We start from the raw sequence: 428,094 nt of genomic DNA on the forward strand, positions 1-428,094 counted from the left end.
TGATTGTTGACTTAACACGGTTTGGAAATAATTTCTTCATATTTTTGGTGTTATTTGTCGTTTACATATCCTTCCTAAAACACAAAAGTGCGACCCTCTCCAAACACCTAAATTAGCTAAAAATTTAGGACATGTTACAAAACTATATTTTCTAGAATTTCATAGAATAGTTTAAATGTAGCTTGTACCGTTTTTTTGTGGCATCCTTCAGAACGGAGCGGTCCGTTACCAATATAGCTCAATATTTTCGGTCAAATCTCCATTCAATTAACACGGGGAGTTGGCTAGCTATGAGCTAGCTATGCTTTGTCCTCACTCATATTCTACGAAAGTGCGACCCCTTCTGAACATCTAACCTAGCTGTAATTTTAGGTCATGTTAGAGAAATGTATTTGCTAGAAGTTTGGAGAATAGTTAAAATATTGGCCGGTTATTTTTCACACAGTGATGTTAACTAGGCAAATGCAATATACTTCTAACGTGACTATTTGTAAAGGTCGCGCGTCAATGGTGAGAGCACTGTGTATTGTGTATAGGAAAACGGACAGTAACTGCAGTATGAATTTACAAAAGCATTTTTAAAAGACAACTTGTTTTTAAAAAGGGGTAACGTATGCAGTTCATGTAGGAAAATGGTAAAGGTAAATAACTTTGTGCCAAAATGATAAACCATGAAAAATAGATTAAATCAAATTCGAAATAGAACATCGTCGTCGTGGTGCATTGTGGGATGTGCGATTTCCTAATTAGGTTTTTTCAAATGATAGCACACAAGGAAGTTTGACGAAACTTACATCTTTCAATATCACACCAGAATTTCAAATAGTCCTTCAAAATTAATTTATGCTACAAATTACATTGATATACTGGTGAATTTTGACACTGCAACTGGGTACGTATCAGTACGAATACCTATTTCGAGTATCTATTTCCTGATTATTTTGTTAACATTGCGGTAAAGTCAAATACCGAGTCAATAGCAGTACCTTTTCAGTAGACCCGTGTAATTCAGGAACAATCCAGTCAGCTCAATCGGTTATCAGGTAAGGCGCTATAGACTCTGCACGGCCCTGCACTTCTTAGATCGCCTTGATAAGAGTTCGAAGCCCTGTCGTCAACAGAGGGCAGTAAACTCGAGATAAAGAATATCCCATATCGCGCTAATGAGCTGGGCCAGTAACCGTAGAAAAAGCTCGTTTCTGGCGAAAATTGACAAGTAACTTGCACAAATTTCTAGATACAGTTACTATAAGGTCGTGCGATGTATTCAAACCATTTGTTAACCATTTCTTTTTTAGGGAGCAATAATTATTTATCATGAATATTATTGTCATGTTGATGACATCATAGTTACTCGCATTTTGTTCATTTTAAATTTTGAAACATTTAACGCTCAAAAGTCACACAAAATCAATCACATATATTTTTCTTTATTTCACCAGAGTGTCCTTGCCAAGATTCTAGCATCAGACCATGCGCTTTCTCAAGATACAGCCTTCATAAGTGTTAGGTCACTTCTGTACAATTCTTATAATTTGTTTCTTGCATACAAATAGCGATGCACGTTTTTGTTGTGTTTTTGATAGGTTTTCATGTCCGATTTTAACGATAAAACATTATTCCCTATAGAAAAACAATATGGCAAAAGATACAACAGTTTGTAACATTCTCCATGAACTTAACCATCTATGTTTGGATTGTGATGCAATTAACGTGTGTAATGAGATTGTCTCTTTCTGAATCTGACTTGTAAAATATTATTTTTCTTCACAATTTCTCATCAAATTCATACATTTCTGGGTCAAAAGTCAGGTAAAACACTTTGTGGTTTTGAAATTTGGTTTAGAAATAACGCTAATAAAATCATTTGGGTTGATCAAGCAGTTGCTTTTTATGATTTTCAAGGCAATATGCATAAATGATGAATCTGCATGTACATAATTTTTCACTTCAGTAAGCTCGTCTTTTGACCAACGTTCATTATTGATCACGGGTTATATTGTATGCGATTGACATCAAAGAACCACATGTGTATGAGCTTGTGCATTGAATTGAATTACACAATGGTTATTCAGGTTATTGATCGCTAGATGGAAGCGAACATGATACATATTACGTAGGATTCCATGCCTGTGCGGGGATTTGAACCCTAGCGACCAGAACTATGAACACTTTGAAGTGTTAGCACCTTGCAGGGCCGTGTCTGGTGCGCGAGTGCTAGACAATTATCTGTTCTCGAAAGATTGGGCTACAATCCTGGCGGGAATTCGTTGCCACACCAGCACGTGCTGGTGTTAAAATCAAGTAATCGCCAGAGCTAAAATATGCGAGTAATGTTACAGTACCGCATCATCTTTGTATAATAGTTGCACATGCGTGCACATTCAATTTACACTGTCTCTCCCCTTCCCCAACCCCATTTTTCAATGTTGGGAGACTGAAATGTAGAAATGATGACGATGTTGTCCAAATTAACATTGCAATAGGGGAGCGGGGAAGGATGTTGGCCAATTAATGCTTTGGTGTGGCAACATTTTCCGCCATGATTGTAGGTTGAAACTTCCCTGGTAATGAACTTACTTCTAATTGTCCCGGTTTACCAATATGAAACTCGGGGAATTGATCCCGGCTGCGATGGTTATTATAATGGATAACGCAGAGCTCACAGGTGGTTTTGTGAGTACGATGAACGAGAATGGGGTCAGAATATCACCCTGCAGTACTCCGGTGGATATACCTAAGATGTTGCTAAGTGCTCTGGAATACAGTAGTTGCGAAGAATTGAAAACATGACACTCCTGTTGATTGAATCAAAAGCCTCTTAAAAGCGATAAATGTGATGGAGAGTGGAAGTTGATAGAAGGCTTCAATAATTCGTTTGAGAATATGGATTTGCTGCCAGCAACTTCTGCCTGGATGAAATCCGGCCTGGTTCTCTCTTATTATTGGATCTATGGGCTCTATTCTTCTCAACAATATCTTGTTGTATACTTGTGCAACATTCAGGCCTTTCCATTTGAGGCGAGCGATCGCTCTCGCTCGCCACCGTTCGCCCAAGCTCAATTTCTAGTGAGTGATTTTCTACTCGCCATAGACACTAAATACCGCTCTCTGCGAATTACCTGAAATTGACATCCATGTTTCAGCACTCTCAATTTATTCGATTTATCGTAATAAATTAGTCTTAATCACTGAAAACAAAAGAGAGGGTGTCAAATTGTTTTATATTGATACGAATGATACGACCTAGAGAGTGATTCGACCACTAGAGAGTGGTTCGACCACTCGCCTAGCACCATGCTAGCGAGTGATTGACCACTCGCCTTTAAATCTAGACGGCAAGTCCTGACCATTGGACATCAGGGTGATCCATCTGTAGTTATATTAGTGATGAGGTTGCGGTATCATTCCTTTGGTAACGGAACAATGGCATTGGTGATCCACGGTTCAGAAGGGGTGCATGTAAGAATTTGTGTATGATGTTGGCCGTAACTTCGCAGCCACCTTGGAGTGCAATCCAGCCCCGCAGTTTTGTCGTTCTTCATGCTCTGGATGGCATCTCTCGTTTCCTCAAGGATGGGCGGCTCATCACAAATGGGTATGTCTTAATTAGCAGGTCACAGTCTCTGGGTAATGACAACCTGGTGTTTGTGATCCATTGTCAGGCAATTTTATGTATTGATTTTTGTAATTAACATTTTCATGTTTTGTTATGCGAATTATGGAAATCTGTGAACACCCAATAGACATTGGCTCTTATCAATGCATGTGTGCAGGTGGTGTCACTTTGATATGCTATTGTGGCAGGAGATATTTGAAGTATTTAGTTTTGGATCGGAAGTGCCCTCTTAAAGACCTTTGACCCAAAATGTGTGGACACCCTATAGACACTGGCTAAGGTTAATGCATGTGTTGTGGTAGAAGAGGCATTTTGAAGGTACTTCGTCGCGGACCCTTTAATAACCTTTGACCCCAAATCTGTGAACACCCCATATCAGGGTTAGCGGTGACCTGCCGAGGCCAGGGGTCCAAATTGGTAAATAAAGGGGTCCAGGCATCTAATTCTACACAGATGCACAAAATTAAGGGGTCCAAATCACGGGGACCTGCCAAATCAAGGAGTCCTGGACCCCAAGACCCCTTAAAACGCTACCCCTGCCCCATATGCATTGGGGTATTAACAATGCGTGTGTGTAAGTGGTACCATTATCCTACGTAGTTTGTTGTAGAAGACACATCTTGAGATTGAAATCACGTTTTTGACCCTATGGCTGACCCCTGTGTGATTTTTGAACCCGCTCATGAGTTTCACGTGACATTTATAGTGATGATCAGTGATGTTTGTGACACAATCGGTTAAAGAATAATTAGTTCTCTCTTTACACTAAAATCTAGTTGTATACCTGATTGCGCTCAAGGTCATTTAGAACATGCAGAAAGGAAACGCGTGGGTAAGGTAAATCAGTTGACAGTGGCATCCAGGTCTACTGATGAAGCCGCAGGTGCTGCTGGACTGGCGACAAGACTATCTGCATCAGATCGACCCCTGTAAGTCATTCTAAATGGAAAGGCATCAATGGAGAAACAGATTAATATACCGGTAGCTGTTCCACAGGGCAAGGATTCATACTTTGCCCTCTTTTGTTCATCATTTTTGCAGAGAACATCACACGTACTCCGTTTACACTGTATGCTGATTATGTTACTCTCACCATGCTCACGGTCCCTTTTTATACCGTCGCCATTTCGACGCCCCTAAATGTGGCGCCCAGGGCACATGCCCCCTTTCCCCCTCGCTATGCAACTTTGAATGTTTTATATTAAGTATTTGAGTGAAAACCCCGGGGTGAAAAGTGTACATGTGGCCACTGTGGTTTCCGTGAGTGTGTGGTTCCCAGTAGTTTCTCTCCTTATGATTAATAAAAGTACACGGTATGTGTAGCACAGACTATAACGTCTGGTAGGTTTCATGATTTCTGTCCATGTTTTCATTTTCAGCCGATAGATCCACACGTCTCGTTTTGTGGATTGTTTTCTGCTAGCTTACTACGATGGCAACAGGTAGGCTTCTATGTTATTTCAATGATTAGGTCTAAGCAATAAATATTTCTGAGAAAAATCGCAATTGAAGCTATGAACAATCTCAATATATCATAATATATCATAATATGAAATTGGTTAATTTGTTTCAAACCTGATTTCTGCTATACTTACACCTAAATGGAATCGGCCAAATTCGTTGTGATTGTAGAGCATATTTGAATTTCGACATAAAGGTCGTATTACAACTTATGACATTAAGTCCCCCATAGAACTCGACGTTAAACGACCAAAAAAGCCAATGGGGTTTCTTTTAATTTGCCTCGTTATTCAGCTTAAAATGGACAGAAATCCTGACAGTAATTACTAATAATATTATTTCAGCATTTTGGGTAAAGGGATAACAAAATTTAAATTTGAAAGAAATGGTACATTATGGCTTTAAAGGAGCATTTTCGTGAATCTAGCATCCTGTTTGTATGGGTCTGGTTCAATAGATAGATATCCACGTAAAATGCGTTTCCAGATTATCAATTGAATCTGCATAATTGCATGTATTATAGTGCCACAATTAACGCCGCAGTGTTGTCTTTTCGACAATTGAATGTCTTTGTCAAACGACTCTAAAAGAAATGTTAATGCACACAAACATGTAGTTTTAGGTTTCTGAAGGTATAAGAATTTCAATTTTTTTTGAGTAGGTGGGGGATGAGGTTTTCGATCACTAAGTGCCACTTTAATAATTATAGATCGAGTTTGTTTCCGAACATTTAACCATGGCATGTCGAGTCACCTTTTCCGGTGTTTACAGCGAGAATGAACGATGTCATTTATCTGACCTTCTTTTAAGTAGGTCTAAAGCCACCCAGTTCACGAGAACTGAATCAACCAAATGATGATGATAATAATAATAATAATAATAATAATAATAATAATAATAATAATAACAACAACAACAACAACAACAACAACAACAACAACAACAACAACAACAACAACAACAACAACAACAACAACAACAACAACAACAACAACAGCAACAACAACAACAACAACAACAACAACAACAACAATAATAATAAATCCATATTGTAAAATTTCCACGAAAAATAGATTAGTATTAAAATAATATTAGTTTTTACTGCCAGATATGTCCCATTTGATTTTGAGCTTAACAACTGTGGTAAAGCAAAGAAAATTAATTGAACTATATACTACGAGCGCTGATGTCGCCAATGCGTGTCACTCCAACGGTCGTGCTATGGCACGGTCCTTTAATGTGTGTATGACAGTCCCGCATGCTGCACGATATGTACTGTGTTATTAACATCATGAACAACATTGTGTACTGCGTTCGTCTAATTTTCTATTATAATAATTGAAACAACTTCACGGTTCCTGCGCGAGATTTTGAAAACTACACCACCTAAAGTCTTAATTTTCAGAGCCCTCTGTTTCTTAAATTCGCCTCCGACCTACACCATACAATCATACGTTGTTCTTCTCTAGATATAAGACAACCGAATACTCACGGTGCTGATGTAACTCAAGCCGCGGCGGATGCAGTGACGAAGATATTTCCAGATAATGGCTTCTTACGGCGTATTGCAAGAGTAGAATCCAACGATGGACGCCATCCTGATACATACCGTAGTGGGTACAACGGTGGAATATGGCAGGTAAGCTTAGCCTACTGACTACTTACTTATACTCTAATCCACCACTTGCCTTTCATAGCGTCGTGGGGAAATATACCCTTCTTTCATGGGCGAGTAGCCTCACTCATGGTAATCCCATGCCTTGCGAGCACTTCCTTTACCCCATCTCTTCTTGCTTGGTCTTCCTCTACCATTGTCTAGCCCAGAGCTAGCTAGCCCTAGTTCCTGTTGTTTTGCTGTTATATGTTGCTGCAGGTTGGCTAGGGGCCATTCAAATAAGGTGACCGAACCATCTAACTTGCATGACTTGTTGTTTTGCAACATATTTTGTGATTGGTGTGGTGCTCACCATCTTTCTGATATCCTCATTCCCGATTTTATCCCCCAGCCTACTGACATTAACTCTAAAGACATAATTAGCAATAAAGTAACTCACCGTTACACATATACCTATAGCTTCCGAACGTTTACTCATATTCACAATATTTCAACATAGAAAGAAATGTGGTATATGTACGCGCAATTAAATACCTCATTCACTCAATTTCGTTCAATATTAACAACACATCAGCATTTTAAAGAAGAAAAAAACGAATTAAAAAGTTGCAATTAAAGCTACCAATGGTTATCAAACGCAAGCATTGTCATGACTGTGGCATGTAAAACCTGCCATTACCTTCGCGCTTCAAATCAATACAATTTATTGCAACTTTAAATGTGGGTTGTATTCTTTAAAAAAAATACAACGTTGTTCTTATTAAAAGAAATTGGGCGACTGGGGTATTAAAATGCGCATAAATAAACCATGTTAACATAATTTGTTGTGAATATGATTAATAGTTCTGAAGCTATTGGGCTATTGGCGTAACGGCTGAGTTACGTTTAGTGAGGTCTTTAGCAAATATTGAATTTGGTACACTTGTGACATTAATTCAAGAACTGTTGGACATATTAGATATTCAGATAGAATCCATACGCTACCTATCCCAAATTGTTTCAATTTTGAGAAAATACAAAAACGTCTTAAACAAATCACGATTTCCGCCGTAACCTTTAATACGTCGGTTTACATGTTTCTTTCTACATAACTCCTCAACAAATGTTTAGAAAATTTTTTCAAGCATCTATATCTCAGATTATTTGTGACATGTTCATATCGTGTTTCATATCAATGGATAGCTACGTTATTTCCCTTTACAATGACACCACATTTGACACTATCACTGTTTTCATGGCTGAGTACACGTCTTGTGAATGTAGTGGGGTCTCAAACAGAATGTGCCAAATGGACCATTATTCTGTGCTCAAACAACACTAGTCACTAACCTCAATAGCGGATGAAAAACCATACGCAGCCACAACAGCCAGGCACCTCCTCCTCATGCTGCTCACCAACCTGGTCACACGTTGCTGTGGAATGACATTCCATTCTTCAACCAGGATTCGCATTGGCTACTCTGGCATGCACAGCACGACCAAGCTAGTCTCACAAGTGTTCAATCGGGATGAGGTCTGGGCTGATGGCAAGCCATTCAATTCTCTCTACTCCCATATTCTGTAGATAGTCGTTGACTACCCTGGCTCTGTAGGGGCGAGCGTTGTCATCTTGGAGGATTGCATTAGGTCCGAGATTGTGGAGATATGGGATTGCAGCTTGCTTTAAAGAATAATGGTCAATTTGGCACATTCGGTTTGAGACCGCACTATATTCACAAGAAGTGTACTCAGGCGTGAAAAAAGGGATTGTTTCTCAAATTCACATGTGGTGTCATTGTAAAGGGGAACAAACTAGCTATCCATTGATAGGCAACACGATATGAAAATGTCGCAAATAATCTGAGATATAATAGATGCTTGAAAAAACTTTCCAAACATTTGTTGAGGATTTGTACTTATATTCAATCCAAATTGGACTCGCATTAGAAATATAATTAATTTTGGACATGGATAATAAATTATATCATAAGGAACGTAAACCCACAACATTAAAGTTCGTGGATGAGTCTTACAATCTTATAACTGGTTTTACTTATGAAACTAATCTTTCTGTATTCATATTTCTTTTCAAATCTTAAGGTTGATGAAGTTGGATTTAAAGACACACAGAACACAGCTTCTCATCCAGGTCTCACCCGTAAATTCCAAGCTATCCAGAGTGGGGTTGGCATCAATTGGCCATCAGTTCAATGGAGTGATCTTCGAAAGCCGCTCTATTCCGCCCTGGCTGCTAGACTTCTCCTCTCTAACAAACCTGGGGCCATACCTACCACATTAGAGGGCCAGGCTGCTTACTGGAAGAAGCATTACAACACTGCAGCAGGTGCTGGGACAGAGCAGAAATTTATCGACGCTAACAAGAATCATTAGAGCGGCAGTGAGAAGGTAAGTTCAAGTTCAAATGGAACGTTTTGTTATGCAGAGTTAGCTATGCAATCAAGTTAGCTCAATCGGTAAGGTGTTCGACTCCGGTGCATTGGTGTTTGACATGCGAGTTAGAGTCCGGCGCAGTATCTAATTGATCTCGTTAATATTGAGCTATACCTTGAAATCCCCCTTGGCAAGGAAATAACTGCTTTTTTGTCTCGGTTACCGGTAAGAGAACTCGGGGAGAGGATCATGGCTGCGGTGGTTTACATGGGGCACATAGGGTTTGCGCTTAGCAGTAAATCCCTGATTGTTGCGAAATGGTTTATATGGCATGTCGTGGGCCACAGCAACTTTCATGTAGAGTGTGCTCAGACTTGTGGGTTTATGCCTGTGCATATGTACCGCACTATAAATCACTGTCCATTTTGTTCTTTTCTACATACATCAGCTGCAAAATGCTGGTATAGACTTGCTGGTGTGGCAAGTGATGTCACTCGGTGACACAGAGCAATGAACACTACCCGACAGTTTCCTCGGTGTCTGCAAGGGACCTTGACATGTTTGACAGCCCCGCCATGGAGGCCCCGCGCTAAATCATTATAGACCATACAATGACGGTGACAGTTCATAAGGCTTATTCGCCGTTGTAGTGTGACGTCAAAATCGATCGTTGCCATGTCACCTTGTTCACGCTATCTGTATTCGGAACCACGATCAAAATGATCACAACACAAAGTCAGTGGGTTGCTAACACTCTCAGTTTGATATAATGCCCGGGATATAATGCGGCAAACTGGTAGCTGCTGGTTAACATCATATCAGATGAAATCTACTATAGTCATTACGGTCCGTAACGAATACGTTCGTGCAAATTGACGAGTAAGGGTCATGCGTCAGCGATGACGGTTTCCCGTAGTATTCTGGAATATCAAGGTGTATTTTGGTCCCATTTTTTCGAAACCAGGGAACGGTTTGTTTTTCGGGCCCGTTTTCCAGACACCCGATCACATTGTGGCATAAAAACAAGTACCGAGTTTGATAAATGATTAGTTTATTTTTTGTTCCAGGTTGTCTTGTCTTTTAGCCAAAATTTGGCCGTCACTATTTTAATCTTGAAACAAACCACAGGAATGCAACATTCTCATAAAATCTCTTTTCCCTCTTATTTGCAGCATGCAGTCAGTGCTCAAGAATTCGCTAATGGTGACTGGAATGATTTACTATCAAGAAGCTGCACGCTTATTTTTTACACAGTTAAACATTCATATACATTAAGCTTAAAGTTTGGGTCCATTGGGTCGTTTGCAGATTATAAGACTATCCTAAATACCTTTTTTGGATAAATATAGTTTTTTTACACAATGAAAGAATACGTCGGTGAGCACATGGTAAGGGGAATCTGTGGCATACCAGCCGGGATCTAGGAGGCAGTGGGGATGGGGACGACCGACCTCGACCGTCTTTGCAGTTGCAGTTCTAGAACCAGTTGTAAAACTGGTTTTTGTGACCTTTGAGTTTAAAACTGCCCTGCTACATTGCTAGAGGTATATGAAGTAAATCCACAGCATACAATCTTGTTGTTCTGGTTGTTCTACATGAGCTGTCTTCAATTTTATTACTGTAACTGTGTTTCATGAATGATTGCAAATACGACTTAAAAGTAATAAGCACATTATCTTCGCAACACAATTTATGTACAGTAAATTTACTTCATAATATAGGCTGGACAGTATACATTGGTATAGGTCGTCTGAACAATCTCCCGAGCTATGTTACACGCTAAACTATTGAATAGTTCAATTATTCGTTAAAAGGTCACTTATTTACAATGTGTTATTGATTAAGGGCCGTGCAATAATTATCTGTGGGGAGACAATTTAAAAAATGGCCTGCCAAAATATGCTTGCCCCCTCTCGGCATGCCTAAAACCTTTGCACCTCATCTCGGCCTGCCAAAAATAGCTTGCCCCCTCTCGGTACTCCCAAAATATCCTTGCCCTCCCCCACCAAACATTTCTTGCCTCCTTTTACCTTGTCAAAAATGTTTTACCCCCGGACAGATAATTATGGAAGCACAGATCCTTATGTTTAAATGGGTGAAAATGTGAATGTTACACTTGCCTAATTTGCATAATAATACCATGAATACTTAATTAGATCTGATTAGCTAATTTACAGAATTATTTCATTTGTATATTTTGTTGTGAAATGATAGAATTTTGCATATTAAGTGCGTCAAATCTCATTATTGTTTCAGGTGCGAATCAAAAAGTGTGTAAGAATCAAAGTGTTTTCAAATTACAGGTCAATGTATGTCAAAGATTATTTCATGTAGGCCTAATCCCATCATGCAACTGCGGGGAAGTAAAAAATTGTACATCGTAATCATGTGACCCATTATGTTAAGAATTATAACAAATGCAATAACAGAGTATAAATGGTAAAAATATCCTTGTGATTTTTGACTTTGTGCCTCATTACAAATAAATAATGTTTAAAAACCATGAACAAATGTGAGAAAGGTTTTAAATACAAGTTTCCGCTCCACATACATAAATGACAGCCTTTGAAAACATTTCACTGACCATCCAGGATTTGAACCTTGGCCCTTCGGATCACCGGACCGATGCTCTAAACAAATAGATTATATCAACTTTGAAATAGAATATTGTCATAGCCGCTCACAGTAGGATAGTCGATTTCCGGAATTAGGTTTCTCAAGTGATAGCACACAATTAAAGAAAGTTGTCATCAAAGTTGTCCCTTAGAATTATTTCACCACCTATATGGCAACCTAGAAAAAGTCACTTGTCCCTTGAAAAAACAAAAACAAAACATAAATAAGTAGGCAAGCAAGCAGGCAAGAGCAAGTAAGTAAATGACATTCACATTTGTAGGCAGTGCCGCCGACAAGGGGGGTTAAAGGGGTGCGTTACCCCCGGGCCCGGGGTCCTGGGGGCCCGTAAAAATAAAGAAAACATACCTCAGTGGGTTCCATTAAAACAAAGAAAAGAGGGGCCCGTAAAAATGGGGCCCTGGCGTTCATTTTACCCCAGGCCCGTAATAGCTCTCGGCGGCACTGTTTGTAGGCTGGGCCAGGACCCGTCAAAAACTAATAATAAAAGGATGAGCAAGAAAATAGGATGACGGCAAAATAAAAGGTAATCAAAGGGAAAATATGAGGGAAAATGTATCAAAATTGAAATATGGAGGGTGGGTGGGAATAAAAAAATTATGTCAGATAGAAAAGAGGAAGTCAACAAAAGAAAAAAGACTACGGAAGAGACGAATGAGGCAGAGGAGGGTGATCATGCAATATTGATCATGCAATATTGATCATGCAATAATTGTATTTGAAATCATGCAATATTGTACTATCATATAGGCGTGACTTGACAAAAGTTCATGGTTTACGACACAAAATAGCCCGGATCGTTTCCTATCAGGAAGTATACTTCAGTACTAACCTTCTTAAACAGTTCACTTCCTGCATTTGGCCTTTCCCGCCAAAACAAAATAAAGCAGATGATATAAAATCATTTGCTGTCGAGTAACAAAATTGAAGAACCACTGAAACAAAACTTCACAAGTTTATACTCAGTAAGTAGGCCTACACCTTTGATGACCAAGTCATTGAATATTGGTTTGGTCTTATGAAAAAGATACTGATCACTAACTAAATGTTGACATAAAACATTAAGTGACATCAACATTTGAATGTCGCACAGAATGGGTTAATGTGTCTGAGTGTGAGAACGTGATTTGCTTTTCGAAACTTTTCAACTGCTCAGTGGCAGAAGTGGGTAAGTGCAATAGCTGCCATGTGTAGATGAGTGCAATATACTGTGCACACCAACATGCCTGGTTAATAATTACATTGTACAGCAGAGACACTAAAATGAATACACGGGATCGATACACGTGAATGTGCTATGCACGATTTGATATTCAGACGATAAATCTTTGTTGGATACCGGGGTAGAAAATGATGAATATCTCCTGTAATTTTTTTATTCTAAAGAAGCAATATTTTTTCCTTGCACTTGAACATATGTGTTGAAAGGATATGATAGTCGTTAGCTTGCGTATTGAGAAAGAAGCGTGCGTATTGAGCTCAAAAACTAACAAAAATTCTGATTTTATATGTGCCGAACTATAGCGCAGCGTAGGCTAGCTGCACGCACTCGTGGAGGCAGTCTAAAAGCAGATGACCTCATAGCGTATACATGCTCACTCACACACACACACACACAGAGGTCAATTACCAGGCTATTGTCAGTAGCCTTAGTCGGATGTCCCTCGGCTCATTATGTGTCTCAAAACTATTTCAGGTCGGAACAAAATGGCCATGCGTGGCTGTGGATTCAACCTACCATGGCGATTTCTGCCATGAAGATATCGGGACGATGACACTGTGTTGTGTGTAAATTGCCAAATGTTTACAGGGCAGCTATTACATTTATCCACTTCTGGCAATGAACAGTCGCTTTCAAGATGACAAAGTTTTCATAAAAGTACAAACCATTGTCATGCACCAGGGTCAAATGATTCTCTCACGAATCACCTTATATTAAAAGCGCTTGCGTAATAGGACTCTCATAATGTCATAAGAAGATCCAAGGGACTGTACGTGGTTTTACCGAAAGTTTATCAAGTACCTGCTGCTAATTTTCAACTTCATTTTCTTCGTAAGTATAACTCATCTTTAATATGTTTATTTAAATATGTTGTGTGTATGGGGAATTCCCCACTTGAAAGTTACCATTTGGCTCAAAACTGAGAAAGATGAAAGCGGTTAACAAGCTCTTTAATTAAATTGAGCCGTCTTACAGTTGTGGGTGTAAGTTTTCTATGATTTTTCTTTGAGAACCCTCATGTTTGGCCAAATTATGTGATTTTCGGGGGCAACGAATCAAGCCCGAAGTAATACACGAAAAGATGTTTTGATGTACACAACAGACCTTAAATGTACTAGTAAGCACCCCAGAAGAACCAGACACTTTGATGATGCTTTTGAAATGGCCACAGAAAGCCTTACCTCACAATGATACACATTGTAAGTTTTAAATTTGTCGAGGGTTATGAACCAAATTTAGATCATATCATCGTAAAGACGATGATTGGTAGTGAACTTTATACACTGAATATAAAGTTCTGGAAAAAACAACTATGCACGAATTTATTCCACTTTGGCACCATATTTCATCAGTTTAGCTTCACAATGGCAATATGTATCGCAAGCATTTGTTCGTTAAACTTATTCTGTCGCCAAAAGGTGCTGGATACACTATACTATAATTTTTTCCAACCCCATTCCCCTATGTCAAAAAGACATCTACACCACTGGGCATGTCTTGCTCTAATATTCAATCGAGCGTCGTTAGCAATAATAATCCACATGTCAACATGTTAAGGAATCGGATAGACGTTGCTATCCGATCCCTATACTCCATCATGTAGTTATTGTTGCCTACATGTATGCACACAACACAGGGGCCCCGGGACAGGGGCACTCACAATAGGCAAGTGACCCCTACTGGTAGCGCTGTGTTGTAGATATAGGAGATATAGGAGAACTAGTTAGCGTCATATATCAAAAAGTATAAAAGCTATGATTTTAGTACTTGCTCTATGTTTCAATATTACTCATTCTTTTCAAAATATCTGAATGTCCAACCCGGTACAAGCTTTAATAACGGGGGACCATTTGTATAAGAAAGAAATCCTATCATCTATATCCAAACTCCCGTGTTATTCCAATGCACATTTTGCTTCACCGGGCCGCCCTGGCATGGTCGCATTTGGAAGAGGGGCGTCACGAAACCGTAATAGGTACAAATTTAGTACTTTCTGCCAATCAAGTATGGTTTATTCTCTACATGTCAATCTTTAAATCATTAGCATAGTCCTTATAATAACGGGGGACCGCCTTGATGAGTAAATGACAGCAAACCATTGAAAAATACCCCAAAACTCGGTCAGTGGAGCTCCGCCCGTACATGTCAATAGCGCCATTATCGATTGGATTAGTCGACCGTAGCGGATAATTCGATCGCTCATTGGATTAATATTATCCGTGGTAATAAATTTGCATTGGACAATCGATTACTATAATGGTTTAGTACTGCATATCTCGGTTTAATCTTCACTAAGCGGGTTTATGGTCGGAAAGGTCACGATGAATTTGCCGTGGACATAACTGCACTATGCACGTCATATTCGATTGAAAATACCCGTATAGATTTGAATCCGCACTCGAAATTCGAGTACCCCCGTTCACATTATGATCAATCATATTCGTTACCTATTTTGTTTTTTTACCATCCCATGCAGATGTTTAAGAAAACATGAATCCTACCAATCCTACCAATCCATTTGGCGTCGGCCAGGGATCATTTTGTACCCCATCATCGAGTGGCTTTCCCGGGGGCTTTCCTTGTAATTTTAATAATGTAACTCCAGGGCGTAGCATAGATCTTATGCCTACGATGGTGTCACCAAATCAGGCGCATCTACTGCCTAGCCTAAGTGCTGCATCATCGCATACATGTAAGTATAAAAGTTTGCGTGTTCAAAATTGAGATGTTACGTTTCTTACGCCTTCATAGGCGTAGATCCGGGGGTGGGATGGGGGATAAATATAAATGGAATCAGAGTTATTTCGACATACATGTTGTAGCATTAGGGGCTGTGCAATAATTATGAGCCACCGGGGGGGGGGGGTTAAATTTCTGAACAACCCGCTAAAAATTGCTTCCCCCCTCTCGGCCTGCCAAAATTGCTTTCCCCCTCTCGGCTCGCCAAAATATGTTTCCCCCCTTTTACACATGCCAAATTTTGGGATCCCAATTTGCAAACCTTAATGGTCTAGATATTATGTTGCGAGTGCAGCGAGCAGGAAAATGTGCATATTAAAGCGTTTCCGTACTGTTTTCCGAAGCCGTTTTGTTTAAAAGGCGCCCCATGAATGTGTGCCCAGGGTGTGTGCCAAAAATCGCGTGCTCCCCCATCGGCTCGCCAAAAATTGCTTACCCCTTTTCGGCTCGCCAAAAAATTCTTGCCCCCCCCCCCAATTTTACCCATGCACCCCAGGGCTCATAATTATTGCACAGCCCCTTACGACTTACAACACTCCACATGTATTATAGAGCTCCACTTTAAACGGGCAAAATAGTTAATAGGGTTTCTTGCACTATCATGTTATTAATATTTCGGCTTTAAACAGAAACCCTTCATGGTTATTTTTTAGTAATATTATTTCAGCATTGTGGGTAAAGGTAAAACAAGACAAAAACTGATGCGAATTGTTCATTATAAATTATAGCCATAAGTAAAGGGGCATTTCGTGATTCTAGCGTCATTTCTTTATAGGTAGGCCTATGGTGCACATAGGCGTATATCCCAATATTTTGTCAGGGGGAGTGGCCCATACAATCATCCCCCCCCCCAATGTTGACGCCTGTATGTGTTTCTGACCAAATTAAGCTCATATTTAGCCATTTTAGCCCCCAAAGTACTAGCCTTGTTCAAGGCCCTCTAAGTTTCCTCCCACATGACCAGCACTTGAATCCTAGTTTCTATTCTGTACTGCTTTTGGGGCTCGCCAAGTCCATGATACCGGGTACAGACTGCGGCTACGTATAATCATGCGTAAGTTGAACGATCGAACTCGGGTTGAGCCTACGAGCCCGTATAGGGCGAGACGAGGCCGTTTGGCGGTTCGCAGGGCCGTTCCTAGGGATTTTGCCGCCCTAGGCAAAGCCTCCCCCTCCCTGCCGTCCCACCAGAGCATACCAAAAAAGTGTTAAGGGGGTTACCCCCTTGAAAACTCATCAGTTGTTTTCCAGTGGCGGAGCTAGGGTTTGTGGCGCCCTGGGCTAAGGATAATGACACCCCCCTAATTCTTGAAACAATTGCGCGCGGAGCAAGCAAAAATGTGCACAAATAGGGCTTACCACTAATTAATTTGACTTTTATCACCTGGAGGGGCGCAGAATCGATCCTGAATTGGTCAATTCGGCGCCCCCTAAGGGAGGCGCTGTCATTTTTTCTTCCCTTTTCTTTCTCCATTCCCGTTTTTTTCGCCCTTTTTTGCGCCCCTCTACGTTTGCCGCCCTAGGCGACCGCCTTACCTGGCCTAATGGTCGGAACGGCCCTGGCGGTTCGTAGACTAAGCCCAAGTTCGATTTTCAGCATACGCACGGTCATTAATAGCGTAATCTGTGGCCCTCACCTACTCACTGACTTCGCGAGCCCCAAAATAGCTCAAGCAGGGATGAAATCTTAGAAGGCTACCAAAGTACAAACATTTTGTGCGCTTTTAATCCACTTTTGCATCAAATTTCATCAGTTAAACTTCGAAATACCAAAAATTTTCTGCCGCGCTTCGCGCGCATTTGTATCATTCACTTATTCTGTCGCCAAATGGTACTGGATTCATTATACTTCCAAAAAAAAAAAAAAAAATTCCAACCTCATTCCCCCCATCAAAAAGAAATCTACGCCACTGATGGTGTAATAGATAGATATCCACGTAAAAAATGAATTCCCAAACTGTTCATTGATTCTGATTTGCGGGTTATGTATATAGTAGGCCTATGTATTACAGTGCTACGTCGCAGTGTTGTAAATTGCTGTCTGTCGACAAAGTGAACCATGCATTGTCAAACGAATAAATCTGTGTTAAAGTTTAATGCAAATAAACTTATGTAGTTTTAGGTTTCTTCTACCGGTTTAAAGTGTCATTTATTTAGGAGTATATGGGATGGAATTTTCGATTATACTAAATGCTCCTTTAATTATAGATCGAGTTTGTTTCCGAATATAAGCATGGCTTGGCATGTCGAGTCACCTTTTCCGGTATTTACAGAGAAAATGAACTTTTAAGTTCATTTTCTCTGTAAATACCGGAAAAAGTTGTCATTTATCTGACCTTATAGTATAGTACAGGGCGCTATGAGTTTGGGATTTTATATTTCTACATTAGTGGAACCAATGTTTTTTGGCATCCCTAAACCTGAAATGATAAAATTTGGATTGTTTACATTTTTTTTTTTTTTTCATGTGGTAGTGAGCTTTGGCAAAAATTGTATTGCTCATTTCATAGCGAGTTTGTAGAAGATTCAAATATCACAGAAATACTTTTGTAGGTCCTGTGGTTCTTGAGTTACATGTTGTAAAGAGGGCTGAAAAAACAACACCTTTGTAAATCATACATAACTCATTAACAACAATAAATCAAGTACGGTAATATTAGTACAAAAAGTCCAGAGCGATATTGCATTTATTGTCTAAAATTAAACGAACAACTTTGTAGAGGGAATTTGTTACAGAGTTGAAAGACTACGGTATTGTATATTGTGGGATTGGCTTTTACGACGGGAATCCATAACAATGGGCTTTTAGCGGGTTCGCCGTCGGACAAGTTTAAAACTGTCAAGTCTTCGTCAGGGGTAGCTCTGACTTCTTCAGGGCAAAGTACCTAAGAATAAGACATATAGGCCACCCCTTGCCTACTGATGGCTCTGAAAAGAGCCGTTCGCTGAAAACTGCCCCTTGTCAACAGAGAATAAGCAGATATCGCCTATATTTTAAAGGTTTTGGTGTTTCTGAAAAGAGCCGTTCACTGGAGCCCCTTGTCTACAGAAAACAAGCAGACCTCGCCTATCTACTAAATTTAAAGGTTTGGTGATTCTGAAAAGAGCCGTTTATTGAAGACTGCCCCTTATGAACAGAAAACAAGCAGACCTCGCCTATCTGCTAAATTTAAAGGTTTAAAAAATACAAACCTTTAAATTTAGCAGACAGGCGAGGTCTGAGAAGTGACGATATTTATTCCCTTTTTTCTAAGTCATCGGTAGGCCTAAGTAACAACCTTGATTTTTCCCCCCAGCAAAGAGCCCCTGGCTCTCTGGAAGTACCTACCTACATGCTGACAGTGCCCTTTTTCTGAAATCCGCCTCAGACCTACCTCATAATACTATCTACCAACCGAAGGCTCACGGTTCTGATGTAACTCAAGCCGCCGCGAATGCAGTGTCGAACATATTTCCAGATAAAGGCTTCTTGCGGCGTACTGCACGAGTAGAATCCAACGATGGATGCCATCCTAGTACATTCCGCAGTGGGTACCATGGTGGAATATTTCAGGTAGGTCTGCTAATATTAGGTTCTAATCCTTAAAGACAGAATCAGCCATAAAGTAACTCAGCCGTTACAAAATGGCGCCCGTAGCTTCAGAATTAGTAGTCGCATTCACACTATTTTAAGATAGAAAGAAAGGTGCTTTATGTTACGCGCATTTGGATACCCCCATTCACCCAATATTAATAATACAGCACTATTTTAAAGAAAAAAAAACGAATATAAAAGTTTCATTTAAGGGGTATCGGATAGCACATCAGACACACAATTCAGGAATGTCCTTCTGATATTAGATTTTTTTTAAATTCGCGATATAATTACAAATTTTATGGCAAATTATTTAAAAAAATGATATTTTTGATATTTAACAGTCCTCAAAGTAAACTTTATAAATTTAATGATATGTACTCAAAGTGTATGCAGCTGGGAGGAAAAAGCCGTCCATCATTTGAAAAGATATGGATTTTTCCCCAAAAGACTTAATTAACGGCTGATGTGAGGTCTTTTAGCAAATACTTGTTACATTACAATACATCTAGCACTTTTGGACATATTAGATATTCAGATAAAATCCACACGCTCCCTATTCTAGTTTGCTTCAATTTTGAGGAAATACAAAAACATCTTTAAAAATTCAAAACATTTTAGCCACGGTCCGCGTAACCGTATAGTCAAGGAAAATGACCGTATGGGTGTGAAGCTGCATACTAATGCACTTTTGTTACTTGTTAGGGACATGTTCTCTAGAATGCCTAATTAATGAGGTATAGGTCAAAATAGGTCAACGGGTGAAATAAAATTGTACAAGGGTAAAAAAATAATGCTCTGATTACAATTAAAATAGCCTCAAAGTATCCGTCTTGACAAGAGAAAACATAAAATGTAAAGTTTGCTATATAATATATATAATTATAATGTTTGCTATATTTAATGTTATATACCTCATATATAGATTCCTGTCATCTGATTGGTTGAACGTGCAGTCATTGAATTAACTATGCCTTCAAAATGAACTATGGACCGGTCACGTGCGTCCCGATCAAACTGCGCAATCGCAACATCCACGTATCCATTCGGTATATAAAACAAATATTGACTGCTTTATTCGGGACATAGTTAAAATTATAGGCCCGCGGTGATCTCAAAACCATGCTATATGACCCTCGGCTGCGCCTCGGGTCATAGCATGGTTTTGAGATCACCTTGGGCCTATAATCTTAACCATGCCCCTCACAGCAGTCAATATTTGTATGTTATGACCTATGAACTAATACTACATGTACTCTATAGAAATATAGTGAATATTCGCAGTCATCCAGTCGTTAAATCACAAAATGTTGAATTGAATCTTTTACTGGAACTTACAGTATACAATGATACACGGTGTATACATTCAAGGAACTTAGTATACAATACTCGTTTGTCTATTCTTTTGTAATGTCGGGAGTAAATACTCTCCCGACGAAATGTCTTTCCGCACCCCCTATAACCGCAGAAAATGTTAAATTGTAATGATACCACATATGGAAAACGTATCAAACCTAACTGTCACTACAATATAAACCCTTTAATCAATAAAAGTCATAATTGCAGGAACCTGGAACCCTCATTTATTACCAAAAAAAAGAAAGAAAAAATATCCTTATTTTAATTACACAGTAAAATTCCATTGAAAAAAGTGGCGGCGCTGTTTAATGAGGCTCATTATGACGTCAATATCAGTGAGTTTCCTTCACTCCCGACACTATGATATGCCTCTATCATTCCCTTCTGGTGATCGGTAATTATTGGCATTTTGAGCCTGATCTGATGTTAAAACTGAACAATTTTGGAAGTCGAAATTAAACTATAATGCGCTGCTAGATAGAAAATCCATAGGATTATTTAAACATCTAAACCACGCTTTCAAAAATAGATTGACTTGTTCGATTTCTCTGCTCGTGAATATTGCACTGCGAAATTTAAACACTTCTTTTGTATAATCAAGGTAACTTCAAACCAACAGATTCTGCGGTCAAACGATTATGTAACTAACTGAAATGAAAATCGAAACTGCTTTCTACAAGATTTAAGTTTCTAACAAGGGTACAGATAAAGGTATCGGTAATAACGTCAGTCAAGAGCTTAGGCAAGATAATAGGAAACCACGTGACCAAAACCAAAACCAATCCTAAAACTCATACGTTGAGTTTTTCTTAAGAAACTATTTATTTTATATTTATGTTTATTTTCAAATCTTAAGGTTGATAAAGTTGGATTTCAAGACACACAGAACACAGCTTCTCATCCAGGTCTCACCAGTAAACACCAAGCTATCCAGAAGGAGTTTGGTATCGATTGGAAAACGGTTCAATATAGTGATCTTCAAAAGCCGCTCTACTCCGCGATAGCTGCTAGACTTCTCCTCTCTAACAAACCCGAGGCCATACCTTCCACAGTAGCGGGCCAAGCTGCTTACTGGAAGAAGCATTACAACACTGCAGCAGGTGCTGGGACAGAGCAGAAATTTATCGACGCTAACAAGAATCATTAGAGCGGCAGTGAGAAGGTGAGAATTATAATAGTCCAGTGACAGACCAATGTAGGTTGGCTTTGCCAGTTTAAGTGTTTTACTTTGTTTAGGCCAGAAAAAAAGTTTGTCTCAAAGCTCACGAGTGGTTTGAAAGCAAATGCGAAATGCGATTTTTTTTTACAAATGCGCGCGCAAGCTTTGAAGACAAACCTTTTTTTGGCCTTATTATTCGAGATATCCAAGGTCAAAGTGTATACAGGGGGTCAAAATTAAAAACTGGTATAATTGTGTCCAAACCTATGGCATATTGAGCGTATTGTTCCACAAGAATTCAAAAACAATATAGTTTCACCTATCTACGACTTGTCGTTGTAGAGTTATGAGCAAAGAGGTCTAAGGTTAAACAGGAAACTCTACAGGGGTTAAAACAGAAAAAATGCTCCAATATTTATGTTTGTTCGTAATTGTTTCATATGTTCTTTTTGTGATAACTCTAATAAATAATACTAGTTTGGATCTCCAGAAATGACGCCTTAGCTGGGTGACACAGCAAAATAGGTCATTGCCCATTAAGTCCTATTGATGATAACCTACCGGTATTTCCATGAACGGTTACCCAGATAACGAGTAGCTATAGGCCTAACTATTCTTTATTCGCATTGAGGAAGTAGTACCAACAACTTGAGATCACTTCCATCAAAATTGGAGCATGTTATCTATTTTAACACCTGTGGATCTTCAAAATTTAACCTTTGACCTTTTGGCTTGTAATTCTAGAACGCTACGTCGGAGGTAGGTCCAACTATATATTTTCTGAATCCTTATGCTCATAGGAATAGTTTGGTATGAGTTTAACAAAAACAAAAAAATGAGCAGTTTGAATTCTAAGGTGACATTATTCTAAACCCCATCTCATTTTGTACCACTTATAGCATATTAATCAGCGAAGAAAAACACTTTAACTGGTAAAGCCATCTAACCTGATGAAAACAATAGTTTGCAGCCGGACTATTAACTATAGGCAGTCAAGTTAGCTCAATCGGTCAGTCTCTGTTTGATCTTGTGAATTAGTTGGTCTAACTTGAAATGCCCCTGATTATTTGCCTCAGTGACCAGTACGAGAAATAGGGAGCGGATGGCTGCGATGAGTTATTGGGGGTACATAAGGTGTGCGCTTCTTAGTAGTAAATCCCCCCTTTAAATCCCTGGGTTGGCAGAACAAGTAATGCATCGATTGACTTGAACTCAGTGGCGTGGCTCAGTGGGTCATCATATTGAAGGGGTGGGGCCGACCATGATTGGGGGGCGCAAGCCGTTTTTCGGCAATTTTCCTATGGGATTTTTAAAAATTTCAGATCGATTGGGGGCACGGAACGCAATGTGTTTCTTTTGGTGACCGAGCTTTTGCTGCCTATGTCCCAGATTGTGGAATAAACTACCAGGTCAAATCAAAAATTGTACTTTTGGACAGTAAGAAGCTCCTGAAGAGCCACCTATTTCAGGATGCTTATCAGCAGTAGTTTTTGAGCTAATGAGCGCCGTTGAACATTTTGAAATGATTTTGGCGCGATGACATAAATGTAACTGATTGGTTGATTGATTGATATTATTCGAATTTAATATTCCCCCTTTACCCTTAATTCATCCTAATCCCAAATAGTCTACCATAATACTGGTTAACCTCATAATCAGGTGGAATGTACTATAGTCAGTCCGGTCCGCAACGAAAAAACTTTCGTGCTTGAAATGACGAGTAATCGTCACGCGTAATCGATGAAGGTGTCCCGTAGTATTCTGGAATATCAAGGTACGTATAGCGTGCGTCTGTTCTTGCTTGGCCCCGTTTTTTGAAAACAGGGACACGGTCCAGTGTTTTTTCGGCCCGTTCAGTCCAGACACCCGATCACATTGTGGTATAAAAACAAATACCGAGTTTTATAAATGATAAGTTTATTTCTTGTTCCAGTTTGTCTTGTCTTTTGCTAACATTTGGCCATCTCCATTTTATTCCTGAAAAGATGCCCAAGACAGAGTGCCTTTAAACGCCACAAACCGCAACAAGTGCAATATTCTCTAATGTCATAAAATCTCTTTTCCTCTTATTTGCAGCATGCAGTCAGTGCTCAAGAATTGGACCATCTTAATCGCAAATGGCGACTGGAAATATTTACTATATGAAGAAACTTATTATTTACACAGTTAACTATAACCATTAACAGCTGATTAAGCTTAAAGTTTAAGTCCATTTTGATCGCTTGCAGAAGACTATTGCCTGAAATGTTTTGGAATTTTTTTAATACAATAATGACGTCGGTAAGCATATGTTAAGGAGAATCAGTGGCGTGTCAGTAAGGGGCACGGGGATGGGGGCGACCGTCCCTTACGAAAAATTGACATTTAGGCCCTCGTCCCTCAGAGTAGAGCTGGTTTTTGTGAATTTTGCGTCTTAAAAGTTGGGCCCGTCCCTGGACATGGCCTTGCACCCTAACGAAAATCCCAGATTCCCTGGTGACTTAATGACTAGAGTTTCAAACCTAATAATTTGCATTAGTTATCTGTATGAACTCACTCACCCCTACCATCCTATTGGCAATATTTGCCGAATCAATGTATCTGTCCAGCTAGAGGTATGAAGTAAATCTACAGTTTTGATGCTGCTCTTTTGGTTGTTCTGCATAAGCTGTGTCCACGAATGCCATATTACCATGATTGCAAATGTGAGTCATACAAAATAGATTAGTATTTCTTTGCCATAAAATGTTACCTTTTACTATCGCATATATCCCCTTTAGTTTTGAGCCGAACAACTAAGGCAAAGCAAAGAAAATTGGAACTTACTACCAGCGCCGATGTCGACAATACATATCACTCCTTCGGTCTTGTTACGGCACGATTCTTTGTTGTATAGATCACCGCACGCCATGTATGTACTGTGTTATGAACATCGCGTATGCATTCGACTAATATTTCCATCGTAATGATAAAACGACGACGGTTCCTGCGTTTTATTTTAAATCTCGGATTTTGACAAAGCTACTGCACCTAGGGTCTCGATTTTTACAGGGTACGTTGGTTTATTAAAGTACAATATAATCGTGTAAAAATTTTAATTTTGAAACATATTGAGGGAGTCCTCCTCAGCAAATTTTATAATATGGCTTTAACAATAGACAACACATTTTATCCTTGCAACACAATTTATATATACTGTAAAGTTACTTCAACTTAGGTCGCACAGAGTAGGTCGTCGTGCTTTTGTGTATTCTTCTGAACAATCTGCTGGGCTTTGTAAAGTACGCTGAAGCTATGAATTTTCTTTGAAAACTCATAATAAACTTGTCCCCTATAGGCATGCCAAAACTCTTGCACCCCCTCTAGGCATGGCAAAAATTGCACGCCCCTCTCGACCTGCCAAAATATCATACACCCTTTGTAAGTGCCAAATATTTTGGAACCCAATTTGCAAACCTTAGATGGTCTAGATGGGAGATATGCAGGGTGTATCAGAATAAAGTTAACAGTTTGGAAAATGCCAAAATCTGAAATCAAAGGATTTTGCAAGTCCTCCTGCAGACCTTGATGAACTCCAGAGACACATAATTGCACAAGTTTACATTCTCAGGCATGACAACCCGTGACTCCGTGGCTATATTTGTGAGGCGAGTAAAAATGCAGTTGCGGTTTCAAAATCACACGTTTAACCACTTTCTTTACAGTAATTAGTATACAGTAATTATTTGCAGCATTGTTCGGCAATCGTGTGTTTGCTTTGAAGCGCCAAGTGGAATGCCCTTAAAATCTCCTGATCTTACACCTCTGGATTTCTTCTTGTGGGCTATCTGAAATCAAAGGATTTTGCAAGTCCTCCTGCAGACCTTGATGAACTTTAGAGACACATAATTGCACAAGTTGACATCCTCAGGCATGACAAACCTCTCATAAGGCGTGATATGAATGTCATATTGGAAGAGAGGTGAACTCTGCATACAGATGAATGATGGCCATACGGGTATGGACATGTGGAAGAAAGTGGTCAAACATGTGATTTTCATGTTGCTTTGATTTTAATTGACTTATTTGCTTTGCGCAACTGCATTTTTACTCGACGAAAATAGCCACTGAGTCCTTATTAATGGTCACATGGCAGTGATTTTACAGTTGTGGAAGGACAAGAGGTTGATGCATGATGCAGCTATCAGCAATACCGTTTTGACCAAATACCTCATACATTTAATCTAGTGTCATTTTTCAAACTGATTACTTGATTTTCATATACCCTGTATAAGCGAGTGCAGTTTGCAAGAAACTACATACTTGAACGTTTTATCCCTAAGCCTCTTTGTAGATGCTGCATACAATGTACCCCAATATGCAAATGAAGGTTAGGGTTACTGGTTATGGTTAGGGTTATCTCATTTGCATATTGAAGAATATTGAATGAAGCAACCACCGCCTTTTAGAGCGTTTTATTTAAAAGGTGCCCCATAAGTGTGTACCAAAAATCTCTTGCCCCCCTTTTGACTTGCCAAAGATTGCTTGCCTCCCTGTTGCTGTCAAAAATTGCTTGTCACCAGACAGATAATTATTGAAGCACAACTCCTCATAATTTTAATGGATGAAAAAAGCGAAAATTACTCATACCTAATTTGCATAATAATAACGTGAATACTTAATTAGCTAATTTGCATAATTATTTAATTTGCATATTTTGTGGTGAAATAAAAGAACTTTACATTGTTTTATAAATTGTCAAATCTCATTATTGTATCAAGTGTGGTTTGCAAATTGACATCCTTTCGCCTGGCAAGTATAGTGATTTTTTCAGCTTTTTTTGTCTGCAGGTTGGCTATTCACCATAGAAGTGGTGATGTAACAGGATTTTATTACCATAGCAATAGGTGAAAACAATTTTTAAATGTATTGCCTTGCACTATTAGTAGGCTACGCTCATTACCTGTCATGTCTGTGTATGTGTGCAATGGATTGAATACAATACCGCTCTTTTCAAAGACATTAATCGTACAGGGGCGAGTGAAACGCACACACGGACTTGACAATTGACATAGAATTACGATCAAGGTTTAAATGCCTTTTCCTTGATAATCAATGATGCGATGCGGAGTTACAGCGTACGTCTCAGTCTAGTCCAGGGCAATACATTAAAAAATTGTTTTCATCTATCGCTATGGTAATGAATCCTGTTACATCATTACTTCAATGGCGAATAGCTGCACATTCTGACATTGTGTATTTTGTTCTTGCATTCAGCGACGTATTGTTTTAATTTCTTTAGTTTTTGTTTTTCAAAGCTTTCATAAAGATCTTTCATGTACAAGCATCAAATAACTTGTGTCGGTTGTGATTAAATTTGGAGTCTGTGATACTAGTATATACGAGTGATATTATTAATAATGAAACTAGTTCGCGTCTCGATCCTGTCAATCAAACTCCCCACGGCCTGTGATTGGTTGGTAGCGCATAAAAGGGAGTTTGATTCTCCTGGTGCCTTCATCGGATAAAAGGAATCACAGAAAACGTCCGACGATGCCGGAACTTTTACAAGGCAAAAAGCAACTTTTAACATGGTGCCTTCAGAAATGAAAATTTCACCACTAAGTCCTATATAACTTTTGAGATTAATTCAGAAATGTCAATACGACAAATCATAAACAAACCGTCACTGAGTTTGATTGACAGGTGACATCAAGAGCTTTTTACACATTTTTTAGCCTCAAATAAAGTGGAAATTTTCTTGTTATAGCCAGCCCTGGCTAAATCCGACAAAGAATGTGACAACGTTTTAATTCCATACATAAAAATGATTAATTTGTTACAATTTATTTCAATATTTCACACATTTTACAAAAATTTACAAAGCTTATAGTTTTTAGAAATACAATTGGAAACTCAATGTTTTTTAAATTTAATATTAACAAAATAATTATAAGCATTAAAAAGTTTTGGTAGTACATGTATGTATATCATAAATATACATGTATAATATTAATGGACTTCATGAACTTAAGGCGAGCAGGATGGCCCATATTGTTCCAGTTTGAATAACTTCAATGGAATGCGCCACATTTGCTTGACAAACAGTTTGAAAGGTGAAAAAGCACCATTTTGGAGATTGTCATCTGTGTGAGGATTTTATACGCAAAGGATATAAAGGTCGTCAGTGGACTTCAATGGATTTTCAACTCCAAAACTATCCAGGTTTTACAAATAGGTACATTACTGGTTTAAGCCCACCTTAGGAGGTTTAGTAGTTCATGCAGTCTGCACACAGAATAATATATATATGTGACCGTCCACGGCGAATGAGCCGTAAATTCCTCCCCGGTCAATTTTGTTTTATTTCGTGTTTAAAAATAAACATCATAAACTTAAAATGGTATATCATTTGACTTCAAACGATATCCAGAAGCGGAGTTATGGTTAGTTAAACTTTGCTCCTTCAACAAAATTATAGCTTTTTTCGTTTCTATGTGTGTCTCTTTTTCCACATTGCTGGCAATAAATATCAAACAGTCATAATTGGCGGTCATTTCAAATTATCCCCAAGTCAAAGAGGTTTAAGAAAGTTCTCTCAATGTTAATTGTTGGTTATGCATACCTATACAAATAACCCACCACTTGAAAAGGATTTAGCAAAAGCAAACAAAGACCAGAGCTATTAAAAGTTCTATAGCCATCTAAGGTAGAAGCTTATTATCCACTTCAATAATAGGATTATTGATTGGTGCTGTGACTATCGAAATAAGACAGATGTCGCGCCAGCTTAAGTGACCGATGAATACGACATTCGTATACATTTTACACCATAACTCAGAATACAATTTAGGAAATTACGGCTCGTTTGTGCTGCCGGGTCACATATACCAGTTTATGAACATGACTCCACAGCCAAAGTCAGGGTAGATTTCGTAAATCAAGGTGACCACAATGTTCTATCCCAGTTGAAATCGATACACCCATATGGGAGACATGATGTTAATTTTCCACATAAGGAGTGTGAATCCTGAATGGATACATACAGGGTGTATCAAAATGATTGATATACATCAATTTCAATGTTTATCGAAAAGTCAGCCTTTTCCAAATACAACATCGGATACTCTTGAAATGACCAGAATGTATAGTTTATGACTTGTTTTACAATTCATCTACAAATTATTGGATTTTATGTTGAATTTTGATGTGTCAGGCTCATCGATTACCGTAAAATGGGATAACTTTGGGCACTTTTCAGAGTTTTTAAACCACTGCTTCCAAACAAAACCCATTACATTTCTAATTATCTCTTTTTTTATGACATTAGGGTTCCCTTCTACACCTTTAATAATTTTGTAAGGGTGCCTTAAGGGTTAAAATAGCCTGACCAAAGTTACCCCGCATTTGGGGCAACTTTGGTCAGAGTATAACATTCCATGAAGAATTAAAAAAAAAATTGATCTTCGCTGTATACGGGCAAGTTGTTATTTTTTGTGACATTTGACCCGTTGCAAAGTTAGTCAAGCACACATCTTTGCTCACACATCCTTGCTCACAAATATTGATTTATATTTTTTATGAAAAAAAAAAATGTAAAAAAAAAGCTCATTTTTGGTCAAAAATATTGCTGTACGAAAATATGACCATTTAAAATATATATTTGACCGACCAAAGTTACCTCGCTGACCGAAGTTACCCCATTTTACGGTATCAATGAAAACTGATGGGTACCAAACATTTTGATACAGTCTGTAACTCCATTTGATATCTACACTCCCTGTGTGGGAGATTAAAATCCTGGAATATAGCAATGTGCGCATCACTTTGGTTGTTGGAACCAACGCTCTGCAGGGTCTGTTGTTCTATTGTTTCCGATTAGAGCGGAAAATGGAAATTTCTTAAAACAACCTTTATAGGCCTATTCGCTACTTGCACGGTTCCGCCATTATGCACTATGTGCGGGGAGAGCCTCGAACTGGCAGCATACATGAAAGGAAGAATTATGTAACCTTACACAGAACGTTATGACTAGTTCAATTCCCATTCATGTATGCTGCCAGTTCGAGGCTCTCCCGCACATAGTGCATAATGGCGGAACCGTGCAAGTAGCGAATACTTATACTTCCATGTATATCAGCGATTACCATTATAGTACAATATAGATGTGGAAATGGCAGCCTTCATACATTCTAATGTGTAATCGATCAGCAAGAGCATTCAATTTATTTAAATGAAGCGCCTAAAGTCAGGTGGGTGGTAAAGATGATTGCATCGACAGCTAAAGCCTCCTATAAAGACTTCAGACCCACACAAGCACACATTTGGGATACATGGGAACAATGGTACCACTTTACACATGACTGCCCTTACACATGACTGTATTGTGGTCACTTATTGATACTCGCCTGTTGTGTAGAGCGTTAATATGATGCCGGATCAGTGACCAATTTAATGGCGGAACCCTTTGTTCGAAACAATGGTACCACTTTTATGAATAGCCTGTCGCAACTTCTAATCGGCATCAAACGAACAAAGCATAATATAATCTATTGCGACTCTATTTCTATTAAAAGCTCTTTGGTTGGAACAGTGGGTTGTGGGTGGGTCATGTTCAAAAACTGGTACTTTTGTTATTGTGCAATGTATATGTAGTTTGAAATATAGGGCCTATATGCCTATAGGAAAACTACTAGTATACCGGTAGAAATGTGTATGTTCCGGGTTTATGTAAGACACATCATAATAGTACTCTACAAAACCATTATATTAAATAAATACTTCGTTTACATATACATTTGCAGCAGAAAAGGCTATGCTGCAGGCACACATGTTAATAGTACTTTTTAAAAGTAATAACGTATTTGCCTATTTTACAGAGTTACTAAAATTAATTGATTTCAGATATCTTGATAGGAATTGATTTTTGCTAACTCCACCCGTAAAAACAAACAAACAAACAACAACAACAAAAAACCCACCCCTCAAAACAACAACAACAACAAACAACCCCCAAAAAACAACAAACAAACCAAACAAACAAACCAAAAAAACCAAGAGATTCCAGCTTCAAATTAAAAATCAACATCAAGTATTGCATTGATGGCTAAAGGTGGTGTATTGGATTTACTTTAAGGGATCTAGAATGAGCGTTTATTGCGTTTCGACAGTATTTTTTGTGGGACATGAGAGCACCTCAGACCTATCGAATTGCATTCTGACTACGAAGCATGTCTTTCTGATATCAAATAATTTTAATTTTTTTGAAAATCACAATATAATACAAATTTTATGACAAATTATAAAAATTTGATATTTTTCAAATTTTGATATATAACAGTCCTCGAAGTAAATTATATAAATCTAATGATATATTCTTAAAGTGTATGTAGCTGGGAGGAAAAGTTGACGAGTCAATTGAAAATTTTGACCTTTCATATTGAAGATATGGATTTTTTTCCCAAAAAGAGCAATTTTTTGTGTGTTTTGGGGAAAAAATCCATATCTCCAATACGAAAGGTCAAAATTTTCAATTGATCGTCAAAAATAAATATCAAAAATATCAATTTTAATGATTTGCCATAAAATGTGTATTAAATTGCGAATTTCAAAAATCAAAATTATTTGATATCAGAAGGACATTCTTCGTATTCAGAATGCAATTCGATATGTCTGATATGATGTGCTCTAATGTCCCAAAATAAATACTGTCTAAACGTTCATACCCCACCCCTTAAGTCACAAGTAGTATTTTTATTACTGAAAAATTACTTAAAAACTTGGCGTTTGACTATGGTGCGAGAGGTTGCGGGTTCGAACCCTAGTTGTGGTTTTAGTATGCTCTCGTGGAGTAATCTTGGACAAGGAACTTACTGCCAATTGACCTTTTCGGTAAATCCTATAAGCCTTTGCGAGTACACCTAAGAACTCGTCATTCTGCGTCACGCCGCTCTGCGCCAATGCGCACATCGTTTATCGAACATCGTTACTGCGAATTGCAAGTCGGCGTGACGTCAAATGACGAGTTCTCAGGTGTACTCGCAAAGGGTTATCGGATTTACCGAAAAGGTCAATTGTCTCGTGGTAATCCATGCGAAACTCGGGGAGCTGATCCTAACTGCGAAGGGCAATTGTGGAATGTCTAGGTTGCGCGCTTCTATAGCAGCGACAACATGTAAAGTGTGCGTAGCGCACTATAAATCGTTGCGGGTTTTTTTTGCGCTTACGCCCTATACCGAACCACTATTGCAATATTGTCTATTCCTGGTACAAGCATTTGCTGTGAATCATGGAATTGAAGAATAGAGCACGAAGTGCGATGGAATTGCAACTCCGATCGTCGATGTGAGGTCAGCGACGTCAATACTTGCAACATGTGGACGTAGGGGGCAGCAGCATTTTTCTTTAATTAGCATAAGTCTCCACAGCACTACGCATATTTTTTTACGTAGCTTTTAGTACTATCGTGGTGGCAGCAGCATTTTTCTTTAGTTTTTCCAATATGGCGCCGCCCGTGAATCAATTTGATGCCTGTTGTCGACGCCATCGGACGCCATTTCAGCGCAGGATAATACACAGGGAAAGCCGACGCTGTCGCCACCTTTTTGTATTGCGCTAGTATTTTAGTTTCAACGGCCTGTGTGAATTATTATTCTTAATACAAATTTCCATTAAAAATATCCATAGCATCATGTAAAACAAAAACAAGCGATCCAGCTATTTGTATGGTCATACATCACTTTAAAAAAACCTGACCGAAACCCAGAATAGTTCCCGATTTGTCTTGTATAACCATGATAACTTTCAGAGGTTCTTCCCCGGGGGTCTTTCAAAGAACTTTTAAGTTTTAAACTTTTACTGTTTAAAAAAACAGTAGTTTTACAAAATGGTTCAAAACGTTTTACATCTATCTAATTTCAAGTCCAACAGCCCTTGAATGGTCCTACATGTAATTGGACTACCATATGTAACTGGAACTGTTTTTCTACAATCTGAAAATGATATAAAGCAGTGATAAAACACTTATCACTACGTTTATTGAATGTGATTTCTATAATCTGAGACTGAATTAAGATCCTAGCCTGCGTCTGACGTCACTGTCAATCAAACTCCCCACGACCATTGATTGGTTAGTAGCGCATATAGAAGGAAGATTGATTCATCTGGTCCCTTCATCGGATTCGCAGATGGCGAAAACTTACAATACTTTAACAAGGCAACAAGGCTTCGGAAAATATGTTTAGAAAGTTTCATATTATTTTGACCTATCTTTTGACGCTGTTTTGCCGCAGCGTTCAGAAACTTCAATCATCACGCTGTTTCTGAGATTGATTGACAGTTAATCAGACGCAAACCAGTATTTTTTTTATCTTTGGCTCCGATTATAGTATTGTTCATTCCATCTCCTCTTGTGTTGCCGCGGATGCCGTACTCTCTAATTGTTTTCGTAATACATCCTCTCTCAAAGGTTCCAATGCACTTAGTGTTAACGCGTGCATGTCTCTGCGTCGTGATGAAACTGGCGATCGTCTTGATCCCGAGAAGGTGGCAGAATGTGTTCTGTGCGGGTAGTCTCTCTCCAAAGGTTCAGCAAATGTTAGGCTATTGGGCCGGCCTGGTCTTCCTTTTTTCTCTTTAAATAAGTAAAAGAAGATAGATAAATTCGTTAATCATTTTGAAGGGAGAACAACCCTTTAAAATGGATATTCGTGATTTCTTTAATTACATGTGTCTTATGCATATGCTAACTCGGTGTGCATGCTTTGGTGCATGGAATTTTATTGGGCGAGTTTCTCGACTTGTGGCTTAGCAGTTGGCTAGTCTAGCCTAGTTTTTCGTTTATATTTTTGAAAAACATAATGTTGTTTTTCAATTAATATGATGAAGTAAGTGTTCGATTTAGTTACCATTCGAGTTCAGAATTTTTTATGTTTTCAATGCCAAACTTGAGAGAAGTAACAACCTCACACCCACTGCATACACACCCCTTACACATTCACCTTTGCACATCCCCGAAATACACCCCACCTCACCCACACACATATTCAACCTTCGTGATACAATTTTGTAATAATGTAGTTTTTTCTCGCAATCCGCAAAACCTTTAATCAATACTCACCAAAACATACATAATCCAAAAATGTCCCAAATATGCATTATCACACAGTCACCACTGCAGTGCTGTATGTTGCGACTTCATTGGTTAGGAATTGCATAAAAATAAGAGGTAAGCCTTTGCATATGCATGCTCGTTTTCGCTTACATTGTGTACAGAGAAATTCCGACTGACTTATACTTAAAAGCCTATCGGCGCTTCTTGATCAAGTGGTCTTGTTTACGTCACTGATTTTAAAAGTTAATGGATGTCTTGTTCCAAAAACCAAAAAGAAAGTTATAATGGTTATTGACCCATTTTCCGAAATGAAATTACAAATTTTAGCGCAATCACACACCAAAAAAATCAGGCCTTTTCGTTTTGTTATTGCAATCTGACGTAGTTCTTTTCTGTAAGATAATTGGTGTATGCCCTACAATGAAGGGGGTCATTGTATTTAAAGGGCGACTCCGGCAATCACAACATTATGCCTTTATTTGTTAGAACAAAATGATCCAGCACGAATCACGTGGTTTTATTTGAAAAAACTCATATTGACCATAAAAACGAATTAAAGCCTTAATGTACGATCTTTTTAAATTTTTAGATTTTTCTTTTTTTCTTCTAAAATGATAATATGCAATCATTATGAAAGTTCCCAATACATTTGGACGCGAAAAACATTGGGAATTTGCAAAGAAACAACATCATAAACTTCACCTCTATCACTTGAAACATCTCGCACGATTTGGATTAGGACAGCGAGTGCGGCCTCAGAGTTAGTCTCCTACGCGGCCAGTTTGGTTACGCTCCCTCCACATGTGGAGGGAGCGTAACCAAGCTAGTTTTGTAGGAGACTACGGTCTGCGATCGTGGCCGACATAAAGTCATAATCTAAAAAAATTATGACTTTATGTCGGACCAACAGAAAATCGTCCTGTTTTACTACAAATAGGACGAATTTGACAGTTTGCTCATAGATTTAAATTAGAACATGTGTAAGTATTACAAATATGCCAAAAAATCGGTTTTGAAAAAAATAAAGATAAATTCTGAAAAAAGATCGTACATTATGACATTAATACAGCCGTCTCTCAACACGCAATATTCAAAATTCACGCGCCGAAATTGTCTAGTTCAATGACGTCATGGTTACTTGTGCTCACTTGTTGTCAGCCTTCATTGTATTACTAGGACGTCATTGCACTGGACAATATCGGCGCCCGAGAATTTTAAATATCGCGTGTTGAGAGACGACTGTATTAATTCGTTCTTATGGTCAATATGAGTTTGTTTCAAATAAAACTACATGATTCGTGCTTGATAATTAATTTTCTATCATATAAGGCATAATGTTGTGATTGCTGGATACATCTTTAATTAATAGTAGGTTTAAAAATATGATCAATTTGCTTAAATAACTCTCGAGGGGTTGCCTTCTTTTCTTTTCGTAACACCTGTTAGGAACTTTTTAGGCGGGCAGCAAATATAACTCAAGTGTATTATTTTAGACTAGATTAGTAATCGGCAAGATGAATGGTCCTTCGCTTAATGCTCTGCTATGCTATCCATAGACTTCAAACAAAAAACAAGATTTGAGATATTTTCGGAAAATATCAAGAGCTATCTTAAGGGATCTAAAATGAGCGTTTTTTGCTTTTCGACAGTATTTTTTGTGGGACATGAAAGCACCTCAGACCTATCGAATTGCATTCTGAATACGAAGCATGTCTTTCTGATATCAAATAATTTTCATTTTTGAAAATCACAATATAATACAAATGTTATGACAAATTATAAAAATTTGATATTTTTCAAATTTTTGATATATAACAGTCCTCGAAGTAAATTATATGAATCTAATGACATATTCTTAAAGTGTATGTAGCAGGAGGAAAAGCCGACAGTCAATTGAAAATTTTGACCTTTCATATTGAAGATATGGATTTTTCCCCAAAAGACCTAATTTTTTTGGTGTTTTGGGAAAAAATCCATATCTTCAATACGAAAGGTCAAAATTTTCAATTGATCGTCGGCTTTTCATCCCACCTACATACACTTTAAGTATAAATCATCAGATTTATAAAGTTTATTTCAAGTACTATTAAATATCAAAATATCAATTTTTAATGATTTGCCATAAAATGTGTATTAAATTGCGAATTTCAAAAATCAAAATTATTTGATATCAGAATGACATTCTTCGTATTCAGAATGCAATTCGATATGTCTGATGTGCTCTAATGTCCCACAATAAATACTGTCCAAACGTTCATACCCCAGCCCTTAAGAACCACTGAACCAATACTAGGCTTGTTTGTATTCATTTGAATGCATTTTTCATGCCAATTCTAAATATGGTCATGGAAATCCACAATTCTGAAATTTTTGAAGTTTTGAATTTTATTTGAAACTTGTCGTCTGCAGTGGACACCCGCGTGGAGAGAGTTAACTGACGAAAAATCCGAGTGTTTTTAGAATGCGAAAAGGAGGGAACAACTAGACGATTGACCAGGATTACAAAGCAAACATATCTATTAGAATACCAAATGGACAAAGCCTTATTACAAAAACAAAACACAAAAAACCAAATAGCTCAAAATCACACCTTTGAACCGGCCTTTTAGTGAAAACGTTATTGCTACATTCGAAGATGTAAGCTTCGTTTTGAAAGTCCATCTTTGTTATCTTTTCAACAAGTAATCATTACAGCAAGTACGCAGAATAACTTCAGAAAATGTATAGCTATATTGTGTGTAAATATTGTATCCGGAGTTTTCAAAGATACTGGGTACTTTACCATTTCCGCGATGTTTATGCGGGTTTGTTATTAGTGTGCGGGGAGTGGAAAAGCTATTAAGAACAGGAAAGAGGAATACGAATTCATGGAACATGAGAATGAGAAATCATAATGCATTTTTCCTCGTTAATCATGTTAATCTTACAGGCGGAAGCAAAATTTGCTTCTATTAAAAGAGTCAAGTGCCTTAGCGTACGTTGTGTGATCGTATATGTTCAATACATTCTTACATTACATTCATACTAAGTACTATGTTTGATTTTTTTAACGAAAATAGATGGATATGATGGTATAAAACGTTGGAGTTGAATACGGCAAAATTACGTCTGCGTTTGTCACATCTCAGCTGCAAAACAGTAACGGTGATTCTATTCTTATTGCCATAATATCTTTTATTTTTTTTTATAAAAAGCGAACTTGCAATTGTATCAATTGTATAATTTTTATTGTTACAGTCTGTATATATACAGTCATATATAGGGGTTTTCATAATAAAACTATAGCCTCTCGATTTAGGGAAACTGTTTCAGGATCCCCTGTATGATTTTTGATGCCTAATCTATGCATGGAGTTTGACATAATCATATAGCTGTTTTAACTTCTTTAATTGCTAATTGCCAAAGAAAACTAAAAATGTACTTGTTTTACAATCCACGACACTTCCAATTGTCGAATTATTCCTCTATAGTCCTTTTAACTGTATATAAATATCTTTAGAGCTCATATATTGTGAATAATATATTCAAACAGTGCAAAGAAACGTCCCTAGTCAATTAGCTAGGTGAGGAAAAGTCGACTCGGGATTTAACAAAGAGTACCGCGTATACCGGCAAAAGGTCAAATTATTTTAGTTAACATGGTATGCAAACACACGACACACCAAACAGTGAATATCGTCGACTAATTAAGAGAGAGCTGGTTCATTTTATATCGTTAGGTGTGAAGAAACTATACTATTTTACACATTTTGTGGTAGAATTAATATGAGAACGTCATTAAGAGGAGGGGAGTGGAGGGAAGAGGGGAGGAGACGGGAGAGAAGGGGAGGAGAGAAGAGGGGATAGAGTAAATGTTAGGAGAAAAGAGGAGAGGAAATTATATGAAAGGAGAGGAGAGGAGTGGCGAGGAGGGGAGGGATAAGAGGAGAGGAATGGAGAGGAGGGGCAGAGGAGAGAGGAAATGATAGGAAAGGAGAGGCGAGGCGAGGAGGGGAGGGGAGAGGAGGACAGGAGAGAATATAAAGGAAATATAGGATATTACACGATAGTCAATATTTTCATATAGGATTTTGTAAGATTTTTCTGAGATCATGGTCAAAAGTAGTGGCATATCCACGAAAAATAAATTTAGAAAGGGTTCTTTATCAGATCCCAGTAATCTTGTACTCACTCAGAAATATTTCAATTCCTGTCAGGAATCTTGATCACTTAAATGTGGTGTTTCTAGATGTTTGATGAAACGGCAACACTGTGTGGTCTTGATCTGTTTGGATTTCGTCAAGCATCTAGAGACACCACAATAGTGTGATCAAGATTCCTGATGGGAATTTTTTTTCTGCGTTACCAAATTACTTGGATCTGAAAAAGAGCATTTTTTACTTTAATAATTATACTATGAACGAATGAATTTGTTTCAAGAGAAGAGGTATTGGATTTATAGCTATATATAGTTCAAGTAAAAGTAATCAAAATAATACACGCACTATTTTGTTATCTTAAACTTAGCATTTATTTTCTTTAAAAATCTCTTTTTACATTACCTTAAGTACATTATACAAATTTGAATACAATTACAGTTACATCAACTTCAGGACATGTTTTTATTGCACAAACGAACTAGAAGGAATCATTTCAGACGCTTTACTGAACAAACACATGCAGGGTTTTAGTTCGTATAAATTGAGTTTATACTCGTTGGCGATATTTAATTGCTGTTTGAACAAATAAACAGGAAAAACTGCACTAAGTTGGTGCGCCCAACAGTGTCTTGCAGATACAAAGGTTCGGCGAAATTTCTTTACAACAGTTTTTTTTTTAGTTAACAATTTATTTTCAACTCCACATGCATATTTTTTGCAGCCAGGTTATGTATAATTGTTCCGCATTGTTTCGTAACAATGAGGTGAACTAAGAACAAGGACGAAAGAGAGGAAGAAAGAGAGAGGGGCAGGGTGATAGAGCGATAGACGGGGGATTAGGGGAGACAGATAAGAGAGAAAGAGCCAGACAGAAGAGACAGACTGGTACGCTAATAGAAAGAACTTATTAGAAAGAGACGAAGAAAAGAACTAGAGAAAGACTAATTATGCAGAGATCAATTAAGACAAAAGAGGAGAAATCAAAGCGAACAAGAAGAAGATGGAGAGAGAGAATGAGCCAGTGAGATAAATACAGAGGAGAAGAAGAGGACGAAGAAGAAGAGAAGAAAGGGATGGACAAACATCGTTTTGGCCAACTTTTAGAGTAGGTACATAAGTATATATCAACTAACAAAGTAAATTGATCAAAATACATATGAGCAAGAAAAAACTTCACTCATTAACATATTGAACAAGAATAAGGTCAGGTTTTTACAGTGTCACAAAAATAGACACTTAATTTCATTCAAAAATCCTCAAATATCCCCAATAGTATCGTCTACATAACGGACACAAATTTTGATATATCTTTCCAATACGATCACGCATGCGTGAACTAAATAATAACAAACTCGTAAAACCATCACCAAAGTTAAATAAAAAAATCATTATGTATATGGACGAAGTTGATTATGAATTCTCACTGACAAGAGCAAAATAAAATTATAAACGAAATGAACATAAACGCAAAGAAACAAGGAACAACTAAGTGCACTTTCATAAGGGATGAAATCAAAACTCGACCGGCGGTTGACCGCCGGTTCCGTCCGGTTGCTATTGTTCTTAACCATGGCAACCGGACGGAACCACCAGTCAACCGCGGGTCGAGTTTTGATTTCATCCCTAAAATAAACCTGTAACATTTGAAATGCTTTAAATGAGGAGACTTGCGCTTGAAATTATGAATATGAAATATCAAACATTAATTTCGGAGAATGATATGTTATAGAGGTGATTTATGATTAGGTCAACTATTCTTCAAAAAAACCATTATTTAACTTACTATAAAAAGTATTTTTGAAGAAAAAAAATATGTTCTTCTTTTGTCGGTGGTATTTGTTTCCAATTCAACAACATACGATAAATCAAAAATCTGGCCTGACAACTTTTGCTACCCTGTCACTGAGTGGGTTTTTTATATGTATTTTTAGGCCATACTATGGGATGCTTTATAATTATCTTAAAATACTCACGCAGCGTGAGAAAATTTGACCTTCGCCGCTTAGAGGGGGCGCATAATCGATTTAGGGAGCGCTGATTCGGTGCCCCCATATGACGGCGCCCAGTTCAAGCGCCCCCTTGGCCACCAAAAGCTACGCCAATGGCTGTTTGAGAAGGAAAGAGAAAGTCGCGCAGCCACTCACACTCCATATTGCAAAACAATTATGTACTCCAAAAAAATTATGCTGAAAACTTGGAAAATCACCTAACCAAAAAGTCTTTGCAGTGCGCAGACTGATGAAGGAATGGATCGCGACGTAACTACATAACTTTTAGTAAGCCCAGAATTTTGTGTTTCGTACACCATGCACTATTATTATTATACATGGTTTTACATTACATTTTAAACGATATGCATTTTTAACACCACGGTATGGAATGTTACGTAGATGTATATATGGATAATGTGTGTATGACCATTCTTTATAATGCCACAGAGGACTCAGGATGATCTAGAGTCTGTCGAGAAGTTCCTTCGACAACACGCCAAGCACCGAAACTGGCCGCCTCATCTTCATCGTCTTATATGCCTTGGGTGCTCGATTGGGCGGGCTGGTGAGGGTGTTTCTGGATGGACTACCATCAGCACCGTCCTTTGTCATTCTTTATAATGCCACAAAGGTCACAAAACGATTCTACTCTAGTCCGTCGAGAAGTTCCCTCGACAGCGCACCCATGCACCCACACGAGCCCCCAAAAGGAATGCATCATATTACTCTTCTTATATGCCTTGGGGTGCTCTGTTGGGCTGGTCGAGGAGGTCGCTTCTGGACGGACTAACATCTCCTCCTATTTTGCCATTCTTATAATGCCACAAAACAGTCGCAAGACGATCATAATCTAGTCCGTCAAGAAATTCCCTCGGCAACGCGTCCAACCTTGCAAGCACTTATCTGCTTCGTCTTATGCCCTAGGTGCTCGGTTGTGTGGGATGGCGAAGGTGCTCCTGTACGGGCTATTCTAATCAAGTAATCTTTAAAACATTTGCAATGCCCTACCTTATGTCCCGCGAAACGTGCCAGTTTTGACATAAACCAATCTGTATAAGGTAGCAATACATTGGCCTAAAACGAATCGTTTGTCATTTGCGACCAACTATAAAGCTATTACTTATTGTTGACCTGGTCGATTAGGATACAGTACAGTGTTACGTCAGTCTTCAGCCAAATTCAAAAACTAATATCCCGTAACCTTTGATTTTAAGATTTGATTTTGTCACTGTCGACGTTGTCAACGAAATGACAGATAAAGAATTCTCTTGCAAGTGCCGAATTATATGTGGTAAGCCTCTTACTCTAGTTACTGTATGGATTCAGCTCTGAGATGGGAAATTTAGTAACAGCAGCGTCTCAGCTAAACCAGGTTCAGCCTATTACTTTAAACCAAAAGTTCAATGAAACCAAGTATATTCGTTTCCCTTTACAGAGGTATCAATATTTCTCAAAAACAAACAGAATACCCGATACCAGACTGTTATTACACTGTCTTATTGTAAAATAGCAAAATGCCCACACTGGTCAATTTTTAAAGAGCGAGTTCCGCACCATTTCGCTTTTCCAATAACAAATTCACTCTGGAAAATGTTAAAATACATTCATATATTTCATTTGGAATGTAGGCACTCTCCTACTGAAAAGTTTGAAATGCCTCAAAATCCACTCTTGTTATATTTAGAGAATAATAGCCTCAGATTTAGATATCATGCGAGGTTTTATATACTACTGAGTTAGTCTGTAGGACGAAACTGGAAGACATTTTATACATGATGAGTTTCCTTAATTGTTCTCATTTTGGGTACACCATTGTTACTGCACTATGGACCACAATATCCTCATCACAATGGCATAGTCCAATAACCTCAATTACATAATCATAGTGCAAATTTTGACCTCAAGTGGCAGAGTATGAGTTTTTGTACCCAAATCTTCAAAGGTCATTCAAAGAATGTACAAATGTATTGGGGTTTGAGAACTGTGCCCCTGATAAATGAGCATGTTGTGGATCCTAGTGATACTACATACACTGACGTTTCGTTTGGTGTTATTCCAGGATACAAATTAACAATTTCACATTCAACACCTGCAGACAATGAGCGTGTTTTATATAAAGAAACATTCTCTTTCTATAATGGCAAGTTGACAGGCGGGCAACCTAGAGCATATTCAGTATCCTTTTCTCCGAATAAATTGCATGTGTGATGACACATAGCCAAGAGCTTGTACAAACCACAATATAAAAGCCTCCAAATAACATCCAGCGTCCATTGAACATGTTTCTGTCGTGCAATCTAGCGTCATCCGTATCAATTTACAGCACACCGCACATTTGGCAATCATCTATCTACAGCAATGGTATTTCATTTTGGAATGTTTGCATAATAATGTGTTACGTAATAGCACCTGTGCTTAAAAAGCGACATAACTGCCGACAAGACGTATATTTCCTAAAATATTCATGTATGAGTTACTTCTAATCCACATTAATGGTACACACTCTATAAGCAAGCAGCATAAACATGTTAGATGAAATGAAAACTTTTGTTGTGGTGGTGGCGTCTCTAATGAAGGAAACAAATTCCATGGCGATTATGGATGGCATTTATGTAGACAACGTTACAAAAACATCACATTTGCATAATGGCGTCTTGCTAGCATGGATGGTAGAGTGGTCTGTATAATGGGCTATGTTCTCTTCCATGGAATGTCCTACCTAAGTGTCTTCTTGCATAGTTTTTAGATGGTTGTAAGTCCATTTGTTGTGAAGGTACAGCGGGTTCGTCCTCCCCAAGGTACAGCCCTCTTGTACCGAGATACGGACACACAACTTTAGCGACCATTGTTTCAACTAATAAGAATTCCTCCGTAGGGATGTTGGTGTCACGGACACTTTGCAGATGAAGTAGTAGTTGGACTATCTCACTTGGGATACGGAGATGACGCTTAGAAAGAGCTTCTGAAAAATAGAAGAATGAAAAATATAATGCATTAGCAGGTATAGACACTATACTAGTATATAAATTTAGATTTCGACAATGGTCGTCTGCGAAAGAAAACAATCATAATAAAATACTATGGAGGATAAGTTTTGTGGAGTGCTATTCGGATGGTTCTCATAAAATTGGCGAGATTTAGACGAGAAACAGAGACGTTGACGAAAACCAAACCTCGATGTTGTTCATGTGTTTGTGTTCTCGGTCATCATAATCTGTAGTGCGACGAAAGTAAATTAAAAATTTAGAACACGTTTTCAATAAATCTGAGATAATATAGGATTAGGAATAGGATATGGTGCCGGCTTACATCTGGTGGTTACAATGCAAGTCCGAAAAAATTGCTAGTTATCCAGTCGTTGGATTCGCGAACATATTTAATGATGGTGGTGTGCCATTTCAATGAATACATTTTAAGCTCTACGTGGAAACAAACCAGTTAGAATGTTCTATTATGCTTGGTAATTAGATCACGTCTTCCCTTAATCGCCCGCCTCAAAAGCTATTAGGACTCTCTCTAACTTAATTTATTGTAATTGAGACGTCTGATGGTTAGACCACATTGCCATCCTCCCAGCATCCACCGTTCCCCGGTATCTATTCGACTATTTAAAAATTGCGACCTTATCGTCAGATATTATTATTATTATTATTATTATTATTATTATTATTATCTATAATAATAATAATAATAATAACACTAATAATAATAATAATAATAATAATAATTAAAAATAATAATAATTAAAAATATATTTCGGACTAGAGAACCTTATTTCGGGGTTAGCGAAACCTATTAAGCAGTACTAGCGAACCTTAGGACTCGTGCTACCTGCACACCATGGTAACCTATATGTGATGCGATCAAGCAAAATCAGTCGGAACTCGGAAATAATAAATTTTCAGTTTCTTATAGGATAGTAAAAAGCATTTACAAAGCTGGATTTTGCAGAAAACCCCATTGAAATTGAACAACCAGTTCCATAGATATGAGCAATTGATGAGTTTCCAAAACAAAAGGAAACAAACGGGAATAGATCCTTTCTTTGGCTATATCTCAGAATCAATATTGCCGAGTTCCGACTGATTTTGCTTGATCGCGTCACATATATGGGGCATGGAGACCTCCATATTTATAACATACTCCCATAAGCAATGATACATGCTAAACAATCTATTCATGTTAAACCTTGCGCTGTTTGTTGTACCAAAATAAATGGCTCTTTACCAATATGCTGGATATCTGTTTCTTGCGTTGGAAAAATCCATGGAAAAAGTATCATGTTATCGGTTCTCATCGATCGACAAGTATAGCTGAATGTAAGTACACTCTGTCGATGAGCGATTACTTTTTGACCAATGAGCTGGAGCGCTTTCAGATATACTAGGAAAAACGCTTTACTTTCATTGGTCAACAGTCAATATCTCGACGCTCAGCGACTGAAACCGTGGAACGGTGGATGCTGGGACGATGGCAATGTGGTCTAACCACCAGACGTCTCAATTACAATAAATTAAGTTAGAGAGAGTCCTAATAGCTTTTGAGGCGGGCGATTAAGCGAAGACGTGATCTAATTACCAAGTATAATAGAACCTTCTAACTGGTTTGTTTCCAAGTAGAGCTTTAAATGGATTCATTGAAATGGAACACCATCATTAAATATGTTAACGAATCCAAAGACTGGGTAAACCAACCTTTTGGACTATTTTAAGATTTCGAGTTTATAGCACGTCGAGATGTTTTCATTTCCATAGCATACACGTGGAGCCTTAAATGGATTTATTACATCTAAAGCTCGCATGGAGAGATTGCATGCAGATATACATATAAATGATCTTGATTTAACAAGAACACTAAAGGAATCAAATTCGCATTATTCCTGACAAGCATTGTGGCCAACAAAATGATAATAAACGAGATCGAGGGACACAGCATTTGGCTATTCCAGTTGAAATCCACACATCATTATGGAACACATGACCATGATGCAGTCATGTCTACAGTAGAATTCATCTCGACCTTTGCAGGACTTAACCCCATTAAAAGCTATTAAACCAAGATAACACTCATTGAAACAGCTCAACTGATTAAATCGGATCTTCTCTGGTTGTGCACAAGTGACTGTTTTCATGTGCGATATCGCAATAAAGCTGGTATTCATAGCTTCAGTTGGGTAACCGATTACAAAGGAAACGAAAGGAAACAATGTTATGTGTGGCTTTGTTCACGAAATCAGACAATGTCGTGCTTTTTGTAAACCAGCATTCTTGAAAATGAGCAACATAATGATTTTGACTTAACACGGTTTAGAAATAATTTCTTCATATTTTTGGTGTTATCTGTCGTTTACATGTCCTTCCTAAAACACAAAAGTACGACCCTCTCCAAACACCTAAATTAGCTAAAATTTAGGACATGTTACAAAACTTTATTTTCTAGAACCTATTTAGAATAATTTAAATGTAGCTTTTACCGGTTTTTTTGTGGCATCCTTCAGAAGTGAGCGGTCCGATACCAATATTTTCGGTCAAATCTCCATTCAAATAACACGGGGAGTTGGCTAGCTATGCCTTGCCCTCACTCATATTTTACAAAAGTACGACCATTTCTGAACATCTAACCTAGCTGTAATTTTAGGTCATGTTAGAGAAATATATTTGCTAGAAGTTTTGGAGAATAAATAAAATATTGGCTGGTTATTTTTCACACAGTGATGTTAACTAGGCAAGTGTCCATTCTCCCAACATACATCATTTGTAGGGGTCACGCGTCAATGGTGAGAGCACTGTGTATTGTGTATAGGAAAACGGACAGTAACTGCAGTATGCCCTAGTCTCCCACACAGGTGGTGTAGATTTCAAATGAAGCCCCCCCATTCAGGTAACCCCATTTGAAATTCACACTCCCATAGGGGTGTATGGATTTCAACTGGAATAGCCAATTTCCTATGATTACGCTACAAGCACTTCTATATTTCCAGCAAACCGTCCTGATTGCTTTAGTATCCCAAACGAATTCTTTCTTTGTCTTTAAATGACCAGTCTACCAGTTTGTCATACAGTCAAGGGTAATGTATAACCCAGATACGGAATCGGTTACATCAGGTGACTTTGGCCAGTCCAGGCAATTGTGACCAACTACCACGAGAAATGAGCATTAAGTCGCAAGTTGTTGGTTTCGAGACGCACTGGTTAAACTGCATTGGTGTTGTTTGTTTCACTGTTCAAGCCAGTATAATCGAAGACGGAATTTAAAAGACTAGTTTGCGTCTGATGTCAGGGCAAATGCGCGGTGTGATTGATACTGACCTGCGCAGTACGGCATTTTCGGTCTAGCTGTCAGGACGCCATACGCAAACTAGTATTTTTGATTCGGTCTTGAATTATAGTATGTCTGTATAGCCTTAGGGAATGGGGGAGGGGGCACAATGGGCCATTCATGAAGGACATACTACTGGTTTGTACATGTTCGCGGCAAACAAAGAACATCAACTCGGTCAGCCAGGGTGTCTCGAAACTTCCAACTTGCTCATTTCGTGGTAGCAGGTCCATTGCTTGTCAAATGTTGACAGTTGGTTACATGTGTCATGCTGGAAGTAAATTATATTGTTGCTATACTATGGGTGAATTATCCTCATTTTGAGCTAAAAATTGGTATAGAATAGAATAATTTGTTTAAGAGTCTGTAAAGTAATGGAAAAGAAGCTAACGGACAAGACAGAAGAATGAAGATTATGTTCTTAAGTGAAGAGATATAAATATCTGGTTCAATTTATATACGCCTCAAAATGCAGGATTGTAGGGCTTTGTTGGGTAATCAACATACTATCAATAGTCGTAAGACGTAACTTTTTGAATTTGTACTTGACAATTATCTTTTAGTGTTGCGCATGTGATTACTGAAACATTAAATCCGCTATTAAATGAGGACAGGTAAATATCACATATCTGCGTTATGAAACTTCTGCTCGAGGTGATTGATGATGATGTCGTTTTCTCTATCCGGCGTAATGCTACTTCTCAAATTTCGTAGTCCCGTACGTATTTAGCTTCTAATGTCACTCTTACGGGGATTTTGATTTCTTCAGTGTCAAATAGGTAGCAATTGCAAAGCTTTTTACATATCGCGTACAGAAATAGAGTCACCTTTTAATACAATATCTGTTTTGATTAGTGATTTAGTAACAATTATGGAAAGTGAAACATAGATGTCATCTAGAAATATTCTAAATTTTCGAACCCCTATGTGAGATTCTATGTTACCTTTTGTGAGGCTAGTCAGTTGGGCAGAGGAATTCCAAATATTTGGCCAGACTTTACAAAATGAAGGTAAATTTTCAAACGTACCTACCATCTGATGGGTACTAATTTTAGGTCAGTGTGTGAGTAATCCACATATCGGGCCAGAGATCAGATATTCTATATACCAAAAGGTGACTTTATTTCTGGACGCCAAATAGCGAGAAGCTTCGCAATTTTCACCTTTTTGACGCTAAATAAAGCATGTCACTCGTGCGGGTATGTTGCTTTATTCAGCATCAAAAAGGTATAAATTGCGAGCCTTCTCACTATTTGGCTTGCAGAAATATAGTTAACTTTTGGTATATAGAATATCTGTTCTCTGGCCCGATATGTAGATTACTCACACACTGACCTAAAATTTAATTTGAAGCATTGTCGGATAGAGAAAATTCATCATCAATCACATTTAAAACATTGAGTCATATCGCAGGTAAGTGATTATAATTGCTGTCTTCGTTTAACAGCAAGGTATATACAAAGTTGCAGAAATATAGCATGCGCAAACTGTCAACATTTGACAGCTATAATTGAAGACCAAATTAAAAAGAGTAGTTTGCGTCTGACGTCTGTCGACCAGAATAAAAATGCTGTATTGCGTAGGCCCACAAACAATCACGTTTTTTTTTAAAATTCTGTCTTCAATTATAATTACCTGAGGCGAATTAAGGTCACTTTCTGGAAACCTGGACAGTACAAGGTCATCTTCTGTAACTGATTCCGGGTCATACATAGATGCATTACTGGTAAAATGGTCATCTCAAGGACATAATAAATAATCCATATGATCACTGTGAAGTTGTCAAGAAGAACTGCTGAGAATTTTTAAAAGCTATAATAACCTAATCACTGGATCAGCATTGATGGAGAAAACAGCGCGCTTTCCTTACCTTTAAGGTTAACTTTTAAAACTATATGATCCCTGAAACCTAGAAGACTGAGTTGTTGTATTGAAAGGCCTTTGGTCTGTAAAAAGAAAGGAGAAAGAAAAAAATAAGCAAACGTTATTTCGTCAACGAGTAAGATATTGGGTTCTTATTCTATACGTTGATTCACATCAAGATGTGGTTGTGACGCACAGTGTCATCGCCACGATATATACATATAGAAATCGCCATGATGGTAGATCGAATCCATTAGTTCTTCAACAGCCACGCATGGCCATTTTGTTTCGACCATTTTTTGATTTCAAACGCACGGTTGAGGTTCAATACGCTCACTTAAGAATATCATGTTCTTTCAACACATATATACAAGTGCAAGCCTTACAATTGGGTTTTTTTGAAAGCAAAAATGACGGGAGATATTTGGCATTTTCTACCCCGGTATATATCCAAAAGATCTATCGTTTGAAAATCAATACACGAGTATTGGTGTGCATAGCCGAGATAGACGTGTATTGATTAGTTTCCCTGCCTTTACAATATAAACTGAGCTAAAAAAAAACTTATAATTTTTTACAACTTGTGAATCACAAGGTCATATCTTAAAATACTGTCAATCAAAATGAACCAAAATTACACACAGGATTACCTTAATACTCTACTCAAAACACATGTCAGTAACCAAGCAGTTGTCCAACTGACACAACAGCAAAATGCACTGTCATGAGACAGCTTCCTGGACTTCCTTCACTTTCACAGCCCAACATTTGGCACCCAGGACAAAAAATCTGTGAGAATGCACACAAGATCCTTGCACAGGTGATAAAACGGTGCTGCCTTCTGCTTTTCATACACTTTTTTCATGAAACAGGGCTGGGCTGTGAATGTGGTCCAGGAAGCTGTCCCATGTCAGTGCATTTTGCTGTTGTGTCGGTTGGCTAACTGCTTGGTTACTGACATGTGTTAAGAGTAGAGTATTGAAATAAATCTGTGTGTAATTTTGGTTCAATTTGATGGACAGGATTTCAAGATATGACCTTGTGAAAAATTATAAGTTTCTTTTGAGCTCAGTTTAATTATTTACCAGGCGTTGTCGATGTGTGACGTAGATGCGTATTTCGCTGGGCAGTGTATGGAATCGCGGGCGTACGCATAAAGCATTGAGGTCACTATCGAACTTGAGGTGAACCATATGTGGCCCTATTATGATGGGTCCCCTTGCGCAAGTCAAAAGGAATCTGTTTTACGCAAATTTGTCCCGAGATTTGATTCAAATTCAGTAGGATAATGCATTTGCATCAAAACCATACTGTATGTTCTTTTTAAAATAAGTTTGGGGGTATATTTGGTCAAATTTATTATTATTTTTTGGGGGTTTCCCAATTTGCAAATTGGAATCAGCCAATGTCGAAGCCTTTGTAGGATAACATATCAATTTTGATTATCTGAATTCAAGTATCCCGATATCGCTTTCTCATTGAGCCCCGCTTTCATAAAATAGTCAGTGGCTTTTCTTTCATTTACGTCATCATTTTGGCTTAAAATAGCCAAAAAACCTTACTGACTGTTATTACTATACTAATAATTCGTTTTAGTAAAGAAAAACAAAATTCGACGGAAATCGTACATTGTGGCTTTACAAGGACACATCAATTTTACATTACCTCCTACCGTACATAATACTGAAGTAAAGAAATTTTACATGCTATGTCAACCTCATTGATAATACATGCTCCATTTACATTTTTCCAGATGCGAATCTACCCGGGGAATCTACAGCATAAATTTCAAATGTCATGAGCTTTAAAGCTAAAAGGGTATAAAGCTTAAATGCGTATTAGCAATTTACGGCGAAATAGAAAGCATAAACCAAACGGTATATCCCGGGTATGGTATTTATTTATTTTATTTATTTATTTATTTATTTCTTATTTAACCTGGGGTGACCAATCAATGCACTAGCACTGTTCTCCCTTGGTTCCAATGTTCCGAATAATATGTTGAGATTCACATACCAAAACAAACGTATGTTATATACGTTTTAACCAACGACAACTATCTCGTACATGGTGTACTCGTATTATTTTTCTCAATTGACGCTTAAGGTTAGCAACTATTTTAAAATGTTGCGATTTGGTAGTAAACAGCATCTTGCGAATGGTAGTGAGTTTGGGCAAAAAATGCATTGATTATTTCATAGCGAGTGTATAGAAGAATTCAAATATCACAGATATACTTCTGTAGGTCCTGTGGTTCTTGAGTTATGTTGTAAAGAGGGCTGAAACAACAACACTTTTGTAAAACATACATAATTTAAAATCAAGCAAGTTTTATAATTTGTAGATTGAACTTTTGCAAACCATCAAAGTGTTATTTTTCAATAATTTATTGATTTAGATAATAAAACTCGATATTTTGGCTGCTTCGACCAACAATACCGCGTCTACCCTTAAATGATTGTACCCAGAAGTGTTTGCAAGCATGGTGATAAATCATGTAAAGTATCAAATATTGTTGATTTTTCTGCTCCTCATTCACACAGAGCTGAGGGAGCATTCTTGCATCGTATACAAAAGACCTGTCTTACCGTATTTTCATAATTCTAATGACTTCATTTGCGTCAAGAATTCTGAATACACACCTCAAATGCTAGCGAAGAGCGGATGAGAATTCGCCAATGATGTGAATCGATATCTGGTGTTTTACAGAGACAGATTTAGTTCACTGGTCGAAATCAGTCGCTCTCTGCTTACGACTGTAGTGTAAATGAGCTTGAAAGTAGCATTATTTTGAACAGGTCTTCGACAGTCAAAATAAATTTCCTGACGCTGTGCTTGTGTGATTTCGTGCAAGTGACAAGATCAGAAAAGAGCGTCGTAAAGGTTATTGTAAAATGTACCTGACAAGGTGCATGTGCCATACACCTTGAGTTTAGGATTGTTGCTAGACTGAAATATACTACACCAAATTTTGGGGATGTAGTTGTCGGATTATTGTTAAAGTAAAGTATTTTTACTTTTATAGGGTTAAGGTAATGTTGAATATTGAAGAAAATGGATGCATAGTATTATTTACAAAACAGGTATAGATGTATACAGGGGCGGATTTAGGGGGGGGGGGGCGCAGCCGGCGCGCGCCCCCTCTATTTTTTGACTAGCAAAGGGCGCCGGCCTAACTTAAAAATACAAAAACTGAAAAAAATGAACAAATTCGGCCATGAACAGCAAACAATGGGCCAAAACCGTTGAGTTTTCGAGGAGGTGACCCCCTTAACACCATTTTTTCGTCGTCGACCAAAAGGCGCCTCCTCTATCAAAAATTCCTGGATCCGGCCCTGGTATAACTTGATGGTCTTGTTATGATGGCGGCGACCATGTGTCACGTGCGATTATTTTTAATCGATATATTTTTATCATATAAGCCAACTGTAAATTGTCCATACTCACAGACTCGCGTTTTAATAGAAACTTATCAAATTTGACAAAGAAACTATGCAAATGGGACATAACAGATTTATCTATTTATCTTCAAAATGAATCAAATTTTCTTATCAAGGTGACAAGAAACTCATCAAAAAATGAATAGGTTCTTGTCAAAAATGACCCAACTTATCAAATTGAGTAGTTTTGTTTTATCAGAGGGGGACTTAAACAGAATCTTGTCAAAATAAAATGGATAGTCTTGTAAAATAATGTTCTTGAGATCTTGTCAATATGAATAATTACTCGTTAGAATAAAACGGAAACTATTCATTTTGATTTAAGATTGTCGGTTCAAACTGATATTAAACCTAATCAAAATGAACAGCATATATCTCATCAAAACGAATAGTTACGGGATCAAAAATAAATGAGTATGGATTCTATTCAAAGTATGAATAGTACAAAATTAGAGTGTATAATCCTGTTGATGTTCGATGAACAATATCCAACACAATAAAGCAACGAATAGCGAAATGCATGCGTGGTATTCGCCGTAGAAGTGACATAATAATCGGATTTACTACCATATAGCAATAGATGAATACCGTAAAATTTTTGAATAGATCGCCCTGCACTACAAGCAGATTGCACTAATCACCTGTGTATATCTGTAATCATAGATTGAATGCAATACCGCTCTTTTCAAAGATACTAATCTTACAACATTTCTTTGACATCCATGGTTCAATGAATAGGTACCGTGTGAACATTGTAGTGCAGGGCGATATATTCAAAATTGTATTCATCTATTGCCATGGAAGTTAATCAGATTATTTACGTCACTTCTACGGCGAATAGCTCATGCAATGAATCATGAAAAAAAACCCTGATTTTCAGTTTTAGTTCATACCTGTACTGGGTAGAAAACTGCTCGTAGCGTTGGTAAAATATCGATAAAGAATTTGTTCCAAATTTTAGAAAGACTATCTAAAAGCTTTTGACCTGCAACGAGAAAACAGACGATATTATGATAAGAGTTTTGAATGAATATTCAGCATACACTGTTATGAATGCTCTTTAAAAGTTTATACAACGATGTGCACTATAGTGAATCAAGCAGCAACTGTTACTTAGAGGATGTCTTATTATGCCTTATAATGTTACAAGAATTAATTATCAATCACGAATCACGTGGTTTTATTTGAAACAAACCCATATTGACCATAAAAACGAATTTAAATTAAAATACAGCCGTCTCTCGACACACGATATTCAAAATCACCGGGCGCCGAAATTGTCTAGTGCAATGACATCCCAGTAATGCAATGAAGGCTGACAATAATTGAGCACAAAATAACCATAACGTCATTGCACTAGACAATATTTTTTTGGCGCAGGAATTTTGAATATCGCGTATTGAGGGCCGGCTGTTTTTATTCGCACCACAAGCCATCCTCATTCACAAAGGACATAAAGACATACTACTGGCTTGAACAGGTGCGTGTGAAACAAAGAACACCAACGCAGTAGCCAGAGCGTTTCGAAACTTCCAGCTTGCGACTTTACGCTCATTTCATATATTATGGTAAACAGCACAACTCTGGGTAGGTAAAATTTTGGTGACCACTTTGACAATGTATGCTTACAATAAATTGTAAGCCAACATAACAACATACATAAGAAATAGTGAAAATTACTCAATTTTGAGTAAAAAGGAACAGAGCAACAGGGCATTTTGATAGCGACAGTATCGCGTCTCATCCAAGACGCATCATCAGGCTGACTGATCAGGTTGTTGACTATTGACCTGTGACACACTTGATAGTATGACGTCACAGGAGAGTCGCCGGGGCAGTTTCCGGATTGCTGCGTCGTAGGTCCTTGACAGGTTGTGGCGAAGTCCCCATCCTCTGTTGAGCGAAGGTTCCTCCCGCCGGACATGTATTGCCTCCTTAACTCTTCTTTCAGGACCTACGACGCAACAATCCGGAAACTACCCCGGCGACTCTCCTGTGACGTCATACCATCAAGTGTGTCACAGGTCAATAGTCAACAACCTGATCAGTCAGCCTGATGATGCGTCTTGGATGAGACGCGATACTGTCGCTATCAAAATAGTAAGTCCAGATGAACAGATTTAATATTCATTTTATTATGTTTATCTACCTGGATGACTGAGAATATTCACAAATTTATGAGTCATATGGCACTCAATATTAATTAAATCTTTACTCAATTTGAGTACAATATAATCAATATTTGAGTTATATTCACTCATTTTGTTGATCTGTTCTCTTTTTTTACTAAAATTGAGTACTTTTTATATTGAGTGTAATAAGAGTCTTAACCGCCCACTGTTGAGACCACTTGAGATGTGCTGCAAAGTCCATATCGCTCAGCGTTTTCTACTTCCTCCATTTTAAGCAGAAGTCGAAAAATCAGGCTAGCTAAAAATACCCAAATTCGACAACATGTTTGACAATCCACACAAATCAGCAGTTATCAGTTTGACATCTTGTAAACACAGAGAATATCGTGGCATATTATCCGAGGTACTTTAAAATTGTGATTTGATATTAAGAGATTTAAAAGAGATTTTTGAAAGTACGTCATTTCTGGACTTATAATGTTAATTTCATTGTCATCGACCACCGATGGCAAATTTGATGATTCCTTCAATTATTATCATACTACGCTCGGAAAACAACCATGTAATTATTTGCTATCAGCTTGTTGTTTTTTACCTATTTGCGAACTAAGAATGACATATGAAATTGAAAACACGATATGGATTCAAATATTCAAATATTGATTCAAATATTATTTATGGAATGATTTCAACATAACATTTCAGAGTAAGGAATATAATGTTCACAGTTAAAAATTAAATTTAGATTGATTTTAGAACATCAGTCTAGAAATAAGGAGGTTCCCGTTTGATTTCAATATGGTAAGGTATTTTAATCGCCATTAATGTATTTGAAGACCCGTCTCTTACATTACTAGCGTCTGGGATTTAAAAGGTCGTTGTACCTCGTTCGTTTTTTAGCCTTCGCACGTAAAATGACAGCGGCACTTCAAAATTGGCTTCATTCAGCATTGAGCGTGAAGAGAGAGACAAGCCTTTGGGAATAAATGCTTTCTATGAATTGCGTCTATAAGAATCGATTCAGAAAAAAGAGCCTTCCGACCACGAGTCCATTCCATATTTACCACATTGGTTGTAATGTACTGTGCCGCTAATATGCTTTAAATAATTGTTGTTATGTTATGTTCTTAATACAAACAAATGTTGTCAAATATTACAATTATATATCGTAGCGCGATAAATAAATTATTATCTTTGAAAAAATTTGCATTCAACAGACGACACCTAATTTTGGATCTACCATGACACTTGACAATCTAGATCAATGCGTACCAAAGTGGCATTTAATTAACGTGTGCAGTAATGGAGCCCTTTCGAATCGCTTTTTAATACTGACCACGTCACGCACATTTACCAAAAGCCTTGGCTTAGCCTAGTTTTTGTCTATTTTTATTGGATGTCGCATACTTTCAAGAAGTATTGTTATTAGATCTGATACAGGTTATTTTGATCTTTTAATGAATGTTCGTTGACAAAACAAAGTATTTGCCATGAAATACGAATCGGCCCTACTACTTTAAAACTTTAGCAAGCAATCCACACCGATCTGGAGTAAATAGCGTAGTGTAAATATCCCATCGTCTGCATGAAATACGTATCAGCCCTAGCCACCCTAGTTTAAAACTTAAGCAAGCAATCCACACCGATCCAGAGTAAATAGCGTAGTGTAACTATCCCATCGTCTGCATGCAATACGTATCAGCCCTAGCCACCCTAGTTTAAAACTTTAGCAATCAATCCACACCAATCTGGAGTAAATAGCGTAGTGTAACTATCCCATCGTCTGCATGACATACGTATCGGCCCTAGCCACCCTAGTTTAAAACTTTAGCAAGCAATCCACACCGATCTGGAGTAAATAGCGTAGTGTAACTATCCCATCGTCTGCATGCAATACGTATCGGCCCTAGCCACCCTAGTTTAAAACTTTAGCAAGCAATCCACACCGATCTGGAGTAAATAGTGTAGTGTAAATATCCCATCGTCTGCATGAAATACGTATCAGCCCTAGCCACCCTACTTAAACACTTTAGCAAGCAATCCACACCGATCTGGAGTAAATAGCGTAGTGTAAATATCCCATCGTCTGCATGAAATACGTATCAGCCCTAGCCACCCTACTTAAAAACTTTAGCAAGCAATCCACACCGATCTGGAGTAAATAGCGTAGTGTAAATATCCCATCGTCTGCATGAAATACGTATCAGCCCTAGCCACCCTACTTAAAAACTTTAGCAAGCATTCCACACCGATCTGGAGTAAATAGCATAGTGTAAATATCCCATCGTCTGCATGAAATACGTATCAGCCCTAGCCACCCTACTTAAACACTTTAGCAAGCAATCCACACCGATCTGGAGTAAATAGCGTAGTGTAAATATCCCATCGTCTGCATGAAATACGTATCAGCCCTAGCCACCCTACTTAAAAACTTTAGCAAGCAATCCACACCGATCTGGAGTAAATAGCGTAGTGTAAATATCCCATCGTCTGCATGAAATACGTATCAGCCCTAGCCACCCTATCCCATCGTCTGCATGAAATACGTATCGGCCCTAGCCACCCTAGTTTAAATCTTTAGCAATTAATCCACACCGATCTGGAGTAAATAGCGTAGTGTAAATATCCCATCGTCTGCATGAAATACGTATCAGCCCTAGCCACCCTACTTAAAAACTTTAGCAAGCAATCCACACCGATCTGGAGTAAATAGCGTAGTGTAAATATCCCATCGTCTGCATGAAATACGTATCAGCCCTAGCCACCCTATCCCATCGTCTGCATGAAATACGTATCGGTCCTAGCCACCCTAGTTTAAAACTTTTAGCAATTAATCCACACCGATCTGGAGTAAATAGCATAGTGTAAATATCCCATCGTCTGCATTAAATACGTATCGGCCCTAGCCACCCTACTTAACAACTTAAGCAAGCAATCCACACCGATCTGGAGTAAATAGCGTAGTGTAACTATCCCATCGTCTGCTATACATCGTCTGCTAAAATGAAATTGACATTTATGCCGACACCTACACAATTCATGTAAATCGACATTTGGACCTTTTTATTGAACGAACAATTTACGGGCACTTAAGGTAATTACGATGATTTTTTTTATATGTCATAAGATTGTATTTAGTTGCAGAGATGGGCTACGGTCAGAATTCAACTAAGGTCGTTTTATACAATTTAACATACTCATTATCCATATGATTGGTAAGGCATCAGTTTTCGATGTTTATTGGAAAGAATGTCGTTTCAAAATTAATCATTTAATCTAGTAGATGCAGGATTTATTTTTGTAATTTTGTATATCATTTTACAGATCAAGGGTTGCATCCTCTAAATAAGCCCAATCGCCATTCTAACTTCCGGTTTTTGAGAGCAGTTTTGGGACACTTTGACCTCTGACATATCGGGAAAATTGACGTAATTATTATTAATTTTCTTATTATTGTCGTAATGTTGATCATTAAAAATACTAAATAATTAATTTATAAAATACTTATTTAAAGGTCGTTGTACCTCGTTCGTTTTTTAGCCTTCGCACGTAAAATGACAGCGGCACTTCAAAATTGGCTTCATTCAGCATTGAGCGTGAAGAGAGAGACAAGCCTTTGGGAATAAATGCTTTCTATGAATTGCGTCTATAAGAATCGATTCAGAAAAAAGAGCCTTCCGACCACGAGTCCATTCCATATTTACCACATTGGTTGTAATGTACTGTGCCGCTAATATGCTTTAAATAATTGTTGTTATGTTATGTTCTTAATACAAACAAATGTTGTCAAATATTACAATTATATATCGTAGCGCGATAAATAAATTATTATCTTTGAAAAATTTGCATTCAACAGACGACACCTAATTTTGGATCTACCATGACACTTGACAATCTAGATCAATGCGTACCAAAGTGGCATTTAATTAACGTGTGCAGTAATGGAGCCCTTTCGAATCGCTTTTTAATACTGACCACGTCACGCACATTTACCAAAAGCCTTGGCTTAGCCTAGTTTTTGTCTATTTTATTGGATGTCGCATACTTTCAAGAAGTATTGTTATTAGATCTGATACAGGTTATTTTGATCTTTTAATGAATGTTCGTTGACAAAACAAAGTATTTGCCATGAAATACGAATCGGCCCTACTACTTTAAAACTTTAGCAAGCAATCCACACCGATCTGGAGTAAATAGCGTAGTGTAAATATCCCATCGTCTGCATGAAATACGTATCAGCCCTAGCCACCCTAGTTTAAAACTTAAGCAAGCAATCCACACCGATCCAGAGTAAATAGCGTAGTGTAACTATCCCATCGTCTGCATGCAATACGTATCAGCCCTAGCCACCCTAGTTTAAAACTTTAGCAATCAATCCACACCAATCTGGAGTAAATAGCGTAGTGTAACTATCCCATCGTCTGCATGACATACGTATCGGCCCTAGCCACCCTAGTTTAAAACTTTAGCAAGCAATCCACACCGATCTGGAGTAAATAGCGTAGTGTAACTATCCCATCGTCTGCATGCAATACGTATCGGCCCTAGCCACCCTAGTTTAAAACTTTAGCAAGCAATCCACACCGATCTGGAGTAAATAGTGTAGTGTAAATATCCCATCGTCTGCATGAAATACGTATCAGCCCTAGCCACCCTACTTAAACACTTTAGCAAGCAATCCACACCGATCTGGAGTAAATAGCGTAGTGTAAATATCCCATCGTCTGCATGAAATACGTATCAGCCCTAGCCACCCTACTTAAAAACTTTAGCAAGCAATCCACACCGATCTGGAGTAAATAGCGTAGTGTAAATATCCCATCGTCTGCATGAAATACGTATCAGCCCTAGCCACCCTACTTAAAAACTTTAGCAAGCATTCCACACCGATCTGGAGTAAATAGCATAGTGTAAATATCCCATCGTCTGCATGAAATACGTATCAGCCCTAGCCACCCTACTTAAACACTTTAGCAAGCAATCCACACCGATCTGGAGTAAATAGCGTAGTGTAAATATCCCATCGTCTGCATGAAATACGTATCAGCCCTAGCCACCCTACTTAAAAACTTTAGCAAGCAATCCACACCGATCTGGAGTAAATAGCGTAGTGTAAATATCCCATCGTCTGCATGAAATACGTATCAGCCCTAGCCACCCTATCCCATCGTCTGCATGAAATACGTATCGGCCCTAGCCACCCTAGTTTAAATCTTTAGCAATTAATCCACACCGATCTGGAGTAAATAGCGTAGTGTAAATATCCCATCGTCTGCATGAAATACGTATCAGCCCTAGCCACCCTACTTAAAAACTTTAGCAAGCAATCCACACCGATCTGGAGTAAATAGCGTAGTGTAAATATCCCATCGTCTGCATGAAATACGTATCAGCCCTAGCCACCCTATCCCATCGTCTGCATGAAATACGTATCGGTCCTAGCCACCCTAGTTTAAAACTTTAGCAATTAATCCACACCGATCTGGAGTAAATAGCATAGTGTAAATATCCCATCGTCTGCATTAAATACGTATCGGCCCTAGCCACCCTACTTAACAACTTAAGCAAGCAATCCACACCGATCTGGAGTAAATAGCGTAGTGTAACTATCCCATCGTCTGCTATACATCGTCTGCTAAAATGAAATTGACATTTATGCCGACACCTACACAATTCATGTAAATCGACATTTGGACCTTTTTATTGAACGAACAATTTACGGGCACTTAAGGTAATTACGATGATTTTTTTATATGTCATAAGATTGTATTTAGTTGCAGAGATGGGCTACGGTCAGAATTCAACTAAGGTCGTTTTATACAATTTAACATACTCATTATCCATATGATTGGTAAGGCATCAGTTTTCGATGTTTATTGGAAAGAATGTCGTTTCAAAATTAATCATTTAATCTAGTAGATGCAGGATTTATTTTTGTAATTTTGTATATCATTTTACAGATCAAGGGTTGCATCCTCTAAATAAGCCCAATCGCCATTCTAACTTCCGGTTTTTGAGAGCAGTTTTGGGACACTTTGACCTCTGACATATCGGGAAAATTGACGTAATTATTATTAATTTTCTTATTATTGTCGTAATGTTGATCATTAAAAATACTAAATAATTAATTTATAAAATACTTATATTTTTTATATTTGTTTTAATTATTGTAAAACATTTTAGATTATATTTTGTACGTACAAAAACCCAATATTTCTGAATTTTCGGAAAGGTCAAACTGCAAAAACTGTCCTACAATGCATTGCAAACTTCCAATGCCGATTTGGCTTATACATTACGCGACATACTCATTATACAAATCGGTTTTTACCAATTTCAACTAATTCAAACATTTATTATAGCCGAAAATGCTCCCAGCTCGACATTGGGCTATTCCATTTAAAATCCACACTCCCCCTGTGGAAGATTTTGGAAATATCTTCCACAAGGGGAGTAAGTTTTTCAAATGTAATTGGTCAGAGTTTAACATTTTGTAACTCATGCTCCCCCTGTATTATGGCTTTACCTATATCTTCCACAACTGGAGTGAGTATTTCAAATGGAAGTTACCTAATTGTCTATTTGATTCAAAACTTATACTCCCCCTGTAAAAGACATTAGCTAAATCTTCCACAGGGGTAGTGTGGATTTTAAATGGAATAGCCCATTTGTCACCAACGGGCAGTCTGGCACATATAACAACCAAGCGCCTCAGGCAAAGGTTACTTCACGGAAAGCTGGACTGATTCTCTATTTGAGTCATATAGAACTTAAAGCTGTCAAGAAGAATTGCTAAAAATTGTAAGGGACCTATAACGTAATGTTTTTTCCTGAGGTTCTTTATGACAGATGTGGGAATATAGAGACAGTGTTCTTTCTCATTGTTTCAAATATATACAATACTAAACTTCTCGGTCAGGATGTCGTAAAGGAGTATATAGGCCTAGCAAGTATTAGCTCTATACAGTGAAGCTTATATAAAATCTATATAATCATAAAATATTTAAATTGCGTGGAAAATAAAGCTTTAAGATTGAGCGCATGAGAGATTAAATTAACAAAGCATGGAAATTAATATCCAGAAACAATAACGCTTTGCATTAAAATATCAAATTACATTAACCGATAATGTCTGTGCATATTGTTATCATCAAATACAATATTTATATAATGTGTGGGTTGTGCATGATAACAGTATTTAGATGATAACAAATTAATATTGATGAAAGCGAAATGTTCCTATAATTTGGTGTATAATTCTAGGTTAATATATTTGGATATGTAAATGCTGTGTCTTAGGTTCTTGATTTATTCAGAAAATATTTTGTCTTTACCCGATATAACAATATTATAATGATGATTGGCAAAATTGACTTAGCGAAATGGTACTGTCTGTGTCCAACCATGGTCCAATGTCCAATCGGATTAACTACAATAGAAATGAACGAATATAATTTTTCACTATATCGCCCTGCACTACAACGTTCATGCGGTACCTATGCATTGAACCATATCATGTAACCTGTAAGATTAGTATCTTTGAAAAGAGCGGTATTGTATTCAATCTACACTATTGTATGATTGAAACCATACACAGGTGATGAGTGCAACCTGCTTGTAGTTCAGGGCGATATATTCAAAATTGTATTCATCTATTGCTATGGTAGTTAATCCGATTTATTACGTCACTTCTACAGCGAATAAACCACCTTTTTATTATGCTGACTGTAAAGGGCGGTATTTTTTATTGTTTTTATCCGTTTTTGCATTGTCGCTACCCGTACGTCAAGGGTTATTCAGGCACGGTTTACAGTATTTTGGTGTTCATCAGTATGCAGAACTCATTGCGATATTTGTCTGTCGGTTTGTCTGTTTTCTTGTTAAATGAAATTAATTACCTGAATCGTCTTCAACCTCTTTGAAAATGACACCCATTCCTCTCTTCAACAGATTTTTCTGTAAAAAACAAAATAGAGATAAAATAGAAACAGCTAAAATAATAAAAATTCGACAAGAAGAAATACGTTTTCCTCTATACGGAATGCATTATTACATGAGCAAATGAGCAATTATATTTTCATAGTAGATCTCGACGTAGTCATTTCCCATGAAACATTTACGTCGCGTTCATAATATGAATAGTGTTTTAAAAGCAGTCAGTTATTGTGCGTTGGGGAAATGTTAAAACGTTAGCATCAAATGTGGTTATAAGATAACGCTGTCTAATATCTAGGTTACATGTTGGTTCGATTGGCAGCCTCATCCCTACATTATCCATATTTCTCCCATCAAAAGGGAAGAAAAATCTCATAAGGCGCGTACAAAGGTGCAACTTATATAAACATCTCAAAAAAGTAAATAACCCCCTTAAATAATTATTCATAAACGGGCTATTGTATTACAAATCTGTAAAATGCGTTGGAAGCAGATTTTATTTCTGCGCATTTTGACACGAGACTAGTGTCAAAGACAAAAACGGCAAAGTTCTAACTGAATACAAGGAATAGATGGAAAGAAAGTTATGAAGAATTATTCAATATAGACAGTCCTGATGACACCTCCATCCTCCAAACAATTCCAACCCTGAAGAAGGGGAGGAAGCAAACATCCTGATAGACGGAGTTCGAGCAGCCATCAGACATCTCAAAACAGGCAAATCCCCTGGATTTGATGGTATCTCAGCAGAGGAACTGAAAGCTACAGGAGAACCAGGTGTCAGGATCATACACAAACTGTGCAACAGAATATGGGACACAGGTGAAATCCCAATCTATAAGAAAAATGACAAGTTAGACTGCTCCAATTAGAGGGGGATCAGCCTCCTTAGCCTTGCAAGAAAAGTATTCTGTAGCATACTCCACAAAAGAATGCAAAGCCGAACAGAGGAAATACTTGCTGAATCCGGCTTCCGGCCGGGAAGGAGCACCATAGACCAACTCTTCACTCTAAGACAACTGGCTGAAAAGTATAATGAAAAACGGAAACCACTGTACTGTTGCTATTATAGACTACCAGAAGGCCTTCGACACTGTATGGCAAGAGGGTCTGTGGCAAGCCATGCGACACCTGGGCTCCCCGTTAAAGACCGTTGATCTTCTAAGAGCACTCTATGGAACATCTCAAAGCACTGGAAGAGTCAATGGAGAGCTTACACCTTGGTTTACCACTTGGACAGGAGTTCATGAGGAATGCATACTGTCTCCACAACTTTTCAACATTCTACTGGTGTTAAGGTTGGCTATCCAAGATGAACAGATAGGTGCAAAAGTGCAAGGGCAGTACATCAACAACCTTCGCAGACGATATTGTCCTCTTGGCTGAAACAAAAGAAGACCTGCAGTTTCTGGTTACAAGAGTTGATACATTCAGCAAGAAGTTAACATCAGCAAAACTGAAGTCCAGGTCATCAACAGAGAAAAAGTGCAACTTGATATTCTGATTGACGGGAACCCCCTGAAGCAGGTGGAGGATTTCGTATACCTGGGAGGGGTAATATCAGAAACCCCCATCAATGAAAATGATATCAAACGTAGCATTGGTCTTGTTATGGGATTCATGCAGAAGCTGAACCCCATTTGGAAGTAGAAAGATATCAAGAATTCAACCAAACATGAATTATACCGAGTACTGGTCCTATCCATCATCACATATAGTGCCGAAACCTGGTCACTCAAGAAATCAGAAGAACAGAGACTGCAAGTGTTTGAAATGGCGTGCTTGAGGAAAATATTAGGAGTCACAAGAAGAGAAAGAATCCGAAACACTAGCATCCGGGAGCGGCTGCATTACCTCAATGAACTTAGTGCAACGATCATGACCAAAAAACTCAAATATTTTGGTCATGTGAAAAGAATGAATAACCGCCGTTATCCAAAAATCCTGCTGGAAGGTCACATAGAAGGCAACAGACCCAGAGGAAGACCTGAGCAAAAGTGGCTCGAGGACATCAAGCACTTCTGCACAGAGACAGGAATACCATCAGTAGCAGCGGCAGGACACCTGGCCACCAACAGACAGCTGTGGAGACTCAAACTAGTTGGAAAGCCATCTCCGGGACCTACCCCAGGAGCACGGCTTTAAGTGAAGTAAGTCAAGTCACACGATTTCCTGACGCTATCCCCCTATCATCTTTCCTTCTCTTTTATCAGTTCTTGACAGAATGCTTGCTATTTCTAGTTCATATTGTTCGTAAGGTAACCCTGCTACATGATATTTTAACCACTACAGCGTGATATCCTTCCTTTTAATAATGATATTTGCAGATTAATTACTCCAAGCATTGTAATGTCTCAAGACCCCGATCACCAATAATGTTTACCTTTACGCCAATCTGAACTGCCACATGGTTTAGAGGAAAGGAAATGGCATCTTCACGAAAGTACACATTTTCTTACTTTCCCCTTTTCCAAATTGACATATAACATGGTAAAGAAGAACAATGCATTTTTCACTTTTTCGGTAAATCCCAGAATAATTTGCGAACATTGTCACTGCGCATGTTGACATGCGCAGTAACGATCATAAACAATGTGGTTATCCGGTTGGCGTGCTGTACTTAGGGTTACTTTCCCAAAGGTTTTCGGGTTTTATCTATTGACACGATGCTGTTGTCTAGTTACAGTATATCCCCTAGAATCCTCTTTTTCGTCCTATATGGTGTCAGTTTCACCAATCTAGTATATGGGTAACTGTATCTTGCAGCCTCTTACGATGTCTCTGTTGCCTCGGAAGGGGATAGGGATTTGATCAATGACTAAAACACATAGACAGTCTGTTTATTTGCTTAACATATTTTATCAAACACCTTTCATTTGTTTTACAGGCTGAGAGGAAGTGTGCATTAATTATTATTTTTATATGTATTGTTCATATGAAAGACAAATTGTTTGTCCCCAAAGAAATCGGAATTTTCTTTTGCATCTTGGTAACTTAAAAATAAGCCAATGTAGGTGAATTTCCCTATTGCTCTTGAGAGACAGTTTTAAGTTTCTTCATTTGCGGCGGAAGCGAGTACTGTATTTTTAAAAAGACCTAGTGAATAATCTGCAATTTAGATTGAATCTGTGAGCATTAACTTTGTATGTTACAAATTAGAAGTTTAGATTTCCTTTATCGATGACTTCAAACAAAGGAGTCGACCTAACGTCCTCAGCCACAATGCAGTCTATCCCATGAACTGTATGTAGGTATCAACCAACAGCCACCAATTTTACGTTGTTACAACGTCGTATAAAAGTAATCTACGTTGTACTTAGGTTGCCATCTACCTTGTAAAAATACGTAAACTTGCGAACTCGTATTCGTGTTGTGACAACGTTAATCTTATTCTAAAAGTCGCGGTACATTACTTTTTTTTTAAGTGTATAGCTTTCTAAGAATGATTGATATCCACAATTCTTTTATGACGTGCACGACTAGAGGCTTGTTTCAACAATGCTATTCGTCATGTTGTTCACTATAATCAAGCTTTCAGACTACTTGTATAATGTGTTTTCTTTTATTAACAACACGAACTGTTGTTTTACTACAAGTTTATGTACGTAGACTACTCTCAATATCTGAATGTAAACTAACTTGACAAACCTTTTAAAGCAATATCTCTGAGGAGAGACGTTATTATTCCATCCTTCGTTAAATTTACAACATAGATGACAACCTAAGTACAAGGTCAGATAACGTCGTGAAAACGTAGTGTGTTGGCTGAGATGTACGTTTATATTTTCTGTACAATATATGCAGGGCCTCGCTTTTAGCTGACAATGGTGATAAATAGTTATCTCCCATTATCGACTTGGTGTCTCAATTACACTACTAAAGCCTTCCTCAATCCTGCAATCAGTGTTGCAGTGATGAGTCTACAAAATTTATATGATCTTACTCCTCACGTTCGTTTGTGTCCTTGAGATAGGTCTTTCCCTATACAAGGGCATAATTGAAAAGATATAAAATATCAGATATACTGGGGAACCATTATAACGATTACATCAGTTTGTAATGAACAGATGGAAGTGAATTTGGAACACTAATTTTTACCATTATTAAGTCCATTACATGACATAGAAACGCAACATGGAGAATGATAATTTTACCAAGACATACAGGCTATATCAACATGATCATATGGAAAGGTTTCTATATAAAAACGATTCTCTTATAAACCATCATGCGCACAGTTTCCACCTCGATACACCTGAGCACACATTTTCGTCCAAGAGCTCTCAAGCAAGCAGCAGCTGAAGCAGTGATTGTCTCCACAGTCTTTGATTACATTACACGGTTGAGTGTATAGCAATGTAAGAGTTGTGGACCTTCTAGCTGAAAAATGGGCCTCTTTGATTTGTTTTTGTCGAAACCTCAAGTGTTTCCTTCATCCAATTAGAATTTTTTTTATATCAAACGAAAGCTAACACTTCCCCCTAAAAAACACTTTTCGTCACTAGGTCAACAGATGACGCGATTCAATGTTATAGCAAGGCGAATGTGAAAACCTCAAGTGTTCCTTACAATATTTTTCAAATTTTATGTCATTAAATGAAAAAGCACACTTATACTATCCATATACTAGCGTCACTAGAATGAGCCATGGCCAACTCTCTTTAAATTGCAAATATTGTGCAAAAAGTTACTATTTTCGCCTGATTTGTCATACGGTTGTAAATTCAATTCAACTATGACTTTGCTAAAGAGCGCTTACAAATTGATATGTGCCACTCATCAATTGTGATGTTTATTGAAAGGCTTGCCTCTTCCAAATGCAACATTGGAGACTCTTGAAATGCCCAGAATGTACAGTTTATAACTTAATCATGTTAATCCTGTGTTGAATTGTGATGTGTTAGACTCATCCATTATCAACGAAAACTGATGGTACCAATCATTTTGATACAGCCTGTACTATCTTAACGAAGGATTGAATAATAACGTCTCTCCTCTGAGATACTGCTTAAAGAGTAGCCTACGAAAATAAACCTGTAGTATAACAACAGAGTTCACCCATGTAGAATGTTTCGTGTTGTTAATAAAACACATTATGCAAGTAGTCTGAAGCTAGATTATAGTGAACAACATGACGAATAGCATTGTTGAAACAAAGCCTCTAGTCGTGCACGTCATAAAAGGAAAGTGGATATCAATCATTCTTAGGGAGAAGCTATGCTTCAAAAAAGTGTGTGAAAATGACAAGAAACGAACCGAGGCTTTTAGACTAAGTTAGATTAGTTCCCCTCTTTACCCGAAGAGCTGAAAGTCGAATTAGGATGGCTTTTTCAAATGGATAGCGTAATACAAAGGGTTGCGATACATCTGAAATATTTCGGCCTAGATATAGATGTAATCAATATAAAAGGTCCTTTTAGTTAAGCAGGTAACAACAATGTACAAAGTATGATAAGTGGTATACCATGTCTATGTAAAAACTGACATAGGAGCCATTCGTTGAACAAAATGGCTGTTGGTGGTGTATCATGTTTTCGCATCGACTGTGACCTTTAGGGGTGCACCATTAGATTTCCAGGGGGTGGCATGGGAGTTTTTTGAAAAAACCCCTTCGCCCACTAGTGAGCAAAAACAAATTCCTGCAAAGGTAGCGAAAAACTAAACCAAAAAAAAAAAAAATCCGCCGCCTTCGGCAGCGAATAAAAAAATTCCACCTGACCCAAACTCCCATTGCCCCCCCCTGAGAATCGAATGGTGCGTCCCTTAGGCCCCGACATTTCCCTTGTGAACTCACATCCTCCTGGTAACAACCATTCTGTCCGTTCAAACAAAAAACGAAACAGCAAAGAGTTTATGGCACGTTTATTGCACAATAGAAGAGAAAAACTGGGGTTTCCCCCGAAAAATCTGGTTTTTCGAGCGATAAGCCCGGTTTATCGGTGGAAAACTCAAGTTTCTCACTCGAGAAACTAAGTTTTTCAAAACTTTGCTTTTCAAATCGATAACCCTGGTTTTTCAAATCTATAAATCTGGTTTATCAAATTCGATAAGCTAGATTTGGAAAACCTGGTTTCTTGATCGAAAGGTAGCGAAAAAAAACAACAAAAAAACCGCCAGCTTCGGCGGCCAAAAAAAATCCAACCTGACCCAAACTCCCATGCCCCCCTGAGAATCGAATGGTGCGTCCCTTGGGCCCCGACATTTCCCTTGGGAACTCACATCCTCCTGGTAACAACCATTCTGACCGTTCAAACAAAAAACGAAACCGCAAAGAGTTTATGGCACGTATTGCACAATAGAAGAGAAAAACTTGGTTTTCCCGAAAAATCTGGTTTTTCGAGCGATAAGCCCGGTTTATCGGTGGAAAACTCAAGTTTCTCGCTCGAGAAACTAAGTTTTTCAAAACATCGCTTTTCAAATCGATAAACCTGGTTTTCAAATCTATAAATCTCATTTTTATCAAATTCAATCAGCTTTTTAAGGTTTTTGAAAAACTTTTTTCGAATCGAGGACCCAGGTTTATCAATCAAAAAACCTGCTTTATCACCAAAAAAATCAGCGTTCTCTCTTCTTTCATTGTGCAGAATACGTGAAATAAGCGCCGTGTTTTTCCTATTAAATGATGAGATTTAGATATTTTGATATCGCTGTCAATGACACCTAATAACAATCCAGCTGCTAAATTTAGCATCTTGAGTATGCTCCGATTTACATAAATGAAGATAAGGATTCACATGTTGATACATATCACAGTTAGAGAAGTAAAATGTTGAAGACTAGCGTTAAGAAAAACATGCTGTAAACCCATCGAGTATCACTGCCTGCACTGTTTGATTTATCTGCTTCGGCAATACCTTTTGCCTTGAATTTGAACAACACCATGAACATGGTGGGTGTAGGGGTGTCTTTGTGCGCGTGTTGTCCGCGGCTATGGATGTGTATTTGTCCAGGGACTGGGGTGGGATGGGGTGGTGTGGGGTAAATGAGTATGTTTCTGATGGTGTGTGTGGGGGTGTTTGGTGGTTTTGTTAAGTAAGTGTAAAAGGATGTGCGTGTGTCTTGCATTACTTCCGAGGAGTCCAACATAACAACGCACCAACACACCGAGGACCCCATGCTTACCGAGGACCTCATAATTACCGAGACCTCGCGTCCTCGATACGTACGTCCTCGTTAAACGTCCAATTAACAAGGTCTTAAACCCTCTACGCCCTCTATAGCTCACGTCCTCGCAGCGTTAATCGTTTTAGCACTTGTTCGGTATTATTGACTTTCTTAGGACTTAACATAGCTTAACATGACACCGAGGAGATTTTTCTGATCCTCGGGAATATTAGTAGGGGGTGGGGTGGTTGGGGCACCCTGTGTGCAGTGCCTAGATAAAGATTAACAAAACATTTATACCTGTTTCCTGTATACCACGTGTCCCCCTGCATAATAGAATGTTGATGTTTTGTTTATGTTAGGTCATAATTATATAATGTTCCCTTCCGTTCACTGCTTCATCACAGGTGAAATTGTCTACTATAAAAAAACACTTGTGATCAGTACAAAACTATTAAGGACGCTCTGCTGACATAATGCATTATTAAACACAGTCTTTCAATTTAGGTCGTCCATTAATAAGGTTACCATGGCCGATTGGCCAAAAAGAAGTTTTCATTATCAATTGGACAAATCAGCTACATTGTTACTAATTTCATCACGCAAAACAATTGGGGTGAATTATTTGCAAAGCTCCATTCTGATTGGTGATTAAAGTGAAGATATCACGTGATTGACCAATCAGAGGCAATATTAGATCGGCAGGTAGTGCTCAGGGGGTTACAATTGTCTAATAAAAGCATAGTACAGTTTTGATGGAAGTATTGTACCTCCTATAAACAGTGTTTTGTAAGTCAAAATAATGTCTGTGAATGTTAAACGTTGCACATATTATACACACACTCTAATTTCACATGCAATTTTATTACCTGCATCATTTCTAACCGTGAATTTACTGCACAGACTTGCCACTGGGATATTTTTAGCTTTCTCCATTTTCGTATTTTAACCTTTGGATGCCCGCATTTGGCCTGAAAACATTATAAGCCACAGTTTGGCAACTCATTCAATAACGAGGGCAATATACCCACAGGCAGTCTTACAATGCGAGAATTCCCTTACTAGTATTTACATCGCATCCTGAATATCGGCTCTATCTAATTTCAATGCACAACATCTATTTTAAGTGGAATATCGACAGGTACTTGACAGAGAATTAACAAAATGTCCCCCAATTTCATTAATATCACGTACGGACATAGCTAAAATATTCCAAAGAGTACAATTGTGTTTATAGTAGTGTTTCTCAAGATAGCTTTTAGTCAGTTTTATTGTTTTAGATCGATTTTAGATCGGAATTCGGAATTAAATGTGACGTGGTATATCGAAAGGAGACACTTTTGGGCAGGGTCGTGGAGAAATAGCAAAAAATCTGCATGGGAGTCATTTTTTTCACAATTTGGGTTTGTTGCAAATTTGTGATGTTAATAATGTTTACAATATTGTCTAAAAGTTTCAGACCGGAATATAACTGACATCTTGTATCATTCCTACTCTTAACATTGTCAATAATATTTTTAAAAGCCGAGACGTCAATTTCTAATTTTACAAACAAACTCAATATCTTCGTTTAGGAATGTCCGGTTTCATTGGGGGAAACGGCGTTGTGGGGCGAAATGTCTTTATGTAAAACACTCAAAATTGATAACCTGCCCAAAAGCGTGTCTCTCTTTGATATACCATCACAAATATGCTTTGTTCGATCAAATCTCTTTACCTTAAGCGAGTGGGATGGCAGGAGCAATGTTTTTCTAGTTTTACCTACTGTGTACTTGTTAATATATAATAATAATACATTGATCTTATCATCTTTAATGAGTGAAGGCTGCTAATAATTATTCGAATTATTCGGAATCAGCATGAAAATGAGTACAAACAAGTCTAGTATATTTTTTCAGTGGCTCTTAATCTTGATCTTGATATTTTGAGAAATCTTAATCTTGAGATTTTGAGAACTTTGCCTTTTTATGTTGTAGCCTAATGGCTAGCACGAAGAGCAAACCCTCCCCAGTTTTCCCAACCCCCTTCAGCCTTAAAAACACAAAATATCGAAAATTACAACTTTTGGCGGCAATTTTATGCAAAATTTGTCGACCCCCTAAAATTCACTTTGCCCCCCCAAGAAAAAAAAATCATGGTCCCGTCACTGCAAAAGCGTGCATGATTTACAGGTTACTCTCTTATTTATGCAGGATCAAATTTGAATCGAAATGACTCAAAGCAAACTTTGATTCCGAGTCAAGTGATTTGCATGATCGGGATGAGTTGACTCGAAATCAGAGTATGCTGGGAGTCATTCCGAGTCAAAGGGCAAGTTTGGAGTTGGAATTTATGACTTAATAAGGTTACATTAATATTTTATTCCCAAGAAACAAAGATGGTTGTAGAAAAACACACTCCAATAACCAATATAGTATTTTCACTCATTAATATTATTTGTACTAATAATTGCACACAAGAAAAAACGAACACAGTTGTTGAAATATTTATCGTTTATAATTCAACAAGATCTGTTATGATACATCTTTACTACCCACGCACGTTTTCCACATCTTCATCATATTGATCATATCTTACGTTAGATAAGATGCTTACACCACTCTAGCTATGTTCTATTATAAAGATTCTCTTGCTCCACAATGTATTTCGCCCTAAGCAAGGGAAGCAATATCAGTTGAAGAACGTATTGTAAGCAGTTGGCGAACTTATACTACATTTCGATTCATTCCTATAAAAGATAATTAAAGCAGACGATAGTGGCTTTTTCAGTTTGTGCGCGATAAATTATCTTTGATGTACTAAATTCGATTAAAGCATACCACAAGTGGCATTTGGGAACAATAATGAGCTGTAGATTCAATTTTGTGGCACTTACTTATATTATTAAGCATATTAAAGCTTTACAGTTGAGAGCTATTTTCAATAGGGCGGGCATACCTGCGGATATAAAGCGCAAATTCCCACAGATACTATGCAAAATATACACTCTTAAAAACGTTTTACTCAACTTGAGTAAAACGGTCACAACTCAACAAAATGAGTAAAAAATTACTACAGTGTATACTCGTACAAAGATTCCTGCCATGGAAATATCACATTAGTTGGGAACGGGAAATCATTATAGTACAATTTAAGTGGTTTTTTAAACAGGAGATTGAGTAGTAAAGATTGTACTTCAGGGCAATGGTATCAACGATCGAGTAGTCTTTATGGTATGATTTGGGTATAAATATCTAGTAAAATGCATTATTTAGAAAATAAAGGTATTGGTTTTAGCCACTGGAGTGCATCTATCGTCTCATATAACACGGGCGACATCATTATTTTAAGTAAAACAACGAGGCGAAGCCGAGTTGTTTTACGCCATTCTTAAACACTTCAATTCAAATAGAAATATCATAAGTATTATAAATGTTATAATGTATTAATAATCAAATTAAATCCTACATTTTACAAGGAACTACCTAGGGCTTAAAATCGACCAGTCCCGTTGTTGCTATGCGCCTCCGATTGGTTCAAATAGCGTGTCATATCACACGGGTAAGAACCAATAAGATTGCAGGAACGTTCTCAAGTGTTTAAGAATTTATTATAATTTTACTTCAACCCCAAACGTGGATACATTAAAGGGGGTCTCCGGCAATCATAACATTATGCCTTATATGTTAGAAAAATAATAATCAAGCACGAATCACATGGCTTTATTTGAAACAAACTCATATCGACCATAAAAACGAATAAAAACAGTCGGCTGTCAAGGCACGATATTCAAAATTCCCGCCCCGAAATTGTCTAAGTGCAATGACGTATTTGTGTTCAATTGTCGTCAGCCTTCATTGTATTACTGGGACGTCATTGCACTCGACAATTTCGGCGCTCCGGAATTGTGTATATTGCGTGTTGAGAGGCGGATGTTTTTATTCGTTTTTATGGTCACTATGAGTTTGTTTTAAATAAAACCACGTGATTTGTGCTTGAAAATTATTTTTCTTACATATAAGGAATAATGTCGTGATTGCCGGAGACTTCCTTTAACAAAACAGAGAATCTATCTTTGAAATTGTTTTGTTGTTTTTCGCTTACCTTGTAATATTCTGTGATAAATGCACCAATATCAGATTTGATCGCCGCTCTGTAAGTGTGATAAGAATAAATAATACATTATTTCTCGGGTTAACATTTAAAACTAACCGGCAGTATTACATTACATGTTCAAGTGTTGTTAAAATTCTATTTAAAGAACTGATTTCCACATCTCTAAGGTTTCAATAATTAATTAGTACTTATTTACTTTAGTAGTAAGAATCTGCTATAAAATGGCTATTTAGACAATGGATATTTGCACAAATGTAGTCAACTACGAATGGGCTATTCCAGTTGAAATCCACACTACCCCTGTGGAAGATTTTGGAAATATCTTCTATAGGGGGAGTATGTTTTTCAAATGTAATTGGTTAGAGTTAATCATATTGAAAACCATACTCCCCCTGTATTATGGCTTTACCTATATCTTCCACAACTGGAGTGAGTATTTCAGTTGTCTCTTCTATTCAAAACATATACTCCCTCTGTGGAAGACTTTGGCTAAATCTTCCACAGGGGGAGTGTGGATTTTAACTGGAATAGCCCAATACAGATGTGAGAAACCCAAAAACATTGAGGAAAAGTCTTAAGAAAGTGGTAGTAACTTTTGAATGTGAAAAACATTCGCAATAGTCATGATTGTGTAGATATCACTCGCTAAGCAAAACAGTTAAGAGTTGGGATAAAATAAACTTTGGAACACTTAAGGGATCTGGAATGGGCTTTTGAGCGTTTCGACAGTATTTTTTGTGGGACATGAGAGCACATCAGACATATCGAATTGCATTCTGAATACGAAGAATGTCTTTCTGATATCAAATAATTTTCATGTTTTGAAATTCACGATATAATACAAATTTTATGACAAATTATTAAAATTTGTTATTTTTCACATTTTTGATATATAACAGTCCTGGAAGTAAATTTTATAAATCTAATGATATATTCTTAAAGTGTATGTAGCTGGGAGGAAAAGCCGACGATCAATTGAAAATATTGACCTTTCATATTGAAGATATGGATTTTTTTCCCCAAAAGACCTTTTTTTTGTGTGTGTTTTGGGGAAAAAATCCATATCTTCAATCCAAATCATCAGATTTATAAAGTTTACTTCGAGTACTGTTAAATATCAAAAATGTTAAGTTTTAATCATTTGCCATAAAATGTGTATTACATTGCGAATTTCAAAAATCAAAATTATTTGATATCAGAAGGACATTCTTCGTATTCAGAATGCAATTCGATATGTCTGATGTGCTCTAATGTCCCACAATAAATACTGTCCAAACGTTCATACCCCATCCCTTAATATATTAAGCATGGTGAACACATTATGGTCGTACTAATGTGTAATAGCAATACGGCATTATGCGATATTTTCAATCGTATTATTGAAAGCTTTATCATGTTTACTCTGTCGACTGCTTGTCAATCGTATAGCGTCTACAGTTCCCTCAAGCGAGGTTCTACCACAGGATATTATTACAGACACTCTACTATGTTTATATAGAGTGTCCCAGCATACAATCCACTATAATTAAATCTAGTGGGTTTGAAGATGCAAAGGTATAGACATCTTATTATATTGTAAAATGTTTAAAGTCTTTTGTATAATTGATACTGGAGGCAAAGACAATTTGGCCGAAGGGGGATTCGAACCGTAGTCATCTAGATTGCGAGTCCAGTGTTCTACCATCTGAATGGCGATTCCAGTTACCAATATCTTAATTTGCTCGGGCGCTCGATTCAAATTTACATCAATTTGCTGTCAGATATCTGTGCCCTTGAAATTCTGAATGCTAGATCATTAATATTTGCCCTATATAAAGCGATATTTGTGAAAAGAGTCACGTTCGTATCATGTCTCACATTAGGAAATGAATTTGGAGAAAACCTTCTGTTAATAAAATACTATGCTGAGCCACCAGCCTGGGTGGCTCACGCTCCAGTAATTTCAGATGATTGAGCTCAGTAATACATCAAATAATATCTTCCAATTCATGAAAACAAATAGATAATCAGCTTATCGGATTAAAAGCTTAGAGGGAAGGTCTTGCTGCTCAGCGAGTGTTTGTAATTATCAGAAGGTTTTCTCCAAATTCATTCTCTAATACAAGAGGAACGATGTGATTTAAGGGCTTTTTAGGGACACTGTGCATTATGCAAGGGCAAAGTCTATGCATTTATACATTCAGAACGTAAGTAAACATTATTTCACATAATTATTAGCAGCAATATTTACGTTAATATATATCGTTAATATTGCCTCGCCAAAAAATCGATGATATACTAACAGTTCAAGTAATTTAATATGATACCTTATTTACTCGAACGCTAGAGTGATCGTAATAATGTAAACATACAACACTTAGAACTTTATAACATATTCTGTTCAAGCATAACACGACTTCAGAATCGTATGTTGTTTTGATACTGGAACTCTGATTTCCAATCTATGTCTTACAAGCTTGTTGCCATAATTTCTCAAAGCGTCTGTTCAAATTTGCAACAATAATATCATAATCATGATAATACGCTCCATTAGTAATCGTAAGGTCAAGGAGATGCTTTTAAAGACGATGGTTAGATTTAGCTTGCATATTTCCAATGATAATATTGCATGTTCTTACACGATTTATAACCTAGAATTCTACTTTCACGTCACCATAGGTTACTGCGTACGCAATCAGGCTTCGTGCCGGCATAGCTCGCAAATCATGCCCAAAATAGCTCATATTTTAGTCAATATCAAGATCAATGCCTGTATTTTTTTCCATCGGTGTTTTCTAAAAGCAAGCTAAGTGTAGACTACGAGTACGAGTGTTCCATTTCCAACAGCAAACAGTCTGCAAAAGACTGTAGTGAATTTGAGACTTTTACACATAGCATTTAAAAGAACCGATATACGTATTTGAACGCTGGATTTGTTTTCAATTGATTGTGGGTTTCAATTCGGATCCAAAGTTCGGCGATGGAGATGAAAATCCTATATTGTTATTTATTATCTTTGACAACTGCATCAAAATGTAACAGCGCAGCAGGTAAATGGTAAAAGAAGTAACGGCAATGATTGTTTCTCTTGTTCGATTTACCATGTACATTAAGATTATATACGCTAGTGGCACAATTCTGATTAAAATAAATCATTGATTATTCCTATTATGTATTGAATGTGGTTGCCATACAAAAGATGATTCTTATATGTGTCGTGTCATGTCAAAAGGAGACACTTTTGGGCAGGATCGTAAATGGAGAAATAGCCAAAAATTAGCCCGGTGGTGATTTTTTCACAATTTAGGTTTGTTACGAATTTGTGATGTTATTAATGTTAAAAATATTGTCTGAGAGTTTCAGACCGGAATATAACTGGTATCTTGTATTTTTTGAGACATTTTAAAAGTTAATTCCTACTCTCAACATTGTCAATAATATTTTTAAATGCCGATATCTCAATTTACAATTTTATAATACCATAACTTCCGAACTCAATATCTTCGCTTAGGAATGTTCGATTTCATTGGGGAAAACGGCGTTGTGGAGCAAAATATCTCTATATTTAAGTTGTGTAAAAATCTTAAAATTCATAACCTGCCCAAAAGTGTCTCCTTTTGACATGACACGTCACATATACTTTGCAACTATTTTAAGCGACAGGCATTTCTTGGCGCCAAAATCCATAGGGACAGTAAATATATCGGCCAACATTGATCCATTCCATCACATGAAGCCATTACTCGTTGACTGCCGATAAACGTCCCAATAAATCGGACTTAGTCACCGGTCAGTTCTCATGATAGATATCCATGGCTAACGATGGTTAACTATGAAAACATGTTAAAGGACATCAAGAAAATTTTCTAAGTTATTTATTTTGAGCTCTTTCGAGTATCGACGAGTAATGGATATATTCTGTAGATTTAGGTTTTGTCTGTGACTGCTAATGTGAGGCCGTCGTAGGTCGTACGGGGCTCAAACTCGGTGGGTGGGTGTAGCTCTGTCCTGGCAAGAAGAAGTTTATGTTCGTTAAGTCATCCGACCCCGGGGCCCCCTCCCAGGGGTCATTTGAGGTCAAATGACTAAAAACTGTCATATGGGCATGAAACTAGGTCGTACGGGACTCAAACTCGGTGGGTGGGTGTGACGTTCTGTCCTGGCAAGAAGATGTTTATGTTCGTTAAGTCATCCGACCCCGGGGCCCCCTCCCAGGGGTCATTTGAGGTCAAATGACTACAAACTGTCATATGGGCATGAAACTAGGTCGTACGGGACTCAAACTCGGTGGGTGGGTGTAGTTCTGTCCTGGCAAGAAGATGTTTATGTTCGTTAAGTCATCCGACCCCGGGGCCCCCTCCCAGGGGTCATTTGAGGTCAAATGACTACAAACTGTCATATGGGCATGAAACTAGGTCGTACGGGACTCAAACTCGGTGGGTGGGTGTGACGTTCTGTCCTGGCAAGAAGATGTTTATGTTCGTTAAGTCATCCGACCCCGGGGCCCCCTCCCAGGGGTCATTTGAGGTCAAATGACTACAAACTGTCATATGGGCATGAAACTAGGTCGTACGGGACTCAAACTCGGTGGGTGGGTGTAGTTCTGTCCTGGCAAGAAGATGTTTATGTTCGTTAAGTCATCCGACCCCGGGGCCCCCTCCCAGGGGTCATTTGAGGTCAAATGACTACAAACTGTCATATGGGCATGAAACTAGGTCGTACGGGACTCAAACTCGGTGGGTGGGTGTAGTTCTGTCCTGGCAAGAAGATGTTTATGTTCGTTAAGTCGTCCGACCCCGGGGCTCCCTCCCAGGCGTCATTTGAGGTCAAATGACTAAAAACTGTCATATGGGCATGAAACTAGGTCCTACGGGGCTCAAACTCGGTGGGAGGGTGTAGTTCTGTCCTGGCAAGAAGATGTCTATGTTCGTTAAGTCATCCGACCACGGGGTCCCTCTCCAGGGGTCATCTAAGGTCAAATTACTAAAAAGTGTCGTATGGGCATGAAACTTGGTAGGTACAGTCAACATTTAAAGCAGCATTTTTGAAGGTCATTTTGGGGTCATCCAAGGTCACCACGGGTCATCTGAGGTCAAATTAGTAAAAGCTCATATATGGGCATGAAACTTGGTAGGTACAGTCAACATTTAGAGTTATAAGTTTAGGTCATTTTGGGGTCATCCAATGTCACCCTGGGGTCATCTGAGGTCAAATTAGTAACAACTGTCATATTGGCATGCCTCCATCAGCCTGGTAATCGCGCCCAGCCGAGAACCGCCAAATATGGGTAACCGCCTAGTCTATTTTAAAACTGATGCATCAATGACTATGTTCATCATGTCATATAGAGGCCTTGCATGCGACGTATCATCCCGTAAATATGGCGGACTACTCAAATGCATTCAACAAAAGCATGATTGCAATCTACCGTGACAGTTCGTCTCACACACATAATCCTGCACTACGATCAAATAGGTTGATGACAACATTTGATTGAATGGACTGCACTCCGCCATAACTACGGTGAAGGACACCGGTTGAAAACCTTTGTTTGGAGCCAATCAATAATTTCATGCAGGGCCTCTATTGTATCATTCTCACATAGATATAGAAATACTAAATTCGTTCACTATCTATATTTTTACTTCTAGTAGAGCTCCAATCTAAGGGTTAAAGTTATGTTTTAGGTTAGGTTAGGATTTTTTAAAGTACCCAGTACAGTGAACCTTATGGTACAAATGCGCGCGAAAATTTTAGCATAGGCCTATTGAAACTAAACTGGTGAAATATGGGACAAAAGTGGAATAAATTCGCGCAAAGCGCTAAAATGGCATTCTGTGGCTATAAAATGGCCAAATATGAGGTTAATTTCGACACAAACCAATACACAGGCGTCAATATTGCGGGGTGATTATATTGACCATCCCCTGGCAAAATATTGTGGCATTTATCCCCCCGATCTACGCCTATGTAATTTAGAGCCCTGTGACTCCATCGGTCTCCCTCTCTCTCTCTCTTCCCCCCCCTTTTTTTTTTCTTCCTCCCTTGGCGGAAACTCTAATAGGCACAAAGGACCAATATGCGATACGTAATCTATTTCCTCTTCTTTCTATATCCAACCTCCTTGGGCCTACATATTAGTACTACTGATATATCATACGCTGGCGAAATTACGTAATTAATCGGATTAATTAACATACTGAGCAATAGGTGAAAACAATTTTGACAAAAGGAGTTGTCCTTGTCAATTTGTAGACATGTACTTTTGATTATTTACATAGCTTCTTCTCCAATCACTGTGTAAAACATCCATCCAAAAATCTGATTGCTATTATTATATGGATGAATGGACATATCACAAAAGGATTGCTTATCTCAATAGGGCATGTACTTAAGCATTTTTTAACTGACCGGCGTTATTGGGCGTTTTATCGGAGGTCACCGAGTAATGCCGAAGATCAAAATCGATTTTATGTATTGTGTATGTATCATAGGACGCTCGTATTAATTGTCTCTATGCGCTTGAGAATTCAACAATATAAATAATGGTAGCTCTATTATAATACACATTAATGTTTTAAGCAGATAAAATTCCAAAATATAATACGTTTTCTGCCTTTGCTTGTCACGTGGTAGGCCTATGTTGAAGTTGCGATTATATTTTTAAATAAGTTTCAGCTGAATAACAAGAAGACAAGTGGCCTAGTGGTCTAAGGCGCTGGGTTCATAGAGTACTAAGCGTTGCGCCGTGAGTTCGAACCCCGCCTCTGCCAAACTTTATAAGAAGTAAATTAAAATTTGACTTTTTTTAATTTCATATTTGGGAAATGTGACTGGGAGAATTTATGTATGGTGTGGAGTGGTGTGATAGGGCATGTACTTTAACTGGCCGGCGCGGTCCGGTGACTAAGTCTTTATTGGGCGTTTTATCGGCAGTCAACGAGTAATGCAATGGGAATTGAAGATGTGGAGTTCAAAACAAGTAGCGGATTTACTGCATGCTTTAAAATGCGGATGATACAGGATGATTGTCAGGATGCTGAACAATGGGATGTATCAAACTACGTTTGTGTCATTTTTATGGAGTAAATGTTTTAGTCAAACGCCTTATTACAGTACATGCGGCTGTTGCATTGAAGATTGAATGTACCGCTTAGGAAATTCGACAATTATTTTGACAAGCAGCATTATACTTAACTTTTGATTGAACATGAAGAGTTAAGTTGAATCTAGAGATACGGTACGACCGTTTTCTGCACGGTTAGACATTTAATCTTTAAGACAGTTCACATTTGCGAATGAACACTTCAACATGTAATGCTGAGATTATGTGTCCATTTGTTGCAATTTACTGACAAATATGGCAAACTAACAGGTGTGATTAAAAGAATCACACCAAACGTAACTGAATGTAACTGTTTTGAGGATTTTTATTGGAAATGAATCTTAATTGGACGCCGTAGCCTTAGTTAAATGTATAGGCTACGTCTCAACGCACAAAACACAGTGCCGTACAATGTTTGGAACTGATCTATTTTAAACTCTTAATTTAAAAACTGCAAGCAATACACTGTCAAGTCGCTGACTATCGCCCTTGGAGACGCATCAATTAATCACAAATGCATTATAATGGGATTTAGAGTTGCTTAACCATGACGAACCTTGATTCCTTAATTACCCAAGACAAAAGGAATAGCATTAAATTCATTCATATACTAGAGTATATGTCATTAATTCTAAATGATAACATAGAAATTGTCGGTAAAAATGTTCAATAGAATCGTCTGCCAAATCTTCAGTCACAGTGCCGCTCTCATGTTAACATAGACGTTGACGATTTAACATAATCTGATAAATTGAGCAATGTCTGCTTCCAAATTTAGAGCTCATGTGCTTTTAATTCATACATTAGTGCATACTTGTGTTTCCGCAGCTTGACCTATATCTACAGATAGCATCATCATCAATGGTTTTTATTACTCCTTATGTGGCATCGAATGGGAAAATAATACCTAAAAGGTTACAAAAACATGCCTAGTATTGGGTCAGTGGTTCTTTATATGGCCCGGTATTTGTTGTAGAAAAATCTCGCTTCGTGAAACTTATACACATGGAAATAACATACGGTACCTCCTTATCTGAAGCTAGCTAATATTTATGGAGCTTGAAAAACAACAGCCAAATGCGTTTGTATTCTGTATGGTTCAACATGTTAAACAGGTGCACTTTTACTCAATTTGTGCGCAGGATTTGTTCTTAATTGATTGTGTGTTTTTTTTAAGTCGGATCCAAAGTTCGGCGATGGAGATGAAAATCCTATATTGTTAATTATAAGAATCTGCTATTACACTTATATACCTGTAGTTAAAATAATTCGCTGAGGCGATTGATCAGCAACGGAAGTTAGAAAACGACAACAACAAGGAAAACAGCAACAGCAACTTTACAGCAACAACAAGAGAACAGTATGAATAGCAACATGGAAGGTCCAACAGTAATTTCGCAAGTAAATATTATTTCACATAATTATTAGCAGCGACATTTACATAGCTAAAACATCGTTGATATTACCTTTCCAAAATTATCGTTTGAAATCGATTTTATTCGAACGGTTCAAGTAAATTAATATGGTACCTTATATACTCAAAGGTTAGTGGTTGCAACACTGTGACTGTCAACCTGCAGCATTTTTAACTTATAACATATTCTGTTCATGACAAGCACAAATTCAACCTCAATATCGGATGTTGTGTTGATACTGTAACTCTGATTTCCAATTTAAGTCTTACAAGCTTGTAGACACACATACTTAGTTGCTCTAATTTCCCATAGCTTTTGCTCAAATTTGCAACAATAATAATATAATACGCTCCATTAATAATCATAAGGTCAAGGAGATGCTTTTAAAGCGGATGGATAGATTCAGCTAGTATATTTGGAATGATAAAATTACATGCTCTTACATGATTTATCAGCTAACCTAGAATTCGACTTTCACGTCAATACAGGTTTACAACGTACGCGTTGAGGCTTCATTGCTCGCAAAACATGCCAAAAATAGCTCATATTTTAGTCAATATCAAGATCAATGCCTGCATTTTTTCCATCGATGTTTTCTAAAAGCAAGCTAAGAGCAGACTAGAGTACGAGTGTTCCATTTCCAACAGCAAACAGTCTGCAAAAGACTGTAGTGAATTTGAGACTTTTCACATATCACTTAAGAACCGATATATGACGTATTTGTACGCAGGATTTGTTCTCAATTGATTGGGTGTTTTTTAATTCGGATCCATAGTTCGGCAATGGAGATGGTTATTGTTAATCTTTGACAACTGCATCAAAATGTAACAGTGCAGCAGGTAAATGGTAAAAGAAGTAACGGCAATAAGATTGTTTATCTTGGTCGATTTGTACATTAAGATTATAATGCTGTTACCACGATTCTGATTAAGTTAAATAAATCATTGATTTTCCTATTTATGTAGTGAAAAATGTGGTTGCCATACAAAAGATGTTGTTGTAAACTTTGTAACCATTTTAAACGCCAGGCATTTCTTGGCGCCAAAATCCATAGGGACAGTAAATATATCGGCCAACATTGATCCATTCCATCACATGAACCGAAGGGAATTGAAGATGTGGAGCTCAAAACATGTAGCGGATTTACTGCATGCTTTAAAATGCGGATGATACAGGATGATTGTCAGGATGCTGTACAACGGGATGTATCAAACTACGTTTGTGTCATTCTTATGGAGTAAATGCGTTAGTCAAACGCCTTATTACAGTACATGCGGCTATTGCATTGAAAATTGAATGTATCTTACATTTACTGCAGTAAGTAGCATTAAACTGAAATTTGGATAGAACATGAAGATTTGCTTTGAATATATATAGATACATGTACGGTACTTCGAATAGTATAGATACGTTACAGATGACTGTTTTCTGCACGGTTAGACATTTAATCTTTAAGACAGTTCACATTTGCGAATGAACACTTCAACAGACAATGCTGAGATAATGTGCCAATTTGTTGCAATTTACTGACAAATATGACAAACTAACAGGTGTGATTAAAAGAATCACACCAAACTGAATGTAACTGTTTTGAAGATTTTCATTGGAAATGAATCTTAATTGGACGCCGTAGCTATAGTTAAATGTATAGGCTACGTCTCAACGCACAAAACACAGTGCCGTACAATGTTGGGAACTGATCTATTTTAAACTCTTAATTTAAAAACTGCAAGCAATGCACTGGCAAGTTGCTGACTATCCCCTTGGAGACGCTTCAATTAATCACAAATGCATTATAATGAGATTTAGAATTGCTTAACCATGACGAACCTTGATTCCTTAATTACCCAAGACAAAAGGAATAGCATTAAATTCATTCATATACTAGAGTATATGTCATTAATTCTAAATGATAACATAGAAATTGTCGGTAAAAATGTTCAATAGAATCGTCTGCCAAATCTTCAGTCACAGTGCCGCTCTTATGTTAACATAGACGTTGACGATTTAACATAATCTGATAAATTGAGCAATGTCTGCTTCCAAATTTAGAGCTCAGGTGCTTTTATTTCATACATTAGTGCATACTTGTGTTTCCGCAGCTTGACCTATATCTACAGATAGCATCATCATCAATGGTTTTTATTACTCCTTATGTGGCATCGAATGGGAAAATAATACCTAAAAGGTTACAAAAACATGCCTAGTATTGGGTCAGTGGTTCTTTATATGGCCCGGTATTTGTTGTAGAAAAATCTCGCTTCGTGAAACTTATACACATGGAAATAACATACGGTACCTCCTTATCTGAAGCTAGCTTATTTTTATGGAGCTTGAAAAACAACAGCCAAATGCGTTTGTATTCTGTATGGTTCAACATGTTCAACAGGTGCACTTTTACTCAATTTGTGCGCAGGATTTGTTCTTAATTGATTGTGTGTTTTTTTTAAGTCGGATCCAAAGTTCGGCGATGGAGATGAAAATCCTATATTGTTAATTATAAGAATCTGCTATTACACTTATATACCTGTAGTTAAAATAATTCGCTGAGGCGATTGATCAGCAACGGAAGTTAGAAAACGACAACAACAAGGAAAACAGCAACAGCAACTTTACAGCAACAATAAGAGAATAGTATGAATAGCAACATGGAAGGTCCAACAGTAATTTCGCAAGTAAATATTATTTCACATAATTATTAGCAGCGACATTTACGTAGCTAAAACTTGTTGATATTACCTTTCCAAAATTATCGTTTGAAATCGATTTTATTCCAACGGTTCAAGTAAATTAATATGGTACCTTATATACTCAAAGGTTAGTGGTTGCAACACTGTGACTGTCAACCTGCAGCATTTTTAACTTATAACATATTCTGATTCTGTTCATGACAAGCACAAATTCAACCTCAAGATCGGATGTTGTGTTGATACTATAACTCTGATTTCCAATTTACGTCTCACAAGCTTGTAGATACACATACTTAGTTGCCCTAATTTCCCATAGCTTTTGCTCAAATGTGCAACAATAATAATATAGTACTCTCCATTAATAATCGTAAGGTCAAGAAGATGCTTTTAAAGCGGATGGATAGATTCAGCTAGTATATTTCCAATGATAAAATTACATGCTCTTACATGATTTATCAGCTAACCTAGAATTCGACTTTCACGTCAATACAGGTTTACAACGTACGCACTCAGGCTTCATTGCTCGCAAAACATGTCAAAAATAGCTCATATTTTAGTCAATATCAAGATCAATGCCTGTATTTTTTTCCATCGGTGTTTTCTAAAAGCAAGCTAAGTGTAGACTACGAGTACGAGTGTTCCATTTCCAACAGCAAACAAGTCTGCAAAAGACTGCAGTGAATTTGATACTTTTACACATAGCACTTAAAAGAACCGATATACGTATTTGAACGCTGGATTTGTTTTCAATTGATTGTGGGTTTCAATTCGGATCCAAATTTCGGCGATGGAGATGAAAATCCTATATTGTTAATTATCATCTGTGACAACTGCATCAAATTGTAACAGCGCAGCAGGTAAATGGTAAAAGAAGTAACGGCAATGATTGTTTCTCTTGTTCGATTTACCATGTACATTAAGATTATATGTATACGCTATTGCCACAATAAATCATTGATTATTCCTATTATGTAGTGAATGTGGTTGTCATACAAAAGATGATTCTTATATACTTTGCAACCATTTTAAGCGACATGCATTTCTTGGCGCCCAAATCCATAGGGACAGTAAATATATCGGTCAACATTGATCCATTCCATCACATGAACCGATGGGAATTGAAGATATGGAGCTCAAAGCATGTAGTGGATTTACTGCATGCGTCAAATGCGGATGATACAGGATGATTGTCAGAATGCTGAACAATAGGATGTATCAAACTACGTTTGTGTCATTTTTATGGAGTAAATGTTTTAGTCAAACGCCTTATTACAGTACATGCGGCTGTTGCATTGAAGATTGAATGTACCGCTTAGGAAATTCGACAATTATTTTGACAAGCAGCATTATACTTAACTTTTGATTGAACATGAAGAGTTAAGTTGAATCTAGAGATACGGTATGACCGTTTTCTGCACGGTTAGACATTTAATCTTTAAGACAGTTCACATTTGCGAATGAACACTTCAACATGTAATGCTGAGATTATGTGTCCATTTGTTGCAATTTACTGACAAATATGGCACACTAACAGGTGTGATTAAAAGAATCACACCAAACTGAATGTAACTGTTTTGAGGATTTTCATTGGAAATGAATCTTAATTGGACGCCGTAGCATTAGTTAAATGTATAGGCTACGTCTCAACGCACAAAACACAGTGCCGTACAATGTTTGGAACTGATCTATTTTAAACTCTTAATTTAAAAACTGCAAGAAATACACTGTCAAGTCGCTGACTATCGCCCTTGGAGACGCATCAATTAATCACAAATGCATTATAATGGGATTTAGAGTTTTGCTTAACCATGACGAACCTTGATTCCTTAATTACACAAGACAAAAGGAATAACATTTAATTCACTATACCAGTATGTCATTAATTCTGAATGATAAAATAAAAATTAGCGGTAAAAATGTTCAATAGAAATCGTCTGCCAAACATTCAGTCACAGTGCCGCTCTCATGTTAACATAGACGTTGACGATTTAACATAATTTGATAAATTAAGCAATGTCTGCTTCTGCTTAGACCTCATGTGTTTTTATTTCATACATTAGTGCATACTTGTATTTCTATACGATGACCTACATCTACAGATAGCATCATCATCAATGGTTTTTATTACTCCTTATGTGGCATCGAATGGAAAAATAATACTAAAAAGGTTACAAAAAACATGCCTGGTATTAGTTCAGTGATTCGTTATATGGCCCAGAATTTGTTGCAGAAAAATCTCGCTGTGTGAAACTTATACACATGGAAATAACATACGGTACATCCTTCTGAAAATAGCTTATTCTTATGCAGCTTGAAAAACAACAGCCAAATGCGTTAGTATTCTGTATGGTTCAATATGTTCAACAAGTGTACTTTTACTCAATTGTTATTATTTGTACCCAGCTCTGACGTACGTGGTTGCCATTTTGAATAAGAAATCACCTATACGTATTATAAGGATGGTTTTCATATTGTATAAAATCTTTAAGTTTGAACTTAATTATGCAAGAACATAGCCTATGTTTTTATATATTCTGAACGTAAGTAAATATTGAACAAATTGTAAGTAAATATTGAACAAATTGCAATCTGTTTTTTCGTAAGTAAATATTATTTCACATAATTATTAGCAGCAATATTTACGTAGCTAAAACATCATTAATATTGCCTTTCCAAAATTACCATTTGAAATCGATGTTATTCGAACAGTTCAAGTAATTCAATATGATACCTTATTTACTCAAATGTTAGCGGTTGCAACACTGTCAATATACAGCACTTTTAATTTTATAACATTCTGTTCATGCATAAATCCAAACTCAAGATCGGATGTTGTTTTGATACTGCAACTCTGATTTCCAATTTACGTCTTACAAGCTTGTAGATACACATACTTAGTTGCCCTAATTTCCCATAGCTTTTGTTCAAATGTGCAACAATAATAATATAATACCCTCCATTAATAATCATAAGGTCAAGGAGATGCTTTTAAAGCGGATGGATAGATTCAGCTAGTATATTTCCAATGATAAAATTACATGCTCTTACATGATTTATATCAGCTAACCTAGAATTCTACTTTCACGTCAATACAGGTTTACAACGTACGCACTCAGGCTTCATTGCTCGCAAAACATGCCAAAAATAGCTCATATTTTATTCAATATCAAGATCAATGCCTGCATTTTTTCCATCGATGTTTTCTAAAAGCAAGCTAAGAGCAGACTAGAGTACGAGTGTTCCATTTCAACAGCAAACAGTCTGCAAAAAGACTGTAGTGAATTTGAGACTTTTCACATATCACTTAAGAACCGATATATGACGTATTTGTACGTTGGATTTGTTCTCATTGATTGTGTGTTTTTAATTCGGATCCATAATTCGGCAATGGAGATGGTTATTGTTAATATTATCTTTGACAACTGCATCAAAATGTAACAGCGCAGCAGGTAAATGGTAAAAGAAGTAACGGCAATGATTGTTTCTCTTGTTCGATTTACCATGTTCATTAAGATTATATGTGAGTGGACGCGGCGAATCAGCCGTAAACTCGGCAAATTGTATTTTGAGTTAAAGTGTCAAATGTATGTGAAGGTCGTATTCATAGGTGTATCAATTCGTTGCGACAAGTATCTTATCAAACGCTGTTTAAATCAATCAATAATACTACTCTGAAGAGGATAATAAGCTTCTACCTATTTCTATAGAATAGTTCTTTTCTTTGTTTGCTTTGGCTAAATCCTGTTCAAGTGGTAGATAACAAAGCATTGTATTTTATCTAGGTATGTATAATGAACAATGAACAATGAGAGGATATTTCTGAACCTCGTTGACTTGGGTATTATTTGAAATGACCGCCAATTATGACTGTTGGATATTTATTACCAGAAATGTAGAAAAAGAGACACATGTAGAACCGATAAAAAATACAATTTTGTCGAAGGAACAGAGTTCAACAAATCATAACCACGCTTTTGGATATCGTTTGAAGTCAAATGATATGCCATTTTAAAGCTTATGGTGTATATTTTCTAAACACGAAATAAAACAAAATTGACCGGGGCCGACTTTACGGCTGATTCGCCGCGTCCAGTCACATATATGCTATTACCACGATTCTGATTAAATTAAATAAATCAATGATTTTCCTATTATGTAGTGAATTTGGTTGCCATACAAAAGACGATTCTGATCAACTTTGCAACCATTTTAAGCGACAGGCATTTCTTGGCGCCCAAATCCATAGGGACAGTAAATATATCGGCCAACATTGATCCATTCCATCACATGAACCGATGGGAATTGAAGATGTGGAGTTCAAAACAAGTAGCGGATTTACTGCATGCTTTAAAATGCGGATGATACAGGATGATTGTCAGAATGCTGAACAATGGGGTGTATCAAACTACGTTTGTGTCATTTTTATAGAGTAAATGCTCTAGTCATACGCCTTATTACAGTACATGCGGCTATTGCATTGAAGATTGAATGTGCCGCTTAGGAAATTCGACAATTATTTTGACAAGCAGCATTATACTTAACTTTTGATTGAACATGAAAAGTTAAGTTGAATCTAGAGATACGATATGACCGTTTTCTGCACGGTTACACATTTAATCTGTAAGACAGTTCACATTTGTGAATGAACACTTCAACGGGCAATGCTGAGATTATGTGTCCATTGTTGCAATTTACTGACAAATATGGCACACTAACTTATAACTAACAGGTGTGATCGCAAGAATCACACCAAACTGAATGTAACTGTTTTGATAATTTTTATTGGAAATGAATCTTAATTGGACTCCGTAGCTATAGTTAAATGTATATGCTACGTCTCAACGCCCAAAACACAGTGCCGTATAATGTTGGGAACTGATCTATTTTAAACTCTTAATTTAAAAACTGCAAGTAATGCACTGGCAAGTTGCTGACTATCGCCTTGGAGACTTGGAGACGCTTCAATTAATCACAAATGCATTATAATGAGATTTAGAATGCTTAACCTTGACGAACCTTGATTCCTTAATTACCCAAGACAAAAGAAATAGCATTTAATTCATTCATATACTAGAGTATATGTCATTAATTCTAAAAGATAACATAGAAATTGACGGTAAAAATGTTCAATAGAATCGTCTACCAAACATTCAGTCACAGTGCCGCTCTCATGTTAACATAGACGTTGACGATTTAACATAATCTGATAAAGTGAGTAATGTCTGCTTCCAAATTTAGAGCTAATGTGCTTTTATTTCATACATTAGTGCATACTTGTGTTTCCGCAGGTTGACCTATATCTACAGAATGATAGCATCATTATCAATGGTTTTTATTACTCCTTATGTGGCATCGAATGGGAAAATAATACCAAAAATATACAAAAAACATGCGTTGTATTGAGTTTAGTGGTTCTTTATATGGCCCGGTATTTGTTGTAGAAAAATCTCGCTTTGTGAAACTTATACACATGGAAATAACATACCTCCTTATCTGAAAATAGCTTATTCTTATGGAGCTTGAAAAACAACAGCCAAATGCGTTTGTATTCTGTATGGTTCAATATGTTCAACAAGTGCACTTTTACTCAATTGTTGTTATTTGTACCCAGCTCTGACGCACGTGGTTGCCATTTTGAATAAGAAATCACCTATATACGTATTAAAAGGATGGTTTTCATATTGTATAAAATCTTTAAGTTTTGAACTTAATTATGCAAGAATAGCCTATGCATAGCCTATGTTTTTATATATTCTGAACGTAAGTAAATATTGAACAAATTGTAATCTGTTTTTTCGTAAGTAAATATTATTTCACATAATTATTAGCAGCAATATTTACGTAGCTAAAACATCGTTAATATTGCCTTTCCAAAATTACCATTTGAAATCGATGTTATTCGAACGATTCAAGTAATTCAATATGATACCGTATTTACTCAAATGTTAGTGGTTGCAAACTGTCAATATACAGCACTTTTAATTTTATAACATTCTGTTCATGCATTAATTCAACCTCAACAAGATCGGATGTTGTTTTGATACCGTAACTCTGATTTCCAATTTAAGTCTTACAAGCTTATAGACACACATACTTAGTTGCCCTAATTTCCCATAGCATTTGTTCAAATGTGCAACAATAATAATATAGTACGCTCCATTAATAATCATAAGGTCAAGGAGATGCTTTTAAAGCGGATGGATAGATTCAGCTAGTATATTTCCAATGATGAAATTACATGCTCTTACATGATTTATCTGCTAACCTAGAATTCTACTTTCACGTCAATATAGGTTTACTACGTACGCACTCAGGCTTCATTGCTCGCAAAACATGCCAAAAATAGCTCATATTTTAGTCAATATCAAGATCAATGCCTGCATTTTTTCCATCGATGTTTTCTAAAAGCAACGTAAGAGCAGACTACAAGTACGAGTGTTCCATTTCCAACAGCAAACAGTCTGCAAAAGACTGTAGTGAATTTGAGACTTTTCACATAGCATTTAAGAACCGATATATGACGTATTTGTACGTTGGATTTGTTCTCAATTGATTGGGTGTTTTTAATTCGGATCCATAGTTCGGCAATGGAGATGGTTATTGTTAATATTATCGTTGACAACTGCATCAAAATGTAACAGCGCAGCAGGTAAATGGTAAAAGAAGTAACGGCAATAAGATTGTTTTTCTTGTTCGATTTACCATGTACATTAAGATTATATATGATATTACCACGATTCTGATTAAGTTAAATGAATCATTGATTTTCGTATTATTTAGTGAATGTGGTTGTCATACAAAAGATGATTCTTATATACATTGCAACTATTTTAAGCGACAGGCATTTCTTGGCGCCAAAATCCATAGGGACATAGGTAAATATATTGGCTAACATTGATCCATTCCATCACATGAACCGATGGGAATTGAAGACGTGGAGCTCAAAACATGAAGCGGATTTCCTGCATGCTTTAAAATGCGGATAATACAGGATTATTGTCAGAATGCTGAACAATGGGATGTATCAAACTACGTTTGTGTCATTTGTATAGAGTAAATGCTTTTATTGTCTTATTACCGTACACGTGGCAAATTGCATTGAAGATTGAATGTACCGCTTAGGAAATTCGACAGTTATTTTGGCAAGTAGCATTATACTTAACTTTTGATAGAACATGAAGACTTACTTTGAATAATATATAGATACGGTACAGATGGCCGTTTTCTGCACGGTTAGACATTTAATCTTTAAGACAGTTCGCATTTGCGAATGAACACTTCAACGTCAACGGGCAATGTTAAGATTATGCATGTTATGTGTCGATTTGTTGTAATTTACTGACAAATATGGCAAACTAACTTATAACTAAAATAATAACAATAGATCTTCCAGTGGAGATGAATCTTAATTTGGACGCCGCCGTAATAATGTACAGGCTACGTCTTAACGCACAAAACATAGTGCAGTACAATGTTGGGTACGGATCTGTTTTAATTTAAGAACTGCAAGCAATATACTGTCAAGCTGCTGACTATCGCCCTTGGAGACGCATCAATTAATCACAAATACATTAATGGGATTTAGAATTGCTTAACCATGGCAACCATGTTTCCTTAATTACCGAAGACAAAAAGAATGACATTTAATCCATTTTTATATTAGGGTTTATCAGAAAATTAATGATAAAATAAAATTGGCGGTAAAAATGTTCCGTGGAAATCGTCTGCAAAAGCTTTAGTCACAGTGTCGCTTTTATGTTAACATAGACTGACGATTTAACATAATCTGATAAAGTGAGCAATGTCTGCTTCCAAATTTAGAGCTCATGTGCTTTAATTTCATGCATTAGTACATACTTGTATTTCCATGGTGACCTACTTCTATATGCTTCATTATCATCAATGGTTTTTATTACTCCTTATATGGCGTCGGGAATGGGAAAATAATACCAAAAATGTTCAGAAAATGTATTCAAATGAGTACAAAAATTCCTGGTATTGGTTCAGTGCTTCTTTAGGTGGCTCCGGTATTCTCCTTATAACTTATAAACATGTAACCTACCTCTATATCTAAAAATAGGCTAGTCTTATAGAGCTTGAAGAGCAATGCAAACGGCGTTTGTATTCTGTATGGTTCAACAAGTGTACTTTTACTTGATTGTTATTATTTGTACCCAGCTATGACGTACGTGGTTGCCATTTTGAATTTAAGAAATCACGTTCGTGTTATAAGGATGGTATACAATTGTATAAAATTTAAAATTTAAGCATCGAATTATTTGAATAATGCATTTTCTTGTAATATCATTGCTGTATTTACCCATCTTCAATATGCATTGATTAATATGCACTCAATGCCAAATATATTTAACAACCAAAATGCGTTGACAACAGAAATGTTATTTTGTAAGGTAAAATGTCACCCACGGAAAATATTAGCATCGGCAATTGGACTTTAAAAAAAGCGAAAAGCACGGTGATTTATAGTGCGCTAAGCACAGGCACAACGCCTAAACGTAGATCCACAAGCCTCAGCAAATTTTACAGGTTGTCGTTGACCACTTCGGCCCACATCATTCCATAAACCATTTAACAACAATTCAGGGACTTTGCAGCTTCAAGAGCGAACACCCTAGACATTCCACAAATTAACCTTCGCAACCAGGATCAGCTCCCCGAGTTTCGTACGGGTTACAACGAGACAATTAGCAGTAAGTTACTTACCCAGGGAAATTTCAAGCTAAATTAATTTTTCAACGAGAGCATACTAATCCACATCCAGGGTTCGAACCCGCAACCTCTCGCACCATAATCAAACGCCGTATCGATTGAGCTAACTTGACTGCTTCCATAAATCGAATAACTCGATGAAGTTAACAATTAGAAACCGACGACGACGAGATCAACAATAGCAACAACAAGAAAAACAATAACAAAAACAAATCGAAATATAATAAGGACTTCTTCCAAGAAAGCACCATAGAAAAACTATTATTGATATAAATGTCAATTAACCTTACAATATTCACCAGTCTATTCTGACAATTTTGAATCAGAGCGTTTATTTTAACATTGCAAATTTGATCAATAATGAATCGAAATCCGTACACTACACCTCTTATATATGATCTGATTTTGTTTATAAGGAAAGTCAGCGATTAAAAGACTAGTTCGCGTCTGAAATTCTGACAACTAGACAGAAAATACCGTACTGCGCAGGTCGGCAACCAATCACGGCACGCCTTTGGCCTGACGCCAGAGACGCGACTTTTTATCTCTGTCCTTCATTATATTTCTCACCTGATTTGATCGTTGAGAAGAACCAATTCACCAGGACCGAGTCTTTGTCCTTTAAACAATGACATCACCTTATTCTGCACACTGTATAACACAAAACAAGAAAGAAAGAATAATGAAATAAGATATCTAATTTGAACATATTAGTTATTGGCGGTATCAACAATGTTATGTGGGTAATCTATAAAGATTTTTTCATAGGGTGCAACTTGCTAGACTTGAGTCCAGTCCTCGTTTACGGAGTTTATGGTTAGGGTATAGGGTTGGGGTATTGCAGAATTGTAAAAAGACTAGTAAAGTTGCACCCTATTCGGCAATCGCTCCGATTTTCGAAGCAGTATTGGATATTTGGATCGCTTCAGCAATTTTGAGATTTTTAGTTAATGGTATTGCAAGAGGTGGTAAAACCACATTATTACTGTGTGGGGTGAACGGCTTTAAGGATTGTGGTACTAACATTAATTATTCGAGGCAAGTACCAGGTAAAACGCAATATTGACAGGCAATACATTAAAGGGATAACTAAAACACCACAACTTTATGAAGAAGTCGGACTTCGGCTACCAACAATTGAAGATGGTCACTGCCATTTATTTGTAAACATATCCATCCGTCCTGATTGTAGTATTTCATTTTGACAAGGTAAGGTAATACACGACTAATAAACTCTAAAGGCCATTTGGGTATCATTGCAAATAAAGTCATCATAAAAATGACACTATAAAAAAGCAACCTCACTAATCGAGCAATTGCTATTCCGTGCCTCATATCTATATGATTACATACGTGACAGTGCGTAAATTAAACCAGTTACAATATTATTCCCTCTAAGATACTATAGGTATTAATGTAATTTGGTGGCGAGTGATACTGATAAATATATCGTAATTGTCTGTTTGGCTGCCAGACGGTTCCCACCATTCTAAAGATATAAGGAAGTCAAAAATCGTCTCACACGTGCTTCTTATCAGTTTTGGACATTTCCTTGCCCTCTCCTATAATACCTTATTCGTGAGTTTTGCGATGATTGCTAGTGGTGACCTATTTGGGTAATACAATGTGATTTTTGAAGGTATTATACGAAAATATGAATGACAAGAGTAATAAAATAAGGTTGAACTTGAATCTGAGAGAGGTTTTTTTAACACAAGTCTCCACATACATAAATGACAGCCAGTGAAAAAATTTCACTGACCATCCAGGATTTGAACCTGGGACCTTCGGATCACCGGAGCGATGCTCTGCCAACTGAGCTAATGAGTCAGATGGAGAAGAGCAGTGATGTTATTATCTTTAGGCCTTCAGTTCAATACCCGCCCTCTATCATCGTCTCATCCAAGAAGCTTTAAGAAAGAGGTTTGGAAATCATTCCGAAATCATAGACGAGACGGAGAAATAAAGTTTAACCATGTGGGAAATTAAATTTTTAACACAAGTCTCCACATACATAAATGACAGCCAGTGAACAAATGTCACTGACCATCCAGGATTTGAACCTGGGACCTTCGGATCATCGGGCCGATGCTCTGCCAACTGAGCTAATGAATCAGATGGAGAAGAGCAGAAGGTTGAACTTAGTAGTTATTAGCAGTGTCAGCAATGTTATGTTATGGTGTTGATCTAAAGGCATTTTTGAACTAATCATACTAGTTGGCAATGGTTGGTATTGGTGATTTGGTTTGTATCAGTAATCAATCATATAATGGTATTGCAAGATGTGGTAAAACTACACCATTATTCTGTTTACATGGGAATGGCTGTGAGGATTGTTGTACTAGCATGACTACATTATCGTCAAGTGTGCGTAGGGGTGTGTTTTATGTTGGGATGGGGCGTATGTGGTGTGGGTGGGACTTTTAGGAGGGATGCAGAAAGTGTGTATAGTATTTTGGTGTGGCGTGACGTCGAGTGACGGTGAAGGTAGATGGGGTTATGTCGGGGACGTGTCTCTGTATGTAAATAATTACATTCATGCAAAAAATTAGGGTAAAATCAATAATCTACAAAGATAACCGATCATTGCAGCTTCAGCTACTAAACATCTGCTGAAAAATAGCTCTATTCCGTCATGACTGTATTACTTAATTTTCACCGCGAAGGGTACTACATGACTAATAGACCTTATCCTCTAAAGGCCATTGAGCATCATTGCAATAAAGTCATCATAAACGACACTAAAAAGTAACATCACCAATCGAGCCATTGCTGTTCCGTGCCTCATATCTATACAATTACCTACGTGACAGTGCGTACATTAAACCAGCTACAATGATTCCCTCTAACATAGGCATTGTAATTTAGTGGCGAGTGATCCTGATAGATAGATCGTAATTGTCAATTTGGCTGTCTGGCTCAAACGACTCCCGCCATATCAGGATATGTGAGGAAGTCAAATCGTCTCAAACGTGCTTCTTATCAGTTTGGGATATTTCCTTGCTCTTTCCTATAATACCATATTCGTGAGTTTTGCGTTATTTTGCCAGTGGTGACCTATTTGGGTAATAATGATTGATCTTTGAATGTATTATACGAACATGTGAATGACATACTCGAAAGGCGTATATCATGCATATGTGACGGTGACCTGCTAACACCTTAAAGTCGCAAGTTGGTAGTTTCGAGACACCCTGGCTGCTGAGTTGATGCTCTATGTTTGCCGCGCACCTGTACAAGCCCGTAGTATGTCCTTCGTGAAAGGCCCATTGTACTTCATTCACAAAGGACATACTATTGGCTTGAACAGGTGCGTGTGAAACAAAGAACACCAACTTAACAGCCAGGACGTCTCGAAACTACAAACTTTGCGACTTTACGCTCATTTCGTGGTAGCAGGTCATATGTTTTAGGTCAACAGGTAGATATACAGTCTACAGAACAGTAATAAACTGCCGTCAAGATATAATACTTTTGCAAAGTTTAAATTCAATTCTAAAATACGGTTAAAATTAAGCATTTGATATTGAAGCATACACGGCATCATTGCTTTGCACACAAAACATCTGTTCAGAATGTTCGACATGCAATTAGCATACATTATGGTATAATTATGCACCTGAAATTCATCTACAGGTGCCTGTGTTATTATAATGAACATTAATAAATTATTGAAAGTAAATTGGCTATTTGGGTCATTTACCAAATAGGGACAAAAGTATTAATGTTACGTTCCCAACGTCAACATAGCGTAGAGTTGATAAGCCTCTCTGGCAAAATTAATAATAATACCAAAATAAAAGTTAATCCTTCATAAACGGGTATCAATGAAAAGAAACACAATTTTATTTTCAATATAAATTTTAAGTTGAAGATCTATGTGTAGAAGAAGTTCAAATAATTGTTGATTATCTGTAAAAGATTCACATGGTTTGATCTATTCATTGGAAATATATTGGTATAAGGATTGCCGATTGCAGTTACAGCAGTAAAGCCCTTCATATGGAAAATAATAGCACGTATAGCAAAAGCAAGGCCTTTTCACGGAATAATACGTGCACGGTAACACTAAATTCAAATTTCACGATGTAGATGTTAAATGACAACACTACAATGAATTTTCAATTCTGACAACTGGTTTAGCTTACTCCCCTAAGTTCTATAGCAAAAGGAAGTGGTAATAATTTCCTACATTTGCATGTTTGAATGGTTTGGTGAACATGGCGAATGTTTCAATCAACTAACATGATTGCATGTGAATGTAGATCGTAAAACAAAATGGGTTGATCAACATATCCTCTCTAGATTGCAACCTGATTGTTTGCTAGAAGGTTAATGTTGCTGCTGACTTTTGATGGAGTTACTTTCCTTTCATTATTCAATATTATTGCTACCGAATTAGGTATTATTATTCCATAAAGATGCAAATTCAAAGTTACTCTGATATAAAACCCATTTCATGAGGTAACAGATACAGATAACAACGTCGGATTTCTATTACATACTAAAACTATTTTAACAAGCCTCCAATTAAATTTAATAAAATGAAACATTTTGAAAATTCTATGGTAACATAATGAACATTGATGGGTAGCCATTATGTTGAGGTTGATGACGTTGCGCCAAGGTCATTTAGAGCAGCGCTTACTGGCAGCAAGTGCACCACAATATCTGTGAGTGCACGGAGTGCCATCTAAAAAATGTTTGAATCACCAGTTTAAAACTTCAATCAAAACAAAAAACTACTTTGTGAGTACCTTGTATATTTCTTGAAAAAAATCTTGAAGTATATAGTGAATCCAGCCCCTTTTGGCGACAGAATAAGTTCATGCTAATGCACGCGAAATATTTTGCCATATTGAAGCTAAAATGATGAAATATGGTACAAATGTGAAACAAATTCACGCAAAAATTTGCAATTTTTAGGCTAAAATGGAACAATATGAGGTTAATTTAGTCAGAAACCCACACACAGGCGTCCACATTAACATTGGAGAGAGGGGGGTGATTACATGGACCATCCACCCTTATCAAAATATTTGAGGGGTTTATCCCCCATCTACCGCCCTCGGGATTTACGGCTATGCTTGGTACTCATTTGACCTAATTTATCCTTCTGCTGATCCAAATCTTCACACAAAAAATCCTCAGCAAGGCCACCCATTTGCACAAAACGAAAATACAATAATGGATCGATAGTACAAGAAGATAGAACATCTTCCTTTTCAAACGCACTTTAGTTCCGTCTTTAGCAAATAACATTTATAACGTTTATATTGACATATTGTAAAAAATGATTATTTTGTCTAAAATGTCACCAACCTGTCTGTTCGCATTTAGTTGTTTACTCTTTCACTACGTGAATACAACTGCTGTACGATCGTATTATAACAAGTTCTATGTTCTCCAAGACCTTTAAAAGAATTCGAAAAGGTTTTTTATAAAATTCAAAATTCAAAATGCATTTTTATTTATTATATTCTATAAGTGTGCGTTTCATATGATCGAAAAGATGTGCAAGGAAGTCAAATTTGGTAACCGAAATTATGACTGCCTGGAATAAAGATGTCCTTGAAATATTTATAAAAAAAGACATGCGCAAAATTAGTCAAATTTATGCAATGACAGCAACATAATTGTATATAAGAAACAGCTGAATAATCATGTTAATCAGTGTACTTCGGTTATATTATTAAATGCGCTTTTATAAATACGCACGTGACCACCTCCGCGCTGCCATAAAGGCGGAATAACATGAGACTTCTGTGCAGCAAAATTGTCTATTTTGTTCAATATTTTGTGATTATATTGTAAACGTTTCCGTCGTTGAATATTTTTTTCGTCGTCAAATACTTTCAAAATGTTGTTTCTGATAACATATTACAAATTCGGAATCCCCCCATGTGTAATAATTTTGCTATTCAATTAATACGTAAATTTGGTGATATTTTATCTACAGAGTTCCTATCCTTTTCTGTATAGTGGTCAATGCATGATGATTTGGCCACGCTTGCTGGTCTTGGTATGTCGTGCCCATGAGTCACGTGCGTATTTATAAAAGCGCATTTATAAATATAACCGAATTACGCTGTTAATACAGCATCTATACATGATGAGACAGGTTTATATTTGTAGTGAGTTGTGCTGTTACACGTGGAGTCTAATATGCAGACATAATCATTCAACTTCGCTCTTCTCTTTTGTAATTTATATTCGTAATGGCACTTAAGGGCTCGGGCCAGCTTGGTTTCAAATTGGTCCAAAATGGAAAAATCGGCCATGTTTGCTGTTAATTTTTGCCTAGCAATACTGATCATAGGTTCAAAATTTATGGTGCATATCAATGACCAACCTCTCTAGTTTATTATTTGAGCATGATCACTTGTGCAAGGTCCTAGGAAATTATGTAAATATGTCTGTATATATAATGTTCCACATCGGCTCACGCACTTTTTTATTTCACCCCAGATTTCATATCTTTCCCTAATACCGATTTCCGCATCATTTCGGTATAAAATGTTGAAAACTCCAAAGAAATAATTATGATACTTATTTCGAACTTCGGAGCTCAACAAATGCCTTAATTAGTCTCGTCAAGACAAAAAATTCATGTGATTTTGCATCTTGGGAAACGACCATGTGTACATGCTATTTTGTCAATGAAAATTCACGAATGTTCCCACTTTCACAACGAAAAAGAGTTCTACATCATTGGTTGGAGCGAGAAAAAGTAAATTTACGTGCATTCAGTAGTTATTTCCTGTCTAAATCGTTCCGTTTAGTGCTAAGTTCAGGTCATTTATGTCCAATCTGCCGAATTCGTGCTACGCAGTTTTTTAGGATAAAATCCTTGACTATAAGCTTACGTATTCAACGTATCGACCCGAAATTGGACACGTTTCAAAGCCAAGACATGCTTTGCTCTGTGGTTTGTATTTATACTCACGATTATCATCTTCTGTTGATTATTTCAGGTTTTTCCTGCAAAAGTTGAGTCCAACACCCCATATCTCACAAACACATGTCATTCAGTGGAAAAAATACTTGAAATACAACCTGATACAACATCAACTATAAAGACTAAGTTTGGTTCACATTAAGTTCACATTGTGAACCAACATTACAAACGATGAAACTGTAATTGACCTAGGGGATGACGATGAAACGTCGCTTTTCCTCGCGACTCCGGTGCGACTAGGTCTAGATCGACAAGGGACTGGTGTGTACATACAACCACTGACTGTCATCATGGTTTATTTTACTGTGGTGGACTTTACAAAGCACAGGCCCTAAATGAAAAAAAAATGAGCACCATGAGTACGCATGCTCCCAGGCAATGAACAATGGGAACACAACGTCACATCATGAGATGTCATTCATAATTGGTTTCTTCTTAAATCGCTTTATAAAACTATGAATCGTAGGAGCTACCGGAAGTTACGACATGGAAAGGTGCCCAAAACGGGCGTGACAAAGAGGCGGAGCTATTCACAATTTCCCGTTTTTATTTTCATATTTCTTATTTGTTAGCTTTCATTTTGCTTTCATTATTATTTTATTTGACTTCTGATACGTATAAATCTTAAAAACTACCATTTTCATGATATACTCTTGATTTATAGCCATTTAATGGGCGGATCATTAATACTATTCATATTGAAATTAGTTGACCTGCTAATATGTAAATTATTGAAAGTGGAACAGCTGATCGCCACAGTACTCGGTAAGCCTAAGCTGCCAAAGTAAATACATGTAAAGTCATCGCGTCGTTGGTTATAATATTTACAAGCTCAAAGTAACTTTTAAGGTAAGAAAAACAATATGAACTATAAATTAAGAACTGCCGAACGAGTTCAGTTTTGCCCTGAAAAATCAGACCGACCTAAAAACCACCAAACTCGATCTCATGTGTGCCGAATTTTGCACTGCTAGCCTGTTATGAAGCAGTTGTACTTTGTAGTAACTACAAATTTGGAATATGCGCAATCAATGAACCAGTCAGTTGTCAATACATGTATGATGTAGTATAGTACATATCATACGTGTTGAATAAACTGCTGATACATAAAATGTTTGCAGATGCATGTACACTGCAGTGCAGTGGCATGCATCATTGGCATTGCATTATTTAAGGGGGTACGACACCACTGCGTAGATTTGTGCTTATTTTTGCATTTTTCTTTCAAATTATAGCGCATTGGGGACAAGTAAGATATGTATATTATAGAGGCAAGGACTACAACTACTGCACTGGAAATTTTATTTCAGCACAGACAACAGATATCGAGTTACAGTCAAAAATGAGGGAAAACCAATATTTGATCAATAAATCAATAACTACTTGCTTTGAGTTGCTGAATTTTCAGTACAGTAGTTGTAGTCCTTGCCCCTATAATATACATATCTTAGGGGTGGTGCAATAATTATGTGTACCCCCGGGGGGGGTGAATTCTCAAAATGGTCTGCCAAAAATCGCTTGCCCCCCCCCTTTGGCCGTGCCAAAAAACCTTTGCCCCCCCTTTCGACATGCCAAAAACCTTTGCCCCCCTTTTGACGTGCCAAAAATCTTTGCCCCCCCTTACACATGCAAGATTTTTGGGAACCCGAATTTAAAACCTTAAATTGTCTTAACATATATTGCGAGCGCAGCGAGCAGGAAATTTTACATATTTGAACGTGTTCGTAACGTTTTCCTACGCCTTTTAGGGCGTAATATAGAAACAGGTGCCCAAAATATCTGTGCCAAAAATTGCTTGCCCCCCCTTTAGACCTGCCAAAATTGCTTGACCCCCTTTCGACCTGCCAAAAATACTTGCCCCCCCTTTTGGCCTGCCAAAAATCTTTGCCCCCCTATAATTCACCCCCGGGGTACACATAATTATTGCACCACCCCTTACTTGTCACCAATGCGCTTTAATTTTTGAGAAAAATGCAAAATAGGCAAAAAAAATTGGCCAGGGGTGTAGTACCCCCTTATATCATGCATACTAGTTGAATTTGATTGAATGTCCGAATGATCATGTAGTAGACTGTAGTAGTTAGCAGGCATCAGTATATAATTATTATCGAGAAGTGTATAGCTTAATATTAATTAAACTCACAACAAGCATTGAAAGCTGAGTCCTATTAGTATTTATATTTTTATAGCTAGCTGTCAACCTAGCTGGGGGTGGGGGGCTGGCATTTTGTTTGGAAGGGGGGGGTCCCCACTCCCAAATATACTGGAGGGGGTTAAAAAAAAAAGTGTAGTGATTTATAGTGTGCTACGCACAGGCACAACGCCTAGACGTTGATCCACAACCCTCAGCACACTTTACAGGTTGTCACTGACCACTACAGCCCCACATCATTCCATAACCATTTAACAACAACTCAGGGACTTTGCAGCTTCACGAGCGCACACCCTAGACATTCCACAAATAACCTTCGCAACCAGGATCAGCTCCCCGAGTTTCGTACGGGTTACAACGAGACAATAAGCAGTGAGTTCCTTGTGCAGGGGAATTTCAAGCTAACTCAATTTTTCCACGAGAGCAAACTAATCACCGTCAGGGTTCGAACCCGCAACCTCTCGCACCATAGTCGAACGCCTTATCGATTGAGCTAACTTGACTGCTTATAAATATTTGGACAGAAATATAGGAGGGTCATCACATGTTTGATGACCAAAATGTAGGCATGACAAGATGACTACAGATAGTGTGTTTATTTTATTTCAAATAATTTAACTGATTTCAGTTCAATTTTTGCCTGTTTAGAGGGTAAGGTGTATCGGTGGTAGGGGGTAATCAAATTTTTGGTGCTAAAATAGGGGTCAGGGAAGGTTGCACTTTTATTAATGCCAAATCTTTCCAATCCTTTTCAGCGTGTTGCGTTATCCCATAGCACTGCAGTGAGGAGCAACTGAGAAGAATGTAAGTTAAAAAAATTAGAATTTGTCAGATTTTGAATAATATTTTATTTCAAACCTTTGTTGCACAAAATAATGAGTCGCATCAGCCGGACGCATCAGATTCCAGTAGGCAATGAAAAACCCCCTCGGTTTTACGGGAGTGACCAACCCCGATTTTACGTTCTGGGAAAATGTTTGTTTTACCAAGTTTTGGCTAAAATCAGGTCAAATAAGCCATTTTGGGGCTAACATTTATTGATTTTGACGTTGACTTTTTGACAAATACTCTGAACATGTTCAAAATTGATATATTAGCCAACAAATCATTACATTTGCACAATTTCCAAGCTTTCGGTGATATTATAGGGTCATATTTAGCCTTCAGGAAAGAAATTTCATCAAAAATACCACAATAATCCCAACTGACCCTACTTCAAATGTCCTTCAACAACCCATATTTTAAAAAAAAAACGGTTCTTTTTTTTTGGGGGGGGGGGGCAACGCAAGTAGAACTTGCAGTTATTAATGGAAACGAAAAAAGGTCAATCCCCTGCACTTACAAATGTTATGTAAAACCTGATGATCCAGTTATAATCACACCAGTGGGTAAAAGTACACCAACAGAACAACCATATATTATGTTACAATCAAGGCCCATTTATTCAGAATCCATTCTAATGTTATTGTTGCAAGGCTTGAAAACCATTTCAGGACTGAATTATCTGCAATGACATAATTTGAGAGGCTATGTTCAAAGTAACATAGGGTGCTTGACGCTGTACTATGTACCATAGTCATTCAGTTTCATATTCACTGGTTTTCAGTCACAAATCTAAACTTGTCAATGTTGGCATGTGGATTGCATCTTGTGTTTGGTTTCTTATCTCATACATAATTATTGGCTTATTTTTCTTTACATTCAACTGGTCTAGTACATATTTAATTCTGTTATTTATCTTATGTTTTTCTCTGAATATGCCACATCATCAAGTCAGCTAGAATGGAAAATGAACCATCAACAAGCAGTGGGTTTGTTCCAGAGAAGAGGAATACTAGCAAGGTAAAGACACATTTTTGGGTATTACCCATGGACCTTGTTCCATGGCCCCATAATTTTGGGGCCTCTACAATTGAGTTATGGATCTTGCTTTGTAGCCCCCAAAACACCATGTTTTTGGCCAAAATAGGGCAAATTGCACAATTTTGAGTGCTTCTTGGGCACTGGCCCATAGCAAATTTCACTTCATTTGTGTACTCTTCTGGCACAAATATCCTGGTTAAATCTATGCATGTCTATCTCTAAATTGTAATGGTTCCGCTGCCATTATCGATCTTATATATACCTAAACCAAACTTGTCCACTTGAGTGCATATCCTTCCTTACGGTGAGTTTGGGCCTCCAAATTTTGGCCTGGCCCAGTGCCTCCAAAAAGGTAAAGCCAACATGGTCATGTGACTGTCATCATTGTTTGATAATTTATTATTTATTGCACACACATCCCCTGATTTGTCCACATGATTTGAGTTTCAGATCAGTCACATTTCTTGGATAACCGAGAAAATATGCAAACTCTCCATACATGTCCTTTCCATGGGCTATAATAAACTGTCAGCAGGCAAGGTGATTAGGATGTAAATTCAGGCCTGTACAGGGGCCATGGACAAGGAGCAGTATGGGCCCTTTTAACCAGGTGAGATTTAGCCTACCTTATGGGGGCCCTGGGCCAGGCCAAAATTTTGAGGCCCCGAACTCACGTGCCGAGGAAAGCATGTGCACTCAAGTCAGTGCCCAAGTTTTGGTTTAACTAAAGGGGGACTATCATATTTTGTTCAATTCAATTTCAGACTATTTTGGCCCAAGATCAACATGAATTCTGCTATTTGAATGCGCGCGAAGCATGGAAAATTTAACAATTTTGCGCTATTTTGACCAGAAAACATGCCGTTATTGAGGTTAAAAGAAAGATGCATATGGCAATTCTGGGGCCCCCAAATTTTAGGGGCCCTGGACCCGGGCCCATCAGGCCCAATGGTATAAAAATCCGACCCTGCTCTCCATTATCCGTTCAATTTTCGCCTTTGTGCTCGGGCCCCTGAACCCCCGGGGCCCATGGACTTCGTCCACCCTGTCCCCACGCTTGCTACGCGCCTGTTTTGACTGTTAACAGGTCCAAAAGACTCCCCTTTTACCGGTACGCCCTCAGCTCATAAAGACCCACCACTTCAAAATTCTGGGGGAACATACCCACCAACATTTTTTTATGTTGTAAATATTGTAAAGTGCCAACTGAAATTGGGAATACATTTAATAACAATGAATTCAACTTATAATTGCAGAATCAACCACCATCACATGAAGGTGTTTCCAGCAGATCCACACCCACCACTATTCGTGCAGAAACCAAGGTAAGCATGCTATTGAAATGCTGAAGATTTCTTCAACATTAAAAGACACTAAGACAGAACTGATATTTCATATTAATTGACAACTATAACTTAGAACACCATGTGCATTGCTATTAATTTGCAATACAGTGCAAATCTTCAGTGTCATTTTAACTTTGCAATACAATGTACAACTTGTTATGGAGACTGAAATATTAGCAACAAAACATTTCAGTATGTTGTATGACGTTCCTCACAGCAAGTTACTTTTCTGTGTGTAGACTGCACACCATCTGCTGACGGCAATAGTTGGTCCAGCAAAAGTGTTCCAAGCGAGAGTAAAATCATGTATTGTCCATTTGACATTCTCGAGACAGATTAAAAGCAGTGCATCTGCAGAGAGAGTCACTGCTCCATACAGATACACAGTCTTGTATGTATCACACAGAGGTACGCTACTGTCGGGGGGCTCAAATGGGGTATGTTCAAAGCCTTGCTCAATTTTATTTACTTCGATGGATCTAGCCGGGCAATGGAGGCAGAAGGCATTTCTCGGTTACTAGCATGAAAGTTCATCTGTGTTGGTTACAATTTACAATTACATTTCTCGGTTGTTTAACAGGTTATTACCAATCATGAATTTATTTCTCAAGCACCATTTGTTTCGATTTTTCTGTATGATGTGTACAGCATTTGTTTCTTCTTTTAATTTCAGTGATGTCAGTTTGGGGTCAAAATGTGTGTTGTACACTCTGCTGTTGTCAACTTGCAATGCACAAAGTGATTAACTTTTGTATTGATGGAATTTGATGGTACCCCATCCTATATTTTATATTGTGTATTCACATAGATGTTAATTTGAAACTGATTTTACAGATCAGAAGACACTCTTGGACTGAGATACACAACTTATGTAGGGGATGGCGATTCTTCTTCATTTTCAAGAATTACACAGGAGCAGCCATATGGGCCAGATGTTACAACCATTAAAGAGGAATGTGTCGGCCACATACAGAAGAGGATGGGATGCAGACTCAGAAAGCTTGTAGAGAAGAAAAAAGGTATTAATAATTAAAGTTTGTATTTAACCTTTTCACTGGTCATCCATCAGAGGACAGTATATAGCTGGAGACCAGAGTCGTACTTGACAATGATTGCTGTGCATAGAGGAATCCTGTAGTCGCCTGCTCCACAGCCATAGGATCACGTAGCAATAACCACCTCATGGAGTATCATACAGTTTTATACTAGTGTAAAAGCTTATCATATGTGGTTTTTAACGTCATTAAATTTCGACAGGACACATCAAAAACAGATGTAAATAAGATAAAACCTCAATTTATTACATAAAGCGAGCTGATTTCATTGATTCCTTTTCTTTTGTGTGGTGAAAGGAGTGAAACTTGCTGACGGGAAGACATTGGACGAGAAGGGTCGCCTCCACCGTAAAAGAGTAGATTTGCTGCAAGGATTTTATGGCAAGGCTTTGAGGACCAACAAAGGGAATCCTGAAGCAGCGTCCCGGAGCAGCGTCAGCAGAAACAATGGCTGGCCTGTATCACTATGCTGGGGACCACAGTTACTGCCCGACAAGAAATGACACCTGGTGCAAGTTTAAGAAAGATGAGATTAGTGGTACTAACAACTCTGAACCAGTGGATGATCCATTTACACCAGCCATGGTAGCAGTAATGAAGCCCATTATGATGTAAGAATATATATGTGATAGTGCAACTTTGTAGCTTCACCACAGCACCGAGCAACTAAATCAAATTTCCTTTTCATTTACAAACAACTATATCAAATGTAGGCATCTTCTGTAAGATCATTACAACATATCTCCCATTCATTTCAGCACAGCACTGAAGCAAAGTTTATAAATAATCTTTAAATGGAGTGAAAGTTTCAATATTCTGTACCTCAATTGATGTGTGACTATTAACAGCACTAATAATCTTTTGCAGTATATACCAAGAAAGGATTGTATATCAAAAATATTTATGCGATGTATTCATCATAACCTTCAGTGCAGCTTATAGCGCTCATCACCACAACACAAATTACCTTCATCGCAACAAGTGAATGTTAATAATGTTGACAGTATTGATATTAAACATGATTCGCAAATTGATCACACATTATGGACATTACTTAATAATGGAATGTGAAACTTTGTATTTTTCAACAGGACCTATCTGATGTTGACTTACTATCGCATTGCAGTCAGTGTCTGACACAGAACGCCAATGAGTCCTACAACAGCTTGCTCTGGAAAATGGCAATACAGCTCTGCAACACAGATTCGGACAGCAATGTGCTGTCAACTATTTCTTTTAATGTTGGTTGGCTATAGATGCAGGTAAACGAGTTATGGCAGAGGTAGTAGGAAATGAGTGTATTACTTCTTCCCAGCATACTTTAGCAAGTAAAGACAAACTCAGGATAAGAGCAGCTCAAGCCAAAGCATTACTGACAAATAAGAGAAAGCGTGTCATGAAGCGTTTAGAGCGAACCGCTCACGCTTTCCGACATTCGGACCATAGCCACTACTTCCCGGCACTACTTGTCTGGTGGCTATCATGTTGGCTCTACATCTAAGCGACCACGCAAGATGCCAACATGCCGCACATGCGGGGCCCCAATGAAAGGTCATGGTAACCCGGGGGGTACTCAAGTTTGGTTTTGGTAGGGACGTGCCGCTGAGATTTTGGAAGTAGACCCATAAATATACCAATTTTTCAAGAAATTTGGACCCATTGATATACCAAAAGTCAAAATTTTCGGCCGAATTGACCCAAAATTGTCTTAGTTTTTACAAGAGAAAGGAAAAAAAGGGCTGTTTTCGGAAAAATTGAGAAAATTTTGAAAAAAGGACCCATTCATATACCAAAATAGGCTTTGAAAAAGGGGTCATTGATATACCAGAAGGCTGAAAATGCTACCCATATTTGCGGCACATCCCCGTATGGTCATTTGTACTGAGTACCCCCCGGGCATGGTAAGTCCTGTAATGCTTAAATTTCTGCTGCTCTTATCAATAGAAACCCACAAAGGCAAGAAAGTACCCATTTTGGCGAGAAATGGTGAGGAAAGGCAGGGTAGCCTGTTAAAAAAGGTGAGGAATGACAAGTTTAAGATAACTAAGTCTTGCTTAGATCCTGGTCAAGTTTGGCAAGAAAAGGCAGGAAATGGCAAGGAAAGGGGGGGTACATCCAGCACATCCAAACCTGCCACAGACATTTTATCTGGAATTTAAGTAGCACCCAATTAACACCATTGTTATCATGTTGACTCAATTGGTCATAATCTTCCTGGGCTTTCTGGTTGAGTGTAATAAATTGGTTATGACCAATTGAGTCAACATGATAACAATGGGTGTTAATTGCGTCGTATTCTAGACAAAATGTCTGTTGAAGGTCTGCTTGTACCTTGCCTTACCTGCCTCTTTCTCACCTTTCCTTGCCAACCTTGCCCATGATCTGAGCAAGACTTAGTTATCTTAACATCTCCATTCCTCACATTTTTAAATCCTGGCCCTTTCTCGCCTAGCCTGGGTAGTTTCTCGTCATTATGGGTTTCTAGTGATATTGTCTTTCACTTGCATTGAAATGTCCCATAATGTGTCTGCCAATTTTCCTGTCAGCACATTGAAAATCATGATGGTTTGCTTGTTAAGAAATCTGTAATTTATAGCACCATAATAATGTCAATTTTTAAAGCAAAGTGACCCCGCTTATTCTCTTCTACACCTACGATACTAAGTAACAACTCTTCCTCAGTCGCCATTGTTCGTAAGTCCTTCAAGGAAACAACAATTAAGACAAGTAAATTTAGATACAGAAGATGTCTACATAATTTTACACACCATTTATGAAATTGAGCAGGATGCAAAGGAGATCTCTCCCCAAAGCCTGTTATTGTCCAAATCCAAAAGGATGCTTCAGCAAATTATCAATTATGGGTTGATAACTGCGCATTAGTTGTTAGGAGGGGATTGTGACAAATCTAAACATTTTGGTTTGCAACTCGGAATAACCTCCGGGGATGTGCCGCTCGGGATATTCCTCGGTTCCAAAGGCAAAATGTTTAGATTTGTTACAATGCCCTCCAAATAACCCATGCACAGTTATTAGCCTCTAATTATACAACAGAAAGTGGGTCATCATGCATGCATGTAATCATTTTACCCAGAATAGCTTTGCTGTGATATGCTATTGGGAATCTTATCAAGTGTCACTTTTGATTTGGATAATAATCAACTTTCTGGATGCAGATCTCAGGTGTCAAATTCAAGAAAACGCATCCTGTAACAAAAGGTATTGGATTTTTGTTGTAGTGCATGAACAACTTGTGAACATTGGCAGCTTATAAAACTGGGTGAATACTTTATATAGGTGTACTTGGAAAACTTGTGCATTATATACATGCAGCAAATAAGGTCATTGACAGATTAAGTAGCCTAGGGTGAATGCTGCAGATCTTCCATGCCGATATGTTCAGCTCCTGGTGAGGAATTTATGACTTGCTGAAATAACATCTTCCATTCCTAATGATAATTCAATGCAGACAGTTTACATCTGTAACATTTGACATTACTTCACATCTAACAAGAGAAATATAATTATGTTCATTCTGCATAATTCATTAGAGCTACTTAATCTGCAGGTGATTTGAGCAGCTACATATAGTTTTCAGATTTGATTTCAATCAATCCTAAGGTGAAAATCATCCCATCCCTACACAAATTCAGTCAAAGAGTGTCTTCTGATCATTCTCCAACCTTGCAACAGAAGCAATCAAAGGTTATTTTCAAATGTCATAACATTTTATTTGCAAATTCTTACTTGCTTTTAGTCCATAATTCTTTGTTACTTTCATTCATTCATTCATTCATTCATTCATTTATTAATTTACTCACTCATTCATTCACTTGCTATGTCATTCATTTATTACTTCTTCAATGAATGAAGAATTTTTCTTTGAGTATTGACTGAACAAGTGAATGAAGGAATGGTTTTATGTATGAATGAATGAAAGTGTTGCAGAGCTGTATTGCTCTTTTGGAGCCATTTTCCATTTCAATTTTATTTGGGCCTACTCTATATCACACCCAACTAATTGTGTACATCCATACCAAAAGGATGCATTTGTAGGCTGCTACATGTGTATCTTTTAACATAATAGCTAGAAATAAATACCAGACTCATCTAAAGTGGTGTTGACTTCAAATCATCCCCAAAGTCACATGGTTTAGGAAACAGAGAAAAAAAAAAAAAAAAACATGTGAGTTGGCGATGATTTGAAGTTATCTCCACTTCAGATGAGTCTAGTAATTTATTCCTAACTATTATAAAGAAACAAGACTCGTGCAGGCTGGTGCAGCAGCTGACAATTGCATCATTTTGATATCGTTGTACACAATTATGTTCATAAAAATAAGACTATGAAATTCTTATTTTCATAGAAAATCTGTTGGGCTGCGAATTTGGTCCAGGAAGATGTTCCATGTCAGTGTATTTTGCTGTTGTGTCAATTAGACAACTGTTTGGTTACTGACCAGTGTTTAGAGTAGAGTATTGAAGTAATCCTGTGTGCAATTTTTGTTCATTTTTATGGAGAGGATTTTAAGATATGACCTTGTATAAAATTATAAGTTTCTTTTTGAGGCCAGTTTATTTTGTCCTTCATGTACGGCACTCTGTGTTGGGACCACTGAAATGTGTCACAGTCTAATATTGTTCATGACTGTTTCTTTATGCACGTTGTTCGATACCGGACACAACCTTGCTGAACTAGATTGAAAATCCATGTACCAAACTATCCTCTATTACTTTATGACTTAGTATCACCCCCATTTCATTAGAGTGCAGGACTGCAGGGTAGAGGTGTTTAGCAAGCACCATCACATAATGTAATGCGGCAATAAAAATTATTATTATGAAGATATTTGAAAATGTATCATCAGGAATATGAACTACCGGTAATATGGTACTCTAAAGAAAATACACTGTAATGTACATGTATAAACAACATAAACATAATTTTATTCACACTGATACCCAGAACAGTTTTACAATACACCATAAGTATTATGAGTAGTTGTGTTGTACTCTACATGTAGGAGTTGTGTTAATTATTTGATTACAAACTATTAAGTTGCACTGCTTTCACCTCTTTTTCAACCCACATTTGAAAAGCAATGCACACATTGGCTCACGCCCAAAAATACCACACAAGGAGAATTTATGTCACTCATTGACCCATCTGGGTCATATACTGCCTCTACATTATAATGATATCCTACTGACCTGGTCTCTTCATTGACAGAGACTAACCACAGGAGGGAATTCAAGTTGTGATCAATTCTATTTATGAAGTGTGTGGGAATCATGAACAAGAATAATGACATGAATTTGAAGGATTACTTTTGTGCAGTCATTACTTAGTGCATAAAAGCATTTCGTTTTAGCATCCCTGGACAAAAGGAAATAATTTCAGGCTTTAACTTTGGAATTACAGCTTGTAAATGTAAAATGCAATAATAAATATCAGTAGGAAACCATCAATGAGTAGGCCTCAAGATAAATGTCATACAAATTTCATAAGGTAATAGTGTGTGCAAAATACAGAATATCTACCCTACATGGACAAATTTGCATGGAAAATCAAATCTGGGACTTTTCTCAAAAAACTAGTCATTTTCCGAAATGAGCAGTTCTTTGAGAAAACTCCTACTTTTGATTTGCTATGCCAATTTGTTTTCCCTGTGGTGATATTATGTATATTGCCAGCACTAGAGTATTTTCTTTTTGAAAATGTATACTTGTATGTGCTTAGCAGCATTACTTTTGATACAATGCAAAACCATGTATACAAATTCCCATTTACAGTGACCCTGCATGCCCGTCCCTTTATGGCAATTACCGTCATGTTATGTATCATTCTCATTTTAGCATAGTCCATCGAAAGTTACGCTCATTTAATGCAAAGAATCCAAATTGGGCCATATCGTATATCTTTGCTATGGGATGATGAATAATTGTTACATTGCCTAGGCCTATTGGGATATTTATATACATAGTTATATACAGTTGAAATTTGATACAGTTGAACATGTTTCATTTAATCAGTTGTTACTTTGAAAGAAGAACTTCAATTAAGGATTGCTTATAGATTAGTGACATGATAGTTTCATAATAAAAACTAATTTTGTATATCACATTTTGATGACATATTCGGTTATTCCATTTAAAATCCACACTACCCTGTGGAAGATTTAGGTAGTCTTCCACAGATGGAGTATGAGTTTTGAATAGAATCAACAATTGGGTAACTTCCATAAATTTGTAATACCCACTCCAGTTGTGGAAGATATAGCCATAATACAGGGGAAGTATGAGTTTGCAAATGATTAAGCCTGACAAGTTACATTTGAAAACATTCTGCCCCTGTGATATTTCAAAAATGTTCCACATGGGTAACATGAATTTCAAGTGGAATAGCCCATTAGTCCGGTGGCAGAGCAATGTATTCACCCTTTTCGTAATTGACCACTTTGCTGCCGTTGGCGACATTTGGCTATGCCAACTCCCGGTGCTAATTCCAATTAGGATGGAGTTCATGCGAAGCAGAAAACTGAAAGGAAGGCTAAAGATGTAAGTTACATACAAATTACATAAGGACTATGTAGGTACACTTGGTATGTGTAGTACAAGGAAAATTGTACGTTTAGCATTTTGCTCATTTTAATCTGCATAAGTAATTAAAGGCTATTAGAGTTCATTTAATTTTGTCAAGAAATGAACCCTAATTATACAAATTAAAATTAGGAAGATGCTAAACACATACTTCTATTGTACTTGTACTACATATGTACCCAGTCTCATTTGAAATCTTTAGCCTCGCTTTCAGTTAATTATAGTTAGCCAAGCAAACCGCCACCAACGACAACAAAGTGGTAAATTACGAAAGGTGTATAGGTTGTTTTTGCAAAATAAAATTTTTGTCTTTGTTGTTATAATTCTATGGGGGTTGCCAAAACAGATTTTGAGGGGTGGTAAATTGTCAACCAATTTCAGATATCCAAGGTGAAAGTTTTACAAGGGTGAAAATTAAAAGCTGGTCACATTTTGTTAAAGTCTATGGTGAATTGAAAACTAAAAACTAAAAACCATCTGATGAAGCAATGGCTTGCAGCCGGACTACATGTTAAAAAAGTACTTTATTATTAATATGATACCAATTACTGAAATACAATGTTGTATATTGTAACAATTTGTTCACTGTAACATGTGTGTAAATAAAACCAAAAACATTTTACAATAAACTGTGGTCCAGTAATGTTTTTTTGCTGTCATATCTCTTACCACTTTTGACTTACTTCGATAAGTGGAGGTAACTTCAAATCATCCCCAAGTTACATGGTTTAGGAATGTTCTCTTTATTCCTTAACCATGTGATTTGGGATGATTTGAAGTGACCTCCATTTTGGAGATGAGTCTGGTATTTATTCCTAGCCATTATGTGAAATGAGACACATGTAGCAGCCTTGATGTAGCAGTTTTGATATGGACGTACACACCCAACAAGGACATGTGAATAAAATTAAATCATACAGAAATTATGACATAAGTCTATGAAGATAATTTAATTAATTGTAATGGAAGAAAAACCTGCCAGGTCACAAATTAAATCATCAGTGTTAAAATCATGGTATGATGGCCCAACAATGACCTGGCAGAATAAAGGAAACGAACTCCCCCACAATGTTCAAATGAAACATGGCCCGAAGCAAATCCAAAATAATAGCCGGGTATCCAAAATAATCATCGACTTCTCCAACATGTGCATCCTAGAGATAAAAGAGAAAAACATATGTCAGGTTGATCTAATATATGTACGGTACACAAAATTACTTGCAAATTAATTCCATTACCAAAAATATCGTGACATTTGAATTACGCTCTGATACACCAGAACGAAATTACAAAACATTGTTTACGGACATGATGGAGCAGTGTAATACACATAATCATGCATAACTCTCAAACGCTAAATCAGAATCATTTTGGAATTTGTTTGTGGATATATCTACGGAAAAAATGTCATAAAAAGAGGATGCTAGGAGAACAAAATACACTTTAAAATATATCAAATATAATTGTCTTATCTGTAGTAGGAAGACTGCTTTGTTGCTTTGTTGCCCCCCCCCCCCCGAACAAAAAACATATTAAATGGTGACCCATTTTATCATCACACACTTTATCATCACACACTATCTCAGACTGAGGTCCCGTATCGTATGCGTATGTCATGTGGAATGCACATTGTCATTGTTAAATTATTAAGCTTAAACTTAAACATTAATATAGGGGTTTCAATGTTGAGAAAATAGAAAGGTGGATACATGTGTATCTCTTCCCCCATAAACTTACCCTATTTCTCGCATGGCCTCTATTACAATCTGCCTTTTTTCGTTGAGATTTTGTCTCCGGACATTTCTTCGACCTGCATTTACGGCTGCCATGATGTGTGACGTGTAAACTTCGAGCCCGGTACAAACATTCGGGAATCGCCAATTCTGATTGGTCCAAAAGCAGGGGTGTGTCGGAGGTGTGTTTGACCTCATTATCATGATTATGCTAATATATGCTGTCAATCATTTGCGTGTCTGTCAATCAATTTCTCTAGCGACAGTTGCCGAGCGATGATAAACAAACGCATGTCATTTTTAACAACAGAGGGGGGGTGCCTCATGACCGGATTTTATAGATTTGGCCCAAAAAAGATACTTTTAGGTATTACTCTGTTGTTGTTTTTACTGTACATTATGAATACACATGTCTTCTTGTCAAAAAGGCGACAATCTGTTTTTCACCCCTGACCAACCTGCCATTCCAAACCCACCCCTTAACGACTGGTAAATGTAAACTTTGTAAATAAAATAATGATCGGTTGCCTTGTGAACGGTACGATAATGAATGATGAGCACTAACTGGTTTTGATAATACAACTGGGTCGACTACATTTTTTCTAATATGATGACGTCTTTGTGATGTACATGTAGTAAAATACTGCACTGCAAAAACTGTGTTCAGAGAATGAACACTTTTTGTAATCGATTTCTAAGCTCATATCATGTCAAACTACAAGACCTCGTGTTTTAAATTCGTAAACCTATTCAAATATGTTTAACCAATCGATTACAAACATTCAATGTTGAGAACGTGTTTTTAGTCAAAACACTGTTTTTGTTTTGTGTGCTGTCACTGATCACAATATTCATGTTATGCTTTAAACATCTATTAGTCCGACATGTACAGCGACAACTTACACAACCAGATTCTTATTGCTGCCCAGCTATACTTCATTGGTACTCAAGAGTACCCGTGTAGGTACTCTAGAGTACACACATCACGTGTAAAGTACACATACTATAGTACCGGGTTGGTACTGCACTGGTACTCTAGAGTAGCCACAAAGTAGATGCGCAGTAGTGTACCTCTGTGGTTGGCAACAATAGGAATCTGGTAGTGATAGCTACAAATGACTAAGTACTGTCATAGCTCATTTGCCCGATTCACCTGCCGAATTAATGTACAGATAGAATTAATGTACAGTTATAGAAAAGCGGAATATACAAAGAGAATACGCTGGCGAAGTTTCGTAATTAATCGGATTAATTACCATAGCAATAGGTGAAAACAATTTTGAACATATCGCGCTGCAATACAAGCAGCTTACACTCATCACCTGTGTATGTTTGCAATCATATATTGAATACAATACTGGTCTTTTCAAAGATACTAATCTTACAGGTGCAAGTGAATAGCATGATATGGTTCAATGCAGAGGTAACGTGTGAACGTATCAGTGCAGCGCGGTATATTCAAAAATTGTTTTCACCTATTGCTATGGTAGTTAATCCGATTATTACGTAACTTCGCCAGCGTATAAAGACTTCTCATTACCATATTGTAACTCTATATGAATGGGATTATCGTGTGTAACTTCAGGGACCAAAATAGTGTACTCCCGGGAGTGTACTTTCGGAAATTTTGGCAAATGTCAAAATCGAACGAGATTAGGCTTTTTAATTGTAAGTTTTAGAGAGGGGAAAGGTGTTTTTATACGACCCATTGGACCACAATTCAGTGAGAATGAGCCAATCAGTAAATGTATAATTATGTCAGACTTGTTTATGGTCTTGTCATCATATGGTTACCATCAACATGATCAAGATTAGTCATGCTACATTCAGACTAGACGCTCTATTTATGCCGTTGATAAAATATATAGAACCTTGTGCCAATTAGCAAGGAATGTTAGTATGAAAGTTCATCTGCAGTAAGCACATCATAAATTATGTAATTTAACTTGGATACACAACATAAACATTGACGTGTATAAATTAGTTACTGTTCTGACAATTTTCGTTTCTGCAGAGGTATGATGATTCGTCAATCGAGTTCTTATGTACGTCACATGGTTGATATATTGGACGGGAACACCGAAAACGATTGTCAAGATTATCATTGCAATACTATTTATATTCAAAAATTTAGGTGCATCAAAAACAGTCACCTAGGAGAAATTTTTTACGGAAGTAAATATATAATACTGGTAATTGAAAGAATATCCTAGATATCTTCACTCTGATACCCCGCAACCGCATCCACTTCACATCGTACACACAAAGAAGTTAGTTTAGAATTTATAATATAGAACGTTGATATTTTTAATGAAATATGGGAATAGTAAACTATAAACAAAATGCGATATCTATAGTGTTCGTCCTGTGTGTAGAAGAGAACGACTGAGCCCCTGAACTTCCACAATCAGCATTGCATCAATCATTGGCAGCCTCTTACACTTGCTATGTACGTTTCTTACATTTCCTTGCAGCAACCCTTTCTCCTTATCAGTAATAGCTGCCTTATACTCTCGACGTGGTACAGTGGGTACCAGAAGTATTATCAAGGGCGGCGGAACTGGGGGCCAGGGGCCAGTGGCCCTCCACTTTTGACTGGGGGGGCCTGGCCCCCCCACTTTTAACCCATAATGTGCTGTGTGTAACATGTCTGGGTGAACATAAATAATCAAATCTCTATTCTAGACCTTAACATGCTTACAGAAAGTGTAAAAATTATGCACAAAATGGCTTCAATTGGACCTTCATTTTGCAAAATTTTCCAACTCCCCTGTATTAGGACACCCAACACTAAAAGCAATAATTTATACAATTATAGTGAAAACTTATCCACGAATGGCTTAAATTTGGGCCTTCATTTAACCCATTTTCGGATTTTTCAAACTAAAATTGTACACAATAATAGTGCCAGAATGGTCCACCAAATGGCTTAAATTGGGCCTTCATTTTGCAAAAGTTTCTCACTTCTGAGGGGGGCACATCCCCCCTCAGACACCCCCTGCGTCACGCAAGCGCGACGCGATGGCCGCGATGGCCGCTTCGCGGCCATTATTTTTATTTTTTACATCACCCTGACTGGCCCCCCCCCCCACTTTCAAAATCGTTCCGCCGCCCCTGAGTATTATTAACCCTAAAAGCTCTATCCCTCACCCTAACACACCCTTAACACGAACGTAACATTACGGTTGTTCTATTAACATGCCTAATTTAACACTATTATGCCAAACTGCGTTCCTCAATGTAATATAATAGTATAGCTTTAAATAACCCTAAACATATTACTCTGCACTTTATAACCCTAAACCTATTCTAAGCAACACCATATAAAATTTTACATCTTAATTTGACATTACACACTAACTTTCACTCAAACAAAAATCTCCATATATTTGCATTGAGACTTAGAAATCAGCTGAAAGCGATAACGTTCATCTCAGTGGTCTTGTGTTTTAATATAGGCTTTTGTTGAGATGAATTTGGCAATTTGTCAAATATTTCAAGATCGATATTAATCCGTCTATGGCTTTTAGATTTCTTACCATAAGGAGACAGGAGTTTGCTATTACATTATATAGAAGAAAATATTACAGGGCAGCTACTACTATTATACTTGCACCTTTCATTACACTAAGATTATAAATGCAAGAAATTTGCTCGGAGCAATAATATTTATATTTGTTATACCAATGTGACATTTCCAACTACACGTGTATGACAAACTATATTGCAACAAAGAGGTTTACTTTAATTGGAGATTGTTATGGCGAGGAATGCGTTCTTATAATTAATACTCTACGGTTTACATCACATCACATCTACACAATTCTAATCTTCATGAGATGAAATCTCCATCACTATTATTTTCTTTAGTAAAAAGTAGACTAATATAGTATACTTTCGGGATTTTTTTAGCAAAAATTAATGTCAAAATTGAGCGAGCTTGTAAGTTTTAGCGATAGTCCAGTCAAAGTGGGGTTTGACTCACCACTAATTGCAACAGAATTTTTTTCACTGCTATGAATGTCAGAGATATCCCCTGAACAGCATACAAAAAGTATACTAAAATATACTTGGTGGAAAGGTAGTTTTTGGCGGGAAAAGGTCATACAGGGGTCAAATTTCAAATTCGCTCCAATCATTTTATTCCTCTAGTCATAAGGATTCAGATAAAATATAGTTTGCCATATCTGTGATGTACGGTTCTTGAGTTATAACCGAAAAGGTCAAAGGTCAAATGTTGGGTTCAACAGAGGTCAAAAAACTAAAAATTGTCTGATTTTAACCAAAATGGTCTCTTGCAAACATAATTCATTTAAAGAATATTTGCACTGTTTAGGTTGTTTATTACATGCGTAACATCGAAAACTAGGTCGGGGTCAATAGAGTTCAATGGTCAATGACCTCTTTTACCCTGCTACCTAGGTAACGAAACATCCAAGATATGGCAAACTATTCTTATTTTGGTGTGTTTTTAAAGGACGAACACATTGAGACCATTTTTAAGGAGATCGGAGCATTTTTTCGAAGTTGACCCACGTGGAGCCCAAAATTTGACCTTTGACCTTTTTGCTTATAACTTGAGAATGGTACATCACAGATATGACAAACTATACTCTTTCTTAATCCTTAAGACTAGAGGAATGCTTTGGTATAATTGTTAAAAAGATTAAAGCAATTTTGAAATTTGACCCCTGTATAAACTTTTCCCGCCAAAAACTACCTTTCCACCAAGTATATTTTAGTATATTTTTGGTATGATGTTCAGGGGACATCTCTAAAATATATAAAAGTGAAAAAATTCTGTTGCAATTAGTGGTGAGTGACACCACTAATTTGGTTAGATTGACTGGACTAAGAGCGGACATGTATTTTTATACAACCCATTAAATCACAATTCAGTAAAGCCAACTAAGTATCAGTAAGTGTAAATTGCTATACATTAATTTACGTTGTATAATTCTGTCTGGTAAACCATTATGTCAGACTTGTTTATGGTCTTATCATCATATGGTTACCATCAACATGAACAAGATTAGCCATGCTACATTCAGACTAGACGCTCTATTTATGCAGTTGATAATATATATATAGAACCTTGTGTCAATTAGCAAGGAATGTTACTATGAAAGTTCATCTGCAGTAAGCACATCATAAATTATGTAATTTAACTTGGATACACAACATAAACATTGACGTGTATACTGTTCCGACAGTTTTGTTTCTTCAAAGGGATGATGATTCGTCAATCCAGTTAGTGATGTCCCAGTGATGTACGTCACGAGACAAGAAGGTTGATAAATGGAACGGTAACACTGAAGACGATTGTCAAGATAATCATTGCAATATTTATACATTAAGAAATTAGGTACATCAATTCAAAACATTAACTTTTATTAGGAAAGATTTGAACGAAAAGCATATATAGAGCCTAGATATCTCCAGTCTCACAACTCCCATCCACCCCACCCCACCCCACCACACTCACACCACCCGCACACAAAAAGGCGAGTTTATAGAATTTACAATATAGAACATTGGTATTATTTAACCAAACATGCGAGCAGTAAACTATAAACAAAATGCAATACCTATTATAAGAGTTCGTCCTGTGTATATACCTATTATAAGAGTTCGTCCTGTGTATAAGAGAACGATAGAGCCCCTGAACTTCCAAAATCAGCATTGCATCAATCATTGGGCAGCCTCTTACATTTGCTATATACGTTTCTTACATTTCCTTGCAGCAAGCCTTTCTCTTTGTCAGTATTAGCTGCCTTATACTCTCGAGGTGGTACCGTGAGTTTAACCAGAAGTATTATCAACCCTAAAAGCTCTATCCCTCACCCTAACACACCCTTAACACGAACGTAACATTACGGCTAATCTATTAACATGCCTAATTTAACACTATTATGCCAAACTGCGTTCCTCAACCGTATTGTAATAGTATAGCTTCAAATAACCCTAAACATATTACTCTGCACTTTATACCCTAAACCTATTCTAAGCAACACCATATAAAATATGTAGGCTTTGTTGAGATAAATTTGTCAATTTGTCAACTATTTCAAGATCGATATTAATCCGTCCATGGCTTTTAGATTTCTTACCATAAGGAGACAGGAGTTTGCTATTACATTACATAGAACAAAATATTACAGGGCAGTTACTACTTTTATACTCGCACCTTTCATTACAATTTATAAATGCAAGAAATTTGCTCGGAGCAATAATATTATATTTGTTATACCAATGTGACATTTCCAACTACACGTGTATGACAAACTATATTGCAACAAAGAGGTTTACTTTAATTGGAGATTGTTATGGCGAGGAATGCGTTCTTATAAGTAATACTCTACGGTTTACATCACATCACATCTATATACCCAATTCTAATCTTCATGAGATGAAATATCCATCACTATGTTGAGATTTTCATTAGGCACACTGTTATTTAAATGCAACATTAGTGTACTCTCGTGCATTTCAAATAGTGTCATAGTAATGTTAAATGTTGATTTTTCTCTTTTTAAAATTTACCAACTTTAATCCCCAGACAACTACACCGCAAAGAAGAGGTTAGTAGAAATGTGGAACTTATAGCAACATCAATATGCGAAGGTTAGTGTGACATTACCAAGATTAACTGATCTTCTAACGCGAGTTTGGGCCTTACGCGTGTGAGTGGTTTTAATACTGTGCATTGAGCTATCTACTGAAGATAGCAATTAAAATTCTTTGCACACACTATACATTGCTATTAGAGTAAGTTGCAATCAAACATTTTAAGTGAACGAGCAAAGGTTATGCGACCAACAGCAAATAAGGGACGTTTTATAGTTTCAACAAAGCAAATGCAATAATACTATAAAAATTAATATGGTCATTGATTGGTAATAGTTGTAAAATACATAATCATCCCATTTCGTGCAAAAATACTTTTCGGAAGATTCTAAGATAGAATTCTCTCAAAACCAGGATAATCGCCATTCCTAGTGAATTAGCGATTAAATAAATAGAAAGCAGGTTTTAAGGAAAGGCTTTTCACCCTGGCTCTTCACATGGAATGTTATCAGTCTTATTAACAAAAAAGCAGAAAACATAAATGAAAAGGACACGTCGATGCCAGTATCAATATCCCAGAAGAGAAACATCTCGTCTAACGTTCCGCTACATGTCAAAATTAACATTTCAAGTTCTGGCAAAAAATAAAAACATTTCAAAGTAGCCTACATTTATTCCTACAACTCATTTTTCAATAAATCTGTAATGCTGGCTTCTTCAGGTCATTTAGTAATAATCTTGTGCATTAGAGTATATCATACCGTATTGAACATATCTTTCAACACTTTGTTATAATAGAAGTTTCGTTCAAGATTATTATTGGCTTATGCTATCGACAGATTTAACGCTCTCAAGTTGATCAAATATTTAGTAAGATTATCCGTGTTCGAATACTAATATGATTATTTTGTGACACGTTTAATATAATATTAACACCTTAATTCAATATTAAGTTGAATATTCTCCCCAAAATTAGCCCACAAAATACATGAAATACCACACTGAAAATTACAATTAGTCAAATTCGATGAAAAATTTGTCAAACAGGGAATATAAATTTGTCATTCAAGGTAATTTGTCGTTTGACTATAATCACATCTATTCGACAAATTGTACAAACTACCAGACAAATCATTTCATTCGCATGACGAATCAAAATTAGTGATTGACAAATTTTAATGGTTGACAAATCTGCGTGAACAATATGTATTGGTCATGACGAATCCAGTTCGTCAGGAGATGAAGAATTGACAAGTTAATACACGTATGACGAATCGTGCCGACAAACTTTGTTGAACACGACTAATTAAATTTTATAGCTGACAAGTTCCATTGACGAATTAGCTAGAAGCAACGGGTTTCCGAGCCTACGTGCAAGACACCGCGTCGCCATTACCAGCATGAGCATGCAGACGATATACGTGAATCCCGGTTCGTGAAATTTGTCATCTGATCTATAGCTTGGACAGGTAAGAATTTGTTTTTTTGCCATGTTTCAATTGTAATATTTTGCACAGTCACTTTTGTGCACTGTAAATGTGACAACTAAGGCTGAAATTTTGGACCAAACCATGAAAACATTGACACGATGATTGATGTACCGGTACGGCACCACACATGCACACCGTACTGCACTTAAGCTTACCGTGCACAAAAGTCACTGTGCAAATTATTACAGTTGAAACATGGCAAAAAAAACAAATTCTTTCCTGTCTTAGCTATAGATCAGATGACGAATTTCACGAACGGATTCATGAATAATCATCTGCATGCTTATTGCATGTAGGCCTATCATTATGCTGATAATGGCGGCGTGGTGGCAAATCACTGTCACTAATTTGTTAAGTGACAAATTAAACAAGCAAGCATGACAAGTTATTTTTTCAGCATGACAAATTCATTTTCATGCATGACAAATTAATTTTCTTGCATGACAAATTATTTCAGAAATTTGTCGTTTTAGACACTTTTTGCATGACAAATCAAAATTAGTCATACGGTGCATGTTCATGACAAATTATAGTTTGTCGTGCATATGAATGACAAATTGCATGACAAATTATAGTTTGTCGTTTTAGACACGCCGTATGACAATTTTTTATTTGTCAATTGACTAAAGTATATTTTCAGTGCATGTTTTGGTCCAAAATAGGTTAAAATGGCACAATTTTGCGCATTTAGCGCGCACTGGAACTTTATATAGCAAAACTCACCTTCATATTTCTGACTAAAATAGTCTGAAATTACATTTTGGCGCGCTTTTTGCCCTAGTAAAATCGGGACAAAATATGCTCGTCCCAAAAGATAATTCCAGCCCTGAACTCATAAGCTGTTTGCACAACGTTGTATGATTCCAATAGCCACTATGCTAATTCTAGGCATGTTTGTACTTAATTGAATGTAAACGACTTAAGACTTAAAATTGTTGTCACCATGTTTGTATACATTTTAACATCATTTTGACCTGTGTGAACGTGGAAAGGGTTAAAACCGAACTACGCAGACATACACTGAAAGGTGATCAATTATTCTATGGTGTTCTTTTCTCGATCAGAAAATCTCGGGCAGTAAATAAAGTAACAAATACCATTAAATGAGGAGATCTTGTGCCTTAATGTATCGTGTGGGATCTATGGCAAAGAAACAACTGCTGAGGAGATAAAAGCTTTTGCCATTGAACCTGGTGTTTGTTACCATGGCGACACCCCATGGCAGCCATTTTTCTTCCAACTACCGGCATGTTATGTATGGTTCAATTTACCAAACGGTCTCATTGCCTACTTTTCAAATGGTGATAGCAATAACACTATTCCTAAGTGTCCTTTAAATATACATAACTTGTTTACTTACTTTAGTATTTGTTTTTGTAAATATGCATGTTGTGATATGTTATTTGTTTATTTATGTGTCATTAGCGAAATAATATATTAAGTGCTAAATAGAATTTTTTCTTATCATGCTTATGGTCATTTCAATATAATAGGGTCTACATACTTCCTTCCTTTTTTACCAAAAATCGGCAAAATGTGTTTAAAGGTATTATCACTAATCATTTTTTAAACAGATTTTAAACAAAAAGTAATTTCACTTTTTTTCCAAACAGCTGACGAAAGGTTACGTTTTCAAGTACGTAAAGAATATTTTGAAGGTTGCCTTTTATGCAGTCCAATGTATCGATCCAGATCATTCGTACACATTCATCGTAAGAGATATGGTTTGATCATGGAGGTATATAAATAAATGGAGAATGATCGCCAGAATTCTAATCTCCTAAGTGGAGATTATCCCGTTACCTCTATTCAATGAGTCACCAAACTTGAATAGACCAGCCACTTCAGCCAAGCTATTGATCTCCACGATGGTTATGAGCCTCTACCATGGTTCATTGATTGTCACTCCAAAAATTTCCTCATAGGAGTTGACCCTACATTGACCCGTACCGGAAGCCTTGTAAAAGAAACTGTATAATGACGTCAGATAGTCAATCAGCTAGTTCAAAGTCACCAGTTTTGATAGCTTATAGTTTCAATGTATGATCGTGCGAAAACCCGAAGAAATTCGGATGTTCTGTTCTCAAGTTATGAAACTGTTTTCTACACTAGTTGTGCCGTAACTTGACAAATATACTTAGTTTTCATGTTCATATATTAAGCTTTTAAGGGGTCTGAGGGAGTTCAAATATAGTGCAAATGAAAGCAAAACGTTTTTACCTTCCGATTGTGAAAAAATTATGTTGGGCCAATTTGGGCCATTTGAGTTACGAGCGAGCAAAATTTACCGGAAGTACTTAGGAATTCAAGCAAAAGTGATGATCAGACAATCTTTTCTAGAGAGAAATTGATATACGGAATGTATAGGCCCTATACATACTTTGTTTAAACAGTTTCTCATAGTTTAGTGTATGATAACCGTGATTTTGGTTGAAGCTTCGGGTCAAATTGATTGAGTGCCATGACGGATATGTCATGTTATTGTTTTTAAACTTTTAATTCTGTATTGTCATGAAATCGTATAGGCCGCCTAAATCATCATCAAGTTAAACTTCTCATTGTATAATAAATAATTATCAGTATTTAGGCCTAAATGATTATTAATATTATTAGGAGGCTATCATTTTCTTTGGAGGGAGGGGTTCCAAATATACGGGGGGGTCATAACTTTTGGAAAAAAAAAAAGTCATAATTCAATTTTTCAACCAAAATGTAGGGAGTCACAAGATGACAACAGATAAGGTGTTTTTTTTTCAAAAGACTGATTTCTTGATCCAATTTAAGCACTCAATTTTTGGCGAAAATGAGATTTTGATAGGCCTATCAAAATTTTATGAAACATGAGCACTTTCCAATAAGTATAAACTTCATTTTACCCCATTGAAATCAATGGCCAGTGAAACAGACTTCACAATGTAATCAGCTTAGCATAATCAATATAAACCTGAAATTGCCTATTCAACAATAATTGGTCATAACCAACGTAGTACAAAAGAGGCTTGGCTGGATCATTCTCCATTTATTTATATACCTCCATGGTTTGATCAGCACGTAATCGGCGGGCATTATAACTTCGCAGGTTAATATTAATATACATGTATTTTATTTTAAAAACTGTCGTGTGACATTTTGCAAGAAACATCACAAATTATTAATCTATGTCTATACTTTTGTCCACTTTCTTTGACACAATCAATATTGATCAACTATTAATGTGGATCTACTTATTTATTTTACGAGTTGATCAAACTTTTTAAAGTACTTCAATGTATATTTTGTTTTTCTTCAATAAGCAAGGAAAGGAGGAAATGTTGTTATAAATTAAACATGCGTTTATACAGCAACAAACGGATTTGCAGACTGCAAAGATTAAAATATTAACTCGATACAGAACTTGGCTTTCTTTTGGCAAATTTCATCATTCATATATTCTACATCTTAAGCGCCGTGCCTGTCGGATTTAGTGTTAGGTCGCTAAAGATGACATGGATAAGCGATTAATTTCTGACCAATCAACGCATTCGTACCTACAGACGTAATGAGTAACAATCATTCGTATTGGTCTTAACAAACATCGCAGTCAATTGGCTCTGTCGTTAGCTTATCGACTAAGAGTTTAATACAGAGATTTTACTCGCAAGTTTGGAATAATAACATTAGAACAGAAACATCAACAAAAACTTTCAAGTAAGTTTTTCCACATCTTGATACCACGATTTGAAGTAAATCCCACTTAAGAATTTAATCGGCGTGTTCCTAGGCATTATCTCAATCACGGATGTGAATTGATATAGGCCTATATTTTAGGACAATTATTCTGTGCTCCATATTTAACGGTTATCATTATGCATACAACGTGATCAATGCTTGTGCAGAAAAACAATATTCATGATTTGAGTTCTTAAAGATTAAGATCGCTAAGACCTTCTTTTAAAGATCTTAACGATCTTAAGAAATGGGACAAGTTAATCTAGAATCGGTGAGGAGGATTATGGAATTGTATGATAACAGTTAATTTTCAAAAAAGCATTAAATTGCTATTTGGAAGTGTGCCTTTTTGCTGCAAATTAAGCTCTAGTGTTGCTAGTACTAAACACATCACAAAAGGTAAATACCCTTTATTACGAGATAATAGCTTAAAATCTATGCAATTTTAAAACTGAAATAGCAAAAAGAAACCATTTTTATTCTACAAATTTGGATACCTCATATGTCTAGATAGCTCAAAATTTGTAGCCATGGTGACTCCTTGAATTAAAAAAAAGTCAGTACCAATTCATGGTCTTAAGGATGACCTGCGGTGAACAGTGACGACCATGCACTCAAGCAAGAAAGGTAACATCTTTTGAATCTATATCATTTATATTCAAAGGGTCACCATAGCAACACATTTTGGGTTATTAAGAAAAAAAGAGGCATCGAAGTTGCCATAACAAAACTGGACTTCTTTTAACCATTTCAGTTTTAAAATTTCATGCATAGATTTTGAGTTATTATTTTGTAATAAAGGGGGTGATTACTTTATGTGATGTGTTGAGAACTGAGCTGTAGGAATGGACGTAGGCTACTACTTAAATCAAGGATCCTTGGTATCAATAATTCATCTTAATTGCTAATTTTAGAATTACATCTTAATTTTACATTAAATCTGTCATAAAATATTCATATTGCTATTCGAACGCGATAATCTTACTAAATATTTGATCAACTTGATCATAAGTCAATAATGATCTTGGACGACAACTTATTATAACAAAGAGTTGAAAGATACGCTTCATACGATATGATATGCTCTAATGCAGGAGATTATTACTACATGACATGAAGAAGTGTTATTAAAAACTCAATTATAGGAATAAATGTAGGCTACTTTGAAATATTTCCACTCTTGCTAGAATTTGAAAGGTCAATTTTGACATGTAGCGGAACGTAAGACGAAATACTTCTGTTCTGAGATATCGATACTGACATCCAAGTGTCCGTTTTCTTTATCGTTTCTGCTCTTTTGATGCTAAGACTGATAACATTTTAAGTAAAAAGCCGGGTTGAAAAGCCTTTCCTTAAAACCTGTTTATATTTATTTGATCACTAATTCGCTATGATGGTGATTATCCTAGTATTTCAATATAGAATTGAATTCCATGGTGTTTTTTTACACCTATGCAATGAAGACAAATTCGTTCGATTAGATTGACCAAGATCGAAGAAATTTAACTGAGGTGTCCTTGTCCGTGTCAAAAGTGTTTTTGCACGAAAGGACAATTTATTTTTTTATTTTATCAATATTCAACGACTATATAATTTTTATTTATAGTATTTATGCATTTGCTTTGTGGAAATTATTAAATTCACTTATCGCATTAAGCTGAATTTATACTACATCGCTGAGCGATGGTGGTTGGTTTTTAGCCAATGAGGAGAAACACTCATTGTTGCGTTGGGAAAAGCTCGCAACCTTATTGGTGTAATACCAATCGCTTATCGCTCAGCGATGGAGTATAAATTCAGCTTTATACATTTATTCACTTAAGTGTTTAATTGCGACTTGTTCTTATATCAATACATATTGTAATGTGGAAACAATCGTGAGAAATATTAAGCTGCTATCTTCAGTAGATAGCTCATTGCACAGTATATACATTGTATAGAAAACCGCTCACATGCGTCAGGCTTAACTAAATTCACGTAAAAGACTCAATTAATCTTGATAATGTCACACAATAACCTTCGCATATTGACGATAAGTTAGTTTCTACTAACCTATTAATTGCGGTGTAGACGTCTGGGGATTAAATTTGGTAAATTTTGAAAAAGAAAAATCAACATTTAACATCACTATGGAACTATTTGAATTGTACAAGTACACTAATGACACATTTGACATTACAATAACAGTGTGCCTAAAGATATTCCAAACATAGTTTTTGGGATTTAAAGTTGGGTAGCTGTTGTGATGTAAACCGTAGAGTATTAATTATTACAACGCATTCCTCGTCATAACAATCTACATTAAAGTAAACCGCTTTGTTGCAATTATAGTTGTAGTTGAAAATGTCACATTGGTATAACAAATATTATTGCTAGGAGCAAAATTTCTTGCATTTACAATCTAAAAATGTGCCGGTGTACAATTGTAGATGACCTAAATATGTTATGTTCTTTAAAATGAACAATGTTCTCTAAAATATAAAATGACAAAGGAATTCAATCCCCCAAAAAAATCAGACGAAAGGGTACATTTTCAGTATACGTTTCAGAATATTTTGGGTTATATAATCCCATACCTTCCCTTGCGTGTATACGGGTCGTTCATTAATAATCTAGTAGATATTCATTTTAAGAGATTATTACTGTTTACTTCAAGTTATATCTTGTTTTTCTTCAATAAGTCAGCAAACAACCCAAGAGGAAATACAGTTATAAATTACACATGTATTTATACAGCAACAACCTGATTAGCAGACTGCAAAGATTAAAATATTAACTCGATGTAGAACTTAGCTTTCTTTTAGCAAGTTTCTTCATTCATTTATTCTACATTCTAAGCGTCACTACCGGATTTAGTGTTAAGTCGCTAAAGCGAATGAGCGATTGGTTTCTGGCCAATGAACGCATTCGCAGTGACAGGCGCAATGACTAACGATCTTTCTTATTGGTGCTTCGTACGTCGCAGACAATTGTCCGAACTTTATCTTTACTATGTATCCACTAAAAGAAAATACACAGATACCATAGACTTGGAATAATTAGAACAAAAACAACAGCAAAATATTGTTCAAGTGAGTTTTTCTAAATCTTGCTACCATGATTTTGAGTAAATCCCACTTGGGATTTTGATCGCCGTAGTGCTATATAGGTTATTATCCCAACAACGGATGTGAATTTATATAGGGTAATTATACATATGTATCAATTTTCCTTAATATACATAAAAAGTGATCAAGGCTTGCGCAAAAAAACAAGATTCACCATTTGAGTTTAAAACGATCTTACGAAATAGCTCGAAATGGAACAAGTCAATCTAGAAATTGGTGAGCAGGATTATGTAAATTGTAGGGCAAGTGTTGGATTTTTTTTTCAAAAGAAGCAGTAAATTGCTATTTCTAACATATCTGCTATACTGGTGCTCAAATCATTTTTGATCTCGTGCTGTGTGCGTGATTTTTCGGCAATAAATATCGTGATTCGACTGAGCAGCTTCGTCCGATAATTAAATGTGTACTCAGGTAATTCATCTGAAAAAAGTACGTGATATAAAACGCGGTACATGTCTGTACAGTCGTGAAATTCGTGATAGTTGCAAAAGAGAAATCCGGACAAGTTAACAAAGTTTTGTTTGGCCTAGTTTTGCTCTAAGCTGTAAAGTTCGGTTTTGATATTGAAATGTTCTCTGCCAGGGCACAAGCATGCACGGTTGTGTTAAGAGTCCTGTATTTAGATTGAAAAATTGATTAAATGCATTCGTATATAATCTGTACTTAGAAATAACCCTAATTTGTTTTTATTTGAAAATATTGGATTGAAAATTTGTACGAATACATTGAAACTGGTATTTCGAAACCTACTTTGTATTAATATATGTCATTTTATTTAAAACAATAATCCTCTCAAGATCCTGAAATATATGATCTGACATTGCTTGTAACAAGCCATATATAACACAGGCGTGCATGGCAAAAGAATACTACTTTTCATAACTTGAGGGAAAATGATCAATTTATATAATAACTTTTATCACACTTAGCTTTTACCACAAATTGAGGAGAGCATCGAATTCCATCAACCAATTTTGATATTGCCGATATGTTTGTCGGCATATTTGGTGCTGCAAAACTAAGACGAGTGCATTTATTCTACAAATGGCACCGTTTGAAAGAATTGCCTATAGAATGTAAAACAATTTTGGGATTGTATGGGCTGTTCCATTTGAAATTCATACACGACTATAAAAAATATTCTTCCATTATGTTTAATTTCAAATTATGTTACCTAAATGGCTGACTCCATTTGAAATCTACACCCCCTGTGTGGAAGATTATAAGGACATGTCTTTAGCTTCCATAGGGGTGTAAGGATATCAACTGGAATAGCTCAATAAAGGATCAATATGAGGCTTGCCACCAGCACAAATACCATAAAAATATATTTGGCATTAAGTACAACACACATTTGCTGTTATCAATTGAGGAACTTGTAGAACAAGCAAATGTGTCAGCAAAGATGGATGGTAAGACTGTGTCAAGCATGAGCGGACTGATATATCGGTGATGAAGATATCATACAATGCGATATTAATATTATGGTTTTGATATTAGCGTTTTGTAATGATTTTAGTGAGGTTTCGAAATGGTAACTTAATAGACAATTTCGATAAATCCCAGAAGTCATTGCAATTTAACAGGTGAATACGTCATATCCGGCCGATATTTGCATCTGTATACGCATGTAGTTAGGTGTTAATTCGCATAGGATTTTGGGATATAGAGAAAAGGTGAATTGAGCTTTACGGTATATATCCCAGAATCCTTTGTAATCGATGCGCACATCGTCATTACGCATGTTGAACTGCGCAGTAAACGATTATAAACGATGTGCGCATTATTAAGGGTTACATAAAGCAATCAGCGTATAAAAGTGATTTGCAGTCGACACTGGTGGGCATGTCATTCACATAGCAGAGAAAGCATATTGCTCGTTTAGCTCGAAATGGAACAGGTTTATCTAGGAATTGGTGAGCAGGATGGCAAGTGTTTTTTTTTAAAGAAGGAGTAAATTGCTATTTCCAATATATCTGCTTTATCGGTACTCAACTCGCTTTTGATCTCGTGTTGATGTACGTGTTTTTTCGGCAATAAATATCGTGATTCGACTGAGTAGCTTCGTCCAATAATTAACTGTGTACTCAGGTAATTCATCTGAAAAAAGTACGTGATATAAAACGCGGTACATGTCTGTACAGTCGTGAAATTCGTGGTAGTTGCAAAAGAGAAATCCGTACAAGTTAACAAAGTTTTATTTGGCCTAGTTCTGCTCTAAGATGTAAAGTTCGGTTTTGATATTGAAATGTTAGATTGAAAAATTGATTAAATGCATTCGTATTATAATCTGTACTTAGAAATAACCCAAATTTGTTTTTATTTGAAGATATTGGATTGGAAATGTGTACAAATACATTGAAACTGCTATTTCGAAGACCTACTTTGTATCAATATACGTGTCTATTTATCTTATTGAAAACAATAATCCTCTCAAGATCATGAAATATATGATCTGACATTGCTTGTAACAAGCCATATATATCACAGGCGTGCATGGCAAAAGAATACTACTTTTCATAACTTGAGGGAAAATGATCAATTTATATAATAACTTTTATCACACTTAGCTTTTACCACAAATTGAGGAGAGCATCGAATTCCATCAACCAATTTTGATATTGCCGATATATTTGTCGGCACATTTGGTGCTGCAAAACTGAGACGAGCGCATTTATTCTACAAATGGCACCGTTTGGAAGAATTGCCTAGAATGTAAAACAATTTTGGGATTGTTATATGGGCTGTTTCAGTTGAAGTTCATACACCTCTGTGGAAGACATGACCTTATTCTCCCATAAGGTGTGTTTAATTTCAAAATGGGTATGGGTAACTCCATTTGAAATCTACACCCACTTTGGGGAAGATTAAGGACGTGTCTTCCATGGGGGTGTAAGGATTTGATCTGGAATAGCCCAATAAAGGATCAAAATGAGGCTTGCCACCAGCACAAATACCATAAAAATATATTTGGCATTAAGTACAACACACATTTGCTGTTATCAATTGAGAAACTTGTAGAACAAGCAAATGTGTCAGCAAAGATGGATGGTAATACTGTGTCAAGCATGAGCGGACTGATATATCGGTGATGAAGATATCATACAATGCGATATTAATATTATGGTTTTGATATTAGCGTTTTGTAATGGTAACTTAACAGACAATTTCGATAAATCCCAGAAGTCATTGCAATTTAACCGTGAATACGTCATATCCGGCCGATATTTGCATCTGTATACGCATGTAGTTAGGTTTAAATTCGCATAGGATTTTGGGATATAGAGAAAAGGTGATTTGACCTTTACGGTATATATCCCAGAATCCTTTGTAATCGATGCGCACATCGTCATTACGCATGTTGAACTGCGCAGTAAACGATCATAAACGATGTGCGCATTATTAAGGGTTACATAAAGCAAGCAGGAATTATGGCGTATTGCTCGAGATACATGTAGAGCATCAACTTAAAAATAAGAGTATAATACTTAACGTTTGACACGTGTCTCAAAATGCGTAAACATCTTTTCTAGCTTTATCATAATGACTTGACAATACTCGTTTTGAGTATTGTTTTAAAACACGTTATTATAAGAACTTTCTTTATCTAGTTAAAATGTGCAAATACACAATGTGTACGTAATTATCCACAATACATCTAAATGCATTACAACAATTTAATTATTTACCAAAAAAATTATATTTTCTTGCAATAAACCAAACCACATGCCTGTTTTGTAATATAAATAATATAAGGGACCGTTCACAAACACTTGTGGGCGGGGGCTGATGCAAATAAAATTCAACGCGAAAATTTATCTGGGCTCCTTTTGAGATCTAAAAAATTTCAGGACCCCCTTTTTGATATGAAAATTATGGGTCAACCCCATAGAAAAGCATATAAACTCAATTTTCCCAGGAAAATTTGTGGTCATTTGTTTTTCAGACCACCCCCTTAGGAGGATCACATATTTTAAGGGCCCCCCTTTTTGCATCAGCCCCCCTAACAATTGTTTGTGAACGGTCCTTAAGAACGAAACAATAATATTAAATTCTCTGTCATTTGCAGGTAGCGATATAAAAAAATGTTTCTACTTCTATCATCCTCTAATGTAATTTTTCATTTTTATATGTCACCTTATTTAAAGAGGAGTGACGTAAAAGCCCGGTTTAAAGGTGGTAAGCTTGCAGTTGTTAACTACTTGCTGCATGTCAGGTACGTTATTTGCATTAGAAATATAACGTGTAAAAGTAGAGCTAAAACTTCAAAAGATTATTGTATTTGCGTAAGCAGAAATTGTAGGTTTCGAATTCCAAGGTTACCATATTGCAGGCTGAATAATAAGCAGTTTGGACTCAATATATGGCTAATATTATTCGAAAAAACAGTGAAATGTATTTAAAATCCATTCTATACAAGAAATCTATGTTTAAACTACGTCATACTTTCTGCACACATGGCAAAAGCGGCAGACAATGTTCAGACCCCGGGGGAGGCACTCCCTATCTGAAATGGCAGGGATGTGCCTCGGCCATGTTAAAAGTAGGGGGCATTCAGGTCAAATGTACAATTACAAAAGTATGGGGTCATTCAGTACACAATTACAAAAATATGGGGTCATTCAGTACACAACCTGAATAAAAATGGGGTCATTCGGTATGAAAGAATGGTCATTGGGGTAACAAAAAGTAAAATGGCAGTCATTGAGTACAGGATTGCCAAAAGAGTACCATTAAGTACACATAAATAAGTGCCAAACTGCGTAAAACAACTTGGCCACCTTGGAAATGTGAAAAATCTCATTATTTCTGGAGGAGAACACAAATACCACCTAAATTTGGGAATTAAAAGGGGGGTCATTGGGTATATCAGGAAATAGAAAAAGGGGGTCATTGAGTATGTGAATTTTTTAAAGGGGTCATTGGGTAATAGGTAGGACCATAACACAAAAAGGGGGTCATTGGGTACAAGCCGGTTTGAAAAAGGGGGTCTATCCCGAGGCACATGATGCATATCTGTCATGGAAGTGCCCCCCCCCCCGGGGTTCAGACATACCCTCACAGTCGTAATATTATCGCACACACGCTCGATATGAAGTTTATTTTGTTTTTTGTTTGAAAATGTAAGGCAAGGTGGATAACCCTGTATTTCTGTTATGTATATTTACGAGTATACAGGTGTTTGCCATCCCGTAATATTGAATGAATTTTAATAAACCATGCTAGAGCTATATGTCAGACTCTTGAACATGTTGAAGAAATTTCATTTAATTTCGCGTGTGATCCGATTTTATGCTCTAAATAATGCCTAATTTTATGTATAGTAGGGGTGTATGGGGGGTGTATGGGGGGTGGGGTGGGGCGGTGTAGGGGTGTTTGTGTTTTTCGGTATGAGATATTGGAAGGGGTGTACTTTTGTCTGTCTGGTAATATATTTATCTGTTTGTCTGTCTTAGTTGTAAATTACACATGTATTTATACAGCAACAACCTGATTAGCAGACTGTAAAGATTATAATATCAACTCGATGTATTTAGCTTTCTTTTAGCAAGTTTCTTCATTCATTTATTCTACATTCTAAGCGTCGTACTTGCCGGATTTAGTGTTAAGTCGCTAAAGATGAGCGATTGGTTTCTGGCCAATGAACGCATTCGCAGTGATAGGCGCAATGACTAACGATCTTTTTTAAAGAAGCAGTAAATTGCTATTTCTAATATATCTGCTTTACCGGTTCTCAACTCGCTTTTGATCTCGTGTTGATGCACAGTGTTTTTTCGGCAATAAATATCGTGATTCGACTGAGTAGCTTCGTCCAATAATTAACTGTGTACTCAGGTAATCCATCTGAAACAGTACGTGATATAAAACGCGGTACATGTCTGTGCAGTCGTGAAATTCGTGATAGTTGCAAAAGAGAAATCCGGACAAGTGAACAAAGTTTTGTTTGGCCTAGTTTTGCTATAAGTTGTAAAGTTCGGTTTTGATATTGAATTGTTCTCTGCCCGGTCACAAGCACGTCTGTGTTAAGAGTTCCGTATTTAGATATAAAAATTGATTAAATGCATTCGTATACTAATCTGTACTTACGAATAACCTAAATTTCATATTGAAGATATTGGATTGGAAATGTGTACAAATACATTGAAACTTTGTATCAATATACGTGTCTACTGCATCTTATTTAAAACAATAATCCTCTCAAGATCCTAAAAAATTTGATCTGACATTGCTTGTAACAAGTCATATACCGTATAACACAGGCGTGCATGGCAAAAGAATACTACTTTTCATAACTTGAGGGAAAATGATCAATTTATATAATAACTTTTATCACACTTAGCTTTTACCAAAAATTGAGGAGAGCATCGAATTCCATCAACCAATTTTGATATTGCCGATATATTTGTCGGCATATTTGGTGCTGCAAAACTGAGACGAGTGCATTTATTCTACAAATGGTACCGTTTGGAAGAATTGCCTAGAATGTAAAACAATTTTGGGATTGTTATATGGGCTGTTTCAGTTGAAGTTCATACACCTCTGTGGAAGACATGACCTTATTCTCCCATAAGGTGTGTTTAATTTCAAAATGGGTATGGGTAACTCCATTTGAAATCTACACCCCCTTTGGGGAAGATTAAGGACGTGTCTTCCATAGGGGTGTAAGGATATCAACTGGAATAGCTCAATAAAGGATCAAAATGAGGCTTGCCACCAGCACAAATACCATAAAAATATATGTGGCATTAAGTACAACACACATTTGCTGCTATCGATTGAGGAACTTGTAGAACAAGCGAATGTGGCAGCGAAGATGGATGGTAAGACTGTGTCAAGCATGCGCGGACTGATATATCGGTGATGAAGATATCATACAATGCGATATTAATATTATGGTTTTGATATTAGCGTTTTGTAATGATTTTAGTGAGGTTTCGAAATGTTAACTTAATAGACAATTTCGATAAATCCCAGAAGTCATTGCAATTTAACAGTGAATACGTCATATCCGGCCGATATTTGCATCTGTATACGCATGTAGTTAGGTTTAAATTCGCATAGGATTTTGGGATATAGAGAAAAGGTGAATTGACCTTTACGGTATATATCCCAGAATCCTTTGTAATCGATGCGCACATCGTCATTACGCATGTTGAACTGCGCAGTAAACGATTATAAACGATGTGCGCATTATTAAGAGTTATATAAAGCAAGCAGGAATTATGGCCGATATTGCTCGAGATACATGTAGAGCATCAACTTAAAAATAAGAGTATAATACTTAACGTTTGTCACGTGTCTCAAAATGCGTAAACATCTTTTCTAGCTTTATCATAATGACTTGACAATACTCGTTTTGAGTATTGTTTTAAAACACGTTATTATAAGAACTTTCTTTATCTAGTTAAAATGTGCAAATACAACAATGTGTACGTAATTATCTACAATACATCTAAATGCATTACAACAATTTAATTATTTGCAAAAAAATTATATGTTCTTGCAATAAACCAAATCACATGCCTGTTTGGTAATATAAATAATATAAGGGACCGTTCACAAACACTTGTTGGGGGGGGGGGGCTGATGCAAAAAAATTCAACGCGAAAATTTTTCTGGACCCCACCTTTTGAGATCTCAAAAATTTCAGGGCCCCCCTTTTTGACATGAAAATTATGGGTCAACCCCATAGAAAAGCATATAAACTCAATTTTCCCAGGAAAATGTGTGGTCATTTTTTCAGACACACCCCCTTAGGAGGATCACAAATTTTAAGGGCCCCCTTTTTTGCATCAGGCCCCCCTAACAAGGACCGTTCACAAACACTTAAAAGAACGAAACAATAACATTAAATTCTCTGTCATTTGCAGGTAGCGATATAAAAAAAAATGTTTCTACTTCTATGATTTCTATCATCCTCTATTATGTCATTTTTCATTTTTATATGTCACCTTACTTAACGAGGAGTGGTAAAAGCCCGGTTTAAAGGTAAGCTTGCAGTTGTTAACTACTTGCTGCATGTCCCAGGTACGTTATTTACATTAGAAATATTACGTGTAAAAGAAGAGCTAAAACTTCAAAAGATTACTGTATTTGCGTAAGCAGAAATTGTAGGTTTCGAATTTCAAGGTTACCATATTGCAGGCTGAATAATAAGCAGTTTGGACTCAATATATGGCCAATATTATTTGGAGAGAAAAAATGAAATGTATTTAAAATCTATTCTATACAAGAAATCTACGTTTAAACTACGTCATACTTTCTGTACTTATACTATAGCAAAAGAGGCAGACAATGTTCAGACATACCCTCACAGTCGTAATATTATCGCACACACGCTCGATATGAAGTTTATTTTATATATTGTTTGACACAAAATGTAAGGCAAGGTGGATAACCCTGTATTTCTGTTATGTATATTTACGAGCATACAGGTGTTTGTCATTCCGTAATATTGAATGAATTTTAATAAACCATGCTAGATCTATATGTCAGACTCTTGAACATGTTGAAGAAATTTAATTTAATTTCGCGTATGATCCGATTTTATGCTCTAAATGATGCCCAATTTTATGTATAGTACAGGTGTGTGGGGTTGAGGTGGTGTGGGGTGTGGTTTTTTTTTTGTGTTGTTTCGGTATGAGATATTGGAAGGGTGTACTTTTGACTGTCTGTCAATAATTTCTCTGTTTGTCTGTGTGTCGTGGTGTTTGGTCATTTGACTATGTTTCCTTAAGGGTGTATTTGGTATTTCCAGCATATCATGTAACCTGAATTCAATCAGACTCAATGCCCTTATTGCTGCCCCACGTCTATCATCTCTGTGAAATAATGCATACACGGGATGTAATATATTTGTATCGAGAGAAGACGTCAAGTCACTGTTCAATATTTTGAGTAGAAGTAATTGTCATGGTGCATTCTAAAATACATATATCACGTTTACAAAGTGTTATATGTGATGGCATTGCAAGAATTGGTAAAACTACATTGTTTCTAGTTTTGTTATATCAGAATATTCCAACTTGGATATGTTGGATCATTGAAATATGTCGGGGGAGGGGGTGAGTTGTGTGTGGAGGGTGCATGTGGTGGGGTGTGTTGTGGGGTGTGTTGGGATTCATGTATAGGGGTATATGGTATGGGATCATTGGCAACGGATCTTATAAAACTTTGTGTTGTGCCCATGCATCCATAAACAAAATCCATCTTAATCGGAGTCAAATTAAGTCGGATATGCTTTTAATGTCGGGGACAACTATCACATCAAATTTATCGCATGGAATCATTTCAATCAGAGCATGTCTATGTCAAAAGGATTTAATCTCAGAATGTCAATATCTTGTCATGACCTTGAACGAGTTCTTCTCGCAAAAAGATACACAGATATATAGTACTAAAATATTTTGGCCGCACGTATGTATGCAAATCAATATTCATAAGTAAAATTTGTTTTTGGAGTCAAAATGCCATCTAGGAGCTATATAGGGGTAAAAAAATATAGATATTAAATGTGAACATTATTATGTAGGTTTTGGGTTTCATTTGAACTGAAAGGAAGCATTGTTTGGTCTACTTAAGGAGCCAAATTCGGGTCGAACCCACATGCATGAAAACCACAAAGGTGTGTAAATGTGAAGTGTGCCTTTTGAGACTTCTGTCATTCAAAAAATGTTTTTACAAAGAAAGTGTTATTGTCCATTTTTGAAAGGTATATATTTTTGCTTCCTCTCGCATGCTTTTAAGAAGACAATGTCCTTAATAATAATCCATCAATAAGCACTTAAATAATAAATAAAAATAAAGTGGAGTGACACTCGTGAACTTGAACAGAAGATTCACTAAGTGCTTCATTTCATATTTCGTCGCTGTTCTGGCAAAACCTCGTAACTCCAATAGCTGCTATGTGTTAAACATGTAGAATACAATATATTATATTGCACATATTTAACACATAGCAGCTATTAGAGTTACGAGGTTTTGCCATAACAGCGACGATTTGTATTAGCTTGCACAAAAATGTTTTAACCTTATTTAATATATGGATATCAGACGCAGGCATTTTAACAGATGTACATTACCCCAAAAATATCGCTTTAATTATTTTCACAAAATTACATTTTCAACAATATTTGACATCCTACAAAATTAGCAACCATACGAGAACAAACATGCATCATGATGGTTCAGTGGTTCTTAATTCTTAAAATAGGGTTTGATTTGTCTTTGTTAAAGAGATTGTGATTGTCGTAAATTTTACACGTTTGCAATTTACAAGCTATATCCACAATCAGTACACTTATCTCAATAGAGTAGCGTCTTCAGACCACAGGGCATTTTGTGCTCAATCTTGTCACTATATGTTAAGCAGTTAAAACCATCTTAATAAAAGTACGTGAATTTTCCTCAGAGCACAATGTCATACAAAATAGTTGTGGACAAAACACTCCACTCAGAGAATGTGAGAAGAAACTCGTATTTCCCCGGTGGAAAAGATCAAAGATTAAGCCTTTCTCACAATGCTATACGAATATATGCAGTTTTCGAATTTCTCTATTTTTTATTATCGTTTTTGTGGTTATATTCCTCGACGCGACAGCAAGTATATGGGCGATATAATGTTTGGAACCGATTAATGTAAGCTTGGTATCATGAGGACCTAAGTGTATACAAGGTGATATACATGTGTGTAGAGGCCACGCGTTTCATTGCTGTATTTGGGAAACATTTGCTGTCCTTTTAACTTCGCAATCCATTTCTACCTTCGCAATCCATTTCTAACATGTAAACATTGCAGCGCAGTTTGTTGAACTGGGAAATATAAATTCAGCTATTGTTTGTGAAATGCCGCAGGGCAGGTTTTGTATATTTGAACGTGGAGTTACTTCTAAACACGATTCTTAATCCGCAATCATGAATACAACCACTGAATTTTTACTCTATTTAGTGCTATTTGAAAAATAACCTTGACATTCGAGATCATTCTGATAGCAAAATATAGAAATTATATAATAATAATAATATAATCGTCAAAAATGTTAATGCTGATTTCAGTTCACATTCCGACAAAGTTCTGGCATTTCTTGAACTGAAATGTGATTTATTTTAAAATACAAATGGGAGAGCAGTTTGAAAGTCGGCATAGAGCACGTTTATAATATTATCTGTCTAATATTTGAGTAATTATAAAACATTTACTCCCAATCTGTCTCAAAATATAAATGAAATAATAATGAATTAAAAAAAAACGGAGCCAAAAACATTCTCTGGATATTCTCTCTCAGAAGGGATGGGCAAACCGATGTTTGCTTATATGTTTATGTGTGGATATTGAAATCACGTTACCATCCGCTCCGAGTGATGTATAATTTTATGATTTATTGTACAGTGGGTATTTCGAAAAAGCAAAGCAAACCTTCTCTCTCTCTCTCTCTATATATATATATATCAGATTTCGTTGTCCATATAGTCAAGTTAAGACCTATAAGGCTTATAGATTTGAAGACGGAATTCCCAACGGGAGTTGGCATCATGAACCTACTTCTTAATAATAATGTTAACTGGCGGCAATGGCATTAACCATAGAGAAGAAATCAATTCTGTGCCGACCACGGAATAGATAATATTAATAATCATAATGAATGAAAAATTACTAACAATCATGGCCCTCATGGTAAATTATTAACAAGTGCTTTTGTTTCATGAAGTCATAATATATATATATATATATATATTGCTATATAGCACATACCCATAACCCATCCATGCTTTGTACATAATGGTCTAGACAAATTTGACGATTTCTAGTAAAATACGACCTCACTATAGATTTCCATTAAGATTAGACTAGAAATTATGTTAAATGTGAGGCCTTTTTGACTAAGACTAGAAATTTAGTGAGATCTTCTTTGCGATCAGAAATGATGTCAAATTTAACCCAAATAGTGTCCAGACTAGAAATGTAGTAAGATCTTATTTTTAGACAGAAATCATGCAAAATTCGACTGAAATAGTGTAAAGACTAGAAATTTAGCGAGATCTAATTTTCGATCAGATATCATACAAAATTTGACCTGAATATTGTCAAGACTAGAAATTTAGTGAGATCATATTTCGATCAAAAATCATGTCAAATCTGACCCGAATAGTGTCAAGACTATATATTTAATGAAATTTTATTTTTGATCAGAAATCATGTTAAATTTGACACGAATAGTGTCAAGACTAGAAATTATGTAAGATTTAATTTTACTAGGAATCGAGTCAGATTCAAGTATACTCCAGAACCGACAAATGACAATAGTATTTCGTTCAACATGTTCACATATTTGTATTCTATCTGTACACAACACGGAAACGGTATATCTGTCATTTCAACACTGCAACTGTGGTAATAATTACTACTTCTATGGACACAGTCTATAGAAATATCGTATTCAAGGCGGGTGTCTCAGAAAAGGGGAAGATATTGCGGCAAAGAAGTGCTTCACAAACATACACACAGTGTACAAGAGTGTATAGCCGGGGTTTGAGAAGCTCACATTACAATACACCTAGCGGCACAGATCATTGGCAAGCGGCGTGTATGGAAAATAAAGAGAATGTTTTTTCCTTACTTTGAATACTAGTATACTAACTTATAATAAGGAAAAGTCAGTGAGGACTATAATAAATTATTAAGAAACTAAAAATTATTCTTAAATCAGTAAACCAATGTGTTTGTATCAATTTGAATTTGGTCGTGGGGGTTTATTTCATCTAATAAATTTTCCAAGAATAATTATATGGTTTTATCATGTTATTTTATATCAGCATTTAGAAGGTTAGTGATGAGTTTGAAGACGACAGATGAGGTAGACTAATATTTAACCGGATTAGGAAATACAGATCATGATATTATGATAAAATGAGATGTATGACTTCTGAGACCGTTACAAAAACAACACTATGGGTTCTTACACTGCCTTGGTTAGAAATTAGAGCTGCAAAATGTAGCCCAACATGTCTATATTTTTCTGTTTTATATTAATGTTATCTAATATTATATTATATTATATTATATTATATTATATTATATTATATTATATTATATTATATTATATTATTTATATTATATTATATTATTTTTATATTACATTATATTACATTATATTACATTATATTATATTATATTATTTATATTATATTATATTATATTATATTATATTATATTATATTATATTATATTGTATAATATCATATTATAATTGATTATACTCTATATACATGTATTACATTTGTATATCAATCCAACATGCTGACGTCTAACAAGTAATAAGTTATTTATTGCCAAGGTATAATTGATTTCATTTTAATATCTTTTAAGGTCATCAATGGAAACTGTTTTGAGATCTGATATATCAGATGTAATCAACTATGTCTATACACAGGTCCACGCATATCTATAAACTGCAATAAGTGAATCAAGGGAACCGATAAATTCATCAGATTTTTGTTTATTAAAAAACCCAAAAAAACAAAAAAAACAAAACAAAACATAATAATAAAAAATATTGAGTGCTTTGATTTTTTTGGCAACAAATATTTAGGCAAAAATATGGAACCATAGACACTTGAAGAGTCGCGACGTCATTGATGGAACGACGATTTATTTTCTATAAGAGCAATAACCAATAACTCAATGTCGTAAGCTTTAAGGTTATTATTAATTATTTTAAACTGTTGTGATTTGGTAGTTCACAGCATCTTACGAATGGTAGTGAGCTTTGGCAAAAACTGCATTGCTCAATTCATAGCGAGTGTGTAGAAGAATTAAAATATCACAGATATACTTTTATAGGTGCTGCGGTTCTTGAGTTACGTTGTAAAGAGGGCTGAAACAACAACACTTTTGTAAAACGTACGTAACTCATTAACAACAATAAATTAAGCAAGTTTGCAAAGTATACGATTTGTAGAATGAACTTTTGCAAAACATCAAGGTGTTATTTTTCAATAATATATTGATCTAGATAATGAAAATCGATTTTAGGTTGCTTCGACCAACAATACCTCGTCTACCCTTAAGGGCTGGGGTATGAACGTTTGGACAGTATTTATTTTGGGACATCAGAGCACATCAGACATATCGAATTGCATTCTGAATACGAAGAATGTCATTCTGATATCAAATAATTTTGATTTTTGAAATTCGCAATTTAATACACATTTTATGGCAAATCATTAAAATTGATATTTTTGATATTTAACAGTACTTGAAGTAAACTTTAGAAATCTGATGATTTATACTTAAAGTGTATGTAGGTGGGATGAAAAGCCGACGATCAATTGAAAATTTTGACCTTTCGTATTGAAGATATGGATTTTTTCCCAAAACACCAAAAAAAAATAGGTCTTTTGGGGAAAAAAATCCATATCTTCAATATGAAATGTCAAAATTTTCAATTGACCGTCGGCTTTTCCTCCCTGCTACATACACTTTAAGAATATAACATTAGATTTATATAATTTACTTCGAGGACTGTTATATATCAAAAATTTGAAAAATATCAAATTTTTATAATTTGTCATAAAATTTGTATTATATTGTGATTTTCAAAAATGAAAATTATTTGATATCAGAAAGACATGCTTCGTATTCAGAATGCAATTCGATAGGTCTGAGGTGCTCTCATGTCCCACAAAAAATACTGTCGAAACGCAATAAACGCTCATTTTAGATCCCTTAAGGAACGTTTCTTTGACGAGTGCTAGGTGATGAAGCCGAAATGTCAGGAGCTCCAAGTTTAACTGAATGTTATACTAGGCTATAAAATATAGTGCCAATAATTGTCCAAATGTGCTATAAATACCACAATTCTCAGTGTTCATGACGTACATGACGTTATGGAAATACTAAGACGATCTAATTTTTAATATTACAAATCTGAATTCACGTTAGCGTTTAAATTCACTTTAATCTGATTTGTACCGCATTCATCAGGTATAGGCAAGTCAATTAAAAAACGCATGGCTCGTGACGCGCGCAATGCGTACCAAAACAGTACACACCCTCTGATCGTAATAAACCCGGATTAATAAATCGGCTTCAGCGTCGCTCCGTCAGCGCGTGGACGCACAAAATTAGGGTACAAATATAGGTTTTTCAGTAGTTTTAATCTGGATTGGGAGTATCGTGTAGATAGCTCGATTATCATCTCACATCATAGCTTAAAGGCATCATCTCCGATTACCGGAATCAGAAGAAAAGATGCTTGTCTCAAGTTTCAATGTTTGATCAAAATTGAGAATTTTTGACACTATCGCAACAACCGCAAGGTGCACAGAGAAGGGGGAAAATACCGGTACCTACCTGACGAAGATTCGCTTTCTTCCAATTAATTCAGAAGGTAATCCCAGAGATTATCACGCACAAACTGACCTATTATACTTATAGGTATCAATACTTATATTTATCAACGATATCGGTAAATAAAAAGGAAGTTACCATGGAAAAGGAAAAGATGTTGAAGTCAACAAAATGTAAAAAATTGTATTTTGATAGAATTATATGCTTCGGTTGTTACTGCTTGATAAAAAAAAGTGTGAATGGAATACAAAATAGCATTATAGTTACATGAGTTATCAAAGTTTTGCAATTGTGTCCATTTATTTAGTTTTTTGTTCGTTATTGTGTCACGCACACTACTTTCTAGTGGTCATCATATTGTAATATAAATTTTAAAATATATATTAAAGAGCAATTAGACGAACAGACAAATTAGACGAATTAGTGCAACGCGTATTTATGAATAATGTAAGCAGTTGCTACTTTCATAATGTGTCATATAAAATTCGCTTTTATCCTTATTAATCATAACAATTAATAGGCCTTGTAAACTTCCTTCAAATAAAACTGGTGTCTAGACGAGTATTCAATTAATAATGACTGATCAAACAGGGACTTTCCTCGCTGGCATATCCCATTACAACTATAAAGGTCTTCCCCTTTTTGGAACACAGACCTTTCATAATAGGCTTCAAAGGGATGAAAATCCAGACTTTCACAGATTGTAAGTTTCAACATTTTAGAACTTTCGGCCATGCACCTGTTGAAAAATCCGCGCAGTTTGATCATCAGCATCGGAATTTCGAAAAGCAATATTCCCGGAATATTTTTTCGATTTGTTGGATTTAATTTGTAGACATGTCGCCACCAATGCACGTGACAACTGTCATTATAGCTCCCACGTAAGTCTCCGACAAGAGGAATCCGATGGGTGATCGAATCTAATCAGGTCCGCGACACTCCGGCACTTGTTGGAAGACATATGGTACAGCAGACAGTATACATGTACAATGTGATTCTCTCATTTATAATTAGGATTACGTCATTGCCAGAGCTTGTTTATTTGTTCATTAGAATGATTGACAGCGGTGGGCGGACTTATACTCTAAAAATGTGATTCTCGGATAAATTATAGGTCACTAGGTCAATTCGGACCGTCTCTTCCTCAGATCTCTATGTAGGACTCTATGGTATCTTCTCATTACACGATCGTAGTAAGACTTGGCCGGCGACGACGCTTGCGAATTGCCTGTCTTCAGCTGCGGTATAGCACGGTATAGACAGTTTGTAGAGAGTGTCCTATCTCTATATTAAAGGATCTCTGATCTAATGCCTCTCAACTGGTTCTGAATTCAAACACCATGTAGTCGACCATTGAAGGGATTATTCCGTACAGTGCTAACAGTGTTTTGCCAAGCTGTGATAATTATAATCAATATCCTAAATGACACATTATCCTTACCAAACTGGGTACATGCAGGGTTGCCAAATCCAGGATTTTCTAGCCCAATTGGGCGACTTTTGATGTATTTCCCCCTAATTTCCTGTTCCATTTAGAAACCAATAGTATAAAAAAAAAAATGGGCGACTTTTCAACATAGGCTATCGCGACTTCTGGTATTTTCCTATCCCATAGAAAACAATTGGTTATATGAAAAATATTGAGCGACTTTTCAATTATTTCTCCCGCGATTTGGGCTGAAATTTATTGGCAAACCGGTCCATCTTGTCGCGCCTTAACGTCACACAATCGGGCAATTTTTAATTTGGTTAAATGGTAAAGTAATTTACTTATTGTTTCCAAGAAACTATATCATGTATCATGAGGTACTCATAATCATGATAATAGTAAAGTGACATGCCTGTGCGGCCAAGGGTGTCATTCAGTGGAAATACTGTGTCATAAATAATAGGGTCTTAATTTTAGGGGCAAACTTGGGGGGGGTCTTTCGTAGAGAATTGAGGAAAAGGTGTCTTTCGGTGCGAAACGATGGTTATGGAGGGGAATTTATTTAAAAAACGGGATCTTTGAGGGGCAAATACGAAATATATGGGGTCTGGGGAGGTGGATAAATAATAGGGGGTCTTTCGGGTAGTAGATAAAAAATAGGGAGGGGGGTCTTAAGGACCATACATAATGCAAACCTATTGAGTGCCATGCTATATTCACAAAATATCAGGCATGCATTTTTAAATGTGATAACATGCGCCAGCGAGCTAATTACATAATGTAATTTCATGGATCATTTAAATGACTAAATACATTAATATAAAAGATAATTGTATAATTTCCGTTGTAAGTTAAATCAAATTTAATGGACATTATAAGCATTACATTTCCACAAATTCGACGTGCAAACATAATATGAAATCCATTTACATTGTATACTAAGACAATTATGTAAACAGTTTGTAAGTCCTTATACCTTAAGCAAATATTAATATTTCTTGTAACGGAACCATTGACAACTACGATAACCATGAAATATATCTTTATTGCGAAATACTGTTTTAAATTAATTATAGAATTGCTTCTATTTCACATATTTTTAGGTCGTTGTTGTATATTTTGAAATGCGATAAAATAAAAAATATATATAATTTAATATGGGACTAAATTATTGAAACAAACTCATAAAAACTACGTTTAATCGGTCAAGTTTAAGTTCATCTTCTTTCCTTTTACGTCAAATAGTAATAAAATCCAAAAATATCAAACCATTTGTCCTATTAAATAAGACAGTGTAATTGGGACAGAATTTATCGTACTGAGATCGAACAATCAGATTACATTGTGCGAATCACCGGGTGTGACAAGCGGGTCAGGAAACCTGCCGGCTGCGATGATTATTTCTTTGCGTATCACTGTGTTCCTACAAATATTGAACCAACCACATACTGACTCCTCAATTTGATGTAAATATCTATAATATCTTTATCTTCAAAACACTGAACACCACTAGGTCTATTATTTCTATTTTACTTTAATCCAAAGTGGCTGCTATAATCTTTATGTAATACAGTCTCGACAATTCATACATGTTCACATCAAAATAATAATATAAAACATAACCTGATAAAAACAACTAGGCCTATAAATAGTTTTTTGAAAGATTTTTATTTTTATTTTATGAACTTATTTTGAGTGACATCATAAAAAAATGAAATTATACTCCTATACTCTATGGGCATATTCACTATTTTATATTTTCACAGGGACCACTTCGTATTAATCGAAATCCTCGCGAAGATACTACCCATGCACACAAAAGTTGTATGTCGATATGACTTTAACAACTTCCGAAACGACAAATAATCAAACACTATTTTAAAAACACTAAAACGATGTGACCAAAATATACAAATAAAATTGGAAAGCTTTGGAAGTATTTCAAAAACTAGGCATCCGTCCAAATCTACACGAATTACACATCTCAATTTACATTTGACAACGATGGGAATCAGATATGACCTTGACTTTGTCTGAACTTTTGAACAGATCCAATAGCTTCACATGGCGGTAGCCTATAATATACACTTTATCATAGTAAAGGGACAAACTCCTTGTGATATTTAAAGGAGTATTAATGACCCTAGCATCCTCTTTTTATGACATTTTCAGTAGATATCCACGAAAAAAGCTTATTCCCAAAATTTCATTTGATTCCGATTTTGCGTTTGCGTGATGCATGATTATGTATATTACACTGCTCCATAGACAATGTGTTGTAATTTCGTCCTGGTATACCAGAACGAAATTCAAATTTCACGATATCTTTGCTAAACGAATTAATCTGCAAGAAATTTTTTGTACATAAACATTATGTAGCCAGAGGTTTCCAGTGATATAAAAATCTCAACTTTTTTTGAAAAAAGTGGGGGATGATGCTGTGGATCACGAAATGCCCTTTTAAAAGAGGATGACCCGATCAATTACCAACCTCATCTCTATTTTCCCTCCGTTTCAACGGAGATTTGAAATCAGTGGATAGCCATTATTTTTCTCATTGTGAAATATTAGGACTGAAAGTTATTTTGTTTGGATTTTGCAAGCCCATATGTCATGTATGTGTATATTTTGCACATTTTTGGCTCTTATATCGTGTTATATAAAAAGAGGATTGAAATATCAGCATGAAGGTGATGGATTCGGACCAACCATCTTTAAATGGGACACAGTCTTGCGCAGGGTATTCTTTAAGCATTTTATTGAAGGGGTATATTCCATTTTTTCCACCCTTTCAATTGTGATTTTTCCTCTGAAGGGGTATAACACATTGTCCAGGGGGTATTGTTTTTTATTTTATCAATGTGTGTCTCAATTTCTCACTGAATTGTTGACCCACTTCGCTCATACTATTTACTACTGACTCGTGCCCCCCCCCCCACTAGCTACAACCATAATCCTATATTCATTCTGATAATAAGAAGAGTATAATTATTTTCGTGGTCTATCACTTCCAGATCAAAATAGGTACCGCATGTACCCGTGAAATGGTTAGAGAATGGTGGTTTGAGGAGTTTGCCTGTGTAAAAAAAAGTCAGCTTGGTAACCGGGGGGTCTTCAGATTCAGTATAGAAGCGTACCACAAATTTAGGTACTAATAATTTTGTAGATTAACAACTCAAAATAATTTATTTATTGCATTTAAGAATAAATACTCTAACCATCTAATACCTTACACAGTTCATTCATTACTTAATTAGGTAATCAAATTGAAATTGCGTTAATAATTAAATAGTTATACATATTACGTAACCACATAGATATCGGCTTAATTCAGCTTGCATATTAATTATCAATAAAGGAAACAATTACAAGGCAAAACTTCCTTACAAAAATCATGATATATACATACCAGATATGAAACGCATCTATTTTTAATCAGTAGAAACAGGTGGATGCGAATAGTTTCAAGTTACCTTTACACAAAAGGACTGTTAATTTTATGACTCGCTTCCAAAGGGCTATTCCATTTAAAATCCACCCTCCCTCTGTGGAAGATTTTGGAAATATCTTCTACAGAGGGAGTATGAATTACAAATGGAATTAGCACACTAAGCCGCTCCAATTGAATTTCATGCACCCTTTTAGAAAGATTCAACCCGAATCTTCCATACACTGCAAAAAATATTGAATAAAAAGGTCACAACTCAACAGTTAAGTAAAAAATTACTCAACATTGGCCTCATATAGGTCACCACTCAACAAATGAGTAAAAATTACTCAACATTGAGCTCATGTTGAGTAATTTTTTACTCATTTGTTGAGTTGTGACCTATAATATGAGCTCAATGTTGAGTAATTTTTTACTCAATTTGTTTACTCAATTGTTGAGTTGCGATCTTTTTACTTAGTGTAGGGAGATTGGGTTTCAAATAGAGTTGGTTAATGTGCTAATTACATTTGAAATTCATACTCCCTCTGTGGAAGATATTTCCAAAATCATCCACAGGGGTAGTGTGGATTTTAAACGGCCAATTACGCTATATTTCAAGAACCACTGAACCAATACCAGCCATATTTGTACTCATTCGAATGCAATATCAATGCAAATACATGTTATCAAACATTTTTTTTAAATGAAAATACCAAATTCGACAATTTTGTCTTTTGATCATCATTTGTATCATTTGTTTTTCTCAATGGCATAAGGTTTCGATAAGCAATTTAAATGTAACATGATACACTTTTCACTTAATTCCGTCATGAGACAATCTAAAAATAAATCGTGCATGATTGGGATGAAGCAACGCCAGGTATACATAGTACTTATTAATGAGTTCATGATTTATAGACATGAGTAAAAGCGCGCGCATTTTACTCCACTTTGCAGCGGAAATAGATTGTTTCCACTCATTACAAAAATTACTCTCAACATAAACATGATAAACTGCGCGGATATATACTAAAGTATACTGCACCAGCCTCGAAAATGCATTTTGCAGTTGACGTACTTTCTACTGTTGAGGAGAAGCGAAGATGATTAAAGTAAAGGAGAAGTTAGATATATTGCACATTCCGTTTTAAATTAAACCATGCAGCTAACCGTCTATATACGAGGATCGACGTACGTATTATTTCAACTCTACCGAGGATCAAAACATTTCATAAATTTTCTGAAGTTGCTTAAAAATGGTTGATAAATTGGGAAATATCCGATCGATCACTATGTTATTTTCAGAAATATCTACAAAATACTGTATAATTCTATCTACAAGTATACTTTATTTGGAGTATGAGCAATCATATTACTGATACAGGCGGCAAAAACACGCACAAAAACAACAACAAAAAAACCAAAACCCAACCCCCCTCCCAAAAAAAATACCCCAAAACAAACAAAAAAACCCAATAACTTTTAGAGGCATATATGCTATAGATGCCGGGAAATCTATGGTATGAAGATAACTCAAATATTACTTCAGAAAATATAAAAAAAAAAAAAAAATTAAGGTACCAGTTATGTTCACCACCTGTATATCCTAAACAAAGACAGATATGTCATAATTGGAACCAGCAGCCAATAGCTACATCTTTTAGCTCGAATTTAAGACCTCATTTGTTGAAATTGTTCTAGAAATAAAAACACGACGATCCAAATTCCCAAGGAAGATGCCAATTTAAAAGTTGCAGTTTGCTCCATTGCAAGCCCTATTGATGTGTACACAATGCGTTCGCGAACAAGAGAACTTGCGCCGCGCTTCCATTAATTAGCATATCAAAACTAGTGTCGTACTTTCATTGCTAGAACACAAAAGTGCAACTTTTGATTTCGTTTCTTCATTTGGTTTTAGATCACCGTTTCTTCAATTCTCAACCAATTTCAACAAATAAGGTCTTACATCAGAGCTAAAGAGTACAGGTATTGACTGCTTGTTTTAATTTTGACATACATGTCTTTATTTAGGATATACAGGGGTGAACACAACTGGTACCTTAAATTTGATTTGCACGAACCTAATGCCCGGGCATAAAAATAAAAATAAGATTTGTCTCATTCTTTAAGTGTCAAAAATGGAGAACAGTGCAGTTTGGGGTTGACGTCCCTTTAAAGATGTTAAAATCGATCTGAAAAATTAAGATTGTTTATGTTTATAGAATTGTGGTTCTTCTGGAAGCCGATAACACATTTTAAAGTTGATAGCGACGTACAGTTGAATCAAGTATAATCAATATAAGAATATTTTGCAAAAAATATAAAATGGGCAAAAACACGAATTCATAATTTCGCCATGATTACAATTATGTCTATAATTATGACTAAAACATTACTCTGAAATCTGTTACAAAACCCGCTCGCGCTCGTCATAATGTGAATGCAGCTGGTAAAGACATTTATTTTCGTTCAAGAAACTTATCCTAACATATCTTATACCTACCAATGGTTATATATCAACATTACGGATATGAAGAGCTGAACAGAAGCTTTGTTAAATGAACAACATTTTTTGCCTTACTAAGCAGTTTTAAGACATAATCGAAATTTCGATAAAAATTATCCTAAAAATTATCCTTTTTAAAATTTGATAAGGCACAGCCAATGTAAACAAAGCTGTTTTCAGATATTGCGTTCATTAATCATGTTAATGTAGCATTCTTAAAAACACATGAAAAATGAACATCGTTATTATGTATACGAAAGTATGTTCATGGACCATGAAGCGTGCCATTTTTTGAAATATTTCGGTGTAATGTTGTGTCATTAGAACATGAACATGATGAAGAAGAAAAAGTCAATGATAATCTTTGGAAAAAGCACGTACGTATATGATAATTGGAACATTCTGAGGTGAGACCTGTCATTCATTATTAGCAAAATGTCAGTGAATGTAGTTAACATGGTTAAGGAGGAATGATCCGGTTTCTAGTTGGCCATATATTATTTTTATCTTGTTTAAATGCATGCATACCGGTATTAAACATTAAAAATGTGAAATATGCTATTCATATGTGATGCGATCAAGCAAAATCAGTCGGAACTCGGCAATAATAAATTTTCAGTTTCTTACAGGATAGTAAAAAACATTTACAAAGCTGGATTTTGCCGAAAACCCCATTGAAATTGAACAACCAGTTCCAAAGATATGAGCAATTAAAGAGTTTCCAAAACAAGAGGAAACAAAAGGATATATTTGCTTTGTTTGGCTATATCTCAAAATCAATATTTCCGAGTTCCGACTGATTTTGCTTGATCGCATCACATATTAGTCTCATTTTTGTTTCGAAAGCAAAGTTTGTATTAACATGATTAATTAACACTATTGCGAAAAATTTGTTAATGGCGCTTCTTTATGTTCTAGAGCATATGGCGTGCTACTTACAGTACTAACAAGTAGGCCTACATGAAGTAATACGTCATAGAAAATATACGAATTCACAATTTTAAATATTCATGGAACTATAAGAGGGCGATAACCTAACGAACTACCAACATGCAGACTAAAAATAAAAAGAAAGGAAAGGGGGGAAATAATTGGAGATGTAACGGTATGCCGTAAGGGTATTTTTCACATCAATACAAGTTAACATCAATATTCCGTAGCAGCATTACTGGATTGCCAACCCTACTCGCCTAGGACAGCTGCAGTAGCAAGAAAACCACCCGGCACAACTGATGCACCGTTCTATGGGGAATAAGGATGCATCTGATTTCAACTCTCATAGACACATACTGCCTTTCGTGTTGGTTTAAATCGCTTCATCTTAAATCTCTTACAAGTGAGAACGTATTAGGTGAATAAACTCTGTGAAGACGCAGTTTTATATTGACATCATCATGCTTACAGTATATGAAAAGAAATAATTTACTGTTGCAAAAGAAAGTATCTAAATTCTTAGCGTCAGAGTATGTTCATATGGTGAGATCGTAAAATAGGGGTCAGTGTTAATGCGTGTGAAGTATCATCTTTTGCAAGTATATTAAAAGAGAGATACAACCTTTCTATAATGTGAAATATGGATATATCTTCAGGAGGTAGCGATATCAGTCACTATTATTATTAAAGCGAGAGGTAGATAAGTTTTTATCCCGTGGGTCAAAGTCCGAAATTGATATTATAGCTATAGTCAGGATTTCTAGTTGATTGCTTTACACTTGAAATTATATAACGAGAATATTAGCCGGAAACAATAATAACATTGCGTCAAGGTTATTATATTCTATGTTCAGATTATGATAAAAAATGCATTTGTATCATATTTATGGATAAAATACTTCAAATATATTCATAATTAGTCACTTGTACCTTAGAATTTACTCAACGTTATAAAGTCATAAAACGCAATAAATTGTATCTTGTGTACATAAACTACTGATGGCACATTGGATGGAACTAACTCGTATGCAATATAGCCTATATGCAAGGGGCTGAAACTGAGAATAAAATATGCCATATTTACATTTATTTTAGCGCCTATCATTCAGAGTAAAAGAGAAGTTGATGCTGTCAGTCCAGATGTTATCATTGCAATTGCTTGAATCGGTGTCAATTGGTGCCTTCAAATTATAGGCCTATTAAATCAGCTAGAACTATACCCAGTATAACTATCAAATCTACACATACGTATAATAAGCCCGAGTGAAAATTACCAAAACTTCTAAAATTGCTACACGGATTCAAATCAAAACCAAATTTGTTACCCCGAGCTCTCGAGCAGATTGTGAAGACATTGACATCCGCGACCTTTTGACCTACCAGCCTACTCTTTCATTATTTTCATGCCCACTGAAAGATAACTATTTACAGATTCTCACTACCCTGGCTCAGTGAAGATGTATTTTTAGCAAGCTGTCATGTGAAAGTCAAGACCTTTTTTTGTGGCTGAGTAGTTGAATACCCATCTCGCCCTAAAGTTCTACATAACAGTGCCAGTGGTGTATTCTTCGTATAACAAAACATGTGCATAAAACTCCACGGAATTTAGCCAAGCACAGACATCTTCTGGCAGTGATGCAGCGTAAGCTTTATTCCGTAAGCTGCTTAACTATCAAGCAGCTTACGGAATAAAGCTAAAGCTGTATCACTGCAAGAAGATTTCTCTGCTATTTTACCTCATTGGAGTCTTTACACTAGCCTATCTATATCTTACAACACGGATACCTTTAACTTAATTGAGTATGTTATTCTAATATCTACTGCTCAGTGCCCTGAGTGGGTTAGGTAAGTGTAATAGCTGCCCTGTGAACATTTGGCAATTTACACACATTTATATTGTACTCGATCGACATGCATCTACACATGGCAGCTATTGCACCCACTTCTGGCACTGAGCAGTCGGATATAAATATGTTCGAACAAAATGTCAATCGCCATGTTCATATGTGATTGTTTATTCACCGACCAAAAAAAATATACTTCGGACAATATTTTAATAGAAAAATTATATGTTGAATAGAAAGGAATCCGACGCTAGCTTTAATGACTGTCTATCGCGATGTCTAGGTATTCCCCAATAACCCTCTAGCCCCTTACCACAAACAGGAATTATTCACTTTGCGATTTAAAATCTAATAAAATTCCACTAATTCGGTTCATATTGAGAGTAAATTGCATCACCGATCGAGCACCACTGACCACGCGCAAGGTAATAGCTTTCAAATATACACGCACTGCTTGTGGGATTTCGTTGAATCGAAGAAGCACTTCCCTGGTAAAAGCATGAATAGCCTGCTAGCTTAAATATATTGGTAATAATAGATAGTTCAATGCTCTCAAACGGAGGTAATGGTACTGTTTCTGACAAAATGAGTGCATTAAGGACACTTTGCATGAATCATATTGATGTCAGAAACTCCTTGTCACTTTTTTCATCAAATGAAATTTCTTTGTATGCTTTTGTTTTTAGTTTAAAAGTCTACAGTAATTGAAATGCCTCTGTTACTTGGAAACTTCAGAGCAGCGGCCGATATGCCTATCGCAATGAATAACAAGAATATATTGATTTTGTTTCTACTAATGTAAAATAATACAAGAGCATGTTACTCTCACCTGTTCCAATCTTCATTCCTTAATCCCAAAACCTGTTGCGATTTCGTAGATGACTCAAAATCATTTCTACCTTGCTGCAGAACGGCCATTGCCGATCCCCGACGCGTTGCACGACGGGTACTTCCATAAATCGAGCTAAAGCGCCTCGATTTCCCTGTACTGAAGGAACTGGATGGTAAATCGGATACGCCTGACGATACACTAGGTGAAGTCGGTCGTGTTGTCAACACTGAAGCTAGCGACTGTCTGCTTGGGCGACTCATTGTGATTGCTCGCGCCAAAATATCAGCTCAATAGAATGGATAAAGATGGCGTAAGTCTATGCACACTTACAGTCACGAAAAATTTCCTGCGATAGATTGCGGTAGTTCTGCAGAAAATAAAATGTAGAAAACGCGTTGACAAGAAAAGTTATAATCACAAAGATATATGAACAATATCAAACTGTAGTTCTGTAGTTTATCAAATCCTGACAATATAACGTTATATATAGCGAGTGAGTAAAGCAGTTTATAAACACTTCCGAGTATAAGATTGTTATAAAAATAGATTTTCGTTAAGTGCCGGTTAAGGTTGTGTTATTTCTTGAGTATATCATACAACATCCTCTATTAAAGTTTGTTGCTTCCTTCTCTTAAGGAAATCTAAGAACGGAGATCTTAAATTAGAAGATAAGAGGCAAGTTCTGTAGAAATTGCCGAGTCAATTTGACATAGTAAATATTTATAAACATTTGACGATTAACCAGCAGAGCAAAAATAGACTTTTAGACTTTAGACTTTAGATAGCAAAATAATTTCGCATTTTTGTGTTGTTCAAACAGTCAAAAAATTCCCAATTCCAATTGATGTAGTATTTACTAAAGATATTTCAATGTTTAAAGTTGTTGAAAAATATAACAGGCCTCGAGCGTAAAGTGATTGAATTTAATACACTAATGGCGAGCATGTATTTACGGTAGATCAAATTTTCTGATGAATATCAGCAATATCAGTGTAGATCCTTCTCACCAAATATAAAGTAGATTAGCACCGTGTTTGATTCAATATCCTTTCTTATTTCGTCGAGCGAGAAATCCCTCAGAATGCATTGAATGTACAATCATGCAAATGTTTATGGGTACAAATCGTTGATCCAGATCCTGATCATAATATAAAATTCAGTTGCACACTGAAGTGTGTAGATGCACCATAAAAGCTTAGCAATTCACTCAGAAGTACACAGCTATATTTGCAATCAAATACGTGGTATACTAATAATACCAACTTAATAATACTGTTTTGTTTCAGTCATTTAATAGCATGACTATTGTAGATACTAATTAAAACTTGTCTGTAACTGTAAAGGTCAAAATCAAATTCCAATCTAAGTCCGTCAAATAATGTAGCACTGGTTTCAAATTCCTTCAAATATATTCCCAAGATGCGCCAAGCTTCTTTTGATCAAAGCAATATCTAGACAAGATTTTTATGTAGAATTCAATATGATTGACTGGAGAGCATCGGAATAAATTCACCCGTTCGACTGCAACATGAGTAGACCTTCCTTCTACACATCTGTACCGTCCATGCGTTTGGATTCTATTTGCAAATTAATGTTGTCATCCTTGTTCCCAATCCAATAAGATATGTTTTCCTAAATAGGAAAACTATATAGTCCACGACAGTGTTAAATAATGTCAGACACCAGAATATTGTAATCCTAGCTTACATCGGATGAGTAACAGCATACATTCCACGGTTATTTCTCTTTACAGTCATATCATTACCACAATGCAGACCTACAATGAGAAAATAAAGAAACCAACAAAAATTCTTATCACTACCAATCGAACTTTGCTCTGATCGGTGATCAGGAGGCGTGATTTTGCATTCTGATCAACAATAATTCGCACCGAGCATGATAATTTTTGTGTGTATCCAACGAGCACAAAGCTCATTAACTTACAATTTACAAAATATAGCGGTGTTAGCTATCTATGTTCATCCCGTCCATATCCATTACGTGTCTAAGCATAATACCACACACACTTTTAGATACATTATCTGTTAAATAGCCACAGTTAATGAAAATGTGAGGCATTATGTAGGCCTATATATTATCTGCTAATACTTACGATTTATGTCTTCGATATCTCGTACCAATTAATAAGCATTCCCAAAAACCGACTTATAGTTTTAAATGTAGGGTGCTATCTGTCTCACTATTCCCTATGATCCTATCATGTCAGTTCATCATTCCCCAGAGGCGAATTCTCGATCTCTGCCGCATGCGTTACTCTTAAAACAAATACATATCAGTTACATACTCTCCTTTCATTATAGCAGAGTCTATTTATTCCAGAGCAAAAACTGCAATTTTCTTGTTCCGTTCAATGTGTACATGGATATCCCAGCCGGAGTTTTAAGCAAATATAACCAAGTTGTATAACCCGTTTTACCGCCACTTTCACTTCCGCAGTGTAAACTGAAAACAAGTGATCGGCCAAATCTCTAATGTCTCTTCCTTAATATTTATTCCCGCAAAGTTGTATTTTATGAAATTTGCCAAAGTGTATTTTTGATTATTATTCATTGCAGGTATACGTGTGAAATTTCAACGCATATTTACCACTGTAGAGATTCACGGTTTGAAACACGTGTTAATTAATAAGTGTCATGTCCATGGTGATAGTCTGCTTCGATTATCAACACTATCAATTTTCGCGCCATTCTAGACGAAGCGAATGTAGCGTTAATAATTGCCAATGCCTATATCCAGGTTCTGATCTGGGCAGTTATAATAACCTCCGGTCGTTTCCTCATTTACTGTAATTGATATCTCCGAAATGCAGACAGCACCTCATCACGCGCAATTAATTTAACCAAAAGAAATGATCAAAAGCGACAAATTATAGTATACCTTCACGTGCCTTCAAAAATATATTGAACCGCTATCACACAGACCCAAATCCAATACTTGCATTCCAGCCAAACTCAATCATTAACCCTGATTGTTGTGACGTCACCGTAGGTATAAGCCAATCTGGGTTAGTTTTGGCGACACTGGCCAAGTTGTTTGCCCGAGATATTTGGTAGTGTGAGATTCCTCTTCAATCTGTCATTCATAACACCATCGGATATTTCCAATAGAAAGGTGATACGTTAAGAGCTGTTAAGAAACCAACTGAAGGACCATCTCGTTGTAATTAACTTCAACACGTAGTCGCATTGATATCTCTTGCTCTGTGTACTCGCAAGTACAGGATATATTAACTGAGCGAGGCTTCAAAATAACGATTCCGGATACTTTTAAGCATATGGCTGTTTGGCCCTTTGCAGATGCACGGAACTTTTATTTGATGCATCATATATGCATGCTGCACGTGAGCATAATGCCAATCTTTATGTCTGCCGCTTTAGAGAGTCCATTTAGATTCAATTTGTATCGAGTCCAATGCTTTTACTCAAGGACCAAGGTTAGCTTATTATACCCTTAATTTAAAAACCACTCAGGTTAGTAATATGAAATTACATCCATGCAGGACTGAGTCATATTTATTGCAACATTGAAAATTATCGTTTCCAATCGCAACATTCGTCTAATGTAGTTAAGATTATTTATTTATTGCAATTTTACCATGAATACTGCTTAAGCAGAAGGGTACCCAAATAATAATTCACCGTTAAAGTAGTGAACATGGTTAATTACCATAGCAATGGGTTTTTTAATGTATTGCCCCGTACTATATTAAAGGAGGATGCACTCATCGCCCGTGTATGACTGCAATCATAGATTGGTACAATACCGCTCTTTTCAAAGATACTAATCTTACAGGTGCAAGTGATCAGCATGATGTGAACATTCTATAGAATTAAGATCCAGGTCTTTGTCCTCGTTTTATGTGCAATGCAGTGGAATGGCGTAACGTCTAGTGCAGGGCAATACAATATTCAAAAATTGTTTTAACTATTGCTATGGTAGTTAATCCGATTAATACGTAACCTCGACAGCTAATAGGATTGCGATCAGGGTCTTTGTCCTCGTTCTTTGATAATCTATGTGCAATGCAGTGGAACGGCGTTACGTCTAGTGCAGGGCAATACATTACAAATAGTGTAAACTCATTGCTATGGTAATTAATCCTGTTACATCGCTACTTCTACGGCAAATATTAAAGGGTTTCCCATGACCAAACAACCGGGCTGATTGGGACAGCCAAGGTTAAACATTCTACTCTTTTCGAGACTGACTGTAATATAATACATGTATATGGTGTGCATGACTCTCTATACACGGGACCATCGGTTTAACGTCCACTCATAAGGACGGAATATTCATATAAACTCCTCAACAAAAGTTTGGAAAGTTTTTTCAAGCATCTGTATCTCAAATTATTTGTGACATATTCATATCGTGTTGCATATCAATGGATAGCTACCATACTCCGCTTTACAATGCCACCCCATTTGAAACAATAACATTTTTCACGGCTGAGTACACGCCTTGTGAATGTAGTGGGGTTTCAAACAGAATTTGCCAAATTGACCATAATTATTCTGTGCTCAAACAACGCTAGCCACTTACCTCAATAGCGGGTGGAAAACCACAGGCAGCCACAATAGTCAGGCACCTTCCCCTCATGCTGCTCATCGACCTGGTTACACGTTACTGTGGGATGGCATTCCATTCTTCAGCAAGGATTTGTCGCAGGTCATTCAATGTGATTGCATGTGATTGGCTTCTCTGGCACGCACAGCACGATCAAGCTGGTCCCACAAGTGTTCAATCGGGTTGAGGTCTGGCCCTCGGGTCTGGCCTGATGGCAGGCCATTTCGGTTCTACTCCCATATTCTGAAGGTAGTCATTGACTACCGTGGCTCTGTGGGGCGAGCGGTGTCATCTTGGAGGATTGCATTAGGTCCCAGATCATGAGATTGTGAAGATATGGGATTGCAGCTTGCGGCATAGAATAATGGTCAATTTGGCAAATTCTGTTTGATACCCCACTACATTCACAAGACGTGTAGTCAGCCGTGAAAAATGTTATTGTTTCAAATGGGGTGTCATTGTAAAACGGAGTATTGTAGCTATCCATTGATATGCAACACGATATGAATATGTCACAAATAATTTGAGATACAGATGCTTGAAAAAACTTTCCAAATTTTTGTTGAGGAGTTTAGTTCATTTTACCAATCTCTAAATACACCATGAAGAGAGCGGTAGTCCAATTAAATTCAAATTTATTACCGCAGCAATTTACCACCACAGGGAATTGAACTGCAAACCTCATGCACCGGAAGCGAGTGCCAGCCACTGCGCCGTTCTTTGTCAACAAATTCTGTACATTGCCTATTAATGGCAGCGATCGCACGTTATAGACGGTGGATTCAATTACTTGTTTTAAAAAATGCGCATAATATACAGCGAACTATATTAGTACACTCAGCCCTTAGGGCTATATCATAATTTTTTTCATATTGATTATTTACACCACACTTTAGTAGTCCTTTCAAAAAAGTATCATTTTATTGATGACTATTTTCATATTATGATATTAGTATTCGTATACAAATTACTCGTTCGTGTGTTTAATTACGAGAAGAATAATACTAAACACATAATAAATTTTTCGCGCAGGGCTGTTATCTAAACAAAAAGTGCCAGGTCTATTCGTTGTCTGTTTTTTTTTATCAACTTAATAATTGAAATATGAAATATTGAAATGAAAATGTTCAAATATACCAGGAACTGAAACTACGATGTAAGCTTATCGTCATTTGAACACATAAGTCAATAGAACATAGTGTAAATAAGATTTTCATCCTTATGCGACGTATATTACCACATTTAAAAAAGAAAGACCCACTAGTTTGAGTGGTCATGCTCTTACTAGCCGTAAGCTTCAACATAAAGAGTTCAAGTTATTGAGATATTTTTCTCAAAATATCAAGAGCTATCTTAAGAGCCACTGGGCTTGTTTGTACTCATTTTAATGTATTTTTAAAATATGTGACCCGGCAGCACAAATGAGCCGTAAATTCCCTAATTTGTATTCTGAGTTACGGTGTAAAATGTGTACGAAGGTCGTATTCATCGGTAACTTAAGCTGGCCCGACATCGATCTCATTTCGATAGTGAAACACTAATCAATTATCCTATTGTTGAAGTGGATAATAAGCTTCTACCTCAGATGGCTATAGAACTTTTAATAGCTCTGGTCTTTGTTTGCTTTTGCTAAATCCTGTTCAAGTGGTGGGTTACCAGGCATTGTATTTTGTATAGGTATGCATAACCAACAATTAACAATGAGAGAACTTTCTTAAACCTCGTTGACTTGGGGATGATTTGAAATGACCGCCAATTATGACTGTTTGATATTTATTGCCAGCAATGTGGAAAAAGAGACACATGTAGAAACGCAAAAAGCTATAATTTTGTCGAAGGAGCAAAGTTTAACGAACCATAACCCCGCTTCAGGATATCGTTTGAAGTCAAATGATATACCATTTTAAAGTTTATGATGTTTATTTTTTAACGAAATAAAACAAAATTGACCGGGGAGGAATTTACGGCTCATTTGCCGTGAACGGTCACATATGGTAATGAAAATGTCCAGTTCCAAAATTTTTGAATTAAAAAAATTTAAACTTGTCGTCTGCAGTTGACACCCGCGTAGAGAGAAACGTATATGAAAGTTTGGAGAATTTTGTTTAATAGCTGCAGTATGATTCCACCTGAAACAAAATCGGAATGATCGAGAAATTAACGATTGACTGAAATTTGGTGTGATAAAAAGTTTTGCAGTGTCACATTGTGTAAAACCATATACGTTTGAATGCGTATCTATATACAATGCATGCATATATGCTGCATGTCCCAGCGGCGCATCGTGGGTCATCACATTGGGGGGGCACCGACCATGATGGGGGGGGGCACAAGCCATTTTTGGCAATTTTCCTATGGGATTTTTAAAAATTTCAGATCGTTTGGGGGGGGGGGCACGTGCCCCCGTGCCCCTATGACCCTACGCCACTGGAATGTCCAAATTGACAATATCACGATCAAGGCGGGTTCTTATCGATTTCCAAACGGCGCGTCGTGATTGTACGTTCGTCTATTCTAAATCCACTCACATGTAACAAGTCGCGTATTCAGCCAGTATTGAAGATTCTGCACGTACGGACAACGTAGAAAATTCACAAAATCTGTCCGTTTTACATTATAAACATATCAAAAAAAGTAACCAACCCCCCTTAAATAATGGCCATTAATCAAAAACGGGCTATTGTATTACAAATCTGTAAAATGCATTGGAAGCAGAATTTATTTCTGCGCATTTTGACACCTCATTTAATACGATAGCTCAGACAACAATAAAACACCGGTCAATTTAATGTAGTAAGGTCCAGATTTGAAAGTTGCACAATACAAAACAATAAGATATCATTACACAAATTTCCTTCCAAAGTCGTGACTATTCATATCACAATTCATGTGATTCGTATGATCCATTTTGTTTGTAAGAATTCGTCATAAAAAGCAAGAGTGAAGTGTGCAAATTTGACTTCATTCATACTCGTACGTGTGGTTCATACGCAGAGCTCGTCCATTAAAATGCGTGTGGGATCGGGCGTATAAAAAAAGAGATTGCGATTTGTCTCTTTGAGTAAACGCACGTTGGACATTGAAATTGACAGCTTTGTACGGCGTCGTGCAGTTCATAGCGGCTAACTTTCGCCACAAAAAGTATAATTTTGAAAATACATACTGCAGTTACTGTCCGTTTTCCTATACACAATACACAGTGCTCTCACCATTGACGTGTGACCTCAACACATGATGTATGTTGGGAGAATGGACACTTGCCTAGTTAACATCACTGTGTGAAAAATAACCAGCCAATATTTTATTTATTCTCCAAAACTTCTAGCAAATATATTTCTCTAACATGACCTAAAATTACAGCTAGGTTAGATGTTCAGAAATGGTCGCACTTTTGTAAAATAATGAGTGAGGGCAAGGCATAGCTAGCCAACTCCCCGTGTTAATTGAATGGAGATTTGACCGAAAATATTGGTATCGGACCGCTCACTTCTGAAAGATGACACAAAAAAACGGTAAAAGCTACATTTAAATTATTCTAAATAGGTTCTAGAAAATAAAGTTTTGTAACATGTCCTAAATTTTTAGCTAATTTAGATGTTTCGAGAGGGTCGCACTTTTGTGTTTTAGGAAGGATATGTAAACGACAGATAACACCAAAAATATGAAGAAATTATTTCCAAACCGTGTTAAGTCAACAATCATTATGTTGCTCATTTTGAAGAATGCTGGTTAACAAAAAGCAGGTCTTTGTCTCATTTCGTGAACAATGGTACACATACCATTGTTTCCTTTCGTTTCCTTTATAATCGGTTACCCAACTGAAGCTGTAATACCAGCTTTATTGCGATGTCGCACATTGAAAACAGACACTTGTACACAACCAGAGAAGATCTGATTTAATCAGTTGAGCTGCTTCAATGAGTGTTATCTTGGTTTAATAGCTTTTAATGGGGTTTAAGTCCTGCAAAGGTCGAGATGAATTCTACTGTAGATATGACTGCATCATGAAAGTCATGATGTATGCATGTAGTGGTCTTATAATCAACTGAAATATTTTGAGTTTTTTAGCAACCGTAGTAAGATTCGGGAAGCATTGAAATACTCTAATTTTAAGCAACATATTAACATATTGGTTTGAAGTCCTAACCAAAAGCTTGCTGTTTTGAAGTAGACATAAGATACGGAGACCACTAAAAATCAAATTTGTTGCCCTCTCACGAGACTCGTGTATATGTACGCTATGAAATTGCATTGAACGCCGTATAAACGCACGGTCCGCACAGGATATATGGAACATCGTAATTGCTTTTATATTTCGACTGCTCAGTGCCAGAAGTGGGTAAGTGCAATAGCTGCCCTGTGAACATTTTGGCACATGGCAGCTACACATGGCAGCTATTGCACTTACCCACTTCTGGCACTGAGCAGTCGACTTGTGTGCTCAAAGTTATGAGCAAGAAAACTAGTGGGGACTTTCTTTTTTGGAGCGTTTGCTTCAGTTTGCTGAACATGCAATAACACACTATAATTTTGAGAATTAATGTTAATCCGTCTGCAATTTTATTTTGGGGAAAGTTTCACAAAAATAGCTAACATACTAAACTATTATATGCTGCTATGGGATTTCATAATTATGATGAATATACATTGGTAAATATTTGAAACATTTTAAATAAAGTTGAACAAATCAGTAAAACTCACAAAATATCAACTTTGTAAATTATGGCCCTTGGTAAACAACAACAACAACAACAACAACAACAACAACAACAACAACAAGCATACAATACGCTTTGCGTATAAAGATACAGCACCTGGATGACGTACATGCATATTGTAAACTCAATTATTAAGTCTCTGAAAAAAAACGCTGAAGTACCAACACGTGCTTCAAATAAAACCATGTCTATGATTAATTGCTTCTATGAAAAGAGCAAATCAATTAGGTGATTTAATTATACGTTACCTGAATACAGGTACAGTCAAGATAGAGCTGACCTGTAATTAAAACAGTCACTGAAGTGGCCTTTCAGAGGTATTGACATAATTTTTGAAGGGCAATGTTTTCGATGTTGCTGTTTGTATCAACAACTGCACGGAGATACCTGTAAGACACGTAACTGAAAACGAGGTTATACAGGTATGTATAGTTTTACTAGTAGTTGCCCCTTTTCGTCAGTGGCTCTGAAAAGAGCCGTTAATGCGATCGTCCTCTAAAAAGTTGTTGGCGCTGAAAAGAGTCGTTAATAGTAGATGCCTCTTTGCTCTTGAATTTTTGATGGCTCTGAAAAGAGCCGTAAACTGTCCCTTGTCCACTGAGAGATATGTTGTTCTGAAAAGGTAGGTATTGCAATTGATAGTAAAAGAACTCCATAAACAATCAATCAAGTTAAATTTGCTCATAGTTGCAATACGAGTTATTTAAAGTCACTACCAGGAAATGCACGGGTTGCGTTTCCTGTGTCACATTCATTTCGGAGAAAAAGATATGGCAATATGGCTGTTTTAAACTTAACAACAACAAAATTCATAGAATTCGATCTATCAATAGGTGTGATAGTGAAAAATTAATCAATTTTATGACAGGAAATATCACAAAAACAAGACAGAGCAATATGACTGTATAAATATAAATGCAGATGTATGCATACATTTGTTATTTATTTCCTTGTAGAGCACACGAGCGTTTCGTTTGAGTTAAAACTATAATGTGCGATCTAATATGAAACTTGATTTATTTTTGGCATATTTGTATTAAATATCTACACATGTCCCAACTTACACCTAAATGTTAAATAAAAGCAGCCAAATTTGTTGTGTTTGTCAGGTCAATAGAGCAAGTTTCACATAGTGTCATAGTGTCGTATTCAGACAATAGAGAGATTGTGATTTCCAAACGTACGTATCGAACGTACGTGGAATCTATTCAAAATCAAGATCACTCTCCTGTGACGGGATTTTGAATAGATACCACGTACGGTCGATGCTACGTTTGGAAATCGCAATCTCTCTAATATGTCCTCCATCACGATATCCATAAGATAGAACTCGACGTGAAACGGGCAAAATGGCCAGTTGTTTTTACTTAACCTTGTTATTTCGGCTTAAAATGAACAAAAACATTTCCTAATAGGTATTACTAATATATCAATTAAGATTTAAACAGTCATTCAACACAAAAATAATTGAGATTAACCTCAATATTTGGACGTGAAGACACACGTCCTCATCAGGAGAATACTAATATTATTTCAGCATTTTGAGTGAAGAATAACGCAATTGAAATATGACGTAAATTGTACATTATGTCTTTTATAATAACACAAATGATTTGATTAAGACAAAAATAGTCCGACAGCAGAGCTAATGTCGATGGTTTGGGCAATTAAAGTGTTTTTGTTGGCTGATTGTTGCTCTTTGAGAGGTAAGATTCGGTGTATGTAAGTTTGTCACTCTTGAGTAATTTGAGAGTTTCAAGGTCAAAGTTTAAATGGGGTAACAAATTCAAAACTTGTCATGTTGTATCCAAACCCATGCCAAAATATCCCTCTGGCCACACATATAGAGGGAAAAATGTATAGTTCGACCCAATTTTACGATCTTCCCCGAGTTACGTACAAATAATGTTAAAAGTTAAATGTTGGGGTATACAAAACAGAAACAATGCACTGATTTGGATTGAAATGGTATCAAATTGTTTGTCCTGCCATAGTAATTCAAATAAGAAGAATAGTTTCTACTGCCAAAATAATACAAAAAGATATAGCGCATTGAATCCTAATGGTATTGACCTTATGGTATGTTATATATATGCAACAACCCATCTTAGGAAGTGCAAACCCAACCGATCTTACTATATTGACCTTATTGGTAAATCCCATAAGCCTTTGCGAGTACAGCTGAGAACTCGTCATTTGACGTCACGCCAACAATGCGCAGTAACGATGTTTGATAAACGAAGTGCGCATCGGCACAGATTGGAGTGACGTAATATAACAAGTTCTCAGGTGTACTCGCAAAGGCTTATGGGATTTACCGGAAAGGTCAATTTATTGCATGTTGCACTCTTTTGTAATTAATAATAGCTTGTTTTCCGTGTTTCATAACTAAAACGAACGTCTTTAATACAGCAGAGTTATCTTTTGTAAACATGCTGAAGGTCAATACACGAGGGAAAAGTCGAGGAAATTACTCAACCAGGGTGAACATCATTTTCAACTTTGTACAAGGAAATATTTAGGTTTTAATTGATTAAAAACAACTCATCCAAAATATTAATAGCTGTTAGTCTTTTTTCGCACGGGCTTTCCGTTATTTTAAGTCAAGGTCATTATCATACTCTCTCTCTACCGGTCCGTCAATTTGATGTCATTTAAGAGTGCCGATTGATAATACAACGACATCACGTGACTTACCACACGCACTGGCACAAAATAGTATCGAAGATAATAAAAGCTCTTCGTGAGCAGCAGAAATGGATGCGGTATGTAACGATCGTTGTTTTCTGCAAATTTCTAGATTAACGTGCAGTCGGTGAATGATAGACTAAGTCTGCATGTTCTGTATGGCATAGTACTTTTAACATGTTTAAGCACCACATTCACATCTAAAACTACCACAAGCTAGTGCGTACTTATCAAAACTTAGAAGGACAAACCCTATTCCAAGATCCGCATCCACATTGTCCACTTCCACACCACTCCACGCCATACATAAATTCTCCCAGTCACATTTCCCCAATATGAAATTTTAAAAAAGTTAAAATTTAATTTTAATTCTTTTAAAGTGTGGCAGAGGCGGGGTTCGAACTCACGGCGCATCACGCCGCTTTGGATATGCTCTATGAGCCTAGCGCCTTAGACCACTCGGCTACTTGTCTTGATGGACTCCATTTGAAACTTATTTGAAGATATAATCGCAACTTCAATATAGGCCTACCACGTGACAAGCAAAAGCAGAAAACGTACCATATTTTGGAATTTTATTTCCCTAAAAACATTAATGTGTATTAATAGCGCTCAATTGTTGTTAATCCGACATTAAACATAATAAATGCGCGTCTATATGGACAATACATTATATCGATTTTGACATGTGCTCGCACGGTGTCAGTACATTTCCATGGTCAGTAATATACTATAGAGGAACCTACCATTTTTCTTGTATGTCGTTGGATGTTTTTATCAATTACATAAAAAATCCATTTTAGACCCCAAATGTTTCTTCGGGAAATAAAAGATTAGATTACCATAAAAACGAAACAGTAATCTTTTGCCGGGTCTAATGTTATTTATACATAGAATTTTTAACGTTTTTCTATCCTTATTCTTGCTCAATTAAAAAATATTTTGGCGTATATAAAATTGAAATAAAATTCTCTGCCTCATAAACGACCTCAAATGTGCCACAATTGGGTATCACGAATCGTTATATATGATGTGCAGTTAATATTCATATTTTCTTTTATACAGAGGATGCTTCAGTTTTGACAGGAAAAATATTTTCTTGAAAACCCTCTCACTCGGTTATTTCAAAACGGTAACCACGCTTCCCTAGAATGTGCAATAATTTAGCATTAAAATTGTTCTTATTCTAGCAGCAAACGTTTCTAGAATGAATTATGACGAAATGTGGTGTAGTCCACTTCCGCTACGCACGGAAAACTTAACCTAACCTCGATACTAATCATATCAAGTGTGAGGACTATACCTTACTTTGTTTGTTTGTTTGCTTGTTTAAACTGTCGCTCTGTGTGTTGACAACCTCGGATCCTGTTTTTTGGCTCAAACAGTTAATATGATAACCTGTAAACTTTGTGTTGATCCTTCTTTTTATAGATGAAATGTCTATTCGGAAATAAAAGGGAAAAACAAATTGAATTCATATTACCATATTTGTCAAAGTAGACGTAAACATATTTCAGTGAAAAGGGACAATTATCCATGTTGTGTTTACATCAGTTCTGTATCCCTCTCAAATTTTGCATTGTTATTTAGGCATAAAAACGCATCTTTTCAAATCATGATTTTATGCCTATCGGGCGGTTCCCTAATTCTCTCCACCGGCATTATCTGCAGCATCTGTACTTCGTCCACCGTCTTGACGATCCTCCGAATCAGACTGACTTATATCCCTTCCCTCTTCTTTAACATCATCGGTATCAGTAGCATGTACTTCTGTTATTATCTGATTATCTTCAATGATGTCATCTTCACTTTGTTGTACCACTTCCTCATTTTCCTCTTCACACCCATCGCGGCCCTCTTCGGCATCCGTATTTTGCGTAACTTCCTCTTTCTCACATTCGTCGCGGCCCTCTCCGGTATCCGTATCATGTGTGGCTTCATCTTTCACATCTTGCTTACTTTTCAGGTTTTCGCCTTCGCTAGGTAGATTTGCATCTGGTTCGCTTTTCACTTCTCCTTCTACACCTTGGAGTACATCTTCGTTGATGTAGTCTTTTAAACATTCTAAACTATATTTCCACAGAGCTTCTTGATTTTCGACGTTTCTGAAACAATAAAAGATTAAAAGTGAGCTAAACTTGTAGCACGTTTGTTAGGATTTTCTATGAATATTATGGATTAATTATTGGGTTCTTACGAAATCTTACAACTAATTTGGCGTTATAAAACTCGTTACACCATCTATAGAACAAGAGACTTGAAGCAATTTTGAATAACGAATACTTGTTGTTGCAGCAAATATACGACATCATATATACATGGAGTATGGCTTGCAGCAGTCTTAAGGGTTAGGGGAGGCCTCCCAGAGGGTTAGCAAAGTAGGCTAGCTAAAAGAAAATAGGTTAGCTAAAAGTGATAGAAAGTGAAGCGGCGCTACGGGGGCGGGGCTAAATATTTTTCTTGCCCACCCCAGTTTGCCCCCCCCAGGTAAAAAAACCCACCAAATTACAAAAATTTCCCCTTTTTGTGGCAATTTTGGGCAAAATTGTGTGATTTTGCCCCCCTGAAATTCACTTTGCCCGACCCCCCTCCCGGAGAAAAAAATCCTGGTGCCGCCATTGATTGTAATTATCTCTTGTCAGTATAATAACCGAGGTAAAATATGGAAAACTTTGAAATTTGGTCTTAGAATACAAAGGTTTAATGGCGACTATACGGGAAAGGTAAAGTCATGTGATCATTTCTATTATGTAAAAGAATGAAATGTTTTTGCCTACATTGGGCTGCTCCATTTAAAATACACAACTCCCCCTGTAGAAGATTTAGTTAAAGTCGTCCACAGTAGGAGTAGGAGTTTTGAATAGAATAGACAATTATTGGGTAACTTTCATTTAATCTAAAGCCATAATACAGTGGGAGTATGGGTTTCAAAATGATTAAACCTGACTAATTACATTTGAAATTCATACCCCCCCTGTGGTAGGTATTTCCAAAATCTTCCACAGGGGTAGTGTGGATTTCAACTGGAATAGCCCATTTTCACTCTTATTTCACTCCATTTGAGTGATCACTGCAGGCAATCTTTTTAATCTTTCACTATTTTACATCATTAGAGAGTAGTTTGGTAAAATGCAATTTCTTCGATATTTACACAGGGAGAATTTTATTGAAAGTAACATGTGAACTGTTGAACAAATAGCAATATTGCACACTATCATCTATCTGTTGTTTACAAAATATAAGCATCTCTGCACCACTCGTACCACTATGAACCACAATGGCCTCATCCCAATGGCATAGTTTAATAACCTCAACCAAACAATCATAGTGCAAAATATAGATGGTTCCAATATAGAATTAACCAAAGGCTTTTAGGAACAAATAGTATGTTGTTAAAACTCAATGTAAGGGAAGATGATTTATGCACACTTTGTAAGGGTAACTCGGAAACAATTAAGCATCTTTTTGTAAATTGTCAAATCTCAAAAATATTTTGGAATACAAGTACATGGTGTTACGTAACCCAGTGCAAAATTTGCTACATTAGTGGAACCAATGCTTTTTAGCTTCTAAATACCCCTACGAACAAAACCTGCGTTGGTTCCATTTTTCGAATGTGTCTTCGGCGGCCATTTTGAAATTCAAAATGGCCACTATATTTAGCCTTTTTAAAGCCATATTTGTCCCGTAAGTGCACAAAGTCATATTTTTCTTACTGATTATTTATACTTTTGATTGTCAGATCCACTAAGAACATAATTAGGATCATTTTATAGAATCCAAGATGGCTGCCAAATCCAAAATGGCCGCCAATTTGTCTAAAATGGTCTGCCAGCTATAAGGACATTGATTTCTTTCCTTTTGCTGATTTATTCACTACTTATGTTTCTGAGAATCCACTGAGAAATAAAAACTTAATTTGGTCCATTTTGTCCAATCCAAGATGGCCTCTAAATCCAAAATGGCCGCCTTTTATTAAAATTTGGCATACCGCTTTAGGCAATTACTATCATTGAGAGAAAAATACATGTATCTTATTTCTGTCAGATATGGATAAGAAAATGATTCTAAACATCTTAAATAGTGCAACAACATTGTTTAAGGAGAATATAGGTGTATTTCACCTTTCAAAATGACCACCAAAGTATCTTGAAATTGGCTAAGATTTTCAGCTAATTTGTCAGCATTTATGCAATGAAATGCAGAAAATCGCGTTTTAAAAGTTGAAATTTCAATATTGTAATTCAACTTTAGACGTTTCTGATAGAGCTGACCTTGAGGCATTTTAATGCCTAGTTGTCATCATCTATGTTATCAGTATTTTCAAGTTCCTCAGCATAGCTGTATTGGTACACTCTTATCCACATCTGATCCTCAAGCACATCATGCTTCTGTACTTCTGTCAGATTGTGTCGTCTGCCGGAACATCTTCTGGAGCATTTGCTTATTCCACATCCGCACCTAACAAGCTTGACAACAGACTCGGGAGCTATTGCAATGTCTGACAGGATTACAGGATAGGTACTGGAATGTTATCTGCATCACTCGACCATCCTTGCTTGAACGGGTGTGGAATATTTGGATTTACCACAAGGTCTTGACTCCAAATATATGCTTGCATATGCGCCCGCAGAATGTGTTGATGCAACGCACCAGAAGTTGGAGGGATTTTATCAATCCCCCCTGGTTTGCTCTTGAAGCGTTTCCATTTTAGTTTTTCAACTTTGTTGGCCTGTAGGTCATATTTTGTGCCCATGAGCCTGCACAAAAACCTCTCACAGCCTGAAACAACACTTTGAGATGGCATTTCTGCATCACCAAGTTGACTCAGTGCTGTGAGTTCTTCAGGTGTTGCTTCAGTGAAGGCATTGAAGGCAGTCTTCTTGCCTATACCTCTGATATGTCCACATGTGTCGCATCCTGCTTTTGATGTCCCAAGACGGATATGTATTGGTTTCAGCAAGATTTTCCTTCTGTTGTCACCTGTTTCCATAAGCATGATTGTCTGAAGACCTAGAACCGTTAGTCTTCGAAGAGCAATGACCATAACACCTGTATCTTGGGTCATGATATGACATTCTGTCCAGCTTCAGAGATCTCTGCTGCATGTAGCATGATGAGTGTCTGCTTCCTCTTGTGTACTAAAACCTGTCGATGGCTGAACATGATTCATGTTGCTTCTCACATGCAGACGTGTTACAGTGACTACTGGAATCTTCAGCTTCAAAACTTTGTTTGCCAGGTAGATTGCGAGGGTGTCCTTAGTTTCATTGTTAGCCAAAAATAGCTTTGAGTCATGGATGGGGGCTGTGTCAGCAACAATGTAGGCTCTCGCTGATGGTTGGACTCCTAACTTGCGACGTCTGATTATATCTTTATCAAAGATGACACGACAACCTTCATAGTCACTGTAACACATCTGCATGTGAAAAGCAACATGAATGATGTTCAGACATCGACAGGTGTTAGTACACAAGAGGAAAGTAGACACTCTAATCATGCTACATGCAGCAGAGATCTCTGAGGCTGGAAAGAATGTCCATATCATGACCCAAGATACATACATACATACAACGGCTTTTTTATAGCGCAAAATGATCATTGCACTTTACAAAAAAAATTACGCTACTACTAAAGACTACAAGAAAACAAAAAACATGCAAAAGAAACAACATCAGCAATGGTTAAAAAGATGGGTTTTCACGCTACATTTGAAAGTAGTAACTGTGGGAGACGACCTAATGGATGAAGGAAGATTGTTCCAGATTCTGTTCCAGTTTCCAGATACGAATGTTATGGTCCTTGCTCTTCGAAGACTCACGGTTCATGGTCTTCAGACAACCATGCTTATGGGGACAAGTGACAACAGAAGGAAAATCTTCGTCTTAGGACATGAAAGTGTTGTTTCAGGCTGTGAAAGGTTTTTGTGCAGGCTCATGGGCACAAAAAATGACCTTCAGGCTAACACAGATGAAAAACTGAGATATGGAAACAATTCAAGAGCCAACCAGGGGAGATTGATAAAATCCCTCCAACTTCTGGTGTGTGGCATCAACACATTATGCGGGCGCATATGCAAGCATAATGTTTGTAGTCAAGACCTTGTGGTAAATCCAAATATTCCAGACCCGTTCGAGCTAAGATGGTCGAGTGATGCAGATAACATTCCAGTACCTATCCTGTCAGACATTGCAATAGCTCCCGAGTCTGTTGTCGAGCTTGTTAGGTGCGGATGTGGAATAAGGAAATGCTCCAGAAGATGTTCCTGCAGACGACACAATTTGACTTGTACAGTAGCATGTGATCGTGGAGCAAATGAAGAGTGTATCAATACAGCTGTGCTGAGGAACTTGAAAATGCTGATAATATGGATAATGACAACTAGGCATTTAAAAGCCTCAAGATCAGCTCTATCATAAATGTCTGAAGTTAAATTACAATATTGAAATTTTAACTTTTAAAAACATGATTTTCTGCATTTCATTGCATAAATGCTGACATATTAATCTTAGCCAATTTCAAGACATTTTGGCAGCCATTTTGAAAGGTGAAATGCACCTATTATATTCTCCTTAAACAATGTTGTTGCACTACTTTAAGATGTTTACAATCATAAATGAGATACGTGTATTTTACTCTCAATGATAGTAATTGCCTAAAGCGGTATACTATATTTTAATAAACGGCGGCCATTTTGGATTTAGAGACCATCTGGGATTGGAGACAATGGACCAAATTAAGTTTTTAGTTCTCAGTGGATTCTCAGAAACATTAGTAGTGAAAATAATCAGCAAAAAAGGAAAGAAATCAATGTCCTTATAGCTGGCAGAACATTTTAGACAATCGGCGGCCATTTTGGATTTGGCAGCCATCTTGGATTCTAGAAAATGATCCTAATTATGTTCTTAGTGGATTTTGACAATCAAAAGTATAAATAATCATTAAAAAATATGACTTTGTGCACTTTCGGGACAAATATGGCTTTAAAAAAGGCTAAATATAGTGGCCATTTTGAATTTCAAAATGGCCGCCGAAGACACCCTCGAAAAAAATGGAACCAACTCAGGCCTTGTTACCTAGGGTATAAGGGTGCAAAAAAACCTTGGTTCCACTAATGTAGCAAATTTTGCACTGACATATGATAATTCTACGTAACACCATGTACTATAAATTATGGATAAAAGAACAAACTAATGTGGAATTGGAAATGTCTTTGTTAACAATTCTGTTTGGTTCTAAATTTGATTTGACTTTAACCCTTTTAATGACTTTGGCAAAATTCCATATCTATAGAGCAAAGATGATGAAAAAAACACCCAGATTTAAAAACTTTTAAACAAGAAATTAAATATTATTATGATATCTTGAAATATCAAGCAATATGTAATTTGGATTTAAATAAGTTCTCAAAAAAATGGCAACTATGGCGAAGTCTTTGCCATGGTTAAGTGATTAAAATACTTTTCGCATGTGTAATAAGTTAGTGTAGGCCCTAATGTAAATGGTAGTAATATGTTTATCTTTATACATATTATTTTAAAGTCTGCTGTCATGAAATTTTTGTGAAGGGGTCCGGTGGTCATTTTGTATGTTTTTCCCCCACCGGACATAAGTACAGGGAATAAATAAGCTTAAAAAAACCAAAAAAACAAATATGACCTCAAGTTGCTGGGTATGAGTTTTTGTACCCAAATTTTCAAAGAATGTATAAATGCATTGGGGTCAATGAATTGTGCCCTGATAGATGAACATGTTGTGGATCCTAGTGTACGTAGTCCGTATGTTTGCCATTACCTTACATGACAATTTTTAATAAAGTCAAGAAATTTCTAATTAAAGGTACGTTCAAATTGTTATTTGAAGGCCCAGCATATTTTACACTTCCAATTTGGTCACAAAGCATTATACCGTAATGTACACCTAATGACGCACATGGGCTCCTTTGCCTTGGGGGTAAATTTGCTCCCTCCTCTAAAATCCCAACAATAATTAAGGATACGTGCCCTTATTTGCTGGTGGGAATTTTACGGGAGGGCACTTTTAGATTGTGCCCCAAACTCCAATTATGTCAAGGCAGTCCATAGCGCCATTAGGCGAATCTTGTAGCTTCAAGAAAGACTGAGATTTAAGAGAAGAGTAGCAGCAGTTGAAAAAGAAAACGACAATAAGAGGAAGAGGAAGCTGATAGGAGAAGAGAGGGAGAGGAGGAGCAAAACACATGGTAACAGTAAATGCTGGTTTCATACTTTCTGCCGCTTGCCGCTGAGCGGCGTGACGCTTAATCATGCCGGCAAGAGTAGCTTTCAGAGTCATGCCGCTGCCGCTTAGCGGTGTGCCGCTCCGCTTGCAGAAAAGTACAAGCGGCATGATGAAGCGTCATGCCGCTCAGCGGCAAGCGGCAGAAAGTATGAAACCAGCTTTAAGGGAAGTGAAGTATAAGATCTAACCCAATGCTAATTAAAGTACAGATTGTATTACATTCCATCAAGTAAACTATCCTTTCTCTCGTTCTATCTGCACTTACGGTCGATACAAACACTACCGACTGCAATCGGAGGTCCCGGGTACAACCATCTCTAATATTGCTTTGCCAAAGTACCGTACATCTGCTCCCACTCTAAACACGCTTATTAATTATTCCTCGATAATTGTTTAAGACTTTAAGGGATGGTTCTTCTTCTTCTTCTACCGGTGAGTACATTCCTCTCTTCGAGAGTATCGCCGTACTGTGTGCAGTGCAAATGTGGACGAGCGGGAACACGGCTTCTAGCCGCTCATGAAGAAAAATATATACAGGTGCAGTTGCAGATAAGGTGCGAGTAAAAAGAATCCAAGACTTGAGGACTAACGTAGAGCCAGTGGACACAGATTATTTCTCGATGCATGGCCAGTGGTCAGGCTTCCTAAACCATCAGGATTAAGCCCAGTTAGTCCTATACATCACCTACAAAGATAAATCAATAAAATGGATCCACTTGGTATGGATAGCCTGCTAGCTTAGGGAGCCTGACCGCTAGCCAAGCTACGAGAAATCGGACCTAAGAAACTTACTTTGCTAGTGACACAGGTGGAGTAGGTTTACAGCTATCAAAATACAAGGCACTTTCCCCGTCGTATTTAGGATCTAAAGCTGCCACTAAAGTAGTTGCTGCTCCCTGGTAAGGATTTCTGTACACGTCTAAAATTAAGAGCATACGGTAAAAATAATGTCATTTTCCAAAAGAACGAGGAGAACTGTGAAACCGTGCAAAGTTAACATTTTGACACTACTACGTGGGGTCATTCTGGGATGGTGTAAATATCACAAGATTATTGGTATTGTCTGCTACTATAGATGAGTTTACATTTGATACGCCCCCTGTCGGTCTGGTTTTTATATTTGTTTTAAATTTACGTAACCTTACAAATATTGGGTTATAATTCAAATAAACTTGCGTAACCTTAAGGTATACATGTTTTTATATCCTTTGGTGTCAAATACAGCTTCAAAACATTTTATGTACGGCATAACCGTAATAACAACAGATGGTGCTATCACTGCACTAAAATGATTGATATGATCATTTTAAGACCAGTTGTAGAATGATCATTTTAGTGAGGTGACTAAGTTGAATATACACTGCTAATATGCCTGAGCGATGCATGAAAATAAGACGAGGAACCATACTTGCTGAAAAGGCAGCTTTAAAATCACTGAAAAACACCAAATCAGATAGCATAAAATGTGCATTTTGGGATTAATGCTTTGAAATGGTATGTTTTCTCTCATTATTCATGTTATTTGATATTTTTGCTCAAATATTATTATCTTTACGCCTCTGAGGGCACGCTCTCGTTTTAGATATTTACGGTTCAGTGAACAAGAGCATTTTCAGGTCAACCTTTAGGATAATTTTATGATAATTTGGTATGTTTGGGATCTAAATCATCTAGTTTCATCTGGCATTCTTGGCTTTTAACTGTTATGAGTTATGAGAAAAGTCTGCACGAAATTAACCAATTTAAGCAATCAACAGTGTTTATTGAATTATAAGAAATGCAAACGTACGAAATAATCTCATAAATCCGTGCACTACTGGAACCATAACTTTCGAATCTGTCCAGTTATTAACCAAAATACCGGTTTCCACCACGCCTGGATGTAGGGAGAAAACACCGATACCAGAACTCTTCAAACGTCTGTCTAGTGCATACATACTCATAACCTGTGAAAAAATAAGGGAGCCATTTCCATTAAACTACCGTAAAAACTCGATAGTTAGCACATGTACATACTATCTAGCGCTTTTGAAAACATGAAATTGTACCAAAAACCGGCGCTTTACCAACTGAGCTAATGGGGTTGAGACACACATTTGCAGGGTTACTTGTTTGTATATAAGTATTTGTATCGATTATTTGCTCAAAACCCTTTACACTTTTGTGGATGGGGCTCTTCGTGTTTGCATGTTTTTAAAGCGCTCGATAGTAAGCACATAATGCTAACTATCGAGTTTTTTTTATTTATTTTTTTTTATTTATTTTTTATTAACTTAGAAGCCCGATAGGTTATATACCACTAATAGGCCTGGGCGATGCATGAAAATACGACGAGGAACTATTATGCAAAGCCGCATTAAAATCACTGAAATTGACCAGGTTATATAGCCAAAAAGAAAAGTACATTTTGGAGGTTGGTGCTTTAAAATGGTATATTTTCTGTTATTGTCAAATTACATAAAATTGACGAACCCCGTCCATAATATATAATACTGTTATACCTGTACATATTTTGCCAACACAAGAATGGTGATACACACCTGATACAATTTTGAATGATTGTAAAAATAGATTCGGTTGTAGGACCGTTTCCCTTGTATATTGTCCAAGTCAAATGCACCGTGAGTGTGAGCTACAGAAGAAACCATCACGATTCTACTATTGGGGGCGCTGGCTCTTAAAAGTGGTGTCAAATGTAAGATAATCAGCAGATGCGAGAGATAGTTGATTTGAAACATCCGCTCATAGCCATCGGTTGTCTCACCTTAAAAGAAAGGAACCAAAAGAGAAGTGAAATAAAATCTCTCTTTAAAATTAAATTGTTTGCACCAAAATATGTAAATATAATAGAATTTAATGTCAAAAGTTTCTTGAATTTAAAACACTAACACCTCAGACGCCAGCATTATCAAATCAATACAGAATTGATCTCAATTGACATCTGTATTTGAAGTTTTTGGTAGGTTATTTAACGAACCTGGAACAAAAATACAATGGAAAATCTGTGAATAGAAAAGGGCTAGACGTATATTACTGATTTACCAGTTTGTACAATTGCTGTACAATAGCTCAACATCCAGTAGATGTAACTGAAAAATAAAAATTACCCTTGCATATCCCATTTCTTCTCAATTCGCCGTAGAAGTGATGTAAAAGGATATATCACCATAGCGACGGGTCTACACTATTTTTGAATATATTGCCCTGCACTAGACGTTACGCAGTTCGCCTACATTTCGCCACAGAATAATCACTCGCACCTGTAAGAATACTGCCTTTGAAAAGGTATTGTATTTAACCTTACACAGGTGATCATGGGTGATGAGTGCAGCCTGCTTATAGTGCAGGGCAAAACAGTCAAAAATAGTTTAGACCCATCACTATGGTAACTAATCCTGTTACATCACTACTTCTACAGCGAATTACCCTCCAATTACCCTTATAATCATTTCATCTCAAATTATACCCTTGAACATATCATATCTTCTTCGGAATTATGTCGACTCCCATCGAGAGCTAAATTTAACAGAATCGACAACAACAAAACTTACCGTATGGTGCATACGCAATACCAGCATTGCAGATAAGACTATGTAGAGGATACCCTTTCGCTTTATATGCGTCGATAAATTCCATGGTAGAAGCCAGTGACTCCAGATCGAGTTTCATAAACTCAATGTTCAGATCATCCGGGCCATTGGACGCGCCTGCGTTAGCCGCAGTTGGGGAAGTCTTTTGTTTTTCATCTTTGTACTCCTTTTGCATCTCTTCTATAGCCTGTAAAAATCATTACTGTTGTGTTACGTGATGATATGCAATTAGGCTAATTAAAACGAACTGTATACTGTTGATAATTGGCTACAGCTGTTTTTAAATTATCAATTTGCAGATCTCATTATGGGTTCAGCATTTTTACTATGTCCCTGAGATGAGACATTACTTTAACTATTTTAAAGCTTAAATCACTTTTTTGGTAATAAAGCTATAAAAATCGGTGAAAATATGAACTTATCTTAACCAAACATTCTTAAAAATGGGTCCATATTTTCGACAAATCCTTAGATATTGGTCCCTAATTTTGGTACAATTACCCTTACATATCCCTGTCGAAAAATAAGTGGAGTTAGAATCACTTACTGCCTTTGCCTTCTCCTCTGATCTACATGCTAAGACAACTCGTCCTCCATGCGCAGCGATGTACTTCGCTGTTTCGTATCCAATTCCTAACAAAAAATGGTGGTATGGATATACAATCATTTTATGGCAAAGTAAATATCTGATTTCTTATCAAAAAAAAATCAAATTTCCTCTCAAATAACCCTCATAGATCGCATTTCTTGATCTTGACCAATTGCCCTCGTAGATCCCATTTCTTCCTTCTCTTAATTATCCACCCACGTAGATTCCATTTCTTCTTAAATTATCCTCGAATTAAAATACCCTTTCTCAGTCTGAAATTATTGAAGATCACCTCACCTCACTGTGTTCGACCATTGTTGGACGTAACCCTCTTTATTATTCTGCCAGTTTTTAATCTGTTAGCTTCTCGATATCTATGTTGATCACCCTCTCCTGTAGGTTCAGCTTTCTGAATATATCTTCCATTGCTATGGTGGATATTTTAGGGGATATAGTATCTCCCTGTCTCACTCCACGCGGTGGATTTTGGCTGTGGCGTAATGTGTAAATGTCCTCAAGAATTTGTATATATTCTTCGTCGACTTTACGAAGAGGTCTTTATGTTCCACTAAGTCAAAGGCCTTATCATAGTCTCTATATCCAATGCATAGCTTCAAGTTATATTCATTTGCCTTCTCAATGAGTTGATTGATGGCATGCAGATGGTCTACCTTTGAATATCCACTTCTGAAGCCTGCCTTTCTCGTCGCGTGGTTGGTTTTCATCAAGCACTGCTTTTAATCTGTTCAGTATTATCCTTGTGAAAATTTTATACACATGTGATAACAGGCTGATAGGTCTGTATTTGTTTTTTATTTTCTTGTAAAGGAGAATAACTTTTGCCTCTATCCAGCAAACCGGTATCCTTTTTTCATCAAATATTTGGATATAATAAAATCGCTAAATTTTCAAATTCGATTTCTCGAAATGTGTATTTTGCAAATACGTCAGTATAAGATACGGCCGACGATATATTGAATTCTTCTCAAAATAGGCTTGTATATAGATCCCATTTGTTATCAAATTAGCCTCGTAAATCCAGATCCAATGTTTTCTTAAATTAACCGTAACCTCGTAGACCCAATTCTTCTTAATTACACTCGCAACTCACATTTCTTCTTAAAAATGAGCATCGTATAGATCCCATTTCTTCTGAAAGTGTATCTTAATTCGAGGATAATTTGAGATGAAATTCGATTTACGAGGGTAATTAGGAGGGTAATAAGAAATGGGATCTACGAGGGCAATTGGCCAAGAAACGGTATCTTCTAGGCTAATTTTGAAAAGAATGGGATCTACGAGGCTATGTTGAGAAGAAATGGGATCTATGACGCTAATTTGAGGAAAAATAGGATCTACGACGCTAATTTTAGAATAAACATGATAAATGTGATCTACAAGGCTAATTTTGAAAAGAATTGGGATCTACGAGGATAGTTTGATAAGAAATGTGTACGAGGCTAATTTGAGAAGTAATGGAATCTACTAGTGTAATTTAAGAAAAGTGGGATCTACGGGGCTAATTTGAGAAGAATGAAAATCCCATTTCTTATTAAGCCTCGTTTTTATCATATTCCATATCAAATTAGCTTCCAAAAACAGTATTGTTATTGACAATCCACGTGAAAGACACATTCAAACAGATTTAAAAGTGACAATCGATAAAGTTTAATATTGCGTGTACGTATAAATTACAGATAATCAGGAACAAAACAGGTACTATAAAAACAATACTTTTTACACCGTATTTCCACAGTGACACTTAATATGTTGTCGCAGATACTAGCCAGAGGGCGCAGGGGTGCGATTCCCCGGTAACTTTGACGAAAGGGACCACTGTTCAGGGTAAAAATTGTTAGGGAGGTCAAGTCCCCCCGCAACCCCTACATCATGGCTACGCCCGCGGGTTAAGCCGTTTGTCTATCTGCGTTACATTCCTATAATGACCATGGTCATGGCAAAATTTTACTTCGCTATATATTACAGTATCGTACAAATTATGAAACAATATTAATATATATATTTTGGCAACATACCACCATTTCCACCCGTTAATATAAAAGTCCGGTCTCCAGGAAGGTCTACCTCCGGAAATGTTAAGTTTGCTCCCATGACGCCGAAAAAGAACTTGTTTCCCTAGTGTTGACAGTATTGTACAAATTATAAAACAATATTAATATAATTATCGTGTATCTATTTTGGCAACATACCACCATTTCCACCCGTTACTATAAAAGTCCGGTCTCCAGGAAGATCTACCTCCGGAAATGTTAACTTTGCTCCCATGACGACGAAAAAGAACTTGTTTCCCTTGCGATGTCAGTATTGTAACTTGTTTTCGATTTTCAATATCTTCATAATAATTATTTATCATTAGGCAATTCCAGTTGAAATCCATACACCCCCTATGGTAAACATGACTTTAATCTCCCACACAATGAGTCTGAATTCCAAACGAGGTTATCTGAATGGGTGACTCCATTTGAAATCTACACCCCCTGTGTGAGAGATTAAACCATATCTGGTCGTCGTTCTATTTGCTATCGGTATGATTATTTTTTATCTGCACGACTTTTGACCTCAGACAAAAAGTCGGGATACAAACTGTACCGTAGTGCAATGATAATCACGGTTGTTTGATGCGATCATCCATTAATTAAATGTTTCGAAACAAAACAGTAAATAATTATCAATTCTAGACCCTTTCAATACCAACAGCTATCACACTAATTTATACACATATATTTTTGTATCTATTTTTAACTTAGACTTTCTTTTCTTTATTTAATTTTCCATCTTTTTCTATCTTTTTGTGGTAATTTTTATACAATAAATTGTATGTTTGTGTGCAAATTGAGGGCGCTATTTACATATATGTTAAATTTAACTTAGACCATTAATGTAAGTTATTCCTTTCATTTTATGATAGATTTGCAAATGGTCTTGCTATATTTTACTCATTTTATGTTTTAATGTCATTATAAAAGTGTCTACCACTTGTAAAGATATAAACAAGATTTAAGATATATAGCGCCACCAGTGTTCAACTTTGCTTAAAAATGAATACAGTTCTACATGCCATCAAACAACGGTGTAAAATACATCGAGGATTCAGAACCCGACAGACTTTGCTTTGAAAATAGTTGTACTTTGCAATACCGACCCTGATATTTGTTTTTATTTTCTGAAAAAGAAATAATTCTATCTTGAAATATTGATATAAAATTGGATCGATTGAGCACATAATTTATTGGTCTCACTATAAGTTTTAAAATATTCGAGTGCAATATTTTAAAACTCATAGCGAGACCAATAAATATTAGGCGTAAAGCATTCATTTTTATCAGTATTATTTTTCAGATAGAGCCAATATCTTTGCACACTTGGGTTCAACCAAACATAATAATGTAAAAAATTGGCATTCTGAAATAATTATCAAAAGGACTAAAAATTAGTTAAGGCCAATGGAATGGAAGAAGTATTTTTTTTTCAGTTTTAGTCATTAAAGGTGGGTAACCTGATTGACAACCTCATCCCCTCACTTTACCCCATCAAAATGCTGATTTTGTTATCAGGTGACAGCTCATATTTTTCTCATTAACATGCTGAAATTAGGCGTTCCAAATTGGTATATTTCCGGAGAAATCATCAAAAAACTGTCGAATTAGTCTCAAATGTGGTATACCATATTTTAGACTAATTCAACAGTTTTTTGATATATCTTCGGAAATACACCGATTTGGAACTCCTAATTTCAATATGTTAATGAGAAAGAAAAATGGGATCTCTCATTTGATATCAATTTATTATATGATCATGATGATTATCATTAATAGTATAATAATCAACAAAATGATAGTTTCAGACACTTTCTCGCCTCCCGAGAGGGGTGGAAATGACACACCTTATAATCAAGCCTTTTAATCTCCTTTATAGAACCCACATTCATGTTTTCCAGTCACGCCCAACCCAGCAAACACAAAACGTTTTCGACATCATTCGCAAAAGGTTATAAAAGGTTGTCAGAAAACGTTTAAATGTCGGGTTATATAAAGGGTATATTAAGAGTATAAAACGTTTTCATAACCTTAAAAAAACATTTTTTGATAATCTACTGCTCAGCAAACAAAAAATGTTTTACAGAAAACGTTTAAATGGCGGGTTATATAAAGGGTATAAAAACGTTTTAATAACATTCCAAAAACGTTCTTGAAAACTTGATACAAAACATTCTAAACAGAATGTTATTTTGGGGTTAAAAAAAATATTTTGCGAAAAACGTTTGCCCAAGATATTTTCAATAACGTTTTAAAAACGTTTTCATGACCTTTATATAACCCGACATTTAAATGTTATTAAAAGGTTTTGAAAAAAACATTTTTGTGTTTGCTGGGTTCAAATATTTTAACATAATGTTATTTAAATATTGACACAATATTTGGCAAAAATGTTTGCAAAAACTAGTTTACAATAACATTTTTTGAAAACATTTAAACATATTCTTGCAGTGTGTTTTCATACAAAACGTTTTAAAACGTTATCATGACCTTTATATAACCCGACATTTTAATGTTATTAAAACGTTTTTACCTAAACCAAAAGCCAAAATATAACTTATTTAAAACGTTTTTGTGTTTGCTGGGAAGACACTGAAGACTCGTCTTTCTTTCCAAACAACTGGCCCACGGTTGTTTATTGTGGTCATTTATTACTGTTTCTAACAAAGCATGACTTAATTTTCAATTCTAGACCTTAAAAATCGCTATCACACTAAAAATATACACATATATTTTTGAAATATTTTAAACTATAGATTATCTTTTCTTTATCAAATTTTTCATCTTTCCTGCCTTTTTGTGGTAATTTTTATTCTATAAACTATATATTACTGTGCAAACTGAGGGCGTTATTTACATATATTTTAAATTTAATTTAGCCCAATAATATGAGTTATTCCTTTCATTTTATGATAAAAAGTAGCTTAAAAATTTCCTTGCTATATGTTACTCATTGTTATAATGTTTTAATACCATTATTCAAGTGTCTACCCCTTGTAAAGTTGCAAACAAGATTTAACATGAATAGCGCCATCAGTGTTCAACTTTGCTTAAAAATGAATACAGTTCTACATTCCATCAAACAACCGTCGTGTTTGAATTTTTCTTAATAATTATTAAGTGTATACACATCGATATTTGAATGGCCTATTGCTCTGCGGGAAGAGTATATTATGGTATTTTTTGTTTCTTCTCTGTCCTTTTCATAACATCATTTTTCTTTCGCTATTCTCTGGTTCCTTTGCATATAAATTAGATAAAAAGCCCCAGTAAACATTTGAAATACCAGAACTACGTCTCTCAAGCAGGTCCAACCGGACCCAAAGGAGGTACTGAAATTGAGTTAGCATCTCCTATAGGCAAAATAACTCATTCTCGATCATGAGAGCCAGTATGAATACCCACAGATATTTTGGTCGAGCGTACTAGGCAAAGACCACACACTTACGGCGCAAACAAAGCTTTTGAGAATTGACCAATCAGGTTTTCGATTACGGTCGTCGCTAGGCAAGGTCAAGGTTCGGCCATGTAGGTCACGTGATCATGTTAAGTACGCTGACGCAGAAGGTACATCCTATCATGATCGAAAATTAGATGTTTTGCCTATAGTGCTGAAATCTAACATCCTTGGCATACATGATTACCCAGTTTTGAGGTTTTATGATGCCAATGTTCTTATAATTTTACCGTCTTCTGTTTTTGTTTCTAGTGTTGTCTGTCAAATTCCACATTTTGCCGCCGTTGATATTGTTACGCCAGATCGCGTAACAATACGAATACATTTTTATTGTCAGGTTCGAATCTGTGAACCCGGGCTAGTTTTGAATACAATTATTATTAGAGTCATACACAATCTTTTACTAGAAACTGATAATTTATAAAGTTTGATGGGAAATACATGTGTAATTGCATACATGAAAATGCGAGGTATGGGATTAAGTAACAATAGGGCCTAGTGTCTATATTTTATGCTGCTGGTCAAATTTAAGAGAAGATTAGTCGTTTAGTCGCTGCCTAGTGCCGATCTTTATATAATATAGATGTTGCGATTCCCAAACGTACGTATCGTACGCACGTACATCTATTTCAAATCCTATCGCATGAGAATGATTTTGAATATATGTACGGGCGTTTCGATACGTACGTTTTGGAAATCGCAACCTGATGACACTAATTGCGCTGATACTCGGATTTATACTCAATTTAGCATAGGATTTATACTCGATTTAGCACTGATCGTAACTGGTAGAATTCTCACTTCCCTTTCTTTGTTCTCTTCTCCTTACCCTGTTGAAAAAGGAAAAGGAATACATTATACACGTTATTTCTACCTTTTGATACCCGAATAATGGTGTTAATACCTCCTCATACTCATAGTAATCATGGTAATTATATAAGCCAATTCTCGAGGTTTAAGATTCGCCAGTCATATTCAGACGACGGTGGCCGACATTATTCATGTGGCAACAGCCAATAGCGTAAACAAAACAGACAATATGACGGCAACACTGCCTGGACGTTGGACGCCCGTGCCGAGGTGCGTTTTTAGCTCTATTGGCCCCGTTACAGAAAAAAAAAATGCACAAAATACATTTCTCAGTGCAATGTAAACATTTTCACATGAAAATAAATATTTTTGGATTCAAAATAAATGTGAAGAATTTTTTTTATTATGGCCGGGAGTGGGAATCGATCTCGGGACCCTCTGCGTGGGAGGCGAGATTCTTACCGCTAGACCACGCAAACATTGATACACGATGGGATAAATTTTTAGTATATATCGTAAACATATCGTGCGTTATTCATACAAAACATTCAAAAACAGTACTTACAATGAGGTTCACTGTCGAACCTCAACGGATTTAGACTGATAAAATAGTTCTTAATAACATGCATACACTTTTGGAATTATTTGAGACATTTTCGTGTTTACGTGTAAAACCAATGATGACGTCAAAATTCAGTCAATCTTGGCCGGCCCCCCCCCCCCCCCCCCCTGAGTCATTTTCATGGGTCGCTAGTCCGAAAGTTCGTTAGTACCACAACCCCAATCGTAAACGCAAAATTTAACTCTTACCATAACCTATAAAATTCGAAAACTGCCGCTTACGACCAGCGGTCAGACGCTAATCTTGAACCTGAATTTCAAGCTATAGCTCACTTAATTTCTTCCACAAGAACAGAATTGGAACATTGCGGTGGGATCAAACTTGCACCGTCATCACCCATCAGAGTCTAGTTTTATTGAGCTAACTGGAACTGTTTTAATTGGATCTGCAAGTAAACATGTATGAGCTTGGAACAGTCCATGGATTTCCCAAGGATTAGCATGTGTCCCTCATGGACCATCCTGGGTAAACAATAAACAATAAACATATTATTGAACCTTCAAAGGAACCGTCGGAGAGAATTTGCGAACGGATGACGGGAGGGAATCCAGGCAGGAACCATATATATATTGTGGGATAGGCTTTTAGCAGATAGGCGAGATCTGCTTGTTTCTGTAGACAAGGGGCAGTATTCAGCAAACGGCTCTCAGAGCCACCAAAAACTTACGGCTCTTTTCAGAGCCACCAAAACCTTTATATTAGCAGATAGGCGAGATCTGCTAGTTCTCTGTAGACAAGGGGCAGTCTTCAGTGAACGGCTCTTTTCAGAACCACCAAAACCTTTATATTAGCAGATAGGCGAGATCTGCTTGTTCTCTGTTGACAAGGGGCAGTCTTCAGTGAACGACTCTTTTCAGAGTCATTAGTAGACCAGGGGCGGTCTACATGTCTCATTCTTAGGTACTTTATCCTGAAGAAGTCAGAGCTACTCCTGACGAAAGCTTGACAGTTCTAAACTTGTCCGACGGCGAACCCGCTAAAAACCCACTAATAACCATATATATTTTGTACAACAGGTACGAAAATCAGGAATTTCTTATCACGTTGTCACAAAAATTTAAATAAAAAATTCAAAATGAAGTATACCCTTTTCTTCATGCGTCGCTTCAGCTCTTCTAGTTCATCCATTTCCTTACTATGGTCATCGGCCTGGAGAATAGATAGTAAAAAGTTACTTTCGCTTACAAAACAAAGACTGAACTGAATTTCAAACTTTCAAGATCTGAAGATCACGAGGCACAGTGTCATCGCCCCGATATCTTCATGGCAGAAAATGCCATGGTAGGTCGAATCCACAGCCACGCATGGCCATTGTGTTTCGACCTGTTTAATAGTTTTTAAACGCATAATGGGCTGAAGGACATCCGACTAAGGCTAATGACATTAGCCTGTGACTGACCTCTGTACGGTCAGCGAGCATACATACGCCATGGTCATCTGCTTTTAGACTGCCTCTACGATAGTCTCCTACACAGCCAGTTTGTGTCAGTCGGTCTGACACTCGTCGATCCTGTATGTTCGTGATAGCCACATACAGTCTGGCCCGAGACTACCTCCACGAGGGTCTACGCTGCGCTATTTAAAATCTGAATTTTGGTCACTTTTTCAGCTCAAGACGCACGCTAGTTTCTCAAGACGCTAGCTAACGACGATAATATCCGTTGAACATAATATGTTCAAGTGCAAGGAACCAGATCTGGTTTCTTTATACGAAATCATTTACGGGAGATATTCATCATTTTCTACCCCGTTATCCAAAGATTTATCGTCTGAATATCAATCGTGCATAGCACATTTACGTGTATCGATCCCGTGTATTCATTTCAGTGTCTCTGGTTGTATAATGTAATTATTAACCGGGCGATGTGTCCGGGGTATATGCATATACCTCTGCATCTTCTGGTTAACCATTGATTCAAGTACGACACAGGGGGTGTTTAGGAGGACGTGCCTCCTGTGAAGTTGGAAAATGCTACTAAATGAGCGCTAAACTGAAGCCATTTGGTGGACACTATTATAATGTGTACAAATTTACTTGGAAAGAGTTAACTTTTTTTCTAAACGAAGGCCTAATTGTGTGGGAATTTGATATTTTGTCCCGCATCTAAATATGTCCCCTTGTACCCCTGGGATTGACGCCCTTGCATGGGTGTAATATGTTTAAAAATAGCACGCTACCTGTCTATCGGCCTTTTCCAAACTCTTCTGCATTTCGGAGTCGGCTTCTGGGTGGAATAAATAAGACTCCTGTGAATGAACCAGACAAAGTCAAACGTAATCAGATAATGGACTAGAAGTAATTTTTTTTCCAATTGTTATGAAAATCTGTATACTTTCATGTTAGTATAGCAATTCTGAAAATCGTTATATTATCAGGGAGTGAGCACTTGTTGATTTTCGACCGATACCTCGGTCGATATATGGTCCAGTGCCCTTAATATTACTGGCTGTTTCAATTATTTACTTGGATTGGTGGTCATGATGTTAAATTCTGCAAGTGTACCACATTATGATTTAATGATTTATTGATTTTAAGGTGGTACTACACCCCTTGATAAATTTGTGACTGGTTTTAAATTTTTCTCAAAAAATAATAACACACTGGTAACAAAAGTTATGTATATTATAGGGGCAAGGAATCCAGTTACTACACTGGCATTTCAGCGACTCAAGACAAGCGGTACGTTATTTATGATAAGAAAAGAGGTACCGCTAGTATGTACCTCATTTCGTAACATATATTAATGAAACACTTGTTTTGAATCACTGAAATGTCATTGAAGTAATTGGATTCCTTGTTCCTATAATACATAACCAGTGTGTAGTTATTTTTAAGAAAAATGCAAAATTAGTCACAAAATTTATCAGGGGTGTAGTACCACTTTAAGCACCACTTTTCTCCAGTTTTTTTGTCTAGATACTTTGCATGATTTTGCATAAGGTATATTGCTAAAAGCGATCCATTGGCAAAAGTGATGCATGCTGGGAAGGAAATGGCTCAAATTTGCGATCTCGGGTGACGAATTATATAGCTTTTAAGCCATTTTCATTCCCAGCATGCATCACATTTGCCCATCGATCTCGATCAGCAATATATATACCTTATTATGTAATCCTTATGACATCACGGGCTAGTCTTGAAGACAATGACAGTCAATCTATTATTATTCCTATACTAGGAAGGGCTGGGCTGGCATCAAAGCAACCGCTAGAACTTTTTTTAAGGCGAATTTAGTATGATCTTAACGGGACTGGTATTTGGTGGTGTGATCTTAAGCAAGCAACACAAAATTAATTAAAAAAATAACTTACGAGTGCTTTCTTATTTTTCTGGTCGGCCCGTTTCATATCTTCCATTATGCTGTCCATGCTCTTTCCTATTTGTGTAAAAAATGAAATAATATAAATATCAAGTTTCAAATTAACAATTAAATCTACCCAAACATTTTTTTGACGTTTCTTTTGAACATATGGCGCCATCGAAGCACATTAAAACTGTTGTTTTAATTACATTTCATGGCTGTTAGCAAGGTATTCGTCTGTGCATGGTGAACAACAGTGGCTTTCCATAATTACTTATTCAGAATAGAGGCTATTCAAATATCAAGTAATATACAATACAAGTAAAAATATCTCCAAAACCCTGGAAGGGATTATGGAAGGGAATGACACCTTCTTCACGGTGATCTTTTGACAAAGGTTCTGGTCTAATTACTATAACTGAAAAAAGATCTGTTGTTACCTTCATCGGCCTCCAAAATGCTTACAATCTCGTCCATGGTGGGTCTTTGCTGGTAATCCCAATGCCAACCGTTTTCCATGATCCAACGAAAGCGATCCAGGCATCCGTCTCTGATCACCGGCCTCTCCCCATCACAAACGGCCGTCATGATGGCGAGGTCTGTTTCCAACTCGTCAAATGGTCTACCTCTATGCAAAATCTCCCATACTACAATAGTATACGCGTAGACATCTGATTTTTTGGAGCGCTTCAGATCTCGTACTACTTCCGGGGCCATCCATCGCACCGTGCCAGAACTAACGGTAGACATAGTCTCATCAAGATCTTTAGCAAGTCCAAAATATCCCAGCTTAAGGGTGTTATCTGACATCAACAAGTAGTTTGCCGATTTAACGTCCCTGTGAACCACGCCCTTCTGATGGAGATATTGAATACCTTCTGCGGCTTCTGTGATCCATTTCTGAGATAGATCGTGGACAAGAGGATCAGTGCTTGATCGCAGATGTGATTTGAGATCACCATTTCCCGCAAGTTCTGTAACAATTGTGATGGCAGTCATAAGATGTTTGTCATCTTTAAAATATCCAAAATAGGTTATGATATTCGGATGACGTAATTTGGAAAGGTAATCGATCTCAGTACGGTCTAATCCATCGAGTCGTTTTGCTGCTACGGAAATTGATGCCCCATCCGTAGTTTTTAACTGCGCTTTGAAGACTACAGCGAAGCCGCCCTCTCCTATTTTATCACCGTAGGTGACAGAAGCAGGATCCAAGATATTATCCGCAATTTCAGGTTCCGCACCTGACATTTTCCTAGGGAGTCAAGTCTATAATATGAGACAAAAAGTGACATAAGAAGCGAAATATTAATTGATTGTTACTTGCTTGATATTTTACAAGGAGTTTTCTTTGAAGCTTTACTCCTTCTGCAAACGATGCCTCAAACAAATTGGCGAACTCGGCAACTTGATAGCCCTTAATTATATTAAAAGGGCATTTCGTGATCCACAGCCTCATCCCTCCACTTTCTCAAAAAAAGTTGAGATTTTTATACCACTGGAAACCTCTGGCTACATAATGTTTAAATGTACCAAAAATTTCTTGCAGATTAATTCGTTTAGCAAAGATAACGTCAAATTTGCTGAACTCGCAAACGCAAAATCGGAATCAACCGAAATTTTGGGAATAAGCATTTTTCGTGGATATCTACTGGAAAATGTAATAAAAAGAGGATGCTAGGATCGCGAAATCCTCCTTTAACTCATGGAAGCAAGTATCATGATTATATGGGGTTCTTCATGGATGTAGCAATAATAATGTAATGAAAGTAATTCTATACTGGAATGTGCCGTGAGGGCCGCTTGATGGACGTTTTTCTCTCTGATTTCTTTAACATTATCTATTGCATTACATATTGGCTGGTTGAGGAGGTAATATTGTATAAAAGCAACAGCTTATTTATCCCCTTTTTGTTTACTACTTCAGATGTTATGGGCCAAATTACTCTGAATCCTCGGCATTGATTCATAATAGCATTAGTAAACATTATAATTATCTGTCCCCCGGGCCTGGTGGGCAAATTTCAAAATGGCTTACCAGAAGAAAAATGGCTTACCAAAAAACAAAACCATTGCCCCCCCCCCCTGAATTGGCATGGCAAAAAACCATGCCCACCCCTCTCGGCCTTCCACAAAAAATCTCTGCTCCCCCTTTGCATGAGCCAAATTTGTGAGAACACAATTTTCAAACCTAAAACGGTCAGTATCATAATGCGAGTAGTAAATCACTTTTTGATTTGCAAAAAAAATCTCTTCCACGTCTTTATATTAGGGTATAAACAGGTTTTTAATTGGTCAAAACCAGTGAAGAAACTTACTATTTTCTTGCTGACAGTTTCCTCAGTGAACCACTGACTTTATCGAAACTTATTGATGTTGTGATACAACAGCTGATGACAACATCAACAAGTTTCGATAAAGTCAGTGGTTCACTGAGGATACTGTCAGCAAGAAAATAGTAAGTTTCTTCACTGGTTTTGACAAATATTAAAAACCTGTTTATGTCGTCATTACCAAACCCGATGAACCCGTTTCAAGACCTTATTAGGTTATGTTACCTGTTGACGACCTGTAAACAAAATGAATGCAATAGACCTACACTGAGCCATTTTCTGCACAATCAAAGGCGATGAGGGGGGGTGTACCTCGAAGATTTTTTATCCGTCATAAAAAACGCACGTGTTTACGCCCAAACGACCTAAGCTAATCATAGATCCATCTAAATTTGTGTTCGTTTTAGTGATAATAAATAAATAAATAAATAAATAAATAAATACATTAATAAATAAATAAATAAATAAATAAATACATTAATAAATAAATAAATAATTTATTTATTCATGTATTTATTTATTTATTTATTTATTTATTTATTTATTTATTTATTTATTAATGTATTTATTTAACCTGGGGTGACCAATCAATGCACTGGCGCTGTTCTTCCTTGGTTCCCAGGTAACCACAGATGATCACATGGGGGGGTAGGCCCGTCATTTGTTTCTAGGCGATTTCATTTCGCTGTTTTAGAATTATTGCAAGAACTACTGACCTTTTCTTATCAGTTAGGTTTAAATAGTCATTTCCTTTTATATTTAGGAGAAAATTCGGTGAAAATCGCATTCGTAGAATTATTAGCCGATTTCTTATGCCTGTACTTTTGTACATAGCCAGAATTTCCCAATATGACGTCATAACAACATTGTACTTGTCAAAATTGATAGAAAGCTACTTATTATGCTAACAATGAACGTTCATTGACTGTTAGGCTAAGTGAACGTACGTTACAGGATAATATGTATTCAAATTCTGCCTGAAGGTTCCTGCATGCTTAACTCGTGTTCAAGAATCAACTAAGATTTATTTGGCCCCACCTTTTGCCAGTAAATTGGCTGTCCAGTGTATTTTTACTACGTGCCCGGCCTTATCAATTGGTACACAATAGCTCACCAATCTGAAAGCCTGTTTTAATCACATGGTCAGAATCAAATAGTCAAAATGATTCGGACAAATAGGCTACACTGTCCATACACTGTACAGTCTCATTGCAAGATCATAGTCCTTGTCATTTGAGGCAAAACATACTCATTATGATCGATGCGAATTATAGAAACAGTTCAAACAATAAAATAACTACACCTTTATCTTGACACTTCCTCATTTGCTCGCCCCATTCCTTTTTAAAGGAATTCTTATTAATTGACAACAAGAAATACGTAAACTTGCATTGCATGATCATTTTTAAAATACGGACTTACCAATTTACACACCATATCAGAACATCACCTGGCACCCGGTACACACTATGTAGTATGTATATATATATTATGCGTTGACGACGATTAACGGAATCGCATACACAGTAATATGACCATGACCTTTCACCGAACGATTCGTATAAATGTCACTAAGTAAATACATTGACTGTAGCTTGACGGTATTAAAACGCCCAATGTGTGCTGATAGCTATTATTTCCACATTTATTTGTAGGTAGTCTACATGTATGCAGACATAGTGCGTACAGATAATGTAAATTATATAGTTTGAGCATGAACCGACTCAGGCTATGTCAGCAAATACGAAACTGAGATATAGCCAGGAATAGGTTGGGGTTATGATTATAGTCTTAGAATATGATATAAAAATGTTGTTAACTTAATTTTCGCAATCAAATCAGTTTTTAGGTTTGGACTGATAGAAAGGTTTTTACTTTAACTCAAGTTTGAAAAATAAAATAAGACTAAAAGCTTGAGTGGACTGGGTCAGGTCTAGGCCTATATGCAGTCAGTGTATTAAAATGTAGGCCCGGGAATGTAGGCCTATCTTTAAATATCTTTAAAAAAGGGGAATTGGGCGGATTTGGGTTGTAAGAAGGGAAATTCCAATCTGGCAACGGATACCGTTGTTGAGTACATAAATTGATATGCGTTGAATACAAACGTTAACCACGATTCCTTTCGGTATACTCGCTGAGCCGTGGCGAAAAGTGTTATAATCCTGGTTCTGTTAACCTTCATAGTCTGGGTATGTTAAACGAACACTTGGTAGGTATATTGGATATTTTCTTAACAATCAGTAAGCCTTTGAATTTAAGCCTCAAAACGGCATTTATATAATACACGTAATTAAAACAAACGCGGAAGTGGCTTCCGTGCAGTACGAGCTAGTACGTACTGCACAGGTTATTATGTTTATTCTGTTTAATATATAAAATATTCACATAATTCTCTCTAAAAGGCTTAATAGCAAGACGGTGACAGCATCGAGAGCTCTGTTTAAGTAGCTCGATAGAGCTCTCTCGATGATGGTGACAGCATCGAGCTATTAATCTATATATTTTAAGCGTTTGACGACGATTATATTATACTAGGCGGTTACCCGTATTTCGCGGTTCTCGGCTGTCATAGTTATTGGCTTTTGCAGATCTCAAAATCGTTGACCATGGATGACCTAACAAACACAAACCTGGGCTTCCTTGGCCAAAGTTACACCCACCGACCAAGTTTGAGCTCCATGAGCAATTTGAAATCTTAGTTTTTGACCTATGACCTCTCAACCGTAGGTCTGACAAAAAGGTCACAATGGAACTTTTGTTTGTTAGTCCAATTTCCACCTACCCACCAAGTATGAGCTCCATAGGCAATTTGAAATTTTTACCTTTTTGACCTTTGACCTCTTAAACGTAGGTCTGAAAAAAAGATCACCGTGGAATCTATTGTTTGTTAGTCCAAGGTGCACCCACCCACCAAGTTTGAGTTCCAGAGGGCAATTTGAAATTTTGACCTTTCTTGACCTATGACCTCTTAACCGTAGGTCTGACGAAAAGGTAACCGTGGAAACTTTTGTGTGTTAGTCCAAGGTCCACACACCCACCAAGTTTGAGCTCAATGGGAGCAATTTGAAATTCACCTTTCTTGACCTACAGGTATGACCTCTTAACCGTAGGTATGACGAAAATGTCACCGTGGAAACTTGTGTTTGTTAATAGTCCAAGGTCCACCCACCCACCCACCAAGTTTGAGCTCTATAGGAGCAATTTGAAATTGTGAACTTTCTTGACCTATGTCCTCTTAACCGTAGGTATGACTAAAATGTCACCGTGGAAACTTTTGTTTGTTAGTCCAAGGTCCACCCACCCACCAAGTTTGAGCTCCATAGGAGTAATTTGAATTTGTTACCTTTCTTGACCTATGACCTCTTAACCGTAGGTATGATGAAAAGGTCACCGTGGAAACTTTTGTTTGTTAGTCCAAGGTCCACCCACCCACCAAGTTTGAGCTCCATAGGGGCAATTTGAAATTGTTACCTTTCTTGACCTATGACCTCTTAACCGTAGGTCTGACAAAAAGGTCATTGTGGAAACTTTTATTTGTTATTCCAAGTCCCATCCACCGACCAAGTTTGAGCTTCATAGGGGCAGTTTGCAATTTTTACCTTTCTTGACCTTTGACCTCTAAACCGTTGGTCTGACAAAAAGGTCACCGTGGAAACTTTTGTTTGATAGTCCAAGGTCAACAACACAGATTTGCCGATTAAAGTATTTGAAATTAGACTTCAATTGAACTTGACCCCGTCCTTGACCTTTGACCTTTAAAAATATAAACTCGTTCGGTCTCATACCAAGCTGCACCCACCCACCAAGTTTGAGCCCCGTATGACCTACGGCGGCCTCACATTAGCAGTCACAGACAGACAGACAGATCTACAGATCTACAGACAGAGAATAGCGTATTATTATATAGATATATCGATCTATAGGCCTAATACCTACCATGGTGACAGCATGCGTTCAATTTTTTAGGCGCGGATTATAACCGTACAATATGCAATACCACACCATGCAAACTTGAATTGGGCCAAGAGCATGAGCAAGAGTTGACGGACAAAGGTGGGGCAAAGATTTTTCAGGTTTTCCTCAGAACTTGGGAGCCCAACATGTTTTCATCATAGCTCATGTTCCCCCAGACCGAGTGGTGTGTGTGTGGGGGGATGCTCGATTGTACAGGCCCTTAAGGTGGTACTACACCCCTGATAAAGTTTGTGACTAATTTTGCATTTTTCTCAAAAAATAACTACACACTGGTAACAAAAGTTATGTATATTATAGGGGCAAGGAATCCTTCACCGAAATTTAGACAAGTGGTTCATTATAATAATGTAATAATGTTGAGAAATGCGGTACATTCTAGCGGTAGGTCTTACCTCTTTTCTTATCATAAAAACGTACCGCTTGTCTTGAGTCACAAATTCCAGTGTAGTAGCTGGGTTCCTTGCCCCTATAATAAGTATAATATAATACATAACTTTTGTTACCAGTGTGTTATTATTTTTTGAGAAAAATGCAAAACTTTAGTCACAAATTTATCTTTATGTATGTAATTGTAATTTTGTATATCGAAGGAAAAATCATTAAAAATTTCATTTTTAAAATTAAAGATGTGGCAAAAAAATGAGGGAAACAGCAACTTGTAGCTATTAAATTTAACAGATTCGTGTAAAGTGTCCTATTTTGTCTTTAATACACTGTTTTCGACTTAGCCAATAGTATAGCAGGCTATGTTAGCACATCTATATGACAATATACAAAGGTGCCAAAATCTGATTTCTGATGATTTTTACGATGCCTGCCCGGGGATGCCTGGTAATGTGATTTGAGGCAACTCGCCGCTTCCTCTCTCCAGCACGGTTTTTTCATGGCATGTAGTCATTTTTATCACCCAGATGGCTGTTTGTTTGTTTATTTGTTTGGCTGTCCGGGCGGAAGCAAATTCATTAATCCACTGTGCAGCTCCAACCCAATTACCGATCAACTTTAAACTTGGTACAGTGATAGGGTATGGTAGCCTCATATGCTGTATAGTTTTGTGTCACATTATATGCATATTTATGCATATTAATGAGCTCATTTGCATATTAATGCCTACATTTCTGTTAATCCACTCTGCAACTCAAACGCAAATACCGATCAACTTCATTATTATGTTTCCAGGGTTATTAGGAGTTAAGAAAACCTAATAATGATAATATTGGATGGCTTATTTCGCATGATACCATAACATATCGGATTCGTCATCGAACTCGCCGTTGGCTCGTCCGATATTTTTATGACTCATCCGATATGTTATGGTATCATGCTCAGCCATCCAATATTATATCAAACTTGGTACGGTGAAAGCATAATGGTGAGCTCATGTGCAGTATACTTTTGTGTCACATTATTTGCATATTCATGAATATTAATGAGCCCATTTGCATATTTTGCCTACATTGTCATTAATCCACGCTGCAGCTTAAATGCAATCACAGATTAACTTTAAACTTGGTACGGTGACAGTTATATGGTGGCCTCATCTACTGTATACTTTTGTGCCATGTTATTTGCATATTTATGAATATTTCACCTCATTGTCATTAATCCACTCTGCAGCTTAAACGCAATCACCGATCAGCTTTCAACTTGGTACGGTGATAGGATATGGTGACTGGCCTGATGCGCTGAATAGTTTTGTGTCAATTTATTTGTATATTTATGAATATTAATGAGTTCATCGGCATATTTTGCCTACATTTCCATTAATCCGCTCTCCAGCTTAAACGCAATCACCGATCAACTTCAAACTTGGTCTTGTGATAGTATCCTTTATATTTACCAACCTTTGTTATGGGGCCACCTTAATTACGAACCGCGTAATTCTAGTTAAGAAAAGTTAAACAAAGATGGCGCTATTTATCTAAAAACTTGTTTGCATCTTTACAAGGGGTAGACACTTGAATAGTGGTATTAAAACATCAGTAAAAAGACTAACAAATGACAAGGGGATTTTCAAAAAACTTTTTATCATGAAATGTATGGTATAACTCATAATATTTGGCAATTTTAAATCAAAAATATATGTAAATAGCGCCCTCAATTTGCACACAAACGTACAGTTTATAGAATAAAAATTACCACAAAAAATCGCTACAAAATGTATGTGTGATACAGTTTATTAGTATAATAGCTGTCGGTATTATTCAGGTCTAGAATTGAACATTATATAATGTTTTGTTAGAAAAATTAATAAATGATCACATCAAACAACCGTGCCAGATGTACTTTTATAAGTTTGTCCCTATAAAGAGCCCTTAAATGTGCCTGAAGATTTTGACCACTTATCTTCAAGGTACCAGACAGACGTTTGCTGCAATCTCCCAGCATGGCCAGCAAACACAAAACGTTTTCGACATCATTCGCAAAAGGTTATAAAAGGTTGTCAGAAAACGTTTAAATGTCAGGTTATATAAAGGGTATATTAAGGGTATAGAACATTTTCATAACATTACAAAACATTTTATGATAATCTACTGCCCAGCAAACACAAAATGTTTTACAGAAAACGTTTAAATGCCGGGTTATATAAAGGGTATAAAAACGTTTTAATAACATTCCAAAAACATTTTTGAAAACTTGATACAAAACATTTTAAACAGAATCTTATTTGTGTTTGACCAAAATATTTGCAATAACGTTTTAAAAATGTTTCCATGACCTTTATATAACCCGACATTTAAATGTTATTAAAACATTTTGAAAATAACATCTTAAGAACATTTCTGTGTTTGCTCGGTGCAAATATTTTAACATTATGTTATTTAAGTGTTGACAAAATAATAGTTAAAATATGTTTGCAAAAATAGTTTACAATAGCATTTTGAAAACATTAAAAAATATTGTTGTAGTGTGTTTTCATACAAAACGTTTTAAAACGTTTTCATGACCTTTATATAACCCGACATTTTAATGTTATTAAAACATTTTACCTAAACCAAAAGCCAAAATATAACTTATTTAAAACGTTTTTGTGTTTGCTGGGGCTGTTGTTGGCACTTTCACTCAAATGTTGCCTAGATTACTATTGACAAATTTTAAAAGACAATAAACATAAAACATTTACAAAATCAAACGAGGGCATTGTTGCCGTGTTTTCAGCCATATACGTACAACAAACTTATGTCACCACTATACTTGCTGATATGTTACTATACCATTTTATTTTTTACCATGTTTACAGATACAAAGGAGAAGTTAGACATGGCATCCGGTGAAGATGAATCTTATCTTATTGATAAATCTGACGTAACATACGGCGAAGCCATTGGCAAAGGGGCGTTCGGCACGGTTTTTAAGGTCACCTTGAGAAGTGCTGAAGGATCCACAGAAGCAGCCGCCAAAAAAGTTGCGTCGACCACGCAATCTGACGAAGAATTGAAGTTTATGTCAACTCTGCGACACAAGAATGTTATTACATTCTTCGGATTTATTCGCGATAAGACTGAACTGACAATTATAACTGAGTTAGCCGCTAAGGGTGACCTTCAGAAATTCCTGCAAAGTAGTACCGAACCACTTCCGATATATTTGGTGAAGAAATGGACGAAAGAAGCCGCAGAGGGTATCCAGTACCTTCATCAGCAGAAGACGGCGCACAAAGATGTGAAGTCGTCAAACTTTTTGATCACGAGTGACGACGTGCTGAAACTCTGTGACTTTGGCACTGTTGGGAGTTTAGATAAAACTATGAAGACGGAACACAGGAAAGGCACCATCAGATGGATGGCGCCGGAAGTCATCGAGAAAGAGATCCGATCGGCTAAGTCAGATGTATATTCCTACGGCACCGTCACGTGGGAGATTTGCACAAGAGATACACCGTTTGCAAAATTGCAAACAAGAGCTGAAATTATGGATGCTGTCACGGAGGGACAACGGCCAAAAATACCTCGAGATTGTCCTGTTGTTCTGCGGAAGATTATGCAGAGTTGCTGGAAATATGATCATACGGAAAGACCAAGCATGGATGAAGTTATGGAAATGCTGGAATCTGATCAATGTACGTATATTATATTCATTTTGATTTCCTCAGCTTCATGGTTATCCACAGTCAGACGCCTTATGGATCACTTCAATGTCGCTCCTAATCCATGCCAGGAATCCATGACCATGTATTCCTATGATATCTATGGTGTAAAAACTAATTTGGTAATGATCATAATCTTCATGAATGGGTAGGGGAAAATAACGACGTTGAATCTATAAATAGTGCGTTAGCCACAGGATTGAACTATCGGAGTTTGAGATGCTGAATGTAGATGTCTGTCACCAGAATAAAATCACACTTATCTTGATTATTATTATTATTATTATTATTATTATTATTATTATTATTATTATTATTATTATATATTATTATAATAATTATTATTGTTATTAATTAGGGGAAGACGACAAGGACAGTGAAGAAGAATCAGATGAGGAAGACATACCTGATCATTATAAGTTCTTTGAGAAAACCCTTGACACTATGCAGGTAGGACACGTTTTAATTTCTATTTTTTTTCCAATATCGCTTTCCGATATAATTTAAATGTTTAATCTTTTACTGACGATATAAAGGAAACCAATGGGCATAATTGTCAGGTCTTTCTTTTGCTGAAGAAGATTAGTTACACTGTAGTAAGCTCTAATGAAGTATTAGCATTCTCTATTACCAAAGACATTGGGCCTTTTCAAGTTATCATTTATGTTTTGTTCAGAAATTAAAAATTAAGATATTCAAGGTTATAATGCTAGAACGCTGGCGAAACCTAAGAGTATTATTATGACTTGTAACCTGTCTGTTAGTTGTGCGTGTTCAAAGAAAGTATAGGACTTGAATTAATAATCCTCTAGGGATATGTTACAAGACAATTCTCAAAATAAAATATATTGATTCGCGAAGGCCCGCCGATTACTAGACCCTCCCTCGGGTCCATGTAGAACGACTGGTAATGTAGATTATACAACATTAAATAAACCCGATACATGGACCCTTCCAATGTGTAGGCAAGTTGCGTTCCAGCTCCCAGCATTTTGTGGGAGTTCACTTTTACCGATCCTGGGTCAGACGAGTTTTCTATATATCACGTCAGTGGTCTCACTGTCTTGCCGTTTGTGCGGGCGTTTGTGTAAGCGGCTACTTAGCCTGACCAATCATAGACTACCCCGTAGTCCACTTGCCCATTGTGCATACTCTGGATATTGTATTTAAGCTTAAAACTCTGATTTAATTAATGTGTGCACAATTGATAGATTTTCACATCTGATCAGTCACCCTACTCCCTCTGTTTGTTAGCTTCCCAAGTGGACTACTGACATTGCCTTGCGGCTAAGATTTTTAACACGGGACTCTATGGAGAGTTAGGCCAATTTCTGGCCTAACTAAAATTAACCATGATGTAATGCATCTTTAAATGGATCTGCCTTGTGATTGGTCGCCCATACCTCGCTATGGTTTAAATCGTCTGGGCCCGCGCCATTGCCATTAACTACACCGTAAACAACTGTATGTGGTATTAGCGGCGCTTTTGTGTTGACGCGAAAGTTAATTTTTCATCAAACATCTAGCGCGTACTTGTGGTTAATGGTCTGATAAACAAGTATGCTTGACAGTGTGTTTTTAGAGAGCAAAGTCCAGGGGTAAAGTTCTGCTTACAATTCAAAGTTCATAGTCGAAATTTCGGGGTTCGCTATCAATAAACTGGTAGATTCCAAAATCAGAATTGTTCAGTATTAAAGTGAGCCGTTATAATTATGCAAGATAATGTTGCATTCAATTACTTTTATTGTCACTAATCGTCTGATATTCTTAACTCTTTATGACCATTTTACTACTGAATACTTTAATTTTAATAAACATCAGTATAATTTTGAGTTCAACGAAATGGGTTCATCATGACTAATAATAACATATTTTTAATAAAATTCGACTATGGCATAGTCTAGACCAATCAATGTAGATCTCAGCAAGCAAGGCGATATTTGAAATAGGTTTTGATAGTCTATTGATCATAACCAACGCGCGCGCAAAATGACAATAGAACTGGGTCATGCATGTTATGTGCCTACCATATTTGAATTGACAATGAGGCGGGGCTATCATAATTGACGCCACAGTCATACATAGCTTGATAATTATTTGGAAGGGAGTTTACTATCAAAGCGGAACAGTCTGGGTTTAGGAGAGCTATTATAAAAAAAAAAAAAATAAGTTGGTCTGTGATTAATTGAGTTTTCGTCGACACACAGTGCTCTAGTAGCACTATAACTTTGTTGTCATTTATAATCAGGGCTTAGTGGTGTGTTGTTTTAATCTTTGGAGTGAAGGAGAAGGTGGTTTTAGCTCTAAATATTTACCCACAGATGGAACCCAGACTGTGGGACAGTCTAGCCGATTACGAGCTGATCGAACTATAACCGAAAAGAAATTTTAAAATTTTTAGGAACATGAGTACTAAAACTTTTCTTTTATTTTCTTTCATATAAAGAACATGCAACGACAAGAACACGTGCGCCAGGATAAGAATAAAGAAATGGTAAGTAACAACTTGAAAAGTGGGTGTGTGTGGGGGGGGAGTTGTACAGTAAAGCATCGAACTGCAACACATGAAATACGATGCTTATGTACTATGCTCTTGAAGGATGGTGCGCCGTTGGTTGTCAGATATGTCTCCGACTACTCCATCTGGTAGGCTATTCCAAACGTGAACTGCAGTGTGGATGAAGGTAGGAATGGAACTAAAAACTGGTACTGTGAGAGCATGGCAAATCATAGCCAAACTGGAGTGCTGACTACAAATATATTTGGTATATAGCAGTGACCTCTGGTGGGCACAAACTGACGTCTTTGATGGAGTGATGTGATGTTCAGCTCTGTACTTGTTTTCTCTTCACTCACGCCAATGATTCGAGGCCTCTGGATAGAGTCTAGAAATCCTAGAGTGGTGTTTAGGAATTGTTAGAACAAACCGTCAAACAGCTTCATAAGTATCCGACATCCGACCTTCCTTTTAGCGAAATATTTGTGGCCCTACCACCTTATACTCAAAGGTAATTGGACGGCTTAAAAGCCGTCCAACTTTTAAAGCAGGGGGTTTGAGGCCTATGGGTACACTTTTTTGTTTATTTATTTAAAATATTTCAATATTATTAGCATGACATTTCCTCGTATTATTATGTTATACTATTGATTACTATGCCCGCATATAAATTCATCAGGATTGACCATGAAATTAAAGTTTGATTGGATTCGTTTGAGAACTTTCGAACTATGAAGTGATACTATGATTTTCGAGGTTTTTGACTACAATGACGTCATTGTGACGTCAATCTGGGGTACTGTTCGTCGTTAGTGTTACAAAAAGGCCTCAATTATAGATGATAGTAAACTTACCAAATTATATTTCAGTGTCTTGAGATTTCCTATTTGCTCATTATTGTTTTCCTAAAAATAACCGTTATACCGTGTATCATCCGCATTATTACTTCCACACAGATGGACTTATCAAGGAACGCGTACGGCAAGTTTAAAGCCACTCAAACAAAGAAGGTAGGTGACGTGTTGGTCATAAGATTCCTTAGTATAGAGCATGATAAATACCGTAAAACCTCGTCTACAAAGGTATATCACCCCAAAAATAAGCGCAGCAGAAACATGTTATTTGACGCTTTTAATTGAATCATCGTTATGAATGCTTCAAAAAACAAAAAACAGAATTAAAATCGGATAATGCAAAGTGATGTAACGTCAACTTGAAGATACCCGGAAATCGGGTGAAAACCTGCCACAAATTGCTATAAATGGCAAAATGGCAATTTTTGGGATTTGTAATGCTTATTCGGACACTTACTTGAAAAGGTAGCATTGATTTAAGTATCACAGATTAATTGCATATCTTTCCGGACTTCGTTAAAGAAAACAAGATTAAAAAATCTCTCCTCGAATAAATGTAATAAATCCACCAAATATACAATTTTAGCCATTTTGACCAATCTGCAGACAAATAAAAGCTTAAAAAATGACTAAGTCCAGCTAATCAATATGCAAAAATAATGCCAACAGAGAACCGTACATGATATGAGGATGCGGTTTTTTTGCACATAAGTACCCAAAGTTCTTTCATTTGGTAACAAAAAATACACAAAAAGTCATTAATTATGCAAATTAGCTAATTATATCTAATTATATATTTATGCCATTCTTATGTTAATTAGACATATGTAATTTTTACTTTTTTCAATGTTTTATTTATGTTTTATTCATACAGCATGATTTTGTCAAATATGAACCTGCTGTGATGTTGAATAAAGAAACTGCAGTTAATTGCCTAAGTGCACCGAGTTTTCAATTGGTATAGGGAAGTGTTTCACTTATTGTCCAAGGAAAAAAAATACATGATAACAAACACTGGTATTTCAGACCGGTGGTACTAGGTCCTCTATTTCGAGAGACCTATATTTATTGATTTATGGACGATCTAAAAAATTCATAAAACAGGTCTTAACTCTTAAACTAGGCAGTGTTTAATTTCGGCGGAGTTGATAGTGATTTAGGAAATGTTTCACCTACCATATATTAAAAAGACAAATTATTGTGATCAATGAAACATAACGAGGAAATCGTTTTTTGACATGTATGTTTTCAAAAATTGGCCAACTTTGATCCGCGCGCTTTTTGATTCACTGTTATGTATGCGTGCACAGTATGACAGAATTATTGTGCAGCCACTGTGACATACCTACAAGCATATAGAGTGCTTCTGATGAAAGCCAAATTAATCCAGGCGCCATTACGGAGTTTGAGCAAATAAATTACAGATCCAAGCATATGCATGCAAGCATCATTGTAAGACCAATCTATCGTGCAAGCATCAATGTAAGACCAATCTATCGTATTGGCCGTTCACTCTTGTTTCATATTAATTGAGCTTTTATCAAAAACACTATATATGCTTGTAGACGAGGTTTTACGGTATATATTTAAATCTTAATAAGAAGCTCTAATATATTTAGGTCTAATTGGCCTTACAATTCGAGGCGCAAATTTAGAATTAAGAACGCCACTCCTCTCATACACGGTGCATACAATATTCAGGGAAGCACTACTCGTAGGTGATGTCACGGTACCGTAAAAACCTAGCCCAATTGGAACGGTTGTGTAATTCTTTGTATCACAGATACTTAAACATTGTTTATATTGAGGTCATGCCAAAAAGTAAATACGCCTGCCTGGTATTACTTGTACTTCGAGATACGAGTCAATAAAGTCCCAGCTTAATACGCTGTCGTAAATGCACATAAGCGTAAGCCAGCAACGTATTATGCAACGCGTAACTAGCGTAATTTCTGCGCGCGCCCAACTATCATAATTACACATTTCTTCTAAACAGTTCTCAAGTTTGTTCGACTTATAATTGGTGAAAATTATTCGGCTTTGATGCTGCACTATCTGATTATTTTGGGAAGGGTGCACTACAATAATCAGGGAATGAAGCACTACTCGTACATGATGTCACGGTACCGTAAAAACCTAGCCCAATTCGTCGTCCGTATTCCATAGTGGCGTATAGTGGGGCGCCGCGAATAAACAACTTTTCGAGAAAATCGGGTTTGAAGAAATGCCAATTTAAAATCGAGTTGTGTAAATCAGACATTCATTATATTTTGTAAATGATGTGAAATTTCTGTAGTAAACTAAATAGATTTTATTGTTATATATTTTCAAAAGAAATAAATACATACTATTGCTGGCAAACTGACAATAAAACTATACGTCACTATGGAAAACGAACAAAACGCAATACCCTAACCTTACGTTAACCGTACGCCACCTCGGTCGCCGTGTAATCCCTATGGCGTTACTTTTCGTCGTTCGTATTCCATAGTGGCGTATAGGTCCGATACGCGTACGCCACTATGACATACGATTTTTTTTCATTTTGCCGATATTTCATAATTATAAAATGTGTATAAAAAAGTGGCGTATGATCGATACGCCACTATGGAATACAAAAATGTCACTTTGTAACTATACGCCACATTTAATTAATTAATTACTAATTAATTAGCTAATTATGACCGATGAGACTTAGAAAAATGAAAGAGAACATCATTAAAACATATGTGCCATTTTCAAAAAATGACCAAAAATCACTATACGCCACTATGGAATACAGCCGACGAATTGGAACGATTGTGTAATTCTTTGTATCACAGATACTTAAACATTGTTTACATTGAGGTCATGCCAAAATTGAGGTCATGCCAAAATTTTACAATCAATTTACAGTGAAAAACAATCGCACAAACAGTTCTAGAAAATTATCAGCTTAGTTTGTTTATAACCAGATAATTTCGAAAAATTATCTACAAAGTGCTAAACAATTAATGCAAATTAAAACATAAATTATTTAAAAACTTTGATTACAATCTTCTATAATTTTTTCTCTTACATATAGGCAGAGGAAATGAAACAATCTGTGGAAAGAATGACGGGAAAACAAGTGGTAAGAAATAAACAAAAACCTGAAACGATTGATTTTGTATCCTATTTGGTAAACCAGTTCTTAGTACTCGTACGAGAATATATGCCACGATACATAATATTGTTTTGTTTGCTTAAAGATAGAAAGCAATTTCCAGAAAGACCAAATCATACCTTTTAACAAGTTTGTTTTCTAAATTCTTACCGCAGTAAATTTTACTAACTTTGTATTTGTGCGTATTTTTCTAAAGACGTTTGTTTGTGCTTGGTATAATTCCTTTTATTATGTTTATTTCTGAATTATCTAGTTTGGAGACCGGTTGAAGATCTTGAAGGAAAAGCAAGCCAAATTGGTAAGAGGGTTTCACATTAATTAATTTAACAATTAGGTCCATTATTATGTTCTCAGAATCTTCCTTTCTATGTACAGAGTTGAAGAGTCCAATATAATCCAATATAACACTTGGACTCAAAACTTGGACTGTGTTGGATAGGCTCACTTTTCCCAAAAAAACTTTGTTTTCTACAATTTTTTGACCAAAACTCATTTTTGACTTGCTCATTTTTGACCAAAATCACATTTTGGACCAAAAATCACATTTTTGACCAAAAATCACATTTTAGATAAAAAATCATATTTTTGACCAAAAAACACATTTTTGACCCAAAATCACATTTTTTACCAAAAATGATGTTTTTGAACAAAAATCACATTTTGACCAAGAAAAGATTCTGAAAACATAATAATAATGATAAAATTGGATGTTTTTTTCACCCAATACAAAATTTATTGGTCTCGCTATTAGTTTTAAAATATTAGACTCGTCTCGTCAAATATTTTAAAACTCATAGCTCGACCAATAAATTTGTGTATTGGGTTCAAACCATCCAATTTTATATCATAATTGTTACCTATACAGGAACACAGATTCACATTAAGTGGATTCGTCTTATATCTATCTAGGCCAGTTTAGAGTATTAATTTTGGTAGCAAATTTGGTATCAAATTTGAGCAAAACTCAAAATTCTGCACACGACCTTATCAAATTGTCATAACAAGATCATGTTTTGGTGTAGGACGGGCTACGTAAGTGCGGATTTTCTTTACGTGAGTAGTTTATTAAATGTAAATTATAACATAATCATCTAATTCATTTTATTTCATTATTTTCATACAGCTCGATGAAAAGGAGAGAATGGTAAGTTTGTTAAACAAGTGGTAGTATCAGGGGGACATGTGGGGGTTGGTTTTAAGGGGTTGACATTTTCTTTGGGTTTAGTGTTAAAGGGTTAAAATTTTCGTGGGGGTTGAGTTAGCAAACCAAATCATGGGGGAGGGGGTACACTACACTCAAAATGTAATCGAGTAATGCGGGAAAAAGAAAATGGAATGAAAAATTTCTTATTGTAAAAATATCATTAAATTAATAATCATCGTCATTGATATAGTTGGGATAGTTAAAACAACAACATTAAATTAATTGATTAAATATATTATGAAGAAGTCATTATTTTAAAATTCTAATTTTGTTTTTGTTTTTGTTCTCCATGCAAAGAAACAAGGGATGATAAGTGTAAAGTCGAAGCTTACAGACAACAAAAAACTGGAGAACATGGTATGTGTACGTGGTTTATGCAACGCGACTAAATTTCACCATGAAAAAAAGTCATGATGTAACCGTTCGGGAAGGACTGAAATACAATTAATTTCAGCGTCACGTAATAGTCCTGTTTAGTAAAATCAAAATCAAACTGAATTAAAAGCACAGTTCAAGGAACTATTCCCAAGCCACCTTCACAAGAGGACACAACGATGGAGTGTTCATCGTAAAAATGGTGAAATAAGGTTCCGAAAGGACTGCGCTGTGGTGTTCTACCAAAGAATAACTTATGTAGAGACCGTTAAATAATTGTATAGTCGCCCTCCTGCGAGCAAATGATATAGGTTACAGCTTTTGGTCACAAGAGGGCAACTATACAATACTAACCAAGAAAATTTTAAAACTTTCAACGGAAACTGAAGGCAAATAAATAAATATTTACCTGCTAATATTTTCGGTAACTAACTGTTACCATCCTCAGGCAGTAATGACTGGCTGACTGTCTTCTTCACACTTGGATGATTTTGGTGTTTCTAGAAGACAGTCGTAAATTGTCGGAAGATCCCGGCCCCGTCTCTGTTGAGCTTGACTTGTTTTTCCTGTCTGATGGCTATGGACTCCTTTATCTTGCGATTTAGGAACAATACTGATTAATCGTTGGTTGAGTATGTATAGCCGCATGTGGTACCGCACGTACAAATTAATGGGCGTTGAAAAGTACTATTCAAAATCACTCTCATGTGATGGGATTTTGAATAGATGCACGGGCGTATGATACGTACGTTTGGAAATTGCAACCTCTCTAATAAGTAAGGAACATCGCAAGATGCTAGGTACTGCTTGACATTTCATTTTTAAGCCAAGTTTGACAAATGTAGACGGTGCTTATTGTACACATGTATATTGCTTTTGTTATTTCAGCTTGAAACGGCGAATCAATCAGTACTAGCAGTTGCCAAACAACACACGGACCAGGTATGTATATACGAACGGGATATGGTTTTACTGGCTTATATTCAAATTATGTTCCTTGATGATGAAACAAGAACGAGATTTTTTTTCGAATAACAATGTAAAACGATAAAACGGATAAAATTTATATTCTTGATCAATCACTGATTGTAAGTACGAATTCCTATGACAGAGTTCATTCATTTCATTGTCCATTTATGACCAAACATTTTCATAAATACCATCAATGTTCATATATAAGGTTATATTACTGCCCTTTCTACAAAAATTTAAAAAATGTTTCTTTGATTTGCAGATGTTCCAAGCTTGTTACAAAAGTGATGACTGGGATGCAGACGATCTGAAATCTTTTACCCGGATGTCAACAATGCAAGCCAATATACCTGATGTCATCGGAGACTTTGTAGGGGAGGTTAAACATTACAAAGAACCACAAACAACCTCTGATGTATTTCAGTTAAGTTCCATTCCAAGTAGGGAAGTTCTCTCACGATGGAAGGAAGTGATAGGTTCGCAAAAGAGTGTAGGTGACTGTTGTTATATCGAAGCTGGCGAAAAAAGGTTCGATTTAGATTCAATTGAGCAAATTCTTGTAGTGCATAGGGTTTTGGATGTTAAGAGGGAAGTGAAGCTGGATGTTGTTTGGTTCATGATTCCCCCCTTTTTTCCCACGTTGGTAGAGAGACGTCCCGGTTCGATTAAGGTTTTTCAAAACTTGGTATTACATGAGAAGCATGATCAGATTATAGAAGGATATGATATGGATCCGATGGATCTCTCCAAGATATGTCGTGATCATTCCTTGACATATCGTCACATTCAATTGTTTCTTATACGCTTGAATGACCAGCAATCTGATGTGTTCTGTCTTTACCCGCAATCTGAAGACGATACCCAACAGAATTTATGCAAGCTTCTTGAAGACGGCAAGGAAAAACCATCATCATTAGTCTTCATATTTCATGTCAGAAGATCAGAACAAGAAGTGGTGCTTGGAGACGAAGAACATCCGGGTTCTCATTTCACTCTTTGTCACGTCAACTGCTTGACAAACAAGGTGATCTATGCAGATTCTCTTGGATGGCCTGCTCCAACAAAAGTGCGCGAAACGATCGCATTTTATTACCAGTGTATATACGGGCATTCTGTACCAGATTTTGATGTGAAGCTCTGTCATGAACCAGCATCATCATCTGTGGATATCACCCACACGTGCTGCCATCAATGTGCGACCTATTACCCCTTACAGACATCCGACAGTATCTGTGGAGTGGTGGTGATCATCATCGCGAGTGTGGCTTGCATAGACACCAATTTGTTCCAATTTCTCACCACGGTACAGCGATACAACAACCACCCGGTGATGAGCCATTTTCAAAACCCCACCGAATTTTCCAAGTACCTACGCTTTGTACTTGCAACCTGGCTAGAAGAGAAACGCATCGATGTGAACTTCGTCACACCAAAGAATTTGAGCAAGTATCAATTAGTGAATAGTTTCCACCCATCTTTCGTATCTGAATTGGACTTCAGTCCTTTTCATCCGCTTCTCGTTCCTACTCCAGGACTCATCAATCTCTTGCTCCCTGATAGCCAAGAAGGTACACAGAAAGAAGACCTGGATACAAACGTGCAGTCAACAAATCAAAACAGGCAAGGCAAGACCACCATGCACTGGATTGGATCGAAGTTGGAAGATATGGACGACCAAACTATGGAGTCCTGCTCAAGAATAGACAGCTTACGCTTTCGACTCCCTGGTGTATCTAAAGTAAAGAATGGAAACATAGTTATCTGTGAAGATGACGAGGGCAAACATATGACCAGCGTGTTTCAACAGTCTGAAATTCCCGATCAACAAACACTTACATCGTGGCAAGATCAATTGATGGAGTCCGTTGATACCATACCAACTGGTAGGAAAGCTTACGTAGAAGCAGATGAAGTAAGATACGATATTGACGCCATAGGTAGTGCTTTCAACCTGCACCGTGTACGCAACACCAAATCAGACGTAGAAGAAGAGCTAGAGTGGTTTGAGGGTTACCAAGTGAAACCATTGGCAGATATGAAGATGCCAAATAGAAAATCCTTCAGATTATTCAGAAATCTAATCCATGGTCACAAACATGATACAATACTCAAAAACTACAACATGGATGCGCAAGAGTTGTCTCAAATCTGCTGTAATCGGCAAATATCGGGAAAACACGTACAATGGATTGTGGACAAGCTGAATTCGATGCAGTCGAAAGTGATTTGTATATATGGAAATGTTGCTGAAACTATGACGTCATCCACCGTAGTCAGATCAGATGAGGCCTCTTACCCTTCTATCGTAATGGTGTCCCACGTTTTCAAATCAAATGGCTTGACCCGTTTCAGTGACGAAGACCTCCCTGAATGCCATTTTACACTTTGTTACGTAGATGTTAAGTCCAAGAAGATCATCTATGGAGACTCTTACGGATGGCCTGCTCCTGATGATCTCCAAGAGAATGTCGCAGCGAAGTACACGAATATCTTCGACTCCCCATTACCGCGTATGGAGATTGTCATGTGTCACGACACCACTTTCAACACCGCGAGTTGCCAACATATCTGCTCACCATTGTGTGCTACCTACTATTCATTGCAATCCTGTGATGTTCTCAGCGGCGTGGTATGTTCCATTATTGCTGTCATAGCGTGTCTAGCTCCAGATTACTTCGAGTTTCTGACCGTACCTCAGTATAACAAAATATTCACTGGCACATTCGCATTCCATCTGCAGTATCCAAGTATGCATACCAACTACCTTCGACGTGTACTGGCCGCCTGGTTTACAGATATGAATATTGATGTTGACCATGTCGTACCGGAAGGGTTTGATAAGTATAAGCAGCTTGCCGTGCCTGGAAGTCAGTCTGCACCTGCCGGACTAGCAATGGGATCAATGGGATCTGGATTGGGTTTGGGAGCTGCCTTTGGGTCTTTAGGATTGTAAAAATAACATTTATTAAAGTTCTCTGAGCTTCTCTGTTGGCATATTCATAAAGCAGTATAGATTTAGTGACTTGGCTGGTAAGGTACGGACTGTGAAAGATATTAAGAATAGTCCTTAGATTGTTCAGTGGCGAAATTAGTCCGGTAAAGACTAGGACAGAATAGCTGCACTCGTTTAGTTGAACAAAACATAACCAATTGTTTATCCCAAATTTAGGTACAGAATGTTTAATAAATGGAGACGCCACTATTTAAAAAAAAGGTTGATTTGTAACGCGCGACTGAAACCCAGAAAGTGGATATTATTTAATAGCAGCTGTAACAAAGTATCATTGACTAGGTGAACCGAATAATGCGGACATGAAGAGGTCCAATTTTAGAATGCAAGATTAAGAGGAAACCAGAGTGCTCGTGGAGAAAACTTCCGAGGACGGTCGAGGTCATGGATCGGCATTCGTCAACCATGCATGCTCATGGCACTGCGGGGAATCGAACCTGGGCCGTAGTGGTGAGGGCCACCTATAACCACAAATATAACAACACTAAGCCACCAAGCCGTCCTCCCGTACTGTCCACTAACCAAACTAAATAGCACTTTCCTGATGGCAATGCGCACCTTTTCATGAATCTTGTATTGGAATGAAAGATTATCGTAGAGTAGGATTTGAGGTGCACATTATTTCTTATGTTTTGTCTCGTGTTGAATTAATTGAGGTAGGGATCTACAATGATAAGAGATGCAAATGCTACTTGTCACTCTCTCGTGCTGAAGTAATGATACACTCTTAAAACTACGTGGTCATTTACGCACGGGCTAACAAATGGGGTCAAAATTTGACCACACATGTGCAATTTTGCACCTTTTGTAGTCAACACAAATAGTCACAAGTGGACCTTATTTTTAGCCGGTGCATATTTGACAGTGGCGCGTAATTTTCAGAGCGTAATTGCAGAGTCCTTATATAGTTCCAGAGTCATTATTAATGAAATGGAGGTTTGTGGTGGTGGAAGTAGGAATGAGCACCTGGGCTTCGTAACTCAGTTTTCTGTGTTTCGACTTTCTTCTTCTCATCTTCTCATGTACCTGATATTGCTGAGTATGGAGTGGATGCGTGTTATGAACATTATAATTATTGTAATACGACAGTAAACAATCTGTTAAATTTGAAAAGCAAAACTATTCAATTTCAGTATGCGGTTGGTAAGAAGAGCAATATAATTAAATTATATACCACCAATTCCCGATAGCATTTGATTCTTTCTTTACCAAAAAAAATGCTGTATACCAAACAAAAATTACTATGATCCTCTTCCATGGCATGGTATAAGATATCGGAACGTGTTACAACAATGTGTAAACTCGCTCTTCAACTCAAAGCTAATAATATACGTATACCGTATATTCTTAAAATGTTTAATTATTATTAGTCATATAATATTGTTATCCCGTATTCATTATGAACGCGACAGAGTACCGAATAACCTAGTATAAACTAGTTATACTAGACAAGGGGCAGTCTTCAGTAAACGGCTCTTTTCAGAGTCACCAAACCTTCAAATTTAGCAGATAGGTGAAATCTGCTTGTTCTCTGTTGACAAGGGGCAGTCTACAGTGAACGGGTTTTTTTGGGGCCATCAGTAGGCAAGGGTGGCTTACATATCGCATTCTTAGGTACTTTGTCCTGAAGAAGTAAGAGCTACTCCTGACGAAAGCTTGACAGTTCTAAACTTGTCCGACGGTGAACCCGCTAAAAACCCACTAATAGTTATACTAGCATAACTAGTTTTTGATTTTAACAACGTTTACAACATTTGTGACCTTTTGGCACGAACGTATTTAATAATCCTATTGAAGAATGAACGACCATCTTTATACCCTTATAGGACAAATGTAAGTTGATGGAAATTGGTTAAGAGCATCATAATTATTATAGTATATATCAATGGCTATATCAGTTCCAAACTGCATTTTGTTCATGTAGGAAGCTTAATCTACAAACCTAATTTTTGACTAAATCAAAAGGTCATGCATCCTAATACGGTTTTTGTTCTTTATTTCTTGTCTCTCTATAACCCCACTTAATGGTACAAATTTTGTGCCCATATTTTTAGGGGATTTTGTAAAAGATGTTCCATGTGCCCCCGGCACAACCGGTTTAAAAAATAAGGACTACGACTAGTGTGTATATGCGGGTTTCAGTTTTTCTACCGGAAGTTAATTTGTGCAGAGATTTCTTCCCATAATACAGTATGTGTATTGCATAACAAAGGAGATGGATTAACCTCCAAACTGTATCTATAAAACTGTAACATTGTGATTGGTATAATGTATCGTCCATCTGATCAATTGCTTACCAATGCAACTAAAAACTCCAAATTACTTTACTGATGAGTACTTTAATATCAACTTATTGAATGAATGTATTTATTCACAAACCAATGAATATTTTGTCAATGTTGTACAACCTCAAATCACCTACCCTAATAGAAAATAGAATATCACCCGTAATTGATTTAGTCTAAAGAAGCCAGATTTGGTTCCTCGCACTTGAATATATATGTTCAACGGATATGATAGTCGTTAGCTAGCGTCTTGAGAAAGAAGCGTGCGTCTTGAACTCAAAAACTGGCAAAAATATTCTGATTTTATATGTGCCGACTTTAGCGCAGCGCGCAGGCTAGCTGCACTCACTCCCGTGGAGGCAGTATAAAACTCGTTGTCCATTGACCTCAATGGTGAATACATGCTCACTCACACACAGAGAGGTCAATTACCAGGCTATTGTCAGTAGCCTTAGTCATGTCCCTCGGCTCAATATGCGTCTCAAAGGTCGGAACAAAATGGCCATGCGTGGCTGTGGATTCAACCAACCATGGCGATTTCTGCCATGAAGATATCGGGCCGATGACACTGTATAATGTATATTGGGATAATGTCTGTAACTCAAACAATGTAAACGAATCTTTTTGTAAATTCATGAATAAATTTAATAATATACCGTAAAGACGCTCCTAATGGCGCTATGGGCTCCCTTAGCATAAATGAAATTTTACATCATGCAGTTATTGTTAACTACATGTATGCACACAACACAGGGGCACTCACAATAGGCAATTGAACCCTACTGGTAGCGCTGTGTTGTAGCTATAGGGGATGATCTAGTTAGCATCATATATCAAAAAGTATAAAAGCTATGATTTTAGTACTTGCTCTATGTTTCAATTACTTATTCTTTTCCAAATATCTGAATCTTCAACCCGGTACAAGCTTTAATAACGGGGAACATACATTTTATTAAAAGAAATCCTACCATCTATCCAAACTCGCCGTGTTATACCAATGCACATTTTGCTTCACCGGGCAGCACTGGCTTGGTCATATTTGGAAGATTGGTGTCACAGGTACAAATTTAGTACTTTCTGTCAATCAAGTATGGCTTATTCTCTACATGTCAATCTTTAAATAATTGGCATAGTCCTTATAATAACGGTGGTCCGCCTTGATGAGTAAATGACAGCAAACAGCTGCCTTTCAGTGAAAAATACCCCAAAACTCGGTCAGTGGAGCTCCGCTCGTACATGTCAATAGCGTCATTATCGATTGGATTAGTCGTCCGTAGCGGACAATTCGGTCGCTCATTGGATTAATATTATCAGGTGGTAATAAATTTGCATTGGACAATAGATTACTATAATGGTTTAGTACTGCATATATCGAGATTACTATATAATGGTTTAGTACTGCATATATCGGTTTAATCTTCAATAAGCGGGTTTATGGCTGGAAAGGTCATGGTGAATTTGACGTGGACGTAACTGCGCTATGAGGCCAAACTAAATGTGTCATCCCGTAAAAATCCTACCAGCATATAAGGGCACGGACCCTTAATTCTTGTTGGGATTTTCAGTGGAAGGAGATGTATATTATTTTGTACATAGCCAAATGAGCCCGTGTGCGCCATTAGGCAAATCTTTACGGTATATGACAAATGTATCCTCAAGAAATAGAAACGAGTCATTTCATCAATAAAATACACCCATATCACCTTGGATGTCTTATTGTTTATTGTATTAAAAATCTATAAAAAGATTTAGGACTAGTATAGAAATGACATTGATGTACGACAGTTTACAGATTTTATTGACAGAGTTGATTGAAGTGAGTATTAAGACGGACTCCATGCCGACTTCAACATTCGATCCATACATCATGCTATAGTAATTGAGTCTCAAGTCTTGCAAAGTGTCAGTGGACTTGTGTAACATTTAAAATTTTGCAAAAAGAATTCGGGCCCTTTTTTCTGTTTAAAGCAATGGTTTAAATAGTGTAAAAATGATGCACCAAATAGCTTCAATTGGTGCTTCATTTTTGCACAATTGTCAAACTTATGAGGGGGGGGACATCCCCAGGGGCGTAGCAAGAACATCACGGGCCCATGGACAAGGAGCAGTTTGGGCGCTTTTAACCAGGGCGGGATTTACCTTTTTGGGTGCCCTGGGCCTGGCCAAAATTTGGAGGTCCCGAACTCACATGCCGAGGAAAATATGTGCCGAGGAAGTCAGTAGCCAAGTTTTGGTTTACGTATAATGCGGATGCATTAACATATAGAGGGGGATTAACATATTTTGTTCGGATGTTACTAGGGCATTTGCGCGCATAGCATGCGAAAAAAATTCAATTTAAGACCATTAGTCCCAAATCAACATGAATTTTTTTAAATGCGCGAGAAGCGCGGGAAATTTTGCAATTTTACCCTATTTTGGCCAATCATGTTAATACCTCTTCGTCCTTATGGTAATCATACGGTTACTAAAGGTTCAACACCACTTATCATCTAGTACACAATGTTCAATAGGAAAATGACAAATAATGTACAAATATATGAAAATTTGAACAGGTAATCTTTGAATACACACCTTTCAGGAAATCAATGTAGAATAGATGTTTTTAAATGTAGATTAAGAAAAATTTTGAAAAATGGATCAAAATAGCATGTTTTTGGGTCCCTGTGTCTAAGTTTTTCACAGAAGGGGGTCTTATTATATATGGCGCGAAGCGTATGATCGAGGCGAATAAGAACAATACAAAAACGAAAGCTAAATCTTAATTTTCGATCTTAAAATTTCGTTTCAAAGCCCTTCCCAAGTTAAAAACCTAATACGGAATGCGGTTTTAATTGATTTTTTAAAATATTTTTTATTACTTCAATTTTCTGGTGGACCACCTTTTCATCTCTCAGGGAGGTTGTACTGTGGTCAAGATAGTTTTATTAAGATTTACGCTTTGGGCTATGTTGACGTCTGATGGTGTCAGACGTGAGATTTTTGTGTGGTGGATCGGGAAAAAATAAAACAGCGGAAAAAACTGAAATTTACTCAATCTAGCGGGAATAACTAAAAAAAAACCCGGGCGATTTTACTAATGCGCGCGGGGCTTTGAGACGAATTATTAAATCAAGATGGCCTTAGCACTCTGACTATACTATATAGATCATCGATTTATTTTTGAATATGTGGAAAGGCTTGAAATTGAGGGAGTTCCGTAAAATTCTTACATTTCAAGTACGGTATGGTCAATTGTCAAAATTCAAAAAGCATGTGATAGCTGATTTATTCCTCAACCACACCAAGTATTTAGTTATTTTTAGTTGTGGCGTTACGTACCCAAACTATTACGTTTCCAACGATACAGTTCTTTCAGGGACACCCTGTATTCGATTATATTTTATAGGAATTTTCAATGTGTACCGATATAATGATACCAACAACTCAGAAAATTAAGAATTTAAAACCACAGAAAAGTTGAACCCTATGGAAATCATTATGTATTGAAAAGCGTGTTCCGACTGATCTGCACTCGACCGGCCTCGTATAATAAACAGGTCATTGGATCCCAGATTGAATCATTGAACAGATTCAAAAGTATATGGTAGATTTAGCCATTGAGAAAAACCTTATAATCGCTAATACCTACTTCCAAAAGAGAAAAGGGAAGCTGTGGACATACATGAGCCCAACAGGAAGCATACCAATTGGACTACGTTCTGATTCGGAAGAACAGCTTACTGGATGCTGAAACCTATAGCACTTTTTCTAGCATAGGATCGTATCAGCAAGGATCAGACTAGGTCTAAGAAAGAGCAAGGCTTTGCCAAGAAAGAAACACTATGACTGGAGTGTTTTATTTTCAGATAACAAGCTACAGCAGCAATATACAATTGAGGTACGCAACAGATTCCAACCTCTAGACGATATTGATGAAAACGCCACCGAACGATATGATAAAGTTATAAGCGCTACTGCAGTAGGAACATAGTAGATTATACCTGCTAGAAAGAAAATCAGGAAGGCGTGCTTCTCAAGTGATCACAGAGTAACATCAGCAAGACTTAAAATCTGATGCTTATAAGACATGCTTATAAGACATATCAAGAAAACACAACTGAAGACAACAGGCTCAGTTATAACCAGGAAAAGTCTGAATTAGCAGGAGCCTATAATCAGGCAATAGAGGATGATCTCAACACCAAGTTAAGAGAAGTTGAAATGGCTCATGACAACTATAAACACAGTCACAGTTGGAGAATGATTAATGACATTACAGAAAGAAAATCGTCAATGATGGGCCAGCTGAAAGGAGATCCTCAGATGGAAAGGGCTTTGACATTACAGGAAGAAAATCGTCAATGAGGGGCCAGCTGAAAGGAGATACTCAGATGGAAAGGGCTTTGACATTACAGGAAGAAAATCGTCAATGAGGGGCCAGCTGAAAGGAGATACTCAGATGGAAAGGGTTTAAAAACAGCCGGCATCATCATTTCAAAGACATGCTAGGAAGTTCCCCAGATATAGAGGGGGAAGATGATATAATAGAACCCATCACAGATGATCTCGAGATTGAGGTTGGTCCTTTTAGCCATGAAGAATACACAAAGGTGAAGACAGCAGTAGCAGAAGGAAAGAGTAGTGGAGAAGACGGCATAAAAATAAATTAGATAAAATAGATCTTAGAGGACTCAAAGCGCTGTAATTTCGCTGCAATCGTGAATCATCACAATCAGATCGCATCAACTAGGTTGCTGCCGAACGGCGCACACCTATCCGCATTTAGATTGTAACATCCACCAATTATCTGTGCAACTCCCCAAATTCCATTGGGTTAAAGACCACTAATTATGTATTACACGGGTTTCAATGGGAACATGCCTAATTTCGGGTAGAATTTTCTCATATTCAGAACTCTCACAGTTCAATGCCACTAATATCAGGTGAAACTATATGATTTAGATGCCAAATGATCAAAAATTCAACATAGGTTGACCTGAGACTTTTCTTGTTTTAACGCACTGAACCGTAAACACTTTAAAATGACAGTGCGCCCTCAAAGCTGATAGTTACATGATAGGGCGAATGTTTACAAAAACCGAAGCCGTGCGTATGAATTTTGGTACTATTACAACAAAAATGTCATATAATGAGAGAAAATGTACCATTTTGAAGCATCAAACTCTAAAAAGTACTTTTTTGTTTATATAACTTGATCAATTTCAGCGATTTTAATGCAGTCTTTTCGAATGCCATGAAAACAAATAGTTCATCGTCGTATTTCAATGTATCGCCCAGGCCTATTAGTGGTCTTTAATCATTGGGTGAAGGAAGTTTTTGATAACCAAACAACTAATCACCGATTTTTGCGATACAGGAGGAAACCGGAGATCCCGGAGAAAACCTGCGAGAGCGAGCATGGAATCGGGATAAACCAAGTGCACATGAGTCCTTGGGCCGCGCCGGGGCTTGAACCCGGAACCCGGGCATCCCACCAGAAGTCTTAAAGAGATGTGACCTGGATGACATGGTGCTAAGGTTTTGCAACGATGCATTCCTGAAAGAAAGAATGCCTGATTAATGGTCTATTCTAAATATAATCCCAATACCGAAGTCAGGAGACCTAAGTCAAGGAGGTAACTACAGTGGCATCAGCCTATCCTCAATAGTAGCCAGAACCTTCAATAGTATGATACTCAACAGGATAAGATCCGAAGTTGATAGACTTCAGAGAAACAACGAGAATGGTTTCAGAGAGGGAAGAACAACTGTAAGCCACATACTGGCTCTTAGAAGGATAATAGAAGGAGTGAAGTCCAAACATCTACCAGCTATAATAACATTCATTGACTTCAGAAAAGCCTTCGATACTATTCACCGAGGCAAGATGCTACAGATCCTCATAGCCTATATCGGATACCAAAACAGGATGTGGATGCAATTGGAAGGACATACAAGAAAACCAGAGCCAAAGTGATCTCCCCTGATGGAGAAACTGGGCTATTTGACATCCTAGCCGGAGTTCTACAAGGTGATACCCTTGCTCCCTATCTGTTTGTGATAGTGCTCGACTATGCTTTGAGAATGGCTATAGATGGCAAGGAAGAAGCCCTTGGATTCCATCTAGAAAAGAGAAAGAGCAGACGAGTTGGGCCAGAATTGATAACCAACCTGGACTTCGCGGATGACATCGCCCTCCTGTCAGAAGAAATTAAACAAACTCAGGAACTGCTGCAAAGGGTCGAAACATCAGTCGCAAGAGTCGGCTTAAAGATGAATACCACCAAGACAAAGTTTATGTCTTTCAACCAAGATCAGCAGGATAACATCAGCACAAATAATGGCACAAAGTTAGATGAAGTAAAATACTTCAAATATCTCGGAGCATGGATGACTAGCACAGAGCACGATGTCAAAACACATAAGGCAGCAACGTGGAGAGCATGTAACAGCCTAAACAAGATCTGGAAGTCTGCTCTACCGAAGAAATTAAAACTGCGGCTTTTCAGTGCAACAGTGGCGTCTAAAGAGCTGGACGGCTGTTACACTTGGGCAGTGTACAACATCCATATGAATAACAAAGAACTGTATGGAGACCATCCAAGACTCTCAGAGAAGATCAGAGAAAGGAGGACACGCTTCGCTGGACACTCCTTCAGGAGTAAGTGCGAACCTGTCGCCAATCTGATAACCTGGACACCCAAACATGGAACAAGAAACCCTGGTAGACCACCCCTTACATTATGTAGATGTACTCAAGCAGGACACTGGACTACAAGCATCAGACCTGGGAACGGCGATGCAGGACAGAAGAATATGGAAAACCACCCGAAATAAGCAAGATTGATATTTGAATCCGTGGAAAGGCTTGAAAATGAAGGAGTAAAATTCTCATTATTTCAAGAACGGTATGGTCAATTGTCAAAATTCAAAAACTTATAGGTGATTTATTCCTCAACCACACCAAGTATTTAGTTATTTTTAGTTGTGGCGCTAAAGTGCCCAAACAATTACGTAACCGACGATACAGTTCTTTCAGGGACACCCTGTATTTGAGAAATTTTCAACGTGTTTTGATATAATGATACCAAAAACTCAGAAAATTAAGAATTTAAAACCACAGAAAATTTGAACCCTATAGAAATCATTATGTATTGAAAAGCGTGTTCCGACGGCCTGCACTCGATCGGCCTCATATAATGAACAGATAATACGGGTCATTGGATACCAGACTGGATCATTGAACAGATTTCGTGTTGTTGTTCCTAAAACCAATGACTGTGAAACTATACAGACAAATGTTTTGCAGTATTTTTGAGGTCAATTTTTAAAACTTAATAAACAACAAGTCAGAAAATGCCCTTCACGGCCTGCCAAAACAGGTAAATGGTCTGGATAATTATTTAGACCTAATGCGAGCGCAGCGAGCATGTAATTTTGCATATTTAAGCGTTTCTGTACTGTACTTTTTTTTATATTTAGAGCGTTCTATTTAAAAGGCACCCCATGAATGTATATCACAAATCGCTTGCCCTCCCTCTCAGCTTGCTTGCTTGCACCGCCGATTTCGGCTGACCAAAAATTTCTTGGCTCCCCCCACCCAACAAGTTTTCCCTCCATCAGGGCTCATGATTATTGCACAGCCCCTAAAACCTATCAAACTTTTGTTCCTACATGTATGCACCTCCTGTTCTAAGCAGACGTCGTCGCTTACGTGCCCTTAAATGTGTACAACTGCTACAACTGAGAAACATGTTGATATTTGCAATAATATAATTATTTATTAGTGAACGTTTGCAAAATTAGTTTTTTTGTTAAAAAAAAAAACATAATTATGGGACATTCGTCAGACCGATGTTTTTATACACAAACGTAATCTCTACTACTACTGCTGCTACTACTACTACTACTACTACTACTACTACTACTACTACTACTACTACTACTACTACTACTACTACTACTACTATTACTACTGCTGCTGCTACTACTACTACTACTACTACTACTACTACTACTACTACTACTACTACTACTACTACTACTACTACTACTACTACTACACTAATAATAATAATAATAATAATAATAATAATAATAATAATAATAATAATAATAATAATAATATAGTGGTGTTTTTGGTGCACACTTATACGCTCGTCGACCATAACGGAACCGAATATACATGTATGACCTTTATTTTGTCCATAGTCAGTTATGAATTCAACACCCCTGCTTCTATTTGTGCATGTCCATCGACCTGTAAAGGGAATTGGACTGATTTGGGTGGTAAAAGTAAAAGACTCCGGTAAAGTTCGTACCACTTGACTTGGGGGGATGGTGCTGGACGTTTTTGAGATGAGAAAACAAATTTCTGCCATGAGCATGAGCAAAAAAAAAAAAAAAATTCCCCCATTTACCACTAAAAAAATTCCCACCAACACTAAGCAAACATCTTTCCCACCTAACTGTGTATATTATAATGCATGAAAATAAATAAATAAATAAACACCTGGGTAATACCTTCGGAAGTAAAACAAATCGACTGGAAGTCAAATGGTGCATCCCTAGAACGGGCCCAAAGAAGGGATATTCCGATCTGACAACGCCACGCGGAGGTTGCTAGACATTATGTATCCGTTGAATACATACTACTGCTGTGCCTTCAATACAACCACGATTCCTTTCGGTACTCTCTGAGCATCTGCGGATTAATAGTGTTATGTTCTGTGCTCTGTGCTGCTATCCTTCAGAATCTGGGCATGTTAAACGTTCGAACACTTGGTAGGTATTGTTCATACTTTATTAAAGCTATATTATAACATTTTCATACAAAATAGATTAGCATTTCTTTGCCATAAAATGTTAGCTTTTACCGTCAGATATACCCCTTTTATTTTTGAGCCGATGTTGGTCGTGTTATGGTACGATCCTTTGTTGTGTATATCACCGTCCCACACGCCATGTACGTGTAGACCACAATGTTCGAGATCTGACCCGGTTTGTAGAAAAAATAAAGTTGCATAATATATAAAGTAAAATATGTTTTCTAGAACAAAATTTGGTGTAGAATTCAATTCTGAAGTCAGAAATACAAAATTTGACACTTTTATTTATTTTTTTGTATGGAGATGACTTGATTGTGCCTGTTTGCATGTACCCCGTGGTATGTACATTAAACCAAGATAACACTCATTAAAACAGCTCAACTATGTTAAATCAGATCTTCTCTGGTTAAATCCACACTACACATGTTTCTGTTTTACCTGTGAAATGAGCAACGAGCTGGTATTATAGTTTCAGTTGGGTGAACGATTATAAAGCAAACGTAAGGTAAACATACTGTGTGGACCTTTGTTTACGAAATGGGACAATAGTCTGCATATTGTTAACCAGCATTCTTGAAAATGAGAAACATAATGGTTGCTAGACATTATGTATCCGTTGAATACATACTACTGCTGTGCCTTCAATACAACCACGATTCCTTTCGGTACTCTCTGAGCCTCTGCGGATTAAAAGTGTTATGTTCTGTGCTCTGTGCTGATATCCTTCAGCATCTGGGCATGTTAAACGTTCGAACACTTGGTAGGTATTGTTCATACTTTATTAAAGCTATATTATAACATTTTCATACAAAAAGATTAGCATTTCTTTGCCATAAAATGTTAGCTTTTACCGTCAGATATACCCCTTTTATTTTTGAGCCGATGTTGGTCGTGTTATGGTACGATCCTTTGTTGTGTATATCACCGTCCCACACGCCATGTACGTGTAGACCACAATGTTCGAGATCTGACCCGGTTTGTAGAAAAAATAAAGTTGCATAAAATATAAAGTAAAATATGTTTTCTAGAACAAAATTTGGTGTAGAATATTCAATTCTGAAGTCAGAAATACAATCGAAGTATGTCAAGAATAGCTTTACGCCGCAGAGTGACGATAATTATACAAAGTCACAATATGTCATGATGCAGTCATGTCTACAGTAGAATTCACCACGACTTTTGCAGGACTTAAACCCCATTAAAAGCTATTAAACCAAAGATAACACTCATTAAAACAGCTCAACTATGTTGAATCAGATCTTCTCTGGTTAAATCCACACTACACATGTTTCTGTTTTACCTGTGAAATGAGCAACGAGCTGGTATTATAGTTTCAGTTGGGTGAACGATTATAAAGCAAACGTAAGGTAAACATACTGTGTGGACCTTTGTTTACGAAATGGGACAATAGTCTGCATATTGTTAACCAGCATTCTTGAAAATGAGAAACATAATGGTTGCAGACTTAACACGGTTTGGAAATATTTGTTGGTGTTATCTGTCGTTTACATATCCTTCCTAAAACACCAAAGTGCGAATATTTCCAAACACCTAAATTAGCTAAAAAATTTAGGACATGTTACAAAACTATATTTTCTAGACTTTCAGAGAGTACTTTAATATTGGCCGGTTATTTTTTACACAGTGACGTTAACTAGGCAATGCTCATATACCGATGTCGGTCGTGTTATGGTACGATCCTTTCTTGTGTGGATCACCGTCCCGCACGCCATGTACGTGAAAACCACAATGTTCAAGATCTGACCCGGTTTGACTGCCAAAAGTAAAAAAAATAAAGTTGCATAAAATATATAGTAAAATATGTTTTCTAGAACAAAATATGGTGTAGAATTCAATTCTGAAGTCAGAAATACAAAATTTGACACTTTTATTTATTTTTTGTATGGAGATTACTTGCCTGATGCAGAGGCTCAACAGACTTGACTGTGCCTGTTTGCATGTACCCCGTGGTATGTACATTATAAAATGCAATGCATGTTTTAAGGTAATCAAACTTCCTGTGCATACAAATTCTGGGTATATACTTGCACTGCTGTAAATCCAGATGTGCAATGGTTTTTGGGGCTGTGGTGACATGAGATCAGTTCGGGGGCACTGCTAATTCAAAGACTCTTCAGTGCCGAGTCACCTGACAGTATCATAATTCAAAGACGTCTCATAAATCACATACTCCCTAGTCTCAAAACCCAGCCGCAAACGATATTGTGAACGTGAACTGGCGCAACGGGAATAATTTTGCGAGTAGGCCTAATCAGCATGATCACAGGGTTGTAGCTAGCCCAAGTGCCTGCTAGCTCCTGCTAATTTTACTTTCCAATATATTAATTAAATCGCGGGCTCTTTCTAGTGAACGTGAGAAATCGGAGAATGCTAAAAAAATGTTGCTCTTTTTCATAATTGAGCTTAAATGCTGCAGAATAACATTTTGCAGACTTTCAATTCTCCGGACACATCAAAACTGTTTATTGGTTATTTTCGGAGCATATATTTTTTTACAGATTTCCAACTGAGCCGCGAATTTTAGTTTTAGGCTTAGGGAAACTGGGGTAATTGTGGCCCCTTTTGCATTTTTACCATGTAATTCTTTAAGTATGAACTGGAGAAGTAAAATTTCTGCATGAGTGGATAGAGGCAATGGGTACCTATAAGATGTGATAAATATAATTGGAAAATATATTGCAATAATTTGCATAATAATTAACATGTTTTAGGGGCCACAATTACCCCAAGCGGGGTAATTGTGGCCCCTGAACAAAATAAAGAATTTAAAGAGTATTGTGAATCCAGTTCTTCCTGATAACTATTAATAACATGTTTTACAGTCATTGCGATAATTCTAGGCCATTTGGACTGGTTTATTTACCAGAAAAGGGCATTTTAAGGCATTTTGTAAAATACTTGTTATTATGCTAATTTTTGCATGCCGAAACTGCGGCCGGATCTGACTGTTCATTATACTTCCTTGTTTTGACTTGAAAACATACTAGATATGTCTTTTTTGTTTCAATAATGACCCCAAATGGCTCATTTGATTAACATATAACAGATTAATGACCAAAATAGCTTTTTAGGGGGGTCAGATGCAAGTAATTTGCTTAAGACATGAACAGGGCCACATTTATCCCAAGCCCGGTATTACATAATATGCAAATTTAGCTCATTAAATAAACAATTTTTTATAAAATTGTTATATCAATGGGAACTGTTATGATTACCTTTCATGTCAAACACATACAAAATAGTCAGTGATACAACCAATAAGTACCACCCCTATGAATAAAAAGTGGACTTGCCACGTTTTAGAGCCATTTGCGATGTCGCTCCGCTAATTAGACCCCCCTCATAAAAAATTTAATGCTATTTGAATATTTTTTCACCAAACAGTAACATAAAGACCACTGTTTCATACAATACAAAGTTAAGTCACCTAGACCAATGCTTAGTATAAAGACACCCTGATAAAGACAAAGGGGCCACAATTACCCTGGGCCACAATTACCCCAGTCTCCGCCTATATTTAACACTCGTGCTCAATAATTCCTTCAATTCAGCCTAAGTTTAGGCTTTTCTGTTTTGCTTGAGGGGATGTGCTATAATAGGCCTATAGTCATTATATCTATGAAAGATAGGCCTATAATTCCTAACAAATTTCCTGCGGACCTGACTTCTGCATGGGTATGAACCTGCTCAATTAGGCCTATATGGATAAATGCAAGTTAGCCTTTTCTTTTTTGACGGAGAAGGGTGCCTGAGGGGGATGTGCTCCCTCAGAAGTTGGAGAATTATTTTCAAAAAGTTATGAAAGGCACAATAAAGTCAGTTGGTGTAAAAGTTTACACTTATTATTCGTATTATTTTGGGCATAACAGATTTCAACGGACCCGACTTGTGAGGGGAATATTATCCTCAAACTAAAAGCCAATTGGTGCATCATTTTGCATTAGGCCCCTATTATTAACTTATTTTTCCGACCATCATGATTAAGCATAGCCTATAGGCCATATAACCATGTCATGATAATGCATAATATGTATTTTAGAATGGATTTCCAGTGGATGCGACTTCCCGTCACAAATTTCAATCATGAACATAATTATGATGCGCAATGACTCAGAACGTAGGCCTACTCTTCCTCGTTTCTTCTTGTTTTCTTCCTTGTTTTCTTTCCACTTTTCCCCTTTCGTTTGCCTAAAATCCCCGGATATTGAAATGAGCCTGGGTGGCTGTGGCAAAACAAAATTTTCAACCCAGTTTTGCTAATATTTTGTCCTGATTTTTGTAACATTTTCGTTCCGGTATTATTGGCAGTTATTTTATATATGTTTTCAGTTGTCGGGTTATTTCTTTCAATTTTTGGGAAATCAGACCGAAAAAAGTAGACCTTTTTCTTTTCCCTCCCTTTTCCGCCCTTCAATTTTTGTAGGGGGCACTATACTGCCCCACTGGCTATGCCCAGGCCCGTACGCAGAGTGGGGCCGTGCGGTGAGGCAAAAGTCCTCAAAAAAATCCTAATTTACGACCGTAGTGAGCAAAAAAATATGTTTTTTATGCTTTTTTAGTCAAAAAAAGGTCCAAAGTTTGTGAAGAAGGTCCACTTTTTACAAAATCGCCCCCTGGAAAAAAAAGAAACACTTTTTCAAAATCAGCACCCCGCAAAAAAACGGGCCTGGCTATGCCACTGCTCTATCACTCCCCTTCCTCTCCCTCCCTTTCCCTTCTCTCTTTCTCTCTCTGTCTCCCTCATTTTGTTTAAAGACCCGGGCTGCAGGCCCCAAAGCCCCACTCCCTGGGCAGTGGGCACGCGCCTGGTTTACCGTAATTTGTTGATCTATTTTGAGCCACCTAATCATAACATAACCCTACCCCTATCAATAAAATACAAGTGTCCATATTTCTCCGAATTCATCCCATGCACGTGTGCAAGAGTCAGGCCACGAGGTTAGGCCTGAACGTTTCCGTAGGGGCCTACCATTTTTCAAGTCATTTTTGAATATATTTTTGAAAAGTTGCCGCCACAAAAAAAAAAAAAAATCGCTCCCCTCCCCCCTCGTTGACTGGCCAAAATTCATTGTTCCCTCCTTTTTTGCCTTGCCAAAATATTCACTCCCCCATGACTTAGGATTTTTTGTTACTTCAAAACGTTGGATATGGCTCGATTTTGCCAATCTAAGTGTTTCTGGGACCATTTGTCAGAATTTGCACAGATAGATATGATGTTTGCACAGGCAGATATTTGCTAAACATAGGAAAGCATATTCCGATACAGTCACCTTCTTTCCGATATGCTGCATCTAGCCCCAAAAGCTCCCAAACTGTAAAAAAAGCACGACGTATGTGATATCACAGACCCCCGTATGTGAAATTACTGACCCGTCTTTGATATCAGAGACGTCTTTGAATTAGCAGTGCCCCCGAACTGAGATGGGGTGGTTTGGGTTTAGGGGTAGGTGCGCCTGGCTATATAGCGCATAGCTCTGCAGCCATGACGCCTCTGTTCAAGGGTGTTAGGTTTGGTAGGCATCATTTTTGCAGCGAAGTTTGAGAAGTGGTGAATTAGCGTTGGACGCAATTATTTCCCCCCAGCCGAGGTGCGTTTATAGCTCTATTGGCCCCGTTACAGAAAAATTCACAAAATATATTTCCCATTGCAATATAAATATTTTTACATGAAAATTAATAATTTTAGATCTGAATATTTGTCAGTTTTTGATTTCAAAATGCACGGTTGTTTGTCAATACGCTCGCTAACGACTACATGTTCTTTCAACACATATATTCAAGTGCAAGCCTTAATATTGGCGTCTTTTAAATTAAAAAAGTAAATATTACGGGAGATATTCATTATTTTCTACACCGGTATCCAAAGATTTATCTTCAGAATATCAAATCGTGCATAGCGCATACACGTGCATCGATCCCGGGTATTGATTTAGTTTCCCTGCTGTACAATGTAATTATTTACCAGGCGATGTCGATGTGTAACGTGCACTACGCTAGCAAATAGGGAAAATACGGGTAATGCTCAACTTTATTCCTGAACATGCTGAACAGATACCTGAACATGGTTTTTTTTTCGAGACTAAAGGGGATCTGATCGATTTTGCAAAAAAATCAAATAATTGTTTTGATAGAATGAATACTCAAAGAGTCTACCGTGCAGTAATTTAGAAACAACAATCTGCAATATTGAAAATAAGATGCATATTGAGCGCCGTGGTAGGCTTGAACTGAATTGTGGTGATTTTTTACACGAAAGAAAAAGAATTAAGCTTATAATAACTATTTCAGATGCAGAATGGTATTATCATGATTATAGACAAACATTGTGTACATATTAAAAACTGGACTTTGACCAAAACTGAGGGCGCATTTTTTTGTGAAATTTCACATGCCCCTCTAAGATTATTGAAGCCGCTTTTGCTGCTCCTTAATAACGTGTCTGTATGTACATGTAGCAAGAATTTGCGGGTTTTTTTGTGTCAGTTCCTGCAGAACTGACACCTTTAGTACAGGTTTGACGATCACGTGACAAATCGAATCTGTGACGTCAATGTTAATATCGATATCAATTTAAGGCTGTTCTAGTTAAATTACATACCCATTGGCATTTTGGCTGTACCATTTAATTTACATACTCAACATTTCCCTGTGCACTTATATTAGTCCATTAGTCAATTGATCCTGATTTGCATTGTCGTATAGAGTTATATTTTTGTACACAACAGGGATGTTACTATTGTTTTAACTAAATGAAGCATACTTTTGCTTTTATCCTTCTTTGTCCTTTATTAATTATAAATTAGGTGATTTAATTAATATAATTCTTTGTTTCAGCGACCCACGGGTAAACAGACAAACAAAAACAAAGGTCAAAATCCTTCAATTTCTGTGAAAATTGAACAAAAAGTACCCAAATCCCTACATTTTATATCTCCCTGTGTTATAGACAAATTGTATACGTCACATTTAAAATCATTTAAAATGACTTATAAATTGCCTTATGCTATAATGGGGTCTTATACATTTGTATTGTGTGAACTTTGTTTTTAAATGCCTTTGGCTTCCAGGTTAGTTTCTCGGAGCTGGTGAGGTGTATCTGGGTTTAACTTGGTAGGGTGGTGGTAAGTGGCTGCCCTAAGACTTGATGCATTTTTATGCAAAATATGCAAATTAAGTAGCTAATTTGCATATTTAACTTAAAAATAGTTTTTTTGGTTTTTTTTGTTTTGCCATTTCGAAGAACTGGTGAGGCGTATAGGGATATAACTTGATGAGGTTGTGGTAAGCGGCAGTTTCACGAAGCTGGTGAGGTGTATTGGGGTATAACTTGGTAGGGTGGTGGTAAGTGGCTACCCTAAGACTTGATGCAATTTTTGGCGCAAATTAGGTAGCTAATTTGCATATTTAACTTTTTTGGTGTTTTTTTTTTTTTGCCATTTCGAACTGGTGAGACGTATATGTAACTTGATGAGGTTGTGGTAAGCGGCAGTCGTAAGATCCTATGCCATTTTTGTCGCAAGATATGCAAATTAGTTACCACATTTGCCTATTTTTTTATTTGTCGAATTGCTTTTGGCCATTTTTCGGAACCATCTTTAACATTACATTCAAATAATAATTACATTGTAAATTGGAACTGACACCAATTTTGTTCAGGAATATCTTGTTTATGTATGGCCATGGTAGTGGTGACATAATATGTGTGTTTGAGCCCGCTCGGGTCAATTTCGCATCAAACTTTCTCTTTCAACAAGAGGTTTTTTTCATCTGAATGAAACTAGAAGTGCTGATGTTGATAAATATTCGCTGACTAAGTGATGTAATAATCGGATTAACATTACTCGTTGATGGTCGATAAACGTCCCAATAAATCGGACTTAGTCACCGGTCAGTTCTACAGCATAGATATCCATGGCTAACGATGGTTAACTATGGAAACATGTTAAAGGACATCAAGAAAATTTTCTAAGTTATTTATTTTGAGCTCTTTCGAGACGAGTAATGGATATATTCTGTAGATTTAGGTTTTGTCTGTGACTGCTAATGTGAGGCCGTCGTAGGTCGTACGGGGCTCAAACTCGGTGGGTGGGTGTAGTTCTGTCCTGGCAAGAAGAAGTTTATGTTCGTTAAGTCATCCGACCCCGGGGCCCCCTCCAAGGGGTCATTTGAGGTCAAATGACTAAAACTGCCATATGGGCATGAAACTAGGTCGTACGGGGCTCAAACTCGGTGGGTGGGTGTAGTTCTGTCCTGTCAAGAAGATGTTTATGTTCGTTTTAAAGTCATCTGACACCGGGGTCCGCTCCCAGGGGTCATCTGAGGTCAAATTACTAAAAAGTGTCGTATGGGCATGAAACTTGGTAGGTACAGTCAACATTTAAAACAACATTTTTGGGTCATTTTGGGGTCATCCAAGGTCACCACGGGTCATCTGAGGTCAAATTAGTGAAAACTCATATATGGGCATGAAACTTGGTGGATACAGTCAACATTTAGAGTTATAAGTTTAGATCATTTTGGGGTCATCCAAGGTCACCCAGGGGTCATCTGAGGTCAAATTACTAAAACTGTCGTATGGGCATGAAACTTGGTGGGTACAGTCAACATTTAGAGCCAAATTTTTGGAAGGTCATTTTGGGGTCGCCAGGGTCATCTGAGGTCAAATTAGTAAAACTGTCATATGGACATGTCACCATCAGCCTGGTAATCGCGCCCAGCCGAGAACCGCCAAATATGGTAACCGCCTAGTCTATTATTAAACTGATGCATCAATGACTATGTTCATCATGTCATTATTGTATCATTCTCACATACATTAGGAAATGAATTTGGAGAATAGAGGCCTTGCATGTGACATATCATCCCGTAAATATGGCGGACTACTCAAATGCATTCAACAAAAGCATGATTGCAATCAAATAGGTTGATGACAACATTTGATTGAATGGACTGCACTCCGCCATAACTACGGTGAAGGACACCGGCTCAAATCCTTTGTTTGGAGCCAATCGATAATTTCATGCAGGGCCTCTATACTTTCTGTTAATAAAATACTATGCTGACCTCACACTCCAGTAATTTCAGATCATTGAGCTCAGTAATACATCAAAGAATGTCTTCCAATTCATGAAAACAAATAGATAATCTGCATATCGGATTAAAAGCTTGAGGCATTTCAATTGCAAGGCCCATTACTTATACACCAACAACAACATAGGCCTACAAGTGTATATAATGTAGCATGTGCACAATTTTTCAAATTGCTCAAATACCCCTTTCAAATATATCAAATTATTTAAATAAATAAATAAATGAATGAATGAATGAATGAATGAATGAATGAATGAATGAATGAATGAATGAATAAATAATGAATAAATAAATAAATGAAAAAAAAATTGAACAAATTGTAGCGTAGCATTAAAATCATAATAACCATTGCTGGCAGGCGGATTCGAACCAACGATATTGACATTACCAGTGTGATGCTCTAACACTGAGCTATGCCATCATCTAGTAATGAGGGTCGAGTTTTTAGCGTATACAGTGTTTGTCTGTGAAAATGCCGCCTTGTGAAATAAATAAATATAAAGTCTCAATTTTTAATTTAAATTTATTTGATAATTTTCTAACCTATATTTTATTTAGAGCAGGGACAAATATTTCCCCTTTTATCCAATTTGGCCGCTAAATAAGAATCTACTTCTTTTATTACTGATTTAATTCCGCGATTTGTTCCATTCAGCAATATCAAAGATTAATGTCAAGCATCTCACGACAGATATTTATTTGGCTTAGTGGTTTTGCACAGTGCTTTTTAACCGGGAGGTACCGAGATCGTTTCCCACCTCTGCCTGCAATTTTTTTTTCAAGACTGGGAAATAATAACCTGACATTCGCCGCTGACATTCGTACTGCAGAAGCGGAGTTGTAACTTGTTAAACTTTGCTCCTTCCGTAAAAGGGTACATTATTTTGGCACTACATTATTTCTTTTTTTCCACATTGCTGGTAGGCCCCTATTAAATATCAAATGGTCATAATTGGCGGTCACTTCAAATCATCGCCAACTGAACGAGGTTCAGGAATGTCCTCTCATTGTTAATTGTTGGTTAATCCACCACTTGAACAGGACTTAACCAAAGCAAACAAAGACTTAAGCTTTTTTACGAATGCTATACATAAGTATAAGCTTATTATCCTCTTCAACAATAGGATTAAAGATTGGTGCTTGACTGGAATTACGTGCTAGTGTCATTGGTTATTGTTAAAAGGCAATAAGGTGTGTAATTGCAATATTTCCTCTGAATACGCCGTAGAAGTGACGTCATAATCGGATTAACTACCATAGCAATAGATGAATACAATTTTTGAATAGACCGCCCTGCACTACAAGCAGATTGCACTAATCACCTGTGTATGTCAGCAAACATAGAATGAATACAATACCGCTCTTTTCAAAAATACTTATGATACAGGTGCGAGTGATCAGTCTTTCTTTGACATCTATGGTTCAATGCATCGGTACCGCGTGAAAGTTGTAGTGCAGGGCGGTATAGTCAAAATTGTATTCATCTATTGCTATGGTAGTTAATCCGATTAACTACGTCACTTCTACGGCGTATAGGAAAGACTCTCTACATCGAACCATGGATGCTGGTGGTTCGAATTAAGCCCGATCCTGACTCCACTTCGCAGCGGTATGCGATGCTGCGATGCTTTTCAAACATCTCAGCATCCCGCGATGAAATTAAAATGTACAGGTGGAGTCAGTATCGGGCTTTAGGAATAAAAACCCAATTCGAAATGATGCGCTTGAGAATTCAACAATATAAATAATGGTAGCTCTATTATAATACACATTAATGATAAAATTCCAAAATATAATACGTTTTCTGTCTTTGCTTGTCACGTGGTAGCGATTATATTTTAAAATAAGTTTCAAATGAATAACAACAAGACAAGTGGCCGAGTGGTCTAAGGCGCTAGGCTCATAGAGTACTAAGCGTTGCGCCGTGAGTTCCAACCCCGCCTCTGCCAAACTTTAAAAGAAGTAAATTAAAATTTGACTTTTTTTAATTTCATATTTGGGAAATGTGACTGGGAGAATTTATGTATGGTGTGGAGTGGTGTGATAGGGCATGTACTTTATTGGGCGTTTTATCGGCAGTCAACGAGTAATGCTACCATAGCAATAGGGTAAATGGGGTAATTTTGTAATGCACCACACTTCACTAGTACGTTCACGCGGTGCCTGTGCATTGAACCATATCATGCTGATCACTCGTAAGATTAGTATCGTAAGTCGTGTTCACACGGTCGGACTTAAGTCATTTAATACCGGTAATAAGTCACTATTACCGGTTATAAGTCGCTTATTACCGGTAATAACACGACTTTTGAAAAGAACGGTATTGTATTCAATCTATATATGATTGCAGACATGCACAGATGATGAGTGCAACCTGCTTGTAGTGCAGCGCGATATATTCAAAATGAGTCTGCCAATCATAATCTTTGATGGAATAGGAGCCAACGATATCGCCAACACGTTAGTAAGTTGTAAGTTTGCTTTGGTATTTCTTTCGGTTTATTAATTTATACCGTCAGCTTTAAATCAGTTTTTAATAAATACCTTCGTATTTTTTGTATCATAATGCAGATAATTGTCTGGACGCAACAATGGGTAACCGCAATCGGCGGTTCATATGCATGTCTTTTTGTGCGTCTTTCCTACTGGTAATGTTACTCATGATGTATTCCTCCGATACATTGGACAATGCTACATACTACGCTAAACATATGGACACTGTAATGCAACGTCTATGGACCAACGTTAAAGCTAGGTAAGTTTAATATCATATCCATTTGCTAATCAACACATTGTCCGTTGCAGACTTAAAACATGTTGAACTGAAGTAATAATATAATGTGCTTTTATGACAGCACATAAAACAGATTAAGTAACAATTAACAACTACATTTTGTTTTATTTATGTTTTAATCTTATTAAGCATATATAGGGACTTTTTTTAAAGAAATATGAGAAAAAAGCAGTTTTGTGATTTTTTTTTCCACAGACGACAACTTTTTTAAAGTTATATTTGTTTTGATTCATTTGTGAAATTTGAAACTCTTATGACTTTCATAATAGGAAATCAGGTGTGTACCTGACTATGACGATTGAGGTAATAAAGTTGACAATGACCATCAAAATCGCTCACACGGTCAAACGAAGTCAAATTTTGCAATTCAGAACAAAATATTTCAATTGAATTTTACAGCAAATGCGAATTTTAAGCTGTTGAAAACACAAATGAAAACAAATTTTCGTTCGAGTTACATAAGATATGATATGCATAGAAACGTTCGAAAAAGTCGCTTTTCTAGCACTTCTGAAAAAAATCATATTTTCAAAACTACTTACTGTATGGTTCGTACATTCTACGACCATTCTTTGACAAGTGATTTTTGGTTATTGCCTAATAACTATTATCTTCTTTTAATAATTACTTGATTGCCAATCTCCCCCTCCCTACGAATAAACCATTTCTGACCGATTTCTCTTAGGCATATTATATAACCGATTTCTCTTTGGCATATGTATTAATTTTTTTTTGCCTATTGATTTTCGATATTGATTTTTGATAATCGATAACCAATTCTTTATCAAAATTACCAATTTCATTTTCCAGTTTGTCGTATTTTGCAGAATACTATTGAATACCGATGTGATTTTCCTATTGCCAACATTTTTATAAAAGCAAGGAATAAAGCTTTGAAGACGTAAACTTAAAATTCATACATTGATATGGTCTAAATTATCGCAAACAAATCGCGTTACATTAAATAGCTATTAAATAGCCATTGGTAGAGCACCTACCAATTGAACGGACACATTGGACCACACGGGTTCGAATCCTACATGGTCGCTTTTTTATTTTGATCACTATATTTTTTTCCTTAGTATTTACTTCTATAGAATAGATTTCACATTTTGGTTGATTTTAAATCTGACAGATTAGCTATTGTTCATTCTTGTGGTCAAGGACAATGATAAGAGCTGCTTAACCTCCAAATTGTAGGTCCATATCTAATTAACTTTTCATTTTATTGCCAAAAACAAAATTAGATGATTTTTTTTCAACTTTTCAAATACAATGCTAGACAAAATAGGTTGGAATAAAAAAATCGTATGTGCACCTTGTAATGGCCATATTTTCGTTGATTTTAGAGTGATGAAATGGCACTTTCTTTAGTGTCAAGTCTTAACATTACCCTCACCCCCAATACCTCCCCCTGCCCCACCAATCAATGTTGGGTACTAATGAGCGCACATGAACAAAATGTCAGGATTCAACATTGATCGGGGAACGGGGGCTCATTTGCAATACCGTACTAATTTCATTCCAACCCTTTTGTCCAGGGTTGTAGTACCATTAGTTATTTAACATGGTCTAATTAGCTCACCCGATGTTCATAGCAACACGAAAAACAACTTTACAATACAAGTACTTATCACCTATGCACGGGATAACTTTTAAATGTTTTCAGAGCCACCATGACTTCAAAAAAGTCCATTTATAACACCCACTTTTTCTCAATTGAAACAGCATTTATAAATTCTGATCTATTTTCTAAAGCTACCATGGCGATTCCGATTCCTAAGTGATACCCTGCCCCCCCCCCATATAGGCCAATAATATACCAAAACGAAAGTTTTGAGCATTTTCACACTCCCAAGAAAAATCATGCACATGGGGCAGAAATGAAACCCCTTATTTCAAGCCCTGTGATCTTCTTTATAGAATCTATACCTTTCCTCATGAGTGTCATCTTTACTTATGTAAGGTTACGCTCCCCTCTGACTTTATATCAAGAGCATACAATGATTTGAATACTGTTTTTTTGTTTTGTTTTATTTTTCCTCCAGCTATAATCTCCCTCGTAATAAGCATATCGATGAGAACTTTGTGCCTGCAACAGTAAGTACTCAATTGAGATATCTGTAATTATAGTAAAGTCGTTACCATGGTTACTGTTTCTTATAGATGAACAGTCAGTATCAGTATCGACACCAGGGTTTTTCTGGGGGGAGGGGAGGCAAGAATTGTTTTAGAAGGGGAAAAATTGCCAAATAATACTTATTTTGGGTCTAAAAGATACAACGAAAGGGGAGGCATGAATTTTTTTAGAAGGGAAAAAATTGCCACAAAATACTTATTTTGGGTCTAAAAGATACAAAATAATTAAAATATCTTATATTGATGGTGGGTTTGGGGGGAGGGGGGATGGCCAAAGTTTAAGATCGGGGGAAAATGTTCACACACTGCAAAAACAGCAGAGCAACGCTTAATAAACACCAGGCTTGAACAGTTAAGGTATAGGAAGTGTGAATAAACACTAAACCCTTGTTACTTGCGATTTTGATTATTAACACATGAGCGTCTTAAAAGGACACTTTTAACATTATCTCGTGTTAAAAATAACATAAACATCTTTACTAAAAAAAGAATAAACTCAATTCTCACGGAAGCATAAATTTAGGTGGAAATGCAGTCCATTTTACTAAAAATTAACTCAATGACGGAATTATGCTATAAATACCAATTGTTATTTATTGTACTTAATATGTTTGGGTCTTGCAATCCCAAATTAAAGATGGGTTTCAAACGTGCCTCTTCCTTTTTTGTTTTGAAACAATAACGTAGTATAAACCTAACAGTTTTCTCAAAAATTTATCTCTTGTATTTTTAAGAGAAAATTAAAGTAAATTTTAATTCTGTCTCGTGTTTTTGTTTTTACAGGAAGTGACGTCTTGCATATCTTCTCATCTGGTTAATAAAACCTTCTTGATAGAGCAAGAACAAATCCAGATAAGCCGAAAAGACGCTTTAAGGAAAGCTTGCAACAGGTATCACCATGATACAGATGGACCACATGTTCCTCAAAAACTTTTTATTGTTGAAGAATATCACTTAGCATATGCACAGACTGCCAAAATTGCCGGAACAAGTTGGAATCGAGTGCTATTAGTTTTGTCTCATTTGGCCAACTCTACAAATTCTTTCAGCCAAATTAAATCTATCGATTTAACTAAAATCAACATACCCACTTTGGGAAATTACAGACAAGCAGATCGACAAGTTATATTACAGAATTTTACCACTTTCATGTTTACCCGCCACCCGTTTTCGCGCCTTTTATCGGCTTTTACGCAAAAATTGGGTCCAGATCCACATATGAAGCGCGGGTACTATGATCATTTGCGGGACAAAATCTTAAAGAAATACCCAACTACTATTCCAGGTAGCGCGGATTTTCACGGGTTTGTGTCTTATATTCTAGAGAATGATTACTTCAGCGATCCACATTGGAAGGAGAACTACAAAATTGTTGCACCATGTGATGTGCCATACGACATCGTTGGACACTTTGAGACTCTTACGGATGACGCTAAATACATACTCCAGTCAGTAGGGGCTGACTGCTTGGTTGAATTCCCCTCGTCAAAAGGAAGTGCACCGACTAATAGTTCACATGATGACACTTTGATTAAGCACTATCAAACTTTATCCAAGGAGTTAATAGAAAGACTTTACCGTAAATATAGATTAGATTTCTTGTTGTTTGGGTATACATTTGAAATCACCATTGATGGACAATTAATGCGATTTCCACCCGATAGCTAATTTGGTGTCACTAAAACATGGGCCCTTTGTTTTCAAAACCTTATTGAATATGGAATATATACTTTTTCAACTGCAATGATATTCGATAAGGTCATGTGACTATTGCTACAAGATCTTAATGCCTTTAATAAGGTCATGTAAAATACGGACTATAAGAGCGTATTCATGAAGCTTTTTGTTGTTCATTCGCGAAATATTTTGAAGATTCCTGCCTTCGTTCCCTGTGCTTTTCTTTCGATCACAACTTTCATGTAATTTTCTCCGGTCCCAATTTCTTGACACCTTATCCCAAGATTGGGATTTGTAATTTTAAGACCTGATTGAAATTATGAAAATAGGCTTATATATTTGATGTTGCATTTTAGCTCACGCTGTTTGTTGTTTTTTGCAGACGCGATTTCATACATTTTCTGTGAGCTGATTTCCCTCTAATTTTGCGTTGGTGTGTTGAAAACTCTAAAGTAATAATTATGGTGCTTACTTCCAACTTTAGAGAACAATATATACTTAATGAATTTTATCAATGCAGACAATTCGACGTGATTTTGCAAGCTCGGAAACTTCTATTAATTTACAAATTGTCCTAATTTTTGGACGAAAAGACTTCTACAGACATTCCACCAGCAGAGAAAACCACATTTGCGTGTATTCAGTACATGCTTCCTGCCATCCTGTTAAAATCGTCCAGTTTAGTTCTGAGTTCTGCTCATACATGCCATGTTTACTGAATTGATGTTTGTTACAGAATTTTTGAGCATAAATTCCTTGATTTTAAGCTTGACTATTCAACGTATTGCCACGAATTTGGACACGTAAAAAACCCAAAATACAAACCTTGCGCTGTGGTTTCTATTATACTCACGATTGGTATCTTATGTTCGTATATTTCATGTTTTGTCATAACGCGCCCATTGAAATACACGGTAAAAGGCCTACATTTGGATCTCGTTTTGGCACTTGAAAAATGTATTTCAACTATAAAGCTTTGTATCAAATTAAAGCTGATTATGTTTAGAATATTATTCTTTTAACGGAATATATTTCTAACCATCGACTTTTTTTGGTTATTTTGCCGCAAAGAACAATTGTGCAAATTTAATCCTAAAAATCACTCAATTTTGGAAACCGGACGTTGTTCAAATTCGCGCCAGAACTTCAACTCTGAAATTAAAAAATTGGGACTTTTTCTCAGATTTCTTCATGTAGACACTTGTCGGAAGCAAATGAGCTGAAAACGGGCAAAATTTGACTATACAGGGTGTATCAAAATGATTGGTACCAGGCTATGTGACATTTTCAAAAATATATGAAAAATATAAAATGGCTCATAAATATAGTTTTTGTACTATAAATAGAAAGGGGCATATGTTAACTTATTCATCTAGTAATCTGAAGACAATAGGTTGATCTGGGAGCTATTGTCATTTAAACGAAGATCGACGTAATCATGGTTTTACTTACACAACAAACGATGGATAGATTCACTACTTGAACTATTTATTGCATACATGCTCTTCAATATCTCACCTCAGTTTAATAACATAAAATTGCTTTACACATGCTTTTAGAAATATAGTTCCTGACGTCCCTGACTACGACTCTGGCAGTGTGAGGTGAAGCCCTATCTTGAATGAACTGAACACCTGGGATGGATCCATGTTGTAACTGCCCATATCAAATTATTGAAACATTGCAAGTTATAGCATGTTTGCATGGGATACTCCTTGCTCTTGGAAACTGTCTTCTAAATCTTCTCTGCACTTCTCCATAGCTTCGTGTCAACCAGTAATTCTTTACTATGAATGTTCGCTAAAGTGTGGCATACTGTGGAGTCATTCTAATAACTTTTACCAGGTCTAACCTACACTGTCTACAGTCTATAGCCATTCTGACACACCATCTACTTCTCAATCTAATCTCAATGCATCTTATACTACAATTTAAATTACCGCCCTGGAAGGTGTTGATACACAAACTTCTGTCACCCCACCAAAATGATTTAAGTCAATAATATTACTCTCAACCAATAAATATTGATTAGAACATTTATGTATTATGAATGAAAAAATAGGCAAGGAAGAAATTAAACATTTCCACGATTTTCAACATACAAGGTATTTGTAGTAAAATAGAGCTTTGAAAATGGTGTGCTACTGATCCAGCGTTACGATGAAAAGTGTAAAACCACTGCTTCCTTTAGAATCATGTAACTTCTGAACAGAATGTCCTATCTTTATGATCTAAAATTCTTAGAGAAGATAAAACTACTGTAATTACAAATATTTAAACAATTTACCCCAAACTGGTACAGCAAATAGTAACACATTCAGTCATTTTGATACACCCTGTACGTTTAAAAATAAAGCCGCAACAAGCTCAAATAAGCGGTGGACTACTTTAACCGAATTGCACTGTTACATAAATTTTGGGGTGATTTGGGGGTGCGCCCTCTTATCAGATTAAAATCGCAATCTTGGCTGCTCAATCAGCGCTCGAAATAAGGCGCGTCCTTGCGTCAAAGACCCGTCAAAGTAGGCGCGGACCCGCAAATTTCCTACAGTACGGGTCCGCGTGACCCGTAAAAATTGAACCAAGCAAAGATCAGAAAATCCTAGTTTTGTTGTTCCACTGGAAAATCTGGTTCACATAATAGGTCCAGCTCCCTTTTAGTTTCCCATCAAGTTCTCAACCCGGGTTTTCATTTTTTTACAATCTACATACCTTGATCGCCGCGGCGGACCGTAGCTAATTCTCTCTCTTGAAATTTCAAAGGCATGGGTCCGGCGTCAGACCCTTGAAAATTGGTAAGGACCCTTGCTATTTCAAAGGCAGGGGTCCAGAGGACCCTTGGATTTTACTTCTTATTTCTAGGCCTGCTGCTCATCCCTCATTGCACTGGTAGAGATTCGCTTTTGGAATACAACGGTCCCGGGGTTCGATTCTCATTCCCATCCCGGTTTTGTAAATGAACTCATTGATTTGTTTTCTTGTAATTTGAATGGCCAACTACTATTGATTATTTCTGCTCCTTTTAGCGTCCAGCTGCAAAAAGACTATTGCACTCCGCGTCCGAGCAATAGTCATCTTTCCATTGCATGGAAGTGGAGCTACCATAGTAACGCTGACAGAAGCGCGAGCGTATAGCGCGAGGTTTCCAACTTGACTCGTCAGTTATAGGGGCGGGTGTTGCTTCTAAAATAAATATGCACTTAGATATCTTTTGATTCATTTTGTTTTCCTGATGATGTATTAAATTAAGTGGAAGGAAAGGAATTTATTTATGATTTATGTAAAATAAATATGGAATGTTTTTATTCGTTCAATGTAAAGAATGTTTCCATTCGGTGAAATATGAACTGTTCCATTCAACTCTACAAAGCCTTGTTGAATGGAACAGTCCATATTTCACCTCATAAAAATATTCTTACCATTGAACTCGTAAACATTCAATATTAAAATATTAAGCCAAAGGCCGAGATAGGATGTAAGTACGCATGATAGTGCCATCAACCGGCATAGCTGATTGTCACAATTAGGCACGGGACGATCAATCATGGTAACTGTTGATCATTTGCCTAGGATAAAATGCAATAAAATTTCTTGGTGTAAATATTTCTTTGGATGAACAAGAGATGTTTAATTTAAACTTTGAAAGTCAATTACATAAAATGAACACAGTTTTGAATATTTGGTCACAAAGGGGTTTTACCCCAATTGGCAAAGTTACCATTATTAACTCGCTTGCAATGTCCCAGGCAGGCTTACTTACCTTCTTTCAGTGTTACCTAACCCTCTGATGCGTTTCTTAAGAGAGTTGAGAAATAGTTTTTTAAATTTATTTGGAGTGGTAAACAAGATAAGATCAATGGTGGTTTGAACATGACTAATATTTTTCTTTTTAAAGAGGCAGTTAAAATATAATGGGTTTATATGACCTTTAATTGTGGAAGCAAAAGAGGCAAAGCAAGTTCATAAAGCCAACGTTTGATGTTTAAAGGTGAACCTCATTGAAAATAAAGTTATATATCAATGGAAAGCTTATGATGTCAGGAAGCAGAAAAGAATATTTTTTATTTGCCTAACGTACCAGGCTAGACATAATCTCCATGCAAAGATTGGATATTGGCACCCCCCCTAAATAACAAAACGAAATCGTTCAAATTAGGCGCTTTCGTTGATGACGTCAGCCCGGGGACAAACAGTTACTTCCGGGTTTGATTGTAAACACAATGTCCATGTATTACTGTGGCATGCATCGGGCCAATGCACAAATTCAGTCATTGTCAACTTACTTTACATGAAAAATATTTTCAATAAAATAAGAATAACATGACGGAAACATCATGATCAAATCAAGAATGAAGTTCCTGAATAAAGTGTGTGGATTTAAAAATGGGAAAAGTGCTGGCCGGGGTGATTTGGGATAGGCCAAGCCATCCACGATATCACTGATATGCATAGGGAATATTACAGTAAAGCACGAAGAGCAAAGATTCGCCGAAGAACCGGAATGAAAACAGATTGCAAAAAATAACTGCTAGTGCTACCAGTTCAGATCGTCACACCAAGTTGAGATGAACTTATCACAATGAGAAAATGAAGGAATAGAATAAGGTACATGTACAGGATTTTTTAATTATTTTTTAGCTTTACAACCGGTCATGTATGATAGGCGAACTCGTGAGATACATACGGGATGAACTCAGTGCGTGACTGACCGAGACTCAGTCGCCGAGTCCGGCGCCGAGTGTTCAGTATCCGCGACTGTACTGTACTTGCAGACAAAATGACCGATTTTATATTTACATTCTGATATTTCCAACTTATTGCTACTTCATCAGCAAAATTTATTCCTGTAAATGTTCCAAATATAAGATAACGATTGATCAAATCTGCTGAAACACACGCAAGCAGGGCGAAGCGAGTCGCTGTGTTTGTGCATAAACCCTGGAACCACCTGTCGGGTCCCTGATATTTCTTCAACAGCAATTTACGCATCATGTGCGGTAATCCATAAAACATGAATGTTTCATTTTTCAGTACCGTATACTGATTGTACTATCATTAATCGTGACACAAGTGACAATACTTTAATTTTATTCATATTTCAGAATTCCATCAAATAATGGTCTATCAAGCCCAAATTTTATTTATTTTATAATAAAATATCTGTTTCTTTCAATCGTGATTGTGTGGAAAGAATCCCGGGAAAGAATGTATTACCGCAATGCGCTAAATACGAAAACCAAGTTTATATGGGTTGGATTTGATGAAATCGGCGGCTTTTTTATTAAGTTTTTGATTACTGCAAGACGATATTTGTTTTAATCAGATATTTTAAAATGAATCAAGAATAGGGAATGTCACCAACAAGTATTTAATTTTGATTTTGATTTAAACTTTTGATCCAAACACAAGGAATTAATTCCTACCTCGGAATTTTCAGATGGTACCATCTGAAAATTCCGAGGTAGGAATTAATTCTTTGTGTTTGGATCAAAAGTTTAAATCAAAATCATGATTTATACAGATGAACTTTCATGAAAGTATTTAATTTGTTATTCGATCATGTTTATTCAGTCCATGACATGAACGGCAGCATGCAGCAGCAAGCATTTGTGCATGGAATTGATCCCAGCGCGAAATTCAAACTCAATTACCCAATTATACCCAGCTAGTTATGACTGATTTTGTCAAAAATTTACGGAAAATTTACGTGTTGACAATAATTCTATTATTTCTAATATACAGGGTGTAACAATAAAATTTGTACAATTTTGAAAATTGAATGACACAGATATGCCGCTTATTGTTTGGTTTGATATGTCTATCAAGATAATTTCGTTAGCCACCAGATATGCTTTGTTTGAATAAAATCGATGGTATACAAGTGGAGATATGGCCAATTATGTAACCTAGTCTTAAAACCGCTTGGGCCACTTTTGTCTAAGTGTTACAAAAGTGACTGAATAGAGTTGAACCATGGACCAGTTGGACGGTGCTCTTATGGTAGGTAGTTTTAAACAATGGGGTATTCGAAGTGGTAGAAATGATACATTTTATGAAAGTCACAACTAAGCACTGACATAACAACCTCATTTGCTAGAAATCGTGGCTGCAGCTCAACAACTTCAACCCCAATTCTCCGTTGGAAGAGCGTATTTTTATGGTTGTGACATTCGGTATCACATGGAGCCAAGCAGAAACCATACGATTGTTTATAGCTCATTTTCCAAACTCACGTCTTCCATCAAGGCATACAACTACATATAACTATGAGAAGTATCTAGAATTTGTTTTAAAACAAAATGCTGGCAATAGTGGTCGCCCCAGAATAGTTAGAAGCCCAGTTGAACTTAATTTCAAAATTTGATTGTTTTGTTCTTATGGATGCAAAAACTGTTCTCAGTTTTACCGATGATATCTCGGGGATATGAGAAATTACTTTATTTATAAGATTATTTGAAAAGAAATTTCATGACTTCATTTATAGATTTTAAAGAAATATCATATTATTATTAAGTTCATGTTAATCATATGAAGAAACAGCACTTATAATTCTTTTGTGTCAGTTCTTTGATGTTTAATGCACGATAAGCGTATCTACGCGGTTCAAACTTGATATGCGCAAACATGGCAAAAGTGGCCCAACACGTTTTCTGGACGATTTAATTAATCGGACATAACTTTTGAACCCAAGCTAGTAAAGGAACCAACTAAACGTCTTCTTTTAGCCAAGATATTACTGATTTTATTGCATATAACATTTGTGCCATAACTCATTTGTTTTTTTCCGGAGAAGTCAAAATGCAATTGTATAAATTTTATTGTTACACCCTGTTTATAGAAGGAACCAGCAGCTTGAAGATTCCTCTAATTTCAAGCTTTATTGTGAAAATCAGACTTGCCGGGCAGCTTGCAAAGTACAGGAAGCAAGTCTTGTTTACATATTTCCGAGCAGGATCAGGTGACTGCGAACCCTGAGCTTACGTCATGAGCATTCCCAAGGTCATAGACGATTGATTTGGGTGCTTTTTGGGCGCCTTAAACAAGACTAAAAATTCATTAGTTTTTTTTTTATTTGTCAGCTTTATTGGCCATCAAAAAAATCTGAAAAAAAATGTTTTTAGTATCCTGACATCATAAGCTTTCCATTGATATATAACTTTATTTTCAATGAGGTTCACCTTTAAGGTTGTTACATGGTGTTTAGGTTTATTAAATACTTAGGCAGTTGTACAGCAACATGAATGCATGTATGAATTAAGTCGATTTCTGTTTACGGTTAAACGGTAAAACAATCGGCTGTTTGAACGTAAAAAAACAGCTAGCAATGTATACTAATTCAATGGCTGTTCAATAGAAAAAGAAAAGAACCAAGAAAAAGAAATAGCAGGTTTTTTTCAGTTAGCAGTATTTCTCTGGTTTGTAAGCTTTTCTTAAAAGTTTTGTAAAAAAAAAAAAAAAAAGGGTAGGCCTCAAACATTGGGTCGGTCGGTGGAGTACAGCCAAACAACTTATTTTTTTGGCCTGATGGAATAACCTTTCCGAATAGTAATGTCGAAATTAGGAATTGGTGTCAATAATATGACGGTAGTGTATCACTTGAATTGAATACGATATCCAGCCAGTGATTTAGCGATAAAAAACCTTTGACCACTGACCTGACCTACAGCACGTGAAGCGCCATATTCATTTGTTTTTATTTCCTCGTGTGATAATAAATATCATTCAATCTATAGTTGTCGGCCGTAAACGTAGTTTATTACTGGCCTAAGGAGTTTGTTTTTAAAAACATGTAAATAATCATTACTCACCGCTCTATTTGATCTTGTGGATTTCCCAACACGTAATAAATTGAAACACCACCACCGGATTGCTCTCAGGTCTTTAAAAAGCGGGCGCACTTTCAAGCTTCAAGCTTGCTCAGGCGGCATAGGACACGCGACACGTGACGTTCGAGGCTGGCGAAAATACAAGGCTGACAGCCCATTCAAAATACACGGTTTATAGCAGTAATAAATTGAAAAACAACATACTTACAGTGTGGTACATTGTCGTACCCCAACGGTTTTAGAGTAAGATAATTTTGCTTTGACACTACATAACAAATTTAGAATTGTTTGTGAAGATTTCATGATTATGTGTTAATCCAATGGCGACGTCAAGAATGACGATATCGCAACCACCACCGCCTGAGCTTGCTATACACCACCGCGTAGGAGCCGATAGTAATATTAATGAAGTGGTGTCACTGATGTGCAGCGTTTCTGGAATATCACTTGTATCGTGCATGTATAATTTGAATGTAACTTGCTGTATTTAATATGTGTAGGCCTATACAAGAGTTTAGGCCCAGGCATCGAACAAATAATTGAATAATTATGGATATTATCAGGGGCTGTACAATAATTATGAGTCCCGGGGAGGGTAAAATTTGGGGGAGAAGAGGTGCGATTTTGGCACCCATTTATGAGGCGCCTTAAAACGCTTTAAAAGGCGTAGGATTATCATAGTTCAACTGTCAGTTATTGATTAAACAAACCACTTTTTAATAAGTACTTTCAAAAGAAAGTCCACTCAGTCCCAAGGTCAAATACCATGAAATTAAGAATTCCAAAGATTTTTTTATGGGAATGTCATCTTTAAAGGCTTATTACTCAAAAACATGCCTGGCGACTTGTTCCGGGTTTTGTTGGAGCTGGTCACATATGCATTGAATGCAAGTAAAGTAGTTCTATATACAGCAGGAATTATAACGCTTGAAATACGAAATTAATAAGAATGCCTTTATGTCTTCTAAAAACGCTTTCGAAGAGATGGCGCTTTTACGATCGCAGAGTAGGCCTATGATCCAGGTGAAGAGCGACATGATCTGATGCGGCATTGATCCAAAAAGCTGCTTTGTCGATCAAGGAACTAGGAATTTCATCGATAAACATGGTTTCTTATTTAAAAAACAAAACAAAACAAAACAAAAAACAGGGACGGTCTCTTATCCCTGGAAAATCTAGCGTGGTATTGACATTTGTTGTAAGTAAACATTTACCTCTACAAAAATCCTTAAAATCCCGTGCGTATAGACTTTTCATCTTTGTTTGAAATACAAAAATTATCGATTTTCATTATCTGAATCAATATATTATTGAAAAATAATACTTTGGTGTTTTGCAAAAGTTCATTCTACAAATCATATACTTTGAAAACTTGCTTAATTTATTGTTGTTAATGAGTTATGTGCGTTTTACAAAAGTGTTGTTGTTTCAGCCCTCTTTACAACATAACGCAAGAACCACAGGACCTACAACAGTATATCTGTGATATTTGAATGCTTCTACACGCTCGCTATGAATTGAGCAATACAATTTTTACTAAAGCTCACTACCATTCGCAAGATGCTGTGAACTACTTCTTTTTGCTGCTTCGACCAACAATACATCGTATACCCTTCAAGTTCAAGTGCTCTTACAACCTGATATCCGCGGCGACTTTCCGTTAAATCAATAACCAGGCATGCACTATTGTCAGGTATTACAACCGACAGTCATATCATGTCCACTTGGAAAATTAAAACAATCCTCAAGACTTAAATATGCAAACCTATATTCTAAATAAAAATAATTCTGCTCCAACAGCCCTCTACAGTATGATTTCCAAACAAAAGTAACCGAAATGGTAATAGATCTTTATTACTTTTTATTTGAAACCAACCCTCTGTCATCCCATGCAGTACGATTTTACACCTGTCTCACTGCAATAAATATGCTTACATTTCCTACTCTTTTTCTTTGTTTAATTTGCTAATGTTACATTATTGTTTTAAAGAACAAATTGTATCCAAACGGTTACATTTCAGCCCCGGGCGTGGCACTTTAATATGAAATGGATATAGGTGTAGGGCTGGCCAGTAAGGGGCATCCGGGGAGAGCAAATTATAAACAATATGGGGTCATTGCAAGCCTGAAAGCATGATTTTTGGCATTCGGTGAGAGCAAAAATGTACAAAATATGGCACAGTGTCGACAGCCAGTGTTATAAATATAAACTTAATACTCCGTTGGTGAGCGACGGGCGATTGGTATTTTACCGAACGCAAGAAAAGGAGGCCTACCGTATCTGATTGGCTAGAAATCGATCGCTTGATCGCTCAGAGGTGCAGTACACAGGTACAAACTCAAAATGGAGACATGTATTCAATTAGATTGAAATCCATATTCTATTATTGACGCAGATAAAGAAAGTCGATAATGTACATTGTATTATAGATACAGCAGCTGGATCTTACACGGGTTCCTTTGTATAATTCATTTCTCAAAAAGTTGAATATATCACAATTTTTACTTTGGATTTCAAAATCTTTACTTATAAAATGCAGTAAAACATATCCACAGCAAACAGCAAGGCCCCGCTAATTAGTGTATTGCTTTTCGAGTTAGTGTACTGGAAACAAAACCTGCGTTTTACCTGACATTGCTGACAACAAATCGAATTTTCTATAATGGCAACACTATTATGTGGTACTGATCATGCACAAATCGTAGAATAGAAACTCTGCTCTGTGTGATATCTCATATCATGTAAATGGTATGCTTAGCCTGAGTCGCTCGGCCTATCTCGAACAAAATCGCCATGCGTAGCTTTTGAAAAACGAGAGGATTCGCCGTACTATCACGGCAATTTTTGACACGAAGATATAGGGATGATGACGATGTGTATGGGGTCATTGGGTGAGAGAGGGAACGTTTGGATCTAATTTAAGGGGGGCATTGGGTGAGAATATGACTTTTACAAAAATGGGGTCTTTGGGTGAAAGCCAAAAGAAGCCTCAAAAATTGCCTCGTATATTGAATTTCTAGTTCTAAATGGCTTCAAATGGTTTTTTTATTTCAAAAGAATTAACAACTAAACAAGACCGTTTTTTCAAGAATTAACAAGACCGTAACATAAACCATAAAAGTGACAGCTGCTATTATACTAAAAGGGAAATAACTAAAACCACTATCGCATCATTCAGCTATGAGCTTAGTCAAACTGATTGGGACGAAGTCCAAACTAATTCATCTGCTGAAAAATGCTACGATATCTTCATTAATAAATTCTCTAAAATATACCATATACACTTCCCTAAAGTTAGGAAAAAAATAAACAAACGTCAACAATGTAAACCTTGGATTACTGCGGGTACAATTAAATCAATTAAAACTAGGATTAAACTATATAAACTATACTTAAAAATCCCACTGATAGAAATAAGACTAACTAGAGCGGTTCTCGGGTTGCGCGGTTTTCGGCATTCGCGGTTCGTGTGTATAAGGTTCTTGGTTCTTGGGTGATGGTATGGTAGTGGGTGAAACGTTGCGTGGTTGTGTTAGATGTTTGTTTCTTTTTAGAACCCTGTATAGGCGTAGCTAGGATGGTGGTTGGGGAGTGTGGAGTGGGTTTATTTTATTATTTTGTAACGTTGGTATCTCGCGGTTAGGCTTCAAGTAGGGGTACACTATGATGTATACAATAATACTGTGTAACAATAAGAAGGCGGAACTGTGGGTTTACTGTTGCGTTATTTTGTAAATTTATTAGGGATATTTTACATAGACTGGTGGACTATGGGAAATGTTATATGTACTTGTTCGAAGTGAGGCGGGCGTATACCACTTATCTGGTGCGTATCCTTCTTGTGTTAACTTTTTTATGATTAGCCTAATAGGTATTTTGGTACTGGTTCTTTTGTTCGAGGGTCTGGATATTCGCCTGTCTCCGGAGCTAGAATTAGACTGTTCTGAGTTGCAAAACGTGAATGCATGCTAGTTTGCAATGTCTGCCCCTATTTATACACTTTTTGCTAAGACGAATATACCTAGGTATATTCGTCTCAGCTTTTATGGATGCATTTCACAAGCGCAGAATGATGTACTCATTATCCCAAAGTACCAGATACATTGCTTTTGTGATTGGTCTATTGGCTGTAGTATTTTTCCGGTAGTTTTTAATAATAAGCATGCACTGGTCATGTTCTTGGGAGTTGACATAGGATCATAAGTTAAGTAATATTGACCCTTAGATGCATTGTAGTTAATTTTACCGTGCATCATATTCTGCTGTAGGCCTAACATCGGGTTTTGTTCATGTTTTCCAAAAAAAATTAAAACAGTTTAATGTCAATTAGAAGACTGTACTGGGTATGTATATATAGCAGATGTCTATGCATGGTTAAAGAAAAATATTAACGTGCCACTGTATGCACGATGGGAAAGTCATGAGAAAACAAAGTCGGAACATCTTGCAGGCTTATTCTTTTGCAGACCTAAATAGTTAACTAAATACCGCCAGAAGACATAGCATGTGTAGCAGTTACACTCTTATTTCGCCAATTAAAAAAGTCTTAAACAATCTTAATCAATCTTAAACTCGTGTTAGTTACGTAGTCCTCTCGTCGAAATATTGGTTAAGGGCCCTTAATTTTCTTGTTGTTTAAGGCTCAAATCAATAGTTGGTTAAAACTTTTAACCAATAAATGCATATAGCACTTTAACCAGCTTCAAGTTTAAGTGCTTAACCAACTAGGTTGTTTAAGGTATTTTAATCAATATTTGCTTAATAACTCTAAACAGATAATGATTTATATGTTCTATTTTATCTAAGGATTGTTTAAGAAATACAACTGCTTAATCAATGGTTGTATTGGATTTAATTATGATTGGGACTTTCTTTCTTTTCTTTTTTTAAAATTTTATACTGAAACATAATTCATGATAGATTTGAAGTCATCAGATCTTGGTCAACTGTGCGATTCGTTCAAAAATACAATTTCATGCATAAAGTTTTTTTTTTTATCAGTTCAACCCACTATGCACCGGGCTCTGTATCCGAGTAAAAAATAAAATCTAGTAAGCCTTTCTCTCTCGCATGCATTACGATACAATGCTAAAATACAATACATCAACGCTAATAAATTCACACACTCGATACGGTATCCAGCATACCGATACTTCAATGCATCTCGTCTACATTGTAAGCTATTGTACGTATGCCCAAAACTGAACATCGCGGTACACACATTGGTGATATACATGTACCGTGCACGTAGAACAGTACAGTACAGTATCGCTAGAATGTCAATCCCAATGACGTTGTTAAATCTAGCAAATGAACGCATCAATATCCATCCTTTATGTCTCAACGATTAAAATTCCGTGGCGCGAGATGTATCGTTAAACAGGTAAAGTACAATTCCACTAAACATTACAGAGTTTAACGCCTTTTAACGTAACAAAAAATAACCACCTTTATACGCTCGAGTTTAACAGTCTTTTAACATACGTTAAACTTTGCAAATTAAGCGCAAAATCACGCCTTTGAACATTAAGTGTTTAAAAATCTTAAACTTTTCTTCTTATACTTGGCGACTGTTAACTGCCGGAACAAGAGTGTAGATGAAGATGCTTCTGAAGGTATTTAGTTATCTATTTAGCTCTATTGGTGCAAAAGAATAAGCCTACAAGACGGGTTCCTGACTTCGTTTTTCTCCGACTTTCGCATGATGCATGCACATTTAAAAAAAATTATATAGGCCTACAAGATGGTTTCCGAAATAATTTTCTCCTGACTTGCGGATTTTTCATGCACATTAATATTTTTTATTAACTATCTGACTGCTACACATGCTATGTCTTCTGAAGGTGTTTAGTAACTATATTTAGCTCTATTGGCCAAAAGAATTAAGACTACAAGATGGTTGGTTTCCGACCTCCTTTTTCTTCCAACTTTCGCACGATGCATGCCCATTAAAGAAATATTTTATAGGTCTACAAGATGGTGGGTCGGTACAATTTGTGACCCTACTTCTCATACCCGACTTTTCATACCCCATCTGACCCGACTTTTTTTTCAGTTTGATGAGATATTCTCAGCGTATTCAGTAGGTAATTAAATATTGAACAAATGCCATACACATTTCCTTTATTATCGATTAAAATAACAGCATTTTCAAGCATTTTTATCGCAAATTTCAAAGCCTCGTTCAGCTATATTCAGATACAATTAGCATTGATGAGTTTTGAGCCCTGTGCAATACAAATCGCCCGGACTATTTGCTCAAGCCAATCAATAAGTGTTTGCTTATTGAGGAGAAAAGTCAATAACTGGTTATACCTTTATCTGCTAACTTAGTTGAACCTGGTGGTGTGGTACGTTGAAGTCAATGTTCAATAAATGCCAAATGTTGCTAGCAGTAAAAGAGCTAAATAGCATGCAATGACAAATAAAAAAAAAGTTTATGATGCCGTCATGCTTAGATCTTAAGGTGGTATTTGAGGCATATTCTAGAAATTAGTAAATGGCTTTGTGACTTTCAGAAGATTTTATGGTATGTAATTTGAACATAAATCATTTGAGTTTGATTTGTTTGACTAGACCTAATGAAGAAATATTTTCATTCAAGTGCAAATGTTCTAAGTAGTCTTACTTTAAAAGTTGCCCTGTCGGCTTCTAAATAGTTAACGAAAACTAAAGAAGTAATGTTTTCATACAGTGCAGACAAAGTAGCGCAGCCAGCGGGAGGGATGGGAAAGGGGAAAGAGTGTCTCCTTGACAAAAACTTAAAGAGGAAATGCCCCTTGACAAAAATTTAAAGAGATAACCGAGAAGGCAAAGGAAAAGAAAAGGGGCACATTAAAAATTAATGTCTCAATAAAGCCCTTTTTTGGAAGCTCGAATTAACATGTAGGCTACAGCCTTCAGTCATGACAGTCTCTTTTAAAAATAACGGTATAGGCCTATTTATATGTCCCAGGTCAAAATGATGCAACCGGGATTTTTTTGGTCCCCAACACCTGAAATCCCTCCCCTCGACTAAGAAAGCTGGATATGCTCCCGATAGCACTATAGTGCCAGTATGTTTGGTAACGAACCGGAGCGATATTGACACGTAAAACAAATGAAAAAAACTTGTAACATCAACCTTCTTTTGTGATGACTTTTAGAACCTTCTTTTGGAATGGGATGGGGGCATCTTTTGTGATGACTTTCGGAACTGTCTTTTCAATTGGGCCGAGCCATATTGGCATAACCACCGCACTAATCAACCTTCTTTTGATCTTCTTCTGTTATGACTTTCGGAACATTTTATTCTGTCATTTTTTAAACATTTGAATTCATAGTATGGCCGTCACATCTCTAGTAAGATTGTTTGTTTTGTTTTGTTTTTTTGTTTTTGTTTTCCTTCTTTTCAACGATAAAGAAGAAGGAATGGTTTATTTATCTTGGCCTATAGGTGCAAATATTTTCGTTTTAACGCATAACCGGAGCGACATTGAGATGTAAAACACTATGTAGGCCTATATACATGACATTATCATGATTATGGGGGCATATGCGCATTATTGGCATTCAGCGAAAACTAATGAAATGCTCTCAATTTAACATGTTTAAGTGCAAATGTTACCCTGCCAGCTTTTAAATAGAAAAACTTTTCAACACCTAAAGACATTAAATATGTAATTTTCTATTTGCCACCTATTGAAAGTTCATGCTACTTTTATTTTGCAGATTTTTGCCTTCAAAGTGTTTCTAATATGTTCTTATGTATTTTATTGTCTAGCCGCCCTCTAATTTGCATATTTGCATAATTAATTAGCTAATTTGCAGAATTAGCTAATTAACTATGCAAAGTAGGGCAACTAACTAATTAATTATCTGGAAGTCATTAGGAACACTTTGACCAAGTTTGAAACCAGTATTCTATTATTAAATAAAAATGTTATTACATATTCATGAGCACTTTCGAGTCATATTGGTTCATTGATAATTGATAAAAATAATACAATACAAAAAAATTTAAAATGTGTGAATTATAAAAACAGTATGTCCGATTAACTTAAAACATAAGGCGTATTGATCAGTGTTCTTTGCCCTACTCAATTAGTCTATATTTTTAAAAACATGCTTAGAGCACTTCCACAATGCCTCAAATACCACCTTAATGCGACAGACATATAAACGAGGCAAAACACAACATAGCGAGCGTGAGCGTTTCCAAAAAGCAAGACAAAAGCAAACAAAAAATACACCCATTTCCCGCTATTGACCGCACAAAATCATATACCATTTACGAAATGAACGACCTTAATCAGGTGCGGCAATTCCCCAATAGCTCCCAATGGTGCATAGGCCTATGATACTACACGTATTCTTGGAAGCTTCTTAGTCGTGCATTTGACGGACTTAGGTGTTTTAATTTTTGTTAAATATCTCCTCTCCTGAAGACATATTATTATAGAAAATCTACCTACTTCTTCATTCGCATACATACTATATACCCTGCAACTTTCAATCTACACAGTGGCTAGATAACCCGTTAAACGTGCGAACAAATATTGCAGAACAAAATTAAAGTATCTCTGTACGCCTATACAACTACAACAAATATAGGAACAAAATTAATTAACTCACCTAATTGAATTTTTTTATTAAACATGGTATCCGTAGCACTGCCTTAGACCTTCTCTCCAGCTATCTCTCTGATAGACTTTACTTCCTTTACTTCCCACTTCTCTGATCGCCCCTGTCTCTTGCGGTGTTCCTCGAGGCTCTATCCTGGGTCCCTTGCTCTTTCTGCTCTATTTTAATGATATTCCTTCCTCCTCCTATTTGCTGATGATACAAACATTTTTCTTTCCCATCTAAACCTATCCACACTTATCAACACATTCAACAAAGAACTAGTGAATGTATCCAATTAATTAGTTCAAGGCGAACAAATTATCTCTCAATGTCAGCAAAACTAACTATATACATCCACTTCACTAATAAAAAAGCACATCACACTTTCAGCACACATTATGATTGACAACACTAAAATCCATCCTGTATATAGACAATACAAAATTTTTAGGTGTAATTATAGACAAAAATCAATCCTGGAAAGATCACATCTTTAAAGTTACCAATCAAATTTCTAAGAACATTATACAACACACTAATTTTACCATACATTTCATACAGCAGCATAGCTTGGGCAATAACTGACAACACTCTTGACCTCAACCACTGCCCATGGACCAACTCTACTAAACTAGACCAACTCTTCAAACTTCAAAAAAGAGCCATGCGCTTTATCAGCAACATTGGTTACCTATCTCATACCAAGGAAATATTTTAAGATATTTAAAACACTAAATATATTTGATATAAACAAATTACAAACATCAATTTTCATGTACCGACTTAACAATATTACTCTTCCTAATTCATTCTCAAACTTTATTTCCAAACACAGTGACATACATATTTCCATTTTGTAATTTTGTAATTTTCCTTTTACTCATTCTAAAAAGTATTAGGGGGGAACTTATAAGTTGTGGACCGTATAGTTACAACACTAGCAGTGACTAGATACAGAACATTTTATAGCTATCAAACCAACATCTAACCAAATAAAACACTCTATCAAATTTTCTGGACCCAAAGTATGGAATGCACTAAATAATGATATTAGGAACTTGAAGACTCCCAATAGTTTCAAAACCAACTTGAGGAACTTGAGGAATTTGTAATCACTTACATCACTGCTGACCCTTGAACCAATCTTAAATTTCATTAAATTTCATTAGAAAATACTCATAAATTATTATTCAAAACTTGTGTTGAACTTGTACTCATCAAATGTATATAATGCACTGAAATCTGATGATATTAATTATTAATACTGTCTTCCTAATCATAACTACCGGATTTCCCGATGTATTATCGTCCTAATGTGCACGTGCTCGCATGTAGGTCCACTTTGATTTTTTCCTTTCCAATGATTTACCTATTTTGCTCTTTTGCTATTTATTTTTCACTTATATGAAACTCATATTGAGTGTACCTGTCTAAATGCATTCTTTCCTTGTTTATTCTTCATTTACATTATACTGATATATTGTTTTAAAATTTTGTATTAATTATAGTTTATTATTCAACTAATTTAGTGTACAGGGTGTAACAATAAAATGTGTACAATTTTGAAAATAGAATGACACAAGTATGCCGGCTGTTTTTTGGTTTGATAATAATATGTCTATCCAGATCATTTCTTCAGCCTCCAGCTAAGCTTTGTTTCAATAAAATCGTAGGTATACAAGTGAAGATATAGCCAATTATGTAACCTAGTCTTAAAACCGCTTGGGCCACTTTTGTCTAAGTGTTATAAAAGTGACTCAATAGAGTTGAACCATGGACCAGTTGGACGGTGCTCTTATGATAGGTCAATATAAACAATGGGGTATTCGAAGTGGTAGAAATGATTACATAATAGAATATCTCCTTGAGTTTTTGAAAGTCACAACTAAGCACTGACATAACAACTTCATTTACTACAAATCGTCGCTGCAGCTCAACACCTTCAACCCCAATTCACGTTGGAAGAGCGTATTTTTATGGTTGTGACATTCGATAACACATGGAGTCAAGCAGAAACCATAATATTGTTTATAGCTCATTGTTTACAACTCACGTCTTCCTTCAAGGCATACAATTACATGTAACTATGAGAAGTATGTAAAATTTGTTGACAGAAATGCTGGCAATAGTGGTCGCCCAGAACAGCTAGAAGCCCAGCTGAACTTAATTTCAATTTTTATTGTTTTGTACTTATGGGTGCAAAAACTGTTCTCAGTTTTACCAAAAGATATCTCAGGGATACGAGAAATTACTTTATTTATAAGATAATTTGAAAGAGATTTCATGACTTCATTTATAGATTTTAAAGAAATATCATATTATTACTAAGTTCATGTTAATTATAATAAAATGAATATTAAATCTGTTCATCTGGACTTACTATTTTTGATAGCGACAGTATCGCGTCTCATCCAAGACGCATCATCAGGCTGACTGACCAGGTTGTTGACTATTGACCTGTGACGTACTTGATGGTATGACGTCACAGGGGAGTCGCCGGGGTAGTTTCCGGATTGCTGCGTCGTAGGTCCTTGACAGGTTGTGGCGAAGTCCCCCTCCTTTGTTGAGCGAAGGTTCCTCCCGCCGGACATGTATTGCCTCCTTAACTCCTCTTTCAAACCACTTATGTTCTCTGTCGAGCACTAGCACATCCTTGTCCTCAAAAGACTGATTGGCAAATTTGAGGTGCGTATAAACTGCCGAATCGTTCAAACCTGTAGAACTGGGTCTACGGTGCTGATACATACGCTTGTGCAAGGGTTGTTTAGTCTCCCCTATATAGGAGTCCTCACAGTCAGAGTCTTTGCACTGGATGGCATAAACAATATTACTTTGTTTATTGCGGGGGTTTGTCCTTGGGATGCACTAGTTTCTGTCTCAAAGTATTGCCCGGTTTCAAGGAGACGGGGATGTTGTGTTTCCCGAATATTCGCTTAAGCTTCTCCGAAACCCCATCAATGTATGGGATGGTGATGTTCCTTGGACGAGTGCTCCTTGTGGCAGAGGAATCAGACGAGATGGATTTTGATTTCTCGCGAGGTTTGAGAGCTTTCTCAAATGTCCAGTTCTGGTACCCACAAGTACCTAACGCAGATTTGAGGTGATTACGTTCTTCCAACTTAGCCTCCTCGGTAGATGGGATTTTTCTGCACGATGAAATAGGGTTTTAATTACCCCGAGTTTGTGAATGAGCGGATGGTGCGAATCGAACAACAGGTATTGGTCCGTATGAGTGGATTTCCTGTACACTGTGGTATTTAACGAGCTATTGTTCTCAACTGTGACCAAACAATCCAAAAATGGGAGTTTGTTGTCATGTAAACCTTCCTGCGTGAACCTGATGTTCTCGTCAACAGCGTTGATGTGTTCAAAGAAGGGGGCTTGTTCGCTTTTCTTAAGCTTCACAAGAGTATCGTCCACATAACGAAACCAATGCGTTGGTGGTGTGCCGTTGTAGGACTGTAGTCCTAACCGCTCAAAACGTTCCATGTATAAATTTGCGACGATAGGGGAAACTGGCGAACCCATCGCACAGCCATGTTTCTGTTTGTAATATTGCCCGTTGTACACAAAATAGGTGGAGTTCAAACAAAGTTCCAAAAGGGAGCAAATTTGCTCAGTGGTAAGCTTTGTGCGTTGACTGAGTGAAGTATCCGCAAGTAAAAATTCTCTGACTACTTCAACCGCACCGTCAGGTGGGACGCATGTAAACAGGGCGGATACGTCGTAAGATGTTAAAGTCTCGTCATCTTCCACTTGAATGTCTTTAAGCTTATCCACCAAATCACTGGAGTTGGCTAGTACGTGGTGGCATGATTTACCAACTAAAGGGCCAATGATATACGACAATTGTTTGGCTACATTATACGTGACAGAGTCAATGCTACTGACTATGGGTCGCAAAGGGATGGCAGGCTTATGAATCTTTGGGAGACCGTAAAACGCCACAACCTGTCAAGGACCTACGACGCAGCAATCCGGAAACTACCCCGGCGACTCCCCTGTGACGTCATACCATCAAGTACGTCACAGGTCAATAGTCAACAACCTGGTCAGTCAGCCTGATGATGCGTCTTGGATGAGACGCGATACTGTCGCTATCAAAAATAGTAAGTCCAGATGAACAGATTTAATATTCATTTTATTATGTTTATCTACCTGGATGACTGAGAATATTCACAAATTCATGTTAATTATATGAAGAAACACCACTTATAATTCTTTTGTGTCAGTTCTTTGATGTTCAATGCGCGATAAACACAATCTACGCGGTTCAAACTTGATATACGCTAACATGGCAAAAGTGGCCCAACACGTTTTCTGGACGATTTTATTAATTGGACATAACTTTTGAACCCAAGCTAGTGGTAAAGAAACCAACTAAACGTCTACTATTACGTTACTGCTTAATTAATATTCACATTACAATATAATTTTTAAATATTTCAAATAAACTGTATAAAAATTAAATTCTAATACTCGCATGTTGAGTTACACACATAGGATAAAATCATAAAGAGTTCTTGATCTACTACAGTGGTTGGCATGTGAATCGAATTTTCGGCTGGAAACGCTATATTCATATCCCAAACATCTAAGAAAAACACACCACTATCGGCGAATATCTTGCGTAAAATCTTACGTAGTTGATATAACATGAAATCACTGCAGAGTAGTCTAGATTGAAGTGACCAATGGTCTCGTGGATGCGGGCTTTTTAATATGATTGGTGCATTGGGACATCTCTTTACGAATCGATCTACTGCTTCTCGTAGCAGCCCCACTCGTTCCACAAAAGCAGAACGCGTCCATTGCGTAAAATGTGCCCATGTGCTTATAATAATAACGTAATTACACTCCGCATTAACGAGTTGATCAAGTATGTCAACCTCGTAATGAAATACGCCGTATGTCAACCAATGACTAGCAATTGATTCCGGGTGAAAGTCAAATGTCATGGATATGTTGTACGTCTTTGTATACCAATGCATATGCTCGCTCTTTCTGACATCTACATCTGCTGGTTCAGGTGGTAATAATGGGATGATTTCATTATAGTATTGTCGCCCATTAGAGTCACCCATGATATATATCTCTTTGTTTCGTAGACATTCGGCCACTTTGATGGAGTTAGTCCAGCAATTATACTTGCGGCAATGAAACGGATGCCATTGGTTATGCATCCAGTATCCTGTGATAGATGGGATGGGCGTTTGTGGTTGGCAGGTCGGTAGACCATCTAGATTGAAGGTTACTGACGATTCTGTGACAAAAAAGACGGTAACAAATTCAACAAAACATGAAGCTCAGTCGAACTGACATAATATAATGAATTAAAATAGTGAAAAGTTTAACACGGCGGGGAGCGATCAAGCACACGTGATTTTCGGTCTGATCTTCCAACTACACCACCTACAAGAAACTACAGAGGATGGCTTTTCTATCTGAACAAACACATCTTTGCATTATGCTGATGTATAGGAATGGTGTTTTTGTAAAGCTTACTAAATAAGGAGATGCAGCCGGATGGTAGCCAATCGTCAGTAAAGACGGCGGCCGAGAAAGGAGGAGGAGGAAGAAGAAGAAGAAGAAGAAGAAGAACTAGAAACACATTGTGCTCACAGAGCACGACCCTCAGCCAGCGATGTTGACTTTGGAAGGAGCATTTAAAAGGTATTTTATTTTATACCGGAAGTGACCCTTTAATAACCTTTGACCCGAAATAAAAAAATACCACATATACACTGGTTAATTACAAATCATGTGTGAACATACTAAAGGGTTCAAAAGAAATAACTACCCCCTAAAATTACAAAACATTTCTTGGCATAACTTGGCATACATTTGGTTGATTTGAAAAATTAAAAACCTATGAATAGAGAAATCTTTTTGCTACCCTCCCAATTTTCTTTTTTTTTGAAAATCACTTTTTTTGGTCAAAATTTATCACATTTTCCAGAAATGATGCTTTCAGAAAAAGTTGCACTTTTCAACATCCTATACATGTAATGTACAAAAACGTTCTCGATATAAACGTGATCAATGTTTTGAATGATTTAATTGTTAGTTTATTTTCTTAAATTGTATGTATCCAATTACTCAGTCACCCATGCAATCATCTTTTAGTATAAAACAATGATTCATTGACATGAATTTTGACATGAATGGGATTTTCAGTCGGTGTTTCAAAATTGGTAAAATCGCTATAGGAATAGAAATCAGATTTGTAGTGTGATGCTTATTTCTTTCGTTGGCTAGAAGAGATGAACAATTTATTTGCAAATGGTAGACTGAAACAGTTGCAAAGATCTATAGCAACGGCTCTCTTGAATAAAGGCGCACATGAAAAGAAGAAATGGCCAACAGAGATTGAAGGTTGAAAGTCAGCATCCCGGCAGACAATTAACTGCATGCAGCCAATCTATTGTGGCCACACCATGAGTGTTACACATTTATCCAAGAAAGCCATCATTTTAAATCATAATGCACGATGCTTCAACCGACCCAATACAGGTAAATGTTCACCCTTTTGGCCAAATGTATGCGTGGAGAGCTCATTTCTCTTTCCTAGTGATTTTACCAATTTTGAAACAACTGCTGATTAAAAACTTCAAAGAAAATCTCATTTTACGTCAAAATTAAGTTCAACAAATCTTTGTTTTGCACTGAATTATGGTTGCATGGGTGCCTGAAGGATCAGAGACAGAAAGGTGAAGGAAAAAACCAAGAATTAAATCAACCTTAACATTAATATCGAGAACGTTTTGCACATAATGTCGTAAAGTGCAACTTTTTCTAAAAGCATCATTTTTGGAAAATGTGATTATTTTTGACCAAAAATATTGTTTTTGCAAATGAAACAACCTTGGGAGGGTTGCAAAAGGATTCCTCTATTCACAGCTTTTTGAATTTTTCAATCAACAAAATGCATGTCAAGTTATGCAAAGAAATGTTTTGTAATATTAGGGGGGGGGGGGTTATTTCTTTTGAACCCTGTATTACTGTCCTATGTTTTATTTAGCTAATAAAATTTTTTGAAAGTATTTCGTTTTATACCGGAAGTGACCTCTTAATGAACTTTGACCCCAATTCTGTGTACAACTTTTAGACTCTGGCTATAGATGATGCATGTGTGCAATTGCCGTCACGATGCTATGTAATATGTGGAAGGAGTAACATTTTAGTGAAAATCCCGGTATTGGCCATTGACCTGACCTCTACAAAATGTTCCCCTGGTTATGAGATTTGTTGTCACCGAGTTTGAGCCCCATACCCCTTACAGATGTCCAGATAATGAAATTGCAAGATTTTACCCCCTTAATGACCTTTGACCCCAATTCTGCGTATGGTATAGCCGATGCATATGTGCAAATGACATCATTGTACTATATAATATGTGGCAGAAGAAGCATTTTGAAGGTATTTGGTTAAATACCGGAAATTCCCCCTTAATGACCTTTGACCCCAATTCTGTTTAGACCCTATGGGCACTGGATATAGCCGAGACATATGTGCAAGTTACGTAATTGTTGGGTGTAAAAAGAACTAGTGGCAAATGGTGGTCATAGACCACAAACCTAGCTGGGGCGTGTTGGTGTTGTGCAGGTATCTGACCCCTGCAAAATGTTCCCTTGGTCATTATGTTTGTTGTAACCGAGTTTGAGCCCCGTACCCCTTACCGATGTCCAGAAAATGGATTTCTAAATTTTGACCTCTGCATGACCTTTGACCTGACCCTGCCAAATGTTCCCCTGGTCATGAGATTTGTTATCACTGAGTTTGAGCCCCATATCCTTACAGATGTTCAAATAATGATATTATAAGATTTGACCCCAGATAACCTTTGACCTGACTCTGCTAAGTGTTCCAAAGTGTTCCCCTGGTCATTAAATTTGTTGTCACTGGGTTTGAGCCCCACACCCCTTACAGATGTCCAGATAATGCAATTGTAAGATTTTACCCCCTTAATGACCTTTGACCCCAATTCCGTGTGGACGTTAGAGGCGTGTTGTATGTGGCATGTGCATGTGCAAGTGACGTCATTGTGCTATGTAATACGGTATGTGACAGAAGAAGCATTTTGAAGATATTTGGTTATATAGCAGAAATGCCCATTTAATGGCCTTTGACCCCAATTTTGTTTACACGCTATGGGTACTGGATATAGCAGATACATATGTGCAAGTGACGTAATTGTAGAGTGTAACATGTAGGAGGAGAAGCATTTTGAAATTTGTTTCCAGAAGAAGAAGAAAGAAGCAGAATCGGATAGCATTAGAGTACCTAGCTGGGGGGTGTAAACCCCCCAGCTAGGTAATAAAGAAAGAAGAATCGGATAGAAAAACAAGACCTAGCTCAGGGGGGGGGGTGTAAACCCCCCAGCTAGGTAAGAAGAAGATGGCGCTGTTGTGTTTGAGCAAACACGAATATCTATGCCTGTGATTCCCACTCTAACATCCCCAACATGACACACTTAAAGCCATAATGTATGATTTGTTTCACAGCGACGCCCTCAATTTTACTCGGATTTCTACTTTTTGCATAATTATAATGCCCAGTGGTGTACTAAAATACCACGTAAAAGACTAAGCCTGAAGTGCTTTAATAACAGTAAAATTTAACTTTTTATATTAAAACCGGGTCGACCCGGTTTCATCGATCGACTGATCGGCGAGCGTAGTACACGCATTGTAGCCGCTGGAATGAAATCGCAATTTTCTTCGTTATACCTCATTTGTTTGTCTCGAAATTAAAAGGGGACAATGTGATCAGTGAAAACAAACATTTAAATAGGAATCTACTCCTTATGCAAATCACACATTATTGCTTCAACCCATCCTGACACCCTGTAATATGTTTAATGCTAAAAGGGTTATCAGTATACCAACACAGGGCATTATAGCTGATTTATTTACTGAGTAATGGTCGGCGTTGTAGCGTTTGGGGCACGGGGGTTCATATTTTGTGTCATTATGGGGCTCTTATATTCCAATAACAATATAATGCTAAATACCTAAATCTGAAGAAGAATATGAAATGGCGTTATATTTTGCAGTGAGTTTTCAAAAAAATGTTTTTGAATGTTATGAACACGTACGTTTTATACGCTATATATCGTCGGCCGTATCACATACTGACGTATTTGCAAAATACGCATTTCAAGAAAATCGAACTTGAAAATCTAGCGATTTTCATTTGCTGTATAATCTTGATTAAAATATTATTGTTGATCAAAACCAGGTTAACAGTAATTCAAATACTAGTATACTATAGTTTCAATATAATTCACTTATCACTATCACAGCATTACTTATTCTACAAAAAAATCTATTTTAAATATAAAAAAGTCACTATGTGAAAAAGGACTAATGTCAATTTCGCCGTTCAAATGACAAATACGTCGCGCAAATACGTCAGTATGTGAAACAGTTGCGCAAATACGTCAGGATGTGAAAAGGACAAAACAGCAATTTTGCCATGCAATGACAGAGTCGCGCAAATACGTAGTGCAAATACGTCAGTATGTGAAACGGCAAATTCTTCAAATTGCAGATACGATATACTGGGCTTGCGCAGTATAGGTGATCGGTGATGCCGACATTTCAAGGTTTTATAAATACGACATAATTAAATTAATTAATATCTTACTAATTAAGCCACTTTAAGGCATGGTTTTTTTGGTGAATATATAGAGTAGAACATAACAAACTAATATACCAGTTTTCGCAAAAATGTTAAAAATGTCGAATACGACGATATAACCAGAAAACCTTTCCTAACCTTTATACAAATAATGTCAAAAACGTTTTGTGTTTGCGGGGTAGCTGGAGAATATAGCAACACATGAAATAATTTAAATTAACCGATGTTTTTACACCGTAATTCCCGGCCTTAATTATTATAATTTACCTTTGAAATGTAACCTCTTTATATTCCCACTGATCTTCTGATTATAATTTCCCCTGTGAAGAAAAATGGAAAATAAATAACACATAAGTAATCACAGCTTGAAAATTACACTACTATGAAGTTTCGTAGAGCACATCTTAATATGCAGTCACTTCAATGTAAATGGGCAACGAGTACCAGCTAAATAATGTAGATATGCCAACGCAAAAACCAAAACCGAAATCAAGAGCTATTTTTTTTTTATGTCGGGCATATCTAGGCATTACCAGCTGAAATCTACAATCAACGAAAAAAGTCTTAGAACGCTTGCGTGTAAATAACGGAAAACTGTCACCCCCTCTCCCCCGTGCAATGTTGAGAAATACCAAAGTCTTCAGCGGCTCCCAATGTGTTCCAACATTGATTGATGGGGGGAAGGGTAAATCATTGTTGTAGATGTCATGCTTGTTCCCAGGCAAAATATACGTCATTTCCATGATCATATGAAATTCTGCACGGAATTTCGACAGAGTGTACCAAGCGTTCCAAGGACTTTTTCGTAGATTGTCTCTGCCGAATGCAAAATATTTCATCTAAATTTCGTTTTTGTCTCATAACTCAAAAACGGAATGTCGTATGAGCTTCTCATTGCACACGATTTGAGAGTGGATTATATGCTTTGGAATCATAACAAAATTGTTCATAAATAAATTGGTTTCTTTAGGAAATGGTCACTGCAATCACCCCCTATGCTAAAATACACACATTTCGCAATTATAGCTCTAAACTGCTCTAAAATGTCGTTTTTGTCCCATAACTCAAAAACAGAATGTTGTATGATCTTCATATTTCACAGGATTTGGAAGTAGACCATGTACTTAGGAATCATAATACAATTGTTGATAAAGAAATTGGTTGGTTCAGGGAGTGGACACTGAAACACCCCATACCCTAACATACACGCATTTAATGACATTTTTATGCTATATCTCAAAACCGAGAAATCGTATCACGGCTCTAAGCTGCATGATTCCGAGTTGTTTAATTTATTTTGAAATTAATATTTAAAGTTCACCTTCATAGCACTTGTCAGATAGGTGAACGAGCGTTACATAACAGAAAAATTAGTTTTAATTAAATACTAAAACCGCATGTACGTTAAGATTGTAAAGAAGTCAATAATAAACTACGACTATCTTCAGTAGATAGCATTAACTTGTTTTTGACATGATGTAAAAACTATCTTCAGCAGATATGTGCTTCACATCTTTGTGTATGGGTGTGTGTATAATGTGGGGTGTGTGCTTGCGAGGTGTTGGGCGTGGGATGTATGTGGAGTAGGGCGGAGGGGGGTTTGTAGGACTATTATAAGATCACATTTAAATCGGAAAGTATTTCATTTGGGGGCTTTTGGGAAAGAAAGAAAGAAATAATTAGATTAATTAATCAAACATAGAGAAAGAAAGGAAGAAAGAAAGACAGAAAAATAAATCAAAATGTATACTTCATGTATTTATAATAAACAAATATTTTCACCGGGTTCACCGTCGCAAATAATAAATGAAACAGAAAAAGTAATACCGCCTGGGAATCGAACCCAGGACCTCATGTTTACAAGACCTACGCCTTAACCACTCGGCCACGTGAGCTTTGTGATTAAGCTGCTTGCAATTTGAACCTATAAGCGGTCACTTCAACCTTTTTCCACGTTCATGTTTTTATTTATTTCAAATGTCTTTCGTTCATTCATTCATTCATTCATTCATTCATTCATTCATTCATTCATTTTTTTTCCTTCTTTCTTTTTTTTTTCTTTCTTTTTTTCTTTCTTTCTTTCTTTCTTTCTTTCTTTCTTTTTTTCTTTCTTTCTTTCTTTCTTTCTTTCTTTATTTTTAATACAAAGAAAGAAAAAAAGAAGCATTGAAAATAATGAATGCATAATTTAGCAATGATTCACGCAATTAAAACACGATTAGTCAAAGGGTGTAAAGTGTAAACCCATAATGGTAATCTGAAATGGTAAACTGCTGCATTGAATAGCGTGCAAACTGAGCAGTTTGCCCTGCATTGATATTAATATATACGTATAGATATTTATTTCAATTCAAAATGGTAAACTGTTAACAAATGTCATAAATGCGATCAATTTGTCATTACTTTTGTATTCAAACATTCTCAATTGGTATAGCCAAGGTAAACGAACGTCACGCTCCATGAGATGCGGCCTAAAAACCAAAAATGTCGATTTTGGACCATTTTGTCATTATGGTAAACTGATCCACTTTGCCATTTGCACTATGCAGCTTTACACTTTCCCCGATACCTGACTACTATAAAAGACCAAAACTGATTACTTCGATTGCGAAATGGCAGCGTGGCGCAACGGCTTAGTCCTTCGACTGGTAATCTTTTGACTATTGATTGATGCGAATGGTTCGAGTCCCCGTGGTGCTCGATTTTTTCTTTAAGTGTATTCAATTGTTGTTTTCTTTTTCTTTTTTTCTCATCGCAAAAGCGTATTTTATTATAAATAATATTCAGAAATGAGTTGTTTCAAATTGTTACATCACTATCTTTCTGATTCGTTCGGATAAGCCTATACTCAGCAAACGCAAGTTTTACAGAAAACATTTACATGTTGGGTTATATTATAAAGGGTATAGAACGTTTTAATAAAATTCAAAAACATTTTGGAAAACATGCTGCAAAACATTGTAATATTTAAAAAAAAATATATTTGTAGTGTTTTTGAATTATGAGACAAAAACGAGATTTTAGTCATAATTACGAAATGTGAGTAATTTAGCATAGGAGGTGTTTTCAGTGACCATTCCCTAAATAATCCAACATCTTTATCAACAATTTTATTATGATTCAAAGGGATATTATATACTCCCCAAATCGTGTGCAATATGAAGCTCATACAACATTTTGTTTTTTAAGTTATGGGACAAAAATGACATTTTAGAGCAGTTTAGAGCCATAATTACGAAACGTGTATTGTTTAGCATAGGGGATGGTTTCAGTGACCACTACCTAAATAAACCAATTTCTGTATTAACAATTTTGTTATGATTTCAAAGCATATAATCCACTCTCAAATCGTGTGCAATATGAAGCTCATACGACATTCCGTTTTTGAGTTATGACACAAAAACGAAATTTAGATGAAATATTTTGCATTCGGTAGAGACAATCAACGAAAAAAGTCTTAGAACGCTTGCGTGTAAATAACGGAAAACTGTCACCCCTCTCCCCGTGCAATGTTGAGAAATACCAAAGTCTTCAGCGGCTCCCAATGTGTTCCAACATTGATTGATGGGGGGAAGGGTAAATCATTGTTGTAGATGTCATGCTTGTTCCCAGGCAAAATATACGTCATTTCCATGATCATATGAAATTCTGCACGGAATTTCGACAGAGTGTACCAAGCGTTCCAAGGACTTTTTTCGTAGATTGTCTCTGCCGAATGCAAAATATTTCATCTAAATTTCGTTTTTGTCTCATAACTCAAAAACGGAATGTCGTATGAGCTTCTCATTGCACACGATTTGAGAGTGGATTATATGCTTTGGAATCATAACAAAATTGTTCATAAATAAATTGGTTTCTTTAGAAATGGTCACTGCAATCACCCCCTATGCTAAAATACACACATTCGCAATTATAGCTCTAAACTGCTCTAAAATGTCGTTTTTGTCCCATAACTCAAAAACAGAATGTTGTATGATCTTCATATTTCACAGGATTTGGAAGTAGACCATGTACTTAGGAATCATAATACAATTGTTGATAAAGAAATTGGTTGGTTCAGGGGAGTGGACACTGAAACACCCATACCCTAACATACACGCATTTAATGACATTTTTATGCTATATCTCAAAACCGAGAAATCGTATCACGGCTCTAAGCTGCATGATTCCGAGTTGTTTAATTTATTTTTGAAATTAATATTTAAAGTTCACCTTCATAGCACTTGTCAGATAGGTGAACGAGCGTTACATAACAGAAAAATTAGTTTTAATTAAATACTAAAACCGCATGTACGTTAAGATTGTAAAAAGTCAATAATAAACTACGACTATCTTCAGTAGATAGCATTAACTTGTTTTTGACATGATGTAAAAACTATCTTCAGCAGATATGTGCTTCACATCTTTGTGTATGGGGTGTGTGTATAATGTGGGGGTGTGTGCGTGCGAGGTGTTGGGCGTGGGATGTATGTGGAGTAGGGCGGAGGGGGTTTGTAGGACTATTATAAGATCACATTTAAATCGGAAAGTATTTCATTTGGGGGCTTTTGGGAAAGAAAGAAAGAAATAATTAGATTAATTAATCAAACATAGAGAAAGAAAGGAAGAAAGAAAGACAGAAAAAATAAATCAAAAATGTATACTTCATGTATTTATAATAAACAAATATTTTCACCGGGTTCACCGTCGCAAATAATAAATGAAACAGAAAAAGTAATACCGCCTGGGAATCGAACCCAGGACCTCATGTTTACAAGACCTACGCCTTAACCACTCGGCCACGTGAGCTTCGTGATTAAGCTGCTTGCAATTTGAACCTATAAGCGGTCACTTCAACCTTTTTCCACGTTCATGTTTTTATTTATTTCAAATGTCTTTCGTTCATTCATTCATTCATTCATTCATTCATTCATTCATTCATTCATTCATTCATTCATTTTTCTTTCTTCTTTCTTTTTTTTTCTTTCTTTCCTTTTTTTCTTTCTTTCTTTCTTTCTTTCTTTCTTTCTTTCTTTCTTTCTTTCTTTCTTTATTTTTAATACAAAGAAAGAAAAAAAGCATTGAAAATAATGAATGCATAATTTAGCAATGATTCACGCAATTAAAACACGATTAGTCAAAGGGTGTAAAGTGTAAACCCATAATGGTAATCTGAAATGGTAAACTGCTGCATTGAATAGCGTGCAAACTGAGCAGTTTGCCCTGCATTGATATTAATATATACGTATAGATATTTATTTCAATTCAAAATGGTAAACTGTTAACAAATGTCATAAATGCGATCAATTTGTCATTACTTTTGTATTCAAACATTCTCAATTGGTATAGCCAAGGTAAACGAACGTCACGCTCCATGAGATGCGGCCTAAAAACCAAAAATGTCGATTTTGGACCATTTTGTCATTATGGTAAACTGATCCACTTTGCCATTTGCACTATGCAGCTTTACACTTTCCCCGATACCTGACTACTATAAAGACCAAAACTGATTACTTCGATTGCGAAATGGCAGCGTGGCGCAACGGCTTAGTCCTTCGACTGGTAATCTTTTGACTATTGATTGATGCGAATGGTTCGAGTCCCCGTGGTGCTCGATTTTTTTCTTTAAGTGTATTCAATTGTTGTTTTCTTTTTTCTTTTTTTTTCTCATCGCAAAAGCGTATTTTATTATAAATAATATTCAGAAATGAGTTGTTTCAAATTGTTACATCACTATCTTTCTGATTCGTTCGGATAAGCCTATACTCAGCAAACGCAAGTTTTACAGAAAACATTTACATGTTGGGTTATATTATAAAGGGTACAGAACGTTTTAATAAAATTCAAAAACATTTTGGAAAACATGCTGCAAAACATTGTAATATTTAAAAAAAAATATATTTGTAGTGTTTTTGAATTATGAGACAAAAACGAGATTTTAGTCATAATTACGAAATGTGAGTAATTTAGCATAGGAGGTGTTTTCAGTGACCATTCCCTAAATAATCCAACATCTTTATCAACAATTTTATTATGATTCAAGGGATATTATATACTCCCAAATCATTGTGCAATATGAAGCTCATACAACATTTTGTTTTTAAGTTATGGGACAAAAATGACATTTTAGAGACAGTTTAGAGCCATAATTACAGAAACGTGTATTGTTTAGCATAGGGGATGGTTTCAGTGACCACTCCTAAATAAACCAATTTCTGTATTAACAATTTTGAGATGATGTCCTGCCGAATAAACTCTCAAATATTTCATCTAAATTTCCGTTTTTGAGTTATCATAACTCAAAAACGGAATGTCGTATGAGCTTCTCATTGCAAAGCAAATTTGAGAGTGGATTATATGCTTTGGAATCATAACAAAATTGTTCATAAATAAATTGGTTTCTTTAGGAAATGGTCACTGCAATCACCCCTATGCTAAAATACACACATTTCGCAATTATAGCTCTAAACTGCTCTAAAATGTCGTTTTTGTCCCATAACTCAAAAACAGAATGTTGTATGATCTTCATATTTCACAGGATTTGGAAGTAGACCATGTACTTAGGAATCATAATACAATTGTTGATAAAAAAATTGGTTGGTTCAGGGAGTGGACACTGAAACACCCCATACCCTAACATACACGCATTTAATGACATTTTTATGCTATATCTCAAAACCGAGAAATCGTATCACGGCTCTAAGCTGCATGATTCCGAGTTGTTTAATTTATTTTTGAAATTAATATTTAAAGTTCACCTTCATAGCACTTGTCAGATAGGTGAACGAGCGTTACATAACAGAAAAATTAGTTTTAATTAAATACTAAAACCGCATGTACGTTAAGATTGTAAAGAAGTCAATAATAAACTACCACTATCTTCAGTAGATAGCATTAACTTGTTTTTGACATGATGTAAAAACTATCTTCAGCAGATATGTGCTTCACATCTTTGTGTATGGGGTGTGTGTATAATGTGGGGGTGTGTGCGTGCGAGGTGTTGGGCGTGGGATGTATGTGGAGTAGGGCGGAGGGGGGTTTGTAGGACTATTATAAGATCACATTTAAATCGGAAAGTATTTCATTTGGGGGCTTTTGGGAAAGAAAGAAAGAAATAATTAGATTAATTAATCAAACATAGAGAAAGAAAGGAAGAAAGAAAGACAGAAAAAATAAATCAAAAATGTATACTTCATGTATTTATAATAAACAAATATTTTCACCGGTTCACCGTCGCAAATAATAAATGAAACAGAAAAGTAATACCGCCTGGGAATCGAACCCAGGACCTCATGTTTACAAGACCTACGCCTTAACCACTCGGCCACGTGAGCTTCGTGATTAAGCTGCTTGCAATTTGAACCTATAAGCGGTCACTTCAACCTTTTTCCACGTTCATGTTTTTATTTATTTCAAATGTCTTTCGTTCATTCATTCATTCATTCATTCATTCATTCATTCATTCATTCATTCATTCATTCATTCATTCATTTTTCTTTCCTTCTTTCTTTCTTTTTTTCTTTCTTTCCTTTTTTTCTTTCTTTCTTTCTTTCTTTCTTTCTTTCTTTCTTTCTTTCTTTCTTTCTTTTTAATACAAAGAAAGAAAAAAAAGCATTGAAAATAATGAATGCATAATTTAGCAATGATTCACGCAATTAAAACACGATTAGTCAAAGGGTGTAAAGTGTAAACCCATAATGGTAATCTGAAATGGTAAACTGCTGCATTGAATAGCGTGCAAACTGAGCAGTTTGCCCTGCATTGATATTAATATATACGTATAGATATTTATTTCAATTCAAAATGGTAAACTGTTAACAAATGTCATAAATGCGATCAATTTGTCATTACTTTTGTATTCAAACATTCTCAATTGGTATAGCCAAGGTAAACGAACGTCACGCTCCATGAGATGCGGCCTAAAAACCAAAAATGTCGATTTTGGACCATTTTGTCATTATGGTAAACTGATCCACTTTGCCATTTGCACTATGCAGCTTTACACTTTCCCCGATACCTGACTACTATAAAAGACCAAAACTGATTACTTCGATTGCGAAATGGCAGCGTGGCGCAACGGCTTAGTCCTTCGACTGGTAATCTTTTGACTATTGATTGATGCGAATGGTTCGAGTCCCCGTGGTGCTCGATTTTTTTCTTTAAGTGTATTCAATTGTTGTTTTCTTTTTCCTTTTTTTTTCTCATCGCAAAAGCGTATTTTATTATGAATAATATTCAGAAATGAGTTGTTTCAAATTGTTACATCACAATCTTTCTGATTCGTTCGGATAAGCCTATACTCAGCAAACGCAAGTTTTACAGAAAACATTTACATGTTGGGTTATATTATAAAGGGTACAGAACGTTTTAATAAAATTCAAAAACATTTTGGAAAACATGCTGCAAAACATTGTAATATTTAAAAAAAACTATATTTGTAGTGTTTTTGAATTATGAGACAAAAACGAGATTTTAGTCATAATTACGAAATGTGAGTAATTTAGCATAGGAGGTGTTTTCAGTGACCATTCCCTAAATAATCCAACATCTTTATCAACAATTTTATTATGATTCAAAGGGATATTATATACTCCCAAATCGTGTGCAATATGAAGCTCATACAACATTTTGTTTTTAAGTTATGGGACAAAAATGACATTTTAGAGCAGTTTAGAGCCATAATTACGAAACGTGTATTGTTTAGCATAGGGGATGGTTTCAGTGACCACTCCTAAATAAACCAATTTCTGTATTAACAATTTTGTTATGATTTCAAAGCATATAATCCACTCTCCGAATGCAAAATATTTCATCTAAATTTCGTTTTTGAGTTCATAACTGTAGATAAAGGAATGTCTATCTCATTGCACACGATTTGAGAGTGGATTATATGCTTTGGAATTTAATGATAACAAAATTGTTCATAAATAAATTGGTTTCTTTAGAAATGGTCACTGCAATCACCCCTATGCTAAAATACACACATTTCGCAATTATAGCTCTAAACTGTTTCTAAAATGTCGTTTTTGTCCCATAACTCAAAAACAGAATGTTGTATGATCTTCATATTTCACAGGATTTGGAAGTAGACCATGTACTTAGGAATCATAATACAATTGTTGATAAAGAAATTGGTTTGTTCAGGGAGTGGACACTGAAACACCCCATACCCTAACATACACGCATTTAATGACATTTTTATGCTATATCTCAAAACCGAGAAATCGTATCACGGCTCTAAGCTGCATGATTCCGAGTTGTTTAATTTATTTTTGAAATTAATATTTAAAGTTCACCTTCATAGCACTTGTCAGATAGGTGAACGAGCGTTACATAACAGAAAAATTAGTTTTAATTAAATACTAAAACCGCATGTACGTTAAGATTGTAAAGAAGTCAATAATAAACTACGACTATCTTCAGTAGATAGCATTAACTTGTTTTTGACATGATGTAAAAACTATCTTCAGCAGATATGTGCTTCACATCTTTGTGTATGGGGTGTGTGTATAATGTGGGGTGTGTGCGTGCGAGGTGTTGGGCGTGGGATGTATGTGGAGTAGGGCGGAGGGGGTTTGTAGGACTATTATAAGATCACATTTAAATCGGAAAGTATTTCATTTGGGGGCTTTTGGGAAAGAAAGAAAGAAATAATTAGATTAATTAATCAAACATAGAGAAAGAAAGGAAGAAAGAAAGACAGAAAAAATAAATCAAAATGTATACTTCATGTATTTATAATAAACAAATATTTTCACCGGGTTTCACCGTCGCAAATAATAAATGAAACAGAAAAAGTAATACCGCCTGGGAATCGAACCCAGGACCTCATGTTTACAAGACCTACGCCTTAACCACTCGGCCACGTGAGCTTCGTGATTAAGCTGCTTGCAATTTGAACCTATAAGCGGTCACTTCAACCTTTTTCCACGTTCATGTTTTATTTATTTCAAATGTCTTTCGTTCATTCATTCATTCATTCATTCATTCATTCATTCATTCATTCATTCATTCTTTCATTTTTCTTTCATTTTTCTTTCTTTCTTTCTTTTTTTTTTCTTTCCTTTTTTTTTTCTTTCTTTCTTTCTTTCTTTCTTTCTTTCTTTCTTTCTTTCTTTCTTTCTTTCTTTCTTTCTTTCTTTCTTTATTTTTAATACAAAGAAAGAAAAAAAAGCATTGAAAATAATGAATGCATAATTTAGCAATGATTCACGCAATTAAAACACGATTAGTCAAAGGGTGTAAAGTGTAAACCCATAATGGTAATCTGAAATGGTAAACTGCTGCATTGAATAGCGTGCAAACTGAGCAGTTTGCCCTGCATTGATATTAATATATACGTATAGATATTTATTTCAATTCAAAATGGTAAACTGTTAACAAATGTCATAAATGCGATCAATTTGTCATTACTTTTGTATTCAAACATTCTCAATTGGTATAGCCAAGGTAAACGAACGTCACGCTCCATGAGATGCGGCCTAAAACCAAAAAATGTCGATTTTGGACCATTTTGTCATTATGGTAAACTGATCCACTTTGCCATTTGCACTATGCAGCTTTACACTTTCCCCGATACCTGACTACTATAAAAGACCAAAACTGATTACTTCGATTGCGAAATGGCAGCGTGGCGCAACGGCTTAGTCCTTCGACTGGTAATCTTTTGACTATTGATTGATGCGAATGGTTCGAGTCCCCGTGGTGCTCGATTTTTTTCTTTAAGTGTATTCAATTGTTGTTTTCTTTTTTCTTTTTTTTCTCATCGCAAAAGCGTATTTTATTATAAATAATATTCAGAAATGAGTTGTTTCAAATTGTTACATCACTATCTTTCTGATTCGTTCGGATAAGCCTATACTCAGCAAACGCAAGTTTTACAGAAAACATTTACATGTTGGGTTATATTATAAAGGGTACAGAACGTTTTAATAAAATTCAAAAACATTTTGGAAAACATGCTGCAAAACATTGTAATATTTAAAAAAAACTATATTTGTAGTGTTTTTGAATTATGAGACAAAAACGAGATTTTAGTCATAATTACGAAATGTGAGTAATTTAGCATAGGAGGTGTTTTCAGTGACCATTCCCTAAATAATCCAACATCTTTATCAACCATTTTATTATGATTCAAAGGGATATTATATACTCCCAAATCGTGTGCAATATGAAGCTCATACAACATTTTGTTTTTAAGTTATGGGACAAAAATGACATTTTAGAGCAGTTTAGAGCCATAATTACGAAACGTGTATTGTTTAGCATAGGGGATGGTTTCAGTGACCACTCCTAAATAAACCAATTTCTGTATTAACAATTTTGTTATGATTTCAAAGCATATAATCCACTCTCAAATCGTGTGCAATATGAAGCTCATACGACATTCCGTTTTTGAGTTATGACACAAAAACGAAATTTAGATGAAATATTTTGCATTCGGTAGAGACAATCAACGAAAAAAGTCTTAGAACGCTTGCGTGTAAATAACGGAAAACTGTCACCCCCTCTCCCCCGTGCAATGTTGAGAAATACCAAAGTCTTCAGCGGCTCCCAATGTGTTCCAACATTGATTGATGGGGGGAAGGGTAAATCATTGTTGTAGATGTCATGCTTGTTCCCAGGCAAAATATACGTCATTTCCATGATCATATGAAATTCTGCACGGAATTTCGACAGAGTGTACCAAGCGTTCCAAGGACTTTTTTCGTAGATTGTCTCTGCCGAATGCAAAATATTTCATCTAAATTTCGTTTTTGTCTCATAACTCAAAAACGGAATGTCGTATGAGCTTCTCATTGCACACGATTTGAGAGTGGATTATATGCTTTGGAATCATAACAAAATTGTTCATAAATAAATTGGTTTCTTTAGGAAATGGTCACTGCAATCACCCCTATGCTGCTAAATACACACATTTCGCAATTATAGCTCTAAACTGTTTCTAAAATGTCGTTTTTGTCCCATAACTCAAAAACAGAATGTTGTATGATCTTCATATTTCACAGGATTTGGAAGTAGACCATGTACTTAGGAATCATAATACAATTGTTGATAAAGAAATTGGTTGGTTCAGGGAGTGGACACTGAAACACCCCATACCCTAACATACACGCATTTAATGACATTTTTATGCTATATCTCAAAACCGAGAAATCGTATCACGGCTCTAAGCTGCATGATTCCGAGTTGTTTAATTTATTTTTGAAATTAATATTTAAAGTTCACCTTCATAGCACTTGTCAGATAGGTGAACGAGCGTTACATAACAGAAAAATTAGTTTTAATTAAATACTAAAACCGCATGTACGTTAAGATTGTAAAGAAGTCAATAATAAACTACGACTATCTTCAGTAGATAGCATTAACTTGTTTTTGACATGATGTAAAAACTATCTTCAGCAGATATGTGCTTCACATCTTTGTGTATGGGGTGTGTGTATAATGTGGGGGTGTGTGCGTGCGAGGTGTTGGGCGTGGGATGTATGTGGAGTAGGGCGGAGGGGGTTTGTAGGACTATTATAAGATCACATTTAAATCGGAAAGTATTTCATTTGGGGGCTTTTGGGAAAGAAAGAAAGAAATAATTAGATTAATTAATCAAACATAGAGAAAGAAAGGAAGAAAGAAAGACAGAAAAAAATAAATCAAAATGTATACTTCATGTATTTATAATAAACAAATATTTTCACCGGGTTCACCGTCGCAAATAATAAATGAAACAGAAAAAGTAATACCGCCTGGGAATCGAACCCAGGACCTCATGTTTACAAGACCTACGCCTTAACCACTCGGCCACGTGAGCTTCGTGATTAAGCTGCTTGCAATTTGAACCTATAAGCGGTCACTTCAACCTTTTTCCACGTTCATGTTTTTATTTATTTCAAATGTCTTTCGTTCATTCATTCATTCATTCATTCATTCATTCATTCATTCATTCATTCATTCATTTTTCTTTCCTTCTTTCTTTTTTTTTTTTTCTTTTCTTTTTTTCTTTCTTTCTTTCTTTCTTTTTTTTCTTTCTTTCTTTCTTTCTTTCTTTCTTTCTTTCTTTCTTTATTTTTGAATACAAAGAAAGAAAAAAGAAGCATTGAAAATAATGAATGCATAATTTAGCAATGATTCACGCAATTAAAACACGATTAGTCAAAGGGTGTAAAGTGTAAACCCATAATGGTAATCTGAAATGGTAAACTGCTGCATTGAATAGCGTGCAAACTGAGCAGTTTGCCCTGCATTGATATTAATATATACGTATAGATATTTATTTCAATTCAAAATGGTAAACTGTTAACAAATGTCATAAATGCGATCAATTTGTCATTACTTTTGTATTCAAACATTCTCAATTGGTATAGCCAAGGTAAACGAACGTCACGCTCCATGAGATGCGGCCTAAAAACCAAAAAATGTCGATTTTGGACCATTTTGTCATTATGGTAAACTGATCCACTTTGCCATTTGCACTATGCAGCTTTACACTTTCCCCGATACCTGACTACTATAAAAGACCAAAACTGATTACTTCGATTGCGAAATGGCAGCGTGGCGCAACGGCTTAGTCCTTCGACTGGTAATCTTTTGACTATTGATTGATGCGAATGGTTCGAGTCCCCGTGGTGCTCGATTTTTTTCTTTAAGTGTATTCAATTGTTGTTTTCTTTTTTTTTTTTCTCACCGCAAAAGCGTATTTTATTATAAATAATATTCAGAAATGAGTTGTTTCAAATTGTTACATCACTATCTTTCTGATTCGTTCGGATAAGCCTATACTCAGCAAACGCAAGTTTTACAGAAAACATTTACATGTTGGGTTATATTATAAAGGGTACAGAACGTTTTAATAAAATTCAAAAACATTTTGGAAAACATGCTGCAAAACATTGTAATATTTTTTTAAACTATATTTGTAGTGTTTTTGAATTATGAGACAAAAACGAGATTTTAGTCATAATTACGAAATGTGAGTAATTTAGCATAGGAGGTGTTTTCAGTGACCATTCCCTAAATAATCCAACATCTTTATCAACCATTTTATTATGATTCAAAGGGATATTATATACTCCCAAATCGTGTGCAATATGAAGCTCATACAACATTTTGTTTTTAAGTTATGGGACAAAAATGACATTTTAGAGCAGTTTAGAGCCATAATTACGAAACGTGTATTGTTTAGCATAGGGGATGGTTTCAGTGACCACTCCCTAAATAAACCAATTTCTGTATTAACAATTTTGTTATGATTTCAAAGCATATAATCCACTCTCAAATCGTGTGCAATATGAAGCTCATACGACATTCCGTTTTTGAGTTATGACACAAAAACGAAATTTAGATGAAATATTTTGCATTCGGTAGAGACAATCAACGAAAAAGTCTTAGAACGCTTGCGTGTAAATAACGGAAAACTGTCACCCCTCTCCCCGTGCAATGTTGAGAAATACCAAAGTCTTCAGCGGCTCCCAATGTGTTCCAACATTGATTGATGGGGAGGGGGGAAGGGTAAATCATTGTTGTAGATGTCATGCTTGTTCCCAGGCAAAATATACGTCATTTCCATGATCATATGAAATTCTGCACGGAATTTCGACAGAGTGTACCAAGCGTTCCAAGGACTTTTTTCGTAGATTGTCTCTGCCGAATGCAAAATATTTCATCTAAATTTCGTTTTTGTCTCATAACTCAAAAACGGAATGTCGTATGAGCTTCTCATTGCACACGATTTGAGAGTGGATTATATGCTTTGGAATCATAACAAAATTGTTCATAAATAAATTGGTTTCTTTAGGAAATGGTCACTGCAATCACCCCCTATGCTAAAATACACACATTTCGCAATTATAGCTCTAAACTGCTCTAAAATGTCGTTTTTGTCCCATAACTCAAAAACAGAATGTTGTATGATCTTCATATTTCACAGGATTTGGAAGTAGACCATGTACTTAGGAATCATAATACAATTGTTGATAAAGAAATTGGTTGGTTCAGGGAGGGGACACTGAAACACCCCATACCCTAACATACACGCATTTAATGACATTTTTATGCTATATCTCAAAACCGAGAAATCGTATCACGGCTCTAAGCTGCATGATTCCGAGTTGTTTAATTTATTTTTGAAATTAATATTTAAAGTTCACCTTCATAGCACTTGTCAGATAGGTGAACGAGCGTTACATAACAGAAAAATTAGTTTTAATTAAATACTAAAACCGCATGTACGTTAAGATTGTAAAGAAGTCAATAATAAACTACGACTATCTTCAGTAGATAGCATTAACTTGTTTTTGACATGATGTAAAAACTATCTTCAGCAGATATGTGCTTCACATCTTTGTGTATGGGGTGTGTGTATAATGTGGGGGTGTGTGCGTGCGAGGTGTTGGGCGTGGGATGTATGTGGAGTAGGGCGGAGGGGGGTTTATAGGACTATTATAAGATCACATTTAAATCGGAAAGTATTTCATTTGGGGGCTTTTGGGAAAGAAAGAAAGAAATAATTAGATTAATTAATCAAACATAGAGAAAGAAAGGAAGAAAGAAAGAAAAAAAAAATAAATCAAAAATGTATACTTCATGTATTTATAATAAACAAATATTTTCACCGGGTTCACCGTCGCAAATAATAAATGAAACAGAAAAAGTAATACCGCCTGGGAATCGAACCCAGGACCTCATGTTTACAAGACCTACGCCTTAACCACTCGGCCACGTGAGCTTCGTGATTAAGCTGCTTGCAATTTGAACCTATAAGCGGTCACTTCAACCTTTTTCCACGTTCATGTTTTTATTTATTTCAAATGTCTTTCGTTCATTCATTCATTCATTCATTCATTCATTCATTCATTCATTCATTCATTCATTCATTTTTCTTTCCTTCTTTCTTTTTTTTTTTTTTCTTTTTTTTTCTTTCTTTTTTCTTTCTTTCTTTCTTTCTTTCTTTCTTTCTTTCTTTCTTTCTTTCTTTCTTTCTTTCTTTCTTTCTTTCTTTCTTTCTTTATTTTTAATACAAAGAAAGAAAAAAAAGCATTGAAAATAATGAATGCATAATTTAGCAATGATTCACGCAATTAAAACACGATTAGTCAAAGGGTGTAAAGTGTAAACCCATAATGGTAATCTGAAATGGTAAACTGCTGCATTGAATAGCGTGCAAACTGAGCAGTTTGCCCTGCATTGATATTAATATATACGTATAGATATTTATTTCAATTCAAAATGGTAAACTGTTAACAAATGTCATAAATGCGATCAATTTGTCATTACTTTTGTATTCAAACATTCTCAATTGGTATAGCCAAGGTAAACGAACGTCACGCTCCATGAGATGCGGCCTAAAAACCAAAAAATGTCGATTTTGGACCATTTTGTCATTATGGTAAACTGATCCACTTTGCCATTTGCACTATGCAGCTTTACACTTTCCCCGATACCTGACTACTATAAAAGACCAAAACTGATTACTTCGATTGCGAAATGGCAGCGTGGCGCAACGGCTTAGTCCTTCGACTGGTAATCTTTTGACTATTGATTGATGCGAATGGTTCGAGTCCCCGTGGTGCTCGATTTTTTTCTTTAAGTGTATTCAATTGTTGTTTTCTTTTTTTTTTTTTTTTTTTTTTCATCGCAAAAGCGTATTTTATTATAAATAATATTCAGAAATGAGTTGTTTCAAATTGTTACATCACTATCTTTCTGATTCGTTCGGATAAGCCTATACTCAGCAAACGCAAGTTTTACAGAAAACATTTACATGTTGGGTTATATTATAAAGGGTACAGAACGTTTTAATAAAATTCAAAAACATTTTGGAAAACATGCTGCAAAACATTGTAATATTTTAAAAAACTATATTTGTAGTGTTTTTGAATTATGAGACAAAAACGAGATTTTAGTCATAATTACGAAATGTGAGTAATTTAGCATAGGAGGTGTTTTCAGTGACCATTCCCTAAATAATCCAACATCTTTATCAACCATTTTATTATGATTCAAAGGGATATTATATACTCCCAAATCGTGTGCAATATGAAGCTCATACAACATTTTGTTTTTAAGTTATGGGACAAAAATGACATTTTAGAGCAGTTTAGAGCCATAATTACGAAACGTGTATTGTTTAGCATAGGGGATGGTTTCAGTGACCACTCCTAAATAAACCAATTTCTGTATTAACAATTTTGTTATGATTTCAAAGCATATAATCCACTCTCAAATCGTGTGCAATATGAAGCTCATACGACATTCCGTTTTGAGTTATGACACAAAACGAAATTTAGAATGAATATTTTTGCATTCGGTAGAGACATGTCTCTGCCGAATGCAAAATAATCAAAATTGTTCATAAATAAATTGGTTTCTTTAGAAATGGTCACTGCAATCACCCCTATGCTAAAATACACACATTTCGCAATTATAGCTCTAAACTGCAATTATAGCTAAAATGTCGTTTTTGTCCCATAACTCAAAAACAGAATGTTGTATGATCTTCATATTTCACAGGATTTGGAAGTAGACCATGTACTTAGGAATCATAATACAATTGTTGATAAAGAAATTGGTTGGTTCAGGGAGTGGACACTGAAACACCCCATACCCTAACATACACGCATTTAATGACATTTTTATGCTATATCTCAAAACCGAGAAATCGTATCACGGCTCTAAGCTGCATGATTCCGAGTTGTTTAATTTATTTTTGAAATTAATATTTAAAGTTCACCTTCATAGCACTTGTCAGATAGGTGAACGAGCGTTACATAACAGAAAAATTAGTTTTAATTAAATACTAAAACCGCATGTACGTTAAGATTGTAAAGAAGTCAATAATAAACTACGACTATCTTCAGTAGATAGCATTAACTTGTTTTTGACATGATGTAAAAACTATCTTCAGCAGATATGTGCTTCACATCTTTGTGTATGGGGTGTGTGTATAATGTGGGGTGTGTGCGTGCGAGGTGTTGGGCGTGGGATGTATGTGGAGTAGGGCGGAGGGGGTTTGTAGGACTATTATAAGATCACATTTAAATCGGAAAGTATTTCATTTGGGGGCTTTTGGGAAAGAAAGAAAGAAATAATTAGATTAATTAATCAAACATAGAGAAAGAAAGGAAGAAAGAAAGACAGAAAAATAAATCAAAAATGTATACTTCATGTATTTATAATAAACAAATATTTTCACCGGGTTCACCGTCGCAAATAATAAATGAAACAGAAAAAGTAATACCGCCTGGGAATCGAACCCAGGACCTCATGTTTACAAGACCTACGCCTTAACCACTCGGCCACGTGAGCTTCGTGATTAAGCTGCTTGCAATTTGAACCTATAAGCGGTCACTTCAACCTTTTTCCACGTTCATGTTTTATTTATTTCAAATGTCTTTCGTTCATTCATTCATTCATTCATTCATTCATTCATTCATTCATTCATTCATTCATTTTTTCTTTCCTTCTTTCTTTTTTTTTTTTTTTTTCTTTTTTCTTTCTTTTTTCTTTCTTTCTTTCTTTCTTTTTTTCTTTCTTTCTTTCTTTCTTTCTTTCTTTATTTTTAATACAAAGAAAGAAAAAAAGCATTGAAAAATAATGAATGCATAATTTAGCAATGATTCACGCAATTAAAACACGATTAGTCAAAGGGTGTAAAGTGTAAACCCATAATGGTAATCTGAAATGGTAAACTGCTGCATTGAATAGCGTGCAAACTGAGCAGTTTGCCCTGCATTGATATTAATATATACGTATAGATATTTATTTCAATTCAAAATGGTAAACTGTTAACAAATGTCATAAATGCGATCAATTTGTCATTACTTTTGTATTCAAACATTCTCAATTGGTATAGCCAAGGTAAACGAACGTCACGCTCCATGAGATGCGGCCTAAAACCAAAAATGTCGATTTTGGACCATTTTGTCATTATGGTAAACTGATCCACTTTGCCATTTGCACTATGCAGCTTTACACTTTCCCCGATACCTGACTACTATAAAAGACCAAAACTGATTACTTCGATTGCGAAATGGCAGCGTGGCGCAACGGCTTAGTCCTTCGACTGGTAATCTTTTGACTATTGATTGATGCGAATGGTTCGAGTCCCCGTGGTGCTCGATTTTTTTCTTTAAGTGTATTCAATTGTTGTTTTTTTTTTCTTTTTTTCTCATCGCAAAAGCGTATTTTATTATAAATAATATTCAGAAATGAGTTGTTTCAAATTGTTACATCACTATCTTTCTGATTCGTTCGGATAAGCCTATACTCAGCAAACGCAAGTTTTACAGAAAACATTTACATGTTGGGTTATATTATAAAGGGTACAGAACGTTTTAATAAAATTCAAAAACATTTTGGAAAACATGCTGCAAAACATTGTAATATTTAAAAAAACTATATTTGTAGTGTTTTTGAATTATGAGACAAAAACGAGATTTTAGTCATAATTACGAAATGTGAGTAATTTAGCATAGGAGGTGTTTTCAGTGACCATTCCCTAAATAATCCAACATCTTTATCAACCATTTTATTATGATTCAAAGGGATATTATATACTCCCAAATCGTGTGCAATATGAAGCTCATACAACATTTTGTTTTTAAGTTATGGGACAAAAATGACATTTTAGAGCAGTTTAGAGCCATAATTACAGAAACGTGTATTGTTTAGCATAGGGATGGTTTCAGTGACCACTCCTAAATAAAATAATTTCTGTATTAACAATTTTGTTATGATTTCAAAGCATATAATCCACTCTCAAATCGTGCAATATGAAGCTCATACGACATTCCGTTTTGCACACGAGTTATGACACAAAAACGAAATTTATATGAAATTTTTGAATCATAACAAAATTGTTCATGTCTCTGCCGAATAAATTGGTTTCTTTTGAGGAAATGGTCACTGCAATCACCCCTATGCTAAAAATACACACATTTCGCAATTATAGCTCTAAACTGTTTCTAAAATGTCGTTTTTGTCCCATAACTCAAAAAACAGAATGTTGTATGATCTTCATATTTCACAGGATTTTGAGGTAGACCATGTACTTAGGAATCATAATACAATTGTTGATAAAGAAATTGGTTGGTTCAGGGAGTGGACACTGAAACACCCCATACCCTAACATACACGCATTTAATGACATTTTTATGCTATATCTCAAAACCGAGAAATCGTATCACGGCTCTAAGCTGCATGATTCCGAGTTGTTTAATTTATTTTTGAAATTAATATTTAAAGTTCACCTTCATAGCACTTGTCAGATAGGTGAACGAGCGTTACATAACAGAAAAATTAGTTTTAATTAAATACTAAAACCGCATGTACGTTAAGATTGTAAAGAAGTCAATAATAAACTACGACTATCTTCAGTAGATAGCATTAACTTGTTTTTGACATGATGTAAAAACTATCTTCAGCAGATATGTGCTTCACATCTTTGTGTATGGGGTGTGTGTATAATGTGGGGGCGTGTGCGTGCGAGGTGTTGGGCGTGGGATGTATGTGGAGTAGGGCGGAGGGGGTTTGTAGGACTATTATAAGATCACATTTAAATCGGAAAGTATTTCATTTGGGGGCTTTTGGGAAAGAAAGAAAGAAATAATTAGATTAATTAATCAAACATAGAGAAAGAAAGGAAGAAAGAAAGACAGAAAAATAAATCAAAAATGTATACTTCATGTATTTATAATAAACAAATATTTTCACCGGGTTCACCGTCGCAAATAATAAATGAAACAGAAAAAGTAATACCGCCTGGGAATCGAACCCAGGACCTCATGTTTACAAGACCTACGCCTTAACCACTCGGCCACGTGAGCTTCGTGATTAAGCTGCTTGCAATTTGAACCTATAAGCGGTCACTTCAACCTTTTTCCACGTTCATGTTTTATTTATTTCAAATGTCTTTCGTTTATTCATTCATTCATTCATTCATTCATTCATTCATTCATTCATTCATTCATTCATTCCTTCTTTCTTTTTTTTTTCTTTCTTTCCTTTTTTCTTTCTTTCTTTCTTTCTTTCTTTCTTTCTTTCTTTCTTTCTTTCTTTCTTTATTTTTAATACAAAGAAAGAAAAAAAGAAGCATTGAAAATAATGAATGCATAATTTAGCAATGATTCACGCAATTAAAACACGATTAGTCAAAGGGTGTAAAGTGTAAACCCATAATGGTAATCTGAAATGGTAAACTGCTGCATTGAATAGCGTGCAAACTGAGCAGTTTGCCCTGCATTGATATTAATATATACGTATAGATATTTATTTCAATTCAAAATGGTAAACTGTTAACAAATGTCATAAATGCGATCAATTTGTCATTACTTTTGTATTCAAACATTCTCAATTGGTATAGCCAAGGTAAACGAACGTCACGCTCCATGAGATGCGGCCTAATCACCAAAACATGTCGATTTTGGACCATTTTGTCATTATGGTAAACTGATCCACTTTGCCATTTGCACTATGCAGCTTTACACTTTCCCCGATACCTGACTACTATAAAAGACCAAAACTGATTACTTCGATTGCGAAATGGCAGCGTGGCGCAACGGCTTAGTCCTTCGACTGGTAATCTTTTGACTATTGATTGATGCGAATGGTTCGAGTCCCCGTGGTGCTCGATTTTTTTCTTTAAGTGTATTCAATTGTTGTTTTCTTTTTTTTTTTTTTTTCTCATCGCAAAAGCGTATTTTATTATAAATAATATTCAGAAATGAGTTGTTTCAAATTGTTACATCACTATCTTTCTGATTCGTTCGGATAAGCCTATACTCAGCAAACGCAAGTTTTACAGAAAACATTTACATGTTGGGTTATATTATAAAGGGTACAGAACGTTTTAATAAAATTCAAAAACATTTTGGAAAACATGCTGCAAAACATTGTAATATTTAAAAAAACTATATTTGTAGTGTTTTTGAATTATGAGACAAAAACGAGATTTTAGTCATAATTACGAAATGTGAGTAATTTAGCATAGGAGGTGTTTTCAGTGACCATTCCCTAAATAATCCAACATCTTTATCAACCATTTTATTATGATTCAAAGGGATATTATATACTCCCCAAATCGTGTGCAATATGAAGCTCATACAACATTTTGTTTTTAAGTTATGGGACAAAAATGACATTTTAGAGCAGTTTAGCGCCATAATTACGAAACGTGTATTGTTTAGCATAGGGGATGGTTTCAGTGACCACTCCTAAATAAACCAATTTCTGTATTAACAATTTTGTTATGATTTCAAAGCATATAATCCACTCTCAAATCGTGTGCAATATGAAGCTCATACGACATTCCGTTTTTGAGTTATGACACAAAAACGAAATTTAGATGAAATATTTTGCATTCGGTAGAGACAATCAACGAAAAAAGTCTTAGAACGCTTGCGTGTAAATAACGGAAAACTGTCTCCCCTCTCCCCCGTGCAATGTTGAGAAATACCAAAGTCTTCAGCGGCTCCCAATGTGTTCCAACATTGATTGATGGGGAGGGGGGAAGGGTAAATCATTGTTGTAGATGTCATGCTTGTTCCCAGGCAAAATATACGTCATTTCCATGATCATATGAAATTCTGCACGGAATTTCGACAGAGTGTACCAAGCGTTCCAAGGACTTTTTTCGTAGATTGTCTCTGCCGAATGCAAAATATTTCATCTAAATTTCGTTTTTGTCTCATAACTCAAAAACGGAATGTCGTATGAGCTTCTCATTGCACACGATTTGAGAGTGGATTATATGCTTTGGAATCATAACAAAATTGTTCATAAATAAATTGGTTTCTTTAGGAAATGGTCACTGCAATCACCCCTATGCTAAAATACACACATTTCGCAATTATAGCTCTAAACTGCTCTAAAATGTCGTTTTTGTCCCATAACTCAAAAACAGAATGTTGTATGATCTTCATATTTCACAGGATTTGGAAGTAGACCATGTACTTAGGAATCATAATACAATTGTTGATAAAGAAATTGGTTGGTTCAGGAGTGGACACTGAAACACCCCATACCCTAACATACACGCATTTAATGACATTTTTATGCTATATCTCAAAACCGAGAAATCGTATCACGGCTCTAAGCTGCATGATTCCGAGTTGTTTAATTTATTTTTGAAATTAATATTTAAAGTTCACCTTCATAGCACTTGTCAGATAGGTGAACGAGCGTTACATAACAGAAAAATTAGTTTTAATTAAATACTAAAACCGCATGTACGTTAAGATTGTAAAGAAGTCAATAATAAACTACGACTATCTTCAGTAGATAGCATTAACTTGTTTTTGACATGATGTAAAAACTATCTTCAGCAGATATGTGCTTCACATCTTTGTGTATGGGGTGTGTGTATAATGTGGGGGTGTGTGCGTGCGAGGTGTTGGGCGTGGGATGTATGTGGAGTAGGGCGGAGGGGGTTTGTAGGACTATTATAAGATCACATTTAAATCGGAAAGTATTTCATTTGGGGCTTTTGGGAAAGAAAGAAAGAAATAATTAGATTAATTAATCAAACATAGAGAAAGAAAGGAAGAAAGAAAGACAGAAAAATAAATCAAAATGTATACTTCATGTATTTATAATAAACAAATATTTTCACCGGGTTCACCGTCGCAAATAATAAATGAAACAGAAAAAGTAATACCGCCTGGGAATCGAACCCAGGACCTCATGTTTACAAGACCTACGCCTTAACCACTCGGCCACGTGAGCTTCGTGATTAAGCTGCTTGCAATTTGAACCTATAAGCGGTCACTTCAACCTTTTTCCACGTTCATGTTTTTATTTATTTCAAATGTCTTTCGTTCATTCATTCATTCATTCATTCATTCATTCATTCATTCATTCATTCATTTTTCTTTCCTTCTTTCTTTTTTTTTTCTTTCTTTCCTTTTTTCTTTCTTTCTTTCTTTCTTTCTTTCTTTCTTTCTTTCTTTCTTTCTTTCTTTCTTTCTTTATTTTTAATACAAAGAAAGAAAAAAAGAAGCATTGAAAATAATGAATGCATAATTTAGCAATGATTCACGCAATTAAAACACGATTAGTCAAAGGGTGTAAAGTGTAAACCCATAATGGTAATCTGAAATGGTAAACTGCTGCATTGAATAGCGTGCAAACTGAGCAGTTTGCCCTGCATTGATATTAATATATACGTATAGATATTTATTTCAATTCAAAATGGTAAACTGTTAACAAATGTCATAAATGCGATCAATTTGTCATTACTTTTGTATTCAAACATTCTCAATTGGTATAGCCAAGGTAAACGAACGTCACGCTCCATGAGATGCGGCCTAAAAACCAAAAATGTCGATTTTGGACCATTTTGTCATTATGGTAAACTGATCCACTTTGCCATTTGCACTATGCAGCTTTACACTTTCCCCGATACCTGACTACTATAAAAGACCAAAACTGATTACTTCGATTGCGAAATGGCAGCGTGGCGCAACGGCTTAGTCCTTCGACTGGTAATCTTTTGACTATTGATTGATGCGAATGGTTCGAGTCCCCGTGGTGCTCGATTTTTTTCTTTAAGTGTATTCAATTGTTGTTTTCTTTTTCTTTTTTTCTCATCGCAAAAGCGTATTTTATTATAAATAATATTCAGAAATGAGTTGTTTCAAATTGTTACATCACTATCTTTCTGATTCGTTCGGATAAGCCTATACTCAGCAAACGCAAGTTTTACAGAAAACATTTACATGTTGGGTTATATTATAAAGGGTACAGAACGTTTTAATAAAATTCAAAAACATTTTGGAAAACATGCTGCAAAACATTGTAATATTTAAAAAAAACTATATTTGTAGTGTTTTTGAATTATGAGACAAAAACGAGATTTTAGTCATAATTACGAAATGTGAGTAATTTAGCATAGGAGGTGTTTTCAGTGACCATTCCCTAAATAATCCAACATCTTTATCAACCATTTTATTATGATTCAAAGGGATATTATATACTCCCAAATCGTGTGCAATATGAAGCTCATACAACATTTTGTTTTTAAGTTAAGGGACAAAATGACATTTTAGAGCAGTTTAGAGCCATAATTACGAAACGTGTATTGTTTAGCATAGGGGATGGTTTCAGTGACCACTCCTAAATAAACCAATTTCTGTATTAACAATTTTGTTATGATTTCAAAGCATATAATCCACTCTCAAATCGTGTGCAATATGAAGCTCATACGACATTCCGTTTTTGAGTTATGACACAAAAACGGAATGTCGTATGAGCTTCATATTGCACACGATTTGAGAGTGGATTATATGCTTTGGAATCATAACAAAATTGTTCATAAATAAATTGGTTTCTTTAGGAAATGGTCACTGCAATCACCCCTATGCTAAAATACACACATTTCGCAATTATAGCTCTAAACTGCGCTAAAATGTCGTTTTTGTCCCATAACTCAAAAACAGAATGTTGTATGATCTTCATATTTCACAGGATTTGGAAGTAGACCATGTACTTAGGAATCATAATACAATTGTTGATAAAGAAATTGGTTGGTTCAGGGAGTGGACACTGAAACACCCCATACCCTAACATACACGCATTTAATGACATTTTTATGCTATATCTCAAAACCCAGAAATCGTATCACGGCTCTAAGCTGCATGATTCCGAGTTGTTTAATTTATTTTTGAAATTAATATTTAAAGTTCACCTTCATAGCACTTGTCAGATAGGTGAACGAGCGTTACAAAACAGAAAAATTAGTTTTAATTAAATACTAAAACCGCATGTACGTTAAGATTGTAAAGAAGTCAATAATAAACTACGACTATCTTCAGTAGATAGCATTAACTTGTTTTTGACATGATGTAAAAACTATCTTCAGCAGATATGTGCTTCACATCTTTGTGTATGGGGTGTGTGTATAATGTGGGGGTGTGTGCGTGCGAGGTGTTGGGCGTGGGATGTATGTGGAGTAGGGCGGAGGGGGTTTGTAGGACTATTATAAGATCACATTTAAATCGGAAAGTATTTCATTTGGGGCTTTTGGGAAAGAAAGAAAGAAATAATTAGATTAATTAATCAAACATAGAGAAAGAAAGGAAGAAAGAAAGACAGAAAAATAAATCAAAATGTATACTTCATGTATTTATAATAAACAAATATTTTCACCGGGTTCACCGTCGCAAATAATAAATGAAACAGAAAAAGTAATACCGCCTGGGAATCGAACCCAGGACCTCATGTTTACAAGACCTACGCCTTAACCACTCGGCCACGTGAGCTTCGTGATTAAGCTGCTTGCAATTTGAACCTATAAGCGGTCACTTCAACCTTTTTCCACGTTCATGTTTTTATTTATTTCAAATGTCTTTCGTTCATTCATTCATTCATTCATTCTTTCATTCATTCATTCATTCATTTTTCTTTCCTTCTTTCTTTTTTTTTTTCTTTCTTTCCTTTTTTCTTTCTTTCTTTCTTTCTTTCTTTCTTTCTTTCTTTCTTTCTTTCTTTCTTTCTTTCTTTCTTTTTTTATTTTTCATAAAAAGAAAGAAAAAAAGAATCATTGAAAATAATGAATGCATAATTTAGCAATGATTCACGCAATTAAAACACGATTAGTCAAAGGGTGTAAAGTGTAAACCCATAATGGTAATCTGAAATGGTAAACTGCTGCATTGAATAGCGTGCAAACTGAGCAGTTTGCCCTGCATTGATATTAATATATACGTATAGATATTTATTTCAATTCAAAATGGTAAACTGTTAACAAATGTCATAAATGCGATCAATTTGTCATTACTTTTGTATTCAAACATTCTCAATTGGTATAGCCAAGGTAAACGAACGTCACGCTCCATGAGATGCGGCCTAAAACCAAAAATGTCGATTTTGGACCATTTTGTCATTATGGTAAACTGATCCACTTTGCCATTTGCACTATGCAGCTTTACACTTTCCCCGATACCTGACTACTATAAAAGACCAAAACTGATTACTTCGATTGCGAAATGGCAGCGTGGCGCAACGGCTTAGTCCTTCGACTGGTAATCTTTTGACTATTGATTGATGCGAATGGTTCGAGTCCCCGTGGTGCTCGATTTTTTTCTTTAAGTGTATTCAATTGTTGTTTTTTTTTTCTTTTTTTCTCATCGCAAAAGCGTATTTTATTATAAATAATATTCAGAAATGAGTTGTTTCAAATTGTTACATCACAATCTTTCTGATTCGTTCGGATAAGCCTATACTCAGCAAACGCAAGTTTTACAGAAAACATTTACATGTTGGGTTATATTATAAAGGGTACAGAACGTTTTAATAAAATTCAAAAACATTTTGGAAAACATGCTGCAAAACATTGTAATATTTAAAAAAAACTATATTTGTAGTGTTATTGAATTATGAGACAAAAACGAGATTTTAGTCATAATTACGAAATGTGAGTAATTTAGCATAGGAGGTGTTTTCAGTGACCATTCCCTAAATAATCCAACATCTTTATCAACAATTTTATTATGATTCAAAGGGATATTATATACTCCCAAATCGTGTGCAATATGAAGCTCATACAACATTTTGTTTTTAAGTTATGGGACAAAAATGACATTTTAGAGCAGTTTAGAGCCATAATTACAGAAACGTGTTCTATTGTTTAGCATAGGGGATGGTTTCAGTGACCACTCCTAAATAAACCAATTTCTGTATTAACAATTTTGTTATGATTTCAAAGCATATAATCCACTCTCAAATCGTGTGCAATATGAAGCTCATACGACATTCCGTTTTTGAGTTATGACACAAAAACGAAATTTAGATGAAATATTTTGCATTCGGTGAGACATGATTCTGCCGAATGAGAGTGGATTATATGCTTTGAATCATAACAAAATTGTTCATAAAAAATTGGTTTCTTTAGGAAATGGTCACTGCAATCACCCCTATGCTAAAATACACACATTTCGCAATTATAGCTCTAAACTGTTCTAAAATGTCGTTTTTGTCCCATAACTCAAAAACAGAATGTTGTATGATCTTCATATTTCACAGGATTTGGAAGTAGACCATGTACTTAGGAATCATAATACAATTGTTGATAAAGAAATTGGTTGGTTCAGGGAGTGGACACTGAAACACCCCATACCCTAACATACACGCATTTAATGACATTTTTATGCTATATCTCAAAACCGAGAAATCGTATCACGGCTCTAAGCTGCATGATTCCGAGTTGTTTAATTTATTTTTGAAATTAATATTTAAAGTTCACCTTCATAGCACTTGTCAGATAGGTGAACGAGCGTTACAAAACAGAAAAATTAGTTTTAATTAAATACTAAAACCGCATGTACGTTAAGATAGTAAAGAAGTCAATAATAAACTACGACTATCTTCAGTAGATAGCATTAACTTGTTTTTGACATGATGTAAAAACTATCTTCAGCAGATATGTGCTTCACATCTTTGTGTATGGGGTGTGTATAATGTGGGGGTGTGTGCGTGCGAGGTGTTGGGCGTGGGATGTATGTGGAGTAGGGCGGAGGGGGGTTTGTAGGACTATTATAAGATCACATTTAAATCGGAAAGTATTTCATTTGGGGGCTTTTGGGAAAGAAAGAAAGAAATAATTAGATTAATTAATCAAACATAGAGAAAGAAAGGAAGAAAGAAAGACAGAAAAAATAAATCAAAAATGTATACTTCATGTATTTATAATAAACAAATATTTTCACCGGGTTCACCGTCGCAAATAATAAATGAAACAGAAAAAGTAATACCGCCTGGGAATCGAACCCAGGACCTCATGTTTACAAGACCTACGCCTTAACCACTCGGCCACGTGAGCTTCGTGATTAAGCTGCTTGCAATTTGAACCTATAAGCGGTCACTTCAACCTTTTTCCACGTTCATGTTTTTATTTATTTCAAATGTCTTTCGTTCATTCATTCATTCATTCATTCGTTCATTCATTTTCTTTCCTTCTTTTTTTTTTTTTTTCTTTCTTTCCTTTTTCTTTCTTTCTTTTTTCTTTCTTTCTTTCTTTCTATCTTTCTTTCTTTCTTTCTTTCTTTCTTTCTTTCTTTATTTTTAATACAAAGAAAGAAAAAAAGAAGCATTGAAAATAATGAATGCATAATTTAGCAATGATTCACGCAATTAAAACACGATTAGTCAAAGGGTGTAAAGTGTAAACCCATAATGGTAATCTGAAATGGTAAACTGCTGCATTGAATAGCGTGCAAACTGAGCAGTTTGCCCTGCATTGATATTAATATATACGTATAGATATTTATTTCAATTCAAAATGGTAAACTGTTAACAAATGTCATAAATGCGATCAATTTGTCATTACTTTTGTATTCAAACATTCTCAATTGGTATAGCCAAGGTAAACGAACGTCACGCTCCATGAGATGCGGCCTAAAAACCAAAAAATGTCGATTTTGGACCATTTTGTCATTATGGTAAACTGATCCACGTTGCCATTTGCACTATGCAGCTTTACACTTTCCCCGATACCTGACTACTATAAAAGACCAAAACTGATTACTTCGATTGCGAAATGGCAGCGTGGCGCAACGGCTTAGTCCTTCGACTGGTAATCTTTTGACTATTGATTGATGCGAATGGTTCGAGTCCCCGTGGTGCTCGATTTTTTTCTTTAAGTGTATTCAATTGTTGTTTTCTTTTTTCTTTTTTTTTCTCATCGCAAAAGCGTATTTTATTATAAATACTGTTGCTATATGCACTAACAAAATTTGTGTCTGCTCGATGAAAAGCCATGCTCAGTCACCCGTTCATCGGCTTGATCGGCTCAACTCCTGCATTTCTCGCAACCGGCTTATAACACTTGACAACAATAGCCTTACAAATTAGTGTCCTTGAGTGCGTTGATTCTTTGCCGGACTATATCGACTGATCCGCAAATTGCTCACGGTGAGTAAACTCAAGTACAATAAACATTAATATAAAGGTTTCGAGTAATGAATGACAAACCGCAGAACAAGAAGATGGCAAGATGTTGCGAACTCGACGCCCATAACTGCTCGCGATTTCGCAACCAGGGATATGGCAACACTATATTAATTCGTCGGCGTACTGCGGCTTGAAACTGCAAGCCGCAGGAGAGCGCCGAGACGACGCAGAGTTAATCGGCGAGATTGAGCACCGGGGCCTTAAAAGGGGGCATTGGTCAGGTAATATTACAAATCAGTTCTATTGCACAACCTTATAACATGATAATAGCAGGAATAAGAAGTTTACGTGAATAGGCCTATATTACTACAAGTTAAAACTACATGCAATCTTGAATGAGAAACTAATAAGGTAAGAAATCATAGTTTAGTTTAATTTAATTTAAAGTTTGATAATTTGGACTATTCATGGGTATCAACTGGGTATTGGAATAATACTGGTATACCCTGCGCACAAGTATAACCTGCGCCCAAGCACAAGCCACCTATCATATCCCTAACCCTAATCCTTAAAGCCACCCTAATCATAACCCTAACCCTTAACCTAACCCTAACCCTAATTATGACCCTAACCAAACCCTAACCCTACCCAAAAACACAGGGTGTGCAGGTAAACCAGAATTAGGGACTGTGCAATAATTTGGCCTATGTGTACCCCGGATCACTTGTTCCCCCCCATTGACGTGCCAAAAACCCTCCCTTCTTTTGGACGTGCCAAAGCCGCCATCGGCGCTGTGCATTCTTTTTTCCACGTTCTTCTACGGGCCGGGCTAAACGGTTGACTACGGGCCGGGCTAAAAAATTGGGGGTCAACAATAGACAATTTTGTGTGTACATGGTGAAGAAACAAAGAACATTGCGTTCAAATACTGTAAATCTTGGATATGACTCTTGCTTTTTGGCTGTTTACGTTAGCACATTGAAGGATATGGATATATAAACGTAAAAACGCTGTAAAATTTGTTTTGAAAATTTTATTCTACCCCCTCCCCCACCACTTTTCGAGGACCGCACTGGTAAAAAAAATGGGGTCAACAATTCACTTCCGTCGGCAAAAAATATGTCCGTCGGTACATTTAAGTTGTGCCCCCGGTTCCGAAAACCTGGATACGCCAGCGCCACTGCTTGCCCCCCATTTTGACCTAACAAAAATGCCCCCCTTTTTTTTTGGCCTGCCAACAAATCTTTTTCCCCATAATTCACCACCCCGGGGTACACATAGTTATTGCATCACAACTTATACCTGGGTATTAATAATTCCTATACATCCAGCAATAAAAATGTGCGCCAACAAGATCCCATCTTGTATTTTTTTGAAGATTCGTTATAGGGCTTATAAATGTTTACTATACCTCATAAATAGTTATTAGGTAATCCAGCCATCTTAATGGTTAATAACGCCAACGTCCGAGTACGGTATTTTGACTACTTCCCCGCGCCTGTGCAATTACACGCACGCGGGAAGTTGTAAAAACTCCCGCACCCTATTACCCCTCGGTGTATCGACCCCGCGCGTCACCGTTCCTTCAGACGTAACATTATCTACACAGCGGCGATTCTGCAGACGCGTTTATCGTGAAAATGGCGTCTGCTCCAGTTATTTTGTCGAGATTACCGATGGATAATAACACGCGAATTTGACATTTTATGAAAAAAAATGCTATTTATGGAATGTTAAAAAGAAAATTAGATTAATATAGGTCAAAATGTAAATTGATTGAACAGAAATTCTCAAATAAAATCAGTTAAGCAAAATATTAAGCTTATTTACCATGCTGGCCGGCACGTTGACTGGTGTGTGTGTTGACTTTTGTTTACGATTTTACCGTGATAGTGAAGATATTTATGAGGTATAGTAAAACATGTTTTGAGGGGAAGTAGTCAAAACTACTGGTCCCGAGGTGTTGGATGATTTGACTAATTCCCGACGCGTCAGCGGAGCGAAGTAGTCAAATCATCCAACACTGAAACATCCAACATGGATGTTTGCAAACACAGAACAGAATTTTTATATTCTTATGTTTTATAGTATAGTGCTGTGTTTGTGGGGGGGGGGGGGGACGCAACACTATAATATAAAACATAAGAATATACAAATTCTGTTCTGTGTTTCCAAACACGCATTTTTTCATTCTTATGTTTTATATTATAGTGCTGTGTTTCCAAACATAGCAGGCATTTTTTTCATTCTTATGTTTTATATTATAGTGCTGTATTTGAGTGCTGTGTTTGCAAACACAGCATGGATTTTTTTTGTCATTCTTATGTTTTATAATTTATAGTGATATGTTTGAGTGCTGTGTTTGCAAACAAAGCACGGATTTTTTTTTTCCATTCTTATGTTTTATATTATAGTGCTGTGTTTGAGTGCTGTGTTTGCAAACACAGCATGGAATTTTTTCATTCTTATGTTTTATAGTGCTGTCTTTTAGTGCTGTGTTCAGGCATTTTTTTCATTGTTATTTTTTATATTATAGTGCTGTTTGAGTGCTGTGTTTGAAAACACAGGAAGCAATTTTTTCATTTGTTTTTTTTATATTATAGTGCTGTGTTTGCAAACACAGCAGGGAATTTGTTGAGCTTATGTTTTATATTATAATGCTGTGGTTGCAAACACAGCATGGATTTTTTCATTCTTATGTTTTATATTATAGTGATGTGTTTGAGTGTTGTGTTTGAAAACACAGCATGGAATTGTTTTATTCTTATGTTTTCATTTATAGTGCTGTGTTTGAGTGCTGTGTTTGAAAATACAGCATAGATTTTTTCATTCTTATGTTTTATATTATAGTGCTTTGTTTAAGTGCTGTGTTTGCAAACACAGGATGGAATTTTTTCATTCTTATGTTTTACATTATAGTGCTATGTTTGAGTGCTGTGTTTGCAAACACATGCAGCAGAAAATATTTTCATTCTTGTGTGTTTGCAAACACAGCATGCAATTCTTCATTCTTATGTTTTCTATTATAGTGCTGTGTTTTCTATTATTCTGCTGTGTTTTTGTGCTGTTTTTGGAAACACAGCACTTTTTCCATTCCCTACATCGTGTTCACAGGACAGTATTTAGAGGCCCCATGTTTGTTTTTATGTTATGCAAAGGACATGCCAATCCGTGAAAGTTGTAGAATTAATTTTTAATCTTGCCGATGATACTGCCCCAAGTTTAAAATTCATATCTCTTAGAATAATACAATATTAAAAGAGCAATATAAAATTCACGGATTTAACTGTAGAAACCCATGGCGCGCTTCTTCTACCCACTCTCCCAATGGCCGACTTGATTGTGATAATCAGCCTTGCCCCAGGGAAAGGCGGTGGGTTAAAAGTTTGTATCACTAAAATAAGCGCAAAGGATGGATCATTAAACCTTCTCGTTGTAAACACAGGCATCTAGATATGCCGGTGAATTCCCCACCCCCTTTTTGTTTTATTTGTTTGTTTGTTTCTGTTTTTTGTAGACGTTAAGCTGTTTCAAAACAGTTTTTCAATACCGTTGCTACTTACCGAAATCTTGATTGTCTGATTTAAATAGCACCGATATCATTTTCATGAAAATGCTAAATTCAAAACTGAATTGACCACACGTTAAAACGTTATATTAACATGATAGAACACCTCTACCTCATTTACATAACACTAAAATGTCATGATCATCAAATACGTTATGGATAGGGACAAGTACTATGAACTTCCACAAAGGTACCTTTCTTGGAGCTTTCTTGTATTTTTTAAAACAAATTTATTAAATTCTTTTATAGGCCTAGTTCCATGGACGAAAGAGAAAAAGACAATTTCCAAACAGTCAAAGTCTCCGCATCGCCCGATAATGAGAGCCGATTGTTCCATGCATTGCGACAGGCGAAACTGCTACGCACGTACCGCGTATACGCGAAGCAGGGGCGTAGCCAGCTTTCTTGGTCGGGGGGGGGAGGGCAAAATAAAATTTCAGGGGCACAGCTGAAAAAAATGCAGTTGCAACATGCAATTATTGTTTTTAGAGAGACTGTGGGACGATGTGCGTATGTAGCGCGCAAAGATTTTAAATTTGACACTTTTTTGTCCATGGTCGAGATGAAAATGGCTTTATTGTGACAATGTGCGCACATATTTTACACTATTTTGGCCCATGATAGGGGTGAATTTTGATTGAAAAGGAGTTCCTTGCCCTTTTTCTTTTCCTTTGCCCTTTGGTCAGAGGGGCACTTTTTTCTTTCATTTTTGTCTGCCCCTGCCCCCCCGCTGGTTACGCTACTGACGCGAAGGCACACAACGCTTGCGCGATTATTAGACACGGCACGGTGGAACAATCGGCCCTCATGAATATGCGATAATTCACAGCATACAAAACACGGGGACTTTGACTGGTTGCGAATGGTCTGTCATAGTCTGTGCCTAGTTCATTTCTTTAAAATGGATAAATCTAAACCGAACAAGTGAAAAGGCCTCGTGAGGAAAGCATAATTCTTACCATTCGAATAGAAACTTCTTATCGCCAAGTATTTCTGTCGTCCTTGTATCTATCATTGCACTATGTGTTTTGTATTGTGCAAGAGAACTACATGGCAATCCAGGAGGTTTATCACAAACAAAACTTGTTCGTCCATTAGCAACTGGGCGCGGGTAAGTGCACTTATTCTCCCAGATACCAGGAGACTGAATTGTACACAAAACGGTTTGTGTTGCCTTTGGACTTCGGTAATACCCTTGCCAGAATATCTTCTTATCAGTGTTCCAGAACACCTCTTTCATGAAGGTCGTGGCGTCACTTGGATGCACCAGAATGATGTTGATGTCGGCATGTCCAGCCCAGGCGGCTAAGAAGCTGACTAAGTAAGTTCCGTTGTTGTGATCGATTATCTTTAATAAATAAAAGACAATATGTTTAGAACATATTAAATTCGTTAAATAAAGAAATGAGCAAAATGCTAAAAATGATTCTGACGAACATCCAAACTGTTAACATTTGTTAATGATAAATAACTAGCCAAACAGTTAAGATGTCTGCTCAGGATTAAAAGCCAAAGCAGCAATCTGGCAGTAGCATAAATAGTTTGAGCAAAATTTGAAAAATGTGCATGTAGCAAATCAACAATGACATTAAATTGCAAAATAACCAGTAATACAGGGTGTCCCAGAAAAAAATTACCGGGTGAATAAATTTGTTCATAAATCGATAGACATCGGAATCAAAAAAGTAAAATGTAGCGCGTAGCTCATTTTGTCTTGCCTCATTATACGTAGAATTTATTTGATTCAGTTGACTGGTTGTGAAGAAAATAACGATTACATAATACACGCATCAAACCAGTTCATTCGAAGTTTGATCAACATTCGATTTTTTTCATACTCGCTCACCCCTTCCTCAAGTTTGTGTATTTCGTTATTCATGCATTAACTGAAGATGAACAACAGTTTGTCCCGAGAAAACTTTGATTTCTGCAATTGGAAGCTTCCCAACTTAGATTCTTTATTATGTGCAAACATGTAATATATATTATAACTTTCCAAAGAACATTTGAGCCAAGAATGACAATGATCAAGTGCTTACAGCTTAACGTGTGATTTCTGATATCATGCAACATTATGTTGAAGTTTTAAAAACTTTGCATTACCATTTCTTGGAAATTTTCAAAAAATATGGTTGAGCCTGCTTTATGCAATCATTCTTTTAATAATTATATCAAAATTAACGTAAACCGAGCATCATTCTACATACAAGCTTTCATTTTTAAAATCGTGGGTTGCAGTTTTTTCAAATTTGAACAACTAACACTTAAATGTTTTGCAAGAAACAGATTGTTTAAAGGTCAGGTCTATTGCAAAAACAAGTTTATCTCTATTCGAAGAGAATAATTAAGCCAACTGATGTGAAAGAAGTCAGGAACTGTCGTAATTTTCGGAACATGGACCAGAAATCGCTGAACAATGATCTTGTATGAAAATTTAAAATGCTTGTTTCTGAATCTAATAATAGTGACCTAGTCACTAGCAAATACAATGAGATCATTACATCATTGCTCTTGATACACATGCTCCCAATACTAAGAAAGTTTGTAGAGTCAGAGTCAGAGTCAGACAACCGTGGTATAGGGTCAATACGCCTATTCTCGGTCACACGCCTATTCTCGGTCAGTTAGCGATTTGAACAACCGCTGACGATCGTTTCTTTAATTTCAGCCGTGTCTTCCGAACGAATCATTTAGCCGTACCGGTGCTGCAGGTTTTGGTGACTTTTTAATATCACGGCAGCACAGTTCACCTCAAATGATAGATTTTGAGATTGTATGGTGACCTGAAATATCGGCATTTAAAAAAAATAATGACGTCATTTAAGAGGGGATATTGTAATATAATCAGTGATGCGAAATTGTACATGCATTTTAAAGCTGTAATTTTAACAAGTTGATCCACCTGCATCGTAAATAACACCATAGCAAATGATTGGTGTTGTGTTTATGTAAATTCCCATAGAAACAGGGGTGTCCGAGAATAGGCATACGAATTCCGTTGGCATTCCTATTCTCGGTCAGTGTTCCCAAGTATGAGCTATGTTGACATTGTTGTTGCCATGTGTCCTACAAATGATTATGCATGAGCACATGAGAAGTGTTGCATTTTGCTCTGCAGGCTTAAATTAGGCATATATAGCCATTTGTCGAATGCAAATGAGCGAGGAGAAATTATTTGTGACTGCCCGCCCCTCCCCTCCTCTACCATTTCCCCATCCCCTAACCTGTCGTATTTTCGAGCTTTTTCGGTCGGAAAAATTGGGTCAACAATGTCACATTTCTGGCGGCAAAAATGGTTCCTGCCCTGGACCGAGAAAGGCGCTATAACTGACTTGCGCAGATTACATACACTATCTCCTCGGGCCTACACGTGCTATTAGCGCAATTTTGTCATTACTTTAAATACATGTTAGCACAAATAGCACTGCTATTTTCATGGATATGCTATCTGTGCAATTGACAGTGTTATTTTTGAGGACTTAAAAAACCCATTAGGGACATTAAAAATAGCTTTAAATGTTAATTTTAGCGCAGTTATCATGGTTATGCTATTTTTGAGTTCTCCTATTACTTGGAGGGGTGTTATTAGCGCTGTTGTGCTATTCTTATGGTTAGACCTTATAGCGTGCTATTAGCGCTATGGTGCTATTCTTAAAATGGTTAGTATAGCGTGCTATTAGTGCTATTGTGCTCTTGAAATTGTTTTGGCCTTAGGCGGCATATAGCGCGTAATTATCGCAATAATGTTATTTATTATCGCAATAATAATTCTTGTACACTTGGAGGGGTGCTATTAGCGCTATTGTGCTATTCTTAAAATGACTTAGACCTTATAGCGTGCTATTAGCGCTATTATGCTATTCTTCAAGGGGGCACAACACTATAATGTCCCCTATCTCTTAATATTATCATATTTTACGCTGTTAGACATGGAATATTAACATTTTCGTATATTTTATGTCTATCTAGCTGACAACTAATGGTTTAATTGCTTTTAAAATAATAATAGAAAGTTGGAACTATCTACATGTATTAGCTACATATTGTTACCAAAATGAATTCAATTTCATCAGTAAGACCTGTGTTTTGCTGATTTGTATGTCCCCTACCCCTTAATATTGTCATATTTTACGCTTCTACACTTGAAAAATGGATATTATTTTACATTTTAAGTCTATACAGCTAACAACTAATGGTCATTTTGCTTTAAAAGATTACAAGAACCAAATAGCTATGTATTGATGCCAAAATGAATAAATTATAATGAATAAACATCGAGTTATGTTGGATTGTATGTCCCCTACCCTTTAATATTGTCATATTTTACACTGTTACACATTGGAAAATTAACATTTGTTCACACTTTATGTAGACCTGGTGGTTTTTCTGTTAAAAATAATACTGGAAAGTTAAAACAATCAATTAGCTACATGTTGATACCAAAATGAATTCATTATTATGAGTAAAGGTTGAGTTATGGTGGTTTTATTTCCCTAACCCTTAATAATACCATATTTGACATGGTTATACATGAAAAAATAACCTTTTCTCACATTGTATGTCTATCTACCTGACAAATAATGTTTGTTTTGCTTTAAAATAATACTAAAACATTTGAACAATCAATTAGCTACATATTAATTCCAAAATGAATTCATTATCATGAGTTGAAGTTGAGTTATGATGGTTTATATTTCCCCTACCCCTTAATATTGTTACACACGCTGCTACATGTGGAAAAGTAACTATTTTTTACATTTTCAGTCTATTTTCCTGACAAGCAGTGGTTGATCTCACCCCGCACATATAAATATTCAAAATATTATATGAATGGTAACTTACCAAACAAATTTTGTTAATGGAACTTATATAGTTCAGCTGAGTGACATATTTTAATATGTTGGGGTGTTTTACGTGTCTTAAAAGACATGTAAAACACCCCAATCCCGAACCCTATACACACCCACACCCACATACACACCCCACCTACCCCAAACCTACACAACACAAACCAACATGCACGCAAACATGCACTTATATAAATATTTGAACCAGAACATCAATGTTTGCCTAGACATGATAGATATGCTTGATATTAAAAACAAAATTAAAAAATGGAGCTTAATTAATATTGAAAATAGAAATTGGCACAATAGTAAAATTTGAAGCCAGTGCCATAAAAACACTCACCCTACGCATTGTTGTGAAAAATCTGATTTTCCACTAGTGTATGGACTGGCCACTTCCAGTCATGATCTAATGAAACCTAGGTTTGCTTTCAAATAATACTAGAAAGTTAGAACAATCAATTAGCTACATAGTCATACCAAAATAAATTCATTATTATAAGTAAAAGTTGAGTTATGGGGATTTATATCTCCCCTACCCCTTAATTTTGCCCTATTTTTTGTGATTTTATGTGATTATACGTCCATATATAAAATGACCTGTAAAAAAAGTGTTACCACAATTTGAGACCACTGCCTACCTAGCAGTGATCTAGAGGGTCCATACTAACTACCTATGGTGTCAAACCTTGTATGTAGTGGGGGTGAACGAACTCCTTATTTAGGGCCCTGTGTGATCTTGCTCCTGGACTAGTCGGGCGTGCCACCGCATTCCGCTGTGCGCTCCCACAAAATAGGACCACCTCGGACCCCGATCGGATGGTACGAAAATTTTTGCCAAAAAACGTTTTGAAAGGATCGCTCCTTGTCAATATATCTGAGAATACTGCACGCGTATTTTTATTATGCGTTTAAGTTATCAAAATCGCATCATACCGATTAACCAGGCTTCCAAAGAGAATGACCGAGAATAGGTATAGAAAAACTATACGGTGACCGAGAATAGGAGTTTAGTGACCGAGAATAGGCGTTGTCGTCAACTTTGAACTTTTGACCTTGTACTTCCAATACAAGTTCAATGGAAGATGTCATGCAGGGTATGTTAAACCGGATGTTGTGGGGAATACACGTTCCCATATAGCTAACTTTTATAATTATTTGCACAAGAAATAGAGCGGGTTGTTTCTTAAGTGACCGAGAATAGGCGTATTTACCCTACCCAAGACATTCACAAAGCTCGTCGTGAAAGACGAAGGCTTGAAAGAAGATGGAGAAAAAGCAATTCTGAGGCTCACCACGAGTTGTATATTGCTCAAAACAATGTTGTTAACTCAATGATTGAAAATACTAAAATAACCCACTACAAATCTGAGTTTGAAAACGCAGAAAGCAAATCTGTTTTTAAGCTGGTAAAAGGTCTCCTAAATAGCAGTAAAAAGGTTCTGCCAGACCATAGCTCCGCAAAGGAGCTCTCTGACGAGTTTGCCAATTTTTTCTCTGAAAAAGTTGCTAATATCCATAGAGAATTGAAGATTGAACAGAGTAGAATTAAGAATGTTGTTGATGTATTATATGATAATGCTGTTTCTTGCAATCTCGCACATTATGATCCTGTTAATGAAGATGATGTTGTTGATCTTATCAATAAGTCTGCTAACAAAAGTAGTCTCTTAGATCCAATACCCACTTGGTATATCAAGCAAAATATGTCTGTTTTTGTACCTGTAATCCACCGTATTATTAATGTATCTCTTACCACAGGGGTATTTCCAGACGCACTCAAGCAAGCTATTATTAACCCACTGATAAAGAAGCAATCCCTGGATCCAAATGTTATGAAAAACATGGTCGAAATATAATCACGAGGTGAAAGATGGATTGTTCCATTCCACGAGCCGATACGGCGAGTGGAATGGAACAATACATCTTTCACCGAGTGATTATATTTCGACCATTACACGAATTTAAGACAGTTAATATTTGTTGTATATCACTCATGCATAAATTCTATTACTAAAATACTATTTAAGGTAGGAAATACATTTTTTCATCAACATATCACCATGTTTTGCCGTGATATACTTCACATTTTGGGGTCCACCCCATAACTAAATCGGCGAGTCCAAGAGTCAGCGCACGGCTTGGCGCAGGCGCACTACGGCAGAGCACTATGATGGTAAAGACTATCACACGAGAGGGTGATGGTAAAAATGATAAATGGTAATCAACCAATGAACTGTCTGGAATTTATGTATGAGTGATATAATATAATCAAGCTTTTACCTACTGTTCCGTGCAAGATATTTTAATGATGATGTAACAGGATTAATTACAATAGTAATCAGTCCTGTATTCACTATTTATAAATAGCTATTTATATATCACCATGGGGTACATGGGCGCAGCCATTACACAACATTGTACCACCAAAGAGTATCTAGATAAGCATTCACTCCATACAAATGAATAGGAAAATAAGATGTCGGTATTCATGAATTTTCACAAAAATGATATGTGCTAAAAATCTGAAGATTGGGGATCCTGTAACTTACATATGTTATGAGAAACTGATTTTAGAGAAGAGTTACCGAAAGTGTTTTAAAATTTACCGAGCGCCATTCATTTTATAATGGTTTTTATTCGGTAAAACACACCAAATTTTGAGCGACTAGTTGCTGAAGTCAACTGCCTTACCATTGAATGAAAAGTACAGGAAGACCACCCACTGTGCTAGAGGTCAACTCTCCAGACATATTGGCGCCCAGCCATAATGGCAACCTCCATTTCTCTCTATCAAGAATTTATATATTGCTATTTATTAATAGTGAATACAGGACTGGTAATATATGAATACAATTTTTAATAGATCGGCCTGCACTACAACGTTCACGCGGTACCACTGTCCTCTATACATGGATAGCGGGCTCGCACGTAATAGGATAGTTGCCGATTGTAACCACTGACTATCGAATTTAGCCCTCTCCGTAGTAGATAAAGGGTGAGAAACAGACCATTACCATAGATAATCGGTGTCTTGTTGAGGTATGGTGAGCATGTTAGTCGCTCGGAAGGCGAGACCCCGAGGGACACTAAATGCAGTGTCGACATTGTTAACAACGAGAGACTTTTCTGCAGTTGCACTTGCGATAAGTTCACTGTTAAAGAGTTTGAACAAATCTGTCTTGTTGTCGTTCAAGCGGAGGAACTGTTTCCAGTGCTAAGGATACATATGGCGCCCCTCCTCAATTCTTGAAACAAGTGTGCGCGGAGCACGCCGAAATTTCCACAAATGTGACCGTCCACGGCGAATGAGCCGTAAATTCCTCCCCCGGTCAATTTTGTTTTATTTCGTGTTTAAAAATAAACATCATAAACTTTAAAATGGTATATCATTTGACTTCAAACGATATCCAGAAGCGGAGTTATGGTTAGTTAAACTTTGCTCCTTCAACAAAATTATAGCTTTTTTGTTTCTATGTGTGTCTCTTTTTCCACATTGCTGGCAATAAATATCAAACAGTCATAATTGGCGGTCATTTCAAATCATCCCCAAGTCAACGAGGTTTAAGAAGGTTCTCTCATTGTTAATTGTTGGTTATGCATACCTATACAAATAAACCCACCACTTGAAAAGGATTTAGCAAAAGCAAACAAAGACCAGAGCTATTAAAAGTTCTATAGCCATCTAATGTAGAAGCTTATTATCCACTTCAATAATAGGATTATTGATTGGTGTTGTGACTATCGAAATAAGACAGATGTCGCGCCAGCTTAAGTGACCGATGAATACGACCTTCGTACACATTTTACACCATAACTCAGAATACAATGTAGGGAATTTACGGCTCGTTTGTGCTGCCGGGTCACAAATAGGGCCTATCACTCATTAACTTTGGTTATATTGAAATTGAATATCGGTTTTAAATTATTGATTTTTCAAATGATTTTGTGCTGAAATTCGCAGAGTTGATGTTGAATTGGTCAGTTCGGCGCCCCTAAGGGTGGCGCCCAGCCTCCCCGTCGCTACGCCACTGATAATATCCCCGCTATTTGTATGTATACACACACAACTCGATGCTAGCATACATAACCTAATTGGGCATAATACCTACCTTACCAGCCGTACTGGCAACAGGTTTCTTACTATCCAGCCAAGCAAACCAAAAGTCCCCGCCGACAAAACGAGCCTGGTTATACTTGTCTCGGGCATCTATTCTTATTTTAACGATGTCACCTATAAATAATGAAAATAATTGCATGATTGATAGATACAGAAACAACCCAAATCGGACACAGTACGTGAGTAGAGCGCAGTGCAGTTGAGGTAGTTGAGTTATTAATCCCCTCATCCCCTCCTATAGTATCTACTTGATGTACTGTGCTAGAGGATTTGGAATCTAAGCAAAATCATGCCATACACTGATGTAGTTAACTTTCACAACCCGTCTGAAGACATCTACCTCTCTTCATTGGCTACTGATGATACCGATGATAACATCAGTATGATAGCATTTCCACTATCAGCCACTAATGATAGATTTGCGTACCGATATACCACATCTAAAATTGACAATGAAAAGTCATTGGATGCAGTTGGAATGCATAATGATGTGCTCATGTAGCAGGGGGAATTTTACGCATTATTCCATCATGCTTTGGATTTTGAACTCATGTTGGACAATGCAGTTCGTGAACAGGAATAGAGGAAATAGAAGAAAGTTGACCAGACTTTTCATGAAGTATAGAGAAAAAGGACACTTAATACTGTCACACGAAGGAACAGACAAGGATATCACCGGGCTTAGCTGGGCTTGATGGACAGTTGAATTCAAAACAGAAGCAAGATCAAATTGCAAAGGATATTTCTGTGTTGGAATGATGGGCAGTTGAACTCAAAACAAAGGCAAGAGCAGAATGCAAAGAACAAGCAGGAAACAGATGAACAGGTGGACAGAGAGAATCCATCGAAGAACACTAAAAGCAAGACTCTCAGGAACACTTGAACACTGTTTCAATGAGTAAGGCTAAGAAATATCATTCCTCTTTCTCGACTTAGGTCCAAATTTATTCACCCGGTAATTTTTTCTGGGACACCCTGTATGTGGGTGTGACAAAGTTTGGCCCAAAACTGTTAATTCATATCAGACAATTCTTTAAAGAATTATTTTAAGTAGAAGCATAACAAGACCAACACGGAGAGGTTTTACATTGAACAAAGGTACGTGGGACTTGTTTCAAGGATCCCTTTCCCAAGTAAATCGGTGTATAGAAATAGAATACATGATAAAATGACAACATTGAAATTGTGTATATATGTAAAGATAAAAATTGTGTAATAGAAAGAAAAATATTAGTTTGAAAAAGAAATATAGATTTGTCAGTTTGGTAAAAAATTTACAAAAAATGATGTATAAAATGAAACTTGGTAAATTTATGACAAAACGTGTATCTAAAAACAATGATAAATAAATGACGATGCAAGAAAATGTAACATGGTAACTATGTATGTTATTGGTATATACCATGGTATGTTCTTCTGCATACTTCTCAAATTTTCTCAGGTTAACGATTGAGAAATAAAAAGCGCATGAAATTAATTCAATTCTATCACCATATATGTCAAATGACTGTGAGAGGGTTCTATATTGTATCTGAGCAACCACACAAACAAATAAATAGTTGCCCTATACCCATTACGTAAAAGGCCAACGATAACATCATGAGGGGATTATGTGATACCTCAATTACCTCAAATACCCCGCCCTCTACTGACGTGGCATTAAATATTATTATTAAGAAACAGTAAGAAAAGTAACAACAGTAACAACAACAACAACCACATTGACGTCGTTAGTAGTAACCTGACGTAATTAAAATAATGCATAATGTACTACACGTAGTGATCTCGAACGCGTACACGCCGCGTAGGATTTATTAAGCTGCTTGTGGGTTGATGCATTTAAATTTCCTCGTATTTGTTATAAAAATAGCAAAAATCCATGGGAATTTTTCTCTTGTATGAAATACAGCATTGGACGCATCAACATCTCAGTACAGGTGCATTATTTTGTACAAGTTCAGTCTCCGATGTCTGATATCTGTGGTCTCAGCAAATAATAGAGAGATTGTGAAATTTACGTGAAACGCGATACGGGAATATGCCAACCGCATGCTACATTAGTCGAAAACCAGTTAGCAAGAGGGTGAAATCCATGGTGTATTGGTCAATCGTGGAATTCCCATAAGGCGGTACGTTGCGGTTGGTACTTGGTAGCAAAAACTGGCGTTCCAAAATGACAAAATAAGGCATTACAAAATGCAGAAAAATGTTATGTTTGTCGTGTTAAGAAGCGAATCAAAGTATCCAAATAGAACAAATAGACACGAAGAAGTAAATAAATTTCGATTTTAATTCCTATTCATTTGTGTGTGGAGAATGCCGTCCAAAACTCATCTTGCGAAAATGCGTTTTAGGCAAGATCGTGCAATGTCGGTTTATATAAAAAGCATGAAAACTCTTTTTTAAAACGTGTTATACTGAAAACATTAATACAAAAACATTTTAATCCAAAATTCGAAATGCTATAGTAAAATATCATTTGGCAAATATTTTGTGTACTAAAGTGTAATTGTAGCTTACCACCATATGATTTGAATATATTTCGGAAAAAGCGGGTCGGCAAATTTTTTCATATGAAGTCCCTGACTACCTTTAGGTATGCCAACATCAATGGTGGGCATTAAAAATTCTAAGTGTTTCTAGATTATTTTTTACAAACCTTTCGTTTTTCGTGAATTTAACGCCTCTGAAACACATTCTTAAAATCAAGAACAAAGACATATGGCACTGCTAACATGTAGAAGTTAATATTTTCACATCCATTTTTTGTCAGTTATAGCTAACACATTTCTTGTCATATTTCATGAAAAAAGGGATTTGCAGTGTTTCTAGTTTTTAACAAAGAGAACGTTATTTTCATAGTTTTTCCTAATTTTTTCATGAATGATGATTGGATCTATTTCAAAATATTCAACAGCAATCCTCAACTAGTTTTAACAAGTTTGTTCATTAGTGTTTCTAGTTTAATAGCACTTTGCAGTCAAAAGTAATTAGGCCTACTGTATAATAACATTCCAAATGGCTTGAACCAGAATGGATTGCATTAACATTGAAATTCAAATAATATAATTCAAATAAAAGTCAAGTTTATTTTACAAGAAACATTTACTCAATATGTTTTAATATTTAAAATTACAGTGTTTCTAGATTGAAATTATACTTCTACAATAAATTATACTGAATGAACTAATTCAGGTTGCTTAAATATATTGATACTAATATAACATAAGCTGACTCTACAACATGTGCAAGAGCCATTAAGGGAGGAAATTATGATTTTCGGGTGAAGTAAATTACATCTTTGAAGAAATATGTTTTAATATTTAAAATTACAGTGTTTCTAGATTGAAATAATACTTCTACAATAAATTACACTGAATGAACTAATTTAGGTTGCTTGGATATTTTGACACTATTACAACATAAGCTGACCCTACAAGAGCCATGAAGGGAAGAAATTAATGGGATTAACTACCATAGCAATAGAGGAATACAATTTTGAATATATCGCCCTGCACTACAACACTCACGCGGTACCTATGCATTGAACCATAGATGTCAAAGAAAGGCTGGTCACTCGCACATGTAAGATTAGTATCTTTGAAAAGAGCGGTATAATTGTATTTAATCTATGTTTGCTGACATACACAGGTGATTAGTGCAATCTGTTTGTAGTGCAGGGCGAGCTACTTAAAGCATTTTCATGACCATACTTGAGTAGAACATGATGAAAAACATCCACAGTCCAAATTTGGTGGGAATCGGATCATAAGGGCCCGAGATATGGCCGCATGAATACCTAATTAGCCCCATTGAAATCAGTGTAAATTCATTTGGCCTTGTTCATAACTTTCATCATGCTCCACCGATACATGGTATTCAAAACGCTGAAATGCGCAAAAAAATGTTTTCTGTGACGTCATCACTTCGGTTCTCTATTGCTATGGTAGTTAATCCGATTATTACATCACTTCTACGGCGAAATCCTAAGCCTATGATTATTGGCAGTTCTTAAAAAAATCTATTCCATGAGTAGCCTTCAATGCCTGTTGAAAGGAAATATTGAGTTTGTAAACAATACAAACATTGTTGTAGTGTTTCTAGCATCAGCAAGCCAGAACACAAATGTTTCATTTAAGCGTTTGTGGGGCCAAAGTGTGTTTATTGTACATGTACCCATAATAAAATGTTACTTTGAAGTCCAAAAAAAAAAAATGAACATCCAAATTTATCCCTTTTGGGCAAAAAAAAATCACGTTTTAGGGAAAATGCATCACAGTGTTTTTCCAAAACTAGAAACACTGGTATTTCATATTTCAGATATTATCAAGATAACTCTATTGACAATCTCATTTTAAAATATCTGATATGAATGGAATGGGAGACCCATATTATGTTAAGAATCGTATATTAGAGCTTAGTACGCCGGACAAAATTGGTGAAATATGCATATTTTTTCAAATAAAGATGTTTGTTTAAAGTAGAAACAATGTAATTGTTTTACTGCATTGGGAGAATAAGTTCATCATAGGAATGTGACAGACTTAATATGAGTGAGTTTTGCTGACCCCTTCTTCCGTCGACCATATGGTCCTAATCTGTATTAACACTATAAAGGGAATATTGTGTTTGTAAACACTGCAAACATTGTTGTAGTGTTTCTAACATCTGGGAAAATACATCATGCTTTTTTTTCCAAAATTAGAAACACTGATATTTCATATTTCAGATATTATCAAGATAACTCTATTGACAATCTCATTTTACAATATTAGTACGAAATCTGAAAGAAGAAAGGAATGGGAGACCCATATGTTAAGAATCGTGTATTTGTAAGCCGGACAAAATTGGTGAAATATGCATATTTTTTAATTAAGCTTTTTTCTTAAAGTAGAAACACTGTGATTTTTTTACTGTACTGGGAGAATGAGTTGATCATAGGAATGTGACAGACTTAATACGAGTGCTTTTTGCTGACCCCCTTCTTCCGTCAACCATATGGTCATTATATACATTTACACTTAAGTCTTTTATGTTAGAATGTTTTACAGCAAGAAAAAATGTTTTTTGTATGTTATTAAAATATTTTATACCCTTGACCCTTACATACCCTTTAACCCGACATTTAACGTTTTCTGTAATATAATAGAGAGGTTGCGATTTCCAAACGTAGACATCGGACGTACGTTGATCTATTCAAAACCACTCTCCTGTATCGAAGCGAGGTCACGTATTTAGCTATTTTTGAAGATATTCCACGTGCGAAATCGACGTAGATACATCGTTGAAAATGCACAAAATTTGTCCATATCACAATATGTTAAAGACAGTCAAGGATAATGAACATACGAAGGAAAGTCTAATTATTATTATGATCCTTTTGTTTGTAACAAATCATTATAATAAAGGTACAGCGATGTGTTAAAAATGGACTAAATTTAAACGCAATATTCATACGCAGAGACTGTCTATTGAAATGTGTGTGATACTTTGCGTATAAAAAATTACCTTGCGATTTGACATTTTGGACTCAACGTAGCATTAAAACGTACGTTCCACCATGGTTCCACGTTGAAATAGGCTGATTTTACCTCGAGTCTAGGTAAAGGAAACGTAGAGAACGAGTGTTTCTCTACGAATGTTATAGTCAAAATATCATGTGTTTTTTGTACAGCTGAGGGGTGGTGCAATAACTTTGTGTATCCCCGAGGTGGTGAAGTATTATAGGGGGTGGGGGGGGGGGGCAAGCCTTTTTTTTGCATGTCGAAAGTTGGGTGGGGGAGGGCAAGGAAAGTTTGGCTCAGATATTTTAGGAACATTAGGAACTCGTTCAAATCTGCACAATTCCTGATCGGTTATTTATTTATTTATTTATTTATTTATTTATTTATTTATTTATTTATTTATTTATTTATTTATTTATTTATTTATTTATTTATTTACACACAAATTCAAAGTATAGACCTCTGGCAAGGCAACGGTTCACTCGCACCTATAAGATTAGTATTTTGAAAAGAGCTGTATTGTATTCAATCTATGTTTGCAGACATACACAGGTGATTAGTGCAATCTGCTTGTGTTGGCATGGTTGGGCGATCTATTCAAACATTGTATTCATCTATTGCGATTATTACGTCACTTCTTAACTTATAGAGGCCCTGCATTCTTTTATTGATTGGCTCCAAACAAAGGATTTGAACCGGTGTCCTTCACCGTAGTTATGGCGGAGTACAGTTCAACAAAAGCATGATTGCAATCTACCACGACATTTCGGCTCACACACATAAGAAATGCACTACGATAAAATAGGTTGATGAAAACAGTGCAACAGAGCATTAATGCCCAAAATTGAAAAGCTGTATAATTTATAAACAATATACACTACACATAAAAATACTACTACAAGGGATTTTCAACATATAAGAATCCAAACAATCAAGTACCAACATGCACAGTTTTGTCCTTATATCACTTTTCGGTTTATAACAAAATGTTTTCAAGCCTCTATCGTGATTGGCAGCTGCATAAGACATCTCTTTGACAGCTGATAATGCCCATCTATTCACCAAGTAGCTATTAACTGATGAGTACTGTCATTATGCTAATATGAAATCATTGTTTATCAACAAAGGCGAGGGACTCGTCTGTCGATATGCTCAAACAAACCGCTCACTGTTCAATGGCTTTCTTGTACTATATGAAATATGGTGGGCGATTTGAAATGCACGTGCCCTGAGCAAACTACGATGCGTACGCACACTGCAGGGCAAAGAACAATGGAAATTGTCATAATTCGCGCGCATACTGCCGGGCAATGACGTCACATGTCAAGTGGTCTATACCCGATCAATGTTGGAGTTGCCTATAGCCTATATGTTTAAAATTCAATATGGCTACCGAACTGTCATGTGGTCCAGTGGATTAGTGCGCTGGACTTCTGTATTCTGTATGTAGCAGCGGCGTGGGTTCGAGGCCCACCTGTGCCGAACTGAAATTCCATTTTTTTAAATTTAATATTAGGGAAATGAGACTGGGCGAATTTATGTATGACGTAGAGAGGATTAAGATCCCTTTATTGATCCCTGACCCCACCGACTACCCCGGGCTGATTTCATGCAAAACAAATCACCAGATGACTGACTATTCGCTACTTGCACGGTTCCGCCATTATGCACTATGTGCGGGGAGAGCCTCGAACTGGCAGCATACATGAAAGGAAGAATTATGTAACCTTACACAGAACGTTATGACTAGTTCAATTCCCATTCATGTATGCTGCCAGTTCGAGGCTCTCCCACACATAGTGCATAATGGCGGAACCGTGCAAGTAGCGAATAGGACATAGCGCCACAACACGAACGTTGGTAAAGTATGTGGCCTCACTGCAATACATAGCTACGTAAAAACGTACGTGTTAACGTACGTAAAAACGTACGTCCTACGTCTACGTTTGGAAAATCGCAATCTCTCTAATTTGTGTTTGTTGGATAGTAATCGAACTAGGCATATTAAATTTTTTAAAGGGTACTAGGGTACTATTTATATGATAATGGGGTTGTTTCTTGTTGTTTCAATAATATACACCATGGCGACTTCCAAGGCATCCACCACCAAACCCTGGTTAAGTTATTTAGACAAATAGCATACATGGGTGAACAATAGGCCTACTCATTTTCCAATAGCCCACAAAACTCAAATATCACTAATCTGGACTGAATGCTTAGAGCAATAGAAGATGAGAATCTATCAGCATGTGGTCCTGGAGCAGTAAGTGCAAATCAGCTATTCGAACTATCGATAATTGTCGGGGTGTTCTATCCTCGTAATAGGGAATCGCTGAGCCTGAGGGGAGCTATATGTTTTATTTTTGGTATGATGCTCCTGGAGCATTCTCATTCACATCATTTTACGACAACATAAACACGCTCCAGGGGCCTATTTGATATAATTTGTTAAACAATACTTAATGGGCAATTAAAGCAGTACAGCATTTCAAAATCAGAAAACTAGTATGATACATCATGCTCCTGGAGAATTTTCATCCATACTGTACGACAACATAAACACGCTCCAGGAGCATATTTGACATAATTTGTTAAACAATACTTAATGGGCAATTAAAGCAGTGCAATATATCAAAATAAGAAAACTGGTATGATACATCATGCTCCTGGAGCATTTTCATTCATACTGTACGACAACATAAAAATGCTCCAGGAGCAGATTTGATAAGCAAGTAAAGCAGTGCTGTATTTCATAAATCAGACATTGGTATGATACAACAAGCTACTGGAGCATTGTCATTCACATCATCGTACAGACAACATAAACATGCTCTAAGAGCAGTTCTGATATAATTTGTTGAACTATACTTATGGGCAAGTAAAGCAGTGCTATATTTCAAAAATGAGACATTGGTATGATGCTCCTGGAGCATTCTCATTCACATTATTGTAGGCCTACAGGCAACATAAATATGCTCCAGGAGCAAATTTGGGTAAGTAAATCAGTGCTGTATTTCAAAATGGAACAGTTCATTTATGCTCATAAAAAACAATACATTGATTAGGCTTACTACTCCATGCCCATATGCTCCAGGATCATATGCTCCTGGAGCATAATTTCGGGCAAAAATCTCACAAAAGCGTTCGATGCACCCAACCCAAGGTGAATCAATGGGTGCTGCCTATATCTTTAGAGATATTTGTCTCAGCATAGTGACACCATGAGCTTATTGCAATTGCGTTTAGAGTCGGGTCAGACTGTATGGGGCTATCACGAACATACTAGGAACGACGAGCGTTAGGACCGACACAAACTGGTTGTGTAGGAGACTAGCTTGGATGTGAATGGCACTATGACGTTCTACCGCACAATGTCGTAATGCACATATCAAATGCATCCCCGGCCCATGGGGACCCGGGGATGGCCGGGTCGTGAGCCGTGGATTTTGGGTTTAAAAGTTCAAGTCCCGGATAAACACCTGGCCAGTCCCGGACCCACCCGGGCAAAACTCTCAGCCACTCCCCGGCCCCCCGGGGCGAATATCCGATGCAAACCGATGCAAACCCCGGGTATTCCTCGGCCCAAGTTCCCGGCCCTGAGCATCGGATATATGCCTGGATCTAGGCCTACATATGGTTTTAATATCGCGGGCTCAAAATTTGGTATTCAGCCCAGGTACTTCACTAAATGGACGGCCGAGCTCTGGACATGCTGGGAGGATTCAAACGCTTCAAATATAGGCCAACGTGTGTTCCATTGCAAATACGTCAGTTACTCACCTTGTTGCGGAACATCTAAAATCGATAACGAAATTAGGCTACCTAGATTCTCGTCACTAGTGCAGAGCAGCGTAATTCTCAGATATAGGCCTACTGTTTCCACTTTTGGACTAACGTCTATTATGTCTAATGACCCTTTTTCGGACAAGCACACCGTCGAAGGAATTTTAAGTTACATATATTAATGTCGGACCCCAGTCACCCGACTTTCCCACTAAGTTATTTCGTGTATTTTTCATGCTTTGCAGTGGCAGGGAACAGGACAAGAGGGGGATCCTGTGTGCCTTCAAGTGCTATATTTAATATGCATGCTTGTTTTAAATATATTACGAGGCATGAATGGCGGGTCGGAAAATGCATTTACATCTACGCGTAATAGTCTTTTCGTGTATTTTTCATGCTTTGCAGTGGCAGGGAACGGGACAAGAGGGTGATCCCTGTGCCACCAAGTGCTATATTTAATATGCATGCTTGTTTTAAATATATTACGAGGCATGAATGGCGGGTCGGAAAATGCCGGGAATAAACCAGGAATATCGTATTGATATAGGGCCTACATGTAGGTCTATATGATTAAAACATCAAAGATATGAAAGAAACAGATCACTGCATTTACATCTGTCCACGATTATACGGGAGTGGCGAATGTTCGATCTTTGCATCAACTCAGTGGATTATTAATATACATCCACGGCTCAAGTACGGCAAAGGGATTCCTTGACCCATAAATGTGGACATCCTTACTAGCGAACCACGGCCCATTTTACTGGTTGGAAAACCCCGGGTAAGTTAAGACATAATCCCGGCCCGGCTCGGGTAAAGTCCCGGCCCACTTTCCCGGGGTTTTGGCCGACGTCAAGTCTAATACCAGTCCCGGCCAACACCCGGCTCCCCCCGGGATACATTATGAGTCAAATCCCGGGTCACATGATGTCAAGTCCCGGACCATCCCCGGGTCCCCAGGGGCCGGGGTTGCATTTGATATGTGCATAATACATAGCCCGTATGGCGTTAGCAGTAAACGCCTCTTCGCAATCTCTCTAATAAGCATTTATTAACCTAAAGTATCCCGTCTCCCCCGCTTCACAAGTATACCTACCTTTCGAAATTGAGCCGTTGTTTAGTACATGATAACGGCAGTTCGCTGCATTTGTTTCACCCAAGCTCACGCTGTCATCAGCAGTGACTTTATCGGAAGGCCTAAGTGCCAGGTAGAAGTACATAAATGGAGCTTGAAGTGTAGGCATCGTCATCCAGACCTGTATAGCACAAGAAAAACTCACATTGAAGAAGTAAATAAGTTTGCATTATTCTAAATTGCCCAAACCATATACGATAGATATAAATGAATAAATCACGCAAAACATTTTATTTGGGCCCAAGCGTAACAAATTTAGATAGTCCTAAAAGTTAGAAAGTCCTAAAAACCATAGGACAGGCTCACCAGGACGCCCAGTACAGTGTGGTAGCTTGTGCCAGCCCCCACCCAACTTGGATAGTTGGTACATAAGGCTAAAAAATAAGTTGACTTGACCTTTTTTTAAATGTCATATTTGGGTTTATATTCAAAATATAAGTTTATTTATATTAAACTGCAGTATAAACGCATAAAATCGTCAATTACTCACAAATTCTGACTCATATCTACATTTTTTCCCGTTAATTTTGGCTGCGTAAACATATAGGCTCCAGCAGCTGTGTACATGTACATATTCCGTGCTCAACGAGTGTTGGAGACGTGTCTTAGAGTTATTTACAGCACGGGATTCAAAGGACGTCTCCGGCAATCACAACATTATTTATGATAGAGAATTAATTATCAAACACGAATCACATGGTTTTATTTGAAACAAATTCATATTGACCATAAAACGAATTAATACAGCCGTCTCTCAACACGCGATATTCAAAATCTCCGGGCGCCGAGTGCAATGCCGTCCCAGTAATACAATGAAGGCTGACGACAAAAATATAAACCATGACGAATAAACCATGACGTCATTGCACTAGATAATTTCGGCGCGGGATTTTTGAATATCGCGTGTTGAGAGCCGTCTGTTTTTATTCGTTTTTATGGCCAATATGAGTTTGTTTTAAATAAAACCGCGTGATTCGTGCTTGATATTATTTTTCTATAACATATAAGGTATAATGTTGCAATTGCCCGAGTCACCCTTTAAACATGGCATCCTGTGACTTGTGACAGCCACGAAAGTTATGCGCTGTAACTTTAACAGGGAAATTTCGGACGGAAATTGTGTTCAGTCGCATTTCCTGCTTTGTTAAATACGCGCCTGAAGATGTTGAGCTCCAGAAAGTTTAAGAATCAGCAAGTCTGAATGGACCGTGGCATGCTGTAGGCTAGAATACATTTGTAAAGCGCATAATTTTTTTACACTGGATATCCCTCATTTAGGATATTTAGGACGGATGTAAGCAGGGTCGTACGCAGGATTGATTTTTTTGAGGGGGTGCTGATTTTGAAAAAGTTGACCTTTTTCCCGGGGGATTTTGAGAAAAGTGGACTTTCTTCCTAAATTTGGACCTTTTTGACCAAAAGGCGTAAAATGTGATTTTTTGTTATATTTTAGACTTTTTTTAGACTTTTGCAAATTAGCGGTCGCTTAGTTTATAAGTGTGACTACTTTAAAACCGAAAGGACAGTGTTGATTTCTTTTTGGATTTGTTTAGTGTAGGAGAAAAGGTTTAATAATATGAAACCTTTACTTTTCTGAAAAGGTACATGTACATGTAGATAATAATAACATTATATACAGTGTTCTAAAACAACTCCAATACATTAATAGCTGTAGTTGACATACCTCACTGACGTTTCGTGCTGTAACACCTAACACAGCACTTTGAATGACCAGCTTTGACTTTTCTCAAAACTTTTGCTTCCTATTGGTAGCTGACGTAGGTGGCGCTGTTAATAACTGGTCATGTGCGTTATTAACAGCACCCCCTAAACAGCTACCAATAGGAGGCAACTGACGAGAAAGGTCAAAGCTGGTCATTCAATATGAGAAAGTGCTGTGTTACACCACCAAACGTCATGAGGTATGTCAACATCGATATTATCTATGTATTGGATTTGTTTTAGAACACTGTAAATAATTTCAAACGGACAATCCTGATGAATCTATTTGCTGATAATAATAACAATTTGGCTAAACCCCTAAAAAACGTGTTTGAAAAGTGTTACCTTACAGCTCTATCATTTAGCTAAACGACATGTTTAGATATCAAACATCAACCTGTATATAATATAAACACAAGCTATACATCGTGTTTAGGATAGGGTATAAGTGTTTAGGATGCGTTTAGATACAAATTTAAAAGTGCGATAACTTATAAACAAAGGGACAGTGTTGATCTTATTTTGGACTTGTGATGTTTAGGAGTAGAGGTTTCCAAAAATACCAATCGTATCGTGAAAATATGGAAAACAATATTTTCAGTTATTCCTAAACACTTTTATGTGTTTAAACAGTGTGTATGTTTTAAAAAGGTTACAACCGGACATTTAGAAAAATAAACACATTAGATTTATAGTTTTCGCGCACACATAAAATCCCTTTTCATAGTATCTCTTAAAAACCTGCTATAAATACATATCCCACCGATAATACCGGGTCAAAATGATGCAACTGATTTTTTTTTTTCGTCAATGTTTATTTTGCCCCATCTGACCAAGAAAGAAGGCTACGACCCTGGTTAGAGGGCTGCCATGTGACACTGACCAGGGTCTGTTGTGACATTCGATCTGAAAATGACTTTGGCTTTTTGAAGGAATTTTGATTTGGACCGGAGCGGAAGTGCCCCTTAATGACATTTTATAGACATTGGATAATTCATGAATTACAATGCAAGTGGCGTCACTCTGCTACGTTTTTTGTTGCGGCAGAAGCAGAAGAAACATTTTGAAGGTATTTCGTTTTACAATAATACAAAATATATAAATAAATACAAAATACCACATATAAACTGGGTAACCACAATTCATGTGTGAACATACCGTTACTGTCCTATGTTTTTCTTAGCTAATAAAATTTTTAGGCACGTAGGCAGGAGTTAGGGCCCAAATGCGTTTTGCATTCAGACATAAGTAATTCTTGACATAGCTGTAGTCTAAGACCACGAACACAGCCGTGGTGTGACCCCCAATGACCTTTGACTCCAAATCTGTGTACACCCCATGGACACTGGGTAATAACAAATGCACGGTATTGGGCCATTTAATGTTCCTCCTATATATTAATGATATTGCAGACCACATCGATAGTTTAATAAAAATACGATTGTTCGCTGACGACTGTCTTCTATACAGAGTCATTCACACATCTCAAGATACAGATATTCTGCAGAAGGACTTGACATCTCTTTGTGACTTGACATCTCTTTGTAATTGGGCTCAAAAATGGCAAATGCGCTTCAATACAGCTAAATGTAAGACACTCAGAATCACAACCAAGAAAAATCCCCTCATTAGTACATATACGATGTGTAATGATGAACTGGAATGTGTCTCTCACCATCCCTACCTTGGAGTAAACATTTCGCATAATTTAAAATGGAGCATTCACATTAACAACATCATAGCTAAAGCAAACAAAGCTCTCTGGTTCTTGCGTAGAAATCTTTGGAGATGTCCGCAGAAGGTAAAGGAACAGCTATACTTCATGCTTGTAAGACGTCATCTAGAATATGCCTGTGCTGTGTGGGACCCTTTTACATCATCGGATATCCATCGTCTTGAGATGATACAGCACAGAGCAGCGCGCTTTGTCACAAAGAATTACAACAGAACAGAGGGCTCCATAACACAAATCATCAATAAATTGCAATGGCCTACACATGAACAAAGAAGGAAACAAGCCCGGCTTACCACTATGTTTAAAATACAACATGAATCGCTTGCAATTCCAAAACCAGACTACCAGACTACACTAGGCAATACCATCCAGCTAAATACAGAGTTATGAGAACCAGAATCAACAGTTACAAATACAGTTTTTGGCCACGTACAATAGTTCAATGGAATGATCTCTCACCAAACACTCTCAACATCACCAATATTTCAGCTTTCATAACAGCATTAAGTAACAACTAAATTTTTTGTTGTTGTAAGATTATAGTGTCTATATGTGTATGTGTTTTTTTCATTCAATGCCATCGCACTGTTTCTCAATTAGATATTGCTTCGGCAACGGTTTTGAGTATAAGATAGATGTAGATGTAGATGTAGATGTAGATGTAGATGTAGATGTAGATGTGTGCAAGTGGCGTCACTGGCCTATGTAATTTATGGGAGAAGATGCATTTGGAGTTGAAATCACGTTTTTGACCCTTGACCCCACGAGTTGCATGTGACATGTAGGGGCATGGTCAATGATAGCACTACTTTCGGGCTATGTTGCTTTTATATACTATCCACATAACAGATTGCGTCAGCTGGTTGAACGCCTCGGGTTACACGCTCACTAAGTCCGTGAGGGCCCTCGCGCTACGCGCTTATTAATTCCGTGAGGGCCATATACTGTAGCTAAGTCAATGATGGTTGTGACCAAATTATGTCAAATCGCTGTAAGCATGTCAGTTCTAGAGCAAATGTTAAAGTCGACAGAAGAAGAAATAAGAAAGAAAGTAAGTAAGAAACAAGGCACAGACGTCGTCGACAACGGCTGTGCAAGATGAAAGATTGTAATAGCAAATCAAGACCTAGCCGGCTAGGTAAGAAGAAAGATATCCGATAGCAGATCAAGACCTATAGTCAGGTCCATCCCGGGAAAAAACTAACACTTCCCTATCAGAACCACACTTGGCACACATGTTGCTTTGGTTTATAGGATAAAAAAAACCCACGGGCCACCTCAAATTTTTTCCTGAATCAAAGATGGCGCCCCAAATCACAATAAATCATTAAAATAATATGTTTTGACATCTTTATGCGAATCAAATGCCACCATTTAGCCTAAAATGTAAGCAAAACATACAAACTGATTAATTTCAGTCAATGTCTCATCACTTGACCTTGAAATGTTCAAAATGGCTGCCATTTGTACTGTACAGGTTAAAAACCGTTGAAAAAAACCCCAATGTTTTGGCATCTTTATTTGAAGCAAATACCACCATTTTCGCCTAATGTATAAGCAAGCTATACAAACAGATTAGATTAACTTCAATCAATGAAATATTCAAAATGGCTGCCATTTGCACTGTTCAGGTTAAAAATTATTGAAAAAATAATGTTTGACATCTTTATGTGAAGTAAATGCCACCATTTTCGCCTAAAATGTATAAGCAAAATATAAAAACAGATTAACTTCAGTCAATGTCTCATCACTCGACCTTGAAATATTCAAAATGGCTACCATTTGCACTGTTCCGGTTAAATATCATTGAAAAAATAATGTTTTGACATCTTATGTGAAGATACCACCATTTTTGCCTAAAATGTAAATGTAAAATAATGATATAAACAGATTAACTTTAGTCAATGGCTCATCACTTGACCATGAATAGTCAAAATGGTAGCCATTTGTACTGTACAGGTTAAAAATCTTTATGTGAAGTAAATGCCACCATTTTCGCCTAAAATGTATAAGCAAAATATACAAACAGATTAACTTCAGTCAATGTCTCATCATTTGACCTTGAAATATTCAAAATGGCTGCCATTTGCAATGTTCAGGTTCAAGTGATGGAACATTGACTGAAATTAATCAGTTTGTATATTTTTAAATCTGTACACATTTTAAGCGAATGGTGGCATTTGATTCACATAATCAATGATCAATAACGATTTTTTTTGTACACGTGGTGATTTGGGGCGCGATCTTGGATTCAGGAAAAAAATCGAGGTGGTCCGTGGGCTTTTTTATCCCGATTAACACAAGCAACATATGTGCCAAGTGTGATTCTGGTATGGAGGAAAAGTTTTAGTTTTTTTTCTGGGATGGACCTGTCTCACAGTGTCGACACCCTATATTATAAATATAAACTTAATACTCCGTTGGTGAGCGATGGGCGAGTGGTATTTCACCGAACGAAAGAAAAGGAGTTCTATCTGATTGGCTAGCAATCGATCGCTGGATCGCTCAGTGGTGAACTACAAACTCAAAATGGAGCGATGTATTCAATTCGATTGAAATCGATATTCTATTATTGACGCAGATAAAGAAAGTGGCATGGTGAGTATTGTATGACTTGTGGTTTAATTTTCTAATACATGTGTTCCTTTATAGAATTGGAATTCTCAAACAGTTGAATATATCACCATTTTAATTTTGAAGATCAAAATCGTTACTTATAAAATGCAGTAAAATATATCCACAGCAAAATACAGGTCCCCGCTAATTAGTGTATTTAATTCCCAGTTAGTGTATTAAAAATAAAACCTGGGATTTACCTGACAACAAATCAAATTTTCTTGTAATAGAAATATCATATGGGATACTGATCATGCGCAAATCAAAAAACATAGAATAGAAACTGTGTGGCAGGCTCTGTGGAATCTCATATCGTGTGTAAAATGGTATGCTTAGCCTGAGTCGCTCGGCCTATCTCGAACAAAATCGCCATGCGTAGCTGTTCAAAAACGAGAGGATTCATCGTACTATCACGGCAATTTTTGACACGAAGATATAGGGATGATGACGCTGTGTGTCTACTAGAAGAAAGATCCGATTGCATCTAAAGACCTAGCCGGTAACCCGGCTGCGATTATTTTTCCGTAAAACGATGCGTAATAGTAATCTTCTACACAGTTATATATTATACGCTTTCTCTTTGAAAAGTGATTAGGCCTGATGTAGTGACATTAGTGATGTAGTTGGTACAATATGTGATGCGATCAAGCAAAATCAGTCGGAACTCGGAAATATTGATTTTGAGATATAGCCTAACAAAGGCAATATTTTCTTTTGTTTCCTGTTGTTTTGGAAACTCTTTAACTGCTCATATCTTTGGAACTGGTTGTTTAATTTCAATGGGGTTTTCTGCAAAAGGCAGCTTTGTAAATGCCGTTTACTATCCTATAAGAAACTGAAAATTTAATATTTCCGAGTTCCGACTGATTTTGCTTGATCGCATCACATATATGTACTAGAGATGGTTACCACTCGCTACCACGTATCAACACCACTGTGACTTGTAGAAATGCAAAACACATCATTGGCCCCACGCACATATCAGGAAACACTTTAGACTTAATTCTGTCCCATCCTGAGGATCGTCTAGTTATGAGTACTAGTGTTGGTGTTCGTCTGTCTGATCATAATGTGACCCATTGTACTCTAAATCTCCAAAAACCTGAAACAACCAATGAAACCCGGTCATTTCGCAATTTCAGGAAGATCGACCATGCTTCATTTCACAGTGATCTTGCCCAATCATTTAATTCAAATATGACTTCCAGTAATGATGTCAATGAACTGACTGTTCTTTATAATGATACTGTTACCAACTGTCTACACAAACATGCCCCAAGTACAAGTAGTAAGTGCAACGCAAGAAAACGACAGCCTTGCTATAATGAGGGCATACATGTGGCTCGTCGTGGGAGAAGAAAACTAGTTGAAAAACATGTTTTCAGGTGCATTAATGAACATATGGAAGAACAATCTAGGTGAGGAGCTTCAATCAGCTTACCGATCAGCACACAGTACCGAAAATGCACTTCTACAAGTTAAAACTGATATCATGTCATATCTGTATAATCAGCAAGGTGTGTTCCTGGTCCTGTTGGACCTATCTTCCGCTTTTGATACGGTTGAGCATCGCGTACTCGTCAAATGGCAAATGAGATCGGCCTCTCTGGGACTGCACTAACGTGGTACAAGTCATATTTTGCTGAAAGATCTACTAAAGTGTGCATTAACGGTACCTTCTCAGACTCACAAGACATGAATTATGGACTCCCACAGGGCTCTCCATTGTTGGACCTGGCTCATTTAAGATCTATACCATACCTACACACAGAAAAATCGGACCTTCATTATGTAAAAAAATACCAAGTAAAATGATGTTGTGTATAATTTCGACAATTTTTTTACACAGGTTAAGTAAAATTTCATCAAAATGTTTTACCAGTTGTTATGTAATTTTAAAATGCACCTATTCGAAAGGCAAAACATACATTGGCCAGATATTTTGCCGAGTTTATGTAGTTTTTACCTATTACAGGTAAGAATATAGCGCCGACCGAAAGCAATCATGGCGGACACGACTTGTATGTGATCGTGTAGCGCATGCCTCCTGAAACATCATTCAAATAGGTAGGTTTCGAAGTCATAAGTTGGAACCAAACTGGAGATTCGTTCGATAAGCTCATGTATGGATATCTTTGAGACATTAAAAATGGCTATTTATGGGTTCATTTACTAGATTTATCAACATTGGAATTGACATTGCAGCGTACGTATTGCCGCGATCATGATTTACGCGCTACGACATTCATTACAGTACGATACTGTACGTACTGTGTACTGCGCCCGGACACTGCGTGTATGGTATAGCAATGTGTGTGTTGAGATAGATAGCGATGTAATACGGTGTAGACGTGATAATGCATTGAAATTACTTTGGTAGGTAGTCCTACAGTACCAAATATGGGAATTAGGCTTGAAGCATTTCAGTGGCTTAGTGTATTATTATAGCATTGTATCGTACATGTAATACATGCGAGAGAGAAATGCTTTACAAATTACATTGAACATTCACTAGATAGCGGGTTGAACTGATAAAAAGGAAAACAAAAACAAAATAAAATATTTCATGCATGCAATTATTGTATTGTTGAACGAATCTGACAGTTGACCAAGATCTGATGACTTCAAATCTATCATGAATTATGTTTCAGCATAAAATAAAACAGAAAGAAAGAAAGAAAGCCCCAATCCTACCTAATAATGAAGTATTTTTTTGCTTAACTGGTATGGTTTTTTTTACAAATTCAAGGTTGTGTGAAAAATACCTATTTGTTATGGGGTTCATATGCTACATAAATGTTATGTATGTTTTACATAAGTTGTGTAAAAAATACATAACAATTATGTAGTAAAATACCTAATAGCCGAGGTAAAAAGATTCTACATAAAAGTTATGTAAATATTTTACTTAATAGCCATAGTATTTTTTTACTTATCTGCTATGTTATTTTTACATTTTTTATGGTTATGTAAACAATACCTATTTGTTTGGGAGTTCATATGCTACCTAATGTTATGTATATTTTTTACATAACCTGTGTAAAAAATTTTCTGTGTGTATTGGCCGCATCGTCAGAAAACATATCAAATGTCATTTCACATGTATGCTGACGACATACAACTTTATACCAGTTTCAATCCTGCTGACACATCTTCCATTCAAACTGCTCTTTCACGGCTAGCTACTTGTGTATCTCCGAGATCAAGCTGTGGATGACAATGAACATGCTCATGTTAAATGACACCAAAACTGAGTTTTTGTTGCCATATACTTACCGTTAGATATGCAATCAAACAACATGCAAATACACAAACAAGTGCACACCTCCGTCTGCTCTTCAAAGTCTTACAGTCCATAATGTTACTGACAACTATAAGCCTACTAAGTATAAAAATATACTTATGTGATATGTATTGCACTATGTAAAAAAAACAGTCTAGGTAGGTTTGCATGCAGACACCCTGTCACAAAGCAATCCCTTTGTGGCCATGAACCCACCTATACACAAAGCATCCTGTCACAATGGACAACTTGACGAATGTTCAACCATGGAAATATAATTATTATTTCCATGGTTCAACAAGTTCACGAGTTGTGATCTGTACTTTGAAACCAGAATCAGCCAAGCATTAACCCCATATTCAGGTGGTGGCGGATGCGATATTGCCATTTTTGACTTCACAAACAATTCTAAATTTGTTATGTGGTGTCAAAGCAAAATTATCTTACTCTAAATCCCTTTGGGGTACGACAAAGTACCCCCACTGTAAGTATGTTAATTTTCCACTTGTATATAATTGCTAACCGTGTATTTTGAATAGGGCTGCCAGCCCTGTATCTTCGCCAGCCTCGTACGTCACGTGTTGCGTGTCCTATGCCGCCTGCACATATTCACTTTATTGATTATCGCCCTCTTTGAGGACCTATAATAATTGACAATAATTTTTGGGGTTTTGGTCAAATTGTGCATGCTAGTTTATCACCCTGATCATGTCAAACTTTAAGTCGGGCGCTGCTTGCGGGTGGAATAAGTATAATTACTGTAAATTATACAAAACATATTACATATGCCAAAATATGGGCTGGAACACATATTTAATGATTTATACTGATTAGAGTCAAGCTGTTAGAATGTCATGCTTTCAAGACATGTTCTAAAACACACTTGAAGCGATCGTTTGCAAAGACGTAATGTGACTACATTATTTTGCTTTTGAAACACAATATACGCTGATACTATTTTTTGAAGAAAAATTGTTTTTTCTAGAAGTAGGTCTATTAGGCTATACCATGTATACTGCCGTCCAATGCCTACGGGATTAGAGAACAACCGATGAGTAGCCTAATACATTAAATTTCAACATTATTAACACTTAGGGCCTATAGTCTCCTCCAAGCACATGAAGTGTATTTCACTTCCCAACTAGGATTACCACAATGTTGCACCAGAATTATGTATTTTGTGTGTGTCGATTTACATAACACGTTACGTAAAATAAATTTTCTCCAATCAGCGAAGTATTTTGGGCTGACATTTTACTTCACTTCATGCAATGATTACACAAACTAGGTAAACTAGTTACAGTTCATATATGTATTTGAAGCATTTACAAAATGGCAAGGTAAAAATTGTTGACAAACTTTTACATTACGTTTTGTTACCTGGAGAGATTAGATCATGTCTCACCTCATTTTTCAACCAAATCGACGGTAATACAGTCATGGACAAAAGTTTGGAATATTTTTATTTCTTTGCATAGCCCTGTTTTTAAGTGAAGATTTCTTACCATCAATGATCCGTCAGCCATGCAAAATGGATCACGGGTCTCTCGCAAGGTCTCAGCAGGGAACTTAATATATTATCGGGAATTGCCTCTCACGCATGATCGCACACAGTGAATGTCCCGTCATACTCCATGGCAAGCGGCAACAGGCAAGACGTATTAACCAATGACAAGCTTCGATTGTGTCCGTTTGTCTGCAAGGCGCGTGCGTCACGCCGGTCAGCGACAAAAGTACCTATGACACAAGCATTTGGTCGGACCTCATCTTTAACATGATAACTGACATAGGTCAATATCCTTCCCGACATGCTTAGTAGCCAAGTCCGTAGAAGATTATTATTCTTGTGGTCCACACGCTATGTACACATTATACATTTGGCCACATTTTATTATACGATAAATACAAATTTATTAAACATGGTAACACATATTCTCTAGCAATCGGTTATACGATGGAACTGGGAGGCATATTATAAATTCGGGATATTAAATATCTTCCTGACCAGCCAGATCAGCGCATGGTCAAAGACGATTCCTTACTAGCCACAGACCGTCCGCTGGAATTAGTTGAACATGAACCATTCGTTATAATGGCTGTTGGTCGGACCTCATCTCTCCACATCGATTGAAAAATTGTAATCTATAATCCCCGACATTGCTCTTATGAACTCACATCCACCTGGTCTTTGGTACCATTACATATCACACATTACGTAATGTAGGTCAATGGCTTCTTATGCCTGACCAATGAACCATTGGGCATCCGCCTTTTCGCAGTTATTTTAGCGATATGATTCATAAGGTTACATAAGCTTTTGCATTATCGTGTGAAGAAACCAGCTTTACTTTGTTGCATCTGTCTGTTGTATACAATATGATCATTGGGTGCGAGTTGAGCGCAGATTTATACGCCCGCGTCATTGACATACGTAATCGCGGCTACATACAGAAGGATATTGGTGCCGCTTTAGGAATTACACAAGGTGCAGTTTCTAAAATTTTGAAGAGACGTCGAGAGACCGTAACTACTACACCTAGACCAAGGTCAGGTCAACCCCGAAAGACAACCGCCAGGGAAGGGTGATCTCTCCTGAAACTTTGCCGCAATGGCCACACGAAGCCTGCATCTCGGCTACGAACAGAATGGCTGAGGTCCATAAACGGGCCTGTCACCAGGAAACTTGTGAACAATAGACTGGTTAGTGCAGGTTTTCTCGCAAAACGATCAATAAGAAAGCCGATACCTCTGCAAAGACATCGGCATATGCGCTTGCATTGGTCACAGAGCCACGTGAATTTGACAGTAGGCCACTGGCGTAATGTGATCTTCAGTGACGAGGCCCGGTTCCTCCTCTACAGACAAGATGGCCGATTCGAGGTCCTTAGACATGTTGGTCAAGTCATGCTTGAGAATTGTATCCTGCATAGAGTCCAGGGAGGTGGTGATGGAATCACAGTATGGGGAGCATTTCACAGTAGGTCAAAATCACACCTTTACGTGCTAGAAGGACACATGAACCAGGACCAATATCTGCATGTCCTTGATACAGTTATGCTTCCGTTTGCAAGAAGAGACTTCGTGAACAATTTCGTGATCCAAGATGACAACACCACGGCGCACAGACCCGACGTGTGAGGGAATTAATTGAAAATGAGAATGTAGAACACCTGGCCTGGCCGACTTTGAGCACAGATATGAACCCTATAGAGAACTTAAATAAATATGTGCAGAAGTATCCCGCGGTTAGGTAACATGGACAACAAACCAATCATCCTGCAGGAACTTAGACACGCCCTCATTGTTTGCTGGCGAGATATTCCACAAGGAACCTTGGCAAACCTGGTCGAGGGCATGCCACGTCGCGTACGTGACCTTGAGCTGGCAAGGGGTGGGCACACCAAATATTGAGTTGTGTTTTCTCAAACAAGAGACTTATCTGAACATGTCACAGTGAGAGTTTAAGTTTTTGTTTAAAAACATTACAGTCTGCTAGTGTCTTCAATCTCATTTTGTGATATACAGAGAGCGCCAAAAAGTGTAGCAATTGTGTAATCCTTCCATTGTAATGAGCTTCCTCGGGTAATTCTTTGTTTAATTGACAAACTGCGTGATGTAAACATCAAAGGACATTTGTATCTTCAATTAAGTTCAACTGAGCACTACTCTAGAACGATAAACCTGTTCCTAATATGTGACCATCCACATCGAAACGCTCGTAAAGTCGGCCCCTGGTCAATTTTGGTTTTTTCCATGTTTAGCAAAATTATTTATATCTTTCATAAGCTTTACAATGACATATCATTTGACTTCAAACGATATCCAGAAGTGGAGTTATGGCTAAACTTTGCTCCTTCAGTAAAAAGGTACATTATTTCGGCGCTACATTATATCTCTTTTTCTACATTGCTGGTATTTAAATCAAATGGTCATAATTGGCGGTCACTTCAAATCATCCCCAAGTCTACGAGGTTCAGGAATGTCCTCTCATTGTTAATTGTTGGTTAACCCACCACTTGAACAGGATTTAGCCAAAGCAAACAAAGACTAAAGCTATTTACTATAAGTATAAGCTTATTATCCTCTTCAACAATAGGATTAAAGATTGGTATATGACTGGACTGAAATGAGAAACTTGTAGGACAATTATTATGTACATTATGAATACAAGCTTTATGCACATTTTGGACTGTAACTAGAAATTCAATTTGCCGACTTTACGAGCGGTTTGAGATGGATGGTCACATATGATTGAAAGCTGCATTTGATACAAAAATAAAAATAATTATTCCAAACTTTTGTCCATGACTGTAACTCTTGTAGTGAGGGATTGAGATTTAACCACAAAATGCCTCAGGCAAAAACCACTTCCTGGGAACTAAATACCACTCAAGGTCATTTTTATGTAACTCATTGACCCATTTGTGTTATATACTGCCTCTAGCTATAACGACATCCTTGTGATCTGGTCAACTCATTGACAGATACGAACTTCAGGAGCGAATTCATTTTTGATCAATTCTCTCCAGGTAGTGAAACGCAATGACATAGATTGTATATAATTTATTTTACATCGTGGTTTTTTTTACGTAACGTGTGAATATTTTTCTGTGTGCACGAAAAATCTTACACGAAAAACCACTGCGCCATCATGCATCCCATTAGGCAAATCATACGCACGGAATCGCTGGCTGGGCCGAGAAACTCCCGTGGCTCACTGGTCGTAGATCTTGTGCGCAGGATATTTTGACTGAGGGGGCACACGATCCTATTCCCCCGAATGACTGCGCCCAAAAAGGTTGATTCAAGCAGTGACCACTCCATCAGTTCTCCCGAATGACCATTTTCACCCGACTGATAGGTCAAACTGGGGCCTGTACCCCCCCCCCCTGCGCACGTCACACAATTCCTGCGTGTACCAAGGGTTAGGGTTAGGGGGTTAGGGTTAGGGTTAGTGTTAGGGTTAGGGTTAGGAGTTAGGGGTTAGGGTAGGGTTATGGGTTGTGGGTTAGGGTTAGGGTTTAGGGGTTAAGTGTTAAGGGTTATGGTTATGGTTATGGTTAGGGTTAGGGGTTATGGGTTAAGGGTTAGGGTTTGGGTTAGGGTTATGGTTGGGGTTAGGGGTTAGGGTTAGGGTTAGGGTTAGAGTTTGCGGTTAGGGTTAGGGTTAGGGTTTGCGGTTAGGATTTAGGGGTTAAGGTTAGGGGTAAGGGTTAGGGGTTAGGGTTAGGGTTAGGGTTAGGGTTGGGGTTAGTGTTGGGGTTGGGGTTGGGGTTAGAGTTCGGGTTAGGATTAGGATTAGGATTAGGAATAGGATAGGGTTATCGATAGGGTTAGGGTTAGGGTAAGTGGGTTAGGGTTAGGGTTAGGGGTTATGGTTAGGGTTGGGGGTTAGTGGGTTAGGGTTAGGATTAGGATTAGTGGGTTAGGGTTATGATTAGGGTTAGGGTTAGGGTTATGGGTTAGGGTTAGGGTTAGTGGTTAGGGTTAGGGGGTTATGGTTATGGTTATGGTTAGGGTTAGGGTTAGAGTTAAGGGTAACTAGACATTTGTTAATGGGCAGGTAGAGTATTGCTGTTTTAATGTTTGACAGGCCGTATGTCTAGTACCAACATATCACAATTTGAGACCGTATCTTGCTTTTACGTGTCTAACCCTAGGGGTCAAAATTTGTACAGAAGTCTATGGGAGAAAACCTTTACCCCCTAGGGTTAGCATCAACGTTTGGTCTAACAATTTTGGCACTGTGGAGCATTTTAAAGAGATTATTGAGATCTGCGATTTGCAAAAATAATCAGGTCAATAGCACATTCCGTTATATAGGGTGCACAACTTATAAGTTCCCCCTACATATTTTTTAAAATAAATCGAAAACTATTTGACAAAATGCAAATCTGTAAAATGATATGGGTAGCCTTATTTGTTTTACACATGTGGACCAAATTTTAGCGTCACACGTCATTGCATTCAGTCACAATGGTTAATAATGTAAAAAAAGGAGACCGTTTTAAACAGTGTTAAAGTTGCATCTGAGTCCATAGGACTCAATTCTCAAACAATACAGTAGGCCAGGGATATTCATGTGTTTGTAAAAGAAAACTTAATCTTTGGTATTCTTCTTCTTCTTGAAAAGCAAAGCAGGTGTTTTAGTCTTTTCTTTTTAATGATAAATGTCTGAGATGGAAGGGATATGTACTGCAGTGAGAATAGACCACATCGCCAGTAGTTCCCAGCAAACACAAAACGTTTTCGACATCATTCGCAAAAGGTTATAAAAAGTTGTCAGAAAACGTTTAAATGTCGGGTTATATTAAGGGTATATTAAGGGTATAAAACGTTTTCATAACATTAAAAATCATTTTTTGATAATCTACTGCTCAGCAAACAAAAAATGTTTTACAGAAAACGTTTAAATGTCGGGTTATATAAAGGGTATAAAAACGTTTTAATAACATTCCAAAAACATTTTTGAAAACTTGATACAATACAAAACATTCTAAACAGAATGTTATTTTGGGGTTGAAAATATATTTTGCGAAAAATGTTTGCCCAAAATATTTGCAATAACGTTTTAAAAACGTTTTCATGACCTTTATATAACCCGACATTTAAATGTTATTTAAACGTTTTGAAAAAAACATTTTAAGAACATTTCTGTGTTTGCTGGGTGCAAATATTTTAACATAATGTTATTTAAGTGTTGACAAAATATTTGGCAAAAAATGTTTGCCAAAATAGTTTACAATAACATTTTTGAAAACATTTAAAAAATATTGTTGTAGTGTGTTTTCATACAAAACGTTTTAAAACGTTTTCATGACCTTAATATAACCCGACATTTTAATGTTATTAAAACGTATTTATGTAAACCAAAAACCAAAATATAACTTATTAAAAACGTTTTTGTGTTTGCTGGGTCATTACATGTGAAAAGTCACATTTTAATAATGCCGCGTTTGCCCGAATTTCTTCGCGGTAGAGCAATAGGTTTGCTGGATGAAAATGTACCGGTGAAAGAAATTGCTCGTCCTATGGGAGTTGCCCCTAATGCAATTCGAAAGTTTGAGAACAAAATTTCAGTTGACAGGAGAGGTGAAAAATCAACCGAGAGCACCTCGTCGACGTGTCACGACTGTTCGTCAGGACATGTCTATACTGAATCTGGCTGAAACCCGTCGAAAAATGTCTGTTAAGTTATTGCGTTTCAATAAATTATGTCGTGCTCGTTTCCCAAACAAATTTGACCTACACATTACGATTTTCATAAGTTGTATCTGAAATTGTCTTTCACCACGTTATCTCTTTACAAACACATGGACAGGTCTAACATACTGTATTGTTTGACAATTGACTCCTATGGACTCAGGTGCAACTTTTAAAACTCCCTCTTTTTTTACATAATGAACCATTGTGGCCAAACGCAATGATGTGTGACACTAAAAATTGGCCCAGATTTGTAAAACAAATAAGGTTACTCATAACTTTTTACGGTTTTACATTTCGTTAAATAATTTTCGATTTATTTCAAAAAGCATTAGGGGGAACTTATAAGTTGTGCACTGTATATGTCTTCTAGAGCCCTGAGTACATGGAACCTCGAAGATTTTTGGACGCTTTGGGGTGGTTCCCGTCATCTGTTTGGTTAAAAATTGAGATCCAAGTAGATCTCGACGAGCTCTACAAGTATCGTCCAATTTATATGTTCAGTTTTTTAGTTTTTTTAGATATAGGCCAAAAAACTCCCAAAATGGTTGACGTTTTTCATGTCTGCGGTATTAGCCAAGTAGCAACTACCAATTTATTAATTACTGTATGGGTTGTTGTTGAGCCAAAAATTTAAAAATTGTCACATTGATTTTTTTTTCAAAGGTCTGTTTGAGTAGATCAAAAGTGACACTGGATTTTGTAAAACAGTCTCTTATACACAGCTTGGCGACGCTGTTGCGCTCGGAGCGATCATGCGTGGCACTTGAAAATGGCCTATACTTGATTTTTGTCAAAATTGTCCTACAGAGTTGGAAAATGTGTCATATGAAAGCTTGTGTTGAGTAGAATAAAAGATTCCACGGGATCACAATTTTGATTCAAATGCACTGTCAAAATGGCGGCTCAAAATCTGGACAAGATGATAACTAAAAGCCGACGATCAGGTAAAAAATTCTAAAAGGAGCGTGACTAGATATTTGCGTTAATTTCATATGTTTAAAACGCATTGAAAACGGCAAATTGCAGTCATAAAATATATAATATTAGTAAATTACCAAAGCGAATGTCAACGTAGGTATGTGGAAAAGAACTGCAATAACAATAAGAAACTATGCGCCCAAAGAGTTGTCTTTGGCATGTCGCTTTTTTGAAATATCACCAAAAATATCAAATTTTGGAAAAACGCCCCAAAATTTAAAACAAACACGAACCTTCCAAAATAAATACATATTCGCACTCGACGGCCCAGTCACTACTATACTTGCCGCTGTGATTTGGGTAATTCGTTGTTTCCCCTCTCCAGATACCCGTACTTCAAGTTCGCACATACCCCATGCCTTAACGAAACCAAAATTGTGAAACGTCAACTACACTCTCAAAATGGCGGCTAAAATTTTGAGGCTTGCATAGAGCTACATTTTCCAAAATTCCCATAGTTTAAAAAGCGTAAATAGTTTCATATGAAAGCTAAAGTTGTCAACGGAACCAAAATAGTGAAATATCAACTACACTGTGAAAATGGCGGCTAAAATTTACACTTAAAGGCCTGCAATGAGCTAAATGTTTCAAAATTGTATGGAACAGAAAATTGGATTGTATAAAAGCGTATGTGCAGTAGACTTAAATGCCCTAGTGGCCAATAAGTGTCATTAATTATACTTTATGAATGGGTAAAAATTGGTCAAATTTGGTCAAAATTGTGTATTTCAGGATAAGGTGTTAGGGTTAAGATTTGGGCAACGGGTTAAGGTAGGGTAATGTTACTGTTAAATGTAAATGGGTTATACCGTACTCTGAATTATCAACTTCGAAATATTTCTCGTATAAGGCGGTACCTCAAATTATAAAAGAAAACTGTCATCGTGTTGTTTTATAGTGAGCCCTTGTGAGCTCCCGCCTCGATTATGGTAACTCGCTGCTTGCTGGTATTAAGGAAGCCCAACTCACGAAAATTCAACGCATTTGCTGCTCGCTTGATTTTCGGTATCCGTAGGCGGGATCCCATATCACCTTATCTCACCGTCTTCATTGGCTCCCAGTCAAGCAGCGAATTAACTTATAAATAACAGTGCCCCCACCTACTTGTCTGACCTAATTTCTTTGTATAACACCCTCACTATTTCCAAGACCAAAAGATCTGCAGGTGACCGTGGGTTCTCAGTGTACGGTCCTCGCCACTGGAATTCACTGCCCACTTCCATCAAAGAGACCCCGTCACTGCAGATCTTTAAAAGGCATCTTAAAACAGGGGAACCCATCGAAATTTCCTGGCAAATAACTGCTCCTCAGCTATTCTCTACCTGGCTGGAACTTTGTTCTTGAGAAATGAATTCCTTGCTGGGAAATTAATTTCAAGCAATCTGGCTAGCAAATTCTTGCAGAAGAAAAAAATCCTGGCTAGGGTCTGGGGCGTTCAAGTCGTGTCAAGCACGTGCCGATTTCAAGGAGCAAAATAAATAGCGCCCCCGAATTAAAATAATTTATTGTTTTGGTTTTGAACAAAGTATTTTGCTGCTTCCACACTACAAACCATTGACTCGCGTATTCATTTCATGCAGTTCAGCTTTATTTCATCTCATCACATATTGGTACAATTAACCAAAGGATAATAAGTAGACATTTGTGTAATTATTATTGTGCAAAATTAACAAATTAATACTCTTGAACAAACATATTATGTATATTAACAATGTGCCGATGCGATATTAAGTTGTTAGCATTCTGGAACGATCAGAAAGGTTATTATGTTGTTCTTGGCCAATATCCTATATATGTTTTGTTTTATAATAATCATTAAGTTCATGATCAATGATTGAATTAAACGAATAACAAGTAGGCATGTTAATGGCAATGATGCTATTGTTTAAACGTTAAAAACACCGATTTGAACGTTGATATTCAAAATGGGACCAAGTTTCAAAAAGTGAGCCGAGGTGGGGGCTTTTAAACTTGCTGCTTTCTTTACGTTGTCAACGGTTTTTTTGGTGGATTTTCTTTCTTTTTATGAATGTAGCCAAGCAACTCTAAGCTTGGAAAGTCATCGGGTTACGAAGTACTCCATAAAACGAATAAAACGAAAAATAGATGTTTGAAATTATGTTATCCTTGATTTATGACAGTAAATAATTTATAAAACTTTATCAGCCGTTTATTTTTAAAACTTGCTGGTCACGTGACCAGCTACCGCGTGACTGTAATGTTAATAGGGATACATATACATTTTAATATACTTCAATTATTCAAGGCAACTAAGAAAATGTAAATATGAACAACACATACCCGTACCCAATGTTGACGATGCCAGCGAGACACAGAGTCAGTCCGATTTACTTCAAATTGAAACTGAGAAATAAATTATGTATACGTGGGGCAATCTAGTTGGATATCTAGTTGGATATCCAAATTTCGCGGTTGATAATTCTTTGTAACCCTGCGGGGCAATCTAGTTGGATTTCCCTATTAAGCGGCGGTTGTTGGCGGTCTTTCGCGGTTTGTAGTTTTAATTTCCCTCATTCTTCATGCCCTACCCTCTATCGGAGGTTAATTTATAGTTTAAGCTTGTTGGATAACTATACTTCGCGGTGCGTGGTTCTTTGTAGCCCTGCGGGGCAATCTAGTTGGACATCCAAATTTCGCGGTTGATAGTCATTTAGAATGACCAGGGTCCTATTTCATAAAGCTCAACTTAGGATTCATCCTAAGTAACTCTTCCTAACTTATTTAGGAAGAGTTCCAATACAATTCATCCTAAGTCAGGACTTATGATTGATCCTAGGATAGGAAGAATCCTATTTTGATTCTTCCTAAATAGTTCAACAGTATGCCATGTATTTGTGGAAGAAGCTAATTTGCATATTCATGAGTTTGCTCCTCTAGAGAAGAAACCAAGATGGCCGCTTTTTCAATGTGCACACAAAAGTGAAAATGGTGAGTAAATTGCCTCAAATCATGGCTTATATGTATGATTTGAGGATTTTTCTTCATTTTCTGCTAGTAAATGACATTATTTTACCTATGTGCTTTTGTCTGGCCATAAAAATGTCAGAAAACGTGAAATTTTAAAGGAAGTAAATCGGCGTCTGTGAGCTTCTGTGGAGGCACACGAAACCCTATGCAAATGTATAGGGTAAACTTCAGCTTTTAATGTCTTCACGGCAGACTCGTATTTATTGAATATAGGCCTTTATTTTTGCTTAGACAGTTTACCATACACATCACGGTCAGGAATTGTGAAGTTTTCAGGCAGTAAATTGCGATAGGGAATAGGGGGGAGTAATTTAAAATATTATTTATTTTATAGGCTCATTGATTGGGCTAGGCACGCAATGCATAATTTTGTACTTTTAAGTTGTTTCAATCATGCATGTACTGCCATGTCCCGATTCCTTTTTCAATCATGCATGTACTGCCATGTCCCGACTATTGTTCCACCGATAGCGTTCACACGTACAATGAGAACTGTTATCGAGATTTTAGGCCTCGTAATTAGCTTTGAGTAAAAGCAACAGAACATTGAAATCAATTAAAATTGTCAACTTCAATTTTATTGAGAGTTTTAGTTTAGGCTTTGTAAAGCCCCGGTGGGGTTACTCAACTTGCAATACTGACCGTACGATCGTTACCAAAATCGAGGAAAAAGGGGTCATTTTTGGGGCTTGTCCATGGACAAAATTGTCTGTGAAATTGGAAAAATAGGGGTGTTTTAGCACACAAAGGTCAGCGAAATTGAATAAAGGCCAAGAGGTTCTTATTATTTTCTCCCGATCCAGTGGAATGATAGCTGGCCAGATAAATAAATCACAGGAATAAATTTGGTTTCCTACTTCGTACTCATCCCGTGATCAATATTGTTCTCGGTTCTATTTCATGCGTAGCCTTAGCATAGATTTGGAGAAATTTTGCAATAATAATTGTTTGGTTTATTTCATGCTGTCAAAAACACCCAATGCTAACGGGTGTAAAGCTTTAAGTTTAAGAGGCCTAAAAATCTTGATAAGATTTTATATTTCAATGTTCCATAAATTAAAAGCTACGGCACATTGAAATCAAGGATTTTATCAAGATTTTTAGGCCTCTTAAACTTAAATTTTTTCAACAGTAGAATCAAGAATTTTAAACTCGTAAACCTTTATGAGGCCTAAAATCTTGATAAAATTGAAATTAAGAATTTTAATTGATTTCAATGTTCCGTAGCTTTTGCACAAAACTTTACAAGGCCTAAAATCTTGCTAAATTCCTTGATTTCAATGTGCCGTAGCTTTTATGGAAAAGTAAAATCAAGGATTTTATCGAGATGTTAGGCCTCGATAAAATTGAAATTGAGAGTTTTAATTGATTCCAATGTTGCGTAGCTTTTATGCAAAGCTTTAGGAGGCCTAAAATCTTGATAAAATCCTTGATTTCAATGTGCCGTAGCTTTTCCGGAACAGTAAAATCAAGAATTGTATCGAGATTTTAGGCCTCATAAATCTTTATTAGGCCTAAAATCTTGATAAAATTGAAATTGAGAATTTTAATTGATTCCAATGTTCCGTAGCTTTTACGCAAACGTTTACGAGGCCTAAAATCTTGATAAAATCAGTAAAATCAAGAATTTTATTGAGATTTTAGGCCCCGTAAAGCTTTATTAGGCCTAAAATCTCAATAAAATTGAAATTGAGAATTTTAATTGATTCCAATGTTCCGTAGCTTTTACGCAAAGCTTTAGGAGGCCTAAAATCTCGATAAAATTCTTGATTTCAATATGCCGTAGCTTTTACGGGAACAGTGAAATCAAGAATTTTATCGAGATTTTAGGCCTCGTAAAGCTTTACTAGGCCTAAAATCTTGAAAAATCCTTGATTTCAATGTGCCGTTGATTTTAAATGTGCTTGTGTGGACATCAGCACATGAGTGAACACTAGCGATTAGAAGCTGAGCCCAATGACCCAGTGGGCAACTGGCAGTCGAGTTTTGAAGCTGCCCTTATAAAGTTTGATTTCTTTTTAAAATTAACTGATCATAATGCTTAATTGTGTGTTTGATTTGCAGTTGATGCTGGTTATCAATGTGTTAAGTGGATTGGTTTGATTTCTATGAAGAGTCTGTGAAGACGCAGTGGTCAGTGGATCTGTCAATGGTAAGTAGAATAATGAATGCAAACAGCAAACCCATGCAGATAAAAGATAACAGAGAATTTAGAACTCTTTATTTACATGTAATGATGAAATCCACAATATGAAGAATGTTGGAGAATTGGGGTAAAATCTCTTGTAAAAATTTACCGTGTATTTCTTTTCAGTATCAGGTCCATGATTTAAATCAAAGTTATTTTTAAAATTTAAAGAAATTCAAAATAAAATTAATTGGGATCTTTTAAAGGTAAACAGACTTCAGTACAAATTATGTAATAATACATGTGTCTGTGTCATGACTTAGAAAGTTGGTCGGTTATATTTTAAGCAGTACGTTTCACAGATTAGGCGTTGGAAAATAATTTTAGATGGTTATTAACTAATTTCATTCGATAAATTGAAAATCACGTTGGCAGAATTCATTGCAAATTGCATAATAGCTAGCTAGCTGAGACCCAGAGACCTATTAAACCTATTTAGAAACATGTCAAAACGTTTTCCATTTAATTCACACTTTTTAATATGTTCTTACTATTTTTGTCTTATTTTACAGGGGCATGATTTAAAAATCAACCTTACAGCTGCCATGGTTGCAGGAGAAACAACACAATTTGTGACTCAAGAGACTGATCATATTCTTGATGATTATGCAATCTACATGTCCCGGCTACATGACTGGTACAAAGTAAATTTTTAAATGACACTATAAATATTAGTATAAGGATTGGATAAATTTATCTCTAAAATTGGAAGTAAATGGCAATACATATTACCTGACTATCTTTAAGATGGACTAGAACTTAAAGTTACAAATGTTACATAATTTACAATTGCAAAATGCACCTACAGGTAAGTGCAATAACACTGTTCATGTCCATGGTTACATGAAAAAATTGTTGTGATATTCTCTCAAGTGGCAGAGCAATTAGGGGCTGTGCAATAATTATGAGCTCTGGTGGGAGAGTAATTTTTTTTTTTTTGGGGGGGAGATATATTGGCGAGCCTGGGGTAGAAATTTCTGGCAAGCCAAGGGGAGGGGGATTTTAACATTCATGGGGGCTGTGCATGTGCAATGAAATTTCCGAACGGCTCTACAAAAATCACTTGCCCCCCTCACGGCCTGCCAAAAATCGCTTGCCCCTCTCAGCCTGCCAAAAAATCTTTGCCCCCTCCCCCCTTGTTCAAACCTTCATTGGTCTAGATACATGTTGCGTGCACAGCGAGCAGGAAAATTTGCATATTTAAGCATTTCCGAACCATTTCCTTTTTTGGTGCCCCATGAATGTATGCCAAAATCGCTACCCCCCACTCGGCTTGTCAAAATTTGCACGCACCTCCCTTTCAGCTGGCCAAAAATGTGTTGCCCCCTCCCACCTGACCCACCAAGGCTCATAATTATTGCACAGCCCCTAAAAACAGTACGGAAACACTTAAATATGCAAATTTGTCCACTTTATACAGCAACACCATGATTTCTATTTTATTTTCACTCCTATCTTTTCTCTGAGTAAAAGAATGGCACTCAGTATTATTTTGAAAATTGAATAGCTTTTTGATGGAGGAATTGTTGTTTTTACTAGCCGTGTGAACGGTGTGATAGAGGTAAGGCAGGTTCAATATTTTGAGTTGTGGATGCTGAATCATGCTGGCACATTTGCGGTAGGCCTATCCATTAAGGCAAAATATTGGACATTCCTACACACAGTTGATGATAGTAAAAACAGAAATTCATATAGTTTATTCTCATTCTTAGTCAATTGAGAGGGGGGTCCATTGGTCTTTGACACTGGTGTAGGAGGTCCCCGATCCAACACTAAGGCCACTACGATTAGAATATTAGTATGTCTTCCTCCAATCCTCGCACAGAATTACTACATGAAGGTCCATGTCTATTAAACGGGGTCTGCGGCAATCATAACATTATGCCTTGTTAGAAAAATAATTATCAAGCATGAATTTCCCACACCAAAATTATCTAAGTGCAATGACGTAATGGTTACTTGTGCTCCATTGTCGTCCGCCTTCATTGTATTACTGAGACGTCATTGCACTCGACGTTTTTATGGTCACTATGAGTTTGTTTTAAATAAAACCATGTGATTCATGCTTGATAATTATTTTTCTTATATATGTGACTCCTCGCCACAACTGAGCCCGGATGTCGCCAATCATCATTTTTGAGATATTCAACCAAAATATTCTGCTTGAAATTAGCTTTAAAATGATGTATATCATGTCTATAGTACTTGACATTTAAGTAGTGAAAATCAATAAAACAGTCAATAAATCCTTTCTTTCCTATTGTTTATTGTTAAGTTCGATGGAGCATATCTCAATAGTGGCACTGGCGACATCCGGGCTCAGTTGAGCGAGGAGTCACATATAAGGCATAATGTTGTGATTGCCGGAGACTTCTTTTAAAGAGGAACCCCCGCCAGAGCAGTTCTTCTGGGGTGAACCAAACCTGCCTGGTTATAAAATTAATCAGTGACAAGGTCATCTCTGAATTTGATAGGTGCTAATTGATGCAATTGCCAATAACATTAAAACATCAATTAGCCCTTGTCAAATTCAGAGATAACCTTGTCACTGATTAATTTGATAACATTGCAGATTTGGTTCACCCCAGAACTGCTCTGGTGGGGCTTCTCTAAAGGTTATCATAACAATCAAAATGTGAAGCAAGTTTGTAGTGAACGTTTATGCAATAAATAAAATGATTTCCAAAATGTACTTATGATTTGAAGTTGCATTATGTTTTGTGTGTTTTAGTGTTTTTGATAATTGGTATAAAAACTACTTAAGGTTATAGACCAAATCACCCACCACTAATTGCAACAGAATCCATTTTGCATCCATCTCCCAAAAGCTAACACAAAAGCATATCAAAAGTCCTCAAAAATCCAAGTAGTGGAACACTGCCTAATTTGCATAAATCCAAAATGGCCGTTTATGCAGGGAGGGGGTGAAATTTCAAATTTGGTCAAATCTTGCTAAAAACCACAATGTATTCCTCTCGACCAGTTGGATTAAAATTGGAGCATATTTCCATTGTAAACGACTGTGGACCCAAAATGTGACCTTTGACCTGTTTGCCTATAACTCAAGAACTTTATGTCAGAGACTGGAAAAACTATACTTTGTCTGTATCCTTATGATGAGAGCAAAACATTGGTATGGTTTCTAACAAGATTTGATTTGACCAACTTTGAAATTTCACCTCTGCATAAGCGGCCATTTTGGATTTATGCAAATTAGGCACTGTTCCACTACTTGGACTTTTGATATTTTCTTTAATAATAATAGGCCTATACTTTTCTGAAATGAATGGTGATGGTGATTAAATGGTTTCTGTTGCAGTTGAAGAAGAAAGACACAAGACAACCAAACTTTTGTGCGGAATGACCACGGAATAATTTTATGGCTCAATAATACTGAATAAAAAACACATAAAACACAAAGCCGTATATACACAGGCTATCTGTGCAATGTTAAACACAAGAGCACCTTTAAATTCTGAATTACCAACTGTCACCGTCATACACAGGCGAACGAATAAAAACATATACTTTCAACATGTACTTACTGTTTATGCTGTCGCGATACTACACGGACGACTAAATATAACAATTTGTAGCAAATCACAATAGTCCCTAAAAGCTTAAAAGTTTTTTCCCAACCCCTATTTGTTCCCGAAGGGGCCAACCGGGGATTTGAGGTGCGCGAATCCGGATTCGTGCAACTAGAATTCCCGACCACCAACCCCGCAAGGGCCGGGCGCAAGGGCCGAAACCATGAGTCCTAATAAAAGAAGACCTTTGAACTAGCAAAAATAACTCGATCGCTCTCCCTATGGTGAGTTTAAACTGCGTATAGACCAATATTGTTCAAATGGTGGCATTCCCATACGTAAAGACAAATGACAAGCCCCTGTTGCATTGACTCACTCTTGGCGCATGCAATGGTTCCTGATATCATGAGTGGGGTACATCCTGATTTCGTGCATGTTTGATAGATGTGTCAAAACGGCATAGGATGCGCCTCAGCCTTCTGTGGGAGAAGCTGCCTGACCAGCCCTAACCCCGGGCAGTTGCGGGGCGCTTTCAGTCCAAGTACTTCTCCCAGTACTACCACCACTAGCTCACCAGGCAAGTAATCACAGACGCCTGTCCTGTGATTACTCTACTGTTTATGGTTAGCTATTATCAACCTTGACATACCTGTAAACTTTCATATTTGAATTCCTAAAAATAACGGAGTTAGACTAATTTTTTACCAAATCTGTGGATTTTAAACATGTTACCATGGCAACAGAAGATAGCGAAAATATATGTTTCACTTTTTTGACTATATATGTATAGCTTTGATCAACCTTGACACACCTGCAAAATTTCAGGTTCGAGTTCCTAAAAATAACGGAGTTAGACTCATTTTGGACCAAATTTGTGGATTTTAAACACGTTACCATGGCAACAGAACATAACGGAAACATATGTGTCACTTTACTCTACTGTTTATGGTTAGCTATTATCAACCTTGACATACCTGTAAACTTTCAGATTTGAATTCCTAAAAATAACGGAGTTAGACTAATTTTTTACCAAATCTGTGGATTTTAAACATGTTACCATGGCAACAGAAGATAGCGAAAATATATGTTTCACTTTACTCTGCTGTTTATGGTTAGCTATTATCAACCTTGGCATATCTGTAAACTTTCAGATTTGAATTCCTAAAAATAACGGAGTTAGACTAATTTTTTACCAAATCTGTGGATTTTAAACATGTTACCATGGCAACAGAAGATAGCGAAAATATATGTTTCACTTTTTTGACTATAAATGTATAGCTTTGATCAACCTTGACACACCTGCAAAATTTCAGGTTCGAGTTCCTAAAAATAACGGAGTTAGACTCATTTTGGACCAAATTTGTGGATTTTAAACACGTTACCATGGCAACAGAAGATAACGAAAACATATGTGTCACTTTACTCTACTGTTTATGGTTAGCTATTATCAACCTTGACATACCTGTAAAGTTTCAGATTTGAATTCCTAAAAATAACGGAGATAGACTAGTTTTTTACCAAATCTGTGGATTTGTAACATGTTACCATGGCAACAGAAGATAGCAAAAATTTATGTTTCACTTTATTTTACTATATATGGTTATCCTTTATCAACCTTGACACACCTGCAAATTTTCAGGTTCGAATTCATAAAAATAACGGAGTTAGACTAATTTTTACCAAATCTGTGGATTTTAAACATGTTACCATGGCAACAGAAGATAGCGAAAATATATGTTTCACTTTTTTGACAATATATGTATAGCTTTGATCAACCTTGACACACCTGCAAAATTTTAGGATTGAGTTCCTAAAAATAACGGAGTTAGACTCATTTTTTACCAAATCTGTGGATTTTAAACATGTTACCATGACAACAGAAGATAGTGAAAATATAAGATTCACATTATTTTACTATAGATAGTAAGTTTATATCAACCTTGACATATCTGCAAAGTTTCAGATCCAAGTTTCAAAAAATAACGGAGTTAGACTCATTTAAACCCTTTTCCCCCTTGATTTTCATCAAAATCACAAAAATCATGTTTTTTTGACGTTTTAGCTAAGATAGGGACTCTAGGAAGAATCATATAAAGTTAGGACACCTCCTGACCCCTTCCTAAGTTAGGAAGAAACTTAGGAAGGATATTCTTCCTAAGTTGCTTTATAATATAGAAGATAGGATCAATCCTAAAGTTAGGAAGAGTTCAAGACTTAGGAAGAATCAATTCATCCTAAGTCCCACTTAGGATGAATCCTAAGTTTTATGAAATAGGACCCAGGTGTCTTGTTATGATAGTTGGATAGAACATCCCATGGGACATCTGAAAAGTGAAGTCTTGAGTGTCGTGAGCGGTGGAGCGTGACATCTGAGGTCAATGACCTCAAATCTGACCCGTTTTCCTGTATAATTCGTATTATGCATGCCATTTATTAACAACAGCCTCGATTTTCACATTTTTGGTGTCTAATGAAAGATAATGAAATTATCTATTAAACAAAACCAATATCAATGAGATTTAACAATGTTCCGACCCTAATTTTGAGCCAAAAAAGGCAAAATTTAGCATTTTTACCCATATTTTGCAAATTGACCTGACATAAAACTTATAATTTCCTGAAAAACGTGGGTGCATTACTTAAACATTCTTGCTCAAAAACTTACCCATTATGTTCACAAAAAGATGACCAAAAACAATGTGTGTAGGTAAAGTCGTTTTTGGGCATGGACATTTAAAGTGCAATGACCTCTTAAATTGACTATGTAAGAGGTTTTCTGCACATATAGACTGTGCGCTATGCTAACCTCACTCCTCCAGGGAGATTTATGGAAGCAGGTATTTTTGGGACCCTAATGCATTGAGGTTTTGAAATCCGCTTGCCTGCACTTTGGCCAGCGGTGGGTGAGGCAGTGAGGGCGCTTTTTTTTCAAAATGGCCGCCAAAATCACAAAAATCAACATAACTAGGCCAGTGAAGCTCCTAGCAGCATAATTATGATGTCTACACCCATGTCTTTAGGGTCAAGGAATCCTATAGTATCACTTACATCAACAGGGGACCTAAATTTTCAAGATGGCTGCCAAAATTTCAAAATGGCCGACATTGAAAATGAAAATTATCTATATCTCAGTCCTTGAAGCTCCTGCAAGCATAATTTTGATGTCTATACCCATGTTTGCAGGATCAAGGAGTCCAATAAAATCACTAAGAACAGCCCAGGACACAAATTCCAAGATGGCTGCCACTGAATTTTAAAATGGCTGCCATTTAAATCAATTTTGTCTATATCTCAGTCGTTGAAGCTCTAAGGAGCATGCCTCTAATGCATTATGCCGTATTGTCGGAATCAAGGATTCCAGCCAATACATTTAGGTTTTTAAATCCGTTCGCCTTCACATTGAAGGCGGTGGGTGAGGCGGTGAGAGCGCTTTTTCAAAATGGCATCAATAATGACACCATAAATAATCAATGACATGACTATTACCTAAACACAAGAAGTATCAAAGCCGAGATAATTGATGAAAAGTGTGCTCAGCCTGCATAGACTTGTACATGGTAACCCATCCTAATTGGGGTATTTATTAGTGTTTGCGGGTTAGAATAGTTGTGTTTTATGTTTTTAATAGGAAGATATAGTATCCATTGACCTTCCTGTGGTGAAAACTCCATTTCTCAAAAACTGTTAGTTAGGCCCTTTTGCCACGGTAGGGCATAATAGCTGTCCTGTGAACATTTGACAATATATTATATATTGTACTCACATACACATGTCAGCTACACATGGCAGTTATTGCACTTACCCACTCACTTTGGCACTCAACAGTCGATGTCCCAACTCCAAGATCAACAACTAATCTAATCATATTCAGTAACTCTATTTGTAAAAGGATTAATTCTAACAAAAAAATGAAACGATAACCAAGAGTAGCTTGATGACGTAGCTCCCAGTTGCTGATTGGTGCTGGAGTTACTGTACTGGTGATACTGGTGTTGATACAGTAGCTCCCAATTGCTGGTTGGTACTGGGGTATCTATCTACTATTGGTATTGGTGATGATAAAGTACCTACCAACTGATTGTTGCTGGGTTTAGCTATCTACTGTTGATATTGGCGTTGATGAAGTAACTTCCTATTGCTGATTGGTGTTGATGAAGCAGCTTTCAATTGAAGTAAATGTTCATTGGCGCTAAGGTAGCCATCTACTGCAAATATTGGTGTTGACGAAGTAGCTACCAATAATTGCTGCTTGTTGATGTGTTAGCCATCTACTGCTGACATAGGTGTTGATGAAGCTAGCTTCCTTTTGCTGATTGTGTTGATGAAGTAGCTTTCAATTGTTCATTTGCGCTAAGGTTGCTACCTACTGCTGATATTGGTGTTGATGAATAAGCTTTTATTTGTTCATTGGCTCTAATGTAGCCATCTACTGCTGATATTGGTCTTGAAGAAGTAGCTTCATATTGCTGATTGCTGCTGGGTTAACTATCTACTGCTGATATTGGTGTTGATGAAGTAGCTTCCAATTGCTGATTGTGGTTGATGAAGTAGCTTTCAGCCTTATTGTTCATTGGCTCTAAGCTAGCTATCTACTGCTGATATTGGTGTTGATATAGTAGCTCCCAATTGCTGATTGTTGCTAATGTAGCTATCCACTACTGATATTGGTGTTGATGAAGTAGCTTCCAACAGACGGCCTGAAGATGCACCTAGGATAAGGTGTGAAACTGTTGCCTCTCAAAACCGTGATTCCAGTTGAATAGTTTAAAAAATCTAATTTTATAATATCAGCAGTAGATACCCAACACCTGTCAACAATAGGGAGCTACTTCATAAACGCCATTGACAACAATAAGCACCAATCAGCAATAGGGCTTCACGAACACGGATATCAGTAGTTGAAAGCTAGCTTAGAAACAATCAGCAATTGGAAGCTACATATTGCTGATATAGAAGTAGCTTCATATTGCTGATTGCTGCTGGGTTAACTATCTACTGCTGATATTGGTGTTGATGAAGTAGCTTCCAATTGCTGATTGTTGTTGATGAAGTAGCTTTCAGCCTTATTGTTCATTGGCCTAAGCTAGCAATCTACTGCTGATATTGGTGTTTCTTATAGTAGCTCCCAATTGCTGATTGTTGCTAATGTAGCTATCCACTACTGATATTGGTGTTGATGAAGTAGCTTCCAACAGACGGCCTGAAGATGCACCTAGGATAAGGTGTGAAACTGTTGCCTCTCAAAACCGTGATTCCAGTTGAATAGTTTTAAAAATCTAATTTTATGATATCAGCTGTAGATACCCAACACCTGTCAACAATAGGGAGCTACTTCATAAACGCCATTGACACCAGTAAGCACCAATCAGCAATAGAGCTTCACGAACACGGATATCAGTAGTTGAAAGCTAGCTTAGAAACAATCAGCAATTAGAAGCTACTTCATCAACACCAATATCTGTAGTGGATAGCTACATTAGCAACAATCGGCAATTTGGAGCTACTATATCAACACCAATATCAGCAGTAGATAGCTAGCTTAGAGCCAATGAACAATAAGGCTGAAAGCTACTTCATCAACAACAATCAGCAATTGGAAGCTACTTCATCAACACCAATATCAGCAGTAGATAGCTAACCCAGCAGCAATCAGCAATATGAAGCTACTTCTTCAAGACCAATATCAGCAGTAGATGGCTACATTAGAGCCAATGAACAATTGAAAGCTTATTCATCAACACCTATATCAGCAGTAGATAGCTGCCTTATTGCTAGTGAACAATTGAAAGCTACTTCATCAACACTATCAGCAAAAGGAAGCTAGCTTCATCAACACCTATGTCAGCAGTAGATGGCTAACACATCAACAAGCAGCAATTATTGGTAGCTACTTCGTCAACACCAATATGTGCAGTAGATGGCTACCTTAGCGCCAATGAACATTTACTACAATTGAAAGCTGCTTCATCAACACCAATCAGCAATATAGGAAGTTACTTCATCAACGCCAATATCAACAGTAGATAGCTAAACCCAGCAACAATCAGTTGATAGCTACTTGATCATCACCAACACCAGCAGTAGATAGATACCCCAGTACCAACCAGCAATTGGGAGCTACTGTATCAACACCAGTATCACCAGTACAGTAAAACCCAGCACCAATCAGCAACTGGGAGCTACGTCATCAAGCTACTCTTAGCCATCGTTTCATTTTTTTCCCTAGAATTAATCCTTTTACAAAATAGAGTTACTGAATATGATTAGATTAGTTGTTGATCTTGGAGTTGGGACATCGACTGTTGAGTGCCCAAGTGGGTAAGTGCAATAGCTGCCATGTGTAGCTGACATGTGTATATGAGTACAATATATAATATATTGCCAAATGTTCACAGGACAGCTATTGCACTTACCCACTTATACTACTAAGGCTTTGATACTTCTTGTATTTAGGTAATAGACATATCGTTGATTATTTATTGTGTCATTATTGATGCCATTTTGAAAAAGCGCTCTCACCGCCTCACCCACCGCTGGCCAATGTGAAGGCAAACGGATTTCAAAACCTCAATGCATTAGGGTCCCAAAAATATCTGCCTCCATAAATCCCCCTAGGGGGGAGTGGGGTTAGCATAGCTTACAGTCTATATGTGCAGAAAACCTCTTACATAGTAAATTTAAGAGGTCATTGCACTTTAAATGTCCTTGCCCAAAAACGACTTTACCCACACACATTGTTTTTGGTCATCTTTTTGTGAACATAATGGGTCAGTTTTTGAGTAAGAATGTTTAAGTAATACATTCACGCCTTTTAGGAAATTATAAGTTTTATGTCAGGTCAATTTGCAAAATGTGGGTAAAAATGCTAAATTTTGACATTTTTGGCTCAAAATTAGGGTCGAAACATTGTTAAATCCCATTGATATTGGTTTTGTTTGATAGATAATTTCAATATCTTTCATTAGACATCAAAAATGTGAAAATCGAGGCTGTTGTTAATAAATGGCATGCATAATACGAATTATACAGGAAAACGGTTCAAATTTGAGGTCATTGACCTCTGATGTCACGCTCCACCGCTCACGACACTCAAGACTTCACTTTTCAGATGTCCAATGGGATGTTTTATCCAACTATCATAACAAGACACCTGGTCATTTTTGTCAAAGAAATTCTTGCTATCTCTTGGTGCACGTCCAAGGTGCGTTCACGCCAATTTACCCTGTATAATGCAATGAATTGTGTGCAGTATAGATTCCATATCTTCAGTTTTCCAAGATGCATATGCCTGATAATGCCTAACGTTCTGCATTTCAGCATGTCACACATTTTACGCATAATGTGTAAAGTAAAGTAATTTACACAACTTAGTGGCAAAATATGTCCAAAGCCATGATTGTGTAAAATATTTGACCCCATTTCTGTGTTAAAATTTTACACAATTCTTGAGTAAAATGGTTACCACTCTTGAAATTTGTAAAGTTTACCCAAAAATGCGGTTCAGAGGGAACAACCAAATTTATTTTGTAAAACCTTACTCAACTAATTGTGTAAAACCTTACATAGCTAATTGTGTGAACTTTTACAACTAATTGTGTAAAATAGTACTCAATAATGGGGTAAAGTTTTACGTTTTCAAAATTTTGTAAAGTTTACCCAAAACATTTGGTTGTTCCCTGACGGTGAACCGTGCTGATTTGTATTTTTTTACCATTATTGTGAAATTTTTTTTAAGAGTGTAGCTAAGTAACCGGGAATAATCACCGAACAGGTAGAATCACTGAAAAGGTAAATTTTATTTAACTAAAGGGTGACCTTTCTTTCTTCTCATTATTTTGTTCCCATTTTTATCCCGTTTCCATTGAACTGATTGAACTTATTTTATTTATCTATTTTAGCTTCCTTCCGTTTTTAATTCTTATATTTTCTGATTGGTTTCATTTTTTTCCTCACTTTATTTTGTTCCCGTTTTCATTTTGTAATTGGGGGATGCATGCGCGTATTTGGTTTTTTTTTTTGTGTGTGCTTTGGGGGCGCCAGGCAGGAGGGGTAAAAGTAGCCAAAACTAAGGGGCGGCGGAAGAAGAAGGGGCGACAAACGAAGGGGCGGCGGAAGAAGAAGGGGCGGCAAAAAGAATAAGTAAAGAAAAAAGGGCGGAAAAATTTGAAAAGTATAAAAAATTCTTTAAAAATTGTACTATACATCAAAATATGTTGGCTTTAATCCTTTTTTTTTTTTTTTTTTTTTGCTCTTTTTCAAACCACCGAAAAAATTGGGTCAACCTTTTCTGGCTGTTGAGGAAGGGGGCGGCAAAATTGAATTTTCTTCAGCCCCCCGGGGTAGGAGCGGCCACGGTACGCTACTGGGATGGGCCTTCGAAATATTTTGTACGGAGATATGTCACGCAGACTTTCGGGTGCTGACTTTACTAGTATTATGCCTACTACTTTCTGCAACTTTTAAATTCGGGTATTTTTCTGTAAAAGCACTACTGTGTTGTTAATATCGAACGACATTTGACGAATGGGGTATCAAAATGCGTGTAAATAAATCATCCTTCTCTCTATGTTGAAATATTGTGAAAACAATTATTAGTTCTGAATCTATAGGCGTATTTATAACAGCTGAGTTACTTTTTGTGCAGACTTTAGATGGTCGATGAGATCATTTTCTGAATATCTTCTCGTAACAAAATTAACAAGTTGAATCATGTTAAGGGGGTCTAATGTCTGAGAAAGCAAACCGTAATAATAATTTGTAAAAACTGTAAGATGCTCTATGTGGTTGAAATCCAACGCAGATTAGCTGACCATGTAACAGAACATTTAAGGTCTATTAAGCTAAATTCTGCCGGCTTTCCTGTCGCCAAACATTTCAACCGACCAAATCTTTGCAATATCCAAGACTTTTGTGTCACTGGTGCTATTTCATGCAGAGGAAACAACAAAGACCGGCTTGATGCCGAGCTTTGGTTGATTTTCAAATTTCCAAAGGATTAAATACTAAATTTGACTCATTTGAAAAAAATTTCAGTGTATGCAAACTAGCATTTTTTTCCGAACCGCATACAAGGTTTTAATGTGCATCCCCCAGGACTCTACCAAACCAACTTTTTTAGTTTCCTTATATGGTCCTATAACACATTCAAGATGTTAACAAAAAATATTTCCCGGCACTCCGGCCATATTCAAGGTTAAAGGTCAACACAGTGGTCAAATTTCAAATCTGGTTAACAAGCACACCAAATTATTCCTCTCATTGCAAGGATTCAGAAAAAGTATAGTTTGACCTACCTACGACATACCGTTCTTGAGTTATAAGCAAAAAGGTCAAATTTGCTCCGATTTGAACGAAATTGGTCTCAAATTGCTTGTTATGTAATAATAAGTCAAATAAGGAATAGTTGTAACCATGTAGGATGCTTCGTTACCTAGGACACATCGCAACATAGGTTGTGGTCAATAATCTGTAATGGGGATTGACATTTTTTGGCCAATTTTGTCGATAACGAAGTATTCTAGACAGTGCAAACGGCTGATAAACTCAGGTCCATCTCTTTAACCGACTGTTTTTCCAAAATCAGTGAAGGGTTCATCACTGACTGGGAGCTGCTAGGATATCCAGGACAAGATTGACCCCCAACAGTATGGTAACATTAAGGACATATCCACATCGCACTATTTGGTCAGCATTCTTCATTCAATTCACCAAGGTGCTGACAAAGTCAACAACATTGGAACGGTGTTCGATATGATCAACCACACTATCCTTATTAGAAAGTTCATCCGCCTTGGAGTCCGCAGATCCATCGTTCCATGGTTGTGTGACTTTGTCAGTAACCGAGTCCAATGTGTGCACTATAACCAAACTCTCTCTGAGTATAGGGTCCTCAATGGAGCTCTTCCCCAGGGAACTAAACTTGGTCCCATTGGGTTTCAAGTGGTGATCAATGATGCAGCCCAAAACATGGATTCTGATATCAAATGTTGGAAGTATGTGGATGACTTGACACTTGCAGAGATTCGCTCATATCCACAACCAAGCAAACTTCAGGAAGACCTCGACTAAGTTCAATGACTGGACTAACACCAACAAGCTTAGCTTAAATCCCTCCAAGTGCCAAGCCATCCAGATCTGCTTCAAAACAGATCCGCTGCACATTCTGATTTAAATATTTCTGGCATCCCCTGAACTTTGTCGATGAAGCAAAAATCTTAGGCGTGTGGATCCAAAATGATCTTTGTTGGAATAAGAACATCTCTCAGATCACAGCTAAAGCAAACCAAAAACTATACATGCTGCGTATGCTGAAAAAAATCTGGCTTCAATGAAGATGAGTTGATCACCGCATACAAAGGCTGCATCTTTTAGAATATGCTGATGTATCTTGGCATTCCTCGCTCTCTAATGGTCAGAGTAGTGCCCTGGAAAGACTACAACGTCGTGCATGCAGGATTACGCTGGGCCAAAATTTCACCTCCTATGCCGAGGCCTTGCGGACTTGCGAGCATGACTAGCCTGTTTGATAGGAGAGAGAACCATTGTCGCCGCTTGCCAACTCATCGCGTACCAAGGATCTTCTCCCTCCTACCAGACAGGCTAGTCATGCTCGCAATCTCCGCAATGCCCATCACTACTCCCAGCTGTGTTTCAGAACATCACGCTTCAAAAAGAGCCCCATCCTATTGTTATTTCATTCCAGAAAATTGATTTCAATTCTATTCAAATTCAATTCTTTCTACACCTGGAGTCTTGCTATTCTATTGCAATTCAATCCACCTTGCTTAAGAATTTTTCAATTTCAAAATCATTTCATTTCAATTCCAATCCAATGCAGTGAAATTAACAGCTAATCAATTTCAATTCAATTCTGAGCATTCATTTCAATTCCAATTCAATTCCAATTCCAATACCATGAATACAGTTGCAGTTTGTGTTAATTGACCAAAGGCACACTGCAAAAACTATGTCTAGAGTTTGAACACTTTTGGTCCTCAAGTTGTAAACACATGTAAAATCTAAACACAAATGTCAAACTTCAAAACATCAAGTGTTTAAAATCTAAACACAAGGCATCAAATTACTAAACATGTTTATCAAATTACTAAACATGTAAGATATGTTTACAAATCGAGGACAAAATGGTGTCTAGAATGGTGTTTAATATCTAGATACTGTTTTTGCAGTGCATGTTTTAAATTTTACTACCAATTTGATAACACTTGAGTCAGCAACACAAACTCAAAATCAAGTACACAACTTTATTGTTATGTTAACTCACTTTTCACATTCAAACAATGCGAGTGATCCTTTTATGAAACTTTGGAACTTCTTGGGTTCTTAGGTGATCGACTGACTTCCTAATATTTGTCTTAACTTCTTGTCCACCATGCAGATTATTTTTTAAACTTAAACAGGTGGCCTCGTCTGGCCAGTTCTCCACAGAAGAACTGACAATACACCTGTTACTTTGATGACAGACAGAACAGAATTTATATGGATAAATTTTACAGAGGTGCAAATTGTGATTTCTTCCTCAGGAGCAAGGTTTTTAGGCTGAAGATTTCCTCAATCATACCGTGTATAAAATAGCTTTATTCTGCACTACATTAATTCAAAAGATGAGAATGTTAACATAGCGTGTATTTTTAGAGCGACTATGTTAAGTCTTCGAGCTTGGCTTTACGAGGACAATGTGCGCGGATTTGCTATTTCACACTAGTTTGGGGTAATTTTGGTGGGACAGAGGCTCCTTTGCCCTTTTATTTTATTTTACCCCCCATTTCCTCTTTCACTTTTTGTCAGAGGGAGCACAACTTGTTCAGTGCTATATGATTCTTCTTTTTAAATTTCCTCAATATTTTCCATTTTGTCCTCTTCCCAGTGGCATTAGTATTGATACACTGAATTCCTTCATGACTTTTGTTCCCATAAAATCCTCATTGCTGCCTCTCTATAAATTCCCTCCGATTTGTTCTCTGTTTCCACCTGCCTTCATCCAACTTCTTTTTTTTCCTGTTAAATTGCATTGAATACCTCCTATGGGGATGAATTGTAAATTTCCTCATATCCCATTTCCATATTCTATTAACACCAACACCTTCCTCTTTTTTGCTCTTATTTCTTGAACAATAATGTGAATTCCTCTAAATTTTGCACAACCAGTGTCTTTAAAGATTTCCTCTCTTCCATTCAGTAGCTTCACTGTCTCACAGCCTTTTCCTCACTCCTCTAATTTTTCCCCCTTCCCCCTTCCTCTTCTCTTTTCTTCTCTCTCCTTTCTTTTTCCTCTTTCTGTTTTCTTCCCATGGCATTATTTCCTCAATTTTGACTCTCATTTCCTAGGAGCGGTGCTCCCCGCTCCCGCACAATTTGCGTCCCTGCTTGACGAATTCCACAAGGACCCTGTCACCACACTGACCTCAAAGATGTCAAAAATCAAGGTTTTCTATAGCCCCTACTTGTCTCCTGCTCCTCCTGAGATTTTACACCCAAAATCCTTGTACTTTTGAACAAGTGTGAAAAAGCTGTCAAAAATATAAGCATTTTCTAACAATTTGTTCAAATGTACGACTTTTGAGCATAAAAATTAGGAGCTTGAGAAAAATAGGGGCTTTACGACTAGTGCCAAAAGTTTGAGATCTTTGGCAAGTTGGGGGATCTCATTCTCATACTCACATTATCGATCATATCAAGCAATTTAAAACATTGGAAATGCTAAGAATCAATTTGCATCATATCAGAAGATATTAGTGTCTTTAAGAACATAGAACCTTATTGTTCCACATGACAAGAGAGACAGTAGATATTCTTCTAGAGAAAGATTAAGCAGAACTCCAAAACAGTCTCAAAAAGTTTAACTATACCTGTGTATGAGAAATGATATCATAGTTTTAATTTTCTTCAATACATGTATTTTATGCTATCATTTTTAAATGAACACTTTCCAGAATACTTAGTTGCAATATGTTTTGTAACACTTTATTCCCTGAAAATGCTTGTTGTGCCAAACAGGGATGGTTATAATAAGGTGTCATCTATTGATGCTAAATTTTTAATGTGTGTCTCTTGTGTGAATAGACCTGGAAGTGTATCAGAACTCAGAACGGGGGAAGGGCACTTTTTACAGGTGAAATGATCTGGAATCACAGACATCTGCTTGTGAATTACTGAAATGCTGAATTGAAATCAAAGCTGAATTCATTTCAATTCCACTTCCTTCTTCATCACTCCATATGATTTCAATTCCAATCCAATTCAATTATTCATTGCTCATGATGATTTCAATTCCAATCCAATTCAATTCATGCCCAAGACCACTCATTTCGATTCCAATTCAATTCCAATGTATTGAAATGAAAATCACCCAAAATTCATTTCAATTCAATTCGATTTCAATGCATTGAATTAACATTACCCCATCCCCTATTTTGTTGATGTATTAAACAAGTAGCCCGCTTTTTATTTTATTCGGGTTTTCCTGCATGCACGCACATTTCAGCTTTGATATTTTTGTTATTCATTGTGCAATAATAGTATGAATTTATCGTATTTACATGTGTCTGCCATTTTATGTTATTTTATATATGCTTTTTTCATTCATATTTATATCAATTTTTATATAATGTTTTTACTCTGTACATTGACTTGAAATTTGACCTTCGGGTCACAATATGTTGCTTTTAATAATTATATTTACTTGAAATTATAACTTGAAATGAAACTCTTAAAATATTCAACTTTTACATACATTTTGGCAACATGTTCTCAACGGCACACAAACAAATTTTATTCTTGACCATGTTTTTACCCAGATCAACCAGTGGATAATAACTTGTGCTGCGAGCAGAGTACATGCTAAAAATCACTAATGATGTCCTAGAACAACAAAGCCTAATTAAATAAAGCCTAATTGATTAGATGATAAGATACTATCTTAACGTATATTTTGATATACGTTAAAAAGATTTGCCCTTCATAGGTTTACATAATTTTGCTTGCAAAAACATGGTAACTCGTGCTACGGTGACTTGTGCCATAGTTTGTTCGCCCAAAAAGATTGAAACGAATTAGGTCAAAGAACCATGAAATTACCTACATTAAGCTGAAGCTTAGAGAGAGTTAATCATTATCATGATTATGCTTAAGTCTAAATAGCATGGCGCTAGTCCAAAATTAATAACCACATGCGCTAGTCCGAGTTTGTGAACCACTGCGCTAGTCCAAATCTGTGAAACACTGCGCTAGTCCGAATATTCGGACTAGCGCATTCGTGTTTTTCTGATTCGGACTAGCGCAGTGGTTCACAGACTCGGACTAGCGCAGTGGTTTCCAATTTTGGACTAGCGCTTTGCTTTTCAGTTTCGGACTAGCGCTATGGTTTTCAGTGTCGGATTAGAGTCGTGTTTTTCAGATTCGGACTAGCGCAGTGTCGGACTGAAGGAGTGTTTTCCAGATTCGGACTAGCGCAGTGTATTTCAGATTCGGACTAGCATGACTAGCGGCATGTCGAACTGAATGAGTGCTTTTCAGATTTGGACTAGCGGCGTGTTTTTTAAAAATTCTGTAAATCACGCCGCTAGTCCGACTTTTTGGCTAGCGGCGTGGTTTTCATAATTAAATTTCGGACGAGCGGCGTGTCGCGTTGCAGTGGTTTTTTCATTTTCGGACTAGCGCGTGCTTTTTTTCGGACTAGCGCCGTGCTTTTCATTTTCGTACTGACGCACCTCTAAGTATAGAGAATTTTTGATGTTGGACTAGCGTGTCGGGTGTCGGACTAACGGCGTGTCGGACTAGCGGCGTGTCGATGTCGGACTAACGCCCTGTACCCGAACCAAGAAGATACAAGAAATCCGTACAGTCTCCGGGCTACAGCTGTTTAAAGTCTACATCATATTTCACATCCCAGTTCAGTTTAGGATTAAGTTGATAAAAAACATCGATAAAGAATATATCCCCATGTTTCACTTTAAAAGTCAACGGATACTTTTTCGAATATCCAACATTGAATTTGCTCGTGATACGCATAACGACCTGGAAGGTTGTATCGGCTGAATCGCAAGATACTTCTAAGTTAAGTCCATGGGGTGTTCGTCGTTCATATATAAATAGATACCTGTTCAGACTAATGACTTGACTGACGTATCCGAATATTATCGGAGGAGCTATATGCCTGGACTGTAAGATAGGAGTCCATGAACACACACATAAATCACCGTCTACTCCTACATCTCGGCAATCGTTATAAACTGCGTAGGCGGATATCCTTTCGTAATTTACAAGTTTGATATTGGTTGATAATGCCGGGATGTTGGATCCTACTTGAATGGTTACGCTGAAGACATCCTCACTGTGTGGAGCTCCCGTGCCTGCAGGAATATGGATGTCCAGTTGTGTTATTGTAATGTTCTGTTAGGGAGAACAACAAGAATGTATCTTTAATTTGGTTAATTTCATAATCTCAATAAACATGATGTGCACATTTGTCTCAACCCTATTCTATTACCCCCACAAAAGTTGTATATTTGAGTGGTGTGGAGGTACCATATTAACTAGGCCTACTGCGTTGTAAAAACCAATAAGTGGCATACCATTGGCAAGCTTGGACTTTAAGCTTTTAGAAAAACAAGTATAATACTTAATTATGTAATTTTTATGCAAATTAGCTCATGTATAATTAATGAGCTCATAGTCAGATATGAAGATATTTTAATTACATTGCCGTTTTTCTATGAACTTATTAAACACAGCCCGCCAGTCATACATCAAGGAATAGCAGATTTACTAAATCATATGGCCAAAACTGGAGATCATCCTAAAGAAGTAAAAACAGGAATACTAATACCTATACCAAAACCAGGGAAAAAACATAGAGCACCACAAAATTTGAGACCCATCATTCTTTTATCTGTAATTAGAAAAATTCTTGGCATAATCATGATCACAAGAACGGCAAAAAAGTTAAATAGCCGCATACCTATAACTCAAGCAGCATACAGATCAGGTAGAGGTACAACAGAACATGTATTTACCATCAAAACTCTTGCTGAAAAAGCAATAACATCATCAAACTATGAAGTAACTATTCTTTTACTTGATATGAGTAAAGCCTTTGACACTATCGAAAGTGACTTACTCATGGAAGATTTAAAGGAAGTACTTGATGATGATGAATTACACATGTTCTATCTACTACTCAAAGATGTAGAAATACAAATACAGGTAGATAAACACACTGGTGATAACATCATCACAAACATAGGAGCTTCACAAGGAGATTGTGCTAGTGCAATACTTTTCACTTTTTATCTAGCTAAATCCCTACAAGCTGAGAGAGATGCAGACGAAACTGAACATAATTATGCCATACCAAGAGAAGTCTCCAATAATGCTCTACCGTCACATATACAGGATCACTCCTATTTAAAATCTAGCCCAGATCAAACATTTCAAATTGATCAACAATATGCAGATGATATAAGCTGGATAACAACAAATACTGGACAAATCACCAAAATAAGAAAAACAGTACCACCAAAACCAAAAAAAGAGAAATCTAACAATAAATCAAGACAAAACAGAACAATACAAAGTACACAAAGATGGTCCATCAGACTGGAAAAAATTTAAATACCTAGGAACATTACTAGATACTAACGAAGATATAAAAAGGAGAAAATGTCTAGCAATAGCATCATATAATCAACTCAAACATTTTCTGCAAAGCAAAAGAGCAAACATTACAACAAAAATGAGAATTTGTAATGCGTATGTAGGATCCATTTTTCTACACAATAGTGAATTATGGACACTGACAACAAAACTTGAAAACAAAGAACTCTACTTAGAAGAACAATATCCATCACAAAACTAGACAAAATGACAAATGCTGATCTATATACAAACACAAATGCTGAACCATGGAGCAAAACCATAAAAAGAAGATTAAACTGGGTGGAAAATCTATACAGACTCCCAGAAGAAACTCCAGCACGTCAAGCCCTAGCTGAATTTCAAAGAAAAACTAAGCGTCCTGTCGGACGCCCAAAACCAACGTGGGTGGCGCAAATGCAGAAAGAAGTAGATGAACAAACTCTTACACAGACCAATGATAGAATAGCCTGGAGAGCAGTAGTAGCGTGCGCAATGGCAACATAGCCGGAAAGCGTCTACGATGACGATGATGCCGTTTTTCTACATAATAAAAAGAAATCCGGGTTAATTTGGACTATATTTAAAACGTTTACGGATATTTTGGGCTATTTTTATGGCAAAATGTAACCAAGTTTCAAACATTTTAACCCATTTTATGATGTGTAAATGGCAGTTATATTTGGGGAAAGGGTTTTTTTTTATGATAGAGAAGTGATAAATTATCAAAACTGTTCAATAGATAAGACCTTATTTGTGTAAATATTTTTACATGCATATTAGGTCATTTCGTGCCATAAATTATGGCACGAAATTGATGGGGGTTAATATATAGAATAGGGTTATGGACTAAATCAAAACCGGGCGGTTCCCAGAGGGGGGCACTCCCATATATTGACATACGGCATGTGCCCATGAAAAGACCCCGGTATGTTTGGCAAATCCTACACCGAATGACCTCTATTTTTCAGTAGCCTACACTGAATGACCCCATTTTTGAACAATTAGTCCTCAAAATTGAAATTGAGCAAAATAAATGAGTTTTGTCTATTTTGTACTGTAAAATTGGGTAAAAAGCTATTGTTGAATGTCAATGATGTAAAATTTGGGTGCTCCCATACAAAATCATCTAATTTTTGACATTGCCAACACCGAATGACCCCCTTTTTTCTGAAACTTTCTACACAGGCTGATAGACCCCTAGTTTCGTACGCTGGTGGGCATAGGTACGTCACTCTCATACCAAGTAATCCACCGGGGCGGTTCCGTCCTGTTTCTATTGTTCAGAACAATGGAAACCGGACGGTCTAGTTTTGATTTCATCCCATACTTACATAGTTTCATTAATAAGACACATATCGTTCAGATTCGTGGTTGGTTTAACCAAAGAGCTTTCAATAGTCATAGAGTAGCAATAGATTATGTAATGCTTTGTTCGTTTGATGCCGATTAGAGTTTGCGACAGGCTATTCATAAAAGTGGTACCATTGTTTCGAACAAAGGGGTTCCGCCATTAAATTGGTCACTGATCCGGCATCATATTAACGCTCTACACAACAGGCGAGTATCAATAAGTGACCACAATACAGTCGTGTGTAAGGGCAGTCATGTGTAAAGTGGTACCATTGTTCTCACGTATCCCAAATGTGCGCTTGTGTGGGTCTGAAGTCTATAAAGGAGGCTTTAGCTGTCGATGCAATCATCTTTACCACCCACCTGACTTTAGGCGCTTCATTTAAATAAATTGAATGCTCTGGCTGATCGATTACACATTGACAAAAGTTGAAATATATATAGCTCATAAATTAAGATTACGACAGTAATATCCACAATAAATATATTCAAAAACATATCACCTTTTGCCGACAATTTGTAAAACAGTGGATATGAACTTGGAATATCATACCAGATGTTTGGTGTAAGACATGTTATAATGATGCAATAATTAATGATGCCCGTGATTCATGGTTATGTTTATAATTGAAGACCGAGATAAAAAAAAAAAAAGACTAGTTTGCGTCTGACGTCACTGTCAATCAAATTCCCTACGATCCTTGATTGGTTAATAGCGCGTAAAAGGAAGGTCGATTTATCTGGTGCCGATCGGAGAAAAGGAATACCACAAAATGGCGAAAAATTACGTACTTTTACAAGGCCAAAAGCAACTTTTCTAGGCATTGTTGACATGGTGCCTTCGCAAAAGAAAGCTTGCTACTATAAAGGCTTAACTTTTCAGATGGTTTGTATGTTTGAAGGTGCAAAATTAACAATAAGGCGCCCGGTTTTATCGCCGCGTTTAGCAACTCATATCATCACGACACTTGTAAACAAACCGTGCTCGAGTTTGATTGACAGATGACTTCTAGTCTTTTTATCTCTGTCTTCCAGTATAATATACTACAGGATCCGATATACCTTTAAGTTTTAACTTTGCTTTTACACAGCTATAACAATGACTTCGGATGATTGATATATGTTTACTTGTTTTAAGAGTTTTGCTGTCAACTTGGATTCAATTAACTTTTGGGGTGACTGTCGATCATAAAAAAATAAGTTTCCACGAACGCAAAGCCAAATATTTTTAGTTCATACTAATATTTCGTTTACCTCATACATAAAATCTTGCCTTCTGGTTAGAGTCACATGACATGGAATACTTTTACTATTTAAAAAAATGCAGAGCAATATAATTATATAAAATTATTAACTGGCCAAGAATGCGTCATGTTTGAAATTATTGCTCTAGAGGTGTCGTCCATTCCTCGCCTTCTGTGTCGTCTATGAGACCACCGGCTATTTTACTGAATAGTAAAACTTCACTTACCTTAGAAACCGTTTGCTGTACATTTGTTATCCAGCTACCGTTGAGATAACGACATTCACCAAATCCGGACGATTTATTCCCATTTGCTGCTAAAAACTGCTCCTGGATCTTGTTATTAAGCTCTCCTAGTGCAAAATTGGCGAGTACTAGAACACCCGTCTCATTTGACACCTTTTGAAGCACCCGTCCCTGTTGACATATACATTGGCCAGTTTCGGGGGTATTCCCATTGAGTCGCAAGATCTTTTCCTGCTGATTGGATGGAATAGTCCGTTTGGATGGTTGTCGTATTTTGCATCGATCGGGAAAGATTCTACATCTACATTTGGTGCTAATGATAGAACTGTTTGTCGTAAATCTAGTATATTGACCAGTCTATGTTGGTTGATATCTAGAGCATGCATCCAATCTCTACCTAGTTTGGTTGCCACATCATTCGAAGCTAGTACAAATAACACAGGATTTGCCATCTCAATTTTGGCTTCTTTCGAATGCTGGATAAATGGTCCGTATGAATTACCATGATCTCCGAACATAAGAGTCAATGTATTATCTTGGCGGCTAAGGAATGACATGAATTTAGCGAGACTTGCATCAAGAGTCTGAATTCGACGTCCACTGGCTTCATGGCCTTGATTGAGATCCAAGTAAGTGAAGTGTGGTGTATTTGCTGCCTTCAGTTGGGACTGTAACAGCTCTACGGATGACATTAGATAGTCATTTTGATGCAAACCATTGTAACATATTGGTACTTTTGCTGTAAAGAATGGATTGGTGATACCATTTGCTTTCATGATTTCACAATTTGCTAGAGAAGCACCAATATCATCGACTCCTCTTGATTTTCGTTCTGTGTTGAAGTTTCCCCATAGTTCAGGTAGAGTAGTTTGTTTCCCAAAAACTATGTCCGATATCCAGGACTGGGTTTTAACTCCCATAAATGTAGGTGTGCCACAAGCACAATTTTTAACACTCCAACTCCAACAAAGATCGTCAATCATGGAAACGTGATATCCACCATCTTGAAACAATTTGAAAAGATTCCCTATTCCGGGTTCTTCCTTCTCTATGTCTGTACGAGAATATATTTGTCCTGCTGTGAAAGCTACGATATTAACATAGGTTCCACCTAGTAGAGATTGCATTGAATTATAGTTGAAGATATTGAAACTGCCACTTTCTTTAATGTCACGTAGTGTCTGTACAGTCTTTGGCATAGATCTATAGAAATGGCTATGGGATGTAGAATCTAACCATACGACATTGATATTCACGGAATCATCACGGCAGTTCCCATTATTCTTACAGGGTTTCTTGGTGATATTTTGTGGCAATAATAGTAACTGACTTGCGATGGTGTTGTTCGCCAGACTGCACTTCAGGAAACAAAAACCGTAGTTGCCGTTGCTTTCATTTTTCGTGAGAAGATTTTTGATATAATCTTCTAAGTGTGAAATACTGTGTGTTTGATTCCAGTAGACGGATCCTATAGTTTCGTTGATAATTCCTATAGAAATCGGCTTCTTACATAAAGTAATGGAGCAGCTGACATGGACGTCACCACCGTTGTCAATCTGCTGTGATTAAAAAAACACCAAAAAACAAAACAAAACAAAATCAGAACAGTGTTATTATACCAATGATATCATTAAGAGAGTTGTAGTAAATGATTGACTAAACATTTGCTCAACGTTTCGATGATAAATAAATAAATAAGTAAATAAATAAATAAATAAATAAATAAATAAATAAATAAATAAATAAATAAATTGAAGAAAGATGACTATCTTCGTGCAGAGTGCTCGATGCATTAAAGCAGAGCGAATAATACGGGTAAAACTTGAGGTTGTCTGATGATCGCATTAGCGTGAAACTCAAAGTTACAACTTTCGTTCCACAAGCTCTACTGATAAATAAATAAATAAATAAATAAATAAATAAATAAATAAATAAATAAATAAATAAATAAATAAATAAATGCAATAATAAAGTTTGTCATTAGCAGACAGAAGAGTGCTCAATACTTTAACAAACTTAATGAAGTAGTGCACTAAACCAATTATTGTTTCACGCTAATGCGATCATCAGACAACCTCAAGTTTTACCCGTATTATTAGCTCTACTTTAATGCATCGAGCACTCTGCACGAAGATAGTCAACTTTCTTCAATTTATGTATTTATTTATTTAAATATTGTAAATAAATAAATAAATAAATAAATAAATAAATAAATAAATAAATAAATAAATAAATAAATAAATAAATAAATAAATAAACTGGTATTGGGTCAAACAAATTTTAAAAAAACAAAGGTAATTCCCATCTATAAAAAAACAGAGACTGAATGAGGTCCTTCGAAGTGACCCCGTAGTCAATACAACGTTGAGGCAACACTTCGACATCAGTACAACTGACAATAAATATGTTGCATTAACGTCACCTGTTGACTACGCTGCGACAGTTATCGTGTGACCAGAATACAACGTTGTGACAACACTACATTGACGACATCGGTACAACTGACGATAAAGACGTTACATTAACGTCACCTATTGACTGCCGTACGTCAGTTGTCGTACGACTTCAATATAACGTTGAGGCAACACTTCATTGACGACATCGGTACATCGATGATTGAAGACGTCGCAACAACGTCTGCCGTACAATGGTTGTCGTATGACCTCAATACTACGGTTGAAGCAACACTTTATTGACGACATCGGTACAACCGCGATAAAAACGTTGTATTAAGGTCACATAATGACTGCCGTGCAACGGTTGTTGTACAATCTAAATATAAAATTGAGGCAACACTTCATTGACGACATCGGTACACCGAAGATTGAAAACGTCGCAATAGCGTCTGCCGAACGATGGTTGCCGTATGACCTCAATACTAACGTTGAAGTAACACTTCTTTGACGACATCAGTACAGGGTGTATCAAAATGATTGGTACCGAAGACTTCTCATTTTTTGCCGATTTTTTTTACTATTTTTGTGCCAGTTTGGGGTTAATTGTTTAAATATTTGTAATTATAGTAGTTTTATCTTCTCTAAGAATTTTAGATCATAAAGATAGCACATTCTATTCAGAAGTTACATGATTCTAAAAGAAAGTAGGCGTTTTCACACTTTTCCTCATAACGCTGGATCAGTAGCGCACCATTTTCAAAGCTCTATTTTACTGCAAATACCTTGTGAGGATGATATGTTGAAAATCATGGAAATATTTAATATTTTCCTTGCCTATTTCTTCATTCATAATATATATTAATGTAATAATCAATATTTATTGCTTGAGAGTCATATTATTGACTTGAATAATTTACGTGGGGTGAAAGAAGTTTGTGTATCAACACCATCAAGGGCGGTAAATTATTATTTTTTTTGAGATTACTAAGTAGATGGTGTGGCAGAATGGCCATATACTGTAGACAGTATAGGTTAGTTTAGACCTGGTAAAAGTTATTGGAATGGCTCCACAGTACTATTACACACTTCAGTGTGCATTCATAGTTAAGAATCACACAAAGATATGGAGAAGTGCACAGAAGATTTAGGAGACAGTTTCTAAGAGCAAAGCGTATCCAATGCATACATGCTATAACTTGCAATGCTTCAAAATTTGATATGGGCCGTTACAGAATGGACCCACCGTGCCCAGTTGTTAAGTTCTTTCAAGATAGAGCTTCACCTCACACTGTCAGAGTCGTAAGGCATGGACTTCAGGAACTATCTTTCTAAATGCATGTGTAAAGCAATTTTATGTTATGTATACTGAGGTGAGATGTTGAAGAGTATGTATTCAATAAATGGTTCAAGCAGTGAACATATTCATCTTGTATCAAACCATGATTACGTCGATCTTTGTTTAAATGACAATAGTACCCAGATGCATCAACCTATCAACTTCAGATTAATAGATCAATAAGTTAACATATGCCCCTTTCTATTTATAGTACAAAATCTATATTAATTAGGAATTATATATTTTTTATATATTTTTGAAAATGTCACATAGCCCGGTACCAATCATTTTGATACACCCTGTACTACCAACGATAAATATGTTGCATCTTATATTGTCTTCCGTATGACGATTGTCGTACGATATCAACATAACACTTATTTACGCATTAGCGTTAGTGTCAAGTCATGTGAATTGAAATTAAATGAGTATTTTTTTAATGAAATGAAAAGTATTCAGTTCTTGTCGGCCGGTCACATCCCCCACATGCATCTGCTTAATCTAGACATTTGCCAACCTTAAAGTGATAGACAGTAGGCCAAAACGTTGAGCCAAAATAGCCAGCGAGCCTTAAAATGACGGTTGTTACGACGAGGTTGGGGCAAGGTCGTCGTACAAACCTTAGTACGGCGGTCAGAATGCCGTCATCGGACCAACGTTGGTAAACAGCAGGCCTACTGTTGTCTAAGTCATGGGAGTGGTCAAGTTGCTACTGCCACCTCCACCACCACCACCACCACCACCACCACCACCACCTAGAAATAATCATTATAATGTAAAATATATACACCCTAATAATTATATAATTATAATACTAACAATAATACTTTGGAATTCAATGGTAATTTTTTTTATTTTTACATGTATTTTTCTTTATACAGAAACAAAATCAACAAATTTAGTCAATGTTATCAATATTATGAGTAAATTTGATCAATATCCTTTAAATAATGCATTTTATAGCAGGTTTAGTTCAAAATATTGCTTATAATCTTAAAACACTTCATCAAATATAGAAACCCTGTTAGCTCAGTCGGTAGAGCATCAGTCTCATAAACCAAAGATCCATGGTTCGAATCCCGGTAGGTCCATTAAGGTAAGTGACTTGTATAAAATTACGCTTGGAAGTTTGTATTCGTTATAAATTTTTGTCTCATTGGGCTTACTTGCCAATGGTTGGACGCCCGACATCAAATTACATAAAAAATGAGGTCACTTGCACACATGCATCAGCCATTTTTTTTAAACGTTATTACACCGAATATTAATGGTCATTTAAGGGTTACTTCAGGTTTATAACTAGATCCTTCAAAATGTCCCGCTAATTATATAGTGCAGCAATGTCACTTGGTTACTAGGACCAATTGCTGGGGGCACAAATCTCAAGTGAACAACTTGAAGTCGAAGGTCATACAAAGGTAATTATGGCCAAGAATGTCTACTCTTCATATTACATGGCACGTATACTTCACTGGCACACATGCATCAGCTATACCCAATGTCTATAGGTTATGAAAATAATTGAGATCAAAGGCGTGCGTACTTCAAACACTTGCGAGCAGGAGTGCGTACCCCCAAACATCGCACGAGTGTAGCCGCACTTGTGAGCTCGCGTACGTGCCCCCAAACATTTGTGTGCGTACCCCAACACATGCGCTCGCGCATGTATACCCTCTAAATATTTGCTCGCAAATGCGTACCACAAACACCTCCGTACCCCACAAACACTTGCACGTCACGTGCATACCCACACACCCTTGCTCGTGCGCGTACGTACCTAAAAACACTTGTTTGTGCACATGCGCACCCATAAACACTGGCACACTCGTGTGAGTACCCATATTGCCTTTTATTTTCTTGCACTGCACCCAAAACAAAAGAACTAACCAGAGTTAGTTTGATTCAAGCTCGTATCCACCCGGGCCACATACTATATGTTGTAACAGCCAACGACAGTGATCGATTCTCTAGCGATGGGGGTGCTCAAATATATGGTCTTGATCAATCTGTATTAAATCTCCGAGATTTCAGATTTCATGTAGACTACCAAATATAGAAAGTAATGAGATGCCGCTGAATATTTATGGCTTTAGCAATCCAATCATGTACCGAGATCTAGTTTGTCATTTATTGTTTGAAACGTAAACACTCGCGTACGTGTGTGTGCAGCACAGCTGTTTCGTATGGGAAAACAACAACCGAATCGACCGCAAGATTGACAGCAAATGGGCGGCCTGATCATCGTACAACCACCAATGAAAACAGCATATTTCTTCAGTGCATCGGGTCATTTACATACAAACATTAATGAGCTACGGTCGGCTTCGCCTCCCCGATCGCACTACAAACCACTAAAAAAGTTTTTCTGTCATGAAAACAAAACTGAGTCGCTTCTTAAGGTAAGAAGAGGGATTTGAATAAAGCCATTTTGTAAGCAGGATAGTGAAAGTTTCAATCGTATGCTATATACAAATCAGGACACCCATTTCATCTTACTATAATTTGGCTAATGTTGTATGTGGTTATGTAGGTAGGGGTGTATGTGTGTATTTGTAAACTAATATAAGTGAGGACATTATTCTATACTACATGTATAATGTAAGGACAGTAACAAGATGTGAGGACAATTTTGATATCCTATTGTGTCAAGGTCACTGGGCTTTCTTGCCCTGCGGGGCTTTAAGATTTGAACTAGCTTGGGGTGTTTAGTCGTCGTATGGGAGTATCCGCATTGATGTTTTTTTTATTTGATACTGCCCCCCCTCCCAGTATCCATAAAAAGCATCAAGGCCACTGGGCCGGCAGGCCCGAGGCCGGAGACTTCCACGACTAAACGTGCAATATTTTATTTTCTATCAACAGCAGTTGCTGTATTTTTCCTTGTTAATATTGATACTGTATTTTTTAATGTTTAATTGGTTTTTTAAATATTGTAAACCACTTGTACTTTGGTCTGAGGACCACGATTTGTGTGTAAATAAAATATACTATACTAAACAATCCAAGTGAGTCTCGATATAAAAGGGACCGCAGGGCAAGAAAGCCCAGTGACTTTGACACCATAGAATATATGTTCTACTTTGTTTTTTAACTTTTACCCAATAATTTCACTCATTCTTCACTTTATAGTTTAAGCTTCTTGGATGTATACGTATTTCGCGGTTAGTGGTTCTTTTTTGCCCTGCGGGGCAATCTAATTGGATATCCAAATTACCTCTTTCATAGATTATTTAATTACACAAAATGTGTGGTAGAGTTATCGATTTAGATTTGTTTTTATAGTTTTATTACCGATTCAACCATTAATTCTGACTCCTTATACATGATGATTGACAGTTGCATGTCGGTGGTACAAAATGGTGACTATAGGTTTTGATTACCTAGAGGCCGTTGCACAGTTCACTGACCTCCGACCCTGACTGACCTGCACTGCTTGTCACGTAAACAGACCGTGACCTGGCCGCTGCGTTCAAAGCAGAGGATCGCGACTGTTAAACAGTTTTTGTCCTCAGTATCGGTATAGGCAGTTTGTACAGAGTACCGCTGGTCTGCTTTGACCAATTGGTCTTAAACTTCGCCGAATTCATACGGGAGATCGAGGAGTACAAGGAGTGTTATAAACTACATTTGGTTGAAATTGGAGGTCAAAGGTCAAATTTTTAACTTTGGACTGGGCTTAAACTTAGTGGAATACTAGATATGAGGAAATTGCGGAGGTCAAAGGTCCAATTTTAAACTGTCCAATTGGTGAGTAGAATCATTCAAGGTCGAAGGTCATAATAGGGGCAAATATCAAAGCATGCCAAATTGGGCATAAACTTGTTAAACTAATTACAGCAAATTTAAATTAGATACCAAATGTTCAATGAATGTGTGCTGTCATATATACATACGGGCACGAGCATATGGTTATAAATAATGACAATTACCTTGATTCGACATATATCGTAAGTGGTTTGGTGTGAGCATGTTGGTGTTGGTTCAGAGAAGAATAGATGACGAGCTATATCGCAAGAGCCTTTGATTGGTGGAGGCCGTTGACACGAGACACCCGTTGACGGAATATATTTCTCTTTATCCAGCCGAGGTAATTGACAATTACTGTCTGACTATATAGTTAAGAAAAACAAGATTGATATTGTCAAGTTTATATCAAGACAGGGCCGTCGCCATGGCGATCCCTAAAAAAAGGGGGGGAAAGAAAGAAAGGAAGAAAGAAAGGGAGAGAGAAGGGAGGGAGGGAGGGAGGGAGAGAGGGAGGGAGGGAGGGAGGGAGGAGGGGAGAGAGAGGATAAAAACTTCATTCAGTCCGTAATATAGGCCCTATAATTGGGCCGGTATATGGGGCTTACAATACTGTTGGTCAGGCGCGTTGAGGTGATCATGTGGACACAGAACTAATGATTTTGCAAAATCGTCAGAATATATGCGCATCTCATCACCCCTCAGTACCGCGACCTTCATCAGCACTAATGTAGATTAGCCATGGGCACAGGCGTAGATCCCAGCCGTTAACTTACCATATTGAAACTAAACTGGTGTGGTGTGGTACAAAAGTGGAATAAATTCGTGCGAAGCGCGCAAAAATGGGCACTTTTTTGGTTTATATGGCCAAATATGAGGTTAATTTGGTCAGGAGGGGGGGGCCAAAATTGCCATTTGCATTCTTTATAGCCCGAAAAAGTTTAGGGCCAAAAGTAGGGTAAAATTGCACAATGTTGTTCGCTTCGCGCGTACGGGCACATCTTTTATAGCACAATTCACCTTCATTGTATGCTAAAATAGTCTGAAATTGAATTCATTTTCGCGCGCCTCTAAATTGTAATGCGTCCGCGCGCCGCCACGGTCGATCTTATACCTAAACCAAAACTTGGCCACTTGCGTGCACATGCCCTCGTCACGGTGGGTTTGGGGGCATCCAAATTTTGGCCTGGCCCAGGGCCCCCAAGAAGCTAAATCCTGCCCTGTCAATCCCCTCCCCTGCTCAGTCGGAAGAAATGTTATGACAATATTTACGATTTGCATCTTCCTTTTGGTCTAATTTAGACCCAAATTAAGCCCATTTTGGAGCACTTAGCGTTAAAATGCCAAATTGCAGCGCGCTTCGCGCGCATTTATCTCGGCAAACTCATTCTGTGAGTAGATCTGCGAGACGCCCCATTGGAAATCCTTTTTTTTTCATCTCAAACTTGAACACGATTACGAATCTCACAAATGAGGGTTATAATTCCATCCTTTCTATGATGTGAATCATAAATATTAGTGATAGGGCAACTCCTTCGCGCGCATTTGTCCCGGTAATGTTCTTTTAGTAGGAGATCAGTGGGACAATTAGGAAATTTTGTCCCCTGGCTCGTTGACTCCAGTACATCCCTCTTTGAATTTAGCATTGAAATAGCAAATTTTTCCTCGGTAAAGGAATTCTGACGACAGCTTGGAAAAACTTGAATTACAGTGGGGAACGGTGTCTTCTATCCGAAAAGCCAGGTGGCAATCATGTTGCGCAGGGGCCAGCAAAAAGTAAATCCGGTCATACCAGCAAAATTTATTTCTCGACACCCCCCTGAGAAAATGGTCTAGCGACGGCCCTGTACGTATGAAGAAACAAGAACGCAAACCGATTGAACAAAGCTTTTATTGTTGAATGTTCAGCAAAATATTATATTGATAGAGGGTTTATGTATTAGTCTTATTTTGTGTTTGTCCCAATTCCGTGGTCGATTGTTCAAGACAGTGTTGATTGCTATTCCACTCCATGGTTACTTTTCGAGGCTTGTTTAAGGTTGAATATGAGGCACTTTCTGAGCAAGTTTTAAACTTAAATTGAGTGGGGTAACGTACACTGATCAATATGCCTTTTGTTTCAAGCAAATTTGACATACAGTTTTCATAATATATTATCCTTGTATCTTATTGTTTTTTATAACCAATACAGTTAATAAGCTAAAATGACTGAACAGGCTCATGTTCAGTGCACTTTCGTTTTGAACACTTTTGCCTTTAAACTTGTTAACAGTGTTTCTAATATTTTCTACTGTATTATATAGTGTAGCTGTGCTCTAATTTGCATACTTGCATATCGGGAGTGAGCTAATTTGCATAAATGCTAATTAATTATAACCCACAAATTAATGGTATTAAAACTAGAATTTGTCACAAACTAGATGACTCTATGTTAAACATGGAAAGTATGAAAGGTGTACTATTGCAGAAGGTGAAATATGAGTGCAGCACTTTTTGATTGACCCTCGTACATGGCGATCTGTTGTAATAAATACGCCTAGGCCTATGCTATTTAGAGAATAAATGTATTGTTTTAGCCGCTGTAGTGCATCGGACGACATCATTATTTTAAGTAAAACAACGAGGCAAAACCGAGTTGTTTTACGCCAAAAAGGAAAGGAAAGAAGGTTTTTATTACAAACTCTAATGGTGACTCACAGGTCAAATTGCTAGAATTGTACATTAAACACACCTAAACAGACACAATGCAATTTGCAGGCAGCAGCTTAATCAGTGCCAATATTGCAACATTGAAACAAACAACTATACAAACATCCAATCCAAGCCAACCCCATCCCCAAGTAGGCAATGAGGATAAAGTGCCCAGGACACAACACGTTGGCACGAGCGGGGCTCGAACTCGCAACCTATGGATTATGAGTCGGGCGCCTTGTCCACTCGGCCACACGTGCTCCTACAGATGCACGACAACAAATAAAAACAATACCTTAATTCTCATTCTTAAAGACTTCAATTCAAATAAAAAATAATCCTAAGTATTACAAATTGTAATCAAATTAAATCACACATTTTACAAGGAATTACCTAGAGATTAAAAAATCGATCAGTCTCGTTGTTGGTATGCGCCTCCGATTGGTTCAAATAGCGAGTACGCGTATCCCGTTGATGTACACTCGCTTACCGTGTGATATCGTGTCATATCACACGCGTAAAAACCAATAAGATTGCAGGAACATTCTCAAGTGTTTCAGAATAAAATATATACCCTGTATAGCAATTGTTTTCTTCTAATAATATTGCAAACATTAAATTGCTGATTGTTTATAACACATACCAAACGACTGACAGATTTCAGATCATCAGTAATATTGTATTAACATGAATATGCCTAAAATTATTGACATATGATGCAGTCGTTATGGATATCGCATGTGTGATTTCACAGAGTCACAGTCCTTAATCATCGCACTATTTCTATTTTGAGAAAAACAATGTATCTTCTATCATCATCATCATCATCATCAGTCGGCTTTCTCCAACTAATGCGATCTTGGGCAAGCGAAACAATTTTGTTTGGCTGCAGCATCCCTTCAGTATCTCCCAGGAGGTGCTGGACATACTGTAAGTACAGTGTGCGCGGCCGTCCCGGTTTCCTCTTCCCATGTGGTGGGATATAAAGCGCATATTATTCTTTCACAGGCTCTCCATCTTCAAGACGCAGAAAAAGGCCGAGAAATTTGAGTTGATGAATCTTGACTCTGGCAACCAGTGGAGTGGTGTTGGTTAGTTTGTAGATGGTTTCATTTGGAATCCGATCCACACGTTTGATGTTTAACATGATTCTGTAGCAAGATGTTGCAAATGCATTGATCTTGTTCTCCATGTCCTTGGTAATTACCCATGACTCGCACCCGTACAGAAAGACAGTAACACACGTTGTCTGAAACAGCTTGATTTTTGTTTCGATTGGCAGGGATGGGCTTCTCCAAAGGCGTTCCAGTTTCCAGAGAGCTGCCCAGGCTAGTGCCTTTCTTCTTTTTAGGTCTCCAACACTAGAGCCTATCTTGGAACCCAAATACTTGAACTCTGTGACATGGTTGATGGCACCACCATATACTTCAAGTGCTGGTTGGGCGTTACAGTTTGCAGTCATATATTCTGTCTTAGGTGCGCTGATGACAAGGCCTAGATCTGCTGCTGCAGTTGCAGTCCTAGTAAGCTGTGACTGGGCCCGGGCTATGGAAGATTCCAGCAGGGCAACATCATCAGCAAAATCCAGGTCATTCAGCATCTTGGCAGGATATCTGCCTGACCGACGTGGGTAGGTAACAATTCCAGCGTCAATTCCAGAAGTTGATTTCATCAGAAGGTAGTCTACCAGGATAATGAACAGGAATGGTGCCAACACACCACCCCGAAGCACTCCAGCCGTCACCCGGAAAGGCTCTGAGATACTGCCATCTACCATAACGGCACTATTGGAGTCTTTGTAGAGCACCTGGATGGCATCTACCACAACCTTTGGTATTCCACAATGCCGCAGCACTGCAAACATGACGGACCTGTTGATGGAGTCAAAGGCTTTTTTGAAGTCCACAAAAGTGACTGTTAAGGGAAGCCGGTACTCCCTGAAGCCCTCCACGATCCCCCTCAAAATGTGCATCTGCTGAGCACAGCTGCGACCCGATCCAAAGCCAGCCTGGTTGCTTCTCAGTAAAGGATCAATGTGAGGTCGGATCCTGTTCAGAAGGATCTTGTTGTACCTTCTATACATATTTTGATATTGCCAAATGCCAATAAAAGCAAAAGTGGGAATTGAAATTTTCTTGTCAGTAAAAAAAATCATGATTAAAGAGAGAGAAATAGCGGAAGGGAAAGTGGAGGAGAGACATGGAGAATGAGAAAGAGAGTGAGAGAGAGAGGGAGAGAGGGAGATTATTTCTCCCGTTTATATTATAAGGTTGAGATTTTGTTATATAGGCCCAAGTTTCCATACGTTTCATAAGTTTCATGCACTTCCAGTATTTTGCATCAGTCGTTGCACCTATACGTGTGCAAATGGTTTTTTAATTTTCATATTTTTTTTCACTTTACTGAGTACCGATGACCGTGCTTTAAAGGACTGACGGATTTACTCTAGTACTGAGGTGTTACACTTGACCACTTATTACATTTTTGTTTGTTTCATTTTGGAAATAATTACTGTCATTTTTAGTACCCGTTTTTTTTCAAATTGTTGGAGTTCAAAGTTTTGACATGTATATAAAAGGCAGATTCGGGACCTAATATTTCTTATTGCCCAAACAATACATATTAGGTTCTTTATTTTCTGACGAATTTAACATGTTCCATCACTTCAGTTTTAAAGGCCCGTCTGTTCTTTATTGCGTTGTCTGTTTGCTACTGATTTTATACTAATACTGTTACGTAATCAGGCGTGTGATATAACTGATCCATGTTTGGTTTGAAATGTGATAAAATAAGCCATATCTCCGGTCAAAGGTCAACTTTCATAACACACTGACCATCCCTTGTGCATCCAGGTAACTAAATTTAAATGCTGCTTAGTTATTCGGTATCTTACTAAAGTAAATATCAAATTATATAGTCGTCCATTAAGTAAAATTAATTGAGGTCAAATAAGACATTATTTTTGGATAAATCATATTTCCAGTGATAGGTGATATATTGTAATTTATTATAGCGTAGATCTGTTTCGATTTTTTTTTCATTTGGAAACATAAATGTTGGGTTATTTTTGAAATGAGGATGATGATCATCCATGCATATGGCATAGATATTTAAAATTTGGGCGAAAATCCGGATTTTTGTATGATTTCTTTGAAAATTTAGCATTTTTTGACCATTTTTGGTGCAAATTTCTCAAAGTTGGTCAAAAATTTTTAAAAGGCATATTTTCGACATTTTCTCCATAATTTAGCATTTTGGCCGAAATTTGACCTCACAGATGAATTCATCAAGTTTGCCATTCTAAAAATGTAGGCTATACTTTTATATTCTTTGGACTAAAAATTTGGCAGTTATGAGGCCCAAACGTTTTCATAATTCCAGGGTTCAGACAGCTTCAGACCTCCCTTAAAGGGCAGGTCTATAGCAAAAACAACATCATATCATTGGCAAGCTAATATTATGAGGACAATGAAAATGACTCCTTTTTTTTTTTTTTTTGACGTTTAAAATTGATATTCCGCAAAAACCAACTTAAGCGGTGAGTTCCTTCGAACGACACAGATTTGGCCTAGAAAACCGGTGACGTCATGAAATGAGATGTGCCCGCTGTGAGAAAAGGGACTATAAACGCTCTCAATGGACAGAGCGTATACTGTTGCTGTTCACAGAAAAAAATTCCAAATTAAGTATTACAAATTTCATGTTTTTAAACATATGGATAAAATCAGCCGCTTCTTTTTTATATATTAGACAATTGTGATATTACAATTCATATGTATATCAATATCATGAGAAATATTAGGCCTAAAAAATAAATACATAATTTGAGCTTAGAATTTCATCTGAGACTAGCATATAAACCGTGTTAGTCCACAAACTCATGTATCTGATTTCCCTGTATATTGCAATGCTATAGTTTCAGTTGGATGAAATATTACAAAGCAAAGGCATAGTAACAATTACTGGGTGGGCTTTGTTCCCGAAAGAGAACAATAGCGTGCATATTGTTATGGAGCATTGTTATGGTAAGCGATAGTACAACTCATTGTTGCTAATGTCAAACTTGTCAAAGTGATTGTGATTGTATGATGAGAGCACGATAAAATGTCCGCTTCATTTACCTACGTCATCAGTCAAACGGGGGAGAACACGTACGCTTCAAATGGGGTGCTTGATTAATTTTACAAGGGGTCAAATGTCACAAAAAACATCAACTTGCCCATATACAGCGAAGATCAATTTTTTGATTTTTTGTTCTTTATGAAATGCGGGGTAACTTTGGTCAGGTTATTTTTAACCCCTAGGGCACCATTACAATTTTTTTTTTCAACTTCAAGGTGTAGAAGGGAACCCTAATGTCATAAAAAAGAGTTAATTAGAAATATAATTGGTTTTGTTTGGAAGCAGTGGTTTAAAAACTCTGAAAAGTGCCCAAAGTTACCACCATTTTACGGTACTAAGCTGGAACATAACCAACAGTCAAGGTTATACCCAACATAAACATAGAGTGGCAATAGATTACGTAACGCATTGTTCGTTTGTGCCAATTTGATTTACCAACACGCTATTCATCGAGAGGTACCTTTTGTTCTAATACAACCCAAGGGTGTGCTTGAGTTGATGTTAACAATGGTTAACGTATTTATTCATCTGTCATTGATGATGAGAGTGTCATCCTCATCTACAGCAGTGGACGCGGTTCACCAAGTATTTCTAAAAGGCTGCTAGAATAAGAAAAATGTTAATGCTATTTTCTTACACATGCTGAATGTTAAATGTACATCATAATAGGCCTATGACGATTCGTGATACCCAATGGTGCTACGGTTTATGTGGTTTAGAAAGCAGAGAATTTCGTTTCAATTTTATATACGCCAAAACATTTTCTGAATTTAGTGGAAATGAACACTGATGATGAAAATTTTATGTAAATTTTACATATATCCCAACTAAAGATTACTGTTTCGTCTTTATGGGAATCTAATCTTTTAATATCTGAAAGAAACTTCGGGGACCTATGTGAACTTCTACTATAAGTTGCAAAAATCCAGACCGTGTGTACAAGAAAAATGGTAGACTCAATATACTGACCCACATGTATATAGGAGTAGCACGTGCAGCCCGGCGAGTCAAAATCGATATAATGTATTGTGCATGTAAGCCTATAAAGGCCCATTTATTGTAGGATATCTGTATGTAGGACACGCAGTTATCAACAAAATGAGCGCTATTAATACACATTATTGTTTTTAAGCAAATAAAATTACAAAATATGGTATGTTTTCTGTCTTTGCTTGTCACGTGGTAGGCCTATGATGAAGTTGCGATTATATGTTAAAACTTAGTTTCAAGATGGATACCAACAAGACAGGTAGCCGAGCGGTGTAAGGCGCTTGGCTCACGCGGTATCCATGACAGCGGCGCGGCGTGAGTTCGAGCCCCACCTCTGCCGAACTTAAATTTACTTTGTTTAAATTTCCTATTAGGGAAATGTGGCTCGGATAATTTATGTATGGCAAAAGGAGGGGTGATCCCCATCCATCTAAAGCAGTAGCCCACCCTTTTAACACGCCGGGTTTAAAAACTAAACAATGAAAAACTGCATGACATGGGCTGCATATTTATTTGTTAGTGCACTATAAAAATCATACGGAGCCTCATGGGTAACATGTAACAATTTTTTTTTAAATTATCCCGAGATAATCAGGTTCCAAGATATTCATGTTATCCCGGGATAATCAGGTTATCGCGGGATTATCTCGAGATAATTGTCAAAAAAACCATTTGTTACATGTCACCCATGAGGCTCCGTAAAATCATTTACAATAATTTAATTTGCTAGCTATTTTGTCTGAATTAATTTTGTAAACTGAATTAATTCATATGTTTCCATGTTTGCTAAAGTCTATAATCCTTGACCAAAATGTATTTTTATGAATTTTGAAACTTTAATGACTGCAACAAATTGGAAGAGGAAGTCATTCTATATTTTTATCATAGTAAATAAATGTAATAGTCCCATACGTCTACCTGTAACATGTGTATGAAGCTAATTCTTAGTTATACAGAATTCACGGGTCATTTAATCATTATGAGAATATATATTCTATAGAAAATAATTGACAGTGAAATATAAATGTCAATTGCGATTACCTCCCACGTACACTTGTACATGCAGGGCTCCATGTACTGTTGCGTTTTAATAATATCCACCAAAAAAACGTTGACAACGTAAAGAAAGCAGCAAGTTTAAAAAGCCCCCACCTCGGCTCACTTTTTGAAACTTGGTCCCATTTGTAAAAGATACTGATTTAATCTTTGTCATAATTATCAACTTAAAACATTTCCAAAAGTGTTATGTATCTTTAATGTGCCGATGCGATATTAAGTTGTTAGCATTCTGGAACAATCAGAAAGGTTATTATGTTGGTCTTGGCCAATATCCTATATATGTTTTGTTTTATAATAATTATTAAGTTCATGACCAATGATTGAATTAAACGAATAACAAGTAGGCATGTTAATGCCAATGATGCTATTGTTTAAACGTTAAAAACACCGATTTGCTGTTGATATTCAAAATGGGACCAAGTTTCAAAAAGTGAGCCGAGGTGGGGGCTTTTTAAACTTGCTGCTTTCTTTACGTTGTCAACGTTTTTTTGGTGGATTTTCTTTCTTTTTATGAATGTAGCCAAGCAGCTCTAAGCTTGGAAAGTCATCGGGTTACGAAGTACCCCATAAAACGAATAAAACGAAAAATAGATGTTTGAAATTATGTTATCCTTGATTTATGACAGTAAATAATTTAATAAAACTTTATCAGTCGTTTATTTTGAAAACTTGCTGGTCACTGCTACCGCGTGACTGTAATGTTAACAGGGATACATATACATTTTAATATACTTTAATTATTCAAGGCAACTAAGAAAATGTAAATATGAACAACACATACCCAATGTTGACGATGCCAGCGAGACACAGAGTCAGTCCGATTTACTTCAAATTGAAACTATGTAGCAAGGCTTATACTACGGAAGCGTCTAAGTGCCACGACTTAGCAAGATAATTATGTTTTAATGATTGTGGTTTTTGTAGCCCTGCGGGGTAATCTAGTTGGATATCCAAATTTAGTTCTTTGTAGCACTGCGGGGCAATCTAGTTGGATTTCCCTATTAAGCGGCGGTTGTTGGCGGTCTTTCGCGGTTTGTAGTTTTAATTTCCCTCATTCTTCATGCCCTACCCTCTATCGGGGGTTAATTTATAGTTTAAGCTCGTTGGATAACTATACTTCGCGGTGTGTGGTTCTTTGTAGCCCTGCGGGGCAATCTATTTGGATATCCAAATTTCGCGATTGATAGAAATCAACAAATTTCCAAATTTCGCGGTTGATAGTTCTTTGTAGCCCAGCGGGGCAATCTAGTTGGATTTCCCTATTAAGCCTCGGTTGTTGGCGGTCTTTCGCGGTTTGTAGTTTTAATTTCCCTCATTCTTCATGCCCTACCCTCTATCGGGGGTTAATTTATAGTTTAAGCTCGTTGGATAACTATACTTCGGGGTGTGTGGTTCTTTGTAGCCCTGCGGGGCAATCTAGTTGGATATCCAAATTTCGCGGTTGATAGTTCTTTTAGATTTGCGGGGCAATCTAGTTGTATTTCCTATTAAGCGGCGGTTGTTGGCGGTCTTTCGCGGTTTGTAGTTTTAATTTCCCTCATTCTTCATGCCCTACCCTCAATCGGGGGTTAATTTATAGTTTAAGCTTGTTGGATAACTATACTTCGCGGTGTGTGGTTCTTTGTAGCCCTGCGGGGCAATCTAGTTGGATATCCAAATTTTGCAGTTGATAGTTATTTAGATTTCTAGATCTAGTTGGATTTCCCTATTAAGCGGCGGTTGTTGGCGGTCTTTCTTGGTTTGTGGTTTTGATTTCCCTCATTCTTTATGCCCTACCCTCTATCGGGGGTTAATTTATAGTTTAAGCTTGTTGGATAACTATATTTCACAGTGTGTGGTTTTTGAAGCCCTGCGGGGCAATATAGCTGGATGTCTCTATTGAGCGGCGGTTGTTGGTTGTCTTTCTCAGTTTGTGGTTTTAATTTGTTGGATATCCAAATTTCGCGATTTGTGGTTCTTTGTAGCCCTGAGGGCCAATCTAGTTGGATATCCCTAGTGAGCGGCGGTTTTTGGCGTTCTTTCGCGGTTTGTGGTTTTAATGTCTCTACTTGTTCAGGCCCTGGCCTCTATCGGTGGCTAATTTGTCCTTTAAACTGGTTGGATATCCATATTTCGCGGTTTGTGGTTCTTTGTAGCCCTGCGGGGCAATATAGTTTGACATCCCTATTGAGCGGCGGTTGTTGGCGGTCTTTCGCGATTTGTGGTTTTAATTTCCCTCATTCTTCAAGCCCTGCAGTCTCTAGGGGGGTAATTTATAGCGTAAGCTTGTTGGATAATCATACTTCTTTGTAGCCCCGCGGGGCAATTTAGGTGGATATCCAAAATTCGCGGTTTGTGGTTCTTTGTAACCATGTGGGGCAAACTAGTTTGACATCCCTATTGAGCGGCGGTTGTTGGCGGTCTTTCGCGGTTTGTGATTTTAATTTCCCTCATTCTTCAAGCCCTGCTCTCTATCGAGGGTTAATTAAATAGCTTAAGCTTGTTGGCTATCAACATTTCGCGGCTTGTGGTTCTTTGCAGCCCTGTGGAAAATCTTGTTGCACATTCCTATAGGCTGTGCCAAGTTGTTCTGTGTGTCTGTGGTGGGGACAGTCTCTCCTTTCAATAGGCCTTTGTGTATTTTTGCCGCTTTGCTAATTTGTCTTTACGTATGACTTTAATGACCTTCCATATTTGGTTGTCTCTTTTTGGATACGTTTTTGTCCCTGCTGGCCTTCCATATTAGTGGAACAATTTTTCACACCTATGTATGCAACAAACCAACCGGAACGGTATAACAATTGAAATGACAGTCATGTAGGAAAACAGTTCTACGATAGCTGAAGATGACAGAGGGACAGGTCTCTAGATCGATTCAACAACCATTCATACATATTACATGTTTTATTGTCCTATTATCATGCGAATCGCCCCGTGGTCATGGTGGTAGGACAGAACTTTATTTAAATGAGAAAATATTGGTAACCTGATCTAGTTTCTTGTGTTATTCAGATTGTTGTGTTGTTCAGATGTAAATAAATAACGAAAGTAATAAAGAGATTTCTTTTATTATTTGTTCTGCTAGGCTGCACTATAGGTTTTTTTTTAAATTGGCCCTTAATATAATAAATAATAAACCTGAGAATCAAACATCTTGCTTTGATAAAAAAAATAATATCACAATAGCACTGGATGATTAAAATTGTGTTATCCTTGATTAATGACTATAAAATTATTGTTTAATACAAAAAAAAACAGTTGGTCATCGGGTTTCGAACTCGGACCACCGGATCCGGAGTCGAACGCCGAAACCATTGCGCTACGGGACTCTGATATAAATTGCTGTGTCGAAGTACATTATTTATTATATGAATGGGTGCATCGTCCGGAAAGAACAAAAGAATTGTGAAAAACTTGATTTTTTGGCGATTGGGGCTCAGAATTTTTATGTAGGGTATCTCAGAAAATGCTAGGGTATAATTGGAAGTAAATCTGAAAAAGTAGTGTGTATGTGATTGCCCGCTAGTGCTGTAGCCTTGTCCAAAAATTCTGGATCAGCATTATTTTCCACTAATTTTCGCTATGAAATACCGGGTGAAATGAAGCAAAAGTGTTTGTTTATTATTAAACAATGGTTGACTGTAGGATTGGTGTCCCTTTTTGAATTAATGAGTTGTCAAGATATTACATTTGGGACTCTAAATAACATTGAACATGGTTTTAGATACACTTTGTACCCAGCGAAAAATATCATAGAACAATAGAAGTCAAGTGTTTTAATGTTAGGTGTAAATATAGTCTCGCGGGAGCATCTTATTAGTCTTCTTTAAGGTTATTAATTATTTTAAACTGTTGTGATTTGGTAGTTCACATCATCTTACGAATGGTAGTGAGCTTTGGCAAAAAGTGCATTGCTCAATTCATAGCGAGTGTGTAGAAGAATGAAAATATCACAGATGTACTTTTATAGGTGCTGCGGTTCTTTAGTTACGTTGTAAAGAGGGCCGAAACAACAACACTTTTGTAAAACGTACATAACTCATTTACAACAATAAATAAAGTTTGCAAATTATACGATTTGTAGAATGAACTTTTGCAAAACATCAAGGTGTTGTTTTTCAATAATATATTGATCTAGATAAATGAAAATCAATTTTTAGGTTGCTTCGACCAACAATACCTCGTCTACCCTTAACAGTCTTTTTTTAAAAAAAAAACTTGCTTGTCACGGCTACCGCGTGACTCTAATATAGTAGTGTTAATATTCGATTTCGGTCAAATTTTAATTTGATTATTCTTCACATTACCAAAAAAATTGTACAATATTATCAGGAAAGTTTTCTAGTCATTTTAAGCCAAACTAATGAGGTAAAGTGACAGAAAACTCACTCATTATCTCAGCCACTTAACTGTGGTGTTCTAATGGGGGATTTTAATTCAAATTTTTGTCCTAAAAACACAATGAATTTGGTTGAATCCAATTACGTGTAATGTGTAATGTGTAAACAATACAAATATGGCAAACATTCAGTTTATGACTTCTTCAAATCTTTGGGTTGTTCCCTTCAAGTTTATTGCACATTTCGATTTTACTATACTTCCTCGTGTTGAGATTCATCATAATTTATCCGTTTTAACTATCTCACATGCATTTGTCTTTATTACACAGTCATGACAATAACAAAAAATGTGTCAAACTTGAATACATTAGGCCCCTCAACATGTTCAACCCACACTTTCATAGATTCTGTCGAGATTGTTTTAATAAGTACTCCCGGATAATACTACGCCTGATGAAGGCAATTTATTATATATTTTTTTCTTTAATTATTTTGAGCATGGCAACACAATTTTCATGATTTTCCGACATATTAGGGGCCTCTTGCTACTAATATTGTGAATACCCCAAAATAATGGAAATGTTAAATTTGTAGAGTATCATTTTGGTGTATAATTGCTATTAAACCATGTAAACCATGCCTTAAGGCGAATCTTACAGAGGCCCATCAAGATACATACAACAATAAAATAAACATGATCAACAATCATCCCTTTTCTAACAAAATCCTAAAACACTCTCCCTAAATAATTATAATTCGAAATAATAACACCTATTCATTTATTCATTATAAACCTCTCTCAAACTGGAATGTGTATGGGGTGAATTGTAATTTTAATAACCGATATATGGACACAAACAGGTACTATAATATTATTCAAAATCAAGAATAATATCAAACAAATCCTCCTACTCGAACAGTACACTTAATTTAGGCCCGGGATTTAGGCCTGCATTATGATTATAGACCCAAGTTAAAAATACTTGAAGAGATAACAAGAAACCTTTCGTGCTTGGCCACTGTAGTGCTTGGCTGATCCTTGCTGGATGAAGGTCAATATTGATCTATTATGTGAGTGAAATCAAACACCGTGTCCTCGTTGCTACTCCCATGTAATCGAAGGTCGTAAAAATTAATCCGATAACAATAGAGGGTATTCATTACTACATCATTGATGTGGTTGCTCAATGCTCATGCATAAAATTCTTCCGCATAGGCTGTTTAGCTTAATCATGTTAATCGGGAAGTGACCTCTTGAAATGATATCATCACACTGATCAGAATGATCTTTATGTTATTACAGTGCGGCCCACATAAAATGTTCAACACAAAGTGAACGATGTTATAACTTGGAGGGCTAACAAACCAACACCGCCAAATTCGACTGACGTGTATACAACGTGAGAAGCTATGAGGAAATGGAACACTCGTTGTCTGATAATGCATGTGTTTATGGTTCGGATAGCGGTTACTTAGCAGCTCTCGTTCCGCTTGGGTTTATTGAATACACTCTATATATAGTCATCAATATGTCGTTTCCAGTCCCTGGCTGAACTATAGGGTTCAGCTATTATTTTTTTAAATAATTCTTTTACCCCATGCAGCTGATTGGGGTGGTTACGGGTCGTTTAAAAACCACTAACCGCGAAATGAGGATATCGAACATAGGCCCCCGCAGGGCTACAAAAAACTGCAAACCGCGAAATATGGATATCCAACTAGTTGGCCCCTCGAAGCTGTAAAAAACCACTCATCGCGAAATATGGATATCAAACTAGTTAGCCCCGCAGGGCTACAAAGAACCACAAACCGCGAAATATGGATATCCAACAAGTTTGCCCCACAGGGCTACAAAGAACTGCTAACCGCGAAATATGGATATCCAACTAGTTTGCCCTCGAAGCTTCAAAAACCACTCATCGCGAAATATGGATATCCAACTAGTTTGCCCCGCAGGGCTACAAAGAACCATTAACCGCAAAATATGGATATCCAACTACTTCGCCTCGCATGGCTACAAAGAACCACTTACCGCGCAATATCTTTTTACCTCAAAAAAAGAATTAATATCTACCAAAACACGTTTCAAAACGTAAAAAGGGGCCAAGTTTAAAAATCTTTCCTGTGTGGCTTTTCACCCTTTTTTAAACTTGGTCCCATTTATGAAAGTTTCTAAAGACCCATACGAAGTCATCTTTAGGCTAGTGTTCATTTTGTAGAGTAAATTAATTAATGTTCGTGCTTGATTGAAGTTTTTCCGTAAAGACGTTATAATGTATTTTGATTTAAGCAAAAGTAGCAAATACTCACTTTGTTAAATTCTTCATCGTCTTGTGCGATCCTGCGCCTTATGTACAGATGTAGGGCCTATAATATGTAACAGGTTGACAGACAGTCAATTTGCTAAGTATATATAATACTCTACTACTCTTTATGAACACGCAATATAATGATACATAAACCTTCAAATGTTTTTGATAATACATAGCCTACGTCATATTGCACCGCTTTCGAACAGTCTTAAACCTAATTGTTGCATGTAGAAATTAGGACTCATTCTTCATGTTATTACGGTACCACTTTACTGAATGGGACCAAGTTTAAAAAAGGGTGAAAAGCCACACAGGAAAGATTTTTTAAACTTGGCCCCTTTTTACGTTTTGAAACGTGTTTTGGTAGATATCCATTACTCGTCGATACACGAAAGAGCGAAATAAATAACTTAGAAAAGTATCTTGATGTCCTTTAGCATGTTTCCATAGTTAGCCATGGATAGCCATGGAGATCTATTCTGTAGAACTGACCGGTGACTAAGTCCGCTTTATTGGGACGTCTATCGACCATCGACGAATAATGAAACACTTAGATTGGCAAAATCGAGCCATATCCAACGTTTTGAAGTAACAAAAATCCCAAGTCATGGGGGAGTGAATATTTTGGCAAGGCAAAAAAAGGAGGGAACAATGAATTTTTTGCCAGTCAACGAGGGGGGAGGGGAGCGGTTTTTGGCACGCATTTTGGCGGCAACGTTTCAAAAATATATTCAAAAATGATTTGAAAAATGGTAGGCCTAACCTCGTGGCCTGACTCTTGCACACGTGCATGGGATGAATTCGGAGAAATATGGACACTTGTATTTTATTGATAGGGGTAGGATTATGTTATGATTAGGTGGCTCAAAATAGATCAACAAATTACGGTAAACCAGGCGCGTGCCCAATGCCCGGGGAGTGGGGCTTTTGGGTCTGCAGCCCCGCCCGGGTCTTTAAAAAAATGAGGGAGACAGAGAGAGAAAGAGAGAAGGGAGAGGAAGGGGAGTGACAGAGCAGTGGCATAGCCAGGCCCGTTTTTTGGGGGAGGGGGTGCTGATTTTGAAAAAGTGGTTCTTTTTTTTTTTTTTTTTTCGATTTTGTAAAAAGTGGACCTTCTTCACAAACTTTGGACCTTTTTTGACTAAAAAGCATAAAAACTTATTTTTTTGCTCGCTACGGTCGCAAATTAGGATTTTTTGAGGACTTTTGCCCCACCGCACGGCCCACTCTGCGTACGGGCCTGGGCATAGCCAGTGGGGCAGTATAGTGCCCCCTAAAAAATTAAAGGGTGGAAAAGGGAGGGAAAAGGAAAAGGTCTACTTTTTCAGTCTGATTTCCCAAAAATTGAAAGAAATATCCCGACAACTGAAAACATATATAAAATAACTGCCAATACCGGGACGAAAATGTTACAAAAATCAGGACAAAATATTAGCAAAACTGGGTTGAAAATTTTGTTTTGCCACAGCCACCCAGACTCATTTCAATATCCGGGGATTTTTAGGCAAACGAAAGGGGAAAAGTGGAAAGAAAACAAGGAAGAAAACAAGAAGAAACGAGGACTAGAAACCACAGTTGTGTTTGACCAAACACGAATATCTATGCCCGTGTTTTCCGCCCTAACAAACCTTAACCCACCATGACACTCATTAGTCAACCCTAGCACCCTTCACCACCTAAACCTACCCTGATACTTCTTAAACCACCATGGCACCCCCGATCCACCAAGATATCCCCTTAACGCAGCGTAACACCCTTACCCGCTGTCGATACACTTTTGACAAGAGTTTGACCATTTTTCTGCTAAGTAGCTAATTTGCATATAACTTAAAACAGAAGCGTCCAATGAAAAAATAAATCGCCTGTAGGTTGTTGCTCATGAAATTTGCCACAGTTTGGTACCAATGACAATACACTTTGGACCAAATTTGAGCATTTTTATGCTAATTAGCTAATTTGCATATAACTCAAAACAGAAGCGACCAATGAAAAAATAAATCGCCTATTTGTTGTTGCTAATGAAATGTTCCACATTTTGGTACCAATGACGATACACTTTGGACAAAATTTGAGCACTTTTATGTTAATTAGCTCAATTTTACACGTATTGCTTCCTGCAGCCCATGACCTTTGACCTCTGGAGTCGAGGCTATCACAGGAATATTTAGAGGGCCATGGGTCATCATTGTACCAAGTATGAACCCTGTGGGCGCTGTAGTTCTTGAGCTAGAGCTGTTTGAAATTTTACACATATTGCCCCCTGTAGCCCATGACCTTTGACCTCTGGGGTCGGGGTACCCTAGGATGATGCTAAGGGTCATGGGCCATCAGTATGCCAAGTTTGGGCCCCGAGGCTACTTTGGTTCTTGAGCTAGAGGGGTGCAAAAAGTGATCTTGAGAAGAAGAAGAACTAGAAACCACAGTTGTGTTTGACCAAACACGAATATCTATGCCCGTGACCACACCTAACCCCCTTCCCCTATTCACAAAACGAAAACTTATACCCCTTGGTATCAGCTTTAAATGATATAAGTATCATTATCATAGCACCTAAAATTTAAAAAAACGCCCAATTGGGCGCCAAATGCACAAATTAATATATGCGAGGATCGGAAATAAACGATGCAAGCTCGAGAAATTATAATTTAAATGGTGTGATTGGGGCTCGAGCAAACTGGCATATGAAAATATTGAAAGAGAAAAAATCAGGACTCAGTGGGGATTGAACCCGGCCGCTGGATTACCGGTCCAGAGCTTTACCACTATGCTACCTGAGTTTACAGTCGGTACTCGGGCAATCTCAACTTAAGTCCCCATGATAACTCTCTCATTGTGTCTCAGCGGCCAATTATATATTAAATAATGAAGAAGGAGGCGGCCTATATGCTTCACACTAGCAGGGCGTAAGACAATGCGAAACACAAATTAATATATGCGAGGATCGGAAATAAACGATGCAAGCTCGAGAAATTATAATTTAAATGGCGTGATTGGGGCTCGAGCAAAATGGCATATGAAAATATTAAAAGAGAAATATCAGGACTCAGCGGGAATTGATCCCCGGTCGCTGGATTGTCGGGAGGGGCTAGGCTTGGGCATCGTCAGTCTTTCGCATATCGCATCCAAAACATATCACGATATCGCCATCCGACGATATTTTTATCAATACATGCATGCATGCCATATCAGAAGTTCAAAAAGTATAGGCCTACGGGTGCAAAACGGCCCGGCAAACAGTGAAGCATCAAGTATACAAATAAACAAGTACAAAACATACTTCAATCCACTGCCGTCGTTCAAAACAGCTTCTTTATATCCGAAACGTTATTAAAAACAGTATGAACTAGAAACCACAGTTGTGTTTTATCCAAACCCGAATATCTATGCCCGTGAGCACACCTACCTAACCCCCTTCCCCTACCAATTTACCAAGTCTTTAGACTTTGACCTCTGGGGGATGCGGCTAATATAAAATAAATCAAAGGTCATGGGTCATCATTGTACCAAATATGAACCCTGAGGGCGCTGTAGTTCTTGAGCTACAGCTGTTTGAAATTTTACACATATTGTTCACTGTAGCCCATGACCTTTGACCTCTGGGGTCGATGTTACTGCAGGAAATATCTAAGGGTCATGGGTCATCATTGTACCAAGCATGAACCCTGGGGGCGCTATAGTTCTTGAGCTAGAGCAGTTTTAAAAAATTACACATATTGCCCCTTGTAGCCTGTGACCTTTGACCTCTGGGGTCGAGGCTACATTAAGTTACATCTAGGGGTCATGGGCCATCATTATACTAAGTATGAACCCCGAGGGCGCTATAGTTCTTGAGCTAGAGCTGTTTGAAATTTTATACATATTGCCCCCTGTAGCGCACGACCTTTGACCTCTTGGGTCGGGGGTACCCTAGGATGATGCTAGGGGTCACGGGCCATCACTATACTAAGTTTGGGCCCCGAGGCTACTTTGGTTCTTGAGCTAGAGGAGTGCAAAAAGTGATCTTGAGAAGAAGAAGAAGGAGAAGGAGAAGACTAGAAACCACTTGTGTATGAGCAAACACGAATATCTATGCCCGTGACCCCACCCCTTAACCAAGCACTCCCCATGCAAAAGTTACTGACCAACATGTGAAAGCCCTTGTTATAAACTTTAATTGATATAAGTATCAATCATCCTCATAGCACCTAAAATTAAAAAGCGCCCAATTGGGCGCCAAATCCAACAGTTGGTGACCACCATGTGGAAGCCCTTGTTATAAACTTTAATTGATATAAGTATTATCCCCATAGCACCTTAAATATAAAAGCGCCCAATTGGGCGCCAAATCCAAAAGTTGGTGACCATTATATGGAAGCCCTTTTTATAAGCTTTAATTGATATAAGAATCATCCTCATAGCACTTAAAATATTTTAAAAAGCGCCCAATTGGGCGCCAAATCTAAAAAAACTGGTGACCACCCCCTTGGTCACCCCCTTACAAACCGTGACAACCCTTAACCCTCCTAACACCCATTAACCAACCATACTCCATGTCCCACAATGACAGCCTTTTGAGGTGGTCCAAGGCACCAATATCAAAATGCCTACACATTCCCTTTTAAAAATATTTTTGTTAAGTGATCAATTTCCTTGACGTACGATTCGGGCCGTTATCATTGCAAACACAGGTAGCTAACAAAACGCTACCTATTGCGTTACACTGTGTTAATAGGTTGTACCTAGTTTGCTTTTTAAAGCCTTTGAACTTTGACCTCTGGGGTTGTGGCTACCATAGAATACATCTAGGGTCATGGGCCATCATTGTACCAAGTATGAACCCTGAGGGCGCTGTAGTTCTTGAGCTAGAGCTGTTTGAAATTTTACACATATTGCTCCCTGTAGCCCATGACATTTGACCTCTGGGGTCGATGTTAATTCAGGAAATATCTAAGGGTCATGGGCCATCATTGTACCAAGCATGAACCCTGAGGGTGCTATAGTTCTTTAGCTAAAGCGGTTTTAAAAAATTACACATATTGCTCCCTGTAGCCTGTGACCTTTGCCCTCTGGGGTCGTGGCTACCATAAGTTACTTCTAGAGGTCATGGGCCATCATTATACTAAGTATGAACCCTGAGGGCGCTGTAGTTCTTGAGCTAGAGCTGTTTGAAATTTTACACATATTGCCCCCTGTAGCCCATGACCTTTGACCTCTGGGGTCGAGGTACTCTAGGATGATGCTAAGGGCCATGGGCCATCAGTATACCAAGTTTGGGCCCAGAGGCTGCTTTGGTTCTTGAGCTAGAGGGGTGCAAAAAGTGATCTTGAGAAGAAGAAGAAGAAGAAGAAGAAGAAGAAGAAGGAGAAGGAGAAGACTAAACAGAACAAAGACAATATCTATGCCACCGTTCCACGGGCATAGATAACTAGAAACCACTTGTGTTTGACCAAACACGAATATCTATGCCCGTGATCCCACCCCTTAACCAAGCACCCTCCTTGTCCCATCACGAAAACCTTTTGAAGTGGTCCAAGGAACCAAAATCAAAATGCCTACACATTCCCTTTTAAGGGAGTTTTTGTCAAGTGATCAGTTTTCTTGACGTACGATTCAGACCGTTATCATTGCAAACACAGGTAGCTAACAAAATACTACCTATTGCGCTACACTGTGTTAATATGTTTTACCAATTTTGCATTTTAAAGTCTTTAGACTTTGACCTCTGGGGGCCGCGGCTAATATAGAATACATCAAGGGTCATGGGTCATCATTGTACCAAATATGAACCCTGAGGGCGCTGTAGTTCTTGAGCTACAGCTGTTTGAAATTTTACACATATTGCTCAGTGTAGCCCATGACCTTTGACCTCTGGGGTCGATGTTACTGCAGGAAATATCTAAGGATCATGGGTCATCATTGTACCAAGCATGAACCCTGAAGGCGCTATAGTTCTTGAGCAAGAGCAGTTTTAAAAATGTACACATATTGGCCCCTGTAGCCTGTGACCTTTGACCTCTGGGGTCGAGGCTACATTAAGTTACATCTAGGGGTCATGGGCCATCTATATACTAAGTATGAACCCAGAGGGCGCTATAGTTCTTGAGCTAGAGCCGTTTGAAATTTTACACATATTGCCCCCTGTAGCCCACGACATTTGACCTCTGGGGTCGGGGGTACACTAGGATGATGCTAGGGGTCACGGGCCATCACTATACCAAGTTTGGGCCCCGAGGCTACTTTGGTTCTTGAGCTAGAGGAGTGCAAAAAGTGATCTTGAGAAGAAGAAGAAGAAGAAGAAGAAGAAGAAGAGAAGGAGAAGACTAAACAGAACAAATACAATATCTATGCCACCGTTCCACGGGCATAGATAACTAGAAACCACGGTTGTGTTTGACCAAACACGAATATCTATGCCCGTGACCACACCTAATAACCCCCTTCCCCTATTCACAAACGAAAACTTGGTGAGCACCATGTGAAATCCCTTGTTTTAAACTTTCATTTGATATGTACATGTAATGCTCATAACACTAGACTGGCCCACACTCTCTCTAATACCCTACCAAGCCTTCACTCTCATTTATACCCCACCAGACCATCACTCTCTAAAACACCACACGACTGGACCACACTCTCTCTGATACCCCACCAGACCCTCACTCTCTCTATACTCCACCAGAAACTCACTCGCTCTAAAACACCAGCAGGCTGACCCATACTCTCTCTAATACCCCACCAAGCCTTCACTCTCTCTATACTCCACTATACACTCACTCTCTCTAAAACACCACCAGACTGGCTCACACTCTCTCTTATACCCTACCAAGCCTTCACTCTCTCTTATACCCCATCAGACCATCAATCTCTCTAAAACACCACCAGACTCGACCACACTCTCTCTAATACCCCACCAGACCCTCACGCTCTCTTATACTCCACCAGACCATCACTCTCTCTAAAACGCCACCAGACTGGACCTCACTCTCTCTAATACCCCACCTGACCCTCACTCTCTCTTATACTCCACCAGACACTCGCTCTAAAACACCACCAGACTGGCCCACACTCTCTCTAATACCCCACCAGACCCTCACTCTCTCTATACTACACCAGACACTCACTCGCTCTAAAACACCAACAGGCTGACTCATACTCTCTATAATACCCCACCAAGCCTTCACTCTCTCTTATACTCCACCAGACACTCACTCGCTCTAAAACACCAACAGGCTGACCCATACTCTCTCTAATACCCCACCAAGCCTTCACTCTCTCTTATACTCCACCAGACACTCACTCGCTCTAAAACACCAACAGGCTGACCCATACTCTCTCTAATACCCCACCAAGCCTTCACTCTCTCTTATACTCCACCAGACACTCACTAGCTCTAAAACACCACCAGACTGGACCACACTCTCTCTAATACCCCACCAGACCCTCACTCTCTCTTATACTCCACCAGACACTCACTCGCTCTAAAACACCCCCAGGCTGGCCCAAACTCTCTCTAATACCCCACCAAGCCATCACTCTCTCTATACTCCATCAGACCCTCACTCTCTGAAACACCACCAGACTGGAGAATACCCCTTTAATCCCAAAACATTGTGTCCCTTTAAGCGGTTAACCTCTTAACCCCATTGTACGTCTTGACGTATATTTGAAACCTTCATCATTGCAAATACAGGTAGCTACCAAAATGCTACCTATTGCGTTACACTGTGTTAACCGGTCGTACCTATTTTGCTTTTTAAAGCATATGAACTTTGACCTCTGGGGTTGTGGCTAGCATAGCATACTTCTAGGGTCATAGGCCATCATTGTACCAAGTATGAACCCTGAGGGCGCTATAGTTTTGAGCTAGAGCTGTTTGAAATTTTACACATATGCCCCCTGTAGCCCATGACCTTTGACCTTTGGGGTCGTGGGTACCCTAGGATGTATCTAGGGGTCATGGGCCATCATTGTACCAAGTATGGGCCCCAAGGCTACTTTAGTTCTTAAGCTAGAGGAGTGCAAAGGACTGATCTTGAGAAGGAGAAGGAGAAGGAGAAGGAGAAGCCGAAGACTAAACACAACAAATACAATATCTATGCCCCGTTATCACGGGCATAGATAACTAAACAGAACAAATACAATATCTATGCCACCGTTCCACGGGCATAGATAATTCAACCATTTGCCGCTATTTTGCATTGCATGAACATTGAACATTTCGTTGGTCGATCGTGGCCTCCTGAGTGGATGGGAGACCACTGCTGCCCTCATACACATTGAACATTTCGTTGGTCATGGCCTGCTAAGTGGATGGGAGACCACTGCTGCCCTCATACACATTGAACATTTCGTTGGTCATGGCCTCCTGAGTGGATGGGAGACCAAACATATTGCCCCCTGTAGCCCATGACCTTTGACCTCTGGGGTCGGGGATACCCTAGGATGTTTCTAGGGGTCATGGGCTAACATTGTACCAAGTATGGGCCCCGAGGCTTCTTTGGTTCTTGAGCTAGAGGAGTGCAAAGAAGTGGTCTTAAGAAGAAGGAGGAGGAGGAGGAGGAGAAGGAGAAGGAGAAGACTAAACACAACAAATACAATATCTATGCCACCGTTCCACGGGCATAGATAACTAGAAACCACAGTTGTGTTTGACCAAACACGAATATCTATGCCCGTGACCACACCCAACCCCCCTTCCCCAATTTACAAAACGAAAACTTATACCCCTTGGTCTAAGCTTTAAATGATATAAGTATCATTATCATAGCACCTAAAATATAAAAAACCGCCCAATTGGGCGCCAAATGCAAAAGTTAGTGACCATCACTTGAAAGCCCTTGTTATAAACTTTAATTGATATAAGTATCATCCTCATAGCACCTAAAATAAAAAGGGGCCCAATTGGGCGCCAAATCCAAAAGTTGGTGACCACCACGTGGAAGCCCTTGTTATAAACTTCAATTGATATAAGTATTATCCTCATAGCACCTTAAATAAAAAAAACGCCCAATTGGGCGCCAAATCCTAAAGTTGGTGACCATTATGTGGAAGCCCTTTTTATAAGCTTTAATTTATATAAGTATCATCCTCATAGCACTTAAAATAAAAAAGCGCCCAATTGGGCGCCAAATCTAAAAACACTGGTGACCACCCCCTTGGTCACCCCCTTACAAACCTTGACAACCCTTAACCCTCCTAACACCCATTAACCAACCATACGCCATGTCCCACCACCAGACTGGACCACACTCTCTCTGATACTCCACCAGACCCTCACTCGCTCTTATACTCCACCAGACACTCACTCGCTCTAAAACACCACCAGGCTGACCCATACTCTCTCTAATACCCCACCAAGCCTTCACTCTCTCTTATACTCCACTATACACTCACTCTCTCTAAAATACCACCAGACTGGCCCACACTCTCTCTTATACCCTACCAAGCCTTCACTCTCTCTTATACCCCATCACACCATCAATCTCTCTAAAACACCACCAGACTGGACCACACTCTCTCTAATACCCCACCAGACCCTAACGCTATCTTATACTCCACCAGACACTCACTCGCTCTAAAACACCACCAGACTGGCTCACACTCTCTCCAATACCCCACCAGACCCTCACTCTCTCTTATACTCCACCAGACCATCACTCTCTCTAATACCCCACCAGACTGGCTGACCCAAACTCTCTCTAATACCCCACCCAGCCATCACTCTCTCTTATACTCCACCAGACAGTCACTAGCTCTAAAACACCACCAGACTGGCCCACACTCGCTCTAATACCCCACCAGACCCTACTCTCTCTTATACTCCACCAGACACTCACTCGCTCTAAAACACCAACAGGCTGACCCTACTCTCTCTAATACCCCACCAAGCCTTCACTCTCTCTTATACTCCACCAGACACTCACTCGCTCTAAAACACCACCAGGCTGACCCAAAGTCTCTCTTATACCCCAATTCGTTTGTCGTGGACTCCTGAGTGGATGGGAGACCACTGCTGCCCTCATACACATTGAACATCTCGTTGGTCATGGCCTGCTGAGTGGATGGGAGACCACTGCTGCCCTCATACACATTGAACATTTCGTTGGTCATGACCAATTACACATATTGCCCCCTCTAGCCCATGACCTTTGCCCTCTGGGGTCAGGGGTAGCCTAGGATGATGCAAGGGGTCATGGGCCATCAGTATACCAAATATGGGCCCCGAGACTACTTTGGCTCTTGAGATAGAGGAGTGCAAAAAAGTGGTCTTGAGAAGAAGAAGAACTAGAAACCACAGTTGTGTTTGACCAAACACGAATATCTATATCCGTGATGACCACACCTAACCCCCTTCCCCTATTCACAAACGAAAACTTGGTGAGCACCATGTGAAACCCCTTGTTTTAAACTTTCATTTGATATACATGTAATGCTCATACCACTAGACTGGCCCACACTCTCTCTAATACCCTACCAAGCCTTCACTCTCATTTATACCCCACCAGACCCTCACTCTCTCTAACACCCCACCAGACTGGACCACACTCTCTCTGATACCCCACCAGACCCTCACTCTCTCTTATACTCCAACAGAAACTCACTCGCTCTAAAACACCACCAGGCTGACCCATACTCTCTCTAATACCCCACCAAGCCTTCACTCTCTCTTATACTCCACTATACACTCACTCTCTCTAAAACACCACCAGACTGGACCACACTCTCTCTAATACCCCACCCGACCCTCACTCTCTCTTATACTCCACCAGACCATCACTCTCTCTAAAACACCACCAGACTGGACCACCCTCTCTCTAATACCCCACCAGACCCTCACCCTCTCTTATACTCCACCAGACCATCACTCTCTCTAAAACACCACCAGACTGGACCACACTCTCTCTAATACCCCACCAGACCCTCACTCTCTCTTATACTCCACCAGACCATCACTCTCTCTAAAACACCACCAGACTGGACCACACTCTCTCTCTCTAATACCCCACCAGACCCTCACTCTCTCTTATACTCCACCAGACACTCACTCGCTCTAAAACACCACCAGGCTGACCATACTCTCTCTAATACCCCACCAAGCCTTAACTCTCTCTTATACTCCACTATACACGCACTCTCTCTAAAACACCACCAGACTGGCACACACTCTCTCTTATACCCTACCAAGCCTTCACTCTCTCTTATACCCCATTAGACCATCAATCTCTAAAACACCCCCATATTGGCGCACACTCTCTCTAACACCCCACCAGACCATCACTCTCTTTATACCCCATTAGACCACCAATCGCTCTAAAACACCACCAGGCTGACCCATACTCTCTCTAATACCCCTCCAAGCCTTAACTCCCTCTTATACTCCACTATACACGCACTCTCTCTAAAACACCACCAGACTGGCCAACACTCTCTCTTATACCCTACCAAGCCTTCACTCTCTTATACCCCATTAGACCATCAATCTCTCTAAAACACCACCAGACTGGCCCACACTCTCTACACCCTCTCTCTTATACCCCATCAGACCCTCACTCTCTTTAAACACCACCAGACTTGACCACACTCTCTCTTATACCCCACCCCTTAACCAACCACACTCCTTGTCCCATCATGACAGCCTTTTGAGGTAGTCCAAGGCACCAATATCAAAATGCCTACACATTCCCTTTTAAGGGAATTTTTGTCAAGTGATCAATTTCCTTGACGTACGATTCGGGCCGTTATCATTGCAAACACAGGTAGCTAACAAAACGCTACCTATTGCGCTACACTGTGTTAATAGGTTGTACCTAGTTTGCTTTTTAAAGCCTTTGAACTTTGACCTCTGGGGTTGCGGCTACCACAGAATACATCTAGGGTCATGGGCCATCATTGTACCAAGTATGAACCCTGAGGGCGCTGTAGTTCTTGAGCTACAGCTGTTTGAAATTTTACACATATTGCTCTCTGTAGCCCATGACATTTGACCTCTGGGGTCGATGTTAATGCAGGAAATATCTGAGGGTCATGGGCTATCATTGTACCAAGCATGAACCCTGAGGGCGCTATAGTTCTTGAGCTAAAGCGGTTTTAAAAATGTACACATATTGTCACCTGTAGCATGTGACCTTTGACCTCTGGGGTCGCGGCTACCATAGGTTACTTCTAGGGGTCATGGGCCATCATTATACTAAGTATGAACCCTGAGGGCGCTATAGTTTTTGAGCTAGAGGTGCTTCAATTTTTATACATATTGCCCCCTGTAGCCCATGACCTTTGACCTCTGGGGTCGAGGGTACCTTAGGATGTTTCTAGGGGTCATGGGCCATCATTATACCAAGTATGGGCCCCGAGGCTACTTTAGTTCTTGAGCTAGAGGAGTGCAAAGGACTGGTCTTAAGAAGGAGGAGAAGGAGGAGAAGCCGAAGACTAAACACAACAAATACAATATCTATGCCACCGTTCCACGGGCATAGATAACTAGAAACTCACAGTTGTGTTTGACCAAACACGAATATCTATGCCCGTGACCACACCTAACCTCCTTCCCCTATTCACAAACGAAAACTTGGTGAGCACCATGTGAAACCCCTTGTTTTAAACTTTCATTTGATATAGGGCCTACATGTAATGCTCACAACACTAGACTGGCCCACACTCAATACCCTACCAAGCCTTCACTGTCATTTATACCCCACCAGACTATCACTCTCTCTAAAACACCACCAGACTGGACCACACTCTCTCTCTCTGATACCCCACCAGACGGACCATCACTCTCTCTTATACTCCACCAGAAACTCACTCACTCTAAAACACCACCAGGCTGACCCATACTCTCTCTAATACCCCACCAAGCCTTCACTCTCTCTTATAATCCACTATACACTCACTCTCTCTAAAACACCCCCAGACTGGCCCACACTCTCTTATACCCTACCAAGCCTTCACTCTCTCTTATACCCCATCAGACCATCAATCTCTCTAAAACACCACCAGACTGGACCACACTCTCTCTAATACCCCACCAGACCCTCACGCTCTCTTATACTCCACCAGACACTCACTCGCTCTAAAACACCACCAGACTGGCCCACACTCTCTCTAATACCCCATCAAACCCTTACTCTCTCTTATACTCCACCAGACCATCACTCTCTCTAAAACGCCACCAGACTGGCCCACACTCTCTCTAATACTCCACCAGACCCTCACTCTCTCTTATACTCCACCAGACACTCACTCGCTCTAAAACACCACCAAGCTGATCCAAATTCTCTAATACCCCACCCAGCCATCACTCTCTCTTATACTCCACCAGACACTCACTAGCTCTAAAACACCACCAGACTGGGCCACACTCTCTCTATTACCCCAGCAGACCCTAACTCTTTCTTATAATCCACCAGACACTCACTAGCTCTAAAACACCACCAGACTGGCGCACACTCTCTCTAATACCTCACCAGAACCACACTCTCTCTTATAATCCACCAGACACTCACTCGCTCTAAAACACCCCCAGGCTGGCCCAAACTCTCTCTAATACCCCACCAAGCCATCACTCTCTCTTATACTCCATCAGACCCTCACTCTCTCTGAAACACCACCAGACTGGAGAATACCCCTTTAATCCCAAAACATTGTGTCCCTTTAAGCGGTTAACCTCTTAACCCCATTGTACGTCTTGACGTATATTTGAAACCTTCATCATTGCAAATACAGGTAGCTACCAAAATTCTACCTATTGCGATACACTGTGTTAACCGGTCGTACCTATTTTGCTTTTTAAAGCATATGAACTTTGACCCCTGGGGTTGTGGCTAGCATAGCATACTTCTAGGATCATAGGCCATCATTGTACCAAGTATGAACCCTGAGGGCGCTATAGTTTTTGAGCTAGAGCTGTTTGAAATTTTACACATATTGACCCCTGTAGCCCATGACCTTTGGGGTCGGGGGTACCCTAGGATGTATCTAGGGGTCATGGGCCATCATTGTACCAAGAATGGGCCCCGAGGCTTCTTTGGTTCTTGAGCTAGAGGAGTGCAAAGAAGTGGTCTTAAGAAGAAGAAGAAGGAGGAGAAGAAGGAGAAGGAGGAGGAGAAGACTAAACACAACAAATACAATATCTATGCCACCGTTCCACGGGCATAGATAAGGAGAAGACTAAACACAACAAATACAATATCTATGCCACCGTTCCACGGGCATAGATAAGGAGGAGAAGGAGAAGCAGAAGACTAAACACAACAAATACAATATCTATGCCCCGTTGCACGGGCATAGATAACTAGAAACCACAGTTGTGTTTGACGAAACACGAATATCTATGCCCGTGGCCCACACTCTCTCTAACACCCCACCAGACCATCACTCTCTTATACTCCACCAGACACTCACTCGCTCCAACACACCACCAGGCTGGCCCTACTCTCTCTAATACCCCACCATGCCTTCACTCTCTCTTATACCCCATCAGACCATCAATCGCTCTAAAACACCACCAGACTGGACCATACTCTCTCTAATATCCCACCAGACCCTCATTCTCTATTATACTCCACCAGACACTCACTCGCTCTAAAACACCACCAGGCTGGCCCTACTCTCTCTAATACCCCACCAAGCCTTCACTCTCTCTTATACCCTACTATACACTCACTCTCTCTAAAACACCATCAGACTGGCCCACACTCTTTCTAATACCCTACCAAACCTTCACTCTCTCTTATACCCCATCAGACCATCACTCTCTCTAAAACACCACCAGGCTGGCCCTACTCTCTCTAATACCCCACCATGCCTTCACTCTCTCTTATACCCCATCAGACCATCAATCGCTCTAAAACACCACCAGACTGGACCATACTCTCTCTAACACCCCACCAGACCATCACTCTCTTATACTCCACCAGACACTCACTCGCTCTAACACACCACCAGGCTGGCCCTACTCTCTCTAATACCCCACCATGCCTTCACTCTCTCTTATACCCCATCAGACCATCAATCGCTCTAAAACACCACCAGACTGGACCATACTCTCTCTAATACCCCACCAGACCCTCGTTCTCTCTTATTCTCCACCAGACACTCACTCGCTCTAAAACACCACCAGGCTGGCCCTACTCTCTCTAATACCCCACCAAGCCTTCACTCTCTCTTATACCCTACTGTACACTCACTCTCTCCAAAACACCACCAGACTGGCCCACACTCTCTCTAATACCCTACCAAACCTTCACTCTCTCTTATACCCCATCAGACCACCACTCTCTCTAAAACACCACCAGACTGGCCCACACTCTCTCTAATACCCTACCAAACCTTCACTCTCTCTAATACCCCAGCAGACCCCCACTCTCTCTTACACTCCACCAGACACTCACTCGCTCTAAAACTCCACCAGGCTGGCCCTATACTCTCTCTAATACCCCACCAAGCCTTCATCAGACCCTCATTCTCTCTGAAACACCACCAGACTGTAGAATACCCCTTTAATCCCAAAACATTTTGTCCCTTTAAGCGGTTAACCTCTTAACCCCATTGTACGTCGTGACGTATATTTGAAGCCTTCATCATTGCAAATACAGGTAGCTACCAAAATTCTACCTATTGCGATACACTGTGTTAACCGGTCGTACCTATTTTGCTTTTTAAAGCATATGAACTTTGACCTCTGGGGTTGTGGCTAGCATATAGTTTTTGAGCTAGAGCTGTTTGAAATTTTACACATATTGCCCCCTGTAGCCCATGACCTTTGACCTTTGGGGTCGGGGTACCCTAGGATGTATCTAGGGGTCATGGGCCATCATTGTACCAAGTATGGGCCCCAAGGCTACTTTAGTTCTTGAGCTAGAGGAGTGCAAAGAACTGGTCTTGAGAAGAAGGAGAAGGAGGAGAAGGAGCAGAAGAAGTCGAAGACTAAACACAACAAATACAATATCTATGCCACCGTACCACGGGCATAGATAATGTAATTCTCATAACACCAGACTGGCTCACACTCTCTCTAATACCCTACCAAGCTTTTTTATGCTAATTAGCTTATTTGCATATACCTCAAAACAGAAGTGTCCAATGAAAGAATAAATCGCCAACAGGTTGTTGCTCATGAAATTTGCCACATTTTGGTACCAATGAGGATACACTTCGGACAATATTTGAGCATTTTTATGCTAATTGGCTAATTTGCATATAACTCAAAACAGAAGCGTCCAATGAAAAAAAAATAAATCGCTAGCATGAGTCTTTTTAATAATTAGCTTGAGTCTTTTTGGAGTCTTATTGATAGTAGTTTGTAGAAGGTCGTAGAATTATTCTACCATCTCTTCTGAGTCGGCTGTATTGGGTGCATAAACCTGTAATACAGTCATGGCGCCATTTTGGGTCTGGAATCTAGCTGATAAGAGTCTTGCAGAAATTGGGTTGTACCCTAAGAGGGCATTTTGTGCCTTCTTGTTAAGTAGAATTGCAACTCCGGCACGATGTATGGAGTCGTTTCCGGAGCACAGAATTTTGTATCCTTTTGAAATGAATTCTCCAGAATCAATCCAGTGAGTTTCGGCGATTCCCAGTATTTCCCATTTGTACTTCTCTATCTGATTCAATAGAATTTCAAAGTTGCCAGTCTGGTACAAAGTTCGAACATTCCATGTTCCAATACATATAGCAGCCATTGAATGATGCCCAAACCTTTATGCATTATGTAATTAAAACATCAAACCAGATGTATTTCACACCTGCCAAACACAAGTAAACCAAAGAGCTTTTAATAAATATAGAGTGGCAATATATTACGTAACGCATTGTTCCTTTGTGTCGATTTGATTTTCCGACACGCCATTCATCGAGAGGTACCTTTTGTTCGGGACAAAGGGCTTCCGCCGTTAAATCGGTAACTGACCTGACAGCGTATTAACGCTATAATAGGCAGGCTACTGTCAATAAGTGATCAAACGAAAGTCACGTGAAAGCGCCTACATGAGCGAGAGGTACCTTTTGTTTCCATACAACCCCAGGGTATGATTGACTGTGGCCGTAAGCACAAAAGGCACACATTAGCCATCGATGTACAGTTCGTTATCACCCACTGACTTTAGGTGCTTCATTTAAATCAATTGAATGCGCTTGCTGATCGATTGCACATCAGAATGTATTAAGGCTGCCATGTCCACATAGTACTATATGATGGTAATAGCTACTTATACATGTAACATATAATAAGTACCGGTATAGTCCTATAAAAAAGTTGTTTCACAAATTGACATTTAATTTTATTTTAAGAAGGAGATTGGCATAAACAGTGGCGTACCCAAGGAGGGCAGCTCTTCTGTGAGAGGTCTTGGGAGGTAATGCGGGAGGAAGAGGTGGAGGAGGGGATATGGAGAATGAGAGGGGGACTGGAGGAAGAGAGAAAGAGGAATAAATGAATAAATAGAAGTAAATAAATAGAAAAATAAGGAAAATCAAAGGATTGAGAGGGGAAAAAAAGTAAGAGGGGATGGAGAAGGGAAGGGAGAAAAGGAGAGGGAGTGATACTTTAGCAAGGGAAGAATAAGTACAGAGAAAGGAAAAGAAAGGAATGATAAATAAATGTAGGCCTAATAATAATTATTATAGAAACTAAACACAGCCCCCCCCCCCCACCCCCATATAGGCCTAACACTAACAGCACTATAGGCAGCTATTCGATGATGTCAATGCCTTTATGTGTTACGTAATTAAAACGCCCAGTCAGATGTACTTCACACCTGCCAAGCACAAGTCACCCAATTTCGGACGTTGAATGTACACTCTCATGAATATTGATTGGCAACATTTTCCAATATGTCCGCCCTCAAATCGGACACAATAGAACAATAGACCACGCAGTGCGTTGGTTATACCTACCTCATAAATATCATACGACGACGTGATACTATCGAGCAGTCTTTCGCTCTCAAAAATACCAAATACACACACAACAACCAAGAGAATGACGGTAACTTTGAATTTCAACTGTATGTTTTGTTTGGCTGAACGCCGGACTTTGCAATCCATTTCCTCTGCGGCTGGTTAGATGTGCGGGTGCGGCTAGTCAAATCGGTGGTGATATTTCTGATGAAAAAAGTAAGTTTAAAAGTACTACCGTGAGGTTTCCTGTTATCTATGTGATCACTATACCAAACACATGTTGGTAACAAGATATGTTTACACAACTCTTTTTGGAGCCACCAACCTTTTAGTGGACAAGGGGTAGTCTCTTTTTAGAGCCACTGAAGTTTCAGTAGAAAAAGTGGCATCAGTTGATATAAAGGGGCATTGTAGCTCATTGTTGTTTATTTTTTGTCATTTTCTGTGTAAAAATATATTTTAAAAAATTCCTCCATATACCCAACACAGAACCTTCCCTCAAATCACTATCAAATCACCCTTAAAACACAAGTTTCTCTCTCAAAACAAAATTTACTCCATTTTACTATCAATTTGACTGAATTTCCAGTCAAATTAAACCCCTCAATTTTACAACCGAATATTAGCCTACGATCTTAATTTCCTGTGTTTGTACATTCTGTGTAAAATACATCTTGTGATCTGGGTTTGGAAATTTTATGAAATTTTTTTATTAAAATGTGTTAATTGTTTTTGGTGTCCTGTATACCTTTACTGTGTAAATGAACACCTTAAGGGGGAATAACACCCTGATTTTCATCAGTACCCCTCTTCTTTTTTTTCTTGCAAATTTATAAAGTACATATATATGTTCATCACCTCATGTCATGAACTTATAAAATACATCTACATACAAAGTGTTTTTAAACCATTTTAGTAAGCCATTTTAGCCCTATATATTTTTTGTTTACTGTAACCTAGTAACTGAGATGTGTGTTTCATAACAAACCATAATTTATTCTATTGAACATGTCCAAGTAGAATACATGAATAGAATACATTAAATCCTTTGCTATACTATCTATTGAAATGTACTCACTGATTATAACACTGAATAAATTAAATACGCCTAATCTCTTCCACATAGACAATTTAATACTAAACCATGTATGTATCTTGTATAATGTGTTGTTAGGAAAAGAGATTAAAAAAGGCTATAAGGTCATCAAAGGTCAGGTTATAGGTCAATTGGTTCAGGTCAAATTCAGGCATCCATTTTGAATACATGTGATAGTCTGTGATATCATACATGTCATAATGAGGCATCAATTTTGATATTTTGTCTGTTACTGGATATATAATGGAAATTTGTGAGGTGGATATACCTTGGGATGTAAATGGTGAGTACAATTTAGATTGCCTAGTTGAGATGGATTGGGCAAATAAATATAAAATAGTTACCAAAATCACAAAAATGAAGCTTACGGAAAACTACCTAATATGGTGGTATAGATGACAAAAAATACAATCTTTTTCAACATTGCTGTGGTGTGGTTGTGGTAACCTGTTACCTATGGCTTAATTAAGTTTCAGTGAAATAGTGTCGCAAGTTCAAAATACAAAATATAGCTCAACATTGAAAATAGAAGCATTTTAACCGGTTCGTTTTTTGATAGTTGTGGAGCACGAAGTTCATGAAGTCATAAAAGAAATCAGGGACCACTTATTCCCATTTTACATATCAACATTATTTCCCTAATGTGTTAGCACACATATCCAAAATTTTAACGAAATCCGTTGATAGCAAGGTTTCCAAAATGAAGTGAGTTTAAAACATCAGTGATGTACCACTTTTTGGCTTATACCATTAGAAGTATGTACGCGTCATTGATACTGATGCCACCAATTGAACGAGAAGATTTGCCCCTTCATTTTGCATACCACTTTGTCCAATTTCTTTTTCTCATTTCTTCACAAAATGCAATGTTTTACAGACATCCTAAACACTTAGATTTACAGTGAACGTAATTAAACCGGTCCTAACAAACTTAACATTCATGTCAACACGTTATTGCTTTGGTTTGTATACCTCATTATAAGTCCCCGTCCCCCCCAAAAAAAAGAAAAAATTCAAAGATAATCCATTGACGCTGCTTAACCCTTTTATATGTAAGATAAACGGTTCAAAACAGACCATTACCATAGATAATCGGTGTCTTGTTGAGGTATGGTTCGCATGTTAGTCGCTCGGAAGGCTCGTCCCCTTCGGGGTCTCGCCTTCCGAGCGACTAACATGCTCACCATACCTCAACAAGACACCGATTATCTATGGTAATGGTCTGTTTCTCACCCTTTATCTACTACGTAGTGTTGACATAGGGGTAACTTTATTACACACTTACCTTTTAATCGACTGGTTCCAACTTTAAATGTTTATGCCGGTTCTTTTCCTGGTAATCAGAGAATAATAAGAAGTCAAATGACATACGCACTGTTTTGAAATCCACGTAAGATGTGATTTTCAAATGACATTATACGCAATGTTTCGAAATCCACGTAAGATGTGATTTTAACCAGGCGGCGAGTGGCATGATGGTCGGAGAGAGCCGGCAAAACCGCTCAGCCGTATGGCATTTTCCATACACTCGGTTAGTTTTGTGGGGCTCATTATCGAACCCCAGCGGTTTTAGCTTGTATTAATATTATTTAATAACATAGGTCTACTTGTGATATTTTAAGCGTTTTAAAATTTCAAAATAATCCCATTCAATTACACGGTTGACAACGGAAATGTACTGAATTTAGAGAATGCACGGCGCTCACCACCTGATTTTAACTTCATGTCATTAGCTTGCCGCCTTGCTATATGAATCAGCCGACATGCATTATGATTTTGTCATGTTCACTTCAGAGGCCCCATTGTCACAGGGTAAAAATGGGAAGTCGCATTCATTTTGCAACAATTCCGTTTATTTAGCACCATTTTGTAGAATACAGCACAAGTTTTTTTGTTTCTTAGCAGATTTTAGTTCGATCTATGGCTATTTTAACAGATTTATCAGAATTTGAAGTAATTTTGTAAAATTTACCACAATTTGCTGTTGTAGTGATCGATTAAAATTTAACAAGATTTGCAGTGGTCGATCACAAAAATATTTAGCATAATTTTCTGTAATTTTCTGTCATTCTTTACTCTACCGCGACTACCAGCAATCAGATCAATGGCGATAGTCCGTTCGGGCCTAAACCAGTATGCAGACTTTTTATTGGGCGTACAATATTGTATGTAACATATCTACGTTATTTAATATATTGCCATTCTATTTCCAGTAATGTATTTCTGAGAATAATTTCTGCCAGATATTATACGTAAATGTTATCGATTTTACGTCATCAAACATTCGTTAGAACTTAAACATCACTGGAAATAGAATGGCAATAGATTAAATAACGTAGATATGTTACATACAATATTGTACGTCTAATACTCGGAGTCTGCATACTGCTTTAGGGTATACGAGGTATTGTTGGTCGAAGCAGCCAAAAAAAAATCGATTTTCATTATCTGAATCAATATATTATTGAAAAATAACACTTTGGTGTTTTGTAAAAGTTCATTCTACAAATCATATACTTTGAAAACTTAATTTATTGTTGTTAATTGGATTGGATTGGATTCCCTCTGTCACATTGGGCCTCTTAAGGCTGGTTTTATTTTTAGGTGCTCACCTGACCGTAAAGTTCATTTGGTGTTCATTCATAATGAAAAGTGATCAGCTTAGTGATTTTGTTGAATATGATTTTGTTAACGTGCGAATGGGGCAAAAAAGAAAAAGAAAAAAAGAAAAAACGCATGGTAATAGTAATAGTCCAAAAAGAATGATATAGTTTAGAGAAATATGGACATGTGATGTTGCAAGTACTCGAGTTTATTATCCGACGTTTCGGCCTGGGGCCTTTATCAAGGAATCTACAACAAATGAATTATAATAAAGTATAAATAAATAATATAAATAAATAATAACGAAATAAATAAATTATATCGGCAAAATTATATATAACAAATAACATTAAAAAATTATACATATAGGCATAAAATCAAACAGAGATAACAGCATTCTTGCTCTGTACCACATAGGCCCTACAAGGAGCATTTAAACATGATAAATGAAACTAAACATGTGATATAATGAAACATTTTGAGAAAAAAAGTTGTTACCGAAAGATGAGCAATGACTTACCAAGGTGATGTACTCTGATGACTGTGAATGATAATGATGATGTTATGACCAAACGTGTGAAAACAAGATTAGTTTAAAGCGTGAGAGGGCGTGATGACTGAACTATGATGGTGAACAATCGAGGTTGGATGTGAGGGAAAAGACAGAAAATGGGGGAGAAAAGAGTTATATGTCCACATTAAAGTCATAATGTACGATCTTTTTTCAGAATTTACCTTTATTTTTTTCAAAACCGATTTTTTGGCATATTTGTAATACTTACACATGTTCTAACTTAAATCTATGAGCAAACTGTCAAATTCGTCCTATTTGTAAAAACGGGACGATTTTCTGTTGTCCGACATAAAGTCATAATTTTTTAGATTATGACTTTATGTCGGCCACGATCGCAAACCGTAGTCTCGTACAAAACTAGCTTGGTTACGCTCCCTCCACATGTGGAGGGAGCGTAACCAAACTGGCCGCGTAGGAGACTAACTCTGAGGCAGCACTCGCTGTCCTTTTCCAAATAGTGCGAGATGTTTCGAGTGATAGAGGTGAAGATTATGATGTTGTTTCTTTGCAAATTCCCAATGTTTTTCGCGTCCAAATGTATTGGGAACTTTCATAATGATTGCATATTATCATTTTAGAAGAAAAAAAGAAAAATCTAAAAATTTAAAAAGATCGTACATTAAGGCTTTAATGCCTTTGTGTGCAAGAGTTTGGAGTTTATCCAAAATGATTCCCTGTGTAAGATGATGTGTTCTTGGTGTTTATGAATTATTTCGATGGCCATGAGATGTGCATCGGTGATTGAATGGTCAGGGAGGTTGAAGTGGTGTGCTATAGGCAATGATTTACCTCTGTTAGTGTCGTATATTTTGACATCAGACCGTGTGTTATTGAAACGAGTGCAAAGTGATGTAGTGGTCTTACCAACATATTGTTTTTTTGCATTGATTACAAGTGATTAGATAAATCAGCCATGACATCTTGCAATGAAGTTTGGAAGTAATGGGGTATGATTCGTGAGTAGTCATGGTGAATTTCTTGCCTTCAACAATGAATAAGGCTCAAACCCACGCATAGTGAAAGCCATCGGCACAGTGCTGACACCATTCCGCTCTTTGGATTCAGTTTATAACACAAATGAAGTTTTACGTTGGTTCGTTTTGTCAAGACACCCAAAGACAGAAAATTATTCATTCAGACATGTTATGTGTTATTGATTACGTTCGTTTGTTTTGTAAGGACACCCAAAGACAGAAAAGTCTTCATCTATGCTATGCTTATTGTGTTTTTAATTACGTTTGTTTTGTGAGGACTCTCAAAGACAGTGAAGTCTTCATTCATGTTATCCTATTACGTTTGTTTTGTAAGGACACCCAAGCGCAGTAAAGTTTTCATCTATGTTATGCTAGATGTGTTATTGATTACGTTGGTTTGTTTTGTGAGAACACTCAAAGACAGGAGAGTTTTCATCTATGTTATGCTTGATGTGTTATTGATTACGTTGGTTTGTTTTGTGAGAACACTCAAAAACAGGAGAGTTTTCATCTATGTTATGCTAGATGTGTTATTGATTACGTTGGTTTGTTTTGTGAGAACACTCAAAAACAGGAGAGTTTTCATCTATGTTATGCTAGATGTGTTATTGATTACGTTGGTTTGTTTTGTGAGAACACTCAAAGACAGGAGAGTTTTCATCTATGTTATGCTAGATGTGTTATTGATTACGTTGGTTTGTTTTGTGAGAACACTCAAAACAGGAGAGTTTTCATCTATGTTATGCTAGATGTGTTATTGATTACGTTGGTTTGTTTTGTGAGAACACTCAAAGACAGGAGAGTTTTCATCTATGTTATGCTAGATGTGTTATTGATTACGTTGGTTTGTTTTGTGAGAACACTCAAAGACAGGAGAGTTTTCATCTATGTTATGCTAGATGTGTTATTGATTACGTTGGTTTGTTTTGTGAGAACACTCAAAGACAGGAGAGTTTTCATCTATGTTATGCTAGATGTGTTATTGATTACGTTGGTTTGTTTTGTGAGAACACTCAAAAACAGGAGAGTTTTCATCTATGTTATGCTAGATGTGTTATTGATTACGTTGGTTTGTTTTGTGAGAACACTCAAAGACAGGAGAGTTTTCATCTATGTTATGCTAGATGTGTTATTGATTACGTTGGTTTGTTTTGTGAGAACACTCAAAGACAGGAGAGTTTTCATCTATGTTATGCTAGATGTGTTATTGATTACGTTGGTTTGTTTTGTGAGAACACTCAAAGACAGGAGAGTTTTCATCTATGTTATGCTAGATGTGTTATTGATTACGTTGGTTTGTTTTGTGAGAACACTCAAAGACAGGAGAGTTTTCATCTATGTTATGCTAGATGTGTTATTGATTACGTTGGTTTGTTTTGTGAGAACACTCAAAAACAGGAGAGTTTTCATCTATGTTATGCTAGATGTGTTATTGATTACGTTGGTTTGTTTTGTGAGAACACTCAAAGACAGGAGAGTTTTCATCTATGTTATGCTAGATGTGTTATTGATTACGTTGGTTTGTTTTGTGAGAACACTCAAAGACAGGAGAGTTTTCATCTATGTTATGCTAGATGTGTTATTGATTACGTTGGTTTGTTTTGTGAGAACACTCAAAGACAGGAGAGTTTTCATCTATGTTATGCTAGATGTGTTATTGATTACGTTGGTTTGTTTTGTGAGAACACTCAAAGACAGGAGAGTTTTCATCCATGTTATGCTTGATGTGTTATTGATTACGTTGGTTTGTTTTGTAAGGACACTCGAGATAGGAAAGTCTTCATCCCTTTATGCTTGATGTGTTATTGATACTTTAGTTTGCTTTTGGAAGACACCGAAGACAGGGCAGTCTTCATTCATGTTATGCTTGATGTGTTATTGATTACGTTGGTTTGTTTGTGAGGACACTCAAAGACAGGAAATTCTTCATCCATGTTATGCTTGATGTGTTATTGATTACGTTGGTTTGTTAGGACACGAGTAGTTTGATTTATCTTTCAAGAAGATCCAAGCATTTTCAGTTTTTTACCTCTGTATCACTCGGTAAACAAATGCACTGACCTTGCTCACCAATCAGTAAAGTCTATTATAATCATGTGATGGCTGGAGCCAATGGCACTCCATGTTTAAAAAAGGGCTAACATTTTCTTAAATGGGAATATTGGAATGGCAGATATCCCTGACAAAGATCTGACAGCAGACCAGACGGCCAGAAGGTAACATGAGTAGGTTTCTTTCACCTTGAAGGCAAGGATAGTCTTGCAAATTTGGGCTAACTTTTCCCTAGGCCATCCATTATGCCATGAATTAGTAGGACTATACAACTGGTATTTACTGGTCAGTTTAGACTCCTATTTCCACATCTGTTATTTTTATGTGCGCCTTTAACTGCCACTGTCTCAATACAAGATTAGATGGGCTATATAGTCCTTGTGATCATGTGGGGCAGGATTAGATGAAGGGATACAACCCTGGGTATGAGACATTAGGCATTATTTCCTAGCATAAGTTAACCGGGTTGGTAGGCTACAATAGCTATTTAAGACACGGTGTATGTAAGGGATAAACGGTGCATATAAGATATGGGTTCAAGTGGGGGAAATGCTCACTCCGTGGAATATTGAATATGCAACAAGCTATGTATAACAATGTGATTCATTAAGGGAAAACAAGGTGATTAAGGGTACACGATGTATTGTATTAATTTATGTATAACATTCGGCCGAAGCCAGGCTAAGCCCAATACTGCTCAGAGGCTACTAAATTAAAGGGATGCCATCCGGATATGACGGGACAGGGATATGGGAAGAAGTCCAATTTTAGATGCAGGAAAACCGGAGCACCCAGAGAAAAACCTGCGAGGACGAGCATGGATCGGCAACCAAACTCACATGTGGCGCCGCGGGGAATTAAACCCCGGCAGCAGTGGCGAGAAGCGAGTAAGAAGACCACTACACTAACCATGCTAACCCACCCTTGTTGGTCAAAGCAGCCAACAAACGATTGGCCGGTCATTTACATGGGAAAAAAACATGCGGCCAAAATACTTTAAAACACTCATAATAGCTGTTTGCACGTTCCGAGAAAATGATGCAGGCCGATAGTGGCTATGTCAGTAGCGTAGCCAGCGGGGGGCGGTGGGGAGGGGGGCAGGGGTGCCAGAGTGCCCCCCTGACAAAAAAATGAGAGAAAAAGTGCCCCTCTGACAAAAAATGAAAGAGAATATCAGGACGGCAAAGGAAAAGGAAAGGGGCACTGAGCCCCTTGTGTACCAAAATTCAGCCCGATCATGGGCCAAAATAGTGTAAGATACAAAATTTTGTAAAAATAAAGCCATTTCCATCCTGATAATGGGCAAAAATAGTGTAAACTGCCCAATTTTTTCGCGCTACGCGCGCATATCGCCCCAACACAGGCTTTTTTTTGTAAGCTCGAAGACATACAGTCTCTATGTATTGTATATGCAACTGTATTTTTTTCGTCTGTGCCCCCGAAATTTATTTTGCCCCCTCTGACCAAAAAAGCTGGCTATGCCCCTGGGCTATGTGCGATTGGGTTCACAGACGATGATGCATGTCGCAACGGGCTTATAATGATTGGGCAATCACAAAAGTGACGTAAATACTATCTTGAGATAACAAACAAACAAACGTGAAATATTAAAAACATACCAAACGACCTTTTAACTCGTCTCATGCTAAATCATGCTTGTTTGTTTTTGTTTTGTTTTTTGTTGGGTTTTTTTTTGTATTATTTTATTAGGTTTCAAATGCTATCATCAGTAGATAACAAAATATTTTCAACCTTTGTCAATTTTTTTGTATTTTATAAATAAATACTATCTTGAGACGACAGCGAAAAAACAACATGAAAAAACACGTTCTTCTAATGTGAAATATTTTCTGTATTTAATGCCAAATTTTGTTGTACACGTTGTACAAGTCCAGAATTTTACTCACGTTTTAGACGTTTCATCTTCCGTGCGGAAGATTTCATCAGTAATGCGCCGATACAGCCGCTGCACCACCTCTGGTGCTCCTACTCTCATCCCCAGGGTGTGTTGCTGTTTGCAGTAGCTGATCGTATACATACCAGGGGTCGGTCACCCACCTTTGCACATTATCTTTGTGGGACCTGAGAGCACATCAGTCAACACCAAATTGCATTCTGAATACGAGGAATGTCCTGATGATATCAAATAATTTTAATTTCTTTGAAATTCGCGATATAATACGCGCTCGCGTCATATTTTGTTCAGGGCCTGTGCTTTTAAACCTCCCGCCTATTACAATTAGGTTATTGAACATTGTATAGCATATCTATAGACCAGTCCCTGCGATTTAGTCGCGAACCTAAGTGACAATGTATGAACACTTAGCAAATAACTTCCCCAGCAGAGACCAAGTTCAGTTCACATTAAGCGTGGTATCGATAATGAATCGAGTGACACACGTTTGTCAGTTATAAAGTGCTGCATTGTACTTTTATACACTCTAAATTAGAAAGACTTAAAATTTAAATCTTAGTTGAACATTAAAATGTCGGGTTATATAAAGGTCATGAAATCGTTTTAAAACTTTTTGTATGAAAACACACTACAACGATATTTTAAAAATATTTTCGAAATGTCATTGTAAACTATTTTTGCAAACATTTTTGGCCAAATATTTTGTCAACACTTAAGTAACATTATGTTAAAATATTTGCACAGAAAACACAGAAATGTTCTTAGAATGTGTTTTACAAAACGTTTTAATAACATTTAAATGTCGGGTTATATAAAGGTCGTGAAGACATTTTAAAAACGTTATTGTAAATATTCTGTGTAGAATGATTTGTACCAAGTTTTCAAAAATGTTCTTGGAATGCTATTAAATCGTTTTTATACCTTTTATTTAACCCGGCATTTAAATGTTTTCTGTAAAACATTTGTCTTTGCTGTGCAGTATAAATTACCAACAAATGTTATTTAATGTTATGAAAATGTTTTATACCATTAATGTACCCTTTATATAACCCGACATTTAAAGGTTTTCTGACAACTTTTTATAACCTTTTGCGAATGATGTCGAAAACGTTTTGTGTTTGCTGGGGAAGTAGTTAAGAGAAAGCTTGCAACGTACGTATCATACGCTCGTGGAACTAAACGGGATTTTGAATAGATGCACGGGCGTATGATACGTACGTTTGGAAATCGCAAGCTCTCTAATAAGTAAGGAACATCGCAAGATGCTAATTTAATACACTGCTTGACATTGAATTTGTACGCCCAATTTGACAAATGTAGCCGGTGGTTATGTACAGTATTACCGTAAAACCCCGTCTACAAGCATACAAAGTGCTTCTGTTGAAAGCTAAATTATTTCAGGCGCCATTATGGAGTTTGAGCAAATAAATTACAGATCCAAGCATATAAAAACAAGTATTATTGTAAGACCAATCTATTGTATGGGTATATATACGCCTGGTTCGTTAAAGTTAAGCTTTCATCAAAAATCCTATATATGCTTGTAGACGAGGTTTTACGGTATAGTATTGTATATTGCTTGTTATTTCAGCTTGAAACGGCGAATCAATCAGCACTAGCAGTTGCCAAACAACACACGGACCAGGTATGTATATACAAAAGGGATATGGTTTTACTGGCTTATATTCAAATTATGTTCCTTGATGATGAGACAAGAACGATATTTTTTTTCGAATAACAATGTAAAACGATAAAACGGATAAAATTTATATTCTTGATCAATCACTGATTGTAAGTACGAATTCCTATGACAGAGTTCATTCATTTCATTGTCCATTTATGACCAAACATTTTCATAAATACCATCAATGTTCATATATAAGGTTATATTACTGCCCTTTCTACAAAAATTTAAAAAAAATGTTTCTTTGATTTGCAGATGTTCCAAGCTTGTTACAAAAGTGATGACTGGGATGCAGACGATCTGAAATCTTTTACCCGGATGTCAACAATGCAAGCCAATATACCTGATGTCATCGGAGACTTTGTAGGGGAGGTTAAAAATTACAAAGAACCACAAGCAACCTCTGATGTATTTCAGTTAAGTTCCATTCCAATTAGGGAAGTTCTCTTTTAATACGATGGAAGGAAGTGCTAGGTTCGCAAAATAGTGTAGGTGAATCTTGTTATATCGAAGCTGGCGAAAAAAGGTTCGATTTAGATTCAATTGAGCAAATGCTTGTAGTGCATAGGGTTTTGGATGTTAAGAGGGAAGTGAAGCTAGATGTTGTTTGGTTAATGACTCCCCCCTTTTTCCCCACGTTGGTAGAGGTACGCCCCGTTTCCCTTAAGGTTTTTCAAAACCTGGTATTACATGAGAAGTATGATCAGGTAATAGAAGGATATGATATGGATCCGATAGATCTCTCCAAGATTTGTCGTGATCATTCCTTGACATATCGTCACATTCAGTGGTTTCTCACACGCTTGAATGAACAGCAATCTGATGTGTTCTGCCTCTACCCGCAATCTGAAGACGATACCCAACAGAATTTATTCAAGCGTCTTGAAGACGGCAAGGAAAAACCATCGTCATTAGTCTTCATATTTCATGTCAGAAGATCAGAACAAGAAGTGGTGCTTGGAGACGAAGAACATCCGGGTTCTCATTTCACTCTTTGTCACGTCAACTGCTTGACAAACAAGGTGATCTATGCAGATTCGCTAGGATGGCCTGCTCCAACTGAAGTGTGCGAAACGATCGCATTTTATTACCAGTGTATATACGGGCATTCTGTACCAGATTTAGATGTGAAGCTCTGCCATGAACCATCATCAGCATCTGGTGATATCGCCCACACCTGTAGCCATCAATGTGCGACCTATTACCCCTTACAAACATCCGACAGTATCTGTGGAGTGGTGGTGATCATCATCGCGAGTGTGGCTTGCCTTGACACCAATTTGTTCCAATTTCTCACCACGGTACAGCGATACAACAACCACCCGGTAATGAGCCATTTTCAAAAACCCACCAAATTTTCCAAGTACCTACGCTTTGTACTTGCAACCTGGCTGGAAGAGAAACGCGTCGATGTAAACTTCGTCACACCAAAGAATTTGAACAAATATCAATTAGTGAATAGTTTTCACCCATCTTTCGTATCTGAACTGGACTTCAGTCCTTTTCATCCGCTTCTCGTTCCCACTCCAGGACTTATCAATCTCTTGCTCCCTGATAGCCAAGAAGGTACACAGGAAGAAAACCCGGATACAAACGTGCAGTCAACAAATCAAAACAGGCAAGACAAAACCACCATGCACTGGATTGGATCGAAGTTAGAAGATATGGACGACCAAACTATGGTGTCCTGCTTAAGAATAGACAGCTTACGCTTTCGACTCCCTGGTGTATCAAAAGTAAAGAACGTAAACATAGTTATCTGTGAAGGTACGCAACAGATTCCAACCTCTAGACGACATTGATGAAAATGCCACCGAACGATATGAGAAATTTATAAGCGCTACTGCAGAAGGAACAGAGAAGATTATACCTGCTAGAAAGAAAATTAGGAAGGCGTGCTTCTCAAGTGATCACAGAGTAACATCAGCAAGACTGAAAATCAAAGATGCTTATAAGACATATCAAGAAAACACAACTGAAGACAACAGGCTCAGTTATAACCAGGAAAAGTCTGAATTAGCAGGAGCCTATAATCAGGCAGAGGATGATCTCAACACCAAGTTAAGAGAAGTTGAAATGGCTCATGACAACTATAAACACAGTCAGAGCAGAGGCGTAGCACGAGCATTCAGACGCCCATGGACAAGGAGCAGTACCGGGGCCCTTGTAACCAGGGTGGGATTTATCTTATGTTGACCCTGGGCCAGGCCAAAATTCGAGGCCCCGAACTCACGTGCCGAGGAAGGCATCGTGGCCAAGTTTTGGTTTAGGCCTACATATAATATAGAGGGGAATAACATATTTTGTTACGATGTTAATATGACATTTGCGCGCAAAGCACGCGAAAAATTCAATTTCAGACTATTTTAGCCCAGATCACTGAACATAAATTTTGCCATTTGAATGCGCGCGCGAAGCGCGGACAATTTCACAATTTTACCCTATTTTGGCCAAAAAACATGCTGTTATTGGGTTTAAAAGAAAGATGCATAGGGCAATTTTGGGGGGCCCTGGCCCGGGGCCCTGGACACGGGCCCATCTGACCCAGTGGTAAATTCGGCCCTGCTCTCCATTATCAGCCCTTATTTAATTTTTGCTTTTGGGCTCGGGGCCCCTGAACCCTCGGGGCCCATGGACTTCGTCCACCCTGTCCCCCCGCTTGCTACGCGCCTGAGTCAGAGTTGGAGACTGATTAATGACATTACAGAAAGAAAAACGTCAATGAGGGGCCAGCTGAAAGGAGATACTCAGATGGAAAGGGTTTTGACATTACAGGAAGAAAATCGTCAATGAGGGGCCAGCTGAAAGGAGATACTTAGATGGAAAGGGTTTAAAAGCAACCGGTATCATCATTTCAAAGATATGCTAGGAAGTTCCCCAGATATAGAGTTTTCTATATAGAGGGGGAAGATAATATAATAGAACCCATCACAGGTGATCTCGAGATTGTGGTTGGTCCTTTTAGCCATGAAGAATACACAAAGGCGAAGACAGCAATAGCAGAAGGAAAGAGTAGTGGAGAAGACGGCATCCCACCAGAAGTATTAAAGAGGTTTTTGCAACGATGCATTGCTGAAAGAAAGAATGCCTGATCAATGGTCTATTCTAAATATAATCCCAATACCGAAGTCAGGAGACCTAAGTCAAGGAGGTAACTACCGTGGCATCAGCATATCCTCAATAGTAGCCAGAACCTTCAATAGGATGATACTCAACAGGATAAGACCCGAAGTGGATAGACTTCAGAGAAACAACCAGAATGGTTTCAGAGAGGGAAGAACAACTGTCAGCCACATACTGACTCTTGGAAGGATAATAGAAGGAGTGAAGGCCAAAAATCTACCAGCTATAATAACATTCATTGACTTCAGAAAAGCCTTCGATACTATTCACCGAGGCAAGATGCTACAGATCCTCATAGCCTAAATCGGGTACCAAAACAGGATGTGGATGCAATTGGAAGGACATACAAGAAAAGCCAGAGCCAAAGTGATCTCCCCTGATGGAGAAACTGGGCTATTTGACATCCTAGCCGGAGTTCTACAAGGCGATACCCTTGCTCCCTATCTGTTTGTGATAGTGCTCGACTATGCTTTGAGAAGAAGCACTTGGATTCCATCTAGAAAAGAGAAAGAGCAGACGAGTTGGGCCAGTTTGGCATCGCCCTCCTGTCAGAAGAAATTAAACAAGCTCAGGAACTACTGCAAAGGGTCGAAACATCAGTCGCAAGAGTCGGCTTAAAGATGAATGCCACCAAGACAACGTTTATGTCTTTCAACCAAGATCAGCAGGATAACATCAGCACAAATAATGGCACAAAGCTAGATGAAGTGAAAGACTTCGAATATCTCGGAGCATGGTTGGCTAGCACAGAGCACGATGTCAAAACACGTAAGGCAGCAACGTGGAGAGAGCGCGTAACAGCCTAAACAAGATCTGGAAGTCTGCTCTACCAAAGAAATTAAAACTGCGGCTTTTCAGTGCAACAGTGGAGTCTGTGTTAACATATGGATGCAAAGCCTGGACCATAACTCGAAAACTATCTAAAGACCTGGATGGCTGTTACACTCGGGCAGTGTACAACATCCATTGGCGGCAGCATATGAACAACAAAGAGCTGTATGGAGACCATCAAAGACTCTCAGAGAAGATCAGAGAAAGGAGGACACGCTTCGATGGACACTGCTTCAGGAGTAAGTGCGAACCTGTCGCCAATCTGGACACCCAAACATGGAACAAGAAACCCTGGTAGACCACCCCTTACCAATGTAGATGTACTCAAGCAGGACACTGGACTACAGGCATCAGACCTGGGAACGGCGATGCAGGACAGAAGAATATGGAAAGCTGAAGTGGTTCGGGAAAACCACCCGAAATAAGCAAGATTGATATTTGAATCTGTGGAAAGCCTTGAAAATGAAGGAGTAAAATTCTTATATTTCAAGAACGGTATAGTCAATTGTCAAAATTCAAACATTTATAGATGATTTATTCCTCAACCACACCAAGTATTTAGTTATTTTTAGTTGTGGCGTTAAAGTTAAACGTTTCCGACGATACAGTTCTTTCAGGGAGTTCTTTGAGGAATTTTCAACGTGTTTTGATATACTGATACCAAAAACTCAGAAAATTAAGAATTTAAAACCACAGAAAATTTGAACCCTATAGAAATCATTATGTATTGAAAAGCGTGTTCCGACTGATCTGCACTCGAGCGGCATCGTATAATGAACAGATATCACGGGTCATTGGATCCCATATTGGATCATTGAACAGATTTCATGTTGTTGTTCCTAAAACCAATGACCAATTTTGGAGGTCAAATTTTAAAACTTAATAAACAGCAAGTCAGAACAGGCCCATCACGGCCTGCCAAAACAGGTTCCCGCCTGCACATGCCAATTTTTTTGGGATACCAATTTGCAATTTTAAATGGTCTAGATAATTATTTAGACCTATTGCGAGCGAAGTGTACATGTAAATTTGCATATTTAAGCGTTTCTGTACTGTTTTCCAAGCCTTTTTAGAGCGTTCTATTTAAAAGGCACCCCATGAATGTATATCAAAAATCGCTTGCCCTCCCTCTTAGCTTGCTTGCTTGCACCGCGCCGCCAATTTCGGCTGACCAAAATTTTTCTTGCCAACCCCTCCACCACCCAACAAGTTTTCCCTCCATCAGGGCTCATAATTATTGCACAGCCCCTAAAACCTGTCAAACTTGTGTTCCTATGCACCTCCTGCCCTAAGCAGACGTCGTCGCTTACGTGCCCTTAAATGCGTACAACTGCTACAACTGAGAAACATGTTGATATTTGCAATAACATAATTATTTATTAGTGAACGTTTTGAAACGGTTATGCAAAATTTGTTTTTTGTTTAAAAAAAACCATAATTATGGGCCATTCATCAGACCGATGTTTTTATACACAAACGTAATCTCGAGTATTTTACCCCCTCCACCTAAACAAAATTAGTTCCGTATGACTACTATTACTACTATTACTACTACTACTAACTACTACTACTACTACTACTACTACTACTACTACTACTACTACTACTACTACTACTAACTACTACTACTAACTACTACTACTACTAGCACCACCACTACTACTACTACTACTATTACTACTATTACTACTACTACTAACTACTACTACTACTACTACTACTACTACTACTACTATTACTACTACTACTAACTACTACTACTACTAACTACTACTACTACTAGCACCACTACTACTACTACTACTACTACTACTACTACTACTACTACTACTACTACTACTAACTACTACTACTTCTACTACTACTACTACTACTAATACTACTAATACTACTACTACTACTACTACTACTACTACTACAATGGTCCTTAAATTTAAATTTGTGCTATTTTCTTTATTTATTAACCGATTTTAATCAAATAAAAAGGTAATTATACACAATAAACAATTGCCATTCTTATAAACACATTAAATTTGATCTTCGATAATCGTATAAGCAAAATTTGTTATTTTTTATTAAGTATTGGCCATTAGTGGACACTGTTAGGGACCAAAAGTGATGGCCTGTTAATTGATCTTTATAGATGATGTTCAGGTACAAATTAGACAGAAATACATAGTTTAATTGTTATTTTGATATTTTAGCATCATAACTCTACTACTAATTATAAAATGACCCTATGCAACCACCTGACGAAAAAATGAAGTTGTCTTATATTAAGACCTAACATGCATGAAATGTTTATTTTGATGAAATTTTGCAAAACACCAATAGACCATACTTTCTTTATTTCCCTCACAATTAGGCCCACATTTTCAGGGAAGGAGGTCAGACACACCCTTATACACATATCAGATGATGGGTTAAATACTATTCAAATAAAGAGCTTTTAATCGATTTTGCGTTTTTCACGTATCATGTCCTCTGATGTGCAATGTTCACGCCCGCTTACGTCAATGCACATAGACCATTTTGGGAAAGTCGAATATTCTTTTAAATAAACTATACAATTGATCAACACTTTAATGATTTTTTAGTAAATCATTATGAAAGCAAATTGCACGTAATTTAAAAATCAAATATAAAGAACTAAAGCGTCAGTGAATGAAAAAGAAAAAACGCCGTTGAGGGCGCTAAAACACTTCATTAAGTAAAATGATTATTTTTTCATTAAATGTGACCACTTGTATAGGGTCAATAAAGATATGTCAATGTATGCAAAATGTGCATCTTGCACCACCATACTGCGATGTTGTGCACTAAAATGAATCCCTATTAAGTATCACCCTCTTTCATCATTGCATGCTTAATTAAACATTTGCTCTTGGAAGTAGCTACGATCAGTAACGTTACCAGGATTGTTGGGAGGGAGAGGGGCGTGGGGGTTGGTTTAAGGGGAAATGTGACTAAAGTGTAGGCCTACCTATATAGGCTAAAAGTATAAGTCCTAAACGTCTAAAATATCACGGCGGATCCCGGGGGTCGAGCACGTGGGGAAAGGGCAATATATCCCACAGGAGCAGCTTCACCCACACCTTCCCCACTACGCCATTGGTCCCATGTAAAGTAGGAGGACAGGTTCAGCATGTAAACCATTCGTGAATTTTAGTACGTATTAGCTTGCAAATTATGCAAATGTGTTAATGTTATTACTACAGACAGCAATTATGAAATTATTCATTAATGTTTAAAACAGTAATTATGCAACTTTTTATCGGAGTATGGTAACTTTGTGGAGCATGGTCATTTGGTGTCACGGAAATTATGCAATTTATTATTGCTATCTACTGAAGACAGTTATTAGGTAATTTATATGGCAATCTACTGGAGACGGCAATTATTAATTTAATTTATTCTGGGAGTAAGTATAATTATTCATTTTTGGATTTGGGGTCTAGGGTAAGGGTCATTTTGGGTTAAAGAAAATTGTTAGGGTAACTGTGGCGTCAGTAGTCATTTGTGGTCACTTTGAAGACAGACTAATCAAGGTCCCTTTGTGGAGCAGCGTCATTTGGAGTCACTATCTACTGAAGACAATATTGATATCGTTATCTATTGAATACAGTGATCAATTGTATATTGCTATCTACCGGAGACAGTGATTATTTAATGTATTCTTACTATCTCCTGAAGACAGTCATAATAGAATAATTATACTGAATCTACTGAAGAAGAAGTATGTATGTTATTATTGTTATTAAACTGACAGTAATCATTCAATTCATTATTACTATCTATACTATAGAAAGCAGTAATTATGTAATTAATCATTACTGTATAGGTGTATACGCTATTGGTGCCAAGTGGATTAGGAGGACGGGCAGCGTATGTAAACCTTGCTATAATTAGGCCTATGTTAATTAATCCCATTTACACTAAAAATGTTATTGTTTTTTACCTGGATGCATAAAAGGGCGATATTTCACATAAGCTCGAGTAAAATCCATAATCTATTTAACTAACATAAATCCCTTTAAGATAACTAAATGAATTATGACTATAAAAACGCATATACTTTATAAATATAAAACCTTGAAATTATTTTGGGATACATTACTGTCACTATACTATAGTGGATTTCTTTAAGGCCTACATTGTACATTTTTTTAATTGGTTTGCATTTGGATTTTGTAACTGTTACGGTAAAGCCACTTTAGGCCTGCTTTAATATAAGGTACCGGTATGTAATATAGGCCTAATCGCATTAGTATTTTTATAAACGCGTTTGTAGAATCCGCATGACCGAAATTTAATACGCTAGCTAATCTAGTATCCCAGACATTTTTCCTAAATGCATATGCATTTTGGGATCATCACATGATGGCGCTCTACTCATTCACTTCAGCCGGGGTATGTTCCCTATTAAACATGTTAACGTGCCTTACACATGTTTTGAAGAACAGAATGTTCAGTTACTATACTGAAGCCTATACTGGTACATAATAGGCATAATTATGATTATTTCATAGTGCACATTTAGAGACAAAGCAATAATAATTCCTGTTTTATTATTACTGAAGCTGTGTACAAAAAAAATAGTAAGATACGTCAAGCCTGTGGGTAACAAAAATGGCAAACAAGTGCGTGCAGAGATTTATTTTTAAAGGCTAAATTCTATAGGTCCAATATGAAATAGCTTGTAGGCCTAACTTTCATTTGGCGAGGACTTTAAAATGATGACTGTTAATGTACGCGCACGAAGAGTTTATGTTTAATTTAAAAAGATAAGAGGGGGGAGGGTAAAAGAGCAATATGTGTAGAAACGATTCGTGAATGTATGGTTTTTTCTTCTTGAAATATACCTCAATTTAAAATTGTTACGTATTATGCCTAATGAGACTGTCGTCTATTATAAAGGGTATAATACAGTACAGTATTATACTGTATAGGCCTACATAATATCACAATAGCAGTGAGGACTGTGCACTAAAATGATGCGATGACCCGGTGCTGCGTGCAAAACCACATACCTTTGCAAAATATGATATTTTGCATATGCAAAATTACATACTTTCCAAAAGTATGTAGTTTTGCATATGCAAAATTACATACTTTCCAAAAGTATGTAGTTTTGCATATGCAAAACTACATACTTCGGCAAAATATGTAGTTTTGCATATGCAAAATATCATACTTTACGGTCACTATGAAAAATACAAGTTTTGCTGGGAAACCCCGTGCAGTTCGTGTTTGTGAATAAGGGCGCATGTCACAATGATTGGTAACTTATATTTTAAAAAGGCAAAATATAGCGGACTGTGTATGTAACAAATGAATTAGCAATATCTGTATCTGTCTCCACAATCCTAAAGTATTAGGCCACATATAATATAAATTATTCTTTGAAAGGTAGACAATATTAGAACAGTGACCGTATGGATCCATTCTGCCCCTAAAGCGGCCGATACCGAACAACACATAGGGCCTACACGGCCTTGACCTGCGGTTGTCTAAATTCTGAGGGATTTGCATGCTGGTCAGGTAGAAGATAAATAACAGAGTGGGTAGAGTGACCTTCAGCTTCTCCGTGTTTGGTCAGACCATGGAGGTATATAAATACCTCTAATGGTCAGACCTACCGTATAGGCGTCGGGATGGGGTGTATCCTGCATAAATTAGTGTTCTTGGTCAAACCTGAGAGTAGTATACCAGTATACCTCAGGTTCAAACACATGTTTCACACTTAAGTGTACGCTGCATGACTGTATGTTTCTGTTTTCAGGGATGATTATCCTAATGTCTAATAAATGATGAGGGACATTAATTTGGTGGTATGCACCCTTACAACACACATCGCGCGGTGTTTCTTTATGCAAAATAAAAGTTATGCAAAACATCATACTTTGTTAGTATGTAGATATGAATGCTATACCGGGGCGATGACATGATCAAAGTGTATTGAAGGTCTGTGTTTGTACATAGGCCTATACATGTACAGAAGGGCGAGAACTCACAAAGCGGAAGACAGAAAAAAGGTACACAATTTTTTTACTTCGTATCCGCGTGAATATTTCTCACACTTTTATAGTTTGGAGCAAATGTTTGGAAAAGGAAAATCGTGCTTATGAAAACATGAATACAAAATGTGCATAATTAAGAATTAAAGTTTAAGTTAGAATAAAATATGATTTTCATTATCATGTAAAGGCAGTCTACTGTTGGAGGGGCACTTATAGCATTACAATGAAGGGCGTATGTTCAGATTAAGAATCCATAACTTCGGCCTAACCTAGGACAAATCTTATTTAATAGTTGTTTTAATTGCAAACTTACAAATTCTTGATTTTGTAAAATGAGTTGATTAGCAAAAAAGCCATAGGTCATGGTTATAGGTATAATATCCTAACCAAAAGTGTAATTATAGGGTGGGAAAGATTCCATTTGCTTTATTTCACAATAGTGATTAGTGAAACTGTAGAATCAAGCCTGTTCGTGAGAAAGGTTGAATCATGCGAAGTGTTTTAATATGGAGCAGACTCAAATAAGGGGCTATTTATAACTTTTTATCGGTAGCCAAACTTTGGTGGCAAGAAGAGGTCCCTTTGGCACTTTTTTGCAGGTCACTTTTAGCCCTGAAATTAAGAAGCATAATTCTTTCTTTAAAAATAATTAAATAGATTTAGAGTCGAATTTATAAGACCTGAACATACAAAGAGCTACCAAAGTTACTCCTATGAGCTGAAGTTATTTCCTTTTACTGTAATTATTTTAAGGGAAGCACCCAAAAGTCACTATGAAGTCCTATGAAAATTACCTTTTACCATATTTACAGACCTGTTTTATTTACAGATGTAATTGATGTTTTTTTTGGCTCTAAAAATCTCTCCAAGAACATTAATTTCTAAGTAGCTAAGTTTATAAAGTCTAAAGTGTGTGTTTGTATTTTACTTCTGATACATGTGTATTTTTCTTTATACAGACAAAGTTACCCACCGTTAAAACCCTTGTTTTATATAAACTATGGAATATAAATAAATAAATAAAAATAAAAAAATAAATAAATAAATAAATAAATAAAAAAATAAATAAATAAATAAATAAATAAATAAATAAATAAATAAATAAATAAATAAATAAATTGATAAATATCCGTGTAGTGTGTTTTTACTTAATTTGATGATTTTATGTTACATCTTGAATTTTTATCATTGCATGTGATGAGCATTAAATATACCAGCATCAAGGATCATGGCGTTGTTATTTTACATTTAGTTGTCTCATCTTTATAGGATGTATCGTTCTTTTAATATTAATGAATAAATAAGTAAATAGATAAATTTCTTTATAGAATGTATCGTTCTTTTATTAGATAAATAAATAAATAAAAATAGCTGTGTAATGTGCTTTTTTTATAATTGTATGTTTCATCTTGCATTTTTATCATTGCCCGTGATGAGCACTAAACGATTATGGCGTTGTTATTTTGCATTTAGATATCTCATCTTCATAGCATGTATCGTTGTTTTAATATTAATAAATATATAAATAAGTAAATAAATAAATGTCCCATCTTTATAGGATGTATCATTCTTTTAATAAATAAATAAATAAATAAATAAATAAATAAATAAATAAATAAATAAATAAATAAATAAATATAAATATATAATTATATAAATATATAAATAGATATATAAATAAATAAAGGAAAGAATAAAATAACAATGCCCCAATTCTTCAGCAGCCTGCTTTTAAACGTGTATTACGTATTGGAATTGTGCAATACACATCAAAAAAATCATACCAATTGGGGCAAAATACTCTCATTTTATTTATGAAACGTAAAAATTTAACAATTTTACAAAAGAGCGCACTATACCACTGACCTCACCAACACATCAGAATATTTACACTTATCCACACCCACCTCATACCCATCCCCACCTTATTACTTCACCCATACCCCGACACACGAATAAGCCTACGCCTATCAACCAAAGCAACGAATACACACGTATACGCACCCCTGTAACCACACACACACCCCTCAATATAACCCGTGTTTTGCAATTTGTCACGTTGTGACAACAGAGGGCGCTGTGATTGAAATGCATGGTGTTTTTAGGACGCATAACCTTTGGCCCCTTATGCGCAATAGATGTCCTCTGAT

General features: G+C 37.0%; 9 protein-coding genes, 2 long non-coding RNA genes and 1 other non-coding gene across 15 annotated transcripts; 6 read left to right on the forward strand and 6 right to left on the reverse strand.

The window, feature by feature from the left end:
- Window positions 1-916: 916 nt before the first annotated feature.
- On the forward strand, window positions 917-11,513 carry LOC140166042 (uncharacterized). The gene is made up of 5 exons (XM_072189417.1): window positions 917-1,043; window positions 4,999-5,061; window positions 6,550-6,719; window positions 8,775-9,080; window positions 10,238-11,513. The coding sequence occupies exons 2-4, from the start codon at window positions 5,052-5,054 to the stop codon at window positions 9,063-9,065; spliced, it is 471 nt and encodes a 156-aa protein (XP_072045518.1). The 5' UTR covers window positions 917-1,043; window positions 4,999-5,051; the 3' UTR covers window positions 9,066-9,080; window positions 10,238-11,513.
- Window positions 11,514-13,579: 2,066 nt separating this feature from the next.
- Window positions 13,580-26,478, forward strand: LOC140166043 (uncharacterized). 2 transcript variants are annotated; one of them, XM_072189418.1, is made up of 5 exons: window positions 13,580-13,752; window positions 15,398-15,613; window positions 18,957-19,213; window positions 21,450-21,755; window positions 23,829-26,478. In XM_072189418.1, the coding sequence occupies exons 2-4, from the start codon at window positions 15,412-15,414 to the stop codon at window positions 21,738-21,740; spliced, it is 750 nt and encodes a 249-aa protein (XP_072045519.1). In that variant the 5' UTR covers window positions 13,580-13,752; window positions 15,398-15,411; the 3' UTR covers window positions 21,741-21,755; window positions 23,829-26,478. The 2 variants fall into 2 exon arrangements, with proteins under 2 accessions (XP_072045519.1, XP_072045520.1); XM_072189419.1 differs by having other exon boundaries at window positions 19,029-19,213.
- An 11,845-nt stretch (window positions 26,479-38,323) lies between these two features.
- Window positions 38,324-158,368, reverse strand: LOC140166047 (proline-rich protein 5-like). 2 transcript variants are annotated; one of them, XM_072189423.1, is made up of 9 exons: window positions 157,774-158,368; window positions 157,368-157,437; window positions 155,658-156,027; window positions 93,329-93,409; window positions 72,828-72,876; window positions 61,604-61,661; window positions 52,467-52,558; window positions 48,141-48,216; window positions 38,324-42,914 (listed from the first exon to the last, which is right to left on the reverse strand). In XM_072189423.1, the coding sequence occupies exons 3-9, from the start codon at window positions 155,918-155,920 to the stop codon at window positions 42,610-42,612; spliced, it is 924 nt and encodes a 307-aa protein (XP_072045524.1). In that variant the 5' UTR covers window positions 155,921-156,027; window positions 157,368-157,437; window positions 157,774-158,368; the 3' UTR covers window positions 38,324-42,609. The 2 variants fall into 2 exon arrangements, with proteins under 2 accessions (XP_072045524.1, XP_072045525.1); XM_072189424.1 differs by lacking the exons at window positions 157,368-157,437; window positions 157,774-158,368 and having other exon boundaries at window positions 155,658-156,038.
- Trnai-gau (transfer RNA isoleucine (anticodon GAU)) lies at window positions 94,801-94,874 on the reverse strand. Its single transcript has one exon. It is a non-coding gene; the product is annotated as a tRNA-Ile (tRNA).
- Window positions 152,622-216,778, forward strand: LOC140166049 (uncharacterized). Its single transcript, XR_011860804.1, has 2 exons — window positions 152,622-152,876; window positions 213,700-216,778. It is a non-coding gene; the product is annotated as an uncharacterized lncRNA (long non-coding RNA).
- LOC140166044 (retinol dehydrogenase 12-like) lies at window positions 169,229-182,244 on the reverse strand. The gene is made up of 7 exons (XM_072189420.1): window positions 182,128-182,244; window positions 180,050-180,135; window positions 179,464-179,689; window positions 178,453-178,676; window positions 177,702-177,858; window positions 176,705-176,831; window positions 169,229-169,758 (listed from the first exon to the last, which is right to left on the reverse strand). The coding sequence occupies exons 1-7, from the start codon at window positions 182,201-182,203 to the stop codon at window positions 169,296-169,298; spliced, it is 1,359 nt and encodes a 452-aa protein (XP_072045521.1). The 5' UTR covers window positions 182,204-182,244; the 3' UTR covers window positions 169,229-169,295.
- Window positions 181,736-194,239, reverse strand: LOC140166045 (mitogen-activated protein kinase kinase kinase 7-like). Its single transcript, XM_072189421.1, has 6 exons — window positions 194,095-194,239; window positions 190,780-191,608; window positions 190,350-190,414; window positions 189,216-189,284; window positions 188,124-188,186; window positions 181,736-186,435 (listed from the first exon to the last, which is right to left on the reverse strand). The coding sequence occupies exons 2-6, from the start codon at window positions 191,588-191,590 to the stop codon at window positions 186,403-186,405; spliced, it is 1,041 nt and encodes a 346-aa protein (XP_072045522.1). The 5' UTR covers window positions 191,591-191,608; window positions 194,095-194,239; the 3' UTR covers window positions 181,736-186,402.
- On the forward strand, window positions 194,781-216,778 carry LOC140166046 (uncharacterized). The gene is made up of 11 exons (XM_072189422.1): window positions 194,781-194,881; window positions 199,889-200,707; window positions 201,093-201,184; window positions 203,181-203,228; window positions 204,188-204,241; window positions 207,150-207,197; window positions 207,484-207,528; window positions 208,354-208,374; window positions 208,732-208,791; window positions 209,698-209,751; window positions 210,044-216,778. The coding sequence occupies exons 2-11, from the start codon at window positions 199,909-199,911 to the stop codon at window positions 212,732-212,734; spliced, it is 3,912 nt and encodes a 1,303-aa protein (XP_072045523.1). The 5' UTR covers window positions 194,781-194,881; window positions 199,889-199,908; the 3' UTR covers window positions 212,735-216,778.
- Window positions 216,779-235,582: 18,804 nt separating this feature from the next.
- Window positions 235,583-242,795, forward strand: LOC140166050 (carbohydrate sulfotransferase 10-like). Its single transcript, XM_072189425.1, has 3 exons — window positions 235,583-235,752; window positions 237,840-237,891; window positions 238,714-242,795. Exons 1-3 carry the CDS (start codon window positions 235,589-235,591, stop codon window positions 239,596-239,598), a joined length of 1,101 nt encoding a protein of 366 aa, XP_072045526.1. The 5' UTR covers window positions 235,583-235,588; the 3' UTR covers window positions 239,599-242,795.
- A 16,092-nt stretch (window positions 242,796-258,887) lies between these two features.
- On the reverse strand, window positions 258,888-328,030 carry LOC140166051 (NXPE family member 4-like). Its single transcript, XM_072189426.1, has 6 exons — window positions 327,840-328,030; window positions 318,452-318,611; window positions 308,061-308,182; window positions 300,061-300,449; window positions 265,948-266,000; window positions 258,888-261,301 (listed from the first exon to the last, which is right to left on the reverse strand). Exons 1-6 carry the CDS (start codon window positions 328,014-328,016, stop codon window positions 260,511-260,513), a joined length of 1,692 nt encoding a protein of 563 aa, XP_072045527.1. The 5' UTR covers window positions 328,017-328,030; the 3' UTR covers window positions 258,888-260,510.
- A 10,699-nt stretch (window positions 328,031-338,729) lies between these two features.
- Window positions 338,730-342,145, forward strand: LOC140165356 (uncharacterized). Its single transcript, XR_011860690.1, has 3 exons — window positions 338,730-338,979; window positions 341,083-341,170; window positions 341,719-342,145. It is a non-coding gene; the product is annotated as an uncharacterized lncRNA (long non-coding RNA).
- A 16,885-nt stretch (window positions 342,146-359,030) lies between these two features.
- Window positions 359,031-407,619, reverse strand: LOC140166052 (uncharacterized). Of its 2 annotated transcripts, XM_072189428.1 has the most exons (6): window positions 407,453-407,619; window positions 405,069-405,275; window positions 387,196-387,252; window positions 371,890-372,069; window positions 364,211-365,787; window positions 359,031-360,144 (listed from the first exon to the last, which is right to left on the reverse strand). In XM_072189428.1, the coding sequence occupies exons 2-5, from the start codon at window positions 405,216-405,218 to the stop codon at window positions 364,357-364,359; spliced, it is 1,818 nt and encodes a 605-aa protein (XP_072045529.1). In that variant the 5' UTR covers window positions 405,219-405,275; window positions 407,453-407,619; the 3' UTR covers window positions 359,031-360,144; window positions 364,211-364,356. The 2 variants fall into 2 exon arrangements, with proteins under 2 accessions (XP_072045529.1, XP_072045530.1); XM_072189429.1 differs by lacking the exon at window positions 387,196-387,252.
- Between the last annotated feature and the right edge of the window lie 20,475 nt (window positions 407,620-428,094).

This window comes from Amphiura filiformis, chromosome 12 (genome assembly GCF_039555335.1).
Source record: "Amphiura filiformis chromosome 12, Afil_fr2py, whole genome shotgun sequence".
In the NCBI taxonomy this organism is placed as follows: Eukaryota; Metazoa; Echinodermata; class Ophiuroidea; order Amphilepidida; family Amphiuridae; genus Amphiura; species Amphiura filiformis.

Excerpts from the sequence above, each read along its gene's own strand:
- LOC140166042 (XM_072189417.1), top strand. Across the intron at positions 6,720-8,774 it reads ACAACGGTGGAATATGGCAG|GTTGATGAAGTTGGATTTAA; the intron begins GTAAGCTTAGCC and ends TCAAATCTTAAG.
- LOC140166043 (XM_072189418.1), top strand. The coding sequence starts at position 15,412 with ATGAATCCTACCAATCCTACCAATCCATTTGGCGTCGGCCAGGGATCA. Across the intron at positions 15,614-18,956 it reads TGCTGCATCATCGCATACAT|CAAAGAGCCCCTGGCTCTCT; the intron begins GTAAGTATAAAA and ends TTTTCCCCCCAG. Across the intron at positions 19,214-21,449 it reads ACCATGGTGGAATATTTCAG|GTTGATAAAGTTGGATTTCA; the intron begins GTAGGTCTGCTA and ends TCAAATCTTAAG.
- LOC140166047 (XM_072189423.1), bottom strand. The coding sequence starts at position 155,920 with ATGAGTCGCCCAAGCAGACAGTCGCTAGCTTCAGTGTTGACAACACGA. Across the intron at positions 72,877-93,328 it reads CTTCTCAACGATCAAATCAG|AGCGGCGATCAAATCTGATA; the intron begins GTGAGAAATATA and ends TCACACTTACAG. Across the intron at positions 52,559-61,603 it reads AGAGGTTGAAGACGATTCAG|GTCAAAAGCTTTTAGATAGT; the intron begins GTAATTAATTTC and ends TTCTCGTTGCAG.
- LOC140166044 (XM_072189420.1), bottom strand. The coding sequence starts at position 182,203 with ATGGGAGCAAACTTAACATTTCCGGAGGTAGACCTTCCTGGAGACCGG. Across the intron at positions 178,677-179,463 it reads TATTGCGTATGCACCATACG|GTGAGACAACCGATGGCTAT; the intron begins GTAAGTTTTGTT and ends CTTTCTTTTAAG. Across the intron at positions 176,832-177,701 it reads CGGATTTATGAGATTATTTC|ACGTGTACAGAAATCCTTAC; the intron begins GTACGTTTGCAT and ends TCTTAATTTTAG.
- LOC140166045 (XM_072189421.1), bottom strand. The coding sequence starts at position 191,590 with ATGTCAGGTGCGGAACCTGAAATTGCGGATAATATCTTGGATCCTGCT. Across the intron at positions 190,415-190,779 it reads CATTTTGGAGGCCGATGAAG|GAAAGAGCATGGACAGCATA; the intron begins GTAACAACAGAT and ends TTACACAAATAG. Across the intron at positions 188,187-189,215 it reads TGGAAAAGGCCGATAGACAG|GCCGATGACCATAGTAAGGA; the intron begins GTAGCGTGCTAT and ends TCTATTCTCCAG.
- LOC140166046 (XM_072189422.1), top strand. The coding sequence starts at position 199,909 with ATGGCATCCGGTGAAGATGAATCTTATCTTATTGATAAATCTGACGTA. Across the intron at positions 203,229-204,187 it reads AGGATAAGAATAAAGAAATG|ATGGACTTATCAAGGAACGC; the intron begins GTAAGTAACAAC and ends ACTTCCACACAG. Across the intron at positions 208,792-209,697 it reads ACAAAAAACTGGAGAACATG|CTTGAAACGGCGAATCAATC; the intron begins GTATGTGTACGT and ends TTGTTATTTCAG.
- LOC140166050 (XM_072189425.1), top strand. The coding sequence starts at position 235,589 with ATGGGTAACCGCAATCGGCGGTTCATATGCATGTCTTTTTGTGCGTCT. Across the intron at positions 235,753-237,839 it reads TGGACCAACGTTAAAGCTAG|CTATAATCTCCCTCGTAATA; the intron begins GTAAGTTTAATA and ends TTTTTCCTCCAG. Across the intron at positions 237,892-238,713 it reads AGAACTTTGTGCCTGCAACA|GAAGTGACGTCTTGCATATC; the intron begins GTAAGTACTCAA and ends TTGTTTTTACAG.
- LOC140166051 (XM_072189426.1), bottom strand. The coding sequence starts at position 328,016 with ATGCAAACCTACCTAGACTGTTTTTTTTACATAGTGCAATACATATCA. Across the intron at positions 300,450-308,060 it reads TTGCCAGTACGGCTGGTAAG|ATAATCGATCACAACAACGG; the intron begins GTAGGTATTATG and ends TATTTATTAAAG. Across the intron at positions 261,302-265,947 it reads AAAGAGGTTACATTTCAAAG|AATCGTCAGTAACCTTCAAT; the intron begins GTAAATTATAAT and ends TTTTTGTCACAG.
- LOC140166052 (XM_072189428.1), bottom strand. The coding sequence starts at position 405,218 with ATGGATTGCAAAGTCCGGCGTTCAGCCAAACAAAACATACAGTTGAAA. Across the intron at positions 387,253-405,068 it reads CGTCGTATGATATTTATGAG|GCCCTACATCTGTACATAAG; the intron begins GTAGGTATAACC and ends TACATATTATAG. Across the intron at positions 365,788-371,889 it reads ACGATATATGTCGAATCAAG|CAGATTGACAACGGTGGTGA; the intron begins GTAATTGTCATT and ends TTTTAATCACAG.